The 572,171-nt window shown below is 46.3% G+C and overlaps 12 protein-coding genes, 1 long non-coding RNA gene, 3 other non-coding genes and 1 pseudogene across 30 annotated transcripts; 7 read left to right on the top strand and 10 right to left on the bottom strand.

Moving 5' to 3' along the window:
* Positions 1-46,203: 46,203 nt before the first annotated feature.
* MOBP (myelin associated oligodendrocyte basic protein) lies at positions 46,204-86,222 on the bottom strand. Of its 3 annotated transcripts, XR_005082928.2 has the most exons (6): positions 86,163-86,222; positions 79,316-79,396; positions 64,380-64,589; positions 55,749-55,956; positions 48,194-48,276; positions 46,204-48,076 (listed from the first exon to the last, which is right to left on the bottom strand). XR_005082928.2 is itself a non-coding variant. In XM_037148326.2 (5 exons), exons 3-4 carry the CDS (start codon positions 64,583-64,585, stop codon positions 63,838-63,840), a joined length of 474 nt encoding a protein of 157 aa, XP_037004221.1. In that variant the 5' UTR covers positions 64,586-64,589; positions 79,316-79,396; positions 86,163-86,222; the 3' UTR covers positions 55,908-55,956; positions 63,803-63,837. The 3 variants fall into 3 exon arrangements, 2 of the variants coding, with proteins under 2 accessions (XP_037004221.1, XP_053525369.1); XM_037148326.2 differs by lacking the exons at positions 46,204-48,076; positions 48,194-48,276 and adding an exon at positions 63,803-64,105 and having other exon boundaries at positions 55,908-55,956; XM_053669394.1 differs by lacking the exons at positions 46,204-48,076; positions 48,194-48,276; positions 79,316-79,396; positions 86,163-86,222 and adding exons at positions 63,803-64,105; positions 66,792-66,857 and having other exon boundaries at positions 55,908-55,956.
* Positions 86,223-92,205: 5,983 nt separating this feature from the next.
* On the bottom strand, positions 92,206-97,455 carry RPSA (ribosomal protein SA). Its single transcript, XM_037148335.2, has 7 exons — positions 97,375-97,455; positions 96,417-96,581; positions 95,460-95,578; positions 93,792-94,037; positions 92,935-93,063; positions 92,654-92,819; positions 92,206-92,370 (listed from the first exon to the last, which is right to left on the bottom strand). Exons 2-7 carry the CDS (start codon positions 96,547-96,549, stop codon positions 92,276-92,278), a joined length of 888 nt encoding a protein of 295 aa, XP_037004230.1. The 5' UTR covers positions 96,550-96,581; positions 97,375-97,455; the 3' UTR covers positions 92,206-92,275.
* On the bottom strand, positions 93,575-93,727 carry LOC119051555 (small nucleolar RNA SNORA62/SNORA6 family). Its single transcript, XR_005082946.2, has one exon. It is a non-coding gene; the product is annotated as a small nucleolar RNA SNORA62/SNORA6 family (small nucleolar RNA).
* LOC119051557 (small nucleolar RNA SNORA62/SNORA6 family) lies at positions 95,642-95,792 on the bottom strand. Its single transcript, XR_005082947.1, has one exon. It is a non-coding gene; the product is annotated as a small nucleolar RNA SNORA62/SNORA6 family (small nucleolar RNA).
* Positions 97,456-100,002: 2,547 nt separating the features above from the next.
* On the bottom strand, positions 100,003-118,238 carry LOC119051479 (caspase-14-like). Its single transcript, XM_037148293.2, has 7 exons — positions 117,703-118,238; positions 116,318-116,370; positions 114,839-114,988; positions 111,842-112,067; positions 111,254-111,370; positions 103,699-103,808; positions 100,003-101,187 (listed from the first exon to the last, which is right to left on the bottom strand). The coding sequence occupies exons 1-7, from the start codon at positions 118,061-118,063 to the stop codon at positions 101,086-101,088; spliced, it is 1,119 nt and encodes a 372-aa protein (XP_037004188.1). The 5' UTR covers positions 118,064-118,238; the 3' UTR covers positions 100,003-101,085.
* A 2,789-nt stretch (positions 118,239-121,027) lies between these two features.
* SLC25A38 (solute carrier family 25 member 38) lies at positions 121,028-144,259 on the bottom strand. 3 transcript variants are annotated; one of them, XM_053669273.1, is made up of 7 exons: positions 132,538-132,621; positions 128,750-128,871; positions 128,056-128,140; positions 127,203-127,382; positions 126,819-126,987; positions 124,596-124,762; positions 121,028-123,119 (listed from the first exon to the last, which is right to left on the bottom strand). In XM_053669273.1, exons 1-7 carry the CDS (start codon positions 132,553-132,555, stop codon positions 122,997-122,999), a joined length of 864 nt encoding a protein of 287 aa, XP_053525248.1. In that variant the 5' UTR covers positions 132,556-132,621; the 3' UTR covers positions 121,028-122,996. The 3 variants fall into 3 exon arrangements, with proteins under 3 accessions (XP_053525248.1, XP_037004224.2, XP_037004225.2); XM_037148329.2 differs by lacking the exon at positions 132,538-132,621 and adding an exon at positions 143,864-144,257 and having other exon boundaries at positions 121,029-123,119; XM_037148330.2 differs by lacking the exons at positions 124,596-124,762; positions 132,538-132,621 and adding an exon at positions 143,864-144,259 and having other exon boundaries at positions 123,031-123,119.
* Positions 144,260-150,148: 5,889 nt separating this feature from the next.
* Positions 150,149-183,886, bottom strand: CCR8 (C-C motif chemokine receptor 8). Of its 3 annotated transcripts, XM_053668992.1 has the most exons (4): positions 183,641-183,886; positions 161,067-161,184; positions 155,524-155,608; positions 150,149-153,812 (listed from the first exon to the last, which is right to left on the bottom strand). In XM_053668992.1, exons 2-4 carry the CDS (start codon positions 161,102-161,104, stop codon positions 152,721-152,723), a joined length of 1,215 nt encoding a protein of 404 aa, XP_053524967.1. In that variant the 5' UTR covers positions 161,105-161,184; positions 183,641-183,886; the 3' UTR covers positions 150,149-152,720. The 3 variants fall into 3 exon arrangements, 2 of the variants coding, with proteins under 2 accessions (XP_053524967.1, XP_037004228.2); XM_037148333.2 differs by lacking the exon at positions 183,641-183,886 and having other exon boundaries at positions 161,067-161,242; XR_008392313.1 differs by lacking the exons at positions 150,149-153,812; positions 155,524-155,608; positions 161,067-161,184 and adding an exon at positions 177,854-178,085.
* A 17,617-nt stretch (positions 183,887-201,503) lies between these two features.
* CX3CR1 (C-X3-C motif chemokine receptor 1) lies at positions 201,504-214,827 on the top strand. Of its 2 annotated transcripts, XM_037148369.2 has the most exons (3): positions 201,531-201,584; positions 210,806-210,994; positions 211,740-214,827. In XM_037148369.2, the coding sequence occupies exon 3, from the start codon at positions 211,749-211,751 to the stop codon at positions 212,817-212,819; it is 1,071 nt and encodes a 356-aa protein (XP_037004264.2). In that variant the 5' UTR covers positions 201,531-201,584; positions 210,806-210,994; positions 211,740-211,748; the 3' UTR covers positions 212,820-214,827. The 2 variants fall into 2 exon arrangements, with proteins under 2 accessions (XP_037004263.2, XP_037004264.2); XM_037148368.2 differs by lacking the exon at positions 210,806-210,994 and having other exon boundaries at positions 201,504-201,584.
* Positions 214,828-226,517: 11,690 nt separating this feature from the next.
* Positions 226,518-226,624, top strand: LOC119051552 (U6 spliceosomal RNA). Its single transcript, XR_005082943.2, has one exon. It is a non-coding gene; the product is annotated as a U6 spliceosomal RNA (small nuclear RNA).
* Positions 226,625-256,173: 29,549 nt separating this feature from the next.
* On the top strand, positions 256,174-265,001 carry XIRP1 (xin actin binding repeat containing 1). 3 transcript variants are annotated; one of them, XM_037148195.2, is made up of 3 exons: positions 256,174-256,316; positions 259,045-262,369; positions 262,800-262,862. In XM_037148195.2, the coding sequence occupies exons 2-3, from the start codon at positions 259,049-259,051 to the stop codon at positions 262,806-262,808; spliced, it is 3,330 nt and encodes a 1,109-aa protein (XP_037004090.2). In that variant the 5' UTR covers positions 256,174-256,316; positions 259,045-259,048; the 3' UTR covers positions 262,809-262,862. The 3 variants fall into 3 exon arrangements, with proteins under 3 accessions (XP_037004090.2, XP_053524924.1, XP_037004089.2); XM_053668949.1 differs by having other exon boundaries at positions 259,048-265,001; XM_037148194.2 differs by having other exon boundaries at positions 259,045-265,001.
* An 18,448-nt stretch (positions 265,002-283,449) lies between these two features.
* On the bottom strand, positions 283,450-283,528 carry LOC119051551 (uncharacterized; annotated as a pseudogene).
* Positions 283,529-287,283: 3,755 nt separating this feature from the next.
* Positions 287,284-299,586, top strand: CSRNP1 (cysteine and serine rich nuclear protein 1). 3 transcript variants are annotated; one of them, XM_037148286.2, is made up of 5 exons: positions 287,284-287,302; positions 294,272-294,514; positions 296,330-296,589; positions 297,088-297,402; positions 297,499-299,586. In XM_037148286.2, exons 2-5 carry the CDS (start codon positions 294,304-294,306, stop codon positions 298,480-298,482), a joined length of 1,770 nt encoding a protein of 589 aa, XP_037004181.2. In that variant the 5' UTR covers positions 287,284-287,302; positions 294,272-294,303; the 3' UTR covers positions 298,483-299,586. The 3 variants fall into 3 exon arrangements, with proteins under 3 accessions (XP_037004181.2, XP_037004179.2, XP_037004180.2); XM_037148284.2 differs by lacking the exon at positions 287,284-287,302 and adding an exon at positions 287,698-287,881; XM_037148285.2 differs by lacking the exon at positions 287,284-287,302 and adding an exon at positions 292,580-293,429.
* A 3,033-nt stretch (positions 299,587-302,619) lies between these two features.
* Positions 302,620-336,030, bottom strand: TTC21A (tetratricopeptide repeat domain 21A). 3 transcript variants are annotated; one of them, XM_037148203.2, is made up of 29 exons: positions 335,937-336,030; positions 334,563-334,692; positions 333,650-333,760; positions 332,902-333,068; positions 331,025-331,147; positions 329,075-329,232; positions 325,804-325,888; positions 323,648-323,746; positions 322,452-322,644; positions 319,343-319,440; positions 318,964-319,164; positions 318,157-318,286; positions 315,820-315,977; positions 315,378-315,593; positions 310,363-310,601; positions 309,503-309,575; positions 309,282-309,392; positions 308,822-308,960; positions 308,548-308,651; positions 307,197-307,385; positions 306,190-306,300; positions 305,469-305,550; positions 304,496-304,646; positions 304,125-304,286; positions 303,818-304,010; positions 303,505-303,729; positions 303,097-303,217; positions 302,845-302,912; positions 302,620-302,748 (listed from the first exon to the last, which is right to left on the bottom strand). In XM_037148203.2, the coding sequence occupies exons 1-29, from the start codon at positions 335,961-335,963 to the stop codon at positions 302,671-302,673; spliced, it is 3,942 nt and encodes a 1,313-aa protein (XP_037004098.2). In that variant the 5' UTR covers positions 335,964-336,030; the 3' UTR covers positions 302,620-302,670. The 3 variants fall into 3 exon arrangements, with proteins under 3 accessions (XP_037004098.2, XP_037004099.2, XP_053524930.1); XM_037148204.2 differs by having other exon boundaries at positions 303,818-303,998; XM_053668955.1 differs by lacking the exon at positions 318,964-319,164.
* Positions 314,719-321,979, top strand: LOC119051434 (uncharacterized). Its single transcript, XR_005082918.2, has 3 exons — positions 314,719-314,828; positions 316,698-316,805; positions 319,779-321,979. It is a non-coding gene; the product is annotated as an uncharacterized LOC119051434 (long non-coding RNA).
* Positions 336,031-336,170: 140 nt separating the features above from the next.
* GORASP1 (golgi reassembly stacking protein 1) lies at positions 336,171-347,777 on the top strand. Of its 2 annotated transcripts, none has more exons than XM_037148206.2 (9): positions 336,171-336,312; positions 340,712-340,792; positions 341,326-341,529; positions 343,043-343,129; positions 343,254-343,384; positions 343,634-343,871; positions 344,676-344,826; positions 345,258-345,407; positions 345,569-347,777. In XM_037148206.2, the coding sequence occupies exons 1-9, from the start codon at positions 336,250-336,252 to the stop codon at positions 345,832-345,834; spliced, it is 1,371 nt and encodes a 456-aa protein (XP_037004101.2). In that variant the 5' UTR covers positions 336,171-336,249; the 3' UTR covers positions 345,835-347,777. The 2 variants fall into 2 exon arrangements, with proteins under 2 accessions (XP_037004101.2, XP_053524982.1); XM_053669007.1 differs by having other exon boundaries at positions 340,712-340,831.
* A 1,837-nt stretch (positions 347,778-349,614) lies between these two features.
* WDR48 (WD repeat domain 48) lies at positions 349,615-393,459 on the bottom strand. Its single transcript, XM_037148205.2, has 19 exons — positions 393,368-393,459; positions 379,277-379,417; positions 377,037-377,115; positions 376,253-376,335; positions 376,008-376,137; positions 372,170-372,258; positions 371,680-371,781; positions 369,318-369,542; positions 367,247-367,321; positions 366,254-366,356; positions 365,999-366,096; positions 359,148-359,255; positions 358,736-358,832; positions 358,142-358,237; positions 355,930-356,035; positions 354,980-355,067; positions 351,774-351,850; positions 350,204-350,396; positions 349,615-349,710 (listed from the first exon to the last, which is right to left on the bottom strand). Exons 1-19 carry the CDS (start codon positions 393,413-393,415, stop codon positions 349,615-349,617), a joined length of 2,034 nt encoding a protein of 677 aa, XP_037004100.1. The 5' UTR covers positions 393,416-393,459.
* Positions 393,460-393,513: 54 nt separating this feature from the next.
* Positions 393,514-527,110, top strand: SCN11A (sodium voltage-gated channel alpha subunit 11). Its single transcript, XM_037148344.2, has 29 exons — positions 393,514-393,748; positions 398,446-398,555; positions 445,028-445,162; positions 454,436-454,709; positions 459,316-459,434; positions 460,793-460,915; positions 469,819-469,947; positions 471,446-471,546; positions 475,250-475,423; positions 476,203-476,260; positions 477,294-477,435; positions 478,044-478,241; positions 479,032-479,205; positions 481,745-481,874; positions 482,858-483,096; positions 486,478-486,642; positions 488,747-489,115; positions 490,841-491,272; positions 498,026-498,136; positions 499,115-499,229; positions 501,168-501,322; positions 504,268-504,441; positions 509,136-509,237; positions 509,697-509,972; positions 510,624-510,677; positions 512,308-512,445; positions 517,867-517,971; positions 522,006-522,303; positions 525,497-527,110. Exons 4-29 carry the CDS (start codon positions 454,443-454,445, stop codon positions 526,525-526,527), a joined length of 5,379 nt encoding a protein of 1,792 aa, XP_037004239.2. The 5' UTR covers positions 393,514-393,748; positions 398,446-398,555; positions 445,028-445,162; positions 454,436-454,442; the 3' UTR covers positions 526,528-527,110.
* The last annotated feature ends 45,061 nt before the right edge of the window (positions 527,111-572,171 follow it).

Below are 572,171 nucleotides of genomic sequence, written 5' to 3'. Positions count from 1 at the left end.
TATTCACAATGACTTGGGGGAGCATAAGCAAGAGAGTAAGACTGAGAAAGGGGAAGAGCATTGCACATAGAGGGAACAGAATACTCAAAGACCTAGATGTGAGGAGGGATTGCTAGGTTAGGAGAACTTCCCTGGTTCATGCTGGCAGGAGCAATAGGTCCAGGTGGAGAGGCTGGGTCCTCACTGTGAAGTACTTGGCTGCCAGGCATTTTCATTTAAACTTTATTTTTAAGGTGATGAGGAGCCTATGGTGGGTTCTGAGCTGCATGGTGACATCATGTGGCATTTCCATTTTAGATGCATTGTTCTTTTTATGTTGTGAAGAATGGGTTGGGTTGAGGAAGAGGTGAAGGTGGGAGAGCTTTTGGAAGGTCGTTTTAGGGATTAGGTAGAGATGATGGAGGCTTTCTCTTGGTTAGTGGTAGAAGCTTATCTTAGATAGAAGTGGACTGTGTCATGAGGTAATTAAGATGCGGAAGTTTACGTGCATAAAAGTAGGGGGCAATGAAAGAAAAAGTAGAGTATTTGGCCCTGGCTGGTGTGGCTCAGTGGACTGAGCACCAGCCTGCGAACCAAAGGGTCATCAGTTTGATCCCCAGTCAGGACACGTGCCTGGGTTGTGGGCCAGGTGAGATTCTCAGTAGGTGGTGCATGAGAAGCAACTGCACATTGATGTTTCTCTCCCTCTCCATCTCCCTCCCTTCCCCTGTGTCTAAAATGAATAAATTCTTTCTTTTTTTAAAAAAGAAAGAACAGATTATTCATAGTTTAGACAAGAGAGTAAAGCAGAGCCAGCCCTATTCTTTCTATTATAAGAGGTAGATTTTACCAGAGACCAGTCCAAGGTAAAAATAAACAACGTGCATTATTGGGTTTTTTATGAGCGCAGAGTTGGGTAGCTGCCAAATCTAGCTTCCCCGGAAATTATCTTGCTCCCTGGACACAGAGTTCCATGACCAGGCAGAATCAGTTTATTTTGAACTGCAAATACACTGAACAGTCACATCATTCAGAGTCCGTGGCGTCAGCCACCTGCCATCTCATAAAACATTGCCACCAGCAACAACACAGCAAAAGCTGGCCCTCCGCCTGGTCCTGGGTCAATTAGCTGAAATTCCATTTGCCATAAACAAATAGCTTTTAATGAACTCATCCAATTATCTACTGATGAATCGTTGATAGTTTAGCTGAATAACAATTCACTGTACCTTCTCAGGCAAATAAACTGGAGTAAGGCAGCTCCCTACGCAATTTCCCCATGAGAGAGAGGGAAAGGGCAGAGGAGCCATATAGAACACAGTGAAACGCTGGGTTTTGTATGATGTCATCCATTCTCGTATGAAATAAAGACGCGGGAGAACATAAAGGCCAGCACGAGGACAGAGAGGGTGCTGCTGCACAGCAGCAACTCTTTAGGAATTCATTAAAATGTAGCTCTTTTAGTAAAATGGCTTTGGAAAATTAATTTTCAGAGGTTTGGCCTTTGTGTTTCACCTCATCTTTTTAAGTCTGTTTCCTCATTTGTAAAATGGAGATAAGAATAATACCTACATCATAGGCTTATTTTAAGGATTACATAAAGCAGTAACAAGAAATTACCAGGTACTGTAATCAAGAAGTAGTGATAGTTGATCCTACAGCTCAATAAATAGTTGTTTAATTAATGATATGAAAGCCTGATAACCAAATAAAAATCAATCAGTGAAGAATGACTGGCTATAGCATGCCAGGGATTTGCCAAGGCTCCTTATTCAATCTTTAGGCCATTGCTGTAAAGCAGGTAATGTGGTCTCTGCTTGCAGGTGAAGGATGCCAGGTTTAACCAGGTGAAATCTGCTCAGTGAAGGTCCTGCCCTTTTGATCAAGTGACAGACCCTAAGGCAGTTTAAAATGTTGGTGAAGCCAAAGCTCTGGGTCCTTTCTGAGTTCTAACGCATACTAGCTTTCTTACACTGGGTAACTTAGTCACTTCTTTAAAACCTAGTTTCCTTATATGCCAGGCTGGTATAATCATACCCACCTCAGGGGTGGTGTGAGGCTCAACGGAGATAATGGACATTAAATAGTCCCATCGTGCCCATTGGTCTCCCTCACACCGGTGCCCAACATGGGCTCCGCCAGGTGCTCCCGTTGGGGAGGAATGGCTTTTTGTCGCCAGCAGTGTGTTCTGCTGCATCTTCTGGAAGGAGAAGACCATGACTGGCCTTTCCAGGATGTCCAGAGGACATTCAGAGTCAGGTTGCTCTTTCCAAATGCCATATCTTGGCATAAAATAATAATAATAATTACTTAGACTTAGAGTCAGGTTTCATCCCCAGCTGAGTCACAATGACATGGTCACTCCCATCTTACCTGACCACTGTCACCATCCCTTTTCCTTTACAGACCAGAGTGTGGGGTTAGTTTTCCTAATGTTTTAGAGAAACTACAAAGCATCTCAGATCTTTTAATTAGTTTCTATTCCTCTTGCTCCCTGTCCCCCATGGTCCTATGAATTACCACATCAGCCCACTAAATGTGTCAAGAACCTTAGTTGATTAGAAGGTCACAACTCATATAGGCAGTGACTCGGGGGTCAGTAACACCAAAACAGATGTATGCGCTTCATGGAACGGCCCCTCCCCCACATTAAGGCAATTATAATCCCTAATATTCACTAGTAGAGTATAATTGCCACTGGTTGAAAAGAGAATGTATATTAATTTAGTCTACATTAATTATAGATTAGGGGGAACCTAATGGACAGTGTTTATTTGAGAACAAGGAAACATAAACTATAAATTTAGTTTTCTCAAATAGATCTTCAACAAGTCACTTTATTTCTCTTTGCCTTAGGTTTATCTTGTGAAAAATAAACTCTTTTGAGGATGCACACCCAGCTTAGCTCAAGGATAAGGGGTCTGGTGAGATAATGCATCTGAAAGGATTAAGTAAAGAATTATATTTATTCTTAGAAGAACCATGATGAGAAAAGGTGTCCTATTGTTGTGTAAAGAGCACCAGACCAGACGCTCAAATGGGAATTTGAAATTTGTTAATATAGACAGAAACTTATGGAAACAATTAGCAAGAAGCAGGAGAGCATGATTTGGAGGCATTTTTAGCAGGTCTGGCACAGAAGATTTAGATACTGATGTATTAAGTTCTCTTTCATGGAAGGGAGTTTTCCTAACAGAATGGCAATTGTCCGTGACAATTAGGGATTTTATCTTATAACACTGGTAAGGATTCCCAGTACAGAGCAGTGAATTAATCTTTGCAGCCTGCTTCTTCTGTCTCTACAACTGCTTATAAGACAACCTAGAGTACAAAGAGGAGGAAAATCCAGAAATATCCACCGACCAAACTGCATGTAATACTATTTCAGTAAATTGAATCTCTCATTAATTCAGCATTAATGGCAAGCCCCAGGTCCATGCAATTATACACTATCAGGAAGGATCTAGTAAACATCAAGTTCAAGGGCCTTCATGCTGCTCTCTGGAAAGATCCCACTGACCTCCCTCAAGGGTGTCCCAGAAATACAGGAAAAGTCGGATAGACAAGGTTCTGAGGCCCCAAACATATGATACTCCCAAGCTTATGCTAAAGCAGTACACTTGGAATTCTCTGAAAGATATTGATGACTTTGAAAATGATATGAGTAGAGCTTCTAACTTTTTTGTAGGAAAATGTTGGCCATCTAAATTAGAGTCTTTTAATATATCCTCCAGAAAACATACAGACCATTAAAGAAAGCAAACAAAACCACATTTAAGCCATGCTATAGCATAACTAGGAGACAGGGACTACTCACATTATCAATGCATGTGTAAATAGAGGAATATATATGCAAAACAGCAAAGCCAGAACCAGTTCCAGGGCTCACACCCAAAGGAGCATGGGCACCCTGCCTGGGAAAGAAGCAGACAGGAGGAAGATGGGCCCATCCTAAGTGGAGGAAGATCTAAAACCCAATGAGCCGAGCACTGGCTATGGATGGGATCCGGGTAACGACGAAGAAACTGAAATGAAGACCGGTGACAGTATACAGGTTCCAAATGGAAGGTACGCCTCTGGGGAGTGTGGAGTCAACTAAAAGGGAAGGTGTCTCTTGTCATCTTCATGGTAAGTAGAAAGAAAGGGGCAAGTGGTGGAAATTAAGGGTCTTAGAGAAACCAGAGACTAAAATTAAGAAGCTAACAAATCCCTCCTTCTCCCTCTCCCAAGAGGCCACCCATTAAAGGAATTACACTTCATCATGCCATCGAAGAGGGAGATCTTGAGCTCAGAAAGCTACTGAGCTATCCAAACTCCTTAGCCTCATATGTTATTTCTGGTCCAGACAATATAAACATTTTTTAAATGAACAGAAAATGACACAACCACACACAACAACCTTAAGAAGAAATTTTTAAATGAGAATAAAACATTTCACCTAGCAATATTTCTCCTACAAACCACCCGCTAACCAAAGAAAAACAATTAAATAATATCCCACCTTCAGTTTAAATATTATTAAATAAGTACTTATAATTAATGAAAGATCATCTTGAATCAGAAATTTTCAAGCTTATAATAGATATGGATAAAAGACAAGAAATATGAAATGGAAATTGACCAAATTCAAGAAACAAGTTGCAAATGACAAAATCATCTCAGAAAATGAACTAAGTTATAAAGTACCCAAGGAAGAATAGACTTGAGCAAAATTATAATAGGAGACTTGAGGAGAGGAATAAAAACAGCCAAAAGATCAAAAGCAAAATAAAGAAGTGAAAAGAATCAAAGATAAAATAATAGAGACGGAAAACAGATATGAAAGTCCAAACATATGTGTATGGTTGGAGTTTTTAAAGAATCTTTTTAAATTTGAACACAATGAATATGTGAGATTATAATTTAAAAAATCACAAAAATAGAAGGCCTAATTTAAATATTAAAAATTACCCCAAGAGGTTATAATTCAAGATAAATTCTGTCATACTTTAAAAATAACAGAAATGCTCTGTAGGAGAGCATCTTAAAAATGATATGGGTCAGTTGGTTGGGCATCATTCCACAAAGCAAAGGGTCGCCAGTTAAGATTCTCAGTCAGGGTACATGCCTGGGTTGCAGGCTTGGTCCCTGTACAAGAAGCAACCAATCAATGTTTCTCTCTCACATTGATGTTTCTCTCCCTCTCATTATCTCTCCCTTCCCCTCTCTCTAAAAATAAATAAAAAGATCTTTTAAAAAATAGGAAAGAAGGGAGCCAGCAAGGGAAAAATAGAATAATCAAACTGATTGCTACATGGGTAATAGTTAATACAAATGGGATATAATTTAAAGCTGAACAAACCATTTAGTAGAATCCTACTAAAGGAAAGGGACTTAGAACATTATAAAAGGCATTTGTATAAAGGTAATGACTAGAACCAAAATATAAACTTCACTAGATAACCTCAAGGAATAAAAAAACAAATAGAGAAGATGAGTCACAAAGAAATATGGCATGGTACATAAAGTAAGTATAACATAAAATCATATTTGAGAATACACCAAACAAATCAATCCTATTTTTTAAAAAAACTAATAGCTGTAACTCATCTATTAAAAGAACATAATTTGGGGATTGACTCACCAAGCAACACTGAGTTCTCCACCATATAAAACTGTCATTCCTAAAATGAATCAAGTAGGGTAAAAATTAAGGGATGTGCAAAAGTATGAGAAACACATACCAACCACATGAAAGGACCTGGCCCAAAGGTGACATCACTGGGAACAAAGACCAGGTGCAGTGAGTGGAAGGGTTGACACGTGCCATGAGAGGGAGACTGTGGGTACAAGGCCACTCTGTTGAGAAGGGTTAGTTCCGAGGCCAGTGAGAAGACAGCAGCTGGGATTCAAAGGCTGCATTAAAAGCCAAATAGACTTGAGTAAGTTTACATTCAACAGAACAGGAGCCAGGAGAGAAAGAGAGCTCTCAGAATCTGAAAGGATATGTATTTTTTTATATGAGAGAACTCGAGAGATGAAATCTGTAAGTCCTCAAAGAGTTTACAACCTTGTAGAAGAATTAAGACATAATAAGGGAGGTCAAAACAAAGGGCCCTGGCACACAGGGAAGGCAAGAGAAATCCCAGCCAGGGAGAAGAGTCTATAAAATCTCCTGGAAGGGTATTATGGAAATCTGCATAATATTGCTGGATCTTGCTCCAAGAAAGTTGTACCCATTTTTATTCCCACTCACTGTGTATGGAAGATGACAAGAAGAATTCCTTCCTACTCAGAAGTAGGTCCCCTGTTTGAATAGTAACATGGCACTTTCCTGAGCACCATCGTTTATTGGGGTGGCATCATATCCTGCCCAACACATACGCTTCACCACAGTCATCAAGAGTGTTGATGATTAAATACAGTGTTATATGTGGTACCCCACATAGTAGGTGCTTACTAAATGTCTCCTGTCCCTCTAAGTTGTTTTTTTTTTTTTAGCTCAATTGTTATTTCTTGACTTTCAGGTCCTTAGGAATGGTTGCTTCCATTTTTACTGAGCACTTTGTTGAAAAGAACTGACTGTATCATTGCAATCTTTTCCCAGGACTAGAGCTACTTTGATTTCCAGGCTTCAGAAACAAGGCCACATGTGACTGATCTGTGCTTTTCCATCTCTGTAAAATTTTAATGCCTCTTTCTGAGCCTTTTGGTCCTTCCTGCAGAAGCCCTCTCCCCTTCATCAGCTGCTTTCTGCAAGTTCAACTGCCTCCTTAGCCTACAGAGCCTCCTTTCCCTGGTCTTGCTCCTAGGCCTGCTCTCTTGGTCCCTGTTGGCAGTTCCAGAAGCAGAGCTCCACCTGGCTCTCTTGTCATATTGACAATCTCCAGCTGAGGCCCCACTGACTCATTGTCCTTATAAGTCAATGAATCATCAGCCGCTGGTGACTCAGCCTTTTCCCTTTTGTTAATATAATGAGGCAGTCTCTCCATAGAGTCATGACATTCATTTTCAGAAGGAAAATTCACTGAGATTAGTTGATGAACACATTTTTATTCATTACAGGGAAAGGTCACATTATGATGAACAATAGAAAATCAGAAATTATTTTATAGGTGATATTGAAGGGAGGAAAATAGACCAATATGCTCTCTTGGAGTGAAACAGAATTTTTCAAGTGAGACATAATGACCTCAGTAGTGGGTGAATTATTAAGCTGAAAACATGGCTGGATGGTGTGAGCATAACAAAAAGCTATTAAATATGATTTTCATCTCTGACATACTAAAAGGAATGACACAAAAAATGAATATCTAATAGTTTTACAATCTTATAAAGTAGCCAATATCTGAGACTTGAATGGTTTATGAACGAACTCTTCTCTTTTGAATTTCTAGTATTGATGATAATCAATCATTGAACAGCTTGGAAGTTCAATATGTGAACACAGCATTGTGTTAATTATAGTAAGGCAAAATTTTGTATCTCCGTTGTAAAAGCTCACAGTTGGTTCAGCCCCGAATTCATGTATGCATTTATTCATTCAATATTTCTCCAGTGTCTACCAAGTAGCAGGCATGCTAGGGGTAAATTAAGATGCCAAGAATACATCCCACACCCACTGGTCTTACAGTGAAATGGTCTTCCATCTCAAAGGTGTAGGGGACCGGTTTGTCTTGGCCTGGCAAATGTGACTCAGCTCTGTATGGAAAACCTACAGATGTGAAGTGGTGGGCAGGAGCCAGACTTGCAAACAGAGTTTTCCCATGGGAATCAGGCCTAAAAAATGCATACAGACTGTTATGGCTTGCTCTTCCTAAAACTCCCTCAACCTGGTCTAAAGCAACAAATGTATATTGTTTATCCTCAAGGTAACTTCCAAAGCCTGTGTGAGCTCTCCCAAGGACAGAGCTAATCAGCTCATTGCCATCCCCCTCTGCATGTTATTTTTATTTCCTTGATTGTACCTAGAATGTAGACAATAATATTCTATGTGATAGATAATAAATCTTTCTTTGATGTAAGACCCCAGGAAAGTAATAAAAGCCTGTCTAGGCAAGGGTCAGGGCGCTCCGCTCTTAAGGGAGTGGCCGAGGCATCCAGAGGTACTCTCCCCTTGAAAGAGTAGTCGTGCCGTTCACTTTTTCCACACAGGACTGTTGTCACCTGTGCATTGATTCTCGGTTGTATACCACAACAGGTGGACTCTGCTGGACAGGGTCTGCCACACAAAGGCACATTAGAGAGATGCTGGCAATGATCCACCACCTTCTAGACCTTCTTTTTAATTGCCTCACTTATTTTTTGAAGGACAATGAAAGAGGTGTTCAGTCACTTGCTCACGGCAATAGGGCGAGTGTCAGGGCTGTGACTTGTACCCAGGTCACATAACCATAAACCCAAGCTCTCTCCAGCAAGCCACACTCTATCTTGTCCCAAGGACATGGTCTACAACTGCAGGTGACAGAGTGTGAGTGGAAGCTACTTCTACTCTCTGGCTTCGGGATTTGTTTCCTTGGAAGCAAACTAAAATCAGAGTTGATATTTTAGTAGCCAGACTAGTTAGACGTGTGTTGACAGTGCTTCAGAATCTCACAGTCACTAATGGTAGCGTGAATTAAGTTTGGGATGATGGTTGATTTTATCATCAACTTGACTAGGCCATGGGGTTCTCAGATGTTTGGTCAAATATTACCCTGGATGCTTCTGTGAGAGTGTTTTTGAACAAGATTAACGTTTCAGTCAGTGGACTGAGTAAAGCAGATTGCTCTTCTTAATGTGGGTGGGCCTCGTCCAATCAGTTGACGGCCTGGATAGACGAAAAGGCTGACTCTCCCCCCAGCTGAGAGAGGATCCCTCTTGCTGACCGCCTTCAAAAGGGGACTTTTTTTCCTGCCTTTGGATTGGAATGGAAACTTCTTCCTGGGCGTCCAGCCTGCCAGCCTCTGAGCTAAAACTATACCATTGGCTCCCCTGGGTCGACTCACCCTGCAGATCTTAGCACTCACCAGTCCCCACATCACCCGGGCCCATTCCTTACAATAAATCTCTTTACGTGCATGTATATCCCATTGGTTCTGTTTTTCTAGAGCACCCCAATAATAACCAAAGGCTTATGAAAGAGGGATGCAGTAAGCCATGCACACCGCTACGCTGGAGCAGTGTCGTTCAGGAGAACTTCCCGAGATGAGAGCAATGTTTATAACTGCACCGGCCAATGGGTACCCGCTAGCCACATGTGTCCGTTCAACTATTGAAATAGCTAGTGAGACTAAGGAACTAGAATTATTTTATTTTAATTAATTTAAATGTATATTCAAATTGCCACATATGACTGTGGCTACCATACTGGACAATACAAATTTAGAATTGTTCTATTTTTATATTAACTATTTCTACTACCTGTGTGTGTGAAATGCTTATCTATCTGTACCTACATATGCATATAGACAGAGAGACATAAACAGATAGAGTGGACTGTTGTTTACTTTCTATCTTCCCTCACTAAAAATAAGATCGTTTAGGAGAGAGAAGTTGTCCATTTCACTCTATCCCCATCACCTATTTCTGGAATAGGACCTGGAAGTAGATTGCCCCTTAATAAATATTTTATTGAATTAATGACTTTACCCACAGGTATTTAATAGTACTCGAGGCAAAATGCTTTGAATGTCCAGAGATTTGCTTTGGTCTAATTAATTGTTTTAGAACATCAATATTTGCCCTAACTAGCCCTGCACAGCTCTGAATGATCCTTCTAGTTTGTAAAATTTAGGCAAAAAAAAACTGGGATTGTCTGAAGCAAGATACTATTCTTAGCCCTGGAAGGTCTGAACTGAGAAAACAGTTGGGGAAGAAGCTGAGTGACAATGATCCCTGAAGTCAGCCATCTTTTCTGTGCAGCTAATATTTATTTGGACTTTAAGACTTTATCTCACTCAGCAAGCCTTCCCCAAATCTACCCACCACCACTAGTAGCTCATGGGTGCCGGTCCCTGCACTCCCAACGCCCCCAGGAAGCCAGCCTCTGGGATAGCGCTTAACTCCCTGGAGGGGTGACTATTTCCTTTCTTCTCCACCGCCGGACTGAGTTAAGAGTTCTGTCTCTTCACCACTGAGTCTCCAACACCAAAAACAGTGACTAGAACACAGGACATGCTAAAGCAGAAAAAAAGCTTGTGAATGAAAGGAAAAGAGGGAGGGGAGAAGGGAGGGAAAGCAATCCAGAGCTTGTGATGGTTCTCACAGTGTAAGGAAGAGGCTGTCTCCAAGACTCTCCTAACTTCTATGTCCTGGCAAGGAAAGGCCAGCAAAGCATCTCCCCGCCACATACCCTCATTTCCTGTGTCATCCCATTTCCTGCCTCCCCTCCTCTGCCTCAGGACTGAACAGCAGCCACGCTGGTCTGCCCCCAGGCTGCTGACCACAGAGCATCAGGCTGAGAAACCTCTGAGGCTGTCAGGACACTGCAGGGTGGCCTCTTTCTGTCCATCCCTCCAATTGGACAGTCTCCAATGCCCAGGTGTGTCTAGCAAACACACAGAGGGAGGCATCAGGCCAGACCATGGAGATCAGTCCTCACAATATGTCGCTGGGCCATGTGGCCCCCTTCTCCACATCCGGGCTCGGGCTGAGTCACGCACAGGAGGTGAAGGGCACTAGTTGGCATCTAGTGTCTCGGGCATTGTCTCAGCAAGAGCTGGCAGCAGCCGCCAGAGTGAGTGTGTGAAACACAAGGCACATCTGAAGGGAAAAGACAAGTGAACCAGAGCTCTGGAGTTTTATCTGATTCCCTTTGTTTACATTAAAAACAAAAAAAAGGTCCTACACACCTCCTCAGGTCCTGACCCCAGTCAATGGTCAATTGCATCTGTCCCTGACTTGTAGGACTCTGACTCGCTCACACTGGCCAGCAATGGCCAGGCAATCTGCACATGTCCTCAGCACCTCGAGTGGCTTTCTCTGCAAACCCAGCAGGAAGGGCTGCCGCAGTGCATTGCATTTGAGGAGCACTTGAAAGAGCAGAGCGTGTGTTTTGCTCTGTCAACAGAGCCTGGAGGATTTTGCTGGTAAGGGAAGGAAAAGTCAATATGGGTATTTAAAATGGTGGCTGCTAAGCAGAGCCAGAAAGGGCATTCCAAGGACAGCTAAGGCCTTGCAGGGTACCATGCCCCAAACTTCGGAGGGGCAGGGATGTTCAAGGCAGCAAACTTCTAGAAAAGACTCAATGCATCCACATTTGTCTTTGCCCTGCTTCTGAATCACCTCCCTTGGAAGCATTCTTCGACCCTGCTCCTGCACGGTGGCCTCAGGAGCAGCTCTGGGGCCTCAAACGCTCACCTTGTATTGGGTTTACTCACCTTTCCCCTGTCCTGGGAAACATGCTGAGCTCTTCATGCACAGACACAGTAATAAATATTATCTCCAGTTTGCATTTAAGGAAACTCCTGCTTGAAGTTAAGTAGCCTGTCCATCTTCACACAGGTAGTGAGCGGCAAAATTCAATTTACGGTCCAGGTCAGTCAAAGCACACACCCCTTGTGCCTTAGCTTGTCGTCCCAGCACAAGTCACCACCTGAGGGGTCGCCTGGCTTCCCCGAGTTGGAGTTGGTCAGCACTGTTAGCGTGCTGGGCAGGCGGAAACTCTCTCCTCTACCTTTCTTGAGTTTTTATGGCTGGACAAATACCGAAATTGGCACAAGACCAGATTAACAGAAGAAAAACCAGTTTAATACATATACACAGGAGGTCTTCAGTGAGACTCTCAAAAATGATGAACCAGCCAGGTGTTTATACTTTTTAAACAAAAGAAACATGCATTTGTGAATAATTGACAGGACCAAGACACTCAGGTGTGGGTGCGCATTCGTGTGGTATCTACACAAAGTCTGGGCTTGGGCAGTAAAGGGGCAAAGGAGGGCAAAGTTCGTTCAGGTAAGTTTCTGTTAGGCTGTGGATGCCTTAGCTCTAGCACTAAGGGAGTGTCTTAGGTGCCGCTGGAGCAAGGAGGGCACGTTTCATGAGGGAGTTTCCTTTCCTGCGTTCAAGGACACAAGGAGAATCAGCATGCTCTTCTTTTACCCCACCGCTTGTCATGTAACTTTAATTCAGATTAATCAAAATGCTGTTGTGGGACATTTGGGGACGGCCTGCCCTGGGCCCCAGTAGGAGCTTTTCCGAAGTACGTATCACTTGGGTATTGGGCTGTGATTCAGCCTCTGAGCTACTCGTGGGTCATCTCTCTCCTCTTCTTGGCAAGGATACTGGGTGTATAGTGGTGACAATTTTAGCCCTTGGCGACTCGTGTAAGTTGCCTAAAGTCATTGGTGCTGGCCTTTTGGTCAGCGGTTCATTTCCCATTTGGGAGTGGGGCAGATGCCCACTGGGGACTTCATGTCCAACTCAGAAGTTGAAAGAAGATAGACAGCCCCGGCCAGGGTGGCTCCGTTTGTTGGCCATCATCCTGCAAAGAGAAAGATTGCCAGTTCTTTTCCCGGTCAGGGCTCATGCCTGGGTTGTGGGTTTAGTCCTCATGGTTGTGGGGGCGGGGGGGGGGGCATATGAGAGGCAACCGATTGATGTTTCTCTCACACATTGGTGTTTCTCTCCTCTTTCTCTTTCCCTCCCTGTCTCTGAAAAGAAAAAGAAAGAAGATACACAAACACCTTCAGTGGACTCTTTTTCTGGGTTTTTTCCACATCCATAAAGAAGTTCTGCACATGAGGCTGTCCGTAGGAGGGAAGAAAAGGTGGAGAACCGCAGCACCAGAACCAGTGTGATTGTTGGAGGAGAGAGCGGGGGGAGGAGAAGGCACTGCTCTGGGAGACGGTTAGTGCCTGCTTTTTTATGCCTTCAGGGATGGGGGCCACACTCTCTATTGCTTCCTTCTCTTCTGCATGATGTGACACTCGAGGTATTTGGTGTGACTTATTGTTATGTCAAAGTTTAAAAAGAATTGATGAGGAATCCAAAATAGACCCATGAAAGCTCATAGCTGCCACAAATAGAAAAGCCAGCGGCCTCTGCCCCTGTGCTACATCTGGGCGATCACAGGGGCCATCTCTGGATGTTGGCTGTGAACTTCCAGCTTGCACTGGCTTCATTAGCAGAAGAAGCCCAAGCTCATGCAAGCCCAGCGCTCATTTATCTCAGTTTGTTGTCATCCTGTGACTCAGACAAGAGGCTGCATTTCTGTCTGCAATTAAGGCTGGATGAGCTCCTAGGTGAGAAGTTGGTGACGGAGAAGCAGGGGTCAGCGCCTGGGAGAGCAGGGCTGAGAGCATGGAGCAAACCGCGGCCATCCCCCGTCTGAGCTTGCCCTGTACGTGTGGCTCTGCCTCGGAATAGTAATGAGAGAACAATTGCAAATGTGCATTTTCTAGACCCTTGGGTGGGCTCTGCATATCCCTTGCCTTTTCCCCAGCTCACAGGCCCTTCACAAAGGCCTGTGCCATGACCTGTAGGTGAGACTCAGAGACAATGTTGCATTGTCTTAGATCGGACAATCTAAGGGGAATGAATTTAGATTTTGAAACTAAAGCCCTTAAATCAGAATCTGGGCCCTTTCATTCGCCAGCTGAGTTACCTTGAACTCATTGTCTGCCCTGTCCGAGACTGCTTCTTCACCTTTAGAAAGGTGACAATGATACTTACTTGGCAACCTCAGCCCTACACCCTGGCATGGCACCCGTTGATGTGAGCTGGGCTCTCCAGGTGGCTTCACTCATCTTCGTTGCCCACCTGATACTTCTAGAATTTGGGTTTGCAGGCCCTGACCTGGCCCGAGCACCAAGCCACTTAACTGTTTCTGTGGGGGAAACCCTGACCCCGATGAGTTAAGGTTGCTGGCTGGAGCCATCTGTTTCTCAAGTTCTATTTAAAACACCCCCATCGTGCGTGTCCTCTGTGTGTCCACAGGGCAGAAACTGGTGGTGGGCAGCAGTCAAAGCGATCCCACAAGGGTGGGCCCCAGACAGTCAGCATCGGCACCACCTTACCAGAAATGCACATCCTCGGGCCCCTCCTGAGACCTCCTGAATCGGAAACACTGGGCAGAGCCCAGCAGCCAGCTCTCCGGGTCACTCCAATGCTTGCTGAAGTCTGAGGACCTTCACTGGTCTAAGTGAAGACTGGAGACAACACGGACCCAGCTGATAGCCTCCCGTCCAGGAAATGGAGGCAACAACGCACCTCTGGTGTGTTCATCGAGGATCAAGGGCAACCTCTCGGGAGGGGGCCCATTGAGGACAGACACGCAGCTTCCTCCTGTAAGTCCAGCCCCTTAGCCTGGCGTTCGAGCCTCTCCAGGTGGCAACATCTTCCTCTCTGAACTCATCTGCGAGCCTGCTCCGCTCCAGCTCCTTCTCTTCCCTCTCATATGTGGACACTCCCCACTTGCTCATGCCTTTCACTGGGCTGTGAGAGTGTGCTGCCATCTTTCACAGAAATTTTGTGCGGTGACTTTCCTTCCAAAGCATAAAGGTCCAGATCCACTTTCCCAACATGGGCTGCTCTCCATGTCAGTAAGTGGTACTGAACATAAGCTCTGTGGCCAAGTCCACGAGGGAAATCATGGCTTACAGAGATTACCTGCTGCAGAATTCAGCAAGATTTTTAATAAATCAATATCCATTGTGAACTCCCAAGGGAGGGGACATGAGAGAGAATTTTCTGAGCTGATTTAAACACAGAACTCCTTACATGAAGTATTTTGAGGAACCTTTTCTATGGGCCCCAAGTAAGAAAGGCAACCCTAGCCACACACATTTCCTTGCCCAGTTTTTCAGGTTTCATTCATGAACGCTGTCTCTCCACCTGGGCTGATCATACAGCTGCCCCACGGTGCCACCACTGAGCTCTGTGTATCTTAGTTGTTCCGCAGGATTTTGAGTCTGCTGCTCCTGCTGCATTTTGAATAACATTTTTTAATCAGCCACTGAATCTTCACAATACCTCTTTTTAATCCCTGCCTGATGAGGCAGTCCTTAAGGTGCTGACATCCAGGGCGGTGGACTTCCTGAAAAGTTGAAAGGTGACATTTGCGGGATGAGCTGGACCAGCATCCAGCTGCCCTGATTCTCAGCCAACGTTCAGCTGAACCTCCACTGACTCCAGTGGGGGGAGGAACAAACAGGTCTTGTGACTCCCCCCACGTGCCAGAGTGACCCACTGTCAACAGACGGAGGAACCTGAGGGTGTAGGTGACAGCAGGAGCCTGTCTCATTGTTCCTGCCCTTCACTGTCCAGCATTAAAAGCATTTGGATTTCACAACACATGGTACACCTTCCACTTATGCAATGTTATATGGAAATTATATCTCAGTAAAGCCAGTGGGGGAAGAAAAATTTGGCTTTCAGTGAGCACGACATAGTAATTATAGCCTGCCTAGACGGAGCCTTTCTAGAAAAAATATCATCAGAAGAGCGCATTGGCCAGGCAGTGAAAAGGTGGAGACAGGGAACAGTGATGGGATGAAGACAGGAGGCCACCCTGGTGTCCCTGTTGGTCCAGAGACTGAGTTGACCTCCCAAACCACAAAACACTGATTGTCAAGTCACAAACCACTGGACAGAGGCAATTCTGCGTCTTAGCATCTAGAAAGGAAAATCCGCTGGGCACTGAGGAGCTGGAGGCCTGACCAGGGCCACCGCCCAGCCCCTGCCCAGCCACTGGGTCTATCTTCCGTGGTTTCACTGAGTTCCCTGAATTCCTTACATGAATCTATTTTTAGCACAATGATATCATAGACACTTTGCAGATCATTCCCATTCTTTCCAGAACACCTAGATCTTAAAGGGATTTATTTTCTGGACTGTTGTACTTGCAAGGAGGAGGAGCAATCTCCAAGGAACCCACTCTCTCCTAAAGAAAGGGTAGCAAACTATGAACCAGAACCAGAGCAGGGAGCAGTGAGTGGTGATGAAACTGAAGAAATGAGGTTGCCCTGAAGGCAGTTCTGAGAGCAGAGCTGGGATGTGCAATTGTGATGCTAAACCTTAGGCCACAGCAAGGAAGGGGAGCTGGACAGAAATCTCAGCATCACTCCAAGCTCCCCAACCCTCCAGGCCCTAGCAAAATGCACACGTCTGTTGCACACTGTTAAACGTGTTCAAGTAACTGCCAAATATAGTCTCCCTGTGCCCCGCTAGTCTTCCTTTCCAGGATTCTTTTGTCTATTCTCATAAGCTTATTTTTTAGATAAATTTTATGTTATGGTATTCAGTTCCAACATGATTTACAGATTGTTTTAGAAAGTTCAACATCTTTACAATGTCAAATCTTCCCATGTGCGGACAGAATGTTCTGGAGACACTGGCTTCAGACACAAGGGTCTCTCTCCCCGATATCGGTCCCCACGGTGCATTGACAGAGCTGGCTTTGGTGAGGTCGAGCGGGCTGATCAGAGGGAGAGCTGGTTCCACATGTTACTGGAACAAAAGGACACTCCTTTTAAAAGCCACTTGTTGTGGCCATCTCTTGGGCCAGGAACTGCATCGTGTGCTGTTGTGGAGGATAAAAAGGTGAGTGAGAACCCATTAGGATGGTTCCTATTTTTTTAAAGACAATAACAAGTGTTGGCGAGGATATAGGGAAATTAAAATCACTGGGCACTGTTGGTGGGAACTGAGATAGCACAGCCACTGTGGAAAACAGTATGGTGGTGCCTCAAAACATTAAAAACAGAATTATTTTTACAACAGCTCTGTTTCTGGGTGCACACCCACAAGAACTAACAGCAGAGCCTCAAAGAGGTATTGGTACACCTGTGTTCACAGCGGCATCCTTCACAATGGCCAAAAGGTGGAAGCAACCTAAGTGTCCATCAGGAGATGACTGGGCGAATGTGGTAGTATGGTTATAGTCTTGAAAAAGAAGAAAATCCTGACATTATACTAAGTGGAATAAGCCAGTCACAAAAAGACAAATGCTATATGCTTCAACGTAGATGAGGTAGGTGGAGTAACAAAAGTCGTGGAGACAGAGAGACAGGCGGAGACAGGCGGTTCCCAGTAGCTACAGGGCAGAGGAAACTGGCAGCCTTTGTTCCATGGGTTTGCAAACTCAGTTTTGTGAGATGAAAAGAGACCTGGAGACGGATGGTGGGGTTGGTTGCACAGTGATGGGACTGTGCTGAATGCCATGCACACTGCCCGGTACACTATTAAACGATTAGAAAAAGAGAACAATCCAACATCAGGTTGTGTTACTGAGGTCACTGCCCCATGGGGTCCAAGTCCACCAAGACCTACCTAGTGTTTTCCCAAACATGTCAACCAAAGGCAGTCAGCTATCACCCTGGACCACTTCCAGGCCATGTTCCAGCTGCCTGGAAGAGGATCCCGGGGTAGAGAGACTTGGACCCTTGCAGTAGGATGGTGTCAGTGGAAGATGAACCTGGGCCTCAATGTCTGTAGTTGAAGTTGGAGGTGGACCAACCACACAAGAGGAATCTGCCTCGGAGGCACTAGGAAAAAAGCCCTTCTACACTTCATGCCTTGCACTCAGCATTTGAACTGGATTTGCACAGCAAGTCTGTGTGACCAGCCTCATTACCTGCATCTGACAGATGAGCAACCTGAGGCTCAGAAAGACTAGGTAACCAGGTCACACAACCCCTAAGTGACAAAGCCAGGATCCCCAGTCATGGCGGTTGCACTCCAAAACTTCTTTCTTCCTTAGCTGCAGGATCTTCTCTGAGTCCCTCATGTCTGAACTGCAAGGTGACCTCAGCTGCCCCCTAAATCCAACCTCATCTATGCCACTCCCTGCAGACCCTCTGTCACAGAAAACACCTCTCAGGGAACAGCATTGGCCCTGGTGCAGAACCTGTGTCCACGCTCAGTGTCCAGTCACTCAGCAGAGGTTCACTGAAGGCCAACTGCATGCCATACCTTGTATGTGGCAGTGAACCACATCATTCTCAGACACTCACACATACACACATATACACACCCACTCCCACCACATATTCTCTCACACTCAGACTTTCCCACGTACATATACTCACATGCAAATCATACACACTCACTGTCACACGCACACACACACAGTCTGCTCATTTTCCTTCCTTTCCTGATTTGTGCGAGCTCAAACTGACCTGCTTTTACTCCTGGTGACAGGAAGAGGCCCCTATTGTCCCATCATGTATTCTCAAAGCAGAGTGACCAGGCGATACCAATTTTGAGCCTACTGAGGATAACGGATATGTGGCCTAAGGAGAAGTTTACCTAGAGGGCAGGGCTCTTCTCATCCCCACGGAATCCAGCCTTCCCACGAAGAAGCCATCTGCTGAACACTGTGAGTGTAAATGCGATTCTAGGGGAACTATTTAACCTACTTAACAGAATAACTCCCTCTAAGTGTGCTCAAACCAAGCATCTTAGAGGGAAAAATTTAATTACAAATCAGCCTTATCCGTTTCTTAATGCATTTTCCTAAATCCTTTCTATTTCCAATATAGGATAATCCAGGCTTTCTGTAATTCAGCCTCTGAGGCAGAACAATTGCCTTGTTTGCACATTCCATTCATCTTTGGAAAGGGTGTCCTGCCCTTACCTTGTCCTAGGTCACCTCCACATCAGCTGTCATTCTGCTCTGTGGAATCATCCTGGGTCCCATCGTCACCAGGAGCCAATGATGAGAGAGTTGGCCAGGACACAGGAGAACTCATCAGAGAGACAACATCTTCTTTATCACTCTTTTCCTTGTCCACAGCTGGCTCCTAAATGAACGAAAGTGAAGTGTGACGACCGACTGTTAGATGCTTCCAACAAAAACTCCCGCCAAGTCTCTGGGAACATGACTTTCCGTGACCTGTTCCTGAAAATACTGCCCTGATTCTGCGTGGGAAGGGAAGACACAGAGCCCTCTTGCACCTCTCCCGGAGAAGTGGCACCTTCCCAGGAGTCAACCCATTTCCCTCATTCATGTCAGTCAAAGCAGCAGCTTGTGTGTCCTGAGCAGCTCCCGTGCCAATCAGAGTTCCAGGCACTGGGCCAATTCATCCCCACAAAAATCATAAAGGATGTAACTAAGATTATTCCCATTTTTCAGAGGATGACACTGAGACTGAAAGAAGTTAGGAAATTTGCCCAAGGTAAGCGAAAGAGCCCTGCCCCCGCCCCCGTACCCCGACCATTAACTAGATGGTCCCCTAGTCTGTCCCTCCTTCCGGTACCTAGATGCGAACTTTCAAGCAACCAGGAGTCTCTGTGTTCAGGTTCAGATCCAACTAACTCAACAGATGACCTGGGTAAAAAGGTCATTGCATATTAACTTATTTAACTCTAAAGGTGTCTATCTTCTTAAACAGGTCATGTTTGTTCCATCTGTAGTAAGTTTGAGAAAACTAACAAATTTGGTCAGTGTCACGGAGCTAGAAAGTGGCATTAAATGCTCGCAGGAGTGTCCAACCCACGGCCCGTGGACAGCATGCAGCCCAGGATGGCCATGAATGGGGCCCCACACCAAATTGTAAACTTACTTAAAATATTTCTTTTGTTCATCAGTTTTTGTTAGTGTTTGTGCATTTAATGTGTGGCCCAAGACAACTCTTCTTCTTCCAATGTGGCCCAGAGACACCAAAAGGTTGGACACCGCTGCGTAGAGTTTGGCCTCACCGGGCCACCCCCACACCCTCCCTGGTCCCGTGACACCAGCTGCCACAGCCACGGCCGAGAAGGGACTCAGGTGTGGTGCTGTGGAACAGTGGAAATGTGAGTTATATAAATGCATAATCACTATGTTGTGCACCTGACACTAATACAATATTATATGTCAATTGTAATTGAAAATTAAAATTTAAAAAAAATTTAAAGGACAGTGGAAGCAGATTGGCGGAGACTGAGCTTCCCTGGCTTCTGTCTCCATCGGGACCCCAAATAGGACTCTGGGCTTCTGCCGAGACACTAACTGTCATGACAGGCAATGTCACAAAGTCGTCAGAGAAGTCACTCTGTGCTCTGGACCTGCCCGGTCAGCCTTCGTATTTTTCCCACTGTCACTTTCCTTTGCTCTGAGTCTCTTTTTTATGCTTTTAAATTTTTTCATTGTGTTCTTTTGTGTTGCCCAGATCTCTCAAATGCTCTCGAACCTCCTGTGGACAAGAGGAAGTGTAGAGAAATGAGGAGGAACAGGTGAGGCGCCCTTCACACTCCTCAGTGTCCTCTAAACCCACGCCTCCGTCTCCTCAGAGAAAGTTCTCGCAGTCAGAAAGGGCCTGACCCTGACGTTCTCTGCTGCTGGAAGAAATGCAGTCATTGCTTCCTTCCATGACCCCAGCCACAGCTTGTTCGGAAAACTTGCTCCCAGTGGCCCAGCTGGGAGGGAATCTGCCCATAGCCAGAGAGCCCAGGATCCCTCTGTACCCAGCAGCTTGGGGCTGGGGTGTGGGAGGTACATTTCCGGTTGACTGTCTCTGGATTTCCAATCAAGCTGCCCCAGCTGGTGAACATCTGAAAGTTGAAGTGAATTTGGTGCTTCTCTGAGTGAGCATCTGCAGGAAACGCGTGGCTCTCTGTTCAGTCTTTTGTTCCAAAGAGAGCCCACTGGCTTTCTTCTGCCTCCGCCAGCAACAAAATGTGCTATCGTTACAAAACAGTCTTTGGGCAGAGAATGGGTTGGGCACTTGAGGCAGAAATCCTGTAATGGGCAGGGTTTTCAGCCAAGAAACATTTGAATAGCGTTGATAAAAGTGTGAGCGTCTCCATTTCCCCAACACAGCACTCTTCGTCAGCAGGGATCCTGCCAGCTGGGTGACCCGCAATCCCCCGACACTTCACGGAGAGGGTGTTGGAACAGCGACACATCCAGGACAGTAACCAAGGTCATACCAGTGGTCGATGACAGGTAGAGGTGACTTCCTTCTGTGAGGCTGGTGTCCTATTTACTCTATGAGGACATCTGCCTCCAGGCGTTGCCAGTGCTGGATGAAAGCTGCAAGCAGCCCATGCCATGATTCACACTGAAAACTGGCTTTTTGAAGAAAACCCTGTGATAAATCCTTACAGAGAAATATTCTGCTGAAGTACCATCTCTCCCACATCCGTTCCACTCTTGCTTTGCCAGTTCATCACTTTGGGGATCACAAAATTCCAAATGGAGGCTTTGACACATGGGATGCGTTGCAACCTTAGGTAACTTTCTGGTTCGTAAGAAAAGCATCTCATGCTTGATAGGTTAATGTAGGACTACATGAAACAAAACATAGCAACATCAAAACCAGAAACAAAATCAGACCCGTGCCCTGTCTCCTCTTCTTTTGTCATAACTGGCTAGCCGGACATGGTCTGCTTGCCACAGTCAGGCTCCAAAGGAAGTTGGCTTTTTCCTTGAGATGCACGAACAAAATGTTGATCCAGGCCCGTGCAGCGCCTTTCAAGGATTCTAATGAGGATAAAAAGCTGCAGTACTCTTGCCCCAGGTAGGCCAGCTGTTACTTCTGTGCCCACATCATTGGGGGCAGGAGGGGTGTTGGGAGTCAGTAGGGAATGATCCCTTTCAGAGTTCCCACTAATGGGACAGCCTGAGACTGGCCACAGTGGAGTTAAAGATGGACATCTGATCCTAGGTTGGGGTAAGATGGGAGAGAGCAAATCCACGGGCTGGGCTGAGTCTAGCAGGTTTCTCTAAGAGAAATGTGAGTTATAAAACCCAGACCCTGTGATGAGACCCTGGGTCATGTATAGTCAGGCCCATGCTGCTGACATGGTGAACCAGAGCCACAGTCTTCCAGGGAGTTATTGTCTATTATGTGGAGGAATCGGATGAAACAAAAATGAGAGAGGCCGATGGCCCCAGAGGTGCAGACCTCCAGTCCTGACTTAGCGGGCTCTGGCCAGCCCAGGAGCCTGGCTGAATGTATTTTTAGCACTTGGAAGCCCGCATAATTACTTGTGAGGGCCTCACAATAATTCCTCCCCAAGGAGAATTCCATTTCTTTCAGCTCTATGTATAAAACAGCTCCTTACCCCCACTGTGACGGTGAGTAACTGTGGGAGGTATGGTCAGAGCAGTGATGCCACTGTTGAGGGCAGGTAACTGTCCAAGCGACCTCCGTCCCCTGAACCAATGGTGTGCCTCAGCAGTGCAGGCACACGCTGGCCGGGGGCAGGGTGGTTCTCGGGAGGCAGAGCTGCTGCACAGCATGCTCATGAAGGAAAAGCAGAACTGTTCAAATGAAGCAGATCGCATGTACGGTTACCCTTGTAAACACGAGTTTGAACTGCATGGGCCCACTTAGATGCAGATTTCTTTCAATAAGTAATATTGGATGATTCTTTGAAACTTTCTTTCCTGCTGTGAAACAATCATACTGATTACACCAGGCTACTATAATTCAATCATATTGCTGCTTGCTTTTTCATCATCGGTGCATGAACCATTGTACCCGTAGGTAAATATGAATTTCCTTTCATATTACCTTTTCATTTTTTATATCTAGTATTAGTAATACATACAACATCTAAAGTGTTTTGTATTATAGAAGACAACATTGCTGTATTGCAGGGACTGATTGTATCGATTAATATAGTACAGTCCTGTAAATATGTTTTCTCTTCCCTATGATTTTCTTAATAACTCCCATATAACTTCCATATGCCTTTTCCCTACTTTATTGTAATGATATAGCATATCATACATATAACATCTAAAATGTATACTAGCTACGTTATCAGTAAGGCTTCCAGTGAGCAGCAGTTAAGTTTTGGAGGAGCCAAAAGTTGGGTGCAGATTTCCCACTGCACAGGGCGTCTGTGCTCCAAATCCCCCCACTGTTAAAGGGTCAGCTGCATTTTACTCATCCTAAAACACACCTTTTTCCCTTCATGACTTCACATTTGTGGAATCGGGATGGATCTCACAACCACTGTGCCAGCTAGCGAGCGCCACCGCAGTTTCATAAATAAACTTGGCCACAGCCATTTGTGATACTGTCACTTCAACCAACTTATATGTGTTGTCAGAGCTGCAGATGCTGAGCTGATTATTGAAAATATCTTCAGAAATATTTCACTAGGATTTGGCAGCAAACAGAAAAGCCACAGTGTTTGCAGAAAAGCATGAGAATAGAGCAGTGGGATACATGTCTCGTATTAATGGAGCAAATATTTGTTGTTGAAGGAATGATTGCAATCTCACATTTCTTTCAAAGCAATAACCAACTGCTGCAGAAACACACAATGTTGGAAGAAATTGTCTACGTTCGTCACTGAGAAAAATTCACGAGAATGGCTTATCACCCACCAACACAATGCAACTGAAGGCAGGAAAAACTGCCACATCCCTCAGAACAGATGACAGGCACTCCAAAGAACCAAGAAGTGGGTATGCCCAACCCATGCACTGAGCAAAAACATTAAGAATGTGTTGTACTGTAATTAGCAATATTTTTGTTTTTGTTTTCATTTTTAGTCATGCCTAAACTAATGGTCTGACTCGCAATTGATAGAATCTTGTTAGATACAATACAATAATAATCATCAAACCAGGCTGAACAGAATTACCCCCAACCAGGAAGAAAACCGGAGGCAACTTGTATTTCAGCCACCTATTTATTCACAAAGGGTACCACTAGGGGAAAGCAAAGTATCTCACATAGCTCTGTGAAACTTCAAAGTCAAGGGCTTTGTGACTATTCGTGTCTAATACATGAAACACACCATCTGCACTACAAGCTCAGTACAGAAAGCAGATGCTTAGAAACTTCCACTTTGTCATGGTTGTCTTGTCAGATTTAATCAACATGTGGAGTGAAGATGAAGGGAGATCACGGCGCCTTGTTTATCTCCTCACTTCAGACTGAGTGCCACTGCTTCAGGGTCCATGCCTGGGCTCCCCTTTTCCCTTCCCAGCCCCTTCCTTTCTCCATCACTCTCTTCCCTTTACCTCCCCACAGGAGCAGCCTGAAAGCTCAGGTGAGACGGGGGCAGTAACCAGGGGTAAGCTCTGTAGGTTGGCATGTGTACCGATGCGCACCTCATGTGCACATATGTGTTCAGAGCCAATTGTTTTTCTCTCAGTCTCAGTAGGGTCTTCAGAAGTAGCAATGTAAAACCGCGAGTTCTCAGTGTACAAAAAAAAGTCTGTCCATCAAGAAAAATAGATATGTGCCCTTGGTAAACTCCCCCGTCTGAAATACCTCCATCAGGAATACACTTGGATGTGTGTGAAGACTGGGAATCCTAAAACTGCATTCTCTAAGATAAAGAACAACCTAGTCCAGTGTTATATATTTAAACAAACCCCTGAACTGAAATGATACTTCTGTCACATGTCAGTTCTCACACATCCTAGGGTCTGTGCATGGACCATGTGCTCTGCCCACCATTATACTGACATCATACTTGTAACATCAGTAAGTTTTATATGGTAAATTTTAATGATAAAGCAAATTGCCGACATCATTTTACTTCTCAAATGTATCTTAGCTAGTCTTCCATATGAATTATAAAGTCATCAGTTAATTTTAAAAATTGGAATTCTTATTGCAATTGTATTAAATGTGTGTATGGGTATATTTTGAACAGATTAATATTTTTATATTATGTTTTCCCAACCAAATTTATGGCATATCTCAGTTCATATTTTATCTTATTTTAGTAATGTTTTATGGCCTTATCCATTCATTTTTGTGGCTTTTGTGGTTTTGTTGCTATTGAGAATTAGATTTTTAAATTTTCATTTCTGACTACTGTTGTTTATGTAGAGAAAGCCACTATCATTTGTATATTACCGGTTAACCCAATCATCTCACTCTACTTTTATTAATTTTTATATTGTCAAATAGAGTCTTTGGAGTTTTCTAGATGTATAATTTGAACTAATCAAAATATTTTTCTCTTCCTTTCCAAAACTTGTATGTTTTTTGTTTTTTATATATTGAATTAGCTAAAATCTTCAAAGCAATTCCGAATCATACAGCATCCCTTTCTTGTTCCTGATTTTAATAGCACTGGCTTTAAATTCTTACTGTTCATTATAATGATGACCATTGGTTTTTCATGATTAGATAATACTCTTATGTTTTACTTTTGTGTATGTTTTCTCTTCTCGAGATTAATACATATTAATAGTAAAACGCTCAGAGTATTGAGTGTATAAGAGCTTTTACTTATACTCAGAGTATAAGTAAACCTATGAGTTTTGCCACATGTCTGTGCTCATGCAACTAACAGCTGAAAAGTTTTGGTTATTTAATGCTGAAGGTCTTGGGACTTTCTACACAAACAATCAAGTCATCTGCAAATAGGGGCATTTTTATTCTTTTTTTTATCTGCATGCTTTTCATTTATTTTCCTTGCCTTGATGAGCCAGCTAAGACTTCCAGTGTGACAATGAATAGAAGTGGTAAGAATAGACATACTTGCTTTGCTCCTAATCTTGTGGTAAAAGCATCCAGTCTCTCACTATCAAATGTTAGCTGTAGCTATTAGGTAGATGCCCTTTATTAGGTTAATAAAAGTCCTTCTAATAAAACTCCCTGAGAGTTCGTATAGTGAATGGACATCTATTTAGCGAAATGCTTTTTGCACCAATTGCCATGATTTTGTAATTTTTCTTCATTAGACTATTAATATGGTAGAACATATTGATTTTCAAATATTGACCCAGGCTGGAAATTCCACCCTGACTTGTTAATGTTTTATTAAGAATCTTTGCATGTCTGATCACGAAAGATTTTGGTCAACTGATTTTTTATACTATTCATTTTGGTTTTGGTTCCAGACTAATGCTATATCTCATAGAATGAGTGAAAATTGTTTCTTACTCTTGGTGGGTTTGACAATTTGTGGCTTTTTACTAAGGGTTCATTTTCATCTCAGTTGCCAAATTTACGTGCATGAAGTTTTTCATAATATTTCCTTACCATTATTTTCATAGCTGTAGGATCTTTAATGATATTTTATCTTTCAGTTTTCCTAAAGGTTCATTGATTTTATTGACTTTTCAGAGAATCAGCTTTTGGTTTCATTGATTTTTCTGTTTTGTTTTTTCTAATTGCTTACCTGTTTCAAATTTCACTGATTTGAACTTTTATCTTTATTATTTTTCTCACTTTTTAACTTGATTTCATTTTGTTCTTTGTCTCCTAATTCTTTCAAATAGACTCTCAGATTGTTGTTTTTAGACTTTTCTTCTTTTTAAAAAATATTTTTACTTATTTTTAGACAGAAAGAAAGGCAGAAAGAGGAGAGAAACATCAACGTGTGGTTGCCTCTCATGCGGCCCCTACTGGAGGCCTGGCCCACAACCCAGGCATATGGCCTGAGTGGGAATTGCACCAGGGACCCTTTACTTCACAGTCTGGCACTCAATCCACTGAGCAAGACCAGCCAGGGCAACTTCTCTTCTAATATAAGTAATTTGATGCTATAAATTTTCCTGTAAGCACTGCATTAGCTGTTTCCTACAAATTTTGACATGTTGTATTTTCATTTCTATTTAGTTCAAGGGATGGTCTAAACATGCTAAATGAAAGAGATTCCCATGTTGAATAAAAAAGCAAGACTTGACTATGTGCTGTCTATAAGAAAACCCACTTTAAATATAAAAATCATATTGTGAAACATAAACAGACTAAAAGTAAAAGAGTGGAGAAATATCTACTTTTTCTGTGAATAAAAGAAAGAGTAGTTTTACTGATTTCAGACAAAGTAGAATTTAAAATAAGAAAGATTATCAGCAATTATATGAAACAAAAAATTAATGTAAAGCCTAATATTAAAATATATTAACAATATCACAGAAGGAAAGAAAAAACATTAGTTTCAGGGGGTCTTCATATTCAACTGAACTTTAATTTCATCTGTCTTATACTTAGATTTTCTTACTATGTGCATCCATTTATTAAATAATTACTGACATTTTGTCATCTAGAAATAGGGACCAAAGTCACATATCTTTTCGATGCCCACAAATCATTTGTCACTTTGCAGAAAGATTTTGTCTTTGTAGGCAGATTGGTAGAGAAACAGAGCACTGCACCGAAAAGGCTGTAGGCATTGACCGAAGCACCAGCAGAAACCTACGTAGGACTGAACTGAATTCCATTCTTTGGCTATTGGGAAAGCTGTTTGTGCTTGGCTGAGGGTAGATAAGAGAAAAACCTCTAAGTGTGTGTGGTTCTTGTAGAGTTTTCTCCTGGGAGAGATATTAAAACTGGTGCAGGAGCATCGTGCATATTTGTCCGTGGATTCCGAGTCCTTTCTCTTTGAGTCAGAGGGTAATACAGTTTCCCGAGCTTGTGTAGTGTCAACTGACCAGTAAGCCTTGACTTCAAGGTTGGATTAATGATATATTTATAAGTATCTGTTATTGCCAATGTATAGAGATATTCAAATGTTGCCAATGTATAGTAATGTTCAAAGGGCTTATGAATAATAAACAGACATTTGCAACCTAGGGCTATTATAATGCCTCAGCAGCCACTTTTAACAATCTGATTTAATTGCCTTTATGTTAGGAGTTTTAACATCCTTAATAAAGGGTCAAGAATAAAGGGTTCCCAAGGGTGGTAATGATACTAATATGCTCACTAATCCATTTATAATGAAATAGTTATTGACTTGATCTTATGAATGATTCAAGTACCTCAAAGCAAATAATGCATGTGGGCAGACTGTTACTTTGAAGCACCTTAAAATAGATTTATGGTGCTGATAACATTAATATTAATGAGATTCATACAGGACCATATGCAAATACTACAAGTGGCACAGCATTTAATGGGCATCTAGCTCCTCTGGGGAGGAGAAAAGCTGAGGTAGCACTGGAGGGCCATGGGTTCTGGTTCTGCTGTTATCATATGGTACAACTGCGGGCAAGACACGAAAGCTCCGCATGTGTGCCTCGGTGTCCTCAACTCTAAACCGGTGTCAGACGGCTTTCCAAAGTGGTCTATAGAGTCAACTTAAATGAGGTGACTGATCGAAGAGTAACACTGCAAATGAGGGTGAAGGACATGGGGAGATCACCTCATAATTCAGAGGCACAGATGCATCTGTTTCATTTATTCCACTGCTTGCCTAGGCGACAAGGCTGTTTGGATGTCAGGTTTTTAAGTAACTAATTGTCTTTTTCCCAAAACAGAAAATACGTGATAAATGTCAGCACATGATAGTGGTGTTCACGTCAATCCCTCCTCAACATAAGGTAGCTCGTCTTGTTGTTTCTGGAACTATGAGTAGACAATAAATAATCCAAAAGGCACCATTTGAGAAAGAGGAGTTGCAAGGACACTGCAAAAATCAAAGAACTAAAAGGGTTGTTTTGTTTTTAAATAAATTTTACTTTAAATATAAAAGAAGGTAAAGAAGCTGCCAAGGGAAGAAATGAACATTCGATGACAACTTCACGCCTGTCACCCATGGACTCCTCCCATTGTTACCCCCATTTTTACCATTAAGGAAAGTAAAATTCACAGAGAGTAAAATCCATTAGTCTGAACTCCCTTGATTGGCTTTCCCACTTGTTTTGACCAGCTCCAAGCTCATTCTTTTTCCAACATACCGCAGTCTGCGAGAGAACCTAAAAAGACAGCCAGAAACACCAATTCCTTCAAAACTTCCCCTTGGGCTTCAGAATTTCCTCTCCATGGCAGAAATTTCTCATTGAAAGTCAGATTCAGGGCTCTTACTGGGGCTTGTCTCTCAGGTAACTCTGCTCCATGGGAAAAGTTGACCTTGCCTACCACAGTTGGCTTACAGCTACACTGCGTTCCCCAGAAGCAAACCCTAGTATAAGAACTGAACGGAAATCAATTAGGAAGTGTTTCCAGGGAAAACCTGCAGAGACAAAGGGTGAGTGTGATCAGGAAAGGAAAGGAAATGGCCAAGCAAGGTGTGATGTCAAGCAAAGTCCTGCAGAGGGAACTTTGGCTCAGCCTTGCAGGGGGCTCTGGAGACAGCTTAGGTGCACCTCCAGGGCAGGGAGAATGGAGCATTTATACTGTCCCTACTACCGATAACATTGGCAAAGGGCTGACCCTGAGGGGACAAAATTCTTAGGCAGTTCTGGCTCTTTACATGCACAGCCAAGCAGAACCCAAAGCCGGAGCGCAGACTGACTCTGGCTGCCGGGAGGGAAAGCACATGGGAGCTGGTGCCCACACGCAAATGCTGAGATCCAGCGGATGCAGCCAGAGTGCACTAAGGGAGTCTGCCACAACTTTCCTGCAGAGCGTTTCCGGCAGGAAGTGACGGGATTTTATGCTCAGAAGATCAACCCTGGCAGAATCATTCCTGGGGAAACTAACAAACTGGGAACCCAGAAGCTCCAGAATCATGCAGAAATAAAAACTGTTAGTGTCCCCCATGCACCCCATGATTTAGGCAGGGATTAAACTCCATAGAAGCAAAAGGGAAGACTGAATCGCCTGGAGTCGCAGGGCCCCCAGAGTTTCGAGGAGCCTTTAGCAGGCAGACTCTCTGCCATGAATCCTAGCTCTCGCTTTGGTATGCATGACTCTTCCAGTGGGTAGTGTTCTCATTCTCTGTTTACCCAAATCCCTATGCATTTGTCTCAGCCCTGTTCAAATGCCTCCTCCCCTCATGAAGCAAGTCCTTCTTCCACCAGCTCTGGATGCCCCAGGACCTTGTCAAAATCTCTTCTGTGAAGCACATGACTTTGTATTTTGCATTATGCTATTTATGTCCACGTCTCGCCTGCCTGGCTAGACGAAGCTGCCAGGGAGCAGGAGCTGTGCTGCCTCAGCTCCGTGCCCAGCACCTGGCACAGGGCCTGAACGCAGTGGTACTCAGTACGCACCGCCTGAGTGTCACCTGAGGGAAGCCTCCCTGCTCCCCATCAGCACTTACCCAGGGTTCAGGTGGGAAGATGGGAGCCTACGCCAGACCTCAAGCCCCCAGAGTGCCGCTGGGATGCACTCAGCTGTCTTCCTCTACCATCCTGCCCATTGACAGCCTAGTTCCTGGCAGCAGAGCTGACTGTAGCAATTCGTCTTGCTTCCTGTGATTACTCATAATTCTGGATTTTCTGCCCTGACCAACTAAATTGCATCAACTGCACTTCTACATTTCCAGCAGTTTTAGTTTCCAGAAAGCAAACTAAGGACAGAGCAGAGAAGTGTTTCATGTCCCTAACATCCTCAGCAGCACCTGGAAGGGGCAGCCTTCTTTCATTGTCAAGTACTGCTGACAGTAAGGCCAGGGTGTGCCTCACACCCAAGTTCCAGGCTCTCCTCCACTCTCCCATTTCCCAGGCCCCCTAGGCTATGAGCATGAGCATCAGACCTCCGGGTGGCAGAGGCCTCCCTGGCCTTCAGTATCCTGTCGCCCGAGCTACTCTCTGAGGAGCGAGCATTCCACTGAGCAAGGGAACCGAACCTGCCCCACTTCGTATGAGGTCAAATTGAGCCAAACTGGGCTGGACAGACTTTGGAGTCCACAACATCCTGCCTCAGCTCTGCCTTTGCTCCTGTGCACCTTGGCAACTCTGGGAGACTTACTTAGCTTCTCTAAGTCTGCAAAAAAGAGACTCAGCTGCCGAAAAAAGGTTCTTGAGGGTGTTCATCTGGGGCAGTGTGAGGCTCAGCTGAAATATCTGATACATGCAAGTGTGTCAAAAGCTGTTGGTACTGCACATGTTAAGAAAGTTATTCCGAGTTATTCTGAGTTAAGAAAGTTAGTCTCGAGTTCAAAGAGAAACAGCCCTAGAGTCATTTCCTGGATCTCTGGACCAGGATGCCGGGAGATGGGGAGGCAGAGCAGAGGAATAGGGGATGGGAAATATTCAAACAGAGGAAATTCCTTTTGACACGGCTGAGTTGCACACTTACTCATCTGGATGCTCATTGATTCACTCACTCAGTCTGCAATTATTGAGCGCTTGCTGCATGCATGCCAGACACTTTTCTAGGTGCTGGGGCAAATCTGAAGATAGAAAAGGATGTGACTCTGTAGTTCAGGCAAGATAAGATGATACCCTGAGGTAGGGGCAGCAGAAATGAAGAGAAGTGCACAGATTTTGTTGATATTTAGGAAGTCGAAGTAACAGAATAAAAATTTTTTTGATACCTCAGGGGGATGTGTAAGAGAAGAGATGAAGTGAAGAATAACTCCCATTTTTTGACTTGAGCAAAGGAGCAGGTAATGGTGTCAAACACAGAGGTAGAGACCCTGGAAGAGGAGCAGCTGGGGGAAGGGGACATGGTAAGTTCAAGTTGGGTCCCATTGAGCTGAAGTCCCTATGAGACATCAGATGAAACACAGTCACTACATACTAAGTCTAGAAATTGGGGGGAAAAGCTGGGCTCAGCAGACAGACTTGGTAAACACTGACATACGGAGCAGAATGGATGGGGCCATCCACTGAGCATCCACCACACATCGAGATACAGAGCTAGAGTGTCTGCCCTCCAGAAGTTCATGGTCCGGAGGAGACAGACACCACAGAGTTGATTCTGACATGGTAATTGCATAGTGCACAAAGAGAGTGCAAAGGACTGTGAAAACCCAGAGGAGGGTGATACTGACTCTGCCTGGAAAGGTTGCAGAAAGCTTCCAACAGAACTGATAAGGGCTCTGCATCCAAAGCGTCCAAAGGGTGTGCCGGAGATGAAGAGGCTGGGAGGGGGTGTAGAAGAGAGGCAAGGAGCCAGAAGGAGGATCCGAGAACCCAAGACCGAAGCAGTGCTGAACCGTGATGGGGGTAGTGGGGGCTGGGGAGGCTGTCCGGTGGGGAAGGGAGAAGAGAGGCTAGAAGGTGTAGGGAAGCCCAGTCACACGACAAAGGGGCACTCTGTGGCCACTGGGGATTTTGCTAACCTCTTTGTATTTGTTTGTCTGTTTTACAGAGAATAAACACACTGGAGTCTGCATTTTCAAAGTGGCGACCTATTTCCTTCCAAGCAATCGCTGTTTCTGGGAATTGTCATTAGTGTGATTGGAAAATGCTGTATCTTATTTCCTAATTAAAACATGCCTCATGCAGGTATTTGGAAGATAAGTGGGAAATTGTTCTCCTACCACAGAGAAGTCAGTTCATGTATATTTCAGGAACCAGAAACTGCTGTGTCAGCAGCTGGAGAAAATGCAGGGAGGTCTCGGACAACAGAACTTCGGCTCACAGACTGAACTAGTTACAGATCTGGGGGACTCCTATAACACATAAGTAGCCACTAGCCAGAACAGCCCCCATTTAACAGACAGGGGACTGGAGAATATGGGGGAGCCACTGATGCTGTAGGAAACATTTCAGCCACGACTTTCAATCAATGATAACCCATCGACTCTCTTTTTTATATATAATAAAATGCTCTGGAGAGGGTTAACAGGAAAACTGGAAATAACACTAGGATCTGGCCTTGGTATTACAAACACAAAACATTTCATACCTTGTATTCAATTTGTTAACGCACCTAACCTACCCCTTTCCTTTCCAGATAGTAAACTTTGAGCTTCTCGGGTCTGTTTTTTATTTTTGCTTTCCTTGGTACAAACTAATGGAATTCTAGCACTTGGCCTTGATATTTACAAGCTTTTCTAACAACTAGTGGAATAAATCTCAATGAGGAGAAAAGGATCATCGTATTTTAAAGCCACTGAAGAGCAACAGTGCCCTGCGTCACTGGTCTTGCAGGGGCTTTTTCTGAGAAAGGAGACTGGCAAGTATTTGAACGTCAGTACTTCGGTCTGTGAAAACTGTCTTTCACCTCTGAAATGTCTGCAGGTATGATTTCTGGGCTTCTTATTTGTTGCCTTGATGGGAATATTTAAGTTGACACTTTGTGGGGAGAGGGGTTTCTCACAAAGATGTCGCATGGGGAAAATTTTAGAGTATACATATGGTATGGCGCTGGTCCGAAGACCTAGAGTGTGATTTGAACCACAGGAAGGTGGTAGGTTTATCATTGAATAAATTAAATAAATAAATAAAAGTCCATATTGACTCAGAAGTGGAAGCAGAAGCTATGTCCATCGGCGATTCAGCCCTGCGCAGGAGGGCACAGCAGCCAAGGGAGAGGTTTCCCTAAACCAGGTAAGGAGGACAGAGCAGCACCATCAGTAAAAATATCTGAATTTTGCAAAACAAGGCAACAAATGCAAGAATGTCTGAAAGTCCCTTTTCTGAGAAAATATGTAATAACTGGATTTTACCTATATGTACTGTAAACATAATATCACAACTAACTCCCAGCAGAGTGCTTCTGAAGACAGAACTTAAGTTCAGAGACCAGGGCCCAGGATCCAGGGGCAAACAAGGAGACAGATAAAACCAATGGAGAGAAAAGAAATCTCGCTGCTCTTCAGTCTCACTGGGATACCAGGCAATCTTGCGTCCTTTAAAATAGAATATATACTCATATAACCGTCCCTTATTCCCTTCACTCATTATTATGTTGGTGATAATCAACCACCATTTATCAACCCACAGTTAATTTATTCTTACTTCTACTGTGGATTAACATTGAACTTATTTCCAGTTTGGGGTTACCACGAGCAATACTGTTAATATGCATTCTTCTACTTGTCTCTTGGCACATCATTTTTCCGAGGATATGTACTAAGTTGTGACATTGCTGAGTCACAGCGTTCACCTCTCTTCACGTCCACCTGAGAATACCACACTGCTCCAAAGGGGTGGTATCAACTCACGCTCCCTTCAACAACTCCCCCCTGCTGCACGCTGACTCCAGTACTGGATATGTCAGGCTTTGTCATGTGACCAATCTGTTGGCTGTGTGTTGGATATTCACATGGTTGATGGTATTTATGACAGTTTCATTTATAATGGGATTAGTTTAAGGTTGAGAGACTGCCCATAGGTTTATTGGCCATTTTCATCACCTCCTTTTTGAAGTGTCTATTTAAGACTTTTGTCCACTTTTTATTAGGCTATCTGATTTGGACAGGCCTTTGTACATCTCTGATAAGAGCCCTTTTTGTTACATGCCTCTCTTACTCTGTGTCTCAAACATGCACACTCTTCAGAGAGACTGGTGAACAGAAGCTCACTAGTTTAAATGCAGTCAAATGTATGAATCATTACATGGTGGAATAGCATTTTTGTACCTCATATTAAAAATCGTTCCTTATACGAGGCCATTAAAATATTCTCATATATTATCTTATAAAATCATCACAGTTTTCACTGTAATCCATCTGGAATTGGCTTTTGCATATCATATTAAATGTATCAGACTCCTTTTTATTTTATTATATGAATGAGATACCATTTATTGAAAAGTCTTTCTTCCCTGTGATCTTCAGTGCCTCCTTCCTTATAAATAAAAGGTTCATATAGGAATGGGTCTGCCTTCATACTCTCTGTTCAATTCCACCGGAATAAGTTTCTCACCTTGTTCCAGTACCAAACTGTCTCAAGTACTAAAGCCTTGTATCAATCGTGACATCAATCATGACAGCCTTGTATCAATCATGACATCCCAGAGGGCACCTCCTGTACCTCAGTCCTCTTCTTCAAGACCGTCTCAACTATTCTAAGCCCTTTGAGATGCCATATGAACTTTGAAGTCAGTTTGTCAAGTTCCCCTGAATAGATTGTTGGAATGTGTATGTGTTATAAATCTCCTGCAAATTGCAATGCTTGCTTATTAATTCTAATCTATCTATAGAGTCTTCAGGGTACATATCTTTTAAAATGTCAATGTTACTTCTTTATTTTCACTTTTGGCTAAGATCTCCGAAATAGTGTTGAAGTACAATGATGACAAAGGACCTCCTTGTCCTGTTCTGGGACTCACAGGTGATGCCTTTAACCTTTCACCATTGATAAACACATTTGCTGTGGGTTATTCATAGATACCTTTTGTCAGATTAAGAAAGTTCTTTCTAGTGAGGATTTGCTAATTCTTAAATCGCACATCAATGCTGAATTTCACCAGGTGCTTGTTCTGTATTAAATAAAACAATTTTATAATTCTTCTTCTTTAATCTATTCCTTGTGGTGGAACACATATTTTTTAATGTTCTTATGTTAAACCAACATTTCTCTCCTGGATTAACCTTACCTAATTGTTATGTAGCAACCCTTTCATACATTGCTGGATTTAGTTTGCTAATAATTTCAACCCATGTTCATGAGTGATACTTAGGTTGAAATGGTCCTTTCCATGGCTGGACTGAAAGGCATTAAGATTAAGCTACCTCCTTAAAATGAGTTGGGAAGTAAGTCCTTTTTATATTACTTCAAAGAGATTTTACTTTACGGATTGGAATTATTTATTCCTTGACTGGTAGAAGCTACTAAAGGAGTCCTTTGAAAACTACTTTTTGTGGTTATAGGACTATCTGTGGTTATTTGCTACCACATTTGAATGATGTATTTACCCTGTCAATTTTTCATATATCCATTTTGAGGGCCATGCTCTAACTTCCTTTTAAGGAATTGGAGGCCTTAGTACTTACATGCCTCAATCTCACCCCCACTCCACTCTTCTGTCTTCCCAAAACAGTTCTGTTACAAATTGTTCACATTTTTATAAACACAAATTTCTCAAATATATTATTATTTCTGCAGTAAAACACGTGAACGTGCACATTTAGTGAAAAAACTAAAGGCTGTAAACAGCCTTGTGTCGTTTCAATCAGCTTCCTGGGCTCTAACGGACAAGCCTCATGTCATTTCAAGTTCTCCCCAGACGAGTTAGGTCAGACCATGTTATACAGCTAAATGAGCATAAAAAATTTTTTTCAATTTTCCAACCTTTATGAATTTTTTCATTACAGGTATCCCCAAGTGTTAAAGCCCTGGAGGGGATTTGATGTCCATCTGGCTTACCTTTTGTCAGCTACCCAGGGCATCTTGCCCACCCCCAGGGTCTCATTGCTATGGATAGAGTGAATGGTATGGGAGAAAAGTGAAGGGAAGACCCAGAGTAGGTTTCTTCTGCACAGAGAATGGAGTGTGTGGAGGTGTCCCTGCATGCGTGTTTTTGAGTTGGCTTTTTTCAAGTTTATGAGAATTGTTATTAAGCCTTTATGGATTCAAGTCTTGTTTCCCATCAACTTCTCAGTAGGTTCTCAGGAAATGGCAGCTAGATTTATCTATGAGGAAGCAGGGTTCAACCCAATTCAGTTTCAGCAAATGTTGGTTGTTCGCACAGAATGTAAACAGCTTTGGGTTTGATCTGTGGGGAATTAAGAAGTGAACCTCATATGAGTCTTGCCCTTTGTCCTGGAGCTTGGTCTAAATAGGGAAAGACATGCAGGAATATTTGACCTAGTTGACCAAAGGGGTCTGCACCCACCTGGCCAGATGCTCTGGAATCCCAAGACAGGGCAATTATGCAAGACACAAAGAAATGGGATCTTCCTTGGCAATCCCCCTTATAGTGGGTCACCCCAATTTTACAAGCATGGGGGAAAACGAAAGTCAGACCATCTTTATGGGATCATGCTCTGATTTGAAATTTCTCACTCCAGCCCCACCCCATCTGCCAAGGAGGGCAAAGTCAAAGTAAGCAAAAGTAAAGAAGAAGATTTGGGAATCCATGAATGCTGCCTTAAAATGTGCAATTTTACCCTGGCTGGTGTGGCTCAATGGATTGAGTGCCAGCCTGTAAAAATAAAGGTTACCAGTTCAATTCCCAGCTAGGGCACATGCTTCAATTGCCAGGTCCCCAGAGAGGGGTGTGTGAGAGGCAACCAATTGATGTATCTCTTACACATCAATGTTTTTTTCCCTTTTTTACTCCCTCCCTTTCCCTTTCTATAAATTAATTAATTAATATTAAAAAACAAAACGTGCAATTTTATGATGGTGGAAATTCCTCCCAGGTATAAATGTTTTAAAGTAAATAAAATCAGAATTCATATTGTAGATAACTTTTGAGTAATACATAGTTGGGTTCATTTTTTAATTTTTACTTATTGATTTTAGAGTGAGGCAAAAGGAAGAGAGACAGAGACATCAGTCTGTTTTTCCACTTATCTATGAATTCATTGGTTGTCTCTTGTATGTGCCCTGACTGGGGATCGACCCCAGAACCTTGGCATATCAGGATGATGCGCTAACCAACTGTATACTAGGAAAGACACTGAAACACACTAATCTCTGTTTTCTTATCTGTAAAATGGGGAAAATAAAAATTCACCTCACAAGATTAAATGAGAATTAAGTCCTTAAATAAATGAAATGAGACCTTGTGTCTGTAACCGAAGCGTCTCAAAGTCTTTTAGCCACAAGTTTACACAGTACAAGTGGATGAGAACTACCACTTATTTCAAATGTTTCCTATTGGTAACCTTGTTTGTTATCTTGCCCCCTTTCTCCATCTCTCTTTATCCTTAACAAGGGATAGCCATTTAGAGGATCATTAGCCCAAACAGTTGTGTATAATAGGTCTTTACTACCTTACTGAATATTCTGGAGTTACAGTGGATAAGGAGTCAGGGGGAGAAAGTTTACTTCAGAGCCTGTCCTGTTGACTTATGGTCAACCTGCCTCCTCCCCACCTGTGACCTCTCCTTCCTGCTTTGTTCTTAGTGTGGAAAATCCCCTATGCCTGTCTTTCCCCAAGGGCCAAGAACAACCTAATATGTATTTTAGACTTGAAGTGGTTAATTAGGAAAAATCAAAGATGACTCGGGCAGGGGACAGGAAACATCACAAATAAAATATTTGACTTTACACTGTTCTCATTCATCCCCCCACAGAGATCCCTCTGAGTCATGCCTTTTGCCTGGGGCAGTACTTACCAGTGTTCTTCTTGTCAATATTTTCCCTTTCCACTTCTGGCCAAGACGGAGGTATAGGTAGATGCACTATGCCTCCTCACATAACCAAAAGAAGGACAATAACAAATTTAAAAACAAAAAACAATCAGAACTGCCAGAAAATCAAACTGTATGGAAGTCCGACAACCAAGAAGTAAAAGAAGCATTCATCCAGCCAGGGTGGAGAGGACTCGTGGCGAGGTGGCAGCTGGACAACCTGGGTGGCGAGGTGGTAGCTGGTGGACCAGGCTGTCCCATATTTGCATGGGAATAAATCAGGAGGAACAACTGGGGAGCAAGACAGACCATGCAATCCCAGATTCCACTGCAGGGAATTAAAGCCTCAAAACCTCTGACTGAAAAAACCTGTGGGGGTTGTGGTGGTGGGAGAAATTCCCAGCCTCACAAGAGAATTTATTGGAGGGACCCACTGGGCCCTAGAACGTATACAAACCCACCCACCTGAGAATCAGCAGCAGAAGAGCCCAATTTGCTTGTGGGTAGAGAGGAAGTGACTGAAAGTTGCCAACAGCCAAGCAAGCATCATTGTTTCCTCTCAGACCCCCTCTTTCACATACAGCACCACAACGCAGTGACTTGGTTGCCCCACCCTGGTGAATACCTAAGGCTCTGCCCCTTACAACGTAACCACCCATCAAGACAAAAATCATGGTCCAAATGGAAGAACAGGTCAAAGCTAAAAAAAAAAATACAACTAAGTGATGAAGAGATAGCCAACGTATCAGATGCGTGGTTCAAAGCACTGGTAATCAGGATGCTCACAGAATTGGCTGAGTATGGTCACAAAATAGAGGCAAAAATGAAGGCTGTGAAAAGTGAAATAAAGGAAAATGTACAGGGAACCAATAGTGACAGAAAGGAAACTGGGACTCAAACCAATGATCTGAAGCAAAAGGAATAAATAAACATTCAACCAGACAAGAATGAAGAAACAAGAATTCAAAAAAAATGAGGAGAGGCTTAGGAACCTCCAGGACAACTTTAACCATTCCAACATCTGAATCATAGGGGCACCAGAAGGAGAATAGGAAGAGCAAGAAATTGAAAACTTATTTGAAAAGATAATGAAGGAGACCTTCCCCAATCTAGCGAAGGAAATAGACTTCCAGGAAGTCCAGGAAGCTCAGAGAATCCCAAAGAAGTTGGACCCAAGGAAGCACACACCCATGCACATCATCATTACATTACCCAAGATTAAAGAGAAGGAGAGAATGGCCCTGGCTGGTGTGCCTCCATGGATTGAGTGCCAAACTGCAAACCAAAGGGTCACGGGTTCAATTCCTGGTCAGGGCACATGCCTGGGTTGCGGGGCCAGGTCCCCAGTATGCGGTACGTGAGGCGCAACTACACATTGATGTTTCTCTCGCTCTCTATAAAAATAAATAAGTCTTGCCCTGGCTGGTGTAGCTCAGTGGATTGAGCACGGGCCTGTGAACCAGAGGATCGCGGTTCGATTCCCAGTCAGGGCACATGCCTGGGTTGCAGACAGGTTCCCTGCAGGCCGGTTCCCTGCAGGCCAGTTCCCTGCAGGGGATGCACTAGAGGCAACCATACATTGATGTTTCTCTCCCTCTCTCCTTCCCCTCTAAAGATAAATAAATAAAATTTAAAAATAATAATAAATAAAGTCTTTAAAAAAGAGAGAGAGAAGGAGAGAATCTTAGAGGAAGAGGAAAGGAGAGAGTTACCTACAAAGGAGTTCCCATAGGTCTATCAGCTGATTTCTCGAAAGAAACCTTGCAGGCAAGAAGGTACTGAAAAGAAGTATTCCGAGATTACTCTATCCAGCAAAGCTTTCATTTAGAATGGAAGGGCAGATAAAGTGCTTCCCAGATAAGGTCAAGTTAAAGGAGTTCATCATCACCAAGCCCTTGTTATAAGAAATGTTAAAGGAACCTATCTGAGAAAAAGATCAAAATATGAACAGTAAAATGACAACAAACTACAACTATCAACAATCAAACTTAAAAAAAAAACAAGAACAGAAACAAACTAAGCAAACAACTAGAACAGGAACAGAATCACAGAGATGGAGATCACATGGAGGGTTATCAGTGGGGAAGAGTAGGGGGAATGGGGAAAAAGGTACAGGGAATAAAAAGCATAAGTGGTAGGTATAAAATAGGCAGGGAGAGGTTAAGAATAGAACAGGAAATGTAGAAGTCAAAGAATTTATATTTATGACCCATGGACATGAACTAAGGGGGGTGGGAAATGCAAATGGAAAGGGGGGTCAGGATGGAAAGGAATAAAGGGGGGAAAGTGGGACAACTGTAATAGCATAATCTATAAAATATATTTTAAAAATAAAATAAAATAAAAGATTTTATCTATTCCAGCAGTTCTTGTCCCCAGGAGCCCCCATCCTCCTTGTCAGAGGTCAGTTCCTAAATCTGTTGCTGTATTTTTCAGACCAATTCATTTTCCTACTGTTTCATTTATTCTATTTCACAACCCTAAAAATCATCCAGACATTTTTCTAAACATAGGAGTTGCTTCATTTATACTCATTTTATTAATTATTCTTTTATAGTCATTTTACTAGGGCTTCCTGGAGAAATGGAGATAAATACGAGTGTTCGGTCTGCCATATTTCATCAAAAGCCTTAAAATTCATTTTTCTAGATCCCTTGTATATTACCAAAAATCTGAAATAATATTTGATCACCTCCTGAAAGACCTAAAGGCTTTGGCGATCTCAGCATATTTGATGTTATTAAGACATAGAAGAATCTACTTTATCCCTCTATGCAGACATCTCCAAATCATATTACATCTCCAATCATTCTGTCTCCAGGACAGAATGACTTTCACCTGCCCGGGAGGCTCTGGCTCTTGTCAGCTCAGCCACAGAGTCTGCTGTTTGCTTCCTTACCATGTCACATGGGGTGAGCTCCATTTTTCGGCCTATGATTTCTGCTTCCTGTGAGTCAGCAGCAGTTAGGGACATTGCTGTTCCCCTCTTCTCTGGGGTGAACTTCCACAAGGACCTGCCCACTAGTAAGAAGAGGGCAGACCTGAAGCCTAAAGACTGGGGTTCAAGTTCCAGCCTCGGCACTCACCAAACGTGGGAACTGGAGCAAGTCACTTGGCCTCTCTCTGCTTTGGTTTCCTTCTTGCCAGTGGAGGCTCATGGATCTCACAAGGATTGCATGAGGAATAAATGAGAAGAAATATGTGCCTGGCAACTAGAAGGTGTTCCATGAATGGTTATCTAGGCATTTTCTACGCGAGGCTGCTAAAACCCACAACAGCCGTGTGCCCTTTCAGGAAAATGAATCCACTCCATTGTACTCCTTAATTGATATGGTAAGCTTATTAATGGATGGTTAATCGAACTCTGATTCCGTAGGCGTGGGGCGGGGCCGAACATGGGGCTACAGAAGGGCAGGCATAGCATCACCTCCCAGGCACAGAGTTTCAGGCTGTGCCCATCCTCTTCCTCTCTTACATGGGCTGCGTCCATCAGAACAAATCCACGTGACAGGGGGGAAGGCAGATAAAGAGCTTGGAGGCACAGGTAGAGGAGAGAAAAAGCAGGGTGGTCCAGTGAAAAGAGCAACAGCCCCAGGGACAGATTTGGGGCTGAAGTCTGGCCCGGTCGCTGCTAGCTGTATGACCTTTGGCAAATCACCCAGCTTCTTTGAGGCTCAGTTTTCTTAGCTCTAACATGGGCATGACCATCCCCACCTCGCAGCTGTTGGGACATGGATGTAACCCCACATTCTCATAACTCTGTCACTGTGTTCCAAAAGTTTCACTCTCACGTGAATGCCCTCAGTGTCTGGAAGATGGAGCAAGGCATTCTTTACTGTTCTCTCCTGGCCACATTCAATTCATCTAGAGCCCGTCTCAGGTGGGTACCCAAAGTCTCTTCTTCCCTGGTTTCCTCCTACTTTCCTTATCATTATTTTTTTTTAATTTTTATTGACAACATTGGGATGACATTGGCTAATAAAGTTATATAGGTTTCAGGTATACGATTCAACAATAAGTCATCTGTGTATTACCACCCCACGTCAAGTCCCCTTCCATCACCATTTATCCCCCCTTCACCCTCTTCTACCTCCCCCTTGACCCCGTTCCTTGTGGCAAACACCATACTGTTGTCTGTGTCCATGAGTCTTTCTTTTTTTTCTTTGCTTAATCCCTTCACTCTTCTAACCCAGCCCCAAACCCCTTCCCCTCTGACCGCTGTCAGTCTATTCTCTGTATCCATAAGTCTGTCTCCACTTTGTTAGTTTATTTTGTTCGTTAGATTCCACATATCAGTTTTCCTGCTTTTTTTTTTTACTACCCACCTGCTCCCTCCCTGGGAACCCAGTTCTGTTTCTCCCCAGTGCTTGGTGAGGGCTGGGAAGACCGACTCTCAACTTCTTTCTGTGAGGAGTGGAGTCAAGAATCCGTGAGACAAATAAAAAATCATCATAAGATTGACTGCCTCTCTTACCAGGGGTTCAATATAAGGGTTTTCAATGAGGGTTAGAATAGGAAGAGATAGAGGTGGGGAGAAGCAGGAGATGTAAATGCCACTGCACATGGGAAGTCCCAGTAAACGGTGGCCCCTGCACTTGTCTTCTCCCTCTTAGTCCCAAACCATGAATACACTTAACACCATGGTACTCGAACCTCTTTCTGTAATTCTAAAGTTTGCTTCACACCTTCCTGAATATCCTCTTCTTGGCATGTTTTTGTGAGTCAAGACTTGATTGAATCAGGGCCAAGCTAGCAAAAGGAGCTCAACGCTGTGGTATTTGCCAGCCAACCTCCTTCGGCTGCCATCTCTGGAATCCTGTGCTTCAGCAAAAGCTACCAGAATGCCGCCGACTTAGCACAGTGCTGTCCATTCCCAGCGATGTGTGAATGGATTAGCCACTCGGTGTTCAGTAGAACTTCCTTGCTGGGCCCAGTGCTTCCTCTTCTCCTACCATCCAGCCAGGCTCTAGGACTGGCAGGAACAGGGAGAGCGCTAAGACCAGAGAGCAGGGACTCACAAAGGTCTTGCCTAGCGGACTCTCGAAGGGCAACAAAAGGAGACTTGACATGTGAAAATATGAAAATAAAGATCTGATTTATAGATAGTCTCCTTTTGACATGACACATTTTCTGGATCACGGTCTAGAAGCAAAACTCCAAAACTGCTTTCATTCAACTTAACCTGCTTAATATAATGGATGATGCTATTTTACTAAACTAAAACATTTATATAGGCTTCATAACTGAGAAATGTATTTAGAGATTGTTTAGGGATTTTTTAATTCATTGATGTAATTTATTTTTATTTTTGAGCATGCCGAATCATTGTTATTATTTCATTTAACAATGATCCATTAGTATAATGGACCAATTAATGAAATTATGCAGTCAAACTAATGAGAATGTACTGAAAATCCTCACGGCTACTGCTACTAAACCATGTTGAGTTAATAGCACAGAAACGATGAGATCCGCAAGAGGCATTTACTTTGCGTGAGTGTATTCAGTACTTCTGCCTGCTGTGACCTAGGTCTCTTGACTCCAGCTCATCTATCACACAGGTGTCGAGTGAGGACTCGATTCTTCTGCCTCTTTTCTTTCTTCAAACTGCCATACAACACTTTGCTGTGTGTGGCTTACTCAGCCCAACATACTGTCATGCAGCTGCCACTTGCATGGGTGTGTTGGTTATGTAATACCGTTCTGTTCTCTTCTCATTAGCCTGAGAAGTGAAAGGAATTGAAATGAAAGTAGTAAGTGCCTTCCTGTTTTTGCAGCAATTTTTAGGACGCCAAATCAGAATCTCAATCTGCAAAATGACTTATGACTCCAAAGACTTCTCCTGTGACAATGTTTTCAAGTGCATACTCTCTCTGCTGAGGAGAAAATGAATCTTTAACATAATGTGAGTCCAATGGTGATTAAAAGTCAACTGTTGTCATTTTGACACCCCCACCCTGAGGTCATCCAGAGAGGCTCACCTCACATGCAAAGTTCAGCGCGGTCACTTCCAGGCCGGGATCACTCAGTATCTGCATCACTGTTCACGCAGCTCCGAAACTGCGTGGCAGAAGCCCATTTTGAGTGTGAGTGTCTCACCCACATGACCGAGAATATGGTTAAAATAATCCTTTTAAGACCATTGGCTTCTGAGAATATAACATTTCCAGGAAGGTTGTCTTGGAAGAAAGAAAAACATTTAAATTGGTCTAGAATTCTCTCACCCACAGACACCAGTGTGTGATAAACACTCGTCTGTCATCTTCCTCATTGTTGAGGAGAGGAGCGAGGCCAGGAGAGATGGGAAGCCGCGGATCCCAGGGCACACAGCTGCGTTAGGATGCGGCTGGACCTCAACCCCAGCGCCCTTCCGGTGCCCGGGCTTCGTTTCTGTAGCATCTTGGCTCTGGCAGCCAGGGAACCAAGTTCAGATACACCGAATGCTGATGTTAAAGGAGACTTACTGTTTTTTTAGTTTAGTTTTTTCCGTTTTCTTCATACTTTTTCCACTACCATGTATCTCCCCATACCCTCTTCCACCTCCCCCTCCCTCCCAATCACCACCCTGTTGTCCATCCGTGTCCATGAGTTCTTTCTCTTTTTTACCTTTTCTGCTCCATCCCTCCAGCTCCCCAACCCCCGCCCCCTCCCAGAGCTATCAACCTGCTCTCTAGCTATGATTCTGTAAATATATATTCTCTGCGTCTCCATTAAAACATAGAAACTTGGAGGTCCAAGTTCATGTTATCAATTCCTGAAAAAATACAGTAATTTTCTTAGCTGCAACAAGGGCTCCCCCTAATGGCTGCTGGCAACACTTCAGAAAGACTACGATTTACCTCTGGGAGGATAAGAAAAACAACTCAGAACGGTCACCGCGGCATCACCGAAAACCCTGATTGTCTCCGGTTTACTAGCATCCTTTCCTCTCCAATAAACCACCTTCCAGGGATCTCTGGAGTATCAACAATGTCCTGTGATACCCCTTCCGACAGAGCCCTGCTACAGACCACCCCCTCATAGGAAATGCCAACACCTGCGTTTTCAAACAGTAGGTTCTAAAAACTTAAGTGTGGGCCTCATGTGACTTGTGTTATTCAATCCGCAGTCTTTTCAGTAAACAGTTTCAGAAATCAGGTGTGTTTTGTGGGCAAGTCTGTTTTATCTTCTCTCTTCCATCATTGTGGCTTCATGAGGCTCTGATACCCTAATGCAACCGTGTTTCCTTTCAACATCTGGAATTCACAACCTGATCCTGAGCTTTCTCCCTGCCCAGAAGGAGGGAACCAGCCACCATCCTCCAAGGGGCCATGCTCCTTTCCTAGGAGAATGGTTTTAGAAGCCACGGGTGCTCATTCTACCAATAAGCTTTTCTGCATTTTGACTGGAACTTGGCAGATGGCACAAAATCTCTAATAGTACCAATCACAGAGGGGCAGAAGAGATCACACCCCCTTTAAAAAACGTTTGTGGGTTCTTCTCGTGATTTCCAGTTTGCCTCTATCTTAAGAAACTCTTCTTGACTTACTCTGATGGAACAGTTAGTGAATACATTTTTTTCAGTTTTTGAACAACTACTTTTTCTTGTTTTCATTCATGTTGATGTTAAAAGCTTTATTTTCCCATACCAAACTGTGGCTGTACATTTCATTGCTGCCTCCCCAATATTCAGAAGGCCCGACATCTTTTTTTTTCCCCTTGACCCTTGCGTCAGCCACCCTGACACTGGCTGCGCAGTGTGCACGTCCCACTGATTCTCTGGTTGGCATTGCCTCAGCACCAGTGTATCGGACAAGAAAGAAGCCTCGGCACTTTTCTGGGTGGAGTTGGTGTGGGGAGGGGCCCCGAAGAAACTAAGAGCTCAGTCCACTCAGTGTGATAGCATGTTTGTGGAGTAAAACAGAAAATGAAATGTACCTTGTAGACAAATATCACTTCTTAAAGTTTAAAAAAAATCTGCCCATTTTCTACATTTGAACTCCCCAGTTTGAATTTATTTTATTTCCCCTTCATATTTTTTTCTTTCACTGGTGCCTTTGTGTCTTGATAGAACGGAACTTTTAGTAGGAAACTGTAATTATTTCACAGAGGCCCATGGGCACATACACTCACTCCTTGTACTCACTCCAAAGAGCGGACTGTGCGCATGTCTCCCCAGGTCCGCACTCGGGGATGCCTTGTTCAGAGCTTGCAGTCAGCCACAGTGGGAGTATTTACACCATGGAAATTGGCCAACACTAGAAATCAGGACTTTGCACTCAGAGAGCCGATGGTTAAGCGTTTAAAACCACTCTGGGCGCACACCTCAGTTTTCCCAGAACCAGTCAAAATGTCAGAACATAAAATCAATTAACATCCAGAATTACCAGAGTCATCTGCCAAACACCATGGCTAAAAATTCCCACTCAAGAAGTTTACATAGAATAGCTTTTGCAGCTTTATATAATTTCTGCAATATTCACTGTATAACGCTCCCCAGAACCAACCCTTAAAAGACCAAAAAAACCACAGTTAGATTATAATACACTTTAGTTATAATATCCGAGGCACATTACATTTAGTTATTTACCAGTTTCCAGAGGGTTTTATTTCCACAACAGGCAAACATAGAGAATTCAGTAATTTCTAGTTATTAACAGTTCTGTGTTGACATCCCATTTTTTATGCGAATTAATACATATCATGCTCTCTCCTCCCCAATTTTGCACTCGGTCGTAACTGTGTGTCTCTGGATGGTATGGAGGACAGAGCCCAGCAAGCTCTGAGCATGAGGTCTGGCTCTGCTAACATCTGAAGTGGACTGAAGAAATACTCACTTTCCTCACTGGGTCCGAGTGGGGCTGGCCCACTAATTTCTTCTTTCTAGGAGTCTGTCATAGCGCCCCTGGTGTCATTCCCGGGAATGTAATGGCCTCAGATAACTCATCGATGGAAATTGTTCATCATAGAGGTTCTCACTTTGTTGTTCATTTAGCACCTGAATTGAGGAGGGGAAACATCTCTACCTGGAGGCTCTGTGTATCTGAATTCCCCTGCCCTTTTATTGCCACTGCCACGGTGACGGCCTCCCGAAATGAGGAAGCCAGGACACTCAGGCCTCGCCCTCCAGCTGCCGTGGGACAGTCCTTGGCCTGATTCCTCTTTCTGGGGGGGTTGGTGTTCTGAACTGTATCTCATATGAGTCTAGTACACTTCCTCCCTACTCTCTGGCATTTCTTCTCACCCCAGCCACACAGCTCGAATGAGACTTCTTCCTCTGGCATCGGCTTCATATTCTTACTTGCCACTTAAACTTGGCTGGGTCTGGCTGTGCTCGCTCAAGGACACAGAGCCTTGCCTCGGTAGGGCTGCAGGCACCTGCCTGTGCCTGGCCACCCAGGCTCCCGGCACAGGCCTGCTCTGAATGCCCCCTTTACTCTGAGTCGCCCTCTACCTAACATCCCTCAACATTCTACAACATTCTATTATCTTCTGTGTTTTCCTACCTATTCCTAAAGAGAGGTTGGGAGGGTATTCTAATTTTTGCCCTTTTTCCCCATGTCAGAAGCCTGCAGAAGTCACCGTACGAGCCACATTCAAAAGTGAATCAGACCAGATGTGTTTGTTTTCTAAGACTTGTAACCTTGGAGAGATTCCAGGCTTATTCGTCACCCATTATCTCTCCAAAAACATTTGTGTTGGGCTAATGTTGTTGACCATTTCTAGATACCTTTTAATGTCTATGATTCCTTCGAACCAGGAATTATTTCAAACCTTTTTGATTTCTGAAAGGACTGGTATTTCTTGGATAGCTGTTTGTTTTGTTATCATTTTAAGAACTCTCTTGCATCAGAGAGAAAGTGTGAGATCTTATTGTTTCTGTGTATTTGGCAATTACAGTATTGCAGGTTGTTCAAATCTTTGCACACGGCATCATATTGCACTTACCATCTGCCATTTGATTTTTTTATTCTGTTTTCCATGTTCATTTACCTGGTATAGGTATATATAATTCACTTGTTTTAGCTGCTGTTTAGAATTTATTTATGAATAGACTGTTATTGATTCATTCTTTCTCTTTTGGTGGATATTTTGATTAATTTCTTTCTATGTCTCTCTCTTCCTCTTTCTTTTCCAAATGCTTCATTAAACAGATTTATATGTATCTCCTTTCTTTATGGGTGCAAGTGTTCTCTAGGATTGGTGCCTAAAATCGTGTTTGATCATAGTCTACATAATATGCTGCTTTGCTAGTATCCCCAGACTTCACACCAAAGGTGTTGTAATAGTTTACAAATTCTCATTAGTAGTTTATGAGAATTTTCCCCACATCCTTGCCAACACTTGAGAATGTTTAGTTTTTGCCATTATGATGGTTGTACAATATCTTTTTTGCATATCCCTGAAGAAAGATGTATATCTTCATTTTGAAGAAACTTGAGTCCTAAGAAAAATAAATAAAAATAAGCCCATGTTTAGTGTCATCATATCGAAACTTAAGAATACCAAAGCCAAAAGAAAAAAATTAAAAATAAGCAAAGGGAAAATGCAATTTACTTACAATGGAAGGCAAGTAAAATGACAGCAGATTTCTCATTGATAATTACAGAGGTCAGAAGATAATAGGATGATATCTTCAAAATGCTGTGGGGAGGAAAAAAACCTGTCAAGCTAGAATTCTGTATCATTCTCCCAGTGGTTTCAGCTGTGAATTCTCCATTGGCCTCCCCCACCTTCTTTAGAAATAGATACTGTCCTTTGACTGGAGGGGTAGGTAGGTATCTGAAGCTGGCCAAGTCCTAGAAATCTGTGCCCTCAGGTCACAGAATTGGCACATGAAGATGCATAAACCAAGAGCCCTGGACACTCAGCCCTTCCATATACATGCTTTGAATATGCACTTTATTTGCATTGGTCCCCTGCATCTGAGAGTCCAGAGAGGAAGCTTTTCATGGGAGAAAGAAACACGCTGGTGCTCAATGCTCCCAGCTCTTCCTTTGGACTCCAGCTTTTCTATTATTAGGACCCCAGTAGCTCTCCAAAGGGAAACTTACACCAGAAAAACAAGGAAGGTATCACATGAGAACCTATATTCAGGTATTTGACTGATGACTTTTGGAGATCTGAGACAATGTAAGTAACAGCAAATTAAAACTGTAAGTGAAAAAAAGTTAAGGGGGTAGGTTCAGCAATGATACAACCATCCTAAGGCAGTTGAACATATCTGCAAGTCATAACGGTATCTTGGCACCAGGCCGTTTGGGGAAGTGAAGAAAATCAGGATTGGAAAGAGCTGGAGTCAGAATGCATCTGGCTGTGGGTCAGCAGCCCTATCAGGGGCCTGCATGAGTCAAAGTGATGCTGGTTTGAGCAGAATCTGTTAGCACCTGGGGATAAGATCTGGCCAAGGCAGTGAAGATGGTATGAAGCCCAGAGCAATGAAAGTGTAGGAAGATTAATAGTAGCTGTACCAGAAATCTGAAAAGCAAGATCTTTTGTAAATTTAAACTGTATAAATACAGATGAGTAATGGAAAAAGATGGAAAACCAGGGCAGCTGGAGGGCACCCAGGAGCTACAGTGAAGAGAAAACTATGGTCTCCTTCTCCCCCTGGCTCTTCCTGTCCTCCCAGCACTCCCTACTGAGATCAGTGAGCAAATCAGAGAAGATCTCAAGGCTCAGAAGATGTGGCTTAGAAAAATAATGGAGTTGACATTCTGAATAAGTATGTTATACAGCTGAAGCTACTTGATCTTGATTTTTGCATTAGAGGAGAAAAATCTTAGGGGAAAAACGAACAGGTTTGTTTTAAAAATAGTTAGTTGGCAGATCACCATAGTAAGAAGATGAAAAGTCAGAGAAGTCAGATGGTAGCAAAATCCACATTACCAAGAGTTAAATAAAATAGACATCATTTACATTCCAAGCTGGATAATGAGGTGTCAGCAAGACGTCAGCTGGGGGAAGAGAGGAGGAGTTGGGGAATGATTCTTTTTTTTTTTACTGTTTGCAGCCAAAGCTCTGGTTGAAAACAAATGTAAAATCTTGCAGCTGGCAGTAAAGATCCTTAATGATCTCCATCAGTTGAAAACTAAGACTGTTAAAGGGCCCGACTCAGAAAGCTTATAAGACAGAAGAGAAAGAACAAAAGCTGTTGGCTGCAGAAGGTGCTGTTCACAGAGAATTTAAGAAATTGGGGGTGAATTATAGTGGAAACAGATTATGTAAAACTCTGTTGCATCACCATGCTGAAAAAAGAAATCCCCAGACACCAGGCTTTATCTTTTTGATGCACCAAGATTTCTTCCTATAGAGAAGAGAGACACAGCCTTCCTAAGACAGAAATTGCAGGTAGCAAGACTGAAGAGTATTGTATTTCAGAGATCTCAAAAATAAAACCAAATCTGGAGAAATGTACTAAATAACTCCCATCAGTAAGAGGTCCTGGAAATCAGACTGGCTCCCATGGAATACTCCTGGTGCATGCTGGGCACTGTACCTATCACCTTTTTGCTATGGAAGAGGCATGCCTAGAAGTGAGTTAGTTGTCAGTGGGCTTGTGCATAGTACAGAGACATATGAGGTATCAGGAAAAACCTTACCCTCTAATCTGCACGCAAACTTGATTTAATTGAGGAAAAGTTGCCAGAATGTCTTTTGGGTCCCCTACCCTTGGATGACGGACTACCCAACCCTCCTTGATGGTGGACACAAGAGGGATATCTCCATTTTATCACTAATCAAATAAATCTGTCCAGAAGTTAACACAGAGCTGTTTATAGACCACCAACTGGGCCAAGGGACTTTTTCAATCTGATAAAATTATCTGCCTCTAATGTTGGCCCCCGTGTGGCTTCATTAATAAAGAGTGGCCCAGCCCTGGCCAGGTGGCTCAGTTAGTTGGAGTGTCATCCTGGTACACCAAAAGGTTGCAGACTGGATTCCTGGTCAGGGCACATGCCTAGGTCACGATTTTGGTACCCAGTCAGGGGCACACGGGATACAACCGATTGATGTTTCTCTATTACATTAATGTCTCTCTCTCCCTTCCCCTTTCTCTAAAATCAACAAGCACATCCTCAGGTGAGGATTTTTTTTAATGGCCCCAAAAGCTTGCTTGTCCTTTCTGCAGCAAGGACTGGTTTGGCTAATCCTGATGCCAACAACTTCCTCTTTATCAGGAACACCTGTCATTAACTCACCACAGAAAGGACCCCTATTGCCATCAGTCACTTCCGAAACATGGGCCCAGACGCTGTAACCCACCTCTCCTTCCTGGTGAACTTACATCTCCCCTACAAAGGAAACTTTAGAAACTTAGGCCCTCTTCCCATAGGAGAGTAGCTTTCTCCTGGATTAGTTGAGATTCTCTTTCTTTCTACAAAATACTTCCATCTTCCTGGTCTAGAGAGAAGGCCTCCAGCCTCCAGAGATGTCATCCTTGGGTCCCACAGGCTCCCAGCCTCGAGTTATAAGGAAACTGTTGGGACAGTTCATGTGCTTCAGAATCAAATGTGAATGTCACTTTGGTCATCAGATTTAACACTTTTTTAGAACTTAGTTTTACTTGTTAGGAGATCTTTTTTTGAGCCAAATGATTCAAATCTGCTAGATATTTTATTTGCTATGAAGGCTACCACTTTAGCTGTGGTCTTGCATTTTCTCCACTCTCCTCAAACCTATTTTTGCATTATCGGTGTAGTTTATGTAGTTAATGTAGCATGTGCAACAGGAATGGATTTTTAGTACCATGTGAGTATAATATACTTTTATGTAAATTTGTTGAGAAGTAAAAATATAAATGCAATTATCAGGAATGTTTGTTAATCTGTGCTCTTTTGCTCAGCCATACTTTGAATAAACCTAGCCAGTGAATTGAAAATCAGAACAGTCACTTTGTGGTAGGCGAATTGTTTCCTAAGAGGAAATGAGTAACCACTGAAGTATTACCAATCAACTAAACCCAAATGTGTGATATAATGCCAAATAGTATACTCTTCAATGCAATAAGTCACTTAGAAGATCACTAACATATTCTATCAGTATTTGCTTTCAGTCATGAAGGTGCAGACTGTCAGATTCTCTTTCCCCAGTGGACCACTGACCTCTATAAAACTAGAGGTTAACATAGACCCTAAAAACTGCCTTAGATGATGTGAAATTGTGGCCAGGGGCCTGGTGGCTTCACCTCCCTCTCCTATCATAAGGTGGCATCCCCAAGTACTCCAGAGCTCCACCAGTTCTGATGGGAAACTTCTGGATTGCAACATTATGGCAGCAAGGTCAAAGTCATGGTTTCAATGGCCATGGGGGCCATGACCAACCTCTCCCATTTATAAATGTGAAAAAGTCTGTAGTATAGGATGGATGCATAGTCCATGCTCAATAAAAAAGAAGCTATTTTTATCACTCTCCTTCCCCAGCATCCCCACAGGTGTGTAGCTGTTGTAAAAATAAGAGTGAGTATGAAAAACTTCTCCAAATCACAACTCTACACCCTACTGTTGGGTTGACAGAATCATCTTGGTCCATCAAGAACACTTCATTTAGTTCAAGCAGAAGCAGTAAGTACCATTTAGTGGTGTTATTAATGGGACTGAGACATGTGAAATGGAGTCAGGCAAGAAGCCCTCCCAGGACCTTCCAGGAGTGAGTTTGCACACCTCTATAATGTTAGAACAGCAGCTCAGATGGCATTCTGCAAACTACTCTCTCAGCACAGCCCCACCTCACAGTGAGCTGTCAGAAATTTTGCAGCCTCCCATAATGAAAGCTTCCTTGTGATTCTTTATTCCTTGGGAAGATTAGATTCTGCCTTTCTCTCTCCAACTCTCTTTCATCTTCCATCTGAGCTCATATGTGTCCCCAGTTCAATCTGAAATTTACATCTAAATATGAAGTTGTAGACAAGGACTCAGTGGCAAAATATCTCCTCAAACTGTAAATTAATTAATTAGCAAATTAATTACATTCATCTGGAGAAAGTTTTTGAGTAGATTTCAAAGACCTGGGATGAAGTGATTTCCCTATAATCCCCTCCGCTGTTCTCATCTCTGACCCCAACATCCGCAGCCCTCATTGTGAACTGGCCGCTCACCTCCTACTTCAAGAGAAAAATCAAAGCCCCAGGTAGGGATGGACTCAAGCTCCTGCTGCTGACCCTACAAACCCACCAGAGTCTACCTTCCTTTTCTTCTTCCCTTTTTTCCCCAGTGAAAAGCAAATCCTCTAATCCATGCCAAACCCCCTCATTTGTTCCCCAAATGCCCCCTTCTGCAACCTCAGTTCTTGACTCCATCAATTAATCTCCCTCTCATTCTTTTTCTTATTAAAATTCTTATTTATTTATTTTTAGATAGAGGGGAAGGAAGGGAGAAAGAAAAGAAAAAATCAGTGTGTGGCTGCCTCTCACACTCCCTGTACTGGAGTACAGGGATCTGGCCTGCAACCCAGGCATGTGCCCTGACTGGGAACTGAACCAGTGACCCTTTGATTCACAGGCCCACACTCAATCCACTGAGCTATACCAGCCAGGGCTCTTCCTCATTCTTCATACACCTTCTCTGCTGCCTTCTTCCCAGCAGCATTCACCACTCTCAAGTGTCTCCTGAGTTCATGGAAAACTCGAGCTCTTGCCCTATCTTCTGCTTCCCTTCATGGTCAACCTTAGTGGAAGGGGTTGCATCTACCTTCACGAATTCCTGTTCCTCACCTTCCATTTGCTCCATGCAGAGGGTGGCCTATCAAGTCACTAAATGTCCCTTATTACTAAATAAAATAGACACGTTTGACTCTAAAAGTCTCTCAATTTTTGAAAAATTACTTCTATTTTTTAAAAAACAACAAACAAGCATCTCTTCAGTCAACAAGTATTTATTGAGTTCTTACTAGTGCCAGGAACTGAGGATGGAGCAGTAAACAGATGTTGGCAATCCTGAAGTTCACATTAGGAGGGGAAGGGAAGCCAAGCAATAAACAAGAGCAGTAATGAACAAGATAGTTCCACAGGGTAATAAGTGCTGTGAAGATAAACAAACTAGAGTGATGGGCTAGAGCGTAACCATGGAAACCACTCTGAGTTTCCAAGGGAAGTGGCTCTGAGATGACACATGAGCTGAAGGCACAGATGCAAAGATCTTAGGCCAGAGCATGACAGGCAGAATGAACAACAACAGAGCCCCAAGGGGGGCACACCACCGAGTAGATAGGACAACATCTTGTTTACAAGTACAAAAGGAGAGAACGGAAAGAAGGCAAGAAAGTGTGGTCTTGCTGGGTAGGGAAAGGGCACCTGAGTCACAAGAGAGTGAACCAAGCCTGCGAGGACTCCATGAGCCTTTTACCCTCATGGATTCACATCCCCTCCAGCCCTAAGCAGGAAAGTGTTGGAGGAGGTGGGAAGGAGTAGGTGAAGGAGCTATTGCCTGCATCTTTCACACTTGAACCCCAACAAACAAACCAGCCAAGCTCGAGCTTATAGAAGCTGGGATAGCTTCTGGAGTGGGGCCCTGCTGGAGCCTGAAGAGAGATGGATTCACCCCAATCCCTCTCCTTCCAGCTCCTGACTCTGAGCTGAATGAGGAAAAGGGGCTCCTACAAGGCTACTCCTTGGCACATAATGTAACCCTAAGTCAAGGACAAGCCCAGAGGGGAGTGTATTAGAGTTCAGTATTTTTTGGTGGTCAGCTGAAGTGGTCAGGGTTCTCGGTGGGCATGGAACTAACATGGAACTTGGAGGGACTCTCCAGTATTTATGTGTGGCAGAGAAAACTGAAAAAAGCAAAGCTGTTCTCCCAAAGCCAAGTTGCATAACCTAATGCACAGCTAACACACACACACACACATTAATCCACAAGATGACCTGAGAGTCCTCCATTTAACCTGTGGGCAAACTCCCTCCCTGCTTCATGTGTATCTGCGTAGGGGGTATGGGGGAACCAGGGTAGACCAGAGAGGGGTGGGTAGTTTCTATGACAGTGATAGAGAGCCCATACCAAGACCAAAGTCTTTCCCAGGAGTCCAGGGTTCCTATAGTGAGAGTAAAACAGAGAGCAGAGATGGGAAGTCAACCCCCAATCCTGCTGCATTATGATGGGGCCTGATCCCACACACACACCTGAATGGCCTCCTGCCCAGGGAGAGAAGTCTTGGGCTGCATAATCTCCCCTAACTCACCCCTCCCACCAACTTCATCCTCCTCTCCCCAAGGCCAGGCTCTGCTTACTTTCTTTCCTGATCCCACTACTGTATCAGAGGGTGATGTGAAGGGGTCCAGCCAGGAAGAGCATGGCGGGGCAGGCTCCATCCTCCCCCAGGCACTGGCTACTCTCGCCTGGAAATAGCCACTCTCTGAGCACACCTTCTGGTCCTGTGAAAGTGCCCGGGGGCCATCTGCCCACTTAGCGGAGTGAGGAGGTGGGAAAACAGTATGTCCTGCTTTGTGGAAGGCCCATCTCAGCAGCCCCATTTCCAGGACCCCCAGGAGAGGGGGTGGGAGTAGACCATCACGATTGAGGTCAATAACCTGCCCAAAGCAATGAATTCTAGAGTTGAGACCATCCAGATGGACTGGACAAGCTCAAAAGCAGAGCCTTACTTAGAGTATCTGCTGCCACTCAGGCTGGGACCAGGAGGAGACAATCACAAATCCCTGCATGAGGTTGGAGACAGGGGTTTGGGGAGTGGGAGAAGGCTGCTTTCTCATGCGTTTTCTCTTAGCCTCTGACACAGTACATTGGCTACAGCTGACATGTGCATTTAGACAATGCTGACCCTCCCTGGGAATATCTTTGCATTTCTGGCTTATGTCACAGCCTATTATTTTACTCAGAAAAGAACATGGGTCTTCTCCAGAGCCAAGCATGCCTCAGACTGTGGGCTAGTACAGGGAACTCATTACAAAGAAGAAGGCCAAGGATCTGCAACAGAAAGCCAGGGACAGGAAGGAAGAGAGCTTGGAGAACACACGGGCTGGTGGTGGAGCCGTCCTGATCCAAAGAACCAGGGAGAGAAAGGACTGCGGGTGACTCCAGAAGAGCCACACACTGAGTTCTGGGGCCTGAGGGGCGCTGCTGGGACCCACCGGCTGAAGCCTAACACAGAGATGCCCCTCTCACCTCCAGGCAGGCTGCCCGGCGGCCCCTGTGCCACGGAGACCTTGGGCATCAGCGGGTGTCTGCCTCTGCACCATGTTCAAAACCGGACAGCTCGCCCAAGGTCGCAGGGGTCAGGAAGCAGTGGGTCCAGGAGCTGAGGCCATTCATTCAGTTGAAACTCCTCTTCGGTTACTTCTTCCGTGGGGTTGGCTTGATCCTCCTTTTCAATCTGGTTTGCAAAGAGAAACACAAACATCCAAGACACCGGTGAGTGATGCGCTCTCTCTTCATGCTCAGTTAGCGTAACTGTGAATGTGTAAACTGCCTTTGAGGTTATCCTTCTGGGAAGTCTTTCGGATCCCTCTCTGATTTCTCAATGCTGGTAGTATCTGGCCAAAATAATGTCATATTTTCCTGGCCTGATCCTACAAAACATATTTTTTAAAAGTCCATCTATTTTTATGTGCAGTAATTATTGCTTTTCTCTTTCATCATTGCAGATAACTTTTAAACACAGGAAAACCCAAAGGAAATCAAAGTACCGCTGCCATTATTTTTTTTTAATTAGTCATAATGCCCATGAATGTAAAGACACAAATATACGTACAAATACGTCTAGGTTTGCACCCACATTATAAAACCATGACCATGTTGACAAGTTCCCATTCTGACAGGGAGCAGACTGTATTCAAAAAGAAAATACACATCACCCAGCAAAGGTGTTAGGAACCTGTGGCCCCAAACAAGCATTGCTTGCAAGGTTATTCCCCATATTATATTAACTGTGGTTTATTTGGACAGCAGAACTTTATGGGGCCACCTTTGAAATGAGGGTCTGTCAAATAGTTTCAGACATCATCAAAGTTCTTAATTTTTAAAAAATTAGGAAAAAAGCCAAAGATGAATATATATTTAAAATGTGGCATATTTTATACTAAGGACTGGTCTTACGGGAATCACAGCTTTTTCTATAATTGGTGGAGAGGGTAAAAATTAGAAATAAAATTCATACTCAGGTGTTAACAACAGCATTTTTCAAAACCCCAAGTTATACACCAAGCTAACCATGTGGGCATCTTTCAGACAGGATCGAGGATAAATGAAGAAACAGTTTAGTGAAATTTCCAGAGTACACTGTAGCCTGGGAGGTTGGCGCGCACCCCTGTCGTGTCCTGGACTGACTCTGGGACCTCCCGACACGAGACGGCCTGTTCACATCAGAGCCTCACGTAGGTCCTGCTGAATACAAAATCCCAGGGGGTGACAGTCGCACAGAAGCCACCGGTTCCAGGCATCGCCCTGTGTCAGGTACCACTGCAATCAGCCACTGTGGCATCTAAGATAACACGAGCACCTAGTTAACTAACTGTCACTTCACGGGCAATGGCAGCCACAGTGATGGTGCCGGGGACGGCCAAATTGTGTGGCAAAAGCCCCCAAACTCCATTTCAACAAGTGGAAGCAACTAAGCTGGGGAGAATCTGCCAGTAGTTAGGGTTAGACAGCACAAGGAGCCCAGTAAGTAACAGGTGCCATAACATCCACTTACCTAGAGTGATAAGATGATAAACTATGTACTTTACAATTATAACTAATGAGGTACATAACATTCTTATTTTACAGATGGAAAAAAATACGGTTTTGAGAGAATAAGTAACTAGGACCGGCAGAGCTCAGACTCAGACCTGGTGCCAGAGTCCTTGCCCTTCCCTTGGGACTAGACTAAGTGTATTTATAGGTCTTATTCAGCCAATAACATCGGCCAAGCCCAGAGTCAGGCCCTGGACACAGGAGTGTAAGATAGAGTTCCTGCTCCTGACTCGTGCACACTGCAACAAGGTGTCTGCCATGAGGCAGTAGAGATGCCCAATGAGTCCAGAGAGGAGGCAGGCATCTGCTCAGCAAGAAGGATGAAGGGTTTTAGGTCAAAGAGTTATGCCAAAGCTCCGAACCACTGACAATAATGATGATTCTGCAGATACAGGAGAGAGGTGTTCTGCTTACGTGAAATATTCCACACCTCATCCCCAATGACCCACTCGAATAGGAAAGTAAGTCAGTATGATAGAAAAATCAAGCCCTGTATAAAACATGCTCATCATCTTCTCGTAGCCCATCTCGGAAGGGTGAAAGTTTTAAAGACTGCCCGTGTGACAGAGCAGAAGAGACAAACAGCGCAGACCCCCGTGGGGCTGGGAGAGGAAGCAGCAGGAGGCTGCAGCCCACATGCAGGCCACGGTCTCAGGAGGGCTCTTCGGGGCCCTAGTCCCCTTACAGAAGAGCGCGGCCCTGAATGTAAAGCCAGTCCCTAGAGTTTTGGTAATAATCACTGCTAAGCCTCAGAGCGACACTGGTCCCTGGTGATCTTGGCAATTACCATAATAATAATTCCAGTAGTGATGAGAACTTCTTCGATTTTTTAAAATCCAAAATGCATCCATGCCCGTTCATTAGTTTAATGATAGAGAGCATGTCAATCAGTGAACGATAAGGAAAGATGAACCCCATCTTGAAAGAAGAATTTGAAGAAAGTGCATGTATAAACCCACAACCTAACCTAAAGATCTTACCCCTTTCAGTGATCCAGAAAGCCAGGTTGTCCAGGACTTAATTTGTTGAAATATTTCTCTAAGAAGCAAATGTTCTAAGTGAAATAGCTTTTTAAACCACATGCAAACCTAAGCATACAGATTAGTAAAAAATAAAATTGTCCCTATTCTTAGATGACATGAATGTCAATGTAGAAAATCCAGGTCTACCCCCCAAAAAGTGGTACAATAAGTGAGCATGATCTTTAGCAATACCACAGGATACATGAGCGCTATACAAAAATCAGTTGTTTTTAAATACTAACAATGAACAATTAAAATTAAAATTAAGAGTGTGCTATTTCAGTAGCATTTTTATAGAATACTGAGGTATAAAGCAAACAAAATATGTGCAAGATCTATGTAGTGAAAATTATAAAATGAAAAAAGGAACTAAATGAATGAAGAGGTATACTATGTTAATAGATTCAACAGTGTCACAGTTCTTCCCCAAATTGATCTATAAATTCAACACCACTTCATTCCAAATCCTATCAAAGATAATGTACAGATTGACACACTGACACTAAAGTTTATAAGGAAAAATAGAGAAACTAGAATAGCCAAAAACAATTTCAAATATAAATAACAATGCTGGGGCCCTGGCTGGTGTGGTTCAGTGGACTGAGCACTGGCCTGTGATCCAAAAGGTCGCCAGTTCAATTCCCAGTCAGGGCACATGCCTGGGTTGTGGGCCAGGTCCACGATGGGGTGTGTGAGAGACCATCTATCTTTTTCTCCCTCTTTCTCCTCCCCTCCCCGCTCCCCAGAAATAAATAAATAAATAAATAAATAAAACATTTTTTAACAAAGAACAGTGCTGGGTACTTCACACCAATTGATTTTAATACTTTAAGGCTACATTAATTAAGTGTTGTGTTATTAAAAAGGCAAAAATATATAAATTAACAGAACAAAATAGAAAGTCCAGAAACAAATTTGCACATTATGGTCAACAGACTTTCAACAAAATTGCAAAAGTAATTCAGTGGAGAATCTTTTAAACAAAAGGTGCTGGAACAACTGAAAATGCATATGAAAAAATATTGAACCTCAACTTATGCTTCAACCATTTACAAAAAGTAACTTGAAATGGATAATAATGTAATTATAAAACCTAAATTTTAAAATTTCTAGAATAACACATAAGGAGAAAACTTTTGTGACCTTGTGTTGGGCAAAGAATTCTGACATACAATACAAAAATATAACCCATTTCAAAAATGATAAGTTGGACTTTGTCAAAATTTGAAACTGATTCAATGGAAGACATGTTAGGAAAATGAGAGAGCAAGCCACAGGCTGGGAGACAATATTTGCAAAACAGATATTGGTATTCAGATAAATTTTATAAACTCTCAAAATACAATAATAAGAAAATAATAACCCACTTTTTAAAATGGGCAAAAGGTTGAGCACATACTTCACCAGTAAATGTCTTTGATGAATGGTATACAAGCTCATTAAGGGATTCTCGACATCATTAATGATTAGGAAAATGCAAAATTAAAACTACAGTGAGATGTTATTGAGATAACATCTCAATATTGTTATCTCACATCTATTAGAATGGGCAAAATTGTAAAAGCTGACAATACCAAGTGATGACAAGAATGCAGAGCACTGCACATTGCTGGTCAGAGTACAAAATGATACAACCACTTTGGAAAACAGTTTAGCCTTTTCTTATGCATTTAGATCTATAATTGCCATATGTCCCAATCATACCAATTCCAGTTGTTTACTCAAGAGAAAAGAAAACTTGTGTTCAAGTGAATGTTTACAGCAGCTTTATTCATAATCACAAAACTGGAAAAAACCTAAATCTTAAAATGGAAAATTGTGATAGGTACACCCATACAAAGGAATACTACTCAGCAATAAAAATGAAAGAACTATTTATTCATGCATCAACGTGGTTTACTCTAAAATGCATTACGCTAAGTGAAAGAAGCCAGACTCGGAAGGCTCCACACTGCATGATTCCACTTACATGACATTCGGGATAAGACAAACTACAGGGACAGAAAACAGATCAGCGGTTTTTGGGAGCCTAGGGGTTGACTACAAAAAAGAAGTATGAGAGAAATTTGGGGGATGATGAAAATATTCTATATCTTGATCGTGGTGGTGGTTATGTGCATAGAGCTATTTGCTGAAAAGGTTGGATTTTACTGCATGCTAATTATACCTTAATAAATCTAATAAATGTGGGATTTGTTTGTTTGTGAGAAGAGGTAGTGTATATTACACACACGTGTGATGCCAGACCCTGGAGGAGACAGGAGTGGAGGAAGGAAGATCATAGGTATGGCTGACCCAGTCAGAAAACCATGCTTTGTCTCGGAGGCAGAGGGGAAGGATTTAAAGACAGATGTGTATCCTGATAAATGTGTGAGGGCTGGTGGGGCAGGTGAGTTGACAAGGGCTGAGGCTCATCCCTCTGTGGTGGCACCAACCCTTAAGGCTAGAAGGCTCTTCCTAGCCTGCTCAGCATCGCTGGGCTCAGCATCCCTGGGCTCAGCAGTTGGGAACGTGCAGTAGTGCAGGTGAGTCATCAGCCCGATGCAGGATCAGGGATTTGTGAGATGAGGGTAACAGGAGGACGGACGAAAATGGGATGAAGGCTATTGGAGAGAGACTGGTTAACCATGAGGTCTAGATTAACGACGTGTGACCGGGGAGGAGCTCTCAGACTGGGAGAACACGCACCACTCACGGGGCTGGAGGCCTCTCTGGCTAACCCAGGCCTCTGCATAGGTCATGTGCTCTCCGGCCCACTATGATGCAGGAAGGCCTGCTCCCGAATGGGAAGGAATTTATGACGTACGGAGAGCGATACTCAAGAGTTCAGTCACCGCCCTGACCAGCGTGGCTCGGCTGGTTGGGCATCATCCCACAAAGCACAAGGTTGCTGGTTCGGTTCCCAATCAGGACATATGCCTCGGTGGGGTGCGTGCGAGAGGCAACTGATCATTGTGTTTTTCTCATGCATCAGTGTTTTTCTCCCTCTCTTTCTCCCTCTCTGTGAAATAAATAAATAAACTGGTGGGAAGAAGCGGGAGGGACTAGTCAAATAACATATATGAACGACCCATGGACATGGACAATGGTGGGGGGTTGCCTGAGGGATTGAGGGCTGCTGTGTGGAGGGGGGGAAAGGGGGGAAGGTAGGACAACTGTAATAGCGCAAACAACAAATTATTTAAATTTAAAAATAAATAAATAAAAATTAAATTAAATAAATAAAATCATAAAAAAGCGAGAGAGAGTCCTGTGACCCAAACTCACAGAAGCAGTAACGCCACCTGAGAGGCAGGTCGGGCAAGAGGCTGATGGGAGAGCAGGGTGCTAGGGCCTCTCTCCTAACTCTGCTGTTCCCCGGAAAACGATCAGGGAATTTCTGACTTTGATGGGCTGATGAGACCAAAACCAGATGCCCAGCGCATAACCATTGAGATGAAAGTAAGCATAATATATGCTTAGATGCAATTTTCCCACAAACATGTAAGGGCGAAGTTCTTTTGAAGGCCTGACTACAAAGTCAGTGTTTGTTGCCTGGGGAAATGGAGGGAGGGCTCAGGGAAGGGACTGGAGGGGCTGGTTCACCCAGTCCTGCACGAAAGAAAGAATGCTCCGCGGTTTTCTAGAAGGAGGAAATTCAGAGTGTATGTCTTGGCATCAGGAAGGATAACAGGAAGACAAGTCATGTTGTAGAAAGTATCTGGGATAAGTTGGTGTCCGTGTGCCTGAAAAGCAGGCAGGCCTCCTCCGCCCGACAGCCTGAACGCTGGCAGCCGACCCAACACCTGGTTTTATCGGTGATTGCTCGTGGGTCAGCCTGCTTCGGAAGTCAGTTCTACCTTGTCAAGTATTTGGGTTTATATTGCATTATTCTATGATGGTGCTGATGATTCCAAACAAACTGAAAACAATATACAGACAGGAATCTCCTTCTACAGTTACAAAGGAAAGCGAAGTGTTTGTATTCTGTTCCCAGTGTGACCAGCATGTAGTCGTTCAGTTGGTGTGTTCGCCCTAAACCCTAGAAGTCACGTGCTGCCATGCCTAGCCCAGGATGGTGGGTGGTCAGGAAAACACCACACCTAGGTGTTTCCATTTCAGACTCAAAACTAGAGCCATCTCGGTCTCCTAAAAAACCAAGTGCTATGGAGAACCTGAAGCCACCTGAGAATCTTTATCTTCTAACAATCAGTTATCTTTCCTTGACTTTGATTTTGTCATCTGCTGAAGTGAGACAAGGGAGTGGAGGAGAGGGATCGGGCAGGTGGGACCACTGAATGTGGGCTGAGGTTGGAGGCAGTTGAGCTCAGGGATGTTCCTGGAGGGAACAGCAGCATCACCGAGGGATGGGCCACTCGTCTGAGCAGTTGGCCCAGGGACATGCATCGTTTCCCTCAATTGCCCAGAGCCTGGCCCTGTGCTGTGCACTGGGTCTGGATGAATAGGCTTGAAAAGACACGCAGAAATAAATGGGTCCTCCGGGCTTCTGGTGTGCAAGGCTCAGTTTGGTACAAGATATGCTGTGGCCCTGGCTGGTGTGGTTCAGTGGATTGAGCACCAGCCTGCAAATCAAAGGGTCATGGGTTCAATTCCCAGTCAGGGCACATGCCTGGGTTGCGGGCCAGGTCCCCAGCAGGTGGCACTCAAAAGGCACCCACATATTGATGCATCTCTCCCTCTCTTTCTTCCTCCCTTCCCCCTCTCTAAAAACAAATAAATGAAATCTTTTTTAAAAATGCACCAATCATAAGTATATAATTTTTTTAAAAACTGTTAACCTTCCTAAGATGGCGGGGATGAACAGATGCCTCTCTGGCTCACCCTTCCTCTCTGCAAGGACCCCCGGCCCTGCTTCTTACCCTCTATTTCTGAAGCCTAACCACCCCTGTGAGGCCTCCGCGAAGCAGCACCCTGCTCAGGTACATAATCATTGTGACAATATTAGGACATCTACACCCTGTGCTGTGACGACTTATTCTCTCGTTGGAGCCTAGTGAATCACAAAACACCTGGCTGGCCCTCTGCCCTCCTCCTTCCCGCACTCTGTAGGTATGGAATCAAGTTTGTTAGATGGTCAAGTAAGTGAACGAATGAGATTAACGCCAGATGAAGTGGGAGGACCAAAGGGCTGAGCCTCTGCTTTTACATGGACACAGGTATTCCTTGCGGCAGCCACTGCCCCTTTCTCCCGGCACAGGAATGGAGATCCTCATTCACGCGACCTGTCACTGTGATCAGCTCTCTGAACTGATAAATAACCACTCCGGGTCCTACTCGACAAAGGAAACCGTGGAAGCTGCCACCCAAAGACCATGCCAGTGGCATGTGCGAGGAAAACAGGAACCACACCAGGTATTTCAGACAGAGGGGGTTTAATGCAGGGAGTTGGCCACAGGTTTGGCAAGGCTGAGAGAGGGTCCTTGGTGACCCAGGTGTTAGTAAACACAGGAAGCAGCTACTAACCTTAGGCCTGGGGGAACGAAAGGGAAGAGGTGGTGTTACCAGAACCTAGGAGCTTTGATGGGGGACCCCCCACGGCTGGTGCCTGGCCCTCTCTGGGGGCTGCTGCGCGGCGGCTGCTTGGACTTCTGAGGGGGGCGCTGCTTGGCTGGTGGTGGTCGGACCTCTGGGCGGGGTCGTGGCTGACGCTCAGACCTCGGAGGGGACCTCGGAGGGGACCGTGGCTTGGCCGGTGCTCTGACCACCGCGGGGGGTGCAGCTGGCTGGTGCTTGGGCCTCTGAGGGGACGTTGGACGGCGCCTGGTTCTGAGAGGGGCCAAAAGAAGCTGGAGGAGAGAGCCATGGCTCTCCTCTGTGGCCGCCGGGAGGCTGGCGGGAGCTGGAGACAGGGAGGCAGGCCCTGCTCCCCCTCCCGCCTGCAGGCTCCCTCCAGCTCCTTCCAGAGGCAGCACCTACCAGGGAGCCCAGGGTCAGGGACCGGGGGAAGAGCGGCGTGCAGAGCCCCAGGCCAGCATCACAGAGGAGAGCAGAAAGGGCCGACGCCCGGCGCAGGTGCAGGCTGGGCAGCGCAGAGCCCTACCTGGTCTTCTGGCAGGCGCAGCAGATCCAGTCCTCCTCCTTCTTCTGGTAGAAGCAGCCGCTCTTGCAGATGCTGTATTTCCGGTCCACGATCTCCCGTTTGGAGTTGAGGAAGGTGAATGGCGGGCAGCAGTGTATGCTGAAGTGCTCGGAAAACCTCTGGTTCTTGGAGAGCCTGGGACCCTCCTTGCTCGTTTTCTGACTCATCTCACTGGGAATGTCCACGCAGGGGGGGGGGGGGGGGGGGGGTGGGGGGGACACAACACAGCAGGTCAGGAGAGAGAGCCTTCCACTCCAGGAACACACCCCCTGCTCCTCCCAACCCGGAATATCAACTTGGAAAACAACTAAATTAAGGGTTGATTCATTTGTGTGTCATTCTTAATGCTTTCTGGAAATGGACTTTTTTCTCCTTTATGTTTAGTGATCCATTTAAGCTAGAAAAAAATAAATATTCCAAAGCCAAACACTAAGGAGCACCTAGAGTATGGTGTTTGTTTTACGTGCTTCACCTCACGTTTCTCGGCATTATCAGCAAACCACAGAGGACAGCAGCTAGGAAACGTGACCCAGTCCATCAAGCCCAGAAGAGGCAGACTGAGGACTTGAATCTGTGTCTGTGGGACTCCAAACTCCCCGGCCCTCTGACCAGATCCCGCAGACCTGTGCCCCCGTGCTCAGCCCCCCTCTTCCAGGAGCAGGGGCCAGGCAGGGGGCCCACACTGGACTTCAGGGACTGGAGATGGGCCCAGCAAAGGGATAAGGCCCCCGAGATGCATGGGCCTATGTCCTAGGATGAAAAAGACTGAAAGTTGGGGAGAGGGTTCCCTGAAGAAGGAAAGGCAGAGAATGGTGTTGGGAGTCCCCACACAGCGTGGTGGTGAGGATCCCCCTGAGCAAGCAAGAAAGCTCACAGTGGGGACCAGAGTGGAAACTCAGAGACGGTCCCCGAGGGAGGATGACAGGCAGGTAGGCGCTTCCCTCTGTTCCTCCCGACCTGGCCTTCATGGGTTTTTGAATCTACATTCGCTGTTGAAAATTTTAAAATCTGATGAATGGAAATACTAAAAATTCCTAAGTTCTTATTCCATAATTAACCACTTATACAATATTTGCATATTTTTAGAATATTTACATGTAAATATATACTTAACAAAAAATAGGACCATACTTTATGAACTGTTCAAATTTTTATACTGGAAAAATCATTTCTTTTTAAAGTCTTATAGATATGGACGTAATGTTATTCCTACTATTCTCTTATGCAGGGGGGTCCAACCTTTTGACATCTCTGGGCCACACTGGAAGAGGAAGAGTTGTCTTGGGCCACACATTAAATAGATTGCAACACATAATCACAAAAAAATCTCATAATGTTTTAAGTAAGTGTACAGTTTTGTGTTGGGCTGCATCCACAACCATCCTGGGATGAATGCAGCCCATGCGCTGCGAATTAGACACCCCATAGTAGCTTTAAAATCTGTAATAAATTTATACTTACAGCTCCCTTAATAGTTTATATATTTACATGTTCTCTCATTTTTTTTATTACTCTTGCCAGAAGTAATCTACTTTACATACTTTTCAAAAACAAGCTCTTGGTTTTCTTGCTTGTCTTTGCTCATTTTTTCCCTAGCTCCTTCATTTCTGTATGCAGTTATTATTTCTTTTCTTCAGTTTTCTTTGTTTACTTTCTTCTTCTCTTTCTCTGTCCTTGAGTCAAATGCTCCTCACATATGCATTGAGACTGTACCTTTTCCATCAGATACAACTTCAGCTGCACACCACAAGTATTAAAATAAATCATTTTCACTTTCTTTTAGATGTGAACGAATTCTTCCCTGGCTCATTAATTCTTCTGAAAAATCTGTCATAAAATTTCGAAGTGTGTGGGGTTATTTCCGTTATATTGACAGCGAATTCTAATGCCCCATGACTGTGAGATTTGCTGAGATTTGCTTTATGATGTTCTAGCACATAGTCAGTACTGTTCCGTGTTCCACCTGTGCTTGGAAAGTTGTGCCACTTTAGAAAGTTTGGAGTTACCTAGCAGAGTTAAAAATGGGCACAAACCACAGTCTAGCAGTCTATTCTTGGGCACAGTGGCCATCAGGGTAGTGGCCCAGCTCTGCAGGTGAAGACTCCTGGTGAAGCACAAAGCCTGGAGGAGCCTTAGCCCTGGGGGGCTGCTCGTCTCGGCCTTGACTTTGAACACGGAGTGCCTATACATGAGACACGATCACCCCCCCACCTTGTTTAAACCACTGTGATTTCAGTTACAAGTGACCAAACACAATTCCACATTAATATACTGTTTCCTCATCTAAAAGAGGGTTTCTTAACCCGTTTGGGCTACTCTCACAAAAATGCCAAAAGCTGGGCAGCTTATAAACAACAAAAATTTATTTCTCACAGTCCTGGAGGCTGGGAAGTCCAAGATCAAGACCCTGGAAGATTCAGCATCTGGTTTAGGGAGCGCAGTTCCTGGTTCATAGGCCAGTAGCATGAGCGAAGGAGCTCTTAGAGGTCTTCTGTCTACAGGCACCCAGATCCCTCAATCACGAGATCTCCCCCCTCATGGCCTAATTGGCTCCCAGAGGCCCCGCTGCTCAACACCATCAGGTTGGGGATTAGATTTCAGCATGTGACTGTTTGGGGGACCCAAACATTCTGTCCATATCAGAGAGGACCAACAAATAATAATGCTTAACTCAGAGGGCCTTTAAATTCTCTTTCTCTTTCACTAAGAATTTATTCAAATGACCTAACTCCATTGAGTTCCTCAGACATGTTCTTTATATAACATCTATATCTCCAATGACATTTAGTTCAAGCATTAATTATGTGTTTATTTACTTTAGTGGCTAAAAACAAATCATGAAGTTTTCATGAAAAAATACCACGTAATTACAGAGCAAAGATAATTATGAACTGTCTGGCAGGATAAAGAGAAAAATAACTGATTTGGAAATTGTACAATATAATCTTCTCTAAGCTTTCCAGATGTTTCCATATACCCTTATTTTTTGGACCATGCAACACACCTAGATTTTAGAGGAGGAAAATAGGAAAAGAAATTTTGAAGCAAAAAATGTGGTAAAATATTTAATCCCATAAATAACATAATATTTCACCAGCGTAAATGTAAACAAAACTCAGCAGTAGCATTAACAACTACTATTCCTCCCAAATTTGGGGGAAAACAGTGCATCTTACAGTCCAAAAAATATGGTGCTCTAAAACTAAAGAGGGGGAGAAAATGAGGCAAGTATTTGAAGGAGGGAAAGGAAGTGAGAGGAACCAAAGGGAGGAAAACAAGAACCTCCACCCACTATTTATTGAGCACCTACTCCGATGCTTTATATTCATCATCTCTTCATTCCCAAAGTAACGCCTCAGAGTTGCCTCCACTGTCCTCATTTTAGAGATGAGGAGAAAAGGCCTGAAGAAGTTAAGTGAACTCTCTAAGAGAACATAATAATTAATAATAATAATAAATATACAACTCATAATGGTCAATACGACGAGGTGAGAACTCAATACTCACTCGCCCTTCTTCAATAACAAACCTTTTGTTTGGCAAAGTGATATGCCCAATTAAATATATACAGCTTCCCACATGACCACATTCTGGCCAATGAAATGTTGGCGTGAGTCATGGAGAAGAGAAGGTTCTTTAATAATAAGGCTTTCATTCGAGAAGAGACCCTCCCCTGGCCAGTGCATCCAGCCCAGCTGTTCCCAGCCCCCAAGAGGTAGAATTATTTCAAACCTTCAGTCCTAGTCCCACAGGGCTCCTCCCCTCTACTCCCTTCCTACCCAGTGAATACATAGCAAATACCTCCACCACTTTGCGGCTCAGCCCAAAGCCACGCCACTTCTTCAGAACACTTTCCAGAGTCTTCCCTTCTCCCCAGGAGAAATGACTACTCCTCCCTCTTTTGTGCTCTGACCTTGTTCACTGTGCGTGATTCCAGGAGAGCATCTGGAGGCTTTAGAGTCAGCCTCACAGTGTCATTGTCTCCTTGAATCTTCTGTCCTCCGAGCCTTGTACAAGGTCATGTTTACAACAGATGTTCAGTAGATGCTTGATTGAAGCGAGAGAATGAACAATGGGTGCTTCACCACAGCTGCAGGGCCCTCAGCCTGTCCCTGCCTGTCCCCAGATGCTCTCTAGCAGTCCCAGGCCCCCACAGGGACCTCTGCTCTGGCTCAGGCAACAGTGTCTGTTCAGTGAAAAAGGCAATGCAGAAAGGGACCTTTCCAACTAACCTGGAAATTTATAAAATGCTGCTCCTTAGAGAAAAAAGGTTAAAAGACTTTTCGAACTGACTCCACCTTTTCCTAACTCATGCAGACTAATTAGAAAGCTTTAATCAACACTGACATTTATTTATGCATTCTAGAGATGGCACCAGCATCTCTACGTGACCCCCAGTGTCATTGATATCGACTTTACTGGTCCCTAAGGCGACCCCAGGTGGAGACCAGAACCCTGAACATAAAATGGACTTTTTTCCTTCCTTTCTACCACCTTTTCTTAAAAAGCAGTTGGGATGTGTGGTGACTATTTAATAGAAGTGACATGTGACTCTTAGTCCTGGGTGGTCCTCTGGGAAGACAAGGCAAGTAGTAGTGACATGTTGCTACTGCAGCCCACACACTCCTTCGACTCTACATGGACCAGCAGGAGCTGTGACGTGGAAATGGGCGCAGGCTATGCGAAGTGAAGGGTGGGTGCAGGTCAGCATGTGGAAGACAGAACAGTTTCTTGATTCTTGTCCTCCAGGTCCCTCAGAGCCATGAGCAAGGGCCTGCCCTTGTCTTGTGTTAGGAATTCACCAGGGGAAGGACAGGACACAAGCCTTGACTCTGACTAGCTGGGACCTGAGCCGTATGTGAGGACAATATTCTGGCTGCAGATATCAAAACTCCAAAGGAAGCCCATGGCCAGGCCCAAGACCTCTTAATATGTGATATGGATTAAGGAATGGGATGTTTCATATATGCTCAGGAATAAAAAATTAAGTTAACAAAGCAAGAAATATCAAATTTATTCAAACTTAATTCAGGTGTACCTTCCCCCAAATCACAGCTTTTTCATTCTCTTTAATTGTATAGTTGATGTGATATTATAAGCCATCGCTTGCTAAATATTGGCTGGGAAAGACAGGGAAAAGGCCTCAGAAACTGAGCTCCTGAGTTTAGACTGCCCGGATCACTTCCGGTGTAAACTCTGTCTTCCTAACTAAAGTTCAATTCTCCAGCAGGACTGTTCTTGACCTTTTCCAATTCCATCTCAAGGTGAGTTAAGAGTCTAGAGAGCCTGAAAGTCCTCACGGCAAGGAGGGAAGGGGTGGCTGGTCTGGGTCGTGTCCTCTTTGGCTGGACTCTGCTGTAGGGTGCCTTGTGTGGCCTCACCTGGCCCCCCTAGTATGAATGACACCTGTCACTGCTGACCACTTGACCCTACCAAAGTCACTGGTCCCCACTCAGCAGCTTCCTATTCTGATCCAGCTGCCCTCTCTGCTCCTCCACATTCGCCCAGGTAACTCCCAGTTCGCACACAGGCCATGCACTACATATAGGGGGTCAAGAGCCCTTTCTTGGAGCCATTGTCCTAGACAGCTCCCCAACCAAAGCTGTGCACTCACCCATGGGCCACCACGGATGAAGGCAGGCTGCCCCCCAAGGGTTGGCAGTCTGTCCCCACGATTTCTGTTGAAGCGTGTCAGGAGGAACCACCATCCCCCCCCGACAAGCGCGTGCGCGCGCGCGCACACACACACAATTTCAAACCTGCCTGGACATTCCTTCCACAGGGTAACACACCCCTGCCGTGATGCTGAGGTTTCATCTGAAGAAGAGAGAGAACTGGGGCGTCTGCCCCCTTAGCTTGTCTTCTCTCTCTCCCCCTTGAATGTGCTCCACAGCCGGCAGAATTCGTCCATAAAATCACCAAGCACAGAAGGCTTAGCAAAGGAGGAAGGGCTCCTTCCAGGTCTCTTCTTCCTTTTCCCAGCGCCTTCTTACATGCGGCTATGATTTCTCATTGAACCCACGCTGCCACCACCCTCTCTGCCTTCAAATGATGAGGAATAATTGTAAGGAAAAGCTGAAGTAACCGGAAATTGTAATTTTCATAGAACAAGATGGATTTGAGAAAAAGATGAAAACTATAGCATTTAAAACACTATTACTTTGAAACGAAGAATTAACTTCAAGTGCTTAAAATATTTATAACATTTTAAATGAATTTCTGTTACACCTTCCCTCCATTTCACAATTTAATTTTATTCTCTGAAAATCAAAGCCCTCAAGAGCAATAAAAATGTTAACCTCTCATTCCATGACAGGAGACAGAAATTAAATATAATTTCAGTAATAATGTATGAATATGGATTAAAAATAGCAAATGGAATTGTACTTACTGGTAGGGACATGGGGGCAGGTGGGGTAAGTGGTAGGAATCCAAAGCTTAATTTTGCATATTACCCAGAACCAGGGGGTGGTCTTTTAAGAAATTTCCAGCACAGAAAGAGTGAAGCATTTAAAATTCTATACATTTTTAAAAATCAGACTAGCTTATTACAGGCAAGAAGATCGGCAAGAGAATCCTAGCATTTTTATAAAAATACAACATAAGCAGTAAGCCTTTGATTTTATTTCATTATTAATGTTTTTATACTTAATGAATCATGGAAATATTAGCTAGCTACCTGAAGAACAATTGACTATTACGCGGCCATTTTAAAAGGGGCTGATGAAGAGACTGAACATAAGTCCACACTATCAAGTGAAGGCAGCAGGAAGCTACACTGCTCATATGTGGCGTCAGCTCCAGGCAGCCAGCCGTGCCAGCTGCAGCCAGCTGAGAGTCAGAGTGGCAGACTACATCCGGGCACTCGCAGTTCCTCATGTCCCCTCAGACACCAGCAGGGGTAGCGCTCTCGGCAGGGGACTAGGGTGACCTCAGCAGGAGAGAGACACACAGACCCTGCCTCGAGTAGGTGAGAAACTGATGTGCTAGCGATGTTGAGTGACCTCAGGGCTAATTTTCAGGCTGGCAAGGACTCTCTGTACTGGTGGTGGGAGCTGTTAAGACTGTTTGTGACCACAGCAAACCCCACCGACAGGGGAGGCCAGGTGACATATGCAAATACATACACAGGAAAAGATGGAAGGCAGATACAGCCAAATACAACAGTAACACTCAGCCACTCACTCAAATATTGCTACTTATGGAGTGCCTACTCAGTGCCAGTGGTGAGCAAGACAGAGAAGGTGCGGATACTCACGGAGTGGAGGGTACCATGAAGGGGACCTGAACAGATCGTATTATGAACAATGTAGCCAATGTCTAATTGAAATGTGATTAGGCTCCTAGGTTGTAAGAGAGAGTATAACGGAGAGATAAATTTGGATTGAGGGGCTGGGGAAGGATTCCTGAAGAAGAAACAATTAATTTGAGATCTAAAGGAGGCAGCCATCCATGTGTAGGAGAGGAGAGAGCTCCAGACAGAAGGCTCCGATGTGCTCAAGACACCACAGAAGGGGATGGGGCTGACACCGTGAGGCTGGAGCGTGACATGTGGGCAAGACGGTTAAAGGTGAGCTGGAGAACAGAAAGAATTAGACGGCACTGACAGATCTTGGCCAGAGGAGGTACCTCTCCCTCTTCACGTTCCACGAGGATCACGCAGGCTTCTGGCAATACAAATTGGAAGGAGGCAGAACTGGAAGTGAGGAGGCTAGTGAGAGAGGACAGAAGCTTCCCACAGGGCAGTGGCAGTGAAGGCAGATCTTGGAGGCAAAATTATTAGGACTTGAGGACAGAGTGGATGTGGGGTTCACAGGAAGTGACAGGACAAGGAGACTGACAGGCTCACAGCCAGAGCGATGCCCAACAGCGGTTTGCAGAGGTGGGGAAGACGGCAGGGGTCCGGGTTCAGTTGCACACGCATCTATTCAACAAATATTGTTAAACCTGAGGATGTAGTGCTGATGATGCTGCACAGAAGACTGGTCTGTAGCAGAAGCATTGGCCCAGGCCTCAGAATTGCTGGGGACCACAGTATAAAATGAGCAAGAAACGAGGCGGGAAGACCAACACTGAACAGGACATGCAGGTGGATTAATGTGGGCCGGAAAGAAGAACAAACAGGATTTCTCCAAGGGAAGTCAGGTTAGATGATGATTCATTCCACTGTGATGAGACAGGTTTAACACGGGAGGGAGGGAGGGAACGCCATTCGAGAGTTCAGTCTTGGGCACGCCCAGTCTGAGAAACTTGTGAGGGCTCCAGGCAGCTGTGAAAAGAAGGGATTGGCCACCTGGATCGGGAGATTGTAAGAAAGAGAGAGAGGATGAGAAATAAACGTAAGTGTATCTGACATACAGATGAGATCTACCACCAAGTGAACATGGAAAAATACCCAGGCAGAGAGGGGGTATGGAAAAGAATAACGAAGACACTTCTTATCTACAATAGCAACAAGAAAGTCGAGATATTTAGAATGAAAGCAAAAGTTAAAATGTGTAAATCCTTGTAGGAGGAAAACTTCAACACCTTGGGTGAGTGTATAAGAGAACTGTGAATAAATAAAAGATTTTTATAGATGAAAAATATCTATATCATAAGGATGCAGTATTTGCCAAAATTGATTTCATAAATTCTATGTGTTTCTTATTCAAATTACCAATGATCTTCTTTGGAACACAACACACTGATCTGATGAAATGGCACAGAACCAAAAATCACTCAGATTATTCTGAAAGAATAACAGAACTTTTTATACCAGATATCCAAATGTATTACTAAGACACAGTAATTAAAATAGTTGGCATTGCCCAGAAATGGGCAAATACACCAGCGGGGAATAACAAAGAACTCAGAAACGAATCCAGCTATACAGAGAACCTGAGGTATGATAGGGATGTTACTACAAATCAGCGGGGAGAAATGGATATGTCCATGTATAATGCTGACGTAATTAACTTTCCAGATGATGCAGTTGACAACATCAAAATGAAAAACTACTGTACATCAGAAGAGCCATAAGCATGGCCAAAAACCCAGCAGCACTGGCAGAATGCAACTCATGGATCATGGAACACACAAAGAATTACTGTGCAGAATCTTGAAAGAACTACAAATCAATAAGAGAAAGACAACCCGATAGCAAATGAGACAAATGATGTGAACAGGAAATTTGTAAGAGGAAGCAATAGATAACCCATAAGCATATCAACATATATTCAAACTCATCAATTATCAGAAAGATACAAATTAAAACAATGAGATATAATTCCACAAGAGTACCACATTGGTAAAAGTTAAATAGCCTAACATGAAATGAATGAGGATGCAGGCAAACAGGACTGCTCAGGCACAGTGGGTGGGACTGTAACTCAGAAGACCCACTCGGGAGGGCCAGTCCACGGTAGGCAGCCAAACTGCACGTGTGCTTGTGAAGGCCCAGGTACGCCACTCCGGAGTATACGTCTTAGGGACATCAGCGCACATCTGCACAGAGAGGTATACACAGCAATGCAGACCACAGCTTCATTTGGAACATACACACAAGTCACAAAATGTGAACCAGATGTTCACTGCAGAAATGGATAAAGTGTGGCAAATTCATGCAACAGCATTCTGTGCGGCAGTTGAAGAGGGTTAACTACATCTCTATTTTTCGGGACCTGAACCCTCTCGAAAAGCACACTTGTGAATGAGAAACAGTTGAAGAAATGAACAGGAGACAAAATAAAGACTGTATAGATACATTTTTTATAATACCAATTTTATAAACAAGAATTCTATCATTTATTGTTTGTTTTTCTCTCTCCTCATTAAAGTATAAGCTTCTTGAAGGCAGGAACTGAGTTTTCATTCTACTTCAGTACCGAACACGTAGACAGACCCTCAACAAACATTAGTTATCGCTGTGTTTTTGTTCTTAGATACATACAGGGAAGGGCAAAAGTAGGTTTACAGTTGTTCGGATGGAAAATAATACAATAATTAATAAATAATAATATAAGGATAAACTCTGTGTTTCATGTACTCAAATATCATATTTTCAGGTAATTGATTAGATGATCCCATACTTCTTACGAAAGTGTAAAGGACCAAAATGAACCAAGGCTTTTGAGGGAGAATAAGGTCTTGTCCTACCAGGTACACGTGCTCACTCGTCATAAACTATACTAATTAAAACAGTAGAGGACTGGCTAGGAGATGGACCAGACAGATCGATGGGACAGAATAACATCTCAGAAGTGTATACAGACTCAAGTGTACACACTTGCATGATTTATAACAGAGGGGGCACTTTTTAAATGGAAAATAGATGAGCTACTCAAAAGAGAGACAAAATGAGAATAGACCCAAGTCCCCAGTAAGAATAATAACAGCAAATACATATCAGGAGATACAAGCCAAGCACAATTCAAGGACTTTATATATTTAATTCATTTAATCTTCACAACCTCACAAGAGCCCGATTTTGCAAAAGAGAAATCGGAGGACTGCAGCTAGTAAGTGGGGGCCCCAAGATCTCCATCAGGGTAGACTAGTCTGCATTCCTAACCTTGACACTATGTGGTTTTCTAATAGCAGGTGTAAGAACAAATCTTTGAAAGCCAGTAATCATATACCAATATGCTTAGCTCTGTAAGATTAAAGGAAAGAAAAATAATGGCAAAAAAATGTCAATTCATGCCCATTCTAGTTGGCCCAATAAAGGGGGACGGGTAACAAAGAAAGGGAAAAAGCGGCCAATCAGAGTGCTTGAGAGGGAAGAAAGGGAAAAAGCGGCCAATCAGAGTGCTTGGGAGGGGAGCAGCAGTCAGGAACATTCAGCAAACCAGGACTGGGCTGGAGCTGAGCTCAATGAACTGTCCCAGGCTGTGAGCCCTGGGCTGTCAGAAGGATGCCCATGGCTTCCTGCAAGTGAGGAGTGCACCCCAGGGGTCCTGTCCAAGAGCTGCTTCTGGGATCAAAATTGGTGGTTCGAAGGGTCCATTTCAGGCCCAGGACTATTTCACTGACCACACCTTCCCTGGGGCCATTCAACCCCAACTCCTCTGCTCTGAAAAGCATTATCACTACAGAGTAAATTCATTTCACATTCACCACCCCCCCTTAGAGTCCTTGACAGGCTTCTAAAGCCTCTCAGGCCGGAGCTAATGCTCTCCTCTGGCTGGCTGGAGATTTACACAGTAGAAGACGGTGGCGGGGAGCCGTGTTGGAGTCCAGCGCAGCAAAAATACATGTGGGAAGTAAAGTTCGTAACTACCAATGCAGTCTGGGAGGACGGCTTTATCTATTTATCCTTGTTTATCCATGGGTGTCCTTGGCAACCGAAATGTTTACAGATTTGTACAGTGAACATAGATTCTTTGGCGGGGGGAGGGGGGGAGGGGGCAGTTCTGGGTAAATGCCATACAGATGTTTGTTTTTCATGGAGTGCTTTTTCCCAGAGAGCAGTCTCTTGCCAAAACCCAGTACTGATCTGAGGACCTACGGAGGCTGCGAAAACACACAGCATCGTGGGGCTCTGATTGTCTTGGAGTTAACCACCTGCCTGGGAGACGATACAAAGCTTCGTGGCTTTCTTTTCTCTGGACGGAGTAAAGAAAGGACAGAGTAAAACAAGGACAGAGTAAAGCAATCCTAAGGCCACATGGCCCACCGACGACTGCCTCAGGGACTTGTGCAAAGCCCTTTCTGATCCAACGAATGCTGCCTGACCCTGGCTGCTCTAGGAGGGGAACAAGTGTGACCCCAGGTTGGCACCCTTAGCACACAGACAATATACTTAGCAAATATTTTAGGAGTAAAACCTGTGCTTAGTATAGTGAAGCCAGATAAACATGTAAGAAGAAAAGCAATTTTCCAAATGCAATTTTAATAATGACATTGTTTTTTGTTACATCTAAAATTATACAATACATTGTTTTACCCACAAACATAGGAATTTACACTAGAATTGTGTATGGATAAATAAGTCCATGATTTTCTACACATGGGGCAAATGGGTCCAGAACAAGCAACCAAAGGCATCAGTCTGCCTCCTTGATTTTCATTTCCCTCACTCAAAAATTTCAGAGGCTCTTCCTGGTTATGGAGCAAAGTCCTTGCTTCTTAGTTAATACCGTGCACAAGACTCACCCGTCCACCTTACCCCTTTATCTCCTACCACCACCCCTCACTGATGTAGATCAGCAACATTCTATGTATGATCCAAAGATGCACCTTTGAACACACTGTTCCCTTCCCCCGGAATGCCTTTCCCCATTCTGTTCGTGTGGTGAACTCCTATTCATCCTAAACAACCTAGCTAAGGTCTCCCCTCGTTAAAGGGCACACCCCGCCTTTGGGCTATCTCTGTAATCCTCACATACTTCCACTGGTGGACATCGCCCTGTGTGTGGCTGCATGTCTGTGATCCCAGCCTGAACTCTGGGAGAGAGGGGCTTCTGTCTGAGCCCCAGAGGTCTGCTGTGCCCTCCACCACGAATCGAGTGTCTTTGAAAATCCAGAGGTGCTTCTGTGTCCTGGGGTGTCATGGAAGACTAGTCTGACTTATGTCAGATTCCCAGCAAGGTTATTTTAAGAATTCCAATTTTAACATAAAGTGGTCTCTCTCTCTCTCTCTCTCTGTAGAAAACATTATTTTGTCAAGGTGTGCTTAGTTTTATAAGTATGTACCTTTCTTAATCTGTTTGTGATTTAAAAAAAATAAGAACTGTGCTTCTCCTTCTCTATAAAAATGATGGCATTTCGAATGTACAATATGAAAGTAAAACAAATCCTCCCCCATAATTTTTCCTGGCTGAAGAAGGCAACCAATCTTCTGGACTTGCATTTGCTTATAGAAAAACTTAAGTGTTCATGTGGCCTGCGGTCTTAGCAGTGGGTAAGGCCGGGAACCAACTATAATAAGCACTGCATTGTTGCCCACCTGCTTTCCATGAATTTCATGTCCAAGGCTACCCTCTGAGCCCCCTATGTCAGTTACACTTGTAGACTTCCTCAGTTGGATGAAATGCCCCTTATCTTTGTTCCATTTTGTAATTTATATGCCTCCATCTTGATATTTACCATATTATATTGAAATTATTCCTCTATTCAAAATACAAGAGGAGGAGTCCAGGGTAGCTCCAAGGCACATGGTTGAAGCACCCAGGTGGGTCGGGGAAGCATCTACTATAAGAGAAGGCTCAGGGCATGAAGCACCATCATGAGTTCAGGTTTAGATGTGCTCGTGTTGAGGAGTCAGAGGGGCAACAAGATGGAGTTGTTGAGCGGAAAGTTCAGAGCAGAAGTCCGGGCGGGAGACAGAGTTTGAAAGTTGTTGGAGGACAGGCGGCAATTGAAGCCACGGGGATGGATGGAAACATCTGGGTGGCAGAATGCAGGGTGAGAAGAGGGTACGATGGTGCCCTGGGGCGTGCCCACGCTTACAGGTTAGGGGAGAAGTGACAGCCGAAGGGTGAAGAGAAGAGGTGAGAGAGAGGAGGGAAACTGGACAGTACGAAACTCAGGAGCCAAAGGGAAGGAGTGTTTCGAAGGAGGGGGTGTTCCGCTTTGTAGAGGGATTCTGAGAGCTTACATGACCGGAGGCTATAAAGAGTATATCAGATTACATGACATGAAAATAATTAGTGACTTTCACAAGAAGTGCTTCCAAGGAATGTTTAAAACAGAAATTAAGATTGGAGGGTTTGCGGAGGATATAGGGGCTGAGGATTAGGAGAAGCGACACTCAGCACAGGCCCAAAGTTTGAGAATGAAGGGGAGGGGGTCACGGCAACTGGAGAAGTCAGCGGTTTCTAGAGCTGCCATTGTTATTGAGGGTGGCAGACAGGCGATTGGTCGGTTTCTTGATTTGTTGTTTTGTTATAATTAGAGCATGCATAAGAGCTTATGGGAAAGATCTAGTAGACAGAAAAAGACTGAAATAAAATCAGAAAGCGGAAACAATTGGTATTCTTGAAGAAAACTGAGGAGTTGGAATGTAGAGCCCATGGTGAAGAGTTGGTCTTTGTAGGAAGAGGGGAACCAGCTGGCTGAATGACGTTCCCACGTAAGAGCTTTCGCTTTTCCAGCGAAGGGACAGATGAGGGTGTCAGTTGACAATGAGAGTTGAAGTTGGGAGAATAGAATGCTTTGCAGAAGTTTGCAGACCAAGCTGCCGAGGACTTTTAACAGCTTTGTTGAGATCCCTGACCACGAATGTGTAGAGGGACTCATCTCCCCCACTGTGCTTTTCTCCCATTGTACTCCGCAGCCCGGGTGCAGACATGGGGAAGACAGGCCAGTTCACCTCGGGTTGGGATTCGCCAGAGAATTTGCTAGAAAGTAATTGAATTGATTCCTAGAATCTATCCGTAATGGGAAGAAAATAGAAGGTAGAAACAGGTGCAGATAAATGGGTAGGTGAATGGATTCATAAAGGAATGGGGAGGTGGAGGGGCAAGTCAACTGGAAGGACCTAGTGGAAGAACAGTTGTAGGGGGTGGTTAATGAAGCCAGTGGGAAGGAAGGAAGGTCATGAATGAGATCCTACGTGTTTGCACTATTTGAATCAGAAATGAGGTAGTTTCGAGTAATGGCGAATTCCGCAGTGTGACAATGGATTAATAAGACAGTGTATAGTAGTGGTGGATTTAATAAAGGTGGCAGACAAGAGGTGGCCTAGGTCCTAGTGTCTCTAATGCACAGACCTGATTTCTTTTCTTACAATTTTCTACTCCTAAAACCCAGAATATTATGAAACACCTGGAATAGTTTTTAAAAAGTGTTCTTATTAAAAGTTTGATTGCTCAGACTTTTTTTGATTCTGCACTCTGCTTGAACTTTCAGAACCAGTAATCATTATACAATATTCTAGACACAGATCTAAAAGAGTATAAGAGGTTCATTCGTACCTGTATTTTCATCCGTACACATCTGACGATGAGGTCCCTGTTCGGCGCTTGCCTTGGTATCATTTGCTTCTTTTTTTTTCCCTGAAAGTGAAGCAGTAGAATGTGTTCTGGTTAATGATTTGGTGACTTAGGCTGTAGTTCATTCCAGTGTGTCGTCCACAGGGCTTCACTTTCACAGTCCCAGGAAGGATCATGAAGATCGATCTGATGATGCTCAGTGCCTTCGGGAGCAAGGGAAGATATACAGTAATCACAAAAGCCCATCTTATCATGATAGAGGAAAAATACTCCATGCCTAGTTAACTCACTGTCATTAAATTAAAATCTTCAGTCATTTCTCCAAGGAAATCTGAGCTCTGCCAACCTGATTTTTGCTTATAACACTAATAAATGAAGTGTTTTAAAGAAATGAAATCTCAGAGTCTGGCTCTAAAAGCACATAACTTCGCAATCAAGCAAAGCATCTGAAGAAAGGAGCTGAAGGACTGTCTTCTCCCCTGGAGCTCCGGAAGACAAATGTTTCTGTAGCATTATAAACCTGATGAAGGATGCAATTTGATAAAGCTTTTGCTATTTTAAAATATCAATCTTGATTTCCCATGCAATATGGAAATTTATGTGACTATTGACAGCTATTTGTCCCATTCTTTTTTAATATATATCAAATCTTACAAGTGTTGTTTGAACAAAAGGGTCTTATAAAATTGTGAAGGTTTTAAGCACACAAAAAAAAAATTACGTTCAAATGAAACCTGTAACTGTGGTTGTCTTAGACGATCGTTTGTTTTTGTAGAAATAATGATGCAGTTGACAATTCTCTGTAAATAACTTCATAAATCTCTATAAAGTTCCTCTGTCACATCAGCTGCACACATACCTCTCCTCCTACCTGCTTGACAGAATAATTGAAATCCTATAATGCCGCAAGCACTTTTACTTAAATTAAAAAATTGATCAATCATAGTACACTAGCAAGTATTGAATTGATGCTCTCTTTGGAAACAACTACAAGAGCTGAACAAATATACAAAGTAATTGTTCGCAGGCATTAGGTGGCAAAGATTTCCAGGCTACGACCCTCGAGGGAAAGAAAGTAGGAAAGGTGAATCCCACTTTTATCCTGGTTTTCTCCCCGAAGATATTTCTTAAACTGCTACACTGGGGAGAGAGTTCAAGCAGAGAAAGGAAGAAACAGAGAGCAGACTTAGGCGTTGCTAAGACTGCGGGTATTTGGAAAGAGGTGGTGGAAAGAGTAATGTAGGGAACTACTGAGAAGATGCAATTCCAGGGTGAGACTATGGGAAGCCCAAGGGGGGAAAGAGTTGTTAAGAGGCTGATAACTGAGAAGAGATACCACAGCTCACACATTCCTGGGGAAACATTGTGAGACCTCAGAGAGCACCCCAAGCTTTCGGCTGAGACCAAAAAGACTCTCGCCCGACGGTAGGGGCCATGCCTAGGAGTAAGGGCAAAGATGGAATAGGTCTGCCCCAAGAAGACCTAAAACCAAGTCTTCACAGTAACTGAACATGGCCCAGAACCGCTACAATGTGTGATCTACCACGCCCAGCACCCAGTAACAATTCCGGACAAGAACGGGAAAGGGAGACTGGAACCCAGAGGGAAGAAGGGTCAGCAGAAGCAGACGTAGAGTTGGCCATTCATGATACATTAAAGAAGTGGGGAAAGATGAACAGAATGGGTGACAAGAGGACGCATTTTAAAAATTATTTTTAAAGTTCTGAATGGGTGACAAGAGGACGCATTTTAAAAATTATTTTTAAAGTTCTTAAAAATCAAACAAAAACATCAGTCTGAACGTGGGGAACGAGAGGCAATCCAGGGTGGGATTCGGACCGTAACAAATGAATCTGACTGGTCACAAGGTAATCACGTGACCACACTGAGGGGGTGGGAAAGGGAGGAGGGGACCTAAACAACTTCGGAAAATCATGTTTTAACCTTTGCTGGTGTAGCTCAGTGGATTGAGCGTGGGCTACACGAGCCAGGGAGTCACCAGTTCGATTCCCAGTCAGGGCACATGCCTCCGTTGCAGGCCAGGTCTCCAGTGGGGACCACAGGACAGGCAACCACACACGGTGAAGTTTCTCTCCCTTGCTTCCTGCTTTTTCTCCTATCTCTAAAAATAAATTAGTAAAACCTTTTTAAAAATTAAAAAAAAATTTAAATCATGTTTTAAGTGGATAACTTAAATCTAAAGAGAAAAATAAGTAATTGCTGGTAAATTTGTTTCTCACGGGAGTATAGATTAGCAGCTCTAAATCTACTTCGTATGTAAACTAGGGTTGAGCAAATAAGTAAATATACTGTAGATCATGAGAAGCAGGTTTCTTTCTGTCGGAGAATGAAGTTACAAATAAGGAACAGAGGAGTGCTGGGGTGAAGCTTGGAGGGCACCGGGTTGGAGATACAGAGAAAAACACAGAGGTGAGTCTGCACAGATGAGCAAACACACACACTTCCCAGCTGTGTCCACGTACAGGGCTTGGAGATGGGACACCCCGCTGGCAAAGAATACACCTAGTAGTGCTCAATGGTTTCTAAATACCCTTGTCCAATAAGAGGAACCAGGGCTTTTTAAGGAAGTGGTTGACTTCAGGCTAAGGCAGAGAAAACGAAGCTGATCCTGGAGCAAACCGTAATGCAAACGGAAAGTAAGAGAGAGCTCATCACAGGCGAGCACGTGTCCAAAGTGCAGTGGAGCCGACCTGGAAGGGCGCCCAAGTGGGCAAAACCACTGGGGCACGAAATTAAATAACGATGGTACTGCATTATAAACGGAAGAATAAAACAACTGCCGCTGGACGCAAACTGGAATAAATAAATAACTGAATAAATAAAGGAATGGGGAGAAAGAAATCCTCCTCCTTGAAGAATGATGCCACTTAAAAAAAGGAGCAGCCATGGCAGAAGTAGAAAGTCACTGTCGGAAAAAGCTGCAGTGATGATTTCTGCAAACAACTTTCACCAGTGGGTGCGAACATTAGCATGGGAAAGTTTCAGGAGAAACAAGGTATTCGCATTGTCTCAAAATACTCCCCCCCATATATATTTATTCATTAAAGAGAAAAAACAGCAATTTCATAATGGAATTGACATCTGGCAAATACCACCTTAATCAAGTGCTCAGCATTTACATTAATCATAACCCCCCTGTGGCAGGCAAAATGCACCCCCAACCCATTTCCAAATCCCAACTGCTGAAACCAGTGAATATGTACATGGCAAAAGGAACTTTTTGCAGATGTAATTAAGGTTGTAGACCTTAAAATATGGAGATAATCCTGGATTATTTTGGTGGGCCCAATCTAATCATATGAGCCCTAAAAAGCTACGAACTTTCTCCAGCTGGAATCAGAGAAGCATGACAGAGACCTGGGAGCAGGAATAGAGCTCCGCCCACCGCTGCTGGCTGGAAAAGAGAGGGGCTGGAGGGGCCAGGGACCTGAATCCCACAGCTGCCAGAGATGAATCCTGCAACAACACCCTGAACAAGCCTGCGTGTAGTGTCTCCTCCAGAGGCTCCAGATTAGAGCCCAGCCGGCCAACGCCTTGATTTCAGCCTTGTGAGATGCTAAGCAGAGAACCAAGTCTCCTGGACCTGGTGTAGAATTGTGAGAGAACAAATCGATACAGTTTCAAGACACTAAGTTTGTGGTAATTTGTTACACATCCGTATAAAACTAATATACCCATTGCGCTGGATCACTGAAGATCCATCCCTCCGTTCTGATCATCAGTTTGTGGACTCCCGTTAGAAATGGATACACATTCCATGAACCTGTCTGAATGAGATGTCCTGACTCTTAAATGCCGTTGTTCCAGAGTCTAAATGCTGCTTTCCTTTCCCTGTGCCCATTCATTCTGTAAGTGGACACTGACTATTGGTTAACTGTATTTTCTGTACTCTCAATGCCCTGGCATCTGGGGCCTTGCTGATCCTGGAGAGGCTGCCCCTCCCAAAGCTAATTAATTCCTACAGACAGCAAATGACACCCTCCTGAGTGTGCCTTTTTCATGCAAACCAACCAATCCAGAGCCTGAACTCACCAACTACCTTCTCTATCAAGCTCCCATAGATTGAGCCAATATCCCTCCATTCTAATCCCCCAAGGTCAGGACAGGCCTTCCACCCCAGAGCCCGCTGAACTTGTTTCAGCTCACCCATCCTAAACCCGCCTTCCCTGCTGCCCCTGCCTGGCTTCTGTGTCCCTGCACAGGTATGACAGTCTGTTGCCCATGCTTTCCTAGGTCCTTCTGGCTCCTGGCCAACTCCGACTCTATTGCTTCCCCATCTGACCCTACATGGTCCAGCTTATCCTCTCCTCCTGGGAACTTTGAGTAACAAACTATCTTTGTAATGGCAGTCACCTGATCGCTGGCCTCACCACGCTTAGATAAAAACAAACTACGAAGTACAGTTTGAAACATATTGGTCCCTTAACCACCAGGAACAGATAACACCAGGTTTTTACCTACTGCCTTAGAACAGAAGCACCAGAATCCAGAGAGGCCTTCGCAGCCCAGCCAAGAGGTGCCTCCCGGAGTCCCCACAGTGAAACCTAAGCCGACTTGGGGGTCGTGGAAAGCAGCTCAACTCCGTCCACAGGGCTCTCCTGGCCCTCCAACACTGCTGTTCCCTGGCCCCCAGTTCTGTTGACTGAGTGAGAGAAGGGGGCCCTTATTTTCACCCTGCAAGCGCTTGTCGTGGGAACACAGAATCCTTCAAGTGGGGAACACTCTCTCAATCTTTCAGGTGAGTCCTATGGCCCAGGTAAGGCCATCGTAACAGCTAATGCCTCATTCTCCCAAAAGCTGAGTTCATCAACATTACACAGCACCAGGTGCCGAACCCCAAACTTCTAATCTGGTTTCATATTTAGTAAAGAAAATATTGATCTGCTTCATCCAAGGAACAGTCCTGTTAAAGCCATAATACATTCACTTAACTACAAAGATCATATAACAAATTAATCAACTCCCCCTTATTTGGATTTATGGTGACTTCAGCATTTTCTCTGGACAAAAAAAAGATGGATGCTTTGTATTTGCATATCTAAAGAACCCATTTTAAGAATGATAAAACTGCTAGCCACCTCCAAACAGAAGTTTTCCCACTTAGAAGCAAACAAAATGAAAGCTCTTTCTACCAGGCACTCTGTCAGCACGCCAAAGGTAGCCAGAGAGCCTGGGGTGGTGATGCGGGACAGCTCTTTTTTGAAGAGGGACTGTTTTCAGCAGATGGTCTTGCTTAGAAAGGAATTATCCCATTCATGACACGAATGTTCATAGAGTAGTAGGCTAGAACCCAACACACACAGAGAAACCAGCTTACATACCTCACTACACACCCATCAAGTTCATGTACTATCACTGTAATTACCATTTATAAATAAATGACAGCACTTACTTTTGGTGAATATTTGAGAAGTACTCATAAAAAGCTCTAGATTTTTAAATGTTTTGCCTTTCCTTGTAAGACTGTAGGTACTCACTTAAAGTCCAAGTTACATTAGGTAAACAAGACCTTGAATTAATTAAAAGTTTGTACAATCAAATTCAGTTATGACTTTGGATATATATGATCCAAAACGCAAGCGTATTCCTTCTAAAACTGCATAATCTGGACCGAATCACGAGAAAGCATCCCACCAAACCCAAACTGAGGGACATTTAACAAAGTAACCCTCCAAAAATTGTCAAGGCGTGAAAGAGAATGACTAACTCAGGTACTGTTCCAGATTTGCAGAGACTGAAGAGAGATCACTGCTAATGGAGATGCGTGATCCTGGGCTGATTTCTGGGATAACTGGTGAAATCTAGTTGTCTGTAGATTAGACAATACTGTTTTCTTTATGTTAAGTCTCTGATTGTGATTATGTCTGTCATTTAAGTTCAAATGGCTCAGAAAAAAATAAGATGCATATGTGTACACACAGAGAGAGAAAGGATAATAAAGCAAATGTAGGAACATGTCAGAATTTGAGTGACCTGGCTACATCTGGAATTTGTGACTGCTTACAATTTTTCTGTAACTGTAACAGAATTCTGCAATCCGCTCACCGAGGCACACTCCTGCTCTGCAGAATGAACATGAACTTGCACAGCTGCCCATCAGGCAGTGGTCTGCTTTCTGCCTCCCTGATTTGCTCACAAAGCATTAAAGTCTTTTCCCCATTTTCTTCCTATTACTTCAGCCACATTCATGACTTTGTTCCCCTCGGACACTATCTTTTCTTTCCTTTCTCAGCCATAAAACTGAAAACAAACCCAAACCAAAAATCTGTCATTTCTGAGCATCTGTTCAAGACGAAGCATGACTGTCTTCCCATTTATGGTTTCGAGGGAGCAAAAAATCTGTCAGGACTGGGGCTGTGTTGCCCCATTAGTATTCCCCACACACAAGCCCCGCTGTGTGAAGGGAGGCGCTGTTCCTAGGTAAGAAAAAATGCATTTTCAAATCATGATAAATAATAAAAGAAGAGAGAGAGAGAAAAAAAAAACCAATCGTGCCATGGATCTAGCTGCAGGGACAGGGGGCTTTAGATTGGAATCTGGGTTAGGGTTCGGAGCCCTTTCCCGGGCTCAGACGATTTCCAAACATTTGCCAGACCATTCCAGGAGGGCCCTCCACCTGCATCAGAAAATAACGGTTGGTGTCCTCAGTTCTTGTTTTCTCCATCCTCTTAGGTGCCCCCGACCTTGGCTGCTACAACAGCAGCTTTCCCCTGGGACATAACGAAATGGCCCACACACGAGTGTGCACTTGCCGCTTGGAGACGAATTGCAACGTGAAGCAAGATGAAAACCGATGGAATCCCCTTACCGTGGAGCAGCAGTGGGGTGAACCTGGTTCTGCGGCCGTGCCAGGTCCCTGGGGAGTTTGAAGCTACTCGGTGCGTGTGGAATATATAGGGAGAGGTTATATATCCCGGGTTTTCATTACACAAGGTGTTTTTGATGGGCCCTCCGCCGAGATTCACTTAAAAACAAAAGCTACACAAAGATGACAAAAAGACCACACAAAGTTTAAACAAAAGGCTAAAGAAAGACCGAACAAAAGCCAAAGAAAGTTTAAACAAAGAGTGAAACAAAGACAAAAACAAAGGCCAAACAAAGACCAAGACAAAGGGCAAAAGAAAATCTAAACAAAAGCTAAGTTACAACCACATTACACACACACACACACACACACACACACACACACACAAGCCGTAGCTACATGAAAACCCACGTTCTCACGCATTCCAGTCTCCCACCCCCCTCACCCCACCTCCCACACCCCACCCACCGGAGTTCTGCTCTGTACAACACCTGCGTTTTGGTGCACACCATGCACGGGGTTATGTGCTCCTTATACCCATGTATAAGGCACATCCTTATTTTTCCCTCAAAAATTTAGGCAAAAAATAGTGTGCATTATACACAGCAAAATACGGTAATGCCCTGTGCCAACCGCCTCCCCCAGGCCCTTTCCCCACGCTGCCTCAAACCACACCCCAGGTCCAGCCATACCACACACCGTTCTGCCAATGAGCCACCCACCACAGCCGCCATCCCAACTCCACCACGCCACACACAAGCCAACCCCACAAGCCATGAACAGTCGGAATCACCCTGGCAAATGCCTCCCTTTAGGATTCTTTCCATACCCTACTCAGAGTAAGCACCCACCCTCCTTAACAGGCTCTCTGTACACACACACGCATACACACACGTGTGCCCTCCCCCAACTTAACAAGAGTACCTCAGTCTAGTTACCGCTGAGATGATACCGGGACAATTCTAGGACAGCTACCATGCCATCACATTTGTGAAAACTTCTAAAAACCATCTCTTATGGCAGGTGATTTCTGTAAAGTGCAAATCTCATTTACTTAACATGGTAACATTGGCCTCAGTCTTAGACATGACATTTTCTTATCATTTTCCTAGAATTTAGGGGTCACACCATTGAGTCTTATAACCGTGTGCGTCTGTTAAATTTCCTGGTCCTGCAACCCAGTGTTTTCTGCTAAATTTCATCGCATATGCGTAGCACTACATACTAATGATCGGAAAGATGAAAGGGCATTTCTGAAACCACTCCAACCAACAGCAGCCTTGCCTCTTCCATCCCCATAGCTCCCTGCATGACGGGGAGACATTAATGCCAACAGTGTCATAAAGTTTCCTTTTAGGCTCTTGTCACAGTACATGCAAAAAGGAATCATCCTAGAGGACTTTGAGGAGGCAATGTAAGGAAACTGAAAACATCCAATATCAATCTCACTGTGCACTAACTTCACGGCTAATGAAACAGCCCTGATATGGGTAACGAGTTCTATCTACAGCCTGCCGGTCCGCTAGTTCCGGCTGTGGGGCGGCGCCTTGCTCCTGCCGCTGCATGGCTGTGCAACAGGGGGGAGCAGAGCAAGGTGGCTCACAGAGCAGGGGCTCTGGAGGGCTCGGGCAGGGTCACTAAGGCAGCTAGGATGTCACACTGGTTGCCACCGTGCCTGGCACATAGCGCTGCATCAATGTTAGCTATTGTGGTTCCGGCCCTGAAGAAGCTTGCAAAACATTTGTAAGGACACGTTTCCTATTCAGAAAACAACTGGAGACGAAGACAGGCTTTTTTTTTTAAATTTAATTTTATTTTTAAATTCAATGTATTGCTGTGACATGTTAATAAAGTTATATAGGTTTCAGGTGTCCAAGTCTATAACACATCCTCTGTATATTGTATTGTGTGCTCACCACCCCAAGTCAGGTCTCGTCCATCACCATTTCTCCCCTCTACCCTCTTCCACCTCCCCCCCCCCTTCCCTCTGGTGAATTCAGGTTATTTAAAAAGTGCAAGATAGAGGGGGTAGATTATAAAGATTCATCTGCACTCAAAGACTTCTCTGCTTCTCAAACCTTCCCACAACAGTCCTTAATGGCAAATTTTGTGAAGTCCCACCTTCAAGGGTGTCCAACATTTTGGCATCTCTGGGCCACCCTGGAAGAAGAGGAGCTGTCTTGGGCCACATGTTAAATACATTGTGACAGGTAATCACCAAAAACATCTCATAATGTTTTAAGTAGATTAATAATTTTGTGATGGGCAGCCATGCGGCCTGTACTCGGGCAGACCTCACCATCCAAGTAGCTGGAAGATTCTCCCCCAACGGTTCCCTGTCTTCAGGAAGAGCCACCCGCTTCTAGCGTGGCAGGGGCAGGGAAGGTGAGGGAGTCTGAATTCCTTGCTAGTGGTATTGGGTGGTCAGGGTAGACAAGGGACCCACATGAATATGTGGGCGTGTCCCTTTTCTAAAGTCCTGCCCATCACCCCAGATCCCCAGTGTCTGATTCTAGAAATTTCTTCCTAACGGACTTCCAGTGGTCAGAGCAAGGTCGGTGGTCAGAGCACTGAACCCGAGAATCTGCTCGGGATGTGCCGCTTCCCCAGGCCTCAGCCCCGTCCCCCGCTCTGCCTGGCACTACACGAGCAGCACACCAGGCGTCCGACACACACTTTTCACCTGCTTTTCTCAGGCACCACCTCTGCAGGGATGTAAACGGGAACTTCCTCCACACTGCCGGGTCAATGACCGTCCTCTGCCCATCATCTTTCGCTGTCTCCTTTTCTTAGAGCGTTAAAACATTTTTACATATTCTCGCCCTGGCCAGTGTGGCTCATTAGGTTGGAGCATTGACCCATAACCAAAAAGTTACAGGTTTGATTTCCAATCGGGGCACATACCTAGATTGTGGGTTCAATCCCCAGTCCAGGTTCTGACGATTTCCCCGTCCGGGTGCACGCATCCCGGGCACATACGGGAGACAACCGATCGATGTCTCTCTCCCTTCCTCCCTCTCTAAAAGCACTGGGGAAAAAAAGTCCTTGGGATAGAAATAATAAAAGAATTCTCTTCTGCCCCTGTATTTTTAATTCTTTTCCTTTTAAACATATTTTACTACTATAATTTTAGTAGTTTTTGGAAGAGTAGAAAAAATAAGCATGTGTCATTCATCTGGCCACTTTTAACCAAAAAGTCATTGTTTTTATTGAAACGTAATTCATATGTGTACCATAAAACTCAAAATTTTAAAGTGTAAAATGCAGAGATTTTAAAATATATTTAAGGGCTGTGGAAGCATTACCACTATCTAATTGTATAACATTTTCATCCCCTTAAGAATAAAACACACAAAAGTAAATCGATACTCATTCGCAATAAAACATTACAGCATTTTATATGCACTCAGAGAGATTCAGGCATGACAAAGGACTGGAGGGCATGTTAAGCAATTGTTTTGTTATGGAGTTCGCTGAAAACTAGCATGACACCAGAGAGAGAACGCCATCTCCAGCATCTCACCTGAAAGCGTGCACGTACGCGAAGCCACAGCCAGAATTACACGATTACTGTCTACCTAACAAACGTGTGTCAAACTGGGTGCTGTAAAAACTGGGTTTTGATTAGAAAGATTAACAAAAACAGGCTAAAGATTTTCACATTCATAACAATGCTATTTTTCCTATAGAAATATGAAAATGAGTTTTATACATACCTATAAGACCATTTATTTCAAGGCATAGAGTGAATGGATCAAATATGAAACAAACTGAGATGGTTCTTCATTGGCCTTTCATCCTTCACTTTCAGAGCCAGTCTGTCTCTTTCAAGACTTCGACTTGACCTTACAGATTTTTAGCTACACAGACCCCAACTTTGGTAAAGAGGAATACACCAACCGAGCTGCTGGCGGCTCAGACAAAGCCCCGCTGTGTTCCCAGGCTCCAAGCCCAGCCTCTCCCCACTCTGTCTCTGTCCCTCTCTCATGCTTGGGTCCAGCCACAACTGTGTTCTGGCCCTGGTGACCTGTAGAGTTATGTACATTGTTACTTAAGGGACTGGATTTTATCCACTGGGTTAAAATTCACTCTTTAGGTGACATGCTTCTCCCATCCGACTTTCCAGGCCCGACTCCTGGGCTTTCCCTACTGTACTTATCACCATTAGAGAAGGGAATGTATTGATGTGTTGTGTTAAAGAAAACCACAGCTGAACAGTAATTAGTGTTCAACACACGTTTTCTTCAGCAGTCATTCCAGCAGGAGGAAAGACTTCAGTGTCACACAGGGCTCGGTTCCAAATACAACAGGGACAGTGGGGACTGATAGCCCAGGAGGTTGAGGGGGTCGGTGAATGGAAAATTACTAAGGGAAAATACCAGGGTAATGATTTCCAGCTAAACCATCCTGACAGGATTCTTGCTGAAGTCGGGGAGGGGAGGAGGGGGGATCAGACATCACCTGGGGAGGAGTGGGGATGAGGAAGTCAGTCAGGTACCAGGGGTGGGGGTTTTTGCTAAAATGAAGCTGGACTCTTGTTAACATGGAATGATGCAAAGGTGGACTAAAGGCCTGCCTAGGTCGAGGCCCAGCTTGGCACAGGGTTCAGAGGAGCCCGACCGAAGTCGGTCACGGAGGGTTTGGGTCACAGGTCAGCGCTTTGCTGTGTGGGGGGGCCCTGCCTCGGATTACTGCTCAGATCGGATACAATAAACATGCACAATGAAGCAGGACCCAACTAACGGGAATCATCTTCAAAAGATGAGAACTGTCTTTTGTGTTAATCCTTACCCGGGGGCATATTTTACAGAGGAAAAGAGGCCAATCAATGTGAGAAACATCAATCAGTTGCCACCCATATGCGCCCCAAGCGGGGATCAAACCCACAACCTGGCAAGTGCCCTGACCCACAATCGAACCCATGACTTTGATGGATGGGATGACGCTCCTTCACCCAGCCACCTGGTCAGGTCGGAGCTCTTAACTCTTCACATCGGTCTGTGCTAACAGGATGCATTTTCCACAGATGAACTGCCAGCTTTCTCCTGTTCCTTTGTCCCTGAACAGCCTCCTCCTCCATCCCGGAACATGCTAATAGATGAGCTTTGCATCTCTCGGTTCTTATACCCGGCCTCCTCCCTTCCTTCAGCCCCCTCTCCGCTTTCAGCCACGCTTGCTCCAGAAATCATTGCTGCTGATCACCTGCACGGTATCCTAGCTCCACGCACACTGCAGCTTCGTCCACATCTGCTCCTGCACACTGCCTGCCGGTGGCCAACTTGCTATGATGCTTGAGCCTGTGGGGTCCCCTCACTCCCTGCACCACTGGTAAGGGGCCCCGAGAATGTTGTCACAGGGACATTTTGTAAATCTTCCAAGGGCAAAATGAGCGAATTGATGTAAATCTTTGGAGTTCCTCAAACCCCAGACCCACCCTATTTAATTCCTCCATTCTCATTCAAGACCATGGTTTTCAACAGACCAAGAGGTACTGACACGGTCACATTTTTAATACAATTAAAATGCACAGGAAATGGCAAATATTGGGATTATATATAGTATTACATGAAATTCTTATACTTGCATAACTCTCTCCCGGAACCTGTAGACAAGCTGACCAGGTGACAGGAGACAGATGTCTCTCAAAGTTGGGGAAGGCTGTGGCCCCTTCAGTGGGTCCAGGATTGAAGACTGTATCCCACCTTTGCTCAAGAAGGGTCTTCAATGACAGCCGTCACTCATACATCAGCCACACAACTGGCAAACGAATAGCAGGGGCTGTCAATGAACACCAATTTACTTCAAAATCTGAACTGGACAGAATTCACCAATACAGGTGTTAATGTAAGTTCTTGGGAAAGTATTTCTAGAGTCACCACGTGGGCAGCTACTCACGTCTACTTGCAGAGCAGAGCATTCTCACGCAAAAAGGGCGCTCTGGGAAACGCCCGTGTAAGGTGCCCACAGAGGACTTTTTCTGATGTCAGGAGACCTGAGGTAGTCCCAGACATCTTGATCTGGAATAAAAAACTGAAATACATGAACACGACTTTTAGAAACTGTTTATTTTCCATCAACCTTACTTCCATTCTGGTAAGAGTTTGTGGAAGACCAGCTTAGGACCACTCAGTGGTGGTTCCCACCCACTCCGTGGCCTGTGCAGTGGGGGCCGCAGACCAGTCTTCAGTGGCAGGCTGAGCGCTCCAGTCTTCTGTTAAAAAATACCAAAAACACACCCATGAGCTCTGTTCCTGCGGTATATTAGTCACCTCACCACCACCAGCCATCTGATCTGCCTGCATTCTGCCAGACACAATTTCAAGAACAGCCCAAGACCCGATCAATTCAAATGCACCTGCATTCGACCTGTCAAGTGATTAGCACAGCTATAGCATACAGGACGAACCTTTTAATACAGCCAAGGAGATCATTCACGTTAGACTACAGAGATGCCCCAAACCGCCAGGCTGATGCACCCGTGCCACCACACGTACCAGTAGGGAACTGCTGAATAGGCACGGAGGGCACCTGCACGCCTTCCGACCAGTCCGCGACCTCGGGCTGAGCCGCGGTGAACTCGGGAGCTGGAGCCGTCCATTCACCCTGAAACTCCTCCTTGGTCACAGCCTTCTCAGCAGCGGCCTGCTCTTCCTTCTCAATCTGGTTTTTAGAAAAAAATAAGTTTACAGGGACCAACAAATTTTACTTCCCAGAAGCACAGACCAAGGTGCCCACTTTGCGTACGCGACCATAAGCCTTTAGGGAGGAAGCTCACCTCTTCGGGGTCTCTGTAGAAGTAGAGATCAGGCATGACCTCCCACGGGTGCTCGCGGGAGATGGTGCCGCGCATGCGCAGAACTTCCCGGGCCAGCATCCACCACATCAGACCCACTGAGTGAGCCCCCTGCAAGAGTGCCAGGATAGTAGTAAGTACCACCCCATCCCACCTAACCTGCCCCCACATCATCTAGGTCCTTGGAATCAAGAGAATAGACATGCCTCTTCGTATAAAAGCATTTACAATAAGAAGGGTTAATGTTCCAGACATCAGTGATTCTCAACCTGATTGGCTGCTTTAGAAAGTACTATGGTCAAGCCTCCACCCTAAGCAACAAATGAAATACCCACTGGGATCAGTGCCTGGACACTAGTTTTTATGTTTGTTTGAAATCTCTGGATGATTCTTATGTGCAACCAGGGTTTTGAGACCAGTGACAAACTGGACCAACTTGAGCCATATGTAACCCACCTTTTTACGATCTTACAGCAGGCTTCATCAAGCTGGTCTGAAAACAGGAAGGCCAAGCAATGCCTGAGAGGCCCAAGTAGTGCAAGAAAAATGGAAAGAAGCAGGGGGAAACACCACTTTTCCAATGTTTTCATCTCTCCTTGAAGCTCTCATGCACGCTCATCGCGCTTGTAGCAAGGACCACTATCAAACTCCACTCATGGGGCCAGAGACCCTCGTGGTGTTAGCGAAAACCTTGCCCCTCGTGTAGCACACTACCTACACTTGTGACTCCATGGGCCACCAACGGCCTCGACTCCAAGCTCTAACAATGTGCAGAGGCGCGCCCAACTGCTTCCCGAGTGCTCCTTCCCCAGACCTAGTGCAGATCAGACGGCAGTTACCTTGTTGTTGCAAGGGATGGCAATGTCCACGTAGCGCAGAGGAGAGTCCGTGTTACACAGAGCGATGGTGGGCAGGTTAACGTAGGATGCCTCGGTGAGAGGCTGGTGGTCAGCCCTGGGGTCGGTAACCACCAGAAGCCTTGGCTCCCGGAAGGCTGCCTGGATCTGGTTAGTGAAGGTGCCAGGAGTGAAGCGGCCGGCAATGGGAGTGGCTCCAGTGGCAGCAGCGAACTTCAGCACCGCTCGCTGAGGAATCAACAACATTGAGAGTTAGCAGTGCCCTCAAAGGCGGAGCCACAGAATCTTCCAGAGGTGAATGTGCCAACAGTTCCATAACCACACCAAGCAGCCCATCTGGTCAGAACGCATCAAATTACAGTAATTCTTCTGTCCTCCACATTCTGAGATGTACTTACAAACCAAAGCCAAAGAAACACACACGATCGCACCCCCATCCCGACCTCCCTCGGCTGCCTTGGCTCACAGGCTTCCTTGCTCCTGGAGGATGGAGCCACACTGCCTGACTTGTGGTACCAAGCAAGGCCACTCGGTGAGCGACCTGGGCAAGCTACTCACGTGCCTCCAAGTTCCCCAGAGGGTTAGAAAATTCAGTGAATCAGTACAACAGTGCATGCTAATTGTAAACCACAACACCCCCAGCATCTGGTCCAATAACCTCATAGCTACTCCAAATAAAGCGAACAGCACCCAGGTTTCTTTACCCTCCCCCTCACCTTTTTCTTCCCAAACGCAGGCTGGCTCTTTCCATCATATCCCAAGCATCTAGTAACACTGCCCAGATCAATCTAGAAGCTTAGTACATTTTTGCTGAGGGAAGCACGAGTGGTCACCGAGTTTGTTCCACAGCAGTGTCCTGCCTCTACCATGTGCCAAACTGGAAGGGTCCAGCCCCAAGCCAGACTCTGGAGAATAACCAACACCCCGCCCACCCAACACACCAGAAGCTAACAGGACCTAGTTTTAACCTCAATCTAAACGACAAAATACAAAAGGATTCTCCCACGTGAATTTAAAAGCTCTGTTCAAATCCAAGTCAAAAAAATCCCCAAAACCTAAAATTAAAAATCCAAGTCAAGTTTGTGTGGTTTTTGTTTTTAAATTAGAAACAGGATGAATAAAATCCTTGTTGGAGCTCTTTATACATCAATTATTATGAAACCCATGAGTTTTCTCAAAGAAAGAGCACAAAGAAATGTCAAAATAGAGACAAGGTTTTTGAAATCTCACCAGCCATTTTTAAAAAAGCCATTTTTCACTGAGGTTGATTGGTAAACACTCTTACTCTTGCTAATGGGACTTTGATGAGACTAGTACCGCACGCGTACAAAACCCTTCTGAAAACCTCACGGCTGCCGTCAGGTTTTTTGACCCAGTACTTATTTAAATGTAAAAAAACCTGATTACAGTAACACGTGATGAGCCATTTTAATAGGGCATTTCTCGACATTCAATGGCACAAGCATATATGCAACACGAAAACGAAGCTCAACAGACCGTCAGGTGCCAAGTGGTGCATACACTGCAAAAGTCAAGAACTGGCAACTCAACACTTCCATACAGAGAGGCTATGTTCACACCTTTCTGCACATCCCAGAATGCCCACACTTTATTTTTTGTAATAAAAGCCAAGCATCTTGCTCTACAGACCTGGCCGGTGTTCCTGGACGAAATGACACTGACATCAGCAGGGTTTTCAATGGCAACAATGGCTCGAGCTGCCAGCAGGAGCTTCTCCCAGGTTCTCTTCAGATTTATGATGTAAATGCCTAGCCACAGAAAAGGCTTTAGCACCTGACCTTGCTCTCCAAGTGGACATTCTTCTAACAGCCGAATGTGGCAGAGAGCACTATCAAACTCCAGTCACAGAGGCAGGCTCTACTGGTGCTAGCGAACACCCTGCCGTTACTGTAGCACACTTCCGACACTCAGAAGTTCACTGGCCAAGACTGGCCTCCACCCTGAGCTTTAATAGTGTGCAGCCCTCACTCAGCAGGCCAAGTGCACCTTCTTCCCCTGTGGTAACCCTCCTCCAGGCCCCCATTTAGATTTCTGCAAGCTGTTGCCCACTTCCTAGCCTCTCACCACTCTCTGCCTTGATACCAAATTCACCCCCAAACCCCTGTCAGCACCCTACTCTGACGCTCAATCTGTCAGTGGCTCTATCTCTGCCCACCACCTGTACTCTTGTGGCAACCCCTTCCCTCATTTATTCCCATCTCTTGCTCTACTTCCCTCAGAATGCAGCTGAACGAACCTATATCAGTCCCTGTGAATATGGGACTATGGAAGGGAAGTTACTGGGAACTTCCTCATCATCTTCCTGTCACATCTCCTTAGTGACCCACTGGAGTCCCACAACCTAGCTAATGCCACACTCTTCCCATGGAGCCCAGAAGCCTTTCCTTCCAAACAAAACTGGAACACTTTCAGTATTAAAGCCTGTTTCCAATTGAGGGACCTGGTGTCATTGATTATTTAGTAGAGAGCCCTCCAAGGCAGATACAGAAATTACTTCACCCAGCATCACCCATCATAACAAGGAGGGTCACACTTTGTCCTGAAAGTTGTAATTGGAAGGGGGGGGGAGCTACAGCCACGACTGACCGTCACTTTTCCTTTTGTAGATGTACTGTTCCATTTGAAAGTCAAGGTTGGTACCACCTAAGTGGGTTCCTGCTGCAAGAAATTTGAGGACATCCTCCTCCTTCATTTGCAGGACATCAAGGCCTCCGGACATTGTGAAAGTTTCCCTTTAAGTTACGTGGGAACCTGAAAAACAATAGTTAAGAATCTAGTCCTTTCCGTGCCAGAGGGGTTGGGACACAGACGCATGCCCCGCTAGGTTGCACTTACAGTTTAGCGGGATGAGACATGTTTGCACAGACTACATTACACACGACTGCAGCAAATCTTGCTGAGAAGGTATGGAGATGGACAAACCAGTTACTAAACTAGATGAAAGCAGTGAATTGAGTCTAAACACTTCTCAAGGTACCCAAAAGTTGAAGTTACAGATGAGCAAGAAAACCCACCAGTTGTGAGACCAGCCACGTTGCAGTACATTAAGTTGAGCAGACGTAGAGATGGGAGCAGATTTATATTCAAAGAGATTGAAGGTGGGCACGTCGGATTTAAGTCTCCCTGCATTCCCAACTGGTTTTCTTCAGAACCCTGCCAAGAACTTTAACACCAATGGGAAAAATCCAAGAGCAGTGGCGCCTGGGGCCCTGGCTTCACTAAGCCAGTGTCCGGGTCCCAAGCAACAGCAGCGCGGTGCATTCGCCCCCTCCCTTCCTAACCCCGCGCTCACCAGCAGTTTGGGCCGCTCCGCAGCTCCGGGCCTGGGCTCCAGCGCAACCTCCCACCGATCGTGGGGCATTGTGGGAACCTGAAGGCCCGGACTAGCCACGTGCAAGCCGCGGATCCGCGGCGGGGCGCACCGATCCCAGCCAGACCCGCCCTGTCTGCAGGCCTTCAGCCCCGGTCCTCGCACCCCGGGTGCGAGCAGGAAGGTAGTTCAAGCGGCCCTGCGGAACGCTGGGGAACTTCACATGGGACTCACCGAGAACAACGCCGTACGGGCCCTTCCCTTGGTAGCGCGGAAAAAGACAGAGCGGCGGAAATGACGTATTTATATACCCCGCCGCCAGCCAATGACAACAAAAGCTTGGCGGAAAGAGGGCGGAGCCCGAGAGAGCGTTGTGGGGCGGGCTTTCTCCTTCATGGGGCGGGCTTTCTCCTTCCTGGAGACGGGCTGACGGCGCAAGCGCTGGCGCTGGCGCGGGCTCTTGGAGCGCGGCCAGCAGGGGCGCCCAGGTTCTCGCTGGGCGGTGTGCCGCTCTGGGGTTGGCGGGCTCTTGGACCTCCTACCGTTCTCGGGTTGAGAACGCTAGCAGGAAGCCAGCCGGCCAATCAGACTCCAGCTCTTTCCCCGCCTTTTGTACTGACCTGAGAAATTGCGCGGGTCCCTCACCCAAGCTGCTGGACCCCGTAAATCTAAATGTTTGATGTACAAAAGGTGCGGAAATTGTTTTCGTTTTGGGGGAGGACAGTTTAGCTGAACGTAATTCAGATTCTGAAAGTTCACTGGTGGGAAGTTTTCCTTAAAGATAAAAAGAACAAGACTGCACACATACGTGAGATTTGTGTGTGTGTGTGTGCGCGCGCGCGCGCGCTTAAAAATTGCCAAATCCGTCCTGACTGGTGTGGCTCAGCAGGTTGGGGTGGTCGTGGAAAAGAAAAAGTCGCAGATTGGTTTCCCAGGCCAATGTTGCAACCAATCATGTTTCCCTTTCTCCCTCCCCTCCCCTCTCTAAAAATAAAATCTTTTTTTATTGCATATATAGGTTAGTTAATAAAAATTTATTCCATCGACACTATACAACCATTAAAAATAATTAAAATTCTATGTTATAAAGGAGAATCAGAGGATGAGGGCAATTATTTTTAAGGAGTTAAAGTATACATTAAAAGATGTTTGTAAATTGCCAAATTATTAATAATTATTCTGTAGGTTTCAAACCTGACTGCACTTAGGTCATTCGCAGAGATTTGAAACATGCCCAACTCCAAACCAAGAAAATCTGACTTTTAAAAATAGCTCCTGAGATTCCTGGCCCAGTAGCTCAGTTGGCGGGGGGCCTCACCCCTGTACGCCAAGGTTTGCCACTCCATCCTGGTCAGGGCACGTACAAGAAGCAGTCGATGAATGGATGGAACACAGATCAATGTTTTTCTCTCTCCAAAAGCAGTAACTTTAAAAAGTAGCTCCTGAGATTTTAATGTGCAGCCAGGGTGAGAACCACGGATACACAAATACAGCAACTCAGTTGGTTATTTCCTCATTATTCAGTATTTTTGAAATGTTCTGAGGAACACAGGTTACTCTGAAGTTGACGCAAAACCCCACTGCTTTTAAACAAAACTGACAGAAGAAAAGGAGTAAACTTAGGGGCATGGCTTTCAGCATTCTGAGAAACTGCTGGAAGTATCTGGAGACATTTTGGCGCTCACGAGAAGTACAAGACTTAGAAATAACTCTGTGAAAATGGAGCGGTGGGTTTTTAAGGACAGTTTTCTGTCACTGCAGGACTGCTCTGGAGGGCCTTCTGGACACTCAGAAACCATCCCCCGCACACCGTGGTCTGAAGGATAGCTTCCACCCTTATACCAACCAGGACATTGCCCTGTAATTATGCTTCCGTGCTAGTGTCTCCACAAGACACTAAGGTTTCCCCCCACAAAATAACTTTGTCCTTGACAACTGATCCTCATGGTGAAAATTCTTGGCCCAAAGTCAGAAAGTGTACTCTAGTGACAGTAAGGGTGACAGTAAGTGTGGGTGACAACCCCTTGCGGCACCTGTCAGAGAGGATCTGCAGCTCCCGCCCCGTGTCCTCCTCCCCATCTGCGGCCTCCAGGGGCCTCGGCACGAGTTCCCCCAGCATCTTTTATTCATGTCCACTGCTGATGAGCAAAATTCTCAGAGCCCTCCTTTTGCAAACTTTGGTTTCTAGGGTTTGTATTTAAAAACTAACTAAAAACTGGGCTTAAAATTTTTTTTCAAATATAAAATTATGCTAGGGACTGTAGTTTTTTGGAGTATACTGCACACGGCATTGGGTGACTAGGAGAGGCCTGTGCTGATTGGAAGCTGAGAGAATATGGGGCACCTACCTGGCCCCGGGCATCAAGTTCATCCCGGGCATCAAGTTCATCCCGGGCATCCTCCCACCTCCCTTTCTAATCAGACTTCCTCCTTGCTCCTCTTCACTGTTTGTCTGATACCTAATCATCCAACAGCAATGTTTGGAGCAATGTTCCAAAATCATGTTTCCCTCTTTTGTTCTGAAGCTCTCATTCCCTCAGTTAAATGGTGTGCCCCTTCTGTCCACCATACCATTCTATCTATATAGCTTTCCTTGGTCACTTCACACTCCCTGTCTTGTGTCAGCTCCTGCCTTGGACTCCCAGCTGCACCACATGCTGTGACTAGGAACGAGTCCCTTAACCTCTCCCAGGAAATTACAGCTGCTGCCAACCCCTGGAAGGGGCCCCTGTACCTGGAAACCCTCGAAATGCAAGTGAGTGGGAAGGCTCACCTGATGTTCGTAATTTATGAGCCAAGGAAACATTTTAATGCTCTATATAAAAATTAAAGTTATACATCAATACCAAACATCGGAACTCAAACGGTTAAAAGTTAAATTACATGTATGTATGCTTAAGGAATCACATTAACCAAAAAGGACAGGACTATCCTTGAAATCGAGATAGGCCTGGACATTCTGGGTTGCTTCAGTCTTCACAGCATCCTCACACCTGCGTTCTCACACAGGCCCAACGGTCTTAGGCAACTGCCACCTTGAACTTCTGTGTTTAAGAACAGTTACATCTGCAGGACGTTCGTGGCCAAGTCCTTTCAGACTTCAGAGTTCCCTGAGGTCCGGTGGGATGAGTTCTCAGCCAGCTGAGCCAAATCTCCTTTTATACAGATGCGGAAGCCGAGGTCCAAACACAGTCCCCGTTACATAAGAACATAATTACAATGGAAACTCACGCTCGGTCCACGGTCTGTTACTCTAAAAACACCAGTCTACACACAGGTTCTCTTCACAGTGGGTTGGGCCCCAAGCTGCATCCTGAAGAATGCATGGTACAGAGAAAGCACATGGTACAGGGAGGACTTCACTCCACGGGGTGGAACAGTGTTCCAGGCAGAAGCCAGCAGTTCAAAGGTACTGAGGCAGCAGGGAGAAAGCTGGAGAACAGGCATGGTGAAAACACGAACGCATCAAAGGCACAAAGTACATGCAGAGGTACACAGGTCAGAATTGAGGATGGCTTATGAGGTCAAAAAGATCATTCTGGCTGCAGATATCCATGGGGGGGGGTGAAATAAGGTGAACCAGAGGAAGACCTCCTAAAGGCGGTTCTTCAATACTAAGCCAAGAAGCCTTAAAATCAACATCCCATTGAGAGTGGAGAGGTGAGGGGTAATTAGCAACAGGAGCACATGATAAAAAACAGTATACACATCCAGCTGGACGTCTGTCCAGTTCAGAAAAAAAATTATCAGTAAAAAAAGTCAAGGTATTTACAAGTTCCAAATCAATGGAATTAAATCTTAGAATATATACATATAAAAAACAAATTGGAGAAGTACAACTACCGACAGAAATAATGCAACATGATAACTATTTATACCATGCTACATAGCCTCCTTTAGAAAGTCTACTATAAGGCAGTCCTTATTTTTAAGCTCTTCCTGATGTCAAAAGTACACGGATTTGGTTAGAGTCGATTCCATTACAAGCGATACTTTGATGGGTTCCTCCCGCAGGTGAAAGTCAGTGTGCACCACTTTGTTATTCACCTGGAACAGAAAAGCACAAACTGTCCAAATGCGTGTGAAGCCCCGAGCAAAAGCCTTTCAGGACCCCCCCACAGGATGAAACGGCAGAATTCGGACCCCACCGGGAAAACAATGCAAACAGCATTGGAAGGAGATGTCCCAACAAGTGCCTGGAACGCAGCACTGAGACGGAAAGAGCGCTGGACTGAAGAGTCCACAGACCTGGGCTCAGTCTCAAGCTTGCCCCTGGGTAATACCACATCAGGTAGTAAGCCTTTCTGAGCCTGGTGCTCATGGTACAATGAAAGTGTAGGATTACACCCCGGCTGGTGTAGCTCAGGGGATTGAGCACTGACCTGAGAACCAAAGGGTCACTGGTTCAATTCCCAGTCAGGGCACATACCTGGGTTGAGGGCCAGGTCCCCAGTGGGGGTGAGCAAGAGGCAACCACACACTGATGTTTCTCTCCCTCTCTTTCTCCCTGCCTTGCCCTCTCTCTAAAAATAAATAAATAAAATCTTTTTTTAAAAAGCAAGCAGAGGAATACGCTATGTCTAAAGTATCCGACAGCGGTACATTCCATGGTTGGCTGTAAGCACATCTGTCACCTGCTAACTAAGCTCTAAGTGCTTTTAATGCAAAGGCCACCTCGTGCTTATTTCTCGATATTTTCTCACCAGCCTCTACTCAGCAAGAGCTTTAAGAACGAAGGGTGTTTCAAAAGGAAGGAGATTCTCGCATGCGCTTCAGCATGAGTGGATAAGGGTGTTACGCTAAGTGAAATAAGCCAGACACAAAAGGACAAATACTGTAATATTCCACCTACAGGAGGAACCTGGAGTAGTCAAATTCATGGAGACAGAGAGAAGAGTGGTGCCTGCGGGGGGCGGGGGGCAGGGAGGAGAAAGGGGGAGTTACTGTGTGATGGGGAAGAACTTCAGGTCGGGAAGGTGAGAAAGTTCTGGAGAGGGTCGGGGGTGATGATGCATTACCACGTGAATGCACTTAGCCCCGCTGAACTACATCCCTAAAAATGGTTCACATGGTGAATTAAAACAAAAATGGAGGGCGTTCAGTAAAGACTCAGCAAACATTAGTTGGCAAAACAGTTTTTCAGTTAGCATGAAGCTAAAATGGATTTCTATGTAGAGTTGGTTAAATCTGTCTTTATTATTACATATGCATGAGAAACTGACAAGAAACTATTTTTTTAAAGAGAGAAATCGAGCAATCGGAGATATTGGGGAATATGGCTGGAATCACCATCCAAATTGTCTGTAGTCCCTCCCTTTAACATTTTTCCCCAAGGGCTTACCTAAATGAGGTGTTTAAGAAAAAAGTTAAGCATTGTATGTAAAGTATTAAGTTTCTTTTAAAGAAATAAAATAGTTACCATCCCATGAGGAAGGGAGGATCGGTTACTGCATAACTGATTGGGGCACGAACCCTGGAAGCCCTGGGCCTGGGCTGGAAACTGACTGGGCCACGCCCTGCTGCTTCGAGCCTGGGAGGTCGTCCTGGTAGCTGCCTGCGGGCGCTGGAGACTTAAATGATCAGTATCTGTAAGGCACAGGGTGAGCCCTGCCATCCACGTTGGTACTGCGATTACTGTGCTCATTTACAACCTTTTCTAACTACCGCTCTGGTATTCAAATCCCAGATTAAGAAGAGAATTACGCTTCAAGCCTGATGACGAACCCCTGTCATCGGCCATCCTCCTAGCTACGTCCCGGTGGAAATGAGCGCCGACTCTCAGCCTCTCATTCGCCAAGAGAACACTGACCATGGGCTACCAGCAGGGGGCACTCATGCCAGCCAGGGTCGGTCTCTCTTTTTTTAATTGTTTTTTTATCCTCACCTGAGGATATTAAAGAGGGGAAGAGAGGGAGAGAAATGTCAATCCGTTGCCTTCTCATACATGCCCCAACTGAGGGCCAAACCTACAACCTAGGCATGTGCCCTGACCAGGAATCAAACCTGTGACCTTTTGGTTTACAGGATGACTGCTCCAACCAACTGGGCCACACAGACCAGGGCCTGTGTTGGTCTTGAAAGAAGCCCTCAGGTTCTCCCTTCCCCTAGGGCAGCCGTGCAGCCAGCTCACCTAACAGCACACTCAACACTCATTCGTGTTACCAATGAATAGGAAGTGTCACTGTCAGTTCCCCTGGGCACGTGGCTCAGCCGTGTCTTCTGAACAACACTGCCACAGTCCTCTACACCAGGAGTCCCCACACCCCAGGCTTAGGACTGGTACCGGTCCCCAGCCTGGTCGGGCCAGGACGCACAGCAGGAGGTGAGTGGCCTGAGCTCCACTTCTTGTGTCCCCCCCCCAACACCCCCTGGAAAAATCTTCCATGAAACCTGTCCCTGGTGCCCAAAAGGTTGGGGACTGGGCTCTACGCTCATAGTCACCCTAGTGTCTTCAGGCGAAACTTGCGTGGCTAAGCTCAATCCTGTCATGACAACCTTCTCATCGAGCACATCAGCTTCAGAGTGAGCGGACTGCACGGTGCCCTGGGATCCACTTACTTTGGTGAAAAAGTCAGCAATGTGCCACTTATTTCCATATTCTTTAAAGACGTCAGTCATCGCCTGGATCATCACGGAGCCAGTGCGGGGGTGCCGTAAAGCAACATGATCTGCAAATTAAAACAAAACAGTTTTGTCCATATTTCCCCTCTGCTTGTGCTAACTCTTCTCTGGCCACAGTTAGGGCCTAGAAAATGGCTTCGAACTGAGACTGCAGAAAACACTCTTTCTTTAGCAGAAATGTGTCTGGGGCCATGACAGACTCGGGCACAGACCGGCGCCTCCAAGGGGACTTGTGTGACCAAGAGCACAAAACCTCTCAATACAGCATTCTTTTAATATGCATTTTTTAAATACAAGTGTTCAGATATACAGAAAAGGAGAAAGCAAACTTAACAGATGCCCATATGATCATCCCTCAGACTCAGCGGTTATCATGGTACCATTTGGTACATTTTATCCCTCTTCTCTTTTATTGCTGACTTTTGTTACAGCATTTTAAGCAAAATACTCCTAAATACATCCATATGAAATTTATGGGAAGGGAGGGGAAAAGCGAGGGAAACACTGATGTGAGAGAGAAACAGTGACGGGTGCCTCTCCTACATGTCCCAACCAGGAACTGAACCCACAGCCCAGGCATGTGCTTGGACCAGGAATCAAACCGGCAGACTTTGGCTTTGCAGGATGATGCCCAACCAACTGAGCCACAGCAGTCAGGGCACATGTTTATGTTTTTTTTTTTAAGGTATAAAATAATGAGTCAAGTACCTAACTAAAATAGTTGGGAAGAGTAGAATAAACCTCCCCAAAATGGAGAAAAATGGAAATATGAGTCAAAATGAATGAACTCAAGACAAACATAATACCAGAGAGCATTAATGAAACTACAAATGGGTTCTTAATTACATAAATAAACCCCTAGAAAAAAGTGATCAAGAATAAAAAGGATGACACAAATATTAAAGAAGGAAAAAGAACCATAGAGACTGCATGTGATTAAAGATACAATGAACTGCATGCCAAGACATTTGAACATAAATTATTTGTTCCCCACTGAGAAACAATTTTCTCAGTACCGTTTATTAAGTGGTCCATTCTTTCACCACTGATTAGTAATGGCTTCCAGGTCATACCGTCTGATTCCCCTATACCTCATTCAATTAGTCCCCTACGGATAGACAGTTCGGTTGTTCCTAAGGAATTCAGTAAAAGCAGCACTAAGAGGGGAATCAGAGCTTTATCCCACCCCAGCTGTCTGTCTGTCCACACACAGGCTGATACGTAGTTTTGTTATTCCTTTATACCAACTGTTCCTCTTTGACAAGACTAATTCTCTCAAACGTCTGCACAGCTCACCCTCTCACATCCTTCAAGTCTCTACAATATAATCCCCTCTCACTGGGGACATCTCTTATGTATCTTTTTTTAAAAACTGCAATCTCTGCCCCATCCCTCAACACTCCCAATCTCCTGTTCCTGCACTGTTCTTCTCCATAGCTCTTACTACCACCTAACATAACTGTATACTTTTCACTGAAGGGTAAATCACACGGAACCGTGCACAAAGTGTTAAGAGTATGTAATAGCTCAACATTCACAAAATGGACACACCCGAGGAACTGGCACCCTCCTCAGGAGACAAGGCAGTCCACCACTCCCAGAGGCCCCTTGTGGCCCACTCTGGTCATTACCAGTCCAAACACTCTGCACACCCAGGGACAAGCTCTAGCCTGACTCCCGACACCACAGATCAGCGTTGCCTGTTTTGGAACTTTAGGCGAATGGAATCATAAAGGAATCACACCATACCTCTTTCCGCTGTGTGTCTACTGTCTGTCTCCCCCACTGGAACGTACGCTGAGTGAGGCAGAGGTTTTTAGCTCCTCTGTTCATTCCTGAATCTCTAGCCCTCGCACATGTATGAGCTAGCACATAGTTGTAAAATTCATTCATTCAACAGAATTAGAGTTTGAGGTTTCTTGTCTTGACCCTTAATTGTTCGATAATAGTTCTCATTGGTTTGTCAAGTCCATGGGGGGAAAAACACTTTGGAATTCAACTTATAGATGGACTTAGAAAAAAACTGTCAGTATTTCTCTGGGATTGAAATTTCCCATCCACGAGCATGGCACTTCCCATCACTCATTCAGGTCTTCCCCTGTGTCTTTCTGGAGTGTTTCACTATTTTCTAATAAAGTTTTTGCTTATCTTTTCTTAGTCATCCCAAGACATCATTCACTAAAACATAAAAAATAATATCTTTTTCTTTTCTTTATGTGTTATCATGTATTATCGCTACTATATTCAAAGCTACTGATTTCTAGAATACTTACCCTACAGCTTTTTTCCTTATCTTAATGCATTAGCCAGGATCTCCCGTGCCATGTTAGATAGCAGCGGTGATAGTAGGCATGCTTGTCTTATACCTAACTTTTTTTTTTAAGGTTTGTTTTATTTTCATTCGAGAGACAGGAGAAGGGGGTAAGGGAGACAGAAACATTGATATGAGAGAGCAACACTGATTGGCTGCCTCCTGCAGGTGCTCCAACAGGGAATCGAGCCTATAACCTGGGCATGTGCGCTGACTGGGACTAGAACTAGCCACCTTTCAGATGATGCTCCAACCGACTGAGCCATGTTGGCCAGCGCATTCTTTATACCTAGCTTTTAAAATATCTTAACAGCGTTACCCTGGCTGGTGTATGTAGCTCAGTGGATTGCGTACCAGCCTGCAAACCAAAGGGTCACCAGTTTGATTCCCAGTCTGGGCAGATGCCTGGGTTGTGGTCCCAGGTCCTCCGTAGGGAGCAAGCGAGAGGCAACCCCACACTGATATTTCTCTCCATCTGTTTCTCCCTCCCTTCCCCTCTCTAAATCTTTAAAAAAAAAAATCTTACAGCTTTAGACCCTGGCTGGGCAGCTCAGTTGGTTAGAGCATTATCCCAATACTCCAAAATTGTGAAATTGTGGGTTCAACCTCTGGTCAGGGCACATCCAAGAATCAACCAGTGAATGCATCAATAAGTGGAACAACAAATCCGTATTTCTGAATCTGTCCCTTTCTCCCTTCCTCTCTCTCTCTAAAATCAGTAAATAAAAATCTTACAGCTTTATTAAAGTACAATAATTAGCAATCATGCACATGTATTTTAAGTATGCGATTTAATAAGTTTTAACATATGTAAGCTTCTGTGAAACCATTGCCACAATAATGAGAATGAACATACCAGTCACACCCCAGTGACCTCATGTCCCTTTGTGACCCTTCTCCCGCCTCATCCTCCACCCCACACCACTCACCTGCCTTCTGTCACATGTATAGATTTCTTTGCACTGTCTATAATTTTATAAGCACAGAATCTGACAGTAAGGACTTTACCTCGTTTCTTCCAGCCAGCGTTACTATTTTGAGCTTCATCTGTTACAGCCTGTATTGGGAACTCGTTTCTTTCTAAAGCCAAGTAGTATTTGGAGTACGATACGCCATGATTTGCTGGCCATCCGGGTTATTTAGAGTTTCTGACTTTTCAAATGAAGCTATGAGCATCCGCGTGCAAGTGACTATGAGGACATATGCTTTCATCTTTCTTGGGTAAATACCCAAGGACATTTTCAATGTCTCACAACTCACTAATGTTTCTTTCATTTTCCATTTCTCCACTAAAATTTTATCTTGAACTGCATATATATATGAGGTCTGTCTGGAAAAAGTCCAGCCATTGTTAACATAATGAGAACAGTTTGTGTGACATCAATGTAACCTGGCAGCCAAGGAGAGTGGACTGGAATGTGCATGTGTGAACAATGACAACTTCACTGTACTGGTCAGTGGGGGTGACAGACACCCCTCAGTGAGCATGTGTGCTGCGTGGCCGTCACATTCAAAATGACTGAGCAAGCAGAGCAACGAATCTGCATCAAATTTTATGTTAAGCTTGAGCTTTCCTCTGCTGAAATTATTCTGGTGATTCAGAAAGATTTTGCTATGGGCAACTAGTGATTGGCAGCTTCATCACAACAACCCACCCGCTCATGCATCATGTCTCCTGCAGATTTTTTTTGCAAAACGTCAAATCAACCAGGTGACTCAGCCTCACTACAGCCCAGATATGGGACCCTGTGACTTCTGGCTTTTCCCCAAACTAAAATCACCTTTGAAAAGAAAGAGATTTCAGACTGTCAATGAGATTCAGGAAAATATGATGGGGCAGCTGATGGTGACTGGGAAAACTGTGTGAGGTCCCAAGGTGCCTACTTTGAAGCGGACTGTGGTGTCATTGTCCTATGTACAATGTTTCTTGTATCTTATTATCTTCTTCATTAAATGTCTCTATTGTGCATATTACATGGTTCAGTACTTTCTGGATATTTATTTATTTATTTATTTTTAAGCTACCTTAATTGTTAGTAAAGAAGGTCAAAATAAAAACAGCTAAATAGCCCTGGCTGGTTGGCTCAGTAAATCAAGAGCCAGCCTGTGAACCAAAGGGCTGCTGGTTCGATTCCCAGTCAGAGCACATGCCTGGGTTGCAAGCCAAGTCCCCAGTAGGAGTCGCACAAGAAGCAACCACACATTGACATTTCTCTCCCTCTCTTTGTCCCTCTCTCTCCCTCTCTAATATATAAATAAAATATTTTAAAATAAATAATGAATAAATAAATAAAATCTTAAAAACAACAACAGTTAAATAAATGTCCCTGACCATTTAATTACAACTTCTCTATATTTTCCTGGCAAGTCCACCCCTCCAGCACATAAGATTCTTTTGGACTTTAACTTATTAGTAATAGTATTACTAACAATGATGATATTATTAGCATAGTATATTAGTAATAAGAACAGCTAATTTTGGTATTTATTATGCCAATTGTTATGATAAACACAATACCTGCATTACATAATTTAATTTACATAACATCCTAATGATATGGGTCAATTTTATCATTTCATTTTTTTTAAATATGTTTTATTATGTATGCCATTACAGTTGTCCCATTTCCCCTTCATTCCCCTCTACCCTGCACACCATCCCCCCCTTAGTTTATGATGTGTCTCAAGTTCTTTAGATTCTGTATTTCCCATATTATTCTTGCCCTCCCCCCTATCTATTTTCTACCTACCGTCTATACTACTTATTTTCTGTACCTTCTCCCCCCTTCTCCTTCTCCCACTCCCCTGTTGCTAACCCTCCATGTGATCTCCATTTCTATGGTTCTGTTCTAGTTGTTTGCTTAGTTTGCTTTTGTGTTAGGTGTGGTTACTAATAACTGTGAGTTGGCTGTCGCTTTACTGTTCATGTTTTTTTATCTTGTTTTTCTTAGATAAGTCCTTTTAACATTTCATATAATAAGGGCTTGGTGATAATGAATTATTTGACTTTACCTGAGAAGCACTTTATCTGCCCTTCCATTCTAAATGAAAGCTTTGATGGATAGATCAATCTTGGATGTAGGTCTTTGGATTTCATGACTTGGAATACTTCTTTCCAGCCCCTTCTTGCCTGTAAGGTCTCTTTTGAGAAATCATCTGACAGTCTGATGGGAACTCCTTTGTAGGTGACTGACCCCTTATCTCTTGCTGCTTCTAGGATTCTCTCCTTCATTTTAAACTTGGCTAATATAATTATGATGTGTCTCTGTGTGTTCCTTCTTGGGTCCAACTTCTTTGGGACTCTGAGCTTCCTGGACTTCCTGGAAGTATATTTCCTTTGCCAGATTGGGGAAGTTCTCCTTTATTATTTGTTCAAATAAGTTTTCCACTTGTTGCTCTTCCTCTTCCCCTTCTGGTACCCCTATAATTCGGATGTTGGAATGTTTAAAGATGTCCTGAAGGTTCCTTAGCCTCTCCTTATTTTTTTTGAATTCTTGCTTCTTCATTCTTTTCTGTTTGGTTGTTTCTTTCTTCCTTCTGGTCCACTCCCTTGATTTGAGTCCCAGTTTCCTTTCCATCACTGTTGGTTTCCTGTGCATTTCCCTTCATTTCAATTAGTTTAGCCTTCACTTGTTCCTCTAATTTGTGACTAAAATAACCAGTTCTGTGAGCATCCTGATCACCAGTGTTTTGAACTGTGCATCTGAAAGGCTGGCTATCTCTTGGTCGCTTAGAAGTATTGGCTCTGGGGCTTTGAGCTGTTCTTGAGCCATAATGTTTTGGTCTGATCGCACCTGTTATGTATGAGGGGCAGAACCTTAGGTATTCACAAGGGTGGGGAGACCCAGTTGCTGGGTTGTGATGCTCTATGTGGGGGGCAGGGTCAGAGAGGGGCAATGGCATTTGTTCCATGCTTTCTCTTGGATTTTGGTCCCCTCTGCTGCTTCCCGTAAGCAAACCGGGCCCCCCTGGTGCTGGCTCCCGGGTGTGTGGCCCTCGCCTGAGCAGTCTGTCTCACTGCTCGCTCCTTCACTTGGTTTATCTGCGTGCAAATGTGTGACCACGGTCAGCCAGCCGCCTTGCACTCCCATTGGGTCCGCCTGTTGCCACCCCACGCCTGGGATCTGCCAACCGCTTGCACTCCTAGGTCAGTCTGGCCGATCTTTCCTGCCCCACCCCGCTGCACCAGTCACTGGCTCCACCCCTCTAACCAGTCTAGCTGAAGGGTTTGTTGTTGTCAGACTTCCGTGTAGTTCAATTTTCTGTGTTTTGGCTGCGTTTTTATTACTAAATCTTTGTTGTCTTTAAACTTGGTTGTGGGAGGAGGCACAATGTTTCCGCCTACACCTCCACCTTGGCCAGAAGTTCTTCTATCATTTCACTTTATATGAAACAACAAATATCTAGAGGCCAAAAAATATTCAAAATCTCAAAGATAGCAAGTAGCAGAGCTAGCTTTTGGGCCAACATCATTTTCACATGAGAACCAATGATTTTATTTACTTTGTGGTACTTTGGTAAGAGGTTGATGTCTTCCTGGAAGAAATAAACAGTAAGATGCCAACCTGCCACTTCTGAAAGTAGGAACCACTTTTTAAATTGATTTTAGAGAGAGAGAGAGAGAGAGAGAGAGAGAGAAGTGGGGGAGGAGTAAGGGGAGGAGGGAGAGGGGGAGAAGAAAGAGAAAAAACATCAACTTATTGGTTGATTCCCGTATGTGCCCTGACTGGGGACCGAACCCACAACCCTGGCATACCAGGATGATGCTCCAACCAACCAAGCTACCTGGCCAGGGCAGGAACCATTTTTGAAGGGAGATGAAGGCGTTAATAAAAATCTCTCCTTTAGCCCTTGCCAGTGTGGCTCGGTTGGTTAGAACGTGGTCCCATACAGTAAAACGCTGGGGGTTCCATTCCCATCAGAGCACACGCGGAGCTTGCAGGTTCGATCCCTGACTGAGGCACGTGCGGTGGGCAACCAACTGATGTTTCTCTCCCTCCCTCCCTTTCTCTCTCTCTAAAATCAACAAAACATATTTTTAATGAAAAAAACTACTTATAAATAAACATCAATCGGAAAAGCACAGTTCATTTTTTAAAAAAAGATTTTAAAAATCATTGGGAATGACCAAAACTCTCCGGCAGAGGTGCATCTCCCAACCCTCCCCCTTGGAGGTCTCACCTGACTGGGTGGGATAGATGATGAAATAATCGCTGAACGTGGGCAGCCTCCTCTTCTCGGATATGTCATCCGAGTCCATGGGCTCATCATCTGTTTCAACACCACTGTCTCTTCTCTCTAGTTTTTAAGGAATAAAGAGACACACTACGATAATTCGTCACTGACACAAGCAGCCCTGGATAAAAGTCACTGCAAGTTGGTATGGCCACGAGAGACAAAAATGCACAGAAAGCTAAATCAGATGTCAGTCCCACAAGCCACCCGGAATCACATGGTGGGAGGTCCCTAGACAGTTGTACACCCCTCTCTCAGATTTTGAGGCTCCCAGACCCACCCCCTGAAGTCGGTGACTTGGTTCGTTCCTCAGCCCAAGTTAGCTATTCTGCCCCAGGTAAGTTTTCCATCCATCCCTTTCTCTCAGCTCTAAGTCCCTAGTACACTACAGGACTGAAGTTACATTGGCTAAGGGTCCTCTCGTGTAATATATATTATCTACACACGTATATTTTTAAACCTATTTTTCTTTTCTCAATCATCAGCACGAGAATTCTCTAGGAACATGACGATTCCAAGGAAGTCGCCACTCACCTCCTCTGCAGGCCTGGATTATAAAGATCTTCGGTTTCTCGTGCAGCGCTGGACAATTTTTATTATTAAACATGTCAAAAATGAACTCCAGGCTGACTTTGTCATCATCCTTCATTTTAATAAAGCCGTTTTCTCCATGGGACATAAGAGTGACGAGGCAACAGCTAATTTCATCTTTAATTTCATTTAATCCATCACGAAATGAAGTTAGTGTGTCAATTAACTCCTGTAAAATAGGAGAACATATTAAAAAGAATTGAAGGGCAGAAAAAAGCCGGGAACACTAGAGGTGGCCCCTTTACTACAAAGTGATCCGATGAGATGATAAATATGAAAATACCTCCGTCTCTAGCAGAGGTGGTATGAGGTACATATTCACTTCTTGAGTAATCACTCCCTTGTGGATGCCCTCAGAATCTGATTGATTTCTTCTTGTGCTACCGGTTCTGGTTTGACCAAATTAGGGCATTTCTGATTGTCTACTATGAAATACAACAGAATTACAGCTCCCCAAAGGGTTAATATATTTCAATCTCATCATGAACTTGCTTTAACATATAAAAATCATTGTATAAAATTAATAGTCTCCATAAAAGAAGAGAAGGGAGGAGTCCAGTCAATAATATACGCCTGCCAGAGTCTGTCAGCAGCTGTCATCAAAATCCATCACACGGGTGGCTGCTGTCTACTCCCAGACACGTTATAATAAAGATCCTACCCAGCTCAGTGAAAGAAAGTAAAAATTAAAAAGTTTCAATATTGGAAACAAAGGGCCAAAACATATTTTGTGTAGAGAGACATCATGACTATCTAGAAATATAAGTCAACTAAAAACTATTAGATTAGAGATCATCAGGTTAAAAGGATACAAGATGAACAGAGAAATGTGCATTCCCTTACATACCCAGCAATAATCATTTAAGCCACATAATGGAACAGCAGGGATCCCATTCGTGGTCACAACAAAACTGAAACAGCCGGGGAAAACCCTCACAAGGAACACACATTATCTAAATGAGAAAAACCATAAGAAAACTCATGAGGAAGCAACATGTACAAACCATGGCCTGCCAAAGCTTCTGAGATGACTCAATACTATTAATTTGCCAATTTCCTCCAAACCAATCTCCAGTCAATGTCATGTCAAGCAAAATCCCAAAGGAATCCTGTCAACGTAACCAGAAGATTCTCAAGGCCATAGAGAGCAGATCATTCTCAAGAATACCAAGAACATTCAGACGAAAGACACCAGCAATGGGTGGGGATTAGGTCCTACCAAATATCAAAGGGTACCACAAAATCATGGGGCAGGGGGGCCTCGGGGGAAAATACTGGCATAACTATAAACAAATATATGAATGGAATATTTTAGAATCCCAAAATCAATTCAAATACTATGCTATAGGAATTTAGTTCATGATAACAGTGGAATTTTTAATGTGGGGAAAGGACGGAACATTCAATAAATGTTGAGATAACTGATTATCCACTTGGAAATCTAGTCAGACCTCCTATACTACAGTTACAAAAGTAAAATTGCAGAGAGAAGGTAAACCTTAAACTATTTTTAAAAACCACAGAAAACTCATTTGAATTTTTTTGAAAGTGGGAAGACATGGGGTTTAATCAGAACACGAAAACCAAGAGCTGACGAACAGGAAGACTGACCCGTTTACTCACAGAAACTAAACGACTTCCTTGTGACTTCAGACAACAAAAAGTGACAAGACAAGTAAGTAACAGAGCAGGAGAAAAATACTTGCACTAGGTTTTGTAAATGAATAACGTTCAGGAAAATAACTGGTATAAGAAAAAGAAAACCCAGTAGGAACAGGCCAAAGAATACAGAGATGTTCAACCAAACGACTTAGAAAGTGAAACTTAAAAACACTTTTGTCAGGGAGATTGCTAAATATTTATAAATAAATGTTAACAGGATGTAGAGAAAAAGGCCATTTCTGGATCTTTGAGAGAAGAAACCAAAAGAATGTTAGCCATATCGGTCACCTGCATGGAAGGGACTTGATTAAAAATCATGTCATGTGGAGGAGATTCTAGCACAAACCTTGGGGGAAACGAGGGAGTCTGTTTTTAGCTTTGAAATAATTTTTTTTAATTGACATTTATTGAGCACTTAACTATAAGCCAGCTACTATTCTGAGAACTTTTATGCCTGGAGGCTCACTTCATCCTCCCAGCCGCCCTACAAAATACTGATAACTCACCCTCACCATCCCCGTGGCAGAGACAAGAAAGTAGTCAATTACTTGAAGGCAGGGCTTCTAAAACCATTGTACTAATGACATTTGGGGCCAGATAATTCTTTGCTTCTACCCACTTGGATACCATGAGTACATCCAGTTGTGACAACCAAAAGTGTCTCCAGACATTGCCACATGTCCTCTGGGGGACAACATCACCTTCAGTTGAGAACCAGATTTAATTAAGGTCACACAACCAGAGATGGGATTCCAACCCTGGAAGTCCACGCTGCATGCACAGCTTTTCGCTGCACTGTTCCTTGATGTTCATTAGCAGTGACTCCTGGAACCTTGAAGGGCTTTCCTGTGTCATTGTCCCAAAATACGGGCAGGTCAGGGCCATGATTGAACTAGGATCAGAGAGAACAAAAGGAGGTCTCACCCTGCCCCCACCACTCATCAATCTTATTTTTTCTGCCTCATCTAGTTAAGTCCCAACGCAATTCTGCCCAGGTCTCTCAGAGACCCTCTCCCGACCCGTCACATGGTTCCAAGTCAGTCCCACAAGGACTTTTCAAAGTCCAAGAGGTCCTGATGCCTGGACACGGAGCTGGGGAAATCATGCACTTCAGGTTCCAAAGGTGTAAATAACTTCATCACGACATACAGGTCCCTCCTTGCTCAGCAGGCCTTAACTCTCACCACAGACTAAAACCTAATTTTTTTCCTAAAACAAAAGGAAGGACGGTTATAAAACCCAACCCACTATGATTCATTTTTACTTTTCATTCATTACCTTTTTGCCAGGATCGATGCACAGCGTGTACTCGAACAGGCACTGGCCGAGCCACTGCTCCATCAGCTCCACGTCCCGGCTGGCCCCCGGCCTGGTCTTCTTCACGCACATGAGGAAAGCCTTCCGGCTACCACTCAGGTCGTAATGGTCCTGTTTTCCAGCAAAGCCAAGAAACAGGGCTCAGACCAAACCACACTCAGAGAGCCAAATAACACCCTATGCAGCTGACCCACTGAAGAACGAGGGGTCAGGGGCAGCCACCTTCTTCGAGGTGGGAAATCTGCCTGTAAACACAGCCAGCCACTCGGACCCTCGAACAACACAGGCTGGAACTGCGCTAGTCAACTGAAAACTCCCTTGTGAGTGGACCCATGCAGTTCCAACCCATACTGTGCAAGGATCAAGTATACACCCAGCAAGGAGTTTCTTCTGGGATTAATGGCGAGGTTTCTGGGTTCAGGCCAGGAACGTGACACGGATGGCCTCTGCTGTCAGTTCTGGAGGGGAGGCGTGACTTGATTTACAATTCTTTCAAATACCTTTCTCAGACCTAGACTCGCAGGCCAAACTCAGAAAATTCCCATAGATAAGCATGACTACCAGTTTAAAGACACAGGGCAGGTAGAGGAAAGGGGTAAATGATAACACAGGGTCACAGTCATCGAAATCCAGAAAGTGGGGCATTTTACAGGGCAGATAGACTGGTTTCTTCAACAAGTAAACAACTAGTAAAAGGTTAAAGAAGTTTTGTAAATTAAGAGTCTTAAGAGACAAAGCAGTCGGATGCAATCGTGTAGACCAGAGTTCTGATTCCAGCAAACCAAATGTAAGAGACGCAGGAACCAGCCAAGCAAATCTGAATGAGGCTACATCTTCGCCAGGTGTAAGGAGTTTGGTTTAGGTACAATAAGGGCATTATGGTTCTGTCTCGAAAAAAGTCTTTCTCAGAAATACATACTAAGTAAAATAACATATATATACGTAGATGCAAGTGATATGATGTCTGGGTTTGCTTTAAAACACTTGGGAGGGGGAGCAAATGAAACAAGACTGGCCATTATGTTGCTAATTGTTGAAGCTGGATGATAAGTACATTGGATTGCCCTTTTGGAGGATTCATTTTTCCAGCCCCTGTACTTGGCATATCTTTAAAATACCCATAATAAAACTTCAAGAAGCAAACAAACCCTAAGGCCAGGGAAACAAGTGTTTTATCTCCAGTGCCTCACTTTTTTCTTGTTTTGTAAAGTGGAGATAGTCACAGATTTTGGTCACTGCACACACAGCACTTTTAACTGGCAACTGCTTAGCGTTTACTGTTAAAACAGAGAGCAGTGAGATATGACCACCTGAGACAAGCACACAGGCTACCAGTCATCTTCCACCCAACGGGAGCAGCACCCCGAACGTTCGAGTGGTGGCTAAATACAGATTTTACTAACCAGGGTGCAGTACTGAAGTAAGAGTCAAGATATTTACCAAATCACAGTCCACAGAGTCAGAGCTTCTTCTTACGCGTTTTCTTGGGATCACTGAATGAATTTTCAAGGAAACAGGATAGAAAATGAGCATTAATCTCTTTTTAATCACACTTCCCCTGAGGACTTCAATGCCTCTTGCGTCTTACAGTCCAGCAGCCTTAGATTTCATTTTAGAACAGTTTCCTTGGATCAGGAACACCCACCCCCTCTCAAACGCATGAGGCTGGAAACCAAAGGGAGAACTCCCTTACACCCCAGGCAGGTTCAGGGGCAGAAAGGTGGCGGCCAGAGATTAACAAAAGCTAACTGACTTTATGCACATGTACTTCCTGGGAAGTACACAAGACACCAATCAATAAGGAGGAGACAGATGAAGTAAAAGAACTAGACCCTATTTTTATTTATTTTATTTAACAGAGTATCTTAGCATTCAATTCAGAGACATATTGGCCTACAGTGTGTAGTGGCCATGAAATTGTGTAGTTTGGAAGAATCGAAGAAAGAAAAACAAAGAAACACTTTGCCAATCGTGAGTGAGTCACAGCCTAAAGGGTTATAAAAGTGTGGTCCGTAAACAAAGAACAGGAGGGGCACCCTGGGCGTTGTGCAGGTGCAGCGAACAAAGGGAGCATCCCAGGCTCACGGGGACGGTAGGGCGCCTGCGGGCCTCATCCCTAAGCAGTTCCAGTCCTCATCCATTACCAATCTGAAAAGATCAGCAACAGCTACATAACTCAAAGCTCCACCAGGTCATAAGCAGGCTGAGGGCACGGACCACTGGCAGTACAGTTTATACATTATACACACATACACGATTAAATGGCAGGAGGGGGCTAACCTTCCTCAACCTGTTACCTACTGCATTTCTTCATCCTAAGCCTCATCTCCCCAGATTTATGGCAAATGGGCTAACGGTGTGCAAGGAGGAGAGGACTCTCCCCCAAACGCCCACTGGAGATATGGCAGAGGGGATTCCAACCCCGGGTTGCTCACAGTATCATCTAAAAACCTGCCACATCATGATCACTTGGAGGTACTTGTCTAAAGTGCATCTCAGGCCTGCTGAGTCGACTTCTGAGCCCACCCCAGAACGAACTAGTAGATACTTGTAGCTCCTCTCCAACTGGCCAGTATCTCCAACTAGCCTGGAAATGGTGAACATCCAGCCCGTGTACCCCGGGATTCCCACCTCCCGCCGCAGATTCAATGGTTCCCTCGAAGCTCGCACCCTCCCTGCCCCCGTGACCCGTTCCAGCCATTCCGTTGGGCACCTAGCCGCCCAAGGGGACCTGCACGGAAATCTCTTAGCGGCGGAGTCGAACCACCCGCAGCCCCAGGACCACCTCCCGCCAGGGCTCCCGGCCCGGGAATCCCGGCGCTCACCCAAGCCGTTGGCGACGGGGTTGGTCTCCCAGCGCGGCAGCAGGTCGGCGCGGGGCAGCTGTTGCAGCACCTTGGTGAGGACGCGCGGCGCGGACGCGTAGTACTGCTTGGCCAGGAGCCGGGCCAGCTTCAAGGTGTTGTCGCCCTCCAGCTCCAGCTGCACCTGGGTCACGCGCGGCTCCTCGTCCACCTTTTTGAGGATGTCGCGGAAATTACGCAGCTCCAGCGGGGTCAGCACGTCCAGGGTCTCCTTCACGTGCAGGGTCAGCTTCTGCAGCTCCTCCATGGAGTGCGTGGTCTTCGGAGGCGCCCCGGGGCCTTCGGAGGACGAGAAATGGCGGACCCCCGGGCTTCCCTCCATCGCCGGCTGCACCACTGCGAGCAGGCCGCAGCCCCGCGCCCCTCGCGCCCGCCGGCTCTCCGCTTTGTTTTGAATAGAAGTTTCCGCTCGGCTGCCAGGTCCTCGGCTCCTCTGTCCGCGGCTTAGCTCCACCGACTCCCGCCGTTCTGCAGCCCGGGCCGCCGCTGGGCCCCGCCCCCGGCCGCCGCCACGCCCCGCACCCCGCTCCCAACGGACTCCCGCCGCCGCGACGGCCTCCTGCTTAACCCTTGGAGCTCCTGTTGCGGGAGGTGAATGGGGAATCCCGGCCCCGCGGCGCTCCTCCGTGCCCCTGCATTGGGCGTTAGGCTTACTTGGGGGAACTTTTAAAACTCCTCGTGCCCAAGCCACAATCTAGGCTGAAAATACTAGAATCTCTGGTGGCAGACCCAGACATCAGTAGTTGTTAAAGTTCTCCAGGTGATTCCAATGGGCAGCCAAGTTTGAGAACCACCGATCTGAGACTCCGGAGTGCTTCTCAGCTACCTGAGCCAGCGTTTCCCAAGGAGCTAGAACTTGGAAGCTGAAATAACACCTACAGGCCCGTTGCGTTGAACCAGCATTTTGGGGAGACTGCGTGGTGACAGAAGCTGAGAACTTAGGAGTGCACACCGCTCAGCCTGGGGGAGGAGAAAGGCGGGAGAGGAGGGGCGTTGCTTTGCTGAGCCGGTCTGGGCTTGAGACCCCCAGAATCCGGATTGCTAGGTTTCCTTCCCAGCTTGATGAGGCCCACGGAACTGACTCACTCAAATCATGGTTTACCCCCAAATTATTCACCCTTTTGAACAGCTGGTGAAAGACACCTTATTTGAATCCTGATTCAAATGAACCAACTGTAAACATTTTTGAGACATAGAAATGTGACTATGGGCTGCATATTGCATGATATGCAAAAAAATTTACTTATCCCACGTGGGATAATAACATTGCAGTTACATAAGAACAATGTCCATAGTATTTAGAGATGCACATTGAATTAGGGAGAGGTGAGAGGTTTAATGTCTGGGATCTGCTTGTCAAAGCTCTTCACAAAGGAAAGTGGGGTGAGAGTGGCAAGGGAAGCAGGACCCTGACAAAACCCTGACCATTGTTTCATCTGGGTGATGGGAATGAAAGGCCAATGTGCCATCAGCTCCACTCTTGTGATTGTTTGAAATATTCCCCAATGTATTTCTGGAGATGGAGGGTAGCAGCAGCGTGAAAGCTTTGTGTTCCTCTTCTCTTGGCTCTGGCTTACAGGGCCTTACCCTCTTTAGTTGCCAGATGGCTGTTTCCTCCCACAAAGCCCGCCTCTAAATAATTTGCTCTGAGGCAGCCAAGAATAAATAATTTTTTTAAAAAAGGCACTGAGCAATGTTTACAAAGCCAAGAGCTCACCAGCCACTTCCTCTCTGAAGTTTAATACTCGTGGGAGACTGCAGGGCAGAAAAAAAACAAATTCTGGAGGGCCTGGGATATGCAGACCTCAGGGTTGACTCTGGAATCATGGTTCACAAAGGCAAACTTCAGTTTTACCCAATGTTTGCAGAAAATTTCTCCAATCTTATGATTATTTGCCCTAAAAAAAGAACAAGTATAGGACATGGAAGAGTCTGTGGTAGCTGAAATTCAGCAGCCAAGTGTAAGGCGGGCAAATCTGAACTGGGGTGAAGCCCTCACCTCTGGGCTTCAACCCTGCCCTGCCCCGCCCCTCCCAGGTGCTTCACTGACATCAGGCTCCACCCACCCAAAGGAAGGAAGGAAGGAAAGTGAAGAGGCCCTGAGAGAAGACCTGAGCACCCCAGCTGAGTCTAAGTTCTTAGGAGGCAGCCACTCTGACCACCGTTTGTGCTTACCTGCCTTCCCTTCATTCCTGTCCAGCACACCATTTCCAGTCCCAACAGCTTGACACCTAGCCCTGGGGACTTGGGGGCCACTATGAGCTGAGCACCCTACTATTCCCTCCTATCCTCCCCATGCAACTTCTTTGAATAGGGAATTTTCACCTAAAACCTGAAGTATAAACTTACACTCGTAAATCATAGAATTGAACATGTGTTACATGTTGTGCCCCCCCCAAATATGTTGAAGTCCTAACCCCGTTCTTCTGTGACCTTATTTGGAAACAGGGTCTTTGCAGACATAATCCAGTTAACATGGGGGCCACTCTGGCCCTGGCCAGTGTGGCTGTTGGTTGGGGAGTAGTTCCCTTAACCCAGAGGACACAGGCTCAATTCCCAGTCAGGCCACCTGCCTAGGTTGCAGGTTATGTCCCTGGTCAGGGTGCACTCCAGAGGCAACTGCTCCATGTTTCTCTCCTCTTTCCCCTCCCTCCCCCTCAAGCTTGAAGACAAGGAACTAGAGACCACAGAGTATGGCCCGGCTGACACCATGATTTAAACTTGTAGGATCCAGAACTACAAGAGTTTCTGTGGTCAGAAACCACCGTTTGTGCTCATTTGTTTTGGCAGCCCTAGGAAACTAACACAACTTGCTCATTCAACCCCTACCACCACCCTAGGGTTAGGATATTACTATCCCCACTTCCTACGCAATTTCAAGTGTGTCTGGTAAGTGGAAAGCCAAGCTTTCAACCTGGGCAGCCTGGATCACGGTCCAAACTTCCTCCTCCTGCTGCCGGGATAAAGTAATGGCCCTTTCCTAAACTTGAGAGTTGACAGAGAAACGTGGGTACCCAGTAGGATGGCTGTAATAAATCAAAGAGACAGTAACAAGTGTGGGGGAGAATGTGGGAGACTGGAATCTTCATACACTGCCGCCGGAAATGTGAAACGGTGCAGCCACTTTGGAAAACAGTTTGGTAGTTTCTCAAATAATTAAGTGAAGTTACCACGTGACCCAACAATAGCATTCCTGGGCATACAGGAGTAGGCAAAGGTAGGTTTACATTTGTGAGTACATGAGCTTACTCTTTCATTATTTATTACTATATTACTTGTATTATGTAAACCTACTTTTGCAACAGAAATGAAAATGTACGAGGTCTGGAAAAAGTCAAACCATCATTAATACAATGAGAATGGTTGGAGACACCAATGTAACCTGGCAGCCAAGGAGAGTGGACTGGAATGCGCATGTGTGAGCAATGACAACTTCACTGTACTAGACAGTGGGGGCGGTACACTCCCATTGAGTGAGCATGTGTACGTACTGTGTGACCGTCACATACCGTCACATTCAAAATGACCGAGCAAGTACAGCAACGAATCTCTATCAAATTTTGCATTAAGCTTGAACGTCCCTCTGTGGAAATTATTTGCATGATTCAGAAGGCCGTAGCTATGGGCAACCGGTAATTGGCGGTTCCATCACAACGCACCTGCTCATACATCACTATCTTGTGCAGGTTTTTTGTGAAACATCCAGTCACCCAGGTGACTCAGCCCTCCCTTCAGAACAGACTTTGAGCCCTGTGACTTCTGGCTTTTCCCAAAACCAAAAGCACCTTAGCGAGGGAAGAGAGTTCAGACCATCAATGAGATTCAAGAAAATTCAATGGGGCAGCTGATGGCGATCAGAAAAACTGTGTTAGGTCCCAAGGCGCCTGCTTTCAAGGGGACTGAGGCATCCTTGTCCTATGTACAATGTTTCTTGTATCTTCTTCAATAAATGTCTCTATTTTCCATGCCACACGGATGGATACTTTCTGGACAGGCCTCATATGTCAGAGAAATAAAAATGTCTGTTCACAGAAACATGTGTACATGAATGGGCATGGTGTCATCATTCACAAGAGCCCAAGAGGGGAAACAATTCAAATACTAGTCCACCAACAAGTGGATAAATGACATTCGGTGTAGGCATACAGTGCAGTAGTCTTCTGCCATTAAAAAGGACAAAGTGTGGAATATGCCACATCGCGGACGAACCTCACACACTCTATGCAAAGTGAAAGATGCCACACATGAGAGCCCACGTGTTGCATGACTCCCATTAACACGAGGTACTCAGAAAGGGCAAATTCATGGACAGAAGGCAGACCGGTGGCTGCCTCAGTGGGGCTGGGGTTCAGAGGGAGGATGTGCTGTGGATGAGATCTCAGGGTGGGAGAAATGTGTCCCAAAGCTGATTTATGGTGACGGTCGTACCACTGAGTAAAAGCACTAAGAACCACTGAATCGTGTACTTGAAATGGGTCATTTGATCACAAGTGGAATACAGCTGTGTAAAAATGTGAGGTCCTAAATTTTAGGACCTATCCAGGTCTTAAAACAGAGTGATAATGGTAGGTTTTCCAACCAGCTTTCAGTGAAAAAATGCTTCATTTTATTTATCCAAACTTGAGTGGCAGAAAAACGCCAGAACTCCGAGCTGAACCAGTGCTGGGGCCAAGACACTCGTGAGCTTTATGGGGACCCTTAGAGCCACTGTCCTCCCCTTCTGCAGAGCGTACATGAAGTCAGTGAGGGGCCAATTAAGTGACGACACCTTTTCCTTCTCCTCCTAACGTCGCTGCAGAGGTGGGCTTCGGCCTGGTGACAGGGACTCCTCTCTGCAGAAAACCCCACACCCCCAGCTGGAGCCCACTGGCCACAGCAGGTGGGCCACAGCCTCTCCTGCTGTGCGATTCCCTGCCTAAAAACAGACCCAAAGAGGCACCGTGATGTAAGGGGCAGCTGCAGTAGAGACCCCTGACCGAGCTGGCTTTGGGGAAATGCTTTCAAGTAGCCTTGCAGGGTGTGTGGACCCTTCTCCTAACCGCCCAATGTGCTTCAGCACCAGTAACTCCTCTTTTGGGAGGTTCTGAAGGCTTAAGCCAGGCCCATCTATTCTCTACTTGAACTCGGTAACAAGGTGACACATTTGCCTGGCTTTCCAGATAGGACTTCGTCCCACTCCAGGACAGTGAGATGAAGCAGCCTCGGCAGAAACCAGGCAGGGCAACAAATCCCATCTTTTCCCAGTGCCCTCGCAGTCAGGACTTCAGGCCCATCTTGGCCATCATCTCTTCATAGACTGTCCACGCCATGGCTGCCATCAGAGTCCTGCGGAGGGCCCGGGGGACGCCGCCTTGGAAGAAGCCACGTAGCCCGTGGTCCTGGGAGAAAAATGAATGTTGATGCTCTGTTAAGTAGCAAAACGACTATACCTGGCACGAGAGTGAGGGTGTCTCCCTGTTACCCCATTCTGGAGTCTCAGGCTTTAGACTTTAATAAATAACGTCAAAACTATGACTAACGGTTCCAAGGAGATAACTTAATTTATTATTATTATTATTATTATTATTATTATTATTATTTGGCCTAGAGATTAAACCTTATCTTTCTAGGCTTGCTCTGTGCAGGGGGATTCGTTTCTTAGCTGAAGATCTTCACACGGGGCTGCTGTGCACGGGGGCTCAGCAGGCGCAGCGCACACAGCACCAGGCCCAAGCGGCAGCCGGATGAAGGGCCGCTCGCCACGGCCCGGGCCCTGGCTCCAGCCTGCCTGGAGGGAGCATTTCTTCTTCTTCCTTTTTTTGGTAATTCACTGCATATTCTTGGTGGCCCCATACCAAAGTTTAAAGACAAAACACCTCTTATTCCTCCCTGATAATCTGGAGTGATTTGTTCATTCCTATTGTCCTCATTCCTGCCACTTTCACATATACTGAAGAATACATTTCGAACTTTAAACGATTTTGGTGAAGAGAAGAAAAAAGCAGACAACCGAGCGATCGGACTGACCAACCTTTGCTCACCCCCCGGGTGGAACAGACAGTTGATGTAGCTGATGCAGGTGCTTCCCTGCTGTGAACTGACAACTCCACAAAAACCCAAAGACGCAGGTGACAAATCCACCGTGGACAGGGGTTTCTGGCAAATGGTGCCTGTTTTCCAAGGGCCAACTCAGGGGCTTTTACACGGTACTTTAGTACACTTACATCTCCTCTCCCTGTTCTCTTCAATAATATCTGTGTGTGAGTGAACAGCTAGAATCCAGATGGTGTGTCTGTGGGGGTTTACTGACGATATTTCCTCCTGGTTCTTCATCAGATCCTTGGCCCCCTGGATTGCCCCACTCAATAGGTCTGGGGTAGAACCCTTCACAAATATCACAGGTCGTCCTACTGTGGCACCTCCCCCCCAAAACTGTAGGTTTTTAGCAGTGGGTTCTCAACCTTGGTAACACACTGGAACCACCGAGGAACTTAAAATACTGACACCTGGGAATCACCCTCCAGAGATTCTGATATAATCAGCCCAGGCCATGACTTGGGAATGGGGATTTTTAAAAGCCTGCAGGTGATTCTCTGGTGTAAAGGATAAGAGTTACTACCACAGGGTCCAGGAGAAGTAACATCATCAGGGTACGCGAACGTCTCGTACAAGATGGACAGCAATTTGAACATTTTACCTACAATGTTATATGGTGTGCTTGAGTGTGATATTGTTATGTTACAGAATTACATGCTTATGATTTTGTAATAAAAGCTTTTTATTTAATAAAAGGGGGTGTTATCTGTGCTGGACCCTGTACTCTAGAGAGAGAGCCCTAACCACAGTAAGAACACATACTTATTCTCTCGCCTCACCTTGAAGATGACCGTCACCACCTGGCCGAACCACTGAAATTTCGCCGGGGACAGCTGCATGTGAGTTTTGATAACATCTGCAGGCTGAGTCACCAGGGAGGCCAGAACACCAGCAAGTATCCCACGGCTGAAATTTACAGCCGGAATAAGGGCTGCATCCAACTGGTCTGAAACAGCACACAGGTGACACTCAGTGATGCATAAACTGCACATTCATCAGGTAAGTGTTTATGCCAAGTCGTCCACTAATGCTTCCCCAAAGCCAGAAGGGTCTAGATTCAAACAAGGTTAAGAATTAAAATTGTTAAAGGCATAACTGATAAAGGTAACTGACAGTGGAGTGAACATTTCGTCTCTTTACTACCATCACAGAATAACTGACTCAGGCAAGCTCAAACATATGGATGAAAGGAGGATGTTTTAGATGGATTTATATGGGTTCAGAGTATCTCCCCACAGAGATATTTACACATTACAAAAGAAAGAGTAACTGAGTTTTCAGTGGAGACGAGATCTCATCCACGTGATAAAAAGTGAACATCACCCACGGTGGGTCAAGCTGGTGTCATGAGCTTCCTGATGGAAAGCACTGGGGACACAGTATCACTCGTGAGGTCCTTTTGCTAAAAATGTCTAACTGAACCTAGTTACAAGGAAACATCCGAAAAACCTATGCTGAGATTATGAAACTGGTCTATACTGTGGGAAATAAAAATTAAAGTTGCCACCAAGTACCCTGCTGGAACAACTGCAGAAATTAAGATTATAATTGGACTTTAAAGAACTATATCTGTGTTGCGCCTGACCCGCATGGCTCAGTTGGTTGGGCGTCATCCAGCAAAGCCAAAGGTCGCCATTCGATTCCCAGTCAGGGCACACGCCTGGGTTGCAGGTTCCGTCCCTGTCAGGGTGCATGCGAGAGAGGCAACCAATCAGTTTCTCTGTCACATCAATGCTTCTCTCCTTCTCTTTCCTTCTCTCAAAAATAAATAAACAAAATCTTTTAAAAATAAATTTAAAAACTGTACCTATGTTAAATTTCCTGAATCTGGTAAGACGGTTACATAAAAATGTCTTTGTTCTTAGGGAATGCACACTGAGGTGCTTAAGGGTAAAGGAGCACCATGCCTGCAGTTACTCTTCGGTGATTTGAAAATACAAGCCACTGTGCACACAGAAAGAGGATAATAAAGGGCTGCAAAGTTACTTGTATTATCCTTGTGGGGTTTATGTGAGTTTCAAATGATCTCTAACACCAAATTTAAAAACACTTGCAAAGACGGGTTGAGAAGTTAAAAATGTACATAAAAAGTTTCCCTGACTGCCTTACTCTGCACTGTAACAGGAGGCTGTGACCCGCATGTCACCCCTCCCGGTGCCCGGGGAGAAGCGAATCTCCCCAAGCACCCCCGCTGCGGCTCCTCACCACTGTCATGATGCCGACACCCCCGCTTTCCCAGTGCACTGACGGGTGCGATTCTTTGCTCGGATCATCCACAGACACCATATTGAACGCAGGATCATTCTACGGGATGTTTCTATCACTGCCTGGCTCTGCTTGGGTGGATGTTTACCGCCCACTGAGTTTGCCCAGGTCTTGTCCAATAGGAGCCTCCTGGCAGGATGGGCCTGCCGGGATACCCGGGGGCAGGCACCTTTCCCTCCGCCCAAATGGAGGGCCCAAAAGCACATCAATGGGGAACACAGCAAGGGAGGTGAAGAGAATACGTTTCTTTCAGCTCCTAACCATTTGGCGTTTCCCACACTTGTCTGAAAAATGAATCACATCAATTGCAGCTTGAAAAATACCCAGGTCTCACCCCAGCCTTCTGATTTAGGAGGTCTCGGGTCAGACCCAGCAATCTTCAGGTCAGGCAAATTTAGGAAGTATGCTCACAGGACCCGTGTAAAGGTGCTTCGCTCCACCCCGTTCCCCACTCTAGACTTACGGTCCATCCCTTTCCTGCGGCTAAACATGAAGGGCAGGGACCGTGTCTGCCACACCCCAAAGTCGGGTGCGCACCTCCCAGCGCACTGCTGCGCCGGGGGAGGAGTCGGCCCCGCCTCCCACAATGCGCAGGCTCAGTTCCCAAACCGCTGCTCAGGACCTGGAGCTGCCAAGGGCAGCAGACAGTCTCCTGGCCACCACAACGGTCACGGAGAAAGTGGTGGGAAGGCGTTTTGGGCGGGCCTCTTCCCCACCCCACCTTCCTTTATCCCTACCCTGGGACACGACGTTTTGGGTCTGGGTGTAAAACATTAGGTAGATGCCAGAGAAGGGTGCGTCGCGAAGCAGTGTCGCTGTCAGGCCACTGAAGAGGCCCCGGGGGCCCTCGCTGCGGTAGATGCTCCTCAGGGCTGCGTAGATGCTCTCATAGCCGAACCTCCCGCTCTGCAGAGGAAGCACAGGGCCTGGGACTCGCACGGAACCAGCCCCCTCGGGGCAGGTGGCACTACCAGGGCACCGCATGCACGGATGGGCTCTCTGGCCACACCGACTCCGTGTTAGTTTATAAACTGGGAGGTGAAGTGACATCAGCAGCCACCCGACTGCAGAGCCCCGATCCTGTGTCCCCCACCCTGAGGGCCTAAAGCAACCCAACTGACCTCATAACGCGTCTTGATGACAGTGATGGGTGACATGCAGACCCCTGCAACTGAGCGAGAGCCCACCCCCAGCATGACCGACTCCATGGCGGTGGGGGGGTGGCCTCGCAGGAAGTACTGCTTCAGAGTGTACAGGCTGCTGAAGTAGATCCCAACGCCGGGGACACACCGCACGATGGACTGCAGTGGGGAGTGGTCGGAGGAGGAAAGGAAGGAAGGACCCGCTCTGTAAGACACTGTCCTGACTGGGTTTCCCCCAAAGACCCAGTTTCCGTGCAAGCAGTTGATTTAAGGTGTGGAGGAAACGTCAGTAGGAGAGAGGGAAGGCAGCCAACAAAGGGTGTGTCCTCTAATCAGTTACAGCAGCCCACGCGCTCCGGGGCACTCTGGGCTCAGGGGAACTCTGGGCGTGCGGGCTGCAGTGGGGAGGCGAGGGAGGCCTAGGCCTAAACATCAACTCTCACTTTTCACTGGAGTGAGCATTCATTCCCTGGCACTTCCAAAGTGAGTTCCTAAGACCAGAAAAAGCCTTCAGATGAAGAAACGCTGCCGTGGAGGTCTCAGCCCTCCCCCACCAGAGGGCAAGGGCAAGGGTATGCTGGCCGGCAGCGGCCGGTTGCAGCTGCATCTGCCCTGGGGACTGTGCTGCACAAGGAAGTGAGGCCTTGTTATGCACAGAGGTCACAGTCCCCAGCACTTCGCAACGGTCAGGAACAGCAGGCAGGAAGACCACAGAGGTCCTCCCACCAGCCCCCAAAGCTCACGTTTGCTTAAAGGAGAGGATAGCGAGGTAGGTAAGAAATGGCTGGTCATGAAGGACAGGCTGCATGAGAAGATCCCAAGGGCAGCTTACGGGGGACATCCCTTTCCAAAGGCCCAGAAGGCTCTCGGTGCGGACCACCTGCAGGAGCAGAGCCAACATCCCGATGCGTCCGGATCTGAGGGCAGAAGACAGCATGGGGGCAGGGGAGGAAAAGTCACTCAGACCACCTCCCCGCTCAGAAGAGAGCTCCCCACTCAAAGACTTGTCCGCGTGGACGCTTTCCTGGGGCCCTTCAGAATCTCTACAATGCGTGCTGGAAGCTCGGAGTTCTTCTGTGTCACGATCGACACCTATGTGTCTACCTGTTCATTCACACTGCATGCAAGGGGGTCGCTTCTGTTTTACAGCCTTCTGTCTTACAGGTACTGCACACTTCCCCCAGTGCTGAACCCAATATGGGGACACAAAAAAGACACTCAACACCTGCTGCTCAGTTCCAGCATTACAGGCAGGCAAATAAAATGCAAATGTCACTGAGGCAGGTCCCAGGAAGCTGCTCAGGGAAGGACCCCATTTAATTAATAATAAATTATATTAATTAATGTAAAAAGTATTCACAGAAAAAAACTATATACATGAAACCCATGAGAGCCAGGCCTGGCCTGTTTCCCTGTGAGTACCCAGTAGGCGAGGAAGTGACTTTGCACAGGACAGATGCTCCCGTGTCTGAGAAGCCACTGAAACTGGTTCTTCAGGGAAACGGGGCGGGGGCAGCAGGCCTTACCCAGGGGCCGAGGGCTGGAGAGTCTGTAGGCGCGTTTTGAGGAGATCCAGGGGCTGGAAGAGGAGGGTAGAGCAGGTGCCACTGATGGAGCCGCACAGGAAAGCTTTGATCACCGGATGCAACTGCGGGGCAAGGGGACACGGTCAGCAGCTCGGCCTCAGCGAGCCTCTCCTGTGCAAGGGTCCCACACAAACTCACCTGCGGGCGCCCTGCCTGATCTTCCCACTTTGGAGGAGGGAAAAGCTAGCCAGGTGTGAACAGTGCTGCCAGGCTGCTGAGAGCTCAGTACACTGCATGGGGCGGCTCTCGGGTCTCGGTGTGGACAGTAACTTTGCTCCTGCTGGGCACCATGTCTGTTTCCATCTGTGAGTTACGCCACTAAGCATCCCTCCCCAGGAATCCCGACGGTAAAAGTTATTGCCCAACTCCTTATCGTCACAAAAGAAAGTCAACTGATCATGGTGTTTCAGTGCTGAACAGCTGGTTTCCAGACTCCTGTGGCTACGGGGCCTGTGGCCGTTCACAGCAACACAGCAAAGGAAGTGAAACCTTAAGCTCAGCAGCAAGGCAGATACAGACGCTGCTTCCTCTGAAACCTGTGAATTTCTTTCATTTAAACCTTTCCCTTCTCTAGAGCAAGAGAGTGCAAGAAATTGAAGAGCAATTCAAGGAAGAGCAGGAAATTGAAAACTTATTAGCCAAAATAATGAAGGAGAACTTCCCCAGTCTGGCAAAGGAAAAGTTGGACTCAAGGAAGCACACACCAAGGCATATCATCATTACATTACCCAAGATTAAAGAGGAAAGAATCTTAAAAGCAGCAAGAGAAAAGGAAACTGTAGGGGACCGGTTTGTCTTGGCCTGGCAAATGTGACTCAGCTCTGTACGGAAAACCTACAGATGCGAAGTGGTGGGCAGGAGCCAGACCTTCAAACCAAGTTTTCCCATGGGAATCGGGCCTAGAAAATGCATACAGATTGTTATGGCTTGCTCTTGCTAAAACTCCCTCACCCTGGTCTAAAGCAACAAATATATATTGTTTATCCTCAAGGTAACTTCCAAAGCCTGTGTGAGTTCTCCCAAGGACAGAGCTAATCAGCTCATTGTCATTCCCCTTTGCATGTTATTTTTATTTCCTTGATTGTACCTAGAATGTAGACAATAATATTCTATGTGATAGATAATAAATCTTCCTATGATGTAAGACCCCAAGAAAGCAATAAAAGCCTGTCTAGGCAAGGGTCGGGCGCTCCCCTCTTGAGGCAGTGGCCGAGGCACCATAGGCACTCTCCCCTTGAGAGAGTAGCCGTGCCTGTTCCCTTTTTCCACACAGGGTTGTTGTCGCCTGTGAATTGATTCTTGTATACCACAACAGGCGGACTCTGCTGGACAGGGTCTGCAACATCTGGTGCCCTGGAACAGGGACGCAACAAGAAACAATTACCTACAAGGAGTTCCCATCAGACTGTCAGCTGATTTCTCAAAATAAACCTTACTGGCAAGAAGGGGCTGGAAAGAAATATTCCAAGTCATGAAAGGCAAAGACCTGCATCCAAGATTACTCTACCCAGCAAAGCTTTCATTTAGAATGGAAGGGCAGATAAAGTGCTTCCCAGATAATGTCAAGTTAAAGGAGCTCATCATCACCAAGCCCTTATTATATGAAATGTGAAAGGGACTTATCTAAGAAAAAGAATAAGATCAAAACTAGGAAGAGTAAAAAGATAACAAACTCACAACTATCAACAACTGAACCTAAAAAAAGCAAAAACGAAAACAAACTAAGCAAACAACTTAGTTTGTTAAGTTTCTATGATTCTGTTCCTGTTCTAATAGGAACATAGAAATGGAGATCACATGGAGGGTTATCAGCAGGGAGGGGGACAGGAGAGAATGGGGGAAAAGGTACAGAGAATAAGAAGCATAAATGATAGTTACAAAATAGACAGGGGGATATTAAGAATAGTACAGGAAATGTAGAAGCCAAAGACCTTATTTATATGTACAACCCATGGATGTGAACTAAGAGGGGGCAGGGAAAGCAGGTGGGAAAAGTGTGCAGGGCAGAGGAGAATAAAGGTGGAAAAAATGCAACAACTGTAATAGCATAATCAATAAATATACTTAAAAAAGATAAAATAAAATAAAACTTTCCCTTCTCTCACATCCACACATCTCTCTGGGAGGTAGGCAGCTGGCAGTGCCTGGCGCAGACCAGTGGCCTCTCCTTTCAGCCGGACAGTCACACACACTGGAGAATCCAGAGGCGCAGGCGGGAAGGGCAGGACTCCATCAAAACTAACTGTACTCCCCCAGGCGAGCCCCAGAGCCCTCACAGCATGCCCCGGGATCCAGCCTCAACCACACACGGTTGTGAAAAGACATTTTTACAAGTCCAGTGAGAGGCTGGCCATTTGTCCGACAGGAAGGATGGTGGCCAGAGTTAAGGCGAATACAACTAGCATGCCTTCCGGTGCTTTGACGGCACCTCAGCCGTGTGGTCCTCTGGCCAAGCACACACTTCCCAATGTCGGAGCGATCACGGCATCCCCGGGGTTGCACGCAGCTTTCTGTGAGTTTGCGTCTCGGCTGAACCAAGACGGCATACGCGGATTTCTACCGAAATGACGATTCCGTGACATACTCTGAGGACATGAGGAAGGCTGACACCTCAGAAGGCAAATGATTTGGGAAGGTGAAGAATTTGCTGAGGGTGAGTTCTGTGCAAGTTTGTCACCGACCCCATGACCCTGAACTATGAAACATGAGTAACTGAGCTAAGGAATTGTTTCTTTTGATAAATAAACAATTAAGAAATACTGTGAAAAAAGATCCAATCAGGAAAGGAAGCCTTCTCCAAAGGAAGACACTTGGCAAACTCCACTCATAAAGGTCTTCTCTCCCCTCATCATTTTTAAAGATTTTATTTATTTATTTTTTAGAGAGAGGGGAAGAGAGGGAGAGAAACATCAACGTGTGAGAGATACATTGATCGGTTCCCTCTTGCACACCCCTAACTGGGGAGCTGGCCCACAACCCAGGCATGTGCCCTGACTGGGAATCAAACGAATGACCTTTGGTTTGCAGACCAGTACTCAATCCACGGAGCCACACCAGCCAGGACTCTCCTCATTATATTTAAATAAATGGTGTACTGTGATCCCAAAACACTATTAAGTTGAATATGAAGTTGCCTTTAACCAATGCGTTCATAATCCGTGACACTTTCTCAGAGAAGAGAGACCATCTCGCACTCCACCAACCCAGCCAGCCTCAAGTCACACTGGTTTACTGAGAAGGCTAATGGGGAAAGGACTAGATAAGTTCCCATAGCAAATACCGGAGCTTATAACTACGTCCAGGTAGCTTGCAAAAGTCTCAAAGGCGGTAGCACCAGTGAGACAACAAGTGAAACAGAGCACAGCTTCGCCAGGTCTGTGTCAGCGCGCAGAGCCCTCTCGCCCAAGGCCCGGGGCCTGCTCCTGCGGTCACACGGATTCCCAGAAGCGCTGGGTTTCTCAGCCTCAACCGAGACCCCGCGGCATCAGTGAGCGGTTCTTCCCCGCACACCAGGCCTCTCTCTCGCAGTGGCGGATCTCCTCCGGTGCCTGGAGACAAGCTCCCCAGCGCCCCAGCAGTCCGGCCTGAAGGCAGGCTACCTCCTGTCCGTCGTCACTAGTCACCCCTCAGGCCCCACCATTTGTCGTCCCACCGAGGCTTCCCCACCACCTGCTTGCTGAGGACTGGCTGTGCCCAGGACCCCTGTCCCGCAGGTGTCCTTCTCTTACGTGGCCTCTCTCCTGCATCTGAAATGGCTGACGGCCTCGCCTCTCAGCTTTTGGGTTTTCTCTCCTCCTCCCAGATGTCCTGCTGGTTCTCCTTTGCTGCAGACGTTGATGTTGCTCTTATCTCCTCCGCTGCAGCCTCTTGGGCAACCTGGCCCTGCCCACACCCACACCACGCACAGCGCCCTCGCCGGCACCCCAGCCCGGGGCAGCCTCTCTGCAGCCTCCACTATCCCCCGCCTCCTCCACCTCCTGTCGCACACAGGGGTCTGAAACTCAGGTTCCAAATTGGAAACTCAGTCAACCAAAGGGCCGCAGGTTCGATTCCCAGTCTGGGCCTCTTTGGGAGCCAGGGCTGTGGGCCAGGTCCCCAGTGGGGTGTGTGCGAGAGGCAACCACATGTTGATGTTTCCCCCCCACACTTACCATCTAAAAATAAATAAAATCTTAAAATCTTATACCCATTGACTCCAGAGAGAGGGGAAGGAAGAAAGAAACATCATTCAACCACTGCCTGTGTGCACCCTGATCAGGGATGGAACACACAACCAGGCATGTGCCCTGACCGGGAACCGAACCTGTGACCTTTCGGTTTATGGGAGGATGCTCCAACCAACTGACCCACCCTGCCAGGGCTGCTGCCATTCTTCAAATGTGACAATTTAAGACAAGTAGGAGACTTCGGCCAAGATGGAGGTGTAGGTGGTGTGGGCGCCACTAGCCCCCCATGGCAAAGCCAGGGGGCCAGGACCAGCCGGCATAGCCACTGCTCGTGGAGACGCGCCGCAAGCCCCCCTTGGCAAAGCCGGGGGGCCAGGGCCAGCTGGCAAGGCCGCTGCCCGTGGCACAGTTCCTCTCCACCTTGCTTGGCTCCCTGCCTAGAACCTGCTGTGGGTAGACAATAGGTTTCCCAAGAACTTATTAGCATAAGCTAGACAGCCTGTTTCCCTGTAGAAGGGTAGGTCATGCACCTGTGCTTGAAAAACAGGGAAGTTTTGATAGCACCCTGTGTTCCCCTGTTGTTCCGTGGAGTAGCTTTGCAGAAAGGACAAAGAAACTGGCTTGGGTGCGGCCCCCTCCTGCTTATTCCCCATAATTGTAATAAAAGCCTTGAATAAACGGAGTTCGGGGCTCAGCGGGATGCTGAGACCTCTCCAACCTGACTCCCTGCGTCCTTGACTCATTTCCACCCCCTCCCCTCTCCTGGCGAGGCTGGTCCGCGGCAAGGTGGAAACATTGTGCCTCCTCGCACAACCAAGTTTAAAGACAACAAAGTTTTAGTAACAAAAATGCAACCAAAATGCAGAAAATTGAACTGTACGGAAGTCTGACAACAACACACTGTTCAGCCAAACTGGTAAGAGGGGCGGAGTCAGCGGCTGGCAGAGCAGGATCGCGCAAGAAAAAGCGGTGGCTGCTGAAGGAACCCAGGAGCGCAGGCAGCGGATGGCAGATCCCAGGCGTGGGGTGGCAATGGGCGGACCCAGTGGGTGAGCAAGGCGGCTGGCTGACCCCAGTCACACATTCGCATGCAGATAAACCAGGCAGAGGAGGGAGCAGTGAGACAGACCACGCAGACTAGGGCCCCAGCGCTGGGAATTAAAGCCTAAAAGAACCAGTTGGAAAAACTTTCCGGGTGGAGGTTTTAGGAGAGGCTCCCAGGCTCACAGAGAGTTTGTTGGAGAGACCCACAGTGTCCTGGAGGGCGCACAGGCCCACGCACACGGGAGCCAGCACCAGGGGGACCAGGTTTGCTTGCAGGAAGCAGCAGAGGGGACCGAAATCCAAGAGAGAGCAGAAAAACCACCACTGCCCCTCTCTGACCCTGCCCCCACATACAGCATCACAACCCAGTGACTGGGTAACCCCACCCTGGTGAATACGTAAGGCTCCACCCCTCATACATAACAAGTACGAACAGACCAAACATTATGTCTCAGGAAGAACAGCTCAAAGCCCCAAAGCCAATACTTCTAAGCAACCAAGAGATAACCAGCCTATCAGATGCACAGTTCAAAACACTGGTGATCAGGGTGCTCACAGAACTGGTTGATTTTAGTCACAAATTAGAGGAACAAGTGAAGGCTAAACTAATTGAAATGAAGGGAAATGCACAGGAAACCAATAGTGATGGAAAGGAAACTGGGACTCAGATCAAAGGAGTGGACCAGAAGGAAGAAAGAAAAAAACAAACAGAAAAGAATGAAGAAGCAAGAATTCAAAAAAATGAGGAGAGGACTAGGAACCTCCAGGACATCTTTAAACGTTCCAACATCCGAATTATAGGGGTACCAGAAGGGGAAGGGGAAGAGCAACAAGTGGGAAACTTATCTGAACAAATAATAAAGGAGAATTTCCCCAATCTGGCAAAGCAAATAGACTTCCAGGAAATCCAGGAAGCTCAGGGAGTACCAAAGAACTTAGACCCAAGAAGGAACACACCAAGGCACATCATAATTCCATTAGCCAAGATTAAAATGAAGGAGAGAATCCTAGAAGCAGCAAGAGATAAGGGGACAGTAACCTACAAAGGAGTTCCCATCAGACTGTCAGCGGATTTCTCAAAAGAGACCTTACAGGCAAGAAGGGGCTGGAAAGACGTATTCCAAGTCATGAAATCCAAAGACCTACATCCAAGATTGATCTATCCAGCAAAGCTTTTGCCATGTTCCGGCCGCAGCGGGTCCCACAGGTGAGGGTAGGCGTCGGCGCTGGGTAACAGACGACAACACGCCTCAAAGGACAGTGAAGTTCTGTTCCGTTTATTGCAAGTACAAGCAGGTTTTTATATTTTCATTTTAGGTAGTGATTAACATTTGCAGGTGTATAGCATGATCAGTTAAGCAGAAAAAATCAATACAAAGGTAATCAGTAAAAGTACGAAAGTTCCCATAGATTTAGTTATAATGAACAAAGATTATCTTAACCAGGAGAGCTATTAATCAGACAATTAGAAGTATCTTATTGTATATTAAAGTTTCTCAGAATTTGTCATAGGGCAAAAGGATACGCTAGATTGAGTAGAGATAATAGGAAATTTATTATAAGGCCCTTGTGATGTCTAACTTAGCTATCTACCTTTTTCTGTCTAAAATGTTTTTCTGTGTACTATAAATTCTGACTCTTAGTAACTGTTTAGTTTGTAATAACTAGCTAGCTTTTGTTATTTCTTTGCCTGTCTAGTTGATATATATTCTTATTCAAGGTAAAGGAGGGGCTATTCCTATGTTGCAGGGGGCTTTCAAGGGTACTTCTTTTAAGTTTTTCTAGTTCTTTTATAGACACGTTTTGTACTTTGATTCCCTCTAAGAAAGCAGTGAGATCATCTCCTGATATCCTAGAGTTTTCTAACTTATCTTGGGTATTTTTCCAATGATCTGTTATTGATTAAGCTTGAATTCTCAGATTGTTCTGGTTGTTTCTTTGTACCTATATTCCCTGACGTTTCTAGTATGATATCATTATTCTGTTCATTGAGCCGGGAAAGGTCTAGGCACACTATCTGAATCACTGCCAGGGTATTCATAATGATTAAAGCAGAAAAGGTCATGATCCCCAAAGCAAGCACAATCACAATAGGTATTGCAGGGCCTTCCATGCCACGTCCACCAGGTTGGAAAATGCTTCCTTGAAGTCTTACACCCCCTCTCAGGACCTTGTCACGGAGAGAGGGATCCAACAGTGGACGAGGCAGTGGACGTGGCAGCTTTCATTTAGAATGGAAGGGCAGATAAAGTGCTTCTCAGATAAGGTCAAATTCAAGGAGTTCATCATCACCAAGCCCTTATTATATGAAATGTTAAAGGGACTTATCTAAGAAAAAGAAGATAAAAAAATATGAACAGTGAAAGGACAGCAACCTCAGTTATTAACAACCACACCTAAAACAAAAGCAAACTAAGAGGACAGCAGATCAGGAGCAGAACCACAGAAATGGAGGTCACATGGAGGGTTAGCAACAGGGGAGTGGGAGGAGGAGAAGGGGGAGAAGGTAAAGAGAATAAGTAGCATAGACTGTAGGTAGAAAAGAGACGGAGAGGACAAGAATAGTATGAGAAATGTAGAATCTAAAGAACTTATGACACATGGACATAAACTAAAGGAGGGGAATGGTGGGGGAGGGGTGTGCAGGGTGGAGGGGAATGAAGGGGGGGAATGGGACAACTGTAATGGCATAATCAATAAAATATATTAAAAAGGAAAAAAAGAAATTAAAAAAAAAGAAAGAAAAATAGGTCAGTGTCCCTGACTAAACAGTCAGGTTTAACAATTACGGCGGCACACCAGCTGCTCCAGTCCACTTTCCACCCAGCAGCCAGAGCCATCTTTCAAAACTGCAGGTCTGCCCTCCCTGCTTCCGGGAGCAAACACCTTCCTGGAGAGGCCTGAATTAAAACTGAAAAGCAATACCCTTTCATTGTTCCTTATTCCTTTCAGGGATAAGGAGTCCTTTCAGGGAAAGGACTTCCCTTTCAGGGAAGAGTCCAAACTACTGGCTGGCAAGACCGCCCCTGAGTCACCAGAACCCGTCTTATCTTTGTTGCCTGAGCTCTCGGCCTCCTGCCTCTTACACACTCTGAAGTTACCGCGGGCTTTCTGCCTTCCTCTCACCTCTGAGAACCCTGCCCTAGCTCCTCCCACGCCTGAGGAACCCCTGGGGGCCTCTGCTGAGACCACACTGGCCCTGGAAAGTCCCCTCAGCACTTCTCCCACACCCAAGCCTGTCTCCCTGCGACTCCCTATGACTGAGGGTCCAGGACTCCTGGCTGTACAGTTCACGGTGGTACCTCCAGCACTGACCACGGAACCTGGGGCACTGGAGGTGATCCACTGTCACGAAGGAGTGAATCAGGGAACAGAAAACACCCCCGTGGCCCTCCCTGGAGCATAACCTCACAGCATAGCACTCCAGGGACCCGCAGGCCCCATCCCTAGACTGTTGACATCCACCCCTGGGCTCCCTCCAGCCGGTGGCTCCAGCAAGGCCGCAGTTCCAGCTTCCGAGCAGTCCCCCCGGGGGCTGCGGCAGGTGCTGTACGGAAGTGGCTTGGGGCTGCTGTCCTTCCCACACACACACCCTCCCCCTGCATTAGCCACCTGCTCTATGGTTTATTTTCACAGTACAGTGCTCGGACCTGTTATTGGTTTAACAAATATTTGCTGAATGTATAAATGGCGCCCGTAACTTTTTTTACTTTACAGTTTTCTGGGCACACAGCAGCTGCTAAACACATACAATGTAGACATAAGGGGTCAGAACACCCTAGTGTCTCAGAGGACACTTCTATGAATTTATCCGGGCCCGTGGGGCAACTGCCTGGAGCAAGACCAAATGCTCAGGATGACGACAGCTCCGCAGCTTGTTTTATGCATACGGAAATTCAGAAGGTGTGTTATCAAAACAGTGGACCGGGCTTGCTTAAGGCAAAGATAAGCCTTGTCCTAAAAAAGCTTTATGCCTGGGGCACGACTACTCACCTTGACCTGCCCAGGTAGGGTGTATAGTCAGATCATCCTGTGAGGTTATTTTCCACAGAACCCCCTTTTTTTCTGGTCCACAACTAGCAGTATAGATTAACCTCTAATTGTTAAAAATAACAGGTTACATAATTGCTTTAAAATTACACTTTTCATTTTGAATCATCTTAAAGTATTATCCCTGGTAAAGTCACACTTCTGAGGACTTATTTGATTTTTTTCTTTTTTTAAAAATTATTTATTTATTTATCTGTAGAGGGGAAGGGAAGGAGAGAGGGAGAGAAACATCAATGTACGGTTGCCTTTTGTGCATCCCCTGCTGAGAACTGGCCTGCAGGGAACTGGTCTGCAACCCAGGCACGTGCCCTGACTGGGAATCGAACCGGGATTGTCTGGTTCACAGGCCCTGATTTTTTTCTAAATGGCCCAAGTTATTCAAGGCAAATAAAACGAGTAATCCATTTTTTGAGGGATGGGTAGGGTAAAAAGAATCAAACAATACTGCACAGGTACACAAAAGCAGTAAGCAGCACTTAAATAGTGAGCAAACCAGTTCCCTGAGCAATCTCTAAATCCCTTTACAAAAAGAAAGGGTGCCCTGGCCGGGAGTGTCAGTTGGCTGGAGCGATGTCCCTACACCAACAGGTTGTGTGTTTGAATAGGTCAGCGTTAAGTTCTTGGCGCCCAATGGGAGGCTGAAATTTGCCCGTGGCAAGTCGACCCCCTGGGGAGTCCCCCAGTCTCTGAGAATTTCTCCGCACACCACCAGAGGGCATCGGCGCCTAATCACGCCTAGAAGGTGGAAAGGAAACTGATCAGGGATCTGGGAAGGGATCGGAGAAGAGAGACTGTTTGGCTGAAAATCTGCTTCTGAGCACGGTTTTAGAATAATGGAATTGAAGTTGTGGGCAAGTCTGGGGTGCATGCGGCCTCCAGCTGGTCTGAATTTTCCTTTTACAGCTTTTTGCATTTGCAGCAGGAACAGTAAGAGCAGTGCTGGGCTGGCCCCTAGGGGGAGCCCGCTGGGTAGAATTTTAGAGCATTGGAAGATTTACAGCCTAATCCAGTGCCTAAGAATCCCACGTCTGAGGGGACGTTGATTTATTTCTCTAACACTTTGGGCCTAAGTCTGTTTTCAATGGTGAGGAAAGGTGGCCGTGGGTGGTTCCCTGAGTTGCTGCATCGTGTAAGCAATTGAAACAGCACTGCCAACGGTCGGAAAATGGGGGGAACTCTGCTCTTTCCACGTATGTATATCTTTGCCTCATGGTGTGTTTGACTTGGAGGCACAGAAGACGAAGGGGGCCTCAAAACCCCTCCCTGATGGTAACGCGCAGGAAGAAAGGGATGATGAGGAAATGAACCTCATTAATGCTCTGAACCCAGGGGACAGAGGCTCAGAGGCAGAAGGGGCTTCCTTGCCATCATGCCTTTGGGGAACTGCCCCTGAAGTGGAGACCGCAAAGCCAACGGCTTCACCCCTTCAGGATGTAGAACGGGTTTCACCAGCCAGGGCAAGCCACCCTGTAGAGCCAGGGGGCCTCCCAATTCAAAGCAAGCCAATTCCCTTTCAGGCAATATCCTATAGGCGGAGTGAATCAGGAAGGCCAGCCTGCTGGCTACTATTGGGCCCATTCGCCACTCTCCACTCAGACTTACTGAACTGGAGGAGTTCTACACCACACACCCCCAGCCCCCCAACCCCACGCTGGATAGGGATGACCCTCAGAGAATGGTAGATCATCTTGTCACCTCTATTTTTGCCATTCATCTTCCAACCTGGGCAGATGTACAGGTTCTCCTAAATGTTCTGCTGATTACAGATGAGAAAGGGCAGGTTATAAATACGGTAAGGGCAGAGGCCCAGCGTCTCGATGAAGGTCCCACTGGGACCACTACCTAGTTGGGGCAATTCCTGTGGTGGAGCCTAACCCAAATAATAGTGGGGGCCAAGTCTCCCTGAAACCTTACAAAAGGTGTATGACGGAAGGACTTAGAAAAGGAGTACCCTGGCAGAGGAGCCTGCGTTGGACACACTCTTCAGCAAAGGCCAGATGAGGGTCCTTCTGTATTGTTAGGGAGGACCTATCAGGCTCTTAGGAAGCACACTGATGCTGACCCAGAGGCACCAGAAAATGTAAGAATGATAAACATGACTTTTATTGGGCAGAGTGCCCCAGATATTAGAAAGGAATTCCAGTGTGTAGGTGGGGAATTGGTAATGAGTCCCGCTCAGCTGGTGGACACAGCATTTCAAGTTCATAAGGCCTGGGAAACAGGGAAGACAAACCAGGCCTTGGTGCTTTTAGAAGCAGGTAGGGGAGCCCAAAAGAAGAATCGGGACCCTAAAGGAAAGAAAAGAGACTCATTAGGCACCCACCACTGTGACTGTGGCAGGGAGGGCACAAAGAGGGGAGGAAAGACTCTGCAGGCACAGATCAGTGTGCCCACTGCAGGGAGGAGGGCCGCTGGAGGGATGAGCACCTGAATCACAGAAGGGAAGACAGAGGTGGGAATCCTCTCGAACGATGCTAAAAAGGAGAACGAGGGATGATGACGAATAAGGAGGCCCAGGGCTCCATTGGATATCTCCTGACCTATTACTATTTCCCCAGAAAAGCCCTGGGGTACAACTGACTGTGTGGAACAAGCCAATCTATTTCTTTGTAGATATGGGAGCTACATACTCAGTGGTCAACATAAAACTAACCAAGAAAAGTTCAGGTGAAGTAACAGTTACTGGAGTGACTGGCCAGCTACAACCTCTGGAATGCCAGCTGAGGATCAAAAGCTCACATATAGTTTTTTCTATATGTCAGATGGTCTCATTCCATTGCTGGGCCAAGATTTACTTTGTAAACTGCATGCACAAATAACTTTTTCTCCAGAGAAGCAGCAGTTACGTGTGGAGGTTCCACTGGAACATGCCCTCCTGCTACTGGCGTTTCTGACCTGTCAGGAAGGTCCTGGAGGTGAACTCTTCCCACCTGAGATCAGTGAACAGGTCGATCACTGTTTGGGCTGATGGAACCCCGGGTAAAGCAGTTAACGTGCAATCTGTAAAGATAAGTCTAAAAGAGGGAGTATGGGTCCCACAAAAGAAGCCACACCCCCTCAAGAAGGAGGTTTAGAGGGGATCCAGCCGGTGATGCAGAAGTTTTTAAAATCGGGATTAATTTGGCCATGCCAGTCACCCCACAACACCCCATTCTGCCAGTCGAAAAGCCCACTGATGAATGAATATCGGTTTGTACAGGGTCTCAGGGCCCGAAATGATATTGTTCAGGACAATCACCCTACAGTGCCCGGTCCCTACATCCTGTTGACCACGGAGCCTGAGGACAGTAAGTGGCTTTCAGTCCTGGACTTGAAGGATGCCTTTTTCCACATCACAGTAAATGAACAGGCTCAGCTACTGTTTGCCTTTGAATGGCAGAACCCAGAGACTAAAGCCACACCCCAATACCACCGGACCACGCTGCACAAGGATCTGAGATCTCCTCAGCGATATTAGGGAAGTGTTGGCAAGAGACTTAAGGGATGTTCAGTGGAAATCAGTTCTTTTGAAATATGTAGATGACCTATAGCCAGTAGCAACTATGAGGACTGCACAACACCATCGCAGTCCTAAATCATTTAGAAAAACGGGACATAAGTTGTCACTTCATAGGGCCCAGATTTGCAAACAGGAAGTAGGCCCAGGTTTGCAAATAGGAAATAGCTTATCTGGGATTTCAACTAAAACGTGGTACCAGGAGCCTGATGGCAAACAGAAAGCAACCCACTGCTGCATTAAAAATCCCAGAGAACCAAAGGCGGCTTCGTGGGTTCCTGAAAGTTACAGGGTTTTGTCGAATTTGGATTCCACACTTTGGACTCATAACAAAGTTGCTATGTAATTCCTTGAAAGGACTGGACTCTGAACCCTTCAAATGGGCAGGGGATTGTACGGTAGCATTTGATACCTTGAAGGAAAAGCTGGTTTGGCCTCCTGCACTAGGACTGCCCGATTTACTGCCAGTTTCCTGCCTCTCAAATTGTGTGTTCACCAAAGGCAGGGAACTGGACTGCGGGCGCTAACCCAGACTCTAGGGAATATACCCTAACCCACAGCCTACTCTCAAAGAAGCTGGATCACACAATGACAGGAGGTCACCATGTCTCCAGGCAGTAGTAGCAGCTACCTGTGACAACAGGAAGCTAAATTTCCCTTGGGACAGCCCACTGCAGTGCTGGTACCACACAGGTTGTGACTCAACTGGAACAGAAGGAGGGTATTGGCTGACAGCAGGTATATGGAGAAATACCAGGCCATTCTGCTGGACAATCCAAGTGTTACCTGGCAAACCACCACAACCCTGAACCCAGCCATCCTACTCCCAGATAAGGAGGAAGACTCAGCCCTTCACCATGAGTGCTTGGAAATTATTGACCAGGTTTATTCCAGCAGGCCAGATCTGCTGGACCAGCCACTGGCGGCACCAAACTGGGAGCTGTATACCGAGGGACACGGCCACATGGACAACAGCCAGTGGTGAGCTGGGCATGCGGCGGTCAACACAGACAAAGTAGCAGAAGCCCAAGCCCTTGCACCAGGAACCTCAGCACGAAAGGCTGCACTAACAGCCCTCACAAGAGCTTTAATGTTGTCCCAAGGAGAGAAGGTTAACATACTCAGACTCCAAGTGTGCCTTCATGATAGTCCATGCCCACGGAGCAGTTTGGAGGGAGAGAGGACTGGCAATTTTTACATCCCTTAAAAAAAACTCCAAAACTGTGCCCTGACCAGTGGCTCAGTTGGCTGGAGCATTGTCCCACACACCAAAAGGTTGTGGGTTCCATTGGGTCAGGGCACATATCTAGGTTGCAAGTTCCATCCCCGGTGAGGACCCAAAGCTGAGGCAAGCAATAGATGTTTCTCTCCCCCACCCCCCACCCCCGACCGCTTCCTCTCTCCAAAAATCAATCCAAACGTATCCTTGGGTAAGGTTTAAAATAGATAGATGGATAGATAATAGACAGTAAATCTCGTGGCCAAGCTGGAAGGCCCAAAAAGATAAATAGGTAACCACGTTTTCAAAGATGTAAATAAACATTGCTGCTTAAAAAAAAAATCCGCACTCTGCCACCGGCGAAAGTGCCTCCAAACTCTGACTTCCGAGGGAGAGCAGCTGCAGTCCCAAGGCCTTCCAAGCCAAGGCCAAGCCGCATTGCGGGCTCCACCCACCACCAGTAGAAACTCAGCCCAACAGCCCTTCCAGGCGCACCTGGCCAACCCCACCTCCACCTCCACCTCCACCAATGGTGGCCCGGCGGCTCGACTAGGGCAGCCAACCTGGACGCCTGGGGGCGTGGCCTCGCGGCATTCCCTGACAGCTCCAATCGCTGTCCCGCTGACCGCGCCTTTCCCCGGCGGGGGGCAAAAATCCCAAAGGCGCCCTCTCTTCACATGCGGCGACCCCAACGTCTCCGGCGTGGAGCTATTACTGGGCCTTGCGATGCCCCAACTATCTACCCGGGTGTCCTCCCACTTGTCACTCCAGGCACGCAACCCAAGCAAAGTTCAGCAGCTCTCGCACCTCGTTCGGGGCCTCACGGGAACATTCTCCCGAAATCCCCCAAGGCCCCGTCAATTTCGTCCATCTCTACCCAGACACCAATGCACAGCGCGACCATTGCTCCTCTGCCCCAAGCTATGGGCTGCAATCCCCTCTCCCTCCTCCTCCCCCGTCAAGTACCCAACTCTACGTGCATCCAGGGCGGGGGAATGGCTCAATGAGGGCCGCTGACCCTTGGCAACTTCCCCAAGCCGGCAGTCCTGGAACCCCTGCCACCCTTTCCGGCAGTTTACCATAAGCGTTTCCATCCTGTCTCCGACATCTTGAGGTTGTAGCAGCGCCGGGCTTGACTTTTGAATCATTGGAGGAGGCCTGTTGAGTGCACTGGGCTCAGGGGTTCGTCGGCGGGAGCTCAGGCCGGGCCCCGGCGACTTTGGAGTAAGCAACGCAGTGACGGTAGCTGTGCTCTCTACCGTCTCCCCGTGGGTGTCGGGACCCGAGCGGTCGGGGGCTGCGTGCGTGGCTCCGGAGTGACGTAGGAGCCTTCACCCAAGAACTGCTTGCGGCTTTTCACTTGTTCGGCAGACACTGCTGCTCTGCTCTCCGGCATATTCTGCCCAGACTTCAGGATTGGAGAAGCTTAGGCTAAATGTATCGGAGGCGTGGACAAGGCCGGAGGAACTAGATAGAACCGTGGGATTTAACTTCCGGGGTCGGACGTGGTCTGGAGCTGTTGAGGGCGTGCTCTTTAGTGCCGCCTGGTGAAGATGTCCGGAACTGCAGGATCCGCGATTTCCCTGAGCCCGGGGCCTTAGCCGGCTGTTCTGCTGCGAATTTTGTTTTGGGGGCAAAGTCAACGCATTTACAGTCGAGATACAGTAGCCAGTAGCTCTCTGTGGCTCTTAAACACTTGAAATATGGCTATTATGACTGAAGAGCCGAATTTTTTATTTTGTTTTATTTTATATTAAAAACTGAAGCTGTGTGGAATACTTTTCTGTTAAACACGACTTATTTAGTTTTGGCAGACTGACATTTCTCTTTAAGCACTGAAAAGCGAGGATTGGAATTGAACGTGCTGCAAATTACCCACACACCCGATGTCTAAGACTTGTATTAATAAGGCAAAATAAAATATCGTATTAATAATTTTTATATTTTGCCTGTTGAAATAATAATGTTTTGGACTGTTGGGGTTAGGTGTAATGTATTATTAAGATGAATTTTACCTCTTTCGTTTTACTTTTTTAATTTGACTACTAGAACACTTAAAACTACACATGTAACTTGCACTACATTTCTATTGGGCAGCTCTTGTCTATCTGGATGGCTAAGATTATGGTTTTCTCTTTCACCTGGACTCAGTCAATGGCTTTTTGGTCTCCCAGCTGCCCATTATTTCTCTCTGGCGTATCCGTGGAAGGGAATCACCGATCCCTTCTGTCAGGGATCCTGACCTCCTGTTGAAAAAGGCAGGCTCACACCTTCAGTGGCCGTGGTTACAAAAGCCCAAACCTTTCAAGGCAACAGCCTTGATTTCTTTCCACCATCCACTCTTTACCCTTCAGGTCAGGGAAGACCAATGATTAAAAAGGAGCAAGACGCTCTCTTTGAGGCTTCATTCCTCTGCTGCTGAGGCACAAGGAGCAGGCAAGTAAGTGTGCTCTTTATACCCAGGGCGGGATTGAGCAAAGCATTATACACACACACACACACACACACACGCACACACACACCCCTCTCTCAAGAGATTGCAGAGCACTTCGCTACCCCTTGTTCTAAGATGCAAGGTTCATTCTCTTTGTGTAGCATTGGCTAACAACCATTTTTTTACACACAAAAAAGAACACCTGCTTTTATCCCTCACCCTTCTGTCTACATTAGGGCAAAGATCCTGCTTATAAGAAATAATTGATGGGTGTATTTCGGAGGCTGCTCTTGACCATTCTGTGGGTAGAGGCAGAGATGAGACCTGAAGGCCTGACACCCACTGCCCTGCCTTGGCTTGGCTCCGGGCTCAGAAGAAATGGGCCGGCTTGCAAGGGCGGCGGGTGTCTGCCAGGCTTTCCTCCTCTGCATCTCTTCCTGCCACACTCCCACCCCTGGAGCCCAGAATCCCCCATCCTCGCCAACCCTCCTCCCTTCTTCTCGGGGATGAAGCGATCTATAAGATCATGTGAAAGGAGCATTCTCTGTCAGTAGAGGACTGAGAGTTTTGGAGCGGTACTCAGTGGCAGAGCTCAGAGGAGCGAATTAAAAATATTAAAGGAAAAACACCTGGTGAAAACACTGTGCATTAGTTCAAAACAAGATCATTAATATCAGGCAAGGCTTCCCTGACCTGTTTGCAGCTGGTGGAAGGTGATTTCACTTCTATGACCTAACTCCCCTTGTTACACATGGGGTCTCCCATATCCAATCTGGCCCTTTTATTCCCTTGGTTAAATGCTAAGGTTACATGACGCCTTCCCTACCCAGTGACTGCAGCCACTATGCAGGAAGGAGTACATACATACCAATTTGCACCCATGGCCCCTTCTCAAAACTCTATTCACAGCCAGCTTTGGCATCTGGAGGACTTTCCACTATCCGGGAAGAAAGGGATGGAATAAATATGGGATACTGAAAATGAATGGGTGAGGCAGAATCCCCTCCAAAGGAAGCTCTGGTTTCCTGCCTCTGGGGCGAGGAGATGAGCCTTACAGGGCCTTGCAACTGGGTCACTGAGTTTGGAAGAAGATGGCTGGACTGGTGAAGAGCACAGAGATGAGCTGCCCCGCCCCCCGCCCGCCCATGCTTCCAGGAAAAGCAGCTCAGGGAGACCTTCCCTCTTGGCCTGGAGCTGGAGCTGCTTCTGGAAATATCTAAATTCCCTCCCTCAACAGTTATCAAAGCAATGTACCCACCTGGCCTTATGGAAGCTGGCAGGGGGTCGAGATGGGGTGGTCCCATGCACTTGCTGCTGCTACATGCTCCATCTTTATAAGGCTCTTAAGGACCAGTGGCCTCCCAGAGAGGTGAATTGGTGTGCCATGATGGTCTCTGCACTATAACTAACAGAGGCTCCTCTCCATATGAACATCTCCCGCCCCAAACACAGTCCAAAAGAGCCACCTTAAGAGACTCCCGGGGAGACATTGCCCTCCACAGTGGAAGAACTCACCTCAGTTGCCCATCACAAGGACGGGCTCAGACGGCATGAGAAAAAAAGGCATTCTAATGGCTTTAGCAAAAGCTTCACCCGAGAGGATGAGCCTGTTGCTCCTTTGTGCTTCAAAAGGAAAAAATACCTTTCTTCCTCTGTCCCAGTGACCTGCGCCTCCAGCATGACCACTATGCAGGGGACTGGGCTACAGAGAGCAATGGGGTGGGGGAGCACTGAGCTGGTCTTTGGGGGGGGGGTCTGGGATTCTACTCTACGAGTCAACAGAGCAGAGGCGGTGGAAGAAAGGAGGGAGCCCAGGCTGTGTGGCATGTTCTGTTTTGTCAAGACACTCAAACCGCAAACCCTGATTCTCAAACGTCTCCCCTCTCAAACAATTCCGTTCCCAAAAAGCCTTCTAGAATAAATTAAGTTCAAGAACTGAGATTCCCCTGTATACAGAAGCCACAGCCACTCCATCACCATTGTGACAAACCATTTCCCCACCTTCTGCAAAGAGTAAGCTCCGCTAGTTGTTCCTGCCAGTTTTCCGGTGAGGAAACACAGGCTGCAGTTTGGCTGAAAGTTCATGAAGGTAAACACGTACTTTCTGAGCGCACTCCTCCCACTTCCTGACCAGTCTGAATTGCCCGCAGGGATGAGCAGGACCACTTGCAGCTTGCCTAACATCAAGTACCCCTTCCTGTAACCGAACGCAGGGAAGGTCAGGCTGCCTGCTGCAAGAAAGCCAAACTCATGAGACAGGTGTGGTGAGTAGGAAAGAGGTTAATTTGTTCAGATGCCAGCAGTCTGAGAAGACGAGGGAACTCTTGTCTCAATGCCCATCTTCACATCTCAGTGTAGGCAGAGGTTTTCCCAAGGAGGGAGAGGGAAAGCAGAACATAGAGACGAAGGGGTGGAGGGGTGAGAAGTTCACTACGTGCAGACCAGCACAGTCCCATCTGCTAAGGACCTGGCAATTGGTGCAGGGATAGTCTGGTGTGTATCATCCTTGTTCTCGTCGTCCTTATTTTACATCATCTTGGTTTTGTGGCTGAAGGTCAGCCAATCTCCTAGAGCTGGGAGGACTGAAGGTCAAGTCTGTGTCTTTTGAAGGATTCTTATACAGACACACTGTTTATCTACAAGCTACATATTAGTCAGAGTGGACATTTACAGGAATAATGTCAAAAGAACGGTGGAGCAGATTATAATTCCCAGCTGCTACATGTCCACACAAGGGAGGTTCTCTTCATCTTCGGCAGCAGAGCTGCATCTGGAAACAAGCGTCCCTGGAAACAAGTGTCTTTTATGTGTCAACACTTTGAGGCTGCGATCCCCAGTTATTCGACCAACACTAACCCAGGAGTTGCTTCGAAGGTTCTTTGTACCTGCTGTCAACAGCTACAATCAGTTCACTCCAGCGAAGGACCATCTTCAATAATCTGAGTAGGCCTGCTCTAATCAGCTGTGATTTTGGAAGACGGCGGATTAAGCAGGCCACAATCCTTCTTGTTAAAGAAGGAAATGGGCCTCCTCCTCTAACCCCCACAGGCCTGAGATTTGTTTCAGAGAGATGTGTCTGTACAATATGACCTCCAGGGGGCATGGGGTGAGTTAGAGACCTTAATTAGAAGTCAAGGGAAAGGCCTCCAATATAAAGTACCTGCACTTTTGCCAAGAATCTGAAAGCAAAATTTCTAATGACCAGCTAGTGTATCAATTTAGAAGTCTTCCAACTGGCTCCTCGTGTCCCTTAAATGTTACCCATCTTCTGCCATTCGTCTCTGTCTGTTCTTCACCCAATTCGGGCTCTCAACTCAAACTGGCCACCAGAGGGGGCCAGTAAGTAAGTAGCAGGTGCTACTTGAGTCAGACATGCACCAGGTGTTCAGCAGGTTCTGGCTGGGGGCCTCCGGCATCAGTACGAAACACCAGTGCTGCCCCCTGCCAGCGTCACTGAGCTACCAGCCAGGTACCAGAGTGAGGGCACTGACCTTTAACCCCAGGCACTGCCCCTCCCCAATTCCTTATGCTGCACCTGTCTGGGTAGACAGGTGTCAGGAGACGCCAGGAGTGACTGGGCACAGGGATGGAGGCGGCACTGGACCAGGAGTCCAGAGGTCCTGATTCTGGTCCATTCGCTGTCGCCTCACTGGGCCTCAGTTCTCTCACTTGTAAAATGAGTGGGTTGAACTGGGTGGCCCCCAAGTTCTTCTTCTGAACTAATATCTTGTGAGCATAGGCTCTCCACGTCCCGGCTGCCTTGTAACCTGGCTCTCAGGCTGATGACGCCACACTGGAGACGCAGGGGATGGGCTGGGGCACAGAGCACCTGGGAGAAAATGCGTGCGCACAAGCAAAGTTTTGCCAACCATTCAGCGTTACTCAGCCTCCACCGGCCCCATCCCCCGCCCCTGCAGCTCAGGTTAAGCACTACAGATACAGGAGTGGGATCTTACCAGGGACAGCTTTAGCAATCCTAGCAGGGTCTGCCTCTTTTAGTAGTGCCAATAGCCTGGAAGTCACGCCCATGACATCCACAGCCTTCTCCGTGAGTTCATTATACAGCCCACCATGACAGGGCTCCAGCTGGCACTGGGTAGAGAATAGTCCTTTATACAGGGCTGGAGGTGACTGCTTGAGACCTGAAAAGCCCAAGAGTGTGCCTGACTCTGCCATATCAGACTACGCTTGATATGATTCCAATTTGACTCATTAATTCATGTCTTTATTCAACAGAGGGGCCTGTTTTCACCAGGCAGAGCATGTGCAAATGACCAGAGATGAGAGAGAGAACAAACCAGACTGTGCAAGTGGTAATGCCTAGTGGGAGGGAAGAAAGGTGAGGGAGGAGGCCAGAGAGAAAGCGTGGGGCCCGAGCCGCCATGTTAAAGAATTTGAGTTGTATCCGGAAGAGTTATAAGCAGAAGGATGAAATAGCCAGATTTGCACATGGGAACTTGTAGTCTGGTCAAGCCTCAGGGACCCTGGGGGGTCTGGCTGATACTGGGTTGGCCAAAAGCTTGAGGCCAATGAATTCTTTCTGTCCTATGTAGGCAACTCTTATCCCTGTGAGCTACCGAGTGGCAGGCAGGTGGCATTAGAACACTGGTTCACAACCCTGGGTCACCCTTTCCCCTACATCAAAGTTATGCATTTAACTTGTAAGGAAACAGAAGCACCAAACATTCAAAGTAAGTTGCCCAAGATCACACAGCTAAGAAAAAGATTACACAATGAAATTTGCCCCTGCTACTTTTACCCTTTATTGGATTCCTGCTATCTTAACCTAGTTATTTTATCTCAGAAGCTTCAATCACTCAAAAAAAAAACCCCCTTTTATTTCATAGGCAAAAACATTGAAAGCAGAATTATAACAGCATTTGAAGGTATTTGTGAGAAAGTGTTTTCCAATAAACTCAACTAAAAAAAATGTTATCATACATGCCCCCAAACGATTTTCCCAGTAAAACTTCAACAAGACATTTTACTTTCTTCATCCTGTTGTGAAAACATAACACAACAAACTAATCTTGTAGCTTAAGAAAAATAAAGTCGCTGGGAATTACCCAGCTGGCAGGGCCGTACACTGTGCATTCGGATTAGGGTGATACTATTCGACCTCTGCGTGTACAAAGCAGTTTGCAGATTACAGATTAGACATCAGGCAGTTCTGTGAAGCAGGCACGGTGACTGTCACCATCGTCACCATCCTTATCCTCAGATGACCTCCTAGACACTCAGAGAGCTGAGTTTAGGCCTGCTTGTGACTGGAGAGGCGGCACCCAGGGCAGGGCTTTCCCAGGCGCCCCTTGCGATGTCTGCTCAGAAAGGCCCGGCATGGTTCAAGACCCAGCGGTACGTTTCACTTGACAAGTGTCAGCTCTTCCAAATGGTCTTCACTGGATCAGAGAGAGAAATGCTGGCGGGCAGCAGCCTGGCAGCAGGTGGAGGAGACTCCTCCCCAAGTCACACGCCAACCACAGAGCTGGCCCATCCCTCTGTGTCTGGCATGGTGGCCCCTTCCAGGGTGCTGGCTGGGCTCACAGGCTTGTCTTCCAGACGTCGGCCTGCCCCAGGCCACACGTGCCCCATGCTCCTCGGCATCAGCCCAGCCAAGGAGCATGGGGCACGTGTGAGAAGACCGGGGACTTAACTGGCTGATGCAGGAAACGACAGGGCAGAACTCCCACAGCTTTGAGATGTCACGCTCTGGAATACCAGTTTGGCAGCCTCATGGGTTAACAGTAATCATCTGAATGCCTTTTTGGCCCTGCCCGCTGTGGCTCAGTTGGTTGGAATGATGTCCTGTAAACCGAAATGTCACAGGTTTGATTCCCAGCCAGAGCCCATGCCTAGGTTGCAGGTTTGATCCTCAGTTAGGGTATGTGTGAGAGGCAATTGATTGATGTAGCTCTCCCTTTCTCTCCTTCCCTTCCCCTCTCTTAAAAAAAAAAGAGAGAGAGAAAATAGTGGTTAAGTGTCCAGTTCAGAGTAAGTGTCTAAAAATGTAAAAGCCCCTCTGCCCCTGGCCCCATATCCCTCCTGCCCACATCATTTCAGCTCAGCGAGTGTTGACCAAGAGCTTCACTGTTCCAGAGTGAAACAATATCAGAGTCGAAATTGGGAACACATTGAATATATGTATAAAACATAAAATAAAGCTACAAGATGTGGATAAGAAAAGTGAAAGTCTTTAACACTCAGATAACTAGAGGGCAGGGAAAAAAGAGAAACATATGTAAAAATCGAGAGGAGAACCATTTGAGTACATAACAGAGACCAATGTCCAGGGTTCAAAGGCAGCCAGAGAGGCCGGGAGGGTACAGTAGGGGGAGGAAGAGTGAGGAAGATGGATGGGGCTGGCTCTCCAAGGATTTTTAGGCCCTGTTGAAGAGGGTTTTTATCTGTTTGTTGTTGACAATCAGTAATCTAAGATTCAAGAAGCCAGAATAAAAGAGTAAATGAAACCCACAGAAAACAGATAAGGTAAAGATAAGAGCAGAAATAAATGAAAAGACAAAAAAAAACCCCAAAACTCAACAAAGCCAAAAGCTGGTTCTTTGAAAGGATGGATAAAATTAATAACCCCCCTAAAACTGATCCAGAAAAAGAGAGAGAAAACACAAATGACCAAAATCAGGAAAAAAGGGACATTACTTCAGATCCTCCTGCATTAAAACAGACTATGCAAGGACATTAGGAAGAATTGGAGACTAATACATTTGACAATTTAGATAAAGTGGGAAAATTTCTTAAAACTAACAACTTTCAAAGAGTGAGACAAGCAAAGACAGAAAATACAAATCATCTACCTGCTGAAGAAACTGAACGCATAGTTTGAAATCTTCCACAGAGAACCCCCAGATGGATTCACTAATGATTTTCTCCAAACATTTAAGGAAGAAATAATATTAATTTTTTATAAAAACTCTTTCAGAGAATCACAGAAAAGGGAATACTTCCCAACACATTTTTGGAGGCCAAACCTAATCATGGCATTGTAAGAGGAAGAAATTTCAGGACAATATCTTGTCAACATAAGTACAAAAATCATAGAGAATTCAGTGATTTTTTTTTCAAATGATCACACCAAGAGCTCATTTGTCCCTCAGGGAAAATACAGGTTGGTTTAAGCTAAGAATCAACCAATGTGGCTCACCAAATTAACAGAATAATGGAGAAGACTATAAGATCACTTCAAGAGATAAGGAAAAAAGCGCTGGATAAAATTTACATTCATATATGATAAAGACACTCAGAAAACTAGGGGGAAAAAAACAAACATTATGCTTAATGGTGTAATATATTCACTACTTCCACAAAGTCTCTGAAAGTTGAGAAGATTGACTTGCAGTAGTAGGACTGTATATGATATGAAATATATCTTATATCCGGAACCATGTTTCTAAGAGTGAAGGCTTACTAAGACCTCAGCACACACCTCATCTGTCTTTGGAAGAAGCCTGGCGGCCAAAGCAGCGGCCCCTCTGGAGGGTGTGTGCTCACAAAATGTAGTCCGTGCTGGAGGAGCGGAAGGACTGCTGAGAAGAGAATGACTTCTCCCTGTATTTCTTGGGAATTGGTCTCCTCAAGTAGAGAAAGATGTGGTTGCAACTTTTCTGAAATATTTCCGAGAGGTGTTTCTTGAATTTCTCCCCTATGAAGGCATAGATAATGGGGTTGACACAGCAGTGAGTGAAGGAGATGATTTCTGTGATGTGGGTGGCATACGTCAGCCGCTGGTACATGACACATTCATCCAAGATGTGCAGGTCGTGCAGGGAAGTGAGGAAGAGGACTACGTTGAAGGGGACCCAGAAGAGTAGAGATGCAATGACCACAATGAGCACCAGCTTGATAGCCTTGGCCTTGTTCTGGTTTTGGCAATTCTTCAGCTGGTGCAGGATGCTAATGTAGCAGAACAGGAGGATGGTGAATGGGATCAACAGGCCTAAGATGTTCATTTCAAAGTGGGTGAAGAGCTTCCACTTTAAAGTCTGTTGATTGTAAAACGAGTAACACTGTAAGACGCCATCTTCAGAGGACACTTGGTAAAATACCACCAGTGGGCTTGTGGCCATGCCAGCGGTCAGCCACGCCGCCAGGGTCAGGGCCGTGCCGATCTTGGTTGTCCTCACCCTCATGGCATACACGGCGTGGACAATCGCCAGGTACCTGTCCACACTCATGAGGGTGATAAAAAACATGCTGCTGAAGAAGCCAATGTAATAAAAGCCAGAGACCACCTTGCACATGACAGTGCCAAATACCCACTGGTAGAGGTGATAGTGAGTCTGAAAGGGGAAGGAGAAGACAAAAAGCAGGTCCGACAGCGCCAAGTTCAAGAGGTATATGTCTGTGATGCTCTTCAGCTTCTTGCAGATGACAAGGACCAGGATGACCAGGCTGTTCCCAAGAAGGCCAAATACAAACAGGAGGCAGTAGAAGACGGCAAGGAGCAGCCTGCTGTCTGTCTGGGTAATTTCCGAATCACAGGGGCTCGAGAGGCCATCCGGATAGTAGTAGTCGGTTACTGTCACATTGGGCTCAAGTGTATAATCCATCAAGGTGGGAGGACCCGATCGCACAGGCACCTACGAGACATGCATACCTTAAAAGTCTTTTAATTTAAAGAATACGATGGAGCTTTGTTACAGATGAAATGTTTTCACCCCTCTCCCCAAATTCCAAAATGAATCCTAGCTCAAGTCTCAGCCATCCCTGTTTCATTGTAGATATCTAGATGAGACTTTGGACTTGAGGACATACAGATGGCCAACAGACATATGAAAAGATGCTCAATGTCACTAACCACCAGAGAAATGCAAATTAAAACCACAACGAGATGTCACCTCATACCTGTCAGAATGGCTATCCTTAATAAATCCACAAATGACAACTGTTGGCGAGGACGTGGAGAAAAGGGAGCCCTCGTGCACTGTCGGTGGAAACGCGGACTGGGGCAGCCACTGTGGGAAACAGTGTGGAGTTTCCTCAGAAACATGAGAAGTGGATCTGCCTTATGACACAGTGATTCCACTTCTGGGGATTTATCCAAAGAAACCCAACACATTGATTCCAAAGAACATAAGCACCCCATATTCATTGCAGCATTCTTTAAAATGGCCAAGATTTGGAAGTAGCCTGAATGCCCATCAGTAGATGACTGGCTAAAACAGCTATGGGACATTTACACAATAAAATACCACTCAGCCAGTCTTATCTTTTACGATAGCAAAAGTGGACCTAGAGGCTTTTGTGCGAAGTGAAAGAAGCCAGTAGGAGAAAAACAAGGACCATATGATTCCACTTATATGTGGAATCTAATGAACACAATATAGAAATGAAGTAGAAACAGACTCATAAACACAAAGGACAGACGGACATCTGTCAGAGGGGAGAAGAATAGTGGATTGGGTGAAATAGGTGAAGAGATTAAGCAAAAAAAGAAGAGCTCATGGACACAGACAGCAGTGCAGTGAGTGCCAGAGGAAAGGCAGGGGGGCAAGTGGAAGAGGGTAAATGGGAGTAAATAACGACGAAAGACTAGGCTTTGGACGTGAATGCAACGTGAAAAACTAGAATGCAACGTGCAGATGATGTATTGAAACCTGTGTAATTTCATGGACCAATGTGACCCCAATACATTCAATAAAATATTAAAAACAATCATTTTGCCCTGGCTGGAGTAGCTCAGTAGGTTGAGCATGAGCCTGCAAACCAAAGGCTCGCGGGTTTGATTCCAAGTCAGGGTATATGCCTGGGTTGCAGGCTAGGACTCCAATACAGGGCATGTGAGATAAATTCAGTAAATTCCACCACACAGTGGTATCTCTCTTTCTATCTTGCTTCTTCCCTTCTCCTCCATCTAAAAATAAATTACTTATTAAATCTTTTCAAAAAGTGATAATTTTTCTCAAATTGATACACACACTGAAGGCAATTTCTATCTGGATCTATTATTTTTCAAGGCATTTGATTGCTAAACATTCAGACACCTGTATTCATTATGCCACCTTTCTCTAATTTGAGATCTAAGCAAGTTAGCCATTTTTAAAGATACTTATTTCATTTCAGTATTTACCCCAAATATATTTTAAAACACAGTTCCCTCGGCCAGAGCCACAGGAAGCCACTAAGGCATTCAGGGCTTGTGTTTTCTGGGACAGGCAAAGGTAAAAAAAATTGTACTTCTCATTTCAGACCTTTGAAACATTGGCCTTTTTTTTGCCTGTTTCCCAAGGACCTAAACTTGCCCCTGCCCACTTATGTCCTTCTTCCCCGAGAATGATTATTAACACTTACCTTAATTTGAACCTTCGTTGCTGATTTCTTCTCTGAGTCTGCACCGTGACCTGCATATATAATAACACCTCCTCTGGAGGTGTTACTATATAAACGCATCGTGGTTAGAAAAGTACGAAAGCATCCTTTACCCTCAACGTTCAAATTAAAAAAGCAAGCAAGCCCTGGCTGGCGTGTTGTGGATGCTCCGCCTGGTTCTAGGAATTGTAACTCTACCCCCTGTGGCTACGGGAGCAAGGACCTTTGGAATGCGAGCAACAGGAGACAAAGCTCGTCTCTGGTAGCAAATGCTGCCTCAGTTTCCTCCCTGCTCCAAAGCATGGTCAGAAGTCCTCGGTGAGTAAGACCCCTTAGAGGAGGGGCAACCTAGGCCAGACACAATCACTTGGGAGGCCTTCATGGAAGGACTCAGGGGGGCTGCAACAAAAAGCAATGGACTCTTGCTCCCTGGCTTTGACATAGCCTGAGTCCCCATGTTCTCTGGGAGAAGTCCTTCCTGGCTCTAATCCTCTTAAGCCTGAATACCTGATGGGGAGAGGTGCAGCTCCTTGTCTTGCTAGAGCATGTCCTGGGGAACACACTCTGCTAAGAGTGCTTTCATTCATATGTTAAGGGTTCGAGCAGGAAACCCTAAAAACTCTCTTCCTGGAAGACTCTGACTCATCTAAGCCCTCAGATTGCTTTGAAATGTTATCTGCTATTTGATCCTTGCCACCCTGTATTCCTGTGTATTACAACCCAATAAAAGCACTTGGAAGAAGGGGCTCAAATCCTTTTTCCTCTGAGAAACTGGCCACTGCTCATGGCCTTTTTCCTCTGGGAAAATAGTCACCTCTCCTCCCCAAGCACATCACATCATGTTTCAGTCATGTTTACTCTCATCCGTGGCACATGGGGGGACTTGCAAGGAAAGTCGCCCCCACACTGATGTAGCTCAGTGAATTGAGCATGGGTCTATGAACCAACAACCGCAGTTCGATTCCCAGTCAGGGCACATGCCTGGGTTGCAGGCCAGTTTCCAGCAGGGGACGCATGAGAGGCAACCATACATTGGTATTTCTCTCCCTGTCTCCTTCCCTTCCCCTCTAAAGATAAATAAATATAAATCTTAAAAAAAAAAAAAAAGATTTCAGTCCTCACTGAGTGGCTCAATGGCATGTGGGCTGGCCTGCAAACCAAGGTCACCAGTTAGATTCTCACTCAGGACCCATGCCTAGGTTGTGGGCCAGGTCACCAGTAGGGGGTGTGTGATGGGAACCAATTGATGTATCTCTCACACATTGATGTTTTCCTCTTTCCCTCCCTCCCTTCCCGTCTCTCTAAAAATAAAGAAAGAAAATCTTAAATAATGACCTCACAAAACAACGCATCCTGAAGAAAACTTAGCATATAAAAATATACTCAAAGCATTGTGTCAATTAATTGTATATTTCATTAAATTGTAGTTAAAATTGTAAAATAAAATGAAGGTAACTCAAAACCATAAAACTTCTAGAAGAAAATGTAAGCAGTAAATAGCAGTCTTAATAACACTTTCTTAGACCAGTTTCCTCGGGCTAGGGCAACAAAAGCAAAAATAAACAAATGGGACTACATCAAACTAAAAAGCTTTTGCATAGTGAAGGAAAACATCAATAAAACAGAAAGGTACACTATTGAACGGGAGATGATATTTGCAAATCATACCTCTGATAAAGGGTTAATATTGAACATTTATAAATAATTCTCATGAATTAATATATAAACAAACAAACAACCTGATTTAAAAGTGGACGGAGAACTTGAATGGGCATTTTTGATGGGCAACATGCACAGGAGAAGGCACTCAACATCACTGACCACTGGGAAGACGCACAAGGCTCTTTTGATGAGCTGGTTCCTAAAGACAGGGACAGCCCCAATATCTCATCAGTTAGTAAAATGATATTCCCTCACTGGGGGCGTTATTTTCCCTTTCGTCAGTGTGTTTAGAAAGCCAGGGGCACAGCTCACTCTTGGATGAAGAAGAAGGAGCAATGCTACACACAGAAATCCATTCCAGTTCAGCAGCAAACTATTAACACTTGGGAAATAATTCAGAGGCTCCCTGGTTTTATTGGTTCTCATCTGGGATGCTTCTCATGAATTTTTTTTTTAATATTGGACTTTTCCAGCAATTAAAATATCAGCTGGTTGCTCAGAAGAGATGGATCACTATCAGAAAGCTTTACAAGGAGGAGTTAATAGTTTATTTAAGTGGGACATCCCTTCACTTTTTTCCCAAGTGCTGACTTTCTATCCCATGGTGCTGGTCACAGGCTACGAACAACAGTCTCGCAATCATTTCTTACTCAGAGGACTCAGAGAAAAAAGCAACTAAGAAAAAGTCGGGTTCTTTGTTTTCAGGAAGAAGATAAGGCAGACAGAAGGAATTTCTACATCATTTCTATTTCAAGAAAACTCAACAATTTTTTTTTTAATTTTTAAAATTTATTTAGTTATTTTTCAAGTACAGTTTTCTTTTGTCAATTTCTCCCATCCCAACCCCCCTCCGCCCCGTCTCCCCACCTCCCTCCCATCCCCCCCCAGACCTCATCCCTGTGTCTTTCATACTTGTTCTTCAAAATCCAACAATTTTGAAACACATGGTAGATTCCAAGAGCGAGCAAAGAAATCCGACTTTCTTCCGCATTCCACTTGGTCAGCCAGGACACAGGAGCAGGAACAAGGGGAGGAAAACAGCAAGAAAAAGGCCCAGTCCAGCTGGGGGAGCTTCATGGTTTTTTTGGGGGGGATGATCACGTTAAAGGGGCTCTGCTTGTCCATCCCTCTGTATTTGCTTCATGCCAACACCTGTCATCTCACACTACTGGGGTCACAGACAAAGGGGCATTGAAGCAGAGGGAGTGTCATTCTGGGGGATAACGCCTTATTTTTAAAGTGTGGAGCAGCCTCTACCATACGTACCCTTAAGTTCTATGGGTTTTTGTTTTTTAATATTTTATTGATTATGCTATTATAGTTGTCCCATTTCCCCCCTTCATTCTCTTCCACCCTGCATACCCTCTCCCTCCCTCATTCCCCCCCTTTAGTTCATATACATGTGTCTTAAGTTCTTTAGCTTTTACATTTCCCATACTATTCTTGCCCTCCCCCTGTCTATTTTCTGCCTGCCATCTATGCTACTTATTCTCTGTACCTTTTCCCCCCCTTTCCTCCTCCCACTCCCCAGTTGCTAACCCTCCATGTGATCTCCATTTCTGTGGTTCTGTTCCTGTTCTAGTTGTTTCTTTAGTTTGTTTTCATTTTAGGTGTGGTTGTTAGTAATTGTGAGTTTGCTGTCATTTTAGTATACCTGTTTTTCATCTTGTTTTTCTTAGATAAGTCCCTTTAACATTTCATATAGTAAGGGCTTGGTGATAATGAACTCCTTCAACTTGACCTTATCTGAGAAGCACTTTATCTGCCCTTCCATTCTAAATGAAAGCTTTGTTGGATAGAGCAATCTTGGATGTAGGTCCTTGTCTTTTATGACTTGGAATACTTCTTTCCAGCCCCTTCTTGCCTGCAAGGTCTCTTTTGAGAAATCAGCTGACAGTCTGATGGGAACTCCTTTGTAGGGTGCTATCTCCTTATCTCTTGCTGCTTCTAGGATTCTCTCCTTCATTTTAATCTTGGCCAATATAATTATGATGTGCCTTGGTGTATTCCTCTTTGGGTCCAACTTCTTTGGGACTCTCTGAGCTTCCTGGACTTCCTGGAAGTATATTTCCTTTGCCAGATTGGGAAAGTTCTCCTTTATTATGTGTTCAGATAAGTTTCCCACTTGTTGCTCTTCCTCTTCCCCTTCTGGTACCCCTATAATTCAGATGTTGGAATGTTTAAAGATGTCCTGGAAATTCCTAACCCTCTCCTCATTTTTCTGAATTCTTGTTTCTCCATTCTTTTCTGGTTATTTCTTCCTTCCTTCTGGTCCACTCCCTTGATTTGAGTCCCAGTTTCCTTCTCATCACTGTTGGTTCCCTGTTCATTTTCTGTTATTTCACTCTGCATAGCCTTCACTTCTTCTTCTATTTTGTGACCATACTCAGCCAGTTTTGTGAGCATCCTGATTATCAGTGTTTTGAACTGTGCATCTGATAGGTTAGCTATCTGCTCATCGCTTAGTTCTTTTTCTAGAGTTTTGATCTGTTCTTTCTTTTGAGCCATATTTCTTTGTCTTGTCACACCTGTTACATTGTAAGGGGAGGGGCCTTAGGTATTCTCCAGGGCAGGGCAAGCTGCTTGTCTGTGTTGTGGAGATGTCTGTGGGGGAGGGGTCAGAGAGGGAACAATGACCCTGGTTCTGCTCTCAGCTGGCTTTGAGTCACTTCCCCTGCTACCGATAAGCAAATTGGGCCCCTCTGGTGCTGATTCTTGGGTGGGTGGGTTTGTGTGCATTCTAGAGAGTACATTCTTTCCAATGAACTTTCCTGTGCAGCTGGGAGTTTCTCCTACTGTTGCAATCCCTACAGGTTTTTTCAGTCAGAGGTTTTGAGGCTTTATTTCCCTGTGCTGGAACCCTGAGTTGCATGGTCTGTCTCCCTCCCCAGTTGTTCCTCCCAGTTTATCCACACGTAAATGTGGAACTGCCTGCTCTGCCAGCTGCTGCCTCGCCCCCTGCTGCCCCATCCTCCAGCCACCACCTTGCCACACATTCTCTCTGCCCCAGCTGCCCATCTCTGCCCCTCCTACCGGTCTGGATGAATGTTTCTTCTTTAGCTCCTTGGTTGTTGGACTTCCACACAGTTTGATTTTCTGGCAGTTCTGGTTGTGTTTTGTTTTTAGCATTGTTGTTGTCCTTCTTTTGATTGTATGAGGAGGGAGAGTATAACCACCTACGCCTCCATCTTGGCCGGAAGTCCTGGGCTTTCCATTTCTGAACATGGCAGCACAGGCTGTGCCAGCCTGCAACTGTGTTACAATGAGTGTGTGATGGAGGCTGGGTAGGCATTACCACTGGGTGAAACTAGTCATGTTGAAACAAACTGGTCTCTGCCAGTTTTAAGCCATCAATCCAATGGGAGGTGGTCTTACTTTTTGACAGTTCCTGTAGCTTTTATTGATTGCAACTGTTTCCACAGGTACCCTGTTTCAGGAGGAGGGGTTAGGGAATGGCAAAATAGGTTAAGAGCTTCAAGAGGTTAAAAGCTTCCAGGTATAAAATAAATAAGTCATAGGGATGGAATGCACAGCGCAGGAAATATACTCAATAATATTGTAATAGCTTTGTATGGCGACAGACTTATTGTGGAATCATTTCCTTATGTATTTAAATATCAGATCACCATGATGTTTACCTGAAACTAAAAGGATATTGTGTGCCGGTTATATTTTAACTTAAAAAATGAGACACCACTACGCACTACTTAGAATAGCTAAATTCCAAAACAGCAACAACACCAAATGCTGGAGAGAATGTAGAGCAACAGGAACTCTCATTTACTGCTGGTGGGGATGCAAAATGGTACAGCCACTTTGAAAAAACAGTTAGGAATTTTTTTATAAAGCTAAAACAGGCTTACCATCCCCGACCAGTTTGGCTCAGCTGGTTGGGCATCATCCCGTACAGCAAAAGGTCGCTGTTTCAATTCCCGGTCAGGGCACATGCGTGGATTGCAGGTTCAGTCCCTGGCTGGGTGCCTGCAAGGACAGCCAGTTGGTGTTTCTCTCTTACATTGATGTTTCTCTCCCTCCTTCCATTCCCTTCTCTGTAAAAATAAATAAATAAAAATTTAAAGATAAAATAAAATAAGCTTACCATATATTCCAGCAATCACATTCCTGACTATTAACCCTAATGAACGTGAAAACATACCCACAGAAAAACCTGAGTATAAATATTTATAGCAGATTTATTCATAATTGCCAAAAATTTTAAGCAGCCAAGATGTCCCTTAATACAGGAATGGGTAAAAAATTGTATAGTATACACAATGGAATATTATTCAGTGATTAAAAAACAGCTATCAAGCCACAAAAAGACACCTTAAGTGTATACTGATAAGTGAAAAAGTCTAGAGGGATTTGGAAATTCCTCATGGAAACACAAAGGAGAAAGGTAAGAGTTCCCAGGTGATACTCATTTCACTGTTCCACTTTTCTTTAGGTGCAAGTTAGAATGGCTATGTGTTCCTCTAAGTCTTGCTTCATGACCCCTAAATCCAATGTCCTAGATATATCTATCTGCTGATACCTGAGTTCATACCTGTGTAACTCCCCTTACCAACAACATTCATGCTCTGACACAGTTTGGGGAAAACCCTAGATCTTTCGTGAGAGTTTTGTAAAGTTCATGTTCAAAGTCATTGATACTCCATGCTGATAAGTACTACTGACTCAACTATCAATGGTGGAAACTACAATACCTGTTTCACCCACACCCACCCTCCCGTCTCTTTATCTTTAACCTTTGGCATTTTAATCATTATGTGTCTTGGGGTGGGCCTCTTTGCATCCATCTTATTTGGGACTCTGTGCTTCCTGGACTTGCATGTCTATTTCCTTCACCAAATTAGGGAAGTCTTCTTTCATTTTTTTTCAAATAGAGTTCCAATTTCTTGCTCTTTCTCTTCTCCTTCTGGCACCCCTCTGAAGTTAATGTTGGATTTCCCAAAGTTGTCCCAAAGGCTGCTTACACTATCTTCATTTTTTTTTAATTCTCTTTTCTTCTTGTTTTTCTGATTGGTTGCTTTTTGCTTATTTATGTTCCAAATCATTGATTTGATTTTCAGCTTAATCCACTTTACTGTTGTGTCCCTGTAAATCATTCTTTATTTCAATAAATTCTTTATTTCAGTGTATCCATAAATTCTTTGATTTTATTGATACAGTGTATCCATTCAGTGTATCAATAAATTCTTTATTTCAGTGTATCCTTTGTTTCTGACTAGATCTTTTTCATGCTACTGAGGTCCCCACTAAGTTCCTTGAGCATCCTTATAACCAGTGTTTTGAACTCTACATCTGATAGATTGCTTATCTCCATTTTGTTTAGCCCTTTTTCTAGAGTTTTGATCTGTTTTTTCATTTGGGCCATGTTTCTTTGTCTCCTCATTTTGGCAGCCTCCCTGTGTTTGTTTCTATGTATTAGGTACAGCAGCTTTGACTCCATGTATTGGTAGTGTGGCTTAATATAGTGGGTGTCCTGTAGGGTCCAGTGGCATATCATCCCCTATCACCCAAGCTGGGTTTCTCAAGGTGTACCCTTTGTGTGGGCTGAGTACATCCTTCTCTTGTAGTTGAGCCTTGGTTGCTCTTGGCAGATCAGTGGGAGGGATTTACCCAGGCCAGTCAGCAGCAAGGACTGGCTGTGACCATTTATTACCAACCTCCACCCTCCATTGGAAGATCATCTGTGCGGGGGTAGGGTGGTGGTGCTCTGACGTGGTCTGTAGTTGTCCGCTGGATGTGCTGGCCCTGGTGTTTCACTGGTGGCACAAGCCAAGATCAGCCCCCATCTGTTTTTTGCCCAGGGCCACCCTATCTGAGTTATAAAGCAATCTGAGATGGCTGCTACTTGTGCTGGGCTTGAAGATTCCTGGGCGAATCCAAGCTACAAATCTAGGCTGACTGCTGCTAATGCTGGGCCTGAGGCTCACTGAAGCCAGCTGCTGTTTGTTTTAGAGAATTTAGGAAGTTGTGAAGCCTGAGCCAAGACCAGCCATTCACATGGAAAAGCAGCTTGGGTGGGCCCATATATTGGGTAGGGTGGAGTCTCTGGGGATCTCCTCCAAGGTGGGTCAGAAAGTGTGAGCCCGGATGATGGAGTCTCAGATATGGCACCAGCTTGCCAGCTCTCTGGGAGGAGGGTTTAGAAAAGGGAAAATGGCCTCTGCCCACCCTGATGTCAGACACTTCAGTTTCTCCCTGTATATCAATCACTAGTGCCTTTCAAGCTACTACCCTGGTGCTGGAGCTCAGAGGGAGTGAGTTTGAGTAGGGGAGTCTCTATATAGGTTCTTTAAGAGGAACTGCTTGAGACTCCAGCAATTTTTTCCACCAACTCAATTCCCACTGATTTTTGCAGTCAGAAGTTGTGGGGACATATCTTTCTGGCACTGGAACCCTGGGCTGGGGGCCTGGTGTGGACTTGGACTCCTTGTTCCTAAGATATCCCTCACAGATTTTTATCTACCACACCTGGGTGAGGGACCAGCCCGTTCTGCATCTGTGCCCCTCCTGCCAGTCTGGATGGATGTGGTTTCTTTAATGCCATAGTTGTCAGGCTTCCATCAACTCGATTTCGGATAGTTCTGAGTGACGGTTATTCTGTATTTTAGTTGTAAGTTTGATGTGGTTGTGGAAAGAGATTATTAGCCATGTCTGTCTATACCATCATATTGACTGGAATTCAAATTCGTCATTTAAAACCACTGCTTCCTTGTTGATTTTTTTTTTGTCTGAGAGATTAATCCATTGATTTCCATGGGTTGTTAAAATCTCCTACTATGACTGTATTACTGTCTATCTTCTCTTTTGTGTTTATCAAGATTTGCCTTCTATATTTAGTGCTCCTATGTTAAGCACATAAATGTTTATAAGGATTATGTCCTCTTGTTGATTGATCCCTTTATCATTATATAATCTTCTTCTCTGTCTCTTTTTATGGCCTATGCTTTAAAGTCTATTTTGTCTGATATAAGTATTGCTACCCCAGCTTCTTTTGTTTTCATTTTCATGAAGTATCTTTTTCCAACCCTTTACTTTCAGTCTGTGAGTATCTTTCATTCTGAGGTGGGACTGTTATAGATGATATATATATGGGTCTTGTTTTCTTATTTACTCAGCTACCCAATGTCTTTTAATTGGAGCATTTAAGCCACTTAGATTTAAAGTGGTTATTGATGGTATGTATTTATTGCCATTTTATTCTTTATAACTGGGTTCCTTCTCTCTTTTTTTTTTGTCTTCTTAAAGAAGATCCTTTAACATTTTTTATTTTTCTTTGTAATTCTGGTGTGGGGGTAATGAACTTTAGCTTTTTCTTGTCTGAGAAGCTTTTTATTTCACCTTCAGTTTTGAATGACAACCTTGCTATGTTAAGTAGTCTCAGTTGTAGGTCCTTGCTTTTCTTCTCTTTGGCTTGAAATGTTTCTGTTGAGAAATGAGCTGACAGTTTTATGGGAGCTTCCCAAGGAAAAGGGCACCAGAGGTCCTGGCTGGGAGCAGCCAGCAGACCCCTCTGCAAGATGTGAGCTAGCTCCCTATTCTTTTCTTTATTTTTAAGATCTTATAGTGACTTTATCTGAGGCAGTTATGTTGGGAGGAGGTGTCAAATCTTCAAATAATACATAACAGCACATTCTACCACCCTTCCCCCAAAATGAAGAAAATACTGTGTTGAAATCAACTTTAAGTATAAATGTATAAATTATTACTATCACAGCTACCTGTCAAATATCGTCTGGCAGAAAATGACATCAGGTCATCTAACTAAACTCTCTCTTTACTAATGGAAACATTTAAATCCAGAGAGATAATGTAACTCACCCAGAAACATGCAATAAGTTTGTGGTAGAGCCTGAGCCAGAACAGTCTCCTGAAGCACAGCCTAGGGTTCTTTTCATGTTACACTGTATGTTTTAAATTCTCATGTGCTAATATTACAAAGACTTAAGAATAAGACCATGAGAAATTTTGGGTGGAGGGTTTCTACAGTTTCCATAAGTCCACCAATTATTTGTAGGGTACAAAAGTATTTGCTTAATAAGATGTTCAGCCAAGATGGAGGCATAAGTGGAAATACTGTGCTTCCTTGCACAACCAAATTTAAGGACAACAAAGATTTAGAAACAAAAACACAACCAGAACAGACAGAAAATTGAACTGTATGGAAGTCCAACAATGAACCATTCATCCACACAGGTAAGAGGGGCAGAGTCGGTGGCTGGGGGAGAGGTCATGGCAGGAAAAAGCAGTGGCTGCAAAACCCCGGGGGGAGGAAACGAGCAGACCCAGTGAGGTGTGCAAGGCAGTTGGCTGACTGTGGACACAATTCACATGCAGATAAATCAGGCAAAAATGGGCAGTGAGATAGACCGCACAACCCAGGGCCGCAGCAACCCTGTCTAAAGCCTGAAAGCACCAATTGAAATAACTTGCGGGGGGTGGGGGGTGAGGTGCCAGGAGAGACTCCCAGACTCACAGCAGTCATTTGGAGAGAACCACAGGGTCCTAGAATATACACAAGCCCACCCACCCAGGAACTAGCACCAGAAGGGCCCAATTTGCTTGTGGGAAGAGGCAGAAGGGACTGAAATCTGAGAGAGAAGCAAGCACCATTGTTCCCTCTCTGACCCCACCCCCCAGACAGCATCACAACCCAGAGACTGAGTTGCCCAGCCCTGGTGAACACCTCACCTAAGGCTCTACCCCTTGTACATAACAGGCACGACCAGACCAAAAAATTATGGCCCAAACAGAAGAACAAATCAAAACCCCAAAGCCAATATTTTTAAGTGCCCAAAAGATAGCCAACCTATCAGATGCACAGTTCAAAACACTGGTGATCAGGATCTTCACAGAACTGGTTGCTTTTGGTCACAAATCAGATGAAAAAAATTAAGGCTACACTAAGTGAAGTGGGGCAAAATGCACAGGGAACCAATAGTGATAGGAAGAAAACTGGGACCCAAATCAATGGAGTGGACCACAAGGAAGAAAGAAACATCCAACCAGAAAAGAATGAAGAAACAAGAATTCAAAAAAGTGAGGAGAGGCTTAGGAACCTCCAGGACATCTTTAAACACTCCAACATCCAAATTATAGGGGTACCAGAAGGGGAAGAGGAAGAGCAACAAGTGGGAAACTTATCTGAACAAATAATAAAGGAGAACTTTTTCAATCTGACAAAGGAAATATACTTCCAGGAAGTCCAGGAAGCTCAGAGTCCCAAAGAAGCTGGACCCAAGGAGAAACATACCAAGGCACATCATAATTACATTGGCCAAGATTAAAATGAAGGAGAGAATTCTAGAAGCAGCAAGAGCTAAGGGGACAGTCACCTACAAAGGAGTTCCCATCAGACTGTCAGCTGATTTCTCAAAAGAGACCTTGCAGGCAAGAAGGGGCTGGAAGATGTATTCCAAGTCATAAAAGACAAGGATCTACATTCAAGATTGCTCTATCCAGCAAAGCTTTCATTTAGAATGGGAGGGCAGATAAAGTGCTTCTCAGATAAGGTCAAGTTGAAGGAGTTCATTATCACCAAGCCCTTATTATATGAAATGTTAAAGAGACTTATTTAAGAAAAGGAAGATAAAAAACATAAACAGTGAAAGGACAGCAAATGCACAGTTATTAACAACCACACCTAAAACAAAAGCAATGTAAGAGGACAGCTTTCAGGAGCAGAACCATAGAAATGAAGATCACATGGAGAGTTAGCAAGAGGGAAGCGGGAGGAGCAGAAGTGGGGAGAAGGTACAGAGAATAAGTAGCATAGAGAGTGGGGTGAAAATAGATAGGGGGAGGGAGAACAAGAGTAGTGTGGGAAATGTAGATGCTAAAGAACTTATGACACATGGACATGAACTAAAGGGGGGGAATGTGGGTGGGAGGGGGTGTGCAGGGTGGAGGAGAGTGAAGTGGGGAAATGGGACAACTGTAATGGTACAATCAAGAAAATATATTTTTAAAAAGTATTTGCTTAATAAAAAGAGTGGCAGGAAGAACTTTTAAGTTTAATAAAAGCATATGTGCTAGTAATATCTGTCATATAATAGTAATTATATAGTTATATAATTAAATTATATAATTTAATTCCCCAGAGGACCAAAAAATGAGTAAAGGTGCAATCAATGGATGTTTTCTTGTATTAAACTTTTATTTCCTGTGTAAGAGGAGACAGAAATGTTGCCTGCATACACGACCACAATATTGCTTTGGAGGTTTAAACACGGAGAAATGCTTGTGGTTAGTAGCACAGTGTTTGTGTTTTTAGTTGTGTTTTCAGGAAACTCAGGCTGCCTTGTGTGCAAGAAAAACTGATTAGATCTCTCAGTCCTTTGCTGGTCATTCATTCCTGGGACTGATCTTCTACTAACATCAAGGCTGCAACTCACCCAGCAGGTCTTCTAGTCATTAGAAGAGATAAAAGGTGAAATTATACAGTTCCTCTTTTAAGGAGTTTGGTGATCAATGGCACTGTCATCACAGGAGGTAACGGGTCTCTGAAGGATGATGATGCATAATGAAAGAAAAAAGTCATTATGAAAACTATGTATGAACCCCCAAAAATCTTTAAGATAAAAAAAAAAACACCGATGAAAGTGGCATGGATGATATGCTTCTCTGTGCCAAGACAGGGGTGAGTGTGGTCACATCCAGAGCGAAATAAGCAGAAATTAGAAGTTATACATTAGATCATTCCTCATTTTTCAACTTCTTAAAAATGATGACATGCTGTCTTTGCAATACATTTTCAGAAACTACAAAGTGCGTATTGCCAACAAATCCGAAGCAAAAGGAGTTTCATTTAGCAAATGCTTTGCTGACTTCATTGTAGATCAATCCACACTTGGAAATTGTCCCAGTGATTTGCGGAGCAAAACAGCACACGTGTGGCAAAAAGTGGCGCACGGGGGCAGGCTGAGCAGAGCATGATGAAGCACATGGTGGGGAAGAAAAATCTAAGGACTCAAATACACAATGGAATTCTATGCAGCAGAGAGAAAGAAGGAGCTACTATCCTTTGCAACAGCATGGATGGAACTGGAAAGCATTATGCTGAGTGAAATAGGCCAGGCATTGAAAGACAAATACCATATGATCTCACCTTTAACAGGAAGCTAAACAACAAAACAAACAAGCAAACAGAATAAAACAAAGATACTGAAATAGAGAACAAGTGGGCAGTGACCAGAGGGGAGAGGGATGGGAATTTAAGGGGAAAAAAGGGGAGGGATTTTGAGGAACAAGTATGAAAGACACAGGGATGAAGACTGGGAGGGAGGAAATGGGAGGGAGGTGGGGAGCATGGGGCAGGGGGGGCTGAGATGGGAGAAATAGACAAAAAACTGTACTTGAAAAATAACTAAATAAAATTAAAAAAAGAAAAAAGAAAAGAAAAATCTAAGGACCCAGTAACCGGGAGTCTGTGAATGAAACTAACCGAAGAGAGATTAACAGGAGGAAAGGGACAGAATTTGTATTAATGTTGATGTGCATGGGCGTTCACAGAAAAGGAGTGAAACTCAAAAAAGTGGTTCGACTTGAGGATTCATACGCCATTTTTTTTAAAAAGGAGAGCAAGTTTGGGCTTCAAGGGATGATAAATGAGGGGGAAGTGAGAAGAAAATATATAAAAACTCATGGGAGATAAGGGCTATTTTAGCAAGGTCTGTTTGCACAAACTCATCTTGGTGTCAACTCTCTGTTTTGGATGATAAGAGTCACTTTTCTGTCCCTGGTGCTTGGTGGGCACCTTCCTCAAAGGGGACTTTATGCCCTGTTTTTAGGCAGATGAGGGAAAGGCAGAGAATTCTTCCCACATCAGATGGTTCTCAGTTGTCTTTAGCTCAAAATAATTCTTGTGCCAAAGTGTCTAATTTGAGGTTGGCATATTCTGATTCCTTTCATTTCACATAGTGATGAAAATCTCCATTTCATGAGATTTGAAGGGTATCTTCATGGGCCAGACGTTGCTTATATATTTGGCCCCCAGTGAAAGTATGGGAGTGGCCCAGCTCCCCTCCTAAGTTTCAATGACCTGAGGTTGAGTCTGCTCTAGAATTGGGTACTGACATTCAAGTGGCGGGCATGTCCACCTGTGATGAAAACTTTTGCTCAAGTTGTGTTGCATTAGGGTGGTCGCCTCTGCATCTCTGCGCCAGTGGGGATTGACTGATCTGTTGATTCCAAGTTCTGAAGGAGGAAACTGGAGACCAGGGCTCATGGATGTGGAAAAAACTCTCAAGGTGAAGCTAGGAGGGCTTCCACCCCTGCCCCCAGGAAAAACACACGTAAGTTAAGATGCAGGTAGAGTGTTAAGACACTCTTTTTCTCTTGATATTTTTAACTATATTTTATTGCTTAAGCTATGACAATTGTCCCAATTCTCCCCCCTTTGTCCCCCTCTGCACAGAGCCTCCTTTCCCTCCAGCAATCCCCCCACTTAGTTCATGTCCTTTGATCATACATGTTATTTGGCTTCTCCATTTCCTATACTATTCTTAACACCCCCCTGTCGATTTTATACCTACCAATTATGCTTCTTATTCACTGTACCTTTTCCCAAATTCTCCCCCTCCCCGCTTCCCACTGATAACCCTCCATGTGGTCTCCATTTCTGTGATCCTGCTTCTGTTATAGTTGTTTGCTTGTTTTTTTGTTTTTTGGTTTAGATGCAGTTGTTAATAGTTGTGAGTTTGTTGTCATTTTACTGTTCGTAGTTTTAATCTTCTTTTTCTTAGGTAAGTCCCTTTAACATTTCATGTAATAATGGCTTGGTGATGATGAACTCCTTTAGCTTTACCTTATCTGGGGAGCAATTTATCTGCCCTTCAATTCTAAATAATAGCTTTGCTGGATAGAGTATTCTTGGGTGTAGGTCCCTGCTTTTCATGACTTTGAATACTTCTTGTCAGTCCCTTCTTGCCTGCAAAGGTTCTTTTGAGAAATCTGCTGACAGTCTTATGGGAACTCCTTTATAGGTAACTCTCTGCCTTTCTCTTGTGGACTTTAAGATTCTCTCTTTAGCCCTGACTGGTGTGGCTCAGTGAATTGAGTACTGTCCTGTGAACCAAGTTCAGTTCCTAACCCAGGGCACATGCCTGGGTTGCAGGCCAGGTTCCTAGTTGGGGGCATGTGAGAGGCAACTGCACATTGATGTTTCTCTCCCTTCCCCTCTCTCTAAAAATAAAATCTTTTTAAAAAAGATTCTCTCTTTGGCTTTAACTTTTGGCATTTTAATTATGATGTCTCTTGGTGTATCTCTCTTTGAGTCCAACTTTTTTGGGACTCTCTGTGCTTCCTAGACTTATATGTCTATTTCCTTTGCCAAACAAGGGAAGTTTTCTCTCATTATTTTTTCAAATAAGTTTTGAATTTCTTGCTCTTTCTCTTTTCTTGCTGGCATCCCTATGATTTTGATGTTAGCATGTTTGGAGATGTCCCAGAATCTTCTTATTTTCTCCTCATTTTTTTGAATTCTTGTTTCTTCATTCTGTACTGGTTGACTGTTTATTTCTTCCTTTTGTTCCAAATTGTTGATTTGAACCCCGGCTTCCTTCCCTTCACTCTTGGTTCCCTGTATATTTTTATTTCACTTAGTGTAGCCTTCATTTCTTCCCTTATGCATTTGCTGTACTCAGTGAGTTCTCTGAGGATCCTTAACACCAGTGGTTTGAACTCTGCATGGATAGGTTGGCTATCTCCAGTTCACTTAGTTGCCTTTCTGGAGTTTCATTCTGTTTTTTTCATTTGGGCTATATGTCTTTGTCTCCTCAATTTGGCAGCCTTCCTATGTTTGTTTCTGTTTAGTAGGTAGAGCTGCTTTGATTCCCTGTCTTGGTGCACCTGTTATGCTATAAGGGACAGAGCCTTGAGCATTCACCAGCTTCACTGCTTTGTGGCACTGCATGTGAGGGAGGAGTCAGAGAGGGGAATAATAGCATTTGCTCAGCTCTTGCCCTGTTTTTAGTCACTTCCCCCACTTCCCACGTGTGACTGGTGCCCTTCCAGCTGCTGCCCTGGTGCTGAATCCCAGAGCAGGTGGGTTTACATATGTTCTAGGTCCATGCAGGTCCTTTAAACAGATTCCTCTGTGACCAGCAGTTTCTTCCGCTATTCCCAACCCCACTGGTTTTTACAGCCAGAAGTTATGAGGCTTTATTTTTTTCTGGTGCTGGAATCCTGGGCTGTGTGGTCTGGCCTGGGGCTGGGATTGCTCAGTCCCCAGGTGGCCCTCCTGGTTTTTATCCACCACAGATGAATGTGGGGCTGCCCACTCTGCCAGCTGCCACCTCACTGTGTCCTCTTCACCCTGGCTCCCCGTGTCCTCCTACGTGTCTGGATGAATATTTCTTCTTTAAATCCTTGGTTGTCGGACTTGCATACAGTTCAACTTTCTGGCAGTTCTAATTGGTTTGTTTTGAGGTTAGTTGTGATCCCTCTATTGTGCAAGGAGGCAAAACTTGTCTATTTACACCTACGTCTTAGCCTGAAGTCCTCTCTTCTGATAATATTCATTCCTGTTTCCTGCACACAAGACGAGTTTGTGAACTAGTGTATTCTTTTTATCTGTGTTATTTAAGCTTGGTTCAGAAGACCCCTTTTGGAGAGGGGCTGGGGACAGCTCTGTCCTGGCTTCCTTGACGGCCAGAAGACACAGTAACATCAATGTTATCCCTGCCAGCCTGTCTTCTTTTTAGATATTCCCAGGGTCCCCAAAGGCCACAGTTCCTAAAAGACACCTTGAACCAGCCACACTGACATTTCACTTACAGTAAATCCAATCCTCAGAACAACCAGGCAGGTTTTCCAGGTAACTTTTCCAAGATCTGCACACTCTTAAAGGGGAAGGAGTGGTGCCAGTCTAGGTTATAATATCCACCTGGACATCCAAGCCCCTTCTCTCACCTCTGTCAGTCCTCAGAAGAAATGAAGTGAGCTACCCAAAGTGACCCAGGGCTCTCAGGGCTGTCAGAATTAAATCCTTTCCCCTCTGGGCTGCCAGAAACCTTGGTTCCTTGTGGCAGGTCTTGTCTACGTCCATACTCATGTTCTTTGGGCTGTCATCCCCCTAGACTCTCATCACATTTTTTAAAAATATATCTTATTGATTATGTTATTACAGTGGTTCCTCTTTTGTTCGGTCTCCATTCACTATGCCCAAGGCCAGGGCTGGCATGAGGTAGGTCTCAGAAAATATAAGATGCATTAACACCCAACAGCTCACAACAAGAGGACACAAATGCTACCTTTTCTTCTGGTCAGCCTTTGTCAAGGTTACACCGCAGGGAACTGGTGGTACCTGCAGGCTTTGGAGTTAAAAACAAAACAAAAAGCAATCCGATTTTTGATTTATTGGGTGTTTGGTAGCTTGTTGTGTAATCTCCAAATATTTGTGGTTTCTTTTTCCTATATTTGATTTCTAGTATCTTTGTGGTCAGAAAATATGGTTAATATAACTTTAAATATTTAAAATTTATTGAGGTTTTCTCCTAGTACAAGACTATCTTGGAAAATTTTGCATGTAAACTAGAGAAAAATGTGTACCCTGTAGTTTTAAATGCAGTGTTATATAAATATCTGTCAAGTAAAGCTGGAAAAAACCCCTCAAGTTTTAAGACTGAGAAAAAGACTTGATCAAATCCTTCACCAAAGATTTACAAATGGCCATTAAACGCATAAAAGGTGCTCAATAGCATTGGGGAAATACAAAAACCAAAATGAGATACCACCACATACCCATCAGATTGCTAAAATTTGAAAACAAGAAGTTAAATGTTGGTGAGTATATGTAGCAACTGAACTCTCATAAGTTGCTGGTGAAAAATGTAAAATGGTATTATTACTTTGGAAAACTGGCAATTTTTAAAAATGAAATTAAACATATATTGACCCTGTGAGCCAAGCTTTTAAACCAAGACACATGATAGGATATGCCCACAAAAGGACTTACACAAGAATGTTCATAACAGCTTTACTCTTATTAGCTCCAAACTGGAGATAACGCAGTGTCTGTCAACAGGAAAATGAATGAGCAATTTGTGGTCCATTTGTACAATAGAATATGAGTTAAAATTAGAAGGCAGGAGCTACTGATACATTTACCAGCATGGATGAATCCAGAGATAATACTGAGTCAAAGAAGCCAGATAGAAAATAATTCCTACAGTTCAATTCCATTTGTATGAAGGATATGAACTAACAAAACAATTCTATGGTTAAAAACATATCAAAATGGTGGTTCCATTGGGTGAAATGGATAGGGCTTGCCTGGAAAAGAGCATGAGAAAATTTTTAGACTGACAAATATTTTTTGATTGGTAATAGTTACATAAGTGTGTACAGTTGTCACAACCCATCAAATGTGCACTTAAAATCTGTGCAATTTATAATGGAAGCCAGTTTCTAAGAAGACCACTAATAATCCCTGCTTTTTGGCATTGCGTGATACCCGGGTTGGTCTGTGTGGCCCTTAGAAAACAGCAGAAGTGATCTATGCCCCATAACTTCTGAGACTGGACTGTAGAAAACACCGTGTCTTCCATTTTCATCTTGCTTTCATGCTTTTTCTGTCTTGGATCACTTGCTCCGGGGAAGCCAGTTGCCATGTCTTTAGCATACTCAGGCAGCTTGTGTAGAGAAACTAAAACCCTCAATTCAACAACCGGAGAGTAGCTGGAGCCTGCTGATGACCAGAAAGAGACCTTGGAAATGGCTGGTCCTGCCTTCATATGACTGCAGCTTGGATGCCATCTTTACAGCCATGTCATGGTCATGAGAAACCCTGAGCCAGAATCACCCAGCCAAGCCACTTCCAGATTTCTGACCCACAGGCACTGTGTGAGATAGTAAATGTTTGTTGTTTTATTAAGCTGTTAAGTTTTGAGGGTGCTTTTTAATGCAGCAGTAGATAATTAATGTACTTTGTATGTAAATTATATCTTAATTTAAAATTATTATAAAAATAAAGCAAGTAACATAAAAAAAAAAAAAAAAGCAATCCGCTCCCACCAGGATTCACTGCACTGCATCCATGAGGTTCTGGAACTCTCTCCTCCTCCCTGCTCCTAATTTCCCTCTTAGCCTTGGTCTTGCTCCTTCTCAGGATCAACACAAATTCATTCCTCCTTTTGCAGAGAAGTTCACTCCCTTTGCTTCCACGTCACTTAGGAACGCTCACCTCAAGTGATATAGCTCTTCCAGAAGATCCAGTGGTGCCCCAAGAAGACGCTTGGCGATTCCATTTCCTCCGCCTTGTCTTGAGGAAAAATGCATCACTATTGTGACAGAGGAGCCAGTCAAGGGCTTCAAGAGCAAAGTGGAAGTGCCCAATTCTGCTTGGACTTTTCAGATGAAAATGTGGACATGGCAGATGAGCTGACCCTGAAGGACGGGCGTGCCTTCCGTCAGAAAGTAAAGCATTATTGCAACAAAGATTCCTCTGGGAGTCTCAGAGCCTGGGTGCTCGTCCCCGCTGTCACCATGTTTCTGTGACACTCTGGAAGAATCAGCAAACCTTCCAGAGCTCTTAGTACCTCCACACTTTACTGTGAGCACGAATCACCTGGGGGTCCTCCTACACTGCAGACCGTGATCCAGCAGGTCCGGGCCCACAGTTCTGTGCGTCTAACCAGCTCCCAGGCAATGCCTGCACTGCTGTCTGCAGAACACACATTGACAAGGGGTCAGGATCTTCCCCTGCAACATGGGCATGAGGATCTTGTGACTTCATAAGTTAGTGCAGCTGAAAGTGCTTGGGAAAACCTGGTGCTCCTTAAAAATGGGATGGATTGTTGTTATTGTGGGGATGGGGTGTTCAAGGCTTGTCCAATAAATTGAAAGTGTAGCCCCTGTATCTCCACTGCTTGATGCCTGAAGAGGTGGCCACACCCAACAGATACGGAAGCTGAGCCCATCAGAAATGTCAAATGTCAGCTGACCCGGAAGGACACACGAACGAACTCAGACAGCACTCGGTGGAGAAATTCCCGGAGAAGAAAAAGAGGAGTGTAAAGCAATGGTGTTTTGCGGTTGCTGACAGATTTGCATGAGTGCCCCCTGACTTTCAGAGGTAATGTGGTGGGGAATGAATCTCTGCAGAAACAGGAAGTCTTGCAAGAAAGCAAGGAAACACACACACACACCATCCAAACCTTAGAAGGGCTAGAAATCAATTAACCCTTAAATTAAAGCAGCCCCATAGCAAGCTTTGCATACAGAACAGTAAAGACTGGGGCAGGTGTCCCAAGGGGCAGGTGGTAGGTGGAGCGGGTGAGCTCAGAGCCACTTGGGGGCTGATCTCCTTGCAGACACTCCATGGCCACCTGAGCCAACATCTGAGAGCCTTCTTGCCTCCCATTCCTGGAAGCACCTAGGCTGCAAAGAATTAGATCGGCCATCATCCTTTCTCCATGCAGTCATTCACTCCTCAGCCATGCTGTCTTCTGTAAGTAACAGTTACAAAATCAATGAATAACACTTATGACTCTTACACACTCTACATATCACTATTTCTCTGTCTTAGCAGTTTATAAATTTGTGGGGGAGTTTAAAAAGTATCAGCACCAGGGTCCCACTAAAGACCAATGAAACATCCTCATCCCGACCCTAAGCAGCTGCTAATATACTTTGAATCTCTATCGATGTCTCTATTTAGAATTTCAAGTGAATAGAATCACATAATATGCAGTCTTCCTTCAGTCTGAAGAAACAACCCTTAGCTGAGGGGCAGGGCGAGACCGGGAGGAGGCTTTTCCCACAGATTTGGGGGTTCAGCCTTTCCTCCCTCCTCTTAGGCATCCCTACCCCTACAATTTCCAGTTGCGTGGCAGCCCTGAATCCCGACCTCTGTCTCTCAGCCCAGCAGGCAAGAGTGAGCAAGACAGAAGCAGGTGCGAAACCAACCTGTCCTCACGCTCGCCCAAGGAGCAGGACAGTGGTCTGGAGACTGGGGTTGAGAGGCGCAAATGTGGGTTCGACTTACACTTGATGAAGGATTTGGGCCCGAGACCCAGAAGAGGACATGCAATTACGATTTTGTAGAAGGCAAGGAACTCCGTGAAGGGCTGATTGGAGGGGGCTGGTGTGGGTTCAGTGCTAGGCCTAGAAAACAATTTCTAAAGGCAATCAAACCCCATCTCAGCATCTACTTTTTCAGGCTACTCCCAGCACCAACTGCCACAGGCTGGGTGTCCCAGGAAGCAGACTCTGAGATGAAGTTCATGCTGCAGGGAGTTCATTAAGGGGTACTCCAGGGGTCAGCACCTGCGGAAGGGAGGGGATAGAGGCAAGAACCAGGGTGAGGGAAAAGTCTAGCTGTGATGTGGTCTCAGGGAAGGCCTCAGCTCACCCCACAGGGAGCTCTGACCCTTGTGAGATGTCTCCATTTGGGTTGAGGAAGCTGGGCATTTATACCCTGGTCGTCACCTGTCATGGCACACAGGATGCCCCAAGAAGGGGCTTGACCTGTGGCTAGGTGTCTCTGTTCAGCCCAAACAATTCCTGAGAGGGCTAACAGCAGGGGCCTATCTGCCAGCAGCACCCCCAGAAGCTGGAAGAATTAGCTTGGAGGGAGACGGGGTGGGGTGGGGTGTGTCCTAATGTCCAACACAATCCTTTTCACCTGAGCCACACTCTCCTCTGCTGGACAAAAGCTCCCTCCAGACGACAGTGGAAGGAGTGTCAGAGAAGTGACTTTCACGTCTCACAGTGGACCTAATGAACAGTGGGAGGCTCACAGTACATTCATGGGCGGAACAGAACTTCCTCTGGCTGCAGTGAGCCTGCATTCCAAGAAAAGCATCTCGATAAATGACCCAGGGACATGGACAGCAGGGTGGGGATGGACTGAGGGAACCAGGGGTGGGCGGAGCAGGGGACAGCAATGGGAGAAAATTGCGACGACTGTAATAGAACAACAATGAAACAAATTAATTTAAAGAAAAAGCAGCTCAAGCTTGTCACGCCGAGGAGAGCCTTGGTCAAATCCAAAAAGTCATTATTACTGTGCCATTTGAAGTACTGGTTCCAGAACTTCTGGCTGAGCTGGTGTGTGGGCAGGAGAACCCCAAAGAGAAGGCAGGAGGGGAAGAGGAGGAGGAAGACTGAGGCCCAGAGGGGCCAATGGGGAGGAGGGCAGGGAGGTGGGCAGGGAGCGAAGCGACGGGGACAGCACCAGTGAAAATTCAACCAGCATTGGAAACAGGACCCAGGTCTGGGGAGGCAGAAAAGACACTGGATGGGGAAGACTGAAAACTCCCACAGTCTTCCTCCCACAGTTCCTCCACTGATCATCGACTCTCCTAAACCACCTCCGCCCGTGCCACACCTGCGCCCACACAGCAGCGTGCAACCTCCCACCTGGCATTCAGTTTCTGACAGTAAACCTCAAGCAGGCTTCCCACATTTCTAGAAGATTCTATTCAACGTGCCTGGTCCATTCAGGTTCCCAGCCGACCATTTCAGACAACCATTTCACCAGTGGTCTTCCATCCTCGTTCTTGGGGGATAGTCTTGCTTTTGATTTCACTGGGAAAAAAACCAACAACAAATCAAAGCAGCTTCTGCACACACAGCCATCCTTTACCTAGTCCAGTCTGTACTGGGAGACGCCGGGCTCAGCCCTGGCTCGCTTCTCCTCTCTGTCGACCCTACTCGATAGAGCCGTCCATTCCTATGGCTTCCATACTTTCAAGAGGCCTCTGGTGCCCGGGTCTGTTTCGCCCATATTCTTCCTTACACTTGGTTTACCTGCAGCTTGCTGCTCGGCGGTTCCCCTGGAGGCATCTAAGTGGAATGTATCCCCAATAAAACTCCTGATGCAGGTCCCACAGACCTGGGGCTTCCCCGGGAAGGGGTCCACGTGTTCCTCCCTGTAAAACGAGTTCGTACCTACATCAGAAGCTGTCAGGTGCAGAACAGCAGCCTTATTGTTTCTTAACCACCCTTCCTTGTCAGACTCTTCTTCCTTTGAACATAAAAAAAGTGAAGAAAAGTGGCCTGCTTAAAGATGAATGCACTTAGGCCCTGGCTGGTGTAGCTCAGTGGATTGAGCGTGGGCCTGCGAACCAGACAATCGAGGTTCGATTCCCAGTCAGGGCACATACCAGGGTGACAGGCCGGTTCCCTGCAAGGGACGCACGAGAGGCAACCATACATTGATGTTTCTCTCCCTCTCTCCTTCCCTTCCCCTCTAAAGATAAAAAAACAAACAAAAAAAAACACACTTGGATTTCCACTCCAGGACAGTTGGGTAGATGTACTTTGTCTTATTCCTCCCACTAGACACAGTGAAATCCCCCCGAAAGAATCTGAGGCTCCCTCGAGACAGTAGTGAATTGTTTAATATTTGTGCCATTAGAAGCTTGCAGCAACGCTGAAAGGTCAATGAAAGCGTTAAATGCTTACATAAGGAAAGAGAAAAAGTGGCGGCTAATAATCTAGTTTCCCATCTCGAGAACCTAGAAAAGACTAGCAAACTGAACCCAAAGCAAGTGAAAGGAGGGAAATGAGAAAGACGAGACCAGACATCGGTGAAACTGAAAAGAGAGAAAGAATCGAGTTCTTTGAAAGCGTGGGTAAAATCGGCAACACTCGACCAGGCTAACCAAGGCGGGGAAAGGACACAAATCACCGGCCTCAGGAACGAAACAGGGGGTATTATTACAGACCCCGAAGACACCAAAAGGAGAGTAAGGCAACACTAGAAACCGCTGTGCACCCATGAGCTTGAAAACTTAGAGGAAGTTTTTAAAACTCCAAATTAAGAAACTCCGACCAGGATGACTTCTGTTGATGTTCACATCAGCCCCTGATGGTGTCGCTGGAGAATTCTACCGAATGTTGGAAGAAGAATGACTCCAAACGGTCTCTTCCAGAGTATAGGAGGAAACACTTTTCAACCCTGTTTTGGAAGCCTTTGTAACTCTGGAACTCCAGACTTCCTCAGGATGAGGCAAAAGAACTGGAAAATCAAAAACAATTTTGAAAAAGAGAGAAAAGTCAGGAAAAGAAGACGAAACTGATTTCAAGACTTACGGAGCGACTATAAACAAAACTGGGTGGCGTCAGTGGGCAGAGGGACACAGAACAACGGCACAGCCAGAGAGCCAAGGGTCGGGGCCACTGAGTGCGCCTGGCTGATTTTTAACAAAAGTGCAAAAGCGAGTCCATGGAGGAAGAACAATCTTTTCAACAAATGGTGCTGGACAACCACAGGCAAAAAAAACCATCAACCCTAACCTACAGCATATATTTTATACAAAACTAACTTAAAATGTATCACAGACTTAAATGTAAAACTTTTAGAAAGAAAAATCAGAAACACTTTAGGATGCAGGGCTAGGCAGGGAGTTCTTAGACCTGTCACCAAAAGCACATTTTTTTTTTGTTGTTGGAAAGGCTGGGGGTGACCTCTGGACTTACAGGAAGTGGTGGGTACTGAGCGCAGTGCTCCAGACCCCGCACTCTCGGTAAACAGAACGACGCCCTTGGGTTTAGCAAGGTCTCTGCACATTCTCGGTATGACCTAGCAATGATTAGTGGACATGTGAATACTAATCAGTTCTGCTGTAACAGGACCAATGAATGACATGTATGATCGGCAGAGCAAACTAAATACAATGGGTTTTTCTAATCATTGGAATGAAACATTTCAAGAACTAATAACCTGGGGAGGACTGACCTGAATATATCATCTAAGTGTGTTCTTGTAAGGGAATCATTTGATGACTCCAGCATTTGACAATGTAAAGAGAACATAAGATTGTCATTTGATCACCTAGTTTTGCTTTTTATTCCCTCCCTCCTTTTTTTTTTTGGCTGAAACATGCTATTAAGGTTGCAATTCTTTTTTTCCCTTTTATTCAAAGCACAATTTTTAAAACTTGAAAAATAAGATTTCCTCGAAATAAAGGACTTTTGCTCTATAAAAGACTGCAGGGTGCGGGGAAAGAACAAGCTAGGGAGGCTGTGGGATAATTGTAAACCACGTGTCCAATGAAGGGCTAGTATCTAGAATAGGGAAAGAGCTCTCAAACCAAACCACCCAATTAAAAGGTGGGGAAAAGACGTGAAGAGACGTCACCAAAGTGAATGAATAGATGGCTAAAAGGAACCAGAAGGATGGAGGTGCCCGTACGTGCCACTCCAACAGGGAGGGACAGGCTGAGAGAGTCGAGGACACTCTTTGCTTCTGAGCACCCAGTGGACCCCAGCGGAGCTGCAGGCACTGTCCCCTGATCGGAGGACCTGGTGTACCCCGCGAAGCTGGTCCTCAGGCTGAGCCCTGTGACGAAGTGGTGGAATCAGTGAAAGTCGCAGGGATGGATGTGGAGCTGACCGCTGAAGAAAGAAACCTGTTGCATGTAACAATGCGATCGCAGTTGCATGAGCTCCCCAGAGAATAATCGGCATCATCGCTCAGAAGGCAGCGAACAAGGGAGGAGAAGACAAACTAGAAATGATTTTGGAATATAGACAAATGGTCCAGACGGAACCACAGCGAATCTCTTTGTGACATTCTGGAGATACTGGACAAACACCTCCTTCCAGCAGCTAACACTGGGGAGTCCAGGGTGTTCTGGTCTGAAATGAAGGGGGACGGCCCAAGTATGGGGGTGAACTGGCCACAGGAAATGGCAGGAAGAAGGCTGCAGGAACAGCCTGGTGGTTTACAAAGCTGACAGTGATCGTGTAACGGGGAATAAATATGAATACACTATATTTATAGAAAGCTACTCACATTAATCTTAATAATGTTAAATCCAGCTAGTTACTCTAACCTGCTTTTTTCTCTCAAAACTAGAGTTTACATGTTAAAAGTTTCTTTTCTAAGTATACTTCACTAGAATCAACATGTTCGGTTCCTTTGTAAATCTAAGAAACAGCCTGACCTTGGAATAAGGCTAAGCGGACAAAAACCAGACGGCCAACTCGAGGACACCGACTGGAAAGATCTATGTTGGATCTTCCACTTGCAGGTCTGTAATCCTTCCCCCATCTCTTTGCTCTGCTTTTCCTCTCCTTGCTCCTCCTAAGTCTCTCCCTGCACTAAAATGTTAAATTGTAACCATGATTTAGTGCCTCCCAGCTAGTAATCAAAGTCATGTATTCTGTAACAAATCAGTCAAGGCTCTGCTCAGCTCCGGCTGAGCTCTCCTTGCAGATGTGGGGAGCGCTCATGCCAGCAGCAAAACCACAGATGTCCGTCGGAGGGAGGCGAGTTGAAAGATAACATCAGAACGAAGGGAGTGAACCTCAGCAGGAGCTGCATGACTGTTTTAACAGAACCCTCATCCTGATCGACCACTTTATAACGAAGTCGCACCTCAACACTCTTACCAAAACACCATGCCCACTACCTGGTGTGGGACCAGCATTGGCATTTTCTCTTGCCCTGAAAACCAGCAGAAGGTGGGAAATTCAAGGAGGGGAGAGTTACAAAGTCCTTCACAGGAACAAGAGAGATCTAGAAAATCTCTGAGGTCATAAATGTTAACCCTTTTCTAGGTATGAGTCAGAGGGTCACTGAGAACATCAAAATAGTTTTATTTCTGAATAAACATCAGAGCAGAAATAAAAATAGCTTTCTGACCTATGGAACACATAAAGGGTAATTCATATGCTTTTCCTGGGGAGGAGGGGAGGTGGTATGTAGGAGATTTAAAAATTATAATAAAGGTTTTTTCTATTCCAGTAATAAAAGCAAACAATTAAATAGTGCTAAATGTTAATAATAAAATACAGCTGTTTCCTGTCCCCAATCCCCACAGTAGTCTGATACTCTAGAAAAAAAATCCACCAGAAATATTTTAAACTGTTTTTCCTCCCTGGTACTTACCCTCAAGAAGTATTCAAAGTTATGACAAGCAAGGACCTACAACCTAGATTCCTCTATCCAGCAAAGCTATCATTTAGAATCAAAGGGCAGATAAAGTGCTTCCCAGACAAGGTAAAGCTAAAGGAGCTCATCATCACCAAGCCATTATTATATGAAATGCTAAAGGGAACTATATCAGCAAAAGATCAAAACTATGAACAATAACATGGCAACAAATTCACAACTATCAACAACTGAATCAAAAAAAAAAAAAACTAAGCAAACAAGCAGAACAGGAACAGAAATGGAATGTTATCAGCGGGGAGGGGGAAGGTGGAGAATGGGGGAAAAGTTTCCAGGATTAAGAGGTGCAAATTGGTAGATACAAAAAAGACAGGGAAGTTAAGAACAATATAGGAAATGGAGAAGCCAAAGAAATTATTTGCACGACCCGTGGACACAAAGTAAGGGAGGTGATGCTGGAGGGGAAGGGGGTGTTGGGTGAAGGGGGGCAAAGGAGGGAAACTGGAACTTTAATAGCATAATCGATGAAAAATATTTTTTTGATTCTAAATAGTGTGTTTATCCTGCTACTTCTCAATTCACAATTTTTATATTTCACTGACTTCCCGTTGAGACAGATGGCTGAGGTTCTGGTTCTTTTACCCTTCTCCCTTCTTTCCACCTCTCAAAATTATTACAACTTAAAATAACCAAAAACGGTTGTTTTCTTTCTTAAGCTATTTTTTCTTTTCCCTTTTGTTGCTGTAAGAAATGTCCGAACCTGTGAAAAATGTTTCATGAGTTTACTTGAGCCAAACTGATAGCAACGGCCAGGAAGCAGAATCTCAATGCGCTGAGAAAATGCTCCAGAAAATGGCAGTTTTACCCCTTATTTTATGCAGTAGAATCACAGGAGGAGGTGGAAGGGGTTACATGAAATCCAGTGGTGAGAGATTGGGGAAGTGGGAGGAAGCAAGTCGGGAAATCTCCGAGACTGGATAAAAAGTAAAATGGAGAGACAGGACTTCTTTTACATTGGTGGATAGAGGATAGTTAACAGTCAATGTTACCAGACAGCGTCCTGGGCCAGCTGTGTCACAGGTGGGCACAGGTAACCAGGTGTTTGGTGATGGGGACAAAGAATTGAACTGAACACACAGAGTTTATAGCAGAGAACATGGGAGCAGGCCAATGCCAAGCAGAGATTGATCTCATGGTCTGGAGGGATCCTACTCTTAAAGGGCAGGTCCTTCCTGGCTAGTTTTGGCAGGCTTTTACTGCGCATGTACAAGTAGTTGTAAAGCTACTGCGCATGTGGTTTCTCATGGTTTTCCTTCACTGGCCACCAGAGAAGGGGTCGCACAATGTTACCGAACGGACCCCCCCTTCTCCTGGGGTCCCCCTGTACTAGGTTTGCCTTGTTCACCACCAGGGAATTATAGCTCTCAATGTCAGAGATTGGTGAAAAGGAAAGGAATTATTTATTTGAAAGTTATACAGACTTAAGAGTAATGACTTAATGTTTTCATTAAAATCCCAAAGTCCCTTAAAACACCCGCAAACACACACAGTCCTTCCTTCCCCCCTTTACCCAGTCTGGGGTACCGTATCTCAGGAAAAGAAAGAGTCCGTGGCTCAGGCAGCCCCCGGTTCTCCCCAGTAGTCCGTGCTTGGCTGTCAGGCCTCCCTTGGTTCCCAGCACCATCAGCCGTGTCGCTGATACACGTCCCTTCCCCCCTTTCCTTCCTACAGCACCTCTCCTGCATTCTTCCAAATTGCCAAGAGAGAGCTCTGCATGGCTGCTACATCTTGCCTTCCAACTTCCTAAGCTGCATGATCCCCCGCTTCGCAACTGCCCCACCTGGGTCTAAATCCCAAAGCCAAGCTTCTTCTGCATTACCATTTCTGACTCCTCCCACAATTGGCTACACCTGCCAGCATTCCTGTATTTTTTCCAGCTTTTCTGGGCTGCCATTGTAATTCCAGGCATGGTCCTGTGGCGTGGAGCCAATCTTCTCCAAGCTCTTATGCAGGTGCTGTAACCAGGGGAAGTTGCCTCCCAGGTACATCCGAGATGGGAGTCATTCCCATCTCCCTGGCTCAAAGCTTGGCCACAGCTATTTCACATATCTGTGAAACCGGTCAAAAGTTATACATATGTTAAGCAACCATTCTAGAGGTTATCTGTGAAACTGTTGCTATGCAAAACAGCTCTCAATGGCCATGATCCGTGTGTCCCATCCTCCAGTTCAGACTTGTGGGGGTGAAGACATCCCATATTTTTAATATTTCCTGGGCACCCTGAGTTCTGGACCCCATTACAAATCCCTTTTTGGGAGGTCCTGGCTGCACCCCCTTATAGAGATATGCTCTCCTATGTACTGCAGCATTATCCACAATATCTAAGATATGGAAGCAACCTAAGTGTCCATAGATATGAAACTGGAAAAGCTGACGTTTGTGCTGCCCGGTCACCACCAGATCCAATAAGCAGAGACTGTGGGCACTTCATTCAGATGGCCGGTGATCTGAGAAGATGGCCAGTTTCATACCCTAAAAGACCGTCTTATATTTCATGTCAAACCAACACTTTTTACAAAGGGAAGAAAAGTGGAGGTAAGGGGTTTGGAATTCAGGGGGAAAGTTAATCAGATAAAATCTGCAGCATTCTTTCACCCTTGACTGGTGACTCTTATCTGTGTCCTGGGCATGGAGGTCTCTCCCTGGAACACGACAGCTCAGATGCCATCTTGATGGCTTGCAGTCCCACTTGGGCACAAAGGTAGAACTGCTTGTGGTCTCCTGGAGTCCGGGTGTGTCCTCCCTTCAGTTCCTGAAACAATAGCCTTTTACTTGCATTAATTACTAAGCTTATGAACTATTGCTTAAAACTAAAAATTTTCCAAGTGTTGAGTCCCCCATCAGATTTCATGTAATCCTCTCCATGCCTACTTTTTTTATTCTAAAAAATAAAAAATTATTTTATTTTTGTATAAAAATATAATAATTTTATAAATATAAATAATACAAACAACTTTGTATTATTTTTGTATAAAAAATAAACCGCAAAATTCCCTTTTTTTTTGCTACCCAGCAATTGTCATTTAGGCTCAAATAAACTTATACAAGTTCTATTTGGGTTCGGACATTTCTTACCACAACATGGCCTCTGAACACTGGCTGCGTCCTAGCCAGAGCACCCCCCAGTGGCGACTCATGCAATTTACACCCTTGTAAAGGCCAAGCTGACACCTCCCTAGCCTGGGGTTTCTAGCACAGCCTCCCTAAGGATGAGGGCAAGCCTCAGGCCTGCCCACCATCGACGTGGGGCGCAGTTCTAGGTCTGACTTGCCTGTGTCCAGAGCCTCTGGCTTTCCCACCAGCTAGTCAAAGTGCCCAGGTTACACAACCTAAAAGAGCAAGGAAATTGGTGCCCCCAGAGGGAAATGTTGACCAAAGAGACATAGGCGAAGAGCAGGGCCTGAGAATCAGATTCTTGTCCTTTTGTCACAGGTGGGCACAGGTAACCAGATTCTTGGTGATGGGGACAAAGAATTGAACTGAACACCCAGAGTTTATAGCCGAGAACATGGGAGCAGGCCAACTCCAAGCTGAGATTGACCTCAGGGACTGGAGGGACTCTATTCTTATAAGACGGATCCTTCCTGGCTAGTCTTGGCAGGCTTTTACTGTGCATGTACAAGTAGTTTATCATTTTAAAGCTGCTGCACATGTGGTCTCCCATAGTTTTCCCTGACTGGCCTCCAGGGAAGGGGGTCCCACAATGTTACCTAGTTGACCCCCCCTCCTCCTGGGGTCCCCTTGTACTAGGTTCACCTTTCCCTTCACCAGAGAATCATAGCTCTCCATGTTACAGACTGGTGAAAAGGAAAGGAATTATTTATTCAGGTTATACAGACTTAAGAGTAATGACTTAATGTCTTCATCAAAATCCCAAAGTCCATGACTTCCGCCAAGATGGAGGCATTGGTGGAGACGCTGTGCTTTCTCACACAACCAAGTTTAGAGACAACTAAATATTAGCAACAGAAAACACAGCCAGAACACAGAAAATTGAACTTTTCGGAACCCCGATAACAACGAATTCTTCAGCCTGACCGGTAAGAGGGGTGAAACCAGCAGCTGGTGGAGCGGGTTTTCACAGGAAAACTTGGTCAGATGAACTCAGGTGCGCGGATCCCAGGCGTGGGGTTGCAAAGGGCAGACCCAGTGAGCAACCGGCAGATCCAGCGAGGGTGAAGGGCGGCGGGTTGACTGTGGTCGCGCATTCCTGCGCAGATAAACTGGCAAGGGAGTGGGCAGTGAGACCGGGCAGGTCCCAGCGACAGGAGGCAGCACAGACAGCCACCTTTTCCTGGCTCTGACCCCGCCCCCACATACAGCGTCACAACCCAGCGACCTGAGCGACCCTACCCTGGTGAACACCTAAGGCTCCGCTCCTCACTCAGCGGCGGGGAAGCAGGAGAGGGGGACGCCATTTCCCCACTCTGACCCCTCCACCACATACAGTGTCACAACCCAGTGACCCCGCCCTGGAGGCCCCACCCCGCCCCTAAGGCTCCGCTCCTCATACTTAATAGGCGCAAACAGACCGAAAATGGCTCAAGAAGATCTCAAAGCCCCAGAGCCCACAAATCTAAGTGATGAAGAAATAGCAAAACTTTCAGATGCATGGTTTAAAACACTGGTAATCAGGATGCTCACAGAACTAGTTGATTTTAGTCACAAATTAGAGAAACATATGAAGGCTAAACTAATTGAAATGAATGGCAATGCACAGGAAACCAACAGTAATGGGAAGGAAACTGGGACTCAGATCAAAGGAGTGGACCAGAAGGAGGATAAAAATGACCAACCAGAAGAGAATGAAGAAACAAGAATTCAAAAAAATGAGGAGAGGCTTAGGATCCTCCAGGACATCTTTAAACGTTCCAACATCCGAATTATAGGGGTACCAGAAGGGGGAAAGACACAGCCACCAGTGGAAAACTTATGTGAACAAATAATAAAGGAGAATTTCCCCAATCTGGCAAAGGAAATAGACTTCCAGGAAATCCAGGAAGCTCAGAGAGTCCCAAAGAAGTTGGACCCAAGAAGGAACACACCAAGGCACATCATAATTACATTACCCGAGATTAAAATGAAGGAGAGAATCCTAGAAGCAGCAAGAGCTAAGGGGACAGTCACCTACAAAGGAGTTCCCATCAGACTGTCAGCTGATTTCTCAAAAGAGACCTTATAGGCAAGAAGGGGCTGGAAAGAGGTATTCCAAGTCATGAAATCCAGAGACCTACAACCAAGATTGCTCTATCCAGCAAAGCTTTCATTTAGAATGGAAGGGCAGATAAAGTGCTTCTCAGATAAGATCAAATTCAAGGAGTTCATCATCACCAAGCCCTTATTATATGAAATGTTAAAGGGACTTATCTATGAAAAAGAAGATAAAAAATATGAACAGCGAAAGGACAGCAAACGCACGGTTATTAACAACCACATCTAAAACAAAAGCAAGCTAAAAGGACAGCTTTCAGGAGCAGAACCATAGAAATGGAGACCTCATGGAGGGTTAGCAACAGGGGAGTGGGAGGAGGAAAAGCGGGAGAAGGTACAGAAAATAAGTAGCATAGACGGTAGGTAGAAAATAGATAGGGGGAGGGCAAGAATAGTATGGGAAATATAGAATCCAAAGAACTTGAGACACATGGTCAGAAACTAAAGGGGGGGAATGGTAGGGTGTGGGGGGTGCAGGGTGGAGGGGAATGAAGGGGGGAATAGAACAACTGTAATGGCATAATCAATAAAATAAAAATAAAAATAAATCCCAAAGCCCCTTAAAACACCCACAAACACACACAGTCCTTCTTTTCCCCTTTGCCCAGTTCAAGGTATCTGAGGAAAAGAAATAGAAAGCCGCGTCATGGTTCTCTGCCAAAGCCACGTGGTGGTTCTCTGCTAAAGCTACATGGTGATTCTCTCTCACAGGGCTGCGGGATCCCCATTCTGGCCAAAAGCACGTGGTTCTCTCTTCAATGGCTGCCGCGTCTGCGTTTAAATCCCTATGCCCATCTTCCTCTGCAGCCCCATTTCCCACTTCTCCCACAATGGGCTACACCCGCCAGGACTCCCATAACCTCCCAGCTTTACTAGGCTGCCATAGTGAGTCTGGGCAGGCGTGGCCCCATGGCGTGGAGCCAGTCATCTCCAAGTTCTCACGCAGGTGCTGTAACAGGGGCTGGGGAGTTGCCTCCCAGTCACATCTTGGGTGGAAGTCACTCCCTTCTCCCTGGCTCAAAGCATGGCCACAGCTATTTAACATATCTATGAAACCAGTTAAAGGTTATAGATATGTTAAATGACCATTCCAGAGGTTATCTGCGGAACTGTTGCTATGCAAAACAACTCAATGGCCCTGCTCCATGTATCCCATCCCCCCAGCTGAGACTTGTGGGTGTGAGGACATCCCATATTTTTAATATTTCCTGGACGCCCTGAGTCCTGGACCCCATTACAAATTCTTTTGGGGCCCCCCTGGCTGCACCCTCCTACACTTTGGCCTCACAGCCAACTGCTCCAAGAAGCAGTGGTTTATGGGTCTTCAGCAGACGTGGCCACAGGAGCAGGGACCAGAGGTACTTTCTCCTGAGGCTGTGGCCAGCTCAGTGATGCAGCACTCTGTATTTGATTTCCTCTCTCCAGCCTCACTTCCCTTTTCCTTTCACTCTGTTCCTTGGAATTGCACGTCTCAATATGGTATTACAGTGCAGGCTTTGCCAGAGCCTCTGCTCTCTAGGGGAGGAGCTAAGAGAGGCACTGAAGGGGGTACAAGATTTGTACAGGCCTCAGGCAGCACCCCCTCTTCCCCAGCCCAGGGTCTGTCTCCATCTTGCTCGATGTGTGGGTGTGACCCGTGAAGACCAGGCCCCCTGCCTGAGGAACCACGGGGGCCCCCAGCATGTGGGGGCGACTTCACCCTCAAGTTCCCCCATCCGCCACGGATGAAAGTAAACACTACCAAGACATGATCTGCTTGGGGAGGAGAGGTGGCCAGTTTCTCAGAGGAAAAAGGCCAGGAGCCCCTTTCTCCAGAGGCTTTTATTGGGTTGTAATACACAGGAATACGGGTCAGCAAGGATCAAACAGTAGATAACATTTCAAAGAAATCTGAGGGCTTAGTCTGAGTCAGTGTCTGTCAGGAAGGGTTTGTAGAAACTTTGAGAGACATACTCATTTCCTGCTCAGACCCTTAACATTTGAATGAAAGCACTCTTGGCAAAGCAGGTTTCATAGGATTTTTAGGAATTCTTTCTTATGCCAGGTTTATCCCGGATATCAGATACCACTCTAGCAAGGCAAGTTGCTGCACCCCTCCCCATCCGGTTTTCAGGCTTAAGTGGATTAGAGCTGGGAAGGGCTTCTCCCAGAGGACATGGGGACTCGGGCTGTGTCACATAGCTGGGGGCAAGGGTCCATTGTTCCCTCTTTGCCCCCAAGTCCTTCCATGATGGTCTCCCAAGTGATCGTGTCTGGCTTAGGTTGCCCTTCACTGTGAGAAGTCTTACCCGTCATCAACATCTACCATGCTTTGGGGGTAGGGGGAGGAAGCCGAGGCAGCATTTGCTACCAGAGACAAGCTTTTTCTCCTTTGTGGCTTGTAATCTGGAGGTCGCTCGCTCTACCTTAGCCATGGGGGCGGGGCAGTTACAATTCCTGAAACCAGGCAGAGCGGTTCCCAACACCAGCTTGCAGCCTCCCCTCACCTCTGGATTTGCATTCTGGCCTTGGAGGATTTTCCTTACCTTTCCGCCATATTTTAACAGGTGTGTTTAAAAATTATCCAGCATCTTAGGTGTTCCGTTGAAGGACAGTGCCTCTAGACAGGCTTGTTCCCCATTTGCTTCTTTTCTCCTTTCCTTTCTCTCTCCCTCCCCACAGCCCACAGTCTCCCATTCTCCCAGGAAACATCATAGGTGTGCTCCAGGAAGCTTCCAGACTGAATCTCACTCTGAGATCCAGAGTTCTGCGCCCCCACCCCAGAACCTGCCTCAGGGCTCCTTGTGGTGTATCCACAAGAGAATTTTATAAATTGTCTAGAACTGGGTAGCCAGGCACAGAGAGGGCAAGCATGCTGGTGGTAGGCAGCTGGAGAGGTCCTGGGGTCTCTCCTCATTGTGCAGAGCAGAAAACTGAGGCACAACACGTGAGGCTTAGCCTTTCAGCCAGCCAGAACCTGTTTCTCACATGATTTTAGGGAGCATCAGTAGCTATTTTTAAATAGCTATTAAGGGCCACTATCAGCCCATCTAGGTAGAGCTCTTAGTGAGGTGTGCCATTTACTCACAGTGAAACTCCCAATGAAGTTTCCCCGTGGGGAGACCATGTGTCAGCCTGGGCGGGCTCCTGAGCTTGCTCAGAATCGATTGCCGTGAGCACAGAGAGGATCACGAAAAAGCAAGGGCTGATAAAGACGGAAAGGCCTGAGCAGTTTCTAGAATCCTTGGTGTGCCAGCTACCTGCAGGGGAGGGGGATTTCTGAAGGTTTTCCTGAGGGTTTCTCCAGCCCCACTGTAACCTGAGTGGATATTCCTCTGTGGCCAGGCCACCAGTGTCTCCAAAACCGACCTTTGGGATTGAGATTCTTTACACAAGGTTGAATTCGGGGAGCTCTTGAGGGGGTTCAAACAATTTTTCCACTGGGCCTCCCATGAAAAATCCATAGTGTGTATGGGATTGAACTTGGCCACTTGCCTGCTGCCTTATCTCTTACCCAGAATGTGAATGGGCCCCTGGGTAGTCCTTAGGGCAATGGAGAGCAGGCCAGTGGACTTGGGACCTCACGCTTCCCCGCCCCACCAGGCCCTCTGGGCTTCTAGCTTCTGTATCCCCCTCCTTCCTCCAATCGCTGCCTCCCTCAGGTGTAGGCAGATGTCTCTGCTACTCTTGCATTTGATACACTTTCTCTGTCTTTGCAAACTTGATGAGCCAGTGTCACTGGCACTGCAGCCTGTTTCTCTCCAAGGCAGAAGCCTAGCAAGGCGGGACTTATCCCGAGTGTCCATCGGGCTATGTGAGGTGCACAGCTCAGGTCTGCCCGCCCAGGGCTCCCTCCTGTGAGAGGGGCAGGAGGGGTGCTTGTTGAATTTGTGAGCTGTTCTTGTCGTATCCCCTCAGAACATCCCTTCCAGCCGACTGCACAGAAGTCCTTCCAAGTCAGGCGTTCATTCGTTCTTCTGAAGATGGGTGTTTGCCTTTCTCTACTCTTAGCCACACTCTTGCTTGTCACACTTCTGTTCTGCCAGCTCTTTGTGTCTGTTGTGTCTCGGCACCTGGTCACTCTCCTCACTGGCTCATCCCCGCTGAGAGAGGAAAAGGTGGGGGCGGGCACCTCTGAAGAGAGAGGAAGGGAGGGGTGCAGGCAGTTGACGACAATCTTTGCTGAGAGTCCATGGTGTTGGCACCAGGGCACAGCAGGGGATGGACGCAATCCATCCAGGTGCTTCAGTTGGATGGGAGGGGGGGAGACAGGCATGAAACACACTCCACACACAAGAAGGTGGCGATGACGGGTGAGCACCTCGATGAAGAGGAAATGGTGAAACCAGACCCAGCACTAAGCACCTCTGGCGGATGACTGAAACCTGTGCCAGTGGGCCGGTCCCTCTCGGCAGCTGTGGTTTTCAGTATGACAACGTCTAGAGCTGCACCGTCCAGTACAGTCGTCACTGGCCACATGTGGCTATCGAGCACTTGAAGTATGGCTGGCCTTGTAACCGTAATTGAAATAAATGTGATATGCTAATCAGATGGTGATTATAGAAGAAGTTGTACTGACAAACTCATAGAAGATTCATGTGTGAAGTGTTTCCTTGTAAGTATTTTGTAACGCAAAGTGCAGCTCCTGCTTAACCAGGGAATGGTCCTGAGCGCAAGAGATCGGACAAGCAACAGTGACTTGTATCCGAACCAGCAGAAAGGCTGCCTGCGCCTCCTGATGTCAGCGGGGAAACTGCACGGTGACGCGCAGGGGAAAGAACACTGAAACCACCCCGCGCTGAGCTGAGAAAGGGCACGTGGTCAGCAATTCCTTCCTTCCCCGCCTCCCAAGTTCGCCCACGTGCCCCGGCCGGGAAGCCTGAGTTTTTGCGATGGTTTCAGAGGCACGAGCCTCCTGCCTTCTCAGGTTTGTCAACTCCTGAATAAACCTCTTTTCTTTTTTTGAAACCTTTTTTGGAAAAGATTTTATGTATTTATTTTTAGAGAGAGGGGTAGGGAGGGAGCAAGAGACGAAGAGGAACACCAATTGGTGCCTCTCAGATGCCCCCAACTGGGAATCTCCCCCACAACCCAGGCGTGATCCCCGACCGGGAATCAAACCAGCGACCTTTCAAACCAGCAAACTTGCAGTTCCCAGGCTGCTGTTCAATCCGCTGAGCCCTCTTTTCACCAGCACTTGTCTCACGAGTCTGGGTGTCGTCTTGGCAGGCAGCCAAAACTTGGTTTCGGTTACAGTTTCAATGGCAATGCAATGCAAGTATAAAGTAGTAGGTTTTTAAAAAAATTAGTATGAAAGTGGAAATGTAATATCTCGTTAATAATGTTCTGTTAATTAAATGTTGAGATGATAATATCGTTGGAAATATTGGGTTTGATAAAAACTTGGAGGCCTTTAGTACAGTCCAGAAATGACTCCTCGGTCCCGGAGCCTGATGGAGGGTCTGACTTAAACAGCCACCACTGACTCGGTGTGGAGAAGGGGAGTCTGCGCAACAGCAGTAGCTCAGTAGCTCAGGGAATGAGGTCTGAGAGCCCAGCTTCAACGTTCTTTTCACGGATACACTGTGACTTCAGCCCTGTTTTCTCACGTTTACACAAGCCGAGAACACCCAGCTCACAGGCCAATCCTGACATACTCATACATGGCACGTCTGGCACAGGGCCTGGACTTCGCTGCCCAAGCCTGGGCCAGCAGTTCACATGACAGCCACAAAGGGGCGCCCCAAGACTTCCATTGAAGAAATGGTCTACCTGGTGCAGCTCAGTGGGTTGAGTGTGGGCCTACGGACCAAAGGATCACGGTTCATTCCCAGTCAGGGCACATGCCGGGGTTATAGTCCAGTTCCCAGCAAGGGACACACCAGAGGCACCCATACATTGATGTTTCTCTACCTCTCTCCTTCCCTTCCCCTCTAAAGATAATAAATAACATCATTTAAGAAATGGTCCCGGAGCCAACAACCACAGTTATTCGTTTGGCTTGCCTGCTGCTCCACCAGAGGCAGAAGGAAAGCACTTTAGGCAGGAGCAGGGCTGCTCGCCCATCAGTTCGGTAAACTGGAGAGGGACGGCGGACACTTCAGGGAAGTAAATTTCTCCCTGCCCGCCGCCAACCCTGCCAGCTGAGCGACCTGCAGCAACTCCTCTAATCTCTCTAGGCCTTCGTTTGCTCGCTAAACGCGAGCTTTCGCTGGTGCCAGTCAACCACGGTCTGAGCTGCACATGCATGCCCGGCTGTTCTGTCCATTTCTCCCCCCCCCAGCCCCCTCCCAACCACCCTTCTACTCTGTTTCTCTGAGTTCTGTGTTTTTAGATCCCACCTATAAGTGAGATCATACAGTGCTTCTCTTCCTCACGTTTCTGCATATGAAGTACAGATGGATTTCATTTTCCTTTCAAAAAACACATTAATGAACACACACATGAGCTTTACAATATGACATGTTGCCTAATTCACATCCTCAGGGCTTCATATGGAGAGATGTCATGATCCGGGAACTCTGGCTGTTGCTGGATGTACGATTTCAACAAATGCTGGCTTCTTTGGGAGACCCAGATGCACGTTTAAGCTACAGGACATATTCTGGCTTCGAGGAAATACACCCTTTTATCATCTTTTGCAAGTTCGATTGGGTTGACACTGCTGATTTACAAAACCTGAATCATGAATCTAAAACACTTTTAAAAAGAAAATTGTAAGCCGATTTTCCACTTAAGCTTTTCAAAGTATGAAAAGATGTGCCTCCTTGAGCCCAATTCATTTTTGAGAATATTCCAAATTTTGTCTGAAGTGAAAACTCTCATAGGACTGAAACAACCTGAAATAGGCCTGTTTACCGTGCAGAATGTTGGGCACTTTGAGGCAAGGCTGGCGTCAACATGTGGATTTTTCTTTCCTTAAGATTTTATTTATTTATTTACTTACTTATTTTAGAGAAATGGGAAGGGAGGGGGAGGGAGAAACATCAATCAGTTTTCTCTCACAGGTGCACTGAAAGAGGACTTCTTGCTGTTACAGTCTGTTTTGCCAGTATTTACCTACAGCTACAGTGACAGCTACAATTTCATATTGTCCCAGTTTTCAGTGACATTTCACATTTTTTTTAGATTTTATTTATTTATTTTTGGAAAGAGGGGAAGGGAAGAAGAAAGAGAGGGACAGAAACATCAATGTGTGGTTGCCTCTCACTCACCCCACACTAAGGACCTAGCCTGCACCCAGGCATGTGCCCTGACTGGAAATTGAACCAGCGACCCTTTGGCTCACAGGCCAAGGCTCAATCCACTGAGCCACATCAGCCAGGGCTAACGAATTCATTTATTTTTCATTGTTTTCAGTTACCATGCCCTTGTTCATGTCCATGGGTCATGCACGTATGTTCTTTGTCTAAACCCTTCACCATCCTTCAGCCAGTCCCCACCTCCCCAGCCTTTGCAGCTGTCAGTCTGTGACATGTTTCTATGGCTCTGATTCAGTTTTCTTGAGTTTGTTAACACTTATTTTGTGTCCCACCATGTGGTCTATCTTTGAGAATGATCCATGTGCTCTTAAGAAGAATGTGTATTCTGGTGCTTTGGGATGCAAAGTTCTGTAAACATCAATTAAATCCATGTGATCTAGCATGTCATTTAAGGCCACTGTGTCCTTGTTGATTTTTGTCTGGAAGCCCTGACCAATGGTGACAGTGGTGTGTTAAAATCCCCCACAATGACTTTATTGCTATCAATTTCTTCCTTAAAATCTACCAAGAGTTTATATATTTAGGTGCTCCTATATTGGGCACATATATGTTTATAAGGGTTAGATCCTCTTGTTGGATTGACCCCTTCAGTATTATGTAGTAACCTTCCTTGTCTCTTTTTATGGCCTATGTTTTGAAGCCTGTTTTGTCAGATATAAGTATTGTTACCCCAGCTTTTTTCACTTTCAGCCTGTGTACATCTTTTGTTCTGAGGTGGGTCTCTTGTAGACAGCATATATATGGGTCATGTTTTCTTATCCACTCATCTACCCTATGTCTTTTGATTGGAGCATTTAACCCATTGACCTCTAAGGTTATTACTGATAGGTACTTGTTCTTTGCCATGTTGTTCCTTCATACTTCTCTTTCTCTATTACATTTTCTTCTTAAAGCAGTCCCTGTAACATTTCTTACAATGCTGATTTGGTGTTAATGAACTCCTTTAGCATTTTTTCTTTTGTTCAGGAAGCTCTTTATTTTGCCTTCAATTTTAAATCATAGCCTTGCCAGGTAGAGTAGTCTTGGTTGCAGATCCTTGCTTTTCACTACTTTGAATACTTCATGCCAGTTCCTTCTGGCCTGAAGTGTTTCTGTTGAGAATCAGCTGTTAGTCTTATTGAAGCTCCCATGTAGGTGATTGACTGTTTCTCTCTTGCTGCCTTTAAGATTTTTCTCTTTGTCTTTAAACTTTGCCATTTTAATTATAAAGTGTCTTGGTGTGGGCATTTTTGAGTTTAGCTTGATCAGGACTCTCTGTGCTTCCTGAACTTGTGTGACTTTTTCCTTTACCAGGTTAGGGAAGTTTTCTATCATTATTTTTTTCAAACAGGTGTTCTATCCCTTGCTTACTTTTTTCTCCTTCTAGTGTCCCTATGATGCAGATATTGTTCTGTTTCCTGTTGTCCCAAAGTTTCCTTAAATCATCCTCGTTCTTTTTAAGTCTTTTTTCTTTTTGTTGCTTTAAGTGGGTATATTTTTCTACCTTGTCTTCCAATTCGCTGATTCCATCCTCTGCTTCATCTAGCCTGCTTTTCATTCCTTTTAGTGTATTCTTTGCTTCAGATATTGCAATCTTCATTTCCAACTGGTTCTTATTCATGGTTTCTATTCCTTTTTTCATGATGATGCAGTCCCCTCTAAGTTCTCTGTAGTTCTCACTAAGTTCCTGGAGCATCTTTATAACCATTACTTTGAACTCTATGTCTAATAAATTGCTTCCCCCAATTTCATTTGGCTATTTTTCTGGGGATTCCTCCTTTTCTTTCATTTGGGGGTTGTTTCTTTTCATTGTCTCCTTTTGTTTGTTTCTATGTATCTTATCTGCTTCGACTCCCTGTCTTCATGGGGTGGCCTTATGTGGTAGGAGTCCTGCGGGACTCACTGGTGTAATCTCCTTGATCTCCAGAGCTGGATGCTCTAGGAATACCCCTTATGTGGTGATGTGGGCTCTCCTGTTGTATATGGGCCTTGATTGTTTTTGGCCCATTTGTTGATGGGTTCTCCCTGCCAGGTGGCTGGCTGAGAGACTCCACCTCTGCCACATCTTGTACACTGTCATACAGGTGCTGACAGGACAAAGCAAAACAGCACAGAAAACAGAACTCACACAAACAAACAAACAAAAAACCCAAGCAAAATCAATGACAAAAGAGCAAAGAAGAATAAAAGTGGAAAGAGAAATAAAATATTGTAAGAAAAAAACACAAACAGACAAAAAAAGAAGGAAGAAGAATGATTATGAGTGGATTTCAGGAGGAGAACCAATAAGAATAAGGAATAGAAACAAAGAATCACCACAAAAGAACAAAGAATGAAAAAAATGTAATAAGTATAAGAAAATGAAAGAAGAAAGCAAAATGGAGTAAGAATAGGGAAGAGTAAAATATGAGATTTGTAGGAAAAAATAGAGAAGAATAAGGAAAAATTGAAGAAAAAGAAAAATGATAAAAAGCTATGCAAAAGAAAAAATAACAAATATACTGGTAATAAAAAAGAATAAAGTGGAATTTGTTGAGCAGAGTCTGGTGCTTGCCTGCTGGATACCAATCTGATGCTGTCTGAAGCCGGTGGGAGCCAATGTCTGATGTTGTTCACTTCTAGCTCTAGGCAGCCTGTTCGAAGCTACAAATGATCCACAGCTATGACTATCTCCTTTGGGTTTGGCTGCATCCAGGATGGGCCTTGCTTCTCTGCAAGGCTGGCTTTCTATCAGCACAGAGCCCAAGGATGGGTCAACTAATGACCAAAGGCACTACAGGATCCGCCATTACAGGTCAGGAAGTTCAAATCCTGACTTGACCATTTTCCAGTTGTGTGGCCTAGGACCCGTTGCTGTTTTTCTCATGTCACCATCTGAAATGGAAATAATACCTAACTTGAAGGTGAACGTCAAAATGCGATATGGGCAATGTACCCCGCACAGCCTGGCATGGAGAAACATTTGGGATACATTGGTCCTTCCCTTTTATTCCAGCGTATTTCCTTCACATCCATCCAACCACTGGTGTATCTTTCTGAAACGATCGCCTTCCTCCTGCTACTCCCTAACCCCAGGCTTTAAACAGGAGATGCAGAGGCGTATATGACTAAGAGCATAGGCAAGGGTTTCTCAACCTTTTTTGCATGATCATCCCTCAGGAAGTCTTTTTAGACATCACATTCTTAATCACATCTCATGAAATTTTAACAACATGGTGCCGTCTATCCATTCATGTTCTGTATTCATAGCTGTGCTCTAGAGGTGAAGTACAAGAACCAATATTACCCCCTTTGGAGGCAATGTCACTCCCACTGAGAATGTGCAGCATTCACCATGACACCTGGATGCTAAACTCCAATCCTGGCTCTGCCAAATATGAGCTGTGTGGCCTTGAGCAAGTTATGGAACCTGTCCTTGCCTCAGCGTCCTCACCTGTAAATTGAGGATAATAATGTTACCTGCTTTTGGGGTCACTGGGTTACGTGAATTCATGTGCATAGAGAACGTAGAACACTGCCTAGCATATGACCCTGCTGTGCAAAGGTTTGCTGTGGTCATTCCCAGTGGTGCCCATAGCCTGTGGCATGAAGCAGGACTGTCTTCACCGGACACTCAAGGCGAAATCATCTCCTTACTTCCCTTTGCTGTGTCTCTCTCCATAGCTTCACGCAAACCAAGCCTCCAGTCCTCACTGCCGGGGCTGGTCCCACTCTCCTCACAGCTTCTCCAGCATGGCTTTGCCTCTAAAGCAGCCTAGCAGGTCTTCATCCTTCCAGCCAGCAGAAACCAGGCCATTGTCTGCAGTTGTCTCAATTGGAAGAGAAACTGCAGGTGGTGAAGAATTTGTTAACAAGTGTAGGGGAGAAAAAGTAATCTCCCCCCCTCCCTGGCTTTTGCCAGCTTTTCCAGGATCCCATCTGCAGGCTCTGAGCAAGGGGGCTGCCCCCAGAGGTTTCCCCCGAGTCACCAGGAACTGTAGGGAAAGAAAAATCGTTTTCCCTCTACCCTTCTTAATGAAGTTCTTCTTAGCTGAAACCCCATAATGACATACAGGTTAAGAAGAGAGAAATAAACAGGAGAGTATTGACATCAATACCTCATACGTACACGGGAGTCACCCAGAGAAACATGGCCTAGGACCCATAGTCACTGCTCAAGCGGGCTTAGAATTCAGGCTTAAATACTAGCCTAATGGGGAGAAGGTGGAGGGAGGAAAAAGGATGTTTAGAGATGAACAGGCCGTTCGAAAGACAGATGGGACGTTTGATATAGTCTGTGACCCAGTTGTTTGGGTGTGGTACCAACTTCCAGTCTCTTCCATGATGGGAGTCAGTCCTCCTGGTCGGTGGGACCTCCCTGGGAGGAGGTTCATGACAAATGCATTCCTCGGAGGGTGTCCCTTTAGGCAGCTTAGGAGGAGGAGTTCAGAGTCAGCCTCTCCCTGCATGTGCTGTTTTTTAGGTGCCTACAGCTCAAAATCAATATGCCAAAGTGGCGCATTTTGGAGGGGGCATATTCTGCTCTCCCTCATAAGGAACGGCTCAGACAAAGGGCGGGGCCAGAGGCGCTGGGAAAATGAGGGATGAAGGCTGGTGAGCTGAGTGTAGTCCCTATACACCGAAAGGTCCCTGGTTCGATTCCCAGCCAGGGCACATGCTAAGGTTGCGGGCCAGGTCCCCAGTTGGGGGGGGGTGTGAGAGGCAATGGATTGATGTTCTCTGTCACATCAACATTTCTCTCCCTCTCTCCCTCCCTTCCCCTCTGTCTAAAAATAAATAAGTAAAATCTTTAAAAAAAAAGGAAAGAAAGAAAAAAAGACTGGTCAAAGGAATGGGGCAGCATGCAGAGTGAGAGGACTGGGGAGGGTTGGACAGGGACCCAGCAAAGGAAAGAGGCCCAGGGCACCAGAGCGGCCTTCATTGCAGCCGGAGGAGGCGGGGCAGGAGAGAGGAGGCGGGGCGGGAGAGGGAAGGCGGCCCAGGCTCTCCAGTGCAGCCAAGCGCACCAGCACGCAAAGCCCCGCCACTCTTTCCTTGGTCACTTCTCAGGGTGGTGTTTGCAGCCTGAGGGTGGAAGGAAGGTCTCCCTCCGCTCCAAAGACAGGGTTTGCTCACTGCTTGCTCTAAAATGCTGTTCCCCAAGCCCTGAGTTCCTCTCTTATCATGCACCCTCCTTCGGGTGCAGGTGTGGGCCAGGCCCATTGGGTCGCCCTGCGGGATTGGGGAGAAAAGAGAACTGACACGAATAGGCTGCTGGCTAGGCCGTGAGTCATAGAGTCCTGTCTTCTACCAGCAGCTGTGCAACATGAAAGCCTTGGCTGTTCGCTTCCAAGGAGGGGATGGTTGAATCCCAGGCCCGGCAGCAGCCTGGCGAGAAGGGAGGTGCACTGGCCGGGAGATGCACTGGGAGGCGCCAGGGTTGCTTGCAGCCAGTGGGAACCGCCGAGGGGCGGGGCCACGTCAAGGCCGCGCCCACAAGCCGAGACTTGAACAACCATGAGCAGAGCCCCTGGAGCGTTTAAGTCAGCAGTTTGGGTTCTAGAAAGAGCTCCCTGGCCTTGGGGTGGCGAACAGTCACTGGGGTGAAGGACACGGAGGGGCACTGGAGGCCGTACAGGCCCCGCTGGACACAGAGACGTGGGAATCAGATCTCAGAGGTGGTCACTGACAGGGCGTAGGTGAGATTGTCCCTGAAGGGTATGTGACCAGAGGAGAGAAAGGGTGTTGGCCACATTCCAGAAAGGACCACTCGGGAAAGTAGGAGGGGAGTCAGAGGCACTGAACAAAGGAGGAAACCAGCGGTGGGCTTCCCCAAACGCTAGCTGGTCCCTGAGCCTGCGGCACTGCGGTCCCAGCCCACAGCTCTGTCCCAGCTGGGCCATGAAAGGACTGAAGAGGAAGCACAGTGGAGAGCATACAGGACGCCGCCGACCTCAGGAGACCACAGCGACCAGAGCGAAGGCAGTGCAGGGGTGCAGGCGGCCAGGTGGGCAGGGAGGAGCCAGGGAAGGCTCGGGAGGGATCACGATCATTTCATCAACGTGCGCCGAGGGTCTGCCAGGACCAGACCCCGGCTAGGCCCTGGCTCAGGGATGGACCAGGGAAGTAGTATTTGCCTTGAACACGCGTCAGGCTGATAAGGCCATGGTGCCTGATAAGGCTGATAAGACGCACCTTGTCCTCAGAACAAGTGGACTGGGTCAAGGTGCAGGAATGAGCCCTGGAGGAGTCAGGTCTCAGCCGGGCACCCATCCAGCTGCGGCGGCGGCAGTGAGACATAACATGGCAAGGAGCTGGGCCAGGTTACCTATCGTGTCCGTAACTTGGGGTAACTGGGCAGAAGGGCAGAGGGAACCACGAAATACCTTGAAGGAGAGAGGTGCATAAAAGCATAATTATTAAGCATCTACCAGGTGCCAGGCACTGACTAGGAGCTTCCTGTGCCAATGCTTCTCAAACTCAATGCTCTTACGGATCTCTGGAGAATTTCATTAAAGTGCAGAGTCAATTTGAGTTGGTCTAGGGTGAGGCTTGAGGTGCTGCATTTCTAATAAGCTCCCAGCTGGGACCACACTGCAAGGAGAAGAGCCATAGCTCAGTGAATCAGCACCCCAATCCTGTCCAGTGACTAAAATGGGCTCCCTATTTCGCACAGGAAAACTGATGCTTCCTGGGTTTTCTCAGCTTGCCTAAAGGCACGCCACTAAAGAGACCTGCACCATCCCCAGCCTCTACCCATGTCTGGGTAAAAAACACAGCCCCCAAATCATCTCTCCCTACAGCCCCCTCTTGGTCTGCCCCCAAGCTCGGTGGTCTAGACCCTTCTGCGGTCAGCTGGCCTCCAGCCTGGGCTTTCAAGCCTGCCTACAGCAGCATCTAGAGATAACCTACCTCACAGGAAACCAGACACTATTGGCTAACTTTGCAAATAAAGATGCCCTCAGTGGGAAGGAAAAGGGAAATGCTCTCTGGCAGACTGCGTGGGACAGGGTGGCTGATTGGCACACCCAGAGGTTCCCTTCCCGAGCCCAGCCCAGGTAGGAGCAGAGGACTTGATCAGCACCTGTGGACGGGAGATCAGCACCTGTGGGTGCGTGGGGCAGGGCACTGTGGTCAGAGGTCAAAGCAGGGCAATGATGCTGGTTTGCTTTGCCAACAAGGGAGACCATTGACCTGAGCATGTCTCAGCTTAAGTGTTCAGGGGGCTTTGAGGAGTTGGTGGCTGGTGGGGAATGAGTGATTGAATCATTAACAATATGCTCAACAGGATAGAATATGACCAGATGCATTAGTAAGGGCATGAAGAAATGCTGGTGATTTGGCATTAACTAAAAAAAGAAGCATCATTTAAAAGTGCATCTGAATGATATTGTAGGATTATTGTTAACTTTTTACAGTAAGAAATCATATGGAAGTTTTTTTTGTTTTGTTTTTTTTAAGAAAGGAGTCATTCTTTTAGAGGCTCACAGTTAACTGTGTATGAGCAAAATGCTATGATGTCTGGGTCCATTTTTAAACAATCCGGCAGGACGCGAGGTGGGGAATGGATGAAATTCTGACTGGGAGAGGCGCGTGTTGAAGCTGGGTGAGGAGTGCATGGGGGTTCTCTCTGCATTTGTGTATGTTTGAAAGTTTATAATACAAGCAAAATTTCATAATAAAAATAGCACCTTCCTTTAAACATAAATACACTTCATATGAGCCTAAGAATATGAAAACAATGCAGAAAGATTGATTTAAAAAGCTAAAAGCTAGCTGCGGTTAAATCTAGGAAGCAAAACAATTTGTGGTTTTGTTTTTGTTTTTTCCTTTTATTTCCATGCATTTTTGTGCATCTACCTTTTTATAAAGAGCACCCATTGCATTTCTAATGAAAACAACTTTAATTAATAAATTGCTGGCACAAGTTTGATGCTCAATATTGCCATATACCAGTATAGTCATGGCGAGTACCCTCGGGTTCAGAAGCTTCATGTTGTTGGAAAGAAAGGGGCTATGAGTGGGCTCTGTGAGATTCCTTCTTCCTCGCAGGCCAACCAGGCTCTTCCCCACACCCTTGGGAAGGGAGACCTACTGTGTGTCCGCCACATGTGAGCCATACCCCATATCGACAACTGCCAGTTTCCCCGCTTCGCAGATGAGGGGCAGGGGAGACAGCTTGGCTCTGGAACAAAGCTCTGGCTCTGCACTTGACCTTGCTCAGCCTTGAGCCCCAATTTTAACATAGATATCAGCCAGGAGTTGATTTGAAGCCAGGTGATGGGTCCAGGCTGAGTTTTTGTGAAGATTAAGGCATGGTATATAAAATTCCGACCACATTCCCTGGCCCCTATTTGGGGCTCAAGAAATAATACATGTTGGCATTATGGGAAACTGAGGCTCAGGAAGTTTGTGCAATTCAGGATCACGGGCTACTTCCAAGTGAGGTTGTGAGGGGCAGCAGAGGAACGAATGTGCAGGAGCTGACCCAGTACAGGACCACCTTCCATTCCCTTCCCCACCCCTTCTCCACCCCCCAGGATGCACCCCATCTCACCTCCTCGGGGCTTCAGAAGGGCAACAGTGTCAGAAACCCTGGCCTCAAAGAACAGACTTCCCAAGACCTGGGACCTGTGGCTGCTCCTCCCCAGCCCAGCCTCTGACCCGGGACGAGCCCTCAGCTTCCCTGTTTGCATCAGTCTCAAATGGTTCCCCCTGACAATGTTTAGAAGCAGCACCTGCAGTGGACGAGCTCGGCAGGAAGGGGCACACCTGGTGTCCCACAACAGGTCCCGCTGTGCATCGCCACAGCCTGATGGCAGGAGTGGAGCACACACACGGTGGCAGCGTGGACAGCAGTGAGAAGGGACGGGCCACAGCCTCAGCCACAGCACTGATCAGACACTTCCAGAAGGGCGGAGCTAAATGTACAAACGCAACATTGGTCCCTCTCTGCAAGGGCAACCCCACCAGACACGGTTTCTAGTCTCATCAGTGAGAATCACGGCGTGGCTGCCAATTTGTTACAACTTACAGAGTAGTCAGTCAGCTCGGACAGTTAAAGGGGGAGGTGGCCCAGAAGGGCGTGCTAGGTAGGACACCAGTAACTTTTCTGGCCTATTTCAAAGTCATTTTTAATTTCTCCCTATAGTTCCTTAGCGTGGAATCTGAGACTCCTCTGCCTACCCCTCTTCTGCCTCCTTGGTCTTGGCTCTCCTGACATCCTTCCTGGAGCCCTGCACTCAGGCAAAACCAATCTTCCTGAATGCTCACTCTGGGGACAAACCTGCCTCCCCCAACCCCACCATCCTCGTGTCTTTCTGTTTCTGGCATATTCCATCACACCCCCTCTGCCTGGCCTTGGTCCCAGGAGCACCCCCCACCCCATGCTCAGACCCTCAGTGCCTTTGGCTTCAACTCCACCCTCCAGTTCCTGTCTTTCCCTCTGTCTACGCTGAAGACCCTTCCAGCCTTCAAGACCCAGTTCTTGGGTTCCCCATAACTTTCCTTGTATTTGTCATGAAACAATACAATTTTACAGAGAGTATATCTCAAACCTTTCTACCTCCTCAGCACTCAGCAGAGTGTCTTGTGTTGGGGACATAAAGCCAAAACAAACTCTTCTCCAGCCCAATCCAGGAAAACTCCCCACAAAGCGAGTAGAGAGAGAAAACACTTTTGTTACTGAATAAGCATTCAACCAGAACGGATGTGTATCACTTGGCAATCTGCTAAGAGAATATAAAAACGGAAAAGGAAAACTCTCACCCTTCACACAGCCAAGCAGATGGGACCCCTCACATACACGTTCTCAAGAGAAACTAGTCTTCACATAAGAAAACTTGACGGTCACACATAATTCATCCCAGCTTCGCTGTGGTGACTGTGGTCACCATCGGTGTTAGCTAATGGGCTCCATCCAGAGAAGAAATACATTTCTCATATCATTATGATCAGAGGTCATTATGCAACTTGGGGCAGCACACCCTGCTCCTAACTTCTCAGGGAAGAGCTGAGGGGGGGCGGGGGGGACTGTCTTTTGATGTTTGCATTTCCAAGGGATGTCTCCCAGGTCCTTGAGGAAGACAGTCCTGAGTAATAAAGCTGACAGGAGAACCAATCACATTTCAAAAGGCTACATAACTCCATTTCGAAGACATGAGAGACTACTTATACATTTTCTAAAGTAAACATTCTAAGAAAAAGGAAGCAGGAGGATTCTCTTCCTTTATTTTCAACAGGGAGAAGTTTTCTCATGAAAATTGTTTTACTTTTTTTTTTAATCTCACCATACTTTAGCTAAGATTAGCTGGACACTAATATTTTAGCTCTTCCTGGATCCTAGCGGAGGGTGTTAATTTAAAAAAAAACAGCTGTCATTGTAAATGAGAAAACCATCAGGACCTGCTAAAACTCAGGGGCCCAAACAGCTGGGGGTGTGGGCTCAGGGCCAGACAGAGGACCTTCCCCTCTAGAACAAGGTGAAGTTCAAGACTTGTCAGGGCTTGAAATCAACTTCTCTAGCTTTCTTCTGAACTGCTGGCTGGTAGCCTGCAAGTCCAGAAGCTTCATGTCCCCTGGGCAGGCTGCTGGGCAGCCACCTCTGTTGACACCAGGTCACACTTTCACTGACCCAGGACTCATGTTGCTCTTTAAAAATACTTCCTTCTTGTCTCAGCCAGTGTGGCTCAGTTGGTTGGAGCATTGTTCTGTAAACCAAAAGTTTATGGGTTTGATTCCCAGCCAGGGCACATGCCTGGGTTGCAGGTTTGGTCCCTAGTTGGGCACATAGGAGAAGGCAGACAGACAGTTGATGTTTCTTTATCTCTCTCTCTTTTCCCCTCTAAGAGAGAGAGAGAGAGAAAGAGGAAAGAAGGAAGGAAGGAAGGAAGGGAGGAAGGAAGGAAGGAAGGAAGGATAAGATTTTCTTCTACTTGGTTCTTGTTGAAAAACTGAACGTGCCAGAGTTTACCAGGCCCTTAGAGATGGTCCACTCCAAGTCTTTCCTTTCACACATCAAGAAACTGAGGCAGAGCTGGGAGTGAGCTGCCCAGGGTCTCCCAGCCACCATGGGGTGAGTGGGCCCCTATAAGGTACACGGCTCTGAAAAGCGTCACCACGTATCTCAGGGCAGGAAATAAGCCCCCACCCTCCATTTCCAGCCCATCGATTCAGAGTGGCAAATACCAGGTTCTAAGTCTGGAAGGCAGAACCCCAGGAAGTGTTCGGCTTGCTTCACGGGCACCTTCTTTCCATGGGGCACTGGCTCTCGTTTTAGAGAAGCGGCCCCACAGTGAGCCGCACATCTCTCCAAACAGGAAAGCCTCCTGCCGTGCCAGGGGGTGGAGAGACGCGTCTGGGGTGAAATCTTGCCTCTATGGCTCTCTTAAACAAGCTTCCCTAATCTCTCCGAGCGGCCCTCAGTTAATTTGTCCAGGGGGGAAGGTAATCGCTCCTCCTGTGGGGCCGTGGAGAGCATGAAAAAGGATCGTGCGTAGGGAGCGTAACACCCAGCAGGCACCCAGGAAGGGCAGCCCTTCGCCTTCCGACCAGGGGCTTTCTGAGGATACCCGTGGGTTCCGGAACAGCAGCGGCATGGAGGCGTCCCCCGGGGAACGCTGGTGTCAGTCAGGGCTCAAGCAATTCTCTAGTTCCCTTTGGTCCAAAGGAAAAAGAAATTAAACCTCACGGGGTTTGTTTTTTGGGTTTTTTTGGTTTGATTTTTTTTGGGGGGGGGTTGACATTAGACCGCACCTCAACCCCAGTTTTCACTCAAGGGCCTAAAAAGTCATAAACAGAGACCGAGGAGGGTAAACAAACAAATACACAGAAGAAGATGCACCAGATCTAGCAAACTGTAAGCAGAACTGGGAACCAAAAGAAAGAGGGACACAACCTGAGGAGAAGGTTGGATCAAGGAGACAAGGGATTGGGGCTACCTTATAAGGGAGGAAGTGCAAAAAAGGGAAGCTGATTGGAAACAGTGGGTAATGGTGACAAAAAAAAAAGTTAAAAAAAAATAAATGAGTGGGCTTGAGAACAGGAAGCGGACCAGAGGAAGTAGAAAAGGCTGGGCAGAAGAGGCAAGCGAAAGGTTCTTTAAAAGCTCAACACTCCCCTGTTGCTAACCCTCCATGTGATCTTCATTTCTATGGTTCAGCTCCTGATCTAGCTGTCCTTTTAGTTTGCTTTTGTTTTAGGTGTGGTTGTTAATAACTGTGAGTTTGTTGTCCTTTCACTGTTCATGTTTTTTCAACTTCTTTTTCTTAGATAAGTCCCTTTGAGAAGGGGGGAGAAGGTACAGAAAATAAGTAGCATAGACAGTAGATAGAAAATAGATGGGGAGGGCAAGAATAGTATGGGAAATATAGAATCTAAAGAACTTGAGACACATGGTTATAAACTAAAGGGGGGTAATGGTGGGGATGGGGGGGTTAGGGCGGAGGGGAATGAAGGAGGGAATAGAACAACTGTAACAGCATAATCAATAAAAAAATAAATTTAAAAAAAAAGCTCAACACTGTTTAGTCAAATCTTGATGTAATGGAAGAGAGTGTGAGGAGGCCCCAGAACAGTCCAGAGGAGATTGTTCCTGCTGGCTTCTGCCCTAAGCTGTGCAGAGCAGCCTTGGTTGGCAGTGTGCATGAACTTCACCCTGGCATGCACCCTCCCCCTTGCAATCGTGTCCGTGTGAAACCTACCTAGCTGAGGCTCACCTCATTGGATTCTGGTGTCCTCAGGGACTAGGAAAACCCGTGTCCAGCCTAAGTGGAAGCCAGTTTGACTCCCAACAGCCCTTTGACCTCCCCTGAAGGCCATCCCCACCACCAACCCTACTCCCATCAGCTACCTGGAGGCCATATCTCTAGTCTCATCTCCCAATCCTGGATCCAGAAAGAAAAGGTCCACCCAGCTCAGGCTCACCTTTCCTAAAAAGGTCCCTTGATTAGGACATCAAGTTCAATGGAATAATTCAGTGAAGGGGAAGTCCCACCTGCAGTCAGGGTTCTGATGCAAATGGTACCGTCACATGTTCCAGGCCTGTGTCTAGCAAGACTGGGTTTGAACTGGATCAAGGGCTCAGACAGACTGCAAATTCCTTCCCTAACCACGTAAAACCCTGGGCCACCCCTGAGTCACAGTCACAGCTGCAGCTGGGCCTTGACATTTGCACAGGAGCCAAAATGGCTCATGCTGGCATCTGTCTCATGACCAGCTATGTCCAACAGCCATGGGACAGAAGAGTATGTCAAGATGAGTGACTGTCTTTTCTAAGCTGTTTTCTCTTTGGAGAGCTGGCGACCTGTGCTGTCTCCTGGGGCTCTGTACTGGAAGGCTGACGGGTCTCTTCTTTCACTCCTCTAGGCCTTTCATTCATTCATTCACTCACACTCACTCATTCATTCATCCAACATATCTGGGACCCACTATGCTCTCAGAGATCAAGGGTCCCTGGCCCATGATCAGCAAGGACACCCATGTACCCTGTGAATGCTTCTGGGAATGGGGCAATTAAAGGCCTGCTGTTGCCACTACTCACACAGAACTCTTTGGGATGAAGGTCTAGAGCACAATATTAATTCTTCTATGAGTGTTCCTTCCTGGGCATTTGCTCTGTGCCAGATCTCTCCTTCTGTTGAACAGTGGCCTACAGAGCTGAAGAGGACACCCACCGTTCTCTTAAGAACCCATAGTCTTGGGACAAAGGAAGGGCTATAATGCAAAGTTGGGAAAAGATTCTGAGACTGGTCACATCTGGGCCCAAACTGCAACCCTGCCACATGCCAGCTGTGTAACCTTAAGTAAGTTGCTCACCTTCTCTGAGTACATCTACTTGCCCATAGAGATAATAATCCTTTTATGTGTTGGCTACCATTTATTAAGCATGCACAACATACTGTTGTTATTATATTGGAATATTAGGCTTTGAGGAGCTCATTGAAAGCTGTGTTCCTCCATTGCTTCCTTTGTATCATGGTGCAGAACTGCTCATAGCAGGACTCCTGCATGCTGAGGAAGCACCTACTATGTGCATGTGCTGAGGCAGAGCAGTGGGAGCTGGGACACTTCTGGGGTCTTTGTTGGTAATGCTGAGCCACCAGTGAGCTGAACCCTCACCTGAGTGGACCCTCTGGATGGCAGGGAGTGGTCCCAAGCTAGACCGATGCCCCTGACTGACCGGTCTTACTTGCAATAAGCAATGTCAACAGTCAGGCACAATCACCCCTTCCCAAGCATATCTGAAATGGCATTTCATCTTGAGGATAAATTGGCACATGCCTGCGTTCTGTCCTTACCAAAGTCTTGGTCTGTGTGAAGTCTTCCCTGCTGAGATCACAAGCCCCTTTGTGGCTGAGACTGTACCTAACTGATCTCTCCATGCGCCCCCTCCGTAATGAGCACAGTGTCCCTGGACACTTTCTTTGTGCTTGCTGAATGGATGCTGAACTGCTCCAACCAGGACTACCCCTGGCTTATCTGGTGTCTGGGTGCCAATTAGAAAAAGTATCCCAGTGCATGTGGCTGCCCTGAGCCAGGGCCCTCAGCATGGCGAGGGGCTACATTTGGACCTCCTTGCCACTCAGCCTGGAGGTCAATTGTCTATTTCTGTCTCTACCATCTCCCAGCCTTTGTCTCGCCCTTCCCTCCCTCTCATCACAAATATCCCTGGAGCCATTCGGCAAGGCAGTGAATTCAACACGGGACTTTCCCTTCAGAGTTGCAGAGAGAACTAAATAGGTAATAATGTGGAGTGTTCATCACTGGGTCTGATGGGTCTCTTCTTTCACTCCTCTAGGCCTTAGTAAAAGCTCAGTAAAGTCTGGCTTGCTCCCTCTTCCTCCCACCCTCCTTCCTCAAAAAAAAAAAAAATCTGTAAAAAAAAAAACATTTTTTATTTCAGGAGAAAAATAATGAAATATCCATGATACACCAAATATTCACAATTTGGGTAGGAGTGAAACATGAGAGTCCACAGGCTGCCTGGATGATTCCGAACGTCCAAAGTGCTTCTGCTTTCTCACCGAATGTATTTATTAAGTGCCTGCTGTATACAACGCACTGTGCCAGGTGCTCACTTCAAAATGGCACTGTGGGCAGTCATGAGAATGAGCCCCAATCTTGCAGGTGAGGGATGTGAGGCCCAGAAGTTCCAAGTTCGCCCAAGGTCACTAGGTCAGAGAAGGCACACAAGGGATACCACCTCGGGAGAGCCCAAGTCTGTAGCCCTTGCTCTTTCTGCCCATCACCTGCTTTCCTTCCTCAGTGACCTAGGGATACCTGCCTGGAGATTTATAGGAGGTCCCTGTGTATAAGGCACAGTGAGGACCAAGAGCAGAAATCAAACCCAACTCACACACATTTGGCAAAATCAGGACAATCCAAATGCACAAAGTTCCTGGGCTGCAGGATGGAGGGCAAGAACTTGAAGAGCTGCGCCGTGATTTATATTGACCTTGGCCTCCTTTCCAGGTCAGCAAAGCAGCTCCTTTCACTGGGAGGAAGGGGAGGGAGCAGGATGTTTGCCCCGGGATCCTGAATTACGACCACCAAGGGCCTGACTGCACACCCTCCCATCTGCATATCTGGGAAGACATGCACCTGCCACCAGCCAGGGGCACCAAGTAGCAATTCCTGTCTCCCTCCTCTGCTGGCACCATTCGAAACTAACCTTCGTGTGGTTCAAAACGGTGGCGTATCAGCCATATTATATGGTTCAACTGAAATGTTATCGATTAAGGTCACTGCCAGAGGTTCGTGTCTGAGAAAAGGGCCCTGCAGCCTAAAGCAAAGAAAACATAGACTTTTGCTCAGGATGAGAACTCCCTCCCAGCCTGAGATGGTCCAGGTCGGAGCTTTGGCCCACTCGGTCCTGGCAGGGTCTGGGTCAGATGCAAAATTGGGCCTGGACGCAAGGCAGGGCCCATCTCTGCACAGGTGGGAGGGCCCTCACCTTGGAGTGAAGCCAGCATGAAAAGGAAGCGGTGGGGTGTGAAAACTCCCTTGGTTGAAGAAGTGTGAGTGCAACTTTTAGTTGTGGTGGGGAGGGATGCAGTGACAACCGGGAGGTGTGCCCCGCCTATGGTTGGGGTTTCCGAGGTGCCTGTCCGTGGTATCACCCGGCAGAGCAGGAGCCCCGGGGCCCCGCGTTGGTTTGAGGCTGCTCTTGTAGCCTCTGGAAGGAATAAGGAGTGAGTCCTGGTGGAGAGGGGAGAGGAAATGGGACAGGTGTTACTTCCCAACCTGCGCAGAAATACCTTCTCTTTCCATCTCTGTTCAGGAGGAAACAGGAAGTAAGAAGAGGGGGGAGGGCCAGGCGGAAGGAGAGTGTGGGGCTGCTAATAATCAAGTGGATGAGCCAGCAGGTGCAGCAGGCTGAGCACAGCCCTTCACTGGGGACCAAGCGGCCCTTTCCCCCGGCTGCAGAGGCCTGGAGGGTGGCCACGCCTGCTCGTGTCTGGGAGCAACGGTATGACCCACCATCTGGATTTGCTTAGAAGGCAGGGATTCCCAACAGGGGAGGCTTTCGGTGCTAAAACTGGAAAAGTCCTGGGCAAGTCAAGACAAGGTAGTTGCCCCAGGGCAGGAAGACTCATCAGTTTTGAGAGGAAGAGGGGAAAAATGGCTCCAGAAAACAAAGACGAGGACTTCTGGGTGTGGGTCTGCTGAGGGCCCTGGAGAGTGTCTGGGGCCTCTCTCCAGTCTCAGCTCCATGCAGAAGACATTGGGTCCAGAGGGCAGAAGAGGTGGGAATGAGGGAATGGGATGGAGAACTGCTTTAGGAAGTTGGGACTGGAAATGTGGATGAGGGCTTCACCCCTCACCTCCCTGCCCATGGTCCTCTCTCCCCTGTCCACACACTGGTAGAGCCAGCTACTTTTGGAGAAACTTTGAAAAAATATGAGAAAAAAAAAGTTTGTCTTATGCTTCAAAAAGCTTAGATTCAAATGCAGGGCTACCCACTGACCGGGTGACTTTGGACAGGTCACTCTCGGAGACCTGGATTCCTCTTCTGTTAAAGGAGTCAGTTACAACCTCCAACGGAGATGGTCATAGGGATACAACGAGACGGCATATGTGACATTGGGAAATGTATCGGTTATACACCAACCACTATTTGTCCCTAACAGCATGCCTATGTACAAGGACAGACAGAATTCTGACTTTGTTTCTCTGAGAACTCATGCTGTTCCTTGTTTTCCCTTCTGCTCCAGGCCCTCACCATGCCCACCCTCCTGCCTGAATTGGTTTCAGAAGCCTTTCAGTATGATGAGAGCGCAGAAGCCTGTGATATGGGGGACATTGTGGTCTTCGGGACCACCTTCCTGCCCATAGTGTACTCCCTTGTCTTTGCCTTTGGCTTGGTGGGCAATTTGCTGGTGGTGTTTGCCCTCACCCACAGCCGGAAGCCCAGGAGTATCACCGACATGTACCTCCTGAACCTGGCCTTGTCTGATCTGCTCTTTGTAATCACCTTGCCCTTCTGGATTCACTATCAGATACGGGATCAAGGCTTTCATAATGCTACGTGCAAACTCACTACCGCCTTCTTCTTCATTGGTTTTTTTGGAGGCATATTCTTCATCACCATCATCAGCATCGACAGGTACCAGGCCATTGTCCTGGCCGCCAGCTCCATGAACAACCGGACTGTGCAGCATGGCGTCGTCATCAGCCTAGGCGTCTGGGCAGCCGCCATTCTGGTGGCGGCACCCCAGTTCATGTTCACAAAACTTACGGAAAACGAATGCTTTGGGGACTACCCTGAGATCCTGCAGGGCATCTGGCCTGTGCTCCGAAACATGGAAGTAAATATTCTTGGCTTCCTGCTCCCCCTACTAATCATGAGTTACTGTTACTTCAGAATCCTACGGACGCTGTTTTCTTGCAAGAACAACAAGAAAGCTAAAGCCATTAAACTGATCTTTCTGGTGGTCATCGTGTTTTTCCTCTTCTGGACACCCTACAACGTTATGGTTTTCTTAGAGACGCTCAACCTCTATAACTTCTTTCCCAGTTGTGACATGAAGAGGGATCTGAAACTGGCCCTCAATGTGACCGAGACAGTCGCGTTTATCCACTGTTGTCTCAATCCCTTTATCTACGCATTTGCTGGAGAGAAGTTCAGAAGATACCTTCGCCACGTGTATAGGAAATGCCTGGCTGTTGTGTGCGGTGGTTCCGTCCACGCCGCGTTCCCGGCCTCTGAATCAGAGAGGACCCGGAGGGAAAGCGTGCTGAGCAGCAACGCGACCTACTACACCAGTGATGGAGACGCGTCCATTGCCCTCTGAAGAGATCCCCAAAGCTTTGTCTCTACAGAGAGTCTGGGTCCCCTGAGTCTGACACTGAAAAAAAATGAGGACACATTTTTTTTCTTTTTTTACATGCAAGAAATAATGGGCCCAATTATCCTCCAAAAAACCACCTTATGGTGGTTTTTGAAAATTGTGCTCAAAATTTGAATGATAAAGGGTAGGCATGTCTCTTACTGTAAAAGTTGGGGCTTTTTGATTTGACAAAAGTCTGACTCAGACTAGCTTAGCTAAAAAGGAGGGGGTTAGTATAGTTCACTCTGTGGCACCAGCAAGGGGGTGGCTGAGCCCCCAGAGTGCACGGAAACCGGGCTTGAACCCAGCCAGGATATCCTCTCTGACTCTCAAATCTCTGAGTGGTGACAGAGCAGCCAGGCTCACATAGCACAGCTTTGTCATTAGAAAGGGACTGAGACCCATTCCTCCCTCTCTGGTCTCAAGGTCAAAATTCCCAGGGAAGGACTCTGACTGTCCGAGTGTGTATCAGATGCCCACCCCTGGATCAGGTGGTGGTATCCATGGACAAGGGACAGATAAGATAGCAGTTTCTGTTCCAATCTTATGGCTAGAGGTTCAACAAGACCTATATACACATTTACAAGAAGCTGGAGGGGTGGGTACTGTTGTGATCACGTAGAACAAGAGCTGCCCACTGACAGCACCATGTGCTGGCCCAGCCTTCCCTCCAATCACACCAGTCAGTCCACATGACTGGCCTCTTCTTCAACATACTCTTCCTCTCATGTCCCCAAATCTACAAAGGCCCCCCACTGCCACCTGCCTCAAGTCCAAACTCAAATGTCCGGCATCTGAGCCCCTCTGTCATGTGGTCCCACCAAGAGATTCCCCATTGCCCCCTCCTTTCAGAGGATTCCACTCACCCTGTCAGCCAGATGCCTTCCGTCTGGCTTCACGTACCTTCACCTGCTCCTGGGCCCAATGAGAGAAATGGAAAAAACCCTGGCCCAAACGGAGAAGGGTTTCCAATCCCAACTCTCTATCACTTACCCACAGGGTAGCTTAGGGCCAACCGAGCTTCAGTTTCCTCATCTGTGCAACAGAGACAGTGGCACTTTTCACATCGGTAGCATTGTTAGCAGCATAAAGAACCAGCTACCAACTGTTGCAGTTTCCGACACTCAGACTTCAGCTTGCCCCCCACCTGACACCATGCTTCAAGCAGTGGCACTGACAGCACCCAAAGGAGCGTGCAGTCAGCTGTAGTCCAGACACAGAGGAGGCTGGCTCTCAGTGGACACTCCTGGGTGCACAGTAGCCTCCCCTGGCCCAGCCCTGCGTATTGCCTTGAACACTCCCTCGCAATCTTGTGGCAAACCACTGCCCATCTGCAGATAACGACATCATTCAGGCCACCGCCAAACTAGAGAGCCAGGGTCACGGGGGCAGCTTTCTTTGTTCAGTAAACATTGAGAATGGTCTAAAACTTTAAAGCTTGAAAAACAGCTCTGATGATGCTAGAGAAAATGTCATGCAGTATGGCCCTTTGCTCATCCAGAGCTTGTTCACACCCTCACATGTTTAGAACTGCAATCATAATGTACAATTCTGTAATCTGCTTTTTTCTCTTAACATCCAGCCAGACGCGGCTCTCTGATTCTCTGTAGTTGTGTGGTTATCATTGCAGAAGCTGAGCTGTGTGCTCATTAAAGGCATTCAACTCATTGCTGTACTTCCCATACCTCCTTAGCAGTATGTTTGCTTAATCAATGAGCAAAGAAAATATGTCCCATCCAGACCATGTGCTGTACCTTCACACGATGCAATACTACGCAACAGAAAGAGAGAAGGAGCTCCTACCCTTTGCGACAGCATGGATGGATCAGGAGAGCATTATGCTAAGTGAAGTAAGCCAGGTGGTGAAAGACAAATACCATATGATCTCACCTGTAAGTAGAACCTAATCGACAAAAGAAGCAAAATATAACCAAAGGCATTGAAATTAAGAACAAACTGACAGTGACCAGAGGGGAGGAGGGAAGGGTTGTCAAGGAACGTGTATAAAGGACACAAGAACAAAAACAAAGAGGGGTAAGATTGAGGATGGGAGGTGGGGATGGCTGGGGGGGGATGGGAGGGGAATGGAGACAATTGTACTTGAACAACAATTTAAAAAATATTTAGCCCTGGCTGGTGTGTCTCAGTGGATTGAGCACCAGCCTGCAAACCAAAGGGTCACAGGTTCGATTCCCAGTCAGGGCACATGCCTGGGTTCTGGGCCACATCCCCGGGTTCTGGGCCACATCCCCAGTGGGGAGGCACATGAGAGGCAATCACACATTGATGTTTCTCTCCCTCTCCTTCTCCCTCCCTTATCCTCTCTCTAAAAATAAATAAAATCTTTAAAAAATATTTAAAAGAACTTATATGTATAACTCATGGACATGAACTAAGGTGGGGGTATGGGAATGTGGGTGGGAGGGGGGTGCAAGGCAGAGGGGAATAAAAGTGGGAAAAAAATGGGACAACTGCAATAGCATAATTAATAAAGTATATTAAACATTTCATTTATTTCTAATATTTACCAAATACATGTGTGATTTACTCTCTCTTCTTCAATTATTTCCTTTGAGTAAATGCCACACCACAGGGACGATGGGGTCAAAGGGCATGGGAACTTCTCAGCTGCTGACACACCCATGTGAAAATAGCAAGTCACGGAGCCTTTAGTACGTATACATTCTACTTGACTTGTGAGCGCAGATCCAGGGTTATTCCAAAGACCAGTGAGAGGGGCCTCTGCCCTCAACGCCTCCTCAGTGCTTAACGTTTAAGTGAGAGAAGTGAACAAATGAGCATCATTTGCATTAATTAATAACACAAGGGCAGCGACACCTGACCTGAGTGTGTAAGGGTAAAGGGCTCTCCAGGCAAAAAGGAGGGGATGGCATTCTAGAGCAAGGGAATGGCACAAGCAAAGGAGGTGTGCAGGAGCGCGGGGCTCTTAAGAAAAAAGTGTGAAACTGAAAGGCACTGGGAGTGGACTGGGTGCCGGGAACCTTCTGGAGCGTTGGCTCCGGCAACCAGAGGAGCAAACTCTTCTCAGGTGCTCCCCAGGTCGCTCCATCATTACTTGATCCTGATTCCAGCTGTTGAATCACAAAACTTTTAATTAAATTTTAACTTATTTCTGGACTCCCAAGAAGAGAGAAAGGATTCTTTTGGCCCTGACCAACAGAAGTAGAGGGACATAACACTTTCATTTATAGAAGAAATTAAGTGTGTATGATAAGAAACATTTATTCAGTTATGCTGCCTAAGACAGAACGGGGAGAAAGCAAGCAAGTCTGTTTAAAATCGAAACCCTGTGTAGCAATGATACTCGTGTCTGAGTACCGGAGGGCACATCTGATCGGAGCAGTTGGCCCTGGCACACAAGCGGGTCGGACCCACCACTGCTTCTGAGGTTCCCTCGGGCTTCCCCAAAAGCAGAGGGAAACGCGGACCCCGTAGACAGCAGAATCTGCGACAGAGCCCCAGTGTGTTAACCCACTGATCTTTCACAAGTTATTTACCACCACAACGCTCCTGTCATTATCTGGAGATAAGAATAAATGCAGTGCCCGCCTGCTAGGATTATGATGAGGATTTACTAAGATTCTATCTCCCCCGAGCTCACAGCGCAGGCCTGGCAAAGCAAGCTTGAATAGCTGGTGACAACTACTTTGAGTCTTTTTCTTGTTATTATTAAACTGAAACTTTCCTGGTGAGGAAACTCATACTAGCTTGCCTTTGCCTTCTTGCTTTTCTTAGTCCCAGAATCACAGAACTGTGGGTGGTCAAAGGTAATTGGTTCGAGCCTGCATGTTGCAGGTAAGAAAAAGAAGGCTCAGAGAGGGCCAGCGGCTGGCCCAAAGTCACAGAGTGAACTAATGAAACAGGTAGGTCCCTTACTGTCAGGCCACTGAGCCTCCTCCCTCATTTTGGTGAAAATACAGACCAATCCTGCCATGGCTATAGTTAATAATGCTGTAGTGTGTATTTGAATGTTGCTAAGAGAATAGATTTTAAAAGCTCTCACCACAAAAAAAAGTAATTATGTGAAGTGATGTGTTAGCTAATTATGTGAGAATGTGTTAGCTGATCTTACTGTGGTGATCAATTTGCAATATACACATAAAAAATCACTACGTCGTGCACCTTAAACTTATACGTTGTCATATGTCAATTATATCTCTGGAGAAAGGAGCAGAGAACATATAGGTAGGCCATGGAAATTCCCCAGAAAGAAAGTCTGCACGCAGATGACTCTGGCAGGAAGGGGAGGCCTGCATGCCAGAACTCAGAGTTTAGCAGAATCAATCTACTCACAATGGCAGGTGCAGCCTGGGTGGGGCCGCCTGTGGCAACAGCTGTTCTGTGATATCAGTAGTATCTCTAAGGAAAGATGGTCCGCAAACTCCGCAGCAAAGGATGCTGGAGTCCCAGAGGCCAGTGCTATTGGTAGCCTGCAGCAGGACCTGGGTGGGTGAACAGAGCCTTAGACCAGAGGCGTTGCTGTGGGGGAGGGTGATACCCTGGGGCTGCCCCAGGACTTGGGGGGAAAGACAAATCTCAACCAAATAATCCTACTCACTAGGCTTATTCTATGCTCATTAAATGACCACCTAAGGGGGAAGTCAGCTTTCCAGGGACCTTACCACCCAGACAGAGAATACATGCTGGGTTACTGGGAAGAATCCATCGCCCCTTACACTGCATCTGGAGTGTCTAGGATCTGGCGGGCTATCCATCATCTGAGATGCTGCCCCTGAGCACCCACAGACCGAATTCTCCTGGGGCCCCATAGGTCAACAGCTGTACCTGGGACTGCAGAAACTCCCATCTGAGAGGTCCACCTTAGGTACCACCTGGCCCCTAGACGGTGCCCCAGCCAGTGACCTCGAATTGGGGCAGTCTGTCCCAACTCACAAGCTAAGTTTCTTCTCCACCTGCATCCCACTCTCCTGCCCCGTGGGGACCACTTCGGCTTCCCCATGACTGGCATGACTGTCGGCCTAACTTGCTGAGCCAGCGACCACATTTGGAGCCACCCCGACGTAGTGTTATCTGAGCGCACGGGAGAGAAGTAGGTCTTGGCGAATGTGGAAATATCCGGCTGCCCTTCCAGACACCCTCCATCCATAGGAGGGCCAAGTGGTTTTCTCAAAGACAGGCCGTTCCATTTCTGTCGTACACGGTGCATTGTTAGGCAACAGCCAGAGTTCCTCCATCCACAGACCCACCCCAGGCAGCTCTGGAAACCACAGAACAACAGGCGAAGCAGGGAAAGGCCTCTTTTTCCTCATTCTTTTAGGTAGAAACAAAAATACATCTTATGTTTTGAAAGATTTTACTTATGTATTGTTAGAGAGGGGAAGGGAAGGAGAAAGAGAGGGAGAGAAATATCAATGTGTGGTTGCTTCTCGTGCGCCCCACACCAGGGACCTGGCCCTCAACTGGGAATTGAACTGGCGACCCTTTGGTTCGCAGTCTGGAACTCACCCACTGAGCCACACTTGTCACCGGAGGAGGAGCCACATCAGAGCACAGTGGTCAACTTCTCTCCCAGTCTGAGGGCACCTACTCATGCCAGGACAGCTGCCAGAAGAACGTAAGGATTTTGCCTGGTCAGGGAGGAAATGCGTGAACCTCCAAACACTGTCTCCAACGTCCTGCCCTCTGGGTCCACCTCCCTTCTTCCCGTCTCCCATGGTGCTCTCAATGGCCTCCCTAATTTCTATTCTTTTTTTCCCCTCTTCTTCTTTCTTTTTCATTTCTCTTTAGAGCCACTTCCAAGATCTGCCCTCCAGCCACCATCCCCAGCCAGAAAGGCTACAGGGGGATGGGGTGGGGCTTAGACTGTCCTCACGTGAGCAGGGAAGCTTTGGCCTGCTGCCCGCGCTGGCCCTCCAGTGTAAGCAGGTGGTCTCCACCCCCAGCTTACAGGACTTGCACCTGGGCCTCTCGAGGAGCTCATTTCCCACAGGGAGGCTTTACCGATCAGCACCCAGCCTACACCTGTCAGCCAAGAATGGAGGGAAGCGGGGCGCCTTTGATACCCCCCCCACCTCCCTCCCTGCACGGTGATCTATTTTGGTCCCCACATGGTCACCAGTGCGGTGGAGTGCCATCAATCCCCATTGTCAGGGGGAAGCTGACAAATTCAATACTTCTCCTTTGGGGTGAGTTGCAAAACTCTTCCTCAATCCCCAGTATTATAAATCCTGTTTTTACTGTCACAGCTACAGGCACAAATCCAAATAGCATCTTTATAAGACTGGGAAATAAAACCATGACTTAACCTGAAATGAGTTTCCCAGGCCCTCAGAGGAGAGGACTAAGAGAAGCAATTTCAGCAGAGTCCCCTCTGTGCTTGATGGGACAACAGAGGCACCACGAAGCACTCTGATGGACAAGCTGACTCCTATCCTTGTGTTTCAAATTCAAGGAATCTGGCCAGGTGGCATAGTCTGAGAATGACGCATGCCCAGAAGGGCAGCCTCAACCAGGGAAAGGCCAGCATCCCAGTACAAACTGACTCAGAGAAAGAAACAATTGTATCTTGTGCGTGTGCCTGCTACACACGGTTGCTGGGCCAGGTGACCATGGCAAGGGTGTCTGCAGCCCTCCACAGCCCTCAGCCTGATCAGCACCCAGCCCCAGGGCAGTCGCCAAAGTCTGAGACACCAGTCACACTAACCTTCCAAGTCAGGATCCCACCACTGTGCTGGCTGTTACCTGCAAGAGGCTAATAAGGAGGTTTTGGGGTAGACTTCAGGTTGACAAAGACAAGTGCATGGTCTTTTCCTGACCTCATGCTCTCACTCCTCATGTGGACCAGTCCCTCCTCAAGACCAAGCCACCTGATGGTTACCTTTCACCACAGCTCTTCTCCCAAAGGCCACCTCTGAAAGAGAGTGTGTACGGGAGCCCCGGAGGGACACGAGCCAAGGCGGATCCCAGGTCCCGGACGCAGTCTCTTCCTCTGCAAAATGAGTGAGAATAACAGTCACTTCCTAGTGCTGTAAGGAAGAAATGAATTACGCGTCGTGAAGTTCTTAGACCTGGGCCTGGCACGTAGCCAACACGCCCAGGCCTTGTAAGACTGGCGATTGCCACTGTCAGAAAATGGCCAGGCTGGGATTTGAGGGCGATACTGCTCTGCTACACTCTTTCCACAAAGCTGTTCTTAGTCAGGGAATTTTCATTTCTAAAAGTTCAAAAGTAAGCATTAGGAACTGAAAGGAGAGGTCACCTCCGAGACTCGTATTACTAGCATGTGACCGGATGTTTTAAGTTACGGTGGCCTCCCCTGTCGGCCCCCGGTCAGTGTGGCCCGGTGCCTACCAGTCTGAAAGCACCCAGCTCTCCCCTCTCGGACAAGAATTATCCTTCTTTCTATGGGAATACAAAGAGATGTCAGAGGGACCTGGAAAATTCACTTCAATGTTTTTTCATCTTCGGATTTCAAAAAAATATTAAACAAACCATTTCAAGCAGTCTAAAAACTGTCCCCTGGAATGAGATGAAGAATTAAGATGAACAAAGTTGCCTTCATGTATTTCCCCAACTTTATATTCTGAAAAAATTTGAAGTTAAAAAGTTAAATGAGTAGGACAATAAACACCATGTGACCTTATTTGGCTACACCAATTTTAACATTCCACCACATTTGTTTGATCTCTCCTTATGGACACAGAGAGGAGAGACTAGAGAGAGAATGAGATTGGTTTTTCTTCAGCTGAACCTTTGGAGAATAAGTTAACAGACATCTTGATATTTGCCTGCTGATCACATTGCATTATCTTCTAAAAGGAAGGACTCTTCCCACATAACCACGAGATCATTATCATACACACACAAAAGAAATTTAACACTGATTCAATAATTTCACTTATCATACAATTCATATTCAAATTTTCTCCAATTGTCCCCAAATTTTCTCTTCCAGCTTTAAAAACACCCAGGACCCAGTCAAGGTTCGGTGTTGTATTTGGAGCTGATTGTCATGTCCCCTTGGTCATCTCTAATCTGCAGCAGGAGTTGGCAAACTTTTTCTGTGAAGGGCCCTACAGGTCTCTGTTTCAGCTACCTACTCTGCTGTCGTAGCCTGAAAGCAGCCATAGACAATATTGAAAACAAGTGGGTGTGGGTGTATCTCAATAAAACTTTATTTACAAATACAGGAGAAGGGCCAGATTTGACCCATGGACTAGAGTTTGCCAGCCCTTGATTGAAGACATTCCCCTTGTTCTTTTTTTTTTTTTTTGCCTTTCAAGATATTGATGCTTTTGATGAGTCCAGGCCAATTGTCTTGAAGAATATCCCATACACTAGCTCTGTCTCATTGTTTCTTCGTGTTAGGTAAGGTTAGAATGTTGGGCAAAAATGCAAGAGAGAAGAAGCTGTGTACCTTATATTGCATCGCACCAGGAGACATAGGAGGTCAATTTGTCCCATATTGGCGAGATCAATTTTGATCTCTCAGTTAAGGTGGTATCTGTCGGATATTCCCATTGTAAAGGCACTCCCCCCACCACCTTGTAATTAAAAAGTAAGTTAAGTAATTAAAAAGTGAGGAGAAACTTCCAGACCACGTAAATATTTGGTTCCCCCCAAATCTTTCTCCTAATGGTTTTTAGCATTGATATCTATGCATTGATGATCCTTACCCAGATCAATTATTACACTGGATTTTGCCCAGTTGAGATGTTCATATTCTATCGTTGTGTCTGTATCATGAACTGAGGGCAGGCCGAGGTGTGCTTCCCTTCAGGACTGGGACACTTGTTTCTCTGGCTGCTCAGTGTGTTGCCTGCTGAGGTCCTGCCCAGGAATTATCCTCAGTGGAAAGAAACTGCCTTCCCCGAGGTCATGGCCACTCCCTCAGAACAGTCCTCTCCTCTGACAGTGTAGTGGGAGGGAAAACAAAGGCCCAGGCCTCTCACCCCAACTTGGGACAACCCTAAAGGGTCACCCCAGCTCCAGAGCTCCTTGTGAAAACAGCTATGGTCCTGCTATGATGACATCACAGTTCACCTCCCAGATGGGCCCCATTGTGCTTTTCCGAGTCCCCCAAAGTGTTCATCCTAGATGCCTTCCCCAGTAAACCTCCTGCGTACAAATCTCTATTCTCCAGTGTTTCTCCTGAGGAACTCAATCTGTGACGTTTATTCTTCTATCAAAGGTACCTTTCTCCTGTACTTCCTTTACCCTCATCCCTGAGCATTACTATGGCTTCATGGATGTTTCTGAAATCCACTGTGTTATAATCCATCTCCATCATTATTCTTTTTGGATGCTCAGATTCTCCCAGATTTGACCAGTGGGAGCCTCTTCAAGCTGGCTCCTGTGTTCTTTTTACATGTCCCCATTAGTATTAATATTTGAGCATGTCCTTGCTTTCTAGACTTAGATGAAACAAAATAATCTCATCCCTCTTTCCCGAGAAACCAGTTCAAGGACTGGGTCTAAGCCAATTAGCTCTTGGCTTCTCTGCCAATGAATGAGTCCAGGGATAATCTAATCAGTGCAAAGATCACAGGTCTCATTCCAGACAGTATGGTACACATGAATCTATGAAGCCTGAAGCTGCTGCAGCCTTTTGGTCAGCATGAGGGCTGCCAGTCTGAAGAAGCTGAATATGGGCAGAAACAAAGAGAAGAGGAAATAGAGAAACAGAGCTAGAACTCTGGTCAAACCATATCTGAAGCCTACATACCTTTGGTCTTCATATTTATAGTCTAAGCTGGTATGAGTCAGATTTTCTGTTACATGCTTCTGATACCATTGAGAGCTCTGCTTTGCAAGCTGATTTTGAGGTACCTGTGGGATGTCTCGGTGGTGCTGCAACTGCCCATTTTTCTAAGTCATAGAGTCGGTGTTCTCTTACCAATGTGTGTACTCTTTATATTTTAATCCTATAATAAAACCATGAACTCTGAACTTGGCAAATATTCTGGTCCAATTTTGTTTTCACTTTTGTTTTATTATGGATGTTGACATGATGCTTTTCAGTTTTATTCAGATAAATCTACTAATTACTTCCTTTGTGAATTCTTTGTTAGAAAGTCAAAAAAGACTTTGACAGAATCCAAAGCTTTTAAGGATCCCAGTGGAGAACCCACCATATTCCACCCCCCTGGCCACAGAGATTGGCCATGTCCCAAGATGTCCCAAGGTGAGTGCCTGTCCCAAGATGGCTCAAGGAGAGTCAGTTTCAGGACATTTGTGAGAACTGTTGGGAAGGTCTCTCCCTCCCTCTATCTCTATCATCTCTATCTCTATCAACTCTATCTCTATCTCCATCTCTATCTCTCTATCTCTCTCTCTACCTCCATCTCTCTATCTCTATCTCTATCTCCATCTCTATCTCTCTATCATCTCTGTCCCTATCTCTATCTCCATCTCCATCTCTCTATCTCTATCATCATCTATCTCTATCATCTCTATCTCTATCTCCATCTCTATCTCTCTATCATCTCTATCATCTCTATCTCTATCTCCATCTCCATCTCTATTCAGAAACCTTGGCCAGTGGGGATGGAAATCCAGACACGCTCATCATTGTTTTGCTGCCATTAGGGCAGAATCTGCAGAGAATGAGGCCAACACTAGGAAAAGTGGAACCAAAAGATGATGAAAGAGAGACTGAGTTCTCATGAACTTATTAACCTGGATCCCCTCACACCCAAACTTTGGACTTTTCATGACACAAGCTGGTAAATTCCCTTTTTTACTTGCTTCACTTTAATTTGAATTTTTCATCACTTGCAACCTAAGGAATTGGGCAATAAAGGACATGGAACATAATCTTACTCTGAGACAACTCTTCTCTTTTAGACTAGAACTTTGCAAACTATCTTTGCCTCCAAGTACCTCCATCAGAGCTGCACACCCATCCACCCCCAAAGGGCCTGTGCCTCCTTGGGACGCTGTCATTGTCCAGCTCCACTCAGCTCTCTGGTGGGGTCCTGATGCGTGTTACTTGGAGAGGGATCAACAAGAACAGCATGACAGAGGATGAAAGGACGGAAGCCTCCAGTAGAGTCAAAAGGCCCATTTCTCCTCCCCACACCTGGGTCTGGTCTCAGCCTCTGGCTCAGTGAGGTGGCTCTCCATCCAGGCCTGTCAGCCTCCAGAGGTTTGTTTTTCCTATGACCTGGGCATGTTTCTCAACCTCTCTGTCCATCCAGCATTCCCAAAAGTATATGCACAGTGGAGCCAACAACATACAATAGGCACATATATGCATATATGTGCATGTTTACTTACACATACTTATATCCTATTTGTTTTATATGCACACAGGAGAAAGAGAGAGAGACTTATTTTAAGTTGGTCTATGCACTTGTAGGGACTGGCAGGTCTGAAACCTGCAGGCCAGGCTAGAGATGCATTTCACTTTTCCTCCAGGGACTGCAGTGTTCCCTCTTAAGGCCTTCACTTGATTGGGTGAGGCCCACCTCCACCATGGAGGGTAATCTGCTTTACTCAAAGTCCACTAATTTAAATGTTAATCACATATAAAAAACTCTTCAGAGCAATATCTAGGCTGTTGTTTGACTAAACAACCGGATGCCGCAGCCTAGCCAACTTCCCATATAAAATTAACCATCGCAGGACCCAATGCCCTGCAGACATTCCAATACAGGTTTATTGATTTGAAGTGAATTCACTGTATGCCCCGTAGTCCCATGGTTGGCTTCGAAGTTTAACATACTAATTCTACAGTAATGAATAACACAGCTGTTTACAATTGATACAGCCCTTTTCAAAAAAATATGGTGTTCCTCTGCAGAAGTCTGGGTGCCTAGGGCGTGGCAGGCAGAATCATTAGCCTCACTTTACCGGTGAAAAACATGAGGTTCAGCACGAACCAAACCCTCCAACAGCTCACTGCAGTTTCCTGGGGCCGGCGCTCTGACGGTGGTGCCCAGTGGGGCAGAGGGATCCCTCTCCTTCCGGCCTTGCTCTGGTTCCAGTGAAGAAGGTTGGATATTCGGTGCGCATCCAACTCCCTTATTACCTTGTCTCTTGGACTACTTTAATAATTACTGCACTTCTAAAGATTACTTAATTCACTCATTTTGGCTTTTCTGCTGGATAAGGAGTGTCCTCTTGTTTTTTGCTCCAGGGGCCTGGACATGGCCCAGGTGGTCCCGAAGGCCCAGGAACTTAGGCTGCTTCCAGCCCAGAGGGCCCTTATCTGACCTTCTGGCCATTAAAGCAGGGGTCACAGGCCCGGCTGCCACTTAGGGCCAGGTGAGTAACTTATGGGAGTGAGGAAGCTGGTGGGGTCTTCAGCATGCTGAAGAAGGCATGTCCCATCACGCGTCTCACACACCATGGCAACGGGGATCCACTTCCGGGGCACAGTGGCCTCGGGGGGCGCTGCACCTGTGTTTCCAAATATGTTAGTGTCTGGAGGTACGGGTTTTTATAAGTGAGATCTGCTGTGACTTGGCAGCCAATTTAAATTGTTTTTTTAAATAAACACTGTGAGGAAAAGAAATAAAACACGGTAAGGGCCAAATAAAATGCATCTTCAGATCATCATTCCTGCCCAGTGGTTAGACAAGAAAACCCACCCTCCCACTCGGCTTGGCCCAGACACTACTTGACAGGTGGTAATGGAGGGAAGCGAGAACACTGTGTTTGCCAGTTTCCTGAGCGCAAGATCAGAGCAGCGCCTTCCATGGGAGGCTCAGAGGCAGAGAAAGTGGGGACCTGGCTCCCCAGCATTTTCACCAGCCCCTCCATGGCAGAGGGGGCTGAAGCGTTGCCTGCTGAAGGAAGGTGTTCACCTTCTTGAAGACTTCGTCTCCGCCTATGCCCCACCTCCTCAGGGTCAGAGAAGGGGGAGTGCCAAGAAGTTTCTTTAACTGGGGAAAAGAGACCAACAGCGAACATGAGACATTCGCGGTGCGCCCGCTGTCTCCTCGAATGTCCGCGCACAGAATCTGGGACCCCACGCACAGGAGCGCGGTTGTGGGGGGCGCCTCTGGCAACGTACAGGGTGGAGGGGCAGGGGAGGGAGGAAGGCTTCTTTTCTATCCAGACTCTTTTATACTCCTCGAGTTTTTTATTAGGAATATTCCTTTACTTTCAAATCAGCAATTTATCTATGTGTTTCTTTAAAAATTTATTTATTTATTTATTTTTAGAGAGAGAAGGGAGGGAGGAAGAGAAGGAGAGAGAAACATCAATTGGTTGCCTCTCGCCCACCCCCAACCAGGGACCTGGCCCACAACTCAGGCGTGTGTGCTGACCAGGAATCCAACCAGTGACCTTTTGATTTGCAGGCCAGTGCTCCGTCCACTGAGCCACACCAGCCAGAGCTATCTATGTGGGGTTTTTTTTAATTTCTTATAATTATAAAATTCTAAGTGTTGTCAAAATAAGTTTCTTCTGGATTGTCTATAATTATTTATTAGTATACATTGAATCAACATCACATATTTATATGTTTTGATAATAGTGAACAGACAAAATCAAAGTTTATTGGAAATACATCTTAGTAAAATAGAAGGTGGGTTTTTTCCTAATCAGTTCACGTATCCATGGGCAAATATGACTTACGATAGAGTAAGACAAAGTTTGGCCATAATTTTATTTCTATTTTTATTATTCATACAAATAAAAGATAGGAGTGGATTTTTTTAAAAGTAACAACTTGTGCTCGCTTCGGCAGCACATACACTAAAATTGAAACGATACAGAGAAGATTAGCATGGCCCCTGCGCAAGGATGACATGAAAATTCGTGAAGCGTTCCATATTTTTGGATCAAAAAATTGTGGTACATATACACAATGGAATTCTATGCAGCAGAGAGAAAGAAGGAGCTCCTACCCTTTGCAACAACATGGATGGAACTGGAAAGCATTATGCTGAGTGAAATAGACCAGGGGTTGAAAGACAAATACCATATGATCTCACCTTTAACAGGAAGTTAAACAACAAAACAAACAAGCAAGCAGAATAAAAACAAAAGACACTGAAATAGAGAACAGGGGGACAGTGACCAGAGGGCAGAGGGGAGGGGATTTAAGGGGAAAAAAGGGGAGGGATTTGGAGGAACAAATATGAAGGACACAGGGACAAGAACTAAGGGGAGTGGAAATGGGAGGGAGGTGGGGAGCACGGGGCGGGGCGGGGCTGGGATGGGAGTAAAAAACAGAAAACTGTACTTGAAAAATAACTAAATTTAAAAAAATTTTTTAAAGTAACAATAACTCAATTTTTGGAAGCCATTCCAGGTGAAATGCCAAAACTTGCCTTATAATCCATCATCGTCCAAGTGTATTCTAAGGACCTGTCAGCTGCTAAGTCCACTAGCTCCTTCCTCAATTTTGCTGAAAAAGCAAAAAGACCCCTCTTGTCTGGTTCCCCTCTGAAAACAGGAAACAATTACACAAGACCTCATACTCTTCCTGAACCTCTGAAGATGGCTGTCATTTTCTGAAGACCTTTATCTTCCACTTTCCTTCCAAGATCTGTAAGCATTTCAGCCACTTTCTCACCCTTCCCAAGGACTGAGCCCACTTCCCCCTCTGACTGCCTCAGCCTGAATTGCAAGTCATTCATTCCATTATCCTTTGGTGTCCACTATGACCCCCACCCTCATCTCTCACCAGTTCTTCTGTTCCTCTCTGGGATGAGCGCTGTTTTTAACACCCTGAGTCTACTCCCCTGCAGTTCTATCTAGAGCATCTTTAAACGCCTAGTGTCTCCAGTTTATCGATTTCTGTGGATGCCTTTTCTCCCACATTGTGGGAGAAAATCCGTAGGATTTTCTACAGGAGCTACATCCGTAATCAACCATCACTTGAGCAGCTCAAGTCCTTCCAACCAGGAGTCTTTACACCCGGGAGCAAGGACACCTCGCCCAACCAGCCACACTAACCGAGGCAGGGAGGGGCCAGCAGCAGCCTTGGAGTATCCCTCATCATAGGGTGTGTTCCTCTCACTTCTCAACTGAAGGAGACGCCCACTGCTGCTGGGGTCTCAGTCGGTGCACGGGCTCTTAGCAGGAAATAGAACCGCGCCCTCCCTCAGCCCCTTTTCAAAGAAATGTAAACCCAGACTCCAAGGCAGAAGGCATAGCCCCGTCACTGAGTAATTGCTCAGGACTTCGTAAGGCCAACAGGTTTTTTTTCCCCTTTGTCTGATGCTCATGTTTCTCCAGCACAAGTTCTGTGTTCCTTACATGCCCATTACTTGCCTGCCAGGAGTTAGATTTTCTACCTATAGAGAGAAGAAAAGTCTAAGAACACACATGGCCCCCTCCCCCCTTGCAGGGCCCCTTCCTTGCAGAGAGCCCTCTGCCCCTTCTCCAAATCCTACACCAGAGTTCCTCCTCTCAACCCGAGGTCCCCCCTGGATAGGCACATGTTCAATATTTTACATAGTTGTGTGTACGGATCCCACACAATTTGATGGAAGCCTGGAGACAGGGCTTCGGAGAGTCCACCATCTAAACTAGAGGAAAGTCAGCATGAAAAATGACCTGTGTCTGGTGTGTCACAAGTTGAAATGGAGTCAGCACAGCACAGGGGACAGGACTCTAGCCTCGCTGGGAACAAGGCCAGAGAGCAGGAGAGGAAGAGGGGCTGGCCTTTGAGGAGCTGACCCAACAGCTAAATTAAAGGTTTAGTGGACATGTGGAAGGAAAAGTAAAAGGAGCACGGACTGCAAGAGAACAGCCTGAGCAGGCTGGACAGCCCTGTTGGTGGGGGTGGAGGGCACCCGGGGTTGGGAGAGGGTTCTCGAAGATGATGGCACCTAAGGGACTTAAGAGAGAATTTGTTAGATAAATCCAGGTGGACACAAGAGACAGAAACTCTTTTAGTATAAAGTCTAAAAATTGCACCAGCCAGAGGGAGTATCAAGCAAGTATGAATCTTTCTGAAGAGTAGTGGCAGAAGGTCAGCCCAAGCAGTGAAAAATGTCCAAATTTCAAAGATAACAGGGTAGAATCCAGGAAAGCAAAGCCTTCTTCCTCTCCTCTCTGCCTCTCCCCAGACCCTTCCCCACCTCCCGGTGGCCAGGGAGGGGGTGGAGAGAAAGAAGTGTTGGGACTAGCTAATTTCCAAAGATGCAAAAGAAGCCTGCAGGCCTGCAATTTCTAGTCAAGGACTCATGGCCCAGGAAAAGAGGGGACCTGGGTACTTTGACCTTTCTAAGGTTGAAACAAGCCCTCCCCTCCAACCCCTACACCCTGCAATGTTAGCAGAAGCCACATGGTAGCCTGGACTTCAGTCCTGCCCGGAAGCACAGGACATCCTGCGCCTGCTCCATCGGGGTGTTGGTAGAGGCTTACTGAAGAGGCAGGACTGTTACCACTGCCCAGTGACAAGGAGGCCAGCCACTCCCCACTGAATCAGTGAAGATCACATGGGAATGACAACAGGGCACTCTGACCTCTTCTGCTCCTTCTGGACAAAGAGGCGTCAGTGGAAGGTGGGAGAAAGCCAGGGCCCTGCGCCGACACACACACACACACACACACACACACACACACACACACCCCAGAACAAGGAATTTCCCTCCTCAGGTGTCAATAAAAGGCCAAGTGGGGAACCTGGGCTTCTACCTTCCCCCACAGCAGTGAGGTGACATCACCCTTTACCCTACTGAGTGGTGTCAAAGGAAGTCAGCTAAAATGGAAGGTTTAAATAACATCCGGAGTCTTATAACATAGTACCCAAAATGTCCAGAATTCAATTTTTTAAAAAATTAGTTATTATATCAAGAACTAGGAAAATCTCAAACTGAATAAAAAGACTATCAATAGATGCCAGCACCAAGATGTCAAAGATGTTAGAATTATATAATAAAGTTTGAAACATCATAAAAATGTTTCAATAAGCAACTGCAAACATGCATGAAACAAATGAAAAAATAGAAGTTTTCAAAGAAGAAATATAAAGTCTCAGTAAATTAATAAAATATATAAAGAAAAAGTAAATGGAAATTTTAGAACTAAAAAAACAATCAAAAAATTTTTAAAAATTCAGCCCTGGATGATGTGGTTCAGTGGGTTGAGTGCCAACCTGCGAATCAATGGGTTGCTGGTTCGATTCCCAGTCAGGGCACATGCCTGGGTTGCTGGCCAGGTCAGGGCCCCCAGTAGAAAGTGCACAAGAGGCAACCACACATTGATGTTTTTCTCCCTCTCTTTCTCTTTCCCTTCCCCTCTCTCTAAAAATCAATAAGTAAAATATTTTTTAAAAAATAAAAATACCTGGCTGGCATAGCTCATTGGATTGAGTGCGGGCCTGCAAACCAGAGTATCGAGGTTTGATTCCCAGTCAGGGCATATGCCTGAGTGCAGGCCAGTTCCCAGCAGGGGATGCATGAGAGGCAACCATACATTGATGTTTCTCTCCCACTCTTTCTCCTTCCCTTCCCCTCTCTCAATAAATAAATAAAATACTTTAAAAAAATAAAAATATTGTTTATATAACCCACAGGAAGACAGTAAAAAGAAAAAGAAACAAAAAGAAGAAAATAAAGCAACAGATAAAATAGTAGGCCTAAGTCCTAACATATCAATAATTACATTAAATTAAAATAGTCTAAATACGTGAATTAAAATACAGAGATTGGCAGAGGGGTTTTACAACATGATTAAACTATATGCTGGCTACAAAAATTCACTTCAAGTCTAACCTAAATCTCATACCTTATACACAAATTAACTCAAAATGCAATACAAACTAAATGTAAAACAGCTATACACTTTTTAGGGGGAAAAAAAAGCCCAGGAGAGTATCTTCAGGATTGAGGGCTAAGTAAAGAGTTCTCAGACTTGACACCAAAAGTAAAATCCATAAAATGAAAAATCGATGCATTGAACATCACCAAAATTTAAGTGTTTGTTCTGCAAAGGACTCTGCAGAGAGGACAGGAAAACAAGCTACAACATGGGAGAAAATATTTGCAAACTGCACGTCTAGTAAAGGACTAATATCAATAATGTGGGGTTCTTTCTTTATTTTTAGGCAGAGGGGAAGGGACGGAGGAAGAGAGGGAAACATCAATGTGTGGTTGCCTCTCATGCGCCCCCTATTGGGGACCTGGTCTGCAATCCGGGCATGTGCCCCGACTGGGAATCAAACCAGAGACCCTTTGCTTCACAGGTTGGTACTCACTCCACTGAGCCACACCAGCCAGGGCAAGAATGTGTCTTTGAACTCCCAAAACTTAACAGTGAAAAACAAACAATCCAATTCAAAAATAGGCAAAGTACATAAAGTGACAGTTCACCAAAGAAGATACACAGAAGGCAAACAAACACATGAAAAGATGTTCTACATTGTTAGCCATCAGGAAACTCCTGTACAACCACCAGAATGGCCAAAATAAAAAGCAGCGACACCACCAAATGCTGGCAAGGATGTGGAGAAACTAGATCACCCACACATTGCCATGGGGCACAGACACTCTGGAACACAGTTTGTAATTTCTTTCAAAACTAAACCTGCAACGACCATTGGCCCAGTGGTTGTACCACTGGGAAACCCAGAGACACGGAAAGTTATGTTCACGCAGGATGCAGGTGTACAAGTGTTTACAGCAGCTTTATTTGTGTTGGCCGAAAACTGGAAACCACCAGCTATTTTCCGACAGATGAATGAAACAAACTGTGGAACATCAATACTCAGCAATACAGAGAAATGAACTATTGATGATACCTAGTTCCGTCCAGCCTAGATGAAGCTCCGGAGAATTAATTGGAGTGGAGGGTGGAAAAGCCAAAGCCAGAAGGCCACATCCTCTATGTCTCCATTATATAAGAACATATTAGAAATGACGAAGGTACAAGATGGGCAACATGTTAGTGGCTGCTGAGGTTGGGGCAGGGGTGTGACTCTCAAAGGGTGACATCAGGGATCCTTGTGGTCATGGAAGTAGTCTGTGCCTTGACTGGTAATGTCAGCCTCCTGGTTTTGACATTGTACCATAGTGAGTGAGATGTCGCCATCTGGGGAAATGGGGTATCATTTTTCACGGCTGCAGTGAATCTACTATTACCGCCACATAAAGACTCTAACTAAAAAATAGTTTAAAAGAAAGCTGACAAAAAGTTATAGAGCATTAAATGTTTACAGCGCCTCTTGACCCCACTTCCCCTTCTGTACCACAACTCAATTTCTCTATTTTCCTTCGCAGGAAAACTCTTTTTTTATTAAAAAAAAAAGGGGGGGAGGGGGCAAGAAAGCTTACTTCTCTGCCTACTGACTCCAGTTCCTTTCTTTCCATTCTCTCCTAAATGCACTCCAAGCAAACCTTTGCCCACGTTATTTCACCAAAATCGTTCTGGCCACAGTCGTTCACGACATCGCTAACCTCTGGTCAACCCTCAGTTCTCATCTTACTTTACCTCTAAACAGCATTGACACAATTGATCGACTTCCTGCTTCTGGGCACACTCTTTGCCTTGTTTCCAAAACTCTTCATTCTCTTGTTTTTTCTCTTATCTCACTGGATGCTCTTCCGAAGTCTCCTTTTCTGGTTCCTCATCCCCCTGTCTCCTAATGTTTCAGCATCCCCAGGCTCAGTCCTGGGTTTTTCCACTGTTCTGTTTCTCTTCACTCCCTAGATCCCCATCCAGGCTCAGGGATTTGAGTATTGTTCACCCTTTGACCACTCTGAAATTTGCACTTCCAGCCTGGACATCTCCTCAGTAGACTTGTGTATCCAGTCGTTTCCCTACCATCTCCCTCCATTTGTATGTTAATAAATATCTCGAAGTAATATGGATAACATTGACCTTCTGCCATGACCAGTTGGTTGGGCATCATCCCGCAAAGCAAAAGGTCACCTGTTTGATTCCCGGTCAGGGCACATGCCTGGGTTGCAGGTTCAGTCCCTGGTCGGGGATTGTAGAAGATGGATATTTCTCTCTCCTGTTGATGCTTCTCTCCCTCTCTTTTTCCCTCCTTTCCCCTCTCTCCAAATATAAATAAACAAAATCTTTTAAAAAGTAAAATAAAATAAAATTGACTTCCTGACTTCTACTCAAAACTTGTTTCTTCTCTATATTCCCCATCTTGACTTAAGGCATCTTAGTCCCTCAATTGCCCAGACCCCTAACCTTCGATCATCCCGGACCCCTCCCTTTCTCTCACTTCTCGTATTCAGCCCATCTTTTCCACTGAACCATCACACTATGCCGAGAATCCAACACTATGTCATATGGCAGTTGAAAGCCACAAGCATTGGGTATGAAGGAAGTAGGCTTCCCTCTTCCCTGTGGGTAACTGGGCTTCCATCTTCCTCTTAGACAGGGGTCTGGCTGAACCCCAGGCTGCAGCGCGGGACCTGCTTCCTGCTCCCAGCTCCTTGGTGGCAGTGGTCAGCCTACACCAGGATCTGCCTACCTAGCTGTCTGACACCCCTTGTCCGTCCATCTCTGTTCTTCTGGCTTCTGAGGTGGTTCAGGGATCACGTGGGATCAAACCTGGGCTGACTGCTCAGAAAAGGGTCCTGTCTTCCCATAGGAGTTTGCTGATAGAACTAAAAACCTAGAGATGCCTCTGGCCGTATCTGCCATGATTTGAGAAGCGCTGGCATTTTCAGTGGCTGACAGAATCGTATTGTTCATCCTGTGCCGTCAGCACACAAACCTTTCCAACACATTTTGCAACTGGAAAATTCTTAATATCAGATGCCTGAGTTATATAGATTTGGCACCTCTTTCCCACGTCTGCACACTGGTATTCCTAAATAGCACCACAACCTGGTAGTCTAGTGGTTAGGATTCAGTGCTCTCTGAATAGGTTAGTCATTTATTCCGCAAATTATTCTAAAGCCTACCATGTGCCACGTACACCTCTAGGTGTTGACAATACATCAGTGAATAAACCAGGCAGACCTTCTTCCATTCATATAGCTTACATTCCAATGGAAGATACTGATACTAAATATAATAAGAAATTAATGTAATATGATACAAGCAGAGTTAATGTTCCTCAGGTATACACTAGTAATGCTAGTAATCCAGAGCAGCTGAAATATTTCTGTATGTCTGCCCGAAGGCCCAAGAGACCCCCAGCTGCCCTGGCCCTTCCCAGGAACACCTCCCCCTCCCCAGACCTCCCTACACTCCAGTGACTAAACGGTGAATGCTCCGCCCAGCAGGGGTCTCTGCAGAACCAATATGTTATTCCATACCCTACAGCTGTACGCCTGTGGTTCAGGTTGTTAAATGTTTTTTTGTACCTGCTAAGAAAATGGCCTAGTGTCATGGAAAAGAAAAATGGAGCAAGGCCATGGCGTAAGAACTGCAATTTTTCATAGAACAGCCAGAATACGTCTCACGGAGAAGGCGGCACTTGAGTGAGAACTGAAGGAAGGGAAGCAGCAAGCCTTGCCGTTAATTATCTGGGAGAAAAGCCACCTAGTTGGAGGAACAGCCAAGGGCAGCCGGGGAGCAGGAGACGAGATCAGAGAGGTGGTGAGGCTCCAGACCCTGCTGGGCCTGGTAGGCAGTTGTAAGGACAGGGAAGTGTGCTCATCTGAACCCCAGCGGAGTCCCTGGAGTGCGCTGGGCAAAGGCAGGATGTGATCCTAGGTAGACACAGGCAACTACTGAGATACAGTTCTCTCTCTCTATCTATCTATATCTATATCTATATATCTATATATATCTATATATATATATATTCTGGACATTTCATATCAATAGGCATATATTCTCTACATATGCCTATTCTGGACATTTCATAACAATGAGATCCCACACTGCGTGGTCTTTCGTGACTTGCTTCTTGCACTTAGCATAATGTTTTCAAGGCTCATCCATGTTGTCTTGTGTATCAGTACTTCATTCCAGCCCTGGCTGCTGTGGCTCAGTGGACTGAGCACCCGCCTGTGAACCAAAGGGTCTCAGGTTTGGTCCCCAATCAGGGCACATGCCTGGGTTGCGGGCCAGGTACCTAGTAGGGGTCACATGAGAGGCAACCACACATTGATGTTTCTCTCTCTCTCTTTCTCCCTCCCTTCCCTTCTGTCTAAAAATAAATAAACAGAATATTTCTTAAAATACTCCATTTTTTAATGGTCAAATACTATTCTGTTGTATGAATATACCACATTTTGTTTATCCAGTCATCAGTAAATGGAGTTTGGGGTTCTCTTCCCTTTGGGGCTGTTATGAGTAATGCTGCTCCAAACACTTGTACACGAATTTGTATTTGGACACCTGTTTTCATTTTTCCCAGGGACATACCTGGAAGTGGCGTTGCTGGGTCGAATGGTAACTACATGTTTTTGTGAACCCTCCGGACTGTTCTCCAAATGGTCTCCCCCATTTTGCACACCCACCAGCCACATGTGAGGGTTCTTTCCTCAGAATCTTGTAAACACGTACACTCTGCTCATCACAGCGGGTGTGAAGTGTTGCCACACTGTGGTTTTGATAGGCACGACCCTGATGACTAATGATGTTGAGCATCTTTCCATGTGCTGAGTAGCCATTTGTGTCTCTCCTTGGGAGACATATCTTTTCAAATCCTTCTCTTGTTTTTTAATTAGGTCATTTAAAAAATTTTTTTATTTATCTTTAGAACGGAAGGGAAGGAGAGAGGGAGAGAAATATCAATGTATGGTTGCCTCTCATGTGTCCCCTGCTGGGACCTGGCCTGCAACCCAGGCATGTGCCCTGACTGGGAATCAAACCATGGTCATCTGGTTTGCAGGCCCATGCTCAATGCACTGAGATACACCAGCCAAGGCTAATTAGGTCATTTTTTATTAGTGAGCTATGCAGTCTTTTTTTAACAAAGGTTTTATTTACATTTTCAGAGAGAGGGGAAGGGAGAGAGAAAGAGAAGGAAGCATCAAGATGTACAACAGAAACATCCATCCCCTGCCCCCTGCATGCCCTCAACTTGGGACCTGACTCACAACCCAGGCATGCGCCCTGACCAGGAATCAAACCAGCAACTTTTCAGTTTGCAGGCCGGTGCTCAATCCACTGAGCCATGCCAGCCAGGGCCAGACATTCTTTATATATCCTGGGTGTGCAGATATTTTCTCCCATTCTGTGGATTGTCTTTTCGCTTTTTGGATAACACCCTTTGAAACACAGAAGTTTTTTATTTCGATGAAGTCTAATTTATCTTTTGTGGCTTATACTTTTGGTGTCATACCTAAGAATCCATTGCCAAATCCAGGGTCAGATCTATGCCTGTGTTTTTTAGTTTCAGAGTTTATAATTTGGGTTTTACATGTAGGTCTTCGATTCATTTTGATTTAATTTTTGTACCCGGAGCAAGGCAGGGGCTCCAGCTTCATTCTCTGACAAGTGACCATCTGGTTGTCTCACATGATTGGTTGGAAAGATTACTCTTTCCCCGCTGAATGGTCCTTGTCAAGGTCGGTTACCACAGACACACAGACACGCGGGTTGGTTTCTGAGTTCTCCGCTCTACCCCACTCACCTCCATGTCGGTCCCGAGCCCAGCACTGCATGGTCTTGACCATTGTCTCTTTGTGGTAAGTTTTGACATGGAAAAGTATGAGTTCTCCAACTTTTTCTTCATTTTCAGGATTGTTTTGGCTGTTATGTATTCCTTGAGTTTTTATAGGAATTTTAGAATCAGCTTATAAATTGCTGCCCAAAACCCAGGTGGGATTCTGATAGGGACTACATTAAATCTATAGATCAGTCTGGGGAGTATTGCCGTCACAACAATATTCAGTCTTCTGAACCACATACATCGATGTTTTTCCGTTAATCTCTTTCAATGATGTTTTATCATTTTCAGAATATAAATTTTCCATGTCCTTTGTCAAATTTCTCCCTGAGTGTTTCATTTTCGTTGATGCTCTTATGGACAAAATTGTTTTCTGAATCTCATTTTTGTCTTGTCCATCACAAGTGTACAGAAATACAATTGATTTTTATATATTTCTCTCACATGCTGTAACCTTGGTGAACTCATTAATTAGTTCTAATCGTTTTTAGCAGATTTCTCAGGATTTTCTAGATACAAGACCATGTCATCCGCAGAGACAGTTTTACACTTTCCTTTCCAATCCGAACGCCTTCTATCTCACTTTCCTTTTGTTTTTTAGCAAGCCCGCCTGGCTGCCACGCTGGGAGAACATGAAATCAGGGCGAGAGCGGAGCAAGAGCCCAGGTGAGAAAAGCTTGCACCTTAGACCAGGCGGCAGCAGAACAAAGTTCACACAGCAGTTCTGGGTGTTTTGCATTTGTTCTCCTCTCCTTTATTTCTATTTTTGTCTTACGGATCATCTTCATGATTTTTTTTCCCCTCCACAAACAACAAAGCCAATACTAGCTTTCTTAAAATCCTCCCAGGGTAAAATTCTTAGTAAGCAGTTCTGCGTGAAGGAAGCAGACACCAGACAGGAGACCAGGGAAACTCAAACCTTACATGCCCCATTTCTGCCAGGACAGATCCGGGAGGGCTGGTTGGACTGAGGCCTATTTTTAGGAGAGGAAAAGAGAAGTGTCTATCACCAGGTCTGAGCAGAGCTGCAACCCTCAGCAGCCGCTAAACATAACCCAGGCAAGAAGGTCTCTGCTCAGCCACAGGGGACCCTCAACGCTCCCGGTACAAAAGATAATTCAGGCTTCTCCAGGGAACCACGAGTCCAAGGTACCAGATCCTTCACCTTGGGGAAACCAGCTTAACTAGCCTTCCTTGGGAACGCATTTCTCCCTGAAGGTAGCAATATAGGAAAACTCCCCATAAGTCACCCTCGTCCTAATAAACCCTCCAAGCCAGACATGATCTCTCCCTCCTGGTGAGCAGGAGCCCAGCGTTCTAATCTAGACTGGGCTTAGGGTGAGGCAAGGGAAGTACCTGGGCGTTTGCATGCTCTGAGGGGGAGGCTCTGCTGAACTTGTGCATCCTGGGCACGCCACCCTAGTGCCAGCCCAGTTCCAATCCCAGCTAGGCCCCTGACAGACCATGTAGATGAAGACTAATCCCCTGTCTTCTCTGGGTCTCAGTGTACTCGTCTGAGAAATCGAAGTGCTGGACTTAGACCAGTGCTTCCCAATAATGGCCCGTGAACCCAAACCGATCCTCGATTTTCCAATTCACAAAACCTTTACCGGAAGTTCTCACATCTCAAAATCTATACACTGATCAAAGCTGCCCCCTGAGGACATAATAATGTATGACTATAGAATGTAGCAGTTGTCCCCCGGGCCTCTCGGTGGCTTACTCTTCGTAGTAGAGAAACTGCTTCATCTTATCGACAGCCCTGTAGGGCCCTCCAGGTGAACCACTATCACTTTGCTCCCTGCTCTGACCAAACGTGATTGGACCAGAGGAAGACCCCACACTCAAGATGAACCAATTTACAGTCTGGACTGAGACAACCAGATTATCCCTTTCAAAACCTGGGCACGGGGGAGACTCTACGCCAACAAGGGTGTGCAGTCCAGGGGCCAAGTTGAACTGAGGCTGGTGAACCTGCGGCCCGCAGGCAGCTGGTTAAAAGAAGGAGACAGAAGGAAGCAGCAATGAGTAAGCCTTGTGGTTCATGAAGGATGAAAAACTACTTGGCTCTTGAGAGATGCTGGGTGTCCCCAGGTCCCGACCCTCCTGTTCTAGTGCCAATGTGAGGCAGGGACTGTTCTTGCAACCTCGAGTTGTGTCCCTACACAAACCCCGGCCAAAGGAACTGCAGCCAAAGCGGAGGAAAGGACACATTCTTCAACAAATACAACCGACTGCCATACTTGGGAGAAGATTGAGACAGATTCCTGCCTCCTACTATTAAAGAAATCCATGCAGATTAAAAAACAATGTTAAGAAAGAGAACTTAAAAAATGCATGTTCCTTCCTTCCCTCCTTCCTGAACCAATTCATTTTCTCTTCCTTTCCCCTCCTGTCTCCTTCCCTCCCATTCCTTCCTCCCCTTCTCTTAGAAGTGGTGGTGACCACGAAAGTAGCAGCAGATGGCTTTGGGATGCAAGGAAGTGACCAGCATGCAGAAGAACTTACTTATAGACAGAGACTCTAAGTACATACATAGCCGCATGAAGATAATGAGAGCCAGCTTTCTTGCTGATAGAGACAGAATTTACATATAAAGAAAAGGGGGGTGCTAAAAATAATCCTGAGGTATCAGACTGCCATTGGAATAGGGCCTTTAAAGAGTAGATAGATAGATGATACAGGAATATAGTTGTATGTAGGATGTACACACATACATGTACATGCATAGATGTCTGTACATTGAGAAAGCCTACAATCGATGACATCTCAGTAACAACAAGCAACCAAGTACCCAGGTTTTAGTTTCCAATTATCATTCTTTACTCCAGGGCTCCTTGGAGACAATTCCAAGGCTGAGGCAGGGAATCTACAAGATGAACTTGGAACATTGTCTTGTACCAGAAAGTAAAGAACCATTTTTTAAAAAATTATGGGGACGTACCTAAAGAACGCAGGAGCCAGTTTTGATGAGGCTCGCCTGATGGCCAACTCTGGAATGATTTGAAATAAAAATAAATATATGGATTAAATTCATTGAATAAAATAAGAATTCACAAGCCTACACTGATCTAAATAAATGAAGGCAAAGGGAAATCTCTCCCTCACAGTAGAATGCCAACTAAGAAATGTAGTAGGAATGATGGTAACAGGAAGTGGCCAATTGGCCAGCGCCATAACAGTGATGAATTCAGACAAGAATCATCAACGGATACTAAGTCAAACGATTGGAGGTTTAATGAGACTCAGGATACTGACATAGTCTGAGAGTATCTTCCCCCCAAATACTTATCAATTACAAAGAGGAAAATAATGACTTCATGTGGAGAAACCTGGTAGACACTAAACTGACCATGCTATCTAGATTAGTGTCACCAGCAGTAGAAGGGGTCAACATCACAAGCTTCCAGACGTGATGCAGTAAGAACACGCTGCTGCTTCTGTCTCCTCCCCCCAGAAACGTGCATCTGAGTCCCGCTCTGAAGAAATCAGGCTGAGCCACATCCTACAGAATGAAAGGCCTGTACTCTTTTTTTTTTAATTAAAATTTTTTATTTTTATAGAGAGGGGAAGGAAAGGGGAGAGGGAGAGAAACATCAATGTGTGATTGTGTCTCGCACATCCCCTACTGGGAACCTGGCCCACAACCCAGGCATGTGCCCTGACTGGGAATTGAACCAACAACCCTTTGGTTTGCAGCCCCGCAGTCAATCCACTGAGCCACACCAGCCAGGGGGAAAGGCCTGTATTCTTCACAATGTTTAAGATTATGAAGACAGGGAGAGACTCAGGAACTGCTCCAGACTGAAGGAGATTAAGAAGATGAGATTAAGTACCAAGCAGAATGCTGTACCAAAGAGGAAAGGGACGTTGTTGGGATGGCGAATAGAAATCTGAATAGAGAGAGTTTTGGGATCAAATGTCAGTGTTACGCCAATGCTGGTTTCTGATGTTCTTATTTGGAGAGTTGTACGCTGATTATGTAGAAGAGTGTCCTCAGTTTGGGAAGATGCACACTGAGGATTTTGAGTGTTTGGGGTATGCTAAGAATCAGGTCTCTTCCCTGGCTGGTGTAGCTCAGTGGATTGAGCACGGGCCTGTGAAGCAGGGGATCACCGGTTCAATTCCCAGTCAGAGCACATGCTTGGGTTGCAGGCCAGGTCCCCGGTGGGGAACGCATGAGAGGCAACCACACACTGATGTTTCTCTCCCTCTCTTTCTCCTTCCCTTCCCCTCTCTCTAAAAATAAATTTTAAAAAAAATTTAAAAGAAGAATCAGGTGTCTGTTCGACATCCAAAATGATATGTTAAATGGGCAATTAAATATGTGAGCCTTGAGACGAGAGGAGAAAAGTTAGGGTTGCAGGTATTATATATAGACAGTTGTAAAATAAGTTCATAAAGAATATAGATGAAAAAATGAAAGAGGTTCCAGGACTGAGTTCTGAAGTTTCCGGTATTAGGAGCATGGACCGTTGAGGGAGAACACGGCAAGTAAGAAGGAGCTGCCGGCGAAGTCCAAAGCCAACCAGGAGCGTGTGGGTTGCTGGAAGCCAAACGATGACTGTTCGGTGTGGGCGGGGGGATCACATGTGTCCCACGTAAGAGGAGGCCTGAGAACTGAAGACTGAAGTTCATTGTAAGAAGGTAATTGTTGACTAAGAGAGAATGGGAGACAAAGAATCAGAGGCAACAAGTATAGGCAAGGTTTTTGAGTTTACCTGCAAAGGAAGGAAGAGGAAAAGGTAGAAGCTGGAGGGGGAAGCAGAGGGCTGGTATGTTTGAAGGTGTGAAAAATACCGGCATGGTCTCATGCTGGTGGGAATAATGCAGCAGACAGGGAAACGATGATGAAGAAGGAAGGGAGAGAATGGTGGAGAGATGGGATGAGGTCTATGGCACCGGGGAAGGAGCTGGGCTTGCCTAAGAATGGAGACGATGACTCCACAGTAATAGGGAGGGAGGGAGAGCACAGGGACAGCACACGAGGGCAGGGGAGCTTCTAAGACCTCTTCTGACTCATCTGATTCTCAGGGAAACAAGCCAAGCCACCGAGAGTGTGGATGGGGGAGGTCCAATTGGAATTCCTCAAAGAGAGGTACAGATGTGAAACCACTGTCCAGGGGCAGAAGGAAGTGCGTGGAATAGGGGGAAAAAATGATTACTGAGCAGCACTTTGGGCCACTTAAGGTTTGGGTTGTCGTGGATTTGGGGGGAAACCAGTCAGCACTTTGAAACTTTCGGTTCCCTGAATTTTATCTGTTTCTCTGTGTGTGTTCATCTTGGTCCTTTTCAATTTCGTCGTTGATTTTTACAGACACGCTAGCGGTTAGTGGTTGACCATTCAAATTCGCAAAGAAGGGTTGGTTTAACGCCTGTAGGTGACTGGCAGCCAGGCTCTCGGAGTGCTGAGTAGATGAAAGGGAAACACACCCACAACGAGACGCTTCATGGTCGAGTTTCCACACCAGGAATTTGGGGGCGATCTCAAAAGCTGCTGGTATGAGAAGAATAAAGGGTCACAGCAGTAAAAGTTGTCACCTGCGAACAGAAAGCATGTCATCAGCAGCCCTGGGGCTAGAAGACAAAAATCAAGCCTTCCAAATTCTAGAATCTAGACCCAGTTCACTTACCAATACAACGTGAAGGGAGAATGGACACACCTTTCAAAACACTTAGGATGTGTTCCAACCAAATAAGGGAAAAATGAAGAAAGAAAGGGTGAACCCACGGAGGAGAGAGCTGAAGAGGTAAGAGTTAGTGACCCTGCTGCACACTCCAAGGTTGAATGCCTCTAACTTGTGCGTTTATCACTTTTACAACTATTTGTGTTCAAACAACTGCTTATCTCTCAGACCACCAAGCTTTTAAACACTATAACTTCTCCCCTTTCTCTCACCACGATGTAGCTTGAAGTGTGGGAAAAACATATGCCCAATTCCTTACTAACTTTTCACACCAAACTGTGTCCTTTTTCATATTACCAAGAGTATCTAGATTTAACTATTTATAACCAGTTTCATTGTTTGTCATTGCTCCATATATAAAATGCCTCTTTATTATAGAAGCTCTCTTCATTCTGATTTATTTTTCAGGAAAGAGTTCATGGGTGGTATAATTTTCAAGTCCCTGTGTATCTGAAAATGTCTTTCTGTGACTTGCGCAATTTGGTAATTATATGGTATAATTGCTAAGGTTACATATTTTCTCCCTCCAGTCTCCAAAACAAGGTTTGATGGACAACTATTATTATTTGGAAGAGGGTGGGTACCTGGCTGGGTGAACAAACACCCACACAAATGCACATGTCAGGAACTGACTGTGACCCCATTAATGAATCCCATGAGCTGCACAGTCTGAGCGCCAATCTTACCTAAACCATCGTGTCCCAACACTAAACACTAAACCCCAAGGCCTAAACGCTGGCCATACCCCAACTCTAACCCTAGACTAAACACAACAAAAACCTCAAACTCACCCTGATCCCCAACCCCTTACTCTAAACTCAAGCTTAACCTGGACCTTAATCCAGATGTTGCGATTTCAAAGCATGAGAATTTGGTACATGTGTACATACGGTGGTTTATCAGTGTAGAGAGTGGGAAGGAATCTGCTTCCATTCCCCCCTTTGCTCACTCGGCCCCCGTCCCCCACCTCCTGGCTCGCCCCTCATTTCCTCCAGGTGTTTACTCAGGTGTCCGTAAAGAGCGTAGGGCCAACTGTACAGTTAGAGAAACACAGTTCTCCAAAAGACCACCCTCACTTCTGACACCAGCTGCAAGTTCAGGTTTGAACTAAGCCACCGTCAGGTTTGATAATTCACTAGCAGGACTTACCACACTCATGGAAAGCTGCTATATTAACGGTGAGAGTGGATCAGTGGGAAAGGATGGGCATTAAACCAGCCCAAGGAAGAGAGTCCCAGCAGGGCCCAGGCGCAGTGCAGACACAAAGCCTCCACTTGTCTTATACTGTGGAGCTGGGGACAATGACTTGACCTCCTCCCAGCCACCCAATGTGACAACATGCCCAGAGTACTGCCAATCAGAGAAGGTCACCCAGGGCCTTGGTGTCCAGAATATTTACTAGCTTTTAACCACATATTGCCTGTGTAGCTGACCTTTGCCCCCAGCCTTTCCCAGAGGCTGGCTAATGCCTTTAGTCTCCAGTCCCTCCACAGGTCAGAATGGACAGAGTGTGACCCAGAGTTTTCACCATAAACCCCACTCGGCCTGCCCAGTGGCCAATCCCCCAGGACAACGAGGACACTCCAGCAGGCACCAGGGGCTTCTCTCATATAAAGTCAGTCCTTCACTGCCTAGCTGCCCAGTGTCGCCTTCCCCAGTTTAAACTTCTGCCCTAACAATCCGCATTGTCCCATGTCCACCAGGCATAAAACTTCTTCTCCCTGTGCATGTATTACCTCCCTTCTCCATTAGGAATATAAGTCCCACGCACAGGGAAATGCGTCTGCTTCCCCCTGCGGGGCCCCCTGCTTCTGGAACTGCACCAGCCAGTCTGGGAGCCTCTGCTCACCTGGGGCCAGTGAGCGCCTGCAGCCTGGCTAGCCCCAGGTGAGATATGCAACAGGTATAAAATGCAGGCTGAATTTTGAAGGCTTTATATAAAAAAGTAAAATATATCATCGATCATTTGTTAGAGTGATTACATGCTGAAATGGTATTTGGGACATATTGGGTTATAAAAATATTGAAATTTATCTCAATGGTTTCTTTTCTATAAACTTATTTAAGGTGGCTATTTGAATTTTTTAAATTTTATATATATATGGCTCAAATTTGAGGCTTAATATGTATATTCATATATGTACATATATTTAACATATGTAAATATATATGAGGTGTGTGCAGAAAAAAATTCAACCATTGTTAATATAACAAGAGAATGGTTTGCGTGGCATCCATGTAACCTGGCAGCCAAGCAGACTGGACTGGAATGCGCATGTGTGAACAATGACGACTTCACTGTATTAGTCAGTGGGGGCGGTAGACACCATTGAGTGAGCATGTGTGCTGTGTGGCCGTCACATTCAAAACGACTGTGTGAGTACAATGTACATCAAATTTTGCATGAAGCTTGAACACTCCTCCACAGAAACTATTCGGATGATTCAAGGCCATAGCTGTGGGCAACTGGTGACTGCCAGCTTCATCACAACAACACACCTGCTCATGCATCATGTCTTGTGTAGAGTTTTTTTGCTAAACATCAAATCACCCAGGGGACTCAACCCCACTACAGCTTAGATTTAGTGCCCTGTGACTTCTGGCTTTTCCCAAAACGAAAATCATCTTTGAAAGGGAAGAGATTTTAGACTGTAGATAAGATTCAGGAAAATATGACGGGGCAGCTGATATCGACTGGGAGAACTGTGTGAAGTCCCAAGGTGCCTACTTGGAAGGGGACTGAGTTGTCATTATCCTATGAACAATGTTTCTTGCATCCTGTATCTCCTTGAGTAAATGTCCCTATTTTTAATATCATGTGGCTGGATACCTTCTGGACAGGCCTCGTCATGTGCATATGTAACATACATGCACATGTCAGGCAGCACCGATGTAGAACAGATGTCAGCAAACTGTTTTCTGTAAAGGATCCAATAGCAAACATTTTAAACTCTGTGGACCCTATGGGCTCTATTCAACTTTGCTGTTTTAGCACAGAAGCAGCTACAAGCATTACTTTAAAAGGTGTATCCCAGTAAAACTCAATTTATGAAACCAAGCAGCCACCCAACTTGGCCAGTGGGCCACAGTTTGGGGACCCCCTGCTCTAGAACCCTGTTTATTCCACAAGCAACTAGTCGGTAAGTATTTGTTGAGTGAATGAGTAGAAGAAAGGCTAATAGGACAGAACATGGTGAGCTGGGAGAGCACGGTTGGAGGAAATGAGAGGCTAGGGTACCTGAGGCCTGTTGCGCATGGACTTTAAGTCATTGGAGGGAGTGAAGCAGGATAGTGATAAAGTCTTACATTGCTCTTTATAAAGGACCTCTGTGATAGGTGGCACCCAGACCTGTCCCTGCACCCCTTTCAGAAGCCCTGTCCCCTCACCTTCTCCTGCTTCCAGAGGCCGCCTGGGTTCCTTGGCTCATGGCCCCTTCCTCCAACTTCAAACACATCACTCCAACTTCTGCTTCCACCCTCATGTCTCCTTTTCCTGACTCTGACCCTCTTGCCCTCCTCGAGATCACAGCGGGCCCACGTGAATAATCCAGGGTAATCTCCCCATCTCAAACCCCTCGGTTTTCTCACACACCTCTTCGCTGAGGTGACACATTCACAGGTTCTGAGGATTCGGACGTGGACACTTTTGGAGGACCACTATTGTGTCTACCATAGGGTCAGATGATGTGGGCACAAAAGAAAGGGAAGCGTCAAGAATGACCCCACTGTTTCGGGGCTGGCGCAACTGGAGGGAAGCATGACCAAGATCCACGGAGAAGACCTGGGGCTCAGAGGCTGGGTCACTTTTTCTTTGGAAGCCTCATCCTGCCCCTGCCTCCCAAAGGCTTCAATGGGAGGCTCAAGAGTTGGAAAATTCTAGTTTAGGTTATAGCTAATAACCTTAGTAATCATTACATGTAAAAAGCTATTGTTCCGGGAACTGAAGGTATGACCTGCCCGGACTCCACAAGACCGTAAACGGTTCCACTTTTGTGCCTCAGGAGGACTGCAAGCAGTCAAGATGGTATCTGAGCCGTCGCCCTTCAGGGTGAGACATCCACTGCCCGGGTCACAGAAAAAGACCACAGGAAGGAATGTGCAACTTTTATCTGATTTAACTTTTCCCCTGAATTCCAACCCCCTCATCTACACTTTTCTTCTGCTTATAAAAACGGTCGGTTTAGAGTGGAATTGAAGACAGATAAAGGATAATTTGGGGGAAAAGGCATGACTCTCATACAGATGTAAAAATGAATGCATGTTGAGGAGTTTAATTACTCATATACTCTAAGAGAACCAGGCTGATATCACAACCGATTCAAAGGATAACCCGAAACGCCATGGTTAGGCGAAGTAAAGGAATGTTGGGATGAGTTGAAAATAGATCGAAGTGACTTTTCCACCGTGGGGAGGAAGTCAATTAAAATCCTGATTAGCCCTGGAGGGCCTGGCTCAGTGGGCTGAGAAGGAAGAGGAAGAAAGACCAGCGCTCATTCACTCTTCCCCAGCCCTGAAAGGACACAGTGAGGAGGCTGACGTCTGCAAGCCAGGAAGGGGCCCTCGACAGGGAACGAGTCAGCAGACACCTGATCTTAGACTCCAGGGCTGGGACAGCCAAGTTCCTGCTGTAAAGCCACCCAGGCCGCGGCGTTTGTTACGGTGGCCCCCACACACCGACACAGAAGCTCTTGTGGTTTGGGTTTTTGTCGTTTGGGTTTTTCAGGCCAATCACTGTGTCACAAGCCACCTGGTGACATTTTGCATTCCACTCAAATGCAATTAGACCAGACTCACTGTAAATAAGTATAGCTCTCCCAGCCATTATCACTTTGGAACCAATGAAGCATTCCTTTTTTTAAAATTGATTTTGGACACAGGGAGTGGAAGGTGGGGGAAAGAGAGAGCGCGTGAGAGAGCAAGATTTGCTGCTCCACTTATTTATGCATTCATTGGTTGATTCTTGTTTTTAAAGATTTTATTTATTTATTTTTAGAGAGAAGGGAAGGGAGGGAGAAAGAGAGGGAAAGAAACATCAGTGTGTGGTTGCCTCTTGCATGCCCCTCACTGGGGACCTGGTCCACAACCCAGGCATGTGCCTTAACTGGAAATCAAACTGGCGACCCTTTGGTTCGCAGGCTGGCACTCAATCCACTGAGCCACACCAGCCTGGGTCATTGGTTGATTCTTGTATGTGCCGTGACTGGGGATCGAACTCACAACCTTGGCATACAAAGTTGACACTAGCCAACTGAGCTACCCAGGCAGGGCAAGAAAGCATTCCATTTGTGCCCTGAACCCAGCGCACATCAGCCCTCCGTTATTTGTGACTACTTTGAAGGCGGAATGATTTGTATAAATAAGTAATAAATGTAGCAATATAATCTCTTATGCATTCCCTTTTTCCATCTCTTCTAATCCTATTAACTAACACCTGCAGGAGAGGGGGAGAGAAAGAGTGAACTCCATGTTCCACAGTAACATTGGCAGAGCAGGAAGATGCAATCCAGCACCGGCCAGAAAACCTTAAACGTCCGTTCATATTTTTGTTGTCAGGAGGAGAACATATTGGGTGAAAAAACCACTTTTCCTCCACTGACTTAGGTTCAGGGTTTGAGGGCCCATGAATTAACTAACAACAAATAGGCTAGCGGGAGAGGAGGCAAGTTTATTTTCCAGGGAGTCTTCAGGTGAATTGGCTCCAAGGAAAAAAGTTCATAAACCCACTTTATAAGGAGAAAGGAGGGCAGAAAGGCTTCTGTGGAAGAACAAATAGAAGGTAAGGAGAGTATCTGACCAAGCTGGTTAAATAATCACTCATCCCAGTGATGATTATACCCAGTTCTTTCTGGCTATAAACCTCCCAGAGAAGGGATTTATAGCTGCTGTATTTTGACGTGGTGAGGGGGGAGGGGGTCCTGTTTAAAGTTTAGATAAGGTTGTTTTTTATTTTTCTGTAGCTGCTGTTTGCTCAGATATTTTGAGCTTAAAATAATCTTCATGCCATCGAGGTGCATTCTGAACGCCACACGTGCAAAGCCATTCTTCACGGATCAGGACTTTTAAGGCATTTCCTGTCTCAGAGGTTTTGGCCACAGCTCCAGAAGCAAGAAACATGCACGCACAGTCTGCAGTGAAGTGCAAGACTTACAGAAAGAGGGCAACCACATCGGTTCTCGACCTTGAGCCCGTCACCTGCCAATGGGCAGAAGTGTGACTAGAAGTGATACTGGAAAGAGGGTTTCTTGAAGGAGAAGCTTTGGGCAGAGACTCTCCTCCTGTCTGTTGGGGCCTTTAAGAGAAGCCACCTGGAGAGCTTGGACCTCCAGGGAAAATGCTCTCTCTGGAGCCCCCCATGGCCCTCCAAGCAGCCCGCCTGGGCAAGTCCTTTGAAGTGGTCTCTCTCCATCTCAAGGCACCTGGCACCCCAGTGTTCTCTGCTCAAACCTCCCAACTCACTTTCTGGGCAGGCCTGTGTGGGTCTCCTTTTGAGGTCGATCCACAAGAGGGCAGATTATTCTGCCAGAGAGCACACCTCTAGGCCTGGGGGATGGCGGAGGAGAGGGAGTTTATGGACGGACCCATGTGGGCCTGCAGTCTGGGGTGTCCTGTCCTATACGCAGCACCCTCGGGGTGCAGGACAGAACAGGGATGGGAAGAGAAGAGGGGCTGCTCATGTTCTTGTCTGTCTGCAAATGTCAGGGGAACGGAGGCCAGGGGAGTTGGCTGGAATGGCCCCAGCAGCTCATCAGAGGGGACAGCAAGGACTAAGACCCTGGAGTGGGAGAAAGCTTTGTGCATTCTGGGGACAGGAAAGGGAGGGAGGAGAGAGAGAGCTGTGAGGCGGGTTGCAGACCCGTCGCTCGGAGCTTCGTGAGCCCTGGCAAAGACTCGGGGTCTTCTCCCGGGAGTGTGGGGAGCTTTGTGGAGGGTTAAGCTCAGGGGCAGAATAAACACACTGGCATTTAGAGACCTGCCTGCTGCTTGGTGATGGGGGGGTCAAGGGCACCAAGAGCAGACACTCAAGGGAGAACTGGGGTGCTGATATAATGGTGAGGGGCAAGAGGTGGTGGCCTGGGCAAGGGTAGAGAGCTCTGGAGATAGCACACACGTCCCGCCCACAGGCCGCTCCCAGCTTCCTGTGGGTCATTAACAGCATTTGCGGTTAATAAGGTACAAGGTGAAGCACCTGGAGCCAAGGAACCTTGTCACCACTTCATGTTTGGGCCGGAGAGTTACTGTGCTGTGATCGCAGCCTGTTTTCCCAGCTGGACAGTAGGTCCCTGATAGCACAGAGGGAGCCTGTCCTGCTTGCTCTCCACCCTCAGCTCCAAGCAAAGAGTCCAGCAGGCAGTAGGCCCTCACAGATACTGCCCGTCCAATGCTGCATGCCAAACCACCTCAAAATGTAAGTGGCTTAAAACAATAGTCATCGCTTATCTTGCTCCTAACTTTGCAGTCAGGAGCAGCTCATCTCTGCTCAGCGTGGTAGCAGCTGGCACTGGAATACCTGCCTCCAGGGTTTTCTGTCCTGGCTTGAAAAGTCCCAGGGGCGGGGGTCTTGGCTCATCTCCACTAATCTCTCCAAGGGCTAGTTGGGCCTCCTTACAGCAGGGTCAGGAGGGCTCCTGTGTCCCTAAAGAATCAGGAGGAAGCTACATTGCCTTTTATGACCCAGTCTCAGAAGTCATAAGTGTCTTGCGCTGTGGTCACAATTCAGCCGACCTAGATTCAAGGGGACAACATGTAGACTCCTTTTTCTCAACTGGAGGAATGTCAAAATCACATTATAAGCAGTACATACTGGGTGGCCTGTTTGGAAAATACACCCAGTTTGTTCCATGAATAAGCAGATACAGCACTTAATGGTGGATGCAGAACCAAAACCCAATTCTGTACCTTTGTTCAAGGATGAGGGACGTAGGTCACACGTTCTAGACAGGCTCCCCCGCACCTGGGAGAACATAAAGCTTCGGAGTGTAGAGGGTTTATTGACAGGCATGAGGCTGATTCACTTATTTATCTTGTCTGCTGCTTCAACCAAAAGGTAGGCTCCGTGAGAACATATCATCTTTAGTGTTTAGCCAAAGCCCAACCCACAGCAGCCCAGCAAAGAATTATTTTCCACTACAGACTTGAAACGATGAAACCTGCTTGATCCTGCGAGATGAAGAGTCACTTGAGGATGTGCTGCCACCTTCTGGGCACTGGGGGCATTGCCAGCCATTTCCAACACCATTTCCCACCTGCCTCGGGAACTGGGCACCTGCTGCTGTCTGTTCACAGGGTGCTTCCTGGTGAACGATTGATTTGGGTTTTTAACAACAATCCTGACTCCTATACCGACTCCCCTCTGGGGAGGGGTTTCCAGCATATTCCCTCCCTGAGGTCCTCGCAGGCTCAGCCCCAGCCCTCGGCAGCCCTCTACCGGCCGGCTTTGCTCACTGGGGCTGCTCTGGGCCAAGTCCTCAGGGGCACCCTCGTTGAACCTGCGGCCCCTCCCACTCCTTGTCTCCCTCCCGCCGTGCAGCCCTGGACACTGTCGCTCTCTTCCTTCCTCACCACATGCCCTTCTCCCAGCATCTCCCGCAGTTAACTCCACCTTGATTTTCCTCCTGCCTCCCTCAGGTCTGTCCCTGAGCCTGCTTCGCGGTCCCCTGGGAGATCGCCTCCACTCCAAGCCTGGTTCCCATCGGCACACATGCGGGCCGAGTCTCTGTCACCAGCCCCGACTTCTCTCCTGGCTCTACCTGGGAGACCCCGGCACCTCGCACTTACCTCCACCCTCCGCCAACCACCCCTCCCTTTCCCTTGCTCCCATCGCCGGCTCGCGGAGCAGCAGCGTGTCCCCACGCCAGACAGCTGGCGTCCCCGCGTGCTCCCTTCTCCTTACCTCCAAGTCCCTACATAGTTCTCTGTCGCCACCTCAGACAGTGCCCCGGGCACTCAGGCGTCTAGTAGCTCTGGTGGGCTTCATCTCTTCGCCCCCTCAGCTTCCCTTAGACTCAGCCCCTCCTCCCCTCCTCTCAGCCACCATGGAGAGCCTCATCATTCAGAGCCTGTGCTGCTGTGACCCCACTTTCCCCCCGACCCAAATCCTGCAGGGTGGGGCCTGAACTCCTTGCCTGGCATTCACCAGGGGACCCCCGCCCACTGCTCAGGTCGGCTCTCCACCCGCTGCCCATGCACCCTGCACTCAGGTAACACCATCCCCACCTCTGTGCCTTTGCCCACGCTCTTCCCGCTGCCCAGAATATCCTTCCCGCACCTGCTCATGGCCACAACATTCACCCCCACTGTACAGACAGGGAAACTGAGGCTCGGAGAGCTGACCCAACTGGTCCAAGGTTGCAGAGTTGGCAAGCGGTGGAACCAGGTCCCAAAGGAGGAATCTCTGAAACCAGCTCCTTTCACTGCTCCACAGCATCCAAGCGCTGCTGCATGCCTCAGTTTCCCCCAGTGTGACATGGAAGCAATGAAGGATTGTGGGTGCTTCCTGCCAGGACTTCCCCTACCTCCACTTTCTTGATTCTGAGACGCTCTCTGGAGGAGACCTGGGGCATACCGAGCCCAGCCACCTAGCGCCCCCAAGTTCGCCACTTGGTAGAAAACGCTTAGGCCAAGCTCTGGGCTGACTGCGTGACCATAACAAATGGGCTGGCACAGCCTCCTGCCCTCCCTGGACTGCCCCGGATTCCATTGTGTTAGTTCTCTATTGCCTGTGTAGCAAAACACCACAAACTGAGCAACCTAAATAATACCCTTGGATGAGCCCACAGTTCTCAAGGTCGGAAGTCCAGCTGGCAGGGCTGGGTGCCCTGCTCGGGGTATCAAAAGGTGGAAACCAGGCTGAGTGCTCACCTGGAAACTCATGCTCATTCAGGCTGGCGGCACGATTCAGCTCCCTAGGTTGTAAAACTGGGGTCCCCATTTCCTCGCTCGCTGCCAGCCAGAGGCCTCTCTCCGTTGCTTAACGCATCCACATTCCCATTCAGGGACGAAGCATCAAATCCCCCATATGCCTCAGCTCCCCTGATGTCCTCTTCTGCCACCAGCTGGAGGAAACGCCGCTGTTCAAGGACTCACCTGATTGGGCCCGGCCCACCTGGGTAATCATGATTTAAGAACACCTGGAAAGCACATGTCCAAAGCTTCAAAGCAACCACGTGATACCGGCTTATCACCACCTCACAGATGGGAGACTCTAATGTAGCAAATGCCGCCAGTGCCCTCCCCAGGCCTCTGCACCTCCTTCCCCCTTCCCAGGGCCCCCTGTAGCTTGAATGGACAGCCCCTGTGAGGCCCTCGGCTTCACTGCATCTCAAACACTGGCCTCCCTCTACTGGAGGGGCCACCGGAAGTATGGGGGAGTTAGAGCTTCCAGGGAACAAACCCTCAACCTGTGGGGGTGAAGATTGGTGAAGGACCCCAGCTTCCTCACTTCGGGTAAGGCATGTTCTACACTGGCTCCCAGAGGGTCCCCTGTGGGATGAAGCCCAAGTTGCCCACAGAAGTGATCTACTTCCCTCCCCCGCCCCCCCACACCCCTCAGCCCCGCAACTCATTTCTCCCCTCCCTCACCATGCTCCTCCCCTTCCAGGTAAACTACTCGAATGTTCACCTCCGTCTCATTTCTGCTCCTGGAATATCCCAAACTTAGACACTGGGGGTCAGAGAGCTGAAGGACTCTCAGAGGTCATACGCTGGACTTTGCCCGGTATAATGTGTGCTTTTTTTGCCCAAAGTTTTGAGGGAATACAAAGATGTGCATTGTACGTGGGTAGTACCTTAATACCTTGTATCTGTTTTGTAATTATTACAAAAATTGCTTGTACCATCATATGTTAAAAAACAAATGCTAAGATTTCTTTATATTGCAAAAACAAGTGTCAAAATATAAACAAACAAACAAACAGTTAAATTAAAACAAAAAAAAATTCCTGAATGTTTGGGCCCAAAACATGGATGCGCATCATCACGACAAAATACGGTAACTAGGAAGCCCGGCTGGCAGTTTGATCCAGGGCAGGGCAGCGTGATAGCGTGATACCAGATTGCCACACTCCCAGACACCAGGCTCCAGGCTCTGCTGCCTCTCAAGCAATAGTCACAACAATCCCCGCACATCTGTCCACCCTGTGAGCTGACTCAGAGCAGAAAATCCCTCCTCTGGCTTCAGATGATTTTTCTCCAGAGGCTGAACAGGACTGTCACCTGCAGGCCTGGAAGAGACCCAGCCCACAGTGCCCAGAGCTGTCCCTTGGCACTGGTGTCTGCTTCTGGGCTGGAGGGAAGCCAGGACCACCAGCCAGTGCCTTGAAGGGCACTTGTCTTTGAACCCAGAGGACACACTGGGATCTGGGACCCGGAGAAGCTGAGGGTGGCCAGGACCCAGGGAAAGACCTACTGACCTCACTCATTTAGTGTGGCAGCCACTGTTCAAAGTAGTGTATGTGAGTGTAATAAATGTATACTCTTCATTGCAACTCTTTGAGATATGCATAATTATCATCTCCATGTTATAGATGAGGAAACTGAGAAACAGAGAGGGTCAGTAACTTCCAAGCTCACACAGCTAGTAAGTCTCACAGGTTAAGATTCAAGCTCAGGGAGTCTGTTATTAATCATTCCTGGACCTTGCCGTTGCTAAAACTCCAGGTGAGTCTGCTGCCAGCTACTTCCTTTGAGCTCCACCCTCAAGGGCCAGTGCACCAGAGAGACTTAGGTGTGAACTTCTGCAATCCCCAACTTTGGTGAAGCCCCCTTGGAGGGAATGGCTTGCAGGGGAAGGCTCCCTGGGACTGACACGTAGGCCAGGAGGAGGGACTGTGATCTCTGGAAACACCCTTCCCTCTCCAACCTGCACCCAAGTCGCCTCTGTTGTGTGATCAGCACAGCCATTCAGCCTCAGGTATTTACCTATTCCTAGTCTCCTCGCTCCCACAGTAATTTAAGGGAGCTTGCAGGGATAGAGGCATAGCATCCCCACCAAAGAAACTCTGATAAGCTACGCCCGGCTTGCTGCTATAACAGCCTTGTGTAACCGACACCTTAATGATGACCATCACGCATGGGCAGACCAACCCCTCCTGGTTTCTTAGGACTTCCCCAGTTGTAAAACTGAAAGTCCCTTGTTCTGGGCAACCCCTCAGAGACAAGCAACAGGGACAGTTGGTCACCCTCATTGCACAGGCCACCAGCCAGAATGTCTACTTGCTAGAAGACTAAAAATTTAGCTCAGAGCTTCCTAACAGCCAAGGCAAAAAGGGAAATACTATTCATTCTGAGATTTTTTTTAGTGTCTATAACAGCAGTACCCAACAGAACTCTCTACCAGGACAGAAACATGGTCCAATATGATCATTATAGGTACAGATCACTGTGGAGCACTAGCATAGGGCTAGTGGGATGGAGGGACTGAATGTTGAATTTCATTTTATTTCAATATATTTAAATAGTCATGTGTGGCTCATGGGGGCTGTATTAGACAGTAGAGTTGTACTACATAAAAACAAACCTGGTTGTCAGGAAAAGCTTCTTTATTGGTATTGAGGGCTGAGAAATTGTCACTACTCACACTTGAGGTGAGTACCAAAGTGGGCTCTGCCTGGTGTTTTTCTTTTTTTTTTTTAATTACTTTTCAATGACAGTTTACATTCAGTATTATTCTGTATTAGTTTCGGGTGTACAACAAAGCAGTTAGACAATCATGCACTTCACAGAGTGGCCCCTGATATTTCAAGGGCCCACTTTCTTTTCTTACATATGTAATAACAGTGGACACTTCTGTAGCCTACACGCTAAGCATGCTCTTCAAAACTTTTCATGTCTTGATTTATTCAATTCTCAAAACCAGAGCAGGCAGGCACCTCAGGGATCCCTGGGCAGAGGCTCCAGAGACACCTAAGGCTCCTCCCCTCCTGGCCCGAAAGGAAAGGCGGTTATATTTTCCTGACCTTGCTGGGCATGGCCAGGAGCCCGGGGAGCGGGGAGGAAGGTGGGAAAAGGCAGGGGCAACGACGGGAAGGGGTAGGGGACCAGGGAGAAGGTTTCCAGATGCCCCTCTCCCTGCCACGGCCAACGCTGCAAGGCTGAGGCTGACTCAGGGGAAAAAGTGAGCAGTGCCTGGTGTCACTCCCTGGCACCAGAGGGCACTGGGGGTGTCAGAGGAAAGCCTTGTTCTGCCAGGTGACCGCAGGCACCTGCACAGCCCTGGACAAGCAGCCTGGGCAACACGCCCCCTCATGGGTGTTCTGGATGGCCCCCGAAGCCTCTCACCGCACTGGCCCCTTCCTGGCCTAAATGCCCCGTCCTGGCCTAAATGCCCCTCGGGTTCTGGGCAGCAAAGGAGGGGCAGGTGTGACCCACCCTCACTCCTTCCTTCTGTGACTGGAAGCTGATGACTCCAGGGTCAGAAATAACCCCACAAGTCAGCTCCCCGCCTGCCACCCCTCCCTTTCCCTCCCCTCCATTCCCAGGAAGTCTGGGCCCTGAGTCAGAGGGAAGAGCCCCAAAGTAAACAAGGGCCTGAGAATCTGCCGGGACAACCGCAGACCATCCTGTGGGCTTCTTTGCTAAATCGGACCTAGCAGAGAGTTAAGGCCTGTAAATTCAGGTCTGTAGACTGAGCTGCAGGGTGTGAGGGAAAATGGGTTCCAGGGGGTGATCTTTAGTGCAGGGAGGGTGGGAGAGAACTGGGCCTTAGGTCAGAGGGAAAGGGCCCCCCACTCCTGGGCCTGCAGGGGGATGGAGGGGGGGCTCCAGTCTCCAGGCACAATGGACACACACTCATCAGTCCAGAGTTGGGGGGTGGAGGGCTTCCAGAATTGGGGGGCAGGGCCGTCCAGGTGTCAGATGCCCCTCCTTATTCACTTCCTCAAAATAGTCTGGGACACCCGTGCCCCTTGCCACGGCTGAGTCACAGAGCCCTGTCCTCGGATCAGACGCAGATGAATGAAGCTTCCCCCTCACTCCGCCTCCCCTCCCCAGCACAAAGGACATGTAACCGATTCCTCAGGATGGAAGAGTGACTTCCACAAGCCCTAAAAATAACCGAACCACTTCATGCTCTGAACTTAGCCTCTCCTGCCCACCCCCACCCTGGCCCACCCCCTTAGCCAGCAAGATAAAGGCAGCTGCTGAGGCTGGCAGGGGACAGAGACCCGGAGCCAGGGCAGCGAGAGGGCATTGCAGGGAACCAGAGAGTAGCCCCTACCCCAAGCGAGGAGCTCAAGTGGAGCGACAGACCCTAAGGCCACACCTGCCACAGACCCCACGCATCACACCAGCCAAACAGGGCATCAGGTGAGTAACCTGCCCTTGGTATTTTCACAGCAGGCTGGCTAGCCAGGCTGGGGTCCCATCCGGACATGAGCCACCGGCTGTCAGGACAGCATGCATTGGTGGAGCAGAAAGAGGTTGAGGGGCCACGCAGGTGAGTGGGGGGGCCTCTGACATACATACAGATTCCACGAGGAAGGGAGAGTTAGTGCGGGCCCCAGGGAAGCTCTCAGACTGCCGGCCACAGGCCTGAGCTGAACAAGGGGCAAGCTCTTGCCAGTCCGAAAAAAATCCAGAAAGGCATTCAGGAGGAGGTGGCCTGGAGTTGCAAAGCTTAAAATACAGGCACGGAGCTCCCCAGGCCTCAGGGCTTCCTCTCAGGAAGGCCCAGCGTCTGGAGGAAAGAGGGAGGAGGGAGGGGAGCTGGGAGGACACGCAGGCGGAGGCTGAGCAGCAGGTCCACCTCGGCATTGCCAACACAGGCTCCATGCCCATGGGTGAAAATCCTGGCACGTCTGGCCCAGGGATGCCCCCAGGGCTGCCTTGAGCCCTCATCCTACCCAGTGCAGGAAGCCCAGGGGCAGGTCTGTGGGGTGCAAGGTGGGCAGACGAAACCTGCATCTGCCCAGATGTAGAGACCTGTACAGGGGCTGGGCCCAGGAGGGGCAGGCTGGGCAGAGAGGTGGGGTCACCCCGAGGAGTCGGCCAGCCCTAGGATGCCAAGCCTGGGACACTTAAGTCTGGTCCCAGCTCTGAATTCTGCCTCCCCCCAGCCCCTGTCCCTGCCTCCTAGAAACTCCAGGTGTCTCAGGACAGGCAGGGGTAGGCACGGAAGGACCAAGAGTTGAGAAACCTGCTTCAGGCCTTGCTGCCGCTGTGTAGAGCCTCCTGGGACAGCTCCTTCCCCCGCTTTGGGCCTGTTTCCCCATCAGAACAGTGACCTCTGTGGGTCCTTAGGTCTGACACCCTTGGACTCTGTGATTCCGACAGTATGTGACCACAGCAGGGATTCTGGAGATTCCTGGGGGGGAAGTGCAGAGGGGTGGAGTCTGTGGCCTTGCACATGCCATGTGCACAGGCCACACTGGTGGTGACACAGCGGGGAGGAGGTGGGGACAGGCATGGCTTGCCTTGGGCAGGGCTCCTCATTAGAACTCAGGGACTAAAGGAACCCCCCAGAGTGTGTGGTGAGGGTCGAGTGGCAGGTTTTGGAGTTCACATTCCTCGGGCTTCTGAGGGCTTTGGTGGACAAGCTGGGGTGGGGGCGGGGCAAGCAGGAGGAAGCCCTGCCCCCCACCTGCTGCCTGTCCCTGCACCTCCCCTCAGCCCCACACCCCTGTTACCACTGCAGGGTTCCAGGCCCCAGTACCGGCCATCCTGCAGGCCAGGGGCCTGATGCCAGCTCAGGAGGCAGGGGCAGGATCAGGGGTCCCAGGGAGGAGGAGGAGATGAGATGGGCTGAGGCGCCCAGGGTCCCGCCAGCGAAGCCTGAGCCTCCCTCAGAGCCCAGGGCTGCAGTGCTGAGGCCAGGACCGGGGCTATATTTAGCACCCAGTGTGGAGCAGGGAGTGTGGGTCAGGGGCAGCGGGCGGGGGCACATGCTCCTCATTCTTTCCCTACTGGCCTCTGGAGACTGTTAGTACACCTGTCACGAGGCAGATAAGATACAGGGGACAGAGGCCAGAGAAGGGCTTGAGAGGTGGGAGACCATGGAGGGGGGCAGGGGTGGACTGGGGGGTAGACGACACCTTGGTGGGAGCTGACTGATAGGAAGACGGAGAAAGGAGGGGACCACAGAGCCAGGCTCGGGCCCTGTGCACACAGCTGGGACCAAGTGCCCGTGAGCAAGGGGCTGGCTGGGCTGTCTCTGCAGAGGGTCCCCCTCCCTCTCCTAGGGAACCCTTAAGAAAGTTTCACACCCCTACCCTCTTATTTCTTGGGACCCAGACCCCAAATAGGGTTTAGGAGCCCCAGGCCAGTGCAGCCTGTCATCCATTCACCACGATTTGACCCCTGCTGGGCCTCAGTTCCCTCATCTTTAATTATGAGTAGTTGATCTGGAAGACCCTTACGACGCCCCCAGCTCAGACCTCTGGGTCTTGGGGTATAGCACAGACCTCTGCCTGGGATTCAGGATCTTGCTCTGCTAACCATGATACCTGGTGAGCCTCTATGGCTTCCGCGGGGCTGCGGGCCTGGGCAAGGTTGGAGAGCGAGCCTTGGTAGCGAGGTTGAGCAAGCAGCCTAATAAAAGCAAGAGCGCCCTCTAGTGTTATGAATGGGAATTTCTTCTCAGTGGGAAATAGTCACCAATTTAGGGACCTGCCCTTGGCTGAGACCCCATAAAAGTCAGGAATCCCTCGGGCCACTCACCTGGGACTCCATCAGGGAAAGATGACTTTGGTAAAGGAAGGTGAGGATGGGGCACATCCAGTTTGCCCCCTAGAGGTTTGAGAATCCCTTGTGGGGCTGAAGGACAGAACTTCCTGGCCAGCAGAGCCTGCTTGCTCAGGTGATTCTGGGGAAGCCGGGAACTCACCTTGGTGGGTGGTTCCATATGCCCCAAGTTTAAGATTAGTCACACACCAATCATGCAGGTGGCAGCGTGAGACCCACGTGAAGTCTGCCTGGAGAGGGCAGGTCACCGCGGCTCTACTCTGCCCCTGCATCCTGCTCCCTGCCATTTACCCCAGCAACCACCCCCTCCCACCGACGGCTCCCTGCTCATCCTCATCCCTGCCCTTCTCTTCAGAAGGATGTCCAACGCCCAGACGCAGGTGGCCCCCATGCCAACCATCCCGATGTCCACGGCAGAGGACCCGCCCCTCCCTCCACCACCAGCCCTGGAGGACCTGCCGCTGCCACCACCCAAGGAGTCCTTCTCCAAGTTCCACCAGCAGCGGCAGGCGAACGAGCTCCGCCGCCTCTACAGGCACATCCACCCTGAGCTCCGCAAGAACCTGGCCGAGGCTGTGGCTGAAGACCTGGCCGAGGTCCTGGGTTCAGAGGAGCCCACTGAGGGTGACGTCCAGTGCATGCGCTGGATCTTTGAGAACTGGCGGCTGGATGCCATTGGGGACCATGAGAAGCCAGCTGCCAAGGAGCCTGTGCCCAGCGGTGATGTCCAGGCCACTTCCCGCAAGTTTGAGGAAGGCTCCTTTGCCAACAGCGCAGACCAGGAGTCAGCCAGACCTCAGCCACCCAGAGGGGACGTTCGAGCAGCCAGACAACTGTTCGAGACAAAGCCGCTGGATGAGCTGACGGGCCAGCCCGAGGTCCCGGAGGCTACGGCGAGGGAGCCCGCAGCCAGTGGAGATGTCCAGGGCACCAGGCTGCTCTTTGAAACTCGGCCGCTGGACCGCCTGGGCTCCCGCCCCTCCCTCCAGGAGCAGAGTCCCTTGGAGCTGCGCTCGGAGATCCAGGAGCTGAAGGGTGATGTGAAGAAGACAGTGAAGCTGTTCCAAACGGAGCCGCTGTGCGCCATCCAGGATGCTGAAGGCGCCATCCACGAGGTCAAGGCCGCATGCCGGGAGGAGATCCAAAGCAATGCAGTGAGGACAGCTCGTTGGCTCTTTGAGACCCAACCTCTGGATGCCATCAACCGGGACCCCAGCCAGGTGCGGGTGATCCGGGGCATCTCCCTGGAGGAGGGTACCCGGCCCGATGTCAGTGCAACTCGCTGGATCTTTGAGACACAGCCCCTGGATGCCATCCGGGAGATCCTGGTGGATGAGAAGGACTTCCAGCCATCCCCAGACCTTATCCCTCCTGGTCCAGATGTTCAGCAGCAGCGACATCTGTTTGAGACCCGAGCGCTAGACACTCTCAAGGGGGAAGAGGAGGCTGGGGCAGAGGCCCTGCCCAAAGAGGAAGTGGTCCCTGGTGACGTCCGATCCACCCTGTGGCTATTTGAGATGAAACCCCTGGACACTCCCAGAGACAAGATCCAAGTGGGTCACCTGCAGCGGGTGGGTCCCCGGGAGGCTGATGGCTCCCCAGCACTGCCCCTGTCTCCACGTGTCCCCCAGGAGGATGAGGTGAAGGGGGATGTGAAGACCTTCAAGAACCTTTTTGAGACCCTTCCCCTGGACAGCATTGGGCAGGGTGAGTCCTCCACCCCCAGGAGTGTGAGCAAAGTAGAAGGAATGGGTTCTGTTGGGCAGTCTCAGGACATAGGGTCCCCAGTGTATGCCATGCAGGATGGCAGAGGCCACCTCCACGCCCTGACCTCTGTCAGCAGAGAGCAAGTAGTCGGAGGTGATGTGCAAGGCTACAGGTGGATGTTTGAGACACAGCCCCTAGACCAATTGGGCCAAAATCCCAGGACTGTCGACGTGGTGCGGGGCATCACCCGGCAGGAAGTGGTGGCTGGGGACGTGGGCACTGCCCGGTGGCTCTTTGAGACCCAGCCCCTAGAAGTAATCCACCAGCGGGAGCAGCAAGAACGACAGGAAGAAGAAGGAAGGGGTCAAGCAGGCCCTCAGCCTGAGGCACCCGCCAAGGGGGATGTGAGGACTATACGTTGGTTGTTCGAGACCTGCCCAATGAGTGAGTTGGCAGAGAAGCAGGGGTCAGAGGCCGCAGACCTCACAGCAAAGGCTGAGGCACAGTCCTGCACCTGGATGTTTGTGCCCCAGGCCCTGGATGGGCCAGCAGGCTCCAGGGAGCAACACCTGCAGGTTAGCCAGGTCCAAGCTGGCGAAAAACAGACAGACAGACACGTCTTTGAGACTGAGCCTCTGCAGGCGTCAGACCGTCCCTGTGGAAGAAGGCCTGTGCGATACTGCAGCCGTGTGGAGATTCCTTCAGGGCAGGTGTCTCGTCAGAAGGAGGTTTTCCAGGCCTTGGAGGCAGGCAAGAGGGAAGACCAGGGGTCAAGGTCAATCCCTGAGCCCATCCCTGCGGGCTCTGTGAACAAGTTCACCTGGCTCTTCGAGAATTGTCCCATGGGCTCTCTGGCAGCTGAGAGCATCCGAGGGGGTGACCTCCAGGAAGAGCAGCCCATGGGCGAGTCAGACAGGGTGCTGGAGAGGCAGGAGACTGCAGCCGAGGCGACCTTGCGCTCTCTGCACACCACACCTGGCATCCTGCACCACAAAGGCATCCTCATGGAGGCCCGAGGGCCCGGGGAGCTCTGCCTAGCCAAGTATGTGCTCCCAGGCCCAGGGCAGGGGGGCCCCCACATACGGAAGGAGGAGCTGGTGTCTGGCGAGCTGCCCAGGATTGTCCGCCAAGTGCTGCAACGGCCAGATGTGGACCCGCAGGGGCTGCTGGTTCAGGAGGACCCAGCAGGCCAGCTCCGGCTCAAGCCCCTGAGGCTTTCAGCTCCAGGTGGCAGTAAGAACGTCGAAGATCTGGACCTAGAGTTCCAGCAGGTGCTAGCTTGTGGCTTGGGTACCTCAGCAGCAAGGACCGGGCTGGTGATGCAAGAGACGGAGCAGGGCCTGGTCTCATTGACCGCCTACTCCCTGCAACCCTGGCTGACCAGCAGGGCCCCCGAGAGGAGCAGTGTGCAGCTGCTGGCCAGCTGCATAGACAAAGGAGACCTGAGCGGCCTGCAGAGCCTGCGCTGGGAGCCACCGGCTGACCCAAGCCCCGTGCCAGCCAGCGAGGGGACCCAGAGGCTGCCCCCAACTGAGAGCATCATTCACGTTCCCCCGCTGGACCCCAGTGTGGGGATGGGGCATCTGAGAAGCCCGGGAGCCACCCCCTACCCCCCACAGGCCACTGGAAAGGCAGTTCCTCTGGCTGGCCGAGAAAAGCAAGAAGACAGTCACACTGGGCAGAAAGGGATGGAAGCTTTGGGAAAGTCACAAGGAGCCACAAGTGTGCCCCTAGGGCCCGAAGTGCCAGACCTCCAGGCTGCCATGCAGAGTCTGCAGATGGCCACGGCGGAGGCCCGGAGCCTGCAGCAGCAAGTTCCGAACAAGGACCAGCAGGGTCTCACCCACGGAGCCACCTCCGTGCCCCTCCAGGACGGTCTTCGGCAAGCCACGGCCACGGCCACTGGGACTGCGCAAAGCAACACCAGGCCTATGGCTGGAGGGGACCCCAGGATCCCAGCAGCCCCCAGAAAGGTCAGTGGGGAACAGAAAGTACTGTCCGGAGGGCTGCCTGGGGGGCGGGTGACCGTTCAGGATGGCATCTGCACTGCTCACCCACTGAGGACCTTTGACCTACCTGGAGGTGTCCAGCCCTCTGAGAGGGAACACCCACCATGGGGCGGGGAGACGGCCCTCCCAGCCCAGGCTTCCAGTCCACTCCCAGAATGCCCAGGTCAGAGGCTTGGCCCAGGGCAGGAGGAGCCTGGGGGCTGCCCACAGAGGGCCCCAGGGCCTCCAGAGAAAGCCATGCCAGGAGTGGGCCCAGCCGGCCTCCACACTGCGGAGACCACCCTGAAGGCTGCCTCTCTAGCCCATCACACCCTGGCCTCTGGGCCTCAGGATGCAGGTGACAGCCTGCACTCCCATAATGCCTCTGTTCCTCCTCCTCCTCCTCCTCTCCCAGCTGCTGTGACGGGACCTGACTACCCAGCCCAAGCCCACCATGATGAGGACTCTACCCGACAGGCCTCCAAGCCACTGCAAGACCCCCTTCTCCACTCCCACAGCAGTCCTGCTGGCCACAGAACCTCTGGGGAGTCACAGACAAAGACCCTAAAACTGGACCCTACCATACCCCCAAGGAAGAAGCCCCAGCTGCCCCCCAAACCTGCACACCTAAGCCAGATCCCCCCTCCTCGGAGGCTGCCCAAGCCCTCAGCTCTATCTCTCAGCTCCTCCCAAGGAGAATACAAACAAGGCAAGACAGATGCAGCCATGCCTCAGCCAGCCAAGGCCTCCACCACTGCAGGCCAGGGACACATACCTCTGGCTGCGTGTTCCAGTGGTCAGAGCCAGCCCAGCCCCCAGCAGGGCCCCAACACTATGGCCCCTGGGCTGACCAAGAGTGAGGCTGTGGGTAGCAATGCCCAGAGCCCTGACCCCACCAAACTCTCCACTCTCAGCAGTGACCCTGCCTCACCACAGCAGGGCCCCAGCACCCCAGAAGTGAAGCCAACAGAAGGTCCCCACCAAGCTGCCCCTGAGAGCCCTAAGATTCTGCAAGGCAGCCAGCAAGAGCTCCAGGGCCTCCTGAGCCAGGTGCAAACCCTGGAGAAGGAGGCCACAAGCAGCGTGGACGTGCAGGCACTGCGGAGACTCTTTGAGGCTGTGCCCCAGCTGGAAGGGGCCCTTCGGGCTCCTGTTGCCCCCCACAAGCCGGAGGCCTCAGTGGAGCAGGCCTTCGGGGAGCTGACGAGGGTCAGCACAGAGGTTGCTCGCCTGAGGGAACAGACCCTGGCCAGGCTGCTGGACATTGAAGAAGCTGTGCACAAGGCCCTCAGCTCCATGTCTAGCCTCCAGCCTGAGGCTAACACTAGGGGCCATTCCAAAGGACCCCCAAATGACCACAGTGCCTACAAAGTCAGTGTTGTGGACAGCAGCAGAGCCAGACCCAACTGCTCAGGCCAGGAGGTCAGGGGTCAAACCGCAGTCAAGAGCCAAACTGAAGTTCCATGTCATACTGAAGTCCAGCGTCAGGCCAAGGTCAGAAATCACACAGAGGCCAGAGGTCAAGCAGTCTCAACTGCCCCTTCCACCAGCAGGCTGGAGACACTGAGAGATGATTCAGGCCTCCCTCTAGTCTTGCCTTCTGGAAGAGATATACCCTCTTCTCCAACCTTCATCTCCATTAAGTCAGCCACAAGAAAGCTTCTGGAAGCTCCCAGCCCCAGGGGTAGCCCAGATGTCTCACTGAAAAGCACAAACCTCGCCCAGGATGTGAGCCAGACCCTGCTCTACCAGAAAGGTGTTTGGGACAAGGCCGGGACACAGGAGGCGGCCCCGTGCTCTGGAAAGCCCAAGCCAGCCCCTGCCTCAGCCAGCCCTGTGCCCAGCGGGCGGCAGAAGAGTGTCCTGGAGCTACAAACTGGGCCTGGTGGCTCCCAGCACTACGGAGCTGTGAGGACTGTGACGGAGCAGTATGAGGAGGTGGACCAGTATGGAAACTCAGTCCTCACATCCTCAACCACGGTCACTGAGCAGGCAGGGCTGCCAGGGGGCCCAGGTCCCCACTTGGAGCTCCAAGCCTCACCCTTGTTAAGACAGTTCCTACAAAGCCCCACCGAACTCAGTGGGGGCCTGGGAGACACAGGGAGGGTGCCAGTGCCCTGCGGCCATTCCCAGCCTGCAGCCCAGTGAGCCCCTCCACCTCCCGCCTGTCCCTGGGGCACCTTCCTCCAGGGAACTGAGGTGGGTGCCTACCTCCTGCACACACGAGGCCAGGACCAAGGAGAAAGGGCATCTTTGGGGGCTTATAGGGGGTTTCTCTTTCATGAGCTCCATCAATAGGCCCAGTTCTTGCAAAGGGAGAAAGAAAAGACTGGGAAAGGCCCACCAAGAGGCCTGGGGAACAGGAGTCGGATGGGGGCTCTCAGCTGTTTGTGCAGGGTGTGATCAGTCCACATGGGACTGGCCTGCATGCTGACATGCATGAGTCTGAATGCCACTGCTCAGGACGGGGCCCCTTCAGTGACCTGCCACCCGCAGTCTTCACTGCTTTTATGATGAATCGAAATGTTCTCAGCCATCTGCTCCTTAATTCCTGGAAAGAACAGGGCCAACTAGACACTGGAGTGGCCTCTCTGTTTAGGCTCAGGCTGAGGGCTGAGCCCCTTTGTCACCATCCTCATGGATCAGAGGGTCCTCCTGGCAGCCCCAAGGTCACACAGACAAGGTCAGCAATCAGTAATGTCCTTAGAGGACAAAGGTACTTCCCGCTGTCCCCGCTGTCCCCGCACCCACTGCCCCACACTGTGCACCCAAAGGGGAAGAAAAAATTCTGAATAAACCCCAGTTTTACTCTCTGCTCTGTGTGTGTCTGACTGTGCTTTCTGGGTCCCCACTGTGGGAGAAAACAGCCACAACCTCCAGGCACCCTGTTTTCCTGGCAATGGCAGGGTTGGAGGTCTGGGAAAAGCCAGCCCTTCTTCTGGATCTTGGCTGGGACCCAGGAAGGTCTGCCCATGTCTCTGCTCCCCTTTCTCTCCTCACCGTCCCCGCCACACACACAAACTGCTGACCCTCTACCTCTGGCCTGCCCTCCTGGTGAGTCTTGGACTCTGTCCTGGAGGGCATCTGATCAGAATCTTGCTCCAGAGTGGGAGGGTTGCCCAGCCAGGCCCGGGAATATCTCTTCTCACCGCTAGGTGGAGTCCCTGCCCTGTTCATCTCAATACCTCTAGTGTTTATCACAAGTGCCTGGAGAGCATTGCATAAATGTCGAATAAATGAACGCACGGATGAATGAAATGAAGTGAATTCAGATTCATCCAACATTTATTGAGCACTTACTTCATGCCAGGTTCCGTTCAGGGTGCTAAAAATGAACAAGAGATGAACAACTAACCTCATGGAACTTAGTTCTAAAAAGGGAAGCAATGCATTATAAGCAGTTAAGATCATTTTAGAGAGAGCGATACTGTGAAGGAAAAAAAAAAAGTCCCCAAGAAAAGGGCTGGCAGTTACTTAGCTTGGGCGGTGGAAGAAGGCAACTCTCCGGAGGTGACCCGAGACGACTTAGGAGCCAGTCCTAAGAGCTGGAGGCAGCGGCGTAGGGGGAAAGCGGGAGATTGGGGAGAGGCGTGTGGAGGGGTGTGGAGAGCACGTGGGCGGCAGCGTGCACCAAGGAGAGCAGGGGCCGCCGGGTGAGGTCTCCCCCCAGTGCCCGGCACACCTGCTGCCACACCTGCCTCTGCCCGAGAAGGGGCGGGCCTGGAAGCTGGACCTGCGGGCCGAAGGCGGGGCACACCCCGCCCAGGCCCCGCCCCCGGAACCCGCGACATGGGACTCCGATCCCGCCCTTCCGTCGCTAAGGTGACGATGACGTCACCAGGCCGCTGGGTTCGGAATGTACGCGCGGCTCTGGCCGTTGCCGGGAAACGCCAGGCAGGCGCACAGCCAGGCTCACAGCCAGGCTCACAGCCAGGGGCAGGCTCCGCGGCCGTCTCCGGACTCCAGTACGCGCTGTCCTGGCCCGCCCTGGCTCCGAGCCTCCCTCGGCGACTCCAGAAGGATGTCGGGTTCCGGTCCTCACCCACGGCTCGGCTCCGCCCGGGGCCGACCTGCCGGCCAGGCGCCTCCTCCCTTCTCGTTCCTCCCTGTCACCGCCTGTGTCCCGAGTTTGTCCACCAGCCCCCACCGTCACTGCCATTGTCCTACCTCAGGCCACCACCCGTCCCCCCTTTCAACAACCACTACCCTAACATTCCAAAGTGGTTTTTCCTTCCTTGTCCCTCGCTGGCTTTACAGTCTGGCCGTCCTCACAGTCTGTCATCCGCCTAGCAGCCAAAGCTCTTATCCAAGGCTTACCAAACCAAGTCACTCCTGTATAATACCCTCCACGGGTTCCCCAGCCCACTCGGCTCTAAATCGAACTCTTCGCAGCCGCCTGGAAGAGCAGAGTGACTCGCCTTCCTATCCAACTCCATTACCACGCTCTCCTCAACCACAGCTCCCTAGTTACACTCCCTGCTTTGACCTTCACAGTACAGGTCAAGCTTATTCCTGCCTCAGGGCCTTGGCACGTGCTGTACCTGCCGTCCGCCTGAAAGTCTCTTCCCTCAGATCTTCAGTGGCTGGGCTCCTTCTCACTCAGATCCCAGCTCAAATGTCCCTCCAGAAAGCCTTTCCTGATCTACTTCCCCTCCTCCACCTCCTATCCACCCCTCAACCCCCGCCCCACCGCATCCCCTCAACGAACCAGGCCTTTCTCCAAATTATCATGCTATTTTATGTTTTTCTGGGGACCCATCACAATATAAAATTATCTCGCTCATGTATTTGCTTACTGTGTTCTACCTACTATTTCTGCACAGCAAACTACTCAAATTTAGTGGTTTAAACAACCGTTTTATAATGCTCATGAATTCTGTAAGGAATTTGGAGAGAACACAGTGGGATGCCTTGTTTTTAGGCCGGGACGTGTGCAGGGCTGCAGCCGGGAAGTCTCACAGGCTGCAGGTGATTGGTCAGCTAGGGTTTGGAAACATCTGAAGATTCACTCACTCCCATGTCTGTCTGTGGATGCTGACCTTTGGTTATGACTGTGGCTGGGATGTCAGCCAGAACACACATGTGTGGCCTCTCCGTGTGACCTGGGCCACCTCCAAGCATGGCAGTCTCGGGATAGCTGGACTTCCTACATTTTGTCTCAAGGCTCCGAAGGCCCAGTGCATGCTAACAAGGCAGACACTGCATTGCCTTTTATGACCTAGCCTCAGAAGTCACCCCAAATCGCTCCTGCTGCATTCCGTTGCTTATAAGTGAGTCACCAGTCTGTCTGGAAAGGGTATCAGACACCACCTTTCAGTGAGGAAGAGGTGAAGTACAAGACATGTGACGGTCTTTGGAAACTGCCTTCCCCTGCTGGAGCATTGCCCCCATGCAAACCACTGCTCACGTGTTTACGTTTGTATCTCCAGTGTGTGGAATGGTGCAGAAGTACATGGTAGATGCTCAATCCAAGTTTTAGAATGAATGAATGAAAGTTTGTCCTTCAGAGACGTTTGAGCCCAGCTCTTCTCCCTGTAAGTGCATTTCCTGCTCCAGCCCTTGATTTTGGCCTGGTCTGCTCTGGAGGAAGCCCAGTGTTTGCACTGGAAGGTAGAAGTCCAGTATGGGTTTTGTCTTTTGGGTTTTTTTTTTTTGGTTGGGGAATGGACAGAGAGCAGGGGAATGGAATTATCGGGGATTGAGAAATGTGTAGCCAAATGAGGTTCTGGAACAGTGTTCTACTACCGTAAGGGGTGTTGAAAACCCAGTCTGTTTTTTCTCATTCTGAATTCTGGAAATGCCCAGGAGAGGACTGTGGTTTGGTTGTCCAGGCCGCAGGGAGCTTGAAAGTGGCCCAGTGGGAATGGAGCTTTGGGGAGGTACCTCAGGCAGTGGGGGAGGGGCTTGCAGTGCCTCTCAGGAGCCTTTGCAGAGGTCTGGGGAAGAGGTGGCCCTGAAGCCGCCCACAGGTCTGTAGGGTACACAGCTTCTCCCTGCCGTGCTGTTGATGAATGGCCTTCCAAAACTCCTGAAGCACCATTTCTGCCCTTGTTTTCTCCTTTTCCATGAGGGGCGTGAGCAGAGGGGCCAGTCCCAGCTATCCCTGCCCCACCTCCTCACACCAATCTGTTCTGGCCTCCCAACTCTCCCCACTGTTACCCTGAGACTTCGGATGTCATATTGTGGCAACAGCCGCTCCAATGTCCTCCCCACTTCCAGGGCCACCCCCAAACCGTCAGTCCTCCAGTCCAGCCCTGCAGGGGCTCCTCACCGCCTCCACTGTGAAACCCACACTCCTAGGTCACCCCGGCCCTTCTCGGCCCTTCTCGTGCAGCTGCTTCCTGTAGCTGCCGCCTGCCCCAGGAGCATCTGCCTTCTAGGTGCTTTGATGTTCTCTCCAGGCTGTGTCACGCCTCCCTGGCTGTGCCCAGGGCCAGCTTACCCACTGGGCTCAGCAGGCATGGAGCTGTGGAAGAACTTTTAAGTAGAAAAACGTGTTGTAATATGTAACATCGACCTATTCCTCTTTATATCACAAGTAGGTAAAATACATTTTAAGGTTTTGTTTTTGTTTTTGTTTTTGTTTTTAATGGAGGGAGCCCATTCAGGGAAAAGTGCCTAGGGGCCTACAAACCATAATGCAGCCCTGGATTTGCTTATGCTGCGCCCCCTCCCCCGGCCCTCCTCCCCCACTTCCTATTGTCCACACTGCCGTTTCTGGAAGACGTGGTCTTGGAGACTCAGCCCCGCGGCAACCTCGGCAAGGAAGCAAAAGCCATCCAGAGTGTCCTTTGACCTCTCGGCCTGAAGTTCCGTAGCTCAGAAAATCCGGTCGTAACCTCGGTTGTAACCTTTCGGTTTTGTGTGTCTCTCCCCTACGATCATATCTGCAAATCTACACCGCCGCCCCCCACCCCGCACAGCCCCCTCTTCTCCGTCTTGGAACCCGCTCCCCACCTTTGGCAGAGCTGCCAGGTTAGAAACCGGCTAACTTCACAGACCACCCTGACAGAGGATCAGCTCGAAGGCCCTCGGGAATCACGCCCGGGCCCTCAAACACGCACGATGGGGGCGGGGCCCGGGGGGCGGGTCCTCGGCCCGCTGGCGGCCGCCGGGCCACACGCCCCTGCCAGCTCCACCCGTCCCTGCTGGCGAGAAGGAAACTGGCTCTGCGGCTTTCGGTCTTCAGGCCCCAAAGCTCCGCCCCTCCCACCCCACACCGACGCACCCCTTTCCTTTTCCCCTCCGGCCTCCCCCGTTAGGTTTCTAACGAAAAAGTGCTGCTGAGAATTCCCAGAAGGTCCCGGATGTGAAGTCACTGGTGTGAGGTCACCGAGCCTGGTTCCAGGAATCAGATGCTTGTGGGGGTGGAAGGAAAGAGCAGAAGCCGAGGGAGAGAGTGGAGCGGTGGGTGCCGTCGGCCGGACAGTCTGGCTCGGCTGGGTCCCAGGTTCGATCTCCAGCCTGCTGTGGGCAGTTCTGACACCAGGGGAGGTTCTCAAAGAAAAGAGGCTTCCCTCCCCCCATACTATAGAAATGCTAATTAGACACCAATCTCCCTTTCTGTGTTGACCAAGCTCTTGATGTTGCAGCAGGTGGGCAAACAGGAGGGAGAGGTGGGGTAGGGGAAAATTGGCTGGGCCTTCCAGTTTGGACAACAGCTTGGAAACAGGATCAGGATCTTAAAGGAACATACCCTCTGACTCAACCAATTGCACTACAGACACTAACACAGATAAATGCCTAAGATGGTTCACAGCAGCACTGTTTGAAATACCACAGATGGGAAGTCACCTTAATGTCCATCTGCAGGGAACTGATTAAATAAAGTTCATGACGCTTCGGGACACTTGTGGAAAAGAACGAGGCAGCTGTTTATGGCCAAACGTCCAAGCTATAGTTGTTGGGTGAACACAGCTGGGGAGTACCCTCCCACCTTCTGTCTACTCCCCCATTGTGACGTTTTAAAGATAGATGTTCACTTAACACGTGTACATTGAGCACCTGTCAAGTACCAGATGCGTTGCAGACACTGCGGATGAGCATGAACAAAGCAAAGCAAGCTGGTTTGGGAGGGGGCTGGGTAAATAAATGAAACGCACAAAGTGTGGATAAGTAAGAGCTGTGAAGGGAATGAGAGCAAGGAGTTCAGAAAATGCCAGGGGTTCTACTGTTTCTGATGGGATGGCCAGGGAAGGCCTCTTGGACAAGTTGACGTTTAAGCATAGAATGAAGGCAGAGAACTTCAGGTGTCTGTCAGGCAGAAGGCAGAGGAAGTGCCAAGGCCCTGAGGCAGGGTTTTACTTGGTTTGTGAGGAGACGTGGGGAGTCCAGTGTGGCTGAAGCAGAAAGGGCAAGGGGGCAGAGTGGCAGAAGAGAGTGCGGCCAGGTTGCAAAGGTGAGGGAAGGGATCATGGGGCCCTTGTAGGGGCTTTGGCTTTCAGAGTGAGAAAGGAAGCCAGTGAAGGGTCCCTGAGCGAAAAAGGCCATGATCTGACATAGGCCTTAGTAGATCACTCTGGCCGCTGAGTGGAGACAGATGACAGAGGGCGAAGGGTGGAATCAGAGAGCCCGGGGAGGAAGCTGTTGCAATAATCCAGGGCAGACACAATAGTGGCTGGACAAGGGTGACAGAGGATGTCAAGCCGTGATGTGCTTCTAGATGTATTTTGATACTCTGAGCTGATAGAATTTGCCGGTAGAACAGATGTGCCCGTGAAGGAGGGGTTGGGAGTGACAGTGTAACTATTGGGATGGCAGCAAAGTCTGTTTGGTTGTTTCCATACGATGGATCTTGTAGTGCTTAGTTGTCTTTAACTCCATTCGAAACAATTTTACTAGACTGTGTTGTATCAGCTGGCATGTCAGTGTGCATTTTTTAAAAAATATTGAAATTGGAATTTTTGTGTAGCCATTTTAATATTGAAAATGGAAGAACATAAGCAACATTTTCGACATATTATGCTTTATTATCTCAAGAAAGGTAAAAATGCAACTGAAATGCAAAAGAAGATTTGTGCAGTGTGTGGGCCACACGCCCTGCCAGCTCCAGCCGTCCCTGACGTGACGGCGAGAAGGAAACTGATCAAATGTGTCGAAGGTGGTTTGGGAAGTTGCTGGAGGTTTCTCACTGGATGATGCTGAAGTTGATAGCAACGAAACTGAGACATTAATTGAGAACGATCAACATTATACCACATGGGAGAGAACCCACAAACTCAAAATATCCGAATCAATAAAGTTATTGGTGAAAATGAAAAAACATGTCTTTTATTTTACAAGAAAAAAAAATCCACGTGGACTTTTTGGCCAAACCCACACAAGCATGGAGTTGTCATTTACTGGGACAGAGAAGACTGTGGGGAGTGGCTTTAGGGAGGGAGGTAAGGAGTCTGCAGTCTGAGCCGCTTCCATGGGTCAGGGTTCAGAGGTGACAGAAATACGAGAGTTGCTTGGAATTTGTAGCAGGGAGGGTCCCAGAGGGGAACAGGAGGCACACTTGGATTGAGAAATTTGAGAAGGGTTTTAATAAATGACTCTTTACAGAAGTGTAGCAGGGTGTGAGGACAGGTAGGAGGACCCCAGGGCTTGTAGCAATCTGTAGTTCTGAAGGAGTAAGAGGAGCGAGTTGCCGGAACCTGGGGACACAGAGAGCTAAGTGGAGAGGACAATGTCCAAACTGGTGTGATTTCATCCAAGGAGGGAGATTTCTTCTTGACATACGTGTTTCAATGTTGCCAACTGACGAGAGCCAAGGCCTCTGCTGGGGAAGTGCAGCCAGTCCTTGGCAACTCTATGGGGAAAATATACATCCTCCCCTCCCTCCCTCCCTCCCTCCCTCCCCTCCCTCCCTCCCTCCCTCCCTCCCTCCCTCCCTCCCTCCCTCCTCCCTCCCTCCCTCCCTCCCTCCCTCCCTCCCTCCCTCCAAATGAGGGTTTCTGTGGGCCAGGGGTCAGACCCCATGGAAAGCCAGAGGGCAAGGGAGTCCCTGATGTCTCGCACGGGTCAGTCCCCAGGCACAGTGCTGGGAGAAGGGTAGAGAGTGGGTCTGGACAGCAAGGGGACCATGCCCAGCACAGGGGTCAGGGGAGAGGGTGATATGCAAAGCTGGAGAAGGGGCCACTTGCAGGGTGGATGCAGATAGAAAAGGGGTGGAGGTCATTGCCCTGGGGTCATCTGATGTTTAGAGATTGAGAGATAAACTAGAACCAGGAAAGAATCCTCCAAAAAAGCAATGGGTAAGACAGGAGAACAGAGAGCCACGCCACAAGTTAGGGACACCAGTGTGTCTGTAGCAGACAGAGCGAGAGGAACAGGGAGGGCTGGGATAACTGCCCCTCCCCATAGGTCAAGTAGGATGAGGCATGTGTGTGCAATGTAAATAGGCTATTTCTGAAAAGAGAACAAAACCAAAACCAAAACCAGAACCAAAACCAAACCTATTCATAATACCCCTACTAGAGAGGCCTGGGGTGAACAGAAGGAAGAAGCCCTGACTTTTCATTTTCTTCCAGTTTGGATATTTTTAACCATGGACATGTTTAAATTTTATCAAATGGAAGAAAATATAGTTAAAAAAAAGAAAGAAAAAAAACACCCCTAGCTGGTACGGCTCAGTGGATTGAGCACTGGCCTTTGAACCAAGGGGTTGCTGGTTTGATTCCCAGTCTGGGCACAAGCCTGGGTTGCAGGTCAGGTCCCCAGTTGAGGGTGTGCAGGAGGCAACCACACATTGACGTTTCTCTCACACTCTCCCTCCCTTGTCTGCTGTTAAAAATTTAATTAATTTTTTAAAAATTGAAAGTTGCAGTAAAACTTAAACAATAAAGAAAACAGACTCTTCCATGGGAAGAAAGATACAATTTTACAGAAAGTACATCCACATTTTCCCCTAATCGCCTGAAAGACAGGCTTGGGGAAGCTGGAAGAGAATCCCAGGGGCCCTGAGGGCGGCGGGGAACAGAGGTGCGGGAAGTGTAAGTGTGGCTCATGGCTTCGGGAGCAGCGACACCAAAAATCTGGTATGAGCCACGTCCTATTGCTTCACTGTAATGCCTCTCAGTTACTTAACCCCCCTCCACGTCACCCCACCTCTGCCCAGCCCTGGATGTCAGGAAAACTTAATTCTTCACAAATTAGCATCTTTTCGATATTACATGTCATACTTTAAAACTTTCCATCTTAAAGCTGATTTTAGAGAGAGAGGGGAAAGGAGAGAGAGAGAGAACTACTCATTTGTTATTCCACTTATTTATGCACTCATTGGTTGATTCTGTATGTGCCCCGACCAGGGATCAAACCTGCAACCTTGGCGTATCAGCACAGTGCTCTAACCCAGCTCTAACTGAGCTATCCGGCCAGAGCAGGTTTTTCAATCTTGTACATCAAAACTAAAGCCCCTCCCTTGGATGAAACTGCACACACTTGGATGTCGTCCCCCTGGAGGAGAGCGAGTGCACATCATTCTGATGACGCTGTGCTTTAGGCAGGTTACTTCTCTGCAGAACATAGATTCCTTTGGATAAGAAGCAATTTTTCCTTTCTAGTTAACAATCGCTCCAGGCGAAAATCATTTTGGGGTTGTACACTAGTTCTTATCTCTATTGCAGGTGTGAGGACAGGGACTCACTTAAGGGTCCTAGTAGAACCAGACTCTCATGAGCCTCAGGGCAGCTTCAGCAAGCTTCTGGGCAGGTGGAGGGGCAGGGATTGGGGGGGCTCGTGGGGGTAGTCCTGGGAAACCTGTGTTCCTCCTTTCCTGGGGCTGCTTCAATGGGCTGGGAGCGGGGACTCCCAGTCAAACAGGCTTGAGACATTTCTGACTCAGGGTTTCCCCAAAGGGAAGGGATAGAAAAGGGAAGGGCATCCCCTTGGGGACTCACTGTGACATTCTCAGTCGGGGCTCCAGTTTGCTCTCCCTCTCCCATTCCCAGAATTACTCAGACTTCTCAAGATGCCCTAGCCTTTGAGTCTCTCTGTCTCTGTCCTGCTAAAAAGAAATTTCCAGCAGAGCAGAGACCTTGTCTGTATTATTTGCTGCTAATGATCCATGGCTAGAACAGTCCTGGCGTAAATAGTAAGTTCAGTAAATAGCCTGAGTGAATGCGCAAAATGAGTTTTCTACAGCTCACCCTGGATTTCAAGGGAGAAATCTGGAGCACTCTCCTGACCATCCTTCCCCACACACATTGTCCTTCGAACGGGAGACCTGGGCTGGCAGCCTGCTCCCAGTGGTGACTGGGAGTTGCCACCGACTGCCTGGAGGGCTGAGTGTTCCCCTAGCTTCCCAATTTCACCTCAGTGCCAGGAGCGTGAAATCAGCCACGGTGGGAGAATTTACACCATGGAAATTGGCAAACACTGCACTTCATGACGCCCCTCCCCCCCCAGAACTGGTGGTTAAGCATTTACTAGCTCATTACCTCCTCCGGTCCTGTTTCTACTGCTCACAGGCTCTGCAATCCAGACAGCCTGTCCGCCACCCCGACTTCCCTTCTCCATAAGACGGAGATCCCACAGAACCTACCTAACAGGACTGTCTGGAGGATGACATGTGATTACAGTCCAGTAACGTGTTTAACACGGTATTTGCCCTCTAGTAAATACACAATGCCCTTTAGTATCATCTTGGTTATCTATTGTTGCACAAGAAACCACCTGCCCAATTTAGTGGCTTAACACACAATGTTTACTTTGTTCAAGAATCTATATAATATGGGCAGGACTCGGTGAGGATAGCCCATAACTACAGAGGCACGAAGGCCGGGGGCTGCGATCAGGTGAAACTGTGTCTGCTCACACATCTGGCATTTGGTGCTGCTTGTCAGCCGGGACCTTCGATGGAGGTCAGAACACCCACACGTGGCTTCTCCACGCAAGCCGGGCTCTCTCACCACATGGTGGCTGGGGTTCAAGGGTGAGTGTCCCAAGAAAAAGCCAGCCCATAGCTGTATCACCTTTTCTTCAATGGGCCCTGGAAATCACACAGTATCATTTCTCCCAGTTTATTGGTTAGAAGCAAGTCGCTAAGCCTACCTATGTCTGTTCAAGGGGAGAGGAATTAGATACCCCACTTTTGATAAGAAAAATGTGAGTTTGTAGACGTTTTAAAACCATTACAGCTCCTATCATTATGGTGACCTTTAGGCTACTCCAGCTTCTAGTAAGTGAGCTGCCCACTGCCGAGTCTTAGCTCCCTGTGGAAGGGCAGGGGTTCCATGGGTCATTAAGGTCCCTGCGCCTCGCTGCTCCCCTGGGAACCTGGGCGCTGTCCACTGCAGATTTCATTAAGGTTACAGAAGTGAATTCCCTCTTGCAGGAGCTGGCCCTGACGTTTGTTCTCTGGTTCCTTTGGATGACATCCCCGATGGCCCCATAGAAACGGAGGTGAGGGAGCTGGGCAGGGCCCGGGCAGGAGGCAGGTGGTCTCACCAGCAGGACCATGACCCCAGCAGGCTGTCCTCATCCTGGGGGTTCAGGTGACCGTGAGGGTGAGCTGATGGCTCAAACAAGCTCCCTCACAAGCCCTCACTGACATTGGCAAGGTCACCGTCCGGGGGTCAGGTCATGGGCTCATGGCATAAGGTCTTCCTCGGCCTTAGTTTTCCCACTCTGTCAGCTGGGAATGAGTACAGGTCTGTGGGTCGGGCGTTCGGAACAGAGCGTCATATCATTTAGAAAGCTGGGCCAGAAGCCAACTCCTTCTGGCTGCAGTTGGTGGGGCCAAAAGCTGCTCTCATGGGAAATAGGGAAAGACAAAGCAGCAAGAAATCTCCTGCCTTTTTCTGTGGGACAGGAATTCACCTCCCAGAGTGTTTGAGATCCACAGGCCTGGGGTCTAATCCCAGAGATGTGTGTGTGTGTGTGTGTGTGTGTGTGTGTGTGTGTGTGTGTGAGGTTTGGGAGGGGGAATTCCTTAGGAAAGACTCAGAAAACCTTCAGCAATGGCAGGAAATAGGAGCAGCACCGCACAAGAGCTGAAGAACACACTGGGAGGGTCTCAGGGGAATAAGAAGGCGCAGACCGGTGGGGCCCAGCCCCTTAACTGGGCTCAGGCCTTGTCCAGTCTCAGCTGCCCCTCTTCTCCTGTCCAGTTTATGGCAGCAGTTTCCTGTCCTCTCTCAGTGGCTCCTCCAGGTGAGTCTGAGAAGGGGTGTGGACCCTGTGAGCCACGCCAGGGACAGGGAGCTTCGCCAGACCCTCTAACACAGTCCCCAAGGGCCTCGGGTCTCTGCCTGTGCTTGGTCCATCACAGGGAACTCCAGGGCCAGTTGGGCTGCCTCGGACCACAGAGTGACCCAGGCAATCAGGTCCCCCACTCCAGGCCTCAGTCATTTCACTTGTAAAATGACCAGATGTCTAGTGCAGTTTCTCCTCACTCATGACTCTCACCACCAGCAAGGGTAGTTCAGAGGGAAAAACAGCCTTGGGCTCATTTCCCCCCCAAAGCATGTCCCAAGACAAAGATGTGAGGGCAGATGTTTTCCCTGGCTGGTGATCCCAGGAAGCTCCTAGTGGAGGAATGAGAAGGTAGACAGTGAAGGAAAGTGAACCAGCCCGAGCAGTGTTGATGCGTATTTGCACCTACAGCTCAGTCCCACTGGGACCTCTGGGAAACTGCGTGGGACAGCCCCAGAGCATGCCACCGTAGCCCACTAAGGGCAAGGGCTGCAGCCAGGGGCATTGTCTCCCTGGCACTCCCAGCCTGCCCTGTGTGCCAGCTGAGCATGGTCCTGAGGCCAGAGAACGCCCCTGGGACTGAAAGTTGCACATATTTACAGGGAGAAGCCATCAGCAGCTGCGAGAATTGTGGGTGTGAGGGGGCAGAGGGACAGTCCTGTTCACATACATTTCATAAATGTGAGATCAGCAACAATTTCCATAGAAATCCATCACCTTTGTAATAATTATCACGGCCTTGTAGGCATGCCTGTGCCGCCAGAACTGACTCGGCCAGCAGCGGGTCAAGGGGTCCCACAGGTGAGGGTAGGCGTCGGCGCTGGGTAACAGACGACAACATGCCTCAAAGGACAGTGAAGCTCTGTTGCGTTTATTGCAAGTACAAGCAGGTTTTTATATTTTCATTTTAGGTCGTGATTAACATTTGGTAGTATAACATGATCATTTAAGCAGAAAAAATCAATACGAAGGTAATCAGTAAAAGTACGAAAGTTCCCATAGATTTAGTTAAAGATTATTTTAACTAGGAGAGCTATTAATCAGACAATTAGAAGTATCTTATTGTATATTAAAGTTTCTTAGAATTTGTCATAGGGAAAAAGGATACGCTAGATTGAGTAGAGAAAATAGGAAATTTATTATAAGGCCCTTGTGATGTCTAACTTAGCTATCTACCTTTTTTTTGCTTAAAATGTTTTTCTGTGTACTATAAATTCTGACCCCCTAGTGACTGTTTAGTTTGTAATAACTAACTAGTTTTTGTTATTTCTTTGCCTGTCTAGTTGATATATATTCTTATTCAAGGTAAAGGAGGGTCTATTCCTATGTTGCAGGGGGCTTTTAAGGGTACTTCTTTTAAGTTTCTCTAGGAGTTCTTTTATAGACATGTTTTGTACTTTGATTCCCTCTAAGAAAGCAGTGAGATCATCTCCTGATTTCCTAGAGTATTCTATCTTATCTTGGGTGTTTTTCTAATGATCTGTTATTGATTAAGCTTGAATTCTCAGATTGTTCTGGTTGTTTCTTTGTACCTATATTCCCTGACGTTCTAGTATGATATTATTATTCTGTTCATTGAGCCAGGAAAGGTCTAGGCACACTATCTGAATCACTGCCAGGGTATTCATAATGATTAAAGCAGAAAAGGTCATGATCCCCAAAGCAAGCACAATCACAATAGGTATTGCAGGGCCTTCCATGCCACGTCCACCAGGTTGGAAACTGCTTCCTTGAAGTCTTACACCCCCTCTCAGGACCTTGTCACGGAGAGAGGGATCCAACAGTGGACGCGGCAGTGGACGTGGCAAGAAGGTAGACAGTGAAGGAAAGTGAACCAGCCCGAGCAGTGTTGATGCGTATTTGCACCTACAGCTCAGTCCCACTGGGACCTCTGGGAAACTGCGTGGGACAGCCCCAGAGCATGCCACCGTAGCCCACTAAGGGCAAGGGCTGCAGCCAGGGGCATTGTCTCCCTGGCACTCCCAGCCTGCCCTGTGTGCCAGCTGAGCATGGTCCTGAGGCCAGAGAACGCCCCTGGGACTGAAAGTTGCACATATTTACAGGGAGAAGCCATCAGCAGCTGCGAGAATTGTGGGTATGAGGGGACAGAGGGACAGTCCTGTTCACATACATTTCATAAATGTGAGATCAGCGACAATTTCCATAGAAATCCATCACCTTTGTAATAATTATCACGGCCTTGTAGGCATGCCTGTGCCGCCAGAACTGACTCGGCCAGTTCAGTGCACTTTATTTTCAGTAAAGAAAGCGCCATTAACTGTGGTTCAACTCGCTAAAGTAGTCTTATACTGCGTCCATGTAATTGCTTACACTGGTTGTTTTCACATTGTTGTTAACATTATATGGTAGTATGGCTCCCCAATCATAAAGATGGATCAGTATTTCCAAACAGGCTCATTAAAGCATAAAAGCAGCATTGAAAATAGTAAAAAAAAAAAACCCTGCACTATAAAATGTGATTATGTATACCAGTGTAGGTGAGGTTGTAGAATGAGGCACTTGGACACAAGCAGGAAAAGTGTGAATCGGAAACGCAGACATGGGAATGAATGTCCGAGAACAGGATTCTGTTAGCTGCTAATACATTTCTGTAGGTCCTGAAGGTACATCTATTATGCAATTTTACCCAATCGTGGCACGAAGCCCGTTGAGACTTTTGCATCATCTTCACAGCGGGCCCTGCAAGTTGGCGCGAAACCCAATCAAGTCTCTCCAGGACGTGGGATGTACAAAAGTAAAGTGTGATATCAATGCGTTTTTGTCATGAAAGACAGAAAAGATCAAAACCAAAGAAACGTCATTGAAGTTGTCTGACTTTCGGTGAAAACCAACATGATTCACACCACGGCTTGTAAATGGAGTCACAGGCTCCCAAGAAATAGACTGATCAGAGAAAAAGCAGAGCAAGCTCTTGGCAAAAGCCCTCGATCCAACGGCACTTGGGGATGTCACATAAACTCAGTGGCACAGTGTGAGAGAGCAGTTGCTGTCCTGTCCAGAGTGAGTGCGGGCAGACAATCAGCTGTATTGTTGAGTCCAACCACTGTGGCAAGCCTTGTTCATTGTGGATGCAGAATCCAGCCCACCCCTTCTTTCCTGATAACAGCTCCCTGGTTTTGATCCGTGCACCAGCATCCCCAGTGTCAGGCAGTCGGTGACGAGTGGTCTGAGTCGGCCACGACGGGCCCTCTTCCTACGTTCGCAGTCTCCTTGGCCGGTACCAGAGACCCAGTGCCGGCCGATGAAATACGATGAGAAGTCTGCTGAGGCTACTTCCATACGACATTTTGTTTTTTAAAAACAAAATAGGCATGCGTGTTAGGACCTCTCCTCCCTGCCTTCCTAACGTAACTATGGTCAGGATGCCCGGTGCAGGGAGGCCATCTTGAAGCCAGCAGCACAGGTAAAGCCTGAGTGTGTTCCTACACACCAGCCCCGACCTTACTGAAGGCGAGCGTCTACCTGCCTCCAGCCTTCCTGTTATGGTACCGAAGTAAACCGATCTTGTCCAGAGCCACTCTATTACTGGTAGTCGACCGCATTCCTAACGGTGTCTGCTCTCCACGTATTTGTAGGAAACATGCGTGAAACGTACCTGGTGACTTTTTGTTCTATTTATCGCTGAATCCCTGTGCAAGATAAGATGAACGAACTTAGGGATCCCAGGTGGGGTTAGCCATGGGGAGCCCCAGCAGGAAAGGGAGGGAAAAGAGACTGAGATCAAGGCATGTAGTCCCCTGGGTGCCCGTCTGTGAGTCTCCACGTGTCAGATGTTTCCTTCATTGAGGGGCTGCTGGCCCTCCCCAAACGGCCAGCCCGTTCTCTTCAGCTCTCTCCTCCGGGGGGGGGCCCCCCTCCTCCCCTTTCCTCTTCAGGCCTACTGGTGGGAGGAGCTCCGCCGGTGCTCCTGCAGGTGACTGCACCATTGCTGAGGGTGCCCCCCACACCCCGGCGTCAGCAAACAGTCTTTTTGTAAATAAGCTTTCCAAAAAGCATCCTGTTTTGGGTGTGCCATTATCTGTTGGTACACTAACCGATCAACCAGCATCAATTCAGATTTAAAAGTAATCACACACATGTACACACGCACACGCGACCCCTGCCTCTGAACACGGCCCATCGCACACCCCTATATTTATAAACACCAGCTGGTGGGCAACAATCTGGCCCCTCATCTCGCTATGTGCAGAAACAAATGGCGAGGGGGGTCGATGCTCCCCCTCCAGTCACATCCTCTCCAACTACTTGTCTTTTCAGGCACTGTGGAGAGATGGGTGGCAAGGGAGAGATGCTGTTAGAGAAAAGATGTTCAGATGAGGTATAGGTATGAGAGACAGCAGGTGTGGCGTCCCTTCGTGGCTCTTTGCCATAGGTGGCCGGCTCAAGCTGCATTTCAGTGGCAGGTTTGGAATCTTGGTTGCCCTGAACCTTTGGCTTCAGGGCAAGACTACCACCATTTTTCACACAGAAGATAAGATACCAGGAATTTGGAGACAGGTGGGTAGGGGCCAAGGTTCAGCCTTTGAGAACAGGACTCTTTCTTTCCCTACACAGGAAAGTTTTCTTCTCTTGACAGAAAAATAACTCAATAGAAAGGCAACCACTAGACAAATTAAAAGCAGACGATAAACCTTCAAATCACCAGACAAAAATATGAACACATGTGTGCACACACATGCATAACAAAGGAAACAAAAAAATACACACAGTAAAACCAAGAACAGAGGAAGCATTAAAATAGAAAACACAGAAGATGATGGAATTAAGACTAATACATCAGTTATATCAACAAACATACATGGGATAAACTGGTCCTGATAACAGAGGAAAGATGCTCCCACTGGATCCGAAGACAATGTCCTGTCGTGTGCTGTGGAGGAAAGACGTATCTTTACCAAAAGCAACGTGGAAAAGTTAGAAATCAGATGTAAACCAGATACATGAATACTGCGCTGAGGCTGCAGTGCTACCATAAGTCAAGGTTAAATTCAGAATAAAAATGTTAAACAGAAGAGAGAACAGTATCCATGTGAAGAAGCTAATTTTTAGCCCTGGCTGGTGTAGCTCAATGGATTGAGTGCGGGCCTGTGAACCAAAGGATTGCGGTTCAATTCCCAGTCAGGGAACATGCCTGGGTTGCAGGCCAGTTCCCAGCAGGGGACGCACGAGAGGCAACCATACATTGATATTTCTTTCCCCCTAAAGATAAATAAATAAAATCTTAAAAAAAAAAAGGAGCTAATTTTTAGAAATCTCTGTGTATCGAATAGCAGAACTTCAAACTAAAGAGTCAGATATGACAGTTGAGAATAACAGTACACAGAAAATGCTCGTAGAAATTGGGTGAAACATTGTAATCGAGCCCATCAGCTCGCAACCTAACAAGGAAACAAAAGACAGGGAGAAATGTAGAAAACCTGAAAAACATTAAATATGACCGAGCTTGAGGTGCAAAAATCTCAAATAAAGCGTATATTTGTAAATTTCTCAAAAGAACCATTCATCACGTCTGAGTAAGTTCATTTTAGTAACATATAGGTGATTCAATAATATTGGGGAATTTCTAATAAAATTGACCATATTAATAGATCAAAGAAGAACAATATAATTTCTAAATAGATGCTAAAAAGAGATTTGAGAAATATCCACATCCAATCCTCCTGAAAACTAACAAAACCATAATAGAGTAGAAAAATAATTTTTACAGTTTTTAAAATTTATTTTTAGAAAAAGAGAAAGGGAGGGAGAAAGAGAGGGAGAGAAACATGGATGTGTGTGGCTGCCTCTCACGTGGCCCCCACTGTGGACCTGGTGTACAACCTAGGCATGTGCCCTGACTGGGAATTGAACTGGCAACCCTTGGATTTGCAGCCCGTGCTCAACCCCCTGAGCTACACCAGCCAGGGCAGAATAGCAAAATTATGTATGGACAATGTGACTGAAAATGCACAACTATCAGATATGATAAGAGAATTCAGAATGAGGGCAGTTTCCAAGGTCAATATACAAAACTCAGGAGCCTTCCTTTATGTTAAACAACAACAACAACACAAACTATCAGAAAATATAACAGCAAGAAAGTGAAGCAACAATAGCATGGAAAAAGATAAAAAATTCAGAAAAATATTTAAAAGACATATAAGGGCCTTTACAGGGAACATTCTATTCTGTGCCTTTAAATAGAAAGACACAGCATTATTAAAATGCTAATACTCAATTAAATCTATTAATTCACTGTTAAAATAGATATCAAATCACTGTTAACTGTGATTCTAGTTAAAATGCAGTTGACCCTTGAACAAACTGGGGTTAGGGATGCCGACCACTTGAAGTCAAAAATCTGAGTCTAACTTTGACTCCACCTAAACTTAACAGCAGTTGCCCCTCAGTGTCCACAGGGGACTGATTCCAGTACCCCCTGAGATGCTCAAGGCCCTCATATAAAGTGGCACAGGACAGTACGCACAGTCAGCCCTCCGCCTTGGCAGACTCCAGGCTGTGTACTGAAAAGACTGTTTTCCATCAGTGGATGGGGGAATCTTTGGATGCAAAACTGAGGGTGCAGAGGGCAGACTGTACCTTTACTAAGAAAGTCCCCATAGAAGTGGACCTCTGAAGTTCAAACACGTGTTTAAGAGTCAACTATACTCACAGGATTTTTTTGTTTGTCAGGTGGGGAACTTGTCAAAAAAATGATATGAAACTGAACCATGGAGATAAATAAGAGCCAGGAAAGCCCTGAAAAAGCAAAATAACACAATGGGGCTAGACCTGCTAGATGATAAAGCACAGTAGGAAATTATAATTTGTGAAGCAATGTGTTTAAAGAAGAAATAAATCGATAACCCGGTGGACCGGAACAGAAAACCAGGAGCAGATCTCAATGCATATGAAGAGTCAATTTACTTAACAAACTATAGAAATGATCCCTGAAAGTATAGTAGTCTTAAGAGTCAATTTACTTAAGGTAACATTTAAATTAGAAGAGAAAAGGTGGTAGGAAAACTAATCATGCTGGGGGTGGTGAATAAAGTGGGAGCCCTATTCCATTCCTTAAGTTAAAATAAATTCCAAATGGATAGAGGATTTATATATTTAAAATAAGATCATAAAGTGCCAGAGGAAAGAATAGGTGAGTTTGTTTCTAATATTATACGAGCGAATGCAGCACCCCAAACCCAGGATCCCTCAACTGACTATAGAAACACTGGAAACTTCTGTCTGGTAAAACACACTATAAACCAAGGTCAAAAACAAACCAGGGGTAAGGGTGCCAGGGGTGACTGGCAGAAGGCTCATTTCCTCAATCCTCAGACTTAGAACAACCCCAAACAAAGTAAGTGAAGACTACAAACCGGCAGTTTAAAGAGAAATTCAAAGGGCTGATAAAAGTCTCCCCTTCACTCATAACTACAGAAATGACAATTGAAGTGGTAAGTATCTTCTTTGTGTCCCCTATCAGATTGGCAGAGATAACACCCAGTGCCCCGGAGGCTGCTGGGAGTCTGCCATGTCCAGGTCCCACTGGCTGAGGAAGATGGGTGCAATGTTTGGGAGGGTGATTTGGCAATATCTGTCAAAATCCTTTGACCCAGAATTCCACAGCTCAGATTTTTAATCCACAGATCTACACTCAAAAGCCTTCCAGTTTAGATAAAGAAGAACACCCAAGAACTGCTTGAAGACTGTTCTCTCTCCAGAGTTCTGCTCTCCAAGGTCTCAGCTTCGTGGGTCTCAAATTTTAGTGTGCACCAGAGTCAGTGCAGGCCTTGTTAGAAGGCAGGATACTAAGCCCCTGCTCCCAGAGTTTCCCATTCAGTGGGTCCGGGGAGGACCCAAGAATCTGCTTTTCTGACAAGGTCTTCAGTGACCTGGGAGCCACACCTTCACAGACTAGCATGGGGGGAGGGTTTTAATTTTAAGCTCTTAAATAAAAGATCTAAATGTTAAGAGCTAAAACTGTAAAACTCTTAGATGCAAAATAACATGAAACTCCTTGCCACCTAAATATCATGGTGGAATAAAATGCTGACCTGTCCCACTAATTTAGATGGAGAGAAACCTAAACAGTTGAACCTGACCAGTGAGCCGCAGGTATCCCTCACTGGTCAGGAGGTAGATGTACTGGAGGAAGGCTGAAAACAAGGACATCCCTTCACAATGATGACATTACAATTGTCTTTCTTTCCCCCTCCTCTTATCAATGAAAAGCTTACATACAGTGAGTAAATCTGAAGTATAGAACTTTGCTTTTTACATATGTATAGTCCAGCCACTGCCCAGATCAAAATATACAACATCTCCAGCACCCCAGAAGGCCCTCATGTGTCCCTTCCCAGTCAATACTCCCTAAGGTCACATTAACGATCACCGCACTTCAGTTCTGCCTGTTTTTAAACTTCACATAAATAACCGAATCACAGTTATTTATTGCCCTGTTGTGGTTGGCTTCTTTTACTCAATACGTTTTCAAGATTCATCTCTGTCATTTGTATGAACCAACTGGTTGTTCTTTTTTAGTGCTGTATAATATTCCAGTGTGATTAAATCACAGTTTGTTTTTACTCACCCTGTTGCACATCTGGGTTGTTTCCAGTTTTAAGCTGTTACAAATAAAGCTGCTGTGTAACATCTGTATGTCTCTGGTGGACATAGACACCTTTTTGTCTCTCGGGTAGATACTGAGGACAAGAATGACAACATCACAGAGTACCAAGGTACCTGTGCTTGGTACCTTGGTAGGTACTGCCAAATTGTTTTCCAAACTATATCAATTCACTCTCCCACCAATGATGTAGGATAAGTCCAGTTAATCCTCAATCTTGCTACATTGGCTACTGTTTGTTTTTTGTTTCAGTTGTCCTTTTAATTTTAGTCTTTCTAATGGGAATACATCATGAATTTTTAATTCTTAAAGCTACTAAAAGTAGGAATTTTTTATTTACCCAAAACATTTGGTCCATGGGCACGAATGTTTGAGAAACTTGTTGGACTCTCCTAAGTATTCAGCACTTCCCTGCTGATGTGTGGGCGTGTTCCTGCCTATGTATGTGCCATAGTCACACATGGATGCTGCTCCAGACCCCACCCTCCTTGCCTTGGAACAGACCCTTCATTTCCCCACCAACAGGAAGAGCTTACTTGGGACCCCAGAGGGAGATGTTTTCCATCACCAGTAACATCTGGGCAACATCTGGCAAGCCCATCCCAGGAGAGGGACATGCTTTTCTGAAGAAAACACGTCATTTACTGGATTCTTTTTATTCTCCTATGCTTTCCCTTCTTTTCTTCCTGACCCCAAACCCTGTCTCCCATTAGGCTTCCTGCTTTGAGCCCCCAATCCAGTCGTTCCCAAATCCCTGCCCTGGTCTCTGCTGGGTCTGGTTTCCCCAATACACAGCCCAGCAGGATGCAAACCTAGGCAGCCTTCAACCCCATGAATTCTCTAGTGCTCAGCCCAGCCCAGGATCCTGACCAGCGTGCAGGGGCTTCTAACTGCAGGAATGTTGGAAGTGGTAGGGCTCTCTGGTCCAGTGCAACCCATTTTACTCGTTGGAAGACTGAAACAGAGTGACAGCAAGAGGAAGAAAGAGAGAGAGAGAGAGAAAACCAGAACTCCACTCTAGGTCACAGAAACAGAGAATTAGAGGCAGGAAAGGGGGGCAGTGGAAGAAAAATTCCTTGGTGCCAGCAACGTCTGGGAGCAGCAGCCACAGGGAGAGCGTGGCTGAGTGTCTGATGCCGATGGTGGTGGGCATCGTAACCCTGAGGTAAGGGCTGAGTCACCTCTGGCAACTGACACCCAGCGCTGTGGCCTTTAAACTCCAACTCGTCTGGAGCTGTTTCCCCCCACTAACCAGGGCTTCAATGTACCAGCCTTATGCTGATGACCCTTTCCTCTCCACCTCCAGCCCTGCCCTCACCGTAAGTCCCACCTCCTCGTACACATTTACTAGGGATATTCAATTCACTGGACGAGTTCTTGCCAATGAGCAAAACACACCCCAAGAACATTATCCAGGGTGTGGGGTGGGAGTGCAGAGGCAAGCCTGGAAGAAACTTAATGAGATTCAGAACAGAACGGCACCTCACATGTAAATTACAACTCTGTGCAGCTGTACCAACGTTACATGCACAAGGTAAAAATGAAAAGAAATGCACACGAATTAAAGAAACATGGAGGAGCAGGGAAGGGAGTGAGGGGAAGGAGTATGAAGAGAGAGCAGTGAGGCTGCCACGGTGGGTAAGGGCCAGATCATTCCAGCACTGTAGGCCCCAGGGAGTCCACTGAGACTTCAACCTGAGAGCACTGAGAAATCACTGGAAGCCTGGCTCCAGGTGTCCACACACCTCCTGCTGCAGGTGCCCCCGAGTCATGCACTCGAAGCATCCAGGAAGGAAGGGCCATAGCCTCTGCTAACCTGCTTTGCTCCTAGTGTTCTTCCCGGGACCTACACACCTGTGGCTGAAGAGGGGCCTTCACCGTCATCTCCACCGCAGAGCCCTCCAGGCAGCACAGGGCACCCCCCCACATACACCTGGAGGAAGGCAGAAAGGAATACTCTGGGCAGGGCTAGTCACACACAACTTTCATCTAGGACAGTCACAGAAGAACCCAGAATGCAGCGGGAGCTGGCCCGGGAGGGGGAGGGTCAGCTTCCACGAAGGCTCCCTGGAGGAGGCATTGGAAGCTGAGGCCTTACAGGCGATGGGGTTCTGGTAAGCACCGAGAGGGCAGAAAGGCCTTCCAGGAGAGAGGACGGCTGCAGGGAAGGTGGGAGGGCAGAAACGCTGCAGGGAAGGTGGGAGGGCAGAAACGCTCAAGGGGCGCGCGGTGGGTAGGGTGGCCTCTGCGGGCGGGAAGAGGGGCGGCGGGAGGGCTCCTGGGGCCAGCACTCGCGGCCGAGGTGCGCACACACTTTCCCCTGCGCAGTCACGCTGGGAGAGTTGGCCGGCAGTCAGGGGAGGCCTCGGCGGGAGCAGGGCGGCCGGCGGCCGCAGCGCCCGGCTGGGGCGGGGGAGGGGGCGGTGCCTCCGGGGCGGGGCGGCGGGAGGCCTGGCCGGCGGCCGGGCGTGCGTCAGCGCGGCCAGCCCCGGAGTTTTCCACTGACGACGAGGGAGGAGCGGCGGGCGGGGCCGCGCAGACTGTCTCCCGCCGCCGCCGCTGCCGGATCCGCAGAGCCAGGGGAGGCAGGGCCGACGGCTGCCGGCCGAGCGCACTCAGGGTCGCGGTGCGGAGGGCGCCCCGGGCCGGGACGCGGGTCGCGTCCGGATACTTGGAGAGCGCCTGGCTGGCAGGTAAGCGCGGGGCCTGGGGGGGCGCTCGGCCAGACGGGATGGGACTTTGGGGAGGGGGCGTCCCGCGCAGGTGGCGCTGCTCCTTCGGCCCCTGCCATTTGCCCCCCCTGACACCTCGAGTGGAAGCGGGGACAAGGACAGCCCGGTCTGGCTCCAGACTGCGTGACACCGCCGGGGTCCGTGGCGGGGAGGTAGGGACGGAGAGGTGCAGGCTTTCCGCTCCCCTCTCCGGCCCCGCCGCCGGGCACCCCGAGAAGTCACGGCGCCCCGGGCCTTGCGCTGGGGGCGGCCGAGCCGAGGCAGCTGGAGGCGGCGGGGCGACGAGGTGCGTGTGTCCGCGGGTGAGTTTCCTTTTGACCCAGTTGCCTGAGAACTTTTCAGAAGTTCCTCTCGTGGCCGGAGCAGGTGACATTTGTCGTTTTCTTCCTCGGGCTCCCCCCGGGGGCGGATGCTGGGGCTGCCGGCGCGTGCCCGGCGCCCCTGGGAGGCGGGGATCAGGGAGGGAGTGGAGGGATGAGCGAGGAGGAGGAGGCCCCGTGAGTCACGGACCCCGGGAGGGAGCGAGGGAGGAGGGATTGTGTCGTACGCTCACCTGTTTGTCATTCGCCGTCACACGCAGAGGCCACCGCCGTGAGTCACGGGCGCAGCCAGCCCGGCCACCCTGGGGCACGCGTAGGCCGTCTCCCACGCACTGCCTCTCCCTTCCCCAGCACGTACTTCCTCCGGTCCTCAGTTTCTCCTCCCCGGGGGCTTTTCCACCAGCTCGAACTGCAGCCGTCACACACTTAGTCACTCCTGCTCCCCGGCACAGTCACACACGTAGCCCACACTGCTGACACAGAGGGTCCTTCCCCAGCTCCACGGCCCACCCGACGCCTCCAGACACATGTCCCCCAGTCCCAGAGGAGCGGAACTCATCCCCTCATGCCCAAACCCTTGACCTCCCTGCCCTCTGCGGTCTCCGTATCCCGAGGTCACCAAGGCCATTCCCCTTTCTCCCGCGCCCTTGTCCTGCCATCTCTTACCTAGCTCGGGCTGCGCCGTGGAACCGGTCACACCCCCTCCGGTCTCGGCGGTGAGCCATCTTTTTAAAATGCAAATCTGGTTTTGTCACTCCTTTCCGAGACCCCGGGGTGGCTTCCTGTGCCCTCAGGCTAAAGCCTGCCCAGGAGGCTGGATCTGTTGCCCACCCCCCAGCCCCTCCCCACTTGCCCCTTGGGCTCTCCCTTTCTCAAGTGCCCCACTCCTGCTGGGCCCCCTCCCTGGACCGCTTTCTACATCCCTTCCTCTGAGAGACCTGTCCTCACCCCCAGCTGCACCCCTACAGCGCCCCCCACTTCGACCCTCTATCACAACGCACCACGAGGCTTATAAACTGATTGCACACCTGCCCACTAAACTCGGAGCTGCAAGGGGGCAGCACTGGCCTATGTCCTGCCCCCTGAGGGGGCAAATGGCGGGGGCTGGAGGAAGCAGAGTGCTGCCTGAACTGCGCTCAGCATGTCTCAGGAGCCCAATAAGTATTTGCTGAATGAATGAATGAGAGTGGAGAAGGCCTGGCGGGCGGAGGAAGCAGCCGCTGTCAGGTGCAGCTTCTCTGCTGCAGAAGCAATTGCCTCACGTAGCCAAGCGAACATCTGGCACCTACCCAGTGCCAGGCCCTGGAGGCCAAGGCTGAGGAACTGCCTCCTCCCCCATCACTTTCAGAGGCAGAGGTGGGGGAGGGGTGTGCCAAGGCTTCCTGTCTGCCCTCCCTGGGCTGCCCAGGCTGTTTGTCCATCCCATTCCGTTGGGGGCTCCCGAGGTGCTCAGAGATGCCCTCCCCTTCTCCCAGGAAGTAGTTCTTGAGGGCCTGGGGTCAAGCGACCTCAGGTTTTAGAGGAAGCTGACCTGCCCTGGGTTGGGGGGTCTGGTTCCTGAGGTTAAAAGACACATTCTTCAGATTCTTGGAGTTGGATGGAGACTGCTGAAGGTGCCCCCTCCCCAGTACTAGCTTGGGTGGGGGCTGGGGCACTGGGACAGCTGAGGTGTACAGAGGAGTTGGTGTGACTTTTCAGAGGCCCCCAGACTGTCTCCTGCCATTCCTCCAGCCCGCACCCCGCCCCAAGCAGCCTTTGTTTGTTTGGTTCCCAGGGTGAGGTGGCCTTCCCTGGATTCGCTAGGAAGGCCTGAGTGTGTAGATAGTTGTGGTGAGTGGGGTGGGGAGGTGTGCCCCCCTTGCCCTGGCTGTCAGCTCCTGTGTGTGGTGACAGGAAGGCGGCATGATTCTCAGGGCCCAGGCAGAGCCGGAAGGAGCCTGGTTCTCTTTGATTCAGCGCCTGTCTCCGGGGCTCCTGGGGGTGTGGTATTTCAGTCTGCGCCAGCTCCTGGGAATTGCTTTTCCTTCCTCCAGGACCCTGGGAGGGGGCTGTGCTCACCCTGGGAACAGTGCCACGGTGGGGATCTTGATTCCTGGGTAGCTGCTGGGGGCCCCTCCCCCACCCTCTGACTCACTGTCTGACACTTTTCTTGGACTCTTCCACTATCTTTCATTCCTTTTTCTGACTTGGCCTCTCCTCGTCTCTGGCTGAGTCTTTTTGTCTTTATCTCCTGCCTGTGCGCCTCTGAGCCTCTGGATTCCCAGGTGGGACAGGGGCTCCTCCTCCTTCCCTCACCCCAAAGGAGTATCAAGGAGGAGATCACTTCCCATTTCATTCCAGGCCTGCAGATCCTGCTGGGGTTCATCACAAAACTTGTACTGGGCCGCCTTAGCTTCCTTGTACCCTGGTTTCTCTGTCTGCAGCCTTGGAACTTGTAACTCCTCGTCTTAAGCTCCCAGACAGTACATATTCCTGAGGCAGAACCAAGGTGTCAGGCTTGAGCCTGCTTCCTTGACATCTCTGTTTGTTTACTCAGGGGGAACTGGGAGCCTCTTGAGATGCCCGCCTTGGCACCTGCACCTGCCTGCAGCCTGAGGTTTCTTCTCCCTCAGAGCCACCCCCTTCTGGGTACCATTCTTGTTCAACCCTCTGCTGCAGGCTGGGGGAGGAGGGGCGTGTGCCCACCATCCTTCAACTGCGACAGCAACATTAGATTGCACTGACCACTTGCTGCGCCCACCCCCAGAGGCCTCATGTGCTTTAATGTTGTTCATACCCGATACAAAGTGCCCACCTGCGTACCTTTGGTGGTCCTCAGGTGCCTTCTGTGTGCCAGCCTCTGTTCTAGGCATAGGCACAATGACAGCGAGGCTGGAAGGCCCCCAGCCTGCTGCAGTGAGGCCATTGCAGGGTGGGGAGGGGAGCTCAGGGCTGTGATGTGGGAATCTCGGGGGCCCAGAGAGGCATGTAATCAGCGAGGAGGAGTGGGGGTTTCAGGGAGGCCCACTCGGAGATGATTTCTAAAGGAGAGGGAGGCTGGGCTCCAGCTTGTGCAAAGGCCAGGAGGTGAGCAGCTGTGGCCATTAGGGGCACCACAAGGTCAGCTGGAGTATCACGTGAGAGGGGGTTGGGGCGACTGGGAGAGCAGGAGCCCGGAGGAGAGGCAGCAGCTAGGCCTGCTTCTTCGTCTCTGGGAATTCTAGACGATCCTGAGGGCGTGCTTTCCTAGGAGGAGGTCCGGAGTGATTCGAAACGTGCATTGGCAGGTAGATACAGGATTTCAGAAGGTCACGCTGGCTGCAGGGTAAAGAATGGTGATGGGGAGAGGACAGGAGCCCAGGTGTTAGGGCACAGGCATGAGGGTAATACACTTTTAAAATTACAGGTGACGTGCCTCAAATGCGTGAAGTGCATGAATCTTACGTGTGCAGCTAGGCGGATGTTTATGGTTTTAGACGCCCATGGAACAAACCCCAGCCAGGGCATCTTAGACCACGTCCAGACTTCTTCCCCGCCCCGCCGAAGATTCCCTCTCGGCTGTCCCCACTACATCCCCTACCCAGTCACCCCTGTTCTGACTCATACAGTCACTTACTGGGTCTGCCTTTTCTTGAGCTTCACTCACATGTGTGTATTCCTATGTCTGGCTTGGTTCACCCAGCGTGGCCAGTGAGATTCGTCTATGTTGTATGTATCCTGCAGCTCGTCCTTTTCATGGTGTAGAATGACATGTTCGCTAATATGCATTCATTCATTCATTCATTCATTCATTCACTCACGTAAGCCTCCCAGCACTGTGAGGTTTTAAGACAAGGGGTTGGAGTGGCAAGGTTAAAGGACTTGCCCAGGGTCCCTCAGCTGCCAGGGCTGAAATGCAGGCAGTCTGGCTCCGGGGCCACGGTTCTTAACCATGTGCGGAGTGGCTGGCCTCCGTGGTGCCCACCGAGTCTGCGCCTTGGCCTTGCGCGGATTCAGCGAGCTAATGTGCGGCTGGATGTGGATGCAGGGAGAGGGAGGAAGAAGTTGAGGAGGACTGCAGGTTTCTGGCTTGAGTAACTGGGTGGGTGGCAGTGCTGTTACTAAGATAGGGAACACAGGAAGAGGAACAGATGGCACGGTGGGGGGGTGGGGAATAGAGAAGAGGGGTTCGATCTGGGGCCTGCAGAATTTTATGTTTCTAGGGAACCGCCAGGCAAGAATACCAAGTGGGCATTTCGTTTTGCGGGGAGGGGTCTCAGGCTCAGGTGAGCAATGGGAGAGAGAATCAGCACCCCACAGACACATTTTTAGCTTGGGAAGGGGTCAGTTCTCCGGGTGGGACAGTAGTGGGGACAGTGTGCCTGGGGGTGGTCTGTCCATGCGTGTGTCTGAGTCTCTGGTCTGTGTGTGTGTGTGTGTACGCCTGGCTCTGGGTCACGAAGTTCTCCCATCTCCTGGGAGAGCCTGCAGGTCAGCTGGGAGCTGGGTTGTTTTTGTTTGTGGTTTGACCTTGGGAGGGGGGTGCCAAGCATAAGAAACTACCCCCTCAGAAGCCCCCGGAAACACCTGTGTGTCCTCTTTCCCCGGGGGCCCAACGTGGAGGCTACAAGGAGGGGGCTGCCGCTCGTTTCTCTTGTTCCTTCGGGGACAGGTTGTCCCTGGAAAGAATTTTACCCAGTAAGTCGAGTGACAGCACACCCTCTGTGTCTATGATCTAGGGACTTTGTGGACCGTTTGGCAAAGGGGGAAAGGAAAGGGTATTTAGAAAGGATACCTGAGGAGGGGGGATCGCCAGCCTTCTGGCTGGTTTTTTCCTGTTCTCTCTCATTTCCTGTCATGGCCGTGGGGGAGGGGCTCCCCAGCAGTGGGGCCTCTGCCTCGTTCCCCTTCCTCCTGGTGACCTCCTGGGGGCCCAGCTCTGAGTGCCACCGGATGTGCAGAGACAAGGTAGTTGGCTGTGGTCAGCCCTTAGGACTGAGTCCTTTGGGGATTCCCAAGCAGCAGGAGGGACTGTTACTTGCCTTGGCATTTAGGGGAAGGAAGCCCAACTCCTCTCCCCTGCACTTGGACACGGCTAGACAGGCTGAGGGAGTTCGGGTGCATTCTCACAGGGGGCCGAGACCTTCAAAGGGGAGACGTGAGTGGTATGTCCTGGGTTGCTCCAAGTCACTGAGCTACAGACCGGAGAGAGCGGGACATTGTCTTGGCAGGTCGGTTATACTAGAAGAGTTTTTTTTTCTAAGGGGAAAGAATAATTTCCACTGGAAGTTAATTCAGACAAATGGCTAGATATTGGAGTGGAAGGTAGATGTAAGTGCCTCTTTAAGACCAGACGGGAGATGGGAAAGAGACAGGAAGCCGGAGGGCTCCAGGTGCCATCGTCAGGCCTGGAGGCAGGGGACTTCTCTGTGGAGCCGGGGGTTTCTGAGGGAGAGTCTGAGCAGGTCCTTCCCAGGAGAGGAGGGACTCAGGAAAGTCCTGGGGACCAGGGCCAGCGTCGGAGCCATAGCCAAAGCCAGCCTGTTTGCCAGAGTGTCCCGGTTAGCCTGGCCCTGGAGCAGGGCCCACAGCGGTTGGGTGTCTGCAGGGCCGTGCGCCTGTGGGTGTGCTGGGAGGGGAGAAGGAGGAGGAGGAGGAGGAAGCAGAGCCACTGCCTTGCAGACAGCCTCACACTCACAAAGCACACAGATGTGAGCTGTGTGAATCACCCAGCCGGTGAGTCAGCCCCCAGGATTCCGGTCGGGGAGTGATCAAGGCCGTGCAGAGGTCTGTCGGTCCATCTGTCAGTCTGTTTATGTGTAGGCAGGTGGTAGGAGGCAGCGGGGACGGTGTCTGGCAGTGTCCTGGGAGGGCTTTCTGGCACAGTGGTGGGTATCTCCAAGCAGCAGGACAAGGGTCTGGGCCTTGGTGCTTTGTCTTGTGCCGAGAAGCCTCCTGGAGAGGTCCCAGGGCTGGGGCACCTCGAAGGGTAGGTGGGAGAGGTGGTGATCGCAACCGAGCCTGCCTCTCGGCTGCAGGCCTGCCACTGAGAGCTTTCTCCTTCCCATCCTAGGCTGTCTGTGCCTGGACTCCGGAGCACCCACCATGACGGGGCTGCTGAAGAGGAAGTTTGACCAGTTGGAAGAGGATGACTCCTCTCTCTGCTCATCCTCATCTTCGTCCTCCTTGGGCCGCCGCTCCGGCTCCTGCTCCCCAAGCTCTTCAGTCTCCCCCGCCTGGGATTTGGAAGAGGATGGCCCCTGGGGTCCGACGCCCCTGCCTGACCAAAATGTCGGTGGCCCCCGGAGTTTTACCCGTGAGTGTCCACCCCCCTGGGAAGCACACCGTACCCCTTTCCTAGAGATGAAACTGGGAGGCTTGTGACAAAGCCATCCTGGCCACTGGAGGCTGTGTCCCCATGGCTTTAGCTCCCTTACTTGGCTCTCTGCCTTGTCCACTTCACGGAATGCAGTGGCCACTTAGGAATGCCCATTGTCCAGAGGCCATTGGCCCTGGCTTGAATCACCTTTGACCTTGGGACTCCCCTGCTGCAAAGTCATGACGTTCAGAACAGAGCTTCTGAGAGTGGCCCTCAGCCTTCCCGGCCCAGCTCCTCCCTTCTGTTCCAGTTTCGTCTCTCTGGCTTTCACCCTGTCCTCCTTCCAACTGCTCTGTGAGAGTCCCACGCCCGCACTTCTCCGCTGCAAGGCCTGTCAGGCCGGTCCCTGCCCTGTCAGAACGCTGCTGGGCTTTGCCCGAACAGTGAGAAAAGGTTTCTCTCAGTTATTTTTCCAGCTGGCATGATGCATGATTCCAAGCGGACAGAGCTGTCCCTGGAGCGGTGGTCTCCACCTAACTTTGTATAATTGCTCCCCCAGCTTTGAGGAGCCTTCTGAGGCATTTTTTTTCCTAATTGCTCCCACCTGATATTTCACTACCACCGATGTGGCATCTGTATATGTACTAAGTGTGTATCTGCATCATCCATAAAACAGTGTGCTTCTCAGCACGTCGACCCCAACAGTGCGAACTGATGAAACGGTGGCGGGTTTGTGCTGGAAATACAAGGATGGTTTAATATTGTAAAATCTAGTCTTCTCGTTTACAAACTGACTGTTATCACAGGGGTTTGTAATACAAGAGCTACTCTAGATGCCGAAGGAATATTTGATAAAATGTAATGTTCCTTCGAGATAAGACTCTTGGTTCAGTAGAGATAAGTGACATACATAAATGTTCAAAAATATGTTTCATCCCCAAAGCGGATTCTGGTTAATGAGGAAATACTGGAAGCATTTCCCACAAAGCCAGGAACAGGAGGAGGACGCTCTCTGTCACCACTGATCGTTAACATTGTTCAGGAAGTGTTAGCCAACTCGGCTTGCGGAGGGAATAAGAATTCTCCATACTACACGGGGATGGGCAGAATTGCCGTTGACTAACAGATGGTGGCCCACCTGGTCGATTCAAGAAGATAAACAGAAAACCTTTTACAAGGGATGCCCTCAGGTGGTTGTGTACCAAATCAGTATATTAAGTTGAGATATATGGAATTGCCAATATTCACCTACTTTATTATGATTTCTTATGGTTCGACCTAATAAAAAGCAATAATATACCAATACATGTATTAAATATATATAATCAATAACTTATTCTGGGAAGGCCTCTCTAAGCCTGTTGCAAAACACAGAATCTATAAAGGAAAAGATCAATAAATTTTGATTACATAAACCTTAGAATTTCGTAAAATGCCATGAACAAAAATGAGACTGAAATATTTTCATGGATAGGCTAGAGGGACAATTCATGTCTCTAATATCATATATAAAGAGTTCCTACAAACCAAGAAACTGTACAATACTGTACAGGAGACCTATAATGGGCAAGATGTTTAATCTTCCAAATGCTTTCATTTCAGCCGTGTTGACATAGGAGGGGTGTTCAGTTTTACCAAGTCCAGTCCCAGCCAGGCTGGCTCCTAAGTTTGAGTCCATTCCTTTTGGCGGGGGTAGGGGAGGCCAGAGGAGAAGGTGTGAGGAGAGACTGTTCAGCATCATCTTGCAGGCGGTTGTGCTGTGCCTCACAGAGAACTCAGGCTCTGCCCTCTCCCTCCCCTCCTGCCTTCCAGCCTTGTCCATCCTGAAGCGGGCTCCCCGGAAGCGCCCAGGACGAGTAGTCTTCGATGGCATCACCGTCTTCTACTTCCCTCGGTGCCAGGGCTTCACCAGCGTGCCCAGCCGTGGCGGCTGCACTCTGGGCATGGCCCCTCGCCACAGTGCCTGCCGCCGCTTCTCCTTGGCTGAGTTCACAAAGGAGCAGGCCCGGACTCGGCACGAGAAGCTCCGCCTGCGCTTGAAGGAGGAGAAGCTGGAGGTGCTTCGAAGCAAGGTAGGGAACTCCCTCCAAGGCCCACAGTGGGGCAGCCCCTGAAGTCCTAGCCTCGGGGGGGAAGGGCAGCAGGGGCAGGCTGTTTGTTCCTCATGTATCTGGGGCAAGAGGCCCATGGGGCCAGCCATGGCTCGATCAGGATGTGTTGCCTGGATTATCTGCAGGCAGAGCGAGGCATGGAAGGGCTCGGGTTTATGCAGGGGCTGGGGCATGGTGCCTGACTCAGACCGCACTCAGGGGGAGGAGGATGTGGAATTGACGGACACTGGGGGTCGGTGTATCTGGCTGGGGGAAGTCCTTGAACTGGGAAACGCCATGAACAGGAAACCTCTTTGTGAATGTGCTGAGGCAGTGCTCTCGGCTGTCCCAGTCACTGGAATGCACAGTGCCCAGCCCAGAGTAAGCACATGGGCAGAGTTTGTCAAGTGACTGGTGGCGGAGGGAGCTCAGACCACGTGTCTGTGTCTCTCACATCTGTCCCGTCTCCCCTGGATGCAGCTTGCAGATGCTGGGGCGCCTGAGACAGAGGCTGGCCTGCCACTGACAGTGGACGCCATTGATGACGCCTCTGTGGACGAGGAGCTGGCAGCAGCTGTGGCAGGTGGCCGGTTGGAGGAGATGACCTTCCTGCAGCCCTACCCGGCCCGGAAGCGGCGGGCCCTGCTGAGGGCTGCGGGCGTGCGGAAGATCGATCGAGAGGAGAAGCGGGAGCTGCAGGCTCTGCGCCAATCCCGGGAGGATTGTGGCTGTCGCTGTGATAGGGTCTGTGACCCTGAGACCTGCAGCTGCAGCCTGGCGGGCATCAAGTGCCAGGTACGGTGATTGGGCTGGGCTGGGAAGGAGAGCCTGAGCTGGGGGGCTTCTCTGGGATCCTCAGCATCCTCACGCGTGCCTCTCCCTTCTCTGCAGATGGACCACACAGCATTCCCCTGCGGCTGCTGCAAGGAGGGCTGTGAGAACCCCAAGGGCCGAGTGGAATTTAACCAGGCACGGGTCCAGACCCATTTTATCCACACGCTCACCCGCCTGCAGCTAGAGGAGGGGGCTGAGAGCCTTGGGGAGCTGGAGGCCCCAGCCCACGATGGCCCACCCAGCCCCAGTGAGCAGGCCCTGGCCCCCACTTTCCCACTGGCCAAGCCCCCTGTGAGCAGCGAGCTGGGAGACCACAGCTGCAGCAGCGACATGACTGACTCCTCCACAGCATCAGGCACTGACGAGCCTCTGGATGGCCCTGCCCACCCGGCCCTGCCCAGCCCTGGCTTCCAGCCTGGTGTGGATGACGACAGCCTGGAGCGCATCCTGAGTTTCAGTGACTCTGACCTGGGTGGTGAGGAGGAGGAGGAGGAGGAGGAAGCAGGTGTGGGGAACCTCGACAACCTCAGCTGCTTCCACCTCGCCGATATCTTCAGTACTGGAGACCCTGGTGGCCTGGCCAGCTGGACCCACAGCTATTCCAGCTCCAGTCTCACATCGGGTGTCCTGGATGAAAATGCCAACCTGGATACCAGCTGTTTCTTCAACAGCAGCCTCGAAGGGTTGGGAGAAGGAAGCCTCCCTGGCATCTCGGTGTCGCCGGGCACGGACGCCGGCCAGAGCCACTCAGTGGACCTCAGCTTGTCTTCCTGTGACTCCTTTGAGCTGCTCCAGGCCCTGCCTGACTACAGTCTGGGGCCTCACTACACCTCCCACAAGGCGTCCGACCGTCTGGACAACCTGGAGGTACCCCACTTCCCTTCACCTGCCTTCTCCCCGCCCGTGGACACCAGCGTCTGCTTCTTGGAATCCATCATGGGCTTTTCTGAGCCAGCCGCCGAGGGCCTGGTTCCCTTCCTGGACGGCCAGTTGTTCGAGGACACTGCCCCGGCACCCCTGGTGGAGCCCGTGCCTGTGTGAGGACCAGGGGGCCTGTTCCCGGCCCGAAGGCCCTGTTGCTGCTGTCGTAATGTCGGGGCTCCCTGAGGCCTGTATGTGACGGTCTCCCATTGGCTGGTTCACCCACATGGGCACTCCTAATTTTCATGCAACACTCTGGATGGATTTATTATTTATTTTTATAACTTTCTATGCTGAAGAGAGGGTGGGAGGGGGCTTCCCCCTTTAGCCGCCGAGCCCCCAGTGCCCACAGTCTCTTCCACCTCCGTGGCCCGTGCCAGGAAGAGGAGGGTATGATGTTTCTTAGCCCAAAGATGGCGGGACAGGGCTGGAAACATCCACCTCTTCTGGCCTCTGCCACCCTGAGCCCTAGCCCCTCTGGGTGGCTGAATCCTCTGGACTGTGAAGACTATAATTTATTTCCATAATTTATTTGGAGACTAGGTGGCTCAGGCTTCTCATCCCTGGCTGGTAGGCAGTGCTGGTTTCTGGGCAGGGCTCAGACCCCACGAATCCCTTGCAGCCCTGCAGCCCTGCCCTGCTTGGTCTTGCATCTAGACCAGGTGTGGATTCGAGCCCTATGTCTACTGTGGCAGCTGCCTGGCTCTGGATGGCTGAGCAGGGGAGGGACCAGCCTGACCAACCGTGACCAAAACCCTCTTCTGACCCACTCAGCCCCCCCACTTCCTGTCCTTTGCCTGTCTCTCCCCTCCCGCAGGGGCCACAGCCTCCATTCCGGGCCCATCTGGGTAGGAAGGGGAAGCGGGAGAGGGCCAGGGGTGTGCCTCGGGACCGGCCCACAGCATGGCCCCTGAAGACTGTGGGCTTTCTGGGCACTACACTCTGGCCCGGCCCACCTGCTGTGCCCTCAGGCCAGTTGGCCAGAGCAAGAGGTGGTGCCTTATGGCTTTTATGCCTGTTTGCTGATGTTGAAATTTGCATCCTAATTTCTATATTGTCTCTGAATATTCGAACTATAATTTATTCATTTTTCTCTGTGTCTGTGCCAAGAAGCCCGGGCTCTGGGCCTGCCCTCTTGCCCAGGAGGCCTTGCCAGCCCGCGTGCTTGTGGGAACACCTTGTACCTGAACATAACAGGTACCAATAAAGAGGCTCTATTTTTAATGGTGTGGTCTGCGTTTGTGGGACGACTTGGAGCCCCGGGACACCTGCAGGAGGCAGGGGCGGGGAGGGAGGGACAAGCCCGGTAGGGCAGTGTGCACAGAAGCTGTGTTGGGGGTGGGCGGTGGGGACAACGTGCAGAGCCTCCTTCATGCAGGCCAGCCAACCTGGAGAAGGAAGCCAGCTAAGGCAGGCTGGCCAGGGGTAGGGAGCAGCTTTCCCTGTGGAAGAACCCATCTCTTCCCAGTGGTCTCCAGGGGCGGAGAGTTTGAGACAAGCTGTGTGTTTGGTGGGTAAGGCCATATACACTCCCACTCACCCACACTGAGTGGGGCCTGGCCCTGAGGGGTAATCACTCCCATTCCCCCAGGGGGAGGCAGGCAGCGGGATAGGGTGGGTAGAGGCCTTGAGTGGGGCTCAGCTACTGAGGTCCCTGGGGACTTGAGCACCAAACACCGGAAGCTGTAGAACTTCATCCACCTGCACCAGCCAGACCTGTCCGACCTGTCCCTGCCAGCTTGGGCTGCAGGCCAGGGGAGCAGGCTGCACTCTGCCCCGGTGAACCCCATCTGGGGGCCTGAGGAGCAAGGCCAACCCCCCCTTGGGGATCTGGGGGGACACCTGCAGCAGCCTAGGACCCTGGCTGCAAGCCTCTGTGGACAAGTGCTGGGAAGGGGGCCCGAAAAGGACCTGACTCGGCCCTCCCTGTTCTAATTCTCTGTCTCTGTTGGTCTGTGCTAGCCCCCCTTACTTCCTCTTTGTGGTTTACTGGTCAAGAGCCTGGACCGAGGGTGCCGGGTTCAAATCCCAGCTCTTCTACTACCCAGTGAGGTTACGTATGCAAATTACTTCCCTTCACCATCCCTGGGTGTCCTCAACTCTGCAAATGACACTGCTCACCTCCCCAGCTTGTTCCGTTGAGATATACATATATATACACACACACACAAAGCACTCAGAAGAGAGCCTGCCACGTGCAAGCCTCGAGACTCCCATTCTGTTTTCATGTTTTGGCCTCTATTTCCATGTCTTATCCTGTTTTGTTTTGTTTTTTTCCTTACCAGTTCTGTCACCTTTTAGGCATGTCTCTTGCTTTAGGACATGCATGGACGTGGGCATGTGGCTGTATCGTCAGCGGCCACTAGAGGACCGTGCTCGGAGCCTGGCCGTCCCTGGAGGCAACTGGGGCAGGGACAGCCAGGTCTCAGGCTCCCTGGGGAGACTGCCCCGGGACACACAGCTGTCCTGTCTCCCCTCTCACTGGTCCCCGGGAATCCTTCCGGAGAGATTGCTTCAGCATGTGTGATCGCAAAGCTGGATCTCTCCGAAGGCTGAGAGGCTCTGACCAGAGAGCCTGGGGCCTGTGTGGACGCCTGAAAGCAGTTCCAACACCCCGGCTGGAAGCCCCCACCGGCTCTGGCCTGTGGCCACAGCCCATGGCTAGACAGCGCCTGCCCCCTCCTCACCTAGAGCCACGGGGTCACTTCTTTGTCTTTTTATTTTTTTAAAGAGAAATGAAGACAGCGTAGGTTTTACGCAGTATAAATGTGATTAGTGCTCAGTCCTCCGTAGCATCGTTCCCCGCACAGACAGACCTGTCTCTGACCTAACCCCCCGAAAGAAACTGGGTTGTAAAGTACATCCTAGTTAAATGGGCTGTTTTCCCACCAGGAGGATGGCAGTAACCCGGGGGAAGCATTCCAGAACATCGACTCGCACCAAGAGGCCATGCGCATGGATGCAGTAGGTTACAAAGGCAAGGCCCGGTAGCCATCGAGGACTGCCTACCGCCTGGGCTGATAGAGCCTTGCCCCGTTCACTGTTCCCAAACCTTAGTCAACGAACAACTTCTCTTCCTAACCTTGCCGTATCCACATTCTGCTCGTACTAAGTATTCTCCTCTGTATCAATTATATCGATGTGCTTAAAAGTCAGAACCGTGCTAAGTGACAGCACCCAAGGGTTCGTGAGTTTGCTACGCTGTTTTTCTCCATTATACAAAAATATTTAAACAGAGTTATTACATTTTTAAAATGCTTGGTTACTATCATCGGCAGGGCTTTGTAGCATGATTTGGGAACACTCAGATGTAGTTGAATTTCCGGCCACAGATGGGGCACTGAGATGGAGAGAGGGGAAGGAAGGGGCTTAGAAAGGTCACACAGGGAGGTCCTAGACCTCCTGACTCCCAGTTCAGAGTTCCTCCCCACGCCGCCCCAGGTCAGACCGGCCCATTATCACCATCCTGAAAAACAGGAAGAGAGGCATCCACAGTGAAGGTGACCTCTACCAACCCCTTGTCAGTTACAATGAACAATATCCATCTAAACAGGGACCTCGATTTTGGCCCCGGAGGTAGGGTTTCTGGAGGATGAATTAGTCAGTCAGTGTCTTTTACAAAAGCTGAAGTGGGAACTATTTTTTTCTTGGGATGCATTTCCCTGTACTAGGCAAGGTCATCAGGTTTTCCCCAAACCAGTGAGGACCAGGAGAGGCCAGCTGCAGACTCGGGGAGGAGGAGATGGAAGGCATGGGATGGAGTGGGCCAGGGACTCTCTCTCCTCAGCACGGCTGGGGTGCTCATGCAGCTAGCTAGCTGGTCCTCGTGTCTGTCTCACAGCCAGGGAGGACGCAGCCAGGGAGGATGCAGTGAGCACCTCTGCAGGGAGGAACATTGTTCCTTTGGCTCCAGGACTCAGGGGACCAGGCAGGACAGGAGAGGCATTTACAGGGCTCACATCACAGTATTATAATAGCTGTAGGGTGTTTTTTTTTTAACCCTCTCTTTGTTCCCTTCTGCCCCCTCACGGGGCCTGGGTTAAAAGTGGGGCCCTAGGAAGGTGCCCAGTGAGCTGAGCAGAAGCTAAGCAGATTGATGTCCCTGTTCCCCAGGGCAAAACTGTTTCTTGTGCCTGGAAAACATAAAGCTTTGTTTTACGTCCCTTAGACCAGAGGAGGCGTGGTTCAAATAAATCACACACTACAGAAATGGGAAAGAATACGTTCTTTTCTGAATCTATTCTCCACTGACCCCCACCCCATCCCCCCATGCAATTTCCATTGGCTGAAGATTCCCACTGACCGCAACTAGGGCCTCAGAGACCCCTGGGCCTTTTCCAAAATCTCTTCTCTGATTTTGGGGTAGTTGGGGTGCTCCCTGAGGACCTTGGACAAGGAGAGAAAGGGTGTGAAAGCAGCAGGAGGGCTCCCCGCCACTGCTTCCCGCCACTGCTCCAGCCCCTCCCTGCCATCGCTGCTTACGTTGTGGCAGACTTCGATGGCCTCCAGGAATCTCTTGCCCTTCAAGTAGTTGAAAGCCAGCCTGTAGCCTGTCCAGGGGCAGGGAGAATACAGACCAGGTGAGTGGCACTGCCAGGACCTCACCCAAGATCCCCTCTGGTTCCCAGAGCCAGCCAGGCCAGCACATAGGCCTTGCGGTCTGGGGTCAGGGTGATGGTCCAGCTGCCAACTCCCTCCCTCCCACACCCACCTGGGCCTGGACGGCTGCCTTACCAATGGCAGGGTTGGCATAATGACTGTACTTCCAGGCCAGCTCGTAGTTGGTGGCCGCGTCCTTGTAGGACTGCTCCTTCTCCATGATGAAGCCCATGTACTCGTAGGCCTTACAGCAGGACTGCAGAGACAGCGGGTCAGGGCCTCCGGGGAGGAGAAGCCACATCCGGTCCCAGCGCAGCCCCACAGACCCCTGAAAGCCCCTCCAGCCATGAGCCCTTCCCAAACTCTCTCCTGATGCCACGTCCCAGATGGCTGCCCAACCTAGCATACCTCTTCTTGCCTTGCTGGTGCTGTGCTCCGTTACCATTCTGCTCTTGTCCTGCCTCTTCTCACCCCGCTCCTGCCCCCATCTGCTCTGCCCCATTGCCCTCCACCCCACCTCCCCGACCGCAGCACAGCCCTCGCCTTGTTGTACTGCACACAGCGCCGCAGCAGCTCGGAGGCGAGGTCGAACTTGCCGCCCTGGCAGTAGATGTCTGCCAGCAGGAGCCAGCTCTTCTCCAGGTCCTCGGCTTCGGCCAGGGCCCACGGAGCCTTGGCCAGACGCTTCAACTGTGTGCGTGCCTTGGGGACCTGCTTCAGCAGCATGTAGGCCTGCGCCATGGCCAGCAGCGCAGGGACACTGTCCTTCTGTGCATGGAGTGGGAAGCAGGAGTCTGGGCTGGGGTCCCCAACATCCCCCACCTGCCCACCTGCCACGCCCTGCCAGCCCGAGCACCTCCGCCTGCGCCATCTCGATGAAGGTGCCCAGTGCGGTCTCCATGTTTGCCTTCTCCCTGGTGGCCAGCAGGCAGAGGCCCTGCAGCAGCCGCATCTGGGCCTGGCCCCAGGCGGTGTGCGGATAGAACTCACGCAGCAGCTTCTCGGCGGTGCGCACGCCCTGCTGCTCAGATTCCTTCCTGCCGGGGGAGCTGTGGTGGTCGGGGGAGCCTGAGGTGGCAGGCCTGCCCGCACTGCCCTCACCTGGCCTGGACCCGGAGGCCACAGGCTCTCTCCACCCTTCCCGGGGCCAGTCAGGCCCTTACTTGCTCTCAGCTGCAGCACTGTCGAAAGCCTCTCCTCCCACTATCTCGTTGTCCGGATTCAGACAGATTTGCACCATGTAGTAGGTGGCGCTCTGGCCCCAAGTGCTGTCCTTGCGAGCTTTATTTAGGAACTTCAGGGCTTCATTGGGCTGCCCTATATGCCTGTAGTGGAGGGGAGAAAGCCAAAAATCAAATGGGGAGACCAAGGCCCGGGGAGTGCAGGGACACACAGGGGCCGCTCCGTGGGCCTGCACAGGGCAGGGGCTGGATCGCTGCTCTCCCTGCTGCTGGTCTGGAAGCTAAATTTCCGCTTCCCCAGTGCTGGGCAAAGCCTCCTGACCCTAACTGCTGGCACACCCACCCCGACTCACCAGTGGTAGATGCCTGTGCAATAGTTGAACCCTGGCTCCAAAAGCACTCGGCTAGACATCTTTCTGGCCAATTCAAAGAAGGCAGGGGCATCTTCCAGTTTGCCGCTTCTTCGTAGCAGATCGATTAGCTTATTCAGCACAGGAAAATTGTCTAAAATAAGAGCAGAGACCTCCAGGCTGGGAGAGGCAGGAGGAGCAGGAGACACGGCCCGTCTGGGCTGAGCAGGGGCCCACCAGTAGCACCGGTGTCTCCACTGGCCTCCAGTATCGACAGAACAACAACAGCGATGCTGCAAAGTGGTCATAATCCTTGCTACCAGTCATGCTGAACCTGGCATTAAGGGTTTTTTTTTTTTAACCTGTATATTAACTACACAATGAAGTAGTTACGCTTATTGTTCCCATTTTACAGATGAGGAAATGAGACACAAAGGAGTTAAGAAATCTGCCAAAGTTTACACAAATGATAAGTGGAAGACCAGGATTCAGACCTAGACATCCTGGCTCCAGGACCTGGACCCCTAACAGCTGTGACCTGCTGCGTCTCTGGGCAGACCGCTGTGAAGCCGGCTGTGGGGTGTGGGGTGGACAGTTATGCTATAGTAAGATGCAGTGGCCACGCATACTAGGTGAGAATTTCTAGCCACTTCCAGGTGGCTGTGACCTCAGAATGGGACTTATGTTGGTCCCCAGTGTCTGTGACGTGGGGACAGACAGTCTGTCCTGGGTCCACTGCCAAGCACTGCCCTGCCTGAGACCAGGAACTGGCCCCTTGGACTCGGGAAGGACCAGCACGTTCCATCGGGGCTTTATCAGTTTCCTGCTTCTCTGGGAACAATCAGAGAGGAAGGGGCTTCCTCTGCCCAGTCAGGAAGGAGGGGAGAGGGCCCACCCTTCTGCAGGGAGCAGCCCTTGCTCGGTGGGAGCTGATACGGGCAGTCCCAGGGGCAGCAGGCTCCGTGCAGGCAGCTACCTGGTGCTTCCTCCAGGACTTGGTGGTAGAGATTGATGGCAGCTTCGTATTTCTGTTTTCTAAACATCAGGTCAGCCATCATCTATCAGAAAACAACACACAGTGCTCCAGAATTCCTGACAGCAGCTTGTGTGGGCATGCGGGGAGGCTGAGGGGGAGGCGGCAAGGAGAGAAGAAGGTCAAAGAGGACTTCTGGGGTAGCCTCCCTGGGCACTGGGAGAATCTGCCACAGAAGGAGCCCAGAGGTGGGACTGCCGGGCAGAAGGGGGTGGAGGCATTGGAGTGAGGCTGGAAGTGGGAAGGTAAGGCCAGGGCCGGACACCAGTGGGACCTTCTGACAGCTACAAAGCCAGCCCCTTCACCCATGTCTGAGATTTGCTGCCTCCAGGCAGTGGAGGTAGAATGGGGGCTCCCCTCTCCTGCTGGGGTTGAGGGGTAGGAGCTTTCCCCACACACTTCCCCAACCCCCTGGAACAGGTCCCAACCTCGCCTTCAACTACTGTAGGTGTGGTTTCCTCTCCAGGGAATCAGCCCCTGGATTGTCCCAGGAGGCAGAGGCTGCCCCCTGCTGCCGGCCCTCCCCTCCAGCCTGGATGAAGGACAGCGGGCCCTCGAGTGTCTCCTCCAACGGACAGGCCTGGCCATCCAAGGCTAGAGGGGCTAGGAAGAAGCCTGCAAGTGGTCATAGGGAGGCTGGGGAAGAGGCGCGGGGGCCTCTTACCACGGAGGCGGTCTCCTGGTTCTTCTCGGTCTCGAGGAGGACGGCACAGTGCTGCTCGCACAGGTCCAGGTGCCCCTGGAGCAGGGAGATCCGTGCCAGCTCCAGCACCACCTGGAACGAGGCTGGACATAATAAACCAACCCAAAGCATGAAAGGAAAACTCGGGGATCCATGCCTCCTTCTCTCATACCCCAGGTCTACCAGCCGTGCTGCCAAAAGATGTCTCGGATTCCCCGGATGACTGGCCCTCTTCTCCCACCAGTGCTCCAGCCATACCATGCGTTTCACCAACGACCCTCTCAAAGCTGGGGCTGGGTACCTCGTCTTCGTCCTTCAGCTCTGACTCTGACCTCACCTTCTCTGGGAAGCCTTCTGCGCCCCAGACTCTGGGACAGGTTCCCTTCTTCTGAGTTCCCATTGTGTCCTGACCCACGTACAGGCACAGGGGTCATGGTATGAGAACTGCACGTGTCCTTGTCTACAGCCCTTTGCCTGAGGCCAGTCTGCGGGCGGGGACCCGGTCCTGCCCCACTGTGTCTGCAGAGCCCGGTGTAGTAGCTGGCACTATCAGAAATCTGTTAGATGAGTGCACACTCAGTGAATGAATGAGTCTGTCACTAAGCTTTTCATTTACTCCCGAAGCGTGAACTCGAGCCGCCATTCCCTAACCAGAGCCAGACCTGCCTCGTGACTGCAGGCCTCCTTAGAAGCCTGGCCTGGGCTTCATGCCCGAGGAGTCCCTGGCAGCCACACTCTCATTGTCTTCCCACGTTCAAGGGGGACCTGAAGATGCCAAACTAACGTGACTCACACGTCTTCCCCACTCTACCCTCCACAAGTGGCTGTTAAAGGGGGGTGTGCCTTGCTCCAAGGGCTGTAGGGGGGAGCCCTGGGGTCCGATAGAGCAGGCTCCCCACACCAGGGTCCCATGCCCCTGATGCCCTTGCCAGGGAGCCTGGCAGGGCCTTGTGCCCAGCAGGAGCAGCGTCTGGCTGCGAGGACCCGACCTTGTTGTCAGTGGGCACGTGAGACAGCGCGTCCTTGTAAGACCGTGCCGCCTTGGTGTACTCCTTCTCCGCCAGGTGGTGCTCCCCGAACTGGACGCAGATGGAGGCTGCCAGCTGCTTCTGCGAGGGCATCACCTCTGGCTGCTCCAGGGAAACACGCTTCAGTATCCGAGCCTGGAGGTCCAGGGCCTTGGGAGACCGGTAAACTCATGATCAGGAACCTGGGGCCTCTGTGCCAGACCTCAGGCCAACTCACAGAACGCGGCCGGCTCCCGCTGCAGATCCGGCAGTGTTGGAGAGGGCGGCTCAAGGGCCCTTGAGCAAATCTGGGTCACTGTGGACATGCGAGGCCACTGGCTGAGCACTCGGGAGGCAAGCTGGCACTGCCTCTGGGGCAGGCGCAGGGCAAAGGTACTCAAAACAAACCACTACTGTGCTCGCCTTGTTTATCGGTGCCCATCACACCTCGACCCTTACTGTGCGGTCCCACAGGCTAGAACAAGTGCACAGTCGGTATGTGATGCAGGCCGTGTTGTGATGGGTGCCTTTGTTCTGAAAATTGCCCTGCTGGGAATTCGAGGCAGCCCCACAAAAGGTTCCCGACATAAAATGACCAAGTGAGTAACCAGAGAGCGTCAGGCAAGAGGACATGGTGACATCAGGCTTAAGTTTGGGGAAGAGGGCGCAGATCAGCACTGGGTTCCCCAGGGGCCAAACAGAGGAGTGGAAACCCCGCAGGGAACAACGAGGGAGTCACTGAAGCAGTCAGAGAGTGAGCTCTCCCTCCACAACCGCAGAATGCATGCCAGGAACAGGCGCCGGGCCGCGCCCTTGGGGAGAAAGAGGAAGGCGAGGCGAGAATAGCCAGGAATTGTTCCATCAGGGGCAGCCCCGTGGGGAAAGAGCAGGGCTTCAAATCTCAGTTCCACCACTTGCTAGCAGGGTGGCGTTGGGCACACTTCTTAATCTCCTCGAGCCTTACCTGTTACATAGCAATGCTAGAGTGTTCTCAAAAGGCCACTGCGAGAATTAAGTCAGAAAGCAAACAGCCCAGTACAGAACCCAGCAGACAACTATGGGCACTGTCAGCATCACCACCAGCGTCCTTGAGGACAACGGCGTTACCTTGCTCCCTGCCTTCTCCAGCCCAGCCAGGCTAAGAGAGCCTTGGTGCACCAACAATGAATGAGCAAGGGTGGGGGAGAAAATGGAGAGTGGAGCTCAGAGGGACAGCCAAGTCCCCTTCTGAGGACCAAGCCTGGAGCCTTCCAGGCCTGCAGTCCTCTCCTCCCCTCTTCAGCTCCTATCAGCAAATGGCAGGTAAAGGGCTCCTCGTCTGCTTGTCAGTTACCTTGTTCAAGGTTTCCAGCACATCTTCCTTTTTATGGCTCTTGTAAACCTTCGCCAGCAAAAGCAAGCACTTGACATCATTCATCATGGATGGGATGTCTGTGACTGCCAAATGGAAACGCAAATGAGTGTTCTCTGCCCTCTGGGAAGCTGGGTGGGGGCAGAGGGCGTGCTGGGTCCAGGACCTCCAGCCAGTGCACAGGAGGAGAGAGAGCAGGTGGGGGGCAAGGCGCCTGCTCCGAATGCCAGGGGACTGAGTTAGAATGCTGCCTCACCTAAGTCGTGTTCCAGTGCCTGCTTCAAAACCTTTTCTGCTTTGTTGAACTTCTTTAACTTCAGGAGCAGCTCGGCCAGATCGCAGCACAGAAAGTCCTGGCCGCTGATCTTCTGGGCAGCCTCGTAATAATTAATGGCCTTAGTGCAAACAGGAAATATTGGCACCAGGCCTGTTCTGCACTTGAGCACCTCAAGTTGTATGCCCCTCAGCTGCTGCCACACCTTGTGGGTCTCTCCAGGACACAGAATAAGATGAAAGGGCCCTCCCTGCGGGCAGGGCTCAACCTTCTACTACCCAGCAGGTGTGGGGAGTGGAGGAGAGGTGCCAAGTTCTCCCCTCTGCATCCCATTCAGCAGAGGTGGGGGGGAACTCAGCCACGCCCCTCCCACCCAGGCTCCCTCCCCCACCTTCCCTGCTGGGCTGGTCCTCCCCACCTCTTCCCGCCAGCCCAGCCTGACCTTGGTGTACTGGTGGGTCTTCACGTAAGCTTGCCCGATTCTGCTGATCAGGGAGGCGTCGTGTGGGTTCTTTCTATAGGCCTCGTCATAGACCTCTAGGGCCTTCTCGGGCTGTCGGGGAAAGTGCCAGGGGTCTCTCTCTCCTCTCCCACTGGAGGAGTGGCACTGGGGCCACTGGCAAGTGACGCCGGGGCCGCTTGCCCCATGAGGCCCTTGCTCACCTCCTGAATGTTCATGAAAGCATCGCCCAGCAGCAGGCTGGTTTGGGGGCCAGGCAGATGTTCACAGAGCTCCCTGCAAAGGTAAACAAAAGCTTATCTCAGCGCTGTGCATCCTTCATATTCCTGAATCCATCTCCTCCTCTTCTTCCCGCTAATTCTGGTGGATAGTCGTTCATTCATTCAATCAGTCACTTGTTCATTTGTTCATTCACTCATTCACCCATCCAACAGTCACTGAAAGCCCCATGTGCTGGAGGCATCGTGGAGCTGAGTTCAGGCTTCTCCTCATCTGTCACCTGGACCATGGCCACAGCCTCCACCCAGCCCCCAGACCCCTCTCCACGAGGCAGCTGCACAGCTCTTTTTAGAACTCCCATCTGACCGTGCCGCCCGTTTACGGTTTCCCTCCGCTGTTGGGAGAGTCTCCCCACCGCCCCTCCACCCAGCAGCACTCCCCTCCCACCTGAACTGCCTAGATGGAGTTTTGCCTGAGGAACGGGACGGGGAAGGTCCCTCCAGGTCCCAGCATGAACTTATAGAGACAGCGGCTTGGGGCTTCAAACCCACTCTCCATCTTCCTCCACCTCACATTAGTCACGTCCAAGTCACTGGACGTTTCCTCAGGGACGGGCAGAGCCAGGGGCCAGGGCATAAGTTCATTCCCAAGGTTCTCCCCAAGAAATGGGAGCCGTGTGAGGGGGAGAAATCGAGGGTCAGGACCGATTCAGCTCAGTGTCCTTAGCACTCAGCAACGAGCCAGCCTGCCTGACTGACCATGCTCAAATTCTAGCGCACAGTAAATGTCATACTGTCACCAAGTGCCCCCCGAGGCGCTGTCAAGCGCACTGCCTGCGGCTTACTGGTAGCATCCGATGTAGAGGCCGACGTCTCTGCGAGTCTGCAGGTAGATGTTGGCCATCTTCTCCTTGGCTTCCATATAGCAGGGCTGCTTGGGTGTGATGTTCCTCAGCATGCTCAGTGCCATGTCCACGTTCCCCTTGCTCAAGGCCAAGTCCACGTTGGCGATGGTGATGCGGATCTCCTCCGGCGTGCCGCTGAACTCGTTGATGGCATCTTGCATGACCTTGGTGGCCTCATGCTAAGACATGGAAACCCAACAGGCCCTCCGTTTGCTGCCACACACCGCAGGTGGCCTGAGGACATCTTAAACCTCTAAGAGGAAACTTAAAGCCGTCACCCTTCCCAGCCCGGCCTGGGAGAGGAACAAAACATGGAGACGGCTAGGAGCAGTCCTGGTACACGGAAGCCACGCAAGGAGGACCTGCGGCTGCCTGTGGGAAGGCTTCTGTGGCAGAAAGAGACCACCTTCATGTCTGGGGCCACTGCTCTGGCAGGGGGAAGGTGCCCAGGTAGCCTCGGGGTACGGAAACCCCCTTGGCACCTCAAAGTCTTCCCACGGGAGACCTATGGATGCATCTCCTTGAACCTCCCTGCTTTCGATCACTGATATTTTCATGTTATGGCATTGGGTCTATAGAGGTCTCTGAAAACAATATCTTCACTATATTTCTACCTTTGATGATGATTATTTTTTAAATAATTTTTATTGATTTTAGAGAGGAAGAAGTGGGGGAGGGAGGGAGGAAGGGGGAGAGGGTGAGAGGATTTGTTCCGCTTATTTATGCAATCATTGGTACGCGCCCTGGCCAGAGACTGAACGTGCGACCTTGCCTTATTGGGATGATGCTCCAACCAACCGAGCTGCCCGGTCAGGGCCCGTACCCGAGTATTAATGCGGACACTCTCTCTGCCGCCCGCGTTGGTGCTTTCTGCCTTACACTCGGCTTTCCCAGCATTTCTTCCTCAGCCGCTGCTTTCTTTGTTTGCCTTATTGTATTCGTACCAATTCTTTTTTTTTTTTACAGGGTTTTATTTATTTATTTATTTTTTAATTTTTTAATTGATTACGCTGTTACAGTTGTTCTATTCCCCCTTTCATTCCCCTCCACCCTACCCCCCATCCCCACCATTACCCCCCCTTTAGTTTATGACCGTGTGTCTCAAGTCCTTTAGATTCTGTATTTCCCATGCTATTCTTGCCCCCCCCATCTATTTTCTATCTACTGTCTATGCTACTTATTTTCTGTACCTTCTCCCCCCTTCTCCTCCTCCTACTCCCCTGTTGCTAACCCTCCTTGAGATCTTCATTTCTATGTTTCCCCTCCTGATCTGGCTGTCCTTTTAGTTTGCTTTCGTTTTAGGTGTGGTTGTTAATAACTGTGAGTTTGTTGTCCTTTCACTGTTCATGTTTCTTTAACTTCTTTTTCTTAGATAAGTCCCTTTAACATTTCATATAATAAGGGCTTGGTGATGATGAACTCCTTGACCGATTCTAACTTTTATCCTGGAGCTCAGGTTTTGGAGCAGAAGCTGTAGGGGTTCCATGATTTATACCAGAGTGAGTGTCTTTTTCACTTAATGGGTACATTTATTTCATTTATTGTTTTATTATCACAGATAGGTGTTCTTGGGCTTTTTGTAAATGTATTTATTTTTTTTTTTTTGGGATGTGGGTGCTTCTGCGGGACGGCCGGCTTGCCTTGGAATACGTGGGGCTATTATTTATTTTTAACAATATTTTATTTATTTATTTTTAGAGAGAAGGGAAGGGAGGGAGAGAAATAGCCATGTGTGGTTGCCTCTCACACATCCCCCACTAGGAAGCTGGCTAGCAACCCAGGCATGTGCCCTAAATGGGAATCAAACCAGCAACCCCTTGGTTCGAAGGCCCTTGCTCAATCCACTGAGCTACACCAGCCAGGGCTATTCATTTATTTTTTTATGCTGCTTGTGGTTTGCTTCATCTCTGCCTTTCACACGTGGCTTTTCTTGCTTTTCTTCCTAACCTTGATTAATGTGGTGAAAAAAATCTTTTTCATTCTATTATAATCTTCTTTCTATCAAGAAACATTTTGTGTAAACTGCCCTGGCTGGGTAGCTCAGTGGATTGAGTGCTGGCCAACCTGAGGGTCCCCGGTTTAATTCCTAGTGCGGGCGCATACCTGGGTTGTGGGCCAGGTCCCCAGTAGGGGACGCTAGAGAGGCAACCACACGCTGATGCTTCTCTCCCTCCGTTTCTCCCTCCCTTTCCCTTCTGTCAAAAAGAAAATCTGACAAAAGAGGAAATATTGTGTGTAAACTACTATTTATACTCTCCTCTACAGAGGTGGAAAATCACACGTACACAGTCCCCTCACCACCGTTCCTTTCTGTCTTTCTTCCTGGATCTTTTCATGGGATATTAGTGTTATTTTGACTTCAATAACTTTTATTTCAAGAACTTAGCAATTATACTGGCTTGGAGTCAAAATTACTATAATTCTTTTAATGGAGTTATATTTAGATTTATTTAGATTTCGTCTGTGTTTAAACAGACTTAATTCTGTCCTCTTTTACTTCAATTTTTTCCCACTCACACAAACTTCATTTTACTTCAGGTTTTGGTTGTCTGTATACCTACAAGTAGACTTTTCAGAAAAGTTTAACTAACACCGTGATTCTTGAGAAGCATCCTTTACTGTTTCCATACGTGAAGGATGTTTGGGGGGGCATCCTTCTCCTGTCTACACTTCATAAACATCGTTCCATTGTCTCTGGATTTAGTACTGTTGGGTTCAAGAGTCTGAGGCCAGGTTGGTTTCTGTCCTCTGCCTGGATACATGTGGGAGCCTTCATCTGCATCACTCATCCTTCATTTCCAGAACCTCGTAAAGATACTACCATTAGGATATTTCTGGTCTTACTACTTTACTGCTGTTTCCCCAGTACAGAGGGCCTTCCTGTGATCACGTCTTTCCTGAAGGAACTGTTGTCCCACTACGTATTCAATGTTTTCCGTGTCTTACTGGTGCTCTTTGCCAAAGGAACGTGGACCTCGCCTTTGTTGGAGTCCTGTTGTCTGTCTTGCTTGCCCCTCGTCCTCTCAAATCCCCTCAATCATTTTCCCGGTTCTCTCAACCCTTCCCTCCAGTCAGAGAGCTTCAGCAAGGGCTCACCTACGTTCCACTCTTTCTCAAGAAAGTATACTTTTATAACGGTATCCTTGTTTTCTGTGGTTACTTTCGTTAACTCTGCCAGCTGACTTTTTGCCTTCCGTCTTATTAGAAACCCTATCTCGATCTCTTGTGTTCGACCCTGAGCTCATTTTACAAGACTCCACATTCTTTTTCTTTTCATGGAGTGCAGAAAAATTTTTTGAAAAAAAATTTCTTCTATTTTTTATAGTACTTTCTCCTAAAGTATAATCTTGCCTTTTGTCTTTTCCCTTTCTTTTCCCTTCCCTTCCCTTCCCTTCCCTTCCCTTCCCTTCCCTTCCCTTCCCTTCCCTTCCCTTCCCTTCCCTTCCCTTCCCTTCCCTTCCCTCCCCTCCCCTCCCCTCCCCTCCCTTCCCCTCCTTTCCCCTCCCCTCCCCTCCCTCCCTTCCCCTCCCTTCCCCTCCCTCCCCTCCCCTCCTTTCCCCTCCCCTTTTCTCCCCTCCATCCCTGACCTGTAGTTCCATGTTGGACCCCTTCTGATCACTAACGGGAACAGTTCTATCTAACCTTGCCCTTTTCTCAGAACTGGGCTGGGGAGGGAGAATGTCCTGGCACAGCTGCCCTGGGAGCACCTCCCCCTTAGCTTTCTCCTTTGGGGACGGCCTTTGTGAGAGGCTAGGGTCAGGACGGAACCGCTGGCTCACAGATCTGTTATCTTGGCTGAGCAAGCTGGGAAAGTGATACCAGATTATTTCCCTCCTTCGTTTCCTCTGGCCCACTTCCCTAATAAAGACATCCGGGCCAGAGAAAAGCAGGGGCTTTTCAGAAGGGAGTTCTTGTTCGGCAGCCCTGCCCTTCTGTGGAAGTGCAAAGTTCCTCCAGGAATGTCCCTGCTTTTCCTGTGGCATGACCACAGGCCCAGTTCAGAAAGTTTCAAGCAAATGCTGGAACCTTAGGACCAGGGAACCTCCAGGGCACCCTGCTGTCTCTGTCACCATGGTAACTTCTGAAAGGACAGGGTGGGGTGGGGGGCGGCAGCTAGTGGCCTTGCTCCCCTTTATCCCCGGCCCCATCACAGTGCCTGGCATGAAGCAACAGCCAACAGCTGAACAAATGACTGACTGTTGACCATCCTTCAAAGATAGCTGTTCTCTAATTTTGCTGCAGGTGGAGATTCCTTCTCTACGTTTAATTCTTTTGTTTCTTTCGGCAGGCTGAAGGGAGGGAAGTACCATAAACAGTCTTCCACATCCCCATCGTCGTTGCCTGGGAGGCAAATTTTGACTTTAAGGACAAAAGGCCTCATGGGCTCACTCCTCAGCTGTGCCAAGGTAACCACAGGAGGCAGGAGGTGGCAGCCCTGGTGGCTCATGGACATGGTCTTAGAGCTCTGCTGACAGCCCCCTTCCTGGTGAGCAGGCGAGTGGGTGAGGCCAGGGAGGCCCAGGGAGTGGGCGGAGTCTAGCTCCCTCAGCCCCACCCCCCACCCCTGTGCCTGCCAGACCTTCCAGGGCGCCAGGGCTGCCTCACACAGGCTGCACCATGCAAAGCTCCAAGGGGACCAAACTTGTAAAGGCTGCGGTGTGACCGGCAGCCACTGGAAGGTGCACACCGCCTGATCTGCTCGACCTGACATCCTGACAGGGACAGTGAGGTGGGCAGGGGACAGATTGGGTGGGTCCCAGTCGGTTTGAACTTTTATCTTGAGGGCACTGGGAGCCACTGAAGCCTTTTGGGCAAGAGAGATAAGTTCTCAAATGAATAGAGGCTCATATAATAGCCCGAGTATCAGCCGGAATCAAAAGGCCTGGACCACAGGCCTACCCCGGACCCCCAATCCGTGCCCCAGCCCCACGGGGGAAGAGCATGGCCTCTCTTACCAGCTCCCCATTCATTCGGAGGGCGTCTGCCAGCTCCAGTAAGATGGACACCCGCTCGCTGGGCGGCACGCAGGGCCCGCGGGGCTTCTTGCCGTCTTCCATCTTCACAGTTGGTAGTTTTACGATCATTTTCAGTGTCTTTATGGCTTCTGCATAGTCTCCGGACTTGTTGAGGGCCCTGGCCTTGATGAAGTGGTACAAGGGGTGGTCTCGGACCTAGATGAGCACAGCAGAGGGTGGGGCTCTGGGTCACGGCGGCTGCTCACAGCACCCGGAGTGGACGGAGCCACAGGAGCCCACTGAGCCCGCCCCCACCTCTGGGTCGGCGGGAGGGTCTGAGGGATGCCAGTAGCTCCTGGGGCTTCTTGCCCAAGGCGCGGGGGACAACAGCTAGCTCGGCACGGGGACGCTGAGTGGGTAACCCGGCACAGAGGACGCCCACCTGGAAGTTGTGGCTGACGCCCAGCTCCAAGCAGTGGGAGCACATGGCAAAGTTGCCCTGAGCCAGGTAGACCTGAGACATGAGGAGGTGGGCGTCTGCGGAGCTGGGGTCCAGTTCCAGGCAGCGCTGCAGTGTGCTCTGGGCGTTCTCCAACTCTCCTGGAAATGACACACCAGCCTCTGTGCCCAGGGAGCCCTGGGGACTCCTGCGACCCAGGGCCTAAAGGCAGAATGAACTTTACATGTCCCGTTACCAAGAAGTACCCAAGCTGGGCATTTTACCCAGTTCTGTTCTGCTTCGCTCGGAGCGCTCCTCCTAAAATGAGAACTGCACAGTTTCTGCCTTGACCGTGCCAAAGCCAGGAAACCTGCACCTCAGTGTGACACCTCCCTCCTCTCTGTAACCCTCAGGGCGACAGCCATGGTACTCCACTGTGCCCGCTGGAAGCTCTGGGGACACTTCTCTTTTTTTAAGATTTTCTTTATTTTTGGAGAGAGGAAAAGAGAGGGAGAAAGAGAGTTAGAGAAACATCAGTGTGTGGTTGCCTCTCACACACCCCCCACTGGGGACCTGGCCCGCAACCCAGGCATGTGCCCTGACCAGGAATCAAACCAGCAACCTTTTGGTCCACTCAATCCACTGAGCCACACCAGCCAGGGCGGGGCACCTAAGTCCTGATTCCCACGTCTAAGAACAGAACAAACCCTAATAATAATGGCAACCAGACCTGCCACAGCTTACGAAGCACCCGCTGCTCACTGCCGGCGCAGGCAAAGCTCTCCGGAAAGGCTGGTTTAATGTCTGCCCAGCCCCCCAAGGTTGGCATTATTATCCTGGACTTTTGTGTGTTTTTTTAAATATATATTGTTTATTTTTAGAGAGAAGAGAAGGGAGAGAAAAAGGGAGAGAAGCATCCATGTGCGAGAGAAACATCAATCAGTTGCCTATCATTCGTGCCCCAGCTGGGGACCGAACTTGAAACCCAGGTATGTGCCTGACTGGGAATTGAACTGGCGACCTTTTGCTTTGCAGGATGACACCCAAATCCACTGAGCCACACCCGTCAGGGCCATTATCCTTGCTTTTGGATGTAAGACTGGGACACCAGTAATCTAAGTCATGGAGCTTGGCAGGGACAAAGCCAGCATTTCAGTCCAGGGCCCTCCAGCTCCTGAGGCTGAGCTCTGAATGCCCTGGCACGGTGGGGCTGGGAGGCCTCCCTGCAGCCAGGCTGGCCCTTGACCATGGCAGTGGCTTCCGAGGGGTGGGGTGCAGGGAGCCGGGAGGAGAGCCCTCCTTCCTCAGCAGGGCCCTCCACCACATAACCTAGTGGGTGGGAGCGCCTGCTCCCAGGTCCCGAACTCCCCTCCTTCCCTGTGTGCTGCAGACATGTGAAGACATCGCCATGGTAACGCAAGCAGCTAGAGCCCATGCTCTGGCCCTGAACCTGCTGGCAGCTGCCCGCACCCCTGAGGGAGTGCCCTGCTCTCACCTGGTACCCGGGAGACCTTGAAGCTGTGGGAAACCCGATACCCCACAGACGAACACTGGGAGGGCTGAGGGTAGAGACGGGGAAGCCCCAGAAAGAGTGCAACCCACCCGACGCAGAGCCAGAGGACAGACACGCGGTGGCAGCCCAGGTCCTTTGGAATCCCCCAGAACTACAGAGGTCAGCCTGGCTCTCGGGCAGACAGGTGAAAGGCCACAGCGAGAGAGAGGACAAGAGGGCACCCACCAGGGCTGGCTCCCTCTCCCCATCTCTCTCCAGGATCTGGGTCTTGACACGGGAGAAGGAGGCCACTCTGGCCACCCAGAGGCTCTGAAAGACCCTGTGCCATTGGCCATGGGGGCCTCCCTGGGAGGCCTTCCTGACCACCTGTTAAAAACAGCAGTTCTGTCACCTCTTACCCTGCTTCGGTTTACTCCTAAGGAACAACACAATGTGCTTAGCTGTTACATCTTTACTGGAATACAACCCCCTGAGGGAATTTCTGCCTTTGTGACTGCTACGGTACCCTGGTACCCTTGTGTCAGGGCAGTGACTGCACAGAAGAGTTCAGGGACTGTCACCTGGCACAGGCCAAGCTGTCAGCAAAAGGCTGGGTGGGAGAGCCCCCTGCTGGTGAGGGAGGTCAGGAAAGGTTCTGGAGGGCTGGAGGCTGGAAGGAGTGGGCAGGCCTGGTGAGTGTTAGTGTATGTGTGAGTGTGTATCAAGTACCCCAGGCAGGCAGCCCGTGGATGCTGACTCAGGGGCAGCAGTCCACCAGGTGTCCGAATAGCTGAACAGATGTGGGAGGACTCAAGTCCCCCCCTGGCCACCAGGACCCTCGGGCTCACCTGAGAGATACTTGACCTGAGCCATCACGTACAGGGGGTCAATCAGAGCTGGCGCTGCTTTCATGACAGGACTCAAGATCGCAGCTACTTGTTTAAGAAGCGGAGACACGATCTGGCCGGGTGACCGGGGCTGTGGGAACATAGGGGAGTGGCTGTGAGCTTTGTCCCATCCTGGGAGAGGCCCCCGGAGCCCTCAGGAAAACTCTCCTAGTGAGGGAACTTGACTCCACACGTTTACTGTCCACTCGGTACTAGCTAGTGCCGGAGCGTAAGCCCCAGAGAACGGGGACTTTGTTCTGCCCACGCCGTGTCCAAGCACCCAGCGCAGGGTCTGGCACGTGGCTGGCCAGGCAGTGCACATTTGCGGAATGACTCATTACGAGGCATGAGGCTCTATTAGGTGAGTCAGATAGGATCCTTGCCCACCAGGAATCTCGACTGGCTGGGGAAGCAGGGCCAACAAGTAAAGACTATAGTGTGTGTGCTTCTTAGGAGAAGGGAGCCCAGTTCTTCTCCAGGATGAAGGCTGTGGCATGGCCCGGGAACCCACTCCTCTGAGTGAGGTCCCTGGACCAGTAGCACCGGCATGAGCTGGGGGCCTGGGTGAGATGCAGGCCTTCTACCAATACCTGCCCTGGGACAACTCCCAGGCGACATGCGTGCTGCATGTGCGAGTTGGAAGAGCACTGGGCTCCCCAGCTGCCTGGGGCTTGGAACAGTCTGGTGGCTGGCCACGGGAGCTCCCTGCTTCTGCCCCGACCTGTATCCCAGCCCCATCTCCCCCATGAAGATACACCTTCCTCTGACCTGCTTAGGGCAGAAGAGCAGGTACTCCCTGGCGATGCAGACCAGGAAGAGGGGGTCCAGCTTTTCCAAGTACTCGGAGCCCAGGGGCAGGCCCTGCATGCTGGAGAAGTGCAGCTCCGCTGCCTCCCTCAGGAGCGCTGTGACTTCCTGCTCCCCCCTGTGCTTCCTGGAGGCCAGGAGGGCTTGGAGGAAAACCAGCACCTGTGAGATCAGGCCCAGGTCTCAGGACCAACGCCAGCAGGCAGGCTGGTGGCCGGGGGGTTGGGGGGAGGCAAAGCAGAGGTCCAGGACACCTTGGCTGCTCTCTACTAGAGGCTGGGGGTGGGAGAAGGGCAGTGGACACACTCCTGGGCAACCCACGTCCCCAGGGAGCGCTGACCTCCGATGTCCCCAGGGACTGCTGCACCTCCTTCAGGAACTCCAGCTGGTGCGCAGCCTCGTCCAGGTGGCCCTCTAAGATCTGGCACCAGATGATCCCTGGGAGGGCAACAGAAAACGATGAGCAGCCAGCTCCGAGGCTCTGCCAGGGGTCCCACAGGCCAAGGAGCTGGGGAGACAGTGGGAGGAAGGGTCTCAGGGCAGGGGACCTTTTCCAGCATCCTCGTGCAGAGTGACGCAGGCTCCTGGCAAAGCACTCAAATGCCAAGGCCATGTAGAAAAACATCTCTAGCTCCTGTTCTGGCTCTAACCATGTCTCTCTCCAGAGGCAAACGCCAGTAATGAATTGGCTTATTACTGTATACACACATTTCCCTGCCGTTCACACAAAGCTACCCCTTTCTCTTCAACCATTCTCTTTTGCTATTCCACTGTAGGTGTAACCACTTACTCAACCATATATAGCCCCGCGGATGGGTGCCTCGTCTCACATTCAGTTCGTGTTTGACGATTAAATATCGCACGGCCGTGGTGAGCATCTCTTGTGTGTTCCAATTCTTGAAGTCGAGTGGACGGGTCAAAGAGCACGCATTTCTAAACTACCAACGGATAAGGCCAGCCTGTCCTCCAAAGATATTTGAACTAATATCACTACCAAGAAACTGAACACAGCCTTTCTGCACAGCCTCGCAGGTGTGCCCTGCTCTGTGCCAGTCTGAACAAGTGGGTTCTCACTCGTTTGAATTCACAGTGTTTTAATTAGAAAGAATGAACCATCTTCTCAACAACTTAATGGCCTTTTCCTTTTGTACAGTGAATTTTCTGTTCACCCTGTTGCCTGTTTTTCTTTTAGGGTGATTTTATTTCTCTTCACATAGGACAGACCCTTTGTAACACACGTTTTCTGTTCATCTGCCATTTACCTTTTCACCATTTTACAGTGTCTTTCACCATTTCAGTGTCTTCTGCCAGCCATTCGTTTAAATTTTTGCATAGTCCAATCAGTAAAATATTTGCCTTCACAGCTTTTGAGCGTGTGGTTCTGCTTAGAACCCCCCAGGGAATCCAAATCTAATTTAATTTTTATGTTTAAATGCTGAGTGCATTTGGAATCAGTTTTGAGTATGGTGTTGCGAGGAGTCACCTTCGGGTTTTTCTTGGTGGACAGTCTGTGTCCGACCTCGAGTTCTTGAAATTCTATTGGCCTGAAATGCCATCAGAAGACCTGTTTCGGCCCCATTTTCTCTGCTTGCATCTACTTGTTTGTTCCAGCGCTGGCCTCGGGCGGCCTCGACTACTGTTGCTGGGTGAGATGTTTTGAATTTGGGAGGACAGGTCTCCTCTGTCTCCGCTGTTCTTCTGTGCGAGCGGTTCCTCCGACCAGTTTGGCGTTTTCGTTTCTGACTGTGTTCCTAATGACCATCTTAGTTTCCAGTTCTATCCATCCCACTCTGGCTCATCTGTGGAATTTTTTGCTTTGCCACCACTTTTTAAATTTTCAACAACTCTCTATTGTTCTCTAGCCCTCCCCCCCCCCCCGCCCCCGCAGTGGCAGGCTCTGTACTTACTGACGCCGCAGCCTCTGCAGCCAGCCAACTCCAGAGGTGTTTGGTGGGGGGGGGAGTCTTTTCTGTGCCGGCCTTAACTCTGCCCCTCGGGAGCCCTGGCTTTGCTTGCTCTGCTCAGCCCCTCAGTCAAACTGCTGCAAGATTTACAAAAGGACTGGACGCACAAGTACTAGCCATTGGGCAGATTTCCCAAACTGTTAAGGTTACTGATGTCCTCAGACAGGCCAGATAAGATGGCGATTCCAGGGCCCACTCGAGTGGGCTTGCCCGGGGCCAGAGTGCGGCGCCTGTTCCCTGGACTTCCCTTCTGGCTGACCGGCCGGGGTTCTCCCTTGAATGAGGAAATGGGGAAGGACTCAGCTTGGTGGGGGAGTGTTTTAGGGGGTTTTGCCTGTGCCCTGAGCAGCCCAGTCCTTTTGTCCTTCATGCCCCTGTGGTGGTGGGAAGTCCCCGGGGGCTCTGCTCTGCTCCCTGGTGAGTCTTCTGGATTCCACCCCCGGTTGTCAACAATCCTCCTGTAACCTCCCTGGCTGTCCCACGGCGTATTTTGCTCCCTGCCTCTGGTGACCCTTGTGTTTTCAGTTTTTGTTTTTCCTGGAGCTCTCTGGGGAGAGCTGGTCCACTCGGTCTCCAGCTGAGCTGTGTCCGCCCACGCTGGCGCTCAGGCGTCCAGACTCGCCCGAGTGTCTATGCAGGGATGCCATCTGCTTTACGTCTTCTAGAAATGTGAAGTTCCCGAGGTTTCTGGTCCCCTGACAACACCTCTCCCTACGTCCACAGCTGCATTTGTCTTTGTAAGATGCCTCCCGCTGTTTTCATGGGGTCTGGGGTGAGGAGGAGGCATGGACTGGATAGTCAGCCTGACACGCTGAACCGGAAGTGAAAGTCGACCACTCTGACGACTGGGTGGCACAGATGAGCAGCCCGGAGCGCACAGAGAAGTGACGTGCCCCCAACGACAGAGCTCCTCAGAACCAGGGCAAGAAGCGGGCCCATCCCGGCCACCAGATGGTACGGCTTCCTCGACCCAAAATGAACACTGCTGGTTTGACTTTGCCAGAGACCGTGGATCTTTGCAGGGCATTTAAAAAATGTATAAAATGAAAATCAGGCTCTGCAAAATTCATTTGACATTTTCGTAAAGAGGGGAAGCGTCTGCACAGACAGGGAAGTAAAACTCTCAGAACGACTCACTGTGGTGGCCTTTGGGCTCAGGGGCCTGTGGAGGGAGGGTCTCCGGAGGCGAGGCGAGGCTTTGGGGCAGCGGGTGCTGGGAGGGTGTCTGCCACACCAGCTTCTGGGGGCGTGAGGAGAGGCGAGGCTGACCGAGCAGAAGGGCCAGGCTGCCCAGGGGTCAGCGTGTGGGCCTCGGGTCTGTTGCAGATTCATGGAAAGGCTCCCTGTCATACAGCGCACGCCCAAACTCACACCCTCTCTGGGGACAATGCTCCCCCACACCTCTCTTTTGGACCCAGGAAGGCCACCCTGCGTGGCTCCCCACACCTGCCCTCCCACCCCGCCCTCTGCCCAGCCCGCGAAGACCTGTCAAGGCGGCCACGCTGTTCTCGTCCAGTTTCATGGCCTCCGAGTACCACAGAGACGCCTCCTTCACTTGGTCCTGCAGGATGAAGAGGTAGCCCAGCTCTACGGCCACGTGGGCGCAGGAGGGTGTGGCCATGAAGGTGCGCTTGATGAAGTTGCACACCAGCCGGACAATCACCTGGTGCCTCCCACACTGCAAGGAACGGATACATGGGGATGGGAAGACCAGTCAGTCCAGCCTGAACTCAGCCACCTCAGAATTCGGGGACACTTCGACAGGCCCGGGGCGGGGGGCTCAGGAGAGCCTAAGAGACATTCTGTGTCCAGGCAGCTGGGTCTGTGCAGCTGTCCAGCTCCCGAAGCACCTCCCACTGGACACATCTGTGGAACCTGCCTCCTGCCACAGGGACAGTAATTCCCTGGCCACAGTAATTGGTCCAACGGGTTCCCATGAGGTTGATCGGACATTGAAGCCGGGTGACAGAGCCCTTTGGGTCCTGATGCTGGGAAGTGGCCCTAAAGGCTGTGGGCAGCCACATTCCCTGTCAGGTGTGGAGAATGAGGCAGAGAGAATCAGACACAGATGTGGGGGGACAGATGGCCTCCCAGTGGCATTCGACCCCACGGTCCTGGTCTCTGAGGCCGAAGAGCGGCCTCTGTTCTTACAGCAAGTCCTTCCAGTCAATCTTGCTGTGGCTGAAGGGTCCGGCAGAGTCAGACTGCTCGGCGGCCTGGGCTGTTCCACCTTGCCTGATATCAGGGAGGCCTCCCAGGCAGGCCAGCCCTCCCAGGTTACTGAGAGTGGAGTGCCCAGTACCCCGAGGTCAGAGCTGGGCATGACTCTGCTGTACAACAGCCGACAAGGTGCCTCCCACTCTAAACGTGCTGCCAGACCTCATCCCCCTGATCTCCACATCTCTGAGGGGCACCTGGTACAGGCACTGGCACCTGGTACAGGAGCCCACGTGGTACAGGCACTGGCCAGAGGCAGGGAGGGCCATGGGGTGTGAGAGACACCAGCCTGACAGGCTAAGCTTGTGCCAGAGAGAGGAGAGGCAGGGCACACAGGGAGCATCCAGAGGGACCATAGCTCCCCCCACCACACCACACACACACACACACACACACACACACACACACACACACGGAACACGGTGAGAAGCAGGGGTTCGAAAACCAGGAAAGGGCCTTCTTACCAGTCTGCTAACCACAAGAATTTTTTTAAGATGGAGGCTCGGGTTTTGGGGTTCTCTTGTCTCTAGCGCCTTAATCAGATTTTTAACGTGGTCGGCAGCCTGCAGCGACAAAACAGAGAATGTCAGAGGCAGCGTGTGAGACGGGAGCTGGGCGGAGGTTCTCAGCCCTGGCTATACATTACCATCCGCTGGGAAACCTTAAAACACTCCTGGTTGGGAGCTGCCCCCGAGGTTCAGCTTTAACTGGATTCGGGGGCTCCAGAGACCTGCGGGTGGTGCTTTCAGGAACACTGTTCATCCCCCAGCAAGTGCTGGCGCTGCCCCTTGAATTTGTGAGGAGGGGCTACCCTTCAGACCCACCCGGGGAAGAGCCAGGAGCCAATTGTCACTGTGCCCACACTGCAGCCCACCAGGCCAGCAGCAGACCACCTGCTCCATGGTGACAAGTCACCACACTGGCATCTCTCTGTCATTCCAGGGAACCCTCCCAATGGCCCTGTAAGTTGGTGTTAACCATCCGAACTTTCCAGTCCAGCGACTGTAGGGTTCAGAAGGGTTAGCGAATTTCCCTGAGGTCACCCAGCCTACCAGGTGGCTGAGTCCAAAGCTCATGTTCTTTCCCACTGACCCCTCTGCCCACTCCGTCTCCAGGAGCAGGGAGTTCTCAGCTGCGAAGAAATGCCAGACGAGAAACCCTGATGGGGTGGGTCCACTCTGCTCAGTCAGCTCAAGCCAGATTAGAACTGGCAGGTTGGGCTGGGCTGAAGGGTAGATCCTTTGAGGGTTTGAGGTGGGGGCAAAGGAGGGGGCATCACCTGCTAATGATGCCCGTGAACCTAACCCTCAAGCCCAGGCCCAGGAGGTCTTCCCCAGGGTTCCGGGGTCTCAGGGAGCTGAGGACAGGCCTGTTTTCTTGTTCCTACCCTGGGACAGTGCTTGGTCCCTTTTCAAGAGTTCCACCCTAGTACAGTCTTCTCCACCTCCTCCTGCCCCACAAAATCCGCAAGCCCAGAGCTATGCAGGAGGAACCAGAAGCGTCCTCTCCCTGCCAGGACCTCTTAAAAACTCTTGCTCTACCACACTCTCCACAAGGCGATGTTTTTATTCAAAAGGCAAGGTTTTGGCTGAAAACACAAACTCTTTTTGAAAATAAGAACCTGTCTGAGCATTGAGGTTTCATGAAGAATTTCAGGTCTTTCTGACCACAATTTGAGGGCTATTTGGGTTTCTTTGGAAAACTACAAGGCTTAGGCGCAAGTATGGGGCCAGGTTGTGCCTGGACAGTATCTGAGCAACTCCAACCCTTCCCTAAAAAAATAGGCATTACAAAAAAAAAAAAAAGCAAGGCCAGGCTGTTGGTGTGGCTTAGTGGACTGAGTGCCAGCCTGTGCACCGAAGGGTTACCGGTTCAATTCCTAGTCAGGGCACATGCCTGGGTTGTGGCCTGGGACCCTAGTAAGGGGTGCACAAGAGTCAACCACACACTGATGCTTAAAAAAAATAAAAGGCATTTCCTGTAATCTGAAACACAAATCAGACTTCTATCGGTTACCATAGATCAAGGTGTTACAAACACCAGGCACTGTTCCAAGTTCTCCCACTTGTCACCTCACTTAGTCCTTAGAACAACCTTAACGCAGTGTGTGGAATTATCCCTATTTCACCAATGAGGATCCTAGGGCTTATCCAGGTGGAGACACCTGTCCAGGTGCACACAGGGGACATGTGGCAGAACCAAAGTCGACCTTGCTGCCGGCCTTTGGAACTGTATTGCCCACAGACCAAACCAGAGCTGAACAACTTGGCTGGGAGTATGGGGGAGGGGCGGAGGGAGCCGAGATCCAGGGGACACCCTCCAAAGCCTTGATCTAGGAGGGGATGGGGGTGCTATGAGGGGTCCTCCTCCTGGGTTTGTTTCAAGGCTCAACTTTTTAAAAAAAGATTTAAAGATTTTATTTATTTTTCAGAGAGAGGGGAAGAGAAGGAGAAAGAGGGAGAGAAACATCAATGTGTGGTGGTCTCCTACCCACAACCCAGGCATGTGCCCTGACTGGGAATTGAACCAGCAACCCTTTGGTTTATAAGCCTGCACTCAATCCATTGAGCTCCACCAGCCAGGCCTCAAGGCTCAACTTCTGAGTCTTGAAAGAACTTACTGTGGTTATGTTTCCTTCTCTTGCAAGCTCATGCACAGCTAGAATTTGGCAGGCATCAATATTTCTTTCATCTTTCTCTAGGATTCTGAAATAGGAAGAAGAACCATGTGAATTGAGAGTCTTCACAGGCAACGCTAGGATGGTGTGGCCGCGGAAACTTCTGATCGTCTTCCAACATCCAATCTCCCCTGCTTTTAATAATAGAACTGGTGGGGCACATGGCTACCCAGAATAAAAACTACACTTCCCAGCCTCCCTTTGCAGTTAGGCATGGCCATGTGATTAAGTTCTGGCCAATAAGATCTACGTGAAAGTGCCCAGTGGGATATCCTGCAGTGCCCTTTCAGCATGCCTCCCATTTCTTTCTCCTCCTTCCCACAGGCTGGAATGCGGACCGTGGGTGGGCCCAGCATCCTGGGGCTGGTAGGGCAGCAGGACAGAAAGGGCCCGGGACCCTACAGAGTTAAGCTGCCACCCCAGCCCTGGACCATCACCCACGTTTTCCCCTAAGAGGGGCACAACCTTTTATGTTATTTAAGTCATTTATTTTGGGGTGTCTTTGTGACATAAGCCAGTTCCTATCCCAACTCACATGGACATGACCATGGTCCCAGGTCTGGGGTTGGGGGCAGAGAAATGAGTGCAGCTGTAGACAGAAAGGGCACCTTGGTCTCCGTCACGTGTCACTATGAACATGCAGTTTCTGATCACATTAGGGACTTTTCAATATTCTGTTCCTTCATAGGACATGTCCTATTTTCCAGTCTGATCAGGAAATGGCCCTCTGTTTGATAGAGGGTTACTCTAAATACCATGAAAATTCTAATGTGATTAGGCACAGTCCACATTCAAGCAGTTCTAACCATTTACAGTGATTATGAAGGTGCCATGAACCTCATACATTAGAAAATTTTATTTTATTTTTAAAAAGATTTTACTTATTTTTATAGACAGAGGGAAGGGAGGGAAAAAGAGAGGGAGTGAAACATCAGTGTGTGGTTGCCTCTCCTGAGTCCCCTACTGCAGACCTGGCCTGCAACCCAGGCATGTGTCCTGATTGGGAATCGAACCAGCGACCTGTTGGTTTGCAGGCCTGTGCTCAACCCACTGAGCTACACCAGCCAGGGCTAGAAAAAATTTTAAAAAGCTTTAAAAATATTTATGGACTAAAGAACTGGAATGGATATCAGAGAGTTCTTAGAACCAAATGACAGTAAAAACACTCCACATTAAAATGTGTAGACACAGCTAACACGGTACCTCAAGGCCAGCCATCGAAAGAAATGATTATATTCTTATTTTTTTAATAATTTTTATTTTTTAAAGATTTTATTTATTTCTCTTTAGAGGGGAAGGGAAGGAGAGAAGGAGAGAAATATCAATGTATGGTTGTCTCTCGTGCGTCCCCTGCTGGGACCTGGCCTGCAACCCAGGCATGTGCCCTGGAAATGATTATATTGTAAAGATTATGAGAAAGGGTTAGTCAGGCATCTGGGTGAAGAGTTAGAAAAAAATAACAGAGTAACTCCAAAGGAAGTCGTTGCCAGGAAATAATAAAGAACAAAAATTAATAAATTAGAAAACAAAGGTATAATAGCACCAACAAAACTCAAAGCTGGTTCTTCCATAAGCCTAATAAAAGAGACAAATTATTTTAATACTGATGAAGAAAAATGAGAGAGGAGGGAAAAAGTAAATAATATTAGGGGTGACAAGAGAAACATGTCCAGAACCAGCAGAAATTTAAAAGTGGGAGCGTGCCCCTGGCTGGTGTGGCTTAGTGGATTGAGTGTCAGCCTGGGAACCAAAGGGTCATCAGTTCAACTCCTGGTCAGAGCACATGCCTGGGTTGTGGACCAGGTCCCCAATAGGGGGCATGCGAGAGGCAACCACACATTGACGTTTCTCTCCTTCTCTTTCTCTTTGTTCCCCTCTCTAAAAATACATAAATAAAATCTTAAAAAAAAGTAAAAGTGAGAGAATTCCACGAATATCAGTAGCTGTGAACACTTTCGTGAAGGAAGGTGTCAAGTGTTAGGCTCAACCCAAGGGCAGCAAACACCTTCTTGCTGCCGGTGGGGGGCAGCACGGCCTGCGTGGGGCGGCTGTGCACACCCAGGGTTGTGGCGTTCAGCCAGGTGCTTCTAGATATCCTGTTGGCTCAGGTCCAAGGATCCAAAGCAAGCTCTTGACCTGGCTCCTGCCAAAGACACTAGCCAGGTGTCAACAGAGACAGAGATGCCGAGGGCCCACAGAGTCACTCTTGTACCCTTGGGGCCCAGTGGGCTGAGCAGGGTGTGATCACTTCCAATTTCCTACCAGCCCCTCTCTGCGACTCAAATCCACTTGTCCCCAGAGGAATGATGGTCCCTCTGCAGGGAAGGAAGAGGTTTGTTTGTACGGAACTACGCTGTATATTACCACAGAGTTTATTAACAATTCATTTGTGATGACTTGGTTATTCAGAAGAAAAAAATAGTCCATGAACTCTTTTTAGGGAGAAAATTAGTATTGTACATTCCTGAGTTACTTGATAAAAATGGTTAAACATGTTAAAGAGATAAGCTTCCTTATCTAGATCGTTGAAACAACTTCCAGCTGACACCCTCCCCGGAGGCTGGCTGCATTCTCTTCACAATGAAAATGCTTCAGGGTCAACCTACACCTGGCCCCTGGCTTCTCTGAGTTCCCAGAACTCCTGAAACCTCCCCGCTCTTGCAGACGTGGCTAGCCTCCGACTAAAGTCTTCTTTCAGTCACCAGGGACCTTTTCTACCTAAAGTTTATATTAAAGTAAATTATACTCATAATTTTAAAAGATTCTAAATAACGCAGGAGTCCCTCGTCCCCAACCCCCACTCCTCAGAGGTGACTGCTTTTCACCCTGTGGTCTTGCTTCTTAGGTAGCTCCCTCCCTCTCTTCTCTAAACGATATGCTTATACCTCTTGATACGCCTATTTCTTTTTCCATGGACTGAACCCACAGCCTCGTGCATTGGGGGCGATGCTCCCACCCACTGAGCTACCGGGCCAGAGGGACAAGCCTATGTCTTGACTTGTCTGCTGTTGGCCACAGCGGCTGGGTCCTGCCAGGACAGGCAGGTGTTGAGTTTACATCAGTCCTGCCTCCCCTCCCCCTCCTGATAAGACTTTATCAGTACTGACAACTCCTCCAGGGACGATTCTGTTTTGTCTTGTTGCATCGAATACCCAGTACCTTCCATCTCCCCACCTTGTACACAGAATGCGTCAGCAGCACGGTCGCCTCTCACCTGTGTCCTGTTTCTACCGTCTGCTCCCAGTCCTGCCGAGCCAAGAACAGCTTCATCTTCAGGACCCAGGCAGGCAGGAAGCTCCCCGAGAGGACTGTGACCTGGTTCACCACCTCCAGGGCCCCCGAGTAGTTCTGCTGCGTCATGTAGTACGTTGCCTATAAGAGCCGAAGACACGGACCTCCATCAGTGCCCACAGAGGGAGGCGGGGCTGTCCGGGTCTCCACCAGGACAGGAGCCGAGCCTGACACACGGGCACTCAGTGACCACCGGTCTGGGTCTGCAGCAGTCTTGAGTTCCAAGACGGGCAAGGCAGAGGCTCCAGGGTGATGGCTGGGCCCTGAGCAGCCCTGGACTTGAGCAAGGCCGGGTGAGGGCTGCCCCGTGAAGACAGAGCTGGGGTCACAGGGCACTTGCCAATTCCAGAAACGGCCCATTAGTTTCCCACTTGCTTTCCTGAAGCTCATCACTGGAGACTGCTCGCTGGGGCCTCGGGCAGTCACTGGGTGTCAGCTAGGTTTGCGGGCAACCTTGTCTATAGCAAGGTTGTGGGGCTTCTCCTCTGCCAGCTGCGGCCACCAGCTTCCCTTAGGTGGGTCATGACACAGGGGCCCAGGGGCAGAGGGCAAAGCTCTCAAAAGACTCAAAACCTGACGCGGAAAAATTGGAGAGGATGCTTATGTCCATGAAGAGACATATTCAAAAGGAGGATTATTTTCAATAAAGATTGATGAATAAATGTGTTCACTGTATACCACTCTCTCTAAAGTATACAACTGCAAACAATCGCAACATCCAAACAAGAGATCGGGTCAGCAAATTCCGTTAGTCCCATTCGGTAGGGGATTGGCTGTAAGCTGCCATTCAAAATGACATTTGCTGATGACAACATCTTACCCCGAATGATAAGATGCCCTGTGATGTGAAGGGTGATCTGGTTCACCACCCTACAGTGTCACCCTACGATGACAACTATGTTAAATAACACTACTCCCACCCAAAAGTGGGGGCTGCATGTAGTCCCCCTCAAGGACCTGGAGGGTTAGTATCGCACGGCTCCCAGGGGTGCCCCCGTTCTAGAATGGCCCCTGCCTGAAGGGAGCTGCCTGCTGCCAGGCCACACCCCTCCCTGGGGCAGCCCCCACCCAGCACCTCCTCTGTGAGGGGCAGCAGGCACCAAGCAGAGTGGGCTGAGGCCTTTGCTGTGACCGCTGCCCCGCTTAGCTTCTCCCTGGGCCCAGTCCTGCTCCTTCCCCCCTCCCCACAGGTCTTGGTCCCCAGGGTGCTGTCAGATGAAGCTCCTGCAAGACACGCTCCCAGAAAAACAGCCAGAAGAAAGATGGGGAGGCGCTGCCCTAAAAGGTGCACATGAGCTGTTTGGAGTGGTAGGGCTCAGGGTATCGTTTTAATTCATCTCTTGACGTTTTTAGACTTCTGTGTTTTTTTTTTAAATCAGTATATCTACATTTTTAAAGAAAGATATATAAACAGATGAAAATAAAAGGACAGTGTTTTCTCTTAGATGGAGGGTCATGTAAGGCAAAAGGAACTTAATTTAAATTAAGATCAGAAAATACAAACCACAAAACATATCTATCTCCCTTCTCTTCTGGCCAACTGAGCGAATTTCACAGGTGGGAAGAGAGAAGGTGAAATGAGGAGAAGGAAAGAAAGATGCAGAGAAAAGGGGCCATCGGAGAAGCCGAAAGGCAAACAAAGGCGGACCGAATAAAGCTAAGGGAGGACAGATCCTGGGGAAGAGACCCTGAAGGTCCCACGCAGGATGAGACGCTCAGCGGGAAGGAGGTGAGAGACGGGGTGTGTCCTGGGCTGCCAGGTGACCTACCAGCTGAGGGGCCTGGAGACTGAGGGTGGGGCCTGAGGTCACCTGGTGGGTCTCTGGCTCCAAAGGCCCAGTCGGGGGTGCTCCTTGCCCTCCCCGCTGCCCACCTTTCCCATCAGCCCCAGCACATCTTTGGAGTCCTGAAGTCCTTGTTCCAGGTACTTGATGGATTTCTTCACAGTGTGCGGCTTGTCCGAGGTGAGGTCCACCCAGCCTCTCAGCACATAGCCCTGGGATGCGAGCAAGAGGGAAGATGAAGTCCACGGTCCTGCAAAACCTGCCTCATGTCTCACCAGCTGTCACTGCACACCCGAGGCCCTGCCAGCTCAGCTGTATGCAGATCCCAGGCAGTCCTGTGGCTCTTGCTGCAGGCCTTCCGTCCCATTGTTCCTCGGCCTGGAATGCCCCGCCAAACCAAATCCCTTCCCCTGACTGGCTGCCACTAGTCTACAACCCTCAGCCTGGGGTTGGGCCCTCCCTGTGACTCCCCACAGCTGTCCTAGGTGTTCTTGCTCATCTGTCTAGTCTCGTCACTGCCTCTTTACTTCCCACTGGGCTCAGGAGGCCAACATGGGTGGTGCCAGGGCACAGGGCGGCTCTTGCTCTCTGCAGGTGAAGCTGGGCACACCCTCTAAGCAGGTGAGCAGGAGCCATTCTGAGGTCACTGGCCTTGGCCGTGCCGGTTCTCCTGTCGCTCTCACCCAGCCTCTCCTGGCAGATGGGGCAGGCAGGTGTGGGAGGGAAGATGGGCGCAGCCGTGGGGAGGGCCTGCCCTGAAGCATCCCTCTCAGCCCCGACCAGTGTTTCTCAGCTCTCCATTACTACGCTCCCAGGAGCCTTTGCAGACATTTCCCCCTAATCATTCATTCCCTCCCCATTCAAGAAATTTCAATATCATGGACATACTGTGTACGTGTGGTACATTTATCTGTGTTTTATACATAAAGAGTAAGATTTTTCAGCCCCTCTTCCTAGAACCAATTTTCACTCCACTGTGTGTGTGTGCGCGGGGGGCGGGGAGTGTGATATCACCCTTGCTGAACCCACATAGCCCAGACTGGGGCTTCAGATTCTGCCCCTAGGCCCTGGCTGATGTGGCTCAGTAGACTGAGCACTGGCCTGTGAACCCAAAAGTTGCCAGTTCAACTCCCAGTCAGGGCACATGCCTGGGTTGTGGGTCAGGTCCCCAGTAGGGGGCGTGTGAGAGGCAACGGATGGATGTTTCTCTTCCTCTATTTTTCCCTCCCTTCCTCTCTCTCTAAAAAATAGAGAAATAAAATCTAAACAAACAAAAAGAATTTCTGTCCCTAGGGCAGATCTCTGCACGGGGATGCAGGGTGTATCGGCACTGGCTATCCAGCAGATCACTGCAAGGAGCAGATGCAGGCCCAGTGCGCTTGGTTCATTTAGTTAAAAAAAAAAAACAAAAAAACAACCCCCCAGAAAAAACCCCCAAAACAGGAAGCCTTGACTTTGAGGTAGAAATCTTTTTTTTTAGATTTTATTTATTTATTTTTAGAGAGAAGGGAAATGAGGGAGAAAGAAAGAGAAACATCAATGTGTGGTTGTCTCTCATATGCCCCCCACTGGGGACGTGGCCTGCAACCCAGGCATGTGCCCTGACTAGGAATGGAACCAGCGACCCTTTGCTTCACAGGCCCGTGCTCAATCCAGTGAGCTATACCAGCCAGGGCTAAGGTAAAAATCTTTTGGTTTCTAAATGTTAGCAAAGAATTCAAGATTTTTAGAATCTATAGTACAGGACATCTGCCTGCAGATGGGACTCTGGACAAATGCCACTGTGTACTGAGCTAAACCTTGAGACAACATGGATGGGGACACCTTGAGACTCAGGATCTCGCCAGTGCCGGGGTGGGGCCTTCCCCTGCTCCCACGGCCCTCATGAGAGGACCAGCCACCCCGAGAGGGTGTGTCGGGACGCTGCTTTCTCTGGCTGCGGCCCCACAATGCCCGTGGGGAGTACCTCTCTGGAGCTACTGGAGAGCTTCAGCATGCGGTCGATGTACTCCTTGGCCCTGTCGTGGCGGCCCATGAGCCAGAGGAAGAGGCCAGCGTAGTACAGGGCAGTCCCGCTGGCCGTCTTGCGGATTTCCTTCAGGCTGCTCTCGAGCTCCTGAACCGCTTCTAGGTCTGGGAGTCCAAGACGGGAGAAGAGGACAAGTGAGGGCGAGGAGGTGGGCCTGGTCCCGCAGGAGGCACTTGAGGGCGCCACACCAGAGGCCCGGGCCTCGTCTCGGGCTGGCTGTCAGAGGTTTATCTTTTTCCCTCGGAGCCCAGCAACATGCCGAGCACACAGACCGAGGCTGAATCCCCCGCCCCAGGATTCATTTTGGTTGGGGAAATAGTAGTTTGTGGTCTCTTGGAACCTTCCTAGAGAAGGTTAGCTATGGAACTTCCTGGAGATTAGCAATGGAATTATTTATATCAGCTTGATTTTTTCTGACAATATCTTGGCAAAGGAAAGCCGGGGTATCTCCCCAACTCCTGGGCTCTGGAAGGAGGACCCCTCCCACTGCTGTGCTCTCTCAATGGGGCCTGGGCATGGAGAGGCCTTGCACGGGTGGGGAACAGCAGCCACTCCTCAGGGGCCAACAGAACCTGCAGTCACCAGGGCACACACCGCCATCTGCAGCCCTGGAGGGGCAGTGTCTCTGGAACAGGACCATCTGTCCCTGGTGGGACCAGGCCCAGCTGAGCATGGCAGCACTCACCGATGGTTTCACAGTACTTGTGAGCATAAATGAGGGCCATGATGGAGCACAGGGACACATCGGGGTGATTCCGAATGCTCTCCAGGCTGCTGATGGCATCCTGGATGTGCTCTGCAAAGAGAGAGCACGTGATTATGCTCTTGGGCTCCAGGCTCCACGGCATATACGTGGGGGCTCTTATTAGGGCTGACCCAAGGCTTGGCATCACCTGGCTTCACCCAGAATCAGAGGACTAACTGGTCCAAAAGTTCCCCAGTGGCCTGAGGTCCCTGAGGCTGAAGCTCCTTGAAAAGGCGGCTGACACCATGGTCCAGACTGTCAGGGCTGGAGGGTTTGGAGCTCAGGATGTACTCGTGAGTACTCACAGGAATTCTTGCGAGGCTGAGATTTTTGACTTGGGTCAGTTTTGAAGAAGGACCTCAGGGTATTTCCAGCTAGTTGCTCAAGAGCCAGTGATTACATTGATCCCTCCATGTCCACCAATGGTGGCCACAGGCAGCTCAGTCCATCCCTAGCCCAGAACCACCTTCTAAATGGTAATGAGTCAGCACCGGCATGGGCCCCGCTCCTCTCCCTGCTCCTGCACCATATCTGCAGGTACCCACACCCACTGCTTCCTCCTTTTCCTGCACTACCAGCTCTCAGCTTCCAAGCCTGGGATCAGCCCAATAATCATGCAGCCATCTCTCTGTCCAGACGGGGAAACTGAGGTGCAAAGCTACCATGGTGATCCCACTGAGGTCTCAAAGTCAACTAGATATGAATTGCACAGGCTTCTGTGGCTTCACCTGGGGATTAGGCACTGAGTGTAAGACTGTTTCCATGGCTGGGGTAGAAGTGGGCATCTAGGTAGAGTCGGTATTAGTGCTGGACTGGTGCCCAAGTCAGGAGGCCAACACTGACCAGTCCTTACCTTCCCTGAAGACGCCATAGGCTTTAAAGAACTGCAGCACAGGGTCATTGCTGAATTTTTCCAGGCCTCTAGCCGCAGCCTGCTGCACATGGTGGAAGTACTTTTCCTGGCTGTAGTAAATGATCCCAGCCTGTGAAAGAGAAGACATGGTTGCAGTGGCCCTTCCCTGTCTCTGCTTGACCCACTCCCTCCCCTGTTTCTTCATCCTCATTTCTGTACAAGAAAAAGGAAGAGAACATTCAAGTCTCAACCTCTTCACCAGCCCCAGGAGTGACTCCACGAAGTTTCCCCCAGGGAAGGAGTTTGGAGGTGTTTGTTTTGGAATTGTCCACAGATTCTGGTTCGAATATGGAATATTCAACTCAAGCTGTCTTAGGAAGGAACTAAGGGGAAAGAGAGAGAACTAGTAATAAGAATAATTACATCAATAGTTATTTACAACTTATTGTGGGCTAACCACCTGCTGGAAACTGTACGCAGCGCTTTACATCCATTATCTTCTGTATTATTCTCTACATATCCTTCCCAGTGAAGTGAGCTGAAAGCCATGGAGACTGTGGCTTGACAAAGGTCACAAAGTAACAGAGTCTGAGATTTCAAAGTGTGAGTCTTACTTCCCCTAAGGTTTGTGGGTACTGGGGTTGGAGACAGATGTCGGTGGATTGTAACAGCCTTGTAGGCCATGTGAAAGGGCCCAGACATCATCCGGAGGGTAATCAGAAGCAGGTGGAATGATTTTAAGCAGGGGAGGGATGTAGTCAGATATGTTCTTTGCAAAACTCACTCCGGTGGCTGTGTGTGTGTGTGTAGGTGGGTATGGGTAGGAGGTACTGCTGGTAAAGAGAGCTGAAGTAGCCATACCAGCTGAGAGGGGGACTGTTACAGGTGCCCAGGGGAGAGATGGCGGTGATGTGGGATTAGGAGATAAAAGAAGTGGGTGATCTCAGGAGACATTTGGGAGCTGACCTTTCTTGCTGATAGATAGGATGGGGGCTTAGGTATGAGGAAACGGTAAAGCTGGGGGGTCAAGTGGTGCCTCCTACTGAGGTGGGGGACATGGAAGAGGCACAGGTAGGGGAAGAGGAGATGATGAAAAGATGATGGATATGGGTTTGGGTGCGTCGGTTTGGGAAAGCTTGGGGACAGGACTGCGTGGGGATACTGATTTGGGGGTGAGGACCAGAAAGGATGCACTCGCCAGGGGCAGTGAGGCAGGAAGGAACCAGGACCGCCTGTAGCGGCACAGGATAAGCGAAAGGCGGGTAAAGAGGAGCGGTCCGAGAGGCAGCAAAGAGAACAGCAAGGCGCGGGGGTCGCCGGGCCAGGGGCGGAGAGTCCCAACGGGAGCGGCGGGGCAGCGCCAGGGCCACGCACCATAAGGGAGGAGTCATTGCTGCTCATCTCCGGGAGCTCCCGGCTCGGAGTCCGAATCTGGTCGGCAGAGCAGGGCCGGATTCCTGAATCGGGGTCCAGGGCACGCCTCTCGCGGCCGGAAGTTGGAGGCGCGCGCGTCCTTGGAGACGGAGCTGCCGGCCGGTTGCTAAGAGCGTCAGACTCCAGGGTGGGCGTGGCAAGGTGCCCACGTGACAAGGCGCTGGTAATTGAGCGCCGAGAGGGCGAGTCCGCGCTGGTGGGGCCGGGTTTGCGCTGCGGTTCAGGACGCCGGCGCGGGAGCCGGGCCGCTGCTATGGGGCTGGGGTCCAGCACCGAGCAGCCCGCGGAGACTTCCGAGGGCTTCCACCTACACGGGGTGAGTCGCCTCAGCGGCGATCAGGGTCGGGAGCCCGCACTGACACTCTGGGTCTCCTGGTCGCCGGCCGGACAGCGGCGGAGGCGGGGACCCGGCCGTAGTTTGGCCGCCAGAGTGGAGGGGGGATACCGGGTTCCAGGTGGGAGCCGTCCGCGGGGGGGCGACCCCGCGGCACCCCTGGCGCCCGGCGAGTCTGCGGTCTCAGTGGCCCAGGCACCCGTTCCAGTGCCAGCTGTGCAGGAAGCGGGCGCGTTTCCTGGTCAGGTCCGGCAGCCCAGAGTAGCACTTATCCCGGGTGAAGACGGCGCCAGGTCCAGTCGGTACGCATTTGTACACTTAGGTCACCTTTATTATCTGCTGCTGTGTGCCGCGCTCCGTGCCGGGACGGGGGAGACAGCCAGCAACTCGGAGGCCCGGGCGGTCCCCGCTCTTGGGTACAGGAGTCCGGGAAACCAAGTGGACGCCGGGTGCTGGTGGCCCGCGGGCGCACTTGCCGCCCCTGGTGGGGTCGGAAGGGCTTCCGGAGCTCGTGGACTAGTGGAACCAGCCAGGGCAAGTGGGAGCGGGAGAACCCCGCAGAAGACATGGGGAGGGCGTTTGCTGCAGGGGGAGGGTCCCAGGGTGAACGATCCTGGAGAGACGCGATAAGGCCGCGCTGAGAAGAAGGCCCTTTCCGTGTCGCTGCAAGGAGGTGTGAGTGAACAGCCCCGGGAACATGGGGATGGAGTGGGGTTCCTCGAGTCTGAAGGTGAGGCGAGGGGCTCGCAGCTGATGGAGACTTGGGGTCAGGATTTGTACTGTGGAGAGGGAGGGGCTGTAACCCAGGTGGGAAGACCCAGAACCGGGAAGGACCCCTTTTCCCTCGTGCAGCCTGGATGGCTGCAGAGAACGTGCAGACTTGTCAGTGTGGTGCCTGGATCCCGCGTGGCCTCTGTGTTGTGATGGCAGGCTCTGTTGGGTGGGTGGGGAGGGAAGCTAAAGAAAGGGTTTACTAAAATGAGACCTGTGCTGGCTTCAGGACCCGGAGGTGACAAGGTCTGCTTGGTGATGGACTTTCTCTAGTGGACATCACAGTGAGGCACCTCACAGGAAAAGTGGGCCATGGAATGCATCCAGCAGGAGAGCCTTCCAACAGATTTGATGGAAAGCAGAGTAACTGAGGATACTGGCAAAGGACGGGGTGGGGACGAAGACTGGAAGGTCGCCAAGGAGAGGGGCAGAGTGGAGAGATTCAGGAATTGGAGGTCAGTGTTCACAAGAACAGGTACGTATTTTGCTGTGTACAACGCACACTTTTTGGCTCACATGTCCAGGGGAAAAATAAGGATGCGCATTATACATGAGTAGCACCCGCAATATCTTGTATCTGTTCTTGTGTTTTGTAATTATTTGTTACATCACATTTCTTGTACTGTCATAGGTTCAAAAATAAATGCTACAGTTTCTTTATAATACAAAAACAAGTATCTACATAGAAATAAATAAATCACTGAATTAAAAATTCAAATAAAAGATTTTTTTCCCCTGAAAGTTTGGGCCAAAAATGTGGTGCACATTATACACGGCAAAATACGGTAGTTCTGTGCTACATTCTTTGTGGCAGTGAACAGAGCAGCGAACAGAGCAGACATCGTCCAGTTCTTGCCTTTGCATGGCAGCAGGGAGACAGACAAGAAACACAGTCAAACCTCTGTTCTCGAACATCTCCCAGCCTCGAACAAGGTGCTCACAGGAAAAGAAAGTCTTGGTTATTGGACTTGGGCTCTCAACTGGACAACCCTTTCCTGCTGATACCTGTATGATCTTCCCTGTATGATTTGGTTTTTGTACAATCTGCTGCTCAAACCACCTTCTGGAACAAATTAAGTTAGAGAACCGAGGTTCCACTGAAACATGTGGTAGGGGATGACCACTGCTGGGAGAAAGATAAAGCAGGGTGAAGGGACACAGAGTGGGGTGTGGGTGCTGTTTTGGGGAGGGTCCACGAACACCTCCAATCAGGTCACGTTTGGTAGAATCCTGGGAAGAAAGTAAGGACACAATATAGGCGTCTGGGGGAGGAGTGTTCTGTGGAGGTAGTTGGAGGGGGTGGAGGCCCTGAGGTGGGGGTGTGCCCACTGTGTCTGAGGTGAAGGTCGGAGGAGAGGCCGCTGTGCTGGGACAGTGTGGCCTGAGTGAGGAGGAGGCGGAAAGGGTGAGGCTGGACTTCGTGGCCTTGCACGCTGTCCTGAAGATTTCAGATTTCATTATGAGACATGGAGCCATTGGGAGGTTTTAAGTGGAGAGGTGACATTAATTGTTCACATTTTTAAAAACTGAAGAGCAGGTATGCTGCCTAGAACTATTGGTGTTTTGCTGTGCACCAAGCACACCAGAGAGGCCCCTGCTTTCAGGGAGCCAGCCGCAGTGGAGGGCTCAGCCCGAAACAGCAGCACAGGGCAGTGGTTCCAGCAGGCTCTGGCGGGGGCGGGGTTCTTGGGGTCAGATTCCTGAATAACTGAGCACTGAGTAGGGGCTAGGAAAAGGGTGAAATGCAAAGCAGGTGGTGCTGTCCCCTGGCGCCCAGCCAGCCCTCACTGAGCATGAGCTGCTGTCATTGTTAATCACAGGAGGTTCCCTGATGGGGAACACAGGTGGGGCCTGTGGGCTGTGGGCTTGGGTGTGATGGGATCCCCCTAAGGGAGATCCAGGCAGAGCTGTGCTGGTTGTGGGACTGGGGGTGTGTGTCAGGGGTGCAGTGGGCAGCAGCATAGGTTATTTCCGCTGCAGAGCCGTGGTGCACAATGCCAGGGCCCAGGGCAAGGGCAGTGAATACAGCCAGATAGAGGATGAGGCCACAGGAGAGGGTAGGCAGAGGTTCTGGTGGGTGGGGGTGGGAGGCTGGGCCTGGAGAAGGAGGGGCGGGGAGGGACCCGAGCCTCTGGACGTGATTAATGATTGGAGAGCAGCCATAGTGGGCAGGTGCTGGGTGGCAGGGCTTCTGGAGCAGAGTCTTGTGTTTAACCTGCAGCCTGCAGGCCACATGTGGCCAGACACAAAATCATCAATTCACTTAAAACCTTTTTTTTGCTCATCAGTTTTTGTTAGCGTTTGTATATTTAGCGTGTGGCCCAGAGATGCCAAAAGGTTGGACACTGCTCTTACCAGAGGGAGGTGGAATGATTCGGGAGAGGCCCCGAGCAGGGACACCTCTCCCCAAGCTGTCTCTGATTATTGCCCTTTGGTTTTCAAAAGCCACCTGGTCCCAGCTTTCCCCCAAAAGGGGTGGGGAGCAGGGCCTCCGGGCAGTTGCCCTCCGAGCCAGGCTCACTAGGGCTCCAGTGGCTGCTCTTACTGGAAGCCATGGCGGCATCCTCAGGTGGCAAGCAGGGGTTCATCTGGTGACACTGCTACAAAGGAGTCCCGATTCCAGAGCCGAATGGGCTTTGATCCGAAGGCTCGGTGGTGAGCCTTCATCAGCTTGGGGCATGTGGGACCGGAGGGGCTGATGGGTGGCAGAAGCCTCAGGGTATCCAGAACCAGAGGCCCCATGAGCCCTTTGTCTTTTGGGCTGGGGCCTGGCAGGTACTGAACCAGCAGGGCATCAAGTGCGCACAGCCAAAGGCCTGAGGGTGTGGAGCCCATTTTTGATTTCGAGGTTGGGGCCTGGGGATAAAGGCCACGTTGTTAGAGCAAGGCTCTGTCAATGGGGCCTTTGAGAGGGACTTCTGCCGGAGCTGCAGCCCTGGTTGTTCCGGGCAGGGCTGGGAGGGAGCCCCCGTGGGCTCCTGGAGCAGATGTCTGCCCCATCTGGCCCTTCTCACCAGGCTCTCCAGCTTAGGCCTCTTCCTGCCCCTGGGGTCTGCTCTCCTCGGCCACCATTCCTCAGAAGCTCCCATCACCTGCTGGGCTGACCTTGGACCTGTCACCACAGGGCCTGGGGCCCTCTGGGATCCGGCCACAGGCTGCCTGCCACGCTGCCTCTTTACGGACACAGCCCTGGTTCTAGCGATCCTTAGGCCGGCCCACTTCCACTGGACATTGGGCCCGCCCTCTCTGTCCACATCTAAACCTTTCTGGGAAGCCCTCCTGGCTTTCCCCACAGGCCTGCGCCCCCCTGCTCCACGTGGCCTACAAGTGGCCCGCAGGACAGCCCTACACGGCCTCTCTGGGAGCATGACCTGCAGCTCATGTCTAGGGGACAGCCATTTCCCTAAAGAGGAAAATCTGTGCCCGGGAGCAGAGTGAGAGGGGATGGAGTTCACCGTGACAGTGGCCACAGATGGCTGCTCCAGAACAGTTCATGCCAGTGCCTATTTCCTCGTCAGGACGCAGGGAGTGGTGGCAGTCTTGAAAACTGAAGGCTAGGGCTTCTGGGAGGTCACTGGGCTGGTGGTGATTGGCCCCTGCCCTTCGACAGGTGCAGGAGAACTCACCAGCACAGCAGGCGGGCCTGGAGCCTTACTTCGACTTCATCATCACCATCGGGCACTCGCGGCTGGTGAGCCCCTCACCCTGTCTCGACCTTGCTGTGTCACTGGTGTGTGTGTGCGCGCGCGTGTCCGCCCAGCTCTTGACTCCCTTTTCTTCCAGAGGGAGGCCCTGCCGGATCTCAGCTCCTGAGATCCAGGGTGGGCCGTCGGACTCCTGGAGTGGCCTCAGGGCCTAAGGAGCCTGCCTCTTGGGGCAGGAGAGGCGTGTGGGCTCCAGCCGAGGGGCAGCTCAGAGTGGGACAGTGCTGCCGTGCCCTGGGCCTGGCTGGCAGTCTCTTTGCTTTGTTGTGTTTTCTGGGGTGGGAGAGGGGGCTGTGCGGGGCAGGTTTAGCACTGCTTGGGGGGTGAGGGTTACAGTGGCTGCAGGCCCGGGCATGGCCTGTGACCTGGGCCCAGACACCGCCCCAGCCCATCCACACCAGGCCCTGCTGGGGCAGCTGGCCACCAAGGTCCTTGCCCCATCTCAGACCCAGACTTGTCTGAGTGGCCCAGCCTGGGTGTGGAGGGGGCCGTCCTTGGAGTCAGCCCTCTGCCCCCATAGAACAAGGAGACTGACACCCTGAGGGATCTGTTGAAAGCCAACGTGGAGAAGCCCGTGAAGCTGGAGGTGTTCAACATGAAGACCATGAAGGTGCGCGAGGTGGAGGTGGTGCCCAGCAACATGTGGGGCGGCCCGGGCCTGCTGGGCGCCAGCGTGCGGTTCTGCAGCTTCCACAGGGCCAACGAGCACGTGTGGCACGTGCTGGTGAGTGGGGGCGGGGCATGGGTGGGGTGGGGCGGCGAGTCGGCTGCTGGGCCTGTACTGCATGGGCAGGGCCTGCGGGGAAGGTGATGGGGCCAGACACGGGGGTGTGGGGGAGGCAGCTGGGATAAGGCCAGGGCCAGGGGTCTGTTAGAGGACTCTCTGAGCGCAGGGTCTGGTCTCACTCACTCCAGCGCCCCAGAGGGGCAGCCCTTTACTTGCCCAGGTGCCTTGTTTCTTGTTAGCCATGTGACTTGGGGCATTTTTTAACCCTCTGTGCCAACAATGTTCAACTGGTGAGCCACAAGAACTTTTAAAACATGCAATACCTCAGTATTTACTTGAGCACTGGCCTCTTTTCCTTAGATTGTCAAAAAGGGAAAAGATAACAGCCAACCCAACAATAGCTGGCAGGTGTGAATGAATTGACATTATATCTATTTTTTGTCATAATGGCAAAAAATACATTTTTTTGTTGCGGTACAGAATTTTAGTCATTTGTTTACCTGTGCCTTGAGATGAAAAAGCTTGAAAATCGCAGCTCCAGACCATTTAGTTTTTTGAAAGGTTGGGCTGCCATCTACTGGAAGGCGGGTTGTACTGCAGAATGCTGTGGCTGAGGCTGGGGCTGCGGCTGGGGCTGCGGCCTCCGTCTTTCCATAGAGTGTTTCTTTCTGGCAGGTCCCTGGGGTCTGACCTTAGTGAATAGCAGTGACTGCATTGTCACAGATACAAGTGTACATGTAAGATGTGTGTCCATGGATGCTGCCCAAGTTCGCAAGAATGCTTGGTCTTCCAGCTTGGTGGACAGGCAGGTGCCCTTAGCTGGCTGGAAACTGGCTGATTTTTGTAGCCTCCCCTGTGCTCACGGGCTTCTTGGGGGAGGTTTCTCGACCTTTTTCAGCCTTCCTCAGCGTGTCCATATGCAAAACAAAGCCCTTTGCATCTCTCTAGGAGATGGGGTGGTTGAGTTTTCCAGGGTCCTCTCTGATGGAGAAAGCAGTCCTCGTTCCCAGTCCTGCTCACTGCCCCCCCCCAACCCCTGCTTAGGGGTCTTCATCTACACGCCTGCAGCATTAGCAGCAATGCAGCTGTGCACTTACTGTAGGCCAGAGTGTGGTTTTCGTTCTCTACATGTATTATTTTTAAAGCCTTCTCAGCAGCTGTGTGAGTAAGCAGTACATGTCCTGCATTTAATCACTGGGAAAGTGAGGCTGAGGGGTTAAGTATTTGTCCAGAGTCACCAAGCTAGCAGTTGGTGGAGTCTGGAGGTGAACCCAGCTCAGATTCTGTGCTGTGTTGTGAGCTGTGCCCCAGTGCTGCCCTCTGCTGGGCGAGTAGTGGACCACTCCACTGGGGGAGGCAGGGGAGTTCAGGAGTGAGACAGGACAGTCTGGGCTCGAGGCCTTGACCTGGGGACAGAGGACAAGTGTCCTACTGACTACTTGGAGAGGCAGCTCCCTGGCCCCTCCACCACTCCAGGAGCGAGGCCAGTAGTTTTTAATTCTTCCGCCAGGATGTGGAACCCTCTTCACCCGCCTCCCTTGCTGGCCTGCGCCCCTACACAGACTATGTGATTGGCTCCGACCAGCTGCTCCAGGAGGTGAGGAACCCAAGGCCCAGCCCTGCTCCGGCTGCTGGGCGGGGTGTGGAGACAGCGGTGCTGGCCGCGGGGCTTCCAGTGCCAGTGCGGGGAGCAGGCTTCAGGTGCTGTGTGTTTGTCACAGTCTGAGGACTTCTTCACTCTCATCGAGTCCCATGAGGGGAAGCCCTTGAAGCTGATGGTTTATAACTCGGAGTCCGATTCCTGCCGGGAGGTGTCTGTGACTCCCAATGCCGCCTGGGGTGGAGAGGGCAGGTACTTCCTGGGGTCGGGGGGTAGGGGAGGCTGCAGGGTGGGTCCCTGGATGGGCCTAGCCAGTGGGCATGTACCCGAGTCCCATAGTGGGCGTAGAGGACTGGACCCTGGTCCCAGAGACCCTGAGGCTGGCCTTCGGTCCTGGAAGCACCCTTTCAGCCCCCTCACCGCCACTGGTGGGTGGGGGTGACAGAGATTGATTGGAAGGGCTGCGGGACAACTCCTGGACTGAATTCTGGATTTTGGCAGTCTGGGGTGTGGTATCGGCTATGGATACCTGCATCGGATCCCAATCCAGCCCCCCAGCTACCACAAGAAGCCACCTGGTACCCCACCACCTGGTGTCCCGCAACCTGGTACCCCACCACCTGGTACCCCATCACAAGGTGCTCTGCCATCTGGTACCTTGTCACCTGGACCCACCCCCCAGGACTCTCCTGTCCCTCCTGGCCCAGATACGGGTGCCAGGCAGGGTGGCTACATGGAGGTACGTGGGACACACCTGTCCACAGGGGGGAAGTGGGGAGCTTCACATGGACAGAGGGGCCTGTCTACTAGGGAGAGAGAAGATTCTGGAGGCTTTTCTCACTGGGGCCTGTCTGTGGGGCCCTTTGGAGTTCCCTCTGCCTCTGGACCCAGTGGGGGTGGACGGACCCATTCTGGGACAGTGAGACCCTCTTTGGTTTTCCTGCCACTTAGGCTGGGAGATGAGGGCAGTGGGAGGCCCTCGCTGTCATTTACATTTTGTGAGTGGGCACCTGAAGCTCAGAGGGAGGCAGAGCCATGTTCTGTGCCTCCTGAGTCAGCGGTAGAGTCGGTCCCGGGGCCGGGTGCCCGGAGCCCCAGTTGGGCCGGTTGTCTGGCTGAGCGTGCAGGGCAGTCTGGCCGTGCCTTCATGGCTGTTGATTGAGCAGGTCACCTGAGAGCCTTCAGGCCCTGGGCTGGTGCCTGGGATCTGTACTGACCACACACGAGGCCTGCTTGCCAGGCATGCTGGAACTCAAGGAGGACCCTCTTTTCCTGTGGGTCATCGGTGGGACCCTGCCAGATGGCACCTGGGCTCCTCGGCAGGGTGGCAAGAGTGCTCCCCCCTCCGTGTCGGTGCTGCGGAGCAGGCCAACAGGGCCCTGTCTGACTTGACTTCACCTGCAGAGAGGGGGCCGGTCACCAAGGTGGTTTGTTCCTCCAGGCAGAGCAGTGCTTCTGGGGCAAGCAGGGGCTGGGGGCCGGGTGGGACGACACCGTCCCGGCGGCCCTCTCCCAGGCCCCTCTTCTTCCCTGGCTCCGCTAGGCCCTGCTGCAGGCACCTGGCTCCTCCGTAGAGGGGCTGCTTCCTGAGCCTTCGAGCCTCGGCTATGGTGCACCAGACCTTGGGGGGCTTCTGCGTCCCATGGAGACTCCTCTTCAGCCTCCGCCTCCAGTGCAGCGAGTCATGGACCCAGGTAGTGAGCAGGCCCTCGGTGGGAGGCTGAGTAATGGGCTTCCCCGGCTCAGGGCCGGACTTTGGCGACAGTACCAAAACCATCCTCAGATCTACTGACTTCTACTGTACGCCAAGACGGTCGCAGGTGACCTAATCCAGGGTATGGATGGGGAGCTGGAGTCCACGGGAGGCAGGCGACCTGCTTAAGGTCACAGCCAACTGGGGACAGAGCAGGGGTCTGGGCCCTCTGCCACTGTGCTACTCCCATGGTGCCCAGTGCCAGGCCCCTTTCTTTGCCCGGAAATAGGCGGAGGGAAACCCCTTTGGGTCGGGGGGCGGCACCGCCAGTGGCTGCGGTTAGTCTCAGGCTGAGCCAGATGCTCCGAAACGGGCAGAGCCAGGTCCTCAGCAGTCAGGGTTCGTGCTGACAGAGCGGGGTCTTTCCCCCAGGTTTCCTGGACGTGTCAGGCATCTCCGTCTTGGACAGCAGTGCCAGCGTCTGGCCCAGCCTGCCCTCCTTCCCAGGGCTGACCTCCACCGCTGCATCAGCCTCGGGGCTGGAGGACGTCTGCTCCAGCAGTGGCTCTCATGAGCGTGGCGGTGAGTGGCCCGCACCCTCGGAGGCCTCTGGGAAGGGCTTCCGGGAGGGCTGCCCCGAGTTTGTACACTAGCTCTCTCGTGGGGGGCCAGTGGGGTTATCGCCCAGGCCACACTGGCCCCAGGTTCCACAGGCCTCCACAGCCCCATCCTGTGTGTTCCAGGTGAGGCCACATGGTCTGGGTCGGAGTTTGAGGTCTCCTTCCCGGACAGCCCAGGCGCCCAGGCCCAGCAGGACCACCTGCCTCAGCTGACCCTTCCCGACAGCCTCACCTCTGCAGCCTCGCCAGAAGATGGGCTGTCTGCTGAGCTGCTCGAGGCTCAGGCCGAGGAGGAGCCGGCAAGTGCGGCGAGTCCAGATGTCGGGGCTGAGGCCGAGGCTGAGGCTGAGGGGGCAGCCAGCCAGGCCCAGGTTTCTACCCCGGAATAACACCCTGGGCGATGACAAGGCCCCTGATGGCATTTTGAGAGGCCCAGATATGGGGAGGTGGCTCAGGGCACACTTTGGGCCCAGCTCCTTGCCTGACCCCAGCCTAGTGTGTCCAGCCTCCTAGGCTGTGGTTCCGAGGGACGTGCAGGGACTCCTGATGGTGGGGGGGCTCTTGCATCCACTCAGACCCTACCGATCTCCAAGAAATGACCTCCCAGCATTAATTCTGCGTGATGGTCCTGGCTTTGGGGAACTGGGCACCTGCTGGCGGATCTCAGACACGTCCTTTCGGGGGCAGGCACCTGGGCGCAGCCCCCTAGGTTGACTCGGTTGTGTGGGAGTTGGGGTAGTAGAGGGAAGACTTCCTTGCTGCTTGTGTGGGGTTGATGCCTCAGTGGGTAGTAAGAGGTGGTTGGGCCTTGGGGAAGGGCATCTATTGGCCATGTACCCCGAGGCCCAGTGCTTACTCCGCTTGGCCTCTGTGGCTTCCCAGGAGACAGCGGGGTCCAGGCAGCATCAGGTGTGGCGACGGGGTGCCTGCGGGTTGCTTTGTAGAGCTTGCCGTGATTCTCCTGCACAGCTCAGCCGGCCCGCTCTGCACCAGAAGGCACGCCCAAACCCAGGGAACCCCTGGAGGCCTAATACTGTCTCTCTTGTCATGTGCCGCATCCCTCCCTGTGCCGCCCTGCACACAGTTGGCTCAGGCTGACCGACATCTGCCAGCCACAGCGGGAGGGGAGAGGCAGTGAACTTGCCCACCCCTCCTGGGAGAGAAGGGCAGGAAGTTCTAGGCCCTTCAGCAGAGACTCACCTGTGCGTAGACCCCGATGTTTCTTCCTCCCCAGGGCCTGCACCCCAGACCTCATATCCCACTGGTGAGTCCTTTCTCCTCCCAAATTCACACGGCTGTGTCTTACACACACACATGCGCGCGCACGGCACCCAGCCAGTCCCGGTGCTGACTGAGTTACAAGTTTAACTCCGCCGTCCTAAGCGGACTCTCAGAGCCAGTCAGGACTGGACCACACAGCTCCCACCACAAGGGGAAATGACAGGCTTGGGCAAGAGTGGATAAGGGCCTTTCTGTTCTTTCCCACAGTACCGTGTATGCATGGGAGGAGTGGGGGGCGGGGAGGCCATTCCTCCCTCCACCTTGGGAGGCTTGGGGTGCCTTGGGAGGCTAAGGCTAGGGTGGGCCTTCTGCCCGGCCCGCAGGAAGGGGTGGCTCCCCTAGGAAGGCCCTTCCATCACCTGGCATCCTCTCCTGCTTGGCTAGAATCCTTCCCACACGCCCGGCTTATTACTGAGAAAGCTGCCTCTGGCCCTGTCTTCTAGTCTCTATCCATCTAAAGTACCCTCTTTGCTGCTTAATTTGTAATGTCTGCACTGAAAAGGGAACTTCGAGCTCTGTCAGGCCTGTAGCACAAGGACTGTCAGCTCTGGGGAGCACAGATCAAGTACATGGCAGGAAGGACCCAAACCAGCAAACACTTGGAAGTTTCTAGCATTCTGACCACATTCAAAGCAAACCCTGTCAGGGCCACCAGCACAGATGAGCTTACAAGACAGGGAGGCCTTGTGTCCAAAGCCACTTCTGGAGTCTGGTTCCTAGGCTGTCTGGGAGCCCAGGGTCCCCTGCAGGAACCAGGACTAGGACAGAATCACCACGGGACTGCTCGGTGGGCAGCCTCCTTTAGCTGCGGCCTGGCAGTCTCGGCAAAGTCACCCCCACCCAAGGGTCTGGGCTTCCTCACTCTACACACTCCTGGCCCAAATGGGAGGGTAAAACGGTTATCAGTGCTAGTGATTTCCAGGGTCATTGTGAAGCCAGAGGTTTCTTAACTTCTCTATAATCTGCTATGAGGGGAAATGACAAGTGAAAAAAATAACATGTACTACATTTTGAATATTTTAACTAAAGCCTTTATTCTATACAACTGAAATACCATCTGTTTTTTTTTTTTTTTACCCTTTTGGCAGACTCCTATTTTCTGGGAACTTACTGGTTTAACTGGGAGAAAAGAAAAGTACAACCATGCTGGGGTCACGTCTACGGCGGGGGTGGGGAGGTGGGGGTGGGGGAGCGCAGCCCCCCTCGAGGCTCCGCACACAGGGCACAACCCAGGGCCGTCCAGGGCCCTCGTCAAACACAGCTGAGGGCTGGCAGATGCGTTCTTTCTGATTTTTTTGACATTAATTCACAACTATTGCTAAAAAATGTGCACCAAAGGTGCACTGATGTATCCAACAGATAGAAAGGATTGTTTAAAAAAGAAGCCGCTGCTCTGCGTAGGGGAGAAGGACTCAGTGGAAAGGTGGCGCGTCTCTGCTCATGTCTTCAGAGCCAGAGGCAATGAGCTGTCCACTGTCCTAGGAGGCTGCCCAGCAGTGAGGGAACCCTGTTTCTGCAGTTGTGCGAATCAGAGTATCGAACGGGAAGGTCTGACCCAGGCCTGTCAGCTAGCTGTCTGTACCTGTGAGGGTGCAGACGAGAAACCCTTCCCCACCCCCTCCCCAGTCCTGCTGTCGTGGGCACAGGCCGCGCACAGGTGGGGGGGCGGGGGCTGCTGGACTGGAATAGACTGCCCTCTGAAGGCACTTGTGCTTCTGGCTTCATGCAGGAGGCTTCTCTTGGGTAGTCTGATCGGGCGGGCCATTGTTCTAGTCTGAATACATATGGCCTCGGGGAGAATCCAAAGTGTGTTCTTCTGCCAAAAGCTGAAGTGTTTATCCCCAATAAGTTATACTCTGTACAAGATCCAAATGAGTCTCTGAAAGCTTTAGATCGTTAGAACAGTGAAAAGAAATCGATATAGGTACAACAACAACAACAACAACAAAACCTGCATATAAAACTCTGGAAAAACAAGTATGTGTATTTCCAGGCTATGAATTATCAAATTAACTCACCATGACCTCCTACTGACACCATACATTTAGGCAGCATTTAAATAAAGTTTAAATTTCATCATGGTCTTAAGTTCTGATGGTGCCTTGCTGCTCATCCAGAGCACGAACCTGGGGTGTCACCTAGTTTTGCCCCTAAATAAACGACACAGTAGAGGAAGGCAGGAAACAGCTGCCTTCCCGTGGCTGCCGTCCAGTCCGGGGCCCTGGGCGTGCTGCAGCATCACTGGGCACAGGCTCCGAGTGCTGTGCTGCAGCCCCTGGACGTCCAACAGACGCTCCTAGGAGGACACGTCTCGGGGGCAGTGTTAAAACTAGCCCAACAATGGTCACTTATGAAACGGGCTGGCTTTAGAATTGCGCAATGGCAAGTTCCTATTACAAATGACTGTTTTAAGTGGTGAAAATTTGTTTGTTTTTAATGACAAACTTGGAAAAGCCTTCCTAGGTACTGCGTGAACGGAATGTACTTGGAAAAGCTACACGGTGTGTTTGAAGTTGAAACAGTGACACGTACGCCTTACCAGTGTGTCTCTAACAAGTGCTGACAAAGATCAGGTCCTTTGAAATGAAAGCAGGAAGCCCAGTCTGTGCAGCCTGGCCCGCCGTCGGGTCTTGGTACATCTCACAAGACACAGTTGGCTGGGGGTTCTTCTGCTCTCGTCCTCTGCCTCCCTGGGGACAGCTTAATCTACACAGGAGACTGGTTTCTATGTTACATTTCGATTAGTCACTTCAATGGAAAGAGAATCTTGGTCCATACCCAATCGGCCGGTAGAAGTCTCACCCCACTGGGCTTCAGTGGGGCTTCTTGGGTCTACTTTTGGGGCCAGAGGAAGGTCAGTCAGGAGCACCCAGGAGGCCCGCCGCCCTTCACGTGGACTTCTGCCGATAGTGGAGGGTGAGGTCACCGCCACTCTTCCAGATGAAGTGTTTCACTGTCCGAAGGTCCATGTTGGGATCCAGAACCTGAACAGCAAAAAATAAAAATGTCAAAGCCTCCAACAGCTACAACCTTTACTGTTAACCCAGGCCTCATCAGGTGACCCAGCATGTCCTCTCCCTGAGCCCCGTGGTGGCCTGCTCTTGCCGACACAGCTGCCCCGCATGTAGCCACGGGCCTGGGTACGGGCAGAGGCGCAGCTGCGGGGCCAGGCCAGCCACACCGGCTTCAGCTGCTCCCCTGGAGGGAGGCCTCGAGTACATCTTGGTTTAAAGCAGCTCCCCCACCTCCGCCCCAGTCTGAAACTAACACAGCTGAGCCTGTTCTGCAAACCAAGATGGTCCTGTGTCTCGTTTGGAGCCTCACGAATGGGGGGAGGCCTTCAGAGTTCCTCACAGTCTTTTTAAAAGCAGAAGCCCCACCAAAGGCAAGAGACTCGGGACCATAATTACACCCTGTTGCCTAACTGTTGGAGCACTGGCCCTGGAGAAGCGGGCGATGGTCCAGAAGCCCCCGTACCTGGTCCTGGCACAGAAGTTCAATCTTCTCCTCTGCTAGCACAGCAATGTCCTCCTCTTTCTCCTGTTCTCCTGGTTTCTCATTATTAGAAGAGCTGGTGGTTTGAGACTCATTATCCAAGTTGATGATTTTCTCGTAAACGTGTTCCATCACTTTCCGGACCTGGAGCATGTCACTAGCAGAGAGTCTGTCTCTGTAAAAAGCAAGGGCAGGTTGTGACATCAGGAAATTGCTGGATACTACCTCTTCCATGTCACCTGGTGTTAACATTTGATAAAGATGAAAACATACCCCAGAAACACAAAAACAGTAAAATTTTTAGTCATTGCCTTAATCCATTTTTAGAAGTGCCAACAGATTGTTTATAGTGTCCTTTCAGGACAGAATTATGCTCTACTGAGATTACATACATGTTCTTAAAGAACTGACACACATGAAGAACAGCATTCTGGGTTTTATTCCCTTGAAGACTTCCCCAGAGCACGGGCAGACGCAGCGCCCCTGGCAGGGAAGGCCTCCCCAGGGCGCCCAGGCTCCGGTACACGCAGTGCTCACTTCTCCCGGGCCTGCCTTCCCACACCGAGACCTGGAGTCCCCGCCTGCCTGAACTCCGACCCACAAACCCCACAGCTGACTGGGTATCTCCACGTGGCTGTTCCACAGGAACCTCAAACTCCACATGTCCAAATCTAGATTCATCTATCTCCTCACCCCAAACCTACTTCTGTGTCTCTGGTGTCAGCAAATGGTCAAACCAAGCAAGCCCAGGCTAAAACTCTGAAAGCCATCTTGAGTTTAGGGTCATCAAATCCAGCTGAAGTGACATCTAGGACTTGCTCCTGCGCATGTGTGGGCATGTGTGGGCCGGTGGGTAGGATGGTAGGTAGGCAGGTGAAACAAAATGTTTAGCCGTGTGTGGAGAATTATTGAAGCTGTAGGACGGGACAATGGGGCTTCGTTTTCCTACTCTCTTTTTTATGTGTTTGGAAATGTCTCCGACAAAAGGTTTTAAAGCTTTGCTGACTTTCTTTGCTAGGATATACATCAATGAAACCTGTTACGTGCTTCTCCGACTTCCCTCCTGGTTATTTTCCCGCCACCCCGCAGCCCAGGCCGCCACTCTGCGGGCCCTGCCTGACTTTCAGTGTCTTGTATGTGCCTCCGCATCCCTGAGCACGCCTTTCCTGGATGTGGGATGTCTCCTCTGAAGTCCTACCCGTCCTCACGTGCCCAGCTCAAATCCTGTGTCCTTTGAGAAACCTGTCTGGAAAGCACTACTCAGAACTTCACTTCTTTCCCCTCTGCTCATAAGTATCCATAAGACAGTTACTACACAGACCGTGCATTACGCTGAATTATGGCAAGACACAAAATCCATGTCTTACTTTTGGACATCCCTAGCCTACCACAGTAGATACTTGGTAAGTGATTAAATTGTATAAAGTGTTAATATAAAGCTAGCCTTAGATCTAGTACTGGCCTCCTTTGCTATAAGAGCAGTAAGAAATTTAAAAAAACATCTCTGGTAATTAATTAGATCAAAGCATCATATGACACAACATTTACTTACTTTTTTAAGGTTTTTGCTCCTGAAGATGCATGAGGTTGGAGGTAGAAAGGAATTTTGTTGAATTTGGGCATATTTTTCTGAAATAGTAAAAGTAAAAAATGGCATAGTTTCTATTAGCTGATAAATTTAAATGATGTCAACAGGAAAACACGATTTATAAGTTAATAGTTGTTTCACAATTACAAGTCACTTTCTATGAAATTTATAGTAAGCTACCAAATTATCTAAGTCAGCCTCAGACGAAGTGTATCAGACAAGCACGACGTTTAGTTGTGTAAGGAGAAGACACCAGGTAATGTCAGTGGTGATGTGAGTTTGCTAGCACGGCTCTTTTCAAATAACCATTCAAGGTATTAAAGGGAGTCATGTTTTATTTTAATTCTTCAAGCCATACAAACCCCAAATCTCAGTTCCACATAAAAATACCAGAACTAATCCCTAAAGGTCCAAACAAAAAACTACGTGTCTTGAGAGAAACCCACAGCATTCACGCCTGAGCACAACCGCGCACTCTGTGCTGGGGGGCCTGCCATCCAGCTGCAAGGCCGGCCAGGCCCTCCCACCTTCCTTCCCTCTGACGTCAGAGCGAGGTCTATGGTTTTACACTGGACGGGAACGTCAATCAGCCACCTAGACGTCTGCCCACCGTGAAGTAAACCACGTGCTTAGGTGAAGGGCGAAGTTCACTGGTCGTCTCGGGGTACCAATGAATGCCCTCCGAGCCTCCGTGCCATGTCCTAGCTGGACGTCTCCTCGGAGGAACAAACCACAGGGCTAAAGCGAGCGCTGCACCCAGCTGACTTCACGCCCAAAGAAAGGAGTGGTGTTTGGGGAGCCCGGGCTCAGGGGGGACCACAGAGCATCCACAAGGTGTCACCAGGCTTTAGTGCTTGGAGGTAGTATACCTGGGACAGAGCACACATTTCCTAAAGTTCTAGAGATTAAATCTCTTTTCGTGTGGCTTCAGGAATATACAAAATAGGCCAACAGTACAGAACAGAGTCTAGAAATAGACCCTTGGGCATACAGAAATTTGGCATGTGACAAAGCATTTCAAATTAGAAAAAGGACAGATTACTAAAACACTGTGTTGGCAACACCGGCTATCCATTTGTAAAAAGTTAACATCCTACATCACACAGACTAAATAAATGCTAATGGATTATAGACCTAAACACAATCGATTATCACAAACATACTGGAGAATATGGAGCATTTTTGCTAGGCTGGAGTGGGAGATACCTAAGCAAGACATGAAACTCAGAACATAAAGATTCAACCTGATTATGTAAAATTAAACTTCACCTGACAACAATACCATGAATAAAGTAAAAATTCAATTGAGAGGCATAGATAATAGTCAAAGGGTTAATGTTTGATTTGAAGAGAACCTATAATAAGAAAGACAAATAACCCAATGGAGAAATGAGTAAAGAATACAGACAGGCAATTCACAAAAGAAATAGAAACGGCCAATATGAAAAGATGCCTAACCTCACTAAACTTAAAAGAAACACCAAAACAAGCCCTGGGTGGAGTGGATCAGTGGACTGAGTGCCAGCCTGGGAACTGAAAGGTCCCCAGTTGGGGACGGGCAAGAGGCAACTGATGGATGTCTCTCTCACATACTGATGTTTTCTCTCCTCTTTCTCCCCCCTTCCCTTCTCTCTAAAAATAAATAAAATCTTTAGAAAACAAACAAAAAACCCCAAACCATATTAAAACACTGAGATAGTACTTGCCTATCTTTTAGCAAAGACTAAAAGTATCCAGTGCTGGTGAGGGTGTGGGGAAAGAGGGACTCATGCAGGGCTGGTGAGAATGTAAACTGGTAGAGCCTTTGTGCAGGGCAATCTGGCAGCAGCTATAAGACTTTAAAATGTGCACACCCTTTGATCCAGCAGCTCCACTTCTAGGAATTTATCCTAAGAAGCACACAAAGATGTATGTACAAGGATGTTCACTGAAGCACTGTTTGTAATAGAAAACATTGGAAACCACCTTAACGCCCATCAGTAGGGTACTGGTTAAATAAATTATGGTACATTTACACAATGGAATATTAGAGTCATTTAAAAGAAGTGATCCATATGTAGAGACATGAAAAATGTTCAAGATCTATTTGTAAGTAAAAACAAAACAAGTTGTGTAGGAACAGTATGTGTAATAAGAACCTGTGCAAGATACACTATAAGCATATTTACAGATAATACATGCTTATGTAAGAGAAAGAAAAGTACTAATGGCTACACTCTGGCCCATTACAGTTCTTACCTCTGGGGAAAGGTTGGGGAGCGAATGGAAGAGGAGTGACTGAGAAAGGGATGGGAGTTTCACTGTGTTTATTTATTTATTTAATACACATCTACTGTTTTTATAATTAAAAACCAACAAAAATACAAATAAATATCAACAGTACTTCTGCAACTTTGGAACTACAAGGAAGCAGAAGAGGATTCCACCTGGCAGTCTAGGTTTTTTTTTTTTCCTTAATAAATTTATTCACAAAAGTGAGACAAAAAAAGTGAGACAGTAGAGGGCCAGGGGGTGCACGGACAGAGGCCTGAGGGGCTCTGAAATGGGGCTCAGAGACACAGGACCCTCTGGGTGGGGGGTGCTTTTTAATATAAAAAAAAATAATGGGAGCTCCCTCCCCTCTCCCCGACTAAAAAGACACAAAAACAGAAGCCTCTGAGGTTCACGGGAACCCTGGGCCTTAGGGTGCTGAGAGGGTGTCACGGGGGCCAGGGCAGCTCCTGTACCCACTGGCAGAACGGCAGGTGGCCCTCACCAGATGCCACCTGGTCCCCCTGAGGCAGAGAACAGCAGTCACTGCAGATGTGCCCACCAGTCTGGCACTGGCACTGGCACCACTCTGCAGTGGCCCCAGTGGTGGCAAAGGGCACATTGCGGACAGATGGGACTTTGGCTTCGTCACTGGCACAGTCCCCCAGGCTCAGCAGCTGCAGCGGGAAGGCTACACCTACTGAACTTTTCTTGGTGGGGCCTCGGGAGGCGGAAACTTGATTAAGCTGGAGCACGAGGATTCGGGGGCATCGTCATACATTTAACTTTTTGGCACTTCATGTTTTCTTTCACAGTCTAGTGTTTATTTAAGTTTAAGGTTATATGGTTTAAACCAGGACCGAATTTCGTTCACAATTTGAAAAAAATACAAGGGCAAAGTGGGAGTGGAGGACACTTACATCCACAGTGATGTCGATTACCCATTGTGGCACCGTCTCATTCAGCAGCATCGACTCGGTCTCACCTCCAGAGTCCCGGCACAGCAGCCTAAACACATCCACAGGCAGTAAGTGACCCAGCAAGCACAGGTGACAAAACCGCAGTTACAAACATTAGACGGAGGGATAAGGCCCTTAGAGTTCACTCAGGACGGCCCCCCCTCCGTCGAGGAAACACAGGCAGCCAGGCAGAACGACTTGTTCCGCTGACAGCTCGGGCCCCAGAGCTCAGGCCCCAGGCTCTGAACGGGGCATACACCAGGGCCGCCTCTCCCACTCCTCGTGTGATGTCGGGGCCAGGATGTGTCTGGTAACCACACCCTCAGGAAACCACCGCAAAGGAGCAAGTCTGTGCTCAAGGGCAAGACAAGCTTTCTTCCCCCTTGCGGTCCACAGAAGGCCGGTGAGCGCTCCCAACTCCCCAGGGCCTTGCTGGCAGCGTGGGGCAAAGCCGGCCTAGCTCCTTCCTGCAGGACCTCACGAAGGTCAGCCTCGCACCTCCCGCTAGGCCACTGTTGGGCCCGACAGTTCCCAGGAGCAGCCCAGTCCATCTGCCTGACCCAGCGGGAGGGATGTTACCTATTCTGACATTGTCCTGAGGACGGGGACTTCTGGTGATGCCAGCTGCTCCCTGACCGCAGCCACACTGGCTAGGTGAGGGGAAGTGAGGGTTTCCTGCAGAAACCACTGGGGAAGCTGCCTCAAGGCCAGGTATCGACCTCATTTCAACAGTAGAGGCTCAGCTCCCAGTTAGAAGGTGGTCTACACTTAACCGTCTCATGGAGATGAGAAAGCTCCCAAGTCCCTGAGACCTCTAAGAAATTAAACAATTTATAACATCTATTTGAAACAATATTTCTTAGCAAATGAAATGCTTTTTTAACAGGGCCCCAGCCCTCCCTTGCCCGTACCTGAACAGCGTGCGCCCTCCAGCTTCACCAAAGATCACGGGGGTGTGGGGGGGCACTTGGAAATATCCATTTCCCTTCTGCACTCGGTTCTCCTGCTCCCCATTTACTAGGAAGGGCACAGATGGTGTCAGATGCAGTTAGTGCTGCGGACACAGACCCTAAACATTTTGTTTACGAAGGCTTCAAACACTGGATGATTTTTAAGGTCAAAAGCCCTATAAGTCAGCTAGTGTCAGAAATAAAGGCAAAAACAAAAACAAAACCCAAACCAAGGTAAATTCCTAAAAATAAGAAATATGGCAACTTGTGACGTGCCTCGTGGGCAATGACTGGATTTCAGATGGTTTTAATAGAAGAGATTAATATTTGAGACTTGAAACAATAACATAACCATCTCATTTGAGCCACAGGAAGTCTCAGGCAGCCTATCTGTAAATGGTGATCAGAGTTTTCGGCCTGCCTCGGGCCAGAAAAAACAAATATGTTTAATGGCAGCCATAACTAATGGCAGAGGTATCAGTGGAAAATAAAATCCTCGAAGAGGTCATAATCCTGTTATTGTTCTCTACAGATTTCACTTCACTATTTTCTTTGTCATGTTTTGACCCAGGAGCAGTTGGCCCCCACTAAGCGCCAACTTGTTCATCAACATTTCCCGAACAAATCTGGAAGCAACCCCACGCTCTGAAATCCTACAGCACTTCGGAACCTCTGTCATGGCACCCAGCACTTCTGATTTAGGAATGCTTTGCGTAAGTAGCCCCCCGCCCTACCAGAACGCCGGTCCCTGTCCTGCAGCACAGGGTCCGTGCCCACTGATCTCCATCACCTCGCCTTCGTTTCACTGCAGGCCTCTGAATAACGAGCTGCACAACGAGTACAACCCAGGCAACTCCCGAGCACCCGCTGAGCTCTAGCAGGTGCAGCGGGAGAGGACCAGACAGGAGTGTGCAGTGCCCCGAGCTCTGGCTGGCGAGGTGGCAGGCGGGTGAGGAGGGGCCGCCCTGCCTTTACCGTGCAGTCTGACTTTAAGAATGATTTGGGGTTTCCTGGGACTTCCTCCTCCACTCTCCCCAACCAAAGCCCGGACCTAAAAGGTGCTAACTGTACTAGTTCCTTGATTATTTAGTCTTTATTGTACAGTTGGGCCTCTGAGGGCATCCTGTCTGTCACATCACAGGAGGAGAATGACAAGCCAAGACCAGGAAGTGATGAGCTCACAGCCCCAGAGCTGATAAATGACAGAGCCTAGCTTTCTCCTCCCTCTGGGGAGCTCTTTGTGCTGAGCTTCTCGGGGTTGTTCTTGAGACCTAGAAGAACAACCCCTGTGGGTGGGATCAGAGCCTTCTCTGGGGCGAGTACATGGAAAGACTCGCTTTCAGGGAAGCATGCCATCCCTGTGAGAGATTAAAACTCCAAAAGCCGTCGTGGACGAGCCAGTCAGGCAGAACAAAGTCTCTCACAGGAAATCCTGTCACTGCTGACCACCGGAAGTGGGCAAGCATCAGTGGGACCTTCAGAGACTTCAGAGTCTTCAGCAGAGTGAGCCCTCGGTAGGCAGGACAGCGGAATTTTCAACCAGCTGCAGGTTACACATGAGTTGCCAGATTTTAAGATCTCGGTCTCCCCTTCTCTAATCAACTGGGCCGAACTCACATACTGCAAACATGGTCCCCTCTGGGCCCAGGGGACGGCCTCGGGCACACACCATTTCTGAATGTCTTCCATGATATTACTTCTTTCTATACACCTGTTCCCTCTTCCTGACCCTTCTGAGTCGGAATTTGACTTTTTGAAACACTCACAGCCAAGATCGGGCAGCTCATCGGACTAGGTAATGGCAACGTTTCAGGCTGACGGGGACTGTGACAACACCAGGACGAGTCCCGCAGGCCGCGGACACGCCAGACGTCGGCCTCTGGAAGGAGCCTGCTAAGCTGCCCACTGTCAAGGACAAAGGCCGTGCGAATATACAGGGCTTTCTCCTTACATCTGGGCCGGTTTCACTCATTGAAAGCTCCTCAGAATTCAGTGGGGACGGGATGATGGTCTTACTTTGGGACGTGGAAGGCAGGCAACACACTGGGCACACCACACACACTGTGGCACAGTTCAGCAAATGCTTAACATGTTTCTTAAAATGACAACCAGTTTAAGCCTCTTTAACTTCTGAGTACTTTAAAATGATTTATCCTGACATAAAAGCACGAACCATGGTTTACTTCATTTTCTTCTTCATCCATGGGATTCACATGTGTTCTAGGCCAGTATTCTAGGAGGGCCTGGAGCAAAAGTCCTCCTAAGTTCACTGCAAAAGAGTCAATTAAAAATAAAAAAGTTGAAAAAAAGTTACTAGTTTTCACCTAAAAATAGAAGGAAAAAAATAAAACGTTTCCACATATTCTGATGGTAAATTGTTAACCCAATGCCACTGATGTTTAAAACCAAGATTTCAGAGATTTTGCCAAGTCTGCTGAAATTTCATCTTAGAACGTTTGAAGTGGTGGTAATGTAGAGCCAACGCAGTCTGTCTGTTTGGCTGTTCAGATATAGCCCTCCTTTAAAAATGAACAAACGCAGTAGGAGCTCCACTCTTTAAAGGGTTATTTCCATATAAAGCCACTAAAACTGTCTTTGTATAGATTGGTTACGTTCTCAGGAGAATGTCACATTTTTAGGAGAATACTGACCAAAGATATCATCAACCGAATGTCACAGACTCTCATGAAGGCGAGCACACAGTGAAAAACAGCTTGAGGTCCGCTTTCTCTTTCGCAAGGAGGAGAGAGGGGGGGACACAACTCACGTTTCGGATCTGAGCCGTCGGGGCTGCTGAAGCCGGCGTCTTTTGCAGAGACCCAAGCAGCAAAACAGTCGCTTTCATCCAGAGTAATCGTCAACATCTGTCAAAAATAAAAAGTCAGCAGGGGCAGCTCTATCTGAATCCATTCTCCAAATAAGTATCTAAACATGTTTTTATTTGTACTATTTAACTAAAGTGCTAATAAGCCAAAATGTGTTTCATGCAATTCAATACAAATACAATTTAATTTACTAGGATACCAAAAGGCATTTAAACTACATTTTGCAAGAAATAACATAATTTTTTTCCTTTCACACTAAAAAACATACGACTCTATAGCTAACGATACTTAGTATTGAGCTATATTAAAAGTTTCCACTATGCCAAATTGCACAAACATCAATTGCTAACTTACCCCCGTCTTTAAGTCTACTGAGAACCAATTTGGCACATAAACCATCTTAAATCTTTTCTTAATTTCATCTTCAAAATCCACTTTGCCCAGATCTTCTACTTTACATGCCTACGCATCAAAAAGAAAGTATAATGATCAATATTAACTGGCAAATTAAGTTGATTCTGATTTTCAGCTACCGAAAATTTTACATTTTCATATTTGCCTAAATAAAATGGAGTCTTAAACACATTTTAAAATGAAGCAGTCAAACATTTTTATTTTAAAGCATTTATCTTTAAATTTTAAATTAAAAAACCACCTTATAAAATGGCCTCTTTTTGGGAACTGCAATTTAATTTTGTCGATACTGATTCTGGTATAATATACTACCACTCTTAGCTAGAAGCAATGTCAAACGAAGAAAAAAATTTTCAAGGAACAAATAACACTTATTAAACCCCTTAAGAGAACTCTAGCTACCTTCAGATAACAGCTAAGACACAGGCAGCTATTTTAAGTTTTTGACCTTTCTAATCCTTCCTTATTCCCCAAACTTGTCCCGAACGTCCTCCGGTGCAGGTGCCGTGAGCACTTCACTCCCGACCAGCCCATCTCAATCCCGGAGCCTGTATCAGAACGCTCCTTCCCACGCTTCACCCTGACAGCACCGACTCTTTCTTCAGGGTCCCAATTCTTCAGGCATCTGCTCACAGGGTGGCTGTGCTGCTTCCCCTGCATCCCACGCCGCCTACGGCACAGAGACCACCACCCACCATCTTTGTAAACATCCCACTGCTCTGAGGCCCATGTAACTGAGCTGCAGTAACCTGCACCCCTTTCCTCACTGCCGCCTAGCAGCCTCTGCGGTCACTCCCTCACTCACTAGAGACTCGAGCCCTGGTTCAATGTCTTGCAGTCCATCTTGAGTTGTTGCTTTCATCCTGGACAACAGCAGCAACCATGTGGACAATCAAAGGACATGTGACCTCTCAAATCCTTGACAATGTTCTTACTATGAACGATCTCCAACCACAGTTCACCCACATGCTACCTGGGATCTCTTCTGCTTCGGAGTCAGTTCTCCACAACATCTTCATCTTTACTCTCCTCCTTTGACCTCACTACCCTTCCTCACTACCCTCAGCACATGACCCTGACCTCTACTCCTCAAAAAAGAGAAGCATGGACAAAATCCCCTTAACTTTCTGCTCCCATCCTTCCTGGTGCAAGGAAAGGGTGTCCCTTATTGCTATGCTCTGGATCCTCTCGCTTTCTGGGGCATGTCCCACCATCCACCTTCTGTCCCTTTTGGCCTCTCCCCCTGAGCAGTGAACCATGTCCAAATTTCTCCCATCTGAAAGGTACCTGCACACCAAAAGAAAACCTTCGTTGGCCCTTTCATCCCTAAATCCTCTCCAGCTACTCCTTCACCACAGCAAAGTAAAACTATGTCCAAGATTGCCAGCACTCAAATTGTTTCTTCACCTCCCAATCACTACCCAACCCACTCCGTCTGGCTTTTGCCCTTAGGACTTGCTAGAGACTGTTCTCCCCAGACACCCATGTGCACATTCCTTTCTGTATTCTGCATGACATCTCAGCAGGCCAATGCTGCTAACCCTGAGCTCCTTTCCAAAATGCTTCATTACTTCTTGAACTGCCGCTGACTCTTGGTTTTCTTACACCTTTTATTATACTCTTTTGTGGCTTCCTCTTTTTCTAACAATTCCTGAAAGGGTGATGACTTGGTTTCGTTTCAGTACAGATGCATCCCGTGGAAACTGGGACATCTTCCATGACTTCAACAGTAATCCATGGCATGGGCTGCTGACTGCTGACCCCGTTTCTCCAGCCCAGCACTTTCATCTGTGCATTGGGCTCTACTGCTGTCTGCCCAGAAGATGCCTCTACTCGGGACGTCCCACAGAAACGCGCTGTCTTTCTCGGCATGTCCCTTTGCCCCAACAACCCATTTCCCCCCTTACATTCCTTGTATTACTTCCACTCAATAAGCTACCTACTCCAGAAACCCAGGATTTATCTTCCTTTCCTTAAGCATCACTCTTACCTACAGGCCTCTTGTTCCTACCCAGTCAAGTACCTGATATTTCACCTGTATCAGTGCAACAGCTTCCTAACTACTACGGGCTAGCTGCTATGATAAAGGCTTCTTTTTTAGGTATATTTTATTGATTATGCTATTCCAGTTGTCCCATTTCTTCTCCCATTCTGCCCTGTACTCTCCCCCCATTAGTTTATGTCCATGAGTTGTACATGTAAGTTCTTTCTTTAGCTTCTCCATTTCCCATACTATTCTTACCCTTCACCTGTCAATTTTTTTTCACCTGTCAATTTTGTACCTACCGTTTATGCTTTATTCCCTGTACCTTTTCCCCATTCTCCCCCTCCCCCTCCCCACTGATAACCCTCCATGTGATCTCCATTGCTGTGATTCTATTCCTGTTCTAGTTGTTTGCTTAGTTTTTTTTAGGTTCAGTTGTTGATAGTTGTGAGTTTGTCATCATTTAACTGTTCATATTTTTTTATCTTTTTCTTAGATAAGTCCCTTTAATATTTCATATAATAAGGGCTTGGTGATGATGAACTACTTTCGCTTGACCTTATCTGGAAAGCACTTTATCTGCTCTTCCACTCTAAATGATAGCTTTGCTGGATAGAGCAATCTTGGATGTAGGTCCTTGCCTTTCAAGAATTTGAATACTGCCCTGGCTGGTGTAGCTCAGTGGATTGAGCACAGGCCTGGGAACCAAAGGATCACGGTTCGATTCCCAGTCAGGGAACATGCCTGGGTTGCAGACCAGTTCCCAGCAGGGGACACACGAAAGGCAACCATACATTGATATTTCTCTCCTTCCCTTCCCCTCTGTCTAAAAATAAATATATTAAAAAAAAGGAATTTGAATACTTATTTCCAGCACCTTCTTGCTTGCAAGATTTAAGAAATCAGCTGATAGTCTTATGGGAACTCCTCTGTAGGTAACTCTCTCCTTTTCTCTTGCTCCTTCCAAGATTCTCTCCTTATCTTTAATCTTGTGTAATGTAATTATAATATGTCTTGGTACGTGTCTTCTTAGACTCAATTTTTGGGGGACTCTCTGAGTTTTCTGGATTTTGTGGAGATCTATTTCCTTTGCCAGATCAGGTAAGTATACCTTCCTTATTTGTTCAAATAAATTTTCAATTTCTTGCTCTTGTCCTTCTTCTCCTGACACCCCTAGAATTTGGAAATTGGAACGTTTAAAGTTGTCCCAGAGGTTCCTAAGCATCTCCCCATTTTTTGAATTCTTGTTTCTTCATTCTGTTCCACTTGGATGTTTATTTCTTCCTTTTGGTCCAAATCATGGATTTGAGTCTTGGTTTCCTTCCCTTCACTGTTCATTCCTTGTATATTTTTCTTTATTTCACTTTGCATAGCCTTCACATCTTCCTTCATTTTGCAACTGTACTCAACCAATTCTGTGAGCATCCTCATTACCAGTATTTTGAACTCTGCATCTGATAGGCTGGCTATCTCCTCATTGCTTAGTTCTTTTTCTGGAGTTTTGATCTGTTCTTTCATTTGTGCAATATTTCTTTATCTCGGCTAAACTGTTACATTGCAGGCGTGGAGTCTTAGGTATCTGCCAGGGTGGGGCAACCCACATCGCTGCGTGGTGGTGCTGTCTGTGGGGGAGGGGTCAGAGAGGGAACACGCTTGCCCACTTGCTCAGCTTTTGCTCCACTTTCTGTCACCTCCCTCACTTCCCACAAGTGAAATGTACCCTTTTCAGGTGCTGATTTCCAGGTGGGTTGGCTCGTGTACATTCTAGGACCCTGTGGGCCTCTCCAACAGACCCCCCAGTGAGACTGGGAGTTTCTCCCACTGCCACAGGCTTTTAACAGCCAGAGGTTTTTTTTGAGTCTTTAGTTTCCCTGCACTGGAATCCTGGGTTCGTGGTCTGTCTAGCTTCCCAGTTGTTCCTCCTAGCTTATCCAAGCAAATGTGGGACGGCCCCATCAGCCAGCCCCCACCTCGCCCGCGCAGTCTGCCATCTTGCCGCACCTCCTCTCTGCTCAGCCTGACTGTCTCCACCCCCCCCACCAGTCTAGATGAATGTTGAACTCCTCAGTGTCAGACTTCCATGCAGTTTCATTTTCCAGCAGTTCTGGTTGTTTGTTTTTAATTGGTTGTTGTCCTTCTTTTGGTTGTGGGGGAACAAAGCTCTTCTACCTACACCTCCATCTTGGCTGGAACCAAGAATCTGAATTTTGATAAATACTTCTTGAACATCCCCTTAACACCACCAGGAAATAGGTGCCACCACATTTCAGGAATAATGACAGAGGCTCAGAGAGGTTTAGCCTGTTCTGGAGACCCCTTTGTCTAGCAGCTGGCAGAGCCAAGATTAGAACGCAGTTCTGTCCAACTTCGGCTTCTGTTCCTAACTACTCCTGACTTCCCTTCTTTTATTTAGTGTCATGTTCGTCACACCCAATCACTCACTCTCTAAACTTCAAGATCTAGTGTCTGGGTGCGGGAAGCTGCTGGAGACACAGAAATGCCAGTCATGATAAATGCCAGCCCAGTGCCCCATCTAAGCAGAACCACCTCCCACTCAGACAGCAGGCCTCTACTAATGCGTTAGCTAATCAGGCCGAGAGGACATCAGACCCAACAGGCAGAAAATCAGTAAGTCAACCCCCAGAAACTAGCCAGACTGATTAGATTTTGTTGGCTCTTCTGGAGAGCACCAGGTGCTGGGCATCAGGTGAGGCCTAGCCCTGGGGTGGGTAGAGCTGGGGCCATGTGAGTGGTGGAGTATTCGAGTTCCTGCTGAAGAAGTCCCGGGGCTGCTCTGAATCCTCCCGTCTCTGCAGGACCCCACTCGGAAGCAAACATGAAGTTCTCGTCCCCTGATAAGCACATCTCTGTTGTAGAGAAAAACCACTGGACGCGGGCAGCCTGCCGCAATTAAGTTTTCCACTGAAGTAAGGCCTCTTGCTCTGAAGCTATGCTCACCAAGCAATTGATTTGTAATGTGACTTCCCACGCAGCTGCCCCACAGGGAGGGAAAGTGTTAGGCCACAGTTTCTATTCAGAGACAATCGCTTTTCCCCAGAAAGAAACTTGTTTGTCTTATTCTTTAGCTCCAGAAGTGATCTTAAGTGAATCTGTTTCTTACAGCCAAGAGCCTGACCAAAACTCCAGATCTTTCCAATTCTTCCTCTATAATTTGTACAACGCCTGTCTCTTCCTTCAGATTGCCCCAAATCATCATGCTTCAGACAACTACCTACCTGCTTCTTTCCATTACACATACCAGTACTGCTCCGAACATGGGATCTTCCTTTTCTAACCCAGCTAAGATCAGCCCTGGCTGGTGTGGCTCAGTGGGCTGAGTGCTGGCCTGCAAACTGAAAGGTTGCAGGTTCAATTCCTCGGGGCACGTGCCTTGGCTGTGGGCCAGGTTTCCCACTGGGGGTGCCCGAGAGCAGCCGACTGATGTTTCTCTCACCAAGTGTTTCTCTCTCTCTCTCCCTCTCTTCCCCTTGCTCTAAAAAAGAAATAAAATCTTAAAAAAAAAAACAAACCATCTAAGATTAAGATTCTTTAGGGAGTACCAAAGAAAGGCCAACTCTGGGGCCTGTAATGCAAGACTCTTTGGGAAATGCCCTGAGTCTCATCTTTCATCCTTATACCCTTACGACTGACTCCCTTGAACTCACCTAGTCTCCAATTGCAAAACTGCTCACCTTGCTCTGAATAAGCAGGTACCTTCCCTCTTCTGTGCCTTTGTCCTTCACTCCCTCTTCCTAAAATGCCCTGCCATTACTCATCTGCTGGAATCCTTTAAGTCTCTGTTCAAATGTGTTTCCACCATGAAGCTCTCCCAATTCCTTTCCAGTTCTAAGTAATGGCCCTTGAGCATAAGCTACCATATCCTGTGATGTGTTTGTTTATTTTCATCTATAAGGCTCTCACACTCCCCGGCTCTTGTCCTGGTACCAGAAGGGATCATGGTACAGACTTTTCTGTTATCTGTGACTCTTAACACAATTCTCTGCTCACAATATTCATTCAAACCAGGAAATATCTGTTTATTGAAAATACTAACACCAGCAAGAAGGGGCATTTGTCAGAACATGAAAAGCAAACTTTTCAAGCCATCTGTAAATTCTTCAGTGTTATTTAGAATGCGACTGAACAGCTTGCTACACCTCAACTACCCCAGAAGGTGCTGCCGCGACAGGCCCCACAGCTGTAACTGGCGTCCACAGTGACGGCTGCAGACTCTAAAAACGGCCGAGCTTACTCCACACCCTCCAGCAGTTCTCACCCAAGAGTGACTCTGCATCTCTGTTCCCCTCTCTAGGCATCTGGCAATGTCTGGAGACATTCTGGGTTGTTACCGCTGACTTGGGCGAGGGGAAGGTGGTTACTGGCATGTGTTTAGTAGACAGAGGCTGGGGGTGCTGCTGACCACTGTTCAACACACAGGACAGACCCCACACCCCTCACCTGCAGCAAAGGCTGATCGGCCCAAAATGACAACAGTGTCAAAGACAAGAAGCACATGTACTGTATTCACCTTAAGGTAAGGCAGCCTATAACACTACTTGTTATATACTAAACAGAGAAAATGGCTCCATTCAAATCTCAGGTGCTTAAAAAGATAAACCCTAGCCTTACCCAATATTCACATAAGTAATATCCACCCACATAAAGTATTATTGAAACTAAATCTTAATTTATATATGTATTATCTTGAGCTATATACCACTCATATATTTCTATATATTTAACAATAAAAAATCAATGGGATATATGATCCAATAACCTATGTTTTTAAATACAAAAAGATACTCACCTTCAATACATCCCAATATGCCACATTATTATTGGTATCTTTGGTTAATATATGTCTCTTATCATTGAGAATGTGGCACTGAATAATACTAGCACCACCTAAAGGAGAAAAATCCACACAATTAGCAAAACAATCCTCCTATTGTACTACATTTACATTAATAGTACAGCAACGACTGCTAACTGACATGTAACAGAAGACGAGTCATACCAGCCATCAGGGGGAAGAACACACACCACCGTCCCGTCTCCTCACCTTTAATCACCTGGTCAGGCTGTGTGCAAAGGGGTGTTATGGGGTTTGTACAGTCGTTGTCGTAATCTCCAGAGGCTCTAAAGTTGTGAATTCCCTTCAGTGTCTGAAGGAACAAAATTCATTATTTGATCACTTTATGCTTTTTAAGCTTTACCGATCTATTTAAAGTGGCAAGAAAAACAAAGAACGAATGAGAAAAACCCAATAACAACTCCATTAACCAAAAAATACATAGTGCGAAGTATAATTATCTACCACAGTTAAAAAAAACTGAAACAAATATTAAGAAAGGAATGTCTTTTTCAAGAGAACACCAGGAACTCTTCCAGATAGACTATGTATTTCTCAAACTGGAGCAAAGAAACTTAGAGAAGATGTGTAATGTTTGTTACAAGTACAGAGAAAGACCACTTAACTGCATGTAAACAGAAATAAATGTGTAAACACTTTCTCCTTTGTTATTCACAAACAGTCTGGTCAGAAAACTTAAAATCTTCTTTAGTTATTAAGATTTAAGAATTAATAGTGTTTTTGATGACTTCTCTCTGATCCTCCTCTATTCTTTCCACCCCCATTCTTCATACTATGAAGAAAAAGGAAATGAACTTGAAAGCACAATCTTCAGTTTTCTCCACATTTAGAAAAACAAGTCTAAGGAGCTTCCCTGCCGCGCTGGTCACCTGGGCTGCCCGTCTTCGAGTGCAGCTGCACATTACAAGCTGCACTGATCTCCACTGGCTGCCCCAGGCTACAGCATCTATGCCGAGCACATCACATGTATTTCTTGGCTCCTGACAAACATGCCAGAAGCTTTATTTTGACAACTACCTTCATTTTTGTACGGCCCTTAGAATCACATCTGCATTCATCAGAGCTTTCAGATTTTTGCTGAGAGCCAGTTTCATACTGAGCATTTTGACTGGTATCTGGCAGGTCTGTAATAACGAACGATGTGTTTCTAATCCTCTGCCAAGCATTCAATGGCTTACTTACCCACTTATTTACTGTAGATTTAGTTGTTGCCACCCAGATTGCAGGAGGGGGATCAGCTGATCTGTCCAGCTCCATCTGAAAACACCACACAAAAATGCTGCTTTGGGAAATGCTGACCGGTGTGAGCTGCCAAGACTAGGTAGATACACATTGTTAAATAACCCCTCCACTCAACATCTGTGTGTTTATATACCATGCAGGCCTGAAGGGCTAAGGGTCCAACAGATGAATGAGGGAGTGTGTGCGAAGGATATTTGCAGCCCTGCAGGGCTGACTTCTCACTGAAAACAGTGGCTGCAAGTTAAAGTGTGGTGAGTCTGAGGAATCTAAATGGGGACAGTGCACAGCATGACTTACTGTAATTTTTTTGTTTTTGCTACTTTTGTTTTTACATTAATAACAAAGAAATGTTTTTTTAATTAAAAAAAACAAAGCAAAAGTGAAAAGCAACCCCAGATAACCCACCCTCACCTAAGGACAGTCAGTGTACTTGTGAAGGGTTTACTGTGTGTCCTCTGGATTTTTTTAATCGTATTTTTCCCATTACCTTTTATCCCCCCCATGTGCCCCTCCTGGCCTGCAACCCCCACACTGTTGTCCGTGTCCACAAGTCCTTTTTCCTTTTTGCTCAATCCCTCCGCCCCCTAACTCTGGATTTTTAAAATGCTAAATGTACAAAATACACAAATGCTCATGTATTATGCCAATGGGATCACTCTATGTTCGTCCACTCTTCTTCCTGTACCGGGATTTCTTCCTGGCGCCGTGGGGACCAGACTCTTAGCAAGCAGGAATCCTCTTCAGTTCAAAGTGACGTCTCTGGTGACGTCCGGTCATGCCTGCACTAAGTTCTTTTTCTCCGCGGCCACGGGACCCTGGCGGCTGCAGGACGCCCGTGCCGCCCGTGCCGCCCCCACCTGTCGCCCCCCAGCCTGCTTCCTGCGCACATGCCGTGCCTGTGCTTCCAGCGCACCCACCTCTCTTGCTTCTCTAAAGTACTATTGGTTTGTCCATCAGGGTGTGCCATCTATTTTGTTTTTTGAAAGATTTTATTTATTTATTTATAGAGAGGGGAAGGGAGGGAGAAAGAGAGGGAGAGAAACATCAATGTGTGGTTGCCTCTTACATGCCCCCAACCGGGGACCTGTGTAACCTAGGCATGAGTGCTGACTGGGAATCGAACCAGCGGCCCTGTGGTTCATAAGCCAGTGCTCAATCAACTGAGCCACATGAGCCAGGGCTGCGCAGTCTGTTTTAAAGAGGTGTGCTCTGCCAGTTTTGTGTGAGCTCCTAGACTACAGGCCTCGTCTCAACCCTCATCTGACCTCTATTCCCCTTTCTAGCCCTTCCTCTGATACTGTGGTCTGGGCTTCAGATGTCACTTAGTTTCACAGATGATGGGAATTTGCTGTTGTTTCTTTTTCCTGTTGCTTCCAGATGGTTCTGGGAGGAGGGGTAATGCTGTCTTTATGCCCCCGTTTTCAATCTGGCAATTTCCTCCCAGTTGTTTTAATGTGCAATTCTGTGAGTACCAGTGAGGCTGACCATTCTGTTGTAGGATGACTGGCCATGGTTGGTCACGGCCTCACGAGGCCTCACTTGCAGCAGGTGTCAGTGATGATGGCTCTCAAGCACCCTCACGCCCCTCCCAGACCCCGGTCAGGACCGCCGGGAGGCAGTAACGGTGAGCTGGACGAGCCAGCTCGCTCCCTCTTCCTCAGGAGCGCTCTTCCACAACCTTCCTCTGGAGGCAGGGGACACACTTCTGCTTGGCCATCTGCTCACAGATACCTGAACTCCTCGTACTCCTCCCCAGCGACATGTTCGGGGAGCCAGGGGGTCTCAGGAGCAGTGTGAGTGCGGGGCAATACCACTAGGATTCGCCACTGGGGGGACCAGGCGTCCCTGAGGGACCTAGGAAGCCTCCAATTCTTCTCCAGATGACTAACAATAATGTTAAAATATCTTTTTTACAATCCCACAACTGACTCATGTTTTAATATAAATTTTGCTGTATCTGGCTAGCACACATAACGACCTTAATTATATAAAACTGAAGCATATGATATACCTTGAGAACGGGTGCTTTTTCTTCACAGATCAGCACTCGAATGTCAGGGTTCCTCAGGTCTGTGCAGTAAATCTTCCGGTCCCTTCCTCCGGAATACACGTGTGTGAAGGCGTCATTGACTTGCAGAGCCCAAACGCCTTCATCATGGACTCGGTACGTTGCTATACACCTCTGCTGACCAAGGGACCAAAGGCGAATGGTCCCATCAGAACTGCCGGAAAGGCACTGGGAACGAAGAAAGTTAAGGTTAGAAACCTGCCTGAAAATTCCTGTTTTCCTGTGCTTTGCACGGGGCTTCTCTCCAGACTTCACACTGTCAAGCACACTTCTAACAACCTGTATTCTGCCTCTGAAAAATGGCTTGGTCCAGTAAAGCTGGTACCGATCAAAGCAACTGCAATGGTGACAGAGCTCAAACTTCAAGATTTGCTACACAGGAACCTGACTCTGTAACAAAGGAAGTGAGGCAACAGGTCGACACCCACAGGATTCACTGGCCCACTGTGCATATCATAAGTCCTTGAATTATGAGGCCTCCCGGGACCCTACGTGGGACCTTGCAGGGCAGTTCTGCAGGGGGCAGTATAAACTGTGGCCCAGTAAACTGTCTCTTCTGTATCACAAGAGTCTGCGAATCACTAAGTAAAGGTCTCTCTCGCCCCTCTTTTTCCCAAGTGGGTAGTTAGAGTTGTTTTGCTGGTCAATTCCCTGATGTACTGATAAAACTGCTGTGCTGTTGGTCATTAAATTTGCATTTAGTCTACAGGGGTCAATGAGGAAAAGGGATGGAGGAGGAACTAGAGAAGAAATGATATCCACGTAATTATGTGCTCTCAGGCTGACAAGCAGCTTTTAAAGCAGTACCCCATGACTGTCTCTGCTTATAGTAAATTAGCTGACTTCAGGTGGCATGCATTTGCTTGCTATTTAAATCATCTTGGGTGAAAGCACGTTCATAAATGTACATTTGGAAACAAGGCATGGAGTCGTCAGGAGGAGCTCTAGAAAGTCTGCCAGGCCCAGAGTCCCCTTCTGGAAACCACTGAGTCTACAACCAGTACTGAAGGGCAGTCCTATGGAGACAACATGATCCAGTGAAACCTGGACAAAGCCAGGAGAACAGGGTACGGGCAACCACCTCACATGCAGCCTGGCTGCTATACAGCAGAACGGTGAGGCGCGCACTGCACTAGGGCCTCCCAAACTCACATGCAAGTAAGGCTGTGAAGGTCTCAAGAGCTCTAAAAGCCGAGTGGGTTACAGACAGGAATGTACTCGTTACTTCTAATCTTCTCACCAACTACCCAAACTAAGTATCATGATCCCCACTTTGCAGATGAGCAAACTAGGGACCAGTAAAGCGAGTCCTCTGCTCCAGGCCACTGTACACTAACACTGAGCGCCTTCCACACTGCCAAAGACCTCATGGGTATCTTCAAGTCTTCCTTCGCCTGGTTCTGAGAAATGATTTCCTTTGTTCGGCTAGTTTTTCAAACCTTCCTTTCACCTTTGGAGACAGAAAGTTTTCCCTATCTCAAGTGGGAGGCAATTCTCATGCTGTAATTTCCACGGGAGTAAAATGATGGTGTTTCTCATCTGATCACCTTCCTACTCTCCAGAGCTTTTCTAAGCTCATCACAGTCAAACTGCCCCGTTGTGGACTTACCCCTGCCCCATGGAGACAACGGTGGGGAGGCAGGGGTGCAGGGTAGTGGTATGTTGTAACATAAACGGTGCTCAGTTTCTGGTTTTTATTGTCTATACCGGTAAACGGTCATCTTTGCACTGCTACAGAACAAACAACTGTGATTTATAACTCACATATTATGTAGCCCACAGAATACATGTTCGAACATTACCAAAATGTTTTTCTTGGAAATGTTGACTCTAAGTATCTTGTTAGGTAACTAAAATCATACACAGATTGTATCTACACAGTCAACTGACAGGATCTGCCCTGAAGTCAGACCCACTATGAGGAAGTTTTCCACATAATACGCTGGCAGAAAGCATTCAATATCAGTTTTTCCTACTTTAGACAAGGAAACATTTTAAATTGTTTTAGCCTACACATATCACAATTACTTCTACTCATTTGCATTAGCATTATTATGAGGAAATTCTTTGTCTTTTATTTTAAAGTGATGCAAACAGAGTAATTTAAAAATTGGGGTTACTACCTGGACAATTTTGTATTTTAAGGACTTAAAACTAGTCCAGGGTTCAGAGCATGTGTGGCTTGGGTCAGACCAGCACACGCAGCGGTGCCCTGGGGGGAGTCTCTGCGGTGTGGAGACTCTGCGGTGTGGGACCTCTGATGGCACTGCAGGGTCGTGCCCCTCCCACTCCCCGAGCTGTGTACCTGGGTGCCATCTCTGTTTAACAGCAGCGCTTTCACGTTGTCTGTGTGCCCTTTAAGCTTCATCAGTTTTGCACAAGTTCTTGGATCCCACACTCTTAAAACCTGTAAATTTTAACAAAATATCACACAAACTGAGTATACACGCTCAGATTTAAATTATAGATGACTTTTATAAATCAAATGACGACCCATTAAATTCTGAGAATGAAATACTGCTTCTGTCACAGGACACCGTCTAGGGCTCCCTTTTCAAGCAGCAGGAGGCCCCGTGAATGTCAAAAATACACAGGCCTTCCCCAGCCCATCGATCGCCCCTCTCCCCACACAGGACAGTAATTACAGTTATACTCGTATTTGCTCAAATAAAACTTTTCTTTTAGCATTCCACCTGGCAAAACCACTGTCTATCTATTTAGTAATGACACAGATCAAATTATTTTGGTTTCCCTGCTTTCCAGTGTATTTGAACACTAGATAAGCTCCCCCTTACCTTCTCAGTGGACCCTGATACAATGATTGTTCCCAGTTGATTCATTGCCAGGCTATAAATGGAATCTTTGTTTCCACTTAAAGAAGAAGCTATTAAGAATAAATGGAGCTGAATGTTAATAAAATCATCAGGTGTTTAGTAGCTAGTCTACAAAGACTGTAAGTTTAATTATTCAATTTGGAAAATCTTATCTTTATGAGTGCTCTAAAGAAAAGGAATCTGTAATAGAGATAATTCTAAGCAATGTTATTATCAAGTTTTACATTTTTCTGGATTTGAGTATATACAAATGCTCAATAAACATCTGCGAAATTGAACTGCACTGCCATTTAAAAACTATCCACATAATGTATTTTCACAGATATACGTGTGCCAACATAAATGCAAAATACACCCAAACTATTTTCTAATACAAATCAAAATAGACATATTTAGTTTATTTTCACCTACCAAATCATATTTTTTAAAAGGTAAGATTTAATTATCAAAAAACAGTAAAATAGGACTCTTGTACATTATTTGCAGGACGATAATTTGGTACAACTCTTCTGGGAGGAAATTAGACAGTAAGTTTATGCCCTTTAATTCAGAACGAAGTATCAATGGGGTGAAGAAAACTGCATATAAAACCATATAGTATGATCCTGTTCCACCAAGATGGAGGCATAGGTGGAGACGCCGTGCTTCCTCACACAACCAAGTTTAGAGACAACTAAATATTAGCAACAGAAAACACAGCCAGAACACAGAAAATTGAACTTTTTGGAAGTCTGGTAACAACAAATTCCTCAGCCTGACCGGTAAGAGAGGCGAAACCAGCAGCTGGCAGAGTGGGGTAGCACAGGAAAACTCGGTCAGACGGACTCAGGTGCGCGGAATCCAGGCGCAGGGTTGGACCTGGTGGGCAACTCAGCAAGCAATTGCGGTGAAACAGCGAGGGAGCAGGGCTGCGGGTTGACGGTGGTCGCGCATTTGTGTGTGGATAGACAAGCGAGGGAGTGGGCGATTGGATGAGAGCCAGCAGCGCCAGTGGCAAGCGGCAAGAGGCTGCGGAGGGCTCCGCCATTTCCCTGCTATGACCCCGCTTCCACATACAGCATCATAATCCAGTGACCTAAGTGGCCCTGCCCAGTGAACAACCTAAGGCTCTGCTCTTCACCCAGCTGTGAGAAACAGCAGAGGGGACCGCCATTTCCCCGCTCTGATCCCACCTCCACATAGAGTCACAACCCAGCGACCTGGGAGTCCAAGGCTCCGCTCCTCAGACTTAACGGGCGCAAACAGATCAAAAATGGCTCAAGAAGATCTTAAAGCCCCAGAGCCTATAAATCTAAGCGATGACGAAATAGCAAAACTCTCAGACGCACAGTTTAAAACACTGGTGATCGGGATCCTCACAGAACTGGTTGATTATAGCCACAAATTAGACAAACATATGAAGGCGAAACTAATTGAAATGAATGGAATTGCACAGGAAACCAACAGCGATGAAAAGGAAACTGGGACTCAAATCAATGGAGTGGACCACAAGAAAGCAAATAATGGCCAAACAGAAAAGAGTCAAGAAGCAAGAATTCAAAAAAATGAGGAGGCTTAGGAACCTCCAGGACATCTTTAAACGTTCCAACATCCGAATAATAGGGGTACCAGAAGGGGGAAAGGAACAGCCACCAGTGGAAAACTTATTTGAACAAATAATATAGGAGAATTTCCCCAATCTGGCAAAGGAAACAGACTTCCAAGAAATCCAGGAAGCTCAGAGAGTCCCAAAGAAGTTGGACCCAAGAAGGAACACACCAAGGCACATCATAATTACATTACCCAAGATTAAAATGAAGGAGAGAATCCTAGAAGCAGCAAGAGCTAAGGGGACAGTCACCTACAAGGGAATCCCCATCAGACTGTCAGCGGATTTCTCAAAAGAGACCTTACAGGCAAGAAGGGGCTGGAAAGAGGTATTCCAAGTCATGAAATCCAAAGACCTACAACCAAGATTGCTCTGTCCAGCAAAACTTCCATTTAGAATGGAAGGACAGATAAAGTGCTTCTCAGATAAGATCAAATTCAAGGAGTTCATCATCACCAAGCCCTTATTATATGAAATGTTAAAGGGACTTATCTAAGAAAAAGAAGTTAAAAAAACATGAACAGTGAAAGGACAACAAACTCACAGTTATTAACAACCACACCTAAAACAAAAGCAAACTAAAAGGACAGCTAGATCAGGAGTGGAAACATGAAATGAAGATCTCAAGGAGGGTTAGCAACAGGGGAGTGGGAGGAGGAGAAGGGGGGAGAAGGTACAGAAAATAAGTAGCATAGACAGTAGATAGAAAATAGATGGGGGGGCAAGAATAGTATGGGAAATATAGAATCCAAAGAACTTGAGATACATGGTCATAAACTAAAGGGGGGGTTAATGGTGGAGATGGGGGGTAGGGTGGAGGGGAATGAAGGGGGGAATAGAACAACTGTAACAGCATAATCAATAAAAAATAAATTATAAAAACCCATATAGTATGATCCTAATTTTACAATAAATAAACATACTTAGAAGTGATAAGAAGTTAATATATGTATTTAGAAAAGTGCTTGTAGAAAGTATTCAAGAAATGTTAGCTATTAGTATTATTTCTATAGTCATAAAAAACTTATGTGAGATCCTTTCTAAACAATTCTAAGCAAGGCATATCTGTTGCCAAATCCATGTCCACTAAGCCTGCTCTCTGACCTTGGGACCAATCATGTTCTCCTTTGTTCCCTCTTGTTAGTGCCTCTCTGAGCAGTTCCTTGTATCTACAGAGAGCTAAATGATGGACCATCACAGCCCTGGCAGGGACCAGCCACTGAATCACTGATAGCATACAGGTGATAATCAAGAAGAACAAGGGGGGAACAGTGTTTAAGACCTTCACATATTTCCTGGGGGAAAAGTCTCCCAATTTGCACCTAAATGTGTTGGCACACATTAGGTTTTGAGAACTGCCTTAGCTATGTCAATATGAGCATTCCACAGTCATGCCAAATTTAATCTATAATACAGGAATCTACATAGTTCAGGCCCATGTCCTGAACACAGGCCTTCGAGGCCAGGCTTAGCTAAAAGTGTGCTTCTTAGAGACCTTTCTTATCCTGGCCTAGAGGGCTCTAGTGGCTGGGCCAACCACGAGGGCTGAGTTTCACATCTAGACTTGCATGGGTCTGGCCTGGTAACGAGATCTCTTAGCAGAGGAAGCACTCGTGTGGTAACTTGCTATGAACATCTATGAATTGCTTCCAGAAGCGGCCTAGCCTCCCTGAACTCTTCTGGAACTGACTGGATTCTTTAAGGCTGCTCTGAAAAGGCCATGCAAAATTAGCACTGAAAACCTTTTCTTTCTTTGCTTTGGGTATTTTCCAAATTGACCATTAACTCAAAGGCTCTCACTATATAGTAACACTTCTAAAAGTCAGAAACTGCCTGCTTTGTCAGGTAATCACCACCTGCATCTACCTGCTGAGTGTGCAGCTCTGGGCCGGGCAGTGCTGTGGCAGAGACAACGCAGTAGTGAAACGACTCTTCTGTCCTGCAGGAGCTTGCACTCTGGCTGGGGAGCTAAGACGTGCTCATGCACGAAAACACCAGGTCACATCTGGAAAAGGTGCCATTTCAAACTGCAGTGAGGAGCTAGCTTCTCCCTTTTCAAACATTTTTTGGGGGACTAGAATGCTGTATGTAGAAGCACTCTCTAGATATGAGCCACTGAACTGATGTAAACTTATCAAAGATATTTTATAAGCCACTCTTCATTTATGTCAACTTGGAGCACTGTTAAAGAGATGTATTCAGACACCTTACTTGTGACAGTGTTATTTGAGGCAGTCAGTGCTGTTAGAGTATTCACATCCCACAGGAAGATCTGTCTGTCCAGCCCAGCCGATGCTACCAGTTCTTTATCCTTGGCATATGCTAAGGCCTTTACATAATCCTGTAAAAGAACACATGCACCGTGATCGACACTGCAGATCAAGAAAGTCGGCCATATAAAGTACTGAGATCCCAATGTTATACTAAATTCGCTAAGATGGTGTTAGTTTTTTTACCTTATGTGTCCTTAATGTTGACATGCAAAATCCCTTATGTGCATTCCATACTTTTACTGTCGTGTCAGAGGAAGCAGATATCACTAGAAGAGGCAAAGAATTAACAAACACCTTCATCGGATAGCATCACCATTTCAAAGACATCATAAATCAACGTAACATTGTTTCAAACTAATGTTTCTATTGTGCATACACATATATTGTACATACTTTAATATTTACAATATTCCTAACATTAATTCAAACATCTGTTCATGTTAATACATACACATATATATCTAAAAGGTTTTTTCTAGAACCTACTGTATTCTGCCTCAAAATTTTTTTTAAGAGGCAGGGGAAACTTTTAAAAAATTCCAGCTGAACTAGTTTGATTGGGAAAATCCTTCTCACACAGACTGAAACACCAAGAAATGGATCTCACCATAATAAGAGAAGAAAGATACATTAATAAGGTTAAAAGAAGAATAGATATGAATCTATTTATATGCAGTTCAAAGGTAGGTAAAACCAATGGACAGTGTTCAGAAGACAGAGGAGCGGGTACCTCAGGGCAAAAAGTAGGGACTGAAAGGGCGGCACAGGTGCAGGGGTGGGGAAGGCAGTGCTTCTGGTAATCCGTTTCTTGGCATGGGTGTTTACTTTGCAAATTTGTATTGAGCTGTGCTGTCAGGGTGATTACGCTTTTCTGTATGTACATTACATTTCAATAAAAAGCTTGCGTGAAAAATGTATCAAATTAAATCAAAAGCTTCCTGAGCCCAATAATCAAAGAAACACTCACATGTTTTCCCATTGCAACAAAGCACAATGTCGTTCACCCAGTCGGTGTGGTGCTCCATAGAGGCTATGTACGGATCTTGCTGGAATTAAAAGAGTATCATGAGGATGTCATTAGTTTATCTCAGCGAGTGAAATATATTACACATTATAAATCTGTTCAGATTCTTCAGTGAGCGTGACACGCTGCTCTAAGGCCTTAAAATCTAGCCCCCAACAATTGATGCTCACAGATAACAGGTGCAAATGGAAGTTTTTGTTTCAGGACAGTGTCATTAGGAACAAAAGCCTAGATTTCTGTGACAAATGCTTAGTTTTTATGCCTGCGTTAGCGAAGACAACACTGCTCCAGGACAGGTTCGGCAGAGCGGATGGGAAAGGACCAAATCTGCAGGCTGGGGGTTCTGAATCAGTAGTGAAGGCTCCCAGCAGACGGCGGGGCAGAAAGGAGGCGGAGGGGAGTGGTGAGGAGCCCAGCCCCAACACAGAGGGAGATGAACACTTTAGTTTTTAGCTTCCTACTGTGGTTTTCACCTTCTGAATGAAATGTTTTCCTTATGGTATCTGTGGTCCTTCAGAGAAGAAATGGAAACCAAGGGCTAAAGGAGTATTAGCCCGGTCTCCATTTCAACTCAGTAACTGGAGATTCTTCTATGCTTCTCACTGGCTTTTACAGGTAAGTTCTTAATTACCAGGAGAGGTCTTGTAAAGAAGAATCTATATTTACATACTACACCCAAGACAGGCAAATGCAAGACACTTCTTGGGCAACAAGAATAGCTCCCTACATACAAGTCTATTTGAGAAAGTATGCTATTCAATCTTGTCATAAAATGAAGACCAGGAAAAAAAGATGTTTGAGGGCAAAACAGGGACTCTAGATTCTTCCAGGTTAGTTTTTGTGAATGTTTTTCATAACTTGTCTGAAATACTGTTAATTCCCAGAAAGGTGATATTGCAATTTAAATATAATTTCCAAAAAGCACTTAAAAGCCATAATTTTCTTACTTTCCATGTTTCTGACATTGGACCACCACTACTGCTACTGGTTAAAGAATCCAAACCCCACTAGACCCAAGTCCATTTACAGAAACATCATCTAGCACATGCACAAATTAGCTGGTCTTTTTTGGACTGAACATCAGACTTGCAAAGCTTGCTAAGAAGGCACAGACTTGTAAAACTACAAGGTTTGGCACCAGAGAACTGAAGTTGGAGAGGCGCTAAGTCTCTGCCACTTAGCAGCTATTAAACCCTGGGTTTCTCTGAGCCTGTTTCCCATCCGTGCACATGAACATAAGAGCTGCCCTGAAGGAGTATCATGAAAATTAAGACCATGCTGGATATGAAAGTGCTAAGAGTGTATGGTACACAGCCAGGAGCTCAATAAATGTCATTTTCCTCCCCTGAATCTTCCTTTTCATGTCATTCACAATACAGGCATTTAAACGAAGTATAAAGAGAGTTCACTGCCATTTGACAGGGCATTTATCTTTTTAAAAACATTTTTTAAAGATTTTATTTACTTATCTTTAGAGGGGAAGGGGAGAGGGAGAGAAATATCAGTGTATGGTTGGCTCTCGTGCATACCCTGCTGGGAACTGGCCTGCAACCCAGACATGTGCCCTGACTGGTCGCAGGCCCATGCTCAATCCACTGAGCTACACCAGCCAGGGGCATTTATCTTTACATATACTGAAATCCTGGTCCTTCTTTAAGTAAAGTCAGATTTAAGTCTCCTAAAGAAGGGGAGTATGTTTTGCTTTCATACTTTTACACCTGCCTTGGATTACCAAATAAGTTCTTATGAGTTTTGTGGGCATCCTAATCACTTTTAAATGAAGAAATCAAATATTTGTTCAAGGTTAGTTATAAATGTAAAAGCACAGTCGACCTTTTCTTAGCAACAGTGGTAATGCTTGCCAAGCTTTTGGGGAACACATTTAAAGCAGAAAAAAATTGCTATGAATAGTCCCCCTACCAGACAAATCTCTTCGTTTCTTTCTAGCAGAGAACTCTTATTGCACGCCTAGTTTATGGAGTTCCTCCCTTAGCTAAAACACTTCTGAAACTCCCCTGGGGTGTTTTTCTCAAAGGCTCATAGAATTCTGGGTGCAGTGTCTTTAAAGGGTGTACCAAATACCTCAGTAATCAGAGATCACGTCTCCAGCTATGAAAGGTATGCCCTATCAGACCAAATTTTATGGAGCACAGATTTCAAATGTTAGTGCAATCCTGCCTCACCTTGTGCTGGTTGACGCTCCAAATCCTGATGATGGAGTCTCGTCCTGCCGTGAAAAGTCTGTTGAGCGCTGGGTCCAGCTGCAAGGCGTTGACCCCATTTCGATTGTACTTCTCCACTTCATCTCGAATAACATAGGAAACCTAACGAACACGTCAATATACGCTTTCTGTGAAATTACGAACATGCAGTAAAATACAGCCTACTAGTGGTCAATGGCAAATTCAAAGTCCCACATTTTCCAATATAAAACTTATTTTCAATCCAATAAACATTTCATGTTTCTCTGTAGAGACTGAAGGGCTGAGGTGAGCAGATGACATTAGTAACAGCCTTGTCCGAGATGAGCAAGGCTGAACTAAACTACGTAATTGCTTCCTTACTGGCCTCCTCTCCCATGCTGGTTTGTCTTTAATCCACTTCCCACAAAGCACCTGGAAACTGGAATGCGTTTCACCCCTGCCCAAAAACCCTCTCCAGTGCTTACTCTGCGAGCCTTCATCTGATCTGAACTCACCGCGGGGGCCTCAAGGGCCTCGCTCACCTCTTCTGCTGCCCGTCTGGGCTCACCGTGCCCTGCTCCTTGCACCCACAGGGCCCTGCTCCTTGCACCCACAGGGCCTCCAGTGCATTAGTCACACGTGCAAATCCCCTCTGTCTGGAAGTTCTTCCCCTCTCTCTGGCCAATTCTACTGCGGTCTTCAGGTTTCTGTTTAAATGATGCTTCCTCAGAAATGCCTTCTCTCTCACCCGGCAGGCAAATGAGGTTATGTGTTCCTCTAACACACTAAACTTTTCCTTCAGAGGACTTTCCATTATGTGTTTTTACGGGTAAGTTCTGTCTGCTTCATGTGAAGCTCAAGAGAATCAACCAAAAGCAAGGACAATTATGAAAAAGTCAACAAGCAGGCTGGCAGCCAAAAGCAAAACCTTCGAACTTAATGAAACAAACAATTAAGACTATCACAGGAGGTGTGGAGGAGGAAGAGGCAGTGGGGAGACCTATTTGCAAGAGCAGCAAGAGTAAACACCTAAATAACTGATAGAACAAGGTACAGGGAAGAAAACCTGAATAAAGGAAGCACCATATTGTAGCACGGGAATATTCAAAATTAACAATTGTTTTCTAAATTTGTGAATTCAATAAAACTTTGGCCAGAATCCCATTGGATTTCTTTCTAGAAGTTGGCAAAATATATAGTATTTTTTTAAGGGAATTCCCAGTTATTTTTTTAAATGAAAGCATACTCTTTAAAGATCTTAAAAGATACCATAAATCTAAAGTTACCAAAATTACAACGGAGTACCACAACAGGAATATATAAAAGAATCAACGGAATAAAACAAAATTCGGAAACACATTTTCCTATCATAAATTTTTTATTCTGATGAAAACAGTGTTTCAAATCTATAAAGGCATGATAAATTATTTATAAATTATCTAGGAGCATCTAGTGATTCTATTGGGAAAAATTATATATGCTTTTCCCAAATCTTAAACAAAATGAATTTTCATGTGGACTAAAAATGAAAAATTTAATCATAAAAAAATAAGACAGGTGAATATTTACGTGGACTATATTGAGAAGGCTCTGCTAACACAAGAAAGACAGCAATCTTTACAAAGGAAAAGAGCAACGCTGTTCTGACCAAATACAAGTCAGAACCTTTGTATGTATACAAATGTTCTCCGCAGCATCACTCACTAGAGCTGAAGAGTGGAAACGACTCAAACGTCCTTCAGCTGACAAAGGCCGAGCCAAACGTGGTCTATGCATGCAATGGAGTACTGTTGGGCCATGACAGGAGTGAAGTGCTGACAGATGCCACAACGTGAGTGAGCCTTAAAAACACGCTGAGTAAAAAAGGCCAGTTTTAAAATGCCACATATTTTATGATTCTGTTTATTCTAAATGTCCAGAACATATAAATCCACAGAGACTGAAAGTAGATTAGTGGCTGCCAGAGGCTTAGAGGAGAAGGGAATGGTGAATGACTATTAATGGGTTTGGGGTTTCTTTTTGGGGTGATGAAAATGTTCTGGAATTGGGTGATCAATACTCAATTTTGTGAGTATATAAAAAATCATTGAGTTGTATAGTTTAACAGGGTGACTTTATATTAATTTTATCTCAGTAAAGCTGTTAATTTTTAAAAATTCCTTCTGAATATCAAAGAATAGTATGGGCAAGGTTAAAAGGCAAATATCTAACTGGAAAAATAATGAAATAAATACAAAAGACAAAAGTTTACTCTTGACACCGTACAAAGATTCCTTACAAAGCGATAAAAACAAGTCAACGTGAGGAGAAAATTTTTTAACAAGAAAATGGCCAATGGACATAAATAATCAGTGAAGCGAGAAGACTGTGTACATAGGCAACAAGGGTGTTGTTTCCATGGGTATAAGTAACTGCAGTTGAAATCCACTCAAACCAGCTTGAATTAAAAAAAAAAAAGACGAAAAGAAAGAAAAAAGAATTTAACACAAGGATACAAGATTTCTAAAAGCCCAAGGGCAGGAAATACAGTTATGACTCATAAAAGACATTTTAAAATAAAACCATGGCACGTCTCTGCTGAAGCCTCCCAAAAGCTTTCACTACATTTCAAGTTCAAACTCCTCACGAGGTCTGGTTCCACCCTGCATCCTCACATTCACCTCGAACTAACTTGCCCCAGCTTGTTCCCTGGCAGTCACTCCAAACTCCTCTCTGTTCCTCAAACACATCGAGCTCTTTCTTCTCCCCACCGCTTCACACTTACTGTTCCCGGTGCCATCTCTCTAACTCCCACAGGAATGCTTCCCCCAGCTTCTATCCTGTCTGGCCACCCCTACCCTTCAGGTCTTGGTGGAGATGTCACCTCCTCCAAAAGGCCTGCCCTGATCTCCACCCCTATCACTTATTCTACTTATTTCTTTTACAGTTGTACCATGCTCCATATTTATCTTTTTTGTTACAGCTTCTTCATCAGAATAAAAGTTGTGAGAGAGCAAGGAACCTGACTACCTTGTTTCTCCTACCACTCGTTATAATGTCAGGCATAAAAGACATTTGATAAATATTTGTTGCACGAATCACTATTAGCCATCAGAAACCAAGTTGGCTTCAATGTCAATTTCAGTTTCTCTCAATCTCTTTCTCTGGGGCTTTATGGCCCCCGATCTGCTTCTCTGCACACATCCTCTTTAACAGAGACTATGTAGCATACATGAATCTTAATTTTCAAATTTCTGGGAGATTATCTGATTGATCCAGTGGGAAAGGGTCAGAGAATAACATGACTGTCAGTCTTCCTTCCAGGTGGAAAGTAATTCTTAGCTAAACAAGTTTGGGCCACCTCTTTAAAGGTATCTACCACAGATGTGGGATTAAAAATGGCAAAGAGCCCAGGCTGGTGTGGTTCAGTGCATTGAGCACCCATCTGCAAACCAAAAGATCACTGGTTCGATTCCCAGTCAGGACACATGCCTGGGCTTCGGGTAGTTCCTGCTAGGGTGCATATGAGAGGCAACCCATCCATGTTTCTCTCTCACATTGATGTTTCTCTCCCTCTCTCTCTCTCCTTTTCCTTCTCTCTAAACATAAAATAGACAAAATCTTTTTTTAAAAAAATGGTAAAGAATTAGAAATATCCTAATTGGATAAAATTTGGCACAAAACAATACTGTTTAATCATTAAAAATACTGACAAAGATGTAGACTGATTGGTATGGGAAGAAAGCCATGCTATATTTAAGTGAGATATGTGTGGTCTAACACAGCCATGTAAAATAATTACTGTAAAAATGTCTCAGAATGTTAAATATATATTTAAAAATAAACATACAAGTTTGGAAGAACCTACACATATAAAACCTGAGTACTTATTCCTAAGTAATGGAGTTACGGTGACTGCCACTCATGCCTTTTTTATATGGTGTTTTACAATGGGCACATATTACTTAGTATTTTGAATTTATAATTTAATTTTTATCCAAGTAATTCTTGTCTGTGTTCAGAAAATCAAACAGTACTGAGAGACTGTAATGAAAACCCACCTACCTGCTGTCTGTGTCATACTCCCCATACCAATCTTAACCCCTAGAGGGAACTAATTTCAACTCTGTTTCTTCCAGATAGTTCATGAATTTCTTGAAATACTGTCCTTATTCTACAGCTTTCTGGCTTATCCATTTCAGATTTCCCTATTTACTCAGGCTATGGTAGATTAGGCTGTAATTCTGAAACTACCCCAAAACCTCCTCCCTCTACTCTTCTGAAGTAGATATACTGCTATTTTTGGTTGAATAAATAATCAGTACTACAGTGGCTGACTCTGTAATTGCTATCTACTGACTAGTTAAGTACTACATTATGAATATATTTCCTTCCTCAGAGATTCTTTGTTTTCCCTGGAGTTCTTTCTTTTCTTCTTCAATGGTTTCCTCTAACTGCTGTATCATATTAGACACTGGAGCAGGAACCCACCCCGCCCCTGTCCCCAGAAGGCGCCCGCCCAGCATCCTCCACTTTCCACTCCAGGCGGGCTGGCCGCCCGCTAGGTCCCCTGACACAGCCGTCATCTTCTGTGTTTCCCTTCACTGCTTTTCTGGGCTACAGCCATTGTCTCCTGAACATCCCCTTTCTTTGTTCACTCCCTGTGTTGCTGAAGTACATCCCCAGAACCTTAAGAAACTGACTCAGGAAAAGGTACACGGGAGGTGACCTAGCCCTTGCATGCCTGGAAAGGTCTTCACCTTTATACTCAATTTGGTGGGGCAGAGAAGTCCACGTAGAAAAACTTCCCTCAGCTTTTGAAGGCGCTGCTCTAACTTCCTCTAGCATCCGTGTTGCCGCTGAATCCAACGTCACTCTGTCACTCTGTCCCCTTCACTTGGAAGTGATCCCACTTTCTTTCTCTCCTGCACCACCACAAGTACCACCGCCCCCCAACCCCGCCCTGCACATGCTTTCAGGATCTTTCTGGGAACTTCTCTTGTAACAATTCATTAATAACTCTGTGTTTTGTGTGTGCTCCTTAAAATTCCCATCAGTCAGATGTTGGAACTTCCAAAATGCGCTTTCATCTTTTATGCATTCTATATTATATTATCTATCTTTGTCCTTTTGTTTACTCTTAGAAGACTTTCACACTATTTTATAATTTTATAACTCTTTTTTGGGGGGTAAATTTTAGTATGGTGGACAAAATAGAAATAGTATCTCCAACAAGGAAAAGGCTAGATAAATCACGGTACATCCACTCTGTGTGGTCACTACAGAACAAAGATAAACTATATACAGTTTATATTACTGTATATAGAGGTATATACAGTAATACTAGAGGTAAATTACATGAAAGACTTAGTACAGGAAAAAAACTGGCTGTAGAGAAATGGAAAATAGAATTCCTTTCTTTCAACAAATACTGATCACCCATCAGTTGCCAGGCTGTACTCTAAATGCTGAGGATACAGAAGAGAGCCTAAAAGTCCTCCTGGAGCTTTTTCATCCTAGTGAGGGAAAGAACATAACTAGAAGTGAGAGCAAGTTAAATAAAGCTTTATTCCCCAAGATACAGGCAACCTTTGCAGGCAGAAAACATGGAAGTAAAATAAAGAGAAAAGTACGTCGGAGACATACATTTATTGCTGGAGACAGAAGCAATAAATGAGTGAACAAAGCCCTGGAAAAACTTCATTTAAGGCAGAGAAGGCAGAGGAGAGGACTCATCTGATTGTTCTAATCTGCTTTAAAAAAAGAGGAGGTTAGGCAGGAGGAGAAGGTACTACTGGGTCTCTATGAGGGAACAGACTTTCAGTAAGTAGGAAATATGCATTTTGGAAGACATAACTAAAGAACTTTTGAAAGGAGAAAATAATAGGGTAGTCCCTAGAGAGCAAGGAACCAGTTAAGTGACGCTTTAAGTATTTGTGGCTGGCTTAGTAAGCATCATTCAACTTCTCCAGCAATTCTGTGGGACCCCAAACAGAGAAATCAGATGGTGGGGATGACCCACTGAACTTCATGTGGCCTGTCTCTGCATTTCAAGATTATATACCCCCTGAGTCACTGGTAATATGACAGAGGGTAGAAGCAATCAGGAGAAAAACTATCTTCAATTATTTCAGCATGATTGGATTAGCTTTCTATTGATGATATAATAAATTACCCAAATTTAGTGGCTTAAAACATTCCCTTTTATTATATTTCATAGTTCTTTAGGTCAGAGGTCAGGATGAGCACAGGTGAGTCCTCTGCTTAATCAATCTCATTGCCAAAATCCACAAAAGTCTTGCTGGAAAAGCCTCTTCTCCTTCTGAAGGCTTTGGGAGAGTCTGTCTCCAGCTCTATCAGGTTGTGGGTTGAATTCAGGTTGTGGCTGTAGGTGGGAGGGCCCAGTTTTCTTGCTCCTAGAGTCAGCCCACACCTCTTCTCATGCTTTCCAGGTGCTCTGCCTGCGACAGAGGGTCCCTCTCAGGCCTCGAATCTGACTCTACCCGCTGCGGGACAAAGTTCTGTTTTAAGGGCTCCTGTAATTACATCAGACCCACTGGGACAATCCAGGATATTCCTCCCACGCTGAAGTCTGTTACATCTGCAAAATCCTTTTTATCATGTAACATAACATATGCACAAATTCTAGGGATCAGAGCACAGAATTTTGGTGCAGAGGCATTCTGCCCACCACAACAACTGAACAATTTCCTATGTGAAAACAAATGTGACTATATTATGGAGTAAGTACGAAATTCACATTTTTAAGAAAAGAAGGGGTATTTTAAAAGCATTTCAGGCACACCAAGGGGATACTCTGGGCCGTTCCCCCAGGCTCCCCTGAGGTGGGCATTCACTCGTGTCCACTCGGATGTCTAACAGACATCTTCATTGTGCGTGTCCCAAACCGAGCTCTTGACAGTCCTCTCTGAAACAGCTTTTCCTGTGGTCTTCCTCACCGACAGAGTTAATGGTAACTCCATTCTTCCAGCTGCTCAGGCCCCAAACCTTGCTGCCATCCTTACTTTAATTTCTCTCACCTCATATCCTGTCAGCACATCGCCATCCAAAACTCAACCACTTCTCACCACCTGGGGGGAGCCACTACCACACAGCGTCTGGATTTCTTAAAACAGCTTCTGGTCGCCCCTTCTGTCCTCGTCCACCTGCAGTCTGTCCTGAATACAGAAGCCAGGCTGAACTTACTCAAACATGGCACATTGTGAATATCCCTCTGCTGGAAATCTGCCAACTGCTCCCCACCTCCCACGCGAGTAAAAGTCCAAGACCTCACTAGGGCCTGCAGTTACCTCTCTGATCCTATCTCCTCTGCTTCCCCTTGCTCCACGCCAGCCACAAAGGTGTCGTTATTCCACAAATAGGCCAGGGACATCCCCACTTCAGGACCTTCGCATCTGATGTCTCACTGGAAGGCTCTTCACCCCGATGACAAGCCCATTTTCTGCAGATCTTTACTACGTCAGCCTCTCAGCAAGGTTTCCTCTGGCTACTGCAACTAACAGTTTGCTCCCCCATCTTCTGCTGCTTATTGCCATCCATTATTTAACCTTAAAGCTTTTTTTCTCCCCACCCTTTATTATGGAAAATTCCAAACACATACAAAAGCTGAAAGAATTACACAGCACACATTCATATACCTACCACTTACAAGTATTCTATGACTAACATTTTCTACATTTGCTTTACCTCATAACCATCTATCCATTTGATCCTGTTATGTTTTGATGCCTTTCAAAGTAAGTTGCACATCAATAACTGCCCCTAAAATACTTCAGCATGCATATCATTAACAAGAGTTCATTATTTATTCATGATGCCTGTTTTTTAAAGGCAAAATTTACTTAAAGTGGAATGTACAAATCTAAGTGTACACAGACACTTCTGACAAATGACCATACCTGTGCATACAAACACCTAATAAGACACACAGAACATTTCCACCACCCTAGAGAGCTGTCTCATCTGCTTCCCCAGCCACTACACCCCACTCCCAATCTAGACCCAACGTTTTCCACCCTAGATGAGTTTTGCCTGTTCTATAACATCCCCATAAATGGAATCACATGGCTCTTTTGTGTAAGACTACTTTTAGCTATCAAACTAAATCAGGTTAAATTTGGCCAAGAAAAATTGGCCAAATGTCAATAACTCTCACATCTGTTTTTCCTGCTGGAACCTATATTTCTAGAGTGTTAATTTTAAAAAGTATTCTGAAAAGTAGTCTTGACTGCCTTCTCCTACTCAGTGGTTTCACTAAAAAACTGCTTTCCCAGTGGTCCATAAAAGACGGTCAGGGGCCAAATCCTGCGCTGTGAACAAAGTTTTTCAGGACCACAGCCACACCCAGGCGGGTAGGCCTATGGATGGCTTCACCTTTCAACGGCAGAGCTCAGGGGCTATGACACACAGTGGCCTGCAAAGTTTAAAATCCTTACTCTCTGGCCCTTCAGAGAAAGCATCCTGCTGCCCACTGTAACAGATGTCACGCTGGCACCACAGTTTTAATCACCCACCCCTACATAAAAAGCAGCTCAGATATGGCTAATCTGGATGGGTCGTTTCTTGAGAAGTCCGGATGTGGCATCATTCTACATCCTTAAAAAAAATATCAAAGATTAATCAACCAGCCCAGAACTGGGACTCGATCAGGAGTCAAGAACACACTGAACTCTGAATAGGTCTAGAATAACTAAATATTGAGCAGGGAAAGGACTTAAGTACTAGTAGGATAGACATTTGTTGGTTGTCGCTCTATTCCTTACTTCTGCTCCCTATATTTTATCCTCAAGGAAAGTAAATCCTAGGAGGAACTGTGCAGGGGCTACTTAGGACTCTGTTATGTTGGATAGTGTAGTAAAAGGACACAAGGTCTGGGTTAGACGCCGAACCAAGAGACAAGGCCTAGAGCCCAGCGTTCGGGAATAGGAGGTGACAACTTGTGGGCAGCGTGATTGTAAAGCTGGCTTTATGTCACTTCCTAGGGTACAGAGTCACAGTGAGCCCTCTGGTTCAAATTTGCATAAAACTAGCACTACTTTTTGAGTTTTCAATCACCTGAGCCAAAACAGTGTTTTATCATGTGAGCCTGGTCAACTTGGATTCTGAGTCATTTACAATCAAAGGACTTGGTATGAAAGACCAATTATTTTATACTCTTGAACCATCACTGAGTGTGAGGGCATGGTTGTTGCTCCTAAACCAGCAATCAACTTTTGTCCAACCTTCCCTGCCACCGAGAATTCTGGAGCGAATGAAAGAGGCCACAGTTGAAGGAAAGATGGAGACAGAGTCAACCAACTGACTCAGGTTGCTGGAAAACCGTAACACTAAGGGACCACCAGAGAGTGAGAAGACTTGCTTTGGCATCTTGATTACTAGGGAAACAAGTGCATCGCATGTCTGAATTCACATATTTCATCATCTGATCACGTTTCTGACAATCACAAATGTACCCCTACCCCTCTTGCTCGTGGCCAGTCTCCTTAGAAGTTGAAGATTGCAGACACGTGTTCCTTCATGATCTGTAATTAATAAGCAGTATGTATGTATCCCTCTCCACTGGTTATTTGTCGATCTAACTTTCAAGGGTTCTTTTGGCCTATAATTTGGTAAATGGAGCCCAGGGATACTGCCTCTTGGTACAAGACAAAGACAACCAAGGAGGTAAGATATATTTATGTAGCCATATACACTTTTTCAAAATAGAAAGGTATATATTTTTAACAGCAAAGAATATTGTATAAAGTTTAAAAGTATGAAGTTTCATATATGTTCAAGGAAAAAAATCCCATTTCCTGCCTTACCTATAAACACACAATCTGATACGCCTGAGATAATCACTGTTAATATCCATACAGATTTTTAAAATACATTATTTCCTCTGTGGAAATGAGGCCATGCTTTTTTGAATTCTGGACACCTTTCTTTTTAATTATACAGATCTACCTTATATTTTTAATAACTAGAAATTAATCTACTTCATGAATGTACCTAACTTATCTTCTAACTGACTATGGATGGAGAGATTTTTTTTCACAGTTCCTATAACAAACACCCTTGCATAACTGCAGAAAGCTATATGTATATACACTTCTGGAAAACAATATTTAAAGGGAGAATTTCTAGGTCAAAAGTAATAGATATTTAAAATTTTGACAACCAACAAGACACAAAACAGTGAAATGTTATGACTCCATTTAGAGTAAAATGTCATGTTAAGTCCAATACGTGTAAGAAGAGTTATGGAACACTGGTTTTCAACCGGTGGCTATTTTACTTTCCAGGGGACATTGGAAAATGTCTACAGTCATTTTTGGTTGTCACAACTGGGAAGGTGCTAATATCTAGAGGGCAGAAGCCAGGATCATATATGATTTGCATTGCATAGGACAACACCTTCCCCCGCCACCCCAATAAAGAATTATCCAAGATGTCAATAACAAGGTGAAAAACCCTGGTCTAGGATTATGTATCACACTGTCCCCAGTTTTCTTTGAAGAGTGGTAGATAAGTATCATTTATACTTATGTATTGTTTGTGGGTTTGTTTTTTTTTGCAGTGAATGCATACTTGTTTAAAAAACATTTCCATAAAAGAGGACTTCCGCCAAGATGGAGGCATAGGTGGAAGCACTGTACCTTCTTGCACAACCAAGTTTAAAAACAACAAAGTTTTAGCAACAAAAACCCAGCCAAACCACAGAAAATAGAACTATACGGAAGTCTGACAACAACGAACCCTTTAGCCAAACTGGTAAGAGGGGCAGAGTCAGTAGCAGAGCGGGGTTGGGTAGGAAAGATCCACCAGACCGATAGGGGTGTGCGACCCAGGCACGCTGGCAGCCATAAGCGGATCCCGGGTGTGGAGCAGTGGGCAGACCCACTGAGGGCGCAAGGCGGTGGGCTCACTGAGGGCTGACCATGGTCACACATTTGCGCACAGATAAACTGGTGAAGGAGCGGGCGGTGAGACAGACCATGCAGGCACCAGTGGCAGGAAGCAGCAGAATGGACCGCCACTGTCCCTCTCTAACCACGCCCCCACATACAGCATCACAAACCAGCCACCTGGGTGGCCCCTCTCTGACCCACCCCCATATACAGCATCACAAACCAGTGACCTGGGTGGCCCCGCCCTGGTGAACACCTAAGGCTCTGCTCCTCATATGTAACAGGCACAAACAGATTAAAACATGGCTCAGGAACAACTCAGAGCCCCAGATCCCATAAATCTAAGCAATGAAGAAATAGCCAAGCTTTCAGATGCACAGTTCAAAACACTGGTGATCAGGATACTCACAGAACTGGTTGATTTTAGTCACAAATTAGAGGAACATGTGAAGGCTAAACTAATTGAAATGAAGCAAAATCCACAGGGAACCAATAGTGATGGGAAGCAAACTGGGACTCAAATCAATCGAGTGGACCAGAAAGAAGAAAGAAACAACCAAACAGAAAAGAATGAAGAAACAAGAATTCAAAAAAATGAGGAGAGGCTTAGGAACCTTCAGGACATCTTTAAATGTTCTAACATCCAAATTATAGGGGTACCAGAAGGGGAAGAGGAACACCCACGAGTGAAAACTTATTTGAACAAATAATAAAGGAGAATTTCCCTAATCTGACAAAGGAAATAGACTTCCAGGAAATCTAGGAAGCTCAGAGAGTCCCAAAGAAGTTGGACCCAAGGAGGAACACACCAAGGCACATCATCATTACATTAGCCAAGATTAAAATGAAGGAGAGAATCCTAGAAGCAGCAGGAGATAAGGGGACAGTCACCTACAAAGGAGTTCCCATCAGACTGTCAGCTGATTTCTCAAAAGAGACCTTACAGGCAAGAAGGGGCTGGAAAGAAGTATTCCAAGTCATGAAATCCAAAGACCTACAACCAAGATTACTCTTTCCAGCAAAGCTTTCATTTAGAATGGAAGGGCAGATAAAGTGCTTCTCAGATAAGATCATATTCAAGGAGTTCATCATCACCAAGCCTTTATATATGAAATGTTAAAGGGACTTACCTAAGAAAAAGAAGATAAAAAAGATGCACAGTGAAAGGACAGCAAACTCATAGTTATTAAGAACCACACCTAAAACAAAAGCAAATTAAGAGGACAGCTAGACCAGGAGTAGAACCATAGAAATGAAGATGACATGGAGGGTTAGCAACAGGGGAGTGGGAGGAGAATGGGGGAGAAGGTACAGAAAATAAGTAGCATAGAAGGTAGGTAGAAAATAGATAGCGGGGAGAGCAAGATTAGTATGGGAAATATAGAATCTAAAGAACTTGAGATATGTGGTCATAAACTAAAGGGGAATGGTGGGGGAGGGGGTGTGCAGGGTGGAGGGGAATGAAGGGGGGAATAGAACAACTGTAATGGCATAATTAATAAAATATATTTTTAAAAAAGAGGAAAAAATCATTTCCACAAACAAAAGTTCTCCCTCATGTCGAGATAAAATAAATTTCTATGGCTTTTCACATTGGTTGTAGGCCCTGTGGAAAAATGTCAAAAGCAGGTAACAAGACTCACTCAATCTCCTCCTCAGCAGACTAAGTTCTTCTGAATGCTCTCCATGGGAAATGGTTAGTTGCTTTATCAATCTGACTGCTATACCTACTAAGAAGAAGGTGAGAAGTGCTGAACCTCAAACTCTAGCTCTGCACTCCAATCAGAGAAGAGTGGAATCATCACCACTGTCATTCAGCATGCAGTGGCTCACACTCAGCTTATTAAAACATCGAGTTTTCCCACACACTGCAAATTTGCATTTCCCTATCCTATACTTCCAAATTGGCACTTAAGTGTAAATGCAAGAAACTTGAGAGACCTGATGAACTCTCCTTACCACCCTGAAGAGTGCACCATTGTCTAATGTCTAGCATACCATCAAGTTACAATTTTGAGTTACATTTTGTCAAAAGCAGACATTCTCCCCATGTGGACTGCATGCTGAGGTTACTTAAATTCTGTCACTGATGCACTTAAAAATTGCCTAATAGGTAAGCTAGTTTAGGTTTTTATAGGTTTCTCTGAATACATCTATTGAGTGTGTAGAATATGGTACCTACCTATGAAATCAGTAAGACAAAGTGAACCGCGCAGAAGACTTTATGGCTTACAGCAATTTTCTGGGGTCACGTTATTGAAGGAACACTCACTGATTTCAACCTGTAGAACCACATATAATGCCGTGTTATTTATTCCTATACTGTCTCCATTGTTTGCACATTTTGGGGCCTAAACTAAGTGCTCAGTAAGATTTAATGAAAAAAGGGACAGCTTCCTGTCACTACTGCATACACTATACCTGCAGCAAATACCTGAACCAAGGCTTTCACTCCTCGCATCCCTGAAAATAGGTTATCAATAACTCTCAAATGTACCCATAAAACAAGAGTGGATTCACGAAGGCACAAAGCACACACGGAAGGGTTAGATAACGCTTTATCCTTATATAATAAATTATAGAAACAGAAAAGAAGATTCAAGGATGAACACTGAAGATAAAGAAAAGATGAAAACGAAATTAAATTCCAAAACAGTAAAAACTGTATTTTCCCCACTAACACAGCACCCTCCGCCGTCATCTCCACCTCACCAGGGAGAGAACTCCCGCATAAACCGCTGAACACCCGCAGCACCGCTTGCGTCCTGCCGCCCCGCCACGCCCCCGCACAGGCCCGCTCACTCAGTCCCCGCTAGCCTGCAGGGGAAGCCCCCGGAGGCCTCCGCTCCGAAGCCGCTAGTGCAGAGGAGCTTTGGAGAAAAACAAGAGAAGAGGAAGGCAGGTGGGCGGTGAAGGAGCCTATCCTGACCTCGCAAGCCCAAGGCCAGGAGAAAGCGGACAACCGACAGCCCCAGGATCCGAACCCAGCATCCAAAGTTCCGGCACTGGAGCCAGGTCGGCCGCCTCCAGCCCCTTCCTCAAGCCGTTAATGCCGCGGCCCCACCCCTCGCCGCCGGCCGCACCCTGTCCCACTCGCCCCGAGCCGCTACCCTGGTCGATCGCGGCCCGAGGCATCTGCTCGCTGAAGGTGGGCCAGGGCTGGCAGCCACATCGGAGAAGTAGAGGAGTTAGGCTCCCATACCTGCACTTTCCTCCGCCCCGCCGTGTTCTGCCGGTGATGGGCCGCCATCTTGCATGTTGACACTCCTGCGTCACTTCCGGAAGTGTCTCCCTCCAGGCGGAAGTCGCGCCTCTAACCCTTTGGCCCCGGGCAGGCGGTGTGGCGTAGATTAGGCTGTTGATAGCGCCCGGAGAGCGGTGGGTCGCCTTGGCAGACGGCCCGGAGGTGAGGTAAAAGTACCGAAAAGTTGTCGCGGGCACAGAACGCTGGTGGAGAGAGAGCTGGTTCGAGCCGCCGGAGAAGTCCGCATCCGGCTCTGTGTGCCTGTGAATTCCGGCTTCTACTGCTTGTCGGACAGCCAATTCCAGAGGCCCCAGCGGGCATAAGGAAAACGCTGAAAGGGTGAATAAGGGTGGGCGTGGGCAGACACCCTTCCCCGAAATTTTCTGGACCGTCAAGAGAACCGACAGATTTGCCGTGCCACACCCCAAAATGCGGAGAATTATGGACTGGCCTCAAAGGGGAATATTGCAAAGGAGGTGCGGCTCCCGTCTTGAGGAGCAAATTGTCCGTTTAAAGAAGAAACAAAAGGATGTTAGGAAGGTGAAAAATACACACTAGTAAAAATTGTTCCCAGAGACAGTTTTTAAAGTTGAAATATAAACGTGGGTTTCATTTATTGAAAAAGATACATACATGTTTTTACACCATTGCAACAGAAATATGCCTATTTCTTTTTTTGATTGTGGACATAACGTTTGAAGTTGCAAATGCTGAAGAAGGTGGCTCACACTAGAATAAGGTTTAAGTCACCTGTTCCACTGTGACAGACCCTTCTGGTGGCTTGACTCGGAGTTCTGACACTGTAGGGCTGAGGGCTGCCAGGCTTGTGAAAGTGAATCCCATAGAACTGCGCTGTCCCATGCAGCCTCCACTAGGCACGCGTGTCTAGTGAGCACCTGAAACAGCTCAATCTGAGATTTGCTGAGACTGTAAAATGCCCTCCAAATTCCAAAAACTCAGTATGAAGAAAAGAATGTAAAATACTTCAATAATATTCATATTGACTACATGTTGAAATGACAATATTTTGGACATATTGGGTTAAATAAGATTATTTTTTTTACTTTTTACAATGTGGCTCTTAATATATTTACAGTTTCATATGTAGCCACTTTTTTTTTTTTTTTTTTTTGCCTAGTGCTAGCATAGAAATAATGCTTAGGAAAGTCTAGACGAGTGGTTCTTTTTTTTTAATTAATAAAATGTGAATTAGAGGAGTGGAAACTAATGGCAGAAAGCTTCTTAAGCAAAACTGGCAGTGATAATTTGTAGATAAATGACCTATACTACATTTTATTACAGACACTTTCATTCATCTATTCAACAATTTTTTTAGCACCTCTTAAGTACCAAGCACTATATTAGGGGCGGGGGATCACTATTAAGTGCACAGAGTCATAGAGTCCTAGGGTCAGACCGAAATTAACTAAACATATAAATGAATATGGAGATAAGTACGGTGAAGAAAGATGGTTAAAAGACAGGAAGTGATCCTTGAGTCAAGCTCCGAGGATGGACTAGCTAGGCAAGGAGAGGGGATGGTCTGAGCAAAGTTCTTGTGGCAGGAGGGAGCTTGAAACAGTCCAGGAATTAGGGACCAAGGCTTAGAGTACAGAGAACAAGGGGAAGGAGTATACAGTGGCCACACCCAGCAGGGTCTTTTGGGAAGCTATTGAAAGTAAGCAGGGGAGGGACACGACCTGCATTTAAAAAAATTATTCAGACAACACCTATTTGAGCACCCCAGATGTGCTAGGCACCATGCAGGCATATGAGCCTGCACAATATGCTCGTACTTGCCAGAAATGGATTGTTAGACGGTTGTGGTCCCACTTTGGACCTGAAGAACACTGAAGGTGTGAAGTTCTTTTAATGTGCAGAATGTCCAGCAGTATGTCTTGAAGTTCACTTTGCCTGAAAGGGGAGGTGACCTTGGGTAGTAATTCCTGATTGAAGGCTGATTGGCCAGTTGGTCAAGGACATGGAAAGAGCAAGATTGGAGAAGTAGTGATAAGGAAGACTTGGGAAAGGATATTCTGGACCTTGCAGAATAAATCTTTAAGAATGATATGGACAACATGAATGTCTCTGTGGATGAAATTCAGCCTCCCTTCCCAGGCTCAGCACTTGCTCAGTGCAGTTGTGAATAAAATGGCTATAGTAACAGGATTGGAGTTGTGCTTGGGATCACCAAGCCATTGCTGAGTGTTCTGGCTACAAGCAGTAGTGACCAATCCAGAGTCTCCAGGAGGATCAGCCAATCACTTGGAGGCAAGTTGATCCCACTGGTCCTTCCAGATCATTGAAGGAATCGTTATTTGTCCTCTCTGAAGCACACTTACTGTAGATTTAGATTTACTCTCTCTGTTTGCTGTGCTTCTGTCAGCACCACCCTCTGGGGACTTACAGAATGCTTCCTACCATGTTATTGTGTCTGACACCATACCGCTTCTGACCAAGAAACTCACTCTGCAATGAATGAAGCAATACCGTGGGCTAATGTCCATGGAATCTATTGGCCTAATCGTATATTCTATCACCAAGAAGCACCTGGTATTATTGAAGCCTTGGTTATGGTGCCTTCTGGGAGATAATAACCCATTTTGATGCTGCCCTATGGGATGCAGTATACGCTTTGAACTAGTGTCCAATATTTGGCACTCTTTATTCCTGTTCCTATATTGCTGTTTAACTACCCCCAAACCTAGTGATTTAAAATAATGACAACATACATTTTGCTTACAGATCTGCAACATGATTTGTGTGGGGTTGAATGGGGACAGTTTATCTCTTCCTTTTCACTTGATTCTGTTGGGACGGCTAAAAAATTGGGGGGGCTGGAATCATCTAATGGCCCTCTCTCTCCTTCACCTGTCTGGTGACTGATGCTGAATCTGTACCAGGACACCTACCCATGGCCTTTGCACAGTGCTGTTTGGTTCCTTACAACCTAGGAGCCAGCATCCCAGAAAAGAGAGATTCTGGTGGAAATTGTAATTAATGCCTTTTCTAAACTAACAGTGGAAGTCCTGAAGTGCTCCTTCCTTAGATATAAGGCTGGTTATATATAAGGAGACTCCTTTTATGGGAGAAGTGTCAAAGGATTTGTGGATATGTTTTTAAAGCCACCACAGTTCCATAAGCAAAAATTGATGGATTTAGGAACAAAGAAATATTGTGCCTAATGACCCCCACTTTAAAAAATGTTAATGGCCTTTCTTTGAGATTCTGGGCTTTGCTGGTTTAGAGGTTTGTCATCAAAGAAAGGAATTCTGGAAACAGGCTCAACAGTGGTTCCATTGATTTGAAGCTGAGACTGCTGTCTAACCATGTTGCATGTCTTGTGTCATTGGATAGTCAAGAGAAGGAAGAGAAGAACAAGGTTACGGCATTGGTGGGAGTAATTAACTCTGGTGCACAGGAATGGGTTTGCTGGCACACATAGACAGGTAGGTTCATCACATGCCCAGATATCTTAGAAATAAAGGTATTGGTTGGAGGTTCGGGAACACGGGAGGGGTGGAAAAGAAACTAAGTCATAGTGGAGGGGAAGTCCTCAGGATCAGGGAGGAAATGAGAGCTGACATCTTTAATTGTATTTCCTTTGTTGATGTATCATGTTTATTTTTCATTTTTAACTTATTTTCATTCTTTACCCCTTCTTCACTCTCATTTGTAGGGTGTGCTATTGTTGGTAAGTTTCATTAGTTAGTCTGTACGTTGCAGAGGAATGGGTATCAGCTTGAAGTTCTAGACTTAGAAATGGGTGGATGGACATGGTAACTGATGGAACATTGGATTGACTCCCTTGGAGAGTGACAGAGTTGAGTGCATCTTTGATTGTATGAAGGATAGTTGCAATATTTTCAGTGACAACTGCTTTTGACATATAAGCATTGAAAGCTGTGATTGGTTATATTGGTGTTGAGCAGCCAAAGGGAAGACTTTACATTTGACATTTCTGTGGTTTTATTTTGTGCTGGCCATCATTTGGGTTCTTTTTCTGTGTCTGAGGAATTCCCCACTGTGTGCCTTGGTGGTGGCAAGCACTGCTTACAGAAAGTGAGAAAGACAGTTACCCACTTCTTTTTTTAACCTTCTTACAGCAAGAGTGTGTGCATGTGACCTTGATTAATTGACATCCTGAGTTTATGAGAAACTCTGAACCAGGACCATTCTGCTAAACTGCTCCCAAATTCCTGATCTACAGGACACATGTGAAATAATAAATGTACTGTTTGAAGTGTCCTGGTGGTGAGGTAATATGTTATCCTGCAATACATAACTAAGACATCCTCCCTTCTCCATGAAGAGGGGAAATGTCAGAGCCCCTTCACAACTCTGCAAAGATATTCTCACCATCAGCCTCATCAATCTCCCTTTAATTCTTTGTCTTCTGTGTAGAATTCTTTCATCAGTCTCTTAGCATTTAGTGCATAGGAATATTGGCAAGTCTATTTGAAATGTAAGAAGGCTTGATACCTATTATATTATTCTCAGATTTTGAGACTTTTACTTAACATCTTAAACAACATGCAAACTTTGGCATACATACATTAAGTGAAAATGCAGTAAAATTTTAAAAGTTAATAAGTTCTAGAAGGTGTCTGCTTCCAAATAAACCACATTTGTTCTCATTAAATTTTGCTCTGGAGATGGGTCAGTTTCCTTATTTGTAAAGCAGAATAACAACACTATCTCATGTGGTTCTTCTCAAGGTAAATGAAATAATCTTAGCACAGTTCCTGGTACATAGGAAATCTTCAGTATAGTTCAGATATTATTTTTAATCATCATCTGAATCAGGGAACATTGCCAAAGTGCTGTAATTTTCTGGGATAGGTTCTCTTTTTAGTTTCATGTAATATAGGCTCTATCACTGTTTTTTCTTTCTTTTTATTTAGCATTTTTTTTGTTAGCATTTTTAAACATTGTTGTTCAAGTGCAGTTTTCTGCCTGGCTTTATCACTTTTTAAAGTTTTCAGATGAGCTTGAAATTTCATTTCTGTTCTTGCCTTCTCTCTTTTTCTCCACAGCCTGGAAGAAGATTTATGATCAGGCCTTTTTACAGATTGTCCTCATGCTCAAATACATACTTTCTGGCTCCATGATCAATCCCTTTACTGAACAAAGTGAAGGTAACCGGGTATGTATGTCCTTACAGACTTGCCATCACTGGGGGGATGGGGAAGACATGGATGTTTTAGTTTCTTTGTTTTAATTGTTTAGAGGAATTGATATGTTTTAAACATTTGTTTAAAAACGTGAAATCATGTAGAGGCTTGGTTTGTAACCGCTACTGTCTGCTAGTGATTAATGCATCAATTTGGATACTTTAAAGATCAATTTTAAAAAGAGTAGAATTTTAAGCCTCACATTGGTAATGTAGAAGTGCTAAATAAACTTTCGTGCAAGCTGGTCATGGCATCTTTCAGGTTCATGAAGAAATTGAGAAGTTGCATAATTTCCTTATAATTCTTTAATGATTCTCTACTGAGAAGGGTGTTATGACGTATAATAGACTCCGAGATTACAATTAAATAAGAATGCATAAGTAAAACAATATTTATAAGTGAATATAGAGACACAGAATGCTTAAGATATTTGTCAAAAGTTGTGTGCTATTTTGTCTTATCAGCAAATCCTCAGGTTTAAATACAGTCTTAGAAAGCATGGTACTAAATGATTCATCATTCAACAGTGAATTTACTTTTTTAACCCGCTGGGAAAAATAGCCTTTAATTCTTTCTATCTCTTTCTGGCTATATTTTTACACGCCAGTATTAGAAATATAAACGTCTCTTTTCCATTCCAAAAATGTTTCCACCCTTGTCTATCATATCCACTGGAGGGCAGTAGAGAACCATGTAGTCCGTCCCTGATTTTGGACCTTTCTGGCTGTAAGGTGACAAGTCAGACCTTAAAATGCTTATTTCCTGCTGGTAAAATGTCATGATCAAAGGCCTTTTCAGGAAACCTATTTTGTACCATAAAAAACTGTAATAGATTGTGAAGACAAAGGAAAATAAAGCAAAATCTATACATTTATGAACATTTACTAAGTGGGGGAAAAGGATTAAAATTACATCACGAATGTAATGTTTTTGGTGGGACTTTTATATAGGAGCTGAACAGGCTGAGGCTTCCTAAATTCTAGGCCAAAAAAGTACAGTGGGTGTAAATCTTATTCCACAAACTCTGATATATGAAGATATCATGTTAGATTATCACAATTAAATTAATGATTTGAACTCCCAGCCAGCCAAAATGATGGAAGTCAACCTCAGTCATTACGAAGGATCCCCTGGCCCCCCTAATCCATGGTAAGGTTACTCACAGATCCCAGGGGTCATATACCGAGGCACCAACAATCTTCAGGTCACAAAGGTTGGGGTTGAGATGCCCAGTATCCTTTGAAAGTGAACAGGCTTCTGGTCTTTCCATTAGGACTGGGCTTTTTTTGTTGTTGTTGTTACAGCCAGAAATCCCACTATCCAGGGTCCCACCCTCCTAAGATCACCTGCCATCATTGGTCAGGTTCTGTCACCAGCCTATATGCTTTCAACAGTAGTCACAGACCTTCGCTTCTTGCAAAACTGCTGCTGTCACTGACTTCTCTGCCCTACAAAGGGAATTTGTCCCCCGCACACCCTTTCCCACCCAGATTCGTAGCTCAGTTTTTTCCAACTTTTTTTTTTAGTGAACTTGGGCTCTCACTAAAGGGAAGACCAGGGGTAGTCCTTTTTTTAAGGCATTTAATTTCTTTTTTAAGATTTGACTTATTTATTTTTAGAGAGGGGATGGGAGGGAGAAAGAAAGGAAGAGAAACATCAATGAGTGAGAGATACATCAATAGATTGCCTCTTTCATGCCCCCAACTGGTGACCTGGCCCACAACCCAGGCACGTGCCCTGGGAATTGAACCGGTGACCTTACGGTTTGCAGGCTGGCACTCTATCCACTGCCATATCAGCCAGGGGAGGGGTAGTTTTAAAAGAGCTTCTGCTTAAGGCCCAGTAATGCAAACCACTCCTAAGATCAGCAAGCACTATGGACTGGCAATCATCAGCACAAGGTGGGCAAGAAAGGAAAAGTGCAGCAAAAACAAAATACTCTCTAATGTCTCGACCAATTATCCTCCACAGAAGCTGGCAATGAAGACAATTCTTTTCCTAATAATCTCCTGCAAAAACCACAGGCATTCTTTATGCCTCTAAACACCTTCAAAGTGCATTCAAAATTAGGGTTGTGAGTCTGAAAATTTCCCTTTGCTAATTTGTTGTACTTGAATGCCTGCAGAAGCCTTTGAATGGCAAATGTTGTGGGAGGGGCAGTTTCCATGGTGACTCGTCAATGCATTCTTTTTCTTGCACTCACTCCAGTTAGATCCTCATTGCTGAGCTGCTGTGAATGAGAAGGTAACAACACCATCACATCTGGAGGGCAAGAGGAGCTGAGAGATGCAGCCTTTCTCAGCACAGCCACATTCTGAACCCACTGAGTTGTACTATGCTTGCTGTGCGCCATTTCTTCATGGTTGCCCTGGCCCCACAGTGGGAAAATGTAGTTAAAACACACATGACAAAGGGCCGATTTCCTCACTATAGGAGGAGAGCTAGTGAATGAATGTGAAAATACCAAACACAATAAAAAAATTGGGCAAAGGACATAAATAGGCAGCTTATAGAACAAGAAAATTAATATGCTTGATCTCATAATGAAGGAAATAACTTATTTAAATAAGATTTCATTTTTTAAAAGTCTGATCATGTGCAGTGTTGAGAGAACCCATGATTTTATACCCTTAGTGGGAGGGTAAGTTGGCATAATTTTTCTGGAGAGTCAAAACACAAGTAAAACGGTATTTATTGTAACATTGTTGAAGCAAATGATTGGGACAGATTAGTCATTGATATTTCCAGACACAGGGCAATGAGAGACAGAAATAAAGTTGGGTTTTCTTTACATCCAAAGAATTTTGTGCTCAAACTGTGAAATGCTGTTAAAAGGTAGTTCTGAAAAAAGGAAAAAGAAGTAAAATTACAACTCTCATGCAGGTGTCACAGGTAACCAGGTTCTTGGTGATCGGGACAAAGATTTGAACCGAACACCCAGAGTTTATAGCAGATAACATGGGAGCAGGCCAACTCCAAGCAGAGATGGACCTCATGGGCTGGAGGGACTCTATTCTTATAGGGCGGATCCTTCCTGGCTAGGCTTTTACTGTGACAAGTAGTTGTAAAGCTACTGTACATGTGGTCCCCCATGGTTTTCCTGGATTGGCCGCCAGGGTAGGGGATTCCACAATGTTACCTAGTTTACCTCCCTTCTCCTGGGGTCCCCCCGTACTAGGTTCACCTTTCCCTTCTCCAGAGAGTTGAAGCTCTCCATGTTAGAGATTGGTGAAAAGGAATTATTTATTCAAGTTATACAGACTTAAGAGTAATGACTTAATATCTTCATCCAAGTCCCAAAGTCCCTTAAAACACCCACATACACAGTCCTTCTTTCCTCCTTTGCCCAATCCGAGGTACTGTATCTCAGGAAAAGAAATAGAAAGCCCCGTGGTGATTCTCTGCTAAAGCTGCATGGTGGTTCTTTGCGAAAGTTGTATGATGATTCTTCTCATGGCCGGGGGTGAGGGTGTCCCCCACTCTGGCCAAAGTCAAGTGGTTCTCTCCACTAAAGCTACATTGTGATTCTCTCTCACGTGGCTGCAGGAGTCCCCATTCTGGCCAAAAGCGCATGGGTCTCTCCTCAATGATTGCCGCATCTGCGTTTAAATCCCTGTGCCCATCTTACTCTACAGTTCTATTTCTGACTCCTCCCACAATCGGCTACACCCGCCAGGACTCCCATATCCTCCTAGCTTTATTGGGCTGCCATAGTGAGTCTGGGCAGGCGTGGCCCCATGTTGTGGAGCCAGTCATCTCCAAGCTCTCACACGGGTGCTGTAACAGGGGCTGGGGAGTTGCCTCCCAGTTACATCTTGAGTGGAATTCACTCCCTTCTGCCTGGCTCAAAGCATGACCACAGCTATTTAACATATCTATGAGACCAGTTAAAGGTTATAGATATGTTAAATTACCATTCTAGAGGTTATCTGTGAAACTGTTGCTATGCAAAACAACTCAATGGCCCTGCTCCATGTATCCCATCCCCCCAGCTCAGACTTGTAAGGATGAGGACATCCCATATTTTTAATATTTCCTGGACACCCTGAGTTCTGGACCCCATTACAAATCTCCTGCACCATCTTACACAGGTATGAAATGAACACAAGTTAAAGGTTTTCTGTTTTGCTTGCAATGGAGGAAGTAGGCAGATGTCTTAGCTGATTCAAAGGAGAAGGTAAAGAAGCACAAATTCATGCAGAGCAAAGGAGTGTGGAAGTGAGCATGCAAATGAGGGCCAAACTGGTGTTTCCACTGGGCGGGCGAGGTGGTCTCTCCACCTGACGGAACTGCTCTGCATGTGAATTTGATACAGGGTGCAGCCAGGGGGTGGGCCCCCAAAAAAGATTTGGAATGGTGTCCAGAATTCAAAGTGTATAGGAATATTGGAGAGACATGTAAGGTATTCTCACCGCCCCCCCCAGGGGGAAGGGACAAATGGAGCAGGGCCATTGAGAATTGTTTCGAATAGCAATAGTTTTGCAGCTAACCTCTGTAATGATTATTTAACATATCTATAACCTTTAACTGGTTTCATAGATATGTTAAATAGCAGTGGCCAAGTTTGGAGCCAGGGAGAAGGGAGTAGCTGGGACTCAGGATGAAACTAGGGGCTGTGCTCCTGAGTGAGAAGGCCTGTGTGAGAGCTTGGAAAAGATGGGCTCCAGGACATGAGGGGATAACTGCCCAGGTGAAGGGGAAAATCACGCAGTTTTGCTATAATGGAGGTCCCTGCAGCCAGGTGACGAAGAAAGACAATGGGCTTTTGGTGGAGCGTGAAACCCTGCAGCTTTGGTAGAAGAGGCCCACGCAGCTTTGGGGTGCCCCCTTTGGCCACATGGCCTGGAAAGCAAGAGAGACTTTGACTGGAACTGGGTACAAAGGACTCTTGCCAGTGAACCATGAGAGGATACCACAGTACTCTGGATTAACTCGAGATCCTGCACATTGACACAGCTGACAGTGCCAGCGGCCTGAAACACAGACGTGTGCTCTTTTCCTGATTTACGGTACCTGGAGTTGGGACAGTGGGAGAAGGGAGAGCTATGTGGGTGTAGGTGTACACCCTAAAGGACTTTGCTATTTTAGTGGTGGTGTTAGGCCTAAATAGCATTAAATAAACATTTTGTTTCCTTTTCACAAATCTCTGGCATTGAGAGATGTCTTTCCAATTGGCGGCGGACAGAAGAGCCCAGTAGATATTAGTATTTTGTTTTGGGGAGGGGCCCCTGTTGTATAGCAGTTTTCGACATCCCTAGGTGGGCCGAATATTGTATTGCCCCTCCCTCGGACCTCTTGTTCTGTAACAAATTCACAGGAATTATTCTGCACTGTTACCTGCGATGGGTGATTTGTCGAGTTATAAAGTAGCTCTCACAGAAAAAGGATGAGTAAGGGTGAGGGTCTGCTACAGTGCAGAGCTGCGCATGCACCAAAACAGGTTCTGCACAAGACTTACATGGTAAGTGCAAGAAGTCCGACAGACTGTAAAATCCCGGGGTCCCAATGACACGTCAAAAAGGACATGCAAGTGTGTGTACATATGTACATGCATATGTTCACAGACACACCGACTGCCCCTTGATGGGGACAGGAGAAATGGGTAATTGTGGCTGGCACTGGGGAGTGGGATCTGAGATGAAGGGGAAACCTACTTTTCAATGTCAGCCTTTGTCCATGGCTTGATTTTTTCTTTACTTCTGCCATGAGCATATATCATTTGTTCAAGAAAAATAAAAGGGAATCTTTCATAAACCCTAGTGTGACAAATAATAAACTAGCGAAATGTATAAATCGGGCATTGCAGGGAATACAAGGAGAAACAGGTGGAAATGCAGCAGTCAGGGGAGGGAGAGTCCTTAACCAAACCCCCTCCTGGCTTTGACAATTGAGCCGACAAAAAGTAAGGCCGGAAACGTTTTCCAGCATGATCTGCATATCAAGAGCAGTTTGGGAGCTTCTTTCCAAAAGCGCTTTTATTTCAAACATATGCAAAATAGACTAGCCTGCTGACCTCACAGGACCCACTGTCCAACTTCAACAGTTAACAATTCGTGACCAACTAATTCCCTACCCCATTCCCCTTTTGATATTGGAGCAAATCCCAGAAATCATTATTTATCTATATTTCCTCCAGTGAGTGTCTCTAAAATATAAGGACTGTCTTAAAAAATTATAACCACAATACAGTGATAATTTTTTTAATAAAAAATTCATTAGTACAATGTCATTATTACACCTAAAAAATAACGGTAATTTCTTAACTTCATGAAAGAGTCAGTGGTAAAATTTCCAATTGTCTCATAAATGTCATCTTTAAAAATAGGTCTGTTTGAATTAGGTTCTGAATACGAACAATACATTTCAGTTATTCAATATAGTCTCTCTGTCTTATAACCTATACATTACTGGAGAGCTTCTAGAAAATACTGTTGTCCAGGCTTCATCTTGACAATGTTGAATTTTACCTGAGCTGGGTGTTCCTGGAAACAGCGACAGTTAAGAAACACACACATGCACACAGCCTCATAAATAATCAGCTGAACTACTTGTTTCCACTGAGCAATCAGAACAAAATGCGTGTTAACCTTGTTAACGTTCTGCCAGGACCTTGAGGTAGGGCCTCCCCCTACCCCCCATCCTGAGCCAGCACACGGCTACCTAACTTCTACTAACCACCTCTCCTAAGAAAAGGCTGGCCTCAGGGCTAATCTTTCTCTGATCTACTGTCCTATCAGATCACCCTTGCTCTTCCTGGTCTCATTTACTCCTCTCTGTAAACAAACATTCTGCTATGAAAATTCTGGAAGCAACCTAGGTGCCCATCAGTAAATGAATGGATCAAAAATTATGGTACATATACACAATGGAATTCTGTGCAGCAGAAAGAAAGGAGCTCCTACCCTTTGCAACAGCATAGATGGAACTGGAAAGTATTATGCTGAGTGAAATAAGTCTGGTGTTGAAAGACAAATACCATATGATCTCACCTTTAACAGGAAGCTAAACAACAAAACAAGCAAGCAAAATAAAAACAAAGATACTGAAATAGAGAACAAGGGGACAGTGACCAGAGGGGAGAGGGGAGGGAATTTCAGGGGGAAAAGGGGAAGGATTTACAGGCACTAGTTTATAGGACACGTGGACAACAACTAAGGGGGGTGAAAATGGGAGGGAGGTGGGGAGCACTGGGGGGGGTGGACTGGGATGGGAGTAAAAAACAGAAAACTGTATTTGAACAATAATTAAATTAAAAAATTCTTTTAGGCTAACCCTGGAGAAGGCATGGTCAGGGCTCTCCATACTGCAGGAGTCCTCTTCTGCTTAGTGGAATTGGTGGAATGGTCTCTTTCACCCCTCTCCCCTTTGCAATAATCTTTTCAAATAAAGTCTCTCCTTACTAAGTCTGGATTTTAAAAAACTTGACAAGTCCAAGAAATTTTTATATTATTGTTCTCTAGTTTATTATAATATGAAATGAGATTTGAGAACCACTGCTTAGAGGATGTGAACAATACAATTGCAAGGATAATCTAATATAGTTAATCTGTGTTCCTCCAGAAAGCAGATTCTGAGGTGAATCTTGGTGCAGATGGTTTATGTAGGAGGTAGTCTCAGGATGCACAAGAAAAAGAGCAGGGAGAGCAATACAGGAAGGAAGAAATCCCCATCCAGGATGCAGAGATGAGTAGGTTTCCCCTGTGGATAACTGAAGCTTGGTTCCTCTGGGGATTCTCTGAGGAACAGGTACAATGCACCTTAGATTTGATCTCTCAAGGAACAGCAAAGCTGGAAACTACTTTCTCCAGTCCCTCACTGGTTGAGAATGGTTTCTGAGGGTTTTAAGTCTGAAACCCCGCAGGGCAGCTTCAGGTAGGGAAGCAGGGATGTGTATGTTCTTGAGATGTCCAGGTTCCCCTACAGCTGCAGGTAAACTCAGAGCGCTGAGGAGGTAGAGAGCTAGGATCAAGTGCATGTGCTGCTGTATTGAACTTTATACCTAAAGAGAGTATTGTTTTTTAAAAAATCCTTGCTAATGCCAATTGAATGCCAAAAGTTGATCACAAAGAATCTTGTATAAATTCCTCCAAATATCAATTTTAACTAAGATTTTCTGAATATTTACTGTGTGCTAAAAGTTTATACATATTATCTTAATTTAATTCTTAGGGCAATCATGTGAGGTAGGTATTATTGTATCTCAATTTCACAAATGAATAAACTGAGTCTGAGGTTAAATATTCTGCCCAAGATGAAACAAACAGAAAAAAAAAGCATGGATTTAAATTCCAGCCTCCTGACTCAAGAATACAAGCTGTTAACCACTATGGGGTATGCTTCCCAACAGATTTTAATCATAACATGGGGAAAGTACAAGTTAATAATAACAATAGTGTAAATGATCCAACAATACCACACATTTGGGAATTTAAAAATTTTCTCTACTGAGAAAATGAAAGCAATAAGAAAAACCTTATGTGGCAAAATTTATGAGTTATGATTAAAACTATGGTGAAAAGGAATATCATTATAAATAAGAAAGAGTGATATTATATGAATTAAAAATCTTCCCTGGATGGTGTGGCTCAAATAGATTGAATGCCAGCTTGCAAACTGAAAGGTCCCCAGTTCGATTTCCAGTCAGGCACATGCCTAGGTGGCAGGCCAGGTCCTCAGTTGGGGGTGTGCGAGGGGCAACCAATCCATGTATCTCTCACACATTGTTGTATTTCTTACAAATCAATGTTTCTCTCCCTCCCTTCCCCTCTCTCTAAAGATAAATAAAATCTTTTTTAAAATCTTACTCAAAAGGTTAGGAAAACAGCAAATTAACCTTGGGCAATGGAAATAAGGAATTTATACAAATGCCAACAGAGAGGACTTCCAATTCAGGTCCAGATGGACTAACCAGAACTAAATATGTCCTCCTATGTGGACAACCAAAAACCAGACAAAGCATATGAAACAAGACACTCAAGTCATAGGCAACGAAGGACAGTGATCCCTGATGGGAAATGAGGGATGTGAGCCCAACTTTGAGAGAGTTTCCAGGCTATGGTACAGGAAGGGGAACCCAGACAGAGATTGGTAGGCTCCTTGAGTTGAAGAGAAGGAGTAGAAGAGTCTGGAAGAAAATAAGCTAGAGTTCTCAAGACAGCTCAGCAAAGAGGAGACACCTGCACACAGAGAAACCCATACACCCATAGAGGGTTCTCCTCAAGTACTTAGCACAATACTGATGATCAGGGAATGTATTTGAGGAAACAACCTGACGTCAGGGAAAGTATCCAAAAGGGTGAGAGGTTACAATGCCCAGTAATCACATGGAACCAGGAATGGTGCCTGTTCCCACCAGCCAAACTGGGAAACCTGAAGGTTCACAGGCCACTTAGCACAGCACACAGAAGAGTCTTGCCATGGTGATGGGAAATAATTAACCCTAAATGAACACTGTTGGAATCCCACCTAACAAATCTTAAAAGCAAGACCCAAAAGGTTCAAACTCTTTCTGAGTAACTTAACAGTATCACAAAACAAAGCTCAGGAATGTTTATAGGAAGACAAATATCCATACCTAACAAAGTAAATTTTACAACATGTGCCATCTAATAAAAGATTGCCAGGCAATGCAAAGAAGTAGGAAGATATGATCCATAATGAGGAGACAGATTATTTGGTTGAAACCAGCTAGGATTGACACAGATATTAGAATTAGCAGACAATATTAAAACAATTATTATACCTCTAAACATATGTTCAAAAACTTAGAGACATGGAAGATGTAAAAACAAAGATTTAAATAAAGCTTTCAGAGATGAAAATTAAAATGTACATCGACTGTAGGACAACTTTGAATAGTCAATATAAGTATGGTTGGCATTCCCAAAGGAGAGGAGAGCCAGGGAAAAACAGAAAAATATTTAAATGAATAATAACTGAAAGTTTCCCAAATTTGATGGAAAAATATAAATCTATATATCTAAGAAGCCCCACATATACTCAAGCACCAAAAAATTGAAGAAAATGACACTAAGTTTAATCACAATCAAATTGTTTAAAACAAATGATAAAAAGAAAATCTTAAAAATAGCCAGAGAAAAAAAAGGTATGCTGCACATTGAGGAAAAAGGCTAAGGATGACTTCAGATTTCTTGTTGAAAGCAATGCAAGTGAAAAAATAATGGAGCAATATCTTTAAAATACTAAAAAAAAAAAAAATCAACCCAAACTCCTATCAATCTAAAATTTTATACCCAATAAAAATATCTGTCAAAAATGAATGTGTAATAAAAATGTTTTCAGACTTGCAAAGGCTGAAAGAATTAATCAGTACTACATCACACACAATATAAATATTAGAGGTTGTCCCTTCTAAAAGAAAATGACCAATTGGAAGTTTGGGTCTATGAGAGGTGATAAAGGCCACCAGAAAAGGAATCTTTTAATGCTTAGCTTGTGTGCACATCTCTGAATTGATATGGGTGTTCAGGCAACGTCTCATACTTCCAACTTTCCCAGGAGGATTGCGCTTGAAAAACTGAAGCTGTCTTACCCAGAGGTACCTGGAAATTATGCTGTTTTTACTGCCCCGGAAGCCCACAGCCAGGGTAGTAAAAGCAGCGTAATGACTGACTAAGATGGGTCTACAAAAGCTTTTCCTCTTGGCTCAGGGTGGGAAAAATTCTGTTACAACTGATCTTCCAGAGTTTCCCACTGGATCAGGACAAAACTAGATTTCACTTGAAGCCACGTTCTTGCAGAGCTCCTTTCTCTCCTACTCTGTTTCTCTCACTCTCTGATCAGATTCTCCTAAGAAAGCTTTAAAAATAAATCATATGTCTATGAACCTCTCTCAGGCTCTAGTTCTGGGAAACCTGACCTAGCAGAGGCACAGAGTATAAAGATATTTATACCCAATACAAATACTGACCAAAAGACATCCATATCAGGGGAGCCACACAGTAATCAGGTGAACAATAATCAAGATGACCATCCTGTGGATGTAAGTTGGGTGTCCTTTTTTTAAGCCACTCTGTTGCTTACTGAATGGGTTCATGTATAAAGTGGCCATGACGTCAACAATGCAGGTCAGGCTTGGACACAAGAATGTGGACTTTTTCTCACACTAAGATTGATCTGGCTATTGTCACTGTTGAGTGTACAATATACTCACAGTAAAGGCCAGTGCTTAGCCCCTCATATGGCATCATTCCCTTGAGGGAAAACTCAGACACCTGGTAGTAAGTCAGTTGTATTGGAGTCCCTCCATCATCAAGTAGATAGTAGTTTGTCCTCACTGATTTTTTTGAGTATGGATTATTTTACTTTGTCCATCAGCTTCTGTCAGTACCATTATCCATGGGTTTATGGCATTTCTATTCATCATCAAGGTGTCCCACACAATGTTGCTTCCAAACATGGAACCAATTTTACCATAAATAAATGCAGCAAGAGATCCACTTATTCTTACCATGTGTCCCAGAATTCAGAAGCAGCTGGTCTGATAAGATGTTGGAATGGTCTGCTGAAGACTCAGTTACAGCACCGGCTGGGCGATAACGCCTTGCCAAGTTGGAGTGCTCTTACAGGATATGATTTGAACCAAAAATCAATATGCATTGCCTTTTCTCACATGGCAAGAACACACAGATTGAAAACCAAGGAGTGAAAGTAGGAGGGGCTTCTCACAACTAATAACCCACTTGCAAGAGTTTGGCTTCTCTTTGTAGCCTTGGCTCCTCTTCTCTAGAAGTCTTAGTTTCCAAGCGTGGAAGGCTTCCATCAGGATACACAACAATGGTTCCACTGAGCTGGAGGCATTTCTACACAGTGGAAACAGATAACACTATGTCTGGAATGGGGATTCACTGAAACACCTCTGAATGCCTGCATGTTCAGAGAGAAAGATCAGTGTGGGGGAGATGGATCATAACAACCCCCAAAGGGAGGATTATTAAGGACTGAAACCCATTAAAAATGAAGGTTGGGGTTGCCTCACTGGGCAAAGAACTTTAACCAGCCAAGATTGTGATTGGAGGCAAGGGTTACATTGGAAGAAGGATGTGTGAAATGTCCACAGTGGCCTTGTGATCAGATAGGAAGATGGGAACTTCTAATGTTTTTAATTAGTGATGCCACCCCCCAACCTTGCCTGTATTTTTTTCAAAGAGTTTTGGTGGTGCTTAACTTTATAATTTAATTCAATGGCAACCAGGTTATGCGGAGACATACCCAGACCCAATGGTACTGTATACCCCTTGGAGATCCTAGACTTGATGTGGATAACATGATAGATAGCACTTGCTTCCCCTTGTTGGAGAGAGGGTAAGAGCATCTTTACTTGTACGACATACCTTCTGCCTAACGTGTTGTGTTTGTTCCAGTTTATTGAGAGTGATTTATCAGCTAGGAATGCCTGAGGCACTCCCCCTGCCCTATTACTCTTAGCAAGCTACCGCACACATTTCCCCCAATAGGACCTATGTTGTGGCATATCTGAGCATCACATTTGGGGGTAGAGGGGGGACCTGGGTCTCTGCCTTTATTATGGTCTGAGGGTAGGCTGTGTAGGGTTTCGTGGGTTTACTCTTTATGAGCTATTTTAAAGCATAAGAGCAGGAAATAGGGGATGGGAAGGAAGAAGCAGATTCATTCAACCAGTCAGTTATCTAGGTTACCCAGGGTTTTCTGAAAGAGGGACCTTCATAGGTGGGGAGGGCCTAATTTCTTTTCTGTTTGTTTTCCTAGTAGCTGTGTCATGTAGCTAGAAATATGTTCACGGATGTCTTTTGGAATGGATGCCTTGGCAATCAAAAGCTTAATGTCAGGCACTCACACTACAGTTTTGTGTTAGGTAGAAGCACAAAGTAACTTTATGAGAGTTAGGTATGGGTTGAAGGATGAGAATAAACACTGAGTAGAAAAAGGGGTGGACTGTGCTGACCCTGTGCTTTATGCCTCGCCCTGTCCCTTCTGTGATTGCCTGGGGCTTGGCCCCTGCAGGCTGCATTTTCCAGACTCTCAAGTCTGCTGGGCTCTGGCTGGTTCAGCCAATGGGAGGCACTACTGGGAGACCAGAGAAAAAGAAAGGAAGGAGCCAGGGGACTTCCTCCTTGCTTCCTCTCTGCTGGATCTCTGGCAGGGGCTGTTCCCCCCATAGTTTAGCTATGGTACATAAAAAGTTTTGTGTATATGTGACTTTGTATGTGTGCTAAGCCTTTGAAATGTCTTTGAACTGCTACATTTGCTATATCTGCCAAGAAAAAAAAATTAGCGACACCATTAATGATTCAGTCTATTAAAGGTGGTTTTCTCTAAGTGGTGGCATTATTGATGACTTTTTGTTACCTGGTTATTTTTTAAAAGAGAAATATATGCTCCTGTCACCTCCATTAATGCTCTTTGATGTATAGTGCAAACTGTCACCTGGTGCTTATTTTCATGTGTTCCTAATTGCAGCTAATCAAGCATTTACCTTTGCATTTACAAGCTCTTACTGCAGATATGTTTTTAGCCATCCTTAGTAAAGAAACATAATTGCACTAGAAACCATAGAAATGAACCTAAGCAAAAGTAAGAGATGAGGATCATCATTTATTACTTAAGCATATTTCCCTTTTTTTTTTTCAGCCACATAGACATCAGGAAGAGAAAGCAGCATCTTAAATAGAATTTATGAAGCAGGAAAGCTGTTGGCAGGGAGCCCAAATAAAAACATCATGGTATTTGCATGTAAAGAAACTGCACCAGTATGCTAATTTTATTCAACAAATAGGATTATGTACTATTTAATTTGTAAATCTAAAAAAACAAATCAAATGTTTTCATTTCCAAAATGTTTTTATTTCTGTTTTAAAGATAAAGGAGTTACCTTGTCTAGATCAGTCTGCCTTGCTTTTGTCATTCAGAATGTTATTTGTAGCACACACAGTGATTTTCAGACTTAATTGTGATCTTGGTGACTGTCAAGTGCAGCCCTCTTACTTAACAGGGAATCGAGACCAAGTGCTGTGTTAGGTGAGTAAATTGCAGACCTAGAACAACAAACCATCTTCTTGACTCTACCTTCTTGGCTTCCTATGAATATTAGTGGTCCTCAAATAGACAGCGGTGTTTCTTCACACCACATGTATTCCTCCTCAGCAATCCTACCCTGTGATTCTTTTATTCCCCCCCCCCCCCCCCCCCCCCCCGCACTGAGAATCTTCTACAGTGATCCCTCACCTATTGTGGGAGTTATGTTCCAGAGACCCCCTCGATAAGTGAAAATCTGTGAAGTAGCAGCACTATATGTATTCTATTATTTATATATATTTTAAGACTTTATAAACCCTTCGCACACTCCTATAAATCTTTCCTACTCTCTTATTAACCTTTCTCACACTCTTATAAACACTTCATATGCCCTTAAACACTTTCTGCACTCTTAAACCCACGTAATTTTAACAACATATAAAATTCTATATGGGTACTTACCAGTGAAGTATACAGTTGTCCCTCACTATATCACGGTTCACTTTTTGCGGCTTCACTGTATCTTGGGTTTGATACAGCCACAATAAGTGAACCGTGATATAGTAGGGGACAACTGCACTTCTTTTTTTTTTTTAAGATTATTTATTTATTTATCTTTAGAGGGGAAGGGAAGGAGAGAGGGAGAGAACTATCATTGTATGGTTGCCTCTTGCGTGTCCCCTGCCGGGAACTGGCCTGCAACCCAGGCATATATCCTGACTGGGAATCAAACCACGATTCTCTGGCTTGCAGGCCTTCGCTCAATCCACTGAGCTACACCAGCCAGGGCCACAACTGCACTTCTTAAATACAAATTTAAAATGATGATGGTCTCCAAATCATAAGGCTAAGCAAAATGCTCTCTCTTATGAACTAGTCAATTCCATTTTGCAGATTCTATTCTTTTTGCACAGAAAAAAATAGATGTATAAGATATGGAAATACTGTACCTCCTACATGTCTACCCTGAACAAATTAGATCACACCTATATGCTAGGATCGAAAGATAACTTGAAACCCCTGTTCTTAAGAAATGTTGCTTTTGTTTGTTCCTCTTCATTCATCTATTCATTTCCCAAACCTGCGCAGTAAGCCCAGCTTGTCCCCAGGCACTGTGACGGCTCCCAGGGGCACAGGGCCTCACCCATGAGGAGCTGGTTGTCAATGCAGAGGTTTTCAAAGTTGAGGTCAAGAAAAAAAATACTGAAACTCCTACCTGTATTATATTTTTCTATTTTGAATTTTTATCTTAAAAAATTATACATGATTAGAGGCAAAGAGTCAAATAGCCCTATAGGGCTTCCTGGGAAAACACTAGCCCCTACTTCTCCATTTCCCCCTTCCCACAGGCCACCACTTCCACTTCTTCATTTCCATATCTCCAAATGACAGGCTTATCTTTCTGTATCTTCTTTTTCAGAGTTAGTGATTATCCACTGACTTCCTGCTTCAGGAAATGAGGACTTAAATACTTTTTGCCAACCTTTCTGTAACAACCTGATCCTGTCCCCAGCGCAGTCACCCTCAAGAGAGCGAGAAATCTTGTTAACTACCCTGTAATCCAGTTCCTGCCTGACTTTCCTTACCTTCCTTTAATCTTCCTTTTGCTCTTGCCTAAATTCCAAACATAGACAAGAAATGGCAAAGCTGTCGTTCTCTATAGCATTTTTCAGATCTTGCTTTCTAGCAATGTTGTCAGTTTGGCTCTAATAAATTCTTATAAAAATTCTCTACAGGTTTGGACCTTCTTATGTTGATAGATATCCTGTGATTTAACTCACTTCTGACTCTATCTACCTGGAGATAACATCAGATCCCTCGGGTTAAGGGCTCAGTTCCGCAAAACAACAATCACAAGTCCAAGTTGTCACCCTTGCTTCTAATAAGCTATAAATTGAAGGCTCCCTCAGCACCATCCTTGGGTTCGATTAATTTGCTAGAGCAGCCTACAGAACTCAGGAAAACAGTTCACTTACTGTTACTGGTTATTATAAAGGATACAACTCAGGAACAGCCATATGAAAGAGATGCACAGGACAAGGTGTGGGGGGAGACTCGTGAAGTTTTTATGCCCTCTCCAGGTACACTGCCTTCCTAGCACCTCCAGGTTGCTGACAACCTGGAAGACCTCTGAGTCCTGTCCTTCTTTTTAAAAAAAGATTTTTTATTTATTTTTATTTTTAGAGAGAGAGGAAAGGAAGGAGAAAGAGAGGGAGAGAAACATCAGTGTGTGGCTGCCTCTCATGTGCCCCCTGCTAGAGACCTGACCTGCAATCCAGGTGTGTTCCCTGACTGGGAATTGAACTGTGACCCTTTGGTTCGCAGGCCGGCCTTCAATCCACTGAGTCACACTAGCCAGGGGTGAACCCTGTCCTTCTGAGTTTTTATGGAGGCTTCATTATGTAGGCATGATTGATTAAATCTTTGACCATTAGCAACAACATGTACTTCAGCTTCTCTCCCCTATCTGGAGGTCAGAGGGTGGGGCTGAAAGTTCCAATCCTCTAATCACAAGGTTGTTGGTCTCTGGCAACCAGCCCCTATCCTGAGTCTACTAGGGACTTTCCAAAAATCACCCCACTAGTGTAAACTCAGGTGTGATTAAAAGAGGTTCGTTGTGAATGACAGACCCATCCAAGTCAAACTGCAGTGCCCCCTAAGTCGGTTATAATGTAAGCGACAGTGAAATTGGTAGTGAAGCTTAACTTCAGTAGATGGCAGTACTCACAAAGTAGATATTTGTGGGTTTCCCCCCACCCCAGGGCTTTAGGTTTAGGTGTTGAACACCACCTTAGGGTTTTAATACACAGGATCTGGAGTCTACAGCCTGGATGGGCCTTAGTCCCTCAGCCAGCATCGCACAGGTTGCAGCTGACCACCTTTAGCAGGGGTGGACCATTCAAACTTCTCTGAGTAGAGTACTTTAACTCAGAAATTCAATGCCAACTCCTGTTTTTGAGTGCAAGGGAACCTTGTTATCAGAGTATTTACTCTAGGAACACCCCACAATAAAGGTCACCCCAGCATGAAATGCTCAGGAACAAACAAATACTTATAAAGCTAGTCCCCCCTGCACATCTCCCTGGGGCTTAACACTGGCATCCGTCTTCCTCCAGCAATAACCTCAGATCTCTTCACTGTGATTGCTGTGCCAGCCAGTTGCCAAGAGAAACTGCCAGTCTTTAAAAGATGTAGGATTTTACTATAATAATAAAGGGATGGTGGAGGGCTGATTCAATAATTATTAGAAAGCCTCCAAGCAGTGAAGGTCTGGCAGAGTTTGTTTGGTTACAACTGAGAAAGAAAATCAACAAAGATGATGACATGCTGGAGGCTTCAGAAAGGGATGTTCAGAAATTCAAAGAGTGAGGAGAGGTTCCTGGGGAAAAGTGAGAAAGCCTTTGACTAGTTTGCAAGATTTCCTTTCTTTAAAACCTTGCTGTGAAGGTCAGATGAGAAGTGATGTGTCATGCTTTGCTATGTTACAAATTGTTTTCCAGAATAAAGCATGCCCGAAGCAGGTCATGATTCACATTTTTGTTCTAAGGATTAGTCTATAGTTGCAGTTATAATAAAATTGTAGTTAAATATAAAATATAAAATATAAAATAAATTTACTATCATAATTTTTAGTTATTTTAAAGACAAAGCCCTGATTCACACTCCCCTTAACTCCCACTCTTTACTATAAAATCTTGCTTCCCATTTAAATGGATTCACTTAAAGTGACCTTTTCCCAGGATTCATTGTCCTCAAAAAGCTTTTTTCTGAAGCACTCCTTAATTCTACCCTATAAGAGCTTACAGGGCCTCACTAGGGGTGAAAACATTTTAAAGGTGCTGAGTTTTGGGTTAGTAGAGATTGCAAAGCTGGCTCCAGATCACTGGCCCAGCTCCTTCCCACAAGAGGGTAAGGTTTCCTTAAGAGAGCTGCCTCTGCTGGTCCCAGACTTGAATCATGGACATGCTGGGCTGCTCACAGAAGCTGCTCTCTGGGCTTCATGAGAAATTCAGCTGCTGGTGTAACTGGCTGTTCTTCCTTCCTTTAACACTGAAGCCACATTTCTTAAAGTGAATCAGTTTATAAAGTGAATCAATTCTTTTAAAAATATTTTATTGATTCTGCTATTACGGTTGTCTCATTTTTCCCCCTTTATTCCCTTCCGCCCTGCATACCCACTCCCACCTGAATTCTTTTCAGTTCATGTCCATGGATCTTATGTATAAGCTCTTTGGCTTCTACATTTCCTGTACTGTTCTTAACCTCCCACCGTCTATTTTTCTACCTACCATTTATGCTACTTATTCTCTGTACCTTTTCCCACTCTCTTCCCTTCCCTTCCCACTCCCCTGCTGATAACCCACCATGTGATCTCCATTTCTTTGATTCTGTTCCTGTTCTATTGTTTGCTTAGTTTTTTTTTTCAGGTTTGGTTGTTAATAACTGAGTTTGTTGTCATATTACTGTTCATATTTTTTATCTTCTTTACCCTTTAACATTTCATGTAATAAGGACTGGGTAATGATGAACTCCTTTAACTTGACCTTATCCGTGAAGCGCTTTATCTGCCCTTCCATTCTAAATGAAAGCTTTGCTGGATAGAGCAATCTTGGATGTAGGCTCTTGCCTTTCATGACTTCAAATACTTCTTTCCAGCCCCTTCTTGCCTGCAAGATTTCTTCTGAGAAATCAGCTGATTGTCTTATGGGAACTCCTTTGTAGGTAACTGTCTCCTTTTTCTCTTGCTGCTTTTAAGATTCTCTCCTTTATTTTAATCTTGGCTAATGTAATTATGATGTTCCTTGGTGTGTTTGTCTTTGGGTCCAACTTCTTTGGGACTCTCTGAGCTTCCTGGACTTCTTGGAAGTCTATTTCCTTTGCCAGATTGAGGAACTTCTCCTTCATTATTTTTTCAAATAAGTTTTCAATTTCTTGCTCTTCCTCTTCTCCTTCTGGCACTCCTATGATTTGGACATTGGAACATTTGAAGATGTCCTGGAGGTTCCTAAGCCTCTCCTCATTTTTGTGAATTCTTGTATTTTCATTCTGTTCTGGTTGAATGTTTCTTCCTTCCTTCTGGTCCAAACGGTTGATTTGAGTCCTGGTTTCCTTCCCATCGCTGTTGGTTCCCTCCGTATTTTGCTTTATTTCATTTTGGGTAGCCTTTATTTGTTCCTTCATTTTGCGATCAAGCTCAATCAGTTCTGTGAGCATCCTGATTACCAGTGTTTTGAACTGTGTATCTGATAGGTTGTCTATCTCTTTTTTGCTTAGTGTATTTTTTCCAGAGCTTTGATCTGTTCTTTTATTTGGGCCATTTTTTTTTCTCTCCGTGCACCTGTTTTGTAGTGAGGGGAGGATCCTTAGATGTTCACCAGGCCGGGCCAACTCACATCCCTCCCTTGTGACTCTGTATGTTGGGGAGGGGTCCGAGAGGGAACAATGCCACCTGCTCCACTCTCTGCTGGTTTTCAGTTACTTCCCCCGCTACCCACAAGCAAACTGGGCCCTTCTGGTACTGATTCCCCGGTGGGTGGGTTTGTGTACATTCTAGGACCCTGTGGGTCTCTCCAATGAACTCTCTTGTGAGGCTGGGAGTTTCTCCCGCTGCTCCCTCAACTCCCACGGGTGTTTTTAATCAGTGGTTTGAGGCCTTATTTCTTGGCTCTAAAACCCTGGGTTGTGTGATCTGTCTCGCTCCCCAGTTGTTCCTCCCTGTTTATCCACAGAAGAATGTGGAACCGCTCAGTCCACCAGCTGCCGCCTTGCATGCGTCCTCTCTACCCAGCTGCTCCTCTCCACCCTTCCTACTGGTCTGCATGAATGTTTCTTCTTTAACTCCTTGGTTGCCGGACTTCCATATAGTTCAATTTTCTGTCAGTTCTGGTTTTTTTTTTTAATTTGTTGTTGTCCTTCTTTTGGTTGTGCAAGGAGGCACAATGTGTCTACCTGTGCCTCCATCTTGGCTGGAAGTCTGAATCAGTTCTTAAAAAGTGGGGAAGTTCATAGTAATCACAGTGAAACTACCCCTTTTATGGCAGGAGGTTGTTGAAGCAAAAAATCCTTCCTTTTTTGGAACAAGGTTAGGACAACCCTTCTCTCTTTATCCCTAATTTATCCATAATTAATGTATTTATTTATTTTTTATTTTATTCTTTTTAAAGATTTTATTTATTTAGAGGGGAAGGGAAGGAGAGAGGGAGAGAAATATCAATGTATGGTTGCCTCTCATGCGTCCCCTGCTGGGAACTGGTCTGCAACCCAAACATGTGCCCTGACTTGGAATCAAACCATGATCTTTTGGTTCACAGGCCTGCGCTCAAACCACTAAGCTACACCAGCCGGGGCTAATGTATTTATTTTGTAAATTGGATGGCAAGGGTGGAAGCAGGAGATCAGTTAGGAAGCATTGCAATAACGGGGGAATTAATGGTCACTTACACCTAGGTGGAAGCAAAGGAAGTGTTAAGATTGATTGTCTTTGAAAGTAGACTCAGTGTTTCCCTTGATGCATTGGATATGTGATATGAAAGAAATAGGAATAATTCTTGGTTTCTTGGCTACTGAAAGGATTGAGTTTCCATCAATGGACATGAGGAAGACTCTGGTTTGAGCATGAGAAAAATCTTAATTTAGCTTTGGATATGTTAAATTCAAGATGTCTCCTCTATATCCCAGGTGGAGATATCAAGTAGACCATTGAAAATATGAGTTTAGAGATTAGGTGAGAGTTATAGGCTGGAAGTAGAAATTGATTGTCCTGATCAGGTAGTTGGTAGTTGATAGGTGAGATGACCAGAGGTGGTGGAGAAGAGTCCCACGAGGGAGTCCAAGAGCACTGACATGTTAAGGTCATGGGGAGAATAGCAGGACACAAAAATGAAGACCAAGAAAGAGCTGCAAGAGAGGGGGGAAGGGAACCAGAAGAGCATGGTGTACATATATGAAAAAGAAAGTGCATGTAAAAGGAGACAATGATCAGCTGTGTCATAGGCTGCTAAATGATCAAAGATGTGGACTGGGAGGTGGTCACTGGGTTTGGCAACGTGGACCTCACTGGTGACCTTAACATGAGAAATTTTGTTACAGGGATGGAGGCAAAAGCCTGATTGGAATACGTTTCAGAGAGAACAGGAGGAAAGGGATTGGGGGGAAATAAAAATAGGCAGTCCTTTTGCTGCAAAGGTAAATAGAGAATTGGGGCAGAAACTGGCAGGGGAAATGGAGTCAAAAGAAAGTTTTGTTTTGTTTTTTCATCATGAAAAAATGACAGCATGTTTGTAACCTGGTAAATAGAAATGATTCATTAAAATGGGAAGCATTTTTGATGCAGAAAAAAGGAGGGAGAAATGATAAAGCTGCATCTCTAAAGCTACAAGAGGGGATGAGGCACATGCAAGTACAGGGGCTGGCTCTAGACAGGAACATGAAGGTCCATCCAGAGTAATAGGAGGTGTCTGGTTAGCTTCTGTGGCATAACACACCATCCCAAAACTTAGGGGCTGAGCGGGTCCCCGAGATAGTTGGTTCTTGTCTGGGAAGGCCTGACTGATCTCTCCTGGGCTTGCTGTGGTCAACTGGTAGATTGGCGGGAAAGTGGGCGATCTCAGATCATCTGTTTGGCACTTGTGTGTCTTTTGTTTACCTGGCAATTGTCTGGCTGCCAAGTGGGGTGCCTCATGTGTTTTCCACATGGCCTCTTATCTGCTGAGAGGCTGGCTTGAGCTTGCTCACGTGGTGGTTTCAGATCTCCATGCTTAGCAAGAAAAGGCAAGTCCCAATGTGCAAATATTTCTCAGGCCTCCTTCTGCATTACATTTTCTAATGTCTTACTGGCCAAAGCAAGTCATAAGACCAAGCCCAGATTCAGGAATTAGAGAAATAGATTATACCTCCTAATGGAGGAAGCTGCATAATTACATTGCAGTGGGACATGGGTTCAGGAGGGGAAGAATTTGTGGCCATCTTTGCAACTTGCTATAGGAGAGAAGGCAGTGAATATGAACACAGATGCCGACAGGTGGGTAGATGTAATTGTGAGATTCTGGGGAAGTTCTCATATGAGTACTTTAATTTTCTCAAAGGTAAGTTCTCATATTGAAAGCCCATGCCAGGCTGATATTGACTTATTCATTTGCAATGAATAATAAAGCTGCCAAGAGAACTGGACCTTTATGGCAGTTTGTTAGAGCCCGCCCACCTTTAGGAAAAATGTTTCCTGAAAGCCACCTAACCATGAAGCCTGAGATTCCTGCAAAGGGGGTTCATTGGAAAACTGATGGCTGATGTCATGGAGCTTGACAGGAGGGTGCACCCATCCTTGAAAAGGACAGTCTTTCCAAGTTGATTAAAATATCCTGTCTGCTAGGCACCCCCTGCTCTAGGTAATGCCACATGGACACTGCTGCAAATGGCCCTTCGACTGTGTTTTCTCTGTGTTTCTCTCTATTGCATGTGTTGCCAGCAAGGTTGCAGTAGACTCCTGTTCTTCCTGCTGTGCTCCTGGGGGTCATTCCAACTGTTCAAACATATCCTACCTTTACTGTTGAATCTTACCCATTTAACTACCAGTGTTCTAAGAGGTATTTACACTTGAGTTTTTATTTCTTTGAATGTATAGATTTTTTTTCAGACCTTTGTTTCTTCTGGATTTACAGTACTTCCCTATGATTTAATGAAATCTTGTTTAGTGACTATAAGCTTCTATTGCCCTGGTTTTATGATCAAGCATGATTTGTTTCTTTTAGTAAAATTAATTCCTTTCCTCTTCGTTACAAAAGTATTTAACCATACACTAATACTTTTAGGGGGAGGAAAGGCAGCCAAGGTCAGCTTTATGGACTGATTGTCTCTCTACCTCTAAATTAGTATATTGAAACCCTAACCACTGCCAGTATGGTGGTATTCAGAGGTGGGGCCTTCGGGAGGTAATTTGGTTTAGGTGAGGTCATGGGGGTGGGGCTTTTTGAGGGGATTAGTGTCCTTATAAGAAAAGACCAGAGGTCTTTCCCTCCCCACTCCTACCACCAACCCCCCTTTAGCTAGAGAAAGTGACTGTCTACAAACTAGGAAGTGGGCTGTCATCAGACACTGAATCTGCCAGGACTTTGATCCTGGATTTCTCAGCCTCCAGAAATGTAAGAAACAAATTGTTGTTTAAGCCACCAGTTGTATGGTATTAGTTATAGCAGGCTGAACTGCTTAAAACAGTCAGAATAACGTTGAGACACCTAAATGTGGCAGGACCTGGCTGAGAACAGGAGAGACACAGTTTTGGCTGAGTGCCTCTGAGAGGCCCTTGAGATGCACTTCTGGGAGGGCTCGTTTTGCTGATTTTGGTGGCCTTGGTCCTGGATTCTTCAATGAGTAAGACTCCTAGGAGTGTCCCAGGGCTGGGGTCTGTTGCCCCTCACAAAGTCCTTCAAAAGAGTTTCTTCTGCTCTCATGGCCACCTCAGAAAAGTAGATACCCAAGCACCTGGGAGTCACCATAAACCCCAGCAAACTCAGTCACAGGTGATATGAGAGAAGTGCCTTAGGGAGATGAATTTTTCTTTCCTTTTCTCATTGCAACCCTTTTCTCAGGGTGGATAGGACATGTACATCTTAACCACTGGTCCTGAGAATCAGTCAACTCTACCTGTCCTTGAAAACAAAGAAAAAGCGCTGAAGTAGAGTTGGGCCCCACACAGGCTGTGTGATGCTTGGCAAGTCACTTAACCAACCTGTGCATTGGTTTCCTAATCTCTAAAATAGTGACTGTGCCCCTCTGGTGGGGTTGCTGTAAGGATTAAATGGGATTACAGGTGTGAAAGAATTTTTACATGACACTAACTTCAAGGATATTTTTACTCTTTAAAATAAATCAAGTAGAAGGTAAAGGGATTCCCCTTTTTCCTGAGATGTGAGTCATTCATGTAATATGCATGAGCAGGAGAAAGGTGTAATGGGAAGCTGACTGTCAAGAGGGGAAGACAGATCAGCCAGAGAGATGCAGGTTGTCTGTAAAGACAGGTAACAGAAGGCAGCAGTTATATTTAGTAAAACTATAAGCCTAGGTGAGAGCAGTGTGTTATCTGTCAGCGTTTTGAGGCATGAAAGTGCAGAGCACTCTTGAGGAGGATTGAGCGTTGAGCTGCATGGGTGACTTGGCCACAGCCAGTTCTGAATAGCTTGAAATCCGGGTCTTTACTCTGTGATTTAACCATGATGGATCAATTTATCAGGCATCAGTGAAAAGCTTTACTGATAAAGGATGTGTGGAACACACAGAATGTGTTGGACTCTCTTCCTGTACTAGAGGATCTTGGGGAGAACAGAATTGAGACAACTGGAAATTATTTGCAATCTAAACCACAGAATGCAAATTCAACTGCTTCCCAGGACCCAGCAGGTGATGTAGCCAAGGAAGCCCATCAGTTGTAAGGAAAGCAACAGCATAGAAGAAATATAAATGGCATTGACCTTAATGTGAGCATGAGTGTAGGGAGTAAAGATGGAGGCAAGCACTGTGCGTCCTGTCGAAAGGAGCAGCCTCAACCCAGCTTCCAGGTTGCCTAGTGAGAATGCATTGCCACATCTTTTGGTTTGGTCAAAATAACTAAGAAATCCAGATGTTAATATGGAATTTCACAATTTCTGTAAGTTCTCAATTAATTTAAAAAAATTGCCAAACATGTGTCTGCAGTTTTCTTTCTGTGATCTTTGCAAATACGTGGTGGTGAGTGGAAAGCTGGGGAAGCTCAGAGAAGAGAAGAGAGAGGTTGGGGGTGAGTCTGAATCCTGGGCCTGAAGGATGGGCCCTTGGACTGGCCGGAGGGTGGGTCCCCAGCTCCCTCTGGGCAGAGGACAGGATGCAGACAGAGGCTGTTCTCCCCTGCCCACTTCTGTAACCCAAGGACTGTCTCTGGCTTGGTCAGCTTCCCCCTCTTGACAGATGTTTCCCTTAGGGGAGCAGTGATGGGCTACAGGGAGGAGAGTTTTTCCTTTGTTCAGGTTTTACAGTATGGAATTCTAAAAGTGATTCAAGGCAAAATTTTCTAATGTTTGGAGAGTGTAAAAATAAAAATAAGAGTTTCCCTCCCTTCCTTCCACTCTCCTCCATTTCCATTTCTAAGAGGTAATTTCTGATAACATTTTTCTGTTTGTCATTTCAGAAATTTTCTAAGCACATAAGACCATATATGTCATGTTTTTTCCTTTCCCCTTCACCCCGCCCCCACAGAGAGAGAAAGGACATGATTGGCCATCAAGCAGAGAGCAGAAGCCCACCTTTGTTGTTTTATATCTGCAGTGTCTCCAGCTTAGAAGGACTTTCTCTTCCTCCTCATCTTGCATTAAGGCCTCTAATGCCTTGAAAGGCCACATAGTATAGTGACAAAGAACACAGACCCCGAGTCAGACTTTCTGGCTCCACATCCCGGATCTATGTATTACCAGCTCTAATTCTAGCTCAGTTACTCAACCTTTTCATGCCACGATTTTCTCATCTGTCCAAGGGGATTAAAAGTAGAATCTGTCCCTCAAAATTGTAATGGGGGAATGAATACATTCAGGTATACAAATGGCTTAGGCAGGATTTGGCATAAAGTGGTATATGTGTTTATTATTATTGTTGTTCTCAAAGGTCTAGCACTTGTTTCCTTTCTGGTAGGAAATTTGCTCAATTATCCCTAATCCCACCACCTAATGCTGGTGTATTGCAGACTCATGGAGAGCAGGCACCACACCTCACTGTTTCATGTCTCTGCAGAGGCCTTGAGTGAAGAGAGCTGGGGCAGGAACACAGGTGCCAGGCCTCCATGTCTGTGGCCTGCTCTGCACCCCCAGTGGCAGAGGTCAGTGAGGTACGGTAGAGAGCCCAGGACCCAGCTGCTCTTCCCCTCTCATGCCTCAGGCAAGAGGGAAATTGAGTGCTTCTCTTGCTTTGAAATATTCTTTGTATCTCCAGAAGGTGCCTTGCCAAAATTTAGAGCAGTTTTAGAAACTCCACCAGCATCAGAGCCCTAAGGGCGGCAATGCTCGGCACTTCTGTCCCCAGGGAGCCTCTGAGCTCATTTCAGTAAAACTTTAATGCCTGGAAGTCAATTAGAGTGGAGAATTCTCCTGTAATCAAAAGGGGCAATGCTTTTATTGGAAAGGTGCAAACTAGAGGGGAAGGATGACAGTGGTATGAGGCTCTGTAAAGCTAATGGCCTGGGCTGGGAAGATTATGTCAACAGAGTCAGGCCATATTTACCCTGCATCAAGGGCATCAAGGCAAGGGGAAGGGCTGAGGAGTGGGCAGGGTAGGGGAAACAGGCTGTCAGTGGCCTTGATGATTATCCTTAAAGCGAGCAGAAGAGTTTCCAGACAGAGGAGGTTTACCCCTTGACTTTCCTGGACCACCCATCAGATGCACGAAATGAAGATTACTTCCTATCTCTATTTTATGGAGGAGGAACTGAAGTTCAAGGAGGTTAAGATGGCTCTGGAGTTGAAACCCTGGCTTGTCTGCTGCTTTTCAGAGAGCAGACCTGGCTGGAGTGAGGAGTGTGAATGTGAACAGAGGGGAAGGCTTTGTTCCCTTTAGGCATGTCCTTTAAAATTGGCACCTACTCATGGCCTGTTAATTCTGAAAAGCTGTTAGAGGAAGTCATGTGAAATTTATTTATGTGTCTGTTCCAGTTGCTGCTGCATAACAAATCACCCAAAAACTGTCCTCTAACAACCATTTTACCATATTCATAGGTTCTGCAGGTCAGGAATTCAGGCAGGGCAACAAAAAGTATGGCTTTTCTGATCCATGATGTCTGGAGCCTCAGCTAGGAAGGACATATATGCAGCAAGATCACTTAAAAGTTGGGGGCTGGCATCTTCTAAGGGTCCACCTGGCTAGATGTCCAGATTGCACATCACATGGCTAACTAGTTGATGTTGACTGTCAGCTGGGAGCTCAGTGGGGGCTGTTGACCGGAGCACCACATGTGGCCTTTCTAGCACAGCAGTCTTGGGGTGTTTGGTGGTCTTATGTGTATACAGACGCTGACTTTCCCCAGAGTGAGCTTTCCAAGAGAACCAGGCAGACCTTTTTTGACCTAGCATCATTTCCAGCTCCCTCTATTGGTTGAAGCAGTCACAAGTCTGCCTAGATTCAAGGGAAGGGTCACAGAGCCCCACCTCTCAATAGTGCCAAAGAATATGTAGCCATTGTTTCTAAATGCTACTGATTGTCTCATTCCTAATATTTTAGGAAGCATAGTTGGGGTCCGCATGTGCTAGAATCCTGCCTTGGATTCTTTGCCACTAACTAACTGTGTGACCTTGAAGGAGCCATCTAACTTACCCAGATTTCTGTGTTCTCCTTTATAAAATTATTTGTTACAAGATAAATAAATCTTTAGGTACATTTTGCCATGTATAAAATATCTTTAAAGTAGCTATTTAGAATAGTCCCAAGCTGTGGCAGAACTCTCGTTGGGCAGAAGCTTGGGGACAGTGGAAGGAGAAATGGCGAGGGGGCACTGAGAACAATGGTGGGGAGACGGAGTAGGGTGGACAGAGGTGAGAGCAGAGTGTGACCACCTGAGGCAGGAAGAGACTGGGAGGTGCTCCCAAAGGGCAGTGTGAACTGCAGGGATGCCACTACTGCCCAAGACAGGAAGAGAACTGTAAGAAGGAATGAAGTAGTGCGGGAACTTGATGATGGAGACAACAGGATATGTACCTGTCCAGGGAGATGAGAAGATGAAGTTGCCTAGGCTCAGAATGTGAGAGAGAGACAATAAGCAGAGGAAGGAAGAGCATTTCTCCCTTCAGTGTCCTGTATGGCTCAGCCCAGCACTGGATGCATTTCAAAGGTGGGAAGCAAGGCCATGGACTTGTAAATAACAGTCAGGGCTGGCTTCCTATGTGGTTGGAGCTAGGGCATGGTCCTTTAAGAGAACTCTTTTACAAGGATGGGCCTGGGGCAACAGGGCACCTTGGCTTTGCATTTTTAAGGTAAGACTCAGTAAATCTGATCAATTAGCCTTCACTAAAGTGTCAGTGCCCAGACTGAGTTTGATAGGTTTCTCAGGTGGGCCATCTTGGAGGTGAAGTTACAGACCTTTGGATTACATGGGCAGATATCAGCTTCCTTTGTGTGAAACCAACTCTTGGGAGGCAACTTTTGGGTCTCAGAATGTCTTGGGGAGATCACTACCTTCCTCAATATTTGACCCTCATTCCTTGGGGAGCCTCTGAGAGGGTGTAGGCACTGAGAGAGACCCTATCACTGTGGAAGAATCCATAAACTAGGAATGTAGACCTCAGGCACGCCTGTGCTGTTGTTAGCCAACCCTGCAAGGTGATAGTGACTACTGTAAAGACAGGACGGGTGTGTGTATGTGGGGGATGGCAGAGAGAGAGATAGGGGAAGGGAGGGAGAGGAAAGAAAAAGAGAGGAGAGGGGAAGAGAGGAGAGGACAAAACAGAAGAGGAGGGAGGAAGGATGGATGAATACCTGTGGTGCTAATTTTCTCATCCTCTTGGGAATGCACTCAGCCTGTCTTTTACCATGCATTAGTCTCTATGTTTTAATGGGTAGTTACACATTAAAATTGTTTTGTATGGTGGGGCTGGGAGGGCAGAGCTTTGTGTTTCTCAGCTGGATGTGTCTCCTTTCTGTTGGCCCTGCTGTATTTGTGGAGGTGTGGAAGGATGCCTCCTTGACTACCAGGCAGGCAGTAGTCTCATAGCTGGAAAATGCCATATGGCTCTGTTGATCTCGGCTTCAAGAGACTTGGTGTAAACCTGGAGCAAGAGTCTGAACCACGGTGCAACTATCACAGGGTTGCTAGGATTCCAGTCAGTTTTTCCCCAGAATTGCACGGATTTGGTAGTTACTTCAATCTCTCCTTGTCCTATGTTTGCTTCTCTCTAAACTCAGTGCCATTGAGACTGGTTGCTTGTCCTTTCCCCGGCCCTATGTCCAATCAACACTTGGAGGAGAGTGAGAGAAAGGGAGGAGAGACGCATTTTAACACTGACTAGTAAGTAGCCTTACCTGATTTAGTTTACATCTTCAGCTCGGGTTTCCTCTTCCTTCTGTTGATCATTCCCCATTCATTAACTCTGGTGGGCTCCTCCATATGTTCAGAACCCCACAGAAAAACCTATGGGAATTTTGACAAATATGGCAGAAGCAGGGTCTGTTCAGCCCAATTCCTCCTTCAGTGGGGAACACCCAGCTGAAGTCCATTCCACACGTCTGGAATCAGTCCCTTTGACCTGTTTCTGTGTCTTATAATCTGACCATTCTGCTCCAACCCTGCCTCCTTGCTCCTTCCTTTCTGCTAGCCCTGCGCTCTGACAACCTGCTGGCTCTGTCTGCACTGCTTCCTAGCACCTGTGTGGACAGTGTGCGTGCCAGCCAGTGTGCGTGCCAGCCCCCAAGATGGCCAGTGATCCTTGCCTCCTGGTATCATGTCCCTATGTGGTTCCCTCTCACACTGAATGGAGCTGACCTGCGCAACCAACAGGATGTTGTGGGAATAACTGAGTGTGACTTCTAAGGCAGGGTTATAAGGGATATTGTGGCTTTTGCCTTACTCTGAAATCACCTCTCTGGAGTAAGGCAGCTGCCATGTTGTGAGGACACACATCAGCTGTGGAACGGTGCAGGTGGTGAGGAATGGAAGTTTCCCACCAATGGCCAGAACAGCCTGCCAGCCACTGAGGGGGCCACTTGGGAAGTGGATCCTCCAGCCCCAGCCAAGATCGTGACTTCAACCTTGGGAGAGATTGTGAGCCATAAGTACCCAGTGAGTCACTCCTGAATTCCTGACCCACAGAAACTGTGTGGTAATAATAGTTTACTGTTATTTTAAGCTACTAACTTTTGTGATTATTTCTTACATAGTTATAGATATCTCAGACAGACTTTTAAATGACAAGTCTCTTTTGCCTAAAGTTTTCCCCATCACAGAAATTGGCAACTCCATTTACTCCATGGTTCAGTCCAAAACCCAGGACTCCACCTTGATTCTTGTCTTGCTCTCACACCCCACTTCAGCAAATCCTCTAAGGCAGCTTTTCTTAAAACTATCACAAATCTCTTGGCTCATCTCCATCTCCACTGTGACCACACCACTGTCACCTCTTGTCTGGACTCCTGACAGTGTCTTTACCGGTATTTCTATTCCTACACATATCTCCCACATCATTTCTCATGAAAGATATTTTTTAAAACCCAGACTATGTTTCTGCTCTGTCCAAGCCTTCCAGTGGCTAATGCCACATCTTAAAGCCCCAAATCATCAGAGTAGCCTGGAAGTGCCCCATGCTCCAGCCTCTGTCTGGCACTCTTTCTTATCTCCTTCCACGCTCAGCTCGAGCCACACTGGCTTCCTCACCACTCCTCAACTGTGCTCCCACCCCAAGGTCTGCATGTCCTGTGACCTTCCAGGAATGCTCTGCCTCAGACCTTTGCCCGTCTTGTTCCCACACTTCGTTTAATGCTCAGCACAAATCACACCTTCTCAGAAAGGCCTTCCTTGACACCTCAATATAAACACCCCATTTCACCATCTACTTCCTTGCTTTTACCACTGTGGTAACCTATTGAAGCTAGGGTACGTAGGTTGCAATCAGTGGAAACCAGCTCTTTCTGAAATTATGGGAAAACAGGGAGCTCATGTGATTGAAGGCCATGTTGAAGGGTAGAAAGAGGTAGCTGGCATCCAACTGACCTGGTGGAGGGACCTCAGTTGAAGAATGAGTAACTCAACTTGGAGACATGCAGTCCTCTTAGTGAAGAGGACTGCTGGCCATGAAGCAAGACCCTGGGGTTTCTCCCACAGCCTGGCAGTTGAGCAGTGGGGGAGGGGGCTTGGAGAAGAATGGCTGCTGCAGAAACCTTCCCAGAGCGGTTGGACTAAAAAGAATTAGAACGGTGATGAGCAGCACTTTATTTTACTCATTCTCCTGGGAATAAATCTGTGAACTAATCATTATCCCCACTAGAGGCCCATTTAGAAAAAGAACATTTGAAAAAGTGCACAGAACTGAAGATGTTTGTAATGAGTAAGTTCATCTCTAAGTAATCTGTTTCCAACTTCCTGGCGGGTGAAACCCGACACAAGCTAGCTTAAGTAGAAAGGGGTTTTGTTTTTTTAGATGGAGGTGGGTCATTCTCTCATGAAACCACAGGACTGTCACAATGGCCAAAAGACTAGAACCAGAAACTTCAGCATCCTTAGCAACCCGGAGGGATTATTACTCTGCTTCTCATAACCTCCCTGTGAGGTAGGGGCTATTCCTAACCAGTAAATATATTAGGAAGCAGCGGTACAGAGAGGTTAAGTAACCTTGCCTTCGAGTCACACTCTATCTTGCTTTTAGGTTAGGAGGGTCCTTATTTGTCCTGGCACAGTCCGAGGGAGTTTCAGAATTTCCTGTTCTGAAACTACTTTCTTTGCTATTTTCTTTTCCCATTCAAATGAGACTCAAGCTTCTGGCCCAGGGGAGGGCAGGCTGGAGAAAGCCCAGTACCCACTGAACCTCCATTTCACTGGGCACAGTAGCACCCTTCCTCAGTGGCCAGTGTCCTGTATCCTCTGCCTGGGGCCTGAATATTGAGGAATGGCTGTACGACTCTGGGCAGGGTGACATGGAGTAAAGAGCACTGATGCTCTGGTGTGGGGGAGGAATCACCAAGGCCGTCTAATCCAGGAGCCACAAACCCACATGCTGCGAGAACCACTCAGGTAACATAAACAAAATAAGCAGTTCCACAGGAGTGGGGAGGGCTGTAGCTAATGGTTCCATCTAAAACAGCCCTGCTTCTGTTCAGTTCTGGCTTACTCAGCCATGTCAGACTCGTGCCCAACACTGTCAGATTTTGGCTTCTCTTGAACGTCCTCTTCCTACCTCCTGCCTGGGATTATTGTGACAGTTAAATGAAGTAGCCCACGTAAAGTGCTAGGAACATGTGTCTGGCATACGGTGGAGCCCTCAATATGTGTTGGTTGCTATTATTATTACAACACTTCACAGATGTGGAAGCCAAGGCCCAGAGTGGGCTCCGCCAAGATCACAGTGAGTGGTAAATGTCATGTGACAGCCAGGCTCCTGATGCTGGGCAGCATTTTTGCTTCCACTTCCCTCTCCTGCCCCCACCCATCTCCAGAGCCATCAACCATCTTCACTGTGTAGCAGGACACATTTTGGATATCTTTCGGGCAGTGTTTCTGCTGATACCCTACCTTCAGAGAAACCTCCTTACTAAAGGAGCCCTTTTTCCAAGTTTGTTCCAGTAGAACAATCCACAGGGCTCTTTCAACTCTCTTTAGGTTAATAAAGGAGTAGCAGCTTTAAAGGAGCTCCCTGCCTTGCTTTATTAGCTCTGTGGGGCTGTATTACATAAACTCAGACTTTTCCATTTGTCAGGGGCTCACCTACTATTTACCCAGGGCCCATTAAACCATTAAGGGAAAAGGTGCCTTTGTAGGCCAGGACGATTTGTGCACTTTGTTGGGAGCACAGCTAATTTCCTCTTGCTCCGTGAAAAATGCCCTTTACACTCATTAAAAGTTCCAGGAATTCTGCATCCTAAGCCGTCCCAGTGTTGTTCCAACAGAGCAGGCAGCAGGGCTACTGTTTCCTCCTGAGCACTTGGCCCGTTGCTCCTCACAGCTCCGAACAGGGCCTGCTGTTGGCCACAGCCTGTAATTTTGTCTTACCCTCGTCCCCATGGTTCTGAGTTAATTCTCTCTCACTCTGCATTCCCTGTCAGATTCATCCCACTCCCTGGAAGGTATGACACTCAGTGGGGCCACTCCCTGTCCCTTGTGGTTTTTGAACTGGAGTTCTCCCTGTAGACTGCCATGTTGTTGGCCTCATCCTTTACCTCGACATGGTCACTATGGCACTTGACCTCAATAATCTGCCATCAGTCAGATGGCCCACTGCCATGGTCTCTTTCCAGAGACCATGGATGAAGCGTACAAAAAGGAATTAAAGGTGGATCCCTAAAAATACCGACCACCATAGGGCTGGACCCAGCAGAAACTAACTCCCCTTGGTTTTCAGTTCCTCTTAGCTGACAGAGCTCTCATTTATATCAGAAATAACTCTAAGTCATTTTCCAGGTCTGTTTTTGTGAACTACTTCTTGGGAATATAATTAAGGTGCAAGGGCACACAGTCATACTCTTGCATCTGTCTATCAGGTGGGTAGTAACATTCCTGGATTATAAGAATTTCCAACTCCATACCTGGCTGGTAGCTCAGTTGGTTAGAGCATTGTCCCAATACTCCAAGTTTGCAAGTTTGATCTCTAGCCAGGGAACATACAAGAAGCAACCAATGAATGCATAAATAGGTGGAACAACAAATTAATGTTTCTCTCTCCCTTCCTCTCTTTCTAAAATCAAAAAATGAAAAAAATTCTTTAAATTAAAAAAAAAAAAGAATTTCCAATTCCAGAGACAGCTTGTCATTATGTGGTTGATGAGATTAGAGGTTTTTACAGATGAGGCACATATGGAGTAAAATAAACTGTAATCTCAGAAACTGTAACATGCTAATGGCAGATGTGTTTCTTAGCAAGTTAGTTTAACATGCCTATACTAGTTTAAAGTTAATCAACACTTTAATCCTTCTGAACTAGACAATACAAGGATTTGAGAATGCTTTATCTCCCTGTTATCCACTACTTTATTTCTAGCCTACTTTTTCACCTCTCAAATTAAGCGTTACTGTTACTGTTACTAATTTTAAAGTCAGTGTTTGCTTAGCTTTACCCGCACATGACCATATTTTTACTCACCATCCTTTCATGTATCTCAGACTTTCCACCTAGGTACATTTTCTTCAGCTTGAGGTATTACTTTTAGAAGTTTCTTTAGTGAGAATCTTTGGTGATAAACTTTTCTTCGGTTTTGTCTGAAATTATCTATATTCCACTGTTGTTTTTAAAAGACAGTTTTGTCAACATAGAATTTTAGACTGACTTTTTTTTCCCTCTCAGTATATCGGACACTTTATTCTCTTCCTCTCTGGATTCCTTTATTGCTGTTGAGGTGCCAGCCATCAATTAAATTGTCATTCATTGGCACATGATCTGCCTTTTTGCCATGGCAACTTTCAGAATCTATTTGCTTTTGAGCTTCTGAAATTTTTATAGTTAAAATTTTTTTTATTTTTGTCTTTCTTTGGATTTGCAGAGCTTCTTAGACTTGAAGATAAATGCTTTTCTAACAATTCTGGGAATTCCTTCATTATTATAATATATTTTGAATATTGTCTTTCCTTTTTTTCTATATTATTTCTTTTTGGAACTTCAAAAAAAGTTTAGACTTATCCTAGACCTTAATTTATCCCACAAGTCTCTTAACCCCTCTCAGTTATTTTGCATCATTTTGTGTTTCTGTGCTGCACTCTGGTCTAATTTTGTTGTATTTATTATCCAGTTAAAAAATCTTCTCTTTGTATGTGTTTAATGTCATATATTATGTTTCTTTTCTTTTGTTTGTTTGATTTTATTTTTTTAATATGTTTTATTGATTATGCCATTACAGTTGTCCCATTCCCCCCCTTCATTCCTCTCCACCCTGCACACCCCCTCCCCCCATACCCCCCCTTTAGTTTATGTCCATGTGTCACAAGTACTTTAGATTCTATATTTCCCATACTACTCTTGCCCTCCCCCTTGTCTATTTTCTACCTACTATCTATGCTACTTATTCTCTGTACCCTCTCCCCCCTTCCCCTCCTCCCACTCCCCTGTTGCTAACTCTCTATGTGATCTCCATTTCTATGGTTCTGCTCCTGATCTAGCTGTCCTCTTAGTTTGCTTTTGTTTTAGGTATGGTTGTTAGTAACTGTGAGTTTGCTGTCCTTTCACTGTTTATATTTTTTATCTTCTTTTTCTTAGATAAGTCCCTTTAACATTTCATATGATAAGGGCTTGGTGATAATGAACTCCTTGAACTTGACCTTATCTGAGAAGCACTTTATTTGCCCTTGCATTCTAAATGAACGTTTTGCTGGATAGAGCAATCTTGGATATAGGCCTTTGCCTTTCATGACTTGGAATACTTCTTTCCAGCCTCTTCAGAGGCCTGTAAGGTCTCTTTTGAGAAATCAACTGACAGTCTGACAGTAACCTCCTTTGTAGGTTACTGTCTCCTTATCTCTTGCTGCTTCTAGGATTCTCTCCTTCATTTTAATCTTGGGTAATATAATTATGATGTGCCTTGGTGTGTTCCTTCTTGGGTCCAACTTCTTTGGGACTCTCTGAGCTTCCTGAATTTCCTGGAAGTCTATTTCCTTTGTCAGATTGGGGAAATTCTCCTTTATTATTTGTTCAAATAAGTTTTCCACTCGTGGGTGTTTCTCTTCCCCTTCTGGTACCCCTATAATTTGGATGTTGGAATGCTTAAAGATGTCCTGAAGGTTCCTAAGCCTCTCCTCATTTTTTGAATTCTTGTTTCTTCATTCTTTTCTGTTTGGTTGTTTCTTTCTTCTTTCTGGTCCACTCGATTGATTTGAGTCCCAGTTTGCTTCCCATCACTATTGGTTCCCTGTGGATTTTGCTTCATTTCAATTAGTTTAGCCTTCACATGTTCCTCTAATTTGTGACTAAAATCAACCAGTTCTGTGAGTATCCTGATCACCAGTGTTTTGAACTGTGCATCTGATAGGTTGGCTATCTCTCGGTCACATAAAAGTATTGGCTCTGGGGCTTTGAGCTGTTCTTGAGTCATAATGTTTTGGTCTGTTTGCGCTTTTACGTATGAGGTGTGGAGTCTTAGGTGTTCACCAGGGCGGGGCAACCCAGTTGCTGGGTTGTGACACTGTATGTGGGGGCAGGGTCAGAGAGGGGCAATGGGTTTTTGTCTGCTCTCTCTTGGATTTTGGTCCCCTCTGCCACTTCCCACAAGCAAACTGGACCCTTGTGGTGCTGGTTCCCGGGTGGGTGGGCTTGTGCAACCTCCAGGACCCTGTGGGTCTCTCTAACAAACTCTTTGTGAGCCTGGGAGCCTCTCCTGGCGCCTCGACTCCCGAAAGTTTTTCCAATTGGTGCTTTTAGGCTTTATTTCCTGGCACTGGGGCCCTTTGTTGTGCCCTGTCTCACTGTCTGTTTTTTCACCTGGTTTATCTGTGCGTGAATGGGTGTCTGTGGTCAGCCAGCCGCCTTGCACCCTCACTGGGTCTGCCCGTTGCCACCCTGGGCCTGGTATCTGCCAACTGCCGCCTGCGCGCCTTGGTCAGTTCGGCTGCTTTTTCCTGCCGAGACCCCTCTCCGCCAGCTGCCAGCTCTGCCCCTCTTACTGGTCTGGATGAATGGTTTGGTACAGTTCAATTTTCTCTCTGTTCTAGTTTCATTCTGGTCTTTAAATCTTTGTTGTTCATAAACTTAATTGTGCAAGGAGGTACAATATTTCTTCCTATGCCTCCATCTTGGCCAGAAGTCGTATATTATGTTTCTAACTGCAGTTTCTAAGTACTTTAATTTCTGGATATTCATTTGTTTCATTTAAAAATTGGCTAAGATCATTCTTTGTAGTCTCTTGTTCCTCATATTTTTAAGCTTTTCTATTAGCTCTTAAACTTTCTATCTGATAATTCCAGTACCTAAAATCTTTATGTTGTCTATTGTTTCAATTTGTCATTCATAGTGACTTATTTCCTTGTATTTTTGTGATTTTGATTATAAACTGCTAAGTTTTGTTAAAGCCTCATTGCTTGGCCCTGGATCAGAGTGGAATTTCTCTGGGAAGAATTTGTGTTTGCTTCTGCCACCCTCCTTGTGGAGGCAGATTTTATTTCTTCCTTACATTATGAGTGTAAGCCTTTTGATGCCCTAGCTTTGCACAGTAGACCGCTCTTAAACATCCCACTTTACTTATTTTTAATAGTTAACCTTTTATAAAAAAGTTTTATTTCTTTTTTGAGAAAGAGGAAAGGAGAGAGAGAAACATCAATGTGCAACTGAAACATTGATTGGTTGCCTCTTACCAACCAGGGACCTGACCTGCAACCTAGGCATGTGCCCCTAGGAATGGAACTGGTGACCTTTTAGTTCACAGGCCAGTACTCAACCCACTAAGCTACACCATCCAGGGCTAACATATCACTTTAAATGGGCCCCAGGCTTTCTGTCTTGCTTCATACCCCATGAAGCTATCCAATGGAATGTAAAGTCTCCAAGGCTTGGCCTTTAGGTAAAAGCTGGTTCTAACACTCTTTTGTCCAAGGGTTTTTGCTTTGCTTATCTATAGAATCCTCAGAGATTTTTAAATGTTTTAAGTTTTTTATCTTTTAATACATTACTATTTCAACTGTAAGAATTACTCAAGATATCTAACTTTCTATACTGATAGAAATATCACTCCAGGGTCTTCTTTAAGCTATCATATATATATATATATATATATATATATATGCAAGGAGAGACTGCGAGCCTCTAATTAGCAGGGTTGTGAAAAAGTTTTTTTTCTCTTATGATTACGTTTATGCTTCACTAAAAGGAGTGTACCAATTAAAAGCTATTTCTTGTTATAAAACTGAGGGTTGGGAATAGTCCTTAATCATAAAATTAAATATTAATTTAAATGCATGTTTAGGAAAAGGGACATGGTCTTCAAACTTAGACCTGCATTATATCTTATAATCCTCTTTTACTATTTCTTTAATTATGCAAATGTCTTTTGATGATGTTTGTTAAACTATCTTTTAGTTAGACAGGTGGACTTCAATGTTTTCTATAGTCATGTGACTATAACTCCCCAAGCCTTGCTGATTAATTGTCATATAAACATTACTTTCGAAATCCTGGTCTGTAGCTGTTCTATGTTTCTAAATTTTTCTTGTTGATGGTATTATCAGGCTCTATTTTGCTTGCCTTTCCTTCTTTTAGCCACAGGATTATTAATAAAATCCAGACTCTAACAGATTTTGCCTTAAATTAAGTGTTAGAAATATTTTCTTGATGTGGGCCATAATGATTTCAGTATGCTTGTATCTGTTCTCCCAACTGTAAGAGAAGGCAGAGCTCTTCTCTTACTCATTTTGGTGTCTCCTTTGGTTCCTTCCCCCAGTTATTGTCTTATAATTTAGGAGGAACTCAGGGTAAATATAGTAAATAAATAGAAACAGGGAAAAGTCACTCAAAACCACATCTTTGAGGAGAGATCAAATCTGCTACTGAGGCCATCTAACTTTCTTGAGGGTGAGAAATACTGAGTGGGGCCCAGCAGTGGCAGAGCCGGTGTTCAGGGCCCAGGAGACCATTACAGGGCCTCCTGCCACTCTGCCCACGTTCCAATTCTCCCTGCGTTAGGCCACCTGGCTGCCAGTAGCTCCAGCCCTTGGGGGACCAGAGTGTGGGTCAGTGGGACCCAGCTACCACAGGAGGCTGGGGTGTGGGGTTGGCCCAGTGCTTCTCATCCCTACATGATGGCTTTGTGGTCCTGGAGAAGCTACCAGCCTGAGATTGCTCCCACCTCCCACCCCCATTCCAGCAGGCCTGGCATTTTGTTCTCTCCAATTAACTGTGCATAACAACAAGGAGTGAAACCAAGTGAATTAAGTAATAATTTATCATATTCAGTTCACCATTAATAGCCTTCTAGTGTTTCCTTTGCTCTTTTAAATGAGACTTTGTTCTGATGCTCAGCTCTTTAGTTACTCTGCAAGCTTTTAGTGAGTGCTTTCTCTCCCTCCCCTCCCCTCCTCCTGCTTTCCTTGAGCTTTGAAACACGAGTGTCTTTCTGGAAGCAGCTGAGCCATCTCCCATCTAGCATCTTTCATCCCATTTAATAGGGACCTTGCATGTTAATTTATGAGCATCAACTCCAGGCTGGGTGTGGAGAGACACAAGGGAAGAGGATTCAGTCTTTGCCCTGGACCAGCTTTTAATCCGACCAAGGCAATAAGACTCATCCAGTACGAAATGGTCAGAGGAGGGAGGAGGGGACAGTGTCAGTGCCAGCAAAGACCTTTCTTTGAGAATAGCTCCCTGAAGGAGAGGACTTGAACTGAGTCCTGAATGTTGGTATGAATTTGGGGAGGAAGTGGATGAGAGGACAGCCCATGCTGGGGTCTGGCTGGAGCTTGATGTGAGCCTCCATCTTCACAGGACCCTAAAACCACAGCCGTTGGACCACCATGGCAGTAGGTGAGGTGAGGTCAGGGAAGTGAGCCTTAACCAGGCCAGTGATAGGGGACCCTTTGCCTGCTTACTTGCTCATTGGTCTCCTTTCTGGGGTCACCTGGCCTGTGAACCTCCCTTTCTCAGCCCCTTGGCTTTTGGACTTTTTCCTTAAAAGGAATCAGGCAGTGGACCCAGTGAAGTTTCGGATTTTCTGGGTCTATTCACTTTCATGTCTCTACTCTGCTGGGCTGTGTGTGTAAGTGTGATTGTATATGAATGTACACCTGGGCTCTCAGGACTGGCATCAGACACTTACGTTTTGCATTGAAGGCTGTGGAGGTAATAACAGAACTCGGGTAGCAGGGGCTATAGCTCTGAGTCACTGAGGTTGTGAGACCCTGGGCCCCCCACAGATTGCAGCTTTAACTCCACCAAGGCCTGTTGGGACCCCTGATGGTGGGGGATGGGCCCAAAGATGGGAAGGTGAGGAAGCCTGGGCCCTCAGAGGGGTTGAGGAAGCGCCCACATAGGCTCCTTCTCTTGAGCAAAGTCTCTGGGCTCTGGGCACATATCGCAGGGCCCATGTCAGGGCATGCCCTCAGCCCACTGCTCTGATTTGTTCTCAGAAGGAAATGCCGTGCTGGGTGCTGTGGGGGAGAGGTCACTGGCTTCCAAGGAGCCAAGGTTCTGGCAGACTAGACTGGCCAGGGCAAATGTAATTTCAAAAACTGAGTTGAGGAGGGAGAACTTGTGGAGGGACCCAGGTGGTCTATACATGCATGCTCACTTCAGGGTGCCTCTGGACTGAAATGCCTTGAAAATAAGGCTTCAGGGAGAGCATATTATGTATTTGAAAGAAATACTCAGATGAGTTGCTTGAGAAGGAGGGTAAGTCCCCAGGGCATGCATGTGAAAAAATACAGGGGGCATCTTTGAAACTGTTATGTTCAAGGTGTTGAAAGAAATTTGCCTCATTTCTAAGAAGCAAGATGGTAGGAAATTGAGGTGAATAGAAAACTGGGGGTCCAGTGGGGTTGGGGAAGGCCAAGAGAAATCTATCCCTGAGGGCAGGAGAGTGGGTACAGGTGGCAACAGAGGGACAGCTAACACCTATACTACAGATAAAAGGACATGTTCTTTTAATAGTGACAGATGGCCACAGGGTCAAGCATGCCTGAGGGTTTGGTTGTACCATAGCCAGGGGAGGTTTTGTGGTCAGGATTTGAGAGAGAGAGAACTGAGTTAATCAAGTTCAGGTTTTGGCATGAAGCAATTAACCTGAGGCCCTGTAGTGTAGAGAGGAGGAATGTCCTCCAATTGTCCTGTGATACCTAGTCATTCTATTTCAGAATTTGAATATCAGCAGACATGTCTCTGGAATCTTCTGGGCACATTGTGAATTCATTTCCAGAAGCATTTACATTTGCTCCCCAAATACCAACATCCATTTTCTACCTAGTGACTAAAAAGCAGAGAAAAAAAGCTGAAATGGTCAAACAACTGGGCATTTAATGTCAGGGGACACTAAACCATAGCCCCTGGACCACCTTCAGCCTCTAAGGGGTGACCAAGATAGAGGACAGGGAGGGGAGTTGGGGGGGCAGCTTCACAGTCTAGTTGGGTGTGTTTCTTCCCGTTGGAACTCCTTTCCTCTGTGTGGTCTTAAGTGGCAGCACAGATATCTGATGTCACAACAGGCCACTGAGGTTTTGTTCAAAGCCTCCACCTATTCCTCTTTTACAAGATTGGTGGTGCTGCCCCTTTAAGGCTTTTCCTTGTCTTTTTCCTTCCCTTCCCCCCACAATGAGGGCAAACTGAGAAGAATGAAGCCAGGGCAAATTGAGAAAATATTTGAAGCCTATTAAGCATGGCTACAAGTTTATTGCAATTCCTAAGTTAATTATATCCTTTTTGACTGCCAGCCAGTCCCTCCGCTGAGCTTCCATATAGACTTGGCCACCTCTCCCAGCCTCAGGCTGGCTGCATGCCTATCTGCCCACCATCCCTCCCTGCAGCCTCCTGCGCAGAGAAGTCAGCAATCCACTGTAGCTACTACTTGTTGAAACTTAAGTGTGGTAGGGCTGTGGTGGGTGTGAAGAATTTGGAGTGTGTATGTATTTGTGCCCCTCAGTGGGGTAGGGATGTGGTCACTAGTGGGGGACCATATATGTAAATGCTTAACCTCACCACCACCACATACATTCATTTTAGGTTGTACTTTACGAAGTGTCGTACTTGACTATTTAAATCTCATGACTGTTTTGAACAGTAAGTGTTATCAGTGCCATTTTTGGCTTAAGAAGCTGAGGTTCAGAGAACAAGGTAGAATTCAAGGCTTCTAAGTCCTCTGTGTGTGTGTAAATGTTTTCCTTCTAAACTGTATTGGTTCCCAAATAACAGTAAAGTTGTGCCTCTGTATAACGTTTAAAAGCATTCAGAGGGAAGTTCATGACTGTTGCCTCATTTATTTTAAAAATAATGTGATGGTGCTGCCCTCATTCGGGAGTTCTTTAGGAATTGTTCCTCCTGGTTCATCCCCAGGTTGGCAGCAGGAACTGCCTGACCTCCACTGATTGGTTCAGCTCCTTCTCTGGGAGTTTTGTGTCTGAGAATGAAAGGGATCAGCACGTGAACACAGTGGTGGAGAGTGGCCATTTTCTGTCGGGTCAGTGAGGACCAGTGGAAGCCAGTATACAGCAAGACAGGGGAGAAAAGGCGCTGAGGAATGGCAGCAGCCACAAAAGGCAAGGAGAGACAGGAGTTTTTGAGGTTCCTGACCCTATTCAGTTTTTGGTTCTAGTCCAGGAGGGTCTGCAGCCTCTCTTTCCTTAGATTCTGTACCACACCCTGCTTCCTGCCAATAAAGTCTCTCTCTCTCTCTCTCTCTTTTTTTTTTTTTTTTGCAAATACTGTATGCTAGGGTTAGGATTTTTATTACTTGCAGCCAAAACAATACTCAATAATACAAGGCATAAAGTAGAAGCAGAGTGAACTAAATGTTAAATATATTGGTTCAAGGAAGGAACTGTGGATGTTAGAGGATGGAGCAGCTTCCACTGCTGTGTTGCAGAACTCATGAGCTGCACATAGAAGGCTTTGCTCAGTATCTACACGTACTTGCCACCCTTTGGTACGACCCTTTGGAAGGAATAGAGGGTACATGGGAGCCATCTTTTAGGAAGTTCCTGAGTGTAGCAGATGCTTTTGGTAGCCCTGTCACGTTCCCTCAGCCTATCTCTGATTTCTGCTAAAGCTGTGGTAGACAGTTCCTTCATGCTAACAGCATCTAACCTTGCTTCTCTTGGCTTTTCTGTCTCAGTGCTTTCTCCAAAGCCCTGGAAGCTCTCTCAGCCAATGAGCAAGCATAGTCCAGAGATTTGGAGGTTGAAGGGAAGTTAACCTTTAACTGAGATTTGGAAGATCTGCTTTCAAAATGACTTACGGATGATAAATTGGTCCTGGCTATTCCAAGAAATCTCATTTCCTTTCTACAGGAAATCTCCATATGACTGAGTATTTTCACAGCATGGTGGCTATCTTCCTCCAGGGTGGCAGTTTAAAAGAATAAGGAAGAAGCCACCTTCCCTTTTATGACTAAGCCTCAGAAGTTACAGATGGTCACTTCTGCAATGTCATGTTGGTTACACCTGTTCAGTTTGGGATGAGACTACATAAGAACCTGAATACCAGAGATAAGGGTCATTGGGGCCATGTTGGAGGCTGGGTACCATAATGGTCCTGTGGACAACACTCAGTTGACAGGGTATATAAGGTAGAGGATAAATGCCCAGTCTCCTAATTCTCAAATGCATTCTATGTGGTTTCTTAGAGGCTCCCCAAGGAGGCTGAGTCCAAGTTGGCCATAACAGTAATCACCTTAAGTGCATGCCCTTTCTTGGCTTCTCCTCCTTCTTAGACTTCCATTCCTTTCTTCCTTACTCCTGTTTCCTGTGATCACTCCCAAGTGCTTGTCAATGCTTCTGGAGAAACCCAGACCAAAACATAAAGGTAATATCTAAAATAATTTTGAAATGGTATGGAGCTGATCATAAAAGTATATGACACAGTGTGCTGTTAGAATATTGGTAATTACTTATGTAGAGGGATGGCATGGCTGGGAAAGGCTTTATGGAAGCAGCAGGAATCAAGGTATTGAGGGATTGGGAAAAACAGTAAGAAAAAAAGCAAGAGGAGGGCAGCTTTAGCAATGCTCACAGTGGGCACAGGGCCTGGGCAGGGCAGGGCACAGACGAGGGCTAGATGTGGCTGGGGCAGGAGTGGTCAGTATGTGGGACAGTCCACCAGGAAGGGGCCGGAGCAGACTGTCCATTGGGAAGATCATTGTGACAGTCTAGATGAGAGATGAGAAGGGCTTGTTGTAGGTGAGGCTAGCTGGAAATAAAAGACGAGAGTGAAAAACAAGGTCTCACAAAGGAGGACCAGCCAGGACTTCCTTTCCAGGACCAGACAGAGGATTGAGGAGCCAGGGCTGGTTTTCAGAAAGGATTTTAAGGAGGTTAGCTGTTTTTTGAATCTATTCACAAATGATTATTAAGCACCCGTTAAATGATATGTACTGTGACAATGGGGCCACAGCGGTAAACAAGATCATGAAACTGTGTCCGCACTGAGCATGTTTCCTATAAGGATCTGCCAAGGAATCTCCCTTACAACTTTGAAGGCAATTGATTCTTAGGAAGTGGATTCTGTACTTTCTCAGAGCTGTGTCCCTAAAATCAGCATAGCCAGTTCTGCCACAAAATGTCTGTTCACTTTGGCTGCTCACAACTGCTCACAACCCTCAGCATTGCCCACTAACAACTGTTTATTTGCACAGATATCTTGTCAGTGGGATATTAGCAGTGGTGCACATTAGGGAAACAGAGGACTTGATAGTTACACATAAGTAATTAAAAGCTTCAAACAGTGCCAGTGTCCATGCCTGTTACCCAATATAAGTTCAAGTTCAAATTCCTTAGTAGTATGCAAGTAGTATGTAATGCCGGGCAAAGCATCCCTTCATCATAGCCTCCTCTTCCATGCCCCTCTCCTTGTCCATATTCCATCCTCATGGGACCACTTGACATTCTCTACACATGCCCCGTTTTTCTAGGCCTGTGTGTCCTTGTTCGTGCTTTTTCTGGAAAGCCCATCTCTATGTGCTCTGCATATTGAGTTCTTACTCATCTTCTGAGCCTCAGCTCGCATCCCATCTCTTCTTGGAAGTCTTCCCAGACTGAGCTGCTCCCTGTTCTGTGCTCTGAAGGCCTCTGGTCGATTCTTGCTTGCAGCCTTTTGATAGTCTGTTTCTTGTTTCAGAGTTCTTTGTATACCTTTGTCACACAATGGGCTGCATGCCTCAAGTGTTCTGGTCTTGGTTCACTATTTCCAGGTGCTCTGCAATAATGGAGGTTCAGTGTCATCTTTGCTAAATAAATGGATGGGAGGTGTGGCTTCTGTGAAAGATGATGCACCTTGCTTGGCCACTGATGTTGAAGCTGGTCAGTGTATCAATCAGATGGCAGGGCTGAGACTGGCAGGGCTCACTACCTGTTAGCAAATGAGGGAGGTGACAATGCCATATAACTCCAAGGATGCAAATGTGGGGGTACCCTGACCAGCCTTGTTAGTGTTCTTTTATCATGAGGACTCCGCACAGGTGCTCTACTCTGTCTGTCAATTGCAAGTGTGAGGAAAGTCCTGAATGCAAACCCCATACTGCTTGGGTGACCTGTGTTTGTGTATTGCTCTTTGTCACTTAAGTCCTTACATTTGGAACCATTTGCATTTATCTCAAAGATGGGAGTAGAAAGGTTCTCTGAAACTTCAGAGTGAGGAATCTGAATGTGACTTAATAGCTTAGGAAAATAATATTTGCAAAGAGTTTATATTAAAAAGGCCAGGGCCTTTTAAGATAATGAAGTTAAAGGTCTCTTTTACCTCTTCAAACACACACATTTTTATCCATGTAAAAATGCTTATTAACTCTGAGTGCTTCTCCTGTTCTTTGGTCTTCTCTTATTCTGAGATTCAGTCTGAAATCAGACAAGGCCTTAGAATTTCTGCTCACTGGTTTAAAAAGTCAGGTCATGTGTGCACTGTGCCAGGCCTGGTACTAAGCCTGTGTCTGATTTCAGTTCCTCTCTGTGGGATAAAAGCGACCAGGTCTTTTCCTTCTTAAAAAATAACAGGTACTGCCCTGACCAGCGTGGCTCAGTTGGATGAGTGTCCTCCTGCCCCGAAACAAAATGTCACCAGTTCAATTCCCAGTCAGGGCACATGCCTGGGTTGTGGCCTATCCCCCGCCAATGTTTCTCTCCCTTTTTCCTTCCCTTCCCCTCTCTCTAAAAATAAATAAATAAAATCTTAAAAAAATTAATAAATACTTTATCTAGTGTTTGCAAAGTGTTTTTACAGGTATAATCACATTTGCTTCTTGAGACTAAGGATGTTTAAAAGAATTATCCTATTTTATAGGGAGAAAATTAAGGTTCAGTGAAATTGAGTGACCCATTCACTATTATGCAGCTTATAGTGGTGGAGCTGTGACTTCTGTCAGTTCTTCTGACTAGTATTTAGTGTCCCTTCTGGCAGTGCTGAAATCTGCCTGTGATTCTATCCAACTCTCCTTTAAACACCTACTTCTACCTCCTTCCTTTTTGTAAACATCAACCCACTTGTATCCTTTATCACAGTTGGCTGTCAGCTTGCCTCTGGAAGGTGACTGAAAATAGCTTATGGTGTGACACCTCCCAGAGAGCTTCAAATTCTCTCAAGAATTAACAAAACAGAAGATTATGTGGGGGAGTTTATGTGGAGATGCTTTGGTGGCTTCTTGGTGTCCCTTATGACAACCACATAAATAAGCGTGTATTTTATTGGTCTCAACCCCCAGTGTTGATGGCGCAGGAGAAAAGGAAGGAGGAAGAGCTGAGTGTGTGCCTGGTGAACAATTTCACACTACAGGCCTCAGGAGGTCCGGGGGTGGGGTGGGTGCGGTGAGACCCTGAAGTCCCCGCATTAGGTGGTCTGCAGGCTAGGCTGAACTCAGAAGCACAGCGTAGCTTCCATACCTTTTCTGTATTCTTCTACCCACTTGGATGAGGCCAAAGGGAGGAAAAAAAACCAACCTCTTTCTTTATTAATGATGCTTTCTGCAGAGTTAGATTAAGCACTGATTAAAGGCAGATGCTTCCAAAGTATAAATGTAAGTACCATCTCAGTCACTTCTCTGGTTACAGGGTTTCCTACAGGATTCTTTAAAATCACTTTGGCTCTCTTCCCATTTGCCTTCCTCCATGCTCTCCACCCAGCTTCTGAGCCGCGCCTCCCAGAAGGGCTCTGATTGCCAAGACCAGGCGCTCGGGCTCGCAGAGAGACTTGCTCCGAGGAGAGAGCTTTGAGAGGTACCTGGGGCTGCTGTCTGGAGCCACGTTACCAGAAGGCAGGTAAGTCTGGGCTGGGGGAAGCCCTGTTCTTCTGTTCTTTCAAGTCTGTACTTGCCACTGTGGAACTTGCTCTGTTTTTGTTTATCAGGATAAAGAATAGGCCTTCATAAGCATTTCCTGCTCAAATCAGAGGTAGAGACCAGGTACAAGAAATGTGGCTCAGTGATAGCGTCCATCAGGTGGTGGTCCTTCTTTCAAGTGCTCTGAGAGGGGCATGGGGTCAGGAGGTGGCCATCTGGCATGATAGGACTTTGTGTTAGGAATTGGACTTTTCAAGTAAAGATATGCTCAAGTCTTGTTTCCATCTGAGCCTAGGGTGAAAATCCTCTGAATAGTTTCTAAATTCTCTGTGGCCAATTAACTTAATCAGAAAAATTAATGTATACTTCTTTTCTGCAGAGCTAGCAAACTAATCTTGGGATTGGTTTTAGACTGAGCTCAATTGTGTTAAAGTCTGTTCATGTCCCTTTGCTTTCTGATTTTTCTTATGGGATCTAAGCAAGAGGAAGGGGATATTATTTTTGGTCATCTACTTTAAGGAACATGGTCATCAAAGTTAAGAATTTGCTGTTCAGACCGCCATCCAAAACAGCATCGTATAGGGCACATCTACCTTTGGGCTGTCTGGCTTGGTTAGGATGGAGAGTGTCGTGGTGGGGCCAGTGGAATGCCTATGGGAGTGACATGTAATTGGGAAGGTGGCGGTGAGGCTAATGTCCCGGGAAGCATGTCACACACAGTGTGTGTGCCATAGACCCTGGCTAGCTGGAAGCTATGTGTCTTTCTTCTCCTGACTCCCTTCTCTCACCTCCTTGGGATGTCTTAGCTTTGAGTATGAAAAGCTAGGCAGGCAGATGGATTACAGGATGGTGTTAACTTGGGGTTGAGATTCTCCAACACTTAGGTGTGTGATCATAGGTAAGTATTCAATTTTTCTAGACCTGAATGTTTTCTTCTGTACACTGTGGATGATACAATAATGCCCACTTTGTAGATTTCCTGGGAAATTATGAGAGATAATCCATTTAAAGCATTAAACACAGGGCTTAGGCCATAGTATATAGCTCTTATTAACCTGAGGGTGGATGTTTGGCATCTCAAGTTGTGTGGACCAGGTTCATGTTGAAATGTTCTGGGCGTGGCATTGCAAACCTTTGGTGATTTCCCCAGTGACTTCACTTACTAGTCGGGGGAAAGTGGAGTGTCAGGTTATCCAGTTTGGCTCCTTCCCAACAGAGAAACACTAGTACAGAAGGTATAAGGTTAAACCTTTACCTCTTAGGAGAAGGTCACAATTAACCCCCCTTAGTTCCAGATGAACATTTCCTTCAGAAATGTCCCAAAGATAATCTTTACTTCATGAGATTGTCCTGAGGACTAAATTGCACCTGGAACAGGGTTGACACCATTAAATGATACCTATCATAGTAAAAATGTTTGTGGTAAAGCCTTAATTGAAAAGTTCATGAGGTAAAAATTGCATATGTATTATAATGATAGCTACATAGATTATGCACAATAAGATGACAGAAAAGAAATATACCAAAATGTCAAAACTTGTGCGTGTTGAGTGGCTTTGGTTTGTGGGTAATCATTTCCTTGTCTTGTTTTCTAAATTTCATTTAATGGGTGATTCTATTAGCCAGGGCCCTGGCAAGAAACAGATGCTACATCAAACTGGGCGTTTTGAGGATGTTTTATTATAGAAGCATCTTACAAAGGTATGGGCAGAACTCAGTAACAAAAACAAGTAGGGGTGCAATTCCCAAGTGTGGTGAGAGTGGGCGCTCTTCTCTCCCACGTCTGAAAAGGCAGCAGGAAGGAGGTGCTTCGGAAATGGAGAGAGAGCTGCATGTCTAGGCCAGGTGACAGCCACTGTGGCCCATGGCTATCAGCAGTGAGGGAGTTGGGGAGGAGAACCCTGCCATCACTCTCCACCATTCTGTGTCTGAAACATCTGTGTCTGAAATCATTAGTGTCTGAAACATTTGCCTTTATACTTGATTATTAGCAATGCTTGGAAAATAATTGCACTTAGCCAATTTAGTTCTTCAATTTTCCATGCAATGCAATCTATTTTCTGGACAGAAATTTTCCAAATTAAATATTTTTGGTATGAATTTCACAATGAAGATTTGAATCATTCCAAACTTTACCAATTATTGTGAGTGCCATATTGATTTTTATTAATTTAATTATTTAATTAATTTTGCAGGTGCAGCTTTTATTTCCATAGTTCAGTTTTTGTGCGTCTATTTTTTAAATTTATTTTTTTTATTGATTATGCCATTACAGTTGTTCTATTCCCCCCTTCATTCCCCTCCACCCTACCCCCGTCCCCACCATTACCCCCCCTTTAGTTTATGACCATGTGTCTCAAGTTCTTTAGATTCTATATTTCCCATACTATTCGTGCCCCCCAATCTATTTTCTATCTACTGTCTATGCTACTTATTTTCTGTACCTTTTCCCCCATTCTCCTCCTCCCACTCCCCTGTTGCTAACCCTCCTTGAGATCTTCATTTCTATGTTTCCACTCCTGATCTAGCTGTCCTTTTTGTTTTTGTTTTAGGTGTGGTTGTTAATAACTGTGAGTTTGCTGTCCTTTCACTGTTCATGTTTTTTTTAACTTCTTTTTCTTAGATAAATCCCTTTAACATTTCATATATAAAGGCTTGGTGATGATGAACTCCTTGAATTTGATCTTATCTGAGAAGCACTGTAACTGCCCTTCCATTCTAAATGAAAGTTTTGCTGGATAGAGTAATCTTGGTTGTAGGTCTTTGGATTTCATGACTTGAAATACCTCTTTCCAGCCCCTTCTTGCCTGTAAGGTCTCTTTTGAGAAATCAGCTGACAGTCTGATGGGAACTTTTTTGTAGGGGACTGTCCCCTTATCTCTTGCTGCTTCTAGGATTCTCTCCTTCATTTTAATCTTGGCTAATGTGATGATGATGTGCCTTAGTGTGTTCCTTCTTGGGTCCAACTTCTTTGGGACTCTCCGAGCTTCCTGGATTTCCTGGAAGTCTATTTCCTTTGCCAGATTAGGGAAATTCTCCTTTATTATTTGTTCAAATAAGGTTTCCACTCATGACTGTTCCTCTTCCCCTTCTGGTACCCCTATAATTTGGATATTGGAATGTTTAAAGATGTCCTGGAGGTTCCTAAGACTCTCCTCATTTTTTTGAATTCTTGCTTCTTGACTCTTTTCTGTTTGGCCATTATTTGCTTTCTTCTGGTCCACTCCATTGATTTGCATCCCAGTTTCCTTTTCATCGCTATTGGTTTCCTGTGCAATTCCATTCATTTCAATTAGTTTCGCCTTCATATGTTTTTCTAATTTGTGGCTATAATCAACCAGTTCTGTGAGGATCCTGATCACCAGTGTTTTAAACTGTGCGTCTGAGAGTTTTGCTATTTCTTCATCGCTTAGATTTATAGGCTCTGGGGCTTTGAGATCTTCTCGAGCCATTTTTGGTCTGTTCGCGCCTGTTAAGTCTGAGGAGCAGAGCCTTGGACTCCCAGGTCGCTAGGTTGTGATGCTATATGTGGGGGCGTAGTCAGAGCAGGGAAATGGCGACCCCCTCTGCTGTTCGCACCACTGGGTGAGGAGCAGAGCCTTAGGTGGTTCACCAGGGCAGGGCCACTCAGGTCGCTGGGTTATGACGCTGTATGTGGAGGCAGGGTCAGAGCGGGGAAATGGTGGCGCCCTCTGCTGCCACTTGCCTCTGGGGCCTGCTGGATCCCGTCTAATCACCCACTCCCTCACTTGTCTATCTGCGCATGAATGTGCGACCACAGTCAACCCACAGCCCTGCTCCCTTGCTATTTCCCTGCGGTCACTTGCTGGGTCGCTCACTAGGTCCAACCCTGTGCCTGGGTTCCGCGCCTGAGTGCCTGAGTCCGTCTGACCGAGTTTTCCTGTGCAACCCTGCTCTGCCAGCTGCTGGTTTCGCCCCTCTTATCGGTCAGGCTGAAGAATTTGTTGTTATCAGACTTCCAAAAAGTTCAATTTTCTGTGTTCTAGCTGTGTTTTCTGTTGCTAATATTTAGTTGTCTCTAAACTTCGTTGTGTGAGAAAGCACGGCATCTCCACCTATACCTCCATCTTGGCGGAAGTCCCCTTTGTGAGTCTATTTTTATCAAAAATATTTGATTCTCCTATCAGCCCTGGCTGGTGTTACTCAGTGGATTGAGTGCTAGACTGCAAACCGAAGGGTCGCTAGTTTGATTCCTGGTCAGGGCACAAGCCTGGGTTGTGAGCCAGATCCCCAATAGGGGGCGTGTGAGAGACAATCACACATTGTTGTTTCTCTCCTTTTCTTTCTCCTTCCCTTCCCCTCTCTTTAAAAATAAATAAAATATTTTTAAAATATTTGATTCTTCAATCAATTTTTCGATTAGTAAGAAAATTATACTGCATGGGATTTTATTTTGTCAGATTTATTTGAGTAGGTATTTTTTATACAGCCCTCTATTTCCTGGGTCAGTTTTTGCAGTATTCAATGTTACTTTTTTATTTTTATTTTTAAAGTATATTATATTGATTTGCTATTACAATTGTCTCATTTCCCCCACTTCATTCCCCTCCACCCTGCACACCCTCTCCCACCCACATTCCCCATTCTTTAGTTCATGTCCATGTGACATTAGTTCTTTAGCTTCTACATTTCCCATACTATTCTTGCCCTCCCCCTGTCTATTTTCTACCTACCATCTGTGCCACTTATTCTCTGTACATTCCCCTCCCCCCTCCTCCCACTCTCCTGTTGCTAACCCTCCATGTGCTCTCCATTTCTCTGATTCTGTTCCTGTTCTAATTGTTTGCTTAGTTTCTTTCTGTTTTTGTTTTAGTTTGCGGCTGTTAGTAACTGTGAGTTTGTTGTCTTTTTACTGTTCATAGTTTTTGTGTCCTTTTTCTTAGATAAGTCCCTTTAACATTTCATAAAATAAGGGCTTGGTGATGATGAACTCCTTTAACTTAACCTTATCTGCAAAGTGCTTTATCTGCCCTTGCATTCTAAATGAAAGCTTTGCTGGATAGAGCAATCTTGGATGTAGGTGCTTGCCTTTCATGACTTGAAATACTTCTTTCCAGCCCCTTCTTGCCTGTAAGGTCTCTTTTGAGAAATCAGCTGACAGTCTGATGGGAACTCCTTTGTAGGTGACTGTCCCCTTATCTCTTGCTGCTTCTAGAATTCTCTCCTTCATTTTAATGTTGGCTAATGTAATTATGATGTGCCTTGGTGTGTTCCTCCTTGGGTTCAACTCTTTGGGACTCTCCGAGCTTCCTGGACTTCCTGGAAGTCTATTTCCTTTGTCAGATTGGGGAAGTTCTCCTTTATTATTTGTTCAAATAAGTTTTTCACTTGTTGCTCTTCCCCTTCCTCTTCTAGTACCCCTATAATTCAAATGTTGGAGTGTTTAAAGATGTCCTGGAGGTTCCTAAGCTTCTCCTCATTTTTTTGAATTCTTGTTTCTTCATTCTTTTCTGTTTGGTTGTTTCTTTCTTCTTTCTGGTCCACTCAATTGATTTGAGTCCCAGTTTTCTTCCCATCACTGTTGGTTTCCTGTGCATTTTCCTTTATTTCACTTAGTGTAACCTTCATTTTTTTCATCTAATTTGTGACCAAATTCAACCAATTCTGTGAACATCCTGATCACCAGTGTTTTGAACTGTGCATCTGATAGGCTGGCTATCTCTCGGTTGCTTAGTTGTATTAGCTCTGGAGCTTTGATCTCTTCTTCTGTTTGGGCCATTTTTTTTTTTTTTGGTCTCGTTTTGCCTGTTATGTATGAGAGACACAGCCTTAGGTGTTCACCAGGGTGGGGCAACCCAGTTGCTGGGTTGTGACACTGTATGTGGGGTTGGGGTCAGAGAGGGAACCATGGTGCTTTTTCTGCTCTCTCTCTGATTTCAGTCCCCTCTGCCGCTTCCCCCAAGCAAACTTGGCTCTTCTGGTGCTGATTCCTGTGTGGGTAAGCTTGTGTACATTCTAGGACCCTGTGGGTCTCTCCAACGAACTCTCCTGTGAGGCTGGGAGTCTTTCCCTGCACCTCAACCCCCACAGTTGTTATCAATCGGTGTTTTGAGCCTTTAATTACTGGCACTGGGACCCTGGGTTGCACAGTCTGTCTTGCTCTCCAATTTCACCTAGTTTATCTGCGTACGAATGTGGAACTGCCCAGTCAGCCACCTTGTGCACAGTGCCTCACTTTACAATTGCCGCCTTGCTGGGTCTGCCTATTGCCACCCCGAGCCCGGGGTCTGCCAGCTGCCGTTTGCATGCTGGAGGTGCTTTATGCACCCGGTGCCACCACTTTTTGTGCCACGACCCATCTCTGCTCAGCTGCCTGACTCCCCCCACTTACTGGTCTGGATGAATTTGTCTATTTTATCTCCTTGGTTGTCCAACTTCCATACAGTTCAATTTTCTGTCAGTTCTGGTTGTTATTTTGTTTCTAAATTGTTGCTCTTATTTTGGTTGTGGGAGGAGACACAGTGTGTCTACCTACGGCTCCATCTTGGCCGGAAGTCAAGACCTCAATGTTACTTTTAAGATGTGGTTCTTTAGTTATTTCATCATGTATGACAAACTTTAATGTATGAAATTTTAGGGGTTGTCAATTTTATTTTGTGTTATTTATTTATATCAAATCTTTTCCCCTCAAGAACCAAGGAAAAACATCCCTAGGATCAGAAGAGCAGGGCCAGAGGGTCCTGTTTCTTCTTTAGCAGTCTCCTATATGGTAGCAGCCCTCCACTGGATTCCTTGCTGTAACTTAGCATAAGGTCCAGTTTTTGCATCGAGGGTCTTCCTCAGCTCATTCATTTTATAGGATCAACTAGCATCCATATGCCTTTGACTGCAAAATACTTCATTCCTATCTTGAATCTCTATCTTTCATGAGCTCTACAGCCAAATACAATAGTGTCTCACTATATGTCAACTTAATTTATACAAATTCAATATGTACATTTCTGAGAGACTGAGGAATGGAATGAAAGGAAAGAAAAAGGGAGGGGACAGGAGGGGAAGAGACTGATTAAGCAGTTATGTCCAATTCCATCATCCAGACAAATCTGTAACGATGAGTAGGACAGAAGGCAGTGAGTCAACGGTTCACTTGTTTCATTTCAGTTGACATACGGCTCACACACTGTGAACATCACATTGCCCTTAGTGTGTTTAAAGATACTATGTTGCTGTTATTATGTCCCTTAAACACAATCCAGTTCCTTTGGGGATTAACTGAAGAAAGAGTGATTGGTTCTGGCAGTGGAAGGAAAGCTGACTGTATTGAATTTGTTGACCAGTGGGTTGGGATGCCTTTTCAATAGGGTGCCTTCCTGAGGGATTGTCAAGAGAAGTTTTGACAATTTTTTTTCTTATGTGCTGTTTTCAGAGCCTGACATGTATAAGCTGTGATTTCTCTGTATTCAAGTGTCTTCCAGTTCTCTTCACTTCCAGGTCCTCCAGGCAACTTTAGTTTCATGTGTTTTAAATTGAGTTTATTCCACCAAAGCTTCTTCTTCCTCTAGCAATTTCTATCTGAGTAGTATCACTCTTTGACCCAGCCACTCAAGCCAAGAACCTTAGTTCCTTACAGTCCTCAAATCCTTCCCTTCCCATTGATCACTTGTCAAGGCTATTTCTTAACTGTCCGTCAAGTCCATCCACTCCATTAGGTCATCCTCAGTGTCTGTGATTTGCGGTAATGGTTTCCAAGCTGATTTCTATGATTTTAGCCTCCCTACCCCTTTGCCCTCTGTCCCATGCCCTATTCATTCTCACCAGTTAGAGGGGTATCAAAAAACACAACTTGATAGTATTGCTTCTCTGTAACAACAAACAACAATAATAACAACCCACTGTTTAGCAACTCCCCATTACCCTCAGGGTGAAGTCCATGGTCTTTACTAATGATTTTAGGGCCCTGTGTGCTCTTGCAGTGCTGACTAGAGCCTCTTCCAGCCATTTCACTTCACAAACTCTCCTTTCCTGGCAAACAGAACTTGTTGATGCACACCATATTCTTTTTCACTCAGGGATCCCTGTGCATGTATTGTGCTCCTCCTGCAACACTCTGATGTCTCCTTTTTTCTTGTCTGAGTCTTATATCTCCTTCAGTTCTCAACTGAGACATTAAAGCTTTGGTAGGCCATCCCTGATTTCCAGAATTAGATGCTTATCCTACACAGATGTGGCATCCTCTACTTCTCACTGTGGTAGCATTTGTCTTACTCTGCTGTAACTCCATCCTTTATCTGTCTTCTCCATTACACCAGGGTGGCATAACTGTAGGACCAAGAGGAGGGATTATGGTTCTTTCCATCATTGGTGTCTAGCACTATGCCTAGCACAGATATTGAGCACATGGTTGTTGAATGGACAAACCAATGCTATGTTGAATTCCCCTTCAGAATTCCCTGGAGTGCTTTTTTACCATCTGGAGTGGTTTGACAGTCAGTCCGAGGCTGGCATTCAGTAAATAAGAAAGGAAAGTATGTCTTTCATGGGGAATTAAAGCATTCAACCTGAACACTATTGCTTTTTCTCAGTCTAGTTTTAAGCCTGGGGCTGAAGAGAAAGTCCTTGTAAAAGGAGCCAGGACAGCTGTCATCTCATGATAGAGTGACCCTATTAGCTTGGGCAAATCCTTGTTGTTTTCTTGGGGTCTCACTTCTGCCAGGTCTGTGTCTCAGAAGTAGAGAGCTGGCGTAGGATTATAGATGTTAATGTGAATGTGCATGCCCATGTCTCATTCCATCACATCTTAAGAACTTTGCTGACCAGATGTGAGAAAACACCCACGCACTTAGTTGTGATTTTACAACCCATAGCTATAGGTTATTTGATTCCCTGTTCCTTCCTCTGCTATTCACACTATGGCCATTGTCTACCTCCTGGAGGCTGCATTTCAGTAGCTCAGCTGGTTGGTTCTTATTATCTTGCTCTATGCTTGGGTCTGAATTTTAGAAACCGGGCTTCTTCTGCCTATTGTTCCAAATTCAACTTCCTACCTATCCCTTGATCCTCCAGGAATGATGCCCTGCTTTCATCTTGCCTGTGTCCAAAGTTCCTGCTATACTGACAGTGGTGGTCACTTCTCACCTGTCCCACAGTCAATAAGCTTCTAGGCCCCCTCACCTCAGTCTCAACTGTTATAGACCCCATGACATTGTCCTTGGAGAGCAGAATGCCAGGGCAGGTTGTGTGCTCTCTACCTCCCAAAGCTCTCTAAGGAGCTGCTTTTTGTCTCTGTCCCGAGGGTGAAAATGGATGACTGGTGCTACCCAGTGATCTTCCCAGATGCACGGAACTTCCGCCCGTTCACTCCAGAATCTCTGGCTGCAATCGATAAGCGGATTGCCATCCAAAAGGAGAAACAGAAGCTCAAAGACCGGACCATGGCAGAACCCCAGCCTCGACCTCAGCTTGACCTAAAGGCATCCAGGAAGTTGCCCAAGCTCTATGGTGACATTCCTCATGAGCTGATAGCGAAGCCTCTGGAAGACTTGGACCCATTCTACCGAAATCATAAGGTAGCTCCCTGGGGAGGCTAGGGTGTTTTAATTGTGCAGTTGTAACTGATGTGGCAAGGATCTTCAAATGCTGATTTTGGGGTTTGCAGGTGTCAGACTATACTTCTCCTTTGCTGATACCCTTTGTCATTGCCTTCATAATCCTGCAAACTCCATTCAGTCCTCGCTTTCTCTCTGTAATGCATGTCTCGGAAAACAACATGAAGACTAGAGCAGCAGAAAGATTAAGAGAAGAACAGAGACCAAAAAATGGTATCAGAAAGAGGACTGGCTTAGCAGTCAGAAAAGTTGGGTATAGGCCATTTCAATGATTGACTTCATGACTTTGGGTAAATAACTTCACTAATCCTAATTTTTTCTCATCTGCAAAATGGGAATAGTGCCTGTTTCCCCTGCTCTACAGCATAGACATGATGTGGAATCACTTTATGAGCTGTAAAGCATTGTACCTGTGTGAAGGATTAATATCGCTGTCCAGGATTATCCAGTTTAGCAACGAGAGTTTACTCTGAAAGCTTTTTAGAGTTTACCACTAAAAAAGCTTTAGGCAGTAGGCTTTGTAGGCTTTTATTAGTCTTATGAAGGTCAAAACCCTAGAGCAGTGACTTCAACCTTGGCACTGGTGAGCTGCAGGAGGCACACTGGTGCACCTGCGAGAATCTTTAAAACATGCAACACCTGGTTATTTTGTCAGGGGCCTAACTTCTTTTCCCTTAAATGGCCAAATTAAAAAAAATTGACAACAGCCAACACAACAATGGCCATTTGTTGTGAATGAATCAAAATTATACCTATTTTTGTCAGATCTGAAAAAATATAATACATATTTTTTTGGTGTGCCAAAAAATTTTGGTAATTAGATTACATGTGCTGTGAGATGAAAAAGGTTGAAAATCACTGCCCTAGACCAACACTTAACACATAATCAGAGCTCAACAAATGAAAAGTAAGAACATGGTAATCAAGTGGACACATGCAGATTACACGTAAGCCCCATGCCAGTATGTGATAGGCTTGCTGTTTTTTCATCTGCCCAGATGTAGTTCTTGGAGGAAAATTCTAGTAAAACTTTGTAAAAGGGGCCCAAGTGAGGAAATGTGAATGCTGTGCTCCTCTGATGGCTGTTTGAAAGCCAGGGTGACAGTGAGCAGTTCTCTGCAGACCATTCCTTTCAGGAAAGGCTCAGAAGACCTTGCCATTATCGTCTCACTGTGTGATCCAGCTGAGAATGGAAAGTCCACCTCACTGGACTGGGGCCAGAGAGGAAGGAGGCTGGGGAGTTTGGGAGAAGTCCTGGAAAAACATGGAATGCTGAGAGCATCCTTCCCTAGCAACCATAAGAAATTCTTCTCTCCAGAGAAAAATGGCCTGGTTTGATCCAGACTCCGTCCAGTGGGGATTATATGTTGTGGATGCGATGAACAAATTCACACGGACTGCAGAAGTCCTGTGGAGAAAAGGGATGGCACAGCCTCTCTCTGAGAGAGAGAGAGCACCCTGACCCTTGTCTGGACAGGCTTTTATTGCTTTTCTGGGAGCATTACCTCAAGGAAGGTCTTCATTCATCATTGTCAGGTAGTAATGATCAAACAATAGATAACATTTGAAGAACTATGAGGGCTTCTTCTAAGTCAGGGTCAGTTAGCTAAAGGGCCATAAAAGTTTTGGGAAACAAACTCATTTCATGCTTGGACCCTTATCATAAAATTGAGAACATTCTTAGCAAAGGAGGTTTCACAGGATTTTATGCATTCTTTCTTAGGCCTGATTGCCAGGAGAACCCACCCTTTCCAGCACAGTGCTGCACCACCCTCTGGCATTGTTTCAGGCTTAAGTCAGGCAAGGGAAGTAAGGCAGCCAAGAGATTAGGAGACTTCTTGCAGACGGAATGAGGACTCAGGCTATGTCAAAGCTGAGGGGTGAGGGTCCATCACTCCCTTTTTCTATAGCCCCCCAAGACCTTCCCCAAGGGCCCCTTTGCAATCATTCCTGCTTTAGGTTGTCCCTCCCTTGAGGAATCTTACCCATCATTGGCTAACCAGTCATCCACCCGGGGCCAAGCAGTGTGAAGTAAAAGGGGGCAGAGGCAGCGCCCCTACCAGGAAGATAAGCTTTGTTTCCTTAGTAGCTTATGATCCCAAGGTCCTTTACTCAGCCTTAGCCATGGGAGTTACCATTTCTGAAGCAGGCAGGGCAATTCCCAACACTGGTTTGTATGTCCTTGAATTGGGATAGATTTAGGGTTACCAAGAAAAATGGGGACCATCTGTATAGAGGAAAGTAGTGGATGGAAGGGAAAGATAAGAAAAGGGAAGAGAAATGAAGGAGCATAAACACTCCAATATTTCTCCTTCTCCTTATGCCCCAGATTCCAGGGGCTTTGGGGAGGCAGAGTTTTGAGTGTGAATTAACTGCTGGAGGCCTCCTTCTGCCTCAAGGCTGGATAAAAGACCCATGAAGCAGGCAGCAGCTTGGTATGTTGTAGACAGTCCTGGAGGACAGGCCCTATTCTCACCTGGATGGATGTTCTAGAAGTATCTCTTCTCAGCCTGGGTCCTCCCTTCAAATCAGAATACACAATACTTGTTTAGAGCTCCACACATCTATGACCTCACATGACCAGTACTCTCAACAGTTATATGAAGTATGTGTGGTAGTGAATGTTCCATCTTACAGAAAAGGAAACCTGTGATAGACTAGATGGGGAAGTGGCTTATGCCAGGCCAAACAGACAGTAAGGGGTGGAGCTGGGATTCAAATCCAAGGGCACTTTATGTAGTTGCAGGCCACTTCCGCTCTTTAGGAGCTTCCATTTTGAAGACTTACAGGGAAAGGGGTGGAGATGTGTCAGCAAGCAGGCAGAAGGAGCTGGTACCTATCATTATAATCACTAAAACCCTGGCAAGTGTAGTTAAATACACCATTAGCTGAAATATTTAAAGCAGTCAGAGGAAGCGTTAATAAAATATCAAAATCAAAGGGCACAGAAACAGAGCCATGTCATGCCACCTATTAATCTGGGGTTACTCACCTCAAGGATAGGTTTGATTTCTGCCCATGAATTGTGTCTTGGGCTCCTGAACTCATTCATGAGTTTTCAAGAACCCAGTGGCCCATTTCATTTTCTAACAGAGTGTCTCTTAGTCCACACAGTTTCCTGCAGCCAGATGGTCAGCAGACAAGTAAGTTCCAGTAGCTAAGTGGAGCAAGGTTGATGGTTGGCAGTAGCTGAAGTTCTGGTACTTGAGCTAAGGCAAAACCCACCTGCTGTCTTGCACCTTGGTGACAGGGCCTGTCTTTCCTGTCTGAGAACATGTTGGATTACATGTCATGTAGTACTTTTTGCAAGTCTGAAAGGGACAGTGACACAGGGAGACAGGAATAATGCTTGTTCTGTGAAGGCTTTTGTAACTAACAGCCTATAGGACACATAAAGGAACAGTTATATTATAGTGAAATGTAAAAAGGGAGGTCTGGGTGTGGATGTTGAGTGCAGGGTGTTGTGCAGGGGGAGCTGCTTTGTTCCCAGAGCCCAGGAAGATGTGCTAGGGGGAAATGGGTTCAGGTTTGGTGTAATTCGGGGGGGCCAACTGGGCACTGTGATGGGGACAGTGCACCATTTGGCAGGTCTGTCCTGGGTTTGGCATCCCTGGACCTACCCACTAAAGGCCAGTGGAGCCTCTGGTCATTGTGACAACCCAAAACACCCACATGCCTTTCCAGATGCCATCTGTGGAGCTTCCCCTGCCAGGTGAGAACCCCAGGCGGATTTGTCTCTATGTCCATGGGGGATTGGAGAGCAAGTCTGGGAACCTTGACAGCTTTTTCTATTAAAGGTCCTTGAGGTTAGGATTGATTGGCAGACTGTCTCATGTTGAACTGCTCAAGCGCAACAATACGGACTCTCTAGGTCCCTGACTATTTGAAGATTCATTATAAAGTTTTCATTAGTAATCAAAATAATCTGCTGAATGTGAATGTTCCATTCCACTTCCATCTCTTCCATTTCTCTTCTAGTTCTTGTCTCTATAGATAACACCTAAGAGCACAGGTGGCAAACACAAGGCCCTTGGGCCAAATCCTGCCCTCCACCTTGTTTTATCTGCCTGGTACCTTGTTTCTACCCAGTAGCAGTGCAGAGCTCTTTGCCCCTAGTTAAGGAGTAGTTACATTTATACAGTCCTAAAATTACATTTGGCCCTTTGAAGGCAACCAAGAGGCTGATGTGGCCCCCAGTTAAAATGAGTTTGACACCCCCGCCTTAGAAAGTACAACAGGAAGAGCTTTGTTTGCCTCAGTTATCACACTTCACACCTGTTTTCTTTATTTGCAGGGCCATGTGCTCCATCTCTGCAGCCTCCAGAGTATTCCAACAGGTGAACAGGCCACAGCCCAACACTTATCTCGGGGTTTTGAGTGAGATCCAGGCCACCTGGGGACACCTGTTGGCTTCCAGAGTCACAGTGTTGATTGTCACAGGCTTCAAAGTGCCAGTTCTCTAATCAGAAGCTGTATTTAAAGCCAATCTGAATTTTCTCTAAATGAACTCATGACAAATATTGTTTTCTCACTGCATGTAATTCTTGTTGTGTTTGGTCTTTTGCAGACATTTATGGTGTTGAACAAAAAGAGAACAATCTACCGCTTCAGTGCCAAGCGAGCCTTGTTCATTTTTGGGCCTTTCAATTCAATCCGAAGCTTAACCATTAGAATCTCAGTCCATTCATATCCTTTTGTTGCATCTTTTACTAAGTCCAGGTCCTGTGAAAAGTGCATGTGCCCCAGAGTATTCATGTGTTTGTTGAGTGGAAACAGCTCATTCTTTCAACCAGTAGGGTGAAGGGCCTACTGCTGCATGGCAGGACTGTGCTAGTGCTGGGTGTGAACCTGGTGTGGTCCTCCCTTGGGATGCTTGGCCTCAGAAGGAGCTGGGGCAAAGGCAGGCCGATTGCTGTAGTGAGATGGGCAGCTTGGAAGAGCTAGTATGGACAGGCACTGCTATGCCTTTGGAGGCATCAAGGATGGCTTCCTGGAGAAAGGAGCGTCTCAGATGAGACCCAAAGGTTCTAAACTGTCCACCTGTGCACCACATTTAGCTGATAAATGTGTTATGTTGGACCTACACAATGTTTAGAACTTTTTTTTTTTTTTTTTAAATTTACTTATTTATCTTTAGAGGGGAAGGGAAAGACAGAGGGAGAGAATGTTGTTGCCTCCCCAGCTGTGAACTTTTTAGAAATGCTCTCTAATGTTAAAAGTCCAGGTTACTAGCTTCTCTTGAAAAACGGAGCCTCTGTCAAAGTTAGGCCTGCACTCCCTCCTCCCTGGCCAAGTCGGTATAGTGAGAAAGTACAGCCTCTTTTAGAGGGGACGTGCAAGCTCCGTATCACCACATGTTCACCCCTCCCTGTGACCCAGCATCAGCTCGTCTCACCCTGTTATGTGACTGGCTAGGCTCTTAAGACTTTGAGTTTGCAACTCCTGTCTTAGGGATAGAGACAGGCAGGAATCACTGAGCATTTCTTGTGTGTGGGGGGTTGGAGGAGACTATAGGCAGTTTTAGACTGGGGAAGGTTGTAAAAGACATGGATTGGTAGACGGAATGAAGTTTTGAAGAGGAAGAGAAGGAATAGCTCTTTGGGTTGGATACCCTACAAGCAGGGCCTGAAAAAGGGATTTTTATTTTGGTAATTTAATAGAGGAGTGCTCTCTGGAGAAAGAGAAAGGGAGGTGGGATGAAGCGAAAAGAGGAGGCAAGCAAGGATTGGGTCCCAGCTGAGCTTCTGTCGACCCGAGTCCACAGGGAGTTCTGGGGCACGAGTTACCGCAGAACTGCACAGCCTGGAGGCCAGGGACCAGGTTTCTGTGAGTTTCAGTCAGTCGGACTTGTGGAAGGGGGTTGTAGCCCTCCAGGTGAGGAGGCCACCATTCCACCTGAGAGAGGGGCAGCTGTGGGATGTTCTCAGCCAGCACTCACAGTTAGTGGACAGGTGCACCAGCATAGAGGGGACCCATGGCTTCTACTGTAATACCAATGACACATGCCATCCTGCAGTGTACTTGCCTTGATAGATGTTGGTCACATTGTTCAGCATGTTCATCATCTGCACTGTCATTGTCAACTGCGTGTTCATGGCCACTAGTGGGAAGGAGAACAGTACTGTGGAAGGCAGTTTTACTTCTGCTACTCCTGCTACTTATGCCGAGTAAGTGTCTGTCCAGTTTTTAAACAAGTGTGCCTAAAAAAAGTTATACCTTTGTGTATGTATAGAGAGAAAAAGAGAGAGTGTTAGTTTAGATATATAGAGAAAGAAAAAGTCACCCATAATTTCAATCCCCTAACACAATGCTGGCAGAGTCCATTTTATATATATAAAGTCATATATATAAATACACATATGATTATTTTAAAAGGCCTTTAAAATTACATTGGTAATTAGCAACACATACAAATTTTATGTTTAGGTTTTAAGTGGTTTTCTTTGTGCTTACATAGTTTTATAGGAATCTATTTTGATGGCTATATAATATTTTAACAGGTGAATAAACTATAACTTAATCATTCTAACATTTTGCCACTATGAATAGCATTGCAATAGGCAACTTTTTGCATAAAACTACTTTTCAGAAATTATTATTTTCTTAGGATGGAGTCTTAAAAATGTATTTACCAGGTCAAAAGGTACAATTTAATGCTTTAAAAATATATATTGACAAAATATTTTCCAAAAACTTTGAAACAATTTAATCTGCTATCAGCAGTATATTCTGACAACCCAGTGCTACATTCTTGTCAGCATTAAATGTTTTCTTCATTAGTTTATGGATTTAAAAACACTTTAATTTCCTATCTGGAAAATTTTTTGTTTGTTTTAGTTTGTGAATTTGTATTTCCATTTGCCCATGTATCATTTTTGTTTTTTTCCTGGTCAGTCTGAGTTAGTTCTATTTATAATTAATATATTAACTTCTTGTACTTTTTAATTGGTTATTCAGACATATACACATTAACTTTTTTAACTTAGAAAGTTCTGTTTTGATTAATATTCTTTTATATGTTGTCCTAGTTTTTCTGGTTTAACATATTTACTGCTTTAGTCTTTCAGGAATATATTGAATAATAAATTCAATAAATAATAAGAGTCCATTCATTTTTATCACACATTTAACCATGTGATGAAACTACCATAGTCAATGTACAGAACCTTCCAGCCACCCCCCCAAAGTTTCCTCATGCCTCTTTGCAGCCAATATCCTACCCACCACTCTCAACCCCAGGCAAATACTAGTCTGCTTTCTGTCACTTTAGACTAGTTTTGCCTTTCTTAGAATTTCTTGTAAATGGAATCATATAGTCTGTGTGATACCATACTTTTGTGTCTGGCTTCTTCTACCTTGTATAACGTTTTGAGATGCATTTATGCTATTGTATGTGTCACTAGCTTTTTTCCCTTTTCATTGCTGAGTTGTATTCTGTTGTATGGGTATACCACAATTTGTTTGCCCGTTCACCTGTTGGTGGACATTTGGATTGTTTCTGGTTTTTTTGGCTACTACAAATAAAGCCATTATGAACATTTCTGTATAAAGTCTTTTTGTGGATATATGTTTGCATTTCTCTTGGATAAATATCCAGTGGTGTAACTGCTGGGTTTTAGGATAAGTATATGACTAGGTTTGTAAGAAACTGCCATAGTTTTCCAAAGTGGCTGCACTGTTTTACATTCTTGCCAGCAATATATGAAAGTTTCAAAATCTTTATTAATTTCCTCCATTAACTTACTTTGATTTTAATTTACTCTTCTATTGCTAGCTTCTTAAGGTAGAAAATTAAATACTTAGTTGTAGATCTTCTTTTCTTGTACAATTGTAGTTATAAATTTCCATGCAAACATTGCTTTAGCTGCATCCCACAGATTTTACAATTGTGTTTTTATTATCTTTCAGTTCAAAATACTCCCTACTTTTTCTTGTGATTCCTTCTTTGTCCCATGTGTATTTAGAAGTATGTTCTGAATTTTCCAAATATTTTATGCTTTTCTAGTTGTCTTACTGTTATTTCCAGTTTAATTCTGTTGTGGTTAATGAAATACTCTCTAAGATTTCAATCTTTTGAAATCAAGAGAAACTTGTTTTATGGTCTTCCTTGGGAGTGTTTTGTCTGCACTTGCAAACAATGTGGATTCTGCAATTGTTTGTTATGACATTCTGTAAATGGTTGGTTATGTTGAGGTGGTCAATATGTTATTTAGATCTTTTATAACTTTACTGCTTTTTTATTTTTTAAAATTTTTATTTAGTTATTTTTTAAGTACAGTTTTTTGTCTATTTCTCCCATCCCAGCCCCCCCCACCCCCCGTGCTCCCCACCTCCCTCCCATTTCCTCCCCCCCAGTCCTCGTCCCTGTGTCCTTCATACTTGTTCCTCCAAATCCCTCCTCTTTTTCCCCCTTAAATTCCCTTCCCTCTCTCCTCTGGGCACTGTCTCCTTGTTCTCTATTTCAGTGTCTTTGTTTTTATTCTGCTTGCTTCTTTGTTTCTTTACTGCTTCTATTAGCACTTCTATGAGTTACTGAAGAGAGGCTTGAAATTTCCGTCTGTGATTACGGATTTGTCCATTCTCTTTCTTCTCCTTTTATTAATTTTTGCTTCATGTATTTTGCAGCACTATTATTAGGCACATGAACATTTATGATTGTTATATCTTCCTGATGTATGCATTTTTATCATTATGAAATGCCCTTCTTTGTTTCTAGTAATATTCCTGGTAATATTTGTTTTGTCTGATATTAATATAGCTACTAAGTTTTCTTATGCTCAATGTTAGCATGATGTATCTTTTTTCTATCACTTTACTCTCAACCCTTTTGTGTCTTGTATTTATTATATATCTTTTGTAAAGAATGTATCATTGGATTTTGTTTTCTTATGCAGTCTATTTAATCTGTTTTTTCGATGGTATGTTTAGTTCACTTGCCTTTAATGTAATTTTGGATAGGCTTGAATCTAGGTCTGCTGTTTTTCTATTGGTCTCATTTTTTGTTCATTTGCTCTTTTGTTGTTTCTCCTTTCCTGTCTTCTTTTGTGTTAATCAGGCATATTTAGTATTTCATTGTAGTCCTCCGTTGGCTTTTTAGCTTTACTTCTTTGCACTATTTTTTAGTGGTTGTGCCCTCTCTGTTGCTGGGTGGAACCTGGAATCTGGTTAAAGCCAGCAAGCTCAGGGGATGTCCCTTGGAATGGGGCGGGGGGGGCAATGGATACCTCCAGGAATAGAAACCATCCTGGCAGCATCACTGGGGGAAATGGCTTTCCCTCTGAAACTGGCTGTTCCATGTGAGGAGCTAACTGAGAGTGCAGGGGCTACTGCTCATTGTTTACAATTATGTCTCTGAGGCCTTTGTGGTCGAAAGAGTGGGACCCATAGAAGAGGCAGATCCAAGAGATGGCATTGCTCCCATAGCAGTGGTTTGCCCTGCCCAGCACTTCTGGAGAGATGTAATGAATCCTTTCTTCCCATTAACAGGGAGCAGTGGCCCAGCTGAAACCTAATTTGCTCAAGGCCATTTTCACTACTAAAAGACCCATAAGGCAGAGATATGAAAAACAAAAAACCCTTATCTAGTCTGTAGGAAAGTAGAGTGGCTTGAGGTAGGGGAGGTGGTGGCATTGGACCAGTAATGGTTGCATGAAAGAGGGTCTGGGAAGAGGTCGTTGAACATGTTCTCATAAAAGAAAGCATGCAGCTGAGTAGTTAGGCCCATAGAGGGGATTAGTTTTAGTAGTCTTTGGTTAGAAACCTTTTAAATGGGGAAACTGGATCCAAGTTAATGACTCTGAGAGAGTGAATGCAGAAGTCCCCTAGGACCAGGTGATGGTGTTCTGTTAACCTCCTTGGACACCACCTGTGACCCTGCTGAATACCATAACTATGCCTGACCTTACAGTGACACACTCCAGAGGGCCTCATTTGCCTGATGGATTGGGGCTTCCTCATTATGGAACTTCTAAGCCCTGTTTTCTACTGGTAGACGTGGCTCTATTCCATGTCAAATGTCATCTTGGTCTGCCTTTCCCACCATGGACCAGGCTTCTACTGAAAAAGAGAGCAGTGGGGGCGGGAGGTGGGAGGCTGGATGGTCAGGCTGAGATGGCAGTTGGGCTACCATCTCTTCTGCTTGAGATCTAAATGAAGACTTGGAAATTCCCCACAGATCTGCAACTATAACCTTTTCCCCAAAATACCTATCAATGTATAAATTATACCTGAGTTTAAAAAATGGTATTTCAGAGCAGACATTAATTATATTCTGTGTTTATCTGTCACCTAAAAGGCAACCAGCTTAGAAAAGGGCTGGAAGAGAGAGGAGTTCTTTCCTGTGGCAACCTTATGAGTGTTTCTTCTCTTTAACTTGGCTGCTTTGGGATTTTTCAAGTTTTCAAGACCTCAGTTCTTTAGCTTTGAAGGGTAACAATAACTAGCCAGTCTACCAGAAAAGATCCACTTTTAATCTGAACCAACAGATTGTTTGAATTGATCGTGTGGGTCCTCAAAGCGGAACCAGTGTGTGCACACAGACCCACTGTTTTTGACAGCTTGGGCTTCTAATAAGAGAACAAGGGTATTGTGTTCTGTTTGAAGGAGGAAGAAGGGAAAGAACGGAAATAAATTAGAGGATAGACAGGATGAGGGACTCAGGAGAGAAAATAAAAATAGTTTTTAAAAAATTCTGGCAAAATACACATTACATAAAATTTACTCTCTTAACCATTTTTAAGTGTACAGTTCAGTGGCATTGAGTACATTCATGTGGCTGGGCAACCATTATCACTATTCATATTCAGAACTCTTTTCATCTTGCAAAACTGAAACTCAGTACCCATTAAACAATAACTCCATTTTGCCCTCCTCTTCATTCCCTGGCAAGTACCCTTCTATCTTCTATCTCTATGTGGCATTTGACTACTCTGGGTACCTCATATAAGTTGAATCATACAGTGTTTGCCTTTTTTAACTGGTTTATTTCTTTTAGCATATGACCTTAGGGTTCATCCATGTTGTAGCATGTCACAGGACTTCCTCCTTTTTAAAGGTTGAATGATATTCCATTGTATGTACCACATTTTATTGATGTATTTATCTGTCAGTGGACATTTGGGTTGCTTCCACTTCTTGGCTATTGTGAATAGTGCTGGTATAAACATGGGCATGCAAATATCTCTTTGAGGCTCTGCTTTTAATTCTTTTGTATATATACCCAGATGCAGGATTGCTGAATCATGTAGCAATTCTATTTTCCTTTTTTTGAGGATCCCCAATATTATTTTTTATGGTGGCTACATCATTTTACAGTTCCACCAATAGTGTACAAGGGTTCCAATTTCTCCATATCCTCATCAACACTTATTATTTTCTGTTTTTTTTAAGTATCCATCCTAATGGCTACAAGGTGATATCTCATGGTAGTTTTGATTTACATTTCCCTGATAATTAGTGATATTGGGCATCTTTTCATATTCTCATCAGCTGTTTGTATATCATCTTTAGAGAAATGTCCATCTAAGTAGTTTGACCATTTTACTTTTTTATTCATTTTTTATTGTTGTTCAATTATAGTTGTTGCCATTTTCCCCCATTGTTCTCCCCTGCCCTGCTCACACCCACCTCCCACATTCAGTTCTCCCCCCTGTTGTCCTTGTCCATGGGTTCTTTATATGCATGTCTTCTACATGTTAAGAGTACACCATTAACAAATTATATTTGTATTATAATTACTTATTATTATTGTTGTTGTTGTTGTTAAAGTACAATTGTCTCCATTTCCCCACACCACTCCTTCCTTCTGCACCCATCCCCACCTCCCACCCTTGATGCTACCAATAGCCAAGTATTGGAAGCAACCTAAGTGCCCATCAGTAAATGAGTGGATCAAAAAACCATGGTACATTTACACAATGGAATACTAAGAAAGAAAGAGAGAGAGAGAAAGAGAAAGAAAAAAAGAAAGAAAGAAGGAGATTCTACCCTTCGTGGCAGCATGAATGGATCTGGAGAGCATTATGCTAAGTAAAATAAGCCAGGCAGTGAAAGACAAATACCATATGCTCTTACCTATAAGTGGAACCTAATCAACAAAACAAACAAGCAAGCAGAATATTACCTGAGACATTGAAATAAAGAACAGACTGACAGTAACCAGAGAGGAAGGAGGAAGGGAAAATGGAGAAAACAAAGGGAATGGTCATCAAGGAACATGTATATAGTTTGATAATTTTTAAATCAGATTATTTGATTTTTTGTTGTTGTTTGTTGTTGAGTCACAGGAGTTCTTTTATATAATCTGGATATAACTTCTCATTAGATATATGAATTGCAAATATTTTATTCTAGGAGGTTTATACTTTCTGGTCTTACATTTAGCTTTTTAAACCATTTTGAGTTCATTGTTTTACATGGTATAAAATAAGGGTTCACCTTCATCCTTTTGCATGGGGGTATTGAATTTTCCCAACCCTGTTTATTGAAAAAACTGTTTTTTTCCCATTGAATAGTTTCTGCACTCTTGCTGAAAAATCATTGGACCGTATATCTCAGGGCTTATTTCTGGGCTTTCTATTCTATTCTGCTGGTCTGCATGTGTCCGTATGCCAACATCACACTGTTTTGATTACCTTAGCTTTGAGATAAGTCTTTTTTTAAAAAAATATATATTTTTAATTATGCCATTACATTTGTTCTGTTTCACCCCTTCATTCCCCTTCACTCTGCACACCCCCTCCCCCACCATTCCCTCCCTTTAGTTTATGAACACGTGTCTCAAGTTCTTTAGATTCTATATTTCCCATACTAATCTTGCCCACCCCCTATCTATTTTCTACCTACCATCTATGCTTTTTATTTTCTGTGCCTTCTCCCCCCTTTTTCTCCCACTCCCCTGTTGCTAACCCTCTATGTGATCTTCATTTCTATGGTTCTGCTCCTGATCTAGCTGCCCTCTTAGTTTGCTTTTGTTTTAGGTGTGGTTGTTACTAACTGTGAGTTTGCGTCCTTTCACTGTTCATCTTTTTTATCTTCTTTTTCTTAGATAAGTCCCTTTAACATTTCATATGATAAGGGCTTGGTGATGATGAACTCCTTGAATTTGATCTTATCTGAGAAGCACTTTGTCTGCTCTTCCATTCTAAATGAAAGCTTTGCTGGAAAGAGTAATCTTGGTTGTAGGTCTTTGGATTTCATGACTTGGAATACTTCTTTCCAGCCCCTTCTTGCCTGTAAGGTCTCTTTTGAGAAATCAGCTGACAGTCTTATGGGAACTCCTCTGTAGGTGACTGTCTCCTTATCTCTTGCTGTTTCTAGGATTCTCTCCTTCATTTTAATCTTGGCTAATGTAATGATGATGTGCCTTGGTGTGTTCCTTCTTGGGTCCAACTTCTTTGGGACTCTCTGAGCTTCCTGGATTTCCTGGAAGTCTATTTCATTTGCCAGATTGGGGAAGTTTCCTTTATTATTTGTTCAAATAAGTTTTCCACTCGTGGGTGTTCCTCTTCCCCTTCTGGTACCCCTATAATTTGGATGTTGGAACATTTAAAGATGTCCTGAATGTTCCTAAGCCTCTCCTCATTTTTTTGAATTCTTGTTTCTTCATCCTTTTCTGTTTGGTCATTTTTTTTCTCCTTTTGGTTTACTCTTTTGATTTGAGTCCCAGTTTCCTTTCTATTACTATTGGTTTCCTGTGCATTTCCCTTCATTTCAATTAGTTTAGCTTTTATATGTTCCTCTAATTTGTGACTAAAATCAACCAGTTGTGTGAGGATCCTGATCACCAGTGTTTTGAACTGTGCATCTGATAGGTTGGCTATCTCTTGGTCGCATAAAAGTATTGGCTGTGGGGCTTTGAGCTGTTCTTGAGCCATAATGTTTTGGTCTGTTTGCGCTTTTACGTATGAGGAGCAGAGCCTTAGGTGTTCACCAGGGTAGGGCCACCCAGGTCTCTGGTTTGTGGTGCTGTATGTGGGGGCAGAGTCAGAGAGGGACAATGGCGGTTCTCTCTGCTGCTTCCTGCCAATGGGGCCTGCGTGGTCCTCGGTCCGTCTCACTGCTTGCTCCTTTACCAGTTTATCTGCGCTTGAATGTGTGACCACGATTAGTCCTCAGTGGGTCCACCGCCTTGTGCCCTCAGTGGATCCGCCTGCTTCTCCACACCTGGGATCTGCCCACGGCTGCTGGCACACCTGGGTTGTGCCCCTGGGTGGGTCCGGTGGATTTTTCCTTCCCAACCCCACTCTGCTGCTGGCTCTGCCCCTCTTACTGGTTTGGCTGAAGGGTTCATTGTTGTCAGACTTACGTGTAGTTCAATTTTCTGTGGTTTGGCTGTGTTTTTGTTGCTAAAACTTTGTTGTTTTTAAACTTGGTTGTGCGAGAAGGCACAGTGCTTTCACCTACGCCTCCATCTTGGTGGAAGTCCCTGCATATATTCAGATAAGTTTTAATATAACAAAGTGTGAGACCTCAAACTTTGTTCTTTTCCAAGATTGTTTTGGCGATTCTTGGCTCTTTGAAATTCCATATAAATTTTAGGATGCAGTTTTTTTTATTTCTACAAAAAATGTCATTGAGATTCTGATAGGGATTGTATTGAATTTATAGTTCACTTTGAGTACTGTGAACACCTTAACAATATTGTCTTCCAATCCATGAACATGGGATGTGGAAAGATTCAGGTTTTAGTCTTGTGATTTACTTTCTTTATGTCTTTGCCATTATCCCCTTATGTACATCAGAGGGACAACTCTGAAAAGCAGTGACAAAGTACAGTCCCAAGTCTTAGGGTCCCATCTTGGCTGAAACTACTCTCAAGATTATGGCTGTGAAGCTAGGCATTGTAAAGCAGTTTTACAACTTTATCCATGGGCCCATTTCTCAGAAATTCTAACTACCAAAACTTGCTTGAGAAGCTTGACTTTCTGAACTCTGGTTTGCTAAAGACCAGAATGTTAAATGTCATATTGAAATGGATAAAACCTAATCAAGGCCAGACAAGACAGGCGGGCACTCTGCTTTTTATATAATTTACCATATTTCTTCTTGTGCTGAATGATTTGCTTTGTAGGTATGTCTTCACTGGGATTTATATATTTGAAGCTTTGATAAAAATACTGGCAAGAGGCTTTATTCTGGATGAGTTTTCTTTTCTCCGAGATCCATGGAACTGGCTGGACTCCGTTGTCATTGCAACAGCGTAAGAATGTTCAAGATTTTTATACAAGAGATATAGGGTTGGAAAGAAGCCTGTTGGCTCACATCAGGGCTCTGTGTGAATCCATGTGTGTGGCTAAGTGTGGTCTAGGAATGCCTTGAACTCTGGGTGCAGTGTTGGTTGGCCCTGAACAGCATCATGCAGGCAATTGGCCAGAGGCCTCCATGCACAAATTTATTTCTAGGCCAATCCTCATGCTCTCATTCCTTTAGCCATTTATTCACCAAACACTGGCCTATAATGGGCCAGGTTCTGTACAAGGGGTTATGATAATGAAAAAACAAACAAACACATCTCATTCTTACCCTCTTGAAGCTCACAGTCCAGATGAAAAGAGAAATAATTAGTGACCATTACAATCTGTTAGGATGAGTGTTAGGATAGGAGCTATGCATGTACTGGCCTGTCAAGGCAGGTAGCAGGAAGTCCAAAAAATCTTTAGCTACTACAAGGTCACAAACAGTTTCTCTCATGTTGTCTTCTAGAATTGGTATAGTTGTGGCTCTTATATTGAAGTCCCTGGTCCATTTCGAGTTCATTATTGTGTATCTTGTATATGACATGAGGTGAGAATTGAAGTTCTTCTAAAGGAAAGGACCTCAATTTGGCATCTGAATGATGAGACAGAATTAGCAAAATAAACAGCAGGAAGAGCAATGGTCTATTGCCAGCAAAGTAATAATAAACCTAACATTAATTTATTTGTCAAGCTAGCCATTAGTTTAAACACTTGCATATATTGTCCTACTTAATATTCACAACAGCCCTTTGAAGTAGATGCTATTCATTTCTAAGTTTTATACTTGAAGTTCAACTGTAGGGTGCTATTGGTTATTGAAAGGTGGGGTAGTACAGTGGTGAATAGTGCATGCCCAGGAGACAAACCACCTGTGTTCATCCTGGGCTTGGCTGTACAGTGGGACCTTAGGGAAGAGCATTGGAACCAGTCAATAAATGTTTCAATTAATTACTTTTATTTTTTTCAAGATTTTATTTATTTATTTTTAGAGAGAGGGGAAGGGAAGGAGAAGGAGAAGAGAGAAACATCAATGTGTAGTTGTCTCTCGCATGCCCCCAACTGGGGACCTGGCCTGCAGCACAGGCATGTTCCCTGACTGGGAATTGAACCTGTGACCCTTTGGTTCATTGGCACTCAATCCACTGAGCCTCACCAGCCAGGGCTGTTTCAATTAATTTATATTACTCATGGATGTAGCCACAACTATTATTCAAGGAATCCTCACATTTGTCCAAATATGAATATTAGCTGAGAACAGCCTCCTGTGCAATCAGTGGTCCATAGTGGTAGAGAGTGATATTACAAGACCCTGAGATAGGTGGGCTTGGGAAGGCCCCAAGATTTCGCCTTTGTAGACACAAAGGTGTCTCACACTAGTCAGCCCGGGCTGTGCTTACTGACGTCTCACGGAGGTATGCAGTGCAGCCATGGGACTGGCTTCTCCTGTGCCCTGTCTCACAGGTTTCTGACATACACCAAGGGCCCCGTCAGCGGCAGCGGCCTGTCGTCCCTGCGCACTTTCCGAGTGTTGAGAGCTTTGAAAGCAATTTCAGTGATTTCAGGTAAGTCACTGTAACTTTCCACGTGGGTTCTTAGCTCTTAGTGGGAGAGAACATTTTATTATTTATTTAAATTTTTTTTTGTTTATTTATTTAATTTTTTTGTTGTTTTCAAATACAGTTGTCTGCATTTACCCCCACCATCCCCTACACCCCAGTATTCTTTTATATTTAAAGTTTCTCCAAATGTCATGTAAACCAAAAACAAACAAACTCTGCTTTTACTTTCTATTTGATCATTCAACAAAGATGTATTGTGCAGGGAATCATATTCTAGCTGCTTGGGATAATATATTGGTGATCAAACAGACAAAGATCCCCACCCTCAGGAGTTTACATCCTAGGTGGGTGGCGGGCAGACAGACCCTAGGCAATAACTATAATAAATGAGTACATTATCTAGCATGTTAGAAAGTGATATATGCCATGAAAATCAAAAAGGAAAAGTAAGCAACATGCGGGCTACTGGAAGTCACAGGGATTAGGGGCACTGGGCTGCAGTTTTCAACAGAGTGGTCACGATGGGTGTTGCTGAGGAGTGAGATGCGAGCAGGCATAAGGGCAGTGACAACGCAAAGGCAGATCGGCGGTGAAGAGTCTCCTGAGGATAGGAATCAGTCCAAAGACTGGGGAAGAGAAGGGGGACAGGTGAGGCTAGAGCAGACAGAGTGACAAGCGGGTGGTGGAGGTGGGTCCGCAGAGGTGAAGGGGAGGCCTGTGAGCACTGGGAGGACTAGGGCTTTGTTGCGAGAGAAGTGGGGGCCATGTGAGGACTTTGAGTAGAGGAATCACATGACCTGACTCGGGAGTGAAAGTAGAAGCAGGAAGCCTAGATGTGAGACATGGTGGTTACCATGGAAATGTGCCTTTCAGGTCTGCTGCTGCAGGAACCATAGCTGACTAATGGTCCCAGCTGCCACCTGTCTGGATTCACCACTGCATTTATGTTCATGCCAAGACCATCCTATCCCTGCATGTCAGACACTGTTCCTGAAGGATACGGAACTCCCCTGTTGCGCTTTGGTTTAGGAACTCCACAGAAACCTGGCTGAGACTGCCGCACCAGCACTAGTCAGGGGCTCGTCCCGTCCAGCCCTGTTTCCTTCCTGCTCTTCTTTCCCAGGTGTCAGACAGTCTGAGGCTCTCCCTGTCAACTCTGCTTCTTCCCCCTTATTCTTCATAGGCATTTCACCCAGCTAGTCTTTTGCAATCTGGTCCCATAGTATGTGCTTTTCAGAGAACCCAAACCAACGCAATGGGCCACTGCCATAATCCAGGCAAGAGAGGGTGGTGCTTCCAGATCAGGCAGTGGTAGAAGAGTTGGTGACAGTGGTCACATTCTGTATACATTTGAAGGTAGAAACAATTGAATTACCTGATAGGTTGATTGTGGTGTGAGCAAAAGAAAAGAGCCAAGGATGGGTCAAGATTTTTAGTCTGAGTGACTAGAAAGATGATGTTGTCATTGGCTGAGGCAGGGAAGGTCTTAGAGTTCGATTAGGAGTTTGTTTTAGACCTGTTCTGTTTGAGATAGCTGTGAAACATCCAAATGAAAGTTTCAAGTGGGCGATTTTGTATGAGCTAGGAGTTCTGGGGAACAGTCTGAAACAATGAGCCTATAGGTGATATTGAGAGTAATGAAATCTGATGAGGTCACTAGGAGAACAAGCATAGTTGGAGAGTAGAAGATGACGAAAGTCTGTGAACCTGGGCACGTAACCTTAATGAGGGGAGAAGGGGAGAAACCTGGAAAGGAGATGAACAGGAGCCACAGTAAAGAGGAGGGAAAGCAAATGTTCTCCTGGAAGCCAGGGAACGAATATGCTCTGTGAATCAGGATGAAGCCAAGGATGGGTGGTGGTGAATCCACACTCCAGTTTATCCAAAATGAGGTTGTTATGGCACACTCTTTTCCTTTCCTTCCTGTTTTCTCTCTTTCCTTTACAAAAAACCAAATCTTTATTAAAAATTCCCTCTGGAATCCTTTCCCACCTCTCTTCTTCCCTTACCTTCTAGTCTCTTCTATTAAAGGCTTAGCTCTGATACCAAAACTACTGGCAATGTGGGCCCTTTCAAACAGAGCAATAGGTTATTTTGGAAATTACAGAAGAGCACCTACACAGTGATAAAGAAACCAGCAGCCAGAGTGTACTTACATAGAATTTGTCTCTCCCCCTCCTTCTCCGCCTCTTTCGCCAGGTGAACGTGGTTTTCCAGGTGGATTTAGGGGGTTTCTGCATGAGCTGAACCCCTCATACTTTCATATACATTCAGGCAGTCACGGACACTTTAGTGTCTCCTTCTTCATCTTGGACGTAGTCTCCCGTTTGACTCATGAACATATGAGATTCCTGGGTGCTTTGTGGAAGTAAGAGTGTAAGGTACAGTCTTTTATGGGACTGTGTAAAAACTGTTCAGGAATCACAACAATCTCCTTTAATTCAAATTTTGCATTAGAGAAGACTCAGGCCTCATATAGATTAAATCTGGGCTTGAATGAGGTTGTGGTAATTTCTTGTTTGGCTGCAACTGGGGACATAGTGAATATCCCAGCTTGGCTTCAAGGCTCCTCCCCTGGTGGCATCTCACTTTGTGGGAAAGTCAGCCACTGGGGGCTGCCACTGCCTTGTGTTCTGAAGTCTACCACTTGTGGCTTACACTGATCAATTGAAACTCTGTCAGCGTCACCCCACACATCACAGCTCATCCCTGGTGGTTCATCTCCGGCTGGGAGGAGAGCAGAGTCTGTGGCTCAGCGGTGTGCTGGGGTAACTTGTTCTGGCTCCTCAGCAGACTGTGCACATCTTTTTCCAACTGTGCATCCAGGGACATCATGCAGGTGGCTTGAAACCAGTTGGGGGAGGGGGAGTACATGGATGGAGATGAGGAATCTATGCTACAGAATGCAGCAAACAAGGAACTCTGTAAATGCTCCCAGTGAAGTTTCCTGAACCTTCAGTGCCACCCTCCCCAGGGAGCTGGTTTTAAATATTTGCATACTATAAGATTATGTTCTTCTTCTTTTTTTTGTAACTTTGGCAGCCTAACAGTATGCCATGAACACAGTAGGTAGGTACTTAGTAAATATTTCTTTCATGAATAGAAAAAATCCTATTATAACTAGCAACCTGAGTTTTTCCTAAGATATCCTCATTATCTGAGGACAAAGCTCTTCCAGCTTCCTGCCCCACAACTTAACCATGTCTCATGACACTTCATGTCCTTTGTAGTAGGTAGTAACTATGAAATGTTAAATATAACCATGGCTCCTTTTCTAGGGTGGCTTCACTCTGGCCTTAATGATACATGTTGTGCCCCCACCCCCAGCTGTAGAGGTGCCTGCAAAGCTGTCACAAATTACTCCTGTGTCTGTGTGGCATATTTCTGCTCAAAGTCTTTTCATTTGCTCTTCAGAGCTACCTTGTGCCAGATACTGGGCAGGTAGAGGAGGCCAAGTCCTGGACATGTGGAACACTTTGATGATACACAACTTCTAAGGCACAGAGTTGGAACTAGAACTCATGGCATCAGACTCCTAGGCCAGGCCAGTTTCCAATTTCAGCCTGTAGTCAGACAGCTTCCAAGGCCATGGTTGCCCTCTCTTGTGTCTGCCCCTTGCCTGTGTCTAGTGTCTGGGTGTGTGTGTGTGTGTGTGTGTGTGTGTGTGTGAACTGGGGCTCCTCTCCACACCTGTCCTCCTCCTCAGGTCTCAAGGTCATTGTGGGGGCCTTGCTGCGCTCTGTGAAGAAGCTTGTTGATGTGTTGGTCCTGACTCTCTTTTGCCTCAGCATCTTTGCCCTGGTAGGTCAGCAGCTCTTCATGGGAAATCTGAACCACAAATGTGTCAGCAAGAACTGTAGTAACATCAGTGACCTTGAAGGTAAATACCTTACCTTTTATTACTTAGTTTGTGCAATGTTAACTTTGTTTTATCCCCACTCATACTATCTATATGTGTGCATTACAGTCTCTTAGGAGCAAGGGATGACCTCATCCACCCAGGGTTCTCATGGGGGCAGATGCATGTCTTAGAGAAATTGCCTTATTCTTTGGGTTTCTATGGAGAAAGAAAAGCCCAAAGTCACACTCACAAGAACAGTGTCAGCTCCCATCCTTTCCCCCAGATAGTTCTGCCCATTTCCTTGACATGTTTTGCAGAAGTCTTCAGAATGCCCGGATTTGGCCAAAGCAAACTGGCAATTACCCAGCCCCTAGTTCTGAGTGTTTTCTCCAATGATATTACCTCTTTCTACTCTGCACCTTCTCCATGCTAAGATCAACCCTACACCAAATTCACGTGTGCTGAATCTCCTGTGGCTATGCTTTCTCCATGTTTGTCTTGGTTTATGAGCTTCTCATGGGCTGAGTCTGTGTCCAGCTACCTTTGGGGTATGGTCTCTACTTTAGTTTTATGTCCCGAGAGGCAACATGGTGGGTATATAACTGCTTTCTCTCCTCCTCTCTCTCTTTCTTTTTCTTTCCCTCCCTTTTCTCTGGCTCCTCCCGGATGGCTTAGGCTCCAGTTCCTCACTGGCCACCCACTTTTATCACTTTAGAAGGCCCCGAACCATTGTTTCAAGTGTAACCTGGTATATTTGCTCTTCTCCTTCATTTCAATGGTCTCTTTTTTATCTGAATTTGTGATTCTTTTCTTCTCAGATTGGTGCTTTGAAGAGGAAGGTTCTGAGTTCAAATTGTGTAGCCTCTGGTCGGGAGGGTAAGAAGTTCATATTCTCCATTTTCCTCTCAAGCAGAGCAACTCTAGACCTTTTAAAGTGGTGTGGCAAACAGTCTTCATCTAGTGACTTATGGAAGTCACTGATAGTCATTCTCAAACAGTGCTGATTATTTCATATGTCTAAGTGGGTTTAGATGTGCATTATTAAATTAAAAATGATCTCTGTTTAGAGCAGCTTTCTCCCCCAAGTTATGTTGAATTTGTAACTTAATGGAAACCTGCTGAACATGGAGTAATATTTTGACTCTCATGGAGTGGATATTCAAGGCTTTCAAAGGTCAGAGAGGATGTTATGATTGAGAGCCCCACAAAAGTCTTGCTTCCTGTTCAGTGGCACCACCCTGGTGCGAGACTGCCTGTTTGTGGGTCTGTTGACCGCCACTGCCTCTAAGTGCATACGTAGTTGGATGTGGGCTCATACTCATTCACCCCAGCAGCTGGTAGCTGTCTGGCCCTTCTTTCTTCTAGGATATTAGTGGTGAAATCTATTGAGTGTATGTCTAATTAAGGTAATATGCTAAGTGCTTTGATGAAGTAGACCATGTTCATTTCTCAGTAACAAATAGGTATTGAGGGCTACAGTTGTTCCAAGCTCTGTGTTAGGCCCAAGGAACACAAGCTTGAACAAGCGAGCTCTGTCCTCTTGAGATGACACCTTGCAGTGAAGAGGGATATAGAGTAAATCCTCGGAAGCGTGAGGACTGTTATAAGATACTGAGATCCTGAGAGAGATAACAGGGGATGTAACCCTGTTTGTGTAAGTGGGGAAGGCTTTTCTGATGCCACTTGTGGTGCCCACAGGTTCAGATTAGGTCAAATCACAAGATGTAATAGGTTTTAATGTAATACAAGGTTTATTGAGCTCACTAGAGACCACTCCACAAATATTGTCTTCACACAGGGCTTCTTGGTGTGCATCAGTGGGCTTTGGAAGTACCAGTGCTTGGGGGAAAGGGAAGCTGGGCTACAGGGAATGTCATTCTTTCTCTGTTCCTTTGTGTCCCATGTCTAGGGTTTGTTCCCCCCAATTTGAATGCAAGAACACCAAAACGAATCCTGACTATAACTATACAAATTTTGACAACTTTGGCTGGTCTTTACTTGCCATGTTCCGGCTTATGACCCAAGATTCCTGGGAGAAGCTTTATCGACAGGTTATTTTTTTATTATTTCTCTCCCTCCCTGCTCTTTTCCTCCCTCACCCCTCACTCTCTCAATATGTCTATCATTTATTTATAACCTACTATCTATTCTTCACCTCTGTCATCTACTCCTCATCCTTAACTGTGGTACTAATAGATTATGCTTTAGGAATTCTATTAGAAACATCAAAAATGTGAACATGATATATGAAAGAATAGTACATAAACACCTCTCTTCCTAGAAATATAACATCTTTCCAGATTCCTGCCTGCCTGAGGTTCCACCACTAGCACTTCAGTTTTCATGAAGCATTGCTATCACTTCTTGCCTTTTTAATTAAAAAATGCAAATACTCTGGAGAAAATTATTGGAAATTCACTGAGACATCCATGGGAACATATGGGTGGTATCTCCTCCCTGAGAGATAGGATATCAGGAGTCTCTGGGTGACTGGGGATGGGAGGCAGGCAGCTGTAGATGATGCTGTGGGTAGCTGAGCCAACCAGTGCTGGGGGAGACCAATTTGTACTGTGTAATTTCTGCTTGAAATGATGGTCACCCCTGGTGACCCCTGGTGACAGAAGGCTTCCGATGCCAGTGTGTGCTCTGTCCCTTGCAGACCTTGCGTACCTCGGGGCTCTTCTCAGTCTTCTTCTTTGTGGTGATCATCTTCCTGGGCTCTTTCTACCTCATTAACTTAACCCTGGCTGTTGTCACCATGGCTTATGAGGAACAGAACAGGAATGTAGCTGCTGAGACAGAGGCCAAGGAGAAGATGTTTCAGGAAGCCCAGCAGCTGTTAAAAGAGGAAAAGGAGGTAAGGGTTTCTGGGGTTGGAGAGTGGACTCTCCTTAGGGGTACTCCAGAAGCCATGGGGTCTGAGCTCAGGCTGCTGTATTAGGCCTGGTCATGGCTCCCTACTGCTGGTGCTTTTCTGAGAATTTAAACCCCTTGAAGATGGGCTCTGCTGCTATTTCTCACTAAGATGTCCAGGCACAGGGCTCTTGGCAACAGGGAACCCTGTTTGGTTGCTCTTTGACCTTCTGAACCTTGGGCCTTCTAGGACAGATTCCAGATTGCTGACTATGTGGTCAGTAATGGTGGCTCCAGAGACAACAGCTATGATTATTTTTCCCTTCTTGAAATTTTTGTGAAATATATAGGCCATTTTCATTGTTTTCCTAGTATCTTTACATTTCTCCAGTTCAATTCTAAGATTTTCAGGGCAGGGACCAGGTTTTATACTGCTTCTCACCTTCCACAGAGTCTTGTTGGGAAAAATCTATTAGATGCATTTAATAACTACATCAAAGGCACAAACATTTATTGAGTGCCCAGCACATACTGAACACAGTGCTAAGGGTTGGTGACACAGAGCTATGAAAGCATCCATTCTGCCTTTGAGGGCTGCAATTTCTGTGGGCAAACAGGACATGTTCCCAGATATATAATGACAACGATAACATATTCTAATTAGGTGATGCACAGTCTACATGGTACAGTGCTACCAGAAAAGCGGAAAGAAAGCTCAATAAGGTCGAGGTGATTTGCAGTGTTTTATAGGGAAGTACAATCTGTTCATTAATTACTTTTGTTCATTTTCTAAGGCTCTGGTTGCCATGGGAATTGACAGAAGTTCACTTAATTCCCTTGAAGCGTCATCTTTTTCCCCAAAGAAGAGAAAGCTATTTGGTAATAAGAGAAGGAAGTCCTTCTTTTTCAGAGAATCTGGGAAAGAACAGGTTCCAGGATCAGATTCTGACCAAGATTCCCAAAAACAGGTAAGTACTGGCCAAGGAATTAATGATAGGTCAAGTTGTCAATCTAATTGGATGGATTCATTCATTCATTTACCCATTTATCCACTCACTCATGTGCACATCCTTTCACCCACGTGTCTACTCAATTACCCATTTATTTAGAAACCTCTATTTAAAGTGTTGACAGTGTTTACTATCTGCTTGACCCTAGGGTAGGTACTGGGTGTGCATGAGATATACAAGAGAAACACCTCATAATGAAGACACATTAAAAAATAGGCAGTTGCCATTCAGTGTGATGACTGACATGATGATTGCTCTGGGAGAACAGCATTTCCTCCCAAGCAAACCCTGAGACATTAGAGTTCAAGTAGATTACTTAGAAAGTGATGCCAGGAAGCACTGAGAGGGGAGGAGAGAAGTGATACCTGGAAGAGAGGGTGGTCAGTTGAAGTGCATTATCAAGCCAGTTGCCTTTAAAGATACTTGGAGTTTAACCTCCCTGGAGTGGGTGAGAATCTTTGTATGCCAACTTTGGTCCATTATTGGTTTGAGACTACTGGGGTCAGGATACAATAATTTTCCTATATTTCTGGCTTGCTGTGCAGTAGGGCATAGGGGATTCGGGTCACCAGAGAAAGCCCTCAGGTAAAGCCCAAGGACATATGGGTGGGGCCAGCAACAGCATCTGCTCCAGGTCACCAACCTGGACTTAATGGAGCTTGAGGGGAGGGCAATAGATCAGAAAAGAGTTCCAGAGGAAGCAGTGGCAAAAGGGGGAACTGAATGCTACAGGAAGAGAAGACAGCACATGCAGAGGCCAAAGCCTGGAAGCAAAGGAGAGCAGGAGCACATGACCCTGCAGAAAACTTGCAAGTGTGTTTATGTGTGTTTGATGAGGTTGGAGGGGTGGGTTACAACAGGCTATAGTGGTGAGATGGGAGCCCTTCACAATAGGCCTTCAAACCAAGCTAAGGCATTTACTCTCTTATACCGAGATCAAGGGGTTAAGCAAAAGGCTGATATGACCAGATTTACAATTTTGCATTGATGACAGGGGGTTGGAGGAAGGCAAGACTAGAGTCAACCAATTAAGAAGCTGTTGTAGTAATCCAAATAAGAGGTGACAGTGGCTTAAACTATGGTTAGAGTGGGGAGGTTGGAGAGAGGTTAACACATTACAGTAATCTACAGAAGATAAAATTTGGCAATTGACTAGATGTAGAGGGTAGGGATGATGGCCAGTTTATGGCTTTGGTTGACTTGATGGAGGGTAATTGACTGAAACAGGAAAGCAGCTTGTTCTGGGGATGTTGAGAATGGCAAGTAGTTTTGGACTGTCAATTTTGAGGTGCTTATGGGGCATCCAAGTAGAGATATTGAATAGTCGATTGGATATACCAAAATGAGTTTATGGGGGGATGTACAGTAGAAAAAAATAGTTATTCTTATCATTAAAATGGGCGATGTTTAAACATGTTTTAATTATGGAGAACAAAGTCAGAAACGGGGAAAACGTTGAAGATACAGGCCAGGGAATAAGGGCTGGAGCCAGTCCTGAGGTATCGGGGAGGTGAAGTGGCAGCAGGTGTATGTGCATGCCTGAGGGTGAGGTAGAGGAGGGAGATTGAGGGGACTTTGCTGAAGTGGGTGGACGGACCGTGTCCACTCCTGGGAGCAGTTCTCTGATGGAGCAGCAGGGTTGGGAGACTTCTTTGCTGTCAGACCACAGCATATTGAAGACATCACAAATGCTTTTTTAGATTTTGAAGTTTCCTTGTTCCACAAAGACAAGGACCCAGACACCTTATGTAGTGTCTTTCCCTTTTAATTCGAGCAGGAAACAGCTATAGCAAGATTATAGGTTGCCTTTAGAATAGCTTGTCACAGAGGAGTCATTTCCTCTGGGGCTCTGGTTGGTCAGAAATTTGGGGAAATAAGTCATTATGGATACTAAAGTTTTCTGGGTAGCTGAAAGTTTATGTCCTTTAATTGCCAGAGAATTTAGAATTGTAAGTGGGGTAGAGTCAATAAGCTCTTGGGCACAGCCTGAGAGAGTGCTTGAGGTTTAGTACATAGATTTTGTGATATTTATTTTGACTGTTTTTTTTTCAGTTACTGTTTCAAAATCTTTTTAGTGAGCTGTTCAAGGCACTTTACTCTTTTGCCCCAATTCACCTTTTTAAATTCCTCTCCCCCTCACAAACACTGCTTTCAAATTAGAGTTTTGATTGCTTTCATACCCTGAACCATTTGTTTTGGTAAAATTTTGGTTGCTTTTATTGACAACAAATAAATCACAGAGAAAGAAAATTTTCTGTAGATAGGCCTCTAGAAATGTACATATATAAGAAACATGAGTGGTCAAACCATCTTTCTCTTATTTGTTAAATATGAAATATGAAAACTGAACATTTGTCATACTATGATGTTGAAATGAGTCAACCTCTATAAAATGTTGAACATCTTTGCTGCGCGTGGCACTGAAACTCAGTAGTTGTGAAGTTTTGAGGAGGGGCAGTTTCTTCCCTCAGAAGGTCTACCATGTTCTCTATTCCAGCCACACCTCCTAGAGCAAACCAAACGGCTCTCCCAGAACCTGTCTGTGGAACTCTCTGAAGAGCATGGAGACCCCTTTCAAAGGCAGAGGGCGCTGAGTGCTGTTAGCATCCTCACCATCACCATGCAGCGTAAGTTCTGCCTCTAAGCCCAAGGAGAGCCTTCCTCAATGCTGTCCTTCCATTCTCCCTGTCTTCAGCCCCCACGGAAGCCCTCTGCCACCCACTGGACTTCTCACAAAGAGCAATTTCCCATGCCTTTTTGGAGCATGTGAGCAAAGTGGTTCAGAAGAAGTGGGTCTTCCACATAGTCCTACCCTGAGCACTTGGATAGTGTAGGAACTGGTTAGATAGGACCAAGAGCACAGATGGAACCTCCTGATTAGGCCAGGCAGTCATAGGAGGTCTCAGTGACAACAGTCAGCCAAAGAAGAGGAGACATAGAAGCTTCCAGTAGGTGGCAGTTGCCATTGAAGTTGGAGTTAGGAATCTGGCATGGACAAGAGGCCTGTGTAGACAGACTGGATCCATCTGATGGACCTAGTTAACAGCAGGTAATAGGGACCCAAATAAAATGTTGGTGTTCAAGGGAAGGACTCAATTCCCTGCAAGGAAAGTATCAAATGGGTTGCTCAGCACTTTTGTGCCTATTTCATCACCTCATTTGGCCTGCATGTGTTCCTCAAATGGTGCCAGGGAGCTCAGAGGTGCTTTCTGACCTGAACTCAACCAGCTGGCAGAGTGCCGTTTGTCTCAGTGCGTATAGATGCTCCTGTCTGAATGTCTCTCCTGCCCCTGAGCCCTGATGGCTTCTTGTGCCTCTGTTATAGCTGTCAGCCTGGTCTGCCTTGAGGGAACATAACGTGGGTTTGTGTCTGTCTCTCTCATGGGCTCATAGCATAAGTATAAAGATTTGTATGCAAGTACTTGACTATATGACATGGAAGTTGCATGTGGAAAACCTTTCTGGCTCCACAGTCAGTGCCCTTCTTAACTGATCACATTGTGTCACAAGAGACCCTAGGGAAGAAGGAGGAAGGAATGCACTGAGGCAGAGAGCAGTCAGACTGGTTCAGAGATAATTTCTCAACTGCTCTTTCATTCTCCTTCTCCAGAACAAGAAAAGTCCCAGGAGCCTTGCCTCCCATGTGGGGAAAACCTGGCATCCAAATACCTCATATGGGACTGCAGTCCCCAGTGGGTGTGCTTTAAGAAGGCCCTGAGAACTGTGATGACCGACCCCTTCACTGAGCTGGCCATCACCATCTGCATCATAGTCAACACCGTCTTCATGTCCTTGGAGCATCACAACATGTCCGAGAGATTTTCTTCTATGTTGAAAACAGGAAATTTGGTAACTTTGGGCTTTTTAAAAATGTAAAACATATTTCAAACTTTGAATTCTCTCTTTAAAAATCTAAATATTTTGTAAGTAGCCCAGCCTAACCTAAGTCTTTGGTCCCCTTAAGTGGAGTAGCAAAAAAAGATGACTTTTAGGATTTTGTGTTTACCCAGTTCAGTAATTTCTCAGGGACCCTGTGTTGGCCCCTCTATTATATTAAGGTGTCTTTTTAGTCATCTAGTAATGACTAAAGAGTCATCCAGTGGTAAGGCAGAGGCAAGTAACATCTTAAAATGTCAACTGTTTGGGATAATTAAGAAAACATTAACCATGGCCCTTAGTGGTACTGATGACATTTGTCACAAAATAATGTGACATGAGTGCCATTACTAGGTATTATTCCCCTGGAAATATGAGTCAGGGCCAAGCAGCTCATGGCAGGGGTGTTACTTTCCAGGAAGGGGGTGTCTGGAGCTTGTGGGGTGGAGTGGGGGCAGGGTTCCAGACTCGGGCCTGCTTCAGTGTTTCTCATTGGACCGAGCTAGTGTCAGTTAAGTTGGGGAATCTAAAATAAGAGGACAGATTTTTCATAGTTCCCGAAGAAGACGTTTTTCTTCCCCAGAGGCAAATTAGTCTCCCAAATATCAGAAATAACAAATAATTACCCACTGAATGTTCTACCCGAATTAGTTAATGAGTTAATGCACTAAAAATCTTACCAGAATGTTTAGTCCTTTCTTCTTAAGGCTTTGTTTTATTTTACCAATTAAAAAAGCGATGCATGCTTTAAAAAATTGTTTTCAAAATAAGGGAAAATACAACAGAACTCATTTTCTATGGTCCCACTAGCAGAGATGATCATTTTTAGTATTGCTGAATATTTCCAGGCAGGAGGGATGGATGCATGCATACAGGCATGCACGTATGTATTTTTTAATTTGTTTTTTTACATTGATGAGAATCTGCTCTGCCTATTGAACCAGGAGTTGGTTCACAGAGCTACTTCTTGCATCAGATTTAGGATGGTGTAGAACTGGAGATGGATAGCTCTCACCCTCAGTCCCACATCCCTCCCAGGAGGATGGAGCTATAGGGAGACTAAAGTACAAGATTAGGGTGGTTCTCCTTACAGACAGTCTGTGTCTAAGTTCCTTTCCCCATACTGCTTTTGGAAAGAGGTGCCCTGTGGGGTGTGCATGGATAGCACTAGATCATGCTGCATGATACACCTAACGCACACCGTATCTTCTGATAGGTGAGGTATCTTCTGGGCTCCAGTGCATTCTGCTGTCTCCTGCTCAGGTATTCTAAAAATGGGATGATGGTGTTTCACTTGGAAGCAGAATGCTATACCTTCACAGCCTTGCTTCCTGCCTCAACAAAGTCAGCAGACCCATCTTTCAGTACCTCCTGGTGGTTAGAGTTATTGGATAAGTTCCAGAGAATACCCAGAGAACCCAGAGTCATACCCCTGGACAGGGCTTTGAATTTGCAAAGGTGGTCTGTCCATCACTTCATGAGCTCATCCAACTGTGGGAAATGACAAAAGCCCTCCTCTCAGATTTCCCACTGATGAGGCATTCTAGCTGTAGAGATGAAACTGCATTTTGCAGTCAGAAGCTGGCTAATTAAGTGACTTTCTTCCTCACCCTCATCAGAGGCAGAAGGACACACAGGGACATTTGGTGTCCCTGAGGACACAGGCAGCAGCTGCACCGAACTCCTATAAATTGAGGAGAAACATGTAGAGCTGAGTACCTAACCTGTGCTTCCGCTCCATGGCACCCTTTTCTAGACACACCAAGACAAGGGTAGCAGCTACTCCATCTGTTATGCCCTTTTGGTGCTGATGGAGGGAAGCCTGGGAACCTCGAGTTCCAAAGAACATATTCAAGCTTCTCTCCTCTGATGGGTGGATGAGGATTGAGCTGGCTTATGGAGTTCTTTGGTATTGGACTTGGAAATGGACTCTCTAGGCTTCAGGGTTGCTTGAATCAGGGGAGTATATTGAGCTCCTAAGAGGCTATGAACAGCAGTGGGATTGGATTGCAAAACCAACAGTCCCAAGGCATCAGGGAGACTGTAGAGCTAGACACCTAAAGCCTGAAGGAGGCAAGAGGAAGAGAAATGTGTCGGAAGGGAACAGGGATCAGTCCAGTAAGCTAGAACAGGGGACACTACCTGCCTTTAGGCACTGGGTGTGGCATTGGCCAGGGGTAGGCAGCAATTTTTAAAGGGAAAAGATAGATATAAGCTTTGAATTTTGTTGGCCACACTTGATTTCTTTTTATTTGCCTATCCTTTATCCATTTTAACTTATGTCACTTTATTTCATGGATTTAAAAAATAAGTCATAAGTAATTGAATTATTTATAAAAACAGATCATCTGTTACTTTTAATAGGGAGATTTAGTCATTAACAGAGTGTTTTCTTTTCTAGAGTTGTAGAGCAGAGTCTTTTAATTGACAACACTCTTAAAGGCTTTTACCCTTTTTTATTGTATATTACCTTATAATTTTCATACTATTGTTTTTCTCATTTTTATTGTGTATGTGCGTGACAGAATGTGCTATTTGCTATGAGGAAATGCTTTGATTTAGCTTCTTCAGAGCTATAGAAGATAGATTAGGTTTCGAATTTAGCTACATTTTGCAAGTTTCTTAAGTCTGTATTTACCTAATTATAAAAAACAAGTCAAAGATTGTTTTTGCCCATGGAAAAGACATAATTTAGCACTTTTTAAAACTCCTACTTCTCTTTTTAGTTCTTTGATATTCTTTTCTGGATTGAAGAGCCCTGTATTCTGAGTGAGCTTTTAGGATTATATTCCGATTTACCAATCCTCCTTTCAACCATAGTCAATCTAAGGTTTGTACTCTAAGAGAGTGCCTCAAGGACACTTTGCGGGCCCTTGCAATGTTTTCCAGTTCTCTACTCTGGGCCCCTTTTAAATTTTTTCTTTCTGATTAAAATGTTAAGATTGAGTAGTTAGATGAACCCCTACTTGATTCTGGTTTATGGAGGATATTTATCTTTAATTTTTAAAACTATTGTGCAGTTCCCCCATTTGGAGTTTATATTGGTATTTTAAGGAATTCAGAAGAATTGATTGACATTTTCTATCATTCTTCCATCTACCAAGAAGCTAGCTTTGCCTACTTTTCAACAAAATGAGAAATGCTTTTTTCTCCATCCTGAGATGTCTGTGAGCTTGATAACTTTGGACTGGGCATGGTGGAAGGGGGTGAGGTTCCTACTAGAGCAGTTAAATGTTTATTTTCCATGAATACATATTATTTCTTTGTAAATTCTGTAATTCCTTGGGATTATTCTTAAAAATGTATGCAAGAAGAGACAGCTTTCTTTTCCCACTTTTCTGTGTCTCACTATAGGTTTTCACTGGCATTTTTATGACAGAAATGTGCCTAAAAATCATTGCGCTTGACCCCTACCACTACTTTCGCCGAGGCTGGAACATTTTCGACAGCATCGTTGCTCTTCTGAGTCTTGCAGATGTGACAAACACACACCAACAGTCTTTCCGAATCTTAAGAGTGGTGAGGCATTTGCTTTCTTCTTTTGCTGAATAATTTAGCAGCCAAGATTGAAAAGTCTTGAGTGAGTTCAGTGACTAGTTTGGATTAAACTTGAACTCATCTTGCCTTAACTGGAGAACCCAAAATGCACTCCTCCTCCCACTGGGATTTTTCATACCCTTGGGAGTCCCAGGGGGTTTTCTCTCAGCTGAACCCTACTCCCCCTCCCCCCCACCAAAACGATCCTTTAGACAACTAGATGCAAAATTGTGTCTTACAAAATTGTGTCAGGATTCTGCTCTTTGCTCTGTGTGTGACCCCTCCACTGAGCTCTGAGCCATGCACCCTCCCTTCAGAGCTCATCGAGGGGCTTCGGACTACAGAGCCCAGGAGGTGGATGAGTGCTGCTGGCAGGTGCTTTCTTACAAGTCCCTCCTCACGCTGCCAGTGCCACATTGCACATCCCATAACCATGGGAGGCATTCTGGCAACCTTGCAGAGCACCTGGTGTTAGCTGACAGAAGGGAAGCTCAGAGAGGAGGAAAGCAGCATCTTCAAGGAGGTTTGCAGTCCAGGGATGATACAGGATGGGGCCAGAAATGACCATGAGGCAAAGTACAGTGTGACCAAGCCTATGCAAGGCATGGATAGAAAGTTCTAGAGAAACACATCTGAGCAGGAAATAGGGAAACCACAAAAGGTGGCCTTTTGTCCTCTTTCAAAGGTTAACTTGTTGTGAATAGGTTTTCTAAGCCTATAGAGTAAGACATTTGATTCAGTTACCTAAGTAATTGTGCATTTTATACTTAGGATATGTTAGAAGAGCATACCACTCAAAGTCAGGCATTTTTAGGCTGCTCAGCTGAAGTTTTATGGGTGCTCAGGTGAGCAAAATGCCATTCATTTTTACTATAGTTTAGGCTTACTACAGCCACGTGCTTCGCCAAGGAATTCTGGTATTGTCTGCTTATGAGACCAGAACCACAGTTTCTCCTAGCTCTACCCTGAGTAGACAGTGGTGGTCTTTCTCTTGGGACATAAGACTTACTTACCTTCAATATTTCCACCCCCAAATAGTTGATATTCAGCAGGGTTGTACTTTGGGTTTAAACCATAGTTTACAATGAAAGTGAATATAAGAAATAACCTATGAAACAAGTTGCTGTGTTTTCTCTAAAGTTATTGTCTCCTAAAATATTTGTAAGGTTTCATGGAGAAAATTTCTCTTTGGAAAAAAGTGTGCATGTTTTGAGTAGCTAATTGCCTCTTCTCTCCTGGGTATAGAACATTAGTTGACACTCATCCCTGTCATGAAGTTTAGGTGAAATTTGTGACCTGAATTACATAGTGCAGAAGTTAGTACACTTTTTCTGTTGAAAGCCAGGTGGTAAATATTTTCAGCCTTACAGTCATGTGGTCTCTGTCAGTGCCATTCAGGTCCGTCACCCTAACACACATGTAGCCGTGGACATTTGGGAAGGAATGGGTGTGGCTGTGTGCCAATAACACTTTACAAACATGGAAATTTGAACTTCATACAGTTTTCATGTGTAATAAAATGTCTTTCTCTTGATTATTTCCCAACAATTTAAAAATGTGAAAATGTTGTTACTTCTCAGGTCCTACAAAAATAGGCAGTGGAATGGATTTGGCTCTCAGACCTGAGCTTTGACATGTATTTGACCTCTGACATATATTTTATATAACAAACATGTATGTTCAACTCCATTATTATAACCTCAAAGTCTTTATCATTTTAAAACAATTAGCACAAAATATTTTCTTTTTTATCTTATTTTATTTTAATTTTATTGTTGTTCAAGTACAGTTTTCTGCCTTTTACCCCCATTCCAGCAAACCCCCCAGCCCTCCCCACCTCCATCCTGTTTCTACCCCCACCCTTGTTATTGTCCATGTGTCCTTTATACTTGTTCCTGCAAGATACTTTCATATTTAAAACAAAAAGCAGATGCTGGTAGGTAGTAGATAGGATATAGAGTTGGTGACAACTTTTAGTATGGACATGGCTTTGACTGGGAGCATGTCATTTGTTTTGTGGCTGAACAGATAGAATTTGTCCTTGACTGGCTTTTCTTCCGTTTTTGTTCATTGTCTGTTTCTACAGCTGAGGGTTTTCAAGTTAGCCAAATCTTGGCCAACTTTAAACACACTGATCAAGATAATAGGCCACTCCGTGGGAGCCCTTGGAAACCTGACTGTGGTCCTGGCCATCGTGGTCTTTATTTTCTCGGTGGTTGGCATGCAGCTGTTTGGCTCTAAATTTGGTTCTAAAAGAAACAATGTAAAATCCTGTGACCCTGAGATCTCATGTTTACGACGTTGGCACATGGGGGATTTCTTCCACTCCTTTCTGGTGGTATTCCGCATCCTCTGTGGGGAATGGATCGAAAACATGTGGGAATGTATGCAAGAAGCTAATATGTACATGTGCATTGCTGTCTTTCTGTTGATCATGGTGATAGGAAAACTTGTGGTGAGTGTTTCAGGCTTTTTGATTTTTTAACTACATGAACTAAACAAATGTATTAGCTTCTTTGGCAGCATTTCACTAGTGAAATTTTCATTCTAAATATAGTATTATGATGCTACATAATATTAATAATAATTTGTGTTTGAATTTAGTTTAAGGAAAATATGATTAATGTGCAACCAAACCTCCTTGTCACATGGTGCTTGTGTTGACTGGTGCCCCAATAGTATTCTACTCCAGGTGATTAGTCTAAGATAATCATATTCTCTTTGCCAGTGATTGGCTGAGGTAGGGGTTTGTGACTTAACCTGGTCAATAAGATGTAAAGGAATGTCTACTGAGGAAGGTTTCTTATTCTGAAGGAGAAGGAGAAGAAAGGGACAAGGGAAATAATGGTCCTTTCACCTCCTCTGAACTGTTATATGACCGTGACTCCAGGTAGAACTGCAAACATTATACAACTGTATGAAGAACCAGCTGAAGACAAAGCCAGCTCTGAGGAAGGCAGAGTGACAAGGTGGAACACACCTATCTTCATGTCATAACCAGTTCCCTGCTTTATTCTCAGACTTCTGCTTATATTACTTTTCCTTATTATGTAAGCTACCTTGAGTTTGTTACTTGCAGCTGGAAACATAGACATTTGTGGAGAGCCTAATTATGTGTCTACCAGTGAGGGTGTGAAGAGACAGGAGACACACAAGGATTCCTGAGCACAAAGATCTTCAGAACCGAGTTGGGGCTATGGTGCCAGCAGAATTAGGTATCTGCACATGGTTGTTTTATCCCAAGACTCTAATGAGAGGTGTAGATAGACAGTAAGTAATACAAAGTTTCAGAAGAGCAGAATACCACTAGTGGGAGTGGGAAGGGATCATAAAGAAAGGATTTGTGTAAGATATTGTACCTGAGAATGGCACTTAAGAGGCAAGGAGGACTTAGCAGGTAGAGGAAAGCTTGAGCAAAGATCCAGAGTTGGGAATTCCCATGAAGAAGACTGACTAGACCCATTCACACCCACAAGACTCTTCTCCCTGAAGGCTGTGTATTTTTGAGCTGGTGAGAGTCACAAACAAAGGAGTTTGAGGAGGTAAAGATGAATTAGGGATGTGTAAATGTAAGCAGAAATCCTAAGTAGGGAACTGTGGAGATGATCTGAATTTAAAGTGATATGTGCTTTAACAGAAGAGTAATAGATTTGTTCCAAACCCCTCTGGCTCAGCGCCAGTATCTCATTGCAGTCCAGGCAGCGGGACCTAATGAGCCTGCACAAAGTACACCATGTCTCAAATTCTCCAAGTAGGAGAGGACCCATATCCCTGTGGGCAATTCCAACAAGAGTCCAAGTTCATGATTCTGGCTGATTTACAAGGAATATACACACTTGATTGTGCCACATGGTCAATGCACTTGGTCAGTGCCACATGGTCACACCCTTTGGCTTTACCCTAGTTGGAGTCTGCCATATGTGTTGCTTTTATGTAGACAAGCTAAATTTGGCTGTTTGTACTCTTTAACATCAGTTTTTCTTTTGTCTTATCTTGCTATCTCTATTACTCCTCAATCTTCTCTCTTATTTATTTTATAGATGAAATTTATTGGGAGATAGGACATAGGGCTCTCATTTGACTTTGAGTCTTGGGAAAATTTTGTTCTGTAAACCTTCTGTATCCTTTCCTTGGTTAAATTTTCCGTTCTCCTTGTGCCCCCACCCCAACTTCTCCCCAGGTACTCAACCTCTTCATTGCCTTGCTGCTCAATTCCTTCAGCAACGAGGAGAGAAATGGAAACTTGGAAGGAGAGTCCAGGAAAACCAAAGTCCAGTTAGCCCTGGATCGTTTCCACCGGGCTTTTTGTTTCACAATACATACTCTGGACCAATTTTGTCACAAGTGGTGCAGGAGGCAAAACTTACCAAAGCAAAAAGAAGTGACAGAAGGCTCTTCTGCAGAGAACAAAGACATCATTCCCCTGGTCACAGAGATGAAAAAAGGCCTAGCAACCTGGGAGGAGTTCAGTGTACTAACTTCTGCACCAAAGCCCTTGAATGTTGATCATGCTCAGACTTGGTTGGCACCACTTGCAGAGGAAGAAGATGATGATGAATTTCTTGATGAATATAATGCACAGCCTGTCACACAACCCGAGGCTAGAAAAGAGGTAGGAAGGTTTATACATAGACTTAATGGTTGTACAGAGCTAGAGTTGCCACAGGACACTGGTTGCACTAGGCAGGAACAGTGAGGGCATAATATGTGGTGGCTGCCCCTCAACACCATGCGCAAATCCCAGGGTTTATTCTAATCATGGTCCTGTACATGTGGCAGAGGTGGGAGGTGTCAGCGGGGTCCAGAGGGGAGCGAGGTCAGAGAGGGCTGGGGCAACCTGGGAATCAAGTGCCTTTGGTCAAGCCCTAAAAGAATTTGGATTGGATGAAAGGTGAGAAAAGAGAGTGTGGAAAGTGAAGTGAATGGCAAAGAAAAAGAGACCAGCAGTAGGAACAAACTCAGTTTCTGCAGGGATCAGTGGTGGGGTTCATGGGTTAGTAGTGGTTAGTAGTGGGAGGTGAGGGCTGTCAATTCCTATTGCACACATGCTACACCTTTGTTTTTTTCCCACAGGTAGGCCTCAGGTGTTCTCTTCTGGGGTTTTTTTCCTCCATATTTTTTCTCTTTTGCTTTGAGTTTTGGAGGTTTCTTTGGAGATACCTTCAAGCTCAGAGATCCCTTCCTCAACTGTGTCCAGTATACTAATAAGCCCATGAATGGCATTTCTCACTTCTGTTACAGTGTTTTTGACTCTAGTATTTCTGGTTTTTCTTTCTTTCTTAGAATTTCCATCTCTCTGATTAAATTGCCTGTGTGTTCTTGCATGCTGTCTACTTTATCCATTAGAGCCTTTAGCATTTTAATCATGTTGTTTTAAATTTCTGGTCTTATTAATTCAAACATCTTTGCCATAGTGAGTCTGGTTCTGATGCCTGCTTTGTCTCTTCAAACTATATTTTTTGCCTTTTAGAATGCCTTGTGATTTGTTCTTCATAGCTGGGCATGATGTGCTGCTGGGCAGACGGAACTACTGTAAATAGGTCTTTAGTTACGTGTTAGTGAGGTGTGGGTGAGCAGAATAGTTTTATTGGAGAGGGGAAGAGAAAGGGAAAAAACTCACAAATATGTGGAAATTAAGTGGAAAATTCTTAAATAACCCACAAGCCAAAGAAAAAATCACAAAAATTTAAAATACTTAAATATAAATGCAAATGAAATGCAATATGCCAAAATTTGTTGGATGCAGTTGGACTCTCTCCTCCCTCCTCTCCCCTTCCTTCCATGTGATTCAGTCTCAGGCTCAGTCTCTAGTGAGCCTGCGCCTCTGAACCTCTTCATGCCCCTCAGTCCCTGCCCCTCAGGTGGGGCAGCATGGCTAGAGTGAGCTGGAGTTGGGTATTGTCCTCCTTCCACGTGGACATCTAGAACTGGCTGGAGCTGGGTATTTCTCTTCCCCCAGGTCAGTAAGGACCTGATAAAACCCTAGCAGGTGAGGGTCTGGTTACCTAGTTTCTCTCAAGGGCAGGTCTTCTTAGTAAGAACAGGATATTCTCGTATATTTCAAAACAATTTCTACCCTCTCCCTGCCGTAAGCGTGAGGATATTTTTCTCCAGTATTTCTCCAGACTGTGAGGACCTGGCAGAGCTCCAAGAGATGAAACTCATACACAAATGGGTCTCCCTGAAGACCTACCTACTCTTAGCCTCCAGCAATTTGTCCCTTGCAGTTCAGGTTTCTCCACCCTGGCACTGGTTCCTATGGAGGGTTTTGCTCCTGGTTTTCTGCTCTGGTAAGTTGTGATTCTCTGTATTTGCCTGTCTATCCTTCAGTTTGGGGGGGGGTAGCGCTTGCCCTGGACCTCACTTCTATCAGGGATCTAAAAAGAACTGTTTATTTTCCAGTTTGTCCAGCTTTTTGCTTGTTGAGATGGAGTGGAAAACTCCAGGTGTCTTACCTGTCAGACCAGAAACTGGTAGTCTCTGTGGGAAATTTCTCAGTTATAAATTCAATCTCTTTGCTTGCTGTAGGGCTATTCAGATTTTCTGTTTCTTCTGGGGCTAGAGTTTTGTATATTTAGAAATCTGTCTGTTTCAATGAAGTTATCTACTTTGTTGACACACAGTTATTCATAGTATTGCCTTATAATCCTTTCAATTTCTGTAAGGTTGATAGTAATCTCCCAGCTTTCATTCCTAATTTTAGTAATTTGAATCTTGTCACATTTATCTTTTGGTCAATCTTGTTAATATCTTGTTAATTTTGTTGACTTTTTTTTTAAACATTTTTTATTGATTATGCCATTACATTTGTTCTATTTCCCCCCCTCCTTTCCCCTCCACCCTGCACACCCCTTTCCCATCATTCCCCCCCTTTAGTTCATGAACACCTGTCTCAAGTTCTTTAGATTCTGTATTTCACCTACTATTCTTACCCTCCCCCCTATCTATTTTCTATGTACTGTCTGTGCTACTTATTTTCTGTACCTTCTCCTTCTCCCACTCCCCTGTTGCTAATCCTCCATGTGATCTTCATTTCTATGGTTCACTCCTGATCTAGCTGTCCTTTTAGTTTGCTTTTGTTTTAGGTGTGGTTGTTAATAACTGTGAGTTTGCTGTCCTTTCACTGTTCATCTTTTTTTATCTTCTTTTTCTTAGGTAAGTCCCTTTAACATTTCACATAATAAGGGCTTGGTGATGATGAATGCCTTGAATTTGGTCTTATCTGAGAAGCACTTTATCTGTCCTTCCATTCTAAATGAAAGTTTTGCTGGATAGAGCAATCTTGGTTGTAGGTCTTTGGTTTTCATGACTTGGAATACCTCTTTCCAGCCCCTTCTTGCCTGTAAGGTCTCTTTTGAGAAATCAGCTGACAGTCTGATGAGAACTCTTTTGTAGGTGACAGTCCCCTTATCTCTTGCTGCTTCTAGAATTCTCTCCTTCATTTTAATCTTGGGTAATGTAATTATGATGTGCCTTGGTGTGTTCCTTCTTGGGTCCAACTTCTTTGGGACTCTCTGAGCTTCCTGGATTTCCTAGAAGTCTATTTCCTTTGCCAGAATGGGGAAGTTCTCTTTTATTATTTGTTCAAATAAGGTTTCCACTCATGACTGTTCCTTTTCCCCTTCTGGTACCCCTATAATTTGGATATTGGAATGTTTAAAGATGTCCTGGAGGTTCCTAAGCCTCTCCTCATTTTTTTGAATTCTTGTTTCTTCACTCTTTTCTGTTTGGTCATTTTTTTCCCTTCCTTCTGGTCTACTCCCTTGATTTGAGACCCACTATTGGTTCCATGTGCATTTTGCTTCATTTCACTTAGTGTAGCCTTCATTTATTTAATCTAATTTGTGACCAAAATCAACCAGTTCTGTGAGCATCCTGATCACCAGTGTTTTGAACTGTGCATCAGATAGGTTGGCTATCTCTTGGTTGCATAAAAGTATTGGCTCTGGGGCTTTGATTTGTTCTTCTGTTTGAGCCATAATTCTTTGGTCAGGTTGTGCCTGTTATGTATGAGGGGAAAAGCCTTAGGTGTTCACCAGGGTGGGGCAACCCAGTTGCTAGGTTGTGATGCTGTATGTGGGGTTGGGGTCAGAGAGGGAACAATGGCCCTTGTTCTGCTCGCTCTCTGATTTCAGTCCTCTCTGCTGCTTCCCACAAGCAAATTGGGCCCTTCTGATGCTGGTTCCCAGGTGGGTAGGCTTGTGTATGTTCTAGGACTCTGTGGGTTTCTCCAACAAATTCTCCTGTGAGGCTGGGAGTCTCTCCTGGCACCTTTTCAATGGGTGCTTTTAGGCTTTATTTCTTTGTGCTGGAGCCCTGGGTTGCATGTGCTGTCTTGCTGCTGTTTTTACCTAGTTTATCTTCCTGTGATTGTGTGACCATGATCAGCCCCATGCAGCCTGTGCTCCCAGGTCTGGCAGCCACCACCTTTTCTTGCCACACCCCTCTCCATCCTTCTTACCAGTCTGGTTGAATGGTTGTCAGATTTCCGTACAGTTCAATTTTTGGTCTGTTCTGGTTGTGTTTTTGTTTCTAAATCTTCATTGTCCTTAATTCTGGTTGTGCAAGGAGGCACAGTATCTCCACCTATGCCTCCATCTTGGCCGAAAGTCTCACTTTAGCTTTCTTATGGTTTCTGCTTACACAATATATTTTTCATCTATTTACTTTCAAACTATGTGTATTTAAAATGTGTCTTCTGTAGACAGTATGTAATTGAATCTTGGTTTTTTATCCAGTCTGGCAGTTTCTGCCTTTTGGTTAGATTATTTAACTTATTCACATTTATCATTATAATTATTAATCTAGTTTATTTACTTCTAATATTTTACTTTTTGTTTTTTATATATCTCATGCTGACCTATAGTTTAGTATGTTGTCTGTAATGAGGGCAACATACTTTTTATTTGCTTGCCATCAAAATCTCCATTGTTTTCAGGAGTATCCTTAGGTTTGAACTTCCTTGCATTGTATTTAAAATAAAATCAGTTCTTTTATGGAGAGCTGCAGAGCTCTTGTTTTTTATGGATTACCTTCCACCCTGGGCACACTCTTTTAGCCACTACTCCAGGTACTCACAGGGGCAGTAGCCTCCCATCTTCTCAGCTTCCCTTTCTGCTGGAAACTTTCCCCTCCAAGCCAGCTGGAGTGAGGGTGACCAGGGCCTTAGTATTCTCAGGCTGTTGAACCTGGAATTAGAGCCTCTGTCTGATGAGTAGGGGTTAGAGTGAAAAAAAGGAGCCCAACATCTTGACTCCATTCACCAGGGATTTAGCCTTTTCAGCTCAGTGTTAGAGGGGATAAGAACAGCTGGTGACCTGTACCTCCTGGTGAGATACATATCCCTTGATTTGGAACTGAGAGTAGAAGGAGCCCTGTCTTCCTTGTCACGTCTGTCTAGGTGGAGCTGCCATCAAACTGAGCAGGCAAGGGGCCTGGGAGGGAGAGCACAGGACGTGGCTCCAGTGCCATGGGTTCCTGTTTTTACTACTGGATTTTATAGCTTTTCTTAAATAAATGTTTGTTCATTTTCTGTTGCCCTTAGGACAGTTTCCATAGATCTTAAATAATTAAAAAAAATATTTTTTAAATACCATATGATCTCACCTTTAACAGGAACCTAATCAACAAAACAAACAAACAAGCAAAACATGACTGAAAACACTGAAATAGAGAACAGGCTGACAGTGTCCAGAGGGGGGGGAGAGGGGAGGGAATTTCAGGGGAAAAGGGGAAGGGTTTGCAGGAATAAGTATAAAGGACACATGGACAATAACAAGGGGGGGTGGAGGAAACGGGAGAGAGGTGGGGAGGGCTGGAGGGTGGGCTGGCATGGCGGGAAAAGGTAGAAAACTATACTTGAACAACAATTAAAATAAAAAATGAAAAATATTTTTCACCATTTATGTTCATTTTCTTGAGGAGCATGCCTACAGAGCTCCTTACACTGACATCCAAGAAGTAACTCTTTGTATTTTTTATTAAATCCTAAACTTTTAAGTTTTACAGATACTTTCAGATTATTATATAACTTTCATTTTTTTCTTGAGTAAATTCACCTCCCAGTAGTTAATTTGCAGGGAGGGGCACAGCTATTTATTTTATGTTTGTGTCATCATATATTTTGGAGTATTAGTTTGAAAATTCATCTTTGGTGGGAAGATCTGTCACTTTCTTTGCAATCTAAGTTCTGTGATGCTTTCAAGGGATGCTTCTAAGTCATCCATTCAGAATCAAATCTTATATCGCCAACTTGAGATTATTGTCAGTCAAATAGTGATACTAAGCATATTGCAGGTCCAGTCACTGAACCAGTGGGTACCTTTGCTTGGGTTTTACTTTTGAGGCTGTTTTTCCTCTACCTCCCTAGGTATACAGCTTTGTATAATCATAATTCCATGTATCAGCCACAGCTTATGTTGGCTTTCTCTCTTAAGGGCAAGAACCTCAACCCAACCCACAGTTTCAAGCCTCAGACATAGCTATGGTTCCCTTCTTCACATGGGGCACCTTTAGCCACCATTACCTACTATATACTTTAAATTGTCACTACTTTATATTTCTGTTCTGTGTCTGGTCCATAGACATATTTACCTGTTATTATGTGTATGTTTATGTATGGGTCTTTGTGTGTTATTGTATGTGTTAAAAAGGGAGAAGTGTCCTTACATTATAGTTTTATACTGTCAGGGCCACACAGACCCTCACATAGATTTTGGGATAAAACCCTCACCTAAGGTATGACTTCACACATCCTTTTTTGGATATTCCTGCAAATCATCAGGCAAAATTTATTTTTATTTTTTTATATTTAAATTTATTTTCACACAGTGATACATTTTTCTATTTTCTTTTATGCCTCTTATTTTTCTGTTTTGTTAATCCAACCTTTTGTACACCAAAGGATAAACAATTATTTTCCAAATTTTTCTTCTGACATTTCTATGCAATCTATTTTTACATCAAATTATGAATTTTATTTTTACTATATTTTGGTATTTTATTAATTTTTCATGGGTAGCTAATTATACCAGTACCTTTTATTAAACAATTTATTTTTAGCTACTGAATTGAAAGGACACAATATATTTTACTTCTGATTTTTGGGGGTGAATTTTGTACCAGAACCATATTATTTTACTTATATGACTTCTGAGTAAATTTTGGTACCTGTTTTCCATAGTAGTTTCTCCAGATTTGTTTTATGTTGAGTTTTTCTAAGAGCAGTTTCAAAAACTAGGAAGAAAAAGAATATTACTGTAAAAAAATTTATGACACACAAAACCAAAGAGAATTCAGACTTGTTTGCTCTCAAGTGAGATTTCCAGGAGAAATATTAATTCTACTCTAGGCTTCTCTGTGTCAGGTCTATGAGCTCCGTCGGGAGGCCAAGTCCACCTGCCCAGGAGTTCCAAGTGTGGAAATCGAGGTGTTTTCTGAAGATACTGCTTATTTGTCAGCACAGAATCCCCGAAAGGTAATTTTCCTAGGGTGTTTCCAGAAGGAACATGTGGCTTGATCATCCATATACCTTTTCCAAGACAGGCACTATGAAAAATATCCAGATTAGTACAGAGAAAACCCCTGGAGTTACACCTTAAGTAAGTAAAGGTCTATACCAAAGTTTCCCAACCTCTCCACAGTAACATTTGGGGCAGGATAATTCTTTGTTGTGATGGGTTGTTATGCATATTTTAGGATGTTTAGCAGCATCATTGGCCTCTACGCACTAGATTCCAGTAGCATCTCCCAATTTGTGAAATTCAACAATGTCTTTAGACATTGCCAAAATATCTCCAGGAGGGAAAAATCATTGAGAACCACTGGTGTTGGCTTATTTTTCCAGAAGTTGAAATAGTTGAATATTGAATACTATAGTCTCAGTAAAAAACCTTCTTCTAATCACCTGGTTTCTCTATTTGGGGTTAGGGAGCTGATGAGGGGTATGATTTGAAGGGAGGAAAAGGTTGAGATACTATGTCTTTATACTCTTTCCCTTTTCTCCACCAGGGAAGAGCAATTGGAGAGTTCTCTCCTGAAGTCAGGGCTTGGCAGAGCATTTGGAAGGACCCAATGAGAAGGATACTTTTTTTAAAACAATACTTTATTTATTTATTTTTCGAGAGAGGGGAAGGGAAGGAGAAAGAGTGGGAGAGAAATATCAATGTATGATTGCCTCTCATGCGTCCCCTGCTGGGAACTGGCCTGCAACCCAGGCATGTGCCCTGACTGGGAATTGAACTGCGATACTCTGGTTCACAGGCCCATGCTCAATCCACTGAGCTACATCAGCCAGGGCAAGAGGGATACTTTCTTGATGCCCCTTATACCTTGAAGCCTTCACCTAGTTTGTTTCATACCTAAAAAGTCATGCTTTTTTTGAGGTATTAGGTACTAATGCAGTGAGAGAGGGTGTTGATAAATGGCTCCCCCTTTCCTTTGTTCTGGTGTGCAGAAGTCCGACTCTGTCAGTGTGCTCTCAGAATGCAGCACCATTGACCTGCAAGATCCCTTCAGGTGGGTACCTGAAAGCATTCCCCACAAGGAACCAGACAGATGTTTTCCCAAAGGTAAGTGGCTGTATTCCTGTGTCTACTTCAAAGAGTATTTGGATGGGATTCTGTTATTTTTGAAGCTTAGTGGTTTTGATATATACATTCTTTCTACTTCTACTGGAGACAAACTGAAGAGAGGTCACTCATAGATTTTGGGGTCATTTATCAGGTCCAGACAAAGGGGATTTCAGGATATTCTTGATTTGGGTAGGCTCAACTTCAAAGACCAAACACCAGGGTAGAAAGTTCAGTAAACTTTCCTAGAAAGCCCACTGAGCCAATATGCCTGTCACTTTACATAGTCCCTAGTACATCAGTTGTCAAGATATGTTAACACTTGAATCACTGACCAGAAGAACTTTACTATAAGTTTAGGGCTGACTAGAACCCCTGCCGGGCCTTCAACGCATCCCTCAAGATTCTTCTCTGCAAGCAGGATCTTTGTCTCTGGAGCCAGACTTCCTGAGCTCAAGTTCTGGCCTCTTCACTTACTAGCTTGTGACTTTAATTTCATTAGCCTCTCCATGCCTCCTTTATAAAATGGGTGTAATAATAGTACCTGCTGCAAAGTGTTGTTGTGAATATGAAATGAATGAATGCAAATCTCTTAGAAGAGTGTCTGGCACATAATAAGCGATCAGTAAATACAGCACTTCCTGATTCCTTGAGGGATACAGTGGTTCCTTCTGATGTGCCTTCATTATTTCCTGTATTCACTGAGGGGAATTTATTTGTGTCTGTTTCCCCCACGAGGTTCCTAAAAACAAAAGCAGTAACTTAATCAGTATTTTATCTCTAGTGTGAGAATAGAACCTGGCCCAGATTATGGGCTCAACGAATGTTGCTAAGTATATAGTAAGTAGCTTAACAAATGAATAACTGAATTTAAAAATTCTCCATAAGTTTGAGACTAGACTGGGTTCAGAAAGAACATGAAGAATGAGTTTTAAACTCATTCCAGGTTGTCTGACAACACTGAAGCTGCCCATGGGGTCAGAGGTCAGGCTAGGAATAGATTACTATCCTCTTGACTTACATTTAGACTTGAGGTGCGCACAGGATGTCAGCAGTGGAGATGATGACAAAAGTGGGGGAGGGTCCCAGGAGAAGGAGCCAAGTAGGATAAGAAAAGCAGACTTTTAGAAAAATTAATTTATTGATATTCTGAAAGATGAGAGGAGGTAAGGGGCAGGCTGAGACCTCACAGTAATTTAGGAAGATGATGAGAAAAGGAGTGGAATGTTGTAATCACCATGAAGTAAGCATCCACAGAATTTAGGAGGAGAGTTGGTGAAAAGGGAGATGTAATTCATGCAGAAGGGTTGTGTGTGCTGGGACCAAATGCTCAGCTATCTGTAAGTATCTTGACAATTGGTTACATTCTTCCATGGGTGGTTGACAAAGTCTGTCTCCATCCCTACCTCATTCCCCACAGTCCCTGGGACATTGTTTACTATTGCCAAACACAATCCTGCTTAATGACTAACCACAGAATCTCAGTAGCATACAATAGTAAATATGATTCAATTCGTTAGACCAGTTGTCTCTGCTGATCTTGGCTGGCTTTATTCATGTGAGTGGTATGGACTGGGAGTCAGCTGATCTAGCCTGGGTTTAACTATGCAGCTCCGCTCTGTATAACATGTCTATCCACCTCCTGGAACCAGAGGTCTGAATACACTTTTCTTAGGGAGATGGTGCAGGAGAGCAAGTGGAAACATGCAGGGGCTCTTGAGGTTTGGGTTCCAAACTGGCTCACTCTGCTCTATTGGCCAAATCAAGTCACATGGCTGAGCCCAGATCCAAAGGGTTGGAAAAAGACTCCACCCCTTTAGTGGGAGAAATTGTAAAATCACGTGGCAAGGGGCATGTGTACACAGGTGGGTGAAGAGTTGGGCTATTAATGTAATTTACTGCAGACACTATGACAGTGCTACTGCTCATTCCTCATAGGCCTGAGTTGCTGCTTCCCGTGCTGTGCTGTGAACAAGAGAAAGTCCCCTGGGATCCTTTGGTGGAACCTACGGAAAACCTGCTACCAGATTGTGAAACACAGCTGGTTTGAGAGCTTTATTATCTTCGTGATTCTGCTGAGCAGTGGAGCATTGGTAAATTATCATGTCTTGTGGGGACATTGGGAAACAAGGCAGCTGGGGGAGCTGCATTGTGACTTTGCCCCTCATGAGGCTGTGAACATAGGGAGAATAGGCAGGAGTGGGATCTTTACTTCTGGAGTCATGCTTCCTGGGGGGAAACCCCGAGCCAAATGCGCTTTACCTGGAGGGAAGCATGATCCAAACTAGCACCCTAAAATGACTCCTGAAGCTGGCCTTTGACCCCAGGTCTGTCTATTAGTCTTGGAAGATTTCTAGACATTTTCACAGTATCCTACCTGTTTCCTCCTTCAGGCAGCAGTACTCCTACCCTCTCTTTTCCTGAAGACCCTAAGGCTGCTTTCTAAAAGGTAAAATGTTAGAAAAAGGCTTCAGGGACCAGATCAGGATATAATAAATTGTCTTGGTGTTTTCCATCACTTAATCCCTTAAGAGGAGAGACTAAGAGATGCTGCTTTATGACAGATCCTTCCAAATCGAGGAGTAGTATGCCCCAGTGAGGTTTGGAAATAACAATCCTTCAGCCCCCATAGCCACATAGTCATAAACTCCTTCCTGCTCTCTCCCCTCAGCTCTTGGTCCTTCCTGCTTCCTCTTCACCTGCCCCTTTGCTCTTATTCTCTCTCTCTCTCTCTCTCTCGCTCCCCCATCCCCATTCTATCTTGTGTCTCCCCTTAAAATGGTCATAATATAAAACTAAATTTTCTTACTATTCGTTATATCAGGTGAATGGAGCCCTGGGTTCCTCCTTTCTGATTTAGAGTCAGAACGTTTCTCAGTAAGTTGCTAGCAAATAGAAGGGGACTAGAAACTATCTCTCTTCTTTACCCCTGACTTTCTGGTTAGTGCTTTACACCTATTCCATCTTTAGGTAAAAGGAGATGAGCACATACCGGGGCCTCTGACTGACAGACATCCTCATTTATATACTTACCACGGTGTCAATTATTCCTCAAACCAAAAAGCAACTGTTTCGAAAACTATCCAAGAGAATGTCCATGATTAATTTTTATTGCTAATCCTTGGTCTTTGGTTCCCTGTTGTCTTCTGGTGATTGCAATTTTACTGGCTGTCTACTCTTATTTGAGTGGTACAGGCTTTTCATTTACACTAGAAATGCTACTTGGTGTCTGTGCTAGTCAGTGAGAAAGCAGTGGTGGTGTCCAAAGGCCATAGACACATACCCTGTGGCCCCATCTGAGAAAACTTAGAGAAGGAGCAGAGGGCACACAGTCCTCCTAGTTCTCATCTGCTTTCAGCTGAGGCAAGTGTAGGCAGGGCAGAGTGAGAGTGAACACACAATGCAGAGAGTTCCAGAGGAGGGACCCAGGCCCTGTTTCACCATGCACATTTGTAGAGAAATAGAGAAAAGAAATATCTCGTTTGATTGTCATTGCCTGTGGTGTATGGACCAGCAGCCTTAGTTATCGCATGGAAGCTTGTTGAAAAGGCAGTCATGAGCCCACTCTGCTAACTCAGAACCTTCATGTTTGGTGCTCGTTAGAATTTGAGAAGCTCTGGTCTGGGAAACTATGTAATAATAGGAGCTTCCTGGATTAGTAGATGGCCTCATCGTAATGTGGGAGCCTCCAAAGAGCAGTTGCTAATATCAGCTTGCTCTTCCATTGAGCTAACTCAGACCTGCTGAGCCAGCTTGTTGCTAAGTTTCCAAAATGAGAGAAAAAATGAGTTTCCAGTGCCATTCAGGTTTGTTTCTCTTCCAGAGCCAAACACATGGACAAGTCCCTTACTTCTAGAGACTCGGAGTCTAGTAGGAAGGACAGATGGAGTCCAGGCAATTATAGACCAGGACCATAGTGATACACTCAGAGAAGCAGTAGGGGACATGAACCCATGTGAGGTGGCAGCTAACCCAGTCTCAGGAGAGCTTCCTATAAAAAAGACAGTTAACCTGAGATCTGAGGACTGACAAGGAGCCAGTGGGGCAGAGGCAGAAGCAGAGACAGAAGGCCTTTTCTAGCTAAGCCCACTTGGGAGCTGGAAGTGAGACTTACTCTTTTGCATCGTTCTTCCCTAGGCCCACGGAGCAGTGAGATTACCCCAGTCCCCAGCAGCAGGGCTGATCTCTCTCTTGCCTCCCGTTTCTTGGCAGGTTTGCTGTCAGGGCCCCTTCTTTTCTTTCTCCCATCCTCAGTAATGCTGTTAAGGCCAGAAGGACAGTGTACATCCTGGTTTGTAGACCCTGAAGAATCATACATAGACTTTGGGTGAAGGAAAAGTTTGTATGTAGCATGAAAAAGGGTCTCTCTAAAAGCTAGGATATCTCATTTTCACAGTCACGCTTAATGAATATTTACCGTTCAAGGCAGTTTACACTGGGAGTTCTAGCCTGTGGCTTCTCAAACTTCTGCATGTCATGGTGCGGGCACAAAATGGTCACATGTGTAAGGAACACTGGGGCAAAGAGGTAAGGCTATTTGTGGTGGGACATGATGGGCCTCAGGGTGGGCAGCATCCAGAATGTGGGCTAAGGTGTTTAGATGTGATGTTAAAATCAACAGAGAGCCACTGAATAGAGTCACTAAGGTAACTAGGGGAATAAAAGATGGTGTGTGTGCCACTGGGTGGTTCTAGAAAAGTTGGCAGGATATTGTTGGCAAGAGCTGAAAGAACACCAGGAACACCAGGACGTGGTGGGGTGGCCGGTTAGGGAGGTGTTCTTACCCTCCAGGGGCCGGCGACGAGGGCCTGGGCAGCACAGTGGCAACAGGAGCCTAGAAGCAGGGTTTTTCTTCTTCCAGTTTTACTGAAGGAACTGATTCCACTGGAAGATTCAGCCTGAGCACCTGTTGAGCAAAATTTTATTATCGAGAGAGATACTAATTTATTCGGATGAGGATGGAAAAGAAAAAGTAAAGTCAGCAAGGAAACCTGTGCAAATATTCAGCCTGCCCTATGGCTGTGTCTTATCGTTTCAGATATTTGAAGATATTAACCTTCCTAAACTACCCAAAATTGAAACGTTACTTAATTGTACTGACAATATTTTCACATACATTTTCATCCTGGAGATGGGTCTGAAATGGGTGGCCTTCGGCTTTGGGAAGTATTTCACCAGTGCCTGGTGCTGCCTTGATTTCCTCATTGTTATTGTAAGTTAACCACCTGTGCCCACACAGGTAGGGGTTCGGGCTGGGGGAGGGGAGGTGTCCAATGGGGGCTGTTTTTTCTGTGTGCCTCTCCAAAATAGTTTTTTCACAGTACGTGGAAATCATGGTCGCTTATCTATCAGCAGCCCTGACTTTCCTGGGATCCACTCCTCATACCCTGCATTTTAGATGCATGTCACCTCAACCCTTCCCATGATGGCACTTGTCCACTTCTCTCCATAATCACTGCTCATGTGGATCCAGACTAACTTTGAGTAGCCTCAAATTTCCCTTTCCTTTCAACTTTTTATTTCTTTTCAGGACTTTTCAAAGCAGGGTAGCATCCAACAGATGGGGCTGACCTCTACCTTGAATGCCAAGCAACATAAGAGGATTATTCACTTATGTTCTTTCACTAAATCTGCACAACAGTGTTCTGCATTAAGCAGAGTAATACATCATTTATCACATTACAGACAAGGAGCCCTGAGGCTCACTCAGCCAGCAACTTGTTTCAGGTGAAACTGGAATTCACTCTTTGGGCTACATGATGCTAAGGCCAATAATAGTGAGAGTAGATTACATTTTTTTTAGTGCTTTCTCTGTGCCCAGTACTCTGCCGTATGCTTCATCTGGAGTCTCTCTTTTAGTTACCACTGCCACTCAGTGTGATAGGGATACTGTTGTTTTTCCCATATACATAGGAAGAAATTGAGTTACAGAGAGGCTAAGAAATATGTTCGAGATTACCTGGGTAGAAGTGGTAGAGGTGAGACTCAAACCTAGTAAGTCTCACTCCAAAGCCTTTGGTGATTTTAATATCTGTATCCCTTTGACCAAGATTGAATTAGTTAGACTTTTGTGCATGCTATTAAAAGAAGTAGAGCCACAGACCTGACAGTGTGGCTCAGTTGTTTGGGCATCATTCTGCAAAGCAAAAGGTCATAGGTTCGATCCCTGGTCAGGACACATGCCTGGATTGTGGGTTCAATCCCTGGTTGGGGCGTATCCAAGAGGCAACTGATTGATGTTTCTCTCTTTCTCTCCATTCCCCTCTCTCTAAATTCAATAAACATATCCTTGGGTGAGGATTTTAAGAATTATCAAAGGAGTAGACATGACAACTGCATAAGCACAAGCCATAGAGTTAGCACACCCCACCGGAGAACCATAATTTTGTTGGTGGACACAAGTAGGTCACGTAGTTCAGCCACCAGTGTCATAGGACCTTCAATGGGAACGTCCACGTGTCTGTCATGTAGCTCTCTGCCAGTGTCCAGAGTACACATCACTCTGTACCCATTGTTTCATCAGATTGTAGTGAAGGATCCACAAGACGGTGGGCAGGTTATCCGTATTTCCATTCTAGGGACCTGGGCTGTACTGGTCTAAACTTAGAAGATGGGCCCTAAAGCTTCCTTGGCTGCTCTGTCCGTATAACCTTAAGCAAAGTGCTGAAGGTTTTGACATCAGTTTTCACGTGGTAAAAATGAGTGTGGGCTCTACATCGCCCCAATTTGACCAGATACAAAATGGAAAACCAGTCTAACAATAATCATTTAAAATGTTGAAACAGTAATCCTATACCACACTGTCAAAAAAAAAAAGAGCATCAGGCTCAGACGGTTTTCCAGACAAGTCCTGGCAAACTTCCAAGGAGCAGAGGAATGCTATAGACAGAATGTTCGTGTCTGTATTCCTCCCTTCACGGTTCGCATGTGGACATCTGATCCCCATTGTGTTGGCCTTTGGAGCTGAGTGGGACATGAGGGCAGAGCCCTCATGACTGGGGTTAAGGATTTTATAAAAGAGACCTTGCAGCCCCTCCTCACCCTTCTACTGCGTGAAGACACGGCAAGAGGACACCTGCCTAGGGACCAGGCAGTTGGCCCTCAATCAGACACTGACCCTGCTGGTGCTCCGATCTTGGGTTTTCCAGCTTCCAGACTGTGAGAAACCCATGTCTGTTATTTATAAGCCCCCCAATCTAAGTAAGGTATTCTGTTAGAGCAGCCTGAACCAAGATTAGCAGTTAACCCCAACCTCACTCAAATTGTTACAAAAGATAGAAAAAGAGGGGAGGCTTGGAAACTTATTTAAAGATACACGTATAACCTTGATAACAAGCGGATGGAACAAAAAATGAGTAGAATAAGAAAAGAAATTATATTATAATTATATATTTTTATAAATCCCAGAGAAAGCACTCAGTAAGTGTGGTCCACCATTGCTATCATTAGCTTCAGCAACATCGTGCAGACCAAAGCGTGATGCCCATTTCCACCTGAAACAAGTTGCTGATCCTCTGAGCCTCAGGTTTCCTTGTCTGTAGTGTGGTAGGTGACATACAGTGCTGCTTAATTCAGAACACTGTTCTGCAAATTAAATGAGAGAATGTGAGTGAATAATCCTTTTATGTTGCTCATGAATCAGGATAATATAAAATGATCTTTATACTTTTTGGAGTAGAAAAATGAGAATACACACACACACACAAGTAGGTAGAGCAGAGGTTCCAGGTGAAAAGGTGTCCCTCTAGGTTCCAGGTGAAAGTGTATGTATGTATGTATGTGTGTGTCTGTATTCAACTATATCAAAATGAAACACTTTTGTTTTTCTATTTACCAATTCCATAATTATCATTAAAGACAGGCCAGAGCCTGGAGACAGTATTTACAGTTACATAACAGATAATTATTACTCCCAGCATATAGGAACTCCCCACAGTTCAACAAGAACAACAAGAAGACAACCCAGCGTGAGAATGGGAGAAGGACACAAACAGGCAATTTACAGAATTGGAACTTTTGGAACTTGAGTCACTAATAAATGTATGAAGAAATACACACTAGTTATATCACCAGCTAGCACATAAGCACATAGTAAAATGAGAGACTTCTTTTGATTGGTCAGATTGACAAAAATTTTCAAGTTGAATAATAGCTAATACTGAGAAGGTTATATAAAAATGGAATCTAATCACAGCTAACAGTTGAATTGGTTGCAGTCATTTTGGGGAGAAGTTTTGCTGTTTTGTAATTAAATTACAAATGAGCCCAGTTTGAAATCCAGAAATACTACTTCTAGTTATACATCTAAGGAGAACTCTTGGGTATGTACCCAGGGGAAATGCACACATGTGTCCATTTTGCACGGAACCTATTCACCAAGGAGGAATGGATTCATAAAGTCTTCCACAAACGTTAAAAGGAGTAAACTATAAGAGCACATATCGACATGATTAATCTCAACAACATAGTGCAGAGTGATAAATGCAGGTTAGGTAGAAAAAAACAAGATAAGACTAGAAGATGACTCCCCACCCTGGAGAATGCTGTAGAATGGTAAAGAACGTGTTGTTCTGTGCACGTGTCTCGCCAGTGCCTCCCAGTTAGGTAGAGCAGGGGTTCCAGGTGAAGAGGCGTCCCCTCGAAGCATGTCTTCCCCGACAGTGGTGACAGTCCTTCGGCAAAGCCGAAGAGCTGCTGAGTCTTGCCCCCCTTTCTCTCTGCCTAGGAACAAGGTAAAGTATTTGTGGAAAAGCTGCTTAAATAACTCCCCCAACAGGCGATGCTGTTACAAACAAAAGAACAAACAGCAAGCCCACTTAAAAAAAAACAAAAACATAAAATCGATGGTGATTTTTTAACAATTGGTTACAGATTTTAAAATCCGGTTACTCTGTCATATTAACTCACTTAATTTCTTTCAATTTGCAAATATTTTACCACTACAATTAGATCAGTAGGATTAGTAGGGTATGTTTTTAGATAATAGTGAACTTTGACATCAGTTTGTCAGGAGTATCCACTTCCTGACCCCTGAGCCAGCCTCTGAGGCGCCACATAATCAACAGGAATGGCTGGAGATCTGTCAAGAGGTGTCTTCAACGTCAACTTGGCATATTTATTATGTTTTAAGGGTATTCTCAGAACTTTCCTATCCTTAGTCCTGAACTGTTGGGAGAGAAAATTGGATTCAATTCCCTAAACAGGAGCTATTTTGGTGAGGGGATATATTACCAAACAAGTAATTTATTATTTCTTTGTAACTTAATTTTGACATTATTTCAAACTCACAGAAAAGTTGTAAGAAATAGTATAAAAAATCCTGTATACTCTTCCCCAGATTCACCAGTGGTTAACATTTCACCCCATCTGCTTTGTCATTTTTTTATCTTAACTGTTTGAGATTAAGTTGTAGGCAGCACATCATTTTACCCAAGGGTAGTTTAGTGTTTGTTGCTATGAACAAGGATATCGTCTTAATAGTCACAGTGCGATTATAAAAGGACGTTTAACGTGGCCCAATACTAAAACCTTCATGCATTTTCAAATTTTGTCAGTTGTTAACAAAGTCCTTTACAGTTACTTCTCTGTGTCCACCCATCTCCCCCGACCACCCTCCTGCCACCTCAATCCATTATCCAGTGCAGGACCCTATACAACATATCATTGGCTTGTCTCTTTGGTGTCCTGTAATTCACAGCAATTTCTCAGCTTTCTTTGTCTCTCATTAAACAAATAATGTAAATGCATGGTTCTCACCTGCATGGACTGTGACTTTGCCAGAAAAGGAGAAAAAGAGCCTCTTCCAGCAGTTTCTGGGTCTGGATAATCCACCTTGCCTCTCAGCCCCACATTTGTTTTGCTGGGCACCTAGCCAGGCGCACTACCTGGGGCGTCTCTTCCCACCAGGTGTCTGTGACCAGTCTCATCAACTTAAAGCAATTGAAACCCTTCCGGATTCTGCGAGCACTGAGGCCCCTGCGCGCACTGTCCCAGTTTGAAGGAATGAAGGTATGTTCTTCAGGTGGGTGGGAGCAACATTCTTCAGCTGGCAGGGAGAGGTGGAGCTTTCCTCCCTGGGCCGGTGGGCTTCCCTTAAATTGCCAAGCTTTTCCTGGGTTCCTTCCTAGCCAGCCCACTGCTTAAAATCTGAGAAATGGAGAAAAGTGTAAGATAAAGTCTCCATCCTAAAAGAGCTTCTGTGACAGCAGTCTGGGCTGTGGCTTCCCTTTGACCCTAACACAGGTGTCCCATAGGTCTCCACATCATCATTAGAGGACACTTCTTAAGTGACCCTTAGTGGGGACAGAGAGGACCTGTGGAGCCGAGAGCAGGGCTTGTCCTGGGGTGGGGGTGGAGAGACGGAGCTCTAAGAGACACGGCCCCGCACATCAGGCCTCTCCCGGACGATTGAGAGCTTGACGAGTATCTCACAGCTGTTATGTTTTCCATCTGTTTTGTTTCCTGAAGGTGGTGGTTAATGCTCTCATAGGGGCCATACCTGCCATTCTGAATGTGTTGCTTGTCTGCCTCATTTTCTGGCTTATATTTTGTATCCTGGGAGTAAACTTGCTTTCTGGAAAATTTCAACGATGCTTTAATAAAACAGGGAGCTTGTCCCTATTAAGTCAGAAGGATATGATTTATGAAAACCAAAGTCAATGTATAAGTAGAAATCTCACCTGGACCAACCTGAAGGTCAACTTTGACGACGTGGGAATGGCTTACCTTGCCCTGCTGCAAGTGGTAAGTGCTGTCAGTGTGTTTTTCACTCTTAGAAGAATCATAAATTATTTCTCAACTAAGGAAAGTACAGTGACTCCCTTGAGATAATGGAATCAAATCCCAAATCCTCATGGACTTGCCCTCCACTAAGTGTCTCCAACTTTATTGTCTACTGAGCCTCAACTTTTAAGTGATGTCCCTGTAGGGGTCTGCTCATCTCACCTGCTGTGTATGGTGCCTAGTTCTTCAGAGCTCCAATCAGAGAGGAGTGGAGCCTCAGGCCAAACCATACCATTAGTAACAGTTCCCTGTCGAAAGTTAGTCCCGGGTCAAACCCCGGTTGCCAGGACTTGCACAGAGAGTGCAGACAGAAGTGGCATCAGGAAAGAGCCTCCAACTGGCTCTTACTGACAGTTGGTTCACAGCTTCTCCGGCAATTTTTAATGCAGACATTTTTTTTGTTTTTAAAGTTTTTATTTTGTGCAATTTCAGAAGAAAAAAATTAAAGACACTCGTCCTTGAATTCCCTTCTACTGTTCTTTTATTTGGACATTCTGTCCTGGAAGGGCAGGACATCATCTTACATATATGTGCCTACTGGCCTGACTTGCTTTTGCACCTGCTGATGTCAAGTCTATAATTGTGTTCATGTTCATCTACTTTTTGTTGCAGGCAACGTTTAAGGGCTGGACAGATATTATGCACGCAGCTGTCGATGTGGGGAAGGTGAGCTTGTGTTCCGCCATGTTCTAGAGTGCTAGGGTCAAATCAAGGATATTGTGACTACATCCTAGCATACTGCAGAGTCCAGTCCCCTCTCCCCATAGTGGCCAAGGAGAAACCACTCACATAGAAGATGGAGCCAGAAACAACAACAGAACCAAAAGATGCCTTGATTTTTTTCTCTCAACTTTTCTCCCACCTTTTCTCCACATGGATGGATAGGGAGAAGCCATTTTCAAAGGGGACTTGCTCTTGACCTTGGGAAAACCTTAAAATTGGCTTCAGGCTTTCTAGAAACTAAATGGGTTTCTGGCAATTATCAACCATTGAATTCTAGTTAAATAAAAAGTGATTTTGGATTTCCAAAGTTAGAATACTCAGCGATCTAGTTTATTTCCATTTCCCAATGGGAAGATGGAGTAATAGAAAGAAGACTGTTACCCAAAGCCACGCTAGGAGCAAATAATTGCATCAGGAGTGGGATCAGCATTGTTTACTTTTTCCTGTCACCACACTTGTGTGTGTTGCCCTGTTTGAGAGCCCTCAGAGTTGATGTCCTGCACACAGTAGGTATTTGATACATGTGAGCTGGTAGTAGCGATAGAGGTGCTACAAGTAGTGGTATGGGAGTAGTAGAGGCAATTCATAACCAAGGAAATATTTTAAAATATTAATGTGCTCATTTTTAAAATCAGAATATGTGACCTTCATTCTATTTTGCTTTGAACATCCATCTGCCTTGAGGTGGAGCTGGGAGATGGGGAGGAAATCTTATGCCGATGCATGATAGAAAAGGTTTGCGACTTGCATATGTGTGGGAGTATGTGGAGCGGGTACCTGTCCTGATGCTGATCTTGGGACATTGTAGCTGGTGTGTGCTGGCTTCCAGCATGATGGCCCTTATCTGTGTAGTCACAGAGCATACTGCTGGTCTCAAGTGTTGAAATTATAAGTGGTTAGACCATGGACATTTCTCCTCCCTCAACTTCTTCTGGACTCAGACATGGACCCACTACCGTATTCTACACATGGTCTCCTGGCCCAGTGATCTACTGCATTGCTTGCTATGAAGCCCACCATGGCAAGCTAGTGGCTATCAACCCCATGTCCAAATCACAGGAGAACTGAAAAAAGATTGAGAGACTTCTCTCTGTCCAGTTATGCTACCCTAGCCTCTGATGCTTTTAGTCATACTTCATGCAGGGGGACCTTGGTTATAGTCCATTTGTGTCCATTCTGGAGCTTGATCATTCATTTATCCATTCATTCATTCATTTACTCAAGGCATGCTACGTGTCACAAGGTATGCTAGGCACCAGGAATTCAAGAGTGACAGACACAAACACAGAGTAAATAAGTGTGGGCCCTGTGTGAAGGACGTAATTGTTCAACAAGAGTTGGTAGTCAGTCACCTCTTCGCAAAGTAACTGTGCTCCTCCCCTGACTCCCTCCCCTTGTATGGTAGTACCTCGGGCTGGGGGAAACAGAGGGGCTCACTGCAAGGCGTCACAGCAGCCTGGAGGCTGAGGGTTAACGCTGCTGCTGAGAAAGACCTGGTCTTCTAGATAAGGCAGCTGATGTAGCTCGTATTTCTGTCCAGTAATTGTTTTCTTCTCATTTAAAAAATTCCTAGGAAGGCGAGTCGCCAGCGTTCGAGAAGAACATAGTCATGTATCTGTACTTTGTAGTCTTTATCATCTTTGGCTCATTCTTCACTCTGAATCTCTTTATTGGCATTATAATTGATAACTTCAACCAACAGCAGAAAAAGATAAGTATTGGGGTTGTCCTGATTTGGTATGTTACCTCTCTCCTCCAAAGCACTTGAGTGAAACATAATTCTGGTCTGGATCATTGTACAAAGTAGCCTTTATCATCAGCATGGGAACAAAGAAGGAGCCACTTGAAGAAGATCCTTTTTTCTTTTTATTACTTTTTTCTTATTTATTCTATTACAGTTGTTTTAATTTTTTCCTTTTTGCCCCCTTCCACCTAGGCACCGCTCTCACCTACAGTCAATCCCCTCTCCATTGTCCACGTCCATGGGTCACTCCTACATGTTCTTTGACTAGTCCCTTCCCCTTTCCTTTCCCCATTCACCCCTCCCCTCCTTTCCTCTTACGTGAAGATGTGGCTTAAAAGGGACGAAAAACAGATGGGTTTCACTAAATCTTTGTTTTTTCTCTCCGTTCTACCCTTTAACTTGAAGGACATTGTTGAACCCTAGTGAAAAGGCAATTATCAGGATTAGTATTTGTGACAGTATAGTCATATTTTAACAACCTTTCAGGTGGAGCTGTTATCCAAAATAAAAAGAATAAATTTCCCTCTTCAGTAAACTGTGTCCTGGCTCCCAACATCCAACTCTCAGCAGATTTATTGAAATAATTTGGAAAGAAGATAGTTGGAAAATATACAGATTTTTTTAGGGTGATTTCCCCCCATGTATTGTAATAAACAGATTTTCCCCCTGATTTTGTCATTCATAGTTCATGTAGAAAATAAAGGAAGATTAAAAAAATTTGAATCACCCATAAGGTGACCACCAGATGATAACCATTTTTGATTAAGGCTCATCATTTTGGTATAAACCCTTCCAGTTACTTAAATATGTGGTCCTTCTACACAGTTGAGATTGCACAATAGTTTTAATTTCATAGCTTCCCCTCCTTCCCAATAGTTATGAGCCTGTGTCATGAAATCATCTTTGTTGTAAGAAGTTTCAGGGCTGAAGTATATCTCATATTATGGATAGATCATAGTTTTTCCTAATCATTCTTCCTCCCCCCCCCTTTTTTTTTTTTGATATTTAGGTCATTTCTAGATTTCTTGTTCTTCTAAAACTACAAGTGTGCCTGAACTCTCTCTGTGTATCTCTGATTACTTCCTTAAGGTGTTAAAGGTATTGTCAAGTAACCTTTCAGAAACAGTGTGGGGGAACCTTTTTGTAAGATACAAAAATGCCTCTTTCTTATTTTTTTATCATTCCAATTTTTATAATTTTTTTCTAGCTGATGGGTAACTCCCTCCCCTTGTATGGTAGTACCTATGAATGAGGTAACAGTGTTATCTCATTATTTTATATTCATTTATTTGGTCATTTGTGAGGTTATCCAGGGTTTCACAGGAGAGTGGCCATGGGTATTTCTCTCCAAAGAATTTGTTTTAGCCCTTGTCTCTTTTTAAAATTGAGATTGTCATCTTTTATTATGTTTTTATATAGTAAGTCCAGTTTGTGACTTGCTTCTTGTATTTTTGTAGTGACATTTTTAACTTATAGACCTTTAGCATTTTCATGGGATCAAACTCCCAGGCTTGACCTTTTCAACTCTCTTGTATTTATGAATTCTAAAACCAGGTAACTAACTATTCACCTTTGGTTTTCCTTTTTTTTTTTTTTGTAGTTTTGTTTTGTTGTTTTAATTTTCTGTTGAACTCTTTTAACCCATCCAAATGTATCTTGAAACTGATGAACCCTCCCAGTGTCTACAGGGTGACCGCTCACTGCCCTTCCACAACTACATCAGTGCTGTTGCAGCCACACCCTGGTACACCTCCGCTTCACAACTGTTAAACCCTGTACGCATCACATTTTGACGAGAAAAAAATATTTCAGCCCTTGGTGCTTGCTCGAGATGGGACTCTTTGCACTTGCTAGAACTTCTATGAGTCACGACACCACCCTGCAAGAGAAAACACTAGTTGTCAGTTTCAGCACTTGTCATGAGTTCTGAAATGAAATAATGATGAGCAACGAGGTACCAGTGTACTTAGGAGTATGTCATGTGGAGTCACCTCTGTCATTTGCAGCTTGATTGCAATCAATACCTGCAATTTGGATGTCTGGTCTTGGGATTTTAGATTTCAGCTAACATTTAAAATCACTGGTTTGATCAGTCCATAGCAATTTTGTTTTGTCTTACTTTTATTACAGAAAATTTTAAACATTCAAAAGAGTATATGCTAAAATGAACCCAAAATACCCATCACAACATTTATTGATTTAAGAACATCCTTATGCTATCTATGACTTCACCCAATTCTGCCACCAGATTTTTAAAAATAGAACAAATCGCAAACATCATATCATTTCATCCACAGATATTTGAGGGAGGGAGAAAAAAAGGGAGAGAAACATCGATGTGAGAGAAAAACATCGATCATTTTCCTCTTGCACACACCCTGACTGGGGACGAAACTTGCAGCCTGGGCATGCACCCTGACCAGGAATTGCACTGGTGACCTTTCCATTTGCAGTATGCAACCAACTGAGCCACACTGGCTGGGGCAGAACATCTCTCTTTTTACTGTAGCCACAATTCTATTATCACACCTAAAAAGGCTAATACAAATTAAATTTGTCAAATACCCATTCTATGTTCAAATTTTCTCCAGTCTTTCATTTTCTTAAAATATTTATTTATTCTTTCATTGATTAATTAATTGATGTTAAAGTTTGTTTCTTTTTGAATCAGGATCTAAATAAGGCCTTCCCATTTGACAGCTTTCTTGCTCAGAGAACCAGGGAGATGCTCCAAGCCGAGGTCAGACCCCTCCTGCCTCAGCTGCCTCTCTGAGGAGTGCTGGTTTCGCTGCATGAGATGACGGTCCAAGACCACAGTCAGGAATGCGCATTTTCATTTTTCAAGGCCTTTTCAGTGGACAGAGCCCCTTCAAATTTAGGATTACTGGGAAAGATATATGTGGAAATATGAATACTGATCATGCACATTCCAGACTGTGAGGTTTTCATTTAATCTATACATTTGTGTCTCCTCTTTCTACGCTGAGAAACCTGGTTCCTATGGGCAGGGGAGAGGATAGCATCAGCATTTTCTATAATTACTGATTTTCTTTATCCCACAACACACATGCAGGAGGACAGTCTCAGAAAACTAGTATTAATACTATCACAACACATATGATTACTGAAGATGCTTGTGTCTGCCAGGCATCCTGAAACAACCTGGTTAACTTCCAGGGCTCAGTTTTTTTTTTTTTTTTTACTGTGGTACAATACACTTAGCACAAAATTTACTGTCTCAGTGTACAGTACAGTGACAATCAGTACATTCGTAATGTTGTGCAGACACCACCACCATCCACGTCCGTAACCCTTCTCATGTTGTAAGACTGAAGCGCTGTGTGCATTAAACAGTAACCCCATTCTTCCTCGCCCCCACTCCTTGGCAACCACCCTTCTACTTTCTGTCGCTGTGAATTTGACTTCTCTAAGTGTCTCATCTAAGTGGAATCATACGGTATGTGTCTTTTTGTGACTGGCTCATTTCATTTAGCATCATGTCCTCAAGTTCATTTTCTTTGTCTTATATATTCATTTGTTGCTTTCTGTTCTATATTCACATATGGTTCTTGACTTTTTTCATCTGACTCATTTCTCTTAGAATGATATTCTCACAGTCCATCCATCTTGTCACAAATGGCTGGACTTCATCTTTTTGTGTGGCTGAGTAGTAATCCGTTGTATACATGTATAATATTTTTATCCAGCCATGCACTGAAAGAACATAGACTGGTGCAGCCACTGTGGAAAGAGTGTGGAGGCTCCTCAAAATTTTAAGAATAGAGCTGCCATACGACCCAGCAACCCCTCTTCTGAGTATCTACTCAAATTGTTTGAAAACATCTGTTCATAAGGAGGTGTGCACCCCCGTGCTCACCGCAGCGTTATTCACAGTGGCCAAGCCGCGGAAACAGCCAATGCACCCTCCAATGATGCACGACATTTTTACGAAATCCAGTTTGTCTATTTCTTCTTCTGCCTTTGGTGTCATACCCAACAAATTATTGCCAAATCCAATGTCATAAAGCTTTTATCTCCTGTTTTTTTCTTAGAGTTTTGTTGCTTTTGATTTTTTTAAAATATTTTTTTAAATTTATTTTTAGAGAGAGGGGAAGGGAAGGAGAAAGAGAGGGAGAGAAACATCAATGTGTGGTTGCCTCTCACACGCCCCCCACTGGGGACCCGGCCCACAACCCAGGCATGTGCTCCGACCAGGAATCGAACTGGCAACCCTTTGCTTCACAGGCTCGTGTTCAATCCACTGAGCTACACCAGCCAGGGCTTGTTGCTTTTGATTTTATATTTATGTCTTTGATCCATTTTTATATACAGAGTTAGGTAAGGATTCACCTTTACTCTCTTACATGTGAGTTTCCAGTTTTCCCAGCACCAGCTTTCCCAGTCTTTGAAAAGACCGTCCTAGGGCTGTATGTTTTCGGCCCATACTAGTGGTGTAAATTCAAACCCCACACCCTCATCCAGGCAGGCCTGGGTTCACAGAGCAGCAGGAAAGACTGTGTTTTTACCCATAGAACAGAGTTGTCTTTCATCGCCACCAAATTCTGTTTTCATCACCTTTTCCTTGGCAGCACTTGGAGAGTCCTGATTCATGCAGGGACCTTGGCATGAGCCCCCTGCCTTTTCTTCCTAAGACCATTTGTAGTTATTAAAGCTCAAGATTCTAGTTTTTACAAAGATTAGCAAATGTTCTTGGGCAAACTGGCTTTAGAATTAATTTGCTGCTCTGTCTTCCTGATCTCTCTTGATGTTCAGACCCCGAGGTGTCCCTTTTGTGCAGCTTCAGCTACACACTTTAAAGGGGTTCTGTCCTGTTTTCTCTGGAATTTCTAGATACTGTACTTCCCCTCAAATTCCAGGAGTGAAAATCCTGGTTCATTTTTCTGTACTTTCTTGCTCAGTAGTGGAAACATTTAAAGCTAATTTTTTTTTGAGAATGGCTCTGGACAGATTCTGTGAAATTCTATTTGTAGTGATCTATGTGCTCATTTGTTTGGAGAATTTAAATTGTGACTTTGTGGGATTTTTTTGTTTAAGTTTTTAAATATTTTTGTTGCATTGTGGTTTGATTTATGCAACCTGAAATATATCCAGTTTTGTAAAGATTCTGTTGGTGTTTGCAAAGAATTTGTAATCTTTGTTTATATTCTAAAAGTAAAGTATAACTGATAACAGTAGCCTTGATCCCTTATTCCTCAACTTAAATCCTCTTCTCTTTCAGCCCTCCCCAAAGGTCCAGCCTCTTTTGCCTGCCATTTGAATTTTAGGAATTATTGGTAGAAGTATAACATAACTTTGAATCTATTTCTGACAATTCAGAACTTGTTTTTAAAAATCTGTTAATAATTAGCTTTCATCTTTTTTGTATACTTAGGTGGCCAAGACATTTTTTTGACAGATGAACAGAAGAAATACTATAATGCAATGAAAAAACTAGGATCCAAAAAACCTCAAAAGCCTATTCCAAGGCCTCTGGTGAGAACAATCAATTTTAAATATATAGAACCATTAAGTGGTTATGAGGAACTCAGATGTCTACACTATTGTTCTTTTTTGATTTTTAAAATTTACAGACATTATCCAAGAACTCAATAAAGACCCAGATACACTGATGTACGACTCAAGTCCTTAGGAAAATTAGACTCTCATATTCAGTAGTAAGAGTCTGAGTAAAACTTTAATTTGCTTTTTAGTGAGCATACAGTAGGTGCTTAGTGTATACTCATTACAGTGACAGGAACTTGGCACTGTTTTTATCTTGACCAGTTTAAAATATACTTATATTATCATTTGTCAACTTTTTCTGCTACGAAGATGAGGTCATCCATACTCACTTCCACTTCATACATGTTTATGATAAACTTACTTTTAAAAAAAGATTTTATTCATTTATTTTTAAAGAGAGGAGAAGGTCGAAGGAGAAAGAGGAAGAGAAACATCAATGCATGGTTGCCTTTCACATGCCCCCCCACTGGGGACCTGGCCTGAAACCCAGGCATGTGCCCTGACTGGGAATCAAACTCTTTGGCTTGCAGGCCAGCACTCAATCCACTAAGCTGACCAGCCAGGGCTGATAAACTTTCTTTGTTGGGCACTGGCAAACTTTTTCTGTGAAAGGCCAGGCAGTAAATATTTTAGGCTTTGCAGGCCACGTGATTTCCACTGCTGCTGTTGCTCCACTTGGCCATTGTAGCACAAAAGCAGCCACAGACGACAGAGCATGAGTGTGAATGGCTTGTGTGCCAGTGCCACCTGATTTAAAGACACGAGAGTTTAACTTTCATATACTTTCCATATGCCAAAACTTTATTCTTTTCCTCTGTTTTTCCTCAAACATTTGAAAATGTAAAACCCATTCTGGGCCCCTGAGCTCTACAAAAACAGGTGGTGGGCCAGATTTAGCCTCTGTGCTGTAGTTTGCTGACCCTGCTTTCCCAGGTGTGAGAGGGCTGCTCGGTGCTTACAGCCTAACTGGAGTGCTGGGGCTTCAGAGCATTCGATTATGAAGTAGTAAAATAAGTGCTGTTGGTAGCTCAGACAAGTGAGTTTGAAGACTTTCTAGGGGGCGAGGGGGTATCCATGATGGCTGAAAAACCTGGGAAAGCGGTGTAGAAGCGGGGCTTGAAAACTGAAGCATGTGGGGGATTTTGAGATTTTCATTTGAGCTAAGACCCAAAATTACCAAAAGTGTGTTAAATGTACTGCTATTTCTAGCACTCAGAATAGAGCCAGGCATCGAGTGTGCCCTGTCTGTTTTTTAGTTGAATGAAAGAATGTTTTAGGTCATGCACAGAGTCCATCCCCAGAGGATGAAGTGTTTGTGTCGCACTTAAAATGTCTGTAAATGTCAGGGGCAGGTGTCCAGGTTTGTCCAGTAAAGAATTTTTGACTATGGAGTTAATGACAAAATTATATTTGGGGATGTTTAATCTGTCAATAGTGGGTGAAACTTTGGTTTATCTAAATCAAATCTAGTTCGTAAGTACCAATCTCACTTTCTAGGACTAATTTCACTTTGAAATTCTTATCTGAACTTAAGCCAACACAAAAGACAATTTTTATTTACAAGTGTATGCTCTGCAGCCACTAACTCAACGCCAGCTGATCCCAGATTTGGAATTAACTAAGACTCATAAGACACAATATGTCTCCCCATATTTAGCAGTTTATTCCATGAAGGAATGTCACACAGCCAAACAGAAGTTTCAATGACATGGATGCAGCCTCTAGGCCTCTCAACTGTGCTGGACATGTGAGGCTGCAAAAGATGAACTCAGAGTGGGTGTGGACTAATTATAGGGGGAAGCGGCCATCCTCCATTCCGTAACTGTCTTTTATAGCACGTTTGTCATGTGGCTCATCTGGGAGTAGGTGCCAGGCCACAGCCCTCCCAGCATAGCTATAGGTCACCAGTCATGGCTTCACAACGAGTGATAACAACCAAGGACAGTCTCACCAAGGAGTACTGCATATTTTAATTTCTGCATCCCAGAGAGCAGGATTGAGTGAGAAAAATCCAATGTTATATCCCCAGATGTTCCTGAGCAGGATCTAAGGCGTAACATCAGCCGTTAGCTCTTTACTCACCACTTTACCTTGCCAGACAATCATTTTTAATCTCTAAAATCTAAATATTATCTTTTGACCTTTGGAACAAATGAATAGCAACTGCATAGGGGTGGAGGTTGAGAACGGCTGTTTGTACCTGGGTCAGGATGGATTTCATTTCCAGCAGTAGAGCAAGGGATTGGAATCATTTCTGGTTCTTCCAGAAGCATCCCCCACATGGTAGCTTTGTTATGGGGCTTAAAAACCATACAAAGAATGGTTTTTGACTCTCTACCACTTTCGGTAACTTATACTCTTAATGTACTCCATTGGTCCAAATATTAGGGTTCAACTGTAAGGCCAATGCCTTCCCTCACTCACGTTTATTCTCACTCATTCTGCATCCCTGAAGAGCACCCTTAAAAGTATTTTTTCTCCAGGTCCTTTCTGACTTCCTGGATGCTTTCTCACATAGGAAATGCACTTGACTTTCAAGTTTCTTCTCCAGACTCCTTGCTAAAAAGCTTTAGGGTCCCTGGCGCAAAGTTTGAAAGACGCCAACTTAAATGTAGTATCCCTCCAATGCCGTCCCAACTCTCTTCCTTTTCATTGTCTTCACTCTTCCTGCCAATATCACTCCCTCTCTTGGTTTTAATTGGTATCAACACTAATACCAATAAACTTCACATCTGCATCCCACCACTGTACCTGAGCTGCAAACCTATACCTCTACTAGCTCGTGGCCCTTGGATGCCCACTGGGACCTCAAACTCAACATGCTCAAAATGTGCCATCTCTTTCCAGAATTCCTTATCCTCTGCTCTCTGGCTGGTTGAATGGCTCCACCAACTAAAAAGATAGCTTCAGCTATCCTTCAAACATTCTCAGACTTCATTAGGTCTTAAACCAAAATGTTTCTATCTTTCTCCATTGTTACCACCACAGACCAGCATCATCTTTTGCCTGGATCACCATAACAGATGCCTGGGGTTCTAAAGATGAATTCTTAGGTGTCTATGATATCTCTAGATAGAATAGTGTCTGTATATTTTGATTCAATGATTATAATATAATTAATATAAACAATATATTGTAAAACAACCAATGCATAGCCAAGAATGACATATAATATCAGTATCTTGAGTTTGTGTGTAAGAACAATTTTTCCTCTAAGTGAAAAACAAAGTGGTGCTTCACAGTAGCTGAAGAAAGTAGTGGAATAGATAGTCATTTCACTGCACAAGGTGGGTCAGGCCTGGAAGCTGGAGTCTGTACAGAGCAATTAGCACGTGCTCACTTTGTGAGCAGTGCGGCTTCCTACGTGCAAACCGATATGCAAGCTCACCAGCAGTAATAACATGGAATTATCAGCTTTTCTGTTTCCTTTTTAGTAATCACTGGGTCAGAATCCCATTTATCTAGCTTTATCTTCAAGTAAGCAAGAATTAGAACATTGTTTTAGTTAAGTATAAGGTTTGATTATTCTGAACTGACAAATGGAGACTTGGAGATGATAATTCCATTTTGTTCAACATAATTATGTGAGCAGGTATTCTCTGCGTTAATATCATTGAAGTTCAAAACATAGAAACAGATAAAACATAGAGACCAAAGTTTTTCTTTTTATTTTTAAATCCAACGCGAGCTGTTTTATTTTAGCAAAACATCATCCATCACATCAAAGTTACATTGTTACCAAGAATTTCTTATTTATACTTTTTGTTTTAAAAGAAAATTAAAGCTATAAGCCTACAGCTTAAAAACCAGTTATTAATTAAATTTAAATGAAAATAGGTGTACAAGAATTTTTTGCCCTTTATAAAGAGTCTGGTTTTTTTTTTTTCAAAAAACTGATTTAATTGTAGAGGAATAAATTCTGTTTTATGTGTGCTTTTTTTTCATGTGATTTTATCCTTAAAACTCCAAGTGATTTGTGATTCCTTTTCTTTTTTTTTCCTCAGAATAAATGCCAGGGTCTCGTGTTTGACCTGGTCACAAGCCAGGTCTTTGACGGCATCATCATCATCCTCATTCTCCTCAATATGGTTAGCATGATGGCTGAGTCGTATGAGCATCCCGATGTGGCTGAATCGAATAAGCAACCTTACAAGAAGAAAGTCATCCTTGAGTATCTCAACCTGGCCTTTGTGGCCATCTTTACAATTGAATGTCTCATCAAAATCTTCGCTTTGAGGCAATACTACTTCTCCAATGGCTGGAATTTATTTGATTGTGTGATTGTGGTTCTTTCTGTTGTTAGTAAGTAAAATGATGATCCAGGGGGTTTTAATCTGAGAGCCAGAAGTAAACTTGTAAATCTTATTATTCACAAAGCAATAAATTAGGCTTAATGTGCTGATGCCATTCTTTACCAGGAAGTTGCTAGGAGATACAGAGTAATTTCCATTCCTTTGACTGTCTACACAATTGAAACAGAGAGTTAAATAATAGTATGGATCATTTATTCAATGGAGATAGACAAAATTAAGGTGACTTAAAAGTTTCTGTGGGGATACCTGGTTTCTCCAGGTAATTGATTTGAAGTTCTACCTTTCCTATATAACCATAAGCCTTATGAACATTTCATAATTTTAAGGATTTGGCATTTAGTTTCCATGTTTTTCTTTAGTTCAGCATCCACACGGATGTCAGATCACAATTATTGTGCCCTAGTAACATCATCAGGCCTTCCCTAACCCCCTATATGAGACCTCTATAGCCCATCCTAGATTGGGGTTCCACAAGGCCAGGCAGTACTTTCTCTTTACTCCATATCCTGTGCTAATGTAAACCAAGGTATGAACTGTGCTCGTCTCAGCTGCCTGGACCCCATTCACCGGCCAGCCTCACTCTATCATCAGCGTAGAATTTCCCTAACCATGGGCAGGATTAACTATAAGGCTTGTGAAAGAATAGAGGAAGGGGAAAGAGAGGTAGTGCCATATTCTTATTCTTCATGGCTGAACCTTAGGGTTTACTCTGTTTTTTTTTTTTGAAGTCTTTTTTTAAGTAAACCAATAATTTGACTTTTTATAATTGTGTAAAACTGTCAAGGGGCCCCTCAAGTAGTTAAAAAAGCAGGGAAGACAGTAACAACTGGTTTCACAGGTGGAAGCTTTTGTGCTATTTCAGAAAGGATGCCTTAAACAGATAGGTTGGGTCAGAATATTTTGGTTCCTATCACTGCAGCAGCAGCAATGAAGCTTTTCGGGGTGCACAAAAATGGCACAGTCCAGAGGCTGTTCTGGTTTCTAGGCCAGGAAGTTTACGTAGATGCAGTTTACCAATAGATCCTTCCATGTGCTTACAGTTAAATAGACCTTTAATCTTCATTAGTCAATTCCAATTCTGGTGAAACTGACAGAAGCAACTGAGCTAGAAAATGGGGGCAGGATGAGTCTGGGGCAGCCCCCCAGGAGCTTCTAGAGCCCTCCTCCAATGTACAGAGAGCAGCTCATTCATTCCACGGTTTATTGAGCTCCATTGAGGCAGTGCCAGGCATTGTACAGTTGGGGGAAATGTCTCCAACTTCTGTCCTTTCAATGAATGTTAGGCAGTTGCAGTTACACTGCATCGCACTGGATAGCATTTTGCTCCAGTGGTTGAGAAATAGGCACATTGGGCCAAATCCTGCTCACCAGTGTGTTCAGTATTTTACATGCCTTTGCCAGTAGGTCTGCCATTCAGCACAGCCTCTACACTTTCTCATGCTCTTTCCTAAGCTTTCAGAGAAATACAAAATGAGTGAGTCAAAGTGAATCTCTCCCTCTACGAGTTAGCAATCCAGTTGAGGTATTAAGACATACCTTAACATTTAAAAAAATTTTTTATTTATTGATTTTAGAGAGAGAGAGGAAGGAGGAGAGAGAAAAGATAGAGACAGATAAAGAGAAAGAGAGAGAGATTTTTTATTTCACTCATTTGTGCCTTCATTTGTTGCTCCCTGTACGTGCCCTGCAAACCTGCAACCTTGGTGTATTGGGATGTGCTCTAACCTGTCCAGTGCTAGAACTACTCACCTTAGAAAGGCAGAGAAAGATAGAGAAGTCAATTGAAAACCAAATTATATGGTACACAGACGAACTGAGCTCAGAGGTGGGAGAGATTACTGTGGATTTGATTACTTACTTAAAGAACTATTCATGAAGGAGGTTGGGCTTAAAGAATGGGTCTCCTCCAGTTGTTGCTGAATTGGAACTTAATAAATTCCACATCTCACCAGGGTTGGCTGCCCAATTAACATGTGAATTAAACTTCTTTGGCACAATTGGGCAGTCATTGAAGTGTGTCATCAATTAGTTCTCTTTAGTCATTAGGTGATGGCACATAGTGTTGGCTGCCCATCACTCTTAAAGACCTTAGAGCAGCGGTCCCCAACCTTATTAGCACCTGGGACGGGTTTTGTGAAAGACAATTCTTCCATGGACTGGGGTTGAGGGTGGAGACAGGGTGAGGGGCTCAGGCTGTAATGCGAGCATGTCCAGGGATAGGGAGGAAGGAGTTTGGGGACCCCTGCCTTAGAGGACTGCCAAGGCAAGGCCGTGTCTACCCAAGGCAGGCATGTTTTAGTCTTTCTATTGTATTAATATTTGGGCCAAAATATGAGTTGTTTTAAATCTTTGTTTCACTTGCCTGCAGTGTAGGCAATGCAAGAACAGGGTGACAGTTTAGGCCAAGTATTAGGCGATTTGCAGAAACCTCTGTTTGAGATGCCATTTCTGAGGTGTCTACAACAATAGAGAAAGTTTAGTTCCCTTAAACTTTTTGACTTTGCACTTCAGGAGTCCTTGGAATTAACATGTTAGCAAATATGAGAGATCCGTGGAAGCTTCAGCCCAGAGATGAGCATCCCAACACCACCCTCTTCCTCCAGCCCTGACCTCACCCGTGGCAGGCTGTGTTCATATTCCTGTGTACAAATAAGAACCTGTGCCTTTAAGGAACTTCGAGGTTAGGGGTTCTACAATTTCCACTGATAGCTTAGGTTCAAGCCAACCTTCATTAGAAGAAATTTCCCTTTGCATCTTAATCTAAAAGACTTCATCTGTATTTTATTTGTTTTATATTCTATGCATTCAATAAATGTGGAACACTATTCTATTATTACCCCATGAATGACTTTAAATGCCCAAAATAGATAATATACTTCAAGTGCATGAGATAACTCACAAAATAGCCTTTCACAAGCTACGTTTTCTTTTTCTTTCCTTGGGTCTTTACTGTTTTAGATCACCTATCCCATCTAAAACTGTATGGCCCTTGGAAATTGTTTTCCAAGTTAATGCACAGATAGGTATTCTCCCTTGTATGGGAAAGAAAATTCTTAATTTTGTGCAAAAGTAAAAGATATTGTAAAAGTTGGTCTCACTAAGATTCTGAGGCAAGAGAGCCAGTCTGGGTCTGAACCTGGTGTGCCTGCTGGCAATTGATTGTCTCCTCTCCTTCTCCTAAGGTGCAATGATTTCTGCCATAGAAAATGAGAACAGCATTCCTTTCCCTCCAACACTCTTCCGAATTGTCCGCTTGGCTCGGATCGGCCGAATCCTGAGGCTTGTTCGGGCAGCACGAGGAATCAGGACTCTCCTTTTTGCTCTGATGATGTCCCTTCCCTCTTTGTTCAACATCGGTCTTCTACTCTTTCTGGTTATGTTTATTTATGCCATTTTTGGTATGAACTTATTTTGCAGAGTAGAGCCAAGTGCTGGAATTGATGACATATTCAACTTCCAGACTTTCGTAGGCAGCCTGCTGTGTCTCTTCCAGATAACCACCTCAGCAGGTTGGGACGCCCTCCTCCACCCCATGCTGCAGTCAGAAGATTCATGTAACTCCGACAAACAGAACTGTTACTTCTCTACCATAGCCATCACCTACTTTGTCAGCTATATCATCATCTCCTTTCTCATTGTTGTCAATATGTATATCGCTGTGATTTTAGAAAACTTCAATATAGCCACTGAAGAAAGTGAGGACCCTTTGGGTGAAGATGACTTTGAAATGTTCTATGAAGTCTGGGAAAAGTTTGACCCAGGAGCAACACAGTTTATTGAATATTCTGTCCTTTCGGACTTTGCCGATGCCCTTCCCGAGCCTCTGCGGGTGGCAAAGCCAAATAAGTGTCAATTTCTAGTAATGGACTTGCCCATGGTGAGTGGGGATCGCCTTCACTGTCTGGATATTCTCTTCGCTTTCACCACTAGGGTGCTTGGTGACTCCAGCGGCCTGGACAGCATGAAAGCAATGATGGAGGAGAAGTTCATGGAGGCCAACCCCTTCAAGAAGCTATATGAACCCATAGTCACCACCACCAAGAGGAAGGAAGAGGAGCGATGTGCTGCTGTCATTCAAAAGGCCTTTCGAAAGTACATGGTGAGGGCAGCCAGGTGTGCCTTGGAAGACAGGCCACACTCACCACTCCAGACACTGCTCACAGGAGACTTGTCAGGCTCCATGGTGGCTGAGGGCAAGGTCCACTGCGACTGAGACCCTCACTGTCACCTGTACCTCACAGCCTCACAGCCTCGCCTCCAGCCTCTGAGCTCCAGGGACCCACAGCTCAGAGCGTGAACCAACAGTAGACTCACTGAATTAGCCATTCCGTTGTTTTGTTTTGTTTTTCTGGCTCAAAGTGATATTTCAAGGCTCACTTCAAATGGTTTTTACAGGCTCAAGATAAGGCTGCCTGGCTGTGCCCACTGGTACCAGTTTAACAAGAAAGCAGACACTAGAAAGGGCTGTAGAGGAATGCTAACGTTAGGACTGAAACAGTTCAAATTATGTCAAAACAGAATAAGAAACAAAAAAAACACTTTAAAATTTTAAGTTGTGCCTCTCCATATGTTTTGAGGAACATTATCCAATACCTTTGTTTAATGTTTTCCCCACTGCAGGTATGTGAGTTATCACATATAGCTCTTCTGCACGCTAAGCAAAACCCCAAAACCTGCCAATAAAGAAGTAGCTCATTGCAGATGTTTTTGCCAATGTTAAATATTTGAGATTTATTTCAAACCTAAAAGCATGATCTTGACTTGTCAATTACCACCCTATCTTTCACCAGCTACAGTCTCTGTTACATACATTTGGATAAATAAATAAATAAGGAAATAAATAAATGAGACTTTGATTTTGCATTTTTTTCTGGTAGTACACCAAGAAGCCTCTTGCTGTGCAGTTGGGGATGTAGCGGTTTAAGTGCGGTGCTTTGCTTGGAATTAAAGGTGGGAGCAAGGGGTATGCTGATTAGTGTTTACAGCTGGCTCTTTGGAAACGAAAGAGAGAGAACCAGGATTTGTAGTATTTACTGATATCTGTGGTGAATGCTTCCATCATGGCTGATTTCAAGCTACCAACTTGATGTTTCTGAACAAGGAGTTGGGAAGAAATGTTCGCCATCAGGTTTCGTGAGCTGGCCCTCACCCCACTGGCTCCAGCATTACCACTGACTGGAACCAATAAGAAAGTCTCACTTGACTCTGGTTAAAAATCTGTAGTGGACGCCTTTGATGGAGAGAGCACCCTCTTAGCAGCACCTGGACCCAGGGCAAGGACACTGTAGGATATAGTGGTGAGCAGGGCATCTTAGCCATTTGATGAGCCCTACGCTTGTTCTGGCTGGATGTCTGCATGAAATGCAGCCCAGAGAACAACCCGGGCCTATGGAGAGGGCCTGGCCCCAGCAGTAGCCTAGGACATCCCTAAAAACTGGACATGCCTGGAGGCCAAACAAGACATTAGGCTGGCATCCCCCAAAGAGACTGGACTGGGGGCAAAGACCCACACTGATCATCTAACTGTGGAAACCGCTGCAGAAATAGCCCCTGAATCCTGTACCTCAGACAGACTGGGGCAGCCGATGTTTCTGTCACCAGCCTGGAGCCCGAGGGCTGAGCCTCTGCCTGCTCCTGACTGTCCAGCGGAGGGAAGGCCAGTGCCGGACGCTGCGGCGCCCCGAGGAGCGATCATTAGCAGTGTGTACAAGATCTAACCATGACTCAATGTGTTCACGTCCAGGGCCTGAGTTTCCGGAGGTTTGTAGGCAGCTTTGTGTTCTGGAGCATTGGCAAAAGTAATAATATCATCATCTAATCATCGCCAATATCTAATTTTTACTTAGTGGCTGCTGTGTTCAGGCACCGGTTGAGCATTTGACCTCATTTGTACCTCTCTGTTTCCCCGGTGATCGCCTGCTGGAGCCTGAGCCATTGTGCGCTTGCTGGGGCAGAAGGGGGCGGGGGGGCAGTGGGTGTCCCAGCAGCAGTGAATCTTTGAGACATGGCCACAGGGACTCCCACGCAGGGCTGCGAGGGCCTGTACCAATTCTACTGTCATGGCCAGTTGTGCTTGAGCTATGTCTTCCATAAAAGATGCCTCTGGTGATGAACTCTGGATGTTTTACAGATCCCTACCAAGTTTTCTGAAAAAGATGACTGGCCATCGTTCCAGTAGGCAGTGGAGGAAGGGGAGGATCTGGGAGGGTATGCTTTTTCCCTTTCCAGATTAAAATTTAGGGGGCTTAGTTATGACCTGTTGTGTGCTGAAGCTTTGGCCCTTCCCACAGACACCCATTCCCCCCAGGGGATCCCCTTTCCCAGGGCTGGCTGCTGGTTTTGCAAGAGGCTGAGCCATGCTTTGTCCACTAGATGGCAGCAAATGCCTGACATGTTTTTTTTCCCAATGGCCACACAACCTTTGTGTGGGAGCTTGGCCTTGGAAGAGCCAGAGGGATAAATAAGGAGAGCTGAGGCAGGAAGTGATGAGTTATCCAAACTCTGGCTGGGTGCTAGAAAGCTCATACTCCCCAGAAATTGCACTGTGCAAGGAAGGACTCAGGATACTCCCGAGAGGCAGAGTGGCTGGTCTGAGCTCTGTCCTGCTGAGGCCATGCCCCAAAGCCCCACAGGGACCTGTGGCCAGTCCCCTTCTCCCCTGAGTCCTCTCTTCTCTGGGCAAATCAGCCCCTGCTCAGTTCAATCAGCAGACATTCCCTGGGGGCCAGTGCGGTACCACCTCGTGAAAACTGGCCCTTGACCTCCAGAGCACATATGTGACTGGGAGAATTAGATAAACGTTCACGGGATGATAATACCAAGGGCATACCTCTGCTCTGAGAGTGTGAATGCAGGCAGGCTCCAGGACGCCGTCACCAGAGAGAGGGGACATCTGAGATGCGCAGCGCAGCGGTGTAGGACTGTGATGGGGAGGTGGCTTGGGAGGGGTCTGGAGTGGAGGAGCCAGCTCAGGCAGCACCATGGAGCGGAGGGAGTGTAGAAAGGGACGGAGGTATGAGCTACCCAAGTGGCTGGGTGTGGACTGTAGACAGAGGACCCGCAGCAGCTGAGTCCTAGCCAGGGACTGCTTTTCAGAGAGCCCAAAAAGCAGGATGAGGAGTTATAACACATTTAGGTAATAGGAACCACAGATGGTGTTGGGGCAGTGGAAGAAAATTAACCAGAGTATGTAGGGTAGAATCAAGGAGAAAGAGACCAGACCACTGGTCCTGGTGGGGAAGGGGTGCTGAGTGAGGAGGGAGGCCGGGGCAAGGCACTGTGACTAGGGTGCTTGTGCCCAACGACTGGCCGTGGGGGAGGAGTCTAGGGGGACCTTAGGATGCCTAGTCCGGGTGACAAGATAGAGGGCAAGACAGTTACCAAGTTCGTGAGAATAAGGACAAGGCCCCTTCCTTCCTTTTCTTTCTCTTTCTTTTTTTCTTATTTTCTTTCTTTCTTTCTTCCTATATATTTTCATGGCTAAGGGAAAAGATACTTTTAAAACTTAATTCAGCAATGCCCAGCCAGGCCTGGAACCTGAGGACAAGGCATGGACAGGAGTCCTCAGCATGAGGGTGACACTTGAACCCCCAGCAGCAGATGAAATCATAAGGGAGAAGCATAACCAGATCTAGAAGGGGCAGAGGACTCGCCCCCCAGGGACACACTTTGAGAGAATAAAGATGAGGAGTGAGACAATTCAGGGCAGGGTGTGGGGACATAGGTGACTGTAAACACCACACTGTGTGTAATGGGCAAAGAGCAGTTTCACAAGAAATTCACAGCCAGCGTGGTGAGGTACACGGTCCCACCTCTTCATCCTTGCACTAAGAAGCGTGCAAGGAACAGGCATGGTTGTGTTCCAACTCCCCACTCCTCTCCCTTCTGATTGAGCCAGCATGGGAGCTTGTCGTATAAACAAGCCAGGCTCAGGAGGCAGCCTTCCGGGAGCTGTCTCGGAATGTCAGCTACCAGAGCCCAGTGAAGTTGAAAGCCTCTACAGCTTCTCTTGCTCAAGGAGGGGGAGCCACTGGTCCCAGATAGCTTGTTGCCTGGCAACCCCGATAGAACCTCCAGGGTCATTCAGTGGGCAATCCTGTCTCTCGCTGCACAAGGAGTAATCAAAGAGGCGGTGAGAAAACAAGTGCTCGCATTTATTGAGCACTTACTCTGGGCTCGGTAGCCACTTCACCGGTATTATCTCCTTTCATCTTTACAACGGCTCTGTTAAAGATAAATTACGTTTAATCTTCATAACTCTAATGAGAAAACTGAGGCATGTAGTGGAAACAGGCATGTCCCAGGCCTCAGAGCCAGTAAGTGGTCCTGACAAGACTGGAAGTCCAGTCACCTAGGTATAGAGCTCAAGCTCTCAGGCACTGCGACACACTGCCCCGGGGCTGAAAGGGATGGTGCGACTGACCTTGCAGGGAGGGTACGAGTTTCCCCGGTAATTCCTGCAAACCTTCCCCATCCATTTCTTCTCCTCAGGAGATAAGGCACGTCTTCAGAGTTCCGACTATGTGGAGACATCCTCTGCTAGTGGAGATGCTGGGCTCTGCCTCCAGATTTCACATCCTCTGGGCTGTCAACACACTCAATTCCCTAACGTTTGGACGTTGTTTCTATCCTTTTGCCATCCTCCCCTCCTCCTCCAGGCAAACTCTGGTTCATCTTTCTCCTCTAGCACCTGCTGCCCAGAGGGCTGGAGGGACTCCTCCTGCTTTCGGACCATATCTGTTTACTGATGCAGACATCAAGCATGCTTGTCTGACAGAGGTGATGCCAAGGGGTATCTTGGAGGTGCGGATTTAATTTTCCTTAATCTCCGTCAGTTGCCCAACTCAGGCCACCCTGAACAGGCACACAGTGTAACTAAAACCTTGCGTCTGCTGTGCCCCTTGCAGCCCCAGGTCCCCTCCCTCCTGGGCATGCTCTGGGCTCTGTTTTAAAACCACTTCTGGAGGCAAATCACACTGATAGCTCCTACTCTCTTTTTGTCCAATTTTATTGAGGTATAAATGACAAATACAAATTTTATTTGCCGTCTGTTTATTTTTACTTTTGTTGCCTTTGCTTTTGGTGTCATTGCCAAGGCCAATGTCAAAGCTTTCCCCCTATGTTTTCTTTTCAGTTTTATGGTTTCCAGTCTTATGTTTAAGTCCTTAATCTATCTTGAACTACTTGTTTGTATATGATGTGCAACATATGGTGTTTGCATAAGATTCTAACATCATTCTTTTGCATGTGGACATTCCATTTTCCCCAAACAATTTATTGAAGTAACTACATTCTCTCCATTGTGTATTTTTGGTGCCCTTGTCAGAGCAATTGACTGAAAACGTATGGGTTTATTTCTGGACTCTAGATTCTCTTCTATTGGTTTATGTGGCCGTTTTTATGTGAGTACCATACTGTTTTAATTACTATAAATTTGTAATATAATCTGAAATTGGGAAGTGTTATGCCTCCAACTTCGTTATTCTTTCTCAAGATTGCTTGGGCAACTTGGAGTCTCCTGTGGCTTCATACAAATTTTAAGTGACTCTAGTCTTATTCTTTATGTTTTCATGAAAACAATGCCATTGGAATTTTGGTAGGGATTTCATTGAATCCATAGATTGCTTTGGGTAATGTGGACATTTTCACAATATTAATTCTTCCAATTTGAAAACACAGGGTGTTTTTTTGTCTAGTTGTGTGTTCTTTTATTTATTTCATCAATGTCTAATACTTTTTCAGTGTACAGTTCTTTCATCTCCTTGGTTAGATTTATTCCTAAGTATTTCTTAATATTATAAATGAAATTTTCTTAATTTCTTTTCTGGGGAGTTTGTCGTTAGTGGATGGGAACACAACAGATTTTACTATGTTAACTTTGTATCCTATAACTTTACTGAATTCCTCTATTAGTTCTAACAGTTTCTTGGTGAAGTATTTAGGATTTTCTATATGTAAGATCATGTCGTTTGCAAAGAGAAGCAATTTAACTTCTTCCTTTCTGACTTCGATGACATTTATTTACTTACTTATTAGAATTTTTAAAATTATATTTTATTCATCATACTATTACAGTTGTCCTAATTTTCCACTTTTGTCCCCTTCCACCCAGCAACCCTCACTCCCTCAGGCAATCCCCTGACCATTGTTCATGTCCATGGTCACACATGTAAGTCCTTTGGCTACTCAATTTCCTATACTATACTTTACATCCCCATGGCCATTCTGTAACTATTTGTACTTAATCTCACCTCTTCATTCCCCCTACCCCCTCCCATCTGGCAACCTTCTGGTAACTAAATCCTTTTCTTTTGCTTTTGAGATTCTTTCTTTATCTTTAACCTTTGGCCTTTTAATAATGATGTGTCTTTGAGTGGGCCTCTTTGCATCCATCATAATTGGAACTCTTCTTCACCACATTAGGGAAGTTTTCTTTCACTATTTTTTCAGATAGATTTCCAATTTCTCACTCTTTCTCTTCTCCTTCTGGCACTCCTATGAGGTGAATGTTGGACCTCTTAAAGTTATCCCAGAGGCTGTTTACATTATCCTCATTTTTCTGGATTATTTTTTTCTTCTTGTTTTTCTGTGTGGTTGTTTTTTTGCTTCCTTATGTTCCAAATCAACCATTGATTTGATTCTCAGCTTCATCCATTCTACTATTGTTTCCCTGTAAATTGTTCTTTATTTCAACTAGTGTATCCTTCATTTCTGACTGGGTCTTTTTTATGCTGCTGAGGTCCTCACTAAGTTCCTTGAGCATCCTTATAAACAGTGTTTTGAACTGTGCATCTGATAGATCGCTTATCTCCATTTTGTTTAGCTCTTTTTTTTTTTTTTGAATTTTGATCTGTTCTTTCATTTGGGCCATGTTTCTTTGTCTCCTCATTTTGGCAGCCTCCCTGTGTTTGTTTCTATGTACTAGGTAGAGCTGCTTTGACTCTGTGACTTGGTGGTATGGCCTAATGTAATAGGTGTCTTGTAGGGTCCAGTAGCACAACTTCCCCTATCACCCAAGCTGGGTACTTGAGATGATCCCTTTGCATGGGCTCAGTACATCTTCCTCTTGTAGTGGAGCCTCAACTGCTGTTGGCAGGTCAATGGAAGGGATTTACCCAGGTCAGTCAGCTGCAAGGACTGGCTGTGACCACCAACCTCCACCCTCCATAGAGGATCAGCTGTGCAGGGGCAGGGTGGTGGTGCTACGACCATGGTCTGTAGCTGTCCACTGGGTGTGTTGGCCCTGGGGTTTCCCTGAGTGGTGCAGGCTAAGGTCAGCCCCCACCTGGGTTTTTCCTGGGGCATGCTGCCTGACCTATGATACAATCTGAGATGGCTACTACTTGTGCTGGGCTTGAAGATTCCCAGGTGAAGCCAAGCTGTGACTCTAATTTGGCTGCTGCCAGGGCTCACTAATGCCAGCTGTTGCTTGTTTGATAGGATTTAGGAGCCATTCTTATGGAAAAGCAGCCTGGGTGAGCTCATAAATTGGGTGGGGTAGAGCCTCTGTGGATCTCCAAGGTGGGTCACACAGTGTAAGCCAGGTTGATGAAGTCTCAGATATAGCACCAACTTACTGGCTCTATGGGGGGAGGACTCAGCAAACGGACAATGACCTAAGCTCATCCCAATGCCAGACACTTCAGTCTCTCCCTGTATACCACTGGTGCCCTTCAGGCTGCCACCTGGTGCTGGAGCTCAGAGGAAGCAAGTCAGAGTAGAGCAGTCCATGTGTGATGTTAAGATGGTTGGTGATGTGGGCTGTGAAAGAATTCACAAAGAGAAGAAAGTGTAGAGAATAAAGGTTTTGTTCACTGTCTAGGAAAGGAGAGGGACATGGTGTGGAGAGATATACCAGCTGACTTTTATTTATTTTTCTTGCCTAATTGCTCTGGATAGAATTTCCAATACTGAATAGAAGTGCTGAGAGTGGGAAACCTTGTCTTGTTTCTGATCTTAGAGGAAATGTTTTCAGCTTTTTACTATTGAGTATGATGTTAACTGTAGGCTTTTCATATAAGGCCTCCCTTTCCTTGAGGTACACACCTATACCTAATTTTTGAGAGTTTTTTTTTTATCATGAAAGGATGTTGAGTTTTTCAAATGTTTTTTCTGCAGCTGTTGAAATGATTATAGGATTTTTATCCTTCATTTTGTTAATGAGCTATATGAAATTTATTGATTTACATATGCTGAACCATTCTTGCATCTCAAAGATAAGTCCCACTTGATCATTGTGTATGATCCTTTTAGTGTGCTGTTGAATTTTGTTTGCTAGCACTTTGTTTAAGATATTTGCCTGTTATTTTATTTTCTTGAAGTGTCCTTGTCTGGTTTTGGTAACAGAATAGTGCTGGCTTTGTAGAATGAATTTAGAAGTGTTCCCACCTATTCAGATTTTTGGAAGAGTTTGAGAAAGGTTGACATTAATTCTTTGTTAAATGTTTGGTACAATTCACCAGATCCTGGGCTTTTATTTGCTGCAAGGTTTTTGATTACTGGCCCAATATCCCTATTATTTAGTAGTCTGGTCAGATTTTTTATTTCTTTATGATTTGGTCTTCTTTCTAGGTTGCATATTTCTAGGAATTTATCCATTTCTTTTAAGCTATCCAATTTGTTGTTCTATAACTGTTCATAGTAGTCAGTCTCTTAGGTTGGTTTGTATTTCTGTGGTATAACTTATGATGTCTCCTTTTTCATTTCATTTGAGTCCTCTCCCTTTTTTCTTAGTTAATCCAGGTAACAGTTTGTCAATTTTGTTTATCTTTTCACAAACCAACTCTTAATGTTGGTGATCTTTTCTATTACCTTTTTAGTGGTTTTTCATTATATTCTTCCCTAGTGTTTATTTCCTTCCTTTTGCTAACTTTGGGCTTAGTTATTCTTTTTTCTAGTTCTTTGAGGTGTTATGTTAGGTTGTTTACTTGAGATCTTTCTTTTTTTAATTAATGTAGGCATTTATTTCTTCAATCCCTTCTAAAGGAACTACTTTTGCAGCATCTCATAAATTTTGGTAGGTTGTGTCTCCATTTTTTGATGGTCTCGGGTTAAATTTCTATTTCCATTTTGATTTCTTATTTGATCCACTGATTATTTGAGAGTGTATTGTTTAATTTCTAAACATATCATGAATTTTCTAATTTTTCTCTGGTTATTGACTTCCAGTTTCCAGCCATTATGGTTTGAAAGATATTTGAAATGATTTGTTAAATGTCTTCTTAAATTTGTTAAGACTTGCTTTGTGTCCCAACATACAGTATATCCTGGGTAATGTTTTGTGTATATGTGAGAAGAATGTGTATTATGCTGCTATTGGATAGAATGTTCCATATATGTCTGTTAGGTCTATTGGCTCTATAGTGTCATGTAAGTCCTCTGTTTCCTTATGGACTTTCTGTCTAGATGATCTATCCAATGTTAAAAGTGAAGTGTCAAAATCTCCTACTGCTATTGTATTGCTGTATATTTCTCCTTTCAGTTCTGTTAATATTTGCCTTAACTATTTAGGTGCTCTAGTGTTGGGTGCATATATATTTACTTTCCTTATGTCCCCCACCCAATGAATTGACCATTTAAAATTAATGTGACCTATATAGTGACCTTCTTTGTCTCTTGTGATTAATTTTGATGAAAGTCTATGTTATTGATATAAGTATAACCACACCTCTTCTATTTGGGTTACTATTTGCATAGAATATCTTTTTACATCTCTTTACTTTCAGCCTGTGTGTGATCTTAAAGTTAAAGTGAGTCTCTTACAGGCAGCATAGTTTTGGATTTTTAAAAATCCATTCAGCCACTCTATGTCTCTTGATTAGAGAATGTAATGAACTAATTCAATTACACTTAAAGTAATTATTGACAGGTAGGGGTTTGCCATTGCCATTTTGTTGATTGGTTTTTGACTGTTATATAGTTCCTTTCCTCAGTTCTTTCTCTCTCTTGCTTTCTTCCTTTGTGGTTTACTTGTGGTTGTGGTATGTTTTAATTCCTTTTCTTACATATATTCTGTATCTACTAGAGGGGTTTTTTTTGGTGCTTCCTCTGAGGCTTACATAAGACATTTTATACTTAGACTATTTTAAACTGATAGCAATGTACTTTTGATCAGATAAAAACTTCTACAATTTCACTTTTCCTCCCTCTACATTTTGTGATACTGATGTCACACTTTATGTCTTTTTATATTGTGCATCCATTAACAAATTTTTGTAGCTATGGTTATTTTTAACAATGCTGACTTTTAACTTTTATACTAGAGATAAAATTTTTTTACATACCACCATTACAATGTTAGAGTATTCTGAATCCGATTATATATTTACCAATGAGTTTTAAACTTTCATGTTTTCATGTTGGATCTTAGCATCCTTTCATTTCAACCTGAAGAACTAACTCACTTTAGCATTTCTTGTAGGCAGTTCTAGTGGTAATAAACTCCTTTAGCTTTTGTTTATTTGGGAATGTTTTTTTCTCTCTCACTTCTACAGACCAGTTTTGCTGGGCATAGTATTCTTGGACTTCGAAATTAAAACATTTGCTCTTTAAAAACACTATTAAGAAAAGGAAGCCACAGACTGGGAGAAAATATTTTCAAAACATGTATCAGACAAAGGACTTTTATCTAGAATATACTAAGGATTCTTCCAGCTCAATAACAAGAAGGAACGCAATCTAATGAAAAGTTTGAAATAGTAAAAGGTTTGAATAGATGGAAAAAACAAGTACATTACAAGATGCTCAGCATCACTGGTTATTAGGCAAATGCAAATTAAAGCCTTAATGAGATACCACTACCTGCCTATTAGTACGCCATCCCAGCCCCCCCCCTCAAAAAAACAGGGGAAAAAGAGAAAAGAAAATGACTAACCACACCAAGTTTGGGGGAGATTGTGGGGCAGTCAGATACTGCTAGGTTGAGTGGAAAATGGTGCAACTATTTTGGAAACTAGTTTAGTTATTTTTTATGAAGTTAAACATATACTTATAACACAACCCAATCATTTCACTCCTGGGCATTTAACAAATAGAAATGAAAGCATGTGCCCAGACAAAGGCTCATCCACAAATATGAAAAGCAGCTTTATTTTTAATAGCCAAACTGCCAACAAAAATGTCCAGTAGCAGGTGTATAAGTAAATTGTGCTTATCCACCCAATGCTATGCTACTCAGTACAAGGGAATGGACTACTGATACGTGCCATGACATAAATGATTCTTCAAAAAATTCTGCTAAGTGAAAGGAATGAAATAAAAACAAGTGCATACTGCACGATTCCATTTACATAAACCCTTGTAAAATGTACACTAAAGTATGGCAACAGAAAGGAAATCAGTGGTACCCTGGGGTTGTGGAAGGGTTAAAAAAAAAGAATAAAGGGACATGAGGAAACTTTTGGGGGATGATGAATATATCCACTGTTTTGATTGTGCTGGTAGTTTCTTTTTACATGTGAATAATATATATCAAAAATTTTCAAATTGAGTACTTTAAATATGTGCAGCTCATGGTATGTCAGTTAACCTTCAATACACCTGTTTTTTTTTTTTAAAGCCCAGTTCTGGAGTTTTTCTTAAATGCAAGTGTCAAGGCTTTCGATCTCTTATTATAGCACAAAAGTCCGAGAGAGAGGTTGCTGCCCTTCCAGGGATGGCAACTAAGCCGAGGTGTCTGCCCACCCACCTGGGGAGATGCCTCAAACAAAGGGGATACCCAAAGGCGTGGCTGCCTCGATGTTTGAAAACTGGGATCAATTTTTGAGCTTTGACATCCTCCCTCTTTAAAAGATGACAAAGCTCAAAAATTTCAAGACATCCTCTTGCCCAGCCCTTCATACAGAAAAGAAACCAGATGCCCAGAGGTTGGCAGTGATCGAAACAAGCTCCCTGGTTGAGGGTAGGTAGGACAGGCTTAGGGACGAAAGGGTGAGTGAGCCTGGTCAGGGGAGGGGAGGAGAAAAGACTGACTTCTCTGCCCCACCTTTTCTACCCCTGCAGGAGTCACTCATTGCACAAGCAGGGCTGCTTGAGGGCAGTCAGGGCAGGGGGGTAGAGGTGGGCAGTGGCCTTAGCCCCGGTGCGGCCCCCTCCCAGAATCAGTGAGAACCAGCTGGCCACCGAACACTGTGTATCCCAGCCTGCGTTCCCTTCCGGGGGGGCCTCGCCCCTGTTCTCCCTCCCAGGGGAGGGCTCTATCCTGCAGCTTAGAGGATGGGCTTTCTGCACCCCAGACGCTGCCCCAAGAGGCAGTAAATGCCAGGCACTTTCCTTCTCCCTACAGACCTTGTGAGCTCATTCTGGTAAAAGTTTAATGCCTGAAAGTCAATTACACTTAAGAATGCTCTGATGAGCCCCACAACAGCCTTTTCTCAGGGCCTTTCGGGCCTGCAGCTGCTTCCTGCTCCCTCTGTATGAGGCTGAGAAAATCTCTGCCCTTCCTCACAGCGTGGCAGGGCCTGGATCCCTGCATTGCCACAAACGTGCTCTGGGGTCTTGAGAAAGGCCCATTCCCTCTGTGGGCCTGACTTTGACCTTCATCACAAGGAAGGGCTGCCTCCGATGACACTCTGGGCTTGTTCATCCTTACACCTTGTTCACCCCTCTCACCTCTGGGGGAGCAGAGCAGGAACACATCCAGGTTGGAGGGAGCTCTGTAGGGAATGGTCAGGAACAAAAACAAACAAACAAACAAAACCAGAGTTGTTGTAAAAGGGGAAGAAATTTTGCGTGGTTTTTAGTTCACTGACCGAGTAAACGCATTGTAATAGACATGCAAAGAGTTGTATAAGACACATTCCAGGTTACAGGGACCTGGCCGCCTTTCCTGTAGGGCATCCAGCTCCACCCACATCCTGCCCCTTTCTTCAGCTGGCCCCAGATGGGCCACAGCTGTCTTCAGGCATGGGCTAGGGGCTGGGGCAGGCCCCAGGGAGGGAGAGAATGAAGATAACTGAGTTTTTCCTAGCAGGCCAGTGATGAACAGTTTACCTCCCGTCTATCTCCTCACTGCTTCCCGGTCAGGCTCTGCCAGTTATAGGGCTGGTCTTTGCAGATGTTTGGTGGTTCCTGCCCTCACATCCTCTTCTCTCCAGTTCCTTCCCTTCTTGTCCCCTCCCAAAGCAGCTCTGGAAGCTTCTCTGCTTACCTTTACTCCGAGGGCGAGAGGATTCCCTCCCTCCCTCAGTCCCCGTGTATCCCATCCCTACACAGGGACCTGCTTGGACACAGCGTGGAGGAGACTCTCTCTAGGAACATGGGCTTTGTCTGCTGTCCCAATCTCTACCCTGCTCACATCCTGCCACTGGGGCCCACACACCATGACAAACCACAGGTAAAATGCTGGTGGCCCTGAGAGATTCACTCCAAATCCAAAAGAAGGTGGCTCTTCTGACCCAGGAGAGCCCTTCCCCATGAGACACAAGAGCCCGTTTCTGCCCCTGGTGGGGGCTGCTTTGAAAATGTGGAGCAGTGTGTGAACCCTGCTCCCTCACTGAACTCTCTTTGGGCTAGCCTTCTCTGCCCTGGTTCAAATCATTTCCTTTGCTGTCTATTCTGGCTAGGGGTGGTATTCAAAATATTTAGCCTGGTAAATCTTGGGCACTGACCAAACACAATGTATGCCACTGAGGGCCAGAAAAGGTCCTTGGAAGTGGCCAAAGGGGATGTAGTAGGGTGAGGATTAGAGATACAGTCAGTGTGACCCTTTAGTTTTTGGATCACAGGACATATTGGGGGTGGGGCTCACAGGGGAGGAGCCAGGGCAGCTTGGGCAGCCAGAGAACATTAGTGAGAGTCCACTGACCTACACTCTCACCTCAGATCCCTTCTCTGCCCTTCTCCGCTTTGACTGGTGTCCAGAGGGACAGAGCTGTCCAGGCTGCTTTAGTTGAACCCACTTGCTGCCTGACCTCCAGCTGAGTTCACCAGTGGGAGACACCAGCCAGAGATTGAAGGGAAGGAAGAGGTAGCAGTCAGGGTATTATGCCTGCTTCCTGCTGGCCTGGAGCTGTTTCCCCAGCTGCTATTATGCCCACCTTTGCTGGAGGTCCAGCTCTCCTTGGGCTCCAGGAGCACGAGCTCCCCCCGCCCCTTCTGGCCTCAGGATGGGAATGCGCCTGCCATTGCGGGTCTCTGAGCGCCTCAGTCATCTTTGCTTTCTGGTATTCATTCCCTTGAGTTGTCCCCTCCTGTACTATACCAGGTTTGTTTTGTAGGACCAATAGCACTCAGCAGACTTGACAGCATGTCACTACTGGGATTGGGTTACCAAAGACGGCAGCTTCTGTCCTGAGTTCCTTCTGCCTTGCTTTCTCCTGGCCACTGGCTCTGGGAGGAGGCAGGCCTCTGGGTCATGAGCAGCCCTGTGGAGAGATCCATGTGGAGGCCGTAATAAGGGTCAAGGCCGACCAGCAACCCCCGGAATGAGTCGGGAAGTAGCTCTGCAGCCCCTCGCTTGGGGGCAACCTCATGAAAGATGCTTCCCAGCCACCCAGCTAAGCCGCTCCCAGATTCTCATCCCTCAGAAACTATGTGAGGTCATCAATGTTGGTTTAAAATGCAAAGTGTTGGGGTAACCTGACCCGTAGCAGTAGACAGTGAACACAATTGCATCCATACCTCAGCGAACCATCATGTCATTGTCATTCACGTTTCCCGAAACGTGAATCCATCTGAGGTGGATTCTGCTTTTTGACTAACAGGGGCTCAAAGCAACATCCACTTAACCAGCAGCACGAAGAAAGGTTAATATCTTGCCAATGCTGTGCTGGCCATGGTGATGCTGGCCTGTCCCATCTGAGCATTTTCTGCCTCATCCATCAGCTGAAAGTCTGGGGTCTGGGGTAGGTCTGCTGTGCTTAGTGAGGGCCTTGGGCAGGACAAGCCTAGGGACTGAGAGGGAAATAGCAGAAGGGGGTGGGGAGAGAGGGGGAGAGGAGAAGGGAAGTGAGAGGGGTACTTGAGAGGGAGCTAGACGGCAGGACAGAAGATTCAGGCCCAGGTTAGTCCACGAGAAACCAGGAGAGGCATCTTCTGGATGGGTCTCCACCTGCCCACCAAATGGGGTCAAGGTGAGAGTCAGTGAGAACCCAGTACCCAGGGGAGTCCCTGGACCCACAATTTTATGCCATTAATTGAGCATGATTTCTAGGTGAGTTTTCCTTGAGGCGCTGAATCCTGCCGGTGCTGGGCTCCCAGCCTCAGCGGGCAATTCTGTCCCCATGAGCCAGCATGCCAGCAGTCCCTGGGCCCCACAGAGAGCCCCAGCCTAGAGGGGACAGCTCCGCTCCACAGGCAGGACACTTTCCTCCCCGCAGTGGGCCAGCAGCCTCACATTACTGCGCAGGGGGCCTCTTTGTACAGCCCGGTGACCTCGGGGTACCCTCTGTGAGTCATTTCCTGTTATTCTGCTCAGAGAAATCCTGCCATTCTTTAGAGCAAGATGTGACATTTCTACAGGACTACTTTCTGAGGCCTTTTGGCCAAGAAAAAAAAAAGCAGCGATCCTTTCTTTTATATTTACAAAGCCGTTAATTGGACTTTTTATAAAATTAGACTTCATTATAAGCTCAGTTGGAGTGGGAGTGCAGCCTTATTTAATTCAAAACACCAGTCTTAAAGGATTCTTTTTAATAACCAAGTGTTCAGTGGCAAGAAGACTGGTAACATAGGCTCTGCCCCCTTGCTGCTGAAAGCCAGAGGCATTAACTCAATAGTGTGGGATGGTCCAGAGCCATCCCCAGGCCACCAGCCCCCTCCCCGCCCCTGCAACTCCTGCTTCTGTCTCCAGGTGTCCATCCGCCGGAGGAGAAGCGTCAGGGAGGAATCCTCCCAGTCTGACCTGGGATCTGGACCTAGCCCAGGAATCTATCGGACCAACCATGGGGCTCACCACTCTCCCTGACACTGGTCTGCCAGCCACTGACCTTTCGAAGAGAGTTTATCTCCACCCCACCCAACCCATGGAGCTGCAGGAAATCATGCCCCCACCATCCATCATGGGACCCTGGGACCAGTGGCCTAAGTCATTTGATTCCTCTCACTCAGGTCACACGGAGCATCTAGCACAGGTTTCTCAAACTTGAATGTACAGGTGAACTACCCAGAGAGGTTGCTAAAATGCTCTGACTGGGTCACTCGGGTGAGTCCTGAGATTCTGCATTTCTAAGGGGGTCTGGTGCATACCCCTCCTCTAAAAGGTGGGAAGCCTGAGCCCAGAGCGGGAGATGACTTTTTTCAAGTTTCAAGATACTCAATCAGGCTGGAGGAAGTATCTCAGGTGAGCGCACCTGTTTCCTGTCACCTGGCCTCGCTTATTGCAGGCCCTTTAGGCAGGTGCTTCTTAAACTTGATCATGTACCTGAATCACCTGGGATCTTGCAGATTCTGGGTTAGTAGGGCTGTGGTGGGGCTGAGAATTTTCATGTCTAGCTAGCTTTTCATCTCGGGTGATGCGCATGCTATTGGTTCTTGGAGTGCATTTTAGTAGCAAGGTGCTGGACATGTACCCAATGCATCATAGTTTACAAGGTGCTATCACATGTATTAGCTCCCCTGAGACTCACAGCAGCCATGGGGCAGAGCTGAGCCAAAGGCATTTATTCTCCGATTCTATAGGTGCTTTCCTATCTGAGGCCAGCCCAGAGATGGGCCAGGTGTTGAGTATGCTGATCAAAGAGTCGAGGGCAAGGTTAGACTCACCTCAAGATTTCCGATGGTTGCCTTAGCTGGTGTGGCTCAGTGAATTGGGTGCTGGTCTAAGAACCAGAGGGTTGCAGGTTCAATCCCCACCCAGTCAGGGTAGGTTCCTGGGTTGCAAGCTAGGTCTCCAGTAGGGGCCACATAAGAGGCAACTACACCTCAATGTTTCTTTCCCTCTCTCCCTCCCTTCTCCTCTAAAAATAAATAAATACAATTTAAAAAAAGAAGATATATGATGGTCAAGCCACTTATAGCTTATTCTCTGTGAAAATGCCTCTCTGGGTTGTCCTTGGTTACTGGGCCGAGTCGGGGCAGAGGTAGTGAGAGGCTCACCCGATATCCACTCTCTTCCTTCCTTAATAAAAAAAATCTGATTTTATTAGAATCATCAAAGTGCCCACTTAAAAAGAAAATACAGTTTCAATCCACTCTTGAAGCAAAGAGGAGACTTGTGGTTAAGTTCTGGCCAGTGAGCTATAAGCCGACATTGCGGGATGAGGCTTCTAGAGAAGGTCTCTGAAGGAGGGGACCAAATCAGCTGCTAAAGGTGGTTTTATCTGTCACCACTTCCTTCTTCCTGCCTGGAATACAGATGTAATGCTGGCCCTCCAATAGCCATCCTGTGACAAAGAGACATGCTCAAAAACAGAAGCCAGACTCCAAGGAGGGCAGAGCGGAGAGAGGGAAAGAGTGAGATCACGGACTTGCTGTACTAGCTCTGACCCTCCCGCTTCTGCACATGGCATCGTGTTAGCAGAGATCTGCCTGCTTTCAAGCCGCTCTTCAGCGAGGCTGTTTCAAGTGATTGTGGAGAATTTCCAGCTGATACAATGGTTCTGTCACCCACCTTGAAGGGTGATACAATGCATTCCATTGCCAGAATCATCCAGAGTACTTGTGAAAAATGCAGATTCTTGGCATATACTCAAGGTTTACCAGAAGAAAAGAAGAAGAAAGAAGTAGGGGGTCTGGACTATGCATTTTAGGACCACCCCCAGGCAATTCCTGAGAGTCCACAGGTGATACTGGACAGGATAATCTTGCCAATAACCTTTGGCTGCCTTTCTGCCTGTCCATTGCTGGGTTTCCCCCATCCCACCTCTCCATCTGGAGGAGCCCAGGTACAGCTCTAGCCCACCCTGAACCCCACCCCTACCCAATGAAATCCTGAGATGAATTTTTTGCTCTGGCTTCAGGAAGCATATCCAGGGACATCTGAGATGGTTTGCCCTGTTTCAGTCTTCTGAGCAGTGAGAGGGGTTGTGGGCCGGGACACACACCTCTTTGCACCCATAGCAGTTTCTCGGTGGACACAGCTCCCACCCATCTGCCAGCTGTTCTTCAGCTCGGCTCTGGCACTGCCATTTTTACCAGCCACAGGCACAGACAGTTTGTTCTAGAATTACATGTGCCAAAGTGCATGAACCTTCACATCCCCAGCCGTGAGCTTGTAGAGGGAGAGGCCATCTGAGGGCCCTCCACTGGAATGCCAGCTCCACACACAATTCCTGATACAGAGAGACTCTTTCCCAGTGGGTGCACAACCCCAGCCTCGCTGCCCAGCATCTGCCTTCACCCTTTACCCCAGCATTGGTTCGGGGGTCAGGAGGGTACCATCTCTGGCCAGGGAGAGCAGGCATCTCATGGCCCACCTCTAGACCATCTCCCTCAAGACAACAGATGCCTAACCAGTCCCCCACCTAATCCCAATCTTCTGCTAATTATCAAAACAATATTGTCTCATTGTAGAAAACCTGGGAAGTGCAGGAAATGAACTGCATTATTAAAAGTATATTCTCAAAAACCTCCTCTTCCAATTTCAACTTCATTCATTCATTCATTCATTCATTCACTCATTCATTCAATTCTTCAGCAAGTACTTGAGCTGACAGTTCTCTCCTAAAATAAGCACGAGAGAGGGAGAAAATAAAAGTTGCAGAGCAATTCTCACTCTGCATGGAACTACATGTTGATTTCAATTAAATATATATTATATTGAAATGCTCCTTGGGCTCATATTTCATCTCGGATTGAAATGTCCATTAACAGCCATTCCGTATTTCCTTTGTCCATTTAGATGAAATTGTATTCTGAGCGCCCGATTCTCCTGGGCCTGGCACAGCTCTTAGCTCACACCCTGCCCTCGTTCAGCCATCTCTGAGCTTTTCCCTCAGCCCAGGCCTAAGAGGTCTGAGATCCCAAATGCTTTCTCTTCTTATACAAATCCCTTTGCCCAATTTCTACTGAATCCACATCAGGCCATGCATTTTCCTTCAACCAGCACTATGAAAAATGGAAGGTGTTGCCTAGCATGGCACCTTCAGATCTCACTGCCAATGCTGAATTAGGCATCTTTTCTTCTACCTGTTTTTTTCTCTTACTTTGAAATTATGACAATGAGTATCAGTTATGACTCCAAAACAATTGTCATTTAAATGAAGGAAATCTATTTAAAAGAGAATTTGAGCAATAGTGCATGTCTTCTGCCCGCACCACCCCCATCCAATCCTTTTGTAGGAGCTCGAGGTAGAGAATAAAATCCTATCTCCTTTAGTATTCAAATTCATGTAACTCTAAGCTCCGTTCTGTTCTCTGTAAGGGTGTCTTTCTTTCCTCGTGCCACCTGCTCATGCAAAGTTCAAGAATCCCAATGATGTTCACCGCGTGGTCCACCCATGGCCTGGTCAGCTGGAACCACAAGGGAAAAAGTCTTGGTGTGAATCCATTTCCAGCCAGATGACTCTTGGTCCCCTAAGCAGAATGCCCATCTCTCATTCCAGTGAAACTTCCTGGTTCAGGAGTTTGGGGTGAAAGGTGGTTTATGAATCTCACACCTACAGAGCTCCAGGCCTCCCCACCAAATACCCTGTTGTAGTTTCCCACCGAGCAATGGGCAGTCCAGGTCCCGAAGGGTCTCAGGCATGTCCCCTTAGCAGTTAGGCCTCACCCCCTCAAGTCCTGGCTAAGCTTCTGGATTTAGTCTTGGCTCTAGCACTTATGAGCTCTAACCCCTCGGGAAGCACCTCTCTGATATCCAGGTTTATTATCTGTAAAGGTGGCACAGAAAGCAGAGGAAGAGTGGTGGCCATTCTCAGTCATGGGTCCTGGGGCTGCAGGGACCCTGTCTGCCCTGCCTCAGTCAGCAGTGCCCATCGCTAAGACTGGGGCTCTGCTAGGGAAGCTGATTTCAAGGCCTCGGATAACTGAGACGCAAGGTAGGAGGGGCCCGAAGAGGCCATGACCCTATGCTCCTCCCAGCACAGTGGGGACCTGCAGCACCTGTGTTCCCTGAATGTGTCAGGAACCACTGGAGTCAGAGTCCCAGGGTGGGACCCAGGAATCTGAGTTAACAAACTCACCAGGGGATTCTAAGGCACACTGCTCTAAACTATTGCATCTCACCTTCCCCTCCCATGCCCCACCCCAGCCATTTTTGCACCAAGGAACTCTGAGACCCAGACACAACCCTGCTCTTTTCCACAGCTCCAGTTTCCCTCTCAAGACTCTGCATCAGTAGCTCCCCTTGCTGCTGGCTTCCAGAACACCAGCCCCAACATAACCTCTGGCTTTGAGTGATTTCCCTTTTTCTCACTGCCCATTTTCCGGACTTTGTCTTGATCCCGTAACATCATGGTTGTGCAGAAAGATGGCTCTGTGATCCAGGCACATGACTGAATGCATCTGAGACTCTACTTCTCTGTGAAATGGGTCATCTCCCATTTCACAGAGGACTAGAGGGACCAAGGGAGATAACCGCACCTTCAACCGCACCCAGGCTGTTGAAGGAGTGAGATGAGGTCCTGGCACACGTTGGCAGGCCCTGGCTGCTTAGCGAATGGAGGTGAGCACCTTGCTAAGGCATCAGCTGTTAGGAGGTGGGGAGGAAGAAACAGAGTCCACCTCCCGACAGTACTTACAAGGGGAGTAAAGGTGATGGTGGCACTGGAGGGAGATTTGCCAAGCAAATTGCCCTTCAGGCCCGGCAGCTCAGATCCCCACCTCTCCCCAACCTTCACTGAGCGGATTTCTGCTTATAAACCCGATGGGTACATTTCTCCAGACTGATGGTGGTGTCTTTTATGTGTCACCACTCTAGCCCTGAGGCCCTGGGCCCTAGACCTGATTGATTAAGTAGGCAGTGGGTGGGTGGGGGAGGAGGGTGCTGCCAGCTTCATCCCTGGGGCCCCTGGTGGTAGACGCCCTGTTTGCAGACCCAGCTTCCATGTTAGTCCCATATTCATCCCCCAGCTCTTCCTGCAATGCAGGCCTCTGTGTAGCTCTGAAAGCTGCGATGAGAAAGGAGGCCATCTGCCCGGAGAAAACTTCCCTGTCCTGGATCAATCCTTCTTGTCTCTTGCTCCAAGTCCCACTGCTGCTGGGTTGTGCTGCACTGTAATTAATTATCCATTTGAGGTCTGCCCTCCTCACTGCTCCTTCTAAGTTTAAGGGACTGTGCCTCAGTGATCTTGCTGTCCCTAGACCCTGGCACAGAGGGCATGCCCAGAAAGCCTCACAGTCCCAAGTTCTTAAATCTACCTTTGGTTTGGGGGTGAGGGGATGACGGACTAGGACACCTGAAACTCAGTCTTTCTTCCAAAGGCTCTGAGCCGAGAGGAGCCGTCTGCATTGCAGGGCAGGTTGGATCTGGGGATCTGACCACAGGCAGCGTGTGCCCACAGCAGTCCCCATGGGAACCGTGGCAGGCAGAGCTCCAGCTCAGAATGAGCAGCCCGCCTCAGGCCGGAACCCAGCGGGGGCTGATGTGGGCACAGGGTTGGCTCCGGGTCACATGCAGCCTCCGCCTCAGGGGCCCAAGAGGGTCTGCAGCTGCAGGGGCGGACTGGTGGGCAGGTTGCCATGGAAACCGAGCTCCTCACCCTCCCTGGTGCTCAGTGTTCTGACAGGGAGGTCAGACTCCACAGGGCACCCTTGCCCCTGGGGCCCTCCTTGCCCTCTCAGCTTGCATACAGGCCCCCTGATGGGCACAGAAATGGATGGCAGGCTCAGAGGGGCAGGAAAAGCAGAGGGACCAAGGAACTGGCAACGATTCTCTCTGTTCTACCTCATCTGCCATAGGTCTTTGGGGGCACTTGTGGTGCCAAGAGCCTTGGAGGAAGAGATCTGGAGTTCTCATCTTTGTCCTCATATGTCATTGCTGGTGTCACTGGCAAAGACTCAACATCACTAAACCTCACCATTTCCCCACATAGAAAATAAGGACCATGTACGTTATCCACCAGACAGGTATCAGGTGTTATCATTCAAAGGGAAAGTGGAAGCTATAAAGCCCATATAAATACAAAGAACTCTGCGAACCAGACAATCGCGGTTCAATTCCCAGTCAGGGCACATGCCAGGGTTGCAGGCCAGTTCCCAGCAGGCCAGTCCCCAGCAGGGGATGCATGAAAGGCAACCATACATTGATGTTTCTGTCCCTCTCTCCTTCCCTTCCCCTCTAAAGATAAATAAATAAAACCTTAAAAAAATACGAAGAACTGTTACTCTAGCAAGCTGAAAGCATCATCTGTATTCCAAAGAATTCCATCAATCCAGGCACGACAAACGCTGTTGGATTAAAAGGAATAATTGCTTTACCCCTTCAATAAGGCTTGGCTTAGTACCTTCCTATCTAGACAGGCATGGTGTCCGGGGCTGGAGACGCAGGAAGAAGTCACGCACCCTAGAGAGACTGCAGCCTCAAACAGGGCTCTGTGTTGACCTACTGGGTTCTCTAGTAGGCCCCGCTTTTCTCAAGGAGCACAGCCACAACTTCTTAGGCAGATGAACACAAGACGTGCATCTGCCAACCACAGATGGAAGGTTGTAACTTACTGAGGAAGAACTTGAATGGATGTTTCCCCTCATGACAGGAAGCTTCCTGGGATGAAGCTTGAAAAGAGGAGGTTGAGTCAAAGGGAATGAAAATTGGTCTGTGCTATAAAATTTGTAGCTAATGAAATCTTTGTGAAATATGTTGCTTCATGGGGAAAAAACTCTTTCCCTGTGCCATGCTAAAAGTGTCCTGAGCACCCAATTCCAACATGTGTGTAGGCTGGGGAGAGGGTGTGCCCTCACATCCAATGAGCAATTCTCTGACACTCGCTGTTTCCGTAAGTTAAGGGCTCAGACCCACAATATCATCCTCTATTTCAGATGCCACTCATGTGCCCAGGTCGTGACCCATGCTTCTGACCAACTGGCTATAAATGAGAGGTTTCATTTATATATAATTTGCTACAGTGGCTCATAGAACTCAGGGAACCCATTTACTCTCTGGATTACTGGTTTATTAGAGAAGGACATAACTCAGGAACAGTCAGATGGAAGAGCTGTGGAAGGCAGGGTATAGGGAAATGGCCCCGAGCTAACAGGCCCTCTCCAAGAACACCATTCTCCCCAAATCTCCATGTGTTCACCAACCTGGAAGCCCTCCAATCTGGTCCTTTTGGGATTTTATGGAGGTTTTATTGCATTGGCATGGTTGATTAAATCATTGGCTGTGAGGAATTGATCCAACCTGCAGCACCACCGCTCCCCACCCTGCCCAAACACCCCAACTCCCCAGAGGTGGTAGGGGTGGAGGTAATAGAAAGTTCCAACCCTCTTAATCACATGGTCGGTTCTCCAGGCAATCAGTCCCCATCCTCAGGTGTGGTCCAAATGTCACCTCATTTGCATAACAAGGGACATTTTTATTCTGTTCATCACAAGAAATTTCAAGGGTTTTAGGAGCTCTGTGCCAGGAACAAAGACAAGGAATATTAGCTCATTCTTTAACTGCAAATTTCCTACCTCCCCTTCTAGAACAGAAGCTCCATGAGAACAGAACTTTATCTTCTTTATGCAACCTCAGCGCTCAGCAGAAATGCCTAGCAAGTTTGTAGTAAGCGTGAGTTAAATGAATATAGATTAGAGAAGATAAGAGTTAAACTAACAACTTGGAGAGCTGCTTTATACCCTCGGTGTCACAAGCTTTTCATTCCCTTCGTTTTTCCTGCTGTGACTGGTTGCACGGCAAAATTCTGCCACAATGCCTTAAGTGAGACCCAGGAAGTTCAGTCCTGTAGAAAGCTCGCTGCGTAACAACTGGCTCGTGAAGTGAAGGGTGAGCAGCTGTCAGGGATGAGAACCAATCGCTGGTGGCTGTCTCTCTGAATTTGCATTACTCTGGAATCCATCATCACAAGACACTGGATCATGGTCATTCTCAGAATTATTTGTTCAGTATCTGTCTCCAACTAGCATGTGGGCTCTTGGCACGTAGATGGTGTTCAGTAAATACAGGGTGGGGCAAAAGGAGGTTTACAGTTGTGAGTATGCAAAACACAGAGTTTATTCTTGTGTTATTATTTATTAGAGTATTATTTTCCACTTGAGCAACTGTAAACCCACTTTGCCTCACCCTGTATGTGTGGAGTGAATGACAAAATTAATTCATATGTGGGTAGAACATGAGTATCTACCACAGTTTGGAAGACCAGGGAAGGTATTCTCAAGGGAGTGATGTTTAGTCTGAAAAAAGGAAGGATGACTAGAAGTTAAGTGAAGGGGAGGGGAGGCAATGGCACCTAAGAAAACAAGAATGAATAACAGCTTCAAGGTCTGCACATGAGAGGACAACATGGTGTGTTCAAGCGTCTGAAGGCAGAGCAGAAATGGTGGTGGGGTGGGGGGCAGTCACCACTCAGCTGAGACTTAACAGAGAGAGCTTACCAGCAGCTCCTGGGATCTGGGCCTTCACTGAACAGCAATGGGCGGCTGGTCAGCAGAGGTGTTTTCTGGTCAGGTAGATGTCTGTGGTAGGAGCTCTGTAGCCGCTGTGTGCAGAGTGTACTGGAAGAAGCACTGCGCTCCTTCCCCAACCCCACCGCACACCCACAGAGCTTTCCTGAGGCCTATACCCTCTCTACTGTGCTTTGCCTGGGAGCAGGTATGCTGGCCGACTTCTTCCCCTCCCATCAGAAGTTAAGGTCCCTACAGGGAGAGGCCAGCACACCCTAAGAATTGAGTCCTGACCTGAAGAAGCAGGTTTTTGTTTGATTTGGGAGCTTTTGAAGAAATGAGTCATCATGCAATAAAGCATCCACCAGATTTCTGTGTGATAAACTCCACCTCCAACTCCGAGTGAACCAGACAGCTACCCTGGTGTGGGGATGGGTCATGACCAGTCTGCATCACTTGCCCCTCCCCTTGGGTCCCTTGGCCACGAGGACAGGTTATTTTCCCCTGCTCTTTTCTTCTATCACATCTGAAGTTTTACCACTTTTTTTGTAATCTCATATCCTAAGACCCTGCCTATTACTGAGTATGAATAAGGAGCGTGGAAAGTACTCTGATATGTTTTTCAATTAAATTTTTCCAAAGGCAAAAAAAAAAAGTTTTGGTTGCGAAGGGGAAGAAAGCCATTTGAACAAACGTGAGGACCCAGATACTAAGAAGGCCCCCTGAGAATGGGCCAATGGCACAGAGCTGCCTGTCCCGCTGTCCAAGGCAGCCTTGCTCCAAGTGGGGGCCAGTCTGCTAGGGACGCGAGAGGCATTGTTATCTAAGTGCAGCTTCTTTGCTTCCTCAGGTTTCAGCATTTCCCATGAGGCCATTTAAAATCACATTTGTTGCCTTACCATCTAATCACACATAAGCTTCTCCCCTGCAACCCCCGCCCTGCTTCCATCCAGGGAGTGCACTTTCTAGAGCTCCCGCAGCTGGGGTGGGACTCCTGACAGGAAATGGGAATGGCACCCCCGAGAGCACGAACCCTTGCGGGTCCACGACCGTGAACAGCTGCCCGACGTTCCCATCAGCCAGGCCGCACCACCTTCTCAGAGGAAGACAAGCAAGTGTAAGTCTTTGCAAAGAATAGGGGGTCTCAGAACAGCTTCCCCCAACACAGCCACTCACTAACGCTCGGCAGAACAGACGTCAGACGGAGTTTCTTCTTCCTGTCATGCTTGAGTATTAAGCTGACCGGATGTTCCAGGAGCTCATGGTTTCGGGTGGAGGCGAGCTGGGATAGAAGAGAGCATCTCTAACTGGGAAAACAAGCAAGACTGAGCGGCAAAGGTTTGGCTGTGGGGCTCGGGGGCCAGTCTTTGGCTAGTGGTGGAAAGATCTATGATAGGGGTTATATGGGAAGAATTACTGGTTTTATCTGTGAGCCAAAAAGAAAGTATGTTTTATAGACTATCTGAATACATGACCTTCCCCAAACTTTTCTAAGAACTTTCCCATAATTCTTAGAAAAACAATTACTCTCAGTCTATCCATATAGAAGACCCCACTGTTTCCCTTCCTGGGAAGGAAGGGTAAGAGGGGATGGAAATTATAGCTAAATCCAAATACTATCAATTCCTACATGCCATATCAATGTCAAGTTTGCCCTCTTCAACGAGTCTCATTGATAGGAAGAGATGTTTTATTAGCAGGTGTGATTTCAGAACTTTTACCAAAGATGTGGTAACAGAGGCCAAATATCCTTGGAGTATTGATGAAAATGTTCCAACTAACTCAAAATGGACATAGAGAGCAAGCAATCCATGGCCTTTGGGTCAGAGCTGATACACTCCTTCAGAAAGAAGTTTTGCTTCACACCCAAGGCAACAAGTTCCCTTGTTGGAGAAGTGTAGTGAGATGAAAAGCTCACACATCAGAATAAACTGGAGAACTTTTTATACACACAGATTCCCAGATCTCACACTAGGCCCACTGAATCTGGGTGTCTAGGAGTGACAACCAGGAGCCTGTATTTTTTTTTTCAGTGTTCTCCAGAAAACTCTGATGGGCAACAAGGTTGAGGAATCTCTGTTTTAAAATTGTGGTGAAAAAAAGACAAACCAAGGTGGTCAAGGGCGGTTTCCAAGCTGTAGTGGAGCATGTGTGCATGTCCAGGGAGGTGACAACAGGCAGGACAAAAGCCACCCATGCTTTGTTTATGGCCCCGAATCTGCAATCCAGAAGAATGGCTCAGAAATTTCTGTGATTCTGGCTCTGTTTGGCCTTTTTCTCCCCCACAGTTCAAGTGCATTTAGTGTAAGTTTGATTCTTGATCATAATTTCCTTCCTAAGACTGCCTGATTTGATTGGTGCCAGAAACAGAGAGAAATACCTGCTATGATTTAAAAACCTAGTTTGAGTCAGTTTTACTGGACTTGCAAAATGAAGCAGGTGGAATCAACCACATGTGTGTATTTTGAATAACAGAAGTCAAAAGGTTGGGCTTTTCTACCACATGGTGTGGGAAGAAGGTGGAAATGACACAGGAAAATGAATTGCTTTTAGTCTGATGGAAAAAATTTCTTTTGAAATGTCATAAAGTTGGCTTGAAATGTTAGTAAGATTGTGCAGTGGTCTTAAAAAGTCATTTACTGGTTCCCTGTCCATTCACTCAGCACTCAAGTAATGGTGGCAGTAATGAAAATAATAATAACATTTAAAGCAACATCGGCATTTTTCATAGGCACATGAAAGGGCACACATCTGCAGGAATGGTTTTGAGAAAATCAGCATCAGAAGGGAATGGAAGAGGAAGCTGAGAATGGTCTGTAATGGTGAATGGTAGCTAAAGAGTCTTCCACAGTGACTGATGGCTCTGGGCAGGGGCACAGTTACACATTCCTGGTGTTAGAGCCCAATCAAGTCCAGGAGACTCCTGAGATCTTGCAAGACCTCAGCTTCTTTCCTGAGCAGCAAGCCCATGCTTCTCAATCGTTCCCCGTCTCTGCCCCAGATGACTGGTCCCAGAGTCCCATATCCACACCAACACTGTGCACTCGGAGCCCACACCTTCCTTCTGAGCCCTCGGGGGTTGCCATGCCCTTTCCCATATATTTGTCTTCCAGGGGATCGCCCTTTTTGCAGACTGACTTCCTGCCCAAGTCCCACCTATCTTCCAAAGCCCTGGCTAGACCTCATTGTCCCAAAGGCTTACTGCCCTCTCTCCCTCCCCCTGCTTCTGCCTCACCTCTTCATTCATGTGTATTTGTGTGGCACATGTCTCCTGTTAGAGTGGGGCTTCTATTCATCTCCCCACCAGAGTGTGAGTTCATGAGTCTCCTTGGTTTTTATACTCCCGTCAAGACATTAGTAAAATGTGCTTCCTGAATAAACATTATGGCTTGGTGTCCTGAGCCCTAGAGGAAGAAGATGTAAATATGACAGCACCCTCTCTCAGCCCCTTCCCCTTCAAGCAGACATGTTCTCTTCCTTGGCTGCTGCCGTCAGTTCCGAGAGGTTTAGAACCTTTGTTATTAGGGAGGCTGTTGCTCTGGTCCACCTTGCTCATTAGAACCCATGGGCACTCTTCTCACCTCACTAGTCATTGTTGGGCTTTTCCCCGGCTCTCCAAAGAGTGCCAGAGCCATATTTTAGGACCTTGTTCAGAAGAGCAGGAAGAGGTCACAGAGACCACAAGAAGGTGTAGAGGACAGTGGCCAAGAGCACAGGCCTGTGGACTGACCCGAATCTTGGTGAGCATCCAGCTGTGCTATTTATTACCATGCTAAGCAACTATCCCCCTCACTAATAATACCTGTTTCACAAGGTGACTATGAAGTTTAAACAGGAGGATGTAAAGGGCTCAGCCCAGCCTGTTAGCTCCTGTTCCTATTATTAGTTAGTCTGATGCCCTTGTTTTAAAGATAAAGAGACTAAGACCTGCAGTTTCAGTTTCAGTGACTTATTCAAGGTCACGTAACTGGTTGCTGGCACAAGGTCCCCTGCCTATAATTTGAATCGTTCCCCCAGTACCACATGACACTGACTGGCTCCAAGATGACCGGAGATGAGGCAGTCCCTGTTGGAGATGTTTTATTGACACTCTGTAGAGAGGGACCCAAAGCAAATGCATCAGCATGTGTGAGCTTGACATTGCTTTAAACACAGTCCTAGGGCTGAAGAGAAGGAGTGAATCATGGTATGATGATGATGATGATGGTTTTGAGATGCTCATGGAGTTGGCCAGCAGGACAATTCATGGATGTGTTAGGGAGAGGAGAGTTGAGGAAGGCCTTTAACAGTGGGTGGAGTAGATAGATGGAGGAGAGAGGGGAGGCCACTGTGCACTGGGCACAGTGACACAGGCAAAGGATTAGAGACTCCTAGAAAGAACTGCCTCTGACAGAGGTCAGAACAGTGGTTACCTCCATGGGGGTTGGGGAGTAAGTTAGCCACTGGGAAGGGACATGGGGGAGAATCCTCAGGTGCAAGGAACGTTTGATATCTTGGTCTTCATGGTAGTTACATAGGTATTTGCATATGTTAAAAACATCAAAGTATAAATTTATGTAAATACCTATATATTATATACATTTTTGTATGTATGTATTATCTCTCTATTTTTAAGAAATCACCAATAATACCATTCCCCAAGAATAATCAGTGCTGATATTTTTATTTTTCACCTTCTGAGCAGAACAGATAAAAATAATGCCTTAGGTCTCCAATAGACTACAACCTGGATAAGCCAGCCTCAAGGTTTACTGTCTTAGCTGTAGAGATGGGTTAGTAATAGGGACAGCACAGAATGTCCTGGTTAGCTCACTGGTTCGGTGCTCATCCACACATTACTCTGTATCTCCTGCTATAGTCTCTTCCAGTCTTAGTTTTGTGGGGAATCAGTATGAGGGCAGGAGAAATGGAATCCTGGGGAAACTGAAAGCATTGGTGCTGGAGTGGGGAAAGCACCAGAACATCTGGGCTGGTGCTCCAACTATCTGCCTTTTCTAGCTGGAGTCCTTGGGCAAGACCCATGATCCACCTGGATCTCAGATTCTTCACCTGTGCACTGGAGATAGCTGTCCTTCAGGGAAGACTGTGTGGTTTGATGTGGTGTCAGACAAATTGCATAGATAGCACTTCTGGGTTAACAACTTAATCATCATGTTCCCTTAGGGAATGATACTAACGGCAAAATTAATATAATGCTTCCTATGCACTAGTGATGGTTCTAAGCACTATACATAAGTGTTATTCTAAGTATTCCTCATTTCATTTTCATGACTGTTTTATAAATGAGAACAGAGAAGTTAAGCAAACTTTCCAGTGTCTCACAGCTAGTAATTTGTAGAATGTGGATTGAAACCCAGACAGTCTAGCTTCAGAATCTAAGAACTTAACTATTGAACCATGTTACCTGTCTACATACTGGCTTCTTAACCAGTGGGAACCATTTGTTGCACTGGGGGAGAGATATGATAACTGTAAGAATCAATAAAAAAGGTATAGAGGACTCCAATAGTAGAGGCAATCTCACAATGCATTTTGAAAGATCCGAAACACTGAGCATAAGCTACATTCTTTTTAAAAATGTGACGATTTCACTGAGGTGCCATTTTTACGTGATGACGGTATTCCACGCTATATACTGCCAGATATGAGGTTGTGCCGGGGGTGTGTTCAGACCTGTGGACAGGATAAATTTGTTTCTGCCCGCACAGGCCTTATCGTCCAGTGAGGCAGACAGACAATAAACAAACAGACAAACAAACAGGATTATAAACTGTGATGCCTGTCAAAAAAGAAAGGGATTCTTTGGGAAACCATCTTGGAGGCACCTAATTCAGAAAGGCAAGATCAAGAAAGCCCTCTCTGAGGAAGTGACATGTCAACTATGGCCTATAAGGTGATACTATTTTTGTCAGAATTTGCCATTTGGAAGCAGAATTTGAGGACCAAATCAGAGTGTGACATGTGGACAAAAGACAGATTCTTTCAACACCAGGAGCCGCACGGCAGCCCCAGATTTTCTGAGTACCCTTTGCTTCCCTGGCATAAACTGATGGGCTGCATTATATTGCTTGGCATTTACATAATATTCATAGTGCTGTTGCCTTAGAACCTTGTCCAAAACTCTTTTCTATCTGTCAGAATTTGCATATTTTCCTTGAGAAACTTAAAAAAGAAAAAGAGGGGCTATTGTTCATGATAAACCTATTTGGCTCTAAAATAATGAACGTGTAAGAAGGAGATTAACAGCCATAGAATGGCCTCATGGAAAGGGGTCCCATAGAAGTGCCCCTGCTTTTAGGAGGTGTTCAGCCAAGGTCAAACACAGAGAGAGAATCCTGGTGGGAGCCTTCATCCTGGATGTGTGTCTACTTTAGGGTGTGGGTCTGCTTTAGGATCCTTTAGGGTCCCAGAGCTTAGGGTGCACTGTGCCTCTCCAAGCCCCAAGTATGTGGCATTCATATTGTGACACAGACAGTGATTGGGAACACTCTACAAACAGCTTCCTCCAGGAAGACTTTACCAGCTTCCCTCATCTATGTTGGCCCCTGGCTCCTTCAATACCTTGAGGCATTTGTCTTTACTGCTAAACACTCCATATTCAGAATCACATCATTTAGTTCTTATTTTTCTCATTATTTTTTGGTAGTAACCTAGTAATTTCCTGAGAAGACTCAAAGATCTCCAAATCAAGAAATATGGCTTCTTGTCAAGATGGAATGGCCTCAGTCTAGCCTAGAGCAACTCTCTCATTGTGCAGATGATGTAACTTAAAATCCAGAGAAAGGGGATACCCAAAGACTGAACATGGTTTATCACAGACCTGGGGCTAATGGTGTTAATGCACAGTAGGCCTTCAGCAATGACTGAGAATAAAAGCATTTTTTAGTAGCTGACTGAATGAGGAAGAGCTGCATTCTCAAGGCTCACCCTGCAACCACCAGCAGCTCAGCTGGGCACCTTCAGGCTGCAGCATTTTCAAGGGAGAAGCCCTCGAACCTTAAAGACACAGGCCATGCTCACATTTGACCCTGTAGCCCAGAGAACACAGATCTCTTCCTTCTCGTTTCCTAGGGAGTCAAGAACCAAAATACATATGAAGGCCAATCCTCTTAGTCTTCAATACTCTTATTGTATCCAGAAGGCAACTGTCTGGTCATGTTAGAGAGAAATCCTTCTGTCAGGTGCACAATCAAACCCAGTCTTGATGTTTGCTGTTTGTAAAGTCAGCCTGTCCTCAGGGAACCTACTTAGCCCTTAATTAGACAAACCTCTAGTTGCCTCACAAGAGCAGACTCAGAAGGGAGTCAAAATTGTAGCATCACTTCCAGACTCCCAAGGAACCAGAAATTACAAATGTCACCTTAGAGTTCTTTCTTGTCTTCCTGTGTGCTAACTGCTTCTCAGAGACAAAAAAAAACCCAACAGTTTAACATCAGAAAACAAGTCAACAGAAGGTCCAAGGTTGAACCAGGTCTCCTCACTCCCAAATCATAATTCCTTTCATTGCATTGCAATGACTCTGTCTTGGTAAATGTCACCAAATTCTTCTTCAGCATCATCTCCCATATTTCAGCCTTCTCTCTTCCATGTACAGCTCTGGGCTTCTCTTTCTACTCCAGATAAACACCATCATGCTCAGCATCTTGGGAAAGTGGGGACCATCTTTATCATGCTAGGGTCAAATCGGGCATATTGACAACAGAAACTCTAGGCTTAATATTGATCATTACAGATCACATCCATGATATTCCTTCTAAAAAAGCCTGTCTCTGAGAGGGCCACCATCATTCATACTCTTATTCCTTTTTCTCAGTAAATATTTATTGAACACTTACATGTGTCACATTGTCCTAGGTGCTAAGGATACCACAGGGAAAAAGATGGATGTAGTTCCTGGCATCAGGGAGCTTATTTGTAGCATAGGAGCAGCCACTGAAGAGATAATTGCTCAAATAAATGACCACCACAAAAGTATAGGCTGCTGTGCAAGTATGTTACAAAGAAAACTAATCCATCCAGGAAATGCTGCTCTGAAGAAGGGATATTTAAAGTAAGCTGAAGGAAAAATAGAAGCCAGTCAAAGAAAAGGATGGGAAAATTATTATTGAGCAAAAAATGCATTTGTGAATCTACCAAAATAGAAAGGAACTTGGTTGATTTGAGTAACTGAAGGCAGATGAGGGTCACTACTGGGAGCATAACAGGGAAAGAGTGATGTAGGAGAAGGTGATGCATGCAGACCAGATCATGCCACGCCTCATGTGCCATGTGAATGAATTTAGACATTGTCTGAAGAGTTTGGGAAGCCTTTGAAAGGTATAATCAGAGGAGTGATATGATCAGATTTACATTTTTAAAAGATCATGTTGGTTGGTGTGTATGTAGACAAAACAGAGTATGCAAGAGACCAGTCAACAAGCAAGCATAGAAGCCAGCCATGTAAGAGAGGGCTGTGGCTTGGTGGTTGGAGCACAAGAGTAAGGAAGAGAGAATCTATGGGTTTATCATGTGAGCAACTAGGTGCTTGATGGTTCAATTTAACAAAATAGGGAGCAAGGGGAAAGCTAATTTAGGTGGAGGGTATATCAAAAAAGAATAGGGAAGTAGTCAAGATTGTCACAGAATAGAGGTTTGAATGGAAGTTAAAACAATGAGAGAAGATTAGATTTCCATGAGAGGGGATGTACAAGAGGGTTAGGACAGAACTCTAAGAAGTACCAATATTTAATGGCCAGACCCCCCCAAAAAAGCCTGCAATGAAGTTTCAAATGAAACAAAGAGAGAGGATTTCAATAAAAATATAATAGTCAACTATGTCAAACCCTGCTGTTAATTAAGTAAGTCAAGATTTAAAAGTTTGTCTGTATTTGGCACCCTAGAGGTCATTTACAGCATCATAAAATCTTAAGGGAAAGGGGCTGGGGGAGACATGTTAAAGCATGTTAAGGAGTTAAGACATATATTAAAGGATACATTTTTCATGCATGTTCTATGTGTCATTATGTCATATAGTTAAGTCTGATGCTAGGGGACCCAAGCATCTCTAAAAAACCTAATTACATTATGAAATTGCTTAAATTCTACTCTCCACCAGGACTTTACTAATGGCAAAGAATGATCTATATAGTGATTTCAATATTCTCATTGAATCAAGTTTACAGTTAATCCTTACAAAATCTTGAGCTTACTCAAATATACCTGGGCATGTTAAGTCACAGTTTTAAAAATTATAACTCACAGTGCTTCCCAGGTCCCTTCCCCCAAGAATTCTGGAGGCCTGTTAATGATATATTTTGATAGGGTCCTACTGAATAGGACAGGAATTCTGCTGGAGGAGGATGTTAGAAATAGGAGAAAGAAAGTAGATTCTATATGTTTTAAATAACTCTTATTAACAGCATGAATCCCATTCAAATTCTTGAAACTATTATAATTCATATTACCTCATTAAATAAGCACTTTTATTTCAAGCTGCTGAACCATATTCAAAAATATTCACACAATGGGGGATGAAGAAAGAAAGTGGAAACATTATGAGCTTTTTGTGCTGTGTTTAATTGTAAATGATCTCACATGTTTATTTAGTTTATATGCTGAGAGTTAGTGATGTGAAATTGAAATAGGCTAAGTGGCTACTGGCTATTAAATCACATGCGTAATGGGAAATATTAAAGTCTATATTGTGCATTTGTACAGCACTTAGCTTACAAAATGCTTTTATGTACATTATTTGATTCTCCCAACAACAGTGTCAGATTAGCAGGGCTGATGTTATCATCTCCAGTTTACAAGTCATAGAAGTGAGGACCGGATAATTTAAAAACCTTGTTACTGTCAGAATTCAAGCTGCCTGTCACCAAGCCTGGTACTACTTTGATAAAACCATACTACCTCTCTGGGTTTTTTGAATAATTATAACTCAGTCTCTATATCTGTCTCAATCAACCATCCTGAGTTCCTGGTTCACAACATTCTCAGATCGTGTGGTGAGGAACTTGCTTACTTCTTAGTGACAAAAATGTTTTCTCTCCTTATGATCTCATTTTCAGTGGGTTCAGAGAGATGGTGGGAAAGCAAAGACCCTTGAGAAAAAAATATCTTTCTCCTCTTTGACTTCATTTGTACCTCCTTCTGACGGGCAGAGATGTTTTGATTACATGCATTTTAGACATGTTCCCAAACTCCTGAATCCTTTTCTTTCTTGAATTACTTATTTATTATACTGTAGCCCTTACAGAAACTAAGTTATTCTCAGCACTTCGACCTGGCACATTCATTCAGCACCACAAGGATCAACTCCTCTCCTACCTTTTGCAACAGCATAGATGAAACTGGAGACATTTATGCTAAGTGAAATGAGCCAGTTGGCAAAAGACAAATACCATATGACCTCATTTGTAACTGGAATTTAATGAACAAAATACACTAATGAGAAAAGTGGAACCAGAGACATAGAAACATGGAATAGACTAATAGCTGTAGGAGGGGAGGAGGGATGAGGGAATGGTGGAAGAAAGGGGAAAGGACTAGTCAAAGAACATGTATGGATGATGCGTGGGCATGGACAATGGAGAGGGTATTGACTGTGGGCTAGAGGGGGTGAGCTGGGTGGAGAGGGGCAAAAATTAAAAAATGGGACAACTGTAATAGAATAAATAAGCAAGCAAACAAACAAAAACACTTTTCCCATTTAGCTCTCATCCATTCCCCGCTGCTTTTGTTCAGCACTACGGACAGCTCAAGGCCATTCCAGACACAGCCTGGCTCTTTCAGAACCACAGAGAGAGCACACACTTTCCCCCACACTGTAGATACCTTGTACTCCATCCCTGGACAACGGGTTAGCTAGCTATTATCTCTGAATCATTCAGAGGTAAATTATGTTCACCAAGGATCCCCCTAGTTCCATTCCTTTAGCACTAAAGGAGGATCAGGTGATATTTTTCTGGTGCTAGATATCGGTGATATTTTTCTGGTGCTAGATAGCTAAGTCTCAATCTCTGACTACTGGGTAGGATTAGTGTGGTCTCACTTTCATCACCACAAACAGCGCATTACACTTTCCCAGTGGCATAGCTACTTCAAATTCCATCTCTTCCCTGGGCAGCTTATTCACATGTCCAGTGCCCTGTTGCTCCAGGACAAAGGACAGCTCAGTTTGACATATTATCACTAACTATCTAAAATTCTAAATCTTGGCTAGTCTTTTTTTAAGTGTATTTTATTGATTATGCTATTACAGCTTTCCCAATTTTTCCTCCTTTATGCCCCCTCTGCCCTGCACCCACCAAACTTCCAGCACCCCCCTTAGTTCATGTTCATGGGTTGCACATATAAGTTCTTTGAATTCTCTGTTCCCTATACCATTTTTTACCTCTCTTCATCTATTTTAAAATTTTTATGCCAATTAATTATGCTTCTTTTTCCCTGTACCTTTTCCTCACTGTTCCTCCCCCCGCCCCACTGAAAACCCTCCATGTGATGTTCATTTCTCTGATTCTGTTTCTGTTCTAGTTCTTTGCTTAGTTTTTGTTTTTTTCTTTTTTAAAATATATTTTACTGATTATGCTATTCCAGCTGTCCCATTTCCTCCTTCATTCCCCTCCACCCTGCACACCCTCCACTACCCATGTTCTCCCCTTTAGTTCATGTCCATGTGTCGTAAGTTCTTTAGATTCTATATTTACCATACTATTCTTGCCCTCCCCCCATCTATTTTCTACCTACCATCTATGCTACTTATTTTCTGTACCTTCCTCCCCTCTCCTTCTTCCACTCCCCTGTTGCTAACCCTCCATGTGATCTTCATTTCTATGGTTCTGCTCCTGATCTAGCTGTCCTCTTAGTTTGCTTTTGTTTTAGGTGTGGTTGTTAATAACTGTGAGTTTGCTGTCCTTTCACTGTTCATCTTTTTAATCTTTTTTCTTAGGTAAGTCTCTTGAACATTTCATATAATAAGGGCTTGGTGATGATGAACTCCTTGAATTTGATCTTATCTGAGAAGCACTTTATCTGCCCTTCCATTCTAAATGAAAGCTTTGCTGGATAAAGCAATCTTGGATGTAGGTGCTTGCCTTTCATGACTTGGAATACTTCTTTCCAGCCCCTTCTTGCCTGTAAGGTCTCTTTTGAGAAATCAGCTGACAGTCTGATGGGAACTCCTTTGTAGGTGACTGTCCCCTTAGCTCTTGCTGCTTCTAGGATTCTCTCCCTCATTTTAATCTTGGCTAATGGAATTATGATGTGCCTTGGTGTGTTTATTCTTGGGTTCAACTTCTCTGGGACTCTCTGAGCTTCCTGGATTTCCTAGAAGTCTATTTCCTTTGCCAGATTGGGGAAGTTCTCCTTTATTATTTGTTCAAATAGGTTTTCCACTTGTGGCTGTTCCCCTTCCCCTTCTGGTACCCCTATAATTCAAATGTTGGAATGTTTAAAGATGTCCTGGAGGTTTCTAAGCCTCTCCTCGTTTTTTTTTGAATTCTCGTTTCTTCATCCTTTTCTGTTTGGTCATTTTTTTCCTCCTTCTGGTCCACTCCTTTGATTTGAGTCCCAGTTTCCTTCCCATTACTATTGGTTTCCTGTGCATTTTCCTTCATTTCAATTAGTTTAGCCTTCACTTGTTCCTCTAATTTGTGACTAAAATCAACCAGTTCTGTGAGTATCCTGATCACCAGTGTTTTGAACTGTGCATCTGAAAGTTTAGCTATTTCTTCATCACTTAGATTTATTGGCTCTGGGGCTCTGAGTTGTTCTTGAGCCATGTTTTGATCTGTTTGTGTCTGTTACGTATAAGGAGCGGAGCCTTAGTTGTTCACCAGGGCGGGGCCACCCAGGTCGCTGGTTTGTGACGCTGTATGTGAGGGCAGGGTCAGAGAGGAACAATGGCGGTTCCCTCTGCTGCTTCCTGCCACTGGGGCCTGCGTGGTTTGTCTCACTGATTGCTTCTTCACCAGTTTATCTGCGTGTGAATATGTGACTGTGATCAGCCCTCAGTGGGTCCGCCCGCTTCTCCACACCTGGGATCTGCCCACGGCTGCTGGCGCACCTGGGTCACACGCCCAGGTGGGTCTGGTGGATCTCTCCTGCCCGACCCGTTCTGCTGCTGGCTCTGCCCCTCTTACTGGTTTGGCTGAAGGGTTTGTTGTTGTCGTAGTTCAATTTTCTGTGGCTTGGCTGCGTTTTTGTTGCTAAAACTTTGTTGTTTTTAAACTTGGTTGTGCGAGAAGGTGCAGTGCTTCCACCTATGCCTCCATCTTGGAGGAAGTCCTCCCCCCCACCCCGTCTATTTTCTACCTACCATCTATGCTACTTATTTTCTGTACCTTTTCCCCCCTCTCCTCCTTCCACTCCCCTGTTGCTATCCCTCCATGTGATCTCCATTTCTGTGGTTCTGTTCCTGTTGTAGCTGTCCTCTTAGTTTGCTTTTGTTTTAGGTGTGGTTCTTAATAATTGTGAGCTTGCTGTCATTTTACTGTTCATGTTTTTTATCTTTTTTTCTTAGGGAAGCCCCTTTAACATTTCATATAATAAGGGCTTGGTGATGAGGAACTCCTTTAATTTGATCTTCTCTGAGAAGCGCTTTATCTGCCCTTCCATTCTAAATGATAGCTTTACTGGATAGAGCAATCTTGGATGTAGGTCCTTACCTTTCATGATTTGGAATACTCCTTTCCAGCCTATTCTTGCCTGTAAGGTTTCTTTTGAGAAATCAGCTGACAGTCTGATGGGAAGTCCTTTGTAGGTGACTGTCCCCTTAGCTCTTGCTGCTTCTAGGATTCTCTCCTTAATTTTAATATTGGCTAATGTAATGATGATGTGCCTTGGTGTGTTTCTTCTTGGGTTCAACTTCTTTGGGACTCTCTGAGCTTCCTGGATTTCCTGGAAGTCTATTTCCTTTGCCAGATTGGGGAAGTTCTCCTTTATTATTTGTTCAAATAGGTTTCCATCTTGTGGCTGTTCCCCTTCCCCTTTTGGTACCCCTATAATTCAAATGTTGGAATGTTTAAAGATGTCCTGGAGGTTTCTCAGCCTCTCTTCGTTTTTTTTTTGAATTCTCGTTTCTTCATCCTTTTCTGTTTGGTCATTTTTTTCCTCCTTCTGGTCCAACTCCTTTTTGAGTCCCGGTTTCCTTCCTGTTACTATTGGTTCCCTGTGCATTTTCCTTCATTTCAATTAGTTTAGCCTTCACTTGTTCCTCTAATTTGTGACTAAAATCAACCAGTTCTGTGAGTATCCTGATCACCAGTGTTTTGAACTGTGCATCTGAAAGTTTGGCTATTTCTTCATGGCTTAGATTTATTGGCTCTGGGGCTCTGAGTTGTTCTTGAGCCATGTTTTGATCTGTTTGTGCCTGTTACATATAAGGAGCGGAGCCTTAGTTGTTCACCAGGGTGGGGCCACCCAGGTCGCTGGTTTGTGACGCTGTATGTGGGGGCGGGGTCAGAGAGGAACAATGGCGGTTCCCTCTGCTGCTTCCTGCCACTGGGGCCTGCGTGGTTTGTCTCACTGATTGCTTCTTCACCAGTTTATCTGCGTGTGAATATGTGACTATGATCAGCCCTCAGTGGGTCCGCCCGTGCTTCTCCACACCTGGGATCTGCCCACGGCTGCTGGCGCACCTGGGTCGCACGCCCAGGTGGGTCTGGTGGATCTCTCCTGCCCGACCCGTTCTGCTGCTGGCTCTGCCCCTCTTACTGGTTTGGCTGAAGGGTTTGTTGTTGTCGTAGTTCAATTTTCTGTGGCTTGGCTGCGTTTTTGTTGCTAAAACTTTGTTGTTTTTAAACTTGGTTGTGCGAGAAGGTGCAGTGCTTCCACCTATGCCTCCATCTTGGAGGAAGTCCTCCCCCCCCACCCCGTCTATTTTCTACCTACCATCCATGCTACTTATTCTCTGTACCTTTTCCCCCTCTCTCCTCCTTCCACTCCCCTGTTGCTATCCCTCCATGTGATCTCCATTTCTGTGGTTCTGTTCCTGTTGTAGTTGGTTCCTTAGTTTGTTTTTGTTTTAGCTGTGGTTGTTAATAATTGTGAGCTTGCTGTCATTTTACTATACATGTTTTTTATCTTCTTTTTCTTAGACAAACCCCTTTAACATTTCATATAATAAGGGCTTGGTGATGAGGAACTCCTTTAACTTGACCTTCTCTGGGAAACGCTTTATCTGCCCTTCCATTCTAAATGATAGCTTTACTGGATAGAGCAATCTTGGATGTAGGTCCTTACCTTTCATGATTTGGAATACTCCTTTCCAGCCTGTTCTTGCCTGTAAGGTTTCTTTTGAGAAATCAGCTGACAATCTTATGAGAACTCCCTTGTAGGTAACTGCCTCCTTTTGTCTTGCTGGTTCTAAGATTCTCTGCTTAATTTTTATATTGGGTAATGTAATGATGATGTGCCTTGGTGTGTTCCTCCTTGGGTCCAACTTCTTTGGGATTCTCTGAGCTTCCTGGACTTCCTGGAAGTCTATTTCCTTTGCCAGATTGAGGAAGTTTTCCTTTATTATTTGTTCAAATAAGTTTCTAGTTTCTTGCTGTTGTTCTTCTCCTTTTGGCACCCCTATAATTCACATATTGGAATGTTTCAGGTTATCCCAGAGATTCCTCAGCCTCTCTTCATTTTGGGGGATTCTTGTTTCTTCATTCTGTTCTGGTTGGATGTTTATTTCTTCCTTTTGTTCCAAACCACCGTTTTGAGTCCTGGTTTCCTTCCTGTCACTGTTGGTTCCCTGAATATTTTGCTTTATTTCGTGTTGTGTATCTTTCTGTGGGCATTTTGGTTACCATGCTTTAAATTCTCCATCAGATAGGTTGGTTATCTCCTCATCACTTAGCTCTCTTTCTGGACTTTTGATCTTTCATTTGGGCCATATTTCTTTATTCAGTGCACCTGTTAAGTTGTGAGGGATGGAGCCTTAGGTATTCACCAGGGCAGGGCAACCTTCCTTGCTACATTGCTGCTTGTGGTTGGGGGGGGGGCACAGATGAAACAATGTAGCTCATCTGCTCAGTTCTAGCCCCACTTTTCAACAAACTCCTGTGTGAGACTGGGAGTTCCTCCTGCTGTGGCAACCCCCACTGTAGCCCACAGTCAGCTCTGAGTCGCAGTTTCCCATTCAGTCAACTGTACACATGTGGTCCACCACCTTACTGTGGGTTCTCTCCGTCTACCCATCTTACAAGTCTGGTTGGTCTGGTCGACTATTTATTTAATTCCTTGGTTGTCAGAGTTCCATGCAGTTTGATTTTCTGACATTTCTGGTTGCTTATTGATTTTATATTCATTGTTATCCTCCTTTTGGTTGTGCAAGGAAGTAAAGGGTTTCCACCTATGCCTCCATCTTGGCCAAACCTAAGTCTTGACTAGTCTTGTCACATCCTCCAAAACAGGGATGTTTAATTCCATTAGCATGAAGAGCCCATCAGTAGCCCCAGTGCTAAAGCTAGTTTTCTTACTCATTCTATGAACTAGAGAGTCTAGCCATACTCTCCTTTTACCTTGGAGAGCAACATTTATCCAAATCAGGGTGGATTTGGGAACCCTAAGCCTTAAGCTGCTATTGAACAGAAGGTGCTTTTTTTCCCTTAGTAACATGGGATATGGTCAGTTTCTACCCATCCTCATATCATAGTTCAGGTACTTGTGCTTTCTTTGTCATGTTTCATCCAAATCCTACCCTTGTGGCAGGTCAAAAGCTTTAGCAATATTCCATAAATATCTGATACGTACACATTCAGAATCCCTTTAGTTTATTCCAAAATTATATGTGGCTCACCTAGTATGTGCCAAGCACTGTTTTCATGTTGAGTTCAACAGCTAAGCAGACCAAATCTATAATTTCAGGGAGCAAAAACTCTAGTTGAAGGATATAGTAAACAAATAAAATGCTAATATTATTAAGTTGAAAGAGCTATGAGGAAAATAAAAGAAAGATAAGGGGATAGAGAATGGCCAGGGGCTGTTGTTTGGGAAAGGATGATCAGGGGAGGCTTCTCTAACAAGTTGATATTTGAATGAGCCATATGGTTATAAATGGGGAGGGAATACCATGCAGCAATAACAAGTTCAAGAAGCTTGAGGCAAGAGTGTGTTTGGTGTGTCCAAGAAACAGCAAGGTGGTCTCTCTGGGACTGGGTCCCAGGGAACAAGAGAGAGAATGAGATGAGATGAGCTCAAATATGAGATTAATGGGAACATGCTTCAAGGCACGTTTTTAAGAGATCATTCTTGCTGCTTTAACAAGTATAGACTGCAAGGATTTGAGAGAATGGTACCCATGAGACACTCAGAACATATATGAATTACATCTAGGCCAAGAGATGGTGGTGCCTTTTTCAATGGTGGTGGCAGTGGCTGTGATGATAAGCAGACAGCTAGATTTTAGAAGCTAGGTCATTAGAATTTTCTGAGGGACCAAATGTGAGATTTGAGAGGGAGAAGTGATGGCTAGTTCCAAACTTTCATGATGTGAGGCCTGAATTACTGGAAGGATGAAGTTTTGATTTATTGAAATGAGGATGACTAAGGGAAGAGTACATTTGGGTTAAAGAAATTAATAGGCTTTATAGATCTACCACACATCCAGGTGAGGGATAATGAGTAGACAGTTGACTAAAAGAATTTAGAATGTAGTTGAAAGGCCTAGGTTGGAGGTATAAATTTAAATTTGCATTTCAAATGTGACTCCAGACGACTCATGTTGTCATCATAACTTCAGTCTTTTTCTCCTCTGGAAAGTGTCTGCCTGGAATGCTGGCCAGAATGTTGGCTGTGACCCAGAGCTACATTTAAGCTCCCAAAAGTTATGAGTTTGTAGCCTGTTTACTGTTGCATCCACAGTCTAAAACAATGTCTGGAATAATGGAAGAAACTTGTTGTACAAAGAGGCATAAAGGAGGATCCCTAAGTTTCCAGCTTAGAAAAATGATTATTCAATTTACTGAAACAGGGTACATATGGGAGGAGGAGAAGTTGGGGGAGGGGAGAAGATGGAGTGATTATGGGAGACAATGATTTTGAGGTGTCTATGGAGCATTCAGAAGGACATGTACAAAGGCATTGAATTAATGGGTCTAGAGCTCAGAGGAAAGGCTCAGATTTAGGATCACCTGCATGAAAATGATCATTTTGGTTGTCTATAAAGAAATGAGAGCAACTGTGAGAAGCATAAGAAGACATCATCCAACATGGGATGAGCGCTGACACTTGCATATACTAATCAGGCTCTAGAAACCCAATAATTACCTGTTTGCCCACATTATATCTGCCACATTAGTGGGGAGAGTGTTCTCTTGGATTCTGAGAGATTGGATTCTGGGCTATATATTTTAAAACAAAGAGACTGTTGTCTGAGTCCTCTTGAAACCTCACCAGATCTGATTGTATTTCATTCAGTCCCTGCTTCTCTCAAGCCCCAGAGTCCTGCCATGATGCCCCCATCAGTAGATTCCAGAACTGCTTCAGCCAGCCAGACCCATCCTAGAAATGGGAGGGCACTAGGTATGGAATCAAAAGATTCGGAGACAAGTTTGTGTAGTCCAATTACATCTTTATAGCCTACAGTAAATGCAGATGCTAAAGGTTCCTAGTTTTCTTATATGTAAGAAAATACCTTCTACCCACTCTACAGCATTTCTGTGGGGATTAAAAGAGTTGGTTATGCCTAGTGTTGCTGTTGCTGTGGATTGATGAATTTAGTAGTTCTTCTCATGGGGCTCAGCCAACTTTGGGATCAACTCAGACTTATTGCATAGAGAAACATTTTTTTTAGTAAGAACAACATAAGCTGGAAGAAAGGATCCTCTGTTCTGCTAATATGGTCTAATACCCCATTCCAGTGTGAGTATGTGTGTGGTGGGGAGGGGCATGTTCCCTACTCTATCAGGGAGCAATTCTCCACACACCAGCTGTGTGTCCTACAATGTAACTCAATTCTGACACTACCTACCTGGAGATAGTGTCAAACCCCACAGGTTAAGGGCTCAGTCCCACAAGACTATGCCCCCTGCCCCCTCACACACACTTCATACACCAATTGCAAGCACAGGTTGTTACCTACTGGCTATAAGATCAAAGGTTTCCATGACCCTCTCCTTGTGTTCAATTAATTTTCCAGAGGGACTCACAGAACTCAGAGAAAGACTTTCCTTGCCACATTACCAGTTTATTAGCAAAGGATATAACAGTCAGGTGGAGGAGATGCATAGCACAGGGTATGAGGGGAGGGTGCGGGGTTTCTTTGTCCTTTCCAGGGTACCACTCTCCCCAAATCCCACATGTTTACCAAACCAAAAGCTCTTCAAGCTCTGCCCTTTTGGGCTTTCATGGAGGTTTTTTTCATATAGGAATGGATTATTGGCCATTCATGAATGAACTCAATCTCCAGACCCTCTCCCTTTCCTTAAGGTCAGCATGTGGTAGTGAAAGTTCCAACTCTCTAATCACATGATTGGCTCCACTGGCAACAAGCCCCCATTCCACAGTGAGTCCCAAAAGCCACCTCATAAGCATAACAAAGGATATAGATATGGTTCTCATTACTTAGAAAATTCCAAGAGTTTTAGGAGCTCTGTGCCAGAAACAGGAGATTGAAGAGCAAATATTTCTCATTATAAATTACAGTATCCCATCTGTACTGCTCACTGTAATCTCAGGGAGATCCTCACTTCCACTCTTATTCACATCCAGCTCCATGTAACAGCCCTGAGTCTGCTGGCCCTCCTGGACCATAGGTCCTGACTAAGGACCAATCAAAGCTATTTTCATCACCAGTGAAATGACCAGTGTGGAACACCTTTTATCTTTTCAATCATCTGAAGTTGACTTAATCATTTCTTAAAAACTACTTATTTACCAGGGTTCAGTAATTCATGTTAAGATGCCTAGATGGCCCATCAAGAAGAGATTCAGTAGGTTTTCTTATATCCCAGAATCTCTAGATACAAGGTAAATACCTACAGAAACTTGACCCTTAGGACAACTAAATTATACTCTTTGTTCCCATCCCATGAATGTAAGGCCCCTTAAGTGGTGGACCAGCAGTTGCCCTAACTCTGACGACATAAGGAAGGAGGTCTTAAGGAGTGCCCAACCAAAACCTCTGAAGAGTCAGAGTTTCTTGGAATGATCATTCAACAAGAACATTCCACCACTTGGTGCTAGATCTCTTCTTCCCTAACACCAAACATTAACTTCTGACCCATCTCCAGGATCCACTAAGAGTTTCACCAAAGCTCTGAGACTGTGGGAATAGGTCATCAGATCCTACCCTGTTTCCATAACCCTTGCCTGCACTCTTTCTCACGTCCACAGTTGCAGAGGCTTCTGGTGCCTCTCAAAGGTAGAATGACTTCAGCAGTTTCAGAACAAATGAGCTTGAACAAAATGCAGCTTTCTGGGCCTCATGTCAGACTTATTGAATTAGAATTTTAATAGGTGGGGTCCTGGAATCTGCATCTTCAAACTCACTCCTCAGAGCCTGTGGTTACTGCAGAAAGACAAGAGAACAGATGCTCACTGTAAAAGTTTCAGGCCTAGTGTCTCTAAAGCAAGTAGGGAAAATGCCCCACAGATATTTCTCTATGCACATGTGATGCAAGCCATCCTGTTTACTCCAAGATGAGTCCTGGGGGTGGCAGACTTCCTGAGAGCATTGTAGTCCACAGAAAACCTAGAGTCATTGGAGTGCCTTCCAGGCTTTGCATGGACCATGGTGGACCAGAGTCCCAGAGACCCAGCTGCCTTAGAAACCATGTGTTAGGCTCTGGCTGGTGTGGCTCAGTGTACTGAATGTTGGCCTGCAAACCAAAGGGTTGTCAGTTCAATTCCCAGTCAGGGCACATGCCTGGGTTGCAGGTCCCCAGCAGGGGGCGCATGAGCGGCAACCACACATTGATGTTTCCCTCTCTCCCTCCTTTCCCTTCTCTCTAAAAATAAATAAATAAAATCTTTTAAAAAAGAAAAGAAAAAAACTGTGTGTTACGTTAGGATTTTGCAAACTTTCAGGACTAGAGAACAATTTTAAAGTCATCATGACCTACCAAGTCATCACCAAGCTCTCGGATGTTGCAGCATTTAGATTAACATAAACAGTAAACATGGGCTCGCAAATCAATCACCTAAAGAAACAATCAAAATCTATTCATGTGGTTTTTAAAGAAAAAAACTTTACATTAGAAGAAAAGGCAACCAATTAGAAAAATTAAAATTTTTATTTTATTTAGGACAAAAATTGACAGGTAGGCTGCAAGCTGGAGAGCAGGATGCAGACAGCACAGTCTCTGCTGGTGAGTGCAGCCGTGTGTGCCACGAGCCTGGCATTCTCTTTTACCTGCCTGCCATGTCCAGAAATAACTGACACTCCTTAAAAACACCCCATTACAGAATAAAATGAACAGTAAAACATGTTAGTGTCTTTCATGCTTTTTGACAAATGCATTT

Source organism: Artibeus jamaicensis, unplaced genomic scaffold (genome assembly GCF_021234435.1).
Source record: "Artibeus jamaicensis isolate MK-2021 breed Jamaican fruit bat unplaced genomic scaffold, CSHL_Jam_final contig_519, whole genome shotgun sequence".
In the NCBI taxonomy this organism is placed as follows: domain Eukaryota; kingdom Metazoa; phylum Chordata; class Mammalia; order Chiroptera; family Phyllostomidae; genus Artibeus; species Artibeus jamaicensis.
Note: the sequence above shows the minus strand (reverse complement) of the source record. Positions and strands in the feature narration are given on the sequence as shown.

What these genes read in the sequence shown, in the direction of transcription:
- MOBP (XM_037148326.2), bottom strand. Translation starts at nt 64,585, where the DNA reads ATGAGTCAGAAAACGAGCAAGGAGGGTCCCAGGCTCTCCAAGAACCAG. An exon ending in TGCGCCTGCCAGAAGACCAG is followed by an intron (nt 64,106 to 64,379) that starts GTAGGGCTCTGC and finishes GGCCCCTCTCAG; the next exon opens with AACCAGGCGCCGTCCAACGT.
- RPSA (XM_037148335.2), bottom strand. Translation starts at nt 96,549, where the DNA reads ATGTCCGGAGGCCTTGATGTCCTGCAAATGAAGGAGGAGGATGTCCTC. An exon ending in CCATCCCTTGCAACAACAAG is followed by an intron (nt 93,064 to 93,791) that starts GTAACTGCCGTC and finishes GCACTCTTGCAG; the next exon opens with GGGGCTCACTCAGTGGGTCT. An exon ending in TCTACAGAGACCCCGAAGAG is followed by an intron (nt 92,820 to 92,934) that starts GTGAGCTTCCTC and finishes TCTAAAAACCAG; the next exon opens with ATTGAGAAGGAAGAGCAGGC.
- LOC119051479 (XM_037148293.2), bottom strand. Translation starts at nt 118,063, where the DNA reads ATGGAGGGAAGCCCGGGGGTCCGCCATTTCTCGTCCTCCGAAGGCCCC. An exon ending in AATCCAGGCCTGCAGAGGAG is followed by an intron (nt 111,371 to 111,841) that starts GTGAGTGGCGAC and finishes CTTAAAAACTAG; the next exon opens with AGAGAAGAGACAGTGGTGTT. An exon ending in TTGCTGACTTTTTCACCAAA is followed by an intron (nt 101,188 to 103,698) that starts GTAAGTGGATCC and finishes TTTCTGTTCCAG; the next exon opens with GTGAATAACAAAGTGGTGCA.
- SLC25A38 (XM_037148329.2), bottom strand. Translation starts at nt 143,932, where the DNA reads ATGATTCAAAAGTCAAGCCCGGCGCTGCTACAACCTCAAGATGTCGGA. An exon ending in TTTGGAAAGGGATGTCCCCC is followed by an intron (nt 127,383 to 128,055) that starts GTAAGCTGCCCT and finishes TCCCCACTGCAG; the next exon opens with TCCATCGTGCGGTGTGTCCC. An exon ending in TCATCAAGACGCGTTATGAG is followed by an intron (nt 126,988 to 127,202) that starts GTCAGTTGGGTT and finishes CTTCCTCTGCAG; the next exon opens with AGCGGGAGGTTCGGCTATGA.
- CCR8 (XM_053668992.1), bottom strand. Translation starts at nt 161,104, where the DNA reads ATGATGCCCAACCAGCTGAGCCAAACTGGTCGGGGATG. An exon ending in AGCCAAACTGGTCGGGGATG is followed by an intron (nt 155,609 to 161,066) that starts GTAAGCCTGTTT and finishes GCGTTTATATAG; the next exon opens with TAACACCTCCAGAGGAGGTG. An exon ending in CAACGAAGGTTCAAATTAAG is followed by an intron (nt 153,813 to 155,523) that starts GTAAGTGTTAAT and finishes CATGTCTCGTAG; the next exon opens with GTGCCTGTGCGATCGGGTCC.
- CX3CR1 (XM_037148368.2), top strand. Translation starts at nt 211,749, where the DNA reads ATGCCCACCCTCCTGCCTGAATTGGTTTCAGAAGCCTTTCAGTATGAT.
- XIRP1 (XM_053668949.1), top strand. Translation starts at nt 259,049, where the DNA reads ATGTCCAACGCCCAGACGCAGGTGGCCCCCATGCCAACCATCCCGATG.
- CSRNP1 (XM_037148286.2), top strand. Translation starts at nt 294,304, where the DNA reads ATGACGGGGCTGCTGAAGAGGAAGTTTGACCAGTTGGAAGAGGATGAC. An exon ending in TGGCCCCCGGAGTTTTACCC is followed by an intron (nt 294,515 to 296,329) that starts GTGAGTGTCCAC and finishes CCTGCCTTCCAG; the next exon opens with CCTTGTCCATCCTGAAGCGG. An exon ending in TGGCGGGCATCAAGTGCCAG is followed by an intron (nt 297,403 to 297,498) that starts GTACGGTGATTG and finishes CCTTCTCTGCAG; the next exon opens with ATGGACCACACAGCATTCCC.
- TTC21A (XM_037148203.2), bottom strand. Translation starts at nt 335,963, where the DNA reads ATGAGCAGCAATGACTCCTCCCTTATG. An exon ending in CAGCGTGGCCGCCTTGACAG is followed by an intron (nt 319,441 to 322,451) that starts GTCTTCGCGGGC and finishes TTGCCCTCCCAG; the next exon opens with GGATCATCTGGTGCCAGATC. An exon ending in CTTTCATGAACATTCAGGAG is followed by an intron (nt 309,393 to 309,502) that starts GTGAGCAAGGGC and finishes TTTCCCCGACAG; the next exon opens with CCCGAGAAGGCCCTAGAGGT.
- GORASP1 (XM_053669007.1), top strand. Translation starts at nt 336,250, where the DNA reads ATGGGGCTGGGGTCCAGCACCGAGCAGCCCGCGGAGACTTCCGAGGGC. An exon ending in GGCAGGGTGGCTACATGGAG is followed by an intron (nt 343,872 to 344,675) that starts GTACGTGGGACA and finishes TGGCTCCGCTAG; the next exon opens with GCCCTGCTGCAGGCACCTGG. An exon ending in GCAGCGAGTCATGGACCCAG is followed by an intron (nt 344,827 to 345,257) that starts GTAGTGAGCAGG and finishes TCTTTCCCCCAG; the next exon opens with GTTTCCTGGACGTGTCAGGC.
- WDR48 (XM_037148205.2), bottom strand. Translation starts at nt 393,415, where the DNA reads ATGGCGGCCCATCACCGGCAGAACACGGCGGGGCGGAGGAAAGTGCAG. An exon ending in CGGGGCGGAGGAAAGTGCAG is followed by an intron (nt 379,418 to 393,367) that starts GTATGGGAGCCT and finishes CGTGTTCGTTAG; the next exon opens with GTTTCCTATGTTATTCGAGA. An exon ending in GCCTGACCAGGTGATTAAAG is followed by an intron (nt 366,097 to 366,253) that starts GTGAGGAGACGG and finishes TTTCTCCTTTAG; the next exon opens with GTGGTGCTAGTATTATTCAG.
- SCN11A (XM_037148344.2), top strand. Translation starts at nt 454,443, where the DNA reads ATGGATGACTGGTGCTACCCAGTGATCTTCCCAGATGCACGGAACTTC. An exon ending in TAACATCAGTGACCTTGAAG is followed by an intron (nt 475,424 to 476,202) that starts GTAAATACCTTA and finishes TTTTCTTCTCAG; the next exon opens with ATTGGTGCTTTGAAGAGGAA. An exon ending in TGTTAAAAGAGGAAAAGGAG is followed by an intron (nt 478,242 to 479,031) that starts GTAAGGGTTTCT and finishes TCATTTTCTAAG; the next exon opens with GCTCTGGTTGCCATGGGAAT.